The sequence below is a fragment of the Daldinia childiae genome, assembly GCF_008694065.1.
Source record: "Daldinia childiae strain JS-1345 chromosome Unknown Scaffold3, whole genome shotgun sequence".
In the NCBI taxonomy this organism is placed as follows: domain Eukaryota; kingdom Fungi; phylum Ascomycota; class Sordariomycetes; order Xylariales; family Hypoxylaceae; genus Daldinia; species Daldinia childiae.
Window position 1 is genome coordinate 5,341,330 of NW_022984644.1, and position 551,731 is coordinate 5,893,060.

The 551,731-nt window shown below is 46.0% G+C and overlaps 153 protein-coding genes across 164 annotated transcripts in view; 81 read left to right on the forward strand and 72 right to left on the reverse strand.

Moving 5' to 3' along the window:
- Window positions 1-7,629: 7,629 nt before the first annotated feature.
- On the reverse strand, window positions 7,630-8,451 carry GL218_04162 (uncharacterized protein; the record flags this gene model as incomplete). Its single annotated transcript, XM_033580747.1, has 3 exons — window positions 7,630-7,963; window positions 8,177-8,244; window positions 8,443-8,451. The coding sequence occupies 3 exons, from the start codon at window positions 8,449-8,451 to the stop codon at window positions 7,630-7,632; spliced, it is 411 nt and encodes a 136-aa protein (XP_033436365.1).
- Window positions 8,452-11,045: 2,594 nt separating this feature from the next.
- On the forward strand, window positions 11,046-14,483 carry GL218_04163 (uncharacterized protein; the record flags this gene model as incomplete). Its single annotated transcript, XM_033580748.1, has 2 exons — window positions 11,046-11,770; window positions 11,822-14,483. 2 exons carry the CDS (start codon window positions 11,046-11,048, stop codon window positions 14,481-14,483), a joined length of 3,387 nt encoding a protein of 1,128 aa, XP_033436364.1.
- A 3,248-nt stretch (window positions 14,484-17,731) lies between these two features.
- GL218_04164 (Flavin carrier protein 2) lies at window positions 17,732-20,124 on the forward strand (the record flags this gene model as incomplete). The annotated part of the gene is made up of 3 exons (XM_033580749.1): window positions 17,732-18,050; window positions 18,125-19,684; window positions 19,751-20,124. 3 exons carry the CDS (start codon window positions 17,732-17,734, stop codon window positions 20,122-20,124), a joined length of 2,253 nt encoding a protein of 750 aa, XP_033436371.1.
- Window positions 20,125-20,978: 854 nt separating this feature from the next.
- GL218_04165 (Proteasome subunit beta type-5) lies at window positions 20,979-21,935 on the forward strand (the record flags this gene model as incomplete). Its single annotated transcript, XM_033580750.1, has 2 exons — window positions 20,979-21,116; window positions 21,216-21,935. The coding sequence occupies 2 exons, from the start codon at window positions 20,979-20,981 to the stop codon at window positions 21,933-21,935; spliced, it is 858 nt and encodes a 285-aa protein (XP_033436370.1).
- A 359-nt stretch (window positions 21,936-22,294) lies between these two features.
- On the reverse strand, window positions 22,295-23,803 carry GL218_04166 (tRNA N6-adenosine threonylcarbamoyltransferase, mitochondrial; the record flags this gene model as incomplete). Its single annotated transcript, XM_033580751.1, has 1 exon — window positions 22,295-23,803. The coding sequence occupies one exon, from the start codon at window positions 23,801-23,803 to the stop codon at window positions 22,295-22,297; it is 1,509 nt and encodes a 502-aa protein (XP_033436369.1).
- Window positions 23,804-24,496: 693 nt separating this feature from the next.
- On the forward strand, window positions 24,497-26,680 carry GL218_04167 (nacht domain protein; the record flags this gene model as incomplete). Its single annotated transcript, XM_033580752.1, has 7 exons — window positions 24,497-24,775; window positions 24,840-24,863; window positions 24,920-25,112; window positions 25,164-25,538; window positions 25,615-26,004; window positions 26,246-26,351; window positions 26,419-26,680. 7 exons carry the CDS (start codon window positions 24,497-24,499, stop codon window positions 26,678-26,680), a joined length of 1,629 nt encoding a protein of 542 aa, XP_033436368.1.
- A 5,613-nt stretch (window positions 26,681-32,293) lies between these two features.
- Window positions 32,294-37,437, reverse strand: GL218_04168 (uncharacterized protein; the record flags this gene model as incomplete). Its single annotated transcript, XM_033580753.1, has 5 exons — window positions 32,294-33,100; window positions 33,157-33,323; window positions 35,182-37,021; window positions 37,076-37,342; window positions 37,402-37,437. 5 exons carry the CDS (start codon window positions 37,435-37,437, stop codon window positions 32,294-32,296), a joined length of 3,117 nt encoding a protein of 1,038 aa, XP_033436373.1.
- A 706-nt stretch (window positions 37,438-38,143) lies between these two features.
- GL218_04169 (6-phosphogluconate dehydrogenase, decarboxylating 2) lies at window positions 38,144-40,106 on the reverse strand (the record flags this gene model as incomplete). Its single annotated transcript, XM_033580754.1, has 5 exons — window positions 38,144-38,584; window positions 38,647-39,081; window positions 39,152-39,707; window positions 39,769-39,822; window positions 40,093-40,106. The coding sequence occupies 5 exons, from the start codon at window positions 40,104-40,106 to the stop codon at window positions 38,144-38,146; spliced, it is 1,500 nt and encodes a 499-aa protein (XP_033436372.1).
- A 2,370-nt stretch (window positions 40,107-42,476) lies between these two features.
- On the forward strand, window positions 42,477-43,679 carry GL218_04170 (putative RNA-binding protein C22E12.02; the record flags this gene model as incomplete). The annotated part of the gene is made up of 1 exon (XM_033580755.1): window positions 42,477-43,679. The coding sequence occupies one exon, from the start codon at window positions 42,477-42,479 to the stop codon at window positions 43,677-43,679; it is 1,203 nt and encodes a 400-aa protein (XP_033437162.1).
- Window positions 43,680-44,494: 815 nt separating this feature from the next.
- GL218_04171 (putative transporter C22E12.01) lies at window positions 44,495-46,453 on the reverse strand (the record flags this gene model as incomplete). Its single annotated transcript, XM_033580756.1, has 3 exons — window positions 44,495-45,348; window positions 45,403-45,706; window positions 45,785-46,453. 3 exons carry the CDS (start codon window positions 46,451-46,453, stop codon window positions 44,495-44,497), a joined length of 1,827 nt encoding a protein of 608 aa, XP_033437163.1.
- A 1,520-nt stretch (window positions 46,454-47,973) lies between these two features.
- On the reverse strand, window positions 47,974-49,413 carry GL218_04172 (Diacylglycerol O-acyltransferase 2A; the record flags this gene model as incomplete). Its single annotated transcript, XM_033580757.1, has 1 exon — window positions 47,974-49,413. One exon carries the CDS (start codon window positions 49,411-49,413, stop codon window positions 47,974-47,976), a length of 1,440 nt encoding a protein of 479 aa, XP_033437164.1.
- Window positions 49,414-51,243: 1,830 nt separating this feature from the next.
- GL218_04173 (1-phosphatidylinositol phosphodiesterase) lies at window positions 51,244-52,653 on the reverse strand (the record flags this gene model as incomplete). The annotated part of the gene is made up of 1 exon (XM_033580758.1): window positions 51,244-52,653. One exon carries the CDS (start codon window positions 52,651-52,653, stop codon window positions 51,244-51,246), a length of 1,410 nt encoding a protein of 469 aa, XP_033437165.1.
- A 668-nt stretch (window positions 52,654-53,321) lies between these two features.
- Window positions 53,322-54,925, forward strand: GL218_04174 (uncharacterized protein; the record flags this gene model as incomplete). Its single annotated transcript, XM_033580759.1, has 3 exons — window positions 53,322-53,359; window positions 53,557-54,428; window positions 54,480-54,925. 3 exons carry the CDS (start codon window positions 53,322-53,324, stop codon window positions 54,923-54,925), a joined length of 1,356 nt encoding a protein of 451 aa, XP_033437157.1.
- A 506-nt stretch (window positions 54,926-55,431) lies between these two features.
- GL218_04175 (THO complex subunit 4A) lies at window positions 55,432-56,957 on the forward strand (the record flags this gene model as incomplete). Of its 2 annotated transcripts, XM_033580761.1 has the most annotated exons (8): window positions 55,432-55,470; window positions 55,534-55,631; window positions 55,853-55,888; window positions 55,945-55,979; window positions 56,034-56,088; window positions 56,138-56,204; window positions 56,262-56,409; window positions 56,473-56,957. In XM_033580761.1, the coding sequence occupies 8 exons, from the start codon at window positions 55,432-55,434 to the stop codon at window positions 56,955-56,957; spliced, it is 963 nt and encodes a 320-aa protein (XP_033437159.1). The 2 variants fall into 2 exon arrangements, with proteins under 2 accessions (XP_033437159.1, XP_033437158.1); XM_033580760.1 differs by lacking the exon at window positions 55,853-55,888.
- Window positions 56,958-57,237: 280 nt separating this feature from the next.
- On the reverse strand, window positions 57,238-58,292 carry GL218_04176 (uncharacterized protein; the record flags this gene model as incomplete). Its single annotated transcript, XM_033580762.1, has 2 exons — window positions 57,238-58,087; window positions 58,177-58,292. The coding sequence occupies 2 exons, from the start codon at window positions 58,290-58,292 to the stop codon at window positions 57,238-57,240; spliced, it is 966 nt and encodes a 321-aa protein (XP_033437160.1).
- Window positions 58,293-60,228: 1,936 nt separating this feature from the next.
- On the forward strand, window positions 60,229-61,955 carry GL218_04177 (Cytochrome P450 72A15; the record flags this gene model as incomplete). The annotated part of the gene is made up of 2 exons (XM_033580763.1): window positions 60,229-60,503; window positions 60,557-61,955. The coding sequence occupies 2 exons, from the start codon at window positions 60,229-60,231 to the stop codon at window positions 61,953-61,955; spliced, it is 1,674 nt and encodes a 557-aa protein (XP_033437161.1).
- Window positions 61,956-62,320: 365 nt separating this feature from the next.
- On the reverse strand, window positions 62,321-63,402 carry GL218_04178 (short-chain dehydrogenase; the record flags this gene model as incomplete). Its single annotated transcript, XM_033580764.1, has 3 exons — window positions 62,321-62,490; window positions 62,608-62,830; window positions 62,908-63,402. 3 exons carry the CDS (start codon window positions 63,400-63,402, stop codon window positions 62,321-62,323), a joined length of 888 nt encoding a protein of 295 aa, XP_033437166.1.
- Window positions 63,403-63,994: 592 nt separating this feature from the next.
- GL218_04179 (uncharacterized protein) lies at window positions 63,995-65,305 on the forward strand (the record flags this gene model as incomplete). The annotated part of the gene is made up of 1 exon (XM_033580765.1): window positions 63,995-65,305. The coding sequence occupies one exon, from the start codon at window positions 63,995-63,997 to the stop codon at window positions 65,303-65,305; it is 1,311 nt and encodes a 436-aa protein (XP_033437167.1).
- Window positions 65,306-66,763: 1,458 nt separating this feature from the next.
- Window positions 66,764-67,887, reverse strand: GL218_04180 (uncharacterized protein; the record flags this gene model as incomplete). The annotated part of the gene is made up of 2 exons (XM_033580766.1): window positions 66,764-67,699; window positions 67,759-67,887. The coding sequence occupies 2 exons, from the start codon at window positions 67,885-67,887 to the stop codon at window positions 66,764-66,766; spliced, it is 1,065 nt and encodes a 354-aa protein (XP_033437524.1).
- Window positions 67,888-68,799: 912 nt separating this feature from the next.
- On the forward strand, window positions 68,800-69,910 carry GL218_04181 (Leucine carboxyl methyltransferase 1; the record flags this gene model as incomplete). The annotated part of the gene is made up of 2 exons (XM_033580767.1): window positions 68,800-69,055; window positions 69,108-69,910. 2 exons carry the CDS (start codon window positions 68,800-68,802, stop codon window positions 69,908-69,910), a joined length of 1,059 nt encoding a protein of 352 aa, XP_033437523.1.
- Window positions 69,911-70,324: 414 nt separating this feature from the next.
- Window positions 70,325-71,287, forward strand: GL218_04182 (SAGA complex subunit spt3; the record flags this gene model as incomplete). Its single annotated transcript, XM_033580768.1, has 1 exon — window positions 70,325-71,287. The coding sequence occupies one exon, from the start codon at window positions 70,325-70,327 to the stop codon at window positions 71,285-71,287; it is 963 nt and encodes a 320-aa protein (XP_033437526.1).
- An 845-nt stretch (window positions 71,288-72,132) lies between these two features.
- On the forward strand, window positions 72,133-73,065 carry GL218_04183 (putative phosphatase SPAC5H10.03; the record flags this gene model as incomplete). Its single annotated transcript, XM_033580769.1, has 3 exons — window positions 72,133-72,205; window positions 72,270-72,737; window positions 72,905-73,065. 3 exons carry the CDS (start codon window positions 72,133-72,135, stop codon window positions 73,063-73,065), a joined length of 702 nt encoding a protein of 233 aa, XP_033437525.1.
- A 482-nt stretch (window positions 73,066-73,547) lies between these two features.
- On the forward strand, window positions 73,548-76,033 carry GL218_04184 (uncharacterized protein; the record flags this gene model as incomplete). 2 transcript variants are annotated; one of them, XM_033580771.1, is made up of 6 exons in its annotated part: window positions 73,548-73,825; window positions 73,976-74,391; window positions 75,028-75,377; window positions 75,427-75,753; window positions 75,810-75,949; window positions 75,997-76,033. In XM_033580771.1, 6 exons carry the CDS (start codon window positions 73,548-73,550, stop codon window positions 76,031-76,033), a joined length of 1,548 nt encoding a protein of 515 aa, XP_033437529.1. The 2 variants fall into 2 exon arrangements, with proteins under 2 accessions (XP_033437529.1, XP_033437528.1); XM_033580770.1 differs by lacking the exon at window positions 75,997-76,033 and having other exon boundaries at window positions 75,427-75,757; window positions 75,810-75,862.
- A 1,150-nt stretch (window positions 76,034-77,183) lies between these two features.
- GL218_04185 (uncharacterized protein) lies at window positions 77,184-81,019 on the reverse strand (the record flags this gene model as incomplete). The annotated part of the gene is made up of 5 exons (XM_033580772.1): window positions 77,184-77,716; window positions 77,797-78,567; window positions 78,626-78,907; window positions 78,959-79,514; window positions 79,583-81,019. The coding sequence occupies 5 exons, from the start codon at window positions 81,017-81,019 to the stop codon at window positions 77,184-77,186; spliced, it is 3,579 nt and encodes a 1,192-aa protein (XP_033437527.1).
- Window positions 81,020-81,697: 678 nt separating this feature from the next.
- Window positions 81,698-82,678, forward strand: GL218_04186 (Vacuolar protein sorting-associated protein IST1; the record flags this gene model as incomplete). The annotated part of the gene is made up of 2 exons (XM_033580773.1): window positions 81,698-81,721; window positions 81,812-82,678. The coding sequence occupies 2 exons, from the start codon at window positions 81,698-81,700 to the stop codon at window positions 82,676-82,678; spliced, it is 891 nt and encodes a 296-aa protein (XP_033437531.1).
- A 1,020-nt stretch (window positions 82,679-83,698) lies between these two features.
- On the forward strand, window positions 83,699-85,574 carry GL218_04187 (uncharacterized protein; the record flags this gene model as incomplete). The annotated part of the gene is made up of 2 exons (XM_033580774.1): window positions 83,699-84,524; window positions 84,577-85,574. The coding sequence occupies 2 exons, from the start codon at window positions 83,699-83,701 to the stop codon at window positions 85,572-85,574; spliced, it is 1,824 nt and encodes a 607-aa protein (XP_033437530.1).
- Window positions 85,575-86,477: 903 nt separating this feature from the next.
- GL218_04188 (AP-2 complex subunit sigma) lies at window positions 86,478-86,973 on the reverse strand (the record flags this gene model as incomplete). Its single annotated transcript, XM_033580775.1, has 2 exons — window positions 86,478-86,877; window positions 86,942-86,973. The coding sequence occupies 2 exons, from the start codon at window positions 86,971-86,973 to the stop codon at window positions 86,478-86,480; spliced, it is 432 nt and encodes a 143-aa protein (XP_033437522.1).
- A 397-nt stretch (window positions 86,974-87,370) lies between these two features.
- GL218_04189 (Short-chain dehydrogenase TIC 32, chloroplastic) lies at window positions 87,371-88,416 on the reverse strand (the record flags this gene model as incomplete). The annotated part of the gene is made up of 2 exons (XM_033580776.1): window positions 87,371-88,290; window positions 88,341-88,416. 2 exons carry the CDS (start codon window positions 88,414-88,416, stop codon window positions 87,371-87,373), a joined length of 996 nt encoding a protein of 331 aa, XP_033437521.1.
- Window positions 88,417-90,344: 1,928 nt separating this feature from the next.
- Window positions 90,345-92,204, forward strand: GL218_04190 (uncharacterized protein; the record flags this gene model as incomplete). The annotated part of the gene is made up of 3 exons (XM_033580777.1): window positions 90,345-90,534; window positions 90,585-90,647; window positions 90,796-92,204. 3 exons carry the CDS (start codon window positions 90,345-90,347, stop codon window positions 92,202-92,204), a joined length of 1,662 nt encoding a protein of 553 aa, XP_033436768.1.
- Window positions 92,205-96,829: 4,625 nt separating this feature from the next.
- On the reverse strand, window positions 96,830-97,937 carry GL218_04191 (uncharacterized protein; the record flags this gene model as incomplete). The annotated part of the gene is made up of 3 exons (XM_033580778.1): window positions 96,830-97,088; window positions 97,139-97,705; window positions 97,774-97,937. 3 exons carry the CDS (start codon window positions 97,935-97,937, stop codon window positions 96,830-96,832), a joined length of 990 nt encoding a protein of 329 aa, XP_033436769.1.
- A 6,963-nt stretch (window positions 97,938-104,900) lies between these two features.
- Window positions 104,901-106,145, forward strand: GL218_04192 (D-amino-acid oxidase; the record flags this gene model as incomplete). The annotated part of the gene is made up of 4 exons (XM_033580779.1): window positions 104,901-104,923; window positions 104,994-105,131; window positions 105,185-105,282; window positions 105,334-106,145. The coding sequence occupies 4 exons, from the start codon at window positions 104,901-104,903 to the stop codon at window positions 106,143-106,145; spliced, it is 1,071 nt and encodes a 356-aa protein (XP_033436767.1).
- Window positions 106,146-106,593: 448 nt separating this feature from the next.
- On the forward strand, window positions 106,594-108,012 carry GL218_04193 (Dol-P-Man:Man(5)GlcNAc(2)-PP-Dol alpha-1,3-mannosyltransferase; the record flags this gene model as incomplete). The annotated part of the gene is made up of 3 exons (XM_033580780.1): window positions 106,594-106,744; window positions 106,809-107,053; window positions 107,113-108,012. The coding sequence occupies 3 exons, from the start codon at window positions 106,594-106,596 to the stop codon at window positions 108,010-108,012; spliced, it is 1,296 nt and encodes a 431-aa protein (XP_033436925.1).
- Window positions 108,013-108,038: 26 nt separating this feature from the next.
- GL218_04194 (uncharacterized protein) lies at window positions 108,039-108,498 on the reverse strand (the record flags this gene model as incomplete). The annotated part of the gene is made up of 2 exons (XM_033580781.1): window positions 108,039-108,135; window positions 108,188-108,498. The coding sequence occupies 2 exons, from the start codon at window positions 108,496-108,498 to the stop codon at window positions 108,039-108,041; spliced, it is 408 nt and encodes a 135-aa protein (XP_033436772.1).
- Window positions 108,499-109,508: 1,010 nt separating this feature from the next.
- Window positions 109,509-111,419, forward strand: GL218_04195 (Ankyrin repeat and protein kinase domain-containing protein 1; the record flags this gene model as incomplete). Its single annotated transcript, XM_033580782.1, has 1 exon — window positions 109,509-111,419. One exon carries the CDS (start codon window positions 109,509-109,511, stop codon window positions 111,417-111,419), a length of 1,911 nt encoding a protein of 636 aa, XP_033437224.1.
- A 1,423-nt stretch (window positions 111,420-112,842) lies between these two features.
- On the forward strand, window positions 112,843-113,376 carry GL218_04196 (uncharacterized protein; the record flags this gene model as incomplete). Its single annotated transcript, XM_033580783.1, has 2 exons — window positions 112,843-113,213; window positions 113,274-113,376. 2 exons carry the CDS (start codon window positions 112,843-112,845, stop codon window positions 113,374-113,376), a joined length of 474 nt encoding a protein of 157 aa, XP_033436770.1.
- Window positions 113,377-115,554: 2,178 nt separating this feature from the next.
- On the forward strand, window positions 115,555-116,641 carry GL218_04197 (uncharacterized protein; the record flags this gene model as incomplete). Its single annotated transcript, XM_033580784.1, has 2 exons — window positions 115,555-115,598; window positions 115,657-116,641. 2 exons carry the CDS (start codon window positions 115,555-115,557, stop codon window positions 116,639-116,641), a joined length of 1,029 nt encoding a protein of 342 aa, XP_033436771.1.
- A 410-nt stretch (window positions 116,642-117,051) lies between these two features.
- On the forward strand, window positions 117,052-119,017 carry GL218_04198 (Cytochrome P450 52A13; the record flags this gene model as incomplete). Its single annotated transcript, XM_033580785.1, has 6 exons — window positions 117,052-117,211; window positions 117,294-117,771; window positions 117,831-117,899; window positions 117,966-118,633; window positions 118,765-118,797; window positions 118,872-119,017. 6 exons carry the CDS (start codon window positions 117,052-117,054, stop codon window positions 119,015-119,017), a joined length of 1,554 nt encoding a protein of 517 aa, XP_033436765.1.
- Window positions 119,018-119,666: 649 nt separating this feature from the next.
- GL218_04199 (Origin recognition complex subunit 4) lies at window positions 119,667-122,384 on the forward strand (the record flags this gene model as incomplete). The annotated part of the gene is made up of 4 exons (XM_033580786.1): window positions 119,667-121,052; window positions 121,108-121,269; window positions 121,320-121,751; window positions 121,809-122,384. The coding sequence occupies 4 exons, from the start codon at window positions 119,667-119,669 to the stop codon at window positions 122,382-122,384; spliced, it is 2,556 nt and encodes an 851-aa protein (XP_033437223.1).
- A 1,147-nt stretch (window positions 122,385-123,531) lies between these two features.
- Window positions 123,532-124,550, forward strand: GL218_04200 (uncharacterized protein; the record flags this gene model as incomplete). The annotated part of the gene is made up of 2 exons (XM_033580787.1): window positions 123,532-123,948; window positions 124,023-124,550. 2 exons carry the CDS (start codon window positions 123,532-123,534, stop codon window positions 124,548-124,550), a joined length of 945 nt encoding a protein of 314 aa, XP_033436400.1.
- Window positions 124,551-138,604: 14,054 nt separating this feature from the next.
- On the forward strand, window positions 138,605-140,905 carry GL218_04201 (Developmental regulator flbA; the record flags this gene model as incomplete). 2 transcript variants are annotated; one of them, XM_033580789.1, is made up of 3 exons in its annotated part: window positions 138,605-139,249; window positions 139,392-140,726; window positions 140,780-140,905. In XM_033580789.1, the coding sequence occupies 3 exons, from the start codon at window positions 138,605-138,607 to the stop codon at window positions 140,903-140,905; spliced, it is 2,106 nt and encodes a 701-aa protein (XP_033436401.1). The 2 variants fall into 2 exon arrangements, with proteins under 2 accessions (XP_033436401.1, XP_033436402.1); XM_033580788.1 differs by lacking the exon at window positions 138,605-139,249 and having other exon boundaries at window positions 139,539-140,726.
- A 1,242-nt stretch (window positions 140,906-142,147) lies between these two features.
- Window positions 142,148-142,917, forward strand: GL218_04202 (uncharacterized protein; the record flags this gene model as incomplete). The annotated part of the gene is made up of 2 exons (XM_033580790.1): window positions 142,148-142,420; window positions 142,495-142,917. The coding sequence occupies 2 exons, from the start codon at window positions 142,148-142,150 to the stop codon at window positions 142,915-142,917; spliced, it is 696 nt and encodes a 231-aa protein (XP_033436398.1).
- Window positions 142,918-144,145: 1,228 nt separating this feature from the next.
- Window positions 144,146-145,452, reverse strand: GL218_04203 (Cell division control protein 73; the record flags this gene model as incomplete). The annotated part of the gene is made up of 2 exons (XM_033580791.1): window positions 144,146-144,814; window positions 144,865-145,452. 2 exons carry the CDS (start codon window positions 145,450-145,452, stop codon window positions 144,146-144,148), a joined length of 1,257 nt encoding a protein of 418 aa, XP_033436399.1.
- Window positions 145,453-145,879: 427 nt separating this feature from the next.
- On the reverse strand, window positions 145,880-146,965 carry GL218_04204 (uncharacterized protein; the record flags this gene model as incomplete). Its single annotated transcript, XM_033580792.1, has 1 exon — window positions 145,880-146,965. One exon carries the CDS (start codon window positions 146,963-146,965, stop codon window positions 145,880-145,882), a length of 1,086 nt encoding a protein of 361 aa, XP_033436573.1.
- Window positions 146,966-148,037: 1,072 nt separating this feature from the next.
- Window positions 148,038-152,812, forward strand: GL218_04205 (Dicer-like protein 1; the record flags this gene model as incomplete). The annotated part of the gene is made up of 5 exons (XM_033580793.1): window positions 148,038-148,341; window positions 148,409-148,512; window positions 148,565-149,536; window positions 149,587-151,152; window positions 151,205-152,812. The coding sequence occupies 5 exons, from the start codon at window positions 148,038-148,040 to the stop codon at window positions 152,810-152,812; spliced, it is 4,554 nt and encodes a 1,517-aa protein (XP_033436405.1).
- Window positions 152,813-153,695: 883 nt separating this feature from the next.
- Window positions 153,696-156,310, reverse strand: GL218_04206 (uncharacterized protein; the record flags this gene model as incomplete). Its single annotated transcript, XM_033580794.1, has 3 exons — window positions 153,696-154,783; window positions 154,846-156,141; window positions 156,205-156,310. 3 exons carry the CDS (start codon window positions 156,308-156,310, stop codon window positions 153,696-153,698), a joined length of 2,490 nt encoding a protein of 829 aa, XP_033436403.1.
- A 3,897-nt stretch (window positions 156,311-160,207) lies between these two features.
- On the forward strand, window positions 160,208-162,028 carry GL218_04207 (uncharacterized protein; the record flags this gene model as incomplete). Its single annotated transcript, XM_033580795.1, has 4 exons — window positions 160,208-160,535; window positions 160,658-161,692; window positions 161,758-161,786; window positions 161,867-162,028. 4 exons carry the CDS (start codon window positions 160,208-160,210, stop codon window positions 162,026-162,028), a joined length of 1,554 nt encoding a protein of 517 aa, XP_033436404.1.
- Window positions 162,029-162,714: 686 nt separating this feature from the next.
- GL218_04208 (Ubiquitin carboxyl-terminal hydrolase isozyme L3) lies at window positions 162,715-163,568 on the reverse strand (the record flags this gene model as incomplete). The annotated part of the gene is made up of 2 exons (XM_033580796.1): window positions 162,715-163,085; window positions 163,193-163,568. The coding sequence occupies 2 exons, from the start codon at window positions 163,566-163,568 to the stop codon at window positions 162,715-162,717; spliced, it is 747 nt and encodes a 248-aa protein (XP_033436396.1).
- Window positions 163,569-164,168: 600 nt separating this feature from the next.
- Window positions 164,169-165,167, reverse strand: GL218_04209 (uncharacterized protein; the record flags this gene model as incomplete). Its single annotated transcript, XM_033580797.1, has 1 exon — window positions 164,169-165,167. One exon carries the CDS (start codon window positions 165,165-165,167, stop codon window positions 164,169-164,171), a length of 999 nt encoding a protein of 332 aa, XP_033436397.1.
- A 3,266-nt stretch (window positions 165,168-168,433) lies between these two features.
- GL218_04210 (Hydrolase) lies at window positions 168,434-171,126 on the forward strand (the record flags this gene model as incomplete). The annotated part of the gene is made up of 2 exons (XM_033580798.1): window positions 168,434-170,138; window positions 170,195-171,126. 2 exons carry the CDS (start codon window positions 168,434-168,436, stop codon window positions 171,124-171,126), a joined length of 2,637 nt encoding a protein of 878 aa, XP_033437118.1.
- A 941-nt stretch (window positions 171,127-172,067) lies between these two features.
- GL218_04211 (Chromatin structure-remodeling complex subunit sfh1) lies at window positions 172,068-173,887 on the forward strand (the record flags this gene model as incomplete). Its single annotated transcript, XM_033580799.1, has 2 exons — window positions 172,068-173,729; window positions 173,792-173,887. The coding sequence occupies 2 exons, from the start codon at window positions 172,068-172,070 to the stop codon at window positions 173,885-173,887; spliced, it is 1,758 nt and encodes a 585-aa protein (XP_033437117.1).
- A 584-nt stretch (window positions 173,888-174,471) lies between these two features.
- GL218_04212 (uncharacterized protein) lies at window positions 174,472-175,329 on the reverse strand (the record flags this gene model as incomplete). Its single annotated transcript, XM_033580800.1, has 1 exon — window positions 174,472-175,329. One exon carries the CDS (start codon window positions 175,327-175,329, stop codon window positions 174,472-174,474), a length of 858 nt encoding a protein of 285 aa, XP_033437120.1.
- Window positions 175,330-177,293: 1,964 nt separating this feature from the next.
- GL218_04213 (uncharacterized protein) lies at window positions 177,294-178,514 on the forward strand (the record flags this gene model as incomplete). Its single annotated transcript, XM_033580801.1, has 1 exon — window positions 177,294-178,514. The coding sequence occupies one exon, from the start codon at window positions 177,294-177,296 to the stop codon at window positions 178,512-178,514; it is 1,221 nt and encodes a 406-aa protein (XP_033437119.1).
- Window positions 178,515-179,026: 512 nt separating this feature from the next.
- On the forward strand, window positions 179,027-180,463 carry GL218_04214 (uncharacterized protein; the record flags this gene model as incomplete). The annotated part of the gene is made up of 1 exon (XM_033580802.1): window positions 179,027-180,463. The coding sequence occupies one exon, from the start codon at window positions 179,027-179,029 to the stop codon at window positions 180,461-180,463; it is 1,437 nt and encodes a 478-aa protein (XP_033437122.1).
- Window positions 180,464-180,894: 431 nt separating this feature from the next.
- On the reverse strand, window positions 180,895-183,136 carry GL218_04215 (Positive regulator of purine utilization; the record flags this gene model as incomplete). The annotated part of the gene is made up of 6 exons (XM_033580803.1): window positions 180,895-181,810; window positions 181,865-182,470; window positions 182,532-182,759; window positions 182,826-182,926; window positions 182,982-183,001; window positions 183,067-183,136. 6 exons carry the CDS (start codon window positions 183,134-183,136, stop codon window positions 180,895-180,897), a joined length of 1,941 nt encoding a protein of 646 aa, XP_033437121.1.
- A 2,562-nt stretch (window positions 183,137-185,698) lies between these two features.
- Window positions 185,699-188,673, forward strand: GL218_04216 (Transcriptional activator protein acu-15; the record flags this gene model as incomplete). Its single annotated transcript, XM_033580804.1, has 4 exons — window positions 185,699-185,866; window positions 185,957-186,497; window positions 186,560-187,298; window positions 187,359-188,673. The coding sequence occupies 4 exons, from the start codon at window positions 185,699-185,701 to the stop codon at window positions 188,671-188,673; spliced, it is 2,763 nt and encodes a 920-aa protein (XP_033437581.1).
- A 1,049-nt stretch (window positions 188,674-189,722) lies between these two features.
- On the forward strand, window positions 189,723-191,514 carry GL218_04217 (putative quinate permease; the record flags this gene model as incomplete). The annotated part of the gene is made up of 5 exons (XM_033580805.1): window positions 189,723-189,751; window positions 189,813-189,924; window positions 190,006-190,092; window positions 190,159-190,309; window positions 190,385-191,514. 5 exons carry the CDS (start codon window positions 189,723-189,725, stop codon window positions 191,512-191,514), a joined length of 1,509 nt encoding a protein of 502 aa, XP_033437123.1.
- Window positions 191,515-191,667: 153 nt separating this feature from the next.
- GL218_04218 (uncharacterized protein) lies at window positions 191,668-193,599 on the reverse strand (the record flags this gene model as incomplete). Its single annotated transcript, XM_033580806.1, has 6 exons — window positions 191,668-191,691; window positions 191,748-192,101; window positions 192,222-192,296; window positions 192,349-192,781; window positions 192,901-193,231; window positions 193,281-193,599. 6 exons carry the CDS (start codon window positions 193,597-193,599, stop codon window positions 191,668-191,670), a joined length of 1,536 nt encoding a protein of 511 aa, XP_033437116.1.
- Window positions 193,600-196,854: 3,255 nt separating this feature from the next.
- Window positions 196,855-198,306, forward strand: GL218_04219 (Peptidase M20 domain-containing protein 2; the record flags this gene model as incomplete). Its single annotated transcript, XM_033580807.1, has 4 exons — window positions 196,855-197,173; window positions 197,227-197,370; window positions 197,419-197,577; window positions 197,642-198,306. 4 exons carry the CDS (start codon window positions 196,855-196,857, stop codon window positions 198,304-198,306), a joined length of 1,287 nt encoding a protein of 428 aa, XP_033437115.1.
- A 719-nt stretch (window positions 198,307-199,025) lies between these two features.
- Window positions 199,026-201,270, forward strand: GL218_04220 (uncharacterized protein; the record flags this gene model as incomplete). The annotated part of the gene is made up of 2 exons (XM_033580808.1): window positions 199,026-199,195; window positions 199,263-201,270. 2 exons carry the CDS (start codon window positions 199,026-199,028, stop codon window positions 201,268-201,270), a joined length of 2,178 nt encoding a protein of 725 aa, XP_033436452.1.
- An 849-nt stretch (window positions 201,271-202,119) lies between these two features.
- On the forward strand, window positions 202,120-203,407 carry GL218_04221 (uncharacterized protein; the record flags this gene model as incomplete). The annotated part of the gene is made up of 3 exons (XM_033580809.1): window positions 202,120-202,531; window positions 202,587-202,709; window positions 202,890-203,407. 3 exons carry the CDS (start codon window positions 202,120-202,122, stop codon window positions 203,405-203,407), a joined length of 1,053 nt encoding a protein of 350 aa, XP_033436453.1.
- Window positions 203,408-203,974: 567 nt separating this feature from the next.
- Window positions 203,975-204,664, forward strand: GL218_04222 (uncharacterized protein; the record flags this gene model as incomplete). Its single annotated transcript, XM_033580810.1, has 1 exon — window positions 203,975-204,664. The coding sequence occupies one exon, from the start codon at window positions 203,975-203,977 to the stop codon at window positions 204,662-204,664; it is 690 nt and encodes a 229-aa protein (XP_033436454.1).
- Window positions 204,665-205,109: 445 nt separating this feature from the next.
- Window positions 205,110-209,283, reverse strand: GL218_04223 (putative phospholipid-transporting ATPase DNF3; the record flags this gene model as incomplete). Its single annotated transcript, XM_033580811.1, has 2 exons — window positions 205,110-205,560; window positions 205,613-209,283. The coding sequence occupies 2 exons, from the start codon at window positions 209,281-209,283 to the stop codon at window positions 205,110-205,112; spliced, it is 4,122 nt and encodes a 1,373-aa protein (XP_033436455.1).
- Window positions 209,284-210,813: 1,530 nt separating this feature from the next.
- GL218_04224 (Vacuolar protein sorting-associated protein 9a) lies at window positions 210,814-213,419 on the forward strand (the record flags this gene model as incomplete). Its single annotated transcript, XM_033580812.1, has 5 exons — window positions 210,814-212,281; window positions 212,332-212,409; window positions 212,463-212,635; window positions 212,692-213,317; window positions 213,377-213,419. The coding sequence occupies 5 exons, from the start codon at window positions 210,814-210,816 to the stop codon at window positions 213,417-213,419; spliced, it is 2,388 nt and encodes a 795-aa protein (XP_033436456.1).
- A 2,184-nt stretch (window positions 213,420-215,603) lies between these two features.
- GL218_04225 (Bifunctional solanapyrone synthase) lies at window positions 215,604-217,208 on the forward strand (the record flags this gene model as incomplete). Its single annotated transcript, XM_033580813.1, has 3 exons — window positions 215,604-216,063; window positions 216,123-216,660; window positions 216,716-217,208. The coding sequence occupies 3 exons, from the start codon at window positions 215,604-215,606 to the stop codon at window positions 217,206-217,208; spliced, it is 1,491 nt and encodes a 496-aa protein (XP_033436457.1).
- Window positions 217,209-217,515: 307 nt separating this feature from the next.
- GL218_04226 (Ribonuclease T2-like) lies at window positions 217,516-218,754 on the reverse strand (the record flags this gene model as incomplete). Its single annotated transcript, XM_033580814.1, has 1 exon — window positions 217,516-218,754. One exon carries the CDS (start codon window positions 218,752-218,754, stop codon window positions 217,516-217,518), a length of 1,239 nt encoding a protein of 412 aa, XP_033436458.1.
- A 3,103-nt stretch (window positions 218,755-221,857) lies between these two features.
- On the forward strand, window positions 221,858-223,521 carry GL218_04227 (putative evolved d-pantonohydrolase protein; the record flags this gene model as incomplete). Of its 3 annotated transcripts, XM_033580815.1 has the most annotated exons (8): window positions 221,858-222,049; window positions 222,101-222,258; window positions 222,317-222,507; window positions 222,565-222,672; window positions 222,728-222,937; window positions 223,007-223,103; window positions 223,158-223,237; window positions 223,304-223,521. In XM_033580815.1, the coding sequence occupies 8 exons, from the start codon at window positions 221,858-221,860 to the stop codon at window positions 223,519-223,521; spliced, it is 1,254 nt and encodes a 417-aa protein (XP_033436461.1). The 3 variants fall into 3 exon arrangements, with proteins under 3 accessions (XP_033436461.1, XP_033436459.1, XP_033436460.1); XM_033580817.1 differs by lacking the exons at window positions 222,565-222,672; window positions 222,728-222,937; window positions 223,007-223,103; window positions 223,158-223,237; window positions 223,304-223,521 and having other exon boundaries at window positions 222,317-222,521; XM_033580816.1 differs by lacking the exons at window positions 221,858-222,049; window positions 222,101-222,258; window positions 222,317-222,507; window positions 222,565-222,672; window positions 222,728-222,937 and having other exon boundaries at window positions 222,943-223,103.
- Window positions 223,522-223,626: 105 nt separating this feature from the next.
- Window positions 223,627-224,607, reverse strand: GL218_04228 (uncharacterized protein; the record flags this gene model as incomplete). Its single annotated transcript, XM_033580818.1, has 1 exon — window positions 223,627-224,607. One exon carries the CDS (start codon window positions 224,605-224,607, stop codon window positions 223,627-223,629), a length of 981 nt encoding a protein of 326 aa, XP_033436462.1.
- Window positions 224,608-225,365: 758 nt separating this feature from the next.
- On the reverse strand, window positions 225,366-226,541 carry GL218_04229 (uncharacterized protein; the record flags this gene model as incomplete). The annotated part of the gene is made up of 1 exon (XM_033580819.1): window positions 225,366-226,541. The coding sequence occupies one exon, from the start codon at window positions 226,539-226,541 to the stop codon at window positions 225,366-225,368; it is 1,176 nt and encodes a 391-aa protein (XP_033436463.1).
- Window positions 226,542-228,688: 2,147 nt separating this feature from the next.
- GL218_04230 (Uracil permease) lies at window positions 228,689-230,553 on the forward strand (the record flags this gene model as incomplete). Its single annotated transcript, XM_033580820.1, has 3 exons — window positions 228,689-228,778; window positions 228,892-229,281; window positions 229,348-230,553. 3 exons carry the CDS (start codon window positions 228,689-228,691, stop codon window positions 230,551-230,553), a joined length of 1,686 nt encoding a protein of 561 aa, XP_033437211.1.
- Window positions 230,554-231,377: 824 nt separating this feature from the next.
- Window positions 231,378-233,052, forward strand: GL218_04231 (F-box domain-containing protein; the record flags this gene model as incomplete). Its single annotated transcript, XM_033580821.1, has 4 exons — window positions 231,378-232,388; window positions 232,443-232,767; window positions 232,860-232,955; window positions 233,024-233,052. The coding sequence occupies 4 exons, from the start codon at window positions 231,378-231,380 to the stop codon at window positions 233,050-233,052; spliced, it is 1,461 nt and encodes a 486-aa protein (XP_033437210.1).
- Window positions 233,053-233,306: 254 nt separating this feature from the next.
- Window positions 233,307-234,880, reverse strand: GL218_04232 (uncharacterized protein; the record flags this gene model as incomplete). Its single annotated transcript, XM_033580822.1, has 5 exons — window positions 233,307-233,366; window positions 233,427-233,563; window positions 233,642-234,354; window positions 234,461-234,549; window positions 234,662-234,880. 5 exons carry the CDS (start codon window positions 234,878-234,880, stop codon window positions 233,307-233,309), a joined length of 1,218 nt encoding a protein of 405 aa, XP_033437209.1.
- A 1,555-nt stretch (window positions 234,881-236,435) lies between these two features.
- GL218_04233 (Cystathionine gamma-lyase) lies at window positions 236,436-237,701 on the reverse strand (the record flags this gene model as incomplete). Its single annotated transcript, XM_033580823.1, has 1 exon — window positions 236,436-237,701. One exon carries the CDS (start codon window positions 237,699-237,701, stop codon window positions 236,436-236,438), a length of 1,266 nt encoding a protein of 421 aa, XP_033437208.1.
- Window positions 237,702-239,023: 1,322 nt separating this feature from the next.
- On the reverse strand, window positions 239,024-240,434 carry GL218_04234 (putative endo-beta-1,4-glucanase D; the record flags this gene model as incomplete). Its single annotated transcript, XM_033580824.1, has 4 exons — window positions 239,024-239,797; window positions 239,933-240,010; window positions 240,068-240,189; window positions 240,242-240,434. The coding sequence occupies 4 exons, from the start codon at window positions 240,432-240,434 to the stop codon at window positions 239,024-239,026; spliced, it is 1,167 nt and encodes a 388-aa protein (XP_033437207.1).
- A 1,781-nt stretch (window positions 240,435-242,215) lies between these two features.
- Window positions 242,216-245,449, reverse strand: GL218_04235 (Serine/threonine-protein kinase oca2; the record flags this gene model as incomplete). The annotated part of the gene is made up of 6 exons (XM_033580825.1): window positions 242,216-242,240; window positions 242,311-242,369; window positions 242,466-242,693; window positions 243,381-243,481; window positions 243,549-244,121; window positions 244,180-245,449. The coding sequence occupies 6 exons, from the start codon at window positions 245,447-245,449 to the stop codon at window positions 242,216-242,218; spliced, it is 2,256 nt and encodes a 751-aa protein (XP_033437206.1).
- Window positions 245,450-248,853: 3,404 nt separating this feature from the next.
- GL218_04236 (54S ribosomal protein L19, mitochondrial) lies at window positions 248,854-249,386 on the reverse strand (the record flags this gene model as incomplete). The annotated part of the gene is made up of 2 exons (XM_033580826.1): window positions 248,854-249,189; window positions 249,249-249,386. The coding sequence occupies 2 exons, from the start codon at window positions 249,384-249,386 to the stop codon at window positions 248,854-248,856; spliced, it is 474 nt and encodes a 157-aa protein (XP_033437205.1).
- Window positions 249,387-249,845: 459 nt separating this feature from the next.
- On the forward strand, window positions 249,846-251,163 carry GL218_04237 (Survival factor 1; the record flags this gene model as incomplete). The annotated part of the gene is made up of 4 exons (XM_033580827.1): window positions 249,846-249,868; window positions 249,928-250,143; window positions 250,198-250,996; window positions 251,053-251,163. 4 exons carry the CDS (start codon window positions 249,846-249,848, stop codon window positions 251,161-251,163), a joined length of 1,149 nt encoding a protein of 382 aa, XP_033437204.1.
- A 2,337-nt stretch (window positions 251,164-253,500) lies between these two features.
- Window positions 253,501-254,767, reverse strand: GL218_04238 (putative acetyltransferase protein; the record flags this gene model as incomplete). Of its 2 annotated transcripts, XM_033580828.1 has the most annotated exons (2): window positions 253,501-254,366; window positions 254,668-254,767. In XM_033580828.1, the coding sequence occupies 2 exons, from the start codon at window positions 254,765-254,767 to the stop codon at window positions 253,501-253,503; spliced, it is 966 nt and encodes a 321-aa protein (XP_033437203.1). The 2 variants fall into 2 exon arrangements, with proteins under 2 accessions (XP_033437203.1, XP_033437202.1); XM_033580829.1 differs by lacking the exon at window positions 254,668-254,767 and having other exon boundaries at window positions 253,501-254,304.
- Window positions 254,768-258,072: 3,305 nt separating this feature from the next.
- On the forward strand, window positions 258,073-261,435 carry GL218_04239 (the record flags this gene model as incomplete). 2 transcript variants are annotated; one of them, XM_033580830.1, is made up of 4 exons in its annotated part: window positions 258,073-258,251; window positions 259,302-260,134; window positions 260,187-260,461; window positions 260,596-261,435. In XM_033580830.1, the coding sequence occupies 4 exons, from the start codon at window positions 258,073-258,075 to the stop codon at window positions 261,433-261,435; spliced, it is 2,127 nt and encodes a 708-aa protein (XP_033437201.1). The 2 variants fall into 2 exon arrangements, with proteins under 2 accessions (XP_033437201.1, XP_033437200.1); XM_033580831.1 differs by lacking the exons at window positions 258,073-258,251; window positions 259,302-260,134; window positions 260,187-260,461 and having other exon boundaries at window positions 260,971-261,435.
- A 1,763-nt stretch (window positions 261,436-263,198) lies between these two features.
- On the reverse strand, window positions 263,199-264,125 carry GL218_04240 (uncharacterized protein; the record flags this gene model as incomplete). Its single annotated transcript, XM_033580832.1, has 1 exon — window positions 263,199-264,125. One exon carries the CDS (start codon window positions 264,123-264,125, stop codon window positions 263,199-263,201), a length of 927 nt encoding a protein of 308 aa, XP_033436519.1.
- A 2,691-nt stretch (window positions 264,126-266,816) lies between these two features.
- GL218_04241 (uncharacterized protein) lies at window positions 266,817-268,674 on the forward strand (the record flags this gene model as incomplete). The annotated part of the gene is made up of 2 exons (XM_033580833.1): window positions 266,817-268,209; window positions 268,259-268,674. 2 exons carry the CDS (start codon window positions 266,817-266,819, stop codon window positions 268,672-268,674), a joined length of 1,809 nt encoding a protein of 602 aa, XP_033436520.1.
- A 2,417-nt stretch (window positions 268,675-271,091) lies between these two features.
- Window positions 271,092-284,268, forward strand: GL218_04242 (Dynein heavy chain, cytoplasmic; the record flags this gene model as incomplete). Its single annotated transcript, XM_033580834.1, has 3 exons — window positions 271,092-271,389; window positions 271,455-283,756; window positions 283,813-284,268. The coding sequence occupies 3 exons, from the start codon at window positions 271,092-271,094 to the stop codon at window positions 284,266-284,268; spliced, it is 13,056 nt and encodes a 4,351-aa protein (XP_033436517.1).
- Window positions 284,269-287,387: 3,119 nt separating this feature from the next.
- On the forward strand, window positions 287,388-289,176 carry GL218_04243 (Suppressor of ferric uptake 1; the record flags this gene model as incomplete). The annotated part of the gene is made up of 3 exons (XM_033580835.1): window positions 287,388-287,713; window positions 287,768-288,309; window positions 288,359-289,176. The coding sequence occupies 3 exons, from the start codon at window positions 287,388-287,390 to the stop codon at window positions 289,174-289,176; spliced, it is 1,686 nt and encodes a 561-aa protein (XP_033436518.1).
- Window positions 289,177-289,999: 823 nt separating this feature from the next.
- Window positions 290,000-290,575, reverse strand: GL218_04244 (Golgi apparatus membrane protein tvp15; the record flags this gene model as incomplete). Its single annotated transcript, XM_033580836.1, has 3 exons — window positions 290,000-290,300; window positions 290,372-290,440; window positions 290,556-290,575. 3 exons carry the CDS (start codon window positions 290,573-290,575, stop codon window positions 290,000-290,002), a joined length of 390 nt encoding a protein of 129 aa, XP_033436515.1.
- Window positions 290,576-292,063: 1,488 nt separating this feature from the next.
- Window positions 292,064-292,735, forward strand: GL218_04245 (uncharacterized protein; the record flags this gene model as incomplete). The annotated part of the gene is made up of 1 exon (XM_033580837.1): window positions 292,064-292,735. The coding sequence occupies one exon, from the start codon at window positions 292,064-292,066 to the stop codon at window positions 292,733-292,735; it is 672 nt and encodes a 223-aa protein (XP_033436516.1).
- Window positions 292,736-296,215: 3,480 nt separating this feature from the next.
- Window positions 296,216-297,871, forward strand: GL218_04246 (uncharacterized protein; the record flags this gene model as incomplete). The annotated part of the gene is made up of 3 exons (XM_033580838.1): window positions 296,216-296,308; window positions 296,370-297,688; window positions 297,742-297,871. The coding sequence occupies 3 exons, from the start codon at window positions 296,216-296,218 to the stop codon at window positions 297,869-297,871; spliced, it is 1,542 nt and encodes a 513-aa protein (XP_033436513.1).
- A 1,124-nt stretch (window positions 297,872-298,995) lies between these two features.
- On the reverse strand, window positions 298,996-300,360 carry GL218_04247 (Serine/threonine-protein phosphatase PP2A catalytic subunit; the record flags this gene model as incomplete). The annotated part of the gene is made up of 7 exons (XM_033580839.1): window positions 298,996-299,018; window positions 299,078-299,127; window positions 299,208-299,280; window positions 299,333-299,866; window positions 299,928-300,033; window positions 300,085-300,126; window positions 300,202-300,360. The coding sequence occupies 7 exons, from the start codon at window positions 300,358-300,360 to the stop codon at window positions 298,996-298,998; spliced, it is 987 nt and encodes a 328-aa protein (XP_033436514.1).
- Window positions 300,361-301,694: 1,334 nt separating this feature from the next.
- GL218_04248 (Exocyst complex component exo84) lies at window positions 301,695-303,850 on the reverse strand (the record flags this gene model as incomplete). Its single annotated transcript, XM_033580840.1, has 3 exons — window positions 301,695-302,040; window positions 302,093-303,591; window positions 303,650-303,850. 3 exons carry the CDS (start codon window positions 303,848-303,850, stop codon window positions 301,695-301,697), a joined length of 2,046 nt encoding a protein of 681 aa, XP_033436521.1.
- A 727-nt stretch (window positions 303,851-304,577) lies between these two features.
- Window positions 304,578-305,381, forward strand: GL218_04249 (Mitochondrial import receptor subunit tom20; the record flags this gene model as incomplete). The annotated part of the gene is made up of 4 exons (XM_033580841.1): window positions 304,578-304,638; window positions 304,742-304,987; window positions 305,100-305,200; window positions 305,280-305,381. The coding sequence occupies 4 exons, from the start codon at window positions 304,578-304,580 to the stop codon at window positions 305,379-305,381; spliced, it is 510 nt and encodes a 169-aa protein (XP_033436522.1).
- A 461-nt stretch (window positions 305,382-305,842) lies between these two features.
- GL218_04250 (S-adenosyl-L-methionine-dependent tRNA 4-demethylwyosine synthase) lies at window positions 305,843-308,249 on the reverse strand (the record flags this gene model as incomplete). The annotated part of the gene is made up of 2 exons (XM_033580842.1): window positions 305,843-308,130; window positions 308,198-308,249. 2 exons carry the CDS (start codon window positions 308,247-308,249, stop codon window positions 305,843-305,845), a joined length of 2,340 nt encoding a protein of 779 aa, XP_033436922.1.
- A 604-nt stretch (window positions 308,250-308,853) lies between these two features.
- GL218_04251 (uncharacterized protein) lies at window positions 308,854-310,168 on the reverse strand (the record flags this gene model as incomplete). The annotated part of the gene is made up of 2 exons (XM_033580843.1): window positions 308,854-309,443; window positions 309,496-310,168. The coding sequence occupies 2 exons, from the start codon at window positions 310,166-310,168 to the stop codon at window positions 308,854-308,856; spliced, it is 1,263 nt and encodes a 420-aa protein (XP_033436921.1).
- Window positions 310,169-311,309: 1,141 nt separating this feature from the next.
- On the forward strand, window positions 311,310-313,250 carry GL218_04252 (putative sap domain-containing protein; the record flags this gene model as incomplete). Its single annotated transcript, XM_033580844.1, has 1 exon — window positions 311,310-313,250. The coding sequence occupies one exon, from the start codon at window positions 311,310-311,312 to the stop codon at window positions 313,248-313,250; it is 1,941 nt and encodes a 646-aa protein (XP_033436924.1).
- A 730-nt stretch (window positions 313,251-313,980) lies between these two features.
- Window positions 313,981-314,871, reverse strand: GL218_04253 (uncharacterized protein; the record flags this gene model as incomplete). The annotated part of the gene is made up of 2 exons (XM_033580845.1): window positions 313,981-314,185; window positions 314,369-314,871. The coding sequence occupies 2 exons, from the start codon at window positions 314,869-314,871 to the stop codon at window positions 313,981-313,983; spliced, it is 708 nt and encodes a 235-aa protein (XP_033436923.1).
- Window positions 314,872-316,031: 1,160 nt separating this feature from the next.
- On the reverse strand, window positions 316,032-317,526 carry GL218_04254 (Carbamoyl-phosphate synthase arginine-specific small chain; the record flags this gene model as incomplete). The annotated part of the gene is made up of 3 exons (XM_033580846.1): window positions 316,032-316,258; window positions 316,316-317,270; window positions 317,326-317,526. The coding sequence occupies 3 exons, from the start codon at window positions 317,524-317,526 to the stop codon at window positions 316,032-316,034; spliced, it is 1,383 nt and encodes a 460-aa protein (XP_033436918.1).
- A 1,722-nt stretch (window positions 317,527-319,248) lies between these two features.
- On the reverse strand, window positions 319,249-320,188 carry GL218_04255 (Electron transfer flavoprotein subunit beta; the record flags this gene model as incomplete). The annotated part of the gene is made up of 3 exons (XM_033580847.1): window positions 319,249-319,331; window positions 319,406-320,048; window positions 320,138-320,188. The coding sequence occupies 3 exons, from the start codon at window positions 320,186-320,188 to the stop codon at window positions 319,249-319,251; spliced, it is 777 nt and encodes a 258-aa protein (XP_033437264.1).
- A 603-nt stretch (window positions 320,189-320,791) lies between these two features.
- Window positions 320,792-322,113, reverse strand: GL218_04256 (ADP-ribosylation factor GTPase-activating protein GCS1; the record flags this gene model as incomplete). Its single annotated transcript, XM_033580848.1, has 3 exons — window positions 320,792-321,097; window positions 321,166-321,954; window positions 322,066-322,113. The coding sequence occupies 3 exons, from the start codon at window positions 322,111-322,113 to the stop codon at window positions 320,792-320,794; spliced, it is 1,143 nt and encodes a 380-aa protein (XP_033436920.1).
- Window positions 322,114-323,319: 1,206 nt separating this feature from the next.
- On the reverse strand, window positions 323,320-324,764 carry GL218_04257 (Single-stranded TG1-3 DNA-binding protein; the record flags this gene model as incomplete). The annotated part of the gene is made up of 4 exons (XM_033580849.1): window positions 323,320-323,631; window positions 323,685-323,918; window positions 323,972-324,266; window positions 324,562-324,764. 4 exons carry the CDS (start codon window positions 324,762-324,764, stop codon window positions 323,320-323,322), a joined length of 1,044 nt encoding a protein of 347 aa, XP_033436919.1.
- A 6,257-nt stretch (window positions 324,765-331,021) lies between these two features.
- GL218_04258 (NADPH-dependent diflavin oxidoreductase 1) lies at window positions 331,022-332,629 on the forward strand (the record flags this gene model as incomplete). Its single annotated transcript, XM_033580850.1, has 1 exon — window positions 331,022-332,629. One exon carries the CDS (start codon window positions 331,022-331,024, stop codon window positions 332,627-332,629), a length of 1,608 nt encoding a protein of 535 aa, XP_033437266.1.
- Window positions 332,630-335,406: 2,777 nt separating this feature from the next.
- On the reverse strand, window positions 335,407-336,838 carry GL218_04259 (uncharacterized protein; the record flags this gene model as incomplete). The annotated part of the gene is made up of 2 exons (XM_033580851.1): window positions 335,407-336,724; window positions 336,777-336,838. 2 exons carry the CDS (start codon window positions 336,836-336,838, stop codon window positions 335,407-335,409), a joined length of 1,380 nt encoding a protein of 459 aa, XP_033437265.1.
- A 4,333-nt stretch (window positions 336,839-341,171) lies between these two features.
- On the forward strand, window positions 341,172-343,959 carry GL218_04260 (uncharacterized protein; the record flags this gene model as incomplete). The annotated part of the gene is made up of 4 exons (XM_033580852.1): window positions 341,172-341,281; window positions 341,330-341,457; window positions 341,532-341,885; window positions 341,942-343,959. The coding sequence occupies 4 exons, from the start codon at window positions 341,172-341,174 to the stop codon at window positions 343,957-343,959; spliced, it is 2,610 nt and encodes an 869-aa protein (XP_033437475.1).
- Window positions 343,960-345,021: 1,062 nt separating this feature from the next.
- GL218_04261 (uncharacterized protein) lies at window positions 345,022-348,560 on the reverse strand (the record flags this gene model as incomplete). Its single annotated transcript, XM_033580853.1, has 2 exons — window positions 345,022-348,095; window positions 348,149-348,560. 2 exons carry the CDS (start codon window positions 348,558-348,560, stop codon window positions 345,022-345,024), a joined length of 3,486 nt encoding a protein of 1,161 aa, XP_033437478.1.
- Window positions 348,561-349,717: 1,157 nt separating this feature from the next.
- Window positions 349,718-352,411, reverse strand: GL218_04262 (putative mucin family signaling protein; the record flags this gene model as incomplete). The annotated part of the gene is made up of 1 exon (XM_033580854.1): window positions 349,718-352,411. One exon carries the CDS (start codon window positions 352,409-352,411, stop codon window positions 349,718-349,720), a length of 2,694 nt encoding a protein of 897 aa, XP_033437479.1.
- Window positions 352,412-363,411: 11,000 nt separating this feature from the next.
- On the forward strand, window positions 363,412-364,213 carry GL218_04263 (FK506-binding protein 1B; the record flags this gene model as incomplete). Its single annotated transcript, XM_033580855.1, has 6 exons — window positions 363,412-363,536; window positions 363,661-363,725; window positions 363,791-363,851; window positions 363,915-363,935; window positions 364,077-364,118; window positions 364,186-364,213. The coding sequence occupies 6 exons, from the start codon at window positions 363,412-363,414 to the stop codon at window positions 364,211-364,213; spliced, it is 342 nt and encodes a 113-aa protein (XP_033436572.1).
- A 1,592-nt stretch (window positions 364,214-365,805) lies between these two features.
- Window positions 365,806-371,141, reverse strand: GL218_04264 (ATP-binding cassette transporter abc4; the record flags this gene model as incomplete). Its single annotated transcript, XM_033580856.1, has 11 exons — window positions 365,806-365,914; window positions 365,969-366,123; window positions 366,196-366,651; window positions 366,709-366,963; window positions 367,015-367,080; window positions 367,139-367,587; window positions 367,747-368,127; window positions 368,199-368,525; window positions 368,674-369,452; window positions 369,511-370,995; window positions 371,047-371,141. 11 exons carry the CDS (start codon window positions 371,139-371,141, stop codon window positions 365,806-365,808), a joined length of 4,557 nt encoding a protein of 1,518 aa, XP_033436569.1.
- A 1,272-nt stretch (window positions 371,142-372,413) lies between these two features.
- Window positions 372,414-376,040, forward strand: GL218_04265 (ATP-dependent RNA helicase DHX8; the record flags this gene model as incomplete). Its single annotated transcript, XM_033580857.1, has 1 exon — window positions 372,414-376,040. One exon carries the CDS (start codon window positions 372,414-372,416, stop codon window positions 376,038-376,040), a length of 3,627 nt encoding a protein of 1,208 aa, XP_033436570.1.
- A 3,214-nt stretch (window positions 376,041-379,254) lies between these two features.
- Window positions 379,255-380,576, reverse strand: GL218_04266 (uncharacterized protein; the record flags this gene model as incomplete). Its single annotated transcript, XM_033580858.1, has 2 exons — window positions 379,255-380,160; window positions 380,304-380,576. The coding sequence occupies 2 exons, from the start codon at window positions 380,574-380,576 to the stop codon at window positions 379,255-379,257; spliced, it is 1,179 nt and encodes a 392-aa protein (XP_033436571.1).
- Window positions 380,577-383,110: 2,534 nt separating this feature from the next.
- On the forward strand, window positions 383,111-385,683 carry GL218_04267 (Rhamnogalacturonate lyase B; the record flags this gene model as incomplete). The annotated part of the gene is made up of 8 exons (XM_033580859.1): window positions 383,111-383,343; window positions 383,400-383,749; window positions 383,899-384,013; window positions 384,067-384,112; window positions 384,230-384,317; window positions 384,371-384,396; window positions 384,448-384,486; window positions 384,538-385,683. 8 exons carry the CDS (start codon window positions 383,111-383,113, stop codon window positions 385,681-385,683), a joined length of 2,043 nt encoding a protein of 680 aa, XP_033436818.1.
- A 1,983-nt stretch (window positions 385,684-387,666) lies between these two features.
- On the forward strand, window positions 387,667-388,865 carry GL218_04268 (putative mosc domain containing protein; the record flags this gene model as incomplete). Its single annotated transcript, XM_033580860.1, has 2 exons — window positions 387,667-387,696; window positions 387,765-388,865. The coding sequence occupies 2 exons, from the start codon at window positions 387,667-387,669 to the stop codon at window positions 388,863-388,865; spliced, it is 1,131 nt and encodes a 376-aa protein (XP_033436567.1).
- A 12,091-nt stretch (window positions 388,866-400,956) lies between these two features.
- On the reverse strand, window positions 400,957-405,887 carry GL218_04269 (Inositol hexakisphosphate and diphosphoinositol-pentakisphosphate kinase; the record flags this gene model as incomplete). The annotated part of the gene is made up of 4 exons (XM_033580861.1): window positions 400,957-401,347; window positions 401,460-401,902; window positions 401,957-404,988; window positions 405,047-405,887. 4 exons carry the CDS (start codon window positions 405,885-405,887, stop codon window positions 400,957-400,959), a joined length of 4,707 nt encoding a protein of 1,568 aa, XP_033436568.1.
- Window positions 405,888-407,711: 1,824 nt separating this feature from the next.
- Window positions 407,712-410,959, forward strand: GL218_04270 (U3 small nucleolar RNA-associated protein 21 like protein; the record flags this gene model as incomplete). Its single annotated transcript, XM_033580862.1, has 3 exons — window positions 407,712-407,822; window positions 407,884-410,563; window positions 410,622-410,959. The coding sequence occupies 3 exons, from the start codon at window positions 407,712-407,714 to the stop codon at window positions 410,957-410,959; spliced, it is 3,129 nt and encodes a 1,042-aa protein (XP_033437363.1).
- A 2,357-nt stretch (window positions 410,960-413,316) lies between these two features.
- Window positions 413,317-415,254, forward strand: GL218_04271 (uncharacterized protein; the record flags this gene model as incomplete). Its single annotated transcript, XM_033580863.1, has 5 exons — window positions 413,317-413,678; window positions 413,750-414,268; window positions 414,315-414,465; window positions 414,516-414,848; window positions 414,898-415,254. The coding sequence occupies 5 exons, from the start codon at window positions 413,317-413,319 to the stop codon at window positions 415,252-415,254; spliced, it is 1,722 nt and encodes a 573-aa protein (XP_033437362.1).
- Window positions 415,255-415,362: 108 nt separating this feature from the next.
- GL218_04272 (uncharacterized protein) lies at window positions 415,363-416,109 on the reverse strand (the record flags this gene model as incomplete). The annotated part of the gene is made up of 1 exon (XM_033580864.1): window positions 415,363-416,109. One exon carries the CDS (start codon window positions 416,107-416,109, stop codon window positions 415,363-415,365), a length of 747 nt encoding a protein of 248 aa, XP_033437353.1.
- Window positions 416,110-416,886: 777 nt separating this feature from the next.
- GL218_04273 (uncharacterized protein) lies at window positions 416,887-417,888 on the forward strand (the record flags this gene model as incomplete). Its single annotated transcript, XM_033580865.1, has 5 exons — window positions 416,887-416,937; window positions 417,122-417,166; window positions 417,214-417,279; window positions 417,335-417,688; window positions 417,745-417,888. The coding sequence occupies 5 exons, from the start codon at window positions 416,887-416,889 to the stop codon at window positions 417,886-417,888; spliced, it is 660 nt and encodes a 219-aa protein (XP_033437317.1).
- Window positions 417,889-419,202: 1,314 nt separating this feature from the next.
- GL218_04274 (uncharacterized protein) lies at window positions 419,203-420,795 on the forward strand (the record flags this gene model as incomplete). Its single annotated transcript, XM_033580866.1, has 1 exon — window positions 419,203-420,795. One exon carries the CDS (start codon window positions 419,203-419,205, stop codon window positions 420,793-420,795), a length of 1,593 nt encoding a protein of 530 aa, XP_033437369.1.
- A 265-nt stretch (window positions 420,796-421,060) lies between these two features.
- GL218_04275 (putative kinase mug58) lies at window positions 421,061-422,022 on the reverse strand (the record flags this gene model as incomplete). Its single annotated transcript, XM_033580867.1, has 2 exons — window positions 421,061-421,647; window positions 421,725-422,022. The coding sequence occupies 2 exons, from the start codon at window positions 422,020-422,022 to the stop codon at window positions 421,061-421,063; spliced, it is 885 nt and encodes a 294-aa protein (XP_033437368.1).
- Window positions 422,023-423,163: 1,141 nt separating this feature from the next.
- On the forward strand, window positions 423,164-426,209 carry GL218_04276 (Peroxisomal hydratase-dehydrogenase-epimerase; the record flags this gene model as incomplete). The annotated part of the gene is made up of 5 exons (XM_033580868.1): window positions 423,164-423,322; window positions 423,412-424,635; window positions 424,694-425,122; window positions 425,243-425,847; window positions 425,912-426,209. 5 exons carry the CDS (start codon window positions 423,164-423,166, stop codon window positions 426,207-426,209), a joined length of 2,715 nt encoding a protein of 904 aa, XP_033437365.1.
- A 906-nt stretch (window positions 426,210-427,115) lies between these two features.
- Window positions 427,116-429,098, reverse strand: GL218_04277 (uncharacterized protein; the record flags this gene model as incomplete). The annotated part of the gene is made up of 1 exon (XM_033580869.1): window positions 427,116-429,098. The coding sequence occupies one exon, from the start codon at window positions 429,096-429,098 to the stop codon at window positions 427,116-427,118; it is 1,983 nt and encodes a 660-aa protein (XP_033437364.1).
- A 1,201-nt stretch (window positions 429,099-430,299) lies between these two features.
- On the reverse strand, window positions 430,300-431,785 carry GL218_04278 (Alpha-galactosidase 3; the record flags this gene model as incomplete). Its single annotated transcript, XM_033580870.1, has 2 exons — window positions 430,300-431,155; window positions 431,214-431,785. The coding sequence occupies 2 exons, from the start codon at window positions 431,783-431,785 to the stop codon at window positions 430,300-430,302; spliced, it is 1,428 nt and encodes a 475-aa protein (XP_033437316.1).
- A 2,390-nt stretch (window positions 431,786-434,175) lies between these two features.
- On the forward strand, window positions 434,176-434,656 carry GL218_04279 (uncharacterized protein; the record flags this gene model as incomplete). The annotated part of the gene is made up of 2 exons (XM_033580871.1): window positions 434,176-434,490; window positions 434,561-434,656. The coding sequence occupies 2 exons, from the start codon at window positions 434,176-434,178 to the stop codon at window positions 434,654-434,656; spliced, it is 411 nt and encodes a 136-aa protein (XP_033437315.1).
- Window positions 434,657-435,862: 1,206 nt separating this feature from the next.
- Window positions 435,863-436,804, forward strand: GL218_04280 (Methyltransferase type 11; the record flags this gene model as incomplete). Its single annotated transcript, XM_033580872.1, has 1 exon — window positions 435,863-436,804. The coding sequence occupies one exon, from the start codon at window positions 435,863-435,865 to the stop codon at window positions 436,802-436,804; it is 942 nt and encodes a 313-aa protein (XP_033436624.1).
- Window positions 436,805-442,722: 5,918 nt separating this feature from the next.
- GL218_04281 (Plasma membrane proteolipid 3) lies at window positions 442,723-443,470 on the forward strand (the record flags this gene model as incomplete). The annotated part of the gene is made up of 3 exons (XM_033580873.1): window positions 442,723-442,780; window positions 442,951-443,018; window positions 443,141-443,470. The coding sequence occupies 3 exons, from the start codon at window positions 442,723-442,725 to the stop codon at window positions 443,468-443,470; spliced, it is 456 nt and encodes a 151-aa protein (XP_033436625.1).
- Window positions 443,471-446,464: 2,994 nt separating this feature from the next.
- On the reverse strand, window positions 446,465-448,558 carry GL218_04282 (ATP-dependent RNA helicase SUPV3L1, mitochondrial; the record flags this gene model as incomplete). The annotated part of the gene is made up of 1 exon (XM_033580874.1): window positions 446,465-448,558. The coding sequence occupies one exon, from the start codon at window positions 448,556-448,558 to the stop codon at window positions 446,465-446,467; it is 2,094 nt and encodes a 697-aa protein (XP_033436220.1).
- Window positions 448,559-449,545: 987 nt separating this feature from the next.
- Window positions 449,546-450,323, forward strand: GL218_04283 (uncharacterized protein; the record flags this gene model as incomplete). The annotated part of the gene is made up of 2 exons (XM_033580875.1): window positions 449,546-449,583; window positions 449,645-450,323. The coding sequence occupies 2 exons, from the start codon at window positions 449,546-449,548 to the stop codon at window positions 450,321-450,323; spliced, it is 717 nt and encodes a 238-aa protein (XP_033436221.1).
- Window positions 450,324-451,852: 1,529 nt separating this feature from the next.
- Window positions 451,853-453,115, reverse strand: GL218_04284 (putative oxidoreductase C19A8.06; the record flags this gene model as incomplete). The annotated part of the gene is made up of 1 exon (XM_033580876.1): window positions 451,853-453,115. One exon carries the CDS (start codon window positions 453,113-453,115, stop codon window positions 451,853-451,855), a length of 1,263 nt encoding a protein of 420 aa, XP_033436626.1.
- Window positions 453,116-453,856: 741 nt separating this feature from the next.
- Window positions 453,857-454,876, forward strand: GL218_04285 (putative oxidoreductase C4H3.08; the record flags this gene model as incomplete). Its single annotated transcript, XM_033580877.1, has 3 exons — window positions 453,857-453,881; window positions 453,951-454,386; window positions 454,447-454,876. The coding sequence occupies 3 exons, from the start codon at window positions 453,857-453,859 to the stop codon at window positions 454,874-454,876; spliced, it is 891 nt and encodes a 296-aa protein (XP_033436627.1).
- Window positions 454,877-455,750: 874 nt separating this feature from the next.
- GL218_04286 (Phosphatidate cytidylyltransferase, mitochondrial) lies at window positions 455,751-457,370 on the reverse strand (the record flags this gene model as incomplete). Its single annotated transcript, XM_033580878.1, has 1 exon — window positions 455,751-457,370. The coding sequence occupies one exon, from the start codon at window positions 457,368-457,370 to the stop codon at window positions 455,751-455,753; it is 1,620 nt and encodes a 539-aa protein (XP_033436222.1).
- A 934-nt stretch (window positions 457,371-458,304) lies between these two features.
- Window positions 458,305-460,639, forward strand: GL218_04287 (Spindle assembly checkpoint component MAD1; the record flags this gene model as incomplete). Its single annotated transcript, XM_033580879.1, has 2 exons — window positions 458,305-458,358; window positions 458,426-460,639. 2 exons carry the CDS (start codon window positions 458,305-458,307, stop codon window positions 460,637-460,639), a joined length of 2,268 nt encoding a protein of 755 aa, XP_033436223.1.
- A 648-nt stretch (window positions 460,640-461,287) lies between these two features.
- On the reverse strand, window positions 461,288-464,133 carry GL218_04288 (Suppressor of profilin deletion; the record flags this gene model as incomplete). Its single annotated transcript, XM_033580880.1, has 5 exons — window positions 461,288-462,000; window positions 462,050-463,686; window positions 463,764-463,849; window positions 463,915-464,007; window positions 464,095-464,133. The coding sequence occupies 5 exons, from the start codon at window positions 464,131-464,133 to the stop codon at window positions 461,288-461,290; spliced, it is 2,568 nt and encodes an 855-aa protein (XP_033436628.1).
- A 1,560-nt stretch (window positions 464,134-465,693) lies between these two features.
- GL218_04289 (Serine/threonine-protein kinase csk1) lies at window positions 465,694-467,066 on the forward strand (the record flags this gene model as incomplete). The annotated part of the gene is made up of 3 exons (XM_033580881.1): window positions 465,694-465,761; window positions 465,835-465,931; window positions 466,023-467,066. 3 exons carry the CDS (start codon window positions 465,694-465,696, stop codon window positions 467,064-467,066), a joined length of 1,209 nt encoding a protein of 402 aa, XP_033436629.1.
- A 317-nt stretch (window positions 467,067-467,383) lies between these two features.
- On the reverse strand, window positions 467,384-468,450 carry GL218_04290 (putative nad dependent epimerase protein; the record flags this gene model as incomplete). The annotated part of the gene is made up of 5 exons (XM_033580882.1): window positions 467,384-467,657; window positions 467,716-468,005; window positions 468,065-468,105; window positions 468,166-468,311; window positions 468,374-468,450. 5 exons carry the CDS (start codon window positions 468,448-468,450, stop codon window positions 467,384-467,386), a joined length of 828 nt encoding a protein of 275 aa, XP_033436031.1.
- A 1,906-nt stretch (window positions 468,451-470,356) lies between these two features.
- GL218_04291 (D-arabinitol 2-dehydrogenase [ribulose-forming]) lies at window positions 470,357-475,824 on the reverse strand (the record flags this gene model as incomplete). The annotated part of the gene is made up of 4 exons (XM_033580883.1): window positions 470,357-471,054; window positions 471,124-471,338; window positions 473,872-475,077; window positions 475,136-475,824. The coding sequence occupies 4 exons, from the start codon at window positions 475,822-475,824 to the stop codon at window positions 470,357-470,359; spliced, it is 2,808 nt and encodes a 935-aa protein (XP_033437287.1).
- Window positions 475,825-476,693: 869 nt separating this feature from the next.
- GL218_04292 (E3 ubiquitin-protein ligase listerin) lies at window positions 476,694-481,780 on the reverse strand (the record flags this gene model as incomplete). The annotated part of the gene is made up of 4 exons (XM_033580884.1): window positions 476,694-476,957; window positions 477,018-479,247; window positions 479,298-481,426; window positions 481,487-481,780. 4 exons carry the CDS (start codon window positions 481,778-481,780, stop codon window positions 476,694-476,696), a joined length of 4,917 nt encoding a protein of 1,638 aa, XP_033437445.1.
- A 1,088-nt stretch (window positions 481,781-482,868) lies between these two features.
- On the forward strand, window positions 482,869-485,706 carry GL218_04293 (uncharacterized protein; the record flags this gene model as incomplete). 2 transcript variants are annotated; one of them, XM_033580885.1, is made up of 2 exons in its annotated part: window positions 484,115-484,156; window positions 484,204-485,706. In XM_033580885.1, 2 exons carry the CDS (start codon window positions 484,115-484,117, stop codon window positions 485,704-485,706), a joined length of 1,545 nt encoding a protein of 514 aa, XP_033437289.1. The 2 variants fall into 2 exon arrangements, with proteins under 2 accessions (XP_033437288.1, XP_033437289.1); XM_033580886.1 differs by having other exon boundaries at window positions 482,869-485,706.
- Window positions 485,707-486,643: 937 nt separating this feature from the next.
- Window positions 486,644-486,976, reverse strand: GL218_04294 (uncharacterized protein; the record flags this gene model as incomplete). The annotated part of the gene is made up of 2 exons (XM_033580887.1): window positions 486,644-486,730; window positions 486,830-486,976. The coding sequence occupies 2 exons, from the start codon at window positions 486,974-486,976 to the stop codon at window positions 486,644-486,646; spliced, it is 234 nt and encodes a 77-aa protein (XP_033436033.1).
- A 1,051-nt stretch (window positions 486,977-488,027) lies between these two features.
- GL218_04295 (Protein PLM2) lies at window positions 488,028-489,612 on the reverse strand (the record flags this gene model as incomplete). Its single annotated transcript, XM_033580888.1, has 2 exons — window positions 488,028-488,060; window positions 488,116-489,612. 2 exons carry the CDS (start codon window positions 489,610-489,612, stop codon window positions 488,028-488,030), a joined length of 1,530 nt encoding a protein of 509 aa, XP_033436032.1.
- A 1,938-nt stretch (window positions 489,613-491,550) lies between these two features.
- On the reverse strand, window positions 491,551-493,029 carry GL218_04296 (Rho-GTPase-activating protein 5; the record flags this gene model as incomplete). The annotated part of the gene is made up of 1 exon (XM_033580889.1): window positions 491,551-493,029. The coding sequence occupies one exon, from the start codon at window positions 493,027-493,029 to the stop codon at window positions 491,551-491,553; it is 1,479 nt and encodes a 492-aa protein (XP_033437292.1).
- Window positions 493,030-497,461: 4,432 nt separating this feature from the next.
- On the forward strand, window positions 497,462-498,653 carry GL218_04297 (putative ribosome biogenesis protein C8F11.04; the record flags this gene model as incomplete). The annotated part of the gene is made up of 2 exons (XM_033580890.1): window positions 497,462-497,527; window positions 497,583-498,653. 2 exons carry the CDS (start codon window positions 497,462-497,464, stop codon window positions 498,651-498,653), a joined length of 1,137 nt encoding a protein of 378 aa, XP_033436034.1.
- A 212-nt stretch (window positions 498,654-498,865) lies between these two features.
- On the reverse strand, window positions 498,866-499,855 carry GL218_04298 (Palmitoyl-protein thioesterase 1; the record flags this gene model as incomplete). The annotated part of the gene is made up of 1 exon (XM_033580891.1): window positions 498,866-499,855. The coding sequence occupies one exon, from the start codon at window positions 499,853-499,855 to the stop codon at window positions 498,866-498,868; it is 990 nt and encodes a 329-aa protein (XP_033437370.1).
- A 675-nt stretch (window positions 499,856-500,530) lies between these two features.
- GL218_04299 (CTD kinase subunit beta) lies at window positions 500,531-502,634 on the forward strand (the record flags this gene model as incomplete). The annotated part of the gene is made up of 3 exons (XM_033580892.1): window positions 500,531-501,429; window positions 501,488-501,695; window positions 501,750-502,634. 3 exons carry the CDS (start codon window positions 500,531-500,533, stop codon window positions 502,632-502,634), a joined length of 1,992 nt encoding a protein of 663 aa, XP_033436035.1.
- A 4,652-nt stretch (window positions 502,635-507,286) lies between these two features.
- Window positions 507,287-508,332, reverse strand: GL218_04300 (uncharacterized protein; the record flags this gene model as incomplete). The annotated part of the gene is made up of 2 exons (XM_033580893.1): window positions 507,287-508,205; window positions 508,280-508,332. 2 exons carry the CDS (start codon window positions 508,330-508,332, stop codon window positions 507,287-507,289), a joined length of 972 nt encoding a protein of 323 aa, XP_033436905.1.
- Window positions 508,333-510,370: 2,038 nt separating this feature from the next.
- On the forward strand, window positions 510,371-511,663 carry GL218_04301 (putative NADPH dehydrogenase C23G7.10c; the record flags this gene model as incomplete). Its single annotated transcript, XM_033580894.1, has 1 exon — window positions 510,371-511,663. The coding sequence occupies one exon, from the start codon at window positions 510,371-510,373 to the stop codon at window positions 511,661-511,663; it is 1,293 nt and encodes a 430-aa protein (XP_033436904.1).
- A 2,044-nt stretch (window positions 511,664-513,707) lies between these two features.
- Window positions 513,708-514,547, forward strand: GL218_04302 (uncharacterized protein; the record flags this gene model as incomplete). 2 transcript variants are annotated; one of them, XM_033580895.1, is made up of 2 exons in its annotated part: window positions 513,708-514,078; window positions 514,150-514,294. In XM_033580895.1, the coding sequence occupies 2 exons, from the start codon at window positions 513,708-513,710 to the stop codon at window positions 514,292-514,294; spliced, it is 516 nt and encodes a 171-aa protein (XP_033436477.1). The 2 variants fall into 2 exon arrangements, with proteins under 2 accessions (XP_033436477.1, XP_033436478.1); XM_033580896.1 differs by having other exon boundaries at window positions 513,708-514,547.
- Window positions 514,548-515,112: 565 nt separating this feature from the next.
- GL218_04303 (Pyroglutamyl-peptidase 1) lies at window positions 515,113-516,015 on the reverse strand (the record flags this gene model as incomplete). The annotated part of the gene is made up of 4 exons (XM_033580897.1): window positions 515,113-515,340; window positions 515,405-515,477; window positions 515,537-515,904; window positions 515,959-516,015. The coding sequence occupies 4 exons, from the start codon at window positions 516,013-516,015 to the stop codon at window positions 515,113-515,115; spliced, it is 726 nt and encodes a 241-aa protein (XP_033436903.1).
- A 1,193-nt stretch (window positions 516,016-517,208) lies between these two features.
- On the forward strand, window positions 517,209-517,718 carry GL218_04304 (uncharacterized protein; the record flags this gene model as incomplete). The annotated part of the gene is made up of 2 exons (XM_033580898.1): window positions 517,209-517,244; window positions 517,314-517,718. 2 exons carry the CDS (start codon window positions 517,209-517,211, stop codon window positions 517,716-517,718), a joined length of 441 nt encoding a protein of 146 aa, XP_033436483.1.
- A 227-nt stretch (window positions 517,719-517,945) lies between these two features.
- GL218_04305 lies at window positions 517,946-522,173 on the reverse strand (the record flags this gene model as incomplete). 2 transcript variants are annotated; one of them, XM_033580899.1, is made up of 6 exons in its annotated part: window positions 517,946-518,886; window positions 519,054-519,880; window positions 520,913-521,584; window positions 521,639-521,701; window positions 521,825-521,976; window positions 522,099-522,173. In XM_033580899.1, 6 exons carry the CDS (start codon window positions 522,171-522,173, stop codon window positions 517,946-517,948), a joined length of 2,730 nt encoding a protein of 909 aa, XP_033436481.1. The 2 variants fall into 2 exon arrangements, with proteins under 2 accessions (XP_033436481.1, XP_033436482.1); XM_033580900.1 differs by lacking the exons at window positions 519,054-519,880; window positions 520,913-521,584; window positions 521,639-521,701; window positions 521,825-521,976; window positions 522,099-522,173 and having other exon boundaries at window positions 517,946-518,476.
- A 632-nt stretch (window positions 522,174-522,805) lies between these two features.
- GL218_04306 (Phospho-2-dehydro-3-deoxyheptonate aldolase, phenylalanine-inhibited) lies at window positions 522,806-524,144 on the reverse strand (the record flags this gene model as incomplete). Its single annotated transcript, XM_033580901.1, has 4 exons — window positions 522,806-522,984; window positions 523,044-523,946; window positions 524,000-524,057; window positions 524,139-524,144. The coding sequence occupies 4 exons, from the start codon at window positions 524,142-524,144 to the stop codon at window positions 522,806-522,808; spliced, it is 1,146 nt and encodes a 381-aa protein (XP_033436480.1).
- Window positions 524,145-524,800: 656 nt separating this feature from the next.
- GL218_04307 (uncharacterized protein) lies at window positions 524,801-525,598 on the reverse strand (the record flags this gene model as incomplete). Its single annotated transcript, XM_033580902.1, has 2 exons — window positions 524,801-524,984; window positions 525,066-525,598. 2 exons carry the CDS (start codon window positions 525,596-525,598, stop codon window positions 524,801-524,803), a joined length of 717 nt encoding a protein of 238 aa, XP_033436479.1.
- Window positions 525,599-526,232: 634 nt separating this feature from the next.
- GL218_04308 (Peptidyl-prolyl cis-trans isomerase cyp15) lies at window positions 526,233-528,146 on the reverse strand (the record flags this gene model as incomplete). Its single annotated transcript, XM_033580903.1, has 2 exons — window positions 526,233-528,034; window positions 528,089-528,146. The coding sequence occupies 2 exons, from the start codon at window positions 528,144-528,146 to the stop codon at window positions 526,233-526,235; spliced, it is 1,860 nt and encodes a 619-aa protein (XP_033436907.1).
- A 2,368-nt stretch (window positions 528,147-530,514) lies between these two features.
- On the forward strand, window positions 530,515-533,133 carry GL218_04309 (uncharacterized protein; the record flags this gene model as incomplete). Its single annotated transcript, XM_033580904.1, has 7 exons — window positions 530,515-530,524; window positions 530,736-531,627; window positions 531,692-531,719; window positions 531,828-531,855; window positions 531,906-532,010; window positions 532,060-532,994; window positions 533,047-533,133. 7 exons carry the CDS (start codon window positions 530,515-530,517, stop codon window positions 533,131-533,133), a joined length of 2,085 nt encoding a protein of 694 aa, XP_033436906.1.
- A 1,125-nt stretch (window positions 533,134-534,258) lies between these two features.
- GL218_04310 (DNA replication complex GINS protein SLD5) lies at window positions 534,259-535,061 on the forward strand (the record flags this gene model as incomplete). Its single annotated transcript, XM_033580905.1, has 3 exons — window positions 534,259-534,383; window positions 534,446-534,626; window positions 534,702-535,061. The coding sequence occupies 3 exons, from the start codon at window positions 534,259-534,261 to the stop codon at window positions 535,059-535,061; spliced, it is 666 nt and encodes a 221-aa protein (XP_033436140.1).
- Window positions 535,062-536,316: 1,255 nt separating this feature from the next.
- On the forward strand, window positions 536,317-537,641 carry GL218_04311 (Protein phosphatase methylesterase 1; the record flags this gene model as incomplete). Its single annotated transcript, XM_033580906.1, has 3 exons — window positions 536,317-536,522; window positions 536,580-537,406; window positions 537,475-537,641. The coding sequence occupies 3 exons, from the start codon at window positions 536,317-536,319 to the stop codon at window positions 537,639-537,641; spliced, it is 1,200 nt and encodes a 399-aa protein (XP_033436657.1).
- Window positions 537,642-537,947: 306 nt separating this feature from the next.
- Window positions 537,948-539,281, reverse strand: GL218_04312 (tRNA-dihydrouridine(20) synthase [NAD(P)+]; the record flags this gene model as incomplete). The annotated part of the gene is made up of 2 exons (XM_033580907.1): window positions 537,948-539,062; window positions 539,140-539,281. 2 exons carry the CDS (start codon window positions 539,279-539,281, stop codon window positions 537,948-537,950), a joined length of 1,257 nt encoding a protein of 418 aa, XP_033436141.1.
- Window positions 539,282-541,732: 2,451 nt separating this feature from the next.
- GL218_04313 (uncharacterized protein) lies at window positions 541,733-544,747 on the forward strand (the record flags this gene model as incomplete). Of its 2 annotated transcripts, none has more annotated exons than XM_033580909.1 (1): window positions 541,733-544,747. In XM_033580909.1, the coding sequence occupies one exon, from the start codon at window positions 541,733-541,735 to the stop codon at window positions 544,745-544,747; it is 3,015 nt and encodes a 1,004-aa protein (XP_033436142.1). The 2 variants fall into 2 exon arrangements, with proteins under 2 accessions (XP_033436142.1, XP_033436143.1); XM_033580908.1 differs by having other exon boundaries at window positions 542,894-544,747.
- Window positions 544,748-545,984: 1,237 nt separating this feature from the next.
- GL218_04314 (Serine/threonine-protein kinase RAD53) overlaps window positions 545,985-551,731 on the forward strand; it is a gene marked incomplete at both ends in the record, with an annotated part of 8,305 nt that continues 2,558 nt past the window's right edge. Inside the window, 5 exons of the mRNA XM_033580910.1 lie at window positions 545,985-546,021; window positions 546,088-546,797; window positions 546,858-547,142; window positions 547,202-549,786; window positions 551,146-551,731. The exon at window positions 551,146-551,731 is cut by the window's right edge and continues 699 nt beyond it. Of these exons, the coding sequence (XP_033436137.1) occupies window positions 545,985-546,021; window positions 546,088-546,797; window positions 546,858-547,142; window positions 547,202-549,786; window positions 551,146-551,731 (4,203 nt within the window). The remainder of the gene's footprint in view (window positions 546,022-546,087; window positions 546,798-546,857; window positions 547,143-547,201; window positions 549,787-551,145) is intronic.

The window sequence follows — 551,731 nt, forward strand, 5'->3', positions numbered from 1 at the left end:
CATGAAAAGTCTCTCGAAACTCCCGTCGGCCCCGGGAAAGTTGAGTCAAGAACCTCCAGGCGCCCTTCTCATGTATCAAGATTTACGACTTCACAATGCATGTGGTGGGTACGGACCCGAGTCGGTGGACATGTGATCAGTCAAGTTTGTCCTGCTGGGTACCTTCGGCCACTGAAAGAGAATTACTGTGTAAATGGAGAAGGCGATGGCTTAAGGCTAAACAATGCATTGCGTCTCCGGGCGCTACTGGTGCACGATAAGAAAAGAGTACTGGGGTTCTGGTTGGCGTGCCTGGTGATGAAACATGAGGAATCACAATGATCGTATAGAAGGAAAAAAAAAATAATAATATGAAAAAACCTGTGAGCTTGTGCGGATGGCGTAAGAATAATCCCTGCAACTTGCGATGAGTGGACGGTCAACCTGGTACATTGCATTAGGGAATGAGTCGGGGATCGATCTTCGGCTTTCAAGCATGAATTCTGATTTCCTAACGTGGCTCTATGCACCTCATAAGATGCATATCATATGTAGTCTGAGGTCAGCTGCGTTAACCTATCACGTAGCCTATGTAGGTATCAAGTCGACAGCGAAACCGATAAAGGTAGACTCCAGGCTCAGATTGCGGCCCGCTCCTAGACTAGATCCTTCTCTGTTCTCACGTTGCATATGTAATGTCACCCCATTTGAGAATTATAAATTATCTTATTGGCTATTTCGGCCTAAGTCTAAGACGTTATAACGGCCATTTAAGCCACCTAAGAGAAGAAAGTGAAAGGCGTTGTGAGGGAACGTACCTAGGTAGTGAGTGAGTGTATGTAGGTATGTATGTATGTACATGATGGAAAGCAGTTTTCTATTGCAGCTCCACCTCGACCTAAGTGAAACCCCTGTCGATATCTCAAAAGTTCCCGAGGCCATGGTAAATGGTAAAGAGGAAAAGATTCTCTATGAGCTTGTTCAACTTCAGGTTAAGTTTGATTTACTCAAAGCCACAGACTTATAAACAGCTTGATAAATGAGCGCCAGTCAATAGTGTGTCTTGATTCATTTTACCGCAGGGACATGAAAGCTATCACCTAGTCATAGGTCTAACGATGTAAGTCTCCCGATCCTAGTCGCACATCATTTTTGATCGACAGCTACTGCGAAGGTGTATTGCTAGTCTAAAGCATGAATAAAACACATCTTCCGCAAAGGAAGTAGGTTCATCCTATCTTGTTCGGCTGAAAGGCTTATGCCTACTGGTTCTCTGGAAATATTGCTAGCTTCGGCAAACGGGTTATTACGAACTTGGGCAAAGGGGATTTTCACCGTTATGAAGAGGCTCATTTAAGCCGCACTTTAGTTCAAGTAATCTAGTCCCAGATCTTCTATTAGACGCAAGTCGATATTGTCGATAGGTGAATAAGAAAACCTGAGAGGCTATTTCTACAGCGTATCAAAGAGAGGTTAACAATAAGGGAGGGATGTAAATAAATTGGATCTATACGCATCTGGACTGCTGCAATATCAACGTGTCGTGCTGTTGTATTTTATAGCGTTACATTATCCGAAAGACTAAGATCCTGATCTCCCCTTGCTTCCCCAAATCTTCACCAGCTATTTTACCGGGCTGCTGGAATTGATAGGAGCTAGTATTAACCTAACTTAACATAAAAGCAATATTTTTATTATTACTATTAAATTTTTTTTTTTTTTACATCTACGATCGCAAGTTCGTATAGATTAGATGGCTTAAAAATGTCTTTTGGATGTCTCTCATGGAGATAAGGAATTTTAGTAATGAGACATATCTATTAGTATCGTCGTGTTCATCTTAAGTTGAATAAGCAGATGTGCGATGTCATCCCAGCATAGCTAAAATCCCCCTCATGATTTTCAGGGGGTAACGTCATCGTGAGCTTAATTCGTAGCAGCATTTAATGCGACATAAAAAAATCGGCGTAAAAAAAAATAACTTGAGACTCAAAAACCAGACCGTTGAAGTTGGAAGTGAAGAATATTAGGAACGTACCGGGATTATAACGGTATAGCTGTAATGTATAGCCGCCGTTAAGAAAAATGCACTTTGCACGTCCGAGTCAGCCCTAACGGTTTGTGGGTTTTCCCCTGATTTCGACCCAAGATCCGTCTTACCAACTGTCTCCCTATATACACTCCCTTCAACCTCCATTTCACATTAGCGACTAAGGCAGAGTTGGTAATTGTATCGTACTGCAAGTCAATTTAGACTAATAACATTGGCTCTTATGTAACAAGAGGGTGCCACTACTTTCAGGCTATCGTTCCATTCGTGGTTTGCTACCTTTATAGTGCCGGGGGACAAGGATTACATGCAGAAAAGCACAGGGCAGCAACCTATGTATGTAAAGCTAGTTGAATAACTAACTACATACCTACCTAGCTCGCTAGATCTAGACGAGGATCTTATAGATGATGCTATATGGAAAGGGGAAGAAAAAACGAAAAATAAGAAAAACTTTACAACCAAGAACGATTACGGGTTCGGAGAGAAATGGTTACTCCCGGTAATCCTTGCTATCCCCCTCCTAATCCCAGAATACCGTTTGCATGGTCCCAGAAAACTGGTTGGACCGCTCCGTCGTGATGTTACCGTTCGAATAACATAACATGTTGCTTCTCTTATTACAGATCTGCGCTTCGCTCAATCCACATAGTTACTTGTCAAAAGATCTAGCGTATAAGATATCTACCTCTCATCGGGTTAACCGTGGCATAGCTCTCTCGGCGCACTGCGTATCCGTTCCTTAACGCCCTAGTGCATTTTATACGTGCATTACACTCCCCCCTTAACTTTAGAGCTACAGCCTATGGAAAGTACTTATTGGCTATTATGGGAATAATCGTATAATTCAAATAGTACTTACATCATACGAATAGCAATATATGCTCGTCGGAGGTACTACTGGCGCATAGCAAGTCGGTTAATCCCCTTGGATACAGGGTTGTCTGATCCAATGTCGAAGGTTGAAGTAAAGAAAACCAACTAGTGGATTCTGAGATGGTACCCGCCTCATATTTGACATCGAGGCGAAAGGATAATAGGGATTGACAACTCCAAGTTCCAGATAGCGCTGCCTTTTGCCAGTATATCAGTTAGGATTTGATATTCCTTTTTTTAAAATCATGCGTGGATCGATATAGCGTATTAAATTATATCTTTTCTTTTCCTGCTCTCGTCATCAATTTTAGCCCCGGCATCTCTTCATGCCATCCTTTCGTTACAGGAAAAACAAGTAGCAAAGTCGCCTGCATATCTTAGAGCTTAGATCCTGTCCCTGTCCTGCACGCAGATCGTCCTGATCCTCCAGCCACTCACCGGTAGCTCATAGTTTCTGATATATGCTCAACGTCTGCCCCAGACAGATCTTCTTTCATGGTTGTTTCCGGTGCCGGACTCAGACTATCACATCCCATCTAGCGTAAAAACGACGAGAATTTTGCTAACTTTACTGGCTTGGGAAACCTAGGTCGTCCCTTGTGGTGAAATTTTTAGAAGCCGTGGGCCGTGCTCACGTTCAAGTTCGGCCATAGCTCTAGCTTCAAAAGGGTGGCGTTCAGCTATATCCGTCCTCCCAGTCACATCTTCGTTAATCCCTATCGACCCGGTGAGATCCTCAGAATCTCCTAGGCTTACCATAAGGCTAAACGCAAATACTGCAAAGGAGAATCACAATCCTTGGCTATAGCTCAACCGACTGCTCCCTTTCTATCCTGGAGATAGGACATTAGGTTGTGTGTTGCAACTGATACTCTAGGCACTGCCGAGGATACCCATTTGGTCTATATGTACAGGAGTCTCAGGTGCCAGAATCGGAGCCGTGAGGACCAAGCTTCCCGATCCAGATATCTGCTGGATCCTTGTTCCCAACCTAAAGGGTTCTTCTAGGCATAGGCAGGTGACAAGGTGTGGACGTCTATATGCGTTGTCCTACCACGCACTTTACATGCTCTATTAAGCAATACTAACGCAGCGGTTCTTGGATGAGAGTTAGGTTGCTTTTATGGTCGGATTGCATATCTGGCTCCAAGACAACAAGAAAATTTACGAACTCGATTGGCCCATTCCTTGTTTCCTCTCCACCATATTCTGCTAGCCATTGTTACCATATTTCGGTTTATGGTGGTCCCGGAGAGTGATTAAGAAGCTCGAATCGAAACCTGTTGAAGGCTGCCATCTACCATCCACCGTTAAGATACTTAGCGGGTGGAAAGCCACAGTGCAGAAGCCAGCCGCCCCCAATTCAAAGAAAAGGGTTGCTCAAAGCGGCTTACTCCTTAACTTCTCATGTTGGGGAGACCCGTTGAAGGTAAGTATCCGCCGATAATCTCTTCAGCACAGATAGATCTGAAGGGTTCGTAGCTGCTCGAGCATATAACATATCTTCGGTCCGTCCAGATTCACCATAAATATTATGTCTTGTCATTCCGCGTCCTCACATGAGGGCTCTGAGATGGATGCGCCACAAGCTACCTACATGGGTAGACATCTAACACGGACAAGTTCCGCCCTAGAGGTAAGACTTATCAGCATCCAACCTGGCCCACGACTCCGCTTTCACCCCCTCCCCGGCCGTGTCTACAATTAGCCCAGAGCAACTAGATCCTCCCCCCTCCCTACCATACAACAGAGTATCCCATCTGAAAAACATAAGTTGAAAAGACCTATCTCGACTCCTAACTCGAGACCGTAGGGGGCAAACGAAACCGATCATGGGCTACCTGGCCATCCCAACGAGAGAAGGAGGAATAGGCTCGGCTACCATCGATCAACAGTCGCATGTGGTAAGTGGTTATCGCGCCAAGTAGTGGCCAGCTCAAGGAGAAGTTCGTATGAGTGTTAAAGCGCAATTCGGTATAGAACACTGCCGGAGAAGGAAGATCAGGTGTAAAAAGCCTGAGGTGCAGGATCTCCTGAACCGATGTGAAAGTTGCATCAATCTCAAAAAGGATTGCACATATACCGCAGTAAATCCACAAACACAACCGCACACGATGACACATCGGCCAAGAAGAGTATCAATTGGGTCTAACCCTGCGTCACCCACCATATCTCCCGCAGCAGCAATGGGTCATATCGTGGAAGGGCAACCGAATTCGGCCTACCACCAGCTTACAGCAATGCCATCGATGCCAAATATAGGACAACAACCAGTACAAACTGGTGAAGATGAGACTTATTCTGTTAGGAGTATGTTTAATATGAATCTTTCTTTGAGGCCCTACGGCTATAAGCCGTTTGCTAACAAGTAGAGAAGTTCCATCGACAACACCTAGCAGCCGGTCCTTTAGCTATGGGCAAGTGACAAGTGGTTGGATGTCGACAGATGCGGATGACAGCACCGAAACGACGTCGGGGGCCACGAACACCCCTTGGGCAACCTATCCCCACGATGTCTCCGAGACTACGGGATTCTCTCAATATACCTCCCACACAACGACTCCATCACTATCGACATGGTCGGCGAATTCACTCGGGATAAATAGAATGGATACCGAGACGCATCTCGATGACACGTGGCGTCCGTACCCATCGGGAGCGAGATCGATGTCATTCAACAGCCATCAATCCGAACAATTTGATTCTTCGTCGACAAGACCATACGACCGGGTGCAATCACCGAGCGCGACCAACATCATGCCAGAAGCAAGCTTGGCCACTCAGGGGTCTCTTTCTGCTGGTGCCACGCCGCATCTAGCATATGATGTATGGCAGCAGCAGTACCAATACTCTAGACCCAACGAAGACTATGGTGGGTGGTATGAGAACCATGGCCATCCCGCCGAAGCACATCTCTCGTCTAGCGAGAATCCCTCTCATGTCGGAGGAGTCTACTATAGCCAACGATGACCAGAGCTCGATCGCGGCATGGTGCGGAGTATCAGACAACTCGCAATCTTCTGGCCGCGTATTTTTCACCGCAGCATTTCATTCTGCCGTCGTCTGGCGTTGGCTTTCTCATATAACTTAAATCATTTAAAATTCCCTTTTGTATGTTGGTGGACGAAATCGACATTTCCTATTTTGAAATATGAAGAATGCCTGGATAAAACAGGGAAGGGACGGGAACACGAAGGAAAATATGCGAATCAGAAAAGGGCTGAGCAACGGGTCTTGCTCCGGTGCAAGGATATGTGGCATATTCATAGCACGGTGGGATCGACAAATATACACCATGTGTGACCAAGTCAACGACAACTAACCCTTTGACGGGGACTCATCGAAGAACTCATTCTACTGTCATATCGGCCTCGACTAGCCAAGCAATATACACACCATCCATATACGCAAACGGCGGTATCAAGCATTGACTAACCGATACAAAAGAAAGTGCCCACCAATATTTCATTGTCGATTTTCCGCATGGGTGAAGTGCAGCTACTTTCGAAGGACATATCGGACTGACGGGCAGGCATATAGTTCCCTCTCTTACTCACGGGAATTTACCGGGACATGCCATTTGATGTAGGAATAGGATATAAGAAGAATAGATCTTTTATTATGGGTAAAGGAATCTTTTATATAGGAAACTGGAAGAACCACAGGGGAGCGTTTGGCTTTTCGCGTTTGGCAGGACACGAAGGACAGGGGATCACAAGTATTCGGTAACCAATGCGGCTTCCCGTCCGGCTATCCTTTGAATACTTCTAGCTGGGAGCGTGTACTCAGTTCACTGGCGCGACTTGTAAGCTGCTTGCTACGGATCCTAGGGTCGGGGAGGGGGAGAAGTGCCTAAGGCTAGGCGAAGGCTTTACTTTTTACGGAGTGCCAAAGAGCACATTTCGCTCTAATATCTAGCGCTATTGCTATTCGTTGATTGCTCTCCCCTCTTCGTTAGCTATACATTTATATAATATGGCCTAGGTAACTGGAAATTTTCGCGAAGGGCGGATCGCGCAAAACTGGCTTTTGGATGCGGGGAGATGGGTATTACTGAGGCTGGTCTGTTTTGCTTTCTTGGTGATAAAAGGTACGAGTGTGTTATTTGGTTTCCTGGACTCTTACCTACTATATGTACTTAATTGGGAGTATCAACACTCTCAGTAGATAACTGCTTAAAATATTCGCTGGGACGTCTTGAATGTGAATATGCCAATTAGACGGATCGACATGTTAAAACGTACCAAATGGAACATTACCTACCTGCAAGCACCGCAAACGATTATCATCTGACTGTATCTACGCTTGTTACCACATAATTGGCATTGACCCGGGGTGCAAAGGTCGTAGCCAGTAAGAAACCTTGGATATGTCTAGGAGTTTGGCGAGATTACTCGTTACTCGTTGCACAGCGATATAGAGCACATTCTCTTCGGCGTCATTGTGCCTAGTATGTCTCAGATGCATAATAAATATCCCGTATGGATGCTCCATTATTTTATATGTCGTGTGCTCCATCATAATAGTTGCGTAAGCTGATGTTACCTACACCATTGTACAACACCTCGGTCTGGCATACTCCCACCGAAACGACCAAAAAGTCGGCTACTATCTACTTCAAGAAACGTTACTAACCCTGAAAACGTATTAGAAATGATAGCTAGCAGATAATTTAGGGTTCTGTTTCAGGCTTTAAGACTTTATAGGTTTCCAGTCACCATTCTTCACGCTTCCAGTTGCCAAGTTAGAACCATTAGACCAACGTAAGCTCCGATACTTAGAGCGGTGAGAAGCAGGACGCTGTTACCGCTGGTGCGGAACTTATTTTTCATCTCGCCGTCGTTGTCGGTCGAGGTGAAAAACTGCGTGTTACCCTGATACCGACGATATATGGAGCATAGTAAGACTGCCGCACCATAAACGGCGAAGAGAGCGCCTATGGCGTAGAATTCTGAGGTGAAAATCTTGAGTATGATCAGAGCAAAACTGAACTGCGAGAGAGCAGTCCGCATATAAGCCCCCTCAAAGGTTCTCTGAGCAGCTCGGATCTCTACTAGCCTGTGAGGAGCGAGAAATTAAGAGTTAGTTATGAGTTTCTGTCATCTACGAGGTACACGTGAGGCTCATACTCGCAGTCGGGGTTTCTAATGTGAGTAGCTACATAATACTGAGACCTGCTATATATGGTATCTAGTCGGGTAGAGTTGAGCCACAACCCGGGGAATTTAAAGATGGGTAGGTTTAGTTGATAGATGGGAGTGCTCGACGTACTCTTGGGTTGTAAGAATGACCGAACGGGCGCGGTGCATTCGAAGATGAAGACGATCTTCTGGATTTGGCTAGAACATGGTAAGTCAATACCTAACTAGTCACGTACATGCAATGATATGATATATCAGGGGAGTGGTATATTAGGGGGAAGTGTCGCGTGGGATTATTTTGTTATTTTAGGGTGATACTAATAAGAATATCTTCCTGCATATTGGAAGACAGGCATGTATCTTTCTTGGGGTAGCAAGAGGAATGAATTAACTTACTTGAAACATATTTCCCAGTATAACTTGGAATTATTTTTATTTTTATCTTCATTACTTGTAGTAATATCAATGTGTTTTTGGTTACGTGACGTCGATGGTACATAAAAACGGCACGTAAAAAGGTTACTATTAGGCGGTTGAGACTTGCCTAAGAATGCCCGGCGAATGGTGTTGTTGCGGGGGGAAGGGGGGAGGGGTTACTAGTGTATGTAAGCCCCCCCACCTCCATATTTCCACAAGTACGGATTAGGACGGGAACTACGGGAAGTCATAAGGCAAACACGTGACTCTCTCTGGTTCTTTACTTCAAATGCTTAGGTAGGTTAGGTACTTTTCGAATTTGGAACTTGTTGGATTTTAAACCAAAATCCTAACGGGTTTGATACGTCAATGATGCAAACTTTGCGGCACAGCGATACTCGCAAACTTAGTACGCAAGTAAAAGATGCAAAGATATTTTTTTGCAGAATCGGGGTAGTTCTCTATAAACGGCCGTGTTGCATCGCGGTTGCGCGGTTAAAAATACCAGATTTAGCGCTGTGCCGTTCTTCAACCTTTGACTGTTGGCCGGGAGCAGACATGCTTATTACTAACTTAGGTAACTTAATACCGACTTAATACCAACATAGCAGCTTATTCTGTTTTCTTGGTTTTCCTTAGTTTCCGTACGCACCTACGCGCTTGCATCGTTGCATCTCTATCGTTTGACACAACCCACGTCCCAGATCCCAAATCCCCGTACAGACCCAGTACTATACTTCGAAGACTCTGGAATATGGATGAAATTAGTCTCCACGTCCGTGATACTCGCTTCTACATACACATTGAAGACAACTCTCCGGCAATGCTGTTTGTGGTCACTTCTGCCTGACCCTGTTACACACTTTTCTACCTCTAGGTAAATATGCCAGCGCAGTCGTGGCTGTGCTATACCCTCTGCATTCTACATACACTCAATAGACTGCCGTGGATTTCACGCTACTGCAGGCTATCGAGGCAGGGACGTCAATAAATCATATTCAATTGATAATATACGCTGAAGGAACACGAAGAAGTTCTTCCATTTCCTCTAAGCCTACCTACTAAGACGGTATAATTGCGATAAGGATATGTCTGCTATACCATACGACCAACCGTGGATGTTCACGTTTTAGCTAGCGGGCCGTATCTATATCGGCTCGTGCTACAGTAGCATTCGCTAACCACCTCTGTCTCTCCCAATGAGAGGATCGAGACAGTAGTTAGAGAATATCCGATTTTCTTCCTAATGAGAACCTACGATGCGGCTGGAGCAACAGCGGGTAACATCTTGATTCGGCTCCCACATCCTGGACGTGCAGCATCTGTATACGTTCACCATGTCTACCAACCTAGAATCTCGAAGGAAATGGCCCGTCTTAGATCTCGGTATGTTTTAGTTGGTATGTTTTACATACCTGTTACTGCCACAAGCTCCACAGAGCACCGCCATATGTATGAATTGGTCACGGCAGTTCGGGTCAGCAAATGTCATCATTTTGCAGTTTAACTTACAACAAGCCTCACCTGCATAGTACCCGTCTGTCATCTGAAGTGCCTTGCGATCTCGTTTGGTCGAGTGTACATACATCTATGCCATCTATGCCATCTATGTGCCATCTATGCAACATGGTGGGCTCACAAGTGGGGTGCCCTGGACTTATTCGGGGCTGAGAAGGAAGCGAAGAGTGCCTTACAACCCCTGCTCACTCAATAGGCAGAACGCCTCGACTGGCTGGCCATGACAAAATGACGGACAGGGACCCAATCAAATGGCGCAAGATACTTTCGAAGGGGAGCCGCAGTAGTGCGCGAGCCCTATCATCAATGTATCGATTCGCGAGAAAATTGCCTTGTCGACTTTGCCCATCGACATAGACAAGTGTACTGCCCATCTCAGGTCACCTCATCCTCCATCTCCCAACTTCTCTGCCCCTTTATCCGTATTCAGTGTCCAGTGTCCAGTCTACAGTTCCCCCCCCGTCCACTGAAATACTAGATTCTTAAGCCTTCGATCACCAGTTTCCGTCATCTTCCCCCCCCCTGCTCCCCTTGTACTTTTGCACGGCCCCCTTGCAACTCCATCGGCACAGGTTTCGATCAGATTGTCTTAGGCGGAGAAAAGAGGTCGCGCTAAGCTGGGGGTATTTCCATTTTGGCGCCGATTTCCGTTCAACTCCACTCACCTTAAGCGCCGCCGCCGCTGTATCGGCTTGCCGACTTAACATCCCTCTCAGCATTGTAACCAACGACTCTACTAGATCCTCTTCTAATTTCTGAATCAAGTCTTTTGATATTCAACCGAGAACTAGATCCGTCATCCTAGATATCATACCTTCTCTTTTCCGTATATCGTCAATTACCCCATGAAATAGCTGAAGATAGTTGGTCCTAAAGACATTCGTTGCATTGAGATCGCAAGGCTCTGGCTCAGCCATCTTCACAATTGTCGCGCCCGCTGCTTATAGTATAGGAGGAACATGGTTTCCCCTTGACAAAGTCTATCAAGAGCTGTGCGGTTCCAGTATTATACGTTATCCTAATATATACTAACCCTGGATCGCCCACCTATCCTTACCCCAGCTATGACCATGAGTGCGGGATACACAGTTTCGCCTGCGTCGCTCGACCTTCGCGATCACCTCAATGATCGCACACAGCAACCCCCCCGCGATACTCACCATAGCTATAACTACAATTACAATCATAACAACCAAAAGTGCCCCGTCACGCCTATTGAATCTCATCTATTGTCACCGTATTCCTCCCACGTTCAAAGTAACTCCGCCTCACCTATAGCTAATCTCAACACCCCCGCGGACACCGTCTCCACCGATTTCTACCAGCCGAGCGAGTTCAGTAGCGAATTTGATGACCCATTTCTTGGGGTTGACTTCAACGACACCCAAGATACATTGCCTCAATTCCTCGAAGGGTTCGACAGTATTCAGGAACCCATAACCCATGTACCCATCCAAAACACTGTTACTAGAGATGCTATATATCCTCTGAGTCCTCATCAAACGCCTGCCGTACCATCTACATCAACTTTTGGTGGTGGTATAGACACCAGTGTTGGCTTGGCGGATTCCACTGACTATCAGCATTTCGCAAATCAAGTTCAGCCCTTTACCAGCTCCATCGATTCGAATCAATCTGCGCCTCAGCTAACACCTGATACGAACGACGGTAGTTTCTCGAGTGATGATAGTCTTGCGCCGACTACGCTTGCTATGGCTACCCAAAGTCCCCGCGTTACCGTTTCCATGTGGAACAGGGATGCAGAAGCTCCAATACAAGGTGTAGAGAGGTCCTTTATTGCGGGCGCCGAAAGTCCTCGGACTGTGCACGTTTCACAAAGCATAGCCGGGGATTTGACCAGCGAGAATACCCACGAGACCACAGTGTTACGAGATGCACAGGGTAACTGGTTACCACAGCCTGCCGGAGGGTATCGAGGCCTTGCCCCAGGAAACCGTCCTTCCGAGGAGATCCCAAGTCCTAATCAGCAAGCTACCCAAAGGGAACGCGCAGAGAAGAACAAAGAGGTTTTTAAATGGGTCTCCCGATCGGCTGGTAACCCGAGCAACGTCTCAGATAGTCAGGAAAGGCTTGCTGGTGGACAGGATTCGGGAGATGATAATATACCTTCCACCGAAATTCCTCTAGGAGATACAACTGAGAACAATTACATTCATAATCAGACATATTTTAATGTCAACGGACCAGGTGGGCCTATTACGCACGCTGATATTGATATGATGCGACAGTTCCCTACTTGGGGGGATACGCCGACAATTCATGCTATTCAATCTGGCACCCACTATCAGCCTGCAACATCACAAGCTGCTATCGAAAGGTTCAACCGGCAATGCCAGGATACCGACTCAATTGTCTCGAGAGCAGCTACCTGGGGGACGCGCCGGCGAAGCCTACCTAGCATCGTGGACATGGAGGAAATTCTCAGCGGAAATTTCTTTAAGAAACTATCCATTAGTGGACACAGTCGCCGGCCGGGTTTCATGAAAAGAATTCCTAGCCTTGTACGGAAGCCTAGCACCAGCCAGTTGTTGAAGCGTAAAGGAAGCAATGCTAGTGAAGTACCACCAGAGGATACTGGAGAACGTGAACGTCGAGAGTCTAAAGATACGTTGGCGCCGCCGTCGCGTACCTCTAGTTGGGGCATTACTAAGAAGCAGCCTCCTAGTTTAAATACCGCATTGCTCGGAATGGCTACAGGAGCTGCTTCAATCGGGACAGCTCACGTTCGGAGCGGTTCAATTAGTGCATCGGTGACTTCGCCGAAGAGTTCATTTGGAGCTCTCAGTATACCCTCCGTTAAAAATACTCTCAGGAGGCCGAGGAGTAAGACGGAGCTTCCGAAGAGCTCTAATCCGGAATACTTCTCACACCCAAATCTCGTGGGGATGTTGAAAAAGCAAGGTGGTCCACCAGTTGCTGCACTAGCGGGGACGCGATCGACAATAGAACAGGATGACGACGATGATGAAGATGAAGATGACGAAGGGTTTGACGACGCGGACATAAAGACCGAGTTGAACAAATCGAGACACATCGAACCAACTTTCGTGGGTTTCCGAGAACATGTATTTGATCAAAATCCTGGTCTTCCAAGTGAGAATGGATGGCTAGCCGACCGCATTGCGCATCAGATGGTTATACGCTATAAGCAACTTCAGACCGCGAAAATCAAGCATCTAAATCAGGTTCGACAGCAAAATTGCCATAGTGGAACACAATGCATTGATCTTGGTGGGTCAGCTGTTCCTCTAGATGGCAGAGGCAACGAGCGAGGTCTTGACCCCCTATCAGCTCGACCAGATTCGTCCGACGGCGACACCACGCCACTCGAAGGTGGTATTAGCTCGGAAAGCTTCCCACAAGGTATCCCCATGCCTCCGACTTCGTCCCTCCCGGCAGAGTTTGAGTGCCAACTATGCTTCACGAGTAAAAAGTTCCAGAAACCTTCTGACTGGACCAAGCACGTCCACGAGGATGTTCAGCCGTTCACATGCACCTGGGAGAAATGCCCCAATCCTAAGATGTTCAAAAGAAAAGCTGACTGGGTCCGTCATGAAAATGAAGGTCATCGTCATCTCGAGTGGTGGACATGCGACGTTGACGACTGCCGACATATCTGCTACAGACGTGACAATTTCTTACAGCATCTCGTTCGTGAGCATAAATTCGCAGAGCCAAAAATTAAGACGAAAGCTGCCATCAAGAAGGCTGGCGGTGGTGACCGCACGTGGTCGAGAGTAGAGTCGTGCCACGTTGACACGTCAGATAAGCCATCTAACGAGCCTTGCCGGTTCTGTCGAAAGACATTCCCGACTTGGAAAAAACTTACGGTTCATTTAGCAAAACATATGGAGCACCTCAGCCTTCCCGTCTTAGAAGTTGTCGGCAGGAAAGAACTTGACGCAGATACAATCATCAGCCCCGTGCAGGATCCGCCACGCCCTAATTTTCCAATACCCCCAGTAAAACAAGAGCATCCAAGCTTTAGTCCAGAGAGTTGCAACACGCCGATTTCCGTTCCAATGCCAACAGGGCCGACGGGGTATTCCCAAGATGGCTTCAATTATAACGTAGTCCGGATGCCCGTACGAAACCCCCTACAAAGTGACTACTACAACCCACACTCGATAGCGCAGTCGTATAACGAAATGACGCCTAATCAGGGGCCTAGTATGATGATGCCCAATTATAACAACCCTCAACCATCCCAACCTCCGTACCATACGGTACCCGTCACCACAATATCGTCATATGACCAGTCTCTAAATTCCTACGTGAATTTGCAATCTCAGCAAGATGGATTAGAACCATTTCCTCAATTCGATCCTCTAGGAATTCAAGAGTCTGCCGGGTCTTTATGCTATAGCAACCTTGCAGCTGGTAATATCCAACCGGTCGAGCAGTATTCCAACCATGGAGGCTCCGTTTCGCCTTATCATCGCTCACCTCACCAAGGCCAAAACAACTTTTACAACTCGTGAATGATGAACCTATTCCTGTTTTGCAATATGCTTCGCGATGCCTCTTTATAACAGATACCCTCAAGCTGGAGTTTTTAAGACGCCCTAAGATGATCTTGGGTGTATTAAGAAAATTCCATGCGAAACTTACAATATTATACGGCTTTATTTGGACAATACTTATATATTTTCATTTTCTAGCAGAAGTCTAGCCGCCCAAATGGCTTCCAGACTATTTTTTCTCGATTATCACTTATCCTACGTTATATCTTATATATGTGGAACATGCATAGTTGGACGAAAGTTGTCTCTGTTTTATTTGGGCTGCGTCCAGTGATAGAAAAGATTTACGGATGTCGTTCAGTACGATATGATATGATGGATGGATGGATGGATGGATGGATGGATGGATGGATGGATGGACTATTGATGAACCTTTTGAGATATATGACAGTAGCGGAATGCACACAAATGTCTGACCTGATGAGAAGCGCTTTTCTTTTCTTTCGTGTCATTGGGGTTGGGTGGTTTGGTGTGCTTTCTTCTAGATTTTCAATAGACGTTTCATTCACAATTCAGATACCTCGATTCGTACCTTTGAATATGGGTTTGCTTAAGATTTTGATATGTAGAAAATTTTTGTGAAGGCTGGAGGCCTCTGTACCTTAGGTACATTATCTAGACAGGCGGGTCTCACATGTTATGAGTTGTTCTTATTATCAATTTCATTAGCTTACCCTTCAGTCGCAACCTACTTTATTTAAATGTGTTGTACTTAAGAATATTTATTCGTGAAAGATACGGTTCTCCCTTGCGTCTCAAATGTATGAGAAAACTTTGCTAGCTTCAGGAGGTTCATCTTTTCGAGTCACGACTCAGAAATAATAGTAACATTAATTTCAATATGCCCACTGATATTATGTTTCTATGCTGAAAACTTAAGCTTAAACACGACAGTGATTAAACTCGAATCTGATTTAGGACCCACGGTGGTTCCTGTGGGGGATTGCAGTTATTATATGCATGTATTCACTACTCTTGTAATAGCGCCTCTAGCGGTACGGCTAACTAGTGCAGCTAGCCTTAATATAGTAGTTTAATAACTGCGCCGTTTTATAACATATAAGACGCCTCTTGCAGTTAGTAGATTGTAAAAAGGATCAAATACATATTGAAGGAAGAATGACTCGAATATATGAAGGCGTTGTCCTAACCTAAGAATATATATAAATATATAAAGTAGTAGGCTGTTGGATTCTTTTGAAGCTCCCTTTGGGCATCATCGTGCGACACGGGGGTTGGTGTTGAAGACATGCATAATAACATTAAATTATGTACTCAATATACCATGTCCCTCCTGTATGGCCAAGGTCTAGGATAGACGGTTCGTCGTCATATTAGATCGCTAGGGTTCAATAATAAGATGAACCTATACATAATATCAAGATCCCGGAGTGAATAATTCTAAAATTAAAGAATGGCAACATAATTGCAGATCATTCTCGTGTTGGGTTTAACTTATACATGACGCCGAGAAGAATAAGAAGAAGAAAAGAAGAATAAACTTGGAAAAAGTGTTTTCCCCTTTTCTTTAGTTATGCGTTTGTATGTACACATGTACACACTATGTAAGACATCGTATTTTGAGCACTGATAGAATAACTCCTGTTTTGAACGTGGCTTGGAATTCTGATGGAAGCCGAAGTTGAGACCCCCTGCACTGACAACGTCCCCCCTGGTGGCGGTTCATTCTCACAAGCAATTCTGGAGATGACCTAACAATTTCTAGCCAATGACTTTAATTTCCTCCCTTGGCTTTTCCTTTTTTGACCAACCAAATTCTTCGTCTCAATCTCAAACTGGAATTACTTTGTTCTTGGTCGAGTAAATGAGAGCCCCTCTATGATCATGCCTACCTCCTTATATGTATGTATGTACCTATCACTTACTTTATTAATGTTCTGCATATGTATAATCTAATGCACAAATATCTCTTGCTTCCCTTTTGATAACTATAGGTACCTAACCTACTATATACTAATTAGATATATGCTTTTCATACGGATACCTACCTAACCTAAGTAAATACATGTTAAATATATATTTACTCAGTGGACGGACCGCCACGCTACTAGATTACACTACGGCAGTCGTCGTTTGAGGGAGTGTAGCGTTACTCATTTACCAACTTCTTCTCATCATGTTTCGAAATTCCAAGATGGCTTACATCTAGCTCCTAAATCCGGCTTAGTCGGCCGTGGAGCTTGCCGGACGTCCAATGATGTTCTAAGGAGGTCGGTTTCATGTGGATTATCTCGACCTAACCAGGTTAGTCTTCTCAAGCCCCCTGTCGCACCTTTTGCGCCGGGCTCCACGATGATGGCTCCGACAGGGGGTAGCTGGACTGGGGTATTGGGTATTAGCCTCGAATGTTCAACTTGGACAGGGGATATACGCGCAGCCAGTCAACCGGTCCCTTCTTTTCATCAAGAAGAGATCTCATCAGGGGTCGTGGAACGGAGGTGCATCTTCTGAGCTTGGCTTCTTCTCACCAACCAACCTGCTTTGACCTTCACAGTCTTTCCTTTTTGGCGCCCTATACAACCTTCTGCTTTCAAAGTTGTCTTTTAGTGATTATTTTCACCCACACTCGTTTACTGCTCTAAGTAAGAACTCGTTTCATATATGCGCCGACGCCGACGCCGACTCTCTCTCACATATTATCGTCAACCTTCTCGTCATCGTTGACAACGCGTCCCAGGCCCGTTCGTCTTCCATATCTAGGAACGGTCCTGGGTCCTGCTATCCTATCCTTTCACTCTTTCTTCGGAGAACGTCTTGTTGCCGATTTTCTATTCTTGCCACGGGTTGATCCTTGGCCATATTTTATTTGAATGCTTTTTCTTTAGGCAACAAGACCATCTCCTTGGTATTGTGCTGTTTATCGTACACCATTTCTATGTAACTACATTAAACTCCTAAGACGGTTATTCATCCAACAAGATCACCAGTCATCATATACCCCGGACGAACGCCTTTTCTTCGATCCGGTTCATTTTTGCAAGCGATACAGATTTTTTAATAGGCTCATCAAAACGGCTATCTACGCCGTGGTATACCCAGGCAGCATCTAGCGATTGATTTTTTTTCACACAGCTGGGCAGGCGTCTACACAGGCAACATACATATAGATAACGAACAGTTTCCATTTCCCAGTGGACTCACGATTTCCTTGGGTTATTCTACGATATAGACAAAATCCGATCAGCATGGCGATATCGAATTCGAGGTGGAATATCCGGCGAGCGGCCATATGGGCAACGGCACTTGCCAGCGGAGTCCTGAGTAGCGATGTTTTAGTGACAAATGGATTCAACAATTGTGAGGAGAATAGCAGCATTAGGGTCCAAAAGGTGGAAATTTCTTATAATAATGCCGACAAGCTCGTGGTTTTCGATATTGTAGGCACGAGCGACAAACGACAAAATGTAACGGCATGGCTCTCCGTATCCGCGTACGGGCAAGATGTTTACACAAACGCTTTTAATCCTTGCAATGAGACCACATTCGTCGATGAATTGTGTCCTGGTATGCTTATCGAGCCTCGCCGATTTTTCTTTTTCTTTTTCTTTTCAAAAATTATAATGCTAATGGAAGAACAGCTCCGGCCGGTGTCTTTACTGCAAGAGGTACTCAGGCGATACCTCCTCAATATGCTGGTGTCATTCCTGCTGTTGCTTTTCAGGTACCCGACATAGCAGCCCAGGCGACGTTAAAGCTTAAGACCTTAGATACCGGAGCAGAAATTGCCTGTGTCCAGGCCCAAGTAACGAATGGCAAGACGACCGACGTACCCGCAGTCTCGTATATCGCCGCCGGCGTAGCGGGAGCAGCTCTGTTGATGGGTGGTGCTGGAGCCATCAGTGCAGCGGGAGGAGCTGGTGCGGCTGGCGGAGCTGGAGGTACCATGAGCCCGAGTTTCATGGAAATGTTCGGCATTTTCCAAGGTTTCGCCATGAACGGTATGATGTCTGTCCAGACGCCACAGGTTTACCGTAGCTTCACGAAGAACTTCGGCTTCTCAACGGGCATCATCCCATGGAGACAGATGCAAGTCTCTATCGACAACTTTCGAGGAATGACAGGTGGAAACTTAACCAGGGACAGTGTTGAATTCCTTCAGAAAGCTACTCTCGTTTACCCCGACGGCACAACTGCGAACGGGAAGGGATCGCTCTTCGGTCGTTCCATGGCGGAAGCGGTTCACCTTGCTATTCGTGATGTCGATACGTCGGTTAACGCAACGGGCACCGACGGAGAAACAGCGACGAGTACCGAGGCGACGATCCGTGCGGCTGTCTCGGGTATTCAAGGATACGCTCAGCAATTATCTGTACCGCAGTCCAACACGTTTATGACGCTTTTATTGATCGTCGCCATCGTCGTTGCTGTTATTGTCGTCGGTATCTTGCTGGTGAAGGTTATCCTCGAGGCTTGGTCCCTATATGGCCACTTTCCTGAGTCTTTGACTGGTTTCCGCAAGCATTATTGGGGTTCGATTGCTCGTGCTATCACGTCCCTCATTCTGGTTCTTTACAGCATCTGGGTTCTATATTGTGTGTTCCAATTCACACATGGCGATTCTTGGGCTGCCCAGGCACTTGCCGCTGTTACTCTTATCCTATTTACTGCCATTCTAGCTTTCTTCTCTTGGAGGATCTGGAGTATCGCACATAAGCTCAAGAACAGCGAGGGAGACACGTCGGGTCTCTACGAGGATAAGGAGCACTGGGTTAAGTACTCACTCTTCTACGAATCGTATAGGAAAGATTACTGGTGGATCTTCGTGCCAGTCATTGCGTACATGTTTGCCAAAGGTTGCGTCCTCGCCGCCACCGATGGTCATGGTATGGCACAGTCAATCTGTCTTTTAATCGTCGAAGGGTCAATGTTGGCTTTGTTGGTCTGGAGTAAACCATTCGAGCGGAAATCTGGCAATGTGATCAACATTGCTATTGCGGTTGTGCGCGTTCTTTCAATCGTCTGCGTTCTCCTCTTCGTCGAAGAATTCGGCATCGCCCAAACCACGCAGACAGTTGCCGGTGTCGTTCTGATTGCCATACAATCGGGTCTTGCAGGAACTCTCGCAATTCTCATCGCATGGAATGCAATTATAGCATGCTGCAAGCAAAACCCTCACCGCAAGCGCAGAAAGGAGATGGGTAAGTTAAACAATACCAGCCTTCCCTAGGAGGTGAAACTAGGAACAATATTCTAACACATTGCAGAACAATACCAGCGTGATATGGACACCTTGACGCCTTTGGACGCACGTAACTCTTTACTCCTAGACCGCTCGAAAACCAATGAGACTAGAATCACCATCACATATACCAATTCTGTATCAGACTCCAAGCAGCCGCTTGACCGCCGCTCCCCTTCACCGGATCCATATATCGGCGTCGCAGTCGAGCCATCTGATACCTACTCACCATTAAGCCTTTCGTACACCAGCAGACCCTTAACGCCCAGCTTACCGATGAGAAGTCAAGAGCAAAGTGCGGCTCCCGCGGGGCAACAACCGAACGTAGGGGGCGGGTATGGTGATAGCTACGGGCAACAGAATGGATATTCAGGGTATCGCGGACCTTCCGTATACTAAATTACTAAATTACGGACGGGATGGGAAATAATGGCTCGGGGGAGTGGTGGTGAAGGATGAGAATGGGGATGGGATACAGATTTAGAAGTAAAGAGCCCACCTAGTAGTATCTATTCGAGACGACAGAGAAAAAGTTGACCACCAACGGTGTTACCATGGCATAATGTGGCCACGAAACGGTGTATAAAGACGACAGGCAATCCAGGCCTGGCTAACATAGATGCCTATACATTTCATTTATCTCATTTTTAACGGCCGCCCCTATCTTCTCTACGAGTATATAGCTGTAACCTGTATTCAATTGTAGTGAGCGCGGTCATATCTTATTTATTATTTGTTAATTTTGTATAAGTGCAGGTTTGGGTCACTTATGAGGTATTGGTTATGTTGATTACCTACCTATTTTTATAAATATTTCTTAATTCATGATTGTATTTGATGTTAATTGAGGAATGATGTCGTAGTTGTAGTTGCTGAGGTTATTTCTGTATTTCTGTATCTTAGTACGGATACATGTTAATAGTATGCAACTAAGGTGAGTGAGATTATGTAATATTGATCATCTAATTGAATGTGGGATGTACATAGTAAAGAGGTACATTAGGTACCTAAAGTACCTACATATCTACAGAAGGAGCTTGGACCATCTAAAAAGAGCACTGAAAGGTAAGAAGTACCTAAAGTAACGACGCGTGAGGCCAGCTGCCTTGAGCTTTAGACCAGACGTCAATCATTTCGCTGCCTTGCGCTCTTCTACACATTCATCCCGCCTGTAACGACACCACATCAATTCTATTTTTCTAATTACATCTAGCACCAACCCCGATTAGTACTGCCTCGTCTAGATATTGGCCATGGATACCCTCGTAGCCAGGTACAGTCGCCCGACTGCCTTTCACAATGAGACCTTTGCAGACGAAGAGCAAGAAGATCTCCAGAATGATGTCGCCCCGGGCCTATCTCTCAAATTCGCTATGCCGCCTGTAGCCCAAGTAAGTAGTATTTTATAAATATACCTAACTCTCAGGAAGAGGGAGAAGAGAAAAGTGAAAGTAAAAGCAAACGAAGCTAACCAATCTCGAAAAAACCAGCCCTCAGCATGGCTCCGTGCAGCAACCGACGACCGCTCAAACCCCGATTGTCCCATTAAGATCGCGCACGGTACAACAACCCTCGCTTTCCGATTCCAGGGCGGTATCATCGTAGCGACAGATTCTCGAGCTACGGCCGGCAACTGGATCGCCTCCCAGACCGTCAAGAAGGTCATCGAGATTAATAACTGCCTATTGGGCACTATGGCCGGTGGTGCTGCCGACTGCCAATACTGGCTCGCCTGGTTAGGCATGCAGTGCCGCCTACACGAGCTACGTCACAAGCGCCGCATCAGCGTCGCCGCAGCTTCCAAGATTCTCGCCAACCTCGTCTATCAGTACAAGGGCATGGGTTTGTCTATGGGAACCATGTGCGCCGGTGTCACCAAGGAGGAGGGCCCCGCTCTCTACTATATCGACTCCGACGGAACCCGGCTTGCCGGAAACCTGTTCTGTGTTGGTTCCGGTCAGACATTTGCCTACGGTGTACTCGATGCAGAGTACCGCTACGATTTGAACGAGGAGGATGCTCTAGAACTAGGCCGTCGGAGTATCCTGGCTGCTACGCACCGAGATGCGTACTCGGGTGGTTTCATCAACTTGTACCACGTCAAGGAAGAGGGTTGGGTCAAGCATGGCTTCAACGATACGAACCCGATATTCTGGAAGACGAAGTTAGAGAAGGGCGAGTTCACCAACGTTACCAGCTCCCTGGACTAAATCAAGGGTTTGGTTAGGTTAGGGATGAATTATTACGAAGGGCATACTGGATGATATCAGGGAACATCAGCTGGCATGTGGTAAGGGAGAAAGGGGGGGGAAGTGCAAAACAGAGCTTGATAGACTATCTCAGTACCTAACCGGGTCACTACCTTAGGTAGGATCCACCGCGTAACTGTACAACGATTAAGGAGTCAAGACCTTCTACCCCTTTTCTACAACTAGATTCGCTTTGCTTTCCTTAGATAGCCTAACTCCAGTATATGCTATACCATGCTATACAATATAGTACAAACAGTAGTCGTACAAGATTCTCTACTGCCTCCCAATTATAAGTAAACCTCTTCATAAAGGGAGTATCATGACCTCATTTGGTCGACATTCGTCCAGCCCGGAGCTCCTAGAATACCACCATTCTCAGAATTCGGATCAAGAGGCCACTTCCTAATAGCAAGAACATCTAGTTCGCTCCGCCAACCCGCTTCGTACATCTCCATACCGGTCCAAGCTATCATAGCACCGTTGTCGGTGCATAGCGGTAATGGCGGACATACAAGCTCAATATTGCTATAACCACGGACATCGAGTATCCTGCGTAGAATATGCATCAGATAACGATTACTAGCGACACCACCAGCCACGACAAGCGTACGGACATTGCGCAGCAGCGTCCTATCCTCCGCCTCCCCCTCAACCGCTACCCCGCTCTTGGAAAGAGCAAGCAATAACCGACTCGCCAAATGCTCGAAAGCCAAGCGCATCGTATGCCGAGCAACAAGCCGGCGCTCCGCAAGCTCCATATCCGGGTTCTCCAGCATAACCTTAATGACCTGCCCGTTCAACCCCGCAAACTCAAACGACATATTAACAGACTCGGAGAGAGGCGGGGTAAGCTTCCAGCCGAACCCGGGATCATAGATCTTGATCTCTTCCGCGCGCGTGGAGGGTGGGGTGTACGCGTAGTCGGACGGGCCGTTTGGGAAGGCGAAGCGCTCCAGGTGCGCGGCATACATGACGCCATTGCCGCCGGCGAGTTCGGAGGCGGGAATGATGTCTCGTGCGCATTTGTCGAGCATGTCCCCGATGGCGATGTTTTGGGCTTCGGCGAGGATAGAGTGGTTGGTTAGAGTGCGGGAGAGGACGAGCAGGGAGTGGCCGCCGGAGACTAGGAGGGAGAGGAAGGGGAAGGCTGGGGTCAATGTGGGTTGAGTTGCTGAGTCCTGGTTTGGGGTTTTTTTCTCTTCTTTAACTCCTATTGGTACCTGTTCCCTCGGCTGTCCTTCCTGCTGCACGCTCTTCTGCTTCCCAGCCTCGAGCGCGCTGACTAGTCGTGGTGTCAGCGCGTGTGCCTGCATGTGATGAACGGCCAATAGCGGTACACCCCAGGCGACGGCGAGCCCCTTAGCTGTGTTGAGACCCGTCGCTAGGTTCGACATCATGCCCGGGCCGCGTGTGACCGTAACGAAATCAGGCTTTCTACGTGGCTGACCATCAACCCAAACCACGTCCCCGCCCGCAGCCTCGTCTCTCGTCTCTACCAGCCCCGCGTCAGGAAGCGCGCGCATAGCCTCCCGCAACATCCCCGCGAGGTGCTGGGTATGCGACGCAACGGCAGTCATAGGGCATACGCCCCGAAATTGCCGGTTGTCGGATGTTATCTTCTTGTCAAAGAGGAGGCGCGCTGCTCCATGGTCGGCGTCATGGTCCTTCTCCAGCACTGTGACGCACGTGTCATCGCATGAGGACTCAATGGCGAGTGTGAGGAGAGGCTGAGGTTGGGGCTTAGAAGATAGCAGGCGAAGGCTGAGACGAGCCAATACCGGCGCCAGAGAGCGTGGCCGCGTTGCTACCAACCATGCTACACTCATTAATCCTATGATATAAATTATAAAAGTCGAAGACTACGATAGGATAAATCATGTTATGGGCATTTAATGGTAACTAAGAGTGGAAAGTCAATATTCTTTTCTCTTATCTTATCGCAAGTTCGCAAGTATCCAGGTACATATTCCCCCTTTTCCCCCTATTTCTCACCCCAAGAGATACAAAAGGTATATATTCGCTACATACCTACCTAGGTACCTAAGGTAGCTAATTTTATCATCTATCTAAACGCTACATATACCTAATAGTATATGATGGGGTAATTACAGTGTAAATAGTTGGAATAAAAACATATCAATTCGAAAAGACTCGTAGGCTTATTAGCTCCCGAGCACAGCATATCTAGGTCAGGCAGAATCTACGCTGCAGCCTTCATACCCTCTTACAATCTCGTTATGCAGACCATTGCAGTGTTTGAAGTGACACAGCATGCCGATAGTACAGCCTGCCTTTGCGCGGTGAGCCATTCAATAGCTGATAGGTCCGACTATGCATGCTGCCCAAAGCACCGCCTTCATGCCACATCGTAAGGCAGATCCTTTGAAACCCCCCAATTGTCACATTTCTGGTAGTTTATTTCTACTCCTTAGGTTGATTGAGTCGCTATTATGTTTTCCTTTGCGACACCTCGAAGTCGAAGCTACTGCTATCGACAGTGTTCTAGATAGATAGCGGTAATGGCAACCACTCCCCCATCATGGCTCGACGAAGCCTTCAAGTCTGCGAAGGAAGACTTCAAGAAAAACCTCAAGAATCCAGCCTTGTATGACTTTTCAAAAATCAATTCTCCAGACGATGTAATCGACGAAGCGATCAAGATACAGAAACAACAAGCAAAGACTAGGACACTCCGAGGGTTAAAACGTATCGACCCATTCATCAACGGTCTTAAGGAATATGCCGCCGTCATTGAGGTGTTCGTGCAAGTAAAGCCCGATATTATGGGTATTATTTGGGTATGAACCATCGCGCCTTCTAATGTTGACTCTAGATGTTAATAATAACGCTGTTGGAACGTAGGGTTCACTCAAGTTCATACTCCAAGTGAGATATCGTCACGTTTAATATAGTAAATAGGAGTCCTAACCTTACTTCACTAGGCGTCAAGCGCTGTTATTTCAACCTTCGAGAAAGTGGTCAAAGTCATAGGCGACCTAGGTATGACGCTCCCTAGTTTCAGGATTTACGCCCAGTTATTTGAATCCAACCACGAGATTCGCCGAGTGTTATGTCTCTTCTACGCAGATATTCTTGACTTTTATGCCGTATTATTAAACTTTCTCTCCAATCGAAGTACGTAAACGGTAGAAACGTTGTTTGATAATTGCTTACAATCTTCTCCAGGGTTGAATGTATTTCTTGAGTCTTTGTGGCCTAATATTCGCTCGAGCATAGCGAAAATTCAAGAAAATATAGAGTATCATAAAGCCATAATGACGACAAATGTAACACTCGAAGACGTCCTACGAGCTCACCAATTTAGGAAGCTCGCCCTTGAGGAGCATGCACGTGCACAGGCTTTCCGAGAAAGCCAGACCTTCAATGCCATCCGCAACGAACTCAATCCACATAACTACGACGTAGAATTGATGGACATCCTACGCCGGAGCTCTGTTGTGTCTGGTAATTGGTTAGACGAAGAACCGGGCTCTAAAATATGGTATGACCCTGCAGATAGTACTGTACGATGTTTATGGCTTCATGGTATTCCTGGTTGTGGTAAGTAACTACCTGGCGCTGGGATGTTTTTATTGAATACCTATACTAAGTGACATTGTGTTAACTAATGGGACAGGTAAGACTTTCCTTGTCGGCAACCTCATAAAAAAGATGCAGGATTCTGGTCAACGAGTCCTTTTCGTATTCTTATCCCACGATGACCAGGCTGCTGGTGACACCGTCAAAGTCCTCCATTCGCTCATTTTCCAACTTCTCGAATACGACGAAACCCTCCGGCCAATCGTCTGTGAAACTTCTCAATCTAATTACAGGAAACTGAAAAGTGATTACGATTTCGTCTTGGACCTACTGTGTACCATCCTCAACAGTTTAGGGGCCAGCTACCTCATACTAGATGGCCTGGATGAGTTAAATGAGAATTCCTGGAAGCATCTCCTCTCTAGCGTGTTACAAATCAACGAGAAATGCCCAGAGACGAAACTCCTCATCAGCAGTAGGGAAGAGCGTGAAATCTCGTTACGACTAAAAAGCAAATCCGTTCCTCTTCGAGTCGATTATAAAAATCTTCAGGATATCGACTCATTCGTCCAGCTTGAATGTGAAGGCATTATTGATGAGATGAAGATATATGGAGCAGATGACCAAACTTGCATCAGGGTCAGAGAAGTATTGGAAACTATTACAGCGAAGTCAGATGGAAAGTTTATCTCTAGGACGAAATGGCATTTAATACTAACAGATACTAGGAATGTTCATCTACGCCAAATTAGTCCTACAGATGGTAAAAAATGAGGGGACCGTTGAAGGCATCGAGATGCAGATAGAAAATATCCCGGATGGGCTAGACCAAGCGTGAGTAGCAAAGAACTCAGCATAGCTTTTATAAATAGGTACTCGCGGACTACTAATGCTCTTGTAGTTATGGCCGTCTCCTTAATAGCATTAAGAGTAAGCATACGCAGGTTCTCCGTGACGTTGTGCGTAATATATTACAATGGGTAGCCTGCGCCCAGAGGCCCCTGAGGGAAGAGGAGATCCTACAGATATTAGCCGTGGAGCCAGGAAAGTCTGATTTCACCAAGGGGCGCAAGGAATTCCGCGATATTTATAAGGCATGCGGACCGATCATTGAGGTCCAAGGAGGATTTATTCGGTTTGTTCACTTTTCCGCTAAAGAGTAAGAGTCACATCTTAGGCCCCTGCTTTACAAGATTATTAATTTGATTTAGATACCTTCTTCATGAACAGAGCGGTGTTTTCCTGAACCTCACTGAAGCACACCTCAATACCGCTGTACTTTGCACAACGTATCTATCATTCTCGTCGTTGAATCCACTATTCTGTTCTCCGCCAGGAGTACAGGACGATATCCAGAGACGAATTATGGGTGGCGATTATGTTATGTTTGAATACATATCAGCGATGTTTCTAGAGCATCTTAAGATATACTTACAGAATCGGGATCTAGATCTAGATGTTTCTCTTGTCACAACTCTGAGACAACTCCACAAGATCCGAGGCACCACTCTCGCCAATAGTGACCTTATTCCAACCCGTTTTATTCGTACATTCAAGGATTTGGCCGATATGCCCGAGCTTCAAGCTTTTCTCTCGGCTGCAGCCTACTCTCAGACACAAGCTAAACTTGGGTTAACCAGCCCAGATGGTAAGGATATGATATAAAACTTACATTGATAGTATCAACGTTACTCATTAAATATTATAGCTTTATCAATCAATGACCCTCTCCAGATATTCTTCGCTCGGCGAAGACTTCGGCAAGCCATAGAAAGCATGATATGTCAGGGCCCGAACCATATAGTTGGCTGTCGTTGCGATCATCTGAAACGCCTTTACGGGACGAAGACATATCATTGTGATCAATATTTTTGCTACGCATACCAAAGTGGGTTTGAATCAAAACAAGTTAGAGACCGACACTTGGAGATTCACAAACGGTCATACAAATGTTCCATGGAGAATTGTCTTTTTTCAGAGATAGGGTTCTGCGATGCAACAGAACTTCAAAAGCATACACGCGCAGCACATCCATCAGGGATCCTTGAGAGAATTCACACAGGCCCCGACGCTTTGCCTATTGAACCGTCAGATGATCTTTTCGAGATCTTCAGGAGTGCAGTGGTACTAGATCAGCGGCAAATAATCGAAGAGATGCTGACTAGAATACAAGAGAACACTTTCTCGGGACTTGAATGGCACAAGCTTTTACGTGAAGCTTCCTCAAAAGCTTCCTCGCATACTCTTTCTTGTCTGATAAGTCAACCGTGGCTCGATTTGTCGAAATTTTCACATGCATTGCCAGCAGCATTATGGGCAGAAAACTTCCCAAATATCAAGCTCTTACTCTCTCATGGACAAAGCATGTCAGAAATACAGGTAGACAGTTATGACTTGGACATGTCTAAGGACACTAGTTTATACCATTTGGATGGTTATTCAATATCTGGATACATTTTTGCGTTCAGAGTTTGGAGTCCAAGCCTAATATCCTTTTTGGTCGAGGAATGTCAAGTGGAATTCCCCGAACAAATTAATAAACCAGAACTGATCTTCTTTAAGCCTTTCATTGACATGTACACTCCTGACGAAGTGATGAGGCGTTTTGATGAAATGAAACAGCACATCATTTGGCCCGAAGCGTATAGTAAAGGTATTGCACATGCTGTAGCCACTGGAAGCGTTCCTCTTGTTAAAATATGTCTGGAAAATGGAGCTAATCCGAATGAAAATAGTGAGAAAAGGAGCCTATTAAATCACTCAATACGTATGGGAAACGAGAAAGGTGCTGAGTTGACGAAACTACTTTTGAAGCACGGTGCAACGGCAGAAAAGTTAGATCTTCACTTGAAAATTATGAGAAAAAAGATGGCTACAATTGAGAAATGCTTTGGGTACGAGTGGGAAGAAGTCGTTCGCAGAATCCAAGCTGGCGAGGACCTTGTTATAAACCCACCTAGAAAGAAAAGGAGAGTATAATATCCAAGGGTTCTCTTAAAGAAGCAAAGGGGGTTATGTATCGATTTTAGGTAGACGCAACTCTCTTCTATCCTTTCGGGCTATATGTACACGTATTGCACATTTAAATCAAGTAGAAGATAATTTAATTACTCTTAGATAAAATAGTACATTTGAAATCCTACATCTGTTAGTCTTGTTTGTAGATACCGGAAGACTTCTTAGAAATTTCCATAACTGACCTGTAATATGGTTCTCGCCTCGTCTTGGTTAGCCGTAGAATCCTCTAGGGAAGATGCAATGAGATTCGTTTTCCGCGACTGCCTTTGTAGAATATACTATGCAAATTCTGTTAGAAGTGCCTGTGTTTGTCTACTGCAGACTTGCCTGTTCTATTGAGTCCGACCCAGACACAATATAGCGCGTGGTTATAACTTCGTTCTCTTGTCCCAAACGATAGACGCGGTCCATGGCTTGCTGTTCTACCAGAGGATTCCATCCAGGTTCCATTAAATGGACGCGGCTAGCCATGGTTAGATCAAGTCTATTAGCCAGTTAGTCAATTGCGAGACCTGTCATGCACTTACGTAGGTGTCAAGTTCTTATAGCCTACCCGACCGCAGCACTTCCCAGTGAAGCGAGTAATATAGTACACTTCTGATCGGTGCGGAACTCTTCAAGTGCATCGCGTCTTTGCGCCAGACTCTTACTACCATCAAGCCTTTGGTACGTAAAGGAGTTCAAAGATAGCGCTCTGCCAATAAGATCTAACATGCCTGTCCATGCTGAGAATATAATGCTATATTTGATTAACTCCGTTAATCTGGGAACATATTTGAAGATAACTTACCTCTTTGCTGGTCGCTGGTTAGATGTAATTGCCGCTGTATGATCGTTGTGCAGGTTTTGCAGCAGAGCCTTCACTTTTGATGAAGGATAATATCTCAGTGGCTGAACTTTGGAGCTTTCGGAGCCTCTGGTCGAGTTCATGTTCTCATCTCCCCCCAGGGCGGTGTCATTACACACAGGGCAGGTAAGAATACTACCATCATAGATACCACTGCTTTGGAGACATACCTGACATGCCTGATGGAAACATGAAAATACATGATAAGACGATTCGTTTTCATGGTCAAGAGTTTTGCCACAAATTTCACACCTTTCAGATTGAGGATAGGTAGCATCTTGAAGCCAGATTTGCAGATTTTCTGGAAGTAGGTCACTACCATGGTTACAAATCTGCCGAAGCCGGAGAATAAACTGAAATGTATTCATGATTGCTCCTCCTGACTCAATGGCTAGCGCGAACCCCCTTTTGACCGAGTTGTATAGTCTCTGTTCGTCATCGTTTAAGTGAACATAATGGACGAGATCTCTCCGTGGAGGGAGACTAAGATCAGCGCAAACTGCTGATTTCGTTCGGCGGAGGGCGATTGATTTGATTAGTGACCTAAGTCGCTCCCATCCGCCTTGTTGTCCGTTATAGATCGGGGTTAAGAATGTGTATTTAAATATATCGGGATCATTGAACGGATCGACCCTTAGAAATTCGACAAGAGCACCTAGGTCCTCTAAGCGATTCTGGATAGGCGTGCCCGTTAAACACCAACGATGTTTGGCTTTGAGCAACCTTACTGCCTGAAATACCTTCGAAGCACGGTTTCTCACAACATGTGCTATAAAGCCTTTTAGTAAACCAAAGTCAGTGATAGCAACTGCCGCTTACCCTCATCAAGAATAACCCGATGCCAATCAATGCCATAGAGAAGCCCAGACAGCCCAATCGAGGAATTTCCACCAGGAAATTCAGCCCTGAGAGTCTCATATGTCGTAAAGACGACATCGACTGTTTTGAGAGTTGTAAGAACCTTGTCTCTCGCCGGTCCATGGTAGATGCTATAGCTCAGGGACCCTTTCTTAAAATGTCTTTGATATAGTCAGATTAGAGTTAACAGCAACTACCAGTGTGATACATACCTTTGTATTTGGTCTTGCCAACCGGTAATAGCTAGGATAATTTAGTAAAAGCATTTCGACGAGCCACGGCTGTTAGTACCTACTTGACACGGGACAGACTATAAGATTTATATGGGACACTTGACAATACTCATCCTTGTTGTCGTTATTTAGAGATGTTGCAATGAGAGCTAAGGCTGTAAGAGTTTTCCCAAGACCCATGTCCTTGGAAATATATGTTAGTAAAGCTCGATAAGCCACAGCGCGAGGCCTTACATCTGCAAGAAGACCACCAAGACAGAGCTTCGGCTCTCGGGTAGTGTGTACTTGAGTCACCGTATTATAGAATCTGTGCAGAATAAGTAACATACCAAACGGGTGTTGGCTAGCTTCCAAACCTAGAGACAGAAGACTCCGTATCGGTCTTTTCAACCCAAACGGAAGGGAACTCCGCATTACGAATATCTCCCGACTCCTTCTCCATCATCATAGCGAGAGCTTTGCTTTGATACCTGGCTACTTCTTAGTTCGCGCCATTATTATAAATACATTCGAATACTTACGGCTTTAGTTCTGTCGTAATAATCCTTGAAGTTTGTACCCTCCTGAAGTTGGTGGGCCCAACCGCGCAGTCTAGCAACTCGGTAGCTTTGTTTTTGTCGCTTTTATCCAGAATGGTATGTCGTGATGGGGGCGATTCAGGGTCTTCTTGAAAATGATTATCTTCTTTCTCGGAGTACGAAAAGCATTGGGGATTATGGTATGGGCAGGAGACATCATACGAATCCGGTTGTTGGAGGAAGTAATCATGCTCTAGGAGCATATCCCCGATTGCATCACCCTGTTCGAATTGCCCGTATATAATTACCTGGATAATTTTGGAGGTCTTCAATGACGCTTTGAGTTCTACGTTGTAACTCTTAACCAAGTTAACCAGAACTCGGCCCGATATCTGATCAAGAAGTCCTCCGTACGAGTTTGAGCTCTCATCTCGAACTATTACTATAGTGCTGCTCACTTCAAGTTTCACGTCTTTTGCTTCATTTTCCGTGATGAATTTATCCTTAAGTTGGAGACCTTCCAGGATAATCTATTATTCTCATTAATGCGTGACCTATTCAACGTGTATGTCTTGCTTACCATTCCAAAGCAAGTGTCACATATGGATATCTCGAGGCTTTCTTCAATCATGACAAGATCTTCCTTAGTAGAGCTGGCTGCGGAAAGGGTATCGTCTCGGGCGTCATTTTCGGGTCGTGTCTGCCTTTCATCCTTGAAGCCATTAATCCCGCAGATTTCTGCTTCGATGTTGTTATCTATACTATTAGCATAAATATGTTGGTTTGAGACGATCCCTAGGGCGCCTGGTCCATGAGTTGGCCGTGTTTTCTTATGGGGATATAGAACTGTCGTAGTCGAGTCAATACTAGATTCTCCCCATTGACTTACGGCTTCCCAGGAGCGCTTGGTCCCCCAAATGACATCGTTATTTTCAAACATGCTGCTCATATCTCATCACATCCTTCTCGGAACTATGAATTAACAAAAAAATTTTTTGGACTACATGATATTTAAGTATGTAACCACACTCATAGAATAAGAGGGAAAGAGGGCCACGGGCTTAGATGTTGGTATTATGCTGCGGCACGTCTTGGGTTGCACGAAAGCTGCAGGCTACTCAGCCCAAATCAGGCCTCCTATTAAGACCCAAGGCGAATTCTCACCCTGCAGCCAACAAAGCACATTCGATTTGATGATCGGCACACTAGGCATTCAATAGTCTTATGTGTAAGCCCGCACATGATTATTCACTTGAATCTTAATGCTGCATAGAAACATCAATTTACTACACGTTACGCTACTTACATAAAAAACACAGCCAAAATCTCCGTAACTCCCACAACGAACATCGCCGTTATCGCATCTGCCTTCAGCACCGCCGCGGCGCTTAGACTGAACGATGGCAAAGTGTTATTCGCTGATACACCACTAGCTGCTGCCGCCGCCGTGGAGCTCGCAACCCCAGAGGATATTGGCACCAGTGAGCCCAGCGTGGTTTGCACACTAGGGAGCTCTCGCAACCCGCTCGTCGCTTCGGCGGGACGTGCTTCGGTAGTAGTAGCACCGGAACTGCGACCGCTCGAACTGCCCAAGGCGCCGGAAAGCGACTGCTGGACCCCGGCGGTTTCGGTGCCTTCAGATCCTAACAGAGACTGGAGACTTCCAGATGTTACTACACCACCGGTAGGCAGTGCGACGAGCTCAGTTGGGACAGATCCAGGAGGAACGTCTATATTCGTAGCTACTGCTCCAGTAGCAGCCGTGGTGGCAGTGGTGTTAGAGAAATCCCCGAACCTCGAAGTGGCAACGGCTCCGGGAATATTGACCACGAGGGCTGAAGTAGATACAAGGACCGAAGTAGACACAAGGGCTGAAGTAGAGACATTCGCGAAAACCGGTGATGTAACTGCCGCCGCCGTATCGGCACTAATGATGCGAAAGCTTTGGATAGAAGCAGAGCTGGAAGCTACCGCTAAAGTGCTCGAGTCTGCTACGACCCCGACGTTGATAGCCGCGGAAGAAGTAGCAGTTGCGATAGGTATAGCTTGAAAGCTCTGAATGCTTCCGACTGACACTGCGGAGCTTGACGAAGATGAAGCCACGATGACCTATAGAATGTTAGGGGCTGCAGCTTGGAATGTCTGGCTATGAGTCAAGAACTCACCTTCGACGTCTTAAGTACCGCTGTACTTGAGGATATCTCTGTCCTGGCATCCGTCGTTGTCCTAAGGATAGCACTAGAAGTAGTTCCGGCTGCTAAGGACTCAATAGTCGCACTACTCGTGGCAATCTCGCTGGCAGTTGTTGACTCTCCTAGCCCGGGGAGAGCAACTAACTGACCAGCAGTCACTGGTGTGCCAGGAAGTTGTACCAACCCCTCCGAGGATATTGCTTCAAGCCCATCACCACCTTTCACTTCGGCATTCGTGCCGGATCCCTTATTCCCTCTAACATTTGGCAATTGTTGTAGTTGGCCGCTGGAGGAAGATGACGCCGTGCTGGGGTTGTTGGGAGCAGGTAAGTTTTGGCCCTGCTGAAAATTAGGGGCTGGCGTAGCAAGTACTCCATTGAAGGCAGCACCAAGTATAACAGCAAGAGCTGTGACCAGACCTGATTTCCTCATTTCCTATTACCTCTAACTGCGTATTAGATGAGGCGTATTGTATGTACGAAAAACAAACAAATTAAGAACTATATAAAAAGAACGTAAATACTGCTCAACAGTATAAGCTGACCAGCAGGCAAAGCATTAAGGAGCGACCATAGGAAGGAAAGGAAAGGAAAGAAAAGAGCTGTGAACAGAGATCTAGATGGGAGGCCAGCACCATTTTCCATGTGGTTAGACGACATGTCGGTATATAATGCCATGGCATACTACGCAACCCTCCGCGATTTCCAAATAGTTGCCTGAGCTTGAGACATAATCCCATAGCTTGACATGTCTTGGCATATCCCCTAATAGCACTAGCAGCCATCGTGACACCTTATTTAAGCCGGGATATACCTAGACATATTAATTAGGGTGGTAGACATCATTCAAGAACAGTATACCATAATCATGTCTCGGGGGCACCCTTAGGCTGAACTTAGGTCAAAGTCTACGATGAAGAGCCACGAGGTGAAAGACACTACTAAGGCCCAACATCGAGATACCAACATGAAAGCAGAGAAATTCGAGACGAGTTAAGGAGAAACCACCCGTTACTTCTTGCCAGCATCTACACATCAAGTTAGCAAGTCGATGCGACATGCCATGAACATGAAGGAAAGCATTGAATATTTAAGAGATGAACCAATTGAAAAGCTCGATAATGGGACGAGGATCCGACGATGCGATACTAGGAAACGCGGCTCAAAAGGGGCCGTGCTTAATGGCCCCTGATAGTGACAGGAGCTCGGAACTGGAGAGCATCCGGGAATTGCTAGCCTACTCCAGCTATAAAGCTTCTTTTTCCGCATATAAAATCATGTCAAATGAGGGCTAGAAGGCTCTCTATCAAGGTCTTAGCTCTGGGGCTTTGAGACGAAACCCTGCTGGTTCTGAAACCAACACCAAGCAAGCAAGCAAGCAAGCCTAAAATCAACCTCAAGTCTCGCTTGGGGTTACTGAGGGGTTATTTTTAAGAGACATTGTCATTTACATAGGATAGGAGTTGCCTTTGAATTCCATCATACCCCGCAGAGTCGAGAGGATCACCACGATATCCAGTAGATTTTACAGGTTACGTGTTGCGATGCCAGATCACTACAGCATATATCATAATCTTCATAAGCTATGATTTCCAATACAACTTGCTCGAATTGATGTCACTAAGCTCAAAAGAAGCAGAATGTAGTTCATATCCTTTCAAACTCATTCCCTAGCGCGGAAGACGAGTTTACGGATGTAATCGTACATCAAACAATAGTACACATAGATTGAATCCCTCATTTAGGATTTGAGCCTTTGATAAGCAAGAAATTTACCAGTGAGACCGTCCAACGCCATTAAACCATGTTTGTTCCCCTGGGAGTCTTGCTATCGTAATTTGAGGCCATCAGAGGTAATGGACCTAATATTAATTCGCTTCGAATTGCCACAACGTCCTAGAATTACGCCAGGCTATTCTCCTTTCTCTTTCATATCCTCAATAATTTTCATCTTCAAGAGGGAAAGGAAAACCACCGTACAGCATTTCCTAGATGTTACCTTCAGCCGGCGTGCCTCCCCCTTGCTGCGTATCCACGCCATGGAAAGCGTCACCAAACGCTGAATCTTCCATTTCCATATCTAAACCCTCACCGAGGTCCCCAGGCGTCTCGCTAAAGCCTGCTAGTGCATCTCCTGCCGTGTTCAAATCATCTAATGAGCTGAAGTCGTTCTGATCACCCTCGAACCCTGCTGAAGGGGTTCCTGTTGCTGATGCTTGTTTACTCAGAACGCCTGCGGTTCTCGGTGGATTGTTGACAGGTGCTGCACCCGCGGTGCCGTCTGGAACAGCACCGGCTTTGGGGACTACCACCCAGTCACCACTCCCTGTGCCTTGGTCAGGAGCGGTTCCGGTTGGCGGATCGACGACGCCGCTCATGTTTACATCCCCCGTGACGTCCGTCTGGGTGGGCTGTAGAGGCGAAGGGGCATTCAGATTTGCTGGTGTAGTAACGTGGGAATGGACGCCCGAGGCCTGAGCTTGGGGAGTCGGGAAGTTATTCATTGGCGTGGAGGTAGACGAGACTCCTGTTCCAGTATGTATTTGGTCAAGGAGGCCGGCAGCAGTTCCACCACCCATATCGATATCCTGATCTCCCATAGTGAATCCACTATGTTGAGACCCTGCGTGTGATGGTTGGCGAGACATTGCACCGCTGCCATTTGCCCCGCTGTTCTGAGGCTCTCCAAGAACAGGGCCCGGCCCCGAGGTTATCTGGGGCGTCGGTTCCGGAGCTGGCTCTTGATAACCACCGTCTTGTATTCTCCTCAGTTCATATATGACCTCTGCTCGACGTCCTAGGTGCGCTTCAACCTGAGATACGATCTCATCAACCTTCTTATTATGCTTAGAGGGCCAGCGATTTGTGTCGTCTTCGTTTTCTTCGACTTTCCTCTCAAGTTGTAGTACATCAGAACCTGGCTCATCTAGGGCTGATCGCAACTCCCTTTCGGAAACAGTAAGGAGGGAGTTGTGCTTAAACTTGGCCACCTTTTTGGCGTGGTCTGCTTTCATCTTCTCAATCTCTGCCTGCAAAGAACGAAGCCGATCATTAACTCGCTTGCGAAACTCAGCAGCCTTCTCCGGATCAAACTGAGTTGCGGTAGGTTTAGAAAGGGTCTGGGTGGTTGCATTAAAACTATGAGCTTCAAAAATACCATCAGTTAAATCCGAAAGCTCTCCTTTGAGACCTAGCCCAAGATCTGAAAACCCAATCTGGCCCATTCTGTATGGTGATGACAGTATCTCTTCCATCCACTCGTGATTCTGCCGATAACGAGCTAAACTAACTTCCCGTGGCGTAAGATGGTCAAACATGTCGCCACGAGAGGTATCCTCTTCGTCGTCATACACGCCTTCTTGCTGGGAAATAGCAGGTATGGCGGAAGCTACTTGGCCTTGTGCAGCTTGGCCAGTCCGCGCTCGTTTTGATGGCGGTGCACCAGCCGTAGGGGGGTGAGCGGGATATGCCATCGCCTGTGGAACCCCGCGGGGGCCTGCGAACATGGGCTGCCTCGACGGTTCTCTTGGCCAAGCGATCTGAGGCCAGTTCACTCGGTCGCTGAGAATGAACTCCTTTCGTTGAATCTGACCACATCGCTGTAGGTAAGCGCGAGTCTCTAGGATAGACTGAACCCGGGGATCGCGCGGGATCATCTGGTGGGGAATACGCTCGTTGTTATCGACGGGACCGTAGTGAACTATCCATAAGCTAGGATCAACCTGGGGAGCATTCGGGTTGTGAATATTAGGAGGAATGAGGCGGAAGCGACGTCTCGAATGTGACGCGTATGGCTCTCCGTAAGCAAATCCGGCTTTGTGATAATACATCTCGAGGATCTACACAGCTTAGTTAACATGAGCTCACAGCTCAGAATTCAAGATCTGTCATACCACACCGTTTCCCACATCCTGCTGCAAGTATTGTTCCTGGGGAGGCCAGATGAAACCATCGCTGGCAAAGTTTACACCCATCTGTTGTAACGGCTGCCACGTCAAGAAGACATTTCCATTCTCGGGACGATCGAGATAGGTCCAGAAGAATGGTGCAGTGTCGCGGGCGATCTTAGGAGCTTGCATCAACCAACCGGTCACTTCGGAGGGTTCAACTCGGGCTTTGAGGGTGTATCTATATGTCGAAATGAGATGCACATGTGGAAGCTAAACATGTCCATATTAGCAAGTAATTGTAACGATATGCGATCGCAAATGAAAAATACCAAGTCTCTATGGACCCCGTAACTGGGGTCACCCATTGCTGACATTGTCGTTTGAGCGAGATAAATTTAGCTATCACACCCAATTGATAAATACCAGAATTATTAGAGGTAAATAGATAGGTCCAGTATAATCGATTTAAAGTTGTGGTAAAAATAGCAAAGCGCGAGGCGCAAGAAGGGATTCGCGATGACAAGGCTTGCGCGCGAAAGTTTCGATTTGATGATCGCGAAGATGCGCGACGACAGAGCTCAACTTTCCTTAGGGGGAATTTGTTACGGGTACGCCTGAGGCTTGATAAGTGATAGCTGTGGGTCTGCACGCGCTACAAAAAATGTGGCTCGAGCCAACCATCTCGGACATCTAAAAATCACGTGCATTCAACCTAGAGATATATATAAGTACGCGCGTATGTACCTAAAGTAACCTAACCTAACCCAACAGCTATATTTGGTTAATGTTACCAACTGCATTTCATTTATACGTAGTTCCTACAAGTTGCTTTGCGGACATAGAGATAGTCTAAAATATTTATTTTTTCCAAGTACATGGAATTTGGAATTTGCCATTAATTCAGATATTTATTTTCATTCTTCTAAACTTGGTAGGTTGACTATGTCATGTCATGTCATAGCATGCTCGGTTTAAATCATTCCTTTTTTCATCTAATGAGGATGACCCTGCCTATACGCCATACTTACCATTGGTAAGCGCGCTCATATTCGCTCACATAGATACCATCCTTTATGCTTGGTACGTAGAAGCCGACACGTTACCTCCCCGACCAGTCCAGTTGACGTGGATATATTCGCCTTCAGGGTACTTAGCGTTGGCAAACTCAGGCTTAACCTGGAACGTGTGTGCTCCAAAGTAGTCACGCTGGGCCTGGAGAAGGTTGGCAGGCAGGTCCTTAGTGCGGTATCCGTCAAACCACGATAGCGCAGTAGAGAAGGCAGGGGTTGGGATTCCGAGAACGGCAGCCTTAGCAACCACGTCTCTCCAGCCGGGTTGGGCCTTGTGAATGGCCTTGTTGAAGAAGTCGTCGAATAGCAGGTTCTCGAGATCAGGGTCGTTTCGGTAAGCTGCAGTAATGTCCTTCAGGAAGACAGAGCGGATGATGCAACCACCTCTCCACATCAGGGCAATCGAAGGCTTGTTAAGCTTCCACTTGAACTCTTTCGCGGCCTAATTACAGTTAGAAACATCTGCACGCTTAGGGACGTACATAAACGGATAACATGACATACCTCTTGCATCAGCATAAAACCTTGAGCATATGAGATGATCTTGGAAGCGTACAGAGCCTGCTCAAGGTCCTCAAGGAATTGCTCCTTGCTGCCCTCGAACTTGGTTGTGCGACCGACGTATTCAAGCTTGGTCGAGGCCTTGGTTCGCTCGGCCTTGATTGAAGATAGACAACGGGCAAGCACAGCCTCGGCGATCAGGGTAACGGGCATTCCGAGGTCCAGAGCGTTGATGGCAGTCCACTTGCCGGTACCCTTCTGACCGGCCTGGTCCAGAATCTTCTCAACTAACGCCGTTCCATCGTCATCGTTGAAGTACATGATGTCACGGGTGATTTCAATCAAGAAAGAGTCTAGAACGCCCTTGTTCCACTTGGCCAAAACATCACCGATCTCCTTGTTGCTTAATCCAAGACCACGCTTCATGATATCGTAGGCCTAGTGGAGTTAGTTTAGCTATTTCGAGGATACATGAAATATAGGGGTAGTGGGTATAAGGGTAACAAACCTCGCAAATCAGTTGCATGTCACCATACTCGATACCGTTGTGTACCATCTTGACGTAGTGGCCAGCACCCTCGTCACCAACCCACTCGCAGCATGCCTCGTTGTCGCTCTTGGCAGCGATGCTTTGGAAAATATCCTTGATGTAGGGCCACGCCTCCTCGTTACCACCCGGCATCAGCGAAGGGCCATATCGGGCACCTTCCTCACCACCGGAAACACCGGAACCGACGAATCGGATACCCTTGCCTGAGAGGTATTTAGTTCGTCGGTTTGAGTCGGGGAAGTGAGAGTTGCCGCCATCAATGATGACGTCTCCCTTCTCTAGGAGAGGGAGTAGGGTCTCGATCCAGTCGTCGACAGCCTTGCCAGCCTGTACCAGCAGCATGACACGGCGGGGCTTCTTTAGCTTGGAGATGAACTCCTCGTTGGAGTGAGCACCGACGATAGACTTGCCCTTGGCTTCGTTTGCCAAGAACGCATCTACCTTGGAGATGGTTCGGTTGTAAGCGCAGACGGTGAAGCCGTGGTCGGCCATGTTCAGAATCAAGTTCTGACCCCTATAACAGATGAATATCTCCAGAGCTTACTAAGGGATTTGGGGGGTTGGGATGAACGTACATGACGGCCAAGCCAATGAGGCCCAAATCAGCGCTTTTGGAACGGTTAGCATGGCTTCAACGGAGCGATTTACGACGAATTCGTAGAGAAAGATATAATGAAAGAAGCTCGCCTTGGGCCTCCCAGAGAACTGGTTATATTGGCAAGACGAGCCCTAGAGGCCCCGAAGAGTTATTTCAGTTACATAGGTCGCGAAGACACTCAATTTGTTGGGTAGAAAGAAAGATGGGAGTCGGCGGGGTGATGATTTTTCTGATGGCGGGGTAAAAGAGTAATCATCATCGCCAAGGTAAGAGAGAGAGAGAGAGGTATATTTGGACTTACACGGCACCAGACATGATTGCAGCTATATTGGTAACTCAATGGTAGAAGAATGAAGTTATTTGCTAAAAGCGCAGATGGAGAACGGGAATATAAAGAATTAATTGTAGACTACGGGCGGTCGCGGGAGGGAGGTTACTTTTCTATGATGGAGTTCGTTAGGAAAAGTGGATTTGAAAGTGGATGTGATGGAGGGGTAAGTAAGAAAGGTGGTGCACAGGAGAAAAAAGGGTAGGAGGGTAGGAGGGGAGGGAATTTGTTACTGAAATACCTTCCGTAGGTACCTACAACCCGTCTACAACCCGTCTTAGCCAACCACATGTAAGCTTAAGCTACTGCATAGTACCTAGGTTAGCTAAAGATGACAGGACATGCAGCACTTGCGTCCCATCAATCAAAGAATTCCCGGAAGGCACGGGTTTATTACTGAGAACTCTTCTTTTTCATTATCCGCTACGCATCGGTTCGCATAGTTTGTCCCTTACCTATCACCGATTACGGATCGTGAGAATTACCTACATGTACGAAGTAGTAGACATTACACGTTAACAATCTAATACTGATACTTACCGATTTACTTTTATGATAATAATAATCTGCTAAGTTAGAGGTAATCAAAAACATGCCACTTTGTTCTTTTCTAACATGGAATACGCCTCATGTTGATCTTGGTTGATTCAGATCCCCCCGTGAGACCTTAACGCCGTTTCGTAAATCCACCGGGGGACGGACGAAATGCTTGGTCATTGATGAGCCTGGATCCACATCGGGTTTTATTAAGCCAACCTACCTATGTACGATAATATGCAACAATGGGTTAGATGGCAATATACTTGTTGAGCCATCTTCGTGTAAGACTGTCTATCAGGCTGAACTCTCGGTCCAACAAGGTTGAGAAATTTGCTTGTACTTATTCTTGGATAGCCGCTCCATCATCAGCTACGTATAAGAAACTACTAGATCTAATCCCACAATGGGTCCCCTGTGCTTATTGTATTGCTTAGCAACCGAATACTCATAAAACAGCCTGCTGACTCTGTATCATTATGAGACAATGATAATGTCGAAACACGGGAGTACCGGGAGGTATTAAAAACCCAGTCACTTATAATAAACAGTGCTCCTTCGCAGAGACCTCGGAGACGGGTCCAAAAAACAATTTAATGTAAAGCCGTGTTGTTTAATAGACGTCAATCCAAGCCGTGGCAATTTCTTAAACATGTCCCCAGTCTCATTAATTGGTTCTTAGTTGTCGGGGCTCTACAAAGCGGCGCAACAAACGACCGAAAGTAGTTGCGGTGGAACATGGGCTAGGTTAGACGAGTTAACTAGGTTAGGATTGACACCAGATCCCACTCATTACTGCGAGGCTACAACAAAATGTCTCATGGGGAGAATCGGGCAATAAATTAATGACCTTGGGCCAATCAGGGGAACCTTCTAAGTTCTCGGCCCTTTATGCGGATTGCCGGCCCTCTTGATTATTATGCTTAGCGGCCTTATCTCTCAACTTTCGGCCAGATGCCTGACTGCCAAGATGGCAATTCACCTGATAAGTAAGAGGGAATATGCGTGTTGATGATAAACGTCGAAATAAAAAAGTAGAATACCTACCTAGGTAAGGTATAACGAAGCATTCCATTGGTCTCTAGGTAGGTAGTGGCCTTGAACAAGAGTCAAATTAGATGTCATTTAGCCATCTCTTTCAAAGTTTAAATATCACTTTTTATACCTACCTTATATTGCATAAAACCTAACATGGGATGACATAAGAAGACGTTAAGAGTAGGTTATGAGCTGAACAAACTCAAGGTGTAAGTTACCTTGTTGTTTGGGCTGTCTATGTGTGTACGAACCTAAGTATGAACCAATAATATGTTCCCATTTTGGTACCACCTAATTATATGTAAATGTCAACGATAAAAGTCACAGCATTCTGTTGGGACAAGACCCAATAACTGGTGTAAGTGGGTATGGGCATCTGAATCACGTGACTGTATGCAAATGTTAATGCTGCGCCACATTTAATGCGCCACATATCAAAGAGACTTCAATCTTGGAATTTGGTTCGAATCGGGCTGCACTCCATAGAATCATGTCGATATAATCCAATCAACCTGTAATTTTCACACCGTCACCACACCAACACCAAGTTCACGCGCATACCGTAATTTGAACCCTTTTACAATTCGAACGCGCACATATTCATAACTCTTCGATACTCGTCCCCAACCCAACCCACGAAACCAGAGCAATAAAAGCTCCAGGTTACCCAGGCATCTAAGAAGCAGGAAAAAGAGTCCAGGCTATATATCCGGACTCGTAGGTACGTGTTGCACCCGAAACACACACACACCACACCTCTCGGGCGCACAGAAAAGTTCATCATGTCCTATCCGCCTCCTCCAGGCTCCAGCAATTCGCTCCCCCCGCGACCGCCCCCCTCGCGCTTCTCCGGCTTCAAGCCGGCCTTCTCGCCTGCGCCAACCCACTCCCCGAGCCCCGGCCCCTACGCGCCTCCTGCCTACTCCAGCGCACCGACATATGCTGGCGCTCCCACCCCCGCCGCACCCTCCAGAAACCAATATGGCTCTTCGTACCAGCCGTACGCGCGCCCGGGCTCCGTGACCGGCGGCTACCAACACCAATCGCAGCCACCAGCAGCGAATCCGTACTCCTACCCCGGCCAGCAACAGCAGCAGCAGCAGCAGCAGGGCTACCAGCAGAACTATTACAGCGCGCCGCAAGTGGCCGCCGGCACCACCGCCGCGACCTCGTATGCCGCCGCCCCCCAGATCCGCAACCCCTTCCCGGCTCCCAACCAGGCGAAGACCGACGACTATGACCCGGATATGGCAGCGCAGATCGCGCAGTGGCAGAGCGCATATGTGAAAGATCCCACGAAGGAAGGGGGTGCTGGTGCACCAGCAACGGCAGGAGCTTCAGCAGCAGGGTCTGGGGGACGAGCAGGCTATGCTAACAGCGCGACGACGACGTACGCTGCGGAGCCGAGTGCCAGTGCCGCCGCCGCTTCAGCAGCGGCTGCTTCAGCAACAAACGGGGAGAAGAAGAAGACGGTCGTGCGATCAGGCGGTGGGCAGAAATGGTCCGACGACACGCTCCTCGAATGGGACCCCTCGCACCTACGCCTCTTCGTCGGCAACCTAGCAGGCGAGACGACCGACGAATCTCTCTACAAAGCATTCTCGCAATGGAAGTCCCTGCAAAAAGCGCGCGTAATCCGTGACAAAGTAACGTCCAAGTCCAAGGGATACGGATTCGTATCCTTCAGCGACCCGGACGAGTTCTTCCAAGCGGCCAAGGAGATGAACGGCAAGTACATCCAGAGCCACCCGGTTGTCGTGCGCAAGAGCACCACCGAGATCAAGCCCACCGCCGCCAAGGACAACAACCGCTGGAACAAGAACGGCAAGAACAAGAACAAGAATAAGAACCGCGGTGGTAACGGTTCCGGTGGTGGCGGCGGCGGGAAGCGCGACGATGGCCTCGAACCTCATCTTGGCCCTGTGCCTACCGGTGTGCATAAGCCCGGCCAGAAGACGAAGGGCGGTTTGAAGATATTGGGTTGAGTAAGGGGAGGATATGTATATACCCTACTGATGCCTACACCTGCATTATGTGCCTAGGCCGTCGTTATGTTATCACGCTTAGCTTGCTTTACTATTAGGCGTTAAAGACGCGCAGACTGGATCAGAAAACTCGTTTCTAGATACCAAGAAGCATACTATACTAATAAAACATGATGTAACACCAATTCGTACTTGCTATACTTCGCATGTTGTGAATATGATATATAGTATTGAGTCTTGCTACAATCTTGATCCTGTGCCAATTCCCAATTATACACATTAACCACCAATGATGCCGGCTTGGGCCGTCTTATATATCCGTACACTAGATACAGGTGATGTTTCTATAAAACTTTACACATTCTATAACCTACTAAACAAGCGCCTGTGCCTATATATCGGTCTTCTATATTTGCAATGGGGTGGGTATCTTGCTAATATGTCTGCTCATTGCTCACACTAGCCTTGTTCTGCTCCCCTTTTCTCCTACTTCTTTAGGTTTCGAATGTAGGAGATCTGCCTACTTCTGCCCATTGGCTGGTTGGCTGATTTCTACCTATTGAGTAGATAAATGTGTAGGCTTACCCCTTTACTAAGGGGCAGTTGCTACTCCTGCTAATGCGGTATTCGGCCTCCTACTTTTCAGGCGACTGGTTCACTTGTCCCACTGGCCCTTCTCTCGTGCATATAGTCTTGTTGCTTAACCGCCGCGTTCGAGCATGCTGAATCCCACATTGATGTACAAGTTGCGCCATATTTCCTATGCTTCTATTCTGTTAATTAACCATATACAAATGAAATGTAGCATGCTATAATCAATCTTCCCGAGAACGTTCAGTCCGATGGGGTTCTGTCGAGCTGGAGGGACCTGCATTCGGTATTAAATCCCCATCGGCCGCAAGCAAATTATCTTCGATGCCGCTCGCTTCCTCATGAGCTAGAAGTCCCGCTTCTTCCTCGTCGGAATCGCTTCCACGCTCAAATTCGCTCGATGAACCTGATTGTCCTTGCTGGTAGCCTCGATTATGTGCTTCCATTCGGGCGTCGTTACGCATTTTGGACAGCTTAATCCAGTTGTATGCGCCAATAGCACATATAGTCACGACGAGACCCGAGATGTTTATGGGCGTAAGCTTATCGTCAAAAACTAACGCTGCTGCCGAAATAGTGACAACCTCTTTGAAGATACCGGCAATGGAAAGCGTGACTACGCTACTTCGCTGCAGCAGAGCAAATTCGCTGGCAGTCATCAAGAATGCGATTGTTCCTGGGAAGAGGAGGATAAGAGGTGTTCTGAGAGCACCCCATTCATTGGCTAGCACCTTTAACCCCTCTATCAGCTCGAAGAAACCTTCTACTGGTACCGCAATTACTATCAGCGTGGCAAACATGACCGGCGCAAGGAAGAAGATGCTAGAGAACGGGTTCGACGTGGCGGGGTTTCGAAGCAAGAGGATCTGCGTCAGACCCCAGCGGAAGCCGGAGAAAAAGGCGGCGGATATTACGAGGATGAATCCTCCTAGTTGGAACTCGATCTCTCCTGCTACCATCATTACTACACCGGCCGTCATAGTTGCAATGATACCAACTAGCTTCCACGTGGGACTTTCGAGGCGAAAAACAAAGGCGAATAATAATACGAAGGCTAGGGAAGAGGATTTGCACATAGCTATAGGCATGTTAGCTTCGAAGTTTTTATAATAAAATATACATCAACACCTACTGTAAAATGTAAGGGTAATGAACTTTAAGGATGTATTTCCAAGTCCAATATCTAAACCAGTTGCCGCGCCACACGGCCCTATTCTCGTCAAATAAAACATTTTGGTCATAATAGGACGCTCGGGTTCGGACTCGTGTCTCGATCGGCCCAGGTCGGAATTATGTTGGCCATTGTTAGGTCGTAGAGAAGGTATAAAGTATAATACTAAACTCGCAAGGGAAAATTGCACGAGCATGTGCACTGCTGTTGTAAATAAGGGGAATGCAAAATTAAGTTGGCCTGAATCGAACATCCATTTGTTGTACTATAAAACAGAGATTGGTTAGCAATTATACGATTCGTATAGTCTAAAGGCGCCCTAGAAAAATAGCAATTAACTTACTAAAGAGATGGACAGCGAAAATAGATACCAGAGCCCAATTAGAACACCATTGACGACTAACTTCTTAAATACGTCCTGGTCTGCCTCTTTTCGCTCCTCGTCTGTGATCTTGTCGCGCGCAATTCTCTGGTCTAACCTCGTATTGCGCCGTCGCTTGGCTTGTTTCCTCCGCTTATCCTTCTTCGTCAGACCTGTTTCCTCGTCATCGTGTAAGTCTTCTTCAGATAAACTGTCGTCTTCCTTGCTGTCCGATCTTGACGCGTCCCGACGTTGATCCTCTTCGGAGATTTTGCCTTCCAGCTCCCCCGGTCTCTTAGCGCTGGTGGAACGTGTCCGTGGGGTTCGCGAAGTAGACGGCTGAGGGATGTTAGGGTTGGCGGTTAGGGTACTTCGGCGGCGACGATGGCCTTGGGGAGCTATAGAATCCATCTCGATATCCTCGAGACGGCGACCGGTAGGGTTGGTAGAAGAATGATTAACACCATCAGACGACCAGTCTACCTTAAAGCTGGTGGTAGCAGATGATGCTGACGAGGGATTGGATAAGTCGGGGTTCGTAGAATTAGGAGTGAATACGCTTTTAACGGATAGGGTGACGGGATGAGACGGTGAAGGAAGACTGGATATACGTCTTTGGGAAGTAAGATTATTGGACAAAGGAGTAGACATATTTTATGTGGATGTGAATAATATAAGTCAATGTACGGCAGAGACTCGAAAAGTGATACGCCTCAGATTAGAGATAAACCAAAAGCAGCAAGCAACTGCAAGCATCATTGTGTGGAACTCCCCTGGAAAGGACCCCTAGCCTCATGAAGCTAACCTTAACTTTACTTAGCGTCGGCCAACTTTGGATGCATAAAACTCGAATTGATCCCCAATTGAACCCCCCTTTTTTTATATCTAATGACAAGGACTTGGCGACTCAAATACCTAATATTTAAACGAAGAAGCAATCGAAAGTTGACCAAAAAGTGTTACGATTAAACAAGTCGTGGAGTCTTTTGGGGATGAGCTAGCAATTACCTAAAATCAGATCCGTAGTATTATGCACATGTACCTAGGTATGTATACCTATTATGCACAGCAGCCTCAGAGGTGAAATATGGGGATACATGTAGGTCACTCATATACTACATAGGTACCTAACATAGGTAATATACAATGCTTTGTGTACACTGTACCTAAATATACATAACAATACTGTCTGGATCCTATGTGTTCATTTCTGACATCTTATAATTTATACACCAAAATAGTCATCAATCAAATATTACTACATATAAGTCGATTTAAAAGAACAATTGACTTTTTCAACAACTACTTCAAACAAAACTCTTCTCCCTCGTGTCCATAACTCGTATGTACAACAGATCAATTTCCCCTGGCGCCACGTCGGAACGCCAAGTAAACATTACATGACTACATACAAAAAGCTAACATTGCTTCGACCCCATGTAATTGACTCTCACCGTTAGAATTATGGGGACTGACATCTTATGCACGGGTATGTGGGGCGCCGAGCAAATCCGGGGTTATGTAAACCTCCAATCCGAGTGGCGATTCCAACTTAAAAGGGCACCCGCGATCTTGATCTCATCCTACTCCTCATCTACGCTTAAGATCTTAGACTATTTGACTACTATTAGACTATGAACATCGCGATGCTCATGCACACCCCCCATGATATTCTAGAAAAATAAGGTAATTGATCTCCAACTTGAAATTGTGACCTCCTAACTTGCATACGTCGATGACTCCCGACGCAACCTCGAGACGCCCTTACGTGCCATTGTCACACCTGTCATACATAGGTAGGATTTAGCGAATATTCGTATGATACAAACATATTCTATTAGTATGTAAACTATTTTAAATTATATGGTCTTAGCGTACCTAAGTTAATACAGCACGGAATATCTAACTTAAACAAGTATAAGAATCCTAATCTATTATTCTTAGTCCCCTCACATAGTGAAGAACTAGAACTAGACAACACTATTTTAAGTGATATAATAGTTTAGGTAGAAGTACAGCGAATCTCCCAAAAAGCAATGATGCTTATCCTCTGCCCACCTTCCCGAGTTTTACTCGACGAGTAACCCTATACGCCTTTGTTTTAACCATACATGTAATACAAAGGGAACTAAATAAAAAGAAAAGTCCTATGGAAGTATAGTGAGGCTGTTCTAGGATAATATTTGCATCTCTTCCTTCCTGTCGGGAGCAAACTTGTCCTTATATTGATCCCACAGCTTCTCTAGCTCGGTAATGTACTGGTCATGCAATCGGTCGACCTCCGCCTGGTCCACGACGGCCGACTGCGTAACTTTGATCGGAGCTCCGACCACCACGTTCAACGGGCGGCGGTACGGCATCAAACCTACATCATAATTGAAAATACCTCGCCCGTGTAGGAATGGTAGGGTGAATTTCCACACCTTTAGGACAAACATTTGCAGTTTGTGTACGAGTGGGTGCTCCTTAGGATGTAGTTGGTCGTATAGGTTGTTCTCACCAAATGCGAGCACGGGTACTAGATCCGCGCCGGTTCTAACAGCAATTCTGACGAAACCCTTGCGTTCTTTCAAAATCAAACGCATCTGACCTGGTTGCGCTTCAAGAGACTCACGAGCGCCACCGATAACAATAGTGACGGCGCGGCCCATGCCCTCTCCATTCGGTCCGCCTTTTGTCAAGATATTGACAATGGATTCTTTCGAAACTGATCGTAACCCTAAAGCTAGTATATACTCGCGATACAGTGGAATGCGGAAGTTCGAGTCCAAAGTCAGAACACTGTTCGTGATGCCGGGAAATTTCTTAGAGAAGCCTAGTGCCTCAGTGCCAAAAGCCGCCATCGCACCATGTGAGATAATACCATGCGGGTGGTAACCGAAGATATACTTCCGAGTGGGTGGCAGGTCGTGAGTTTTATGAAGCTTGGCTGGGAAGTAGCCCGCGAAGAGATGCCACATGTAGCTTTTGCGAAACCATTCGGATCGGTATCTCAACGATCCATCCGTAGCAGCCTTCGAGCTCAACACATGTAGAAGGTATACAAGCAACAATGGCCAAGCAAAGGGATTGGCACACAGCGCGAAGAAGATGGAAACCGTTATGGCGATACACATGCAGTGCATAAGCACAACAAGTGTCTGCATTCTGCGTTTCCATGGAACATTCCACGGAGCCCACCGGATCCCTCCGTTAGGACTTGGCCTTGGCGGCGAATAAATTTCGTCCATTGTTAGATCATCCAGCTCAGGATAGGAATCATCGTCATCTTGCGAGTTAAGACCACGCCCATATGGTACAATGTCTGTGTCTTGTCCATTCAAACCAAGTTTAAGAGCAGAAGCGTAACTAGCTTCATCTGTCTTATCCCCATCTGCGGTAGTTTCTAAGCCATTCACTGGGGTTTCGTAACCTTCTTCCGTGGAATAAACACTCCTATCAAGACCTGAAGAACCATATTTCTCTCCAGACTCGTCTCTATCGTCGGATTGCGCCTCTTCTTCGCTATTTGCTTTCTGAGGTTCCAGCCTGGTCGGCTCGGCTCCCGGGGCGTCGTCCTTCGTGCTAGCCCTCCCGTTGGTAGACCTTTCTTTCTTTAAAGTGTTGTCCATCTTAGGAATATCTCTCGCTTTGGGATATTTACGTCTCGAGACCCGGTGTGGCGGGCTTGCCTGAGAAGCGAGGGCCCTAGGAATATGAGATGTAGTAGGACTTGGACCAGGCAAGACAGCTCGAGCGGCGCTGAGTGAATCCTTATATGAAGAGCTCGAATTGCCTAAAGAAAATGGGTGAGGGGTACTGTCGCTGGTTACACGGGATGTGTGGACTCCGCCGGTTATAGTCTTGGTCGTGCGAGGTGGAGTACGAGGACTGGGGAAGTTAAGGCAATCGTGGATCGGCTAAGAGGGTAGGAATTTCGATCAATATTTGCTCTCGATAGTATACCCAACGGTAGGAGCAGACATACAATGCTCGATGAAGCAGAAATTCTTCTAGGTTTCCGCTCTTTACTGTATACAGATTTAATGTCGTGCGTAGGTCCGTTTGTTGGGTTATTTCTCTCGTAACCTGGCTTAGAATCAGAATCTGCTGTTTGAGTTTGATCTTGATGGCGCCTCTGCCCCAGGCGCGGCAGCTTAGAGCTGCGAGGGCTGCTGTGAGACTCCTGAGGCCGAGAGCTTTCAGGCTTGCTATCCGCCATGACTGATGATATATAACGTCCGAGTATGGCTCCCGTCGTTAACTAAACTCAAGATAGACATACCTCTATGTGGGCAAGTAGAAATGCCAAAGGCGGTTTGTGTATCGTCACTTTAGAGTCAAATTCTATTCTGTATTGTGGGTTTTACTTAGAGTTTTCCTAAGGAAATCGTCTTGTCCTAAGGGAATCGTCTCCGTTTGCTAGTAATATATTAGGTTTACGTTGTCTTATGTTGGCGCAAAGTCTACCGTGTCAGGAAGTGGGTATATACATAAAATAGTAGGCAGCCTAGGATGTAGCTGGTATGTAATAATAGACGAACCTCGGTAGCCTCGGGACGCGGTAGAATGCGATAGAATGCGACGGGGTTGACGATAATATAAAACAAAACGGGCCGAGTTAGAATTTGATGGCCGCCATAGCAAAACGTTCCGAAAAAAGAATATCGGTAGTCTCTTCTACATGATAATGTCTCAGTCCAAAAAAAAAAATGAAGTAAGACGGCGGAGGAATCCGTCCAGAAAAACTCAGGTAACTGAAGACGGACCCAGTGCACTGGGAGCTGAATTGTTTGTACGAATTACGGTACATGGTAGGTAGCTGTAGGTAATTTTAGTTGCAGTGGGGCTTAACTTACAGCTCATCATTATAAGTATCAATATGACGTATCACGCTAGCATGTGCAAAAGTATTGGCCGGAACCTCCGAAATACTTCTCTAGGGCTGTAACACGACAGAAATTCAAGCAAACAGAACATCACAAGCTTTCTCTCAGTAATTATCCTACAGCTTTTCGGCTCATATTTCATATCATCTAATATAAAATGACGTATATCGGTTTGACGATAAGAGTTATCCTTTTCGTTTTATTTCGGACCAAACTAATGTAAAGAAAATGGTTGTTAATTGTTAATTTATTACTTCGGACGTTTTAACTCAAATGTTAAAAGAAGAAAGGAAAAGAAGGTTCGTTATTAGACGATTTCATTTATACTACGTATATTAGGTAAGCTATTTACCTTATAGTATTAGGTATTATCGACATAACATGGCGTATATTTTAATATTTATAAGTGGTTGAGATATTTATAAGCTATTCGAGTAATTAATACCCCAGTCTATTCTATTCTATTCTATCTGTATATAACTAGGTATTTTCTCTAAGTTAGGATTGGGCTTTCAAGACACATCAGTTATCAAACTCAAGAAAGCCACTGAAGGATATAGTTGAGACTAAAGACTATTGCTTTAACTGCAATCTTGCATTCCAACCGACAATACATCTTATAAGATCCCAGTCGCCATCTTGGCCAACCCAATCCGTAACGACCACACCAGTGCTCCCGTCACCCACCTTCAGGCCTTTCGGCCCCTTGCCATCAGCCCCGTGTCGTAAACATAGATACTCGATGATGGCTGGGTTTGCCTTGGCCGCAATCTTCTCGGGCCAACAGTTAGTATTGAAGAAATTGCTGGCACTTAAGAAATTCACATAGAAGGGCTGAGCCGGTGCGTTCTCCTCATAGCCTTCCCGTCCTGGGAGGGGGTATACTGGTTCAGCTGCGCGTTCGAGATGCTCTCGCGCAAACTCAATTTTCGTTTGAATGTTTTTATTCTGGTCAATCTCGTAGAAATCTTGTATACGAGCAATGCCACTTCCGAGCAGTCCATTTTCACAGTTGTCCGGCCAGACACTACCATCGAGTGCCCATCCTCGACCTCCCCATTCGCCATTCAGGCTTGGGTCGTTATGGTGCCGCCTAAGTAGCACAATTTTACCTCGTACTTCGCTAATCTTTGGAATACGTGGTTCCGTGTACCATCGTTTTCCATCCTCATAGAAGCGCTCCTTGAGGATCTTGGACAGCTGCTGGTCGGTGCCTTTACCAGTACCTTCACGTTTCACACTCATAATAAGGGCCTCAGACGGATTAGCGTCTAAGAAGGAGTAAATAACATCCAGCATATCCTTGAAGTATTTGTTTCCCGTTAGTGAGATAGGGAACGCGCTATGCACAAGTGTCAGTTCCGAAGAACCTGTGCTGACGTTTACGCGGATATCGAAGAACCGCACACCGTTCTCCAGCTGTTCACGCACGTTGACCGCTTGGCATCTAACTGAAGGCAGTGCGACGTGACAAGTCGGACTGTTATGTGTACCCGGTATAGACAGAGCCGATAAAGGGTATTCGTCGCGCAGCTCTCGCATCCAACTCGAGAGATTAGCAGAACTGAATATGGCAAGACAACTACCGGCCTGTACGTAGACAATTGTGTATTCGTTGGGGGCACCATCTAGCCTCGTCATGACCGTGCTGCGCTGTGAAGCACTCGGCACGTCTACTTGATATCGGTGCCCTTCAGACTCGAAAGTCAAGCGAATGACTTCTCGGCCCGGATCAGCCGCGCGAACATCCGTAATCCGGGTCTCAAAGCGTCCGATAAGGATAGAAACATCACGGCGGTCCTTAGCCTCGCCCTGGATGCGGACATGAGACGCAATAGATGTAGAGTTGAAAATACCAGTAATCTTGCTCGTGATGTTACCGACGGGGGTATGACGACCGGATGAGGGTTGTCCTTCAAACCGCTCCACGAGCTTAAGCTCTAACGGAGTGATTGTGAGGTTACGAATAGTTAAGTCTGTCATTGAATTATAAAATTGAATTAATGGGGTTCCAAAAAAGACGATTGTAGAGCTACCTAGATAAGATGCGCCGACGCCGTCGAGGCGCATCAATATTTATGTAGGGTCATTGCTTAAGCTAAGTGTCAGTCCGTAGGTATTTGCCATAGGCGCAGTGTAAGGGACCACGACACCCTAATTAGACTCTAATTGGATCCTAATTGGATAATAGGATAATAGGTAGTGGGGATCGTAGAAACGCAGCTGAAGTTTATTCTTTTTTCCTCCTTTTTTTTGTCTTGATAAAAGCAGCGCCACAACGTATTACCAACGGGAAATCCTTCAAACGTAGATACGTATGTGGTAATGTCCGACGATTATCATTTAACAAGGAATGCTGCATTCCTAGAAAATCATTGGCGACTTTTTAGTTTCTTTACCTTAGGTATGTATGATGAATCATGAGATATATGTAGGTTAGAGACAAGAGGTACTTTCTCTATAACGTATCAGCCACAACTTATGGATAAGTTAATAAGTTACAATTGGATGTGATTGGTCAATGCAAAACCCCGGGACAGTGGGAATACATAATACAATCGTTCAGAGTCCAACCTAACCTAGGTACATAATAGCTCTCATATATCAGCTAAAGAGACAGTCAAGTGCGATGATCAGGGAATCTCAACAATATGCGGCCTCGTATACTTAACTACCGTCTTACAACTAGGTACCATGGTTTATATAAACGAAGCTTTGGAAGTCAACCTTGTAACGTTGAAAAGATTAGTCTCACGTTATCGAGAAAGGTTACAAAAGTCAGTTTGATATATCCTAAAACTATAGAGTTTTACTGACACATACATAGCAAACGGCCATAGATAGATTGAATAGCCATTCTGTAAGTTCGCCTAAGGTGTCTACAAGTATACGGAGTGCAGAAAACTTCGGTTATGGGGCAGCTATTTTTGCTTCTCGCGATTTCGCAACCTGGTTGGAAGATGAGAACTTTGTACGCAGCGTGCTTGGAGGTCTCTTTAAGTCGACGATTGGCATGCAGGATAACCCAATCCCCATCAATGTTTTGTGTGCAGTAACCGACGGACTTACTCCAGGACGACTATTCAGCGAGCCTCGGACAGGTCTCTCGATATTATATGGCTCGAACGACATTCTCCCTGGCATATGGTCTACCGACGATGTTGGATCAAATATCGGCCAGGATAGAGAGTCTTCCGTGTCGTTCCTATCAGATCCCCTACCTAAGGATACCAGGCCGCTCGAGATCGCATTACCGCTAGCAAATACGATTTTCCAAAATGGGAGACGATCCACCTTATTTGCAAGCAGATGGCAGCGTGATGAGGAGGGTTCTATGGGGCGTACTGATATAGAAGAGAAACAACATCAAAGAATATGTCTCCGTGTTTCTTCGGAGGGTCATATAAAGCCCATCTTACCTTTGTTACCGTTGACTCCCCCTCGAAAGATTGTTGCTGGGTTAGGTAATATCGTTCGACAGGTCGAAGTCAACGGTACTACAACACCGGCGTCAAAAGAGTTAGAAGCTCTAATACCGAAAGTTTTCGACACGAGATCTGAACGGGACATATCATACTTACCCGGACCTATTGGAGTATGGTGTTGGGTCATACCTCCGGATGTTGTGGAAAAGCATAACCTCCTTGGCCTAAAAGTCTTCGAAGCTAAATCATCTCAGTCGGAAGCGGAATTATCGCTCGAGGTTATGAATGTGTTTTCTGAGCTACTATCTTCTGGATGCCGATTGCATAAAATTCGTACGTGACGAATTTATCTAAGAATGAACAATCAAGCTAACGAATACACAGTTAGTGGAGGAGGAGGCTGGGGCCTCAAACAAGGACTACTCTCGCTCGATCCAGAAACAAACTATTCATTACCAGATCAGGATGATGTTGAGATGTTCATAAGAGCATTCCATGAACGTAATAATCCTAACCCATCTGAGGGCCTTGTAACACCGGGTTCATATCTCATGTTCTGCATCGAACCGCATTGGACGAAGAACGAAATTGAGCTAAGCCAGAAGATTGCACCAACAACGGTCATCGGCGTAGTTCAAAATAGCGACCAAGAACCCGATTCCGCTAGCTTATCCGATAAGGTCGATATCATTGACGGTCACTTCGGAGTAGTATCGAAGACTGGACTTTTCTTAAAGGCTACTAATTTCTCTCATGCGAACGAAACTACCGAGCAGCCTCAATCATTCACCACAAAAGTCGACCTTCCACGAGCTTCTTTTCTCTTATGAACAAAAAAGCTTTGGTAGCAATTAAAGGAAGTACCTAAGCTAAATTAATACAATTGAAGAGAAGGATAATGATATTGTACAACATGTGTGCATAGTTTCAAGGACTGGAGTATTGTTACGATAAGCCAATTGGAAGCTATCCTGAGAGCATGCAGAAATTCAGAAATGTTAGGTACTTTGTAGGCCTACCAAAAAGTTGTAAAAGTTGTAAAGTTCGTAAAAGTTTGCCCCTATTTGGCGGTGACGTACAGTATCCATACAGTGCCTAATACACGTAGTCATTTATTTCTCAATTAGGCTAGACGTATGCAGCTTATCCACCTTAGCTTCTCACCAGCTCACTTATCGGTAAGAAAATAACGTCAAAGCTCTAGCGCTACAACACTGTACGACCTAACACGTACTTACCTTATGGACTTATAGACTTCCTACATTCTTCAGTGCAAAGCCGCGTCTAATTTATCGCTGACATCTACCAAAACATCCATTTTTACAACAACATTACAATGGATCGCAGTCTCGATGAGATCGTTGCTGAGTCTCAGGTACGAATGAAATTAATGCTATATTCTATATTCATCAATGCCATGAATTATAATTAAGTCTAGCGCGCTAACTTCAAGTGCAGCACAGAAAACGAGGCTCTAAACCTCGTAGAGGTGGTGGAGGCCGGCCTCGAGAGCGCGACTCTTATCCCCGCGACGGCGTAAGAAAGGTAATATACCAAACATATACATATAAAATATCTATTAAGCTAACCAGTATTCTATTATAGGTGGATTCTTCTTCCTCTCCCTTCTCGACCACCTACCTTCCTATCTCGAGCTTTCCGCAATGTAATCGACTTGCGCTTGATGTCACGGTCTTCGATCGGTGATGGTATATTCGTTCAATGACAGCAGCTAACTAGCAATCTCGTTCTACGAGACAGTCAACCAGAGATGATTCGAGAAACTTGGATTCGTAAGTATAATACTCTATATTTCACACATAGGCGATAAACACTAACATACACACAGGGAGTGGGTTCACGATAAATTCGATGATCCTAGCTGTAAGTCGAGTTCTCAACCCAAACGTCGAACCACGAGGATTAACGATTTCTCAGCTCGTAATCGCCCGCGACACCCGAGACGACGTTCTCCAGATCGATTCCAGTTAGTGTAAGCCCTTACGTTAAAAAAAAGGGCAATATTCTAATACCAATGCTAGGGAGACTCGCGGAACCAAGGTCAAGGTAGAGAATTTGCACTACGAGCTCACCGAAGACGATCTCGACGTAAGGGAGATACTATGACTATGGCTTAATTGGAGGGTTATATTAACGTGGTTTTAGGGGTTATTTAACAAGATCGGTCCAGTAGTCAAGCTAGAGCTGTTGTACGACCGTGCTGGACGCTCCGAGGGCACAGCCTTTATCACGTACGAGAATCGCGACGATGCGATGGAGGCAATTAAGCAGTACGATAATGCCAATGCCAAGGGTAAGAAGAACATTGTCCCCCCGGTAAAAAAAAAATTATTGAAAATTGACCAATATCGTATAGGTCAGCCCATCCGTTTGTCAGTCTTGGCTTCAGCACCCCGGCGCAACCCCTTCGACACTGCGCACATGCCTGGTCGATCATTGGCCGAGCGTATTACCCGCCCACGCTCTCTCTCTCCTAGACGGTATTCTGAGAGAGACCGAGGTGTCGATCGCTACGTGCCAGGTGGTGGTAGTCGATCACGTAGCCCTCTCCCTCGCCGACGTGGCGGCGGCGGTGGGAGACGACCTGGAGCACGACGTGAAGGACGAGAAGGTCGCGACGGTCGTGACGGACGTGAGGGTCGTGAAGGACGTGAAGGTGGCGGTACACCAAATGGGCGAGAGCGGGTTGGTCGAAATGGGCGCCCAAAGAAGACACAGGAGGAGCTTGATGCCGAAATGGCTGATTATTTCAACCCGAGCGGCGGTAACGACACAGCTCCAGCAGCCGAAACGGCTGGCGCCATTGTCTCGGCCATTGATGATGTGGATATGATCGAATAATCGGCTCCTCAAACATCCCTCATATTTGTATACATGCTATGGCTTATTCCAACCGGCTAGAGAAATGAGAGTGTTTTGCGTTTCGGGTTATATAATGTACTTCGCCATAACCATTGTGATTTTGTCCTCTTTATTTCTATTGGTGTTCTTATAGGGCTTTCTTATTGTATCCCTAAATTGTTCGCCTACCTAAAGTAGGAATGTTTGGCTCTCCAAGTTGTAACTCTAAGCTGTAGCATAACCCTTAGTAAATATCATCACGCGTATCTTCCCACGTCCCTTAATCGTCCTTCTTCCTCTTCGTCTGCAACCCTTCCGCCACCGCCGCCGCCACATCCTCCACCGTCGTGCCCCTCTTCCGCTTCCCAATTTTCTCCTGTCCTAACACGGTATCATCCGCCACAGTACGATATACCTTCGCCGCACCGAGGAATGAGTCTGGCGCGAACCCGCCTTCTTCGGATAGCGTGTGCGCGATCTCCTCCATCTCGGTTACCCAGCGGTACGCCTTCGGCGCCATGCCTATTACCCCCTTCTCCGCTAGCTCGTAGTGCCAAGGCAGCACTTCTTGCAGCTCCCCTTGCAGATCGGATAGCACGCCTAGCCGATGCGCCGTGGTGAAGGCCTGGATGGCGAGCGACGTAAAGCCCTTGCTGAAGCTCGCGAAGCACATCTTCAGCCCACTCGCGGCGCCGATCTCGGGCGAGATGTGGCGCGTGTTAAGCGTCGCCGCAAGCTTGGCTCCGAAGCCTGGGATCTCGGAGAGCTGGTGCGGGCCGGACGTTGGGATCCGGGGAACCCGCCATTCTGCGCTGCTATCGCCGCTCTTGAGTGCGGGTGGCGAGCCGAGGATGGACCCGTCGATGAAGCGCACGGAGAGCCGCTGGTCAAATAAGGCGGCTACGCGCTTTACGCTGGACGGTGCTACGGCGTTCAAGTCTGCGAAGTACAGCGGGTTATCTTCGGCGCGGCGCAGGGGGCCCGAGACGGCGTCTACGATGCGTTGCGCGGTGGCGACGGCGTCGCGGGGGGGCACGACGGATAGGATCACGGAGCATTGCTGGGTTAGGGCCTTGTCTGAGTTGAGAAGCTCGACCTGTGCGCTCTTGGCTCGGTTGAGGGTGTCGTTACTGTTGTAATATATTTTTAAGTATGAGGCTGGCTTGGTAGGGAGGGGGGAAGGGGGTGGGGGTGAAGGGGAGCGGTAAGGGTAACTGACCTTCGACCTTTGATGTTGGTCGCTACCGAGAATCCATTGGCGACAAGCAGCTTGGCGATGCCGACGCCCATGTCTCCGATGGAAATTAAGCCGATCTTGGCTATTGGAGACGACATCCTTGTCCACAAGTTAAAGAGTTGTAAGGTATACCTAGGTAGTACTTGAAGTATCGTGAAGACGTCTAGGTACTTGCAAAATTGATAGTTTGCTACGTATGTTACCTACACAATGTGATAATGTATCTAACCTACATAAAGCTGCTGTGTGCGTTAGTGCGATGACGAGCTTTCCGCATGAATGTTTGTCAGTGGCTTGCGCCCCTAATTATGCCGTCTGCCATCTATCATCTCGCCCAATAGGCTTAGAGAAAATATATTCCTCTATATATCGTCACGGTTAGATGCATACGATCTAATGCCGGTAGCCGTTGTCTCGGCCGTCTAGAGTATTGCAAACATGAAAATGTAATTTAGATGGTTATAGAGTATAGCATTACGCTGATAACGTTGATATTCTAGTGCTATGTCAGCTTGTTGTTTGTTCAATACTCTAGATACTCTTTGTAACTTTTTGTATGGAGAATCTACATATACTGAGATGATGATGATGAGCCAATAAAATCGTTAATAATTGGTATTTGATAGATCCCTGTTGATTTCTTTAGCTAGTATAAGTTGCCAAGTTGGTAGTATTATTTGAATGTCATAAGTTATTAGAATCCTACCCTAATCCTCCTACGTAAATATACATAACAAGTGGTAGTTATCCGGATATCTATAAACGGTTATCCAATCGTAATAATTCCCATCTCCGAACACCTTTACCGACATATCGGAGTCGGCGGGGCATAGAGGGTTTAGTTAGCCATATGGCAAATGACACCGTAGAATCTATCCGAATAGAGAATGGACTTCGTCTTCAATTACTCCGGGTCGGCCTATCCGCATATCATTCTCCCCGTAGCAACCGACTAAGAAGCCCTATGTGGAAGCTTTTCTAATGTACCTCGGCTGCCTAGCCTAATAAAGTATTCAAGTCATCATGACAGTACCTAGAACCTACGGTAGCCATCTACATGTACCATCTATCAAGGTTTCAAGCTTTCTCCGGTCTCTTAATCACTCAAATCTACTCAAATGTCTCCGGGTGCGTATTGGTAGACTAGAGAAGAATTTGCCCGACTCGTGAGAGGACTCGTTCGTCTTTAGCATGTTAATTAAGCGGTACCACACAAGTCAGAAGATGATGAAGCACCTTACGCGTCCCCTTTGAGAATAATTCCAGGCAGACAATTATCAAAAGTTCCCATACGTTTTTTTGTCCAACTTGTTCTGTAAAACATCATGTAGAATTTAAAGAATCCCTGCAGCTTTACCCGCAGTTTCAAGTTCTAGTCGGTGGGCCGACCAGTCTCGGTTTCGCTTCACCCCGTTTTCACCAGATCATCTAAGATCTCCATCCTTACCGCAGTAAAGGGCTTACAGGCTACAGTAATCAAGTCTTGACGTTAAATAAAGAAGACCTCCACTCCACGGCTCCGGACATTTTTGATACTTTCCACTTCAGGTTACGAGGTCACGACAGCTATACTAGGTAACACGGTCATTTCTATAATCTCCGCACTCCTATTGCTTTGCCGGCGGCATAGACTTCAAATCCTTATAGCTGGGGGGGCAAGTCTTAACTATTTAATCAGCCACACGCTCTTCGGTCAACTACGAAATCAACTTACTCAGGGCCTATTAGTCAGTACTAACCTAGGATTTTCGTACGACATTTTCAAAATATAAGCCGGCGGTACCAAGTTATTGTTATTATTATTTAACCCGTCGTCCAATACAATTTATTTTTCCAGCCGCCGTTTGGACGTTCGTAGGATCGGCTTCGATAGTGCATGGCTTTTGGTTCGGCTCGCCCCTGATCCGACCATCTAATAAGACCTGCGACCTGAGGTCACGTTCGTCTTTATATACATCGTTGCACTCTATACTTTTCGAGGATCAGTCATCTCAATATCAACTACGCTATTTCTAATTATACGCAATATCTAAGATGGCGTTCCCCTGGAGAGTTGTCGCTGCTATATCTCTTATTTCAACTTACTTTATTACATCTCGTCGGCCACCGTGGAGTATATTACAATTCATTAACACTTTCGTCGCTACATGGATTTTACAGTCTTTCTTGGTGGGTATTTGGAATATATTCCTGTACCCTTTTTACTTTTCCCCGCTACGCCACCTTCCAGGACCGACAGGCGGCTCTTGGATCAACGGGCACTTTAAAGACATAAGAGAAAAGCCAACGGGTATACCTATGAGAGAGTGGTATGTATATATGCAATTGGTTTCTTACGCTATTCCGCTAATGTGTTATTAAGGGCTACCAATATTCCAAACGATGGTATCATCCGGTATCGTTTCCTTTTCAATTCAGAACGTCTCCTCGTGACAGGGCCAAAGGCCCTAGCAGACCTCTTAGTAGCGCGAAGCTATGATTTCCAGAAGCCATCCAATGTTCGATTTGGACTCAGTCGTCTTCTAGGCGTAGGTATACTTCTGGCAGAGGGCGACGAGCACAAGTTTCAACGTAGAAACCTCCTGCCGGCCTTTGCATTCCGGCACGTCAAGGAGCTTTACCCAAGCTTCTGGAAAAAGGGTCGGGAATGTGTTCAGGCTATGACAAACAGCATTATCGCTGATGCGCAGAAAGAGACGTCTATAGCAGACCCCGAGAAGGCTAAAAAGACAGGAGTCTTAGACGTTAGTGTTTGGGGATCTCGCGTGACCCTAGACATTATTGGAGCTTCAGGACTCGGAAGAGACTTTGGTGCAATCCAGGATCCAGAAAACGAACTCAATCAGACGTATCGAAGTGTGTTCAAGGTTTCCAGACAAGGTCAAATTCTCTCTCTTCTAGCACTATTCATTCCAGAATGGGTATTGTCTAAGCTTCCTATCCAACGCAACACCAATGTATACGCAGCATCAAGAAAAATCAGAAGTATATGTCGGGATTTAATTCGAGAGAAAAAGGAGAAGTTAGTACGTAACGAGCTCAAGGAACGCGACATACTTTCTGTTGCCTTGGAGTCTGGTGGTTTTACGGAAGAGAATCTTGTCGACCAGTTGATGACTTTCCTAGCCGCTGGCCACGAAACTACAGCCACTGCGATGACGTGGGGTATATACATGCTTTCTAAATATCCGGATATCCAAAAGCGGCTCCGTGCTGAAATCCGCGAGAAACTACCGCCGATCGACTCGGACCGAGAAGTCACCAGTCTCGATATCGACCACATGCCTTACCTAAACGCCGTCTGCAACGAAGTCTTGCGCTACTACTCTCCGGTACCGCTTACGATTCGCGAGGCCGCCGTAGACACTGTGCTTGCAGGGCAAAAAGTGCCTAAGGGAACTATGATTGTTATATCACCGTGGGCAACTAACTTCGATAAAAGCATGTGGGGACCCGATGCGCATGAGTTCAACCCGGAGCGGTGGGTGCCAAAGGGTCCCGATGACAAGAGAGCTGCCAGTGGTGGTGCTACGAGCAATTATGCTTTCCTGTCGTTCCTCCACGGGCCTAGGAGCTGCATCGGTCTCTCCTTCGCAAAGGCTGAGTTCGCTTGCCTGTTGGCGTCTTGGGTCGGTCGTTTTGAGTTCTCGCTGAAGAATAAGGAAGAAGAGGACGAGAGGAATGTAGAAATCAGAGGCGGCATCACTGCTAGGCCGGTTAAAGGGATGCAAGTCTATGCTACGATTTTGGATGGATGGTGATGTGCATATAGTGCGCTCTGGACAAGATCGCTAATGTATAATTCAATGTTTAGATTACGTATTATGACATATAGTTTTACATATTGATTCTACTCATATCGTAGTTGGTTTCATTTCTTAGTTCGGACAACTCTGCAAAGATCAGATGTATACGACACATGACTAGCCCCTATAGTATAGGGGTAGTAAGCGCGTAATACATCAGCAAGATATTATTAGCAAAGGACATAGAGAAAGTTCCACGCGGGTTTGATCCAACTGAATTTTTTATGGCCTTGAAAAAAAGAAATAGCTAATTCTAACTGAACTGAGATTCTGTCATAAAAATACAAAATTGATTCTCCTTTCGTTCATTCTTGTCTCCCTTAGATACCATTTACGTTAAACTTCAAGAAGTATCGGTCTTCCTTGAGACGCTTCCCTAGCTCCCCAGTCTTAAGCTCGTCGACGTCCCATCCGGCCCATACGAATCGGCCGTGGATAAACTCAGCTTCGGGAGTGGCCGCCCAGACGGCGAACCCCCCTGGAAGCGAGGCTGTAATATATCAGGTTAGTTATATCGGTCCAGTCGTCCATCTTATATCGTTGGTGACGTTCTGAGTAGGGGGGAGGGGAAGGAGAAGGGGTCAGTATATGTTTGAGGATGACATACCGTCTTCCCAAGGCAGGGAATCCTTAGTATAGCCTACCCTCTCCCCGGCCTCGGTGAGGATGGCGCCAGGGTGGAAAATGATGACCTGCATATCCTCCGAAGGAATATCCTGTGCTATGAGTTGGAATGTAAGCGCGCCTGCATGCTTGGTCATGGAGTAAGTCGGCATTGCCGCCGTGGCGTCGAAGTTATGGACCGCGCCAGTCGACACGTGGATAAGATACTATTTTCCCCCTTGAAGTTAACGTGATGTACTCCTTTAAACCCGGTTTGGGAGGTATATATAGGTATTTGTCTTACCTTTTTAATACCGGTAGCTAGCTCCTGTTTATAGAATCGTTCCGTCATGTCAAACTGCGCACGCACATTGAAGTCATATGCTTCCCAGACGCCCGCCAAGCCTTGTTCCATCAGAGGCTTTACGATGCCCATGTTCGCCGCATTGAGCACTAGGACATCGATGCGCGTGCCCTCGCCGGCAAAGCGACCCCAGAGCTCGGCGACGGCTGTAGGACTACCAACATCACACGGGATAGCGACCACCTTAGTGCCCTGGCTCTCTGCGGATAGAGATTCGCCGGCGGCCTTGACTTTGTCTAGCCGTCGGCCGAGGATGATGACTTTATCTGCCTTAGCTTGTACGAAGGACTTCGCAACGTGGTACCCGATACCCGTCGAACCGCCTGTGATCAAAACTGTTTTTCCTGCCTGAGAGAGTTCGGGGCGGGTGGGAGTGACAGTTGGGTAGACAGTCCTATGGTAAGTCTTGGTCAGTTTCTTGATAAAGGAATCCATATTCACCACTGTGAACTTGTATTTAGATAGTGCAAAAATATATATGTTTGATCTTTGTTTAGTGAAGGAATTATATAAGACTTTATTATATTTCGACTTGCTCTGATAATGGCTTGAATGTTGAGATGTAAGTAAGGAATGAATATGAGGGACGCGACCTTATTATATATACACATATTTTGAATTCAATAACACCACTTACACACTACCGACCGAGTTGAGTCACATTGTTCAATGTCATCGTTATGCGGAATGCTACATTGAATATCCCTTCAAAGCTGACTGGATCTCGGGGTCAGTACTGTCCGTTCCGCAGTTCACCTCGTGGGAATAATGCAGTTGCGGAAGGGAAGCCCCCTATTTTCCGCAGCTTCTATTGGCTAAAGTCCGTGATATCTTTCCGTACATGGTAACTGTACCCACATTTCTCCGCCGCTACGGGCTGACAAATGAAGCTGAAGCCTTCTTGGATTTCTTGGATTTATTATCATACTTATGTGAGACGTTCGGGGGGGGGGGGGACCTTTTGATTTAACATATATGGGTTTGAACGGGAAAAGTTGTTAATGAGAGAATTGCTATTCAACTAACTATGGCTTCTATCTGGCGAAGAGCTTGTGTCGGCTGCACTAAATCCAAACGGCAATGTACTAAAGCCGTACCGGCGTGCCGGCGTTGTGCAACTAAAGGGATCCCTTGCGTATATCCACCGGCCCGACAAAGTAACAACATCCACGTAGATGCGGGTGCGGCCGCCGCAATACCTTCCGCAACTACCGGGGACTCCGCAAACCCGCTTCCTATGATTTGTCATGATATCAACCAGATAGGGAACGATGGCATAAACTTCTATCCGCTACAGCTGACGCAATCCGACTTAGTTGAAGATCTGATTTCCCGAGCAGCAACATACCATTCACAGCCTTCAATAGGCAATAGTCCAGACGTTTCAGCAGGTCTATGGTTCCTAGCGCCAGAGTCATGGGTCACAGATCTTTCTTCATCTCCGCTTGAACAGCCTGTGCTTACCCAGGATCGCATGCTCCAACGTTTCATCGACAGCGTTCAGGATTGGCTGCGGCGGTGGGTGACGGACGGCGGCAGCCCCCTGCATCACCACCAGCTGTACCGTGAGAAAATGCCGCGGTGTGTACAAGACGCGCATTCAACTATTGCTCTATATCATATGACAACGTGCAGCAATGCTAACACGAGGGCTACGATAGCCCGCGTGCTAGAGGACCGCGTTACGCAATTGCTGGAGGATCAAACCTTCGAGGCCTCGCTAAGGGCGGGTGAGGGAATGGGCACATTTGATCACATATGTCGGGTCCAGTCGCTACTAACATACCAGACTATTCGACTTCTTGATGGCGATATACGCATGAGAGCTCAAGCCGAGGCGTTGATTCCCACTCTCTTCCTCTGGACGCAACAGCTTCTCGACAGTACAAAGAACAGCTTAACGCAGCCGGCACGCTTCCTCGCTAATATTGCAGCATCCTATCCTATCGTAGCTAATTCCGAGGATGCCGTCCTCTGGAAGGCCTGGATCCTGGTTGAGAGCACACGACGCACGTGGCTCGTCGCTAACTACCTTCAAGAGACATATCTCTACATGAAGCGTGGGTGGAGCGAGTGTCCGGGACGCGTACCCAACACGATGCATAACCGCTTGTGGGATGCAACATCGGCGTATGCCTGGTCTAAGGGTTGTCGTGAAATTGATACCGTGCTCATCTCTACACAGCGGACAGAGAAGCTGCTCTACGAGACAAACCCTGAAGATCTCGATGAGTTTAGCTTATTGATCATAGAGCTAAGATACGGTACGGAGAGGATAGAGAAATGGATTGAGGACTCAAAAAGGCAGAAACCACAACCGGTGTTAGAGATAATCTAGCGAGCTAATAACGTATCGGAATAGCACAAGGCGAACGAGGCCAATATATTAGGTACCCTTAGATAATGATAGTGTACGAGGCATAGACTGTGGTATGTAGATGGATAGTGTGGTGGAAAATGTTAATGTGTTAAAAGAGGTTATGCTGAAATCTTGGATACTGAAAATAGAGTCACCGATTTGAGTTGGATTAACAACGATATGTAAAGTACATCAGGTAGGAAGTAATGGGAAACGAAACAGTTACCTCTAGAGTACAATACGAAACTAGAAAATATTTGAATAGGATCTTCCTCATGGCGATGCAGCAAGGCACCGATCACAACGAAAATCAAAATGTTTGAAAGAGAACAAAAATTGCGCCCACTACGATCCACGAGGGATAATAGAAGAGGGTCGACTCCGCGATGTGCAATGCAGGTCTTTCCCCTTAAGAATCCTTATGCTTGAGCAAGGACTCTTCGGACAAGGTAAGTATGAAGAAGAAAAGAGAAAAGAAATCCTAGAAGACTGGAGGGGAGGCCAGATATTTATACATTTCTTAGGGCGGTCAGAGTTGCCTCAGAATCAGTAAAAGCGGCAGAATTCACTAAGGCAACAGCCACAGAGTCCCACACAAACAAAGCAAGTACAATGACGATGTAAACCTTAAATTACTATGGTCATAGCTTAAGTTTATCGGACAATGAATATTTGATTTATTACGTTATGTACGAAATACGTCAGAGCTTTGAAGCTTTAAGCAATTGTTCGAAATAGACATTGTGCATCAAATAGCCCAAACGTAGGTTCGCTAGCGTGGATCGTGATGGTCTTTTAGCCAATCATTATTTTGCAGCTCTTCAGCATGGAAGGCAACCTTGGAAGTCGCTTAGCAAAAGGTACCGAGTACCTGTGAAAAGATGCTTGGCCTCAATGGACATCTAGAAAACTAATCATCTCGACTGTTATCAGGTAATGTAGCCTTACCGCACTCTGATTATACTATCTATAAAAACGCCTTACTTGGTATTTAATACGGAATTGCCCATATAAGAGTATTAGTTGATTTGGAAGATCACGATGTCCCACTCGAGGTACCACCCAATGCCATGAATATTAGACCAGTAAAGCATATCTTCTCTACTATAACCCAAGCCTCATAAAAGAAACTGAATTCATTGAAAAAAATGTAATTGGAAAGATACTGTTCTGGTGTATGGACGGTTCGACTGAACCCAAGATATGACCAACTCTTTTCGTTATCTCATAGTTCACTACCCAAGCTTCACGGATGGTATATAATACAATACATTGCCTATTTTACCCGAAAACATGGTCCCAAGCTCTCCAACTACCAACCATATACCTAAACCACTAACAATTGGCAAGTATAAACCTGCCAGAAGGACCAGCTAGATCAATGCCGAAGCGAGTCGCGAAGTCGTCATATATAATTATTTAACTAATTGAATCGACTTACTCGATCTTCTTGCTGCGGCTCATGATAAGCAGCACCTCAGGAATGACAACTGCCATCCAGAGCAGGCCAAGGACCAGGCCGGCTGCGAAGATCTTGACGTAAAGCTTGACAAGTCGGATCCACGACGCGCGAGGGAATGACTGCCACGCATCCTTAATCGTAACGAAACCCTTGCCGCCAACAATAGCAGGCTCCACCTTGCCCTGGAACGAACGGTCGAAAGGCACGATGGTGTCATCCTCATCGGGAAGAAGGGAAGCCTGGACTCGGGTAAGGATAACCTGGGTAGGGATGACGAGGAAGATGTTCATGACGAGAGCTAGGAGAAGAACTAGGACCGCCTTCCAGATGTCGTTCTTGTCACCCTCAGGAATAACACCGGGCTGCTTGGGGTCGGGTAAGTTCATGGACATGCCATACGCAAGCATCTTCGGAACAAATGTAGAGAGCTCCTTGGCAAAGAAGAACATGACGACTGGGAGCGCAGTAGCCTGGAAGGCCTTCTTGAAGGGAGGCAGGCGCTGCCAGAAAGTCTTGGAGCTTGGCGCGGAGATGACGATATGTGTCCATGCTGTGTAGACCTGTACGAGAGCCACGGCAGAAATCGGAGCGGCAATGAGAGAAGGCACAAACGTGCTAGATAGGATCCCGAAGACGACGCTGCTTGAGAAGGTCAAGGCAAAGTAGCAGGCAAGACCACGGAATAGAGAGCGGAAACCGCTGATCGCAGTTAGAGTGCGGTAGGTTGAACGGACGGACGAGGTAACGAGGCGGGCCTGGGAACCACCACGAGCAGCTTCATCGGCAACGGGGGCGTTCTCTTCGGCGAGGGATTGGGCGTCATCGTTTAGAGAGACGGGCTCGTAAGCCGGAGGAGACGGATCCTCAACGATGGCGAGTGTAGGGAACACATGTTGGAGGGTGTAATTGACCTGATGAAACACGTTAGCAGAGTTGACTCTTATCAAGTGATGTGTTGCAGATGACATACCGTCATAAATAAAGGCAAGAATACTATGATATCGAGCAGTATAAGACCCCAGCCCCAACCGGGCATCTCGTAGCCTCCCATCGAGGATTCACCCCGCTTGTAAACCGCGTGCGCAATGTCGCGATACATTTTGGATTGTCTGTACTTTGTATTTTGAGCAGATGAAATAAAACAGACAATAGAAAAGATAAAAACTACAAAATTGATAAAATATAAGATGGTTCAAAGAAAGGAGCGATAATAACTAGTATTGTAGAAACTATACGAAGGGGGGGAAGTGTATGAAACGAAGAATAAAGGGCTGAAAGCTCCTTGACAAGTTGAGTGAGAGATGCAAGTCCTAAAACCGCATCTTAAGGCGGGATGAGGCGGCGACAGTATATATAAGTATTCGCACAGTTAGAAATGATTGAGTCCCGGGTTAGTATTTGTTACCTTGAGGCTCGGGGTGCTAGGGGCATTGTCCTAAAATGGGTAGCTTAATAACATTACAGTATCTTGCAGTAACCAGAAATAGGTAGGTAACGTACAGTGCTTATAACGATTGTTACCTTCGGAACGCCGGCAGCATAATGGATTGCTTACGTGCCTATCGCTAAGTAGTGCAGGTACTTTTGCATTCTTTACAGTACGATCTAGGCAACCGCCGCCCAGATCGTAAGGTATTAGGCTCTGCACTGCCTCACTACTTCTCAACTAAAGTGCGCCTAGCACAGCTATGTACAACCGTAAAGGTACATATGTACAATATACATAGTACGCCTTATGTCCTATCGCGTCGCTTAGCTTCCCAAATTTTTCCAAAAGCCGCGTACCTATTCGATTCGAGCCAATCTATTTTATCTGCTGCGCGGGGCTGTTACAGTAGAGCCAGACCCGCGGATTGCGTTTGATTCGACAAGGGCCCGATTCTTTAATCCTGGAATCTCCTTTAGCGCTATTACATCACAACCAAGAAGTTCTCAAAACCCGAGGCAATCTGTTGCATCTAATTTTATCTATTATCTAAACATTAGGTGTAGCGACGATAAATTGTTGTACATGTCTGCCCCGTCTATACCAAATCTCCTCTCCCTCCGAGGTTCAAGAGGAGGGCACCGTGGCCGTGGCCGAGGACGAGGGGGTCACTCACACTCTACCGGCCTCAGCCATGATACTACTATTCAAGGTACAGATACGGATGCTGCTGTGTCACGTATGAGCGCTGTTGATTTGGGTTACCTACAAGACCCTTTCGCACGATATTTCGTTCAGTCTGTTGGTGGCGTTGTTAGGAGACTACCTATTATAAATCGAGGTAAGAAGTCCGAAGGCCATTTCCGGTCTAGCGAGTGCTAAGGCTGTGTTAGGGACTTACACACGGACTACTGCATTGGATCGACTGATATCTTCCTTCTTGTCGGGCACCACAACGCAAGAACGACAAATTATCTCACTCGGTGCGGGCACAGACACAAGGTGTTTTAAGCTCTTTTCTCAGCCTAGCCAGGCTAGCCTTATCTATCATGAGATCGACTTTCCTGCAATTGCTTCTAAGAAGCTACAGCTCGTGAATGCTACTCCTCAACTCAGGTCCATCATCCCTAACCCACAGAATGAGAAGGACGGTTGGAGTAGTTCAAGTCTACCGAATGGTTGTCAATATTGGTGCCACGGATTGGATCTGAGAGCCTTGCTCAACAGTGACACAGAAGCTCTCAGTGGCATCCGAACAGATATCCCAACATTGCTAGTGTCAGAATGTTGTCTATGCTACTTAGAAACTTCAGAGGCCCAAAGCGTAATCAAGTATTTCGCCGAAAAAATACCAGATCTTGCCATCATCGTCTATGAGCCAATTCACCCTAATGATTCTTTCGGCAAGCAGATGGTATCTAATCTGGCAGCGCGACGGTTACATATGCCAACACTAGACTCATATCAAGACTCTGCTAAGCAACAGTCCCGATTAAAAGAAGCCGGATTCCGGCTCGCAACAAGCTTGACTATAAGAGAAATATGGCGGAAATGGGTCACGGAAGAAGAAAAAGAAAGGGTTGATAGTCTAGAGGGGTTAGATGAGGTTGAAGAATGGAATCTTCTAGCGGACCATTACGTCGTGGCTTGGGGCTGGAGAGGCACTGGTTTTGAAAGGTGGGAAACTGACTTATGATGAATATGAGTCTAAATAGAGAGCAATAATATAACTCGGTTACGATGAAAATAAATATAAATAACTTGAATGTACCTCTTTGTACAAAGTGTAATTTTAAGTTTCCCCAGAGTTGAAGTTCTACGTATTCACATTTAACGTTCATTATTTAAGGTTAGTGGCTTGGCTTATTAAACTTTGGGAGCCTATCAGATTAAGTCGGCATTTCAATGTTAGCTCTCATCATTTGTGCATTGAACAACTTCAACTTTACCTAACAGAACAGCATTCATCCGCAAACATAATCGCATCTCTTGCGTCATCCGCAGATCAAGTCGTAGTAGATTGTGGATCATTATATTCATTCGAGAAATCTTTATTTATCTATCAAAACTACCTATTCGCTACGACTGCTTATCGTCGCTTTCAGTCAAAATGGCGGACAACAGCAAGCAGCACAAGTATAGGCAGGAGATTCAGCAGATGATGTACGTCTCTGGTGAGACGGGAGAGCCTTCTGTTGAGACTACTACTATAATCGAGGAGATTGTTCGGCAGCAAGTTATTGAAATGCTGCGAAGCTGTACTGAACTGGCTACGCGCCGTGGCTCCCGATCTATCACCATTAATGACTTGATATTTCAAATCCGCGACGATGCGCCTAAGGTATCACGTCTTAGGACTTTCTTATCGTGGAAGGATGTTCGCAAGAGCGCCAAGGATTCCGACGACAAAGGCGGAGAAGCGGATTTGGGTGTTGCTGACGACCCTGCTGGAGCCGTTATGCCTGGTGGCCCCGCAGTAGAAGAGGCCGCCAAGAAAAATAAGAAGGCCAAAGTTAAGCTCCCCTGGGAACCTTCCTCGTTCTACGGCCAGGAAGTCCCAGAACGCGACGACGAGGAAGACGAGGAGGAAGAGGAGATGAATTACATCACGCTTCAACGATTGCGCAAAGCCGATGAGCGGACAAAGGCGATGACTAGGGAGGAATACGTCACATGGTCCGAATATCGACAGGCGTCATTCACATACCGAAAGGGCAAGCGATTCCGGGAGTGGGCCGGTTTTGGTATCGTAACAGACAGTAAACCCTCAGATGATATCGTAGATATCCTAGGTTTCTTGACCTTTGAGATGGTTCAGACACTCACAGAGGAGGCGCTCAAAATCAAAGAGCAAGAAGACTTATGGAAAGAGCGGAGCGGAGGTGATAACCCGGGCACCAAAAAGCGGAAGCTCACTCAAGGATTATTCGATCTACCCAGCGAAGGTAGGATTCCCGTTGAAGCGCGCCACGTTCAGGAGGCGTTTCGGAGACTCCAGACCCGACCGAAGAGAGCTCGGGCTATGCTGAACGGGACAAACCTACAGCAAAGAACCAACTTGAAGCTGTTCTAATGGATTCACGGAGGAGAGCAACATCTAGTTACGCTCTTAGTCTGAATCTTTCCTAAGTTTATCAGAGTTTACGGGTTTATGAGTTTAATTCATAGCGAATACGGAAGACCAGCGACAACGGAAAGGTCCTTGTGAGGAATACCCAGGAGGAACGGCGTTTTAGGAGCTCCGATTTTAATTTATTACGGCTTTTTAATGCATTCAAATGTACGCTTTTCTCTAACGAATTATAAGCGGTAAAATCATCATTACTCGGTAGACGTGGGATAAATATCTTTTATAAAACTATCAGCATTATTATTTCTGGATTCGTAACATAAGAGAGGTATTTGATAATTCACATATACTACCTACTCATATCAAATGAATACCTAACTGTCCCGGCTAGTGAACAAATTTAAGTCGTCAATTATGAAAGTATAGTAATTTCTATTTCCTCTTTACTCTGAATGCAAGGACGAACTAACCAACACATAACCCTAGATACGCTATCTTGTTTGGCCCCTTATGCACTTCAACAATTCGAATGTGTCCCTTTTGGGCTTACGCCGACAACGGCGGGGAGCCACGGCCCCCCGGCATTGCCATCGCTAATATAGTGGAGATCGATGATCCGGCAGAGTTCCGTAGTAGTTTTTAAGTCCCGCAAAATGCGGCGTCATTCATCCAACTACATCCTTCTCCTTATACCTTTTTTTTTCTTTTTTCCCTTAAATCCCTATTTTCCCTTAGACTTCATAGAGAAATAGAAGAGAGCCGACTACTGCGTATAGCGATAAACTAGAAATTAGAATAGATACCTTATTCATATATTTCCTATTTACTTATTCAATCCCAACGACGTCATGGCGCCTAACTCCCGTCTCATTCTCACCCGCCACGCTCAGGCCGAGCACAACGTCGACCTGGACTACAGCAGTGAGTCACGCTCCTCACACGACACGTCCAGATCCGAAGACTGATTTAAAACTTCTCCGCAAAGTTCACGATGCACCACTTACGCCTCTCGGCAAGAAACAAGCCGCGTCACTAGCCCGTCTAATCCCAGACTTGCAAAACGAGGCCGACGTAGTCATCTCATCGCCCCTACGGCGCACCCTGCAGACTACTTACCTCGGCTGGGCACCGGCCGTCGAGCGCCTAGGCGGGCTGAAAAACGTGGTGCTCCTGCCTCAAGCGCAGGAATGTAACGGCCTCCCGTGCGACACGGGCTCGGCAAAAGAGGTCCTCGAGGCGGACCCCGAGTTCGCGGTGTTTGATCTTACGCCGTTGACGCCAGATTGGACTAGCAAGAAGGGCTTCTGGGCCCCGAGCGAAGAGGCGTTGACGGCGCGCGCCCGTTGGGTCCGCCAGTACCTGCGTGGTCGAACGGAGAGGAATATCGTGCTTGTTGCGCATGGAGATATTCTTAGGAGGATTACGGCAGATCCGCGGACGGGGCCGAGTGATTGTATGTAGAGTGAAGTTTGTGTTGTTGTTTACCCCCCACCTCCACCCCCCCTATAGGTCTGTCTCGGGAGTCAGGATTTCACTTTGAGGAGCTGACTCCTGAGATGTGACTAACCAACTTTACCTATTGATTGATTGCGTCGAGTATTTGCTGATTTTATTTACTAGATCCCTGGAAAAACGCTGAGGTCCGAATCTTCGAGTTCGACCCGCAGTATGTCGATACCGAGGAGTGCTTCTTATATCAGAAGGAAAATGTCGCAGCTGCTGGTGGCTACGGGCTGACAAGCACGGAGCTAGAGATTGAGCAAGCCGAAGGGAGGCTATAGAGGTCTCAACGATCAGACAACTACGGAGAATTGAGGTGGTTAGCTGTACTACTTCAACTTAGCCTCACTTATTATTCATATCAGATGATAGAACATAGATGAGTTTGCTGATTTCAATAAGGGACCCCACTACGTGAGTCACTGATTTTGAATTCAGATTATAGTAAACTTCTCTTACTGTACTGAATTTATTGGCGTTCATTCTACGAAATATCTTATTCATGATTATAAGCTACCCTAGCAACGGAAGTAGTAGATTTCCTCTGAAGAGTTTACTATAACTATCCCAAGTCATTAATAGCAACGCACCGACTAAAACACAGATTTAACCTAATATAAGCATTCAATGGCATTCACCAAAAGAAATATATACTATATAAACATTTACCATCATTCCAAACCGTCCTCAAAAATTTCTCGCTATACCAATCCCTTCTTTTCGACTTCCCATCTCCGCTATTTTAACCCGACTTACAACGACCATGGCCAGACGAAACCAATCAGCATCGTATCCCTACACAGGAATTCTCAAAGTATACTCTACAGAAGATGACAGTCTTGTAGTCTGGACGAATCCGCGGCATATCCACCTACACATGAAGACCTCATCGGGAAAGACTATTTGCTGCGACTCCTTCACCGCAGGCGGTATCGTCGAGAACCCCGTCGGCACACTACATTTTCTAACATCCGACCGGCTCGTGCCCGCAGATGTAGAGCCGCATATGGACACGAACGATAAGACCTGTGGATGTATTGGGTATGTCCAGCATATAAGTCGGAAGCTCCATTGCACCCTAGTCGCCATCAGTGACGCCGTAGCAGACAGACAAGCAGTCAGGCAAGCAAAGATACTTGGCTGCATACCTGCGTCAATTCAACAGATACACGAATTCACTATGCATCCTAGCATGCTCAAGGACCTCCACAGACAGTATGGCCTAACCCTCCTCGCTCGCACCCGGTACAATCAGGTCATCCAGGGGCGCCTTACAGTCCTGCCGCGCAAGGCAATAGACCCATCATATCAAGGCTCTCGATTGGTAATCGCGCAATTCGATCCTGCCCTTGCTTATGTGGATGAAGGCATGTGGGTGTATGCCAGACAACCAAGCGCTGAGATGTTGGACAGTATGACGAACGAGATGCTTGCGAGGCTGGACGGTGGGCCGTACCATACTGAGACTTTCCGTTACCGGTATAATTTCACCCATTTCAATCAGCCTTACTATAATCTCCGTATCGTAGGCCATATCGTGGAAATCCGTAGTCGCGATCCGAATGGATATGTGGAGGTGGCGATACAGTGCTCACATGAGGTGTTGAGTGAGTTCTCTCCTGCAGGACTGGTTGGATAACCCGGATGGCAGTAACCATCCGCCTACATATTTCGGATGGATAGGCACTCGAAGCCGTGGAAACTCAGACCCGGGATTTCAAGACGTTGGCTCTGAATGGTAAAGTCAAATCCCGAAGGGGTTTCGCATATAAAAAATTGGCATTTGTCCATTTAAGGTAGACACGTACTTCAATATAATATACCCCTTTAAATAGAACAATAGCTGGGTGTGTTTAATTGTAAATATTGAGGTATTATTAAACGTCATCGGTGCCAGTTGTCGGGCAACAATGCAGTTATATATATACGTGGCCAGCAGGCTTAGGGCATGAATACATCGTGCGGCTGAGAATAAGTCACGAAATTGACCAAAATTTTATCTTCAATATAGAAGTGAAAAGTCCGTCAAGTACGACCACGCAACTTGATGACTTGGTAGCGTATTAAAAAAAAATAACAGAAAGAGAGAAAAAGCTTGCAGCCTTACTTTCTATTTATCTCTTCTCTAACTTCTCAAATGCCCTCCCACGTCGTGTTGCTCACAAAACTCCCTCAAGTAACCATGCCATCTCTCAGTCTTCCTCTCCTCGCACTAATTTACGGCTGTCGGATGACCATGGCAGATAATTCCGCCGATGTGATCCGTATCGAACTCGAAGACCACAAGAATAACTTGACAGCCTTGCAGACAGTAATTGCACCTCCTTGGGTCTCTTCGCAGAGTATTCGCAGCACCTCGGCCATTCTATGGAGTTGTATTATAACTCTTACCGCATGTATTTACACCTCGCTCCACCTAAATATATCTACCAAGTCCGGCTGGCAGCATCGCTCATGGGAGAAGATCAAATGGGTCATTGTTGCAATTCTTGCACCGGAAATAGTAGTTTACATGGCGTTCTCTCAGTACCTCGAAGCGCGATTACTTTTCAAAAAGCTTAATAAGGAGATGGAAGAGAAAGAAGGAGAAAAGGTCAGACTCAACCCAAGACCTGCTAGACTTCTAACTTATTGAGAAGTAGGTACACCCGGAATTTGACCTTCGTTACGGGTTTTTTGTTGTCATGGGCGGCCTGCAGGTTTCATACGGCGAGGATACTAAGACTCTATTATCCGAAGCGGTAGTTAGTCTTGCTGAAAAAGGCGAGTTTATTCGTATACCACGAGAGAGTATCGACGACAGAAGCAAGGCAGACGCAGTGAAAAAAACGTTGGTTCTCTTTCAGGTGTCATGGATGGTTATGCAGTGCATTTCCAGGAAAGCATATGGTCTACCGTTGACACTTTTAGAGATTCATACCATGGTACATGTTGTTTGTGCGTTTATATTATATATATGCTGGTTCGAGGTAAGTACTACATTATCTGTTGACTTAGAATTCAATAGTAACATATTGCAATTTAGAAACCGCTAGACGTGTTAAGCCCCGATATCCTAAGCTTCTCAAACGTTTCTGATCGTCTAAAGAATCTTCTGGAATCTCTACAATCTGAAGACGGGGCCAAACTCAAACGGTCTAAATCTAGACATAAGTCTATATACATGTATCCTTGGGGGGGCTTAAACAACAACCGGATTTTAATGTTTAAAGAGAGCAGAGACTCACCGTTTGGTGTAAATATGACTAGGACGATTTCTTGTGCTTCCATGCTCCATAGTCACGCTCCATGGCTCCTCAAGGTGGCAGTCTTTCTACTCCCGGCGTTATATGGGGGTATCCATTTAACAGCCTGGAATTCCGATTTCCCTTCCCTTCCCGAGCAATTGATGTGGAAAATTACATGCTTCATTATCATTGGAACACTCCCATCACTGGGGATTGTCAAAAGGATCCTTCATTGGGTTATCCAGAGGCTTGATGAGCCAACCAACGATCGCTTTATCATGAGGGGGGTTTGTGCGGTTCTTGTCGGGATCGCCATTGGAATATTAATCCTCTTCACCGGTGCCCGGCTTTATATCGTTGTCGAAGCTTTTATAAGCCTGCGGGGTGTGCCAATTGGAGTATACTTAATTCCCGAGTGGCTTCAAAGTAAGCAATTTCCCATTTCTATACCCTCCCCCTTTTCGGCACTTGTCCTTGTGATCACATCCGGGAGACAACTCGGCCACATGTTATATCACTTATTACTCAATATTATCACGAGCTTGCAGTTACTAATAAGAAATACAGTGATACCCCATATTTAACGACGTCCTGCATGAGCTCGGCTTTCAGAAGGAGGAAACTTATGGTAGCAGACTTCGTATAACTAGCAGATATCTCAACGCTTTGGAAAAGTAATATGATCATGGCCCGCATTGGCTAGCAACAACTTCGTTGTCTTGTGTCTCTATGCGGCGGTCATTAGATCAAACAACTGGCAAGCATGGGCAAATTGCGTTACTATGGTGAAAGGGACACACAGGACTATCTATATTTTGGAATATATTACCAGTTCAGATCATAAATCCAACTGTCAATATTTAGAATATTACGAGTTATTAACTTGGTAGATATAGCTCTATAATCGCCTCTCGTAGAATAGGGACATGTTTACATAAATCGACCTAAAATAATACCTATGATGATGATACCTTAGTTACCTTATAAGATAGTGAGGCATATGATTTATGGCTTACTATGTCAACTCAAATACCCGCAACATAACTTAGATCAGATCAAAGCCCCATTATATGGCATTGGCTACCAACGTGGACGTGCTCGTGAAGCCGTAACCCCGACCCGTTGCGTATTATACCCCGCCATCCAACGTAGGTAGTCACAGCCAACCCAGACTACAGTGCCCAAGTCTGCGCCGGTCTGACAAGTGGCCGCTTCCCCTTGGGATCATCCGTATTTCTCCTGCGCTTAGCAGATTTCTCACGCTGCCTCCCCTCCATCCGCTTCGTCATGACCCGCTGCAAGCTCATCGGCAGATCCTCCGGCATCTCGTCCCCTCCGTGGCCACCGTCCGCAGCACCATCACCGCCGCCTCCCCAGAGACTATTTGACCGCTGCCTTAACCCAATACCGTCGCCCATGTCTATACCCGCAGCCGTGCCGGTAGCAGTGCCGTGAGAAGGCATCTTACCGAGCGTGAAGCCCCGCCTCCTGCGCACGATACTGCTGGCACTCCGGCTTTTAATCTTTTGGGCTTCTTGTGTCTCCGCTTCTGCCGCGGCTATATTCCGATCTGACTCGCGCTCCTTGATCTTCCTAACATACTCGTGGAACTTGGGGCGCTCCAGCATTCCGCTGCGGAACGCGTTAACCCCGACCAACAGCTTGGCAAGGTCTACCAGCTCTTCTAGATATTCAATGATCTCCACTATGATATGATTAATATATCTAATTTAGCGTATAAGGTAATAGGAAAAGGGGTAACGGTGATTCTGAAGGACTACTTACTAATACCGGCGGAGCTAGCATTCCAGGCCAAGAAGCTTTGCCGAGTCATAGATTTCAAGACATGCGCCTGGAGAGGAATAGACCCACTCGCCAGACTAGCTGGAGTCTGGATACCAGAGTTATATGCTGACTTAATGTCTTGCTCAAGCAGGAGTTCACGGACTCGACTGATGTATCGTAATTGTGCCACACGACTAGATGGAAGGAATTGTGGGAGAGGCAATCGGGTTGTTAAGGCCTCGTGAACGGCGAAGAGAGTGAGCGTTATACTGGCCGCTACGTTGCGGCGATAGGGTAGGACCTCCGTATTTAGCTCCTCAAGTACACTGCTCCCATAGGCCTTGCGAATATGTAGCATATTATCCATGCGGTCGAGTATTTGAAATAAGACATAGATCATCTCGCCGTAGATCAAAGCTTGCCCATTAAAACTTCCCTTGATCCTCGGCTCCGTGAGACAAAAAGGTAAGAAAGTGCGGGCGGCAGCAAGAGCTTGTTCGGCCTTCTCCTTGGCATCGTTGAAGTTCTCATTGAGAGAGCTGGATTTGATATTGATATTTCTAGGTGAATCTATGCCGACAGCTATCGATGCTTCCATCTGCGATATCTGCTGGATGCTCGAAGCTAGAGACTCGACGAGCCTGTCTCGAGCTCGGACGGGGAAAAAGAACATCTCAACGAGAAGCGCAATTGTCCCACCGACGAGGAAGCATACCATTCGTTTAACAAATATCTCCCATGCATTTTCTCCGACCGGTTGAAGTATTGTTGCTAATAGCTTGTTAGAATTTCAGACAAGTTCGGATATGATATCAAAATAGCCACTTACCAAGCCCGACCACTGACATACTAACCATGGAAATTATGCCTGTTTTCACGTATGGTGTACCGAGATGGATGTAAGATGATGGTATAATGCCAAATACGAGAACAACCACAGCGACAATTCGGTTTCCTTGTCCAATTTCGTAAGCAAGAAAGCCGACAACACAGCCAAAGATGACACCGAAAACTCGAAGAAAGAACCCCTGAAATGACGTCCCCACTGAAACTTCGAAGACGAGAACCAGCTGAAGAGATGCCCAAGATCCACGAATAGAATTATACCATGCTATTTGATTATTAGTTATCAGTTTATTACGCTTGTAGATGACATAATTACCATTTAATGACGGTACGAACGCTGGCCACGTAACGATAAATGCTGCTACACACATTTTAAGGGCAAAGGCGAGATCGTCGGAGTCGGCAAAGAACTCAACCATATCAGCAGCCAGTCCACGTAGCCACATGATTCTACTCGCTTCAGACTTCTGGGGACCTTTTCGCATCGGGATCTTGCCTTTCTCGGGAACGCTAGGTTGCTTCGAAATAGTGTGACCAGTTTCTTCATCTTCGGTACGTCTAAGCAGTTGCTCTTCACTGTCATCCGTCTCGTCGCCGCGTTTCCCCGGATCTTCCCTGATACCGTGGCCAGTTCTTGCCTCCTTCCTTGCATTCTCCGGAAGAGCGTTTATGTCACGTTCGCCGCCACTTGTGAGCCACTTCTTCCAACCAATTTTAGGCCAGTAGAGCCGTCGACGGCCATGTCGTGCTTGTCTCTTCTCAACAAGAGCCCTAGAATGCCTCAACATTTCGCTAATCTGAGTAGCTGCATGCCGTACACTAATTAGGAACGACGAGATTAAGTGTGTTTCCATCTTGGGCGTAATATCACTCTATAGTTGCATAGTCAGTTAATATAAAATGCGATTACTGAAATAACGAAGAATCATCGTGAACATACCCGCGATTTTCGGCCATACTGTATAGAGGCTGCATGCTCAAGGGCCGCGGCGGAATCATGGTCAAACTGCGTCAAAGCTTCCATAAACATATTGATTCTGAGATCAATTTCTTCCATACTAATCCCCTTAGGAGTTGGGGCACCGGACGGGAGATTTGGTGCATCGTAACAATAAGCTAGTGCGCAGATTATGAGATAAAGAGCAGCTTGTATCTGATGTTGGAGGCTCTTAGTCGGGCCACGAATCTGACTAAGAATATGCTCGAGGAATTCAATGTCGCCAGACTCTATTTCTCGAATTGGTTTAATAAGCTCGAGTTTTCGTGCATATTTAGATTTCCTTCGTGACTTTTTAGTCTCGCGTTCCGACTTATCGTCGCTACTATCGCTCTCAGACTCGCTGTCCGAGTCAGAATCTGATTCTGCATCGGAATCTTCGTCGTCAGATGCTTTTTCGCCCGGCGCATCTTGCTCGTTCTCTTCATATTTATATCCTGCTAGTGCATACTTGCTCTCGCAAGCATTAATAAGACAGATAGTCACTTGGACGAGGCGAGTCATCAGAGTCATACTAATAGGCTTCAAAGACCGCGGAGGGAGCACCGTATAAACCAGCTCGAAGTTACACTCTGATTGGGCTTTCTTAGAGCTACCAAGCTGAGCTCTTAACTTCGCCTTCTTCTCGGTCAAGGCTATGAGCCTAGTACGTAAAGTTGACCAGGCTTCTTTTTCTTTCTCAGCATCCCCGCCATCTGACTTTCTGGTATCGGACATAAACCAATCTCCAGACTCTTGGAAAGAATCGATGGTGGCGCATAACGATTCTATCGTAGATCTACCAAGGAACCCACTCGAGAATTCGGGGAATATGGTTATGTTTACGAGTATGATAACACCAATCGCTGTAAGGATGGGGTACGCAATATGTGTGACGATACCAGATGATACGGATGTGGTAGCACTTGTTAGGATGGTGATGTTGATGAGCAGGAAGAAAAACACAAACATGAATAACCTCGGTGCCCAAGAACGTAGAACACCATGAAGAATCAATGCAAAAGTGAAGAATATAGCCCTGATAGCCCAAGCTGCTTGAATATCGGTATGATAGACAAGGCTCGAAAGATATAGGCCTAAGATACCCCAAGCGATCCCGACAAAAGTGCCAAGGATAATGAGCATCAAGACTTCAGTCATCTGGCCAAACCGCTGTCCAGGATGTCCAAATACCGAAGCCATAGCGCCGAGATATGTCGACTGGCCGTATACAGCAATTACTGCCGGGACAAGCCCGATGATTAGATTGATAGTGATGCATACGGTGTTCTTGATCATTCTCTTCCAGAGATTATTCTTCTGAAGATTCGACTTGACCGTACCTTTCCATTGCTGAAGTTGTTGCTGAAGCTTCCGCTTCCAAAGCTGGATTATTGCCATGGTCCCTGCGATGATTCCAAGACGAAACCCACCCGTAGAGGATATTTCGATCCAGGCATGGTAATGAAGCTAGAGCCAGTCAAGTTAAGAGGTAAGGTAGGTTATTAAATTGCTCAGGACTTATACTCGTGATTTGGTTAGTATAACGTATTAACTGTGAAGGTGTGTGTAAAGGTGTATGTCTAAAAGATGTAAATTGCATATCTTGAATAATCTAGTGGTATAGAAAAATAACGGCGTGTTTTTAACACCATTCATCATTCAATTGAAATCGCTGTTAAAAAAGCTAAGGTAATGATTTTCGGCCCCACTCTACCCCAACTACTTTATTTGGCTTGGCACTCTACGAATGATATCATCCCGAAGCAAACGAAAACGTCCAATCTTGGTTATCGGCGGCTTGTGTTACTGTTGCATTTGCAGGGGTAGCTGAGCTCTATATGTTGCACTAAGGACATGTACAGTAACTAGAATAATAGCTTATATATAGTGCGCCAATAAGTATTCAATACTTTTTTTTTTGATCGCGGGGTTCGCGCATGAGTATCAAAGAACAACTCCAAAGTTGCATGTTGCTTTGCTACCAGTGAGATGTTTAGCGTCAACTTCTAGCGACTATCTTCAGGAATACCACCAATTTGTTGGATTTCACGAGCCTTCGGGCTGTGTATCGTCGAAATGGCTCCATCAGCAAATCTGACTGTAAGGCTATTCTTGTATTGCTTGATCCCACAGCTGGGAAGCCGTTCGTTTACAACACCTAGATAGCTAATGAACCACTTGAACCTGTAGACGAAGTTGAAAGTCCAGCTGAAGCTATCCATTGCACGGCTGCGTATGGTGCAGCAACGCGATGAAGCTATGGGGAAGACGCAGAGAAGGGCGATGGCCCAATTACTAGAGGTTGGTAAGATCGATTCGGCTAAGATAAGAGTCGAGAATATCATTCGCTCCGATATCACCACAGAACTCCACGAGATCCTTGAGCTATATTGCGAGTTGTTACTAGCACGGGCTGGCCTCTTAGAGGGCAGCATATGCGATCCTGGATTGGAAGAGGCAGTGAAAAGCATCATATACGCTGCCCCCAAGACAGAGATTAAAGAATTACAGCAGGTCCGCGCACTTTTGGGTGAGAAGTATGGCAAAGAGTTCGTGTTGGCGGCTATGGAAAATTCAGATCAGAAGGTCTCTGAAAAGGTCGTCAAGAAACTTAGCGTCACCCCACCTCGAGAAGAGCTTGTCCAAGGTTATCTGGAAGAGATTGCAAGGGCGTATGGGGTCAATTGGCCGAGGCGAGCTAAGGATTTGGGGGAACCACCGGAATTTGTGGACGACGACACGAGCAATAGTCCAAGTGATAGCCAAGCACAGAAGGCCTCCGAGACATCTCTTTCTCCTGACAGCAAAGCCGCACTAGAAAGGGAAGCACTGAGTCGTGCAACACCTCCTCGATCCCTAGGACTGGATACTCCTGTACATGTTAATCCACCAAGTCCATCCACCGATAATCCTCGCCCCAGAATCACGTTGAACTCAGTGGAACTGAAACCCAGCCAGAAGATGATTGATGCTGGCATATCAAAGAACAGCGATAGTAAGAAGGATGGGACGAGTGTTGACGAACTAACAGCTCGCTTTGCTGCTCTGAAGCGTTAATATGTCTGAATACTGGGCCCTGGAGATCTTGAAATCCCGGGAAGACATTTTGCTATTCGGTGGAGTTGCCTGTTTCTCCTTGGATTTATCTTATGGTTCATCCCTTATCGAATTACATAGGTATCTTATAGTAAGCCTGCTGGCTACATAACTACGTGTGCCCAAATACATTATCAACACTGGTTCTAAAAAAAAAAACCACGCTGTTCTTTGTGCTTAATCAAATTTTCACTAGTTGTCATGAATTAATAGTCAAGTTAAAGCATTTAGGTAGGTAGCCAAGATCCAGACTTTAGAGTAGGTAAGATATCTAGGTGCCCAGGTGGGCATTTTATGCACAACATAGGGGATACAGTACATGCATATATACCTAGAGACATCGGCGGAGGGTAAAAGCTCAAAGAAGGTAGATACATGTACATGTAGGAGGTACTTAACTGCACACATACATGCAGGTGGTCACTGGAGATGCGGGTGTCGTTTCCAAGTTTATCAGTCGTTTCTATGTGTAGAGTACCTGCTATAGTCTCCTAGGCAGTTGCCTAGGTAATTACACCAGACATATGTTACGTACGCACTGCATCGAACATAGTTCCTACCTCTTCTTCAGTTATACGGGGCTTAGTTAGCATGTAGGACTTGCCCGTAGTGACCCTGATCGGACTCCTAGTCTCCTTCCAACTTAATTTATTATGGTATATGTATGGGTCTTTCTTTCTTTGCACTTGCACTTGCATCCTACCCTCTCATCTTAGTCCCGTGAGACTTGATTCTTACTTCCTAATTTATTCTTATTAGTCTTTTCGCTAGACGGGACACAAGTTATCACTCTGGACCCAGGACCCCCCTTTTACTACTTGCATCTCGGGAGCTGCAGCCTGGATTCATCAACAACAAACAGGAATCACATCGTTTTTACAACCGTTCTTTTCAAAACACAAACCCCAGTTGTATTCATCTGATACAGCACATTACTCTCATCTCTCTCGTACTTTCACGATCCTGGTTATTAATATCGTCATGGATCTTCAACCTAGCTTGCAGACACTAGGTATAGATGACCTGGCTGATATTACTCTCACCGAACTCGAGGATAAAATTCAACATGTACACCCCGACCAATTATCCAAGCAGGACGTCCTCCAAGTATTCATGAGATGGCTCCATGAACGAATCAAAAAGGACATCCAACAGAAGTCTTTGTTGTCAGAATTTGCCAACCTGCTTTTGACAGGCGGGAAGCTGCAACAGGGACCATTTAGTGAAGATGAGGTCGAAGAAGCCCTCAAAGAATGGCAAAGAAAAGATGCTGAGGAAAACCCTGCAGATATACGTAGGTATCAGATGGTGCAGCTAGATTTCCATGAGCTATTTGAGCAGGCTAGGAGTGGCTCCAAGCAAGATAAGGATTCGTCCGCAAGGTCAACTTCAAATCAGGAGGGAAACTCCTTAGTCCGTCTGAACAAACTGATTAACTCTCAAGATATAGCTGAAATGGAAATAATGGAATCGACACCCCCGTGGGTATCTAATAAGAGAAAGCAGAAGACGGGTGCCAACGAAATTCCTCTAGGGCTAAAGGCCGACGTACGGAGCAACATCTACAACGAGATCGTCAAAATTAAGGAAGAGAACAAGAGGAAGGAAAGCTTAACTAAGGCCAATAAAACATCACCTGTAAAACAGGCAGCAAAGTTGAGTTTGAGGGACGTAACTTCAATAGGGGCTAGTCCAATCAAAAGTTACGAGCCCGTCATATCAGACAGGTATTCTTCGCTGAATATACCTCCCTATTTAACTACACCTCCCTCATCCGGGTATACTTGCAAGCGTTGCTATCAGCCAGGTAATAAGATCCGATAGAGAAGGAAAGTCCACTCCGCTAACATTAACGATAGGACACTGGATTCAGCTTTGCCCTACTAATTTAGACCCGAAATGGGACCAGCCACCCCCATATTATTATCGATGTGAAATCTGCAAAGTATCTGGCAGGCATTTCGCAACGTTGTGCCCTCAAAATGAGTACGAGCTCTCCTTAACGCAGCAGCGTCTTCGTATTAAAGATCTACCAAAGACGCCTGCGCAAGAATATCCCCATTACCGAGACCGTTCTCCTTTCACGCCATCTCCTCGAGGCCGCTCTCGAAGTCCTGCGTACCATTCACGACGTAAAAATCATGGTGCCCATAGACATGACAAAAGCCCAAAGGATCGATCCTATAATCCAGGCGGCCGATACCAATCGCAAGACAACCGTAGAAGTGTCTCGCCTTGGACAGCGCGTGAACGCATGACTCGAGAGTCATATCGTAAAGAAGAGTCTCCTCGCCAATACTCTTTAAGCAATGATCGTCTGAAAGAGCGTTCAACCACTCCGCCTCGCGAGAATCGAAAGCGAGTCAAAACCCTTCCCCCAGAAGAACGACGCCGCCCGTTCTTAGATTTAAAGAAGACCAAGAAAAAGGCGGATGAGGGGAGGCTTGGATATGATAATGACGAATTTATGGGTTCGCATATTTCTCTGATGACGCCAAAGGACACTTTCCTTCCTGAGAATCGTCACTCGGGTACGGTTGAAAATAAGAATGAACTGATAGCGGATGCAGCATCAGTCTCTAAAGACACGGCTGAAGACATCGAGAAAGCTAGAAAAGAAGCAAACGAATTCCTCGACGCTCTCTCAGTTGAAATTTTCTTAAGCAAAACGCAAGCTCCTCTTCTTACAGACGATATGCCTACCAACTATTCTACATATCAATTAGACGAGATGAATATCGACGGAAGTAAGAAAAAAGATGGTGGTCTACCACTCCAATCTGAAGCTATCTCTCTCTTTAGTGACCGCACGATTCCGATAGTTCATACCACCAGGGAGATGATGGAGGAGGCCTAGGAGCCTGTATACCTTCTAGGACAACAAGAGCATCAAACACGGGGAAAGGCATTTGAGATGAACGGGCTGTTCGCTCCCCGTTTTTATTTTCTCAAGGTCCGAATACACACATATCATATCATAAGCCACGGAAGAACTAAGATTGTTCTTGAGATTTCGATCTGCGCTTCACAGCTACTCCGATACTAAAAGCATCTAACCTCCAAGCTGGACGATAGACTGATAAAGACTAATATGGTGGTGGCTTGAGTTCTATTCAATTTCGCACTTGCGGGATCTTCCGAATATAAATTATGCGGTCTTTGTAGCATTAACCTTTGCAACTCTTTTTGTCACTTTAAGCATCCCCTACTCGCTGCACATATTGCCAGGACACCTAAGCATCTATTTAGACAGATGTTCATGCGCAAAGGATGCTGATACTGAGCTTAGTTAATGTTTCCCGTTTTCATACTCACAGATTTCGTTGAGATGGCTGACGATTATATCATAGCTATCTCTGACTTAAACGAGTCAGATGGAGAGCTATCTTAAGTACTAGCAGCATAGCATTAGTCCATAGCATTATTTTAATTTAATAGACGCTGCATTATTAACAAGACTCGGGGGTCATCAAAGCATTCGTAGGATATTAGGCTGCATTACGCGATGAATACGACTGTTGGTCTCGGATGCAGGGGGAAATAATGCCCGAATAGGAGGTAGATATGCGTGCGTGCTCGCGAGAGTATAACCTACTACCCAATTCCAATTTTGCCAAAACGCCATACGCCTCTGCTTAGCAGATGAGCTATTCGCAAGCCCAACGTATCCTATAAACAGGAATTCTCTGCATATTTATCTTCCTCTGGGTACCCCTATAGAAACACTTCGTAGACTCTTTCCTCGGGTATCCGAAACGTGCTACTCGAGCTTATCGAGGTGCTCGAGGCGGGTGAGGACGACCTGCTTGCTAGTCTCTTCGATCTCGCCGGCGAGGAAGACCTCGTCGAGGATGGCGTAGACCTTGTAGAAGTTGAAGACGAGATCGAGTTCGCAGACGTTGCCGAAGAAGGCGTCGAGGACCTCGACGAAGAAGTGGATGGCCTCGAGGTAGGCGAGCTCGTTATCGTTGGTGTCGACGCAGGCGCAGAAGAAGAGACCCGCGTATCGGCGGTATACGATCTTGTAGTTGCGGAACTCGACGAAGTTGGATTGGTACTTTTGGTCGCGCGGCGCGACTAGACGGTGCACTTCGCCCTTCAGCTTGATCTTCTCCTCGTCGCTGTACGGCACGTACCACTTCGCTAGCCGCGTCTTGCCTCTGTTGTTGGGGGTTAATATCGGAGGTAGGAAATTGTTAATTGCTTAATTAGAGGATTGCTTACTGCCGGTTCTGTATTAATATGAAGGACAACATCTTGGACCTCGACGCGGTGAGCGAGGATGGCAATGGATGTATGAGGTAAGTTCGAGGTGAAGGTTCTCCAGGGGTTCGTTTAGTGGTGGGGACTTGGGGTTTAGTGGACGTTTAAGAGCGACGCTTGGCTGCATAACAGGTACATAAAGTAATCTAGGTAGGTACCTAGGTACCTTACGTATGAGTGTGGCTTATAAGGCCCCTGAGATTTAATTATTAAGAAGTACGAATGTACCTACGTTTCCTAGATTTACTTTTATTCACAAAACATCACTCAAGTAGAGTTGAGAATAGAAGCCATATTTATAGATATGCCATATCTATATTTTCAACTAGTTATATCAATACAATATCACATTCTACAATAATACTCCACTGTTTTGTACACAGCTGGCCCTTAGATATCAAACTTCTCACCAACCAGCTCCTCGCTCAGCTTCCACAACTTCTCCGCGAGCTCCGGGTCAGTCGCCCAATCCTTAACCACGTCGGGATCAGTCGTCAGGTTAGTATTCTGTAAGTAGACGCCCTCCTCCTTGGCCAAATCCGGGTCTAGAGCAGCGCGGAGAGTCGTACCGCAACCCTGCTGTAGCGTCTTGTAGGGCTCGGAGGCCCGCTGCTCGGCGAGCGTCTTGCCTGTGATCTTCTTCACCGCTTGATCCATGATCGATGCTAGGTGCGCGCCGTCCATCCGGTCGACGTAGTGCTGTAGGTTCGTCTGGATGCTACCCGGGTGTACGGCGAAGGCGCGGATCCCGCGCGATGAGAGGCGCTTGTTCAGGCCCACCGTGTACAGGATGTTGGCGCTCTTGGATTGTCCGTAGGAATCAAATTCGCTGTATGAACCCGGCTGCGTGAAATTCGGGTCTTCGAAACGCACACCCGTGAGCTTGTGTCCCAAGCTACTAAGGTTGACGATCCTTGCACTAGGTCCGGCCGCGATGACCTTAGGCAGGATCTTATTAGTCAGGACGAAGTGGCCCAGATGATTAGACTGGAACTGTAGCTCTATTTTGTCCTCCGTCAGCTCGAAAGGGCTCGCCATGATGGCCGCGTTATTGATCACCGCATCGATCTTGGTGATCTCAGGGTCATCGAGGATAGTCTGCGCTGCCTTCCGGACGTTCTTGAGCGAGGTAAAGTCAGCTTGGACAAACTTGGTCTTTACGCTAGGGTTAATCTTCTTGATGGCGTCGATGACGGTTTGTGCCTTCTCTGGAGAGCGTCCGACGAGAATGAGTAGAGCTGGGGACTCTGCGGCAAGCGAGGTGACCGTCTCAGCACCAATGCCGCCAGGGCTTGGGCCAGTCAGGAGGACTAGATAACGTTAGTATAACATACTCCCAGAGGTGAGAGAGCACACTTACAAGTTCTTCCCTTTACCTGGTCAGCAAACTTGTGAACAAGTTCGAGACCTTCGGTATTTCTGTCGTAAGTGGCCATTTTTGTTGGTAAATTTATCGCTGATAGCGTTGAGTAGATAGATCTGGTAGTTTTAGATAGGGCTATGTGGATTTGTTCTCGGTGTAGTCTTGTGTCTTGGAATGAGTCCTGAGATATTTTGCTTCATCGTCGAGCTCTATATAGTCGCCAGCTGGAGCAATTCGAAGATGTCGCCGATGCTTACATTGAAACTCTAGAAGCAATCCTTACATTTTCGCGGGCTGCCATCTGCATTTAGCGGTCTTAACCATGATAACGCCGGGATGGCTTCATCTTCTACACACGAAATTCATAGGAAAAGTCTCCGAAGATGTCCCTTTAAAGTCTCCGAGTGATTGGGCCGCGTGGTTGCCTGTTGAGTATTGTAGCGTTTAATAGTATATATGCAAATTATGTTAGTGGTTAGAATATGGCTGGCGTCATTCAAAGGGGTCATAAACCCGTGTTGGTGTTTCTAATACCTAACTAGGAGGAAACCCGGTCTTGCTATGTTAACTCCAAACTCCGAGGACTGTGCAGATGATAAACCGTTTATATAAAAGCAATAAGAATACGATTAACTAACTAATAAATAAGTACGAACTTCAGAAGGACCTATGCCGCTTATATTATTTTAGCTCATGATGAGGCAAATGATGACAATTACCTCTAGCGTAAACTCCAGTAATATATTTATAAGAAGCCAGTAATTTCTGCATACACTTTTGACACTTGGGTAAGATATGGCAGGGAAGCGAAAGAATGATTGTTGGTAACTACAATAATTAAAGCACAGGTTTAAGGCTCTACTCCGTACAATTGGTGATCGGAGGAACTCATATTCAGGGCATATTTACTTATAATAATGAAAATAATATTCGATATATGAGAAAATTGGTTTCGATATTATCTCAGGTAATTCGTGATTACCAAATTGTCTTGTTACTTTTTGTTAAACTCTTTCTATATCAATTGTAGGCTTTCACCTACATCAATAGGTGTATTAGGTACCTGAGTGTATGTACCTATGTATGTACGGATCCGTACCTCATATGTAAGCCGTTGCAGGGGTTAGCCCTGTCAGGTACAGCGATACTTCGTACTTTATACATATGTACCTATGCACATGTATGAACAGACGCGTAGTATAAAGCCACAATTGAATAACGATGGATGCTCTGTGGCGTAGCTCGCATCTGTAGATCTAGTTCTAAGTTTCCGATTGGTCAAAACGGGTTTGTTGTTTTAAGATTCAAGATCCTGTGTAAGAACTCAAGTCTACTTGTAACTATCTTTCACAAGACGACATCTGCGTAAGTCTCTTATAAGCTAAAAGATTAACGCATCTGTGCTCTTATTGCGTTAATATCATACATTTTAAGTATCATTACGAGTCGTCCCAAGATTTTATGACGCTTTGATGAGATAGTTATCTTTAACATTGCGTACTTGATCGTTTAGCCTCTGTTCATCCAGGCTTAGTTGTCCGTTGTTAGTTATCGACTTACACGGACGGCTACTATACGCTCTGACGACTATACAACTCGACAACTATACTATTGCCGTACTAACTTTTCGAATCGGCGAGTACATGAATACAATGATACATGAGCTCTTTTCAAAAGCCCTAGACGACTAAGCAACCACTAAATTTACAGACTTTTTTCCTCATTTTCGAGTACCTTCTCTTCTAAATTCACCACAACTATTTACTTGACCTGTCATTCCTCCCCTAGGTATTTTACCTAATATTTTTCTCATCTCCTCTTCCCTCCAGCCCTTCAGCCCTGTGAGGAAGCAAAAGTTTTCTTTTCAGTCAGGGCATCTTGATCGATGCGAGTGTTCCTGCCTAACGAATATACGGGCACTGTTTTCCCTCTTCTACAAATACATTAGATCCATCTTCTCGAACCACACATAATTTTATTCAACTCCTCTCTTCTACCGCAATGAATAACCCTTCCCCCTCATCCACCATGGGTTCCGAGGACGAAATTTCCACTTTTCGTATCGTGAAAAGTGATGGGATGGCATTCTCTGATAAGCGCATAGCGGTCAACAGAGCAATGCCAAGTTCCGAAGATAACTGGCTACGTAAACTTGGAGAGATGTTAGGCGCACAATTCTACCCTAAGTCAAGTTCGTCAATCGCATGAGATAAGATAATAGAGCATACTAACCTTCGTCAGCCTACAAATTCGTCTTGGAGTCGTTCCCCGAGAACTACACTCTTCGACAGAAATTCCGAGACGGTATGTCAAACCAGCCCTATATTTTATTCTATCTAGGTTAGATAGGTACTTATGGAAATAATTTTAGCCAAAAGTACTTCCGACGCGGCCTCTTCAGATACAGCCGTAAGCAAAGGCGCTTCGGATTGCTACCTATATGGATATCCAGATCTCGGGACCAAAAGCCGTAGCAAGGCCACACTCAAGACCTACAGATCCCCAACTGAATTCTTTGACCACTTGTTGTGGTTGGTAACTGATGGCGAAGACCGAACCAATTGCTATTGCAAACATTGCAAGTCACACAACGGTTCTCAAACAAAGACACCGACTGCAAAGGCTCAGGTTCCGGCTAAATCTGGCCCTGCCGCGAAACTGACGGGACCACTCGGTGGTAATTCTCCAGCACAATCCGCTACAACGTCTACCGCGTCCAGTCCGGCGCCCAGTGGCCCCTCGGGGACCTCGGTGGCCTCGGGCTCGTCGGGAACGTCGGCCCAGAGAGTCGCTTCTGCCGCATTGACAACACAAGCAGCGACAAGTTCTGCCCCAGTGGTGATTCAACATGACGAGCCTCCGCTATTTAGGGAGGGAGAAGTCGTGTGGTACATCCTACACCCTTCCTTCCGCTTGGGGCTTGTCATACAAAACCTGCCTAGCAATCCAGCTACCTCAACTCCTGCTATGCATAAAATAAAGCCTTTGTCGCACTCACTAAGAGCCCTTGGAGATGTTATACAGCCTGAGGCTGATATGAGACCATTCCTGGCATTCAGTGTGCCCGCTCCTCATCCAATCCTCGACAAGTTCGTCAATCATCCTATAGAAGCGATCCCGTGGGATGCACTGGAAGCCCAGGTCAGCAAGATAGACGGAGGACTAAGCGTTGAAGCCTCCAAGGTAGGCGCAAGTCGTGTCGACCACTCGTATTCTCTGTTCAACCCCCTCATGGACGCTACGCTCCAACCTAACCAACAGAGTTTCGGTGGTGTATTCTTCGGCTGCGAAAAGATCTGTACATTCGAGGCCATCCGAGTACGACTCGAGCAGGCTGAGCATCCGGAGTGGGATAACCCCGAACTTCCTTTCGCTATGGTAGTTAGGAAAATCATCCTGGAGGGAACAGATAAAGAAGAGCTCTTCTTCCACGGCGACCTCTGGCTCCTGCAGGAAACCGATTCGCCTGCCCACGGCGATACACTGAAATATGTCACCCCGGCCATGGTCCGCGAGAAAATGTTTCGAGACAGAGTGAAGCACACATCGAACACACATTTTGAGTGGGTCCTGATCCAAAATCCCATCAAGAAGTCCGAAGCGCACGTCCGAGGACGATTCCACGAGTCCGAGAAGCTAGGTCCGTTGCTCGACACAAACTGGGCCGCAACGGTACAGCAAGGGCACTTCATGCCCGCTCATCACAAGTCTCTGAACAACCGCGGCGACTCTAAGAGCTTTAACGTCGGTCGAAAGGAGTCGCGTTCAGATGCATTTGCCGGTATCTTCCCGCCGGGCACAGTCCTGTCTTTTGGACCTGACGTCGTGGAGCGGCCCGGAAACTCCTACCATCCTCATTAATCATACAGTACTGCGATAGATGAGACTGTTTTAATTGCATGACCGTCGTTTAGGGTTACGATGGATTGGCTGATTGGTGGCTTTGCATATCCAGCATAATACCGGCGCTGGCAATGAAGTCCGTCGTCTCGGGCGGTAGAGGCAAAGGCGGGACACGGTCAGGATAGGGGGGATGGAATCATCAGTCATGTTTTTTATTAGCTTTCGTTCTTTTTAGATTCATCCTCTGGTAGCAGAGTTCGTTACCTGCCGACGGGATAGTTTCCATGTTTCTATTGCAGTTATCTACTAGGCCTTTTTTCGCCTTAGTACCGGCAATTGTGGCCTCGCAGGAGTTGATCTAACTCTCTTAATTACTCTAGAATCAATGCAAATTCTTCGAGTTTAACTTGTGGGTGTCTTCATAAGTATATCTAGGACTCGGACTTGATTCGTGCCATTTAACTTGTAGGTGACACTACTTGAGCGAATATCCATCCAGGAATCTAAACTACTAGCCATCTAAGTAAACGGGATATATTATTCCGCTACCTTGTGCCTTATCGCAGTAAAAATCCGACTTGGAAGGGTATTTTCCATATACATCAAGGATAGTCAACGTCATACACGACATTTCTAACGGCGACTCGTCTCTTACGAGATAGAATGGGTTACATGATTAACCCTGTTGGTAATCTATATAATAAAAAGCAATAACTATGCCAATACCATAGCAATACCACCTTTATCTGCACGAAGTTAAGCATCATCCCTACGGAAAACTCGCCGACAGATAAGCATGTTGGCGACATGTCACTTTGCAGTTCCTCGCTGACGATAAATAATATATGACGACCCGACAGGCTGGGTCGAAAACACGTTGCTAATCTTGTTTTTGGTTAGAGCGTGTGCACTACATGCCTAGACGAACTCTTATGAACCCGTCGTAAATAGAATACACTACTCATTAAATAGGGTGGACTATAATAAGAGCCCGTATCCTGACGGCACGGAGTACCTAGAACCGTACGTGCAATAGTTATGGTTGTCTATATATTCTATCCGCCCGCCCGTCTATCTACATAGTCAGGTAACCTAGTGTATGTATTAACAAGCCTGAACCAACACCCCCAGACCCTTCCCCATACCGCTTCGCCTCTTAGCAAACACCCCAGGAATTAGTATGTATGTACATACAGCAATGCCTGTATATGTCCTAGTCCCCATGCGGACGAAATGTATGTATGTATGTATGTATTCCGTACATAACCGCGACGGAACTCGAACAGCCTTGCTCGCCCGCTCGCTACCTTGGGTCGTATTTCGACTTGCGAGGCTGCTACCTACCTATGTATATACGTATGTAGGTTAGCGTCGAGCCTCGGTCGATCGTCCCCGGGTGGATACGTAATAACGTAGACCGTGGTCCCCGCAAGCCCACTAACCTACGTCTAGTTGCTATTACGTTGCGGGTTCGAACGAAGATGGGTATGTATGAAGCGAGCGGAGAGCAGTCCGGCATATATGTATTAGTATCGACGACCAAAAAAAACATGGTCCAAATACACCATGTAAAAGTCGACCTTGTCGCGGACAGGTCCGCGAGGCTCGGTCCGTCTCTCACTATGTATGTACAATACGTTACATAGATATATATCCTCCCAGCCACTCTAATCAAAGTCCAGAATGTACGTGAACTGCATGCATGCATACTTAAGGTATGTTCATTAACTACCATCAATTACATAGCCAAGTATATTCCAAGGCTACGTCACCTTCTTCTTGCTTCGCTTATTTCAACATCAGGTTATATTTATTTTTTTATCAGCGAAATTTTCGGACTTATGTATCCCTCGTCGTCCTTGAAATTCAAATCGGCCCGTGTCGTAGCAGTTTGTACGGGGATAAAGTTACATAGCCCCGTACGCACGTAGCAACATTAACACTACCTATGAAGAATCAATGCGCTTTTCATAATGTCACATATTGGCATACATACATGAACATGAACACGAACATGAACATTTGAAGTGGTTGTGGTTGTCTGTTCTGCCTTTCCTTACATAATAACGACTGCCGCGATGGGAAGTTAATGATAAAATAACCACCCCGGATTGGACCAGGATATCACGATAACCAGATGCAGTAAAAATTATAGTCTTGGCATTTTCTATCACGCGAATGATTAACATCCTATCAAATCCTTATCGATTTCGACATCTCCTCGGACCACGTTTTTATGAGAAGTGACGGCGGGAATAACAGGCGACTGGGGGAATGACGTTTCATATGGGTACTTGGCAAAAAAAAAAAAAAAAGGTGCGGGAGTTTCCGTTTGCCGCCTCGTGACGGCCCTCGAGGAATAAGGGCGATCAACGTGATTTGAGCGTGGCCGGATCGGCAACGTGGGAAAGAAAATAGTGCGATATGTTGGAGATCTTGGCTCGACGGTACCTATGCATAATATCATAAAGACGTAAAGATGTAAAGATGTACATTGCATAAATGACGAATAATAATTCAACTATGTACTTTTGCATAAAACGACATGTTCCAAATTAAAACATGTGTTCCGCTAAACCCAATTGTAAAAAGGGGACCGTAAAAATCCCCGGAACTAACTCCTTTAAGGTTCTCGGTACCACAGATAACCATCATAAGGCGCAAACGCTTACTAGTTCGGAAGTTCCGAAATTTCAACCTAGGCGAAACAGAGAATAGGCCATCCAGGCTACCGGGTCGCCAGCCAAAAAATAAAAATCTGGTCGGCGGGGTCCGGGTACCCACGGTCGCTCCTGTCAATTGCTCCTCATTTCGTGGGTAGGAAGCGGAAAGCTTGTCGCAGATCCGCATCGTCAAAGACCTAAAAAACCACGGTACGGCCAAGTTTAAACATCGGTAGTCGCGGAGGAGATTTCTAGATTTGTCCTTTTATTTTATCCACTTTCCACTTCGCCCAGTCCAGCCTTTCCCAGAACGGGGGTTCTGCCCCCTCTCTCCCCTGTCAACAAAGAAAACCCCGGACTACCTTGGTTCCTGGGTTCGACGTCTTCTTTGCCGTCCCCATTCGTCGGTATGTACCTTTTAATATGTAGGTACATACGGATCCGTACATGTTTTTTTCATAATAACTACACACTATGTAATTCTGTCAGCAATTAGGCAATTAGGATAGGCGAGGATGAAGCTAGCCGGGTTTTGTTGCAGCAAGAATCACTAACTTTCAACCGATACGACGTACAGCGCGTAACGCCCAACAATCGGGCGCTTAAACAGCGAGGGTAGCCTGTTACCTTGTTAGCCTGCAGTCGCTTTTGTTCCTTTCGATTACCTATTTATACGTAAGCAAGGAGGGTGGCATACATCAATTTAGTTTCATTCCACCAAACTTCTCCGGGTACTAAGAAAAGCCACCCGCCCCGAACGGCTGGTTTAGGTTGATAACGTCCTACTTTTCGGCGCTTTTTACATATGTGAATCCAGAGGGGCGGAATGCACCTCTACGCCCAAACGCCGAGGCTCATATCGGCGATACCAGACAGTTACGTCGGCCGGATGCCGGAGTAAGCGAACCAAAGCCGAGACGACTTTCTATGTAGTTTGATTAAGTGGTATAAGTATTGTATATATGTAAGGGTATCTATTAGCTATGAAAATGTGTTTTTAATGCGGCGCATAGGTGGATTGTTTAATCAATCACGCTGACCGCAATTTGCCAGGTCATGCTCTGAGATATGTAATAAACTATTTTGATATTGGTCTGACATTTAATGTGCTGTAGTAGGTTGTGCCTCAAGATTGCGTCACCTTATTTAGAGCGTACTTGAAAACTGCGGTTGTAGTTGTAAGAAACGCCGCATACCCTCCATTAGAGCGATGCATAAGCATTTCTCGTTACTTTCTCATGCGAGTGATCGAAGGAACATGCGGTGCGACCAGCAATCCAGCAAGACTTCAAAGTGGTTGGAGTGGAGAGCCAGAGTAAGCTTAAACTTGTTAGGTTGAGTGGAGATGCAATGTAACGAGAGCCTGCGAGTCAGCATTATGGCCTTGAATTGTCCAATCCGAAGAGAGTTATGCTCTCATGCCCAAAATTGCTGGGCTCAAGGGCCGCTAGATCAGATCGAACGAAGACTGACTAAAAGTAGAGCTCAGTGAGCATCAAAGAGAACGACTTTTTTTATATCAACTATATTGTAAACGTATATATTTCTCGTCTCGATATTGGTGTGTCGAGATCGACATGAAAGGTAATTAGATTGTTATTGCAACTCGGCAGCAAAACTATCAACTTAGTGCCAGTTGCCTTGTGCGCCCATCTGACTCGCGCACAATAAACGTAATAGTTATTTATCTCCAGAGTACCAAGGTGTCTAGTCAATCTTCGTAAGAATAGAAGTTGGAATAAATTTAAATATCAACGCGTGCTTTAAGGTGGTATAATGCGGCTCATATCGTAATTCGTTGCACATAATGTTACCGTCGGTAGATCCGATATATACACTTGGTCCGAATATGAAGGGTTGTGGAAAGGTAGTCCAGCCTTGGGTACATGCTGTGAAGCAAAATCAAGTCGGGAGTAAGATTCGGTCGGGTCGGGATTCTCGTCCGGTTTCATTTAGGCTTATGAAGTATGTTCGAAACAATTAACTATCCGCAGTCGACAGGGCCGCCACGCGGAGTCGGAGTGTTTCCATAATATCGGGGTCTGGTTCGGGGTCGACTTTCCTAGGCTTAACTCGTGGGCAATCGGTGCATTTCTTGTGCGAACAATTGCGACATTCGGTTCCATCGTCAGAGTTTGGCGGAAACTTCTTCCTACATTCGTGACAGGCGTGAACTCCTTTAAAGTTTGTGCCAGGTTCGTCATTAGGATATCCATATGGATACTTGTTCTTGTCATTCCTGTGTAATGTTAGACAATGGTAAACTGATACGAAGAGAAGGCAACTTACGGCTCTCTCGGGCAGTCGGCACAGCGTTTGTGGCCGCAATTGTCGCAAACTCTTGCTTGCTTGGCATGGCCGGTGATCAGGTTATTACACTCGTGGCAATGCCTTCTGACACGCACGCGGGCCTTGCCCTTGTAGACCAGATCCTGCCCTGTCTTACGGGGACGCTTCAAGACAACTTTCTCCGTATAATCGTAGCTAGGGATAATAGGAGCATTCTGCTTGTTCCTTCGGATGGCTGCCTCCCTCTTTTCTCGTACAGCCTGTTTCTCTTCCTCCGTGCGCAGCTTGACAGGGTGCCGAGTACACAATTTACAACGCTTGTGCTTACAACTAGGACACTCATCGCCAGCAGCGAACGCAGAATGGCATTGATGACACTCCCGGTGAATTCGCATGCGGACTGACTTCTCAATTCGGAGCACATCTCCTTCGGTAGAATGCCATTCACTTGGTTTTATTTCCAAGCCAAACCTAGTGCCGAGTTTCTTCGCACGCTCCTCATGAATCTGTATCCGAGGAATCTTGGTGGCACCTTCATACTGCGGTTTCGAAGGCGCAGCAGGTTGGCTATGAAATAGTCAATATCTGACGTTACAATAGTATCATATGTAGGTATATTATATATTAGAACTTACCTCACGACCGCGGCTACAGGTGCGGTTGGTGGAGCCCCCTTCTTAGTTCGAGCACTCCATTTGAAAACGGTCTTTACGTTATACAAGACCTTTCGTACGCCCTTCCTCTTCTTTCCCTCTCGCGATATGGACCCCGCTGGGTTGGCGGCTGCAGGTGAACTCATGGTTATCTTCTTCCAACTACTTCGGTTGTTCTTGTTGACTAAATGCCGGGTTTGATATGTGAAACTTCAAGCTGTCTAATCTTGTCCAATTTAAGCCGTACAACAGTCTTTGCAATAAAGATAGAAAATGTAGACCAGGAGGGTGCCGGCCCCTATCCTTAATGAAGATCGGTTGACGACTGTGAGATCTGAAGCGAGTATTTATGAGGCGGAACGTGTGATAAGTTCTAAGCGTTGGGGAATCTCGATATAAATTATCAATGTTGCGGCTCAGCTGGTAAAGCCATGAAATAGAGCCGAGATCCAAGTAGCCCGTCTTCCTATGATCACTGTCAAGAGAAATTAACAGGAATCCTACATGCAATGACAAGCCGATGCGATACAAAGAACGCAGAGGTGGCTATAAAAGCCAAAGATCAATTGAGGTTTATTGTTAGGACCCGGGGTTGACAAACATGAGAAGGAGTTGCGAGGAAAGAAGTAGGAAAGGAAAGTAGAAGAGTCCGGAGAAATGTGGGAATAACTGGTTTAGTTACAAGCCATCTGTCCCGGCGCTAGGTCACCCCAGGTGAAGAAGCATTTACACTACAAGGTTAGGTTTAAAGGTCCAATCGATAATAAATAGAGAGGGCATGTGGGACTTGCTAACAAGGACGGTTTTACCAGGACTGCAAGAGCAGTTACCAGGAGCAGTTACCAGGAGCAGCATAAACCCAGCGAGACAGGCTTGCAGGTTTGCAGGCGTGGTACAACGAATTGCTCCGTACAGGTGGGTATCGCCTTTTCTTGGCAGTTTCCACTGACCTCTATGCAATGTAGTATTTTTAGTGGAGTGATACTTTCTTGTGGTCCAATACCTCCTAATCGGGTACAATTAGTGCTGCTTGCAAAGGTACCACATGTACATGCAGGGCCGCAGGTACTTCGGTCTACTCCATGTGGGTAATCGGAAAGAGTTGACATGAAGATGTACATGCGGATGTACATATCCGTTGCATTACATACACCTACACCTACATGTAAGTACCAAACAGTATAACTGCTTGGCTACACAAGATAAATGTGTCTATGTATACATATGTTATGATCAGAGGGAAGGATATAAAAAGACATCTTACATAGGAATACCTAAACAAATAGAAATTATAAATGGTTAGTGTATAATTGCCTACTCTCGGTGTTAGGTCATTAAGTCGCATAGATGTGTAATCAGTAAGAAGGGGGGATCATTGCATTATGCCGGCTGCTAGGTCTAGTATCCCGTCTCGCTTGTAGGTATTGTAAAGTGTTGTATGCCCATAGGGTCAGGTAGGTTTAGGTACCTAAGGTACTCGATAGGGGTGTTCGGGTTGTTACTTCAACCCTGACTCCAACAGCATGGCTTCTCCAATCACCGCTCAAGCCTCCAGCCTTTTTAAGGGAGGCAGACGCGGGAAATCATATACATAGTACCTTCAACCAGCATGCCGGGTCCGTCCCGGTACCTCTCTACTTTAATATTATGTACCTTTTAAGGATAGACAGTGTTAACCCCCCAAAATAATATACTCATTCACTGTAACGACGCGTTCGCTTCGCTAGTTACTTTTGCTTTTTACATAGATACGCCAATGTCAGCGAGGATTTTACTGGGAATCCAATCATCTATCATAATTATTCTAGTACCACGAGTCACCAACGGCGGCACGGAAATGACGATCTGACATGTCCATGACGGGCTATTAGCGAGTCATGTATGTACGGTTTAGGGTGGACAAGAGAGGAGAAGGTAAAAGAAAAAAATTTAGAAGAAAGGAAAAAGTTTAATACAACGTTCCTCTGATTGTTGAATGAAATACCTACCTAGGCAAGATTAGGTAGGTACGATGCCTACCAAAGCAGGCAAGACGCAGATGGTCCGTTGGTGCATTTAAACATGATTGAAGTGATTTAATCGAATTGAGTTTATCCCCGCAGTTGCATCAAACCCGGGAGAATGTTGCTTTCACGCGCTATGCCTTCACACCGGTAGACGGGGAACCTGATTCCCGAACGGCTGGGCATTGGATATTGTATATATGTATGTGTATGTAGTATGCGTGCCCGCTGCAACTGCACTGCCAACGGTGCGTTGCGCTGGGAGAGACATAGCGGAGCGTTTGTGGATAGGCATATAAAATATCTAATGAAGTACATAAAGTATCGAGGTACGAAGCACATACATATTTAGGTACTTGTGTACATATATGCAGCTAGGGACATCGAAACTTAATGGTATGGAGTTAGCACCTATCATTACCAGCTACTTAATGATAGGAGGGTAAGTGCGGGTTATGTGGATTTTGGATCCAACCAGATGGGACGGAAGCAAGATACCAATCTTCTTTTCTATTTCTCTCCACTACAATTCCAATATCGACTCTTACATAACGCGCAACCCCCAAAAGCAACCTAGCAACTTTAGCACTCTATTAAACTTCGCAATATCCTATCTCATATCCTTTGATGGTGTCTGCCACCAAACCCGACTTAGACACTTCTGCAGCAACGTCAGGCTTTAGTTAGACATGTGGTCTCTTCGTCTTCGAATCAACCCATTTACCTTAATATATCATTAGTGGAGATCTCGTGGGTTGACTTACCAACATCCAGCCTCCCCCTTCGAACCCCTAGCTAGCGCATGATGCTATGTGCAAACCCGCTTGTCGGTCGAGAATCCGACAAAATGGGAACCATACCCGGGGCTCCTCTCTTCTACTCCATTTTCTACTTTCTACTAGGATAAAATTAGGTATCGTAGGTTAGGTACGTATACGCATACATCCAAACCGATGCACGTAGAATGACAATTCAACTGCCTCGTTGATCTTCCATGCTGAGGACTGTACTTAACAATACCGGTTGAGGTCATTCCGCCAGAGAACCATCTCCAGGGATAGCTGCGAGACCTACATACATATTCCTAGCCCCGCACAACTACTATATTCAGCTGTATTATCTGATTAGACAGATATTTCGGCAACTTATGGGTAGACGGGAATCCGTAGTCAGTAATGACACGTTGTTCGATAACGTGTCTCCCTACCAACTTCGATATTACCAATCAGCCGATATCTCATGCGTTTCACCTCATAAAGTACACATTCCTATGATTTATACAACTTTCAGAGAGGGGTTAAACATTCGCAACTGGGGGTTCTTTTTTCAACCCCTTCTCATGCGCCGCCGCCGATAGATATTCCCCCTCTTTACCACCGCATTTGGAAGGAAAGGCAATAAAGTCGACAGCTCTGTTGCGCAGTACCCCGCCCACCATGTAACCCTACGTAGAGATTGTTCAATTCGTACTCAGCTAGATGTTCAGAAGAATAAATGTCATCCGTTCTACAACAATTGCGGAAGAAAGTCGGGAGGGATCCTCAACATACGCCATCCACTCCGTTTCCGAACCCCGACTTTTATGTATTAGCGGACTCGTCCTTCTTCGTTTAGCCAAGGCTATATTAATGGTTCCAGTCGATTAAAACTTGCTCCGAGGACTTGCCCCAGAATCACTGTGGGTAGAACGGTAGAATGGAAGCCTGAGGTTCCAGTCGGCAAACAATGATTTACGGTTTGCATGATTTCTAGTCCAAGACACATCACCCCATACGTTCTAGTGGCAAAGCTATCTACGTTCTCCCAAGTTCCAACAAATTGGATTCTCGGCCCGTTGGCTGGTATGGGGCCACTCGTGCTCTGGCATCCCAATGCACTGGAACGCACCATCCCGGCTGGTCGTGAAACCACACTGTACTACCTGTACGATATGCATCTACGTCCTTGGAACTTGGGAATTCAGCCACTGGACCATCCGCACGTATGTGTCATCAAATATAATTATTTTTCGTTCTCGCGTCAGTCCCGGCTGTTTGGCGCAGCAACGCCGCAGACTCGCATTTACCTTCTCCTCTTCCCGCATCCTTCTCTTGAGAAGGACCCAGCTGTTCGGTACGGCTTTGATCTCAATGGACAATATTTTCTTCACCGCTTCCAATCCTGCGAGGTACCCAAGTCACCTTAGTCGCTTTAGATTTAGTCACCGACTAGCAAGGGGATATTATCGGAATGCAGAATCCTTTCTTCCGTAGTTGAGCTGTCAACTTATGTATGCGTGTACTCCGTGATGAGGAGTCTGTCACTACGCATGATCCTGATTAAATCGAAAGCTACGGTATGGAGATAGAATCGACACACTATTGTTTTCGTTATAGTAATATCTATGTATAAGCGCGTCTATAGGCCGAGGTAATGACGTGCATATGAATATAATCAGATCGGATGTATCCCGGAACGCCGAATGACCCAAGCTGCCAAGCAAGATACTCACCCGCTGCTAATTTGTTTTCCAGATTCCAGTTGAGGTTGAGATGCTCCAAAAGGCCATCCGTCAAGGGACAGACGAGTGTTTGGATGCAGCAAAATCGTACCATTTCCAACTACCTTACTACGTCACACTTTTACCCGCTGTCACATTGAGGGATAATACTCCGAATCCAGCTCAGAGACATACCTGACTTTTATAGGTCGGCTGATACTCTGCATAGTTATTATGGCTGCCACATTTACCGAGCTGCGTTGCTGATTTCCTAGGCGCCTCATCAGATCATCAAATGATCAAGCCCCAATACTGACCCTCATATTCGGGTCCCATCTGTCGGTGCCAGGAAACCAGCAGATTCCGGTGTCAGATTGATGGGAACCGTCGTCGGGTTGTTGCATGAAGCCATGAGCCAGCCAAGCGGTGTTATCCAAAGTATGACATATCCATGTTGCACTGCATTAAGAGCAATATCATCTTAAAATGCCCTCCCTAACCCACACCGAAATGGCGTAAAAGATCTAGTTGGTGTAAACTACATGCTGGCCTGAAGGGGGCTTAGATAAGAAGAAATTGCTACCATAGTAGGCGACGCGCTTCTGCGTTTAAAGTCCGCTTGACTATTCGACGACCTGCAGCAATTCGCTTCAGTTCTTCCAGGGTTATTAATGCAACTCTCTTGCTATTGTCATGCGATCTACGATGTGCTTCCAGCTATGGAATACCGGGGTCGTCGTTACTTGTACAGGTCAACCCCTTTATTATAGAGCTCTAGTGAATGTAGCTAGAAATGAAGTATAAGGGGATGAGACAACTTAGTAGGGGTAATCATCACTTTACCCAATCAATATGCCTAATATTGCTCGTAGTCACGAGGAGTCCTACCATGTATACATCATCTTGAGGTCTTTCATCCTGATCAAAACGCATTTACAATAACCTAGGCGATCTAGGTCGGTATAGCATTATGGCTACTGACAATAGCATGCTCAAATCTGCCGACGATACTAGGTTTGCAAAGCTCATTTATTTCCAGATATCTACCTCGGCATAGCAGTTTTTTCTTTGAGAGCATCAACTCGGATTAGCCGGCAGTCCATCAGTGACCAGCGTTGTCCTACTTACCTCACATAAATGTTACAAGTAACACAATCTAGCTTCATATAAAGTATATTCTCAGAATTGCGGCCATCGTATATAGGGGTCACTCTAGCACCGGGTCCTTCAGGATGCTTTTGTGGGAATAGACGCGGTAATTATCACGGCATACCCATCAAAAAACAGCGTAGAAATTTAGACGTAGTGTCTGCTTGTTCAATGACTTTCGCTTAACGTCACCTCCAGTTAGAATACATCGCATTCATTCACAATCCGACGTTTCAGACTGAGTCTATTGGGGTTCTAAGCTACCGTCTCTGTTTATCTCCCCGATGTCTCACAAGCCCAGCAAGGCAATCCCAAAATGAAGCATTGATGACCTATAGAAGACACAAGTGCCCAAGTATGCATTAATAGGCGTATAAAGCCCAAAGCCACAGGAGTTACAACGTGTAACAACATTACAGGAAGATGCCGTTTGATGACCATCGCGTTTGCTACCTAGACTAGACGACGTTTCGAAGAGATGGTACACAGCATCCTCGTCGCCTAATCATGCCGAATAAGGACAGATTACGACTACCAAATGCTTTCTTTGCAATGCTTCGCTAGAAACACAATAGAGACCACCCTTCTCACATCATGGTAAAGGCTAGCGGATCCTATTAGAATACTCTCGTATTCTACAGTAGTAGCACATTCTAAACACGGCATACTCTTTTTCGCCAGAAGTTCGCGGTATAATATACTTTCTCTCCTTATGACAGGATAAAACTTGCCTCCGTGGCTTTTTATAAATAAATGATCGAGATTCTTGGCATTATCCGTCGTATTGATAAGCATTGATAGACCGGGCTCAAACCGGACTCGGGAGCCCCACGGCGGAACGAGATCGATGGCGGCATTGATCAAAAGCGGAGTGCCGATGCGGAGTTAGTACTACCCTGTCGAACGATTTCGTAATATTGACCAATACATCTACTACATCTACCACAGAAGGGAATCGAGATGAAGCTGTAAGCTGCTAGTGGATTAGAAGACCTAAGATTATTAGCAATAATTACAGAACGGGACGTATGAGAACACATCATCTACCTGTACTCGGATACTTGACTATCTCCATATATATTGATAAGTTAACACACGAAACACGCCGAAAGCGGATCCGGGAGGTCATAACTTATCGTATGTTTATAAAGGGAGTAACGATAACCAGTTAAATTGACCCACGCAATAGCATCATAGCACTTAGTTGTAGGTGTGGCTTTAGGTCTCGCATTGCGCGGAATACGTTATCGGAAGTCTATTACCCCAGAATACTACTTAGGTTAATAGGTAGGTACCTAACCTAAGACCGGTATTCAATCACTCGATACCTGTACATACTGACTCATAGGCCGGACTCGATCAACCGTGCCCTTAATATACATTGGTACGGCGTTTTAATTAGACTCCAGATTATAGCGCAAATCAACTAAGTGGATTATCCGTGTTATAGTATCAGTTCGAGGTATTTTACCGCTAAGATGCCGAATATTGTGGTCGTCGGGTGAGGTTCTGATAAGTTGTCTGTCTATGTAGATTTACCAGTTCCACTAATACGTCGGATCGGATGGCAGTGCGGGTGTGTCCGGTCTCACAACAGCCTATCTGCTATCGAAGCAGGAAGGAAATGTCATAACTGTCGTAGCGAAACATATGCCAGGCGACTATGACATAGAGTATGCGTCACCATGGGCTGGCGCGAACGTTCTACCGTAAGGAAATATCATGTCGATCTACGTCGATGTCGAGACTTACTTTAGAGTAGCATGGCAACCGAGAAGCACAGCTCATGGGAGCGTCGCACGTGGCCGGAGATCAAGAGGCTCGCTACCGAGGTGCCCGAGGCCGGAATACACTTGCTGAGTGAGTAACCTGAGCACGAAGAGGTCTACCAAGCCTAAGTGACGAGCGCAGAATCTCGCGTTTACCGCCGCGAGAAGGACATTGAGCAAATTAGGAAGAAAGGTTACAATTTCGACGGGCTCTTCGAGGAGAACCCCTGGTACAAGACGTTGTTCGACGACTTTCGAGAGCTCTCCAAGGATGAACTCCCCAAAGGCATGGCGTCGGGCTGCGAGTTCGGGTCCGCATGCATAAACGTCATGCTGTACCTACCGTGGCTTTTGGGGAAATGCCGGGCGAATGGCGTTGTATTCCGGCGCGGCCAGCTGAAGCACATTTCGGAAGCTGCGTCCCTGAGCCACACGGGCGAGAAGGCCGACGTCGTAATCAACACGACGGGGCTAAGCGCTTCCAAGCTTGGCGGGGTGATGGACAAGAACCTAGTGCCGGTCCGCGGCCAGATCGTCGTCGTCAGGAACGAGGCGCCGTACATGCTGACGAAATCCGGGACCGACGACGCCGCCGACGAACTCTGCTACATAATGATGCGGGCGGCGGGCGGCGGCACGATCCTCGGCGGGACTTACCAGAAAGGTCACTGGGAAAGCCAGCCGGACCCGAATATCGCGATGAGGATCATGCGGCGGGCGGTGGAGATGATGCCGGAGCTTGTGGACGGGAAGGGAGTTGATGAGTTGGATATTATCCGCCATGGGGTTGGTCTCCGGCCTTATAGGGAGGGAGGTGTCAGGATTGAAAAGGAGAGGATTGGCGATACGTGGGTTGTTCATAATTACGGACATGCTGGCTGGGGATATCAAGGATCGTATGGTTGTGCAGAAGACGCGGCGGGACTTGTAAATGAAATCCTTGGCCGTTCTTGACTGTGATATGGTAAGATCTGGCGATGTAATATTTTGTTGTGATTGCATAGTAAGAAAGGGAGTTTGGTCATGAAGCTATCTTCTCTCCCCCCCTCCTTTTCGCTGTCAATAAGCTATGACACTACAAATTCAATTTTGCATCATTTGCCCATCCAAAGACCACCTATTTGTACAGGATGTATCTAATAAACATCAATTGCAACAAGTACCTACATGTAATTATCGTGAAATATGTCGGTTGAAAAGGCAAAACCAAGGTACTTTAAGGCATAGGAACCTGGTAAAAAGCCGGACCGCCGAATAATAACCGGCTGGTAACACCTGTCCAATATTCAAGCATCTACTTTGTACTACCTGTCCACTTTACGTAATTGCACTTGTACCTGCATGTCTTAGAAGCTTCATCGCGTCAAAATTCCTCGAAGCAACAACGCCAACAACCACCACAATGGCGACTAAAGACCCCGGCTTGGTCTCGCAGGCAGTGCGCCTGGCCTTCGATGTCGCCAATGGCCGTAGCATCCTATCGAAATTCATCCCACCATGTCTGTTCCTCGTCGACGCGGTGCTTTGCGCGCTGATCATATGGAAAATCCCCTGTAAGTTGATTCGGGGGCTAATGCGCAGCTGAACACCGGTCGCTTATGGCTTCTTTTTCTGCAGATACCGAGATCGACTGGACGACGTATATGGAACACATCAAGCTGTATGTGTCCGGCGAACACGACTATACTGCTCTTACGGGAGCTACGGGGCCCCTTGTCTACCCGGCAGCTCATGTCTACACGTATACTGCGCTGTACTACCTGACGAATGAGGGCAAGGATATCTTTCTTGCGCAGCAGATATTCGCAGTATTGTACATGGCAACGCTGGCGCTGGTTATGGCTTGTTATTGGAAGGCAAAAGTAGGTTACAAAGCAATTATAATTGCTATGAATATTTGCTAATTAGGTGCTATGAACAGGTTCCACCCTATGTTTTCCCCTTATTAGTTCTCTCGAAACGACTTCATAGCGTCTTTGTTTTGCGCTGCTTCAATGACTGCTTCGCTGCATTTTTCCTCTGGCTCGCCATATTCCTTCTCCAACGACGAGCATGGACTGCCGGTAGTATCGTATATTCGTGGGGTCTGGGTATCAAAATGTCGTTACTTCTCGTGCTTCCGGCCGTTGGGATAGTTCTGTTCCTAGGACGGGGGTTTTCGGGTAGTCTGAAATGTGCCGCGATTATGGCTCAGATGCAGATTGTCATCGCGACCCCGTTTCTGCAGGCAAACGCATGGGGTTATGCGAGCAAGGCCTTCGAGTTAACCAGGCAATTTTTCTTCAAGTGGACTGTTAACTGGCGTTTCGTGGGGGAAGAGATATTTCTCAGCCGACCGTTCTCATTGGTGCTTCTGGGTATGCACGCCGTGGTTATAGCGGTTTTTATTGTCGGTAAGTGGTTGAAGCCAGCTGGTAAGCCTCTATCGGCAATAATCATGCCACTCTTGCAGTTCAGCTCGCCCTTCAGTCCCCGAGAGGAGCCCCTAGTAGCTTCACGGGTGACCCCCAACTATGTGATGACGACCATTCTTTCGGCAAACGTCATCGGGCTTCTCTTCGCGCGTACTTTACACTACCAGTTCTACTCATATCTCGCATGGTCCACTCCGTACCTCCTCTGGCGAAGCGGAGTCCACCCTATCGTCCAATATGGGCTTTGGGCACTCCAAGAGTGGGCATGGAACGTCTTTCCAAGTACCCCCATTAGCTCGGGTGTCGTGGTTGGTGTCCTAGCTATAACTGTCGCTTTGATAGCTTTCCGGAAGGACGAAGATGCAGCGCGGATATCTGATTTTTCACAAGAACGCAAAAACGCTTGAGTCCAGCCGGATTAGTCGATATGCAGTCAGTTCTCATCTTCCGAATCCGATGGCGGCATCTTGCCTACAGTCGAGTCTTCATCCTCATCATCATCATAGGTAAACCGTGCAAACTCCTTAGGCCTAGACATGGCGTCAGTTTCACTATACATACAATAATACCGAGTTTACTAACCAGTAGCTCTGTTTGCGCCATTCCTTCTCGATGCCCACAACATTCACAATCTCACCCTCCACTTTGCCCTTTTGCTCCTTGGGGGGAGTTAGATGTACGAGGACAAACCCCCCACGCCTAATCCAGACGGTATTGCGGAAACGCGCAGCGAGTTCGACAATGATGGTGCGCTGATCGGGAAGAGAACAAGTATAGAGGTTATTGCCCTCAGCTTTGATCACTCTTGCGAGCGACTGGGCTTCTTTGAGTTGATCGGGAGGCGTAGTTGACTCCTCTACAACTGCGCGCATTTCGCGCTTTGGTCGAGCCATCTTCAGTTACTCAGATTATGTACTGGAGCTTTATCAAATGGTTTGGAGATGCGTCATCAAATTTGATTCAGATTAGTGCAGATTTGCAGATTTGGTGAAAGACAAATACCGTCTACTACCTGTGGGGCCCAGGTATTATTTATATAGGCGTTAGCATGTCGCTTATCCGTAGTTCTCCCGACAATGGCTTGATAACATTATTAGTTAAAGTTGAAGCTTATAACTATAAGTTACCTCTTACCTAACTTAACCTTACATACCTAGCCTAGAATGTAGTGGGTAAAGTGCTTAAGCTTGAGTAAATGTCAAGACGATAATTTAATTAAGCTCTTTGCGCGTACGAACCTTATCCTACAATCAAACCCATGAGTACCCTTCATCAGCTTAACTGTTATAAGTTACTAACCTACCTGGTATCTACCACATGTATGCAGTTGGTTCTTTAAAATAAAAACTTCATCTACCTACCTAAGTAAGTTAGGTAAGTAACTAATTCCTCTCATTTGAAATGTGATATGTCATATTTACTATATAACTGAAAAGTGTCTGGCCGGTTAGTCCACCAAGGTTATCCTTTTCCAAAAAGCAATGTGACTGAGCTGTGAATGAGCTGTAACTATTTCTATAGAGCGCCATTTCCAACGCAGTACCTACCTACCTAACTTAACTCAAATACATTATAATTATACTCTCCTTTGAACATATCAACAATTATGGCTGCGCTCGATAAACTACCCCCAGAAATATCGCATATGATAGCCAGCTTTCTTACAATTCGTACTGAAAACGAAGACATCGAAGTGGATCAAAGAGCGCTTGCATCTCTTACCCGTGTTAACAAGCAACTACACAACGTGTTTGATCCAATCCTATGGAACACTAATACAGTTTTCTCAGCCCCCAGCGGCCCTGATGGCAGACGTTACCCAAAATCTGCCGTTTACTGGGCTGCTAAAAAGGATAGGATCGATATCCTAGAAAAAGCACTCAAATATAATTTATCATTAGGCATGGCCGATTCCCGCGGTCCTTTGCATTGTGCTGCTAAGTTGGGACAAGACGCTGCTGTATGCTGGTTACTTGACCATGGGGTACCAACGGATTCTAGGACCTCTAAGAGAGTCCCGTCTAGAAATCATCGCCAGACCCAAAAGGCTGTCCCGGCTTTTCACTCACCATTATACGCAGCGATCAAAATGTACAAGGAGTCTACGGCTCTGATTCTGTTATCACGTGGTGCCAATATGTGGTTTGCGCAACGAGAATCTCCTGGTAACCAGTTCCAAGAAGCTGCTATACACTGTGCCGCCTTTCGTGGCTTAACAGCCGTGGTAAGACACCTCGTTCTAACAATAGCAATCGATGTCGATGAACTTGATAGCCGTCTCGAGACACCTTTGCATCACGCGATAAGGCAGGGTGATAATCAGAGTATGATCAAGACAATATTAGAGCTTGGTGCCGACATAGACAAAGAACACGGTTCGGAACTTCCTATAACTACAGCGATTTCGTGCCAAAATTTTACCAATGCGATGGCATTTTTGGATGCTAGGCCAAGAGTGAACATAAGCAGCACAGGGCCAGGGAGCATGTCTCCATTGGCAGTATGTGCTTTGTATATACGGGGATCTCTATCCGTATCAGAGAATGAGATGCCGGCATTAGAGCAACGCATGCTATTCGACCAACTCATCACGTGCGGAGCCGATGTAAATGCACCATGCAATGGATTAGATACACCTCTCGGCATTGCTATACGAAGGGGCACCGCTACAGCAGTTTATGAACTCATTAAAGGAGGGGCTGATATAGAGAAATGTACAGGGGCCCGTCAGCTTAAGCCAATCGATCTCATATGGAATCTTCAAAACACCATAGACATCGCTATAAAAGGAACTATCTTAGTTGCAGCAGGTGCTCGTCTAGATGTTCCTTCTAAGGCAACTTCTAAAACATCTCTAGAGAGGGCTATGTTTTATGAATCTACGGAGAGTCAACCAATTCTCAGCGCGCTCCTCTGCTCAGCAGGCCGACAAAGTTTTCGGGACGGATATCTTGACGAGCTTCTTCAATGTTGCCTAGAGAAACGCTCCTACGGGCCTGCAAAGATCTTGATGCATCATGGGGCATCCTCACGGGGAGCAAAGGAAGCTGCTTATAGCTGGGCCAACGAGATAGCTAGTGGCCTTCCAAATGGTTCCTCTCGTCGGGATTTATCACTCTGCCTGGATTTCCAGTTTTCCGACGAGGAAATCGAAAATCTCTTCACAAGCGCGCTGCATTCCACGAATGAGGAACACTGTCATTTGTTTATAGACCGTGGCGTGCTGTCGTTTTCTAAGGGGCCCAAGCCGTGGCTACACCTAGCCGCAAGATATGGCTACTTTTCACTCACGCACCGCCTATGCAGGGCAGGAATGGATCTCAATGCACTCGATGACAACTTTGAGCCACCTATGATGATAGCGCTGCGAGCTGAATATCCTACCATAGCTGACCTACATTTCGACCTCGGAGCGGATCCCTTTCATCCTCGGCCTGATTCAGAATGCCGACAGTCGCAGGATCTACCAACGGAAATCATATCGCCTTTCGAGTATGCCGTGCGTCATTCTTACTACGCATATGCGAACAGATGGTGGCGAGATTCTCCGCCGGACTTTGTACCCACGGAGGACTTCTGTATTCCCCGTGTTATCGATGCGGGCGACGAGTGCGCGGGATTTATCGATGAACTGCGCCGTTCTACTAGAAATAGTTCGAAAGATACCGAGGAGCAACCTACCCGCCGTCAGATCGCGGAAGATTCCTTTGAAGAAAACAGGTTTGATGAAAAGATAATCAGCGTACAGGGACGGTTAACGGACATTTTAGGGGAGAGCATACTGGACCGGGACTGGGGTTGCAACGATTTTTAGGTAAGTAGAAGGGGTAGCTGATGAGCAATTCTCTCTCTCTTCTTTTTAAAACTAGCTACAGGGAATTAGCTTGATTTTCTATTCTTTATATTCGCAACTTTTGGAACCAGTTACGTTCGGTATACTTTAAGTATCGGCTGTTTAGCAGTTGGCCCATGAAAGTCATGGTGGTCTTAGTACTATCAAATATCATCAACTATATTGTTAGGGATGGACACAGGGCTGGCTATTTATACACTCATTGGATAGCTAGCGAGAACTTACTTTCCTAGTCATATAATATACTACTATACTACTATACTACTTATATAATATCTTCATCCTTCAGTGACTCTTGATGTGGCGAATAGCGCCGTTGCCCCTCGCTGGCTACATAAGTAAGTATATTACAAGATAGGGATTAAGGTGAGAAAATCTTAGAATACTAATGCTCTCAGATACGCACGTCAATAGATATAAACAACGAACTTCGAAACATATTTAAATATATTTAGTGAGTGAGAGTTATGGGTATAGCAACTTTGAACCCCCTTGAATGCCTGCCATTTAATCAAGTGTCAGTGCTGCACTTGTCATTAATGTTGCGTCTTCAAAGGACATCGTCCCGGCCTTCCTTCGAAGCTCACCTAATATCGTGGCTAATGATAGAAGTGATTTATTGAAGCTACGAGACGTTATATCCTATGTAAATAAGTACCTTGCGTAAGTGACACGTGTTTGCCCTTGCCCCTCATTGGTGTATCGTACCTCGCTGGCGTACTTGTACCGAATTACCCAACATAGGTAGGTACCTAGGTACATACCACCCGCACAACAACGTGCCATGAATTAAAAGAAAAAAAGTCCCTAAAAACCCAGTATAAAAAAGGTTAGTCTAAACCTCTTTCTACTATCACTCACAAGACCATGGCTGTTGTCCTGCGTCATTTTTTTATCCTTTGTTCCTATTCTATTCTAGCCCACCCCCTTTTTTGCCCCTTTTTTATATCTGCTATTTTATTTCTTAAATCTCTCCTTTTCGAAGTTTCTTTATCCTTCAAATGTTACATGAGTTTTCTAGTATTATCATGTATATACTCTTAAATATGATTGGCCGAAACTGTTTTAAAGGGTATAGAGGATCTTTATTAAGTTATATTATCCTTATAAATGCTGGGTCTCTGATTGGATGAGTGGTGCTATGCTGATGCGGTCGCACTACTTTAGTTGGCGTTTGAACCATTTGGGTAATTCCCTATTCTGGACTCCCTATCGACGTCATCGACTAGAAGCTGTCTTTATTGCGTCACAGAACAAAGATTCAATATGATTCTTCACCTCGTAATACATAACATATCAATTGCTATCTCACCATCGTATATGATATACCTTAAGCATATGTAATACTATAAATATTAACAATAAACATCAGTTATTAATCAAAATGAACCCTTCAGGGCCTGCACAGCCTCCTAAAGATATAGCATACAAAACGCAAGGAAACCCCGTTACCTCGAACCCTTCGGAGCAATACAGCGCGCAACACCACACACACGGAAATCCCGTAGACGAGCGCTCACCGTCTGATAAACCTTCTAGTCTTGATAATGCTACGCCTTCGAGCTTAGGGTACGGGATCCACGGTGCGCCCGCTGGAGAGGAAAAATATGGCCGTACTCAGGAGCAAGTCGGTCGAAGCCAAGAGCTGGATGGCGGTCAAATGTGCGCTCCGGGCGAGGGCGACGTAGCTAGCGTGGTTGAGCGCAAACCGGGTGCCAGTGGATCGCAACCAGATTTAGCCAGCGACCTTGACCGGTGAGTTTAGGATGTACCATTTCAGAAATAATAGAGAGCGGTTTCTGACATGCCGAATAGCAAAAAGCAAGAACAGGCTTCTAAGAGGGAGGCGATTAAAGAAGAGAGGAGACAGGGTAGAGCCCCCGATGATGGGGATGCTAGGGCTAGTGTAGCGACTTGAGATAGAAAGTGGAGGATATCCTACGTGTGTACTTATATTGTAAAATATTACATAGTAGTTAGGAGTTTCTTAAGCTAAAGAGATATAACGTGTTAAACCCCTTTTTAAATCTTTAAGGCTTTTCACGAAACAGCGCTCACACTCACATTCAGTATAAGAACTTGCTTGTTAGGATCATCCATGGTAAGAGTTACATCTTGTTTGATTTAACCACCTAAGATGTAAACATGATATCTTTTCTATACTATTTATCTACCTGGTACCTCATATATACTATAAACATAGGTTGATACTTCAATATAGATATCAAGATATATATAAGATATATATATTTGAATACATACAAAATCACATGATCTTATGTGAAAATAGTATCAGGATTAAAGATGTCTCATTTAACAGAAAGAATACTTTTAGTATGTATAGCTGTAGGATCTTATAGTTGGCTTAGAGTTCCTTATAGAACAACAAAGTTGTTTTCTCGCTTCTTGCTCCAACTCATGACAAATAGCAGGAAATCAACGACAACTATTGAGTGTCTTCAAGCATATCATACATAGGGCCATCAACGCCTACATACACGTATATTATACAAGTCAAACTTAGAGGGATACGTGAAAATAAGCTGTTCCTAATGTTTCTACTGTATGAAATAGATTGCTTTTGTCACTTGACCAAGATCTATCCCTCTATAAAATTAATAGTGTATAATATAAGATGTTTACTATATTCCTCTCCATGGATGAGTATATAGATAACAAATAATCACTGTATAGCTTTACCCCCGTTCAACAACTATACGTTGTAGTGAAAATATGTTCTTCCTTGTCCTCTTTGAACCTAACCCCTGTAGTTTTTATTGACAATCCTTCCCTCCCCTTTTTGCTATTTTACTATTTCGCTATCCAAAACCGCAGCTTATTTATTATAAACTATATCTCTCCGTGTCACTAGATAGACCTCAAATGCATGGATGGATGTGATTTGTTGTTTCGTAAGGAGCTCTAAGCCTAGACATAGAAGCTCGAGCTATACACACTAAAGATATCCTTTGTTCTAGATGTCTCGTCAGCATCCCAACAGCTATGGAGATCAGCTATGGAAATCAGCGATTAACATACCAAAGACATCCGTCTTTTTCCAGAAACCTCTCATAGAATCCTGGCACTTCTGTCAAATTCTTGCTGAACCATGATTCCTCAACTAAGCTCCTAATATAGAAGATCACAGTTATAATCTAGTCATCCTAGTGACGTAAGGCTGCACTGGTGAGTAGGCGGGTTGGTATGTTATTATTTACAGGATAAAAGAAATACACATCCCACACATGAACGTATAAGAAACCTCGTGGTGGCCTCAATGGTATGGGAACAAGGGTAGTGATTCCTTAGGAATTACCGGACGTCCTGACGAATGTCGTTTGTTATGAGCACGACAGCCCTCAGTCGTTGCTAGGACCACAACTATTACTAACAAGTGAAGATTTCTTCCACAGTATGTCTGGTATGTCTGGTACGTCCGGTACGTCTGGTGGTACGTATTTGCGCTTGTACCTTGGGCAGACATTGCTTCTCTATACGTACCTGATGACAAGCGTTGCCTCTTGCCATATAACATACATTGACGCATGCCCTCTGCCTTATTAATAGGGACCGTGTGTCGGTACCTAGGTACGTATTGTGCATTGACGCATAGTCTCTGAGGATGAATACTCCCCACACACAATAGCATACTTTTAGGAGACTATTAGTCACTACTATGTCTATGCAACAACAGGTTGACCCGGGAATCTACAAACGTATGACTGAGGGTCCCTTAGCATACCCCACAGCTCACTCAAACACCTTGATACAAGCAGCAAGTTGCCTAGCAATCCACGTATGGTATAGAGACCCGCGTCACGTCCTTTCTAAGGAGAGAAGGTGCAGATAAGTTTTGAGAAGGCTCCTCTAAGCAAGGAGTTTTATAAATACATACCCCCAGCACCCACAGAAAGCTTTTCTATTTTCTCAAACAACAAGTTCAGAATCCAACTTCTGCAGACTACCTCCCAAAACCAATCCTCTATCCACTACCTTCTTACCACAGCAAGTAAGGCACACCCACGGATAAGACGAATCATCTTCTTCATCACATATCACACACATATATACCTAACACCAAATCCGATCACCAAAAATGGCTGCTGCTGCAGGACTTGCTGGCCAGATCCATGGCCTTGAGTAAGTAGAATGAATTTCTTATTATAGCAGTTGTAAGCATTTACTAACCTAGGCCTAGTAACGCTGGCCTCAACAACGTTTTCCGATTCAGCATCAACGACAACTCGAGAGACGAAGAACTCGGGATCGTTTGGACCGACGCCGACGAGTCAATGGTCAAGGCCAGAGTAGACACGGCCTATCTTCCAAAGTTTTGGAAGATGATGGTCCACATTTACAAGCGAAGCCCTTCAGACCTCTTCATGTGGGGACTGCGAATCGGCGACAATGAAGACGAGATCTTAAGAGACCTTTGTGAGATCTTGCCCCACGAGGTTTGGCAATCCAACTTGTCACTCCTCAGATACTGTCTACAGAGGGCAATATGTCTTAGAGTCAAGAACCACGCACAGCCCTTTGGTTTCTTCAAGGGCATGTTCTTGGGACCAATGCGTGGCCTCGAACAGTGCTTAAGCAATGTCGAGGCACATGAGCGCGATGCGGCACTAGCAGATGGCGTCTTCAACGCATGGGTGGCGACTGCACAAGACATGGAGACATCAGTTGGAGCGTTCATGTGGGAGCTCAGCAATATCATCAGAGGGACAGAAGTAATCGGAACCCTAAACGAGGAGAGGTTCTTCATTCTACAGAAGATCGATATCCTCAATATCCGAAGAGCCCTCGATGCCCTCCATGGCAAAGGTCTATACCCTCTCAGAGTCGACATGCGGTACGTCACTTACATACGGTCTTACGCCGGCCAATGGCCTACATTTGAGCCATTTACCAAGGACATGTTGAATATATGCGAGAAAGTATCCATCCTCAACCGACGACGTGCCCGTGCAATGGGTCTACCAGATATTCCTGTAGCCCGACACGAAATCTACACGCGGATCCCCTACTGGCTAAGCTCTAAGTGTGAGGATAAGCGGGTTAAGGAGGTGATGTTCCAATACGGCGACTTGTGGACTGTATATTCCACGGCACCTATCCCCGAGCAGCCCGTTCATGAAGAGGCGGTGGACAACATGGACATGGAGAACTCTGATGACCATTGAAGGAATAGGTTATCTCACACATGGAGGAATATAGTAAGGCTTCAACAGTGGTGGACTTATTTGGCAATTGGCTGAGCAGTTGCGTCACATTGTAATATCTACATAGGCATGTACTATAAAAGGATGAGGTCAATTGAGGGGCTGGCATCGTATTTCATTCGTAATTGTTGACCAGGGATCCCCTAAGAGAGCCAATTGAGCTTAGACTTTGGCTCCGAACATAGACGGAGAAATCTGACATGCCGAGGTTCCCATTATATGTAGAAGCTTCTTAAGTGACTTCCTTTCTTTTCTCATCTCGAAGTTTTATAGAAGATAGACCCCAGATGAGATATCTACAAAATACAAACCCGTTTTTATTTATGTATATTGTGAGTATTATTAGATACTCATGATACAATTAAGTCATAATGTTGGCAGATGTGTCGTTTACTCATATCGCGGTGGCCAGTATATCATCATTGGTTTTCATTGTAGTCTACTATGCGGTCCAATGGACAAGACACGAGATTAGGATTAGAAAGATAGGCGGCACGCGTGCGCATACTCTTGCAAATGATCCCATCACGGGTAAGCCCAGCCTCGGAGAGCCGCACGAGGAAGATGGCGTACGTTTAAATTTGAAAGTAACTTTCCTGACTCATATACAAAGCGATGGTGTGGTTCTACGCTGCGGCTAAAGCGCAGAGGAACCACCAGCTCTTGAAGCATTTCAATAGCTTTTTCGACTCGGCACCTCCCGAATGCCCGAATTGCGTTGAGATTCGATTCTTGCCGAGAGAGAGAAATATACTCACCAGGGACCCGGAGCATGTTAAGGTAGTACTCACGACCCAATTCTCTGACTTCGGAAAAGGGGAAAAGTTCCACGATCTATGGCGGCCTTTCCTTGGTGATTCCATCTTTACAACTGACGGCCAGCTTTGGCACGATAGCCGTGGCCTGATCAGGCCGATGTTCATCAAAGACAGAGTTAGCGACTTAGCAACATTCGAGAGATGGGTTTCCATACTCCTTACCATACTTCCTTCCTCAGGACAGACAGTGAATATTATGGACCTCCTTTACCGAATGACGCTCGATGTGACTACAGACTTCCTACTCGGAGCGAGTGTTGACAGTCTACGCAAGTATACAAGCCCTTCCTGCCAAATATTTCATTAAGGCCATTGTTACTAACTTAGCCAAGTCCCAAGGGCGAGTTTGTAAACGCATTCAACGATGTGCAAAGGATCCAGATGATGCTTACGACCGTTGGGTAATAACCAATATAAATCTTGAAACCTCGGTCATCGTTTGCTATTCTACTAACACGTCGATATAGACCATTCAGATCCTTAATTTCCCGCCGTGCCTACGACGACGGAATCAAGAAGATAGAGCAATTTATCATGCCGTACATCGAGCAAGCTTTAGCGCTGCCGCAAGAAGAGTTAGAGAAGCTGTCAAACTCTGACAAGCACTTTACTTTCTTGCACAGTATTGCACGATACACTCGTAACCGTCGGGTAATCCGTGACCAGATCATCGCCGTGCTCCTAGCCGGTCGCGACACGACAGCCGCAACACTATCATGGGCGTTCTACGAACTATCTCACTATCCCGAGAAGTACAATAAACTTCGTAACGAGGTCCTCAACTCCGTCGGCCGAACACGAACCCCCACATATGAGGACCTGAAGAATATGTCGTATTTGAAACACACTCTAAACGAGACCTTGCGATTATATCCCGCCGTGCCTTTCAACATACGCACAGCATTGGCGGACACGACACTCCCGACCGGCCCGGGCAACCCGCCTATTGCGGTTGTGAAAGGTGATGTCGTGGTTTACAGCTCCCTCGCGATGCATCGCCGAAAGGATCTATACCCCCCAACGTCAGAGAAATTCGAAGACCCCGCTATATTCTCGCCTGAGAGATGGGAGAACTGGACACCGAAACCGTGGCAATACTTGCCTTTCAACGGTGGTCCGCGTATTTGCGTAGGACGTATGTAACATCGAGTTCTCCCCCTTTTAGCTTCTCAGGGGTTATAATCCCTTGGTTGAGTTGACTAAGGAGCTCTTATTCTCCGAGACATAATTAACATCAGACATTTACACTGACTTCCTTTATTACAGAGAATTTTGCCATGACTGAAATGGCGTACTGCAGTAAGTACCTTCTAGACAAGCTATACTCACTTAGCGTGAGAGGAAAGGGGGGGTTGCTAATTAATCGACTCTAGTGGTACGAATCCTTCAGAAGTACGAGCGCATCGAATACCACGGAGACTGGTATGCGCAACAGATCGAGACGGAGATTGTTGGAAAGCCGAATAAGGGGGTTAACGTTGGATTATATGAAGAGTCCGTAAATCAATTTGAAATATAGGAAAGGTCTCATGAGAAGGATCTATTTTGTTTTTCATATTGTAATAATATGTCGGTCATGGTTGATAGCACACCCCACTCCTTAAAGGATTGTAAGTAGTCATTTATATTGTATGTACATTGCATCCTATCCTTGGAATGAATGAGATGATATGAGTCTAAGATTTTAAAAAGGTTCTCTTTGATCGATAATAAATTAAGAATATTTGAGTTGAAAAATATGATTGGCTTAGGGTCGTGTTTTACTGTTTTACTGTTTTACTGTTTGTATGTTTTAAGTGTTTAACTGTTTAAAGGTCCGAAGTGCTTTACTGATTTGGCGCTTTGGCGGCTTTTTAGTTCCCCGCGTACCGTTTTTATGTTTTAATGTCTTTTCTGTTTTAGTGTTTTAATGTTTTAGCGGGGTTGGTGGTTTAAGTCATATCGCGCACATATGTACGTAGATTAGTAGAGCGCGTAAATTGAAACAAGCGTGTCGCGTTTTATTGGGTCTTAAGGGGGGCCATTTTTATCTAGAACATAACCAACATTTATAATAATATAACCGTAATAATACAACCCGCGGAAGTGGAATACTTTAATATGGCCAAAGTTCCTTGTAGCTAATATTTAATTTACGCTGTCGTCATATATGCACTCCCAATTGCACCATGGCAACTGCTCATACTCCTACCTCTGGTCGACGGAAGCGAAGTCGTCTTGAAGATGAAGATGAGCTGGACTCGTCACCCGCCGTTACACCAAGCGTAACTGCTTCTGTCAAGAGACGCCGCCTCGATAGTCTTGCGAATGCTTCGCCCTCCACCCCGAAAGGCTTCTCTGCCATTACTTCTGCCATTGGCGGTGCTCTCGGACTAAATCGAAAAGGGGGCGTGAAGGATAATACCCGCGCTAAACAGACGAAACCGACCACCGATACTTCCAACGGAGTGCCCGAATCTCAAACCGATGGCGAAGCCACTAAAAAGATACAGAATCTTCCCATCAAGCATAAGAAGCTCGGCCTCAGGCCACCAAATATTAGCCAACGCCCTCCTAGCAACATATATGAGGTGCCCGATTCGGATGAAGAGGCAGGAGGTGTTCGAGGGACAGCAGATGAGAGTCATGATGAGATCCAATCTACACCGCCGATAAAGAAGAAGGCCGTGGGGACACCAATCGCTTCCTCAAAGAAGAGTGTAAGTGCACGCTTGCTGGAGTCCCGGAAGAAGCAGTCAGCAGTTCCAGTTCAGAATGAGACTGAACAGGTAGATACACCGAAAAAAAGGGGGAGGCCCTCGAAGGCTCAGGTTGCGCCCGATCCGCTCGTCTCTAGTGCAAAATCAATCAAAGCTCAGCTCCCAAGGCGTAATGCAAATACGTCACCTGCCAAACCACCACCCATTAAGGGGATACTGTCGCCGCAAAAGAAAAAGCTTGGTCGACCACGCAAGAATGTCGCGTTTAATGACGGAGATAGTGGGAAGGAGAATGAGGTTTTCTTTGAGGATATCCAGTCCAACCCCCCGAAACCCACGAAGCCGAAGGCCCGAGGAAAGGCTATAGAAGCCGTCACTATTAATAAGCCATCTCCTGAAGATGAGGAAACGAGTGACATGCAAGATAGCGAGGACGATGAAGTATGTGCTATATGCTCGAAGCCGGATTCCGAGCCGCCGAATGAAATTATATTCTGTGAGAATTGTGATATGGCGGTGCACCAGAAGTGCTACGACGTACCTGTCATCCCGGAAGGCGACTGGATTTGTAGAAATTGTTCGCAAGACGATGTTCTTCCGGGCGCAAAAGCGGCCCCAAAGAAGCAGATACGTGTGACCAGCGTGTCCAAAGTTCCTAGCATTCCCAATTTTGAGCAGCACCTACGACATATGCAGCGTGTGTTGTTAGATCGATGTTCTGGAAACCGTCGCATTAAGCTTTGTGGTCAAACCGAAGCTTACGATAAGGCGTTCCAACTAGTAGAACAGACGGTATTAGCCGGCGAAGGTAATTCGATGATGGTTATTGGTGCAAGAGGGTCTGGAAAGACTACGGTATGGTTTATACAATTTTACCTCGAGTACTAGAGGTTGCTAATTATGTTACTAGTTGATGGAAGAAGTCATCTCGAATCTCAGGGCTGAACATCAGGAGGAATTCCATGTAGTTCGCCTCAACGGTTTCATCCACACCGATGATAAGCTAGCTCTTAAGGAGATCTGGCGGCAACTCGGCAAGGAGATGAATCTCGAAGATGATCTGATAAATAAGGTATAAAGGCTTCATATATATCGAATAGTACAGGAGCTAACCTAACCTAGACAAACAATTACGCCGATACAATGGCTTCGCTGTTAGCTCTCCTATCTCATCCCGCAGAAATCACGGGAGCCGAGGACGGCGTAACATCCAAGTCTGTCGTCTTTATTATTGACGAGTTTGACTTATTTGCGACACACGCACGCCAAACACTACTATACAACCTGTTCGATATCGCTCAGGCAAGGAAAGCCCCAATTGCAGTGTTAGGGTTAACTACAAGAATAGATGTGGTAGAGAGCTTGGAGAAGAGAGTAAAAAGTCGGTTTAGCCACCGATATGTCTACATGTCTCTTCCAAAAACATTACCAGCCTATTGGGACGTCTGTAAGCAAGGACTGTCTGTTGACGAGGAGGATCTTGGTCAAGAAGGGTTCGACACTAGTTTGGAAGGACTATATGAATTCCGAGATTACTGGGAGAAGAAGATCGAGGTAAGATATCGTTAGTATACGTTTATCATACATGTACATCTTACTAACGCATTCTAGGTTCTACGCAAGGATCCGGGTTTCGAGGACCATCTAGAATATCACTACTATACGACGAAATCTGTACCGGCATTTCTTACATCATGCATTCTACCTCTCTCAGTAGTTTCGACTTCCTCGCTGGATCTATCAATACCTTCATCCTCATCAATCAGCATTTCGTTCGAACCTTCGGAATCAAAACTTCACCTTTTAGCAACACTGTCAGATCTAGAGCTGGCGCTACTCATCTCAGCAGCCCGTCTCGACATCGTCGCTCATACTGACACTGTAAATTTTGCCATGGCATATGACGAATATAGTTCCCAGATGGGAAAGCAACGAGTGCAGTCAGCTTCGTCTGGTATGTTAGCCTTGGGAGCAGGCGCAAGGACTTGGGGTCGAAGTGTTGCCGCGGTAGCCTGGGAACGGTTAGTGTCACTTGGCATACTAATACCGGCCGGTATAGGAGGTCGTAGTAACGCTGCGCATGGCGGTCTAGAGGGCAAGATGTGGAAGCTCGATGTTGTACTAGAAGAAATTCCCACGGCATGCGAGCTGCCGGGATTTCTTTCCCGGTGGTGCAGTCAGATCTAAGCTATTATAGATGGCTTATAGCGTCGGAATCTAAATAATGAATGGTCATAAAACCGTTAGACCGGTCATCGCTCAGCCTTTCGGGGGCGAAGATAGCCGCGAACTACATAGGTGACAAGATATAAATACATTTACACCAACTATTGTATTAGTCTTTGGCAATATTGGTATGTATTCCAATTATGTATGACAAAGAATACTGTTTTCTTGTATTATCTATCTCGTAGGCATTCTAGGATCGATAGCGTACGAACGAACCAACCAGGATATTTGGTGATGGAATACATAGCGCATATCTACCCGTAAGCCCGTTCTATTTTTGGGACGATTGGGACGATTGGGACGAAGTGGTCAAGCCCCAAGTCAAATACCTAGGTTAAGCCATAGCCTCATAATGCAAGGAGAGGCAACCAGAAACGCCAACGCTGCACGGCACCCTGCTGATCGCCTGACAAGCGGGACCAATCAATCGAAGGGACGATGATCCCTGTTTCGTCTTTATTTTAACCTTTGCAGTGTAACAGAGGTTTGTTCAGCTTCTTGCTTAATGAAACATTTTTCTATGCAGTGTGCGGATGAACCAACCTTTATTTATTATAGAACATTTTTTGGGGTAGTTATTATTGAAATAACTTAACTATACCTTTTTGACTTTTTTATTTTATTTTACTTATTATTTCCCCTTAACTAACTTTGATCTTGTTTATCTCTCTTATGTTAGTTAGCCTCCAATACTATAGTAAATCGCCTAGATCCCTTACCTTCTTACATTCCATTCGATATAACAGGTACGAATTGTTTGTTCTAGGTTTCGATCCTGCAAGCTTCGTTACCGCGGTTGGCTACCTACCTTAGATACCTAACCTACCTCTTTACTACTACTACTACTCGTTTATCTAATCCCACCCTCATCCCGCTTTCGCAATAGCCTATTACAAGCACGCCCTCTTCACGAGTCATTCTTAGGTTTCCGGTTCCCTGATCGCGTAAGGCTTCGAACCTAACCTAGTGGAATTCCTCCTCATCCTCCTCCTTCTCTTGGCGCGTCCCCAGCCTCACCCTCGGGGTATCGTTCCGCCTCATTTTTTATTTTGCTTTTGTGATTATTTTTTTCAAGCCGCCGTATGTGCGTGTAAGTGGGTGCGCAATGGCCATGTCGAAGCGCAGCACGTTCACGACCATCTCGCCGTTACCAGCGGGTATCACGCGCGAGGTCGTCGTCGACTTCCTGCACAACCACGTCGAGATGATCGACCTGAACCCGCTGGTCATCGAGCGGCACCCCATCGACCCGCCGCCGCACGCCCCCGCAGAGGAGCGCCGCTGCGCTTGGTGGAGCATGACTGACAAGATCTCGTATCTGCCCGGCGGCGTCGTCTCCGGAGATGTCACGTACACGGCTGCGTTCCACGACCTGCCCAGCGGCATCCAGACCCATGTGTACGCCCCCATGGCCACGGATATCCGTGAGCGTTGGAGCCTCGGCGGCACGTTGCCGGGAGAACCGCCTGAGCCGGTTGAGTTGGGGATTGGGGCGCCGAGGCAGGGTCTTTATTTGCGCGAGGTAAGCTAAGCTAATCCATATATAAACTCTTAACTCTGATACTCTTGAGAGGTTAGAGCTGATCTATATTCAAGGATGTCGAGCTAAGATGCAACTTTGTCATGTCCTCCTTCGTCAAGAAGACGCTTAAGAAAGCCCACGGCGTCTTAGTGGAGCGACTCGTAGCCAGCGCTTCTTCTACGGCGCAACGTCAGAGCGTGGGCCATCAACGCACGAGTTCGAGTATGCAGAGCGGAAGTGTCCACTCGAATCACTCGTCTATGAGCTATCCTGCATATCCCGCTCCTCAGGGACTGCAGCCCGCAGCACCATATCATCCGCAGCAACAACCACCACTACCACCACCACCACCACAACAGCAACAACCCAGACCAATGTCTACCCCCTTCGGCCACGTCACGCCACCACCGCCAGGGATCTCGGTACCATATGGCCACGCCCCGTCTCACAGCGTAGGGAGCAATAGCTACATACCCGAGCCACTGCGCGTGAACAAGAGTCGTCCGTCCAGCGGACAGTACCACCGCCCCCAGGGTTCGGTGTCACATACCGCGCATCCACCAGGGGTAGGCAATAGTAGCTTTCCGGCGGAGTTGGAGTGAAAGAATATATTATAATATAGGTACTTTCAAGTTGCAAACTGTGTATCTATGCATTGGCGTTGGGATCCGGTATACTCGCATCTGAGCGTTTTTGTTGTGTTTAACCATCTCTATGGGCCGAGGAATACTGGCCTAGGGGAAGGAGTATCTGGTATAGTCTAAGATGAGATGAGATGAGTTGAGATGGAGGAGGAGTGGCATATACCCCTGAAGTTGTAGTCGTGAATGTTAGAAATTTGATCTGTCTCGGCTTGATTCGATACGCCTGATCTAGTGTATGACCGACGCTATCTACCTTATATACGTGAAGATACAACTTCATATCTAAAAACGTTGGTCTCGCCTCGTACGCGAAACCCCCCCCCCCGAACACTAGAGATTTAAATTTCGTAGCTCTAGCTCTACCATCTCACCATGTTGCTCCAGGGTCAGGTAGAGGTGATACATTATATACATTATCACGCGTTGTATCATATGGTAATACAAAGTTACCTTGCTCGCCATGTGTCCTGGTCATGCAACTATATTTTGTAGGTCAATATCGTCAGTTAATCGAAGCCGACTTACTACTATTTTTGCAAATCGTTAGGACATATTAGCCAGTAACCATAGAACTGAATCGTGAAGTCAGTTAGATACCTACGTAAGATACGACGGGCTGCACTAGTAGAAACCAAGTAGTTTATAGACACGCAATCTTTGATTAAACAATTACTATTTTGTATTAATATTGCATGTGCAGTGTGCTTGTGCATGTAGGCATGTAGGCAGGTATTCATTCATTATGGCTTAGGGGTGGACTAATGGAAAAAATAAATAAAAAATAAAAAAGCTCAGTCCCAGATTCGAACCCCCTCGGATAGGGGCAGGGGATTCGAATCTGAGACCTACGAAAAACCGGCTTCGTTAGGCATCTGCTGTCAAGTCACGTTCTTTTTTTTGGGAAGAACGGTTCAGCATAAGACACCACAATGGGGTTTTCTCTAACCTCAAGTCGCCCAAGCGAGGGGCGTCGGTTGAAAGTTGGACTGCAATTAGGATATATAACTTTTACTGCGCGGGTAGGTACTTGGGCAGGTGTATCTTGTTGCTTGGTGGGTGTCTGCCACCTGAGTGACCAGGTGCCAGGCAACGAGGAGGGGTTGGTAGAAACTGGCTTGAAGCTATTCGCAAGGCAACTGTGCATGCAGGTTGAATTGTAGGGGATGTCTAGGTATTTAACGTGCATAATACCACTCTAAAAGGTACATTTAAACATTGACTAGCTCCGCAGGGGAAGAACCTATAGTATTATTATTATCAAAATACGGATGTCTATATACATATATTGCACGACTATATTCGTACTCTAACTTACGACATTTTTAACACGCTGTCGCGTCAGACCTCTCGCGGACAAGCTGCCATTCCACTAAAATATACCCTAGGATTATAAACGAGATAGCTACCTATCTAGAAGTAGGTTCAGGCGTCCTATAGGTGCACTCGTGACAGTACAGCACTACCTGGATTTATATTTTCAACCCCAACAGAATATCAGTTACATCGAACTTCGCAATTACCTATTATCATAACTTTATACACCTGCAAGTAAACTCAATACTATATTAGTACCGATGGAGTTAGTTCTAGACGTGAATACGTATGACCATTTCTAAGTACCTCAGCTATCACGAACGCAATCAACCTAACAAAGGGACCATCAGCTCTGCTATAAATAGCTTCATAGGGAGAAAAGCCGTGTAACGTAAAATGGATCTAGACCAGCCACGTAGTATTCTTTATTGTCTGCAACCCTTATAGCTCTAATATTAGACTTGAGAGCTCCCTTGCTCAACACTAGTAACGTCGAGTGTACCTTATTGATTTTTCTTAAAACTGATATGGGTTTAGTTTCTACGCTGGATTGCTATTGTTGTCCACTTGTATGTGTATTATAGCTCTCTTAGACAGGGGAAAAGGGCAGCAGTCCGTCAACGTTTATAATAGGTCAGAGGAAAAGCTACAAAGGACCGGAGATTCCCATCGAGTAACAATTAGAGCAACCAAAATATATTTATATCAAACTATATATATTTCTAGACCTAGGTGTAATCAAGAAGTAACAGCTCGCTAGTAATGAAGAGATATCTCGTATGGAGAAGCTGACATGGCTAGGGGCTATAGGGGTCCTAAAAATGCTGATACAATAACATCCTGACTCGTTAGGAAAGACATCTACTTCTAGCCTCAGCTATAAAATTGAGTTATACTAACTAGCACAGGTTTACAGAGTAACTACTACATAGTGACATGAGTTATTCATTCGTCTCGAGTATATGGAGTAATATTTGTAGTTGGTCTAACATAGAGACATCTTGACAAGCCTATATCGCTAGAAAACAGCAGCTCAAAACTCGATATTGACCTATTACATATAAAGACAAGAAATCTGAAATATAGAATAAGTTAGTTATATCATATTGTTCAATGTTATCTCCCGGATATCAGAATGACGCGTCTCTTTAGTTGTGAATTTGGCCTTCATCTTGTAGACCTTTTGCTAAATATTTTCATCATCTATCACATAAAATATTTACATAATCGCTTCTCACATTCGGTAAGAGAATCCCAAACACACTACCGGTCTGAAAAGGGCGCAATCGAAGCCACCGGGGAATGCTAAAGTATTACGGCCGAAAGTCTCTTCAAGGTACTGAAATATCAGACCACTACGGGCACGAATATTCACCGTAAGCTATGTCAGTAAAAGCCCCGAGCACTCAGGTCGCAAAGCCGGGATGCGAACAAAGAGGCTGGACTTGCCGAAGCTCGTATGCCTTCGCGAAATACTGAATGATATCAGAATAATGGAGACCAATTCCACAAAGAAGGCAAATCCCATAACCAAGATTAGGGGCCAAGGTCGACGCGTGTGAAAATTCCCATCATCAGCCAGACACGCGAAGTTCACCGCTCTGGGGACGTCAGGTTATATCCAAGCAATGCGCCCTGTTCGAGGCATAACGGCCTCAGCTTCAGTGAGCACTGTTCACTGGATGGACAGGGTCTGAACCGGGTAATAGACAACAGCGGACCTACGTGGCCAAAAAATAAAAAATAAAAAAAAATCTAAAACGCGTCAAGTATCCAATAGGCGAAATGCGACTGAATATCCACAGGTCGGTGAATCCAAATAGGATGAACCTAATTGTTGCCATCCTCACTCTTAGAGTTGCGTCGTCATCGCCGTCCGAATTCGACCCGTTGAATAGATGAACCTTATTCCAACCAAGACGGAAATATCCATGGCGGATGGCTCGGTCATTTCCTGAGTTGAAGGAAGACCTTGTAGCTCACGCGAGATCCTGCTTCATATGTACAGTATGTAGACGTTCATCGAATATAGGTCACCAGGATGTTAATCACTATTTAGTGGAGATGTTACTTGAAGCAGTTAATAAGTATCGTATTGCTTTATTTATATGGCAGTATACAAACCTGTTCGAATATTCTAGTATAATTTTTACCTGAACAGGTAATTGTAGATGATTAAAGTCTCCCCAAAAACATGAGATGTGTATTTTCCCATAATATTTTGAGTGTTCTGATACTTCGCTTTTTCAAGTAACATCTCCACTAAATAGTGATTAACATCCTGGTGACCTGTATGTAATCTCCTGAGCTCTGACCAACGCTCGTAAAAGTAGCAGCTAAGAATTCGTGGCTACGCCGCGGCTGATCCTCGAGACCTTTCTTCTAGAAGAACTCAGCTTAGAAGATCAGTGGAGATAACCATTGTCGGCGACACCGGTTACCTGGACAAAACGGGCTATGAATTGTACCACGGTAGCTCATTAATAAAACGCGTGTTAACCCCAGCCTTACCGGGTAAGGGGTTCAATGCGGTCTCGTGACTTGGGATTGGCCCTGCGAAGATATGCTATGCAAGGGCTCACCTTGTTGAACGTACAAAAAGTTCCGAAACGCTGGGTGGCCCGACCCAAGGGAAGACAACCTGGATTCAAGGGAGAAGGAAGCGTACCTAACACTAGGCGTTGATTGTACGTATGGATGTGATATACATACCATAGCGGGGCTATATGGGTTCGTGGAACGATTACAACCCCCCTATAATGATGCCATGTATAGTAAGCGTTTAAATCAGACTTAATCATTTAATATTGCGGAATGATTCCAAAATGTGGAACGGTTTGGTAAAATGTAACGATTCCGACATACACGTGACTTTCACGTGATTTTCACGTGTAAAAGTGGGTTTAAAAGTCAAAAAAGTCAAAAAAAGGGAAAGACTGGTCCTCGAACCCACAACTCTTACGTGTGTGTAACCATAAACCCCATAATAAGGTTTAAAGTTTTAACGTTTGAGCTAATGGGATAAGGTGGCCAATCTTATCGAATTATTTCGAAAATTTCATCCGATTTTAGCCTTTATAACCTTTACTTCAAAAAAAGTAAAATTTTTACTTAGAAAAAAAAAATCTTTTTAAAAATTTTTTTTTTTAAAAATACCATGCGGAATGATTACAAATTGTGGAACGCTTGGCATATTTGCGGAACGATTCTATATGCATTTTTAAAATAAATCTTGATTATCTATAATAAATAACCCACTAATATCTGAATTTGGCCAATCAGAGGCCTTAAATAGGTGGAGCGTTCCACCCCTGCCAACCGTTCCGACATATTGGAATCATTCCACGAACCTACATTTTGCCGCTATGGTACATAGTAGTATATGAAGCACCCCGATGCAAGGAGGAAACCCGGGGTTGTCATTGCATCCGCTAACTGCAGAACTTGCGCATGGTTTGGCTTGTGGACGGCATTTGGCTGCCGATGCACATAGGGAAGGTCGTATGTTAAGTAACTCAAGCAGCTTAAGTTCAACTCTATGCAGATGTAAGTTTCACCACGTGGGATGCCTACCCGTCTGGAGGTTCAACCGCAGCGGGAGAGAGACCGCATGAGAATCTGGGTCTAGGGACCACAGAGACGGTTTCGGTTTCGGTGCGACGGACTCATTTTTGCCTATGAGCACATCCCGAGCTAGAAACACAATAGCCCGTAAGTCTGTGGCAATAGAAACGTGGATTGATCCACGAAGCACGCACGCATAAAAGTCTAGGTTAAGGGGGGGAAAAGGTTAAAAAAAAAAAAAAAAAAACCTCGTCATCCTTGTTCGATCATTAGGGGTTCAAGGGTTCTTTTACCTACCCCGTTTCTAGAACTATCGAAGTAAACGAATGTACAATAATAAGCCATTTCGTGCAGTTGGAGGGGTATGTACCGAGTAGTTCGAGTTTCCGGCACAAAGTAGAGAGACAATCTCCCGTGTCTTGTCTTACTTACCTGCCACGTGTGAGATCGCCAAGTTTTAGGGCTTCTTCTGCTTTCGTGTCGTTTGAGCCATGCCGTGCCGGGTTATGATACACATGGCTAAACTGAACGTGACTCGCTAGAGACGTTGGCTATCTGATAGTGTTGTTTTTTGAGCAGGGAATATGGGGGTTAGCTTAGAACAAGGCGTGGTTGACGTACGATATCTTGTGTAGTGGCGGTGAGATAAGATTGAGGTACAAATACTTAATGCCCAACGTATAATGCTTCGATATACTCGTATTGTATACATGATATACGGAATACCATATTTTATATAATATAATGATGTATATGCCTGTGTATACACAGTAACCCGGTCACTAGTGTATGTACACTAGCCAGCAATACTTACATACCTAAGATATAAGAAGTGAAACAGGCCGTCAAAGTCGTATCCACCATGTAACTAGGATATGATCATAAATCAGGTCGTGTTACAGAGGCACATGGTATATCCCGATCGATATCCGTAGCGTTGTGAGAAGTTTCTTATGTATGTCGGCGTATGTAAGACGCTAGAAGTCATAGAAATATATTCCTGTAGCAAATGATTTGTTGTGGCCAATCTGACCAAAGATCTCACGATCGTGGTGGCAATGGGAGTAAAAGCTTCGACTGTAATCACTATGTAATCACGGGAAATGATCGCGTCGGCCCCGTCCCGTCTCATATTGATACCTACTTAGGTATGGTAAGAAAAATATGCATAGCAAGTCATCACCGTGCAATATATACTGTGTTTACTACGATTACTCAATTTAGATGGGTAGCGGTGCGCAATGGCATCATGTGCTCATCGCGTTCGGGGCCGAACCGTACTCTGTTTTGACAAGTCTTATTGTTGCTGGAGCTAACTTTTCGGCTTTGCACTTGCATATGCTCATGCCACTTGCACGGCATTAAAAGGAGAGATGGATACTTGACCCTTGTGGTCGCTAGACTGATAGGATAAAATAACAGCGAGCCACAGATACAGATATTTCTGACATCGGTGAACTGGGATATTGCCGCATGCTGTGTAAGGACTGATCCGGGGAATACGGGCGCCCCCGTCCAACCCAAAGCCCGATTCCGTACGTTGCAGGTGTTCGCTAAACCATTCCTTAAGAGAGTTAATGCGGCTATCGCCGTATATCGGTAGGGAAGGCTTGGCCTTTACTTGATGGCTCGGGACGTCTGAATATTTAGGAAAATGCTGCGAGCCAGCCGCCCCCAAATTATTAGTCGCATACATAGGAATAAGTTTGCTTTTGCCAAGCTGTCCATTGGGACGGACTTGGAACTAAGCAACCCGGTGCTTCTCTATCGGGCATTAGACATTTTCAATGTAATAAACCCAGCTTAGCAACGATGTCACCGCAAGAATATTTTGCCACAGATCCTCTCTGACCCACGCCCATTGTGATATTTGATACGGATGGATCCTCTGATACTAAGGAGACGGCACAAACAACCTTGAGGCCATTTGGAAAACGAAACTAGATAGCGGTCAGCAGTAGCCAGTTTCAGAAAATTGAGCTGACCTAATCTTATGAGTTTTACAGCCTAGGAAGCTCTTCTAGATCGGGCGTTAGAATATTATAGTATATAATACTAGCAAAAAATGCTGACGAGCCCCATGCCAAAATTAGAAACCACTGCGGGTATAATTCTGCTAGGAAGGGTTAAAGCCCATCTATTGACGGCACTATTTGTTCAGAACCGAGTATCACCGGATTGAAACCCATACAATAATCTGAGATTGTAGGATGAACGCCGTCTTTTCTTTGACAATCGATATCTAGCTATGAAGTTACGATAGGAATAGCATCGTGTATGTAATGGTTACTCAGCTGCCTCCTATGCTTGAATTAATGTCAACTCGACTTGAATGGATGGGTTCTTAACTGTTTGCAAGATATGGTCGTAAGTATGAGGGTAGTATTCTCGAGCCATCGCGACAAGGGAGTCCACCGAGTCCTGTGGGTATGTGAGGTCTATCAGATCCAGGCTAGTCTCTAGGCTAGTCTAGATCGTTATGCTCTCATTGATGCCCATATTTAGTATTTTGACCGCAATAAACGTAGTAGTAGACCTCGAAATTTTATCACCTGCATAACCATACTCTCTTCGTCTGTGGTTACGCGCCCCTAAATGTATATAGTGGTCCTAAAGAGGCGATGTCGATATGAACTCATCTCGCATCTCGCATGAATAAAAGAGATGAGAGGTGAGGAGGTAGGCTACACGCCGAATCCCATAGGCTCGTTGGAAGATGGTACACCGGTAAACTATTTGTTACCGGCGGATATGGACGGGACACGAGACTGATCACTTAGACATCCCGGGTTCCCGGGTTAGCTCAACACTGCCGCTAGTCGTATGTTTAATGCATCTAGCCGCGTCCAAAGATTTGGTGAGACAATATTACAACGGAGTTCAATGCGATGATAGAATTGTTCCAGAACCAACAGGGTAGACCTAGTCATTTGCCATGTGGCCCAGCTGCAGGATCGGGATTTGAATCCTTTTTTAGAGAATGACTGTAAATATGTATATGTATACGAATAGAAGAGGTGATTGGATTTGAAGTTAGCAATACGGTGTGTCTTTAGTTGGTGAGGTTGGTTGGATGGAGGGAATAAGGCGAGTCATGAGGGTTATCTCAGGTGGTTCGTAATGACGAAAATGGAATATCTGGTTGACCGGTTTAGGAAGAATCTGGCAGCAATGCAATAAATATCTTCTAGGTAGATACCTAATAAAGGCAGGCATGTTTGATAATTGATATAAATGCTGCCTTTACATAGGAAGATGAGAAATGTTCAAGTTTGGTTTAAGTCAGATACCGTTGCAATCGGGCAACATATGAACCACTTAGAAGTCTAGGTAGTTAGTTCTTTCCATTATGCTTTGGTTTATGTATATAGTACATTTACCGATAGTACATAATACAGGTAGCCGCGTTTTAGATCTGCATGAGATACTGCCTGATAGGGCCGGCAATATCAAAAGGCACGCGAAATTGACCCATACTTTAGGTTGGTGGCTTCTTTTTTCCACGTGGCAGACTCCACCCTATAGCGTGGGCAGGTTTCGGCAAAGATTTCTAATCGTATATTTAGCGATGTACTATGTACAGGTACAAGGGTAAGCTATGTTGGAGTGATGCATGTATTTCCTTGGCTTTTACCTCCTTCCTTTTTCTATATTCCGTTTTTCTTTCTCCGTGACATCCCGCAGTTCGGCGAAGTGAATACCTACCTTACATATAAAGTATATGTATATTGAATGCCGACGGATGATACACTTGATATAACTTCCTTACGAAGGTTATTAAATGATGTGGCGCTGGATTGAAATGAAAGTCGGGGAATGAGCACAATTCTTCGCGCTATTCGTGTAAAGTACTGTAGCGCGTAGTAAGCGTAATGGGGGCTAAAGCACAGTGAAAGACTTCACGGCTTAATAGAATATTTATTAGGAAAAAAAAATATTACCCACTTCTATAACTACATCTCTTAGACGTTTTAGCACTGCTGAACATTCAAACCACGCAATTAATAAATATATTTAAGCCGTCAATTATGACGTATAATTCCATTATCGCATTTATCAACTTCCTTTAAGCTCTTCTTTTACATAGTTCAAGGAATGATCTAATAGGGCAGTCGTTATTAATGTAATGAACGTATATATCGACATACCTGTCGTCCAGCTCTTGGAAAAAATATCATGTTCGCTTATTTATTATCTAATTGCCAGTCTACCCTTAGAGTAGTTAGAGGCGATACAACTAGAACACAAAGCTAAAATATAAATTCCGGCAATGGTACCTGTCAACCCAGTCTCCATTACCACAGGGTCCAAGATCTACAGGCAGATCTCGATTCCTTATTCTATGTATGTAACATGAGAGTAAAAGTCATGTGCTTAGTTTACACCATGGTTTCAGTTCCCAATCAGCGCTTCATTCATATTTATTTAAGTACCCGGTAACAGCCGTCGCGACCGTATACCTTGATATCTCTCACGTACATACGCATATCTAATAATGCCGCCGTAACTAATACTACGGACTTGCCGTCATACGCAATTTCACCAAGGCTAGAAATCCTAGATCCTCTTAATTGGCGTAAGCTCTCTCCACTGCTTCTAGCGTTTCTAGAATGGAATGATAGAACGGTCTTCATCCCTGAAAATAAGTACGGGTAGACCGTGTTCAAACGTAGAGGATCGATGGCTCGATGGATCATCATGTAATCCTATCCCTTGACATTTGATATTGCGGTTCCAGAGTGTCGGTTCCTACTATGTAAATAATTAAATTTAGAACCTAAGACCTGACATCTTTGTAACCTGACGACGGGATGGATTTGATTAACGCATAGGGAAATGTGTTATAGGAGAGCAATACAAGATCCTTATACGCGTATTGGATTTTGTAGTTCCTTCACCATATCTTACACCACAGTATACACATACGCCTGCTTGCAATGATCTACAATTGCACGTTTCTTGGCTTGTTACCTACGCTCAACAATGATGATCCTAACTTCGCGCGAGACCTCGTAAGAAGTCAAAACAGGGAACTCGCATGTATAGGGTGAACTCTTCTCGAATAATGCTCTTAATCGTAAAACGTACCTTAAAATCACTTGGTTAGTTAAGCGTTATATCACACCGATACGGTTAATAATATCGCGGGTGGTTTAAAGATAGTCTTCTGGGTATGTCGTAAGAGCTCAAGTAAACGATGTAACGGATCCTGGTGACTTTTACCCTAATAAGTCTTATGGAAGAACTCTTTGCCAAGGCCTATTTACACATATATGAGTCGGGTGTACGCCGGAAATAATTAGGCATGAACAACCTAGTACAGATCGCGAACATAAACCTGTGCTTTGCTACGTAGAAACATATAGAAATATATAGTACGGCACTAAATTGGTAGGTATCATACATATGTCCATCACACATCAAGTTAAATAGTATCGATGCTTGGATGCTTAAATATGCAGCGAATAGTAAATAACTTTGAGATTATAAAAGCATGCAAATATCTAATGGGTCGGTAGATTGGGTTGCATACTACTTATTATGTCTTACGAAGAGTCTCCAACTTGCTGACATTACTGTATGCAGTTTGGAACTTGACCTCGTGCAGCCTCACATCTAGACATGCAACCGTGCGCACTGCCGTGGCCGTGCAATATGTAAAAGGGCCAAACAGCAGGTGGCACAGTTCCGTTTTGGCAATATAGAGTCAATGAACCACATGGCGATTGCACGTGGAACTAGAGCCTATTGGTCCTAGTATGCCTTCTCAACGTGCTATGCAGTATCGCGCATCGATAGTAGCCTGTGTGAATTATTACAGGTCGCTAATAGGACGTCTTAATTATCTTGGTGTCATCAATATCAGGGTGATAATGTAAGTGGGCGGGTCTTCGGATCTGGGTTGTATTACAGGTTGTATATATACTTAACCGTACACCGTGACTTGGCAGACACCTCAGGAAATGCTAGATTCTTCTGCTTGTAGCGCGGATAGGGTTGGCTGGCACGATGTCAGATCAGTCGTCGGGTTGAGGAGGATGGAAAGAAGTTGAAAAAAAGCCACCGGCTCGGATTTGGTAGCGAGAACTCGGAGATGGTTCTATGTGCCGAGCTCGTCAGCTCTTCTTTTTTCTATTGATGGCTGACAAGCAGCAGATCATGTCGTCTATTAAGCAGTTTAATACAATGTGGCGGTGGTACGAACATTATGCGCTCTCTCTGTCTCTGCAGTGCAGCTCTCTGCGTCTGCATTCTAAAGCACACAGTGTTAGTAAAGGCGTTGCTCACGGTTCGTGTCGACTTACTCTAAGCCTAAAGAAGGCTAGGATCGTCAAAAGGGAAAAGGAGTGTTGCTGCAGAAAGTCAACCATAGTAGACGAGGGATGGAACACACTGGTTGGTGGAAGCCATCCCTGAAAGCACGTGCAGATCTGTCGGTCTGCCAAATGTGTTGGACAAATCGGGCCACCTGGAGAAAAAACATGCTGGGCATAACTATGAGCGGAGTCAAGTAACATTTAGGTGGAGGCGGGAAACGCCCCTAGCCATTAATGAATTAGCATGGAAAGCAAGGGTTGAAGTAACTGGGGAGTGTCGTCAGGAGACCGGTGGGCGTTGCGTTTAAGGGAACATGGGTTATTTTTGAGTGAGAGAGAGAGACGGTATTAACCTCGACATCATTCGGGGTCTGTTGTTAATTGTAAAATCCTTCATAGCCACTCCGTTTTATGACCGCATACATTCGGTAGATATACGTACGTAGGAGCTCTTTTGTAAATGTTACAATATTACAATATTGTATAAAGCTGCTTTTTTACTGGGTATATCATATGCTTTTAGATATTAGCTCTAATGTCTGTCTCATTCAAATTCGCCTATGCTTTCAGACAATCCTATGCCACCCTTCCGTGTGCCACCACATGAGGTCGAAGCATCATTTATTCTCATCCACAATATGTTTCCAGGAGGAGAAGCCCCGCGGCAACGTGCCGTGGCCGTGTAGTTTCGCTTTTATATGTATGTCTTACCTGTATGCTCTTTGCACCTTGTGTAATTAAGATCAGGTTGCTGCTGATGTTTTGAGCTCTGCTGTGGATGGTTGCGTTCATATCCGATGATTCCTCCTATACGTAGGGGTTCGCGAGTATGTACTCATGTATGATATAGACCGGACTAAAAGCTTGAGCAAATGAAGTTCTTTTTAAAAAGACACCTTTGCATTAGGTGGGTAGATGGTATAATTCTATAGTAACCCTTGCGGTTACCACGTGATGAATGTTACCGCATATTTGAGGACTATAAAATACTCGAGTAGATCAGTTATACTGTTGTACTTATATAAGTAGGTAAATAATACGAAATATTATTTTAATTCCGAATGTATTGAAAACATTATTTACCAGATCTTTAATCAACTTATATATAATTATGGGAATTTTGACTCCAAAATAAACGTAGGAGAGGAGGAAACGTAAGTTACGGTTATCTACGGAGTCTTCGTCGCTTCGAATACATACATGCATTTCAGAAATAAGGGCGAAACTAATACTTTTGGACCAGGATTATTTAGTGCCTCGTGGCCGCCCCGGCAGTGTAACTAGTAAAACCGTGGCCTGGCTATGTGTATGTACAGTCATATACTATGTAGGTAGGTACATTAATAAATGCAATGGTCGTGTGGATGATGAGTGATGGGTGGTGGATGGCGGATGCAGCTGCTATGGTACCTACTTGTAAGTATTTTTCCCCCTCCCCAATCAGCACCTGGGCATATATTGGCCCCTCTCCAACGAACGTGCTTATTCCTCCACCGCACATGGCGAGCAAGGCAAGCCACAAATGACGGGGATTTACAACTTTGAATGGCAGGTGGCAGCCCACTTAGTAGATGCACTAAAATATATTATCCACATCATAAATGACCAATTGATTCCATCCCAAAATTCTTCACTAGGTTCATTAGACCCAGATCCGAAAGCGGGCATGTTCGGGTTTCAAATGCAGGTCGACCAAAAGCGAAGATGCTACGAGCCGTCCAAAAAGTCTTAAAAGGGGATCGGGAAGTTTTCCAGAATAATTGACCACGTTTTAGGAGACTCGCAGTTATTAAGATTTGACACACGGACCGCGTTGCTATTCCGAGAAAATTCTCTATTGTTCATGGTGATGGTGTCAGGGGTTGAAATCTATCGTTGAGCCTAACGTACATACCATTAGTTTACTTGGGTAGCCCTTCACGGCATGGCAGCATGGGAGCCTAGGATGTTGCTGTGCCGCTGTACCGTAGTACGTCGCGTGTACCGTTCTGTAAGTAAGCCAGCCGTACATAGCGGGGCACGCATGTGGCTCCCGCCTGGGCTATGGGTACCTAGGATAGGTACTTACCTCCTAGCCTAGCATGTACTTACAGCATCTAAGCAGCCTAGGACAGGCTTCCTATAACAGTGGACCACTGACTTACAAGGGGGATAGTAGACCCTCTGCGCTAGAGCGCTATAACGCTAGAACGTTGATGACTGCCCGATTTTTCAGTAGGTACCTAATGTACATACATGCTTCATAGGTAGCGCTATAATCTATTTTTGTACCGGGTACTTAACTCTCGCCACTAATCGCAAGCCGTTCGTAAGTTCCCTGCACCCTGTACATATGTAACGCTGTCGCCCTACCCACCTAATCTGAACTGGGTACATAACGTGTGCACCCATCCGTTAGGCAAATGGTTAGTACATTTTGTAGGTAGTAGGTTTAAAGTACCTAACGGGCCTGGGACTTCCTAAATGTGAAGGTCCATCTCTCTCAGGTATGTATGTACCTAAGGTATGTACTTGTTTGATTTAGAGAGCTGATAATAGACCTCTGATAGGTTAGGTACTTAGACTAATACTTACATGTATCCTTCTACCTTTTCTACCCTCTACCACTTCTACCACCCCCGTCCCGCTTCTCAATCGTTCCCATTCTATGCCTTCAACTTGAACTCCACTCCCTCCTTCTCCTCTCCTCTGCCTTATTTCAGTTTCCTCTGTTTGGATCCGAGCCGTTATATCATCCTCATGCTATTATTTGGCCCGCTTATGCAAACGTAAAAGGACTCGTCTACTTCCCCCCGTCTCGATGGTAAGTATAGGTTGATGGCTGCAATCTCCCAAACCTCTCAAACGACATCGCTTCCTATACACGACCACGAGCCTCGCCAGCTACGATCCCACTCAAATTCGAATAGTAACGCTGCGGTACCTGCTGAAAACCAGAATCTTTCCCCCGCCACCATCAGAAGAGTGCATTCGAATACTCCTGTTGAAACTGGTACTAGCAATTCGATTACTTCCTCGAACAATTTTCGTCATCACCAAGTTACTGCATCGACCGGCTCTATTCCCGGCGTTACAAAAAATCCTAAGCCTGGAGGGTTGTTTGCTCGTGCTGCCGCAGCAATTGACAAGATATCAGAGCCTACCATTCGCAGTCGATCGTCTGCGTCTACTCTGAGTCGCTTGTCTGTGGTATTGGACTCTCCGAGTAGCGAGAATTCGAATTCGGACAAGTCAAGAATCCGTAGTTTCTCGGGCAACTCGTCTGGTCCTTCTACCCCGTCTCTTCTGAGCCCGGTTAAGCGGTCAAGTCAGTTGTCGTTGAAAGACCCCATCTCGAAGCCATATTCCGAGACAGACGCAACTCGACCTCCTCCAATTATATTGTCTGGCACGCAGAACAAAATGCATCAAACGTCCTCGAGACTGCTCCGTATGACGGACGATGACCGCCCGTTTACCAAAGTAAGTCAAACTTGTTCCGTTGACTATTCATAGTATACTATTAGTAGACATTGCCGATCTCGGATTGCTTGTAGAGTCTGCTCATTAAATTTATCATACAATGAATAGTTGCTTTCTACTGTTATACTAATAATATTTTAAGGATTTCAAAGATCTTTTCTCAACACTAATCGTCAGCTTGCTTCCATTATCTGCTCACCGAGTACGGTTAACTCGCATTGAGCATACCTTCTTGTCTGAAGATGCGATAAATAATCTGGGTTCATTGAAGTTTTCTCAATCAAACCGCATGCCCGATCCTAAGGATCCGTCACGTATTGTAACGACGACTACAACGACCACCTTCTCCATGGCGAAGGATATGGCCAGGTCGATATGTCAACGGTTTCTTGATGCTCGCTTCATTGAATCAGCCGACGGCAAAATGCAACAAGTCTATACGATGAAGGGCTCTGTATGGCAGCTGACGCCGAAGGGCGTATGCGTTCTAGATCGTTTCTGTTCAAGGAACGGTATACAGCAAAGACAGATCAGCGACCTCATTGCTTTGGGAATGAGCTATCTATGTATTCTCGAAAGGGATACCCAAACCGATAAGTTGGTAATGGATAGGGGAACGATGGAGGTCATCTTTAGGAGGATGATAGGTACGAATGGTTTAAACATTAAGTCAAGTGTTGGTGCGGCCGATTCAGACTCGTTGAGCGATTACCGAGATGGTCTCACTGGTGTGAAGATGGCTAGCGAACGCAAAATTAATGGCAGGACGTTTAAAGATACGTTCACCGGGAAATCATGTTCGGATTGGTTAATGGATTGCTGTACTACGGTTGACCGCCGCGAGACGTTTGAAATGGGCACCCTGTTTGTTCAATATGACCTCATGGAACCTGTTCAGCAAGACCGGGTTTATATGGCTTCTCAACCTGGAGCTGTTTCATTCCAACCTACGAAGACTGCCGTCTACCAACTCACCGTCAAGGGAAGAGATATTGTTACCGGTGGTACAGGAAGAGGGCGCACATCCGAAAGCGAAGGGGTGGTGACATCGCGTACAGGTATTGCCAGAGACTCGAATACCCAACGTCTCGATAAGATCTTGAACGATGCTGCTTTGCGATTATTGTTTCGAGAAAACCTGCGAGAGACTCACTGCGAAGAGAACCTGTCATTCTATTTGGACGTAGATGACTTCGTTAAGGCTTGCCGTAGCGCGATCAAGCAGGCTACGAAGACCCCTAGCGCAACGTCTATGGATGGGATTAAGGAAATCATGGCTCAAGCGTACGGTATTTACAATGCGTTTCTAGCACCGGGCTCGCCCTGCGAGTTAAATATCGATCATCAATTGCGGAATAATCTTGCTACTCGTATGACTAAGGCAGTAGGGCAAGACGTAACAATGATTGACACTCTTCATGAGGTTAATACCCTTTTTGAAGATGCTCAGAATGCTGTCTTCAAGTTGATGGCCAGTGTAAGTATTAGTCGAGCGCAACTATATTTCATCGATAGCTAACTTATCTATAGGACTCTGTCCCCAAATTCTTACGCAATGCGAAATACGAACATACATTAAAGAACTACGACTTTGATGCAATTGTTGTTGGAGGTCGCGCGCCGGAACGCAGCCGAAGTCAATCCAACCGCAAGTGAAAAAAAGACGATAATTCGGGCAATTTTCGAATCACCCCACGTTGAGCAGACGCCATAATCCGTTTTGACGAAAACGGTGCTCTCATATATTCGACCCCAATCATCTACCATCTATCCACTTTTTCTTGCCTTAGCGACGTCACTGATTAGTGGCGTTTGATCGCAAAGACGTTAATAGCAATCTCTCCGACATATGTTTCTCGGTTTAAGACTTTCTTTGTTTACTTGGGCGGCGTTGAGGATAAACTAGCATAGACACCATCGGCGTTCTGAACCGCACCTTATCGAGTGGCTCATCTGAATTTTAACCGCGAAGCGCAAAAGGGGAAGGAAAATTCACCAGAGTATATAAGGAGGTTTTTGGTACGAGAAATGGACTGGCTACTGCCAGACGATTCCCATGGGCAATCCATCTACACAACGGAAAGCTCGAGGTGCGTCAATGAGCAAGTGAGCTGAAGTCGACGATGCTTGGAATTATTACGTCGCGGCTTTAGAGTTTATAATGATCACAGCGTTTACTAGGGATATAGAGAGAGTGGTCTTGGGTTTTCGTAACCCTGCATCACCGGAGCATTTGCAATCCGCAGCTATGAGCGGCGATTGAGCGGTGGAGGGCGCATTTTCGGCCAAACTGCTGGCTGGCACTCTGTACATACAATACAATTGGCTAGACTAAAGCTGGCAAGCTATCTGCTGCGGTCCTCAAAAAATGGAAATCAAAATTTGAATCAGGGGAGACTCATATTCGCCAGTGAAACCAATTGGAACGTGAATCATTATACGTATTAATTCATTCCGAGCCTAGGGGAGGATAGTATGAAGTTCGAGACCAAAGTAGGTTGATCGTGGTGTCGGATGCATTCCAAGACGCGAGGGGGAAGGAAATATAATATTTGCTTTTGTTTTTTGTCTCTGGTTCTGCAACAAACTTATTGGTGGCTGTCAAGTATTGCCTGTCTAATTGCAGATTCTCTCGAGCTAAGTCAGCGCCCTTTGTTCCCCTTCTCCCTAGGTTCTTTAAAGATGGCTTCGTCCCCCGTCCTCTACCAACGATTTCTTTTACATCATCCACATACACTCGCTCGTTTCCTCGTCATTCGTTAACTGTTGCGCCAGAAATTCGCTCTTAGTCTTCGTTTTAAGAGATTTACTACTCTTCTCTCTCGTCAAAGACTATTACTACCACCAATAACTATACCTAAACTCGTTTACTTCCGCAACAGCACCTACGAAACGAAAATGTTCCACAAGACTGCCGCTGCCTTGAGCTTGGTTGCCGTCACCGGCGCCGCTGCTGGTACCGCCGGGGGCTACCCTGCTTATCCCGTCAACAGCACGGCTCCCTCCTCCGTCTGGCAGTACTACAATACTACTGTTCCCACGACGGTCGTAGTGCCCCAGTTCACTACGGTCTGTCCCGAGGCAACGACCCTGAGCTACAACGGCGTCCAGTACACTGTTACTAAGGGCGAGACTGTCACTGTTACTGACTGCCCTTGCACTATCTCTACGGTAAGTAGCATATTTGATATGCCTTATATATTCCTCTATGGGTATATGTCGTTCTCTAACTCTTATCCCAAAAGGCTGTCCACACTCTCACCTCGTCTCTCTGCCCACCTGGCGTCACGCCTACCGCCGTCGCCCCTGCGGTCCCAACCGGTATGCCATACCCTGCCGAGACGCCTGCTCCCGACACTCCCGGCGTCCCTGCTCATCCCGGCCACCCAGGCGCACCGGCGGCTGGTACTCCCGCCGTTCCTGCTCCGGCCGGCACCACACCAGCCCCTGGTGCCCCCACCCAAGGCGGTTCTCCCCCCGCGGGCGCCGCCCCAGCCGTCGGTACCAGCGGCGCTGCCCCCGTCGCTAACACCCCCAACCCGCCTGCCGGCACCGCGGGGTACACCCCGTCCGGCGTCCCGACCGGCATCGCGGTTTCTGGCGCTGGCAGCAACTCCTGCTTCGCGGCGGCGCTGTTTGCTGCGTTCTTGGCCGTTGTTGCTTTGTAGGAGCTGGGCTAGCTAGTTCGGTACACGTATAGGCCCCGACATCCAACTACCGTCTTGTGGTACGTCTAAAAGGAAAAAGCAACTTGAGGAAACGAAACGAAACGAAACGAATGGACCTAGTGTTCGCTGTGTATGTGCGAGAAAGCATACACTCATCATGGTTAGAAAGATATAATATCTATTTTCCTATCTTGTCTATCTATCTACCTGTCGATCGACTGATCAAAATTTCATTTGTCATTTATCATTGGTTCCTTTTCTCCTGTTGGTTATTTTCTGAAAAAGTAGAGAGATTGGAGCTATGGGGATAGGTCAGTTAGGTATGGATGGATTGGATTTGGACTTGGCAAAGGGGGCGTTGTTATTATTCTTACTTTCTCCCTTTTATCTCTATGTGTAGGCGTGTACGTACACCCGAGCTATTCTTAACACGGGTTGCGGGTTCAATAAATTTACACCTACATTCCCTCAGGTACCTGTGTCTTGGTTATATTGCGCCTAGATGTATGTCTTGTGTCATATTCTTCCTTGTAGGCCCTTGCCCTGTCCTTGGTGTCTGAGTGTTATGGTTCAATACGTTTCTCATAACCTTGATAATGTACGGCCAATGCTGAATCGTATTTGTTCCATTCTGCTTAAGTAGGGTGAACAACGATTCTAACGATGCCTGAACAGTTTATTCTACATCAATAGCACGCTCCAAAAACTATTGGCCTCGGACTACGTTCATTAGACGCATATTGATTGAAAATATTATTCTCATTTAGCATTTGCGAAGTGCCTGTTGGACACGCTGTCCATATTCCATAACTTCAATCAATATATATATGATTGGGTAACGGACTGTATACACTCATGGAATCATCTTCATTAAGTCTTTCCAGCTCCACGCTACCAAGACCTCGCTATACTCGAGTAAAATAACTTTTGTCCATATGCTTTGCTGTGCAACTCTCGTCCCTAACGCCATCAATTTATAAGAGACCTTTCCATGGTCATCTGGGTATGAAGCAATGCCATCCCTTTTGAGTCTAATAATACAAAGACCGGCAAAATACAATGCCGATGCATGCGACTCATGAGGTCATGTCTTGGACTGGACATTGCGAGTATTAAGGGTCATCCTAAGCTCCGGCTATAGCTAAAGAAGCATTATTTTGGCCTCGCTTGGTCGCTTGATATAAAGGGGCAAGACACATCTATCAATGTGGTACGCGGGGACTCGTACTCATATCGATGTGGGAGCCTGGTCTCGTTTCCAACCCTTGCTTCTCATGTTCCCCTCAATAGCTTTCCAAATATGCTCAACGATCTCATGGTCTCTCCACCGGCTCGAATCTATCGTATTATGAACCGACTCCTTCCAAGGATCTATGCCGACGCTCATTACTCTGTGGCCCCAGTTACGTACGGCCTCAGGGGGCTTTTCGTTCCGCCAACCGACGTAGATACCGGGAATGTGGCGGAATAACTCGCTGGGGTTGCTCCACTTGTAGTTCTTGAACTGCCAACTCTGGCCAGTCGTGAAGACTGCGACCACCCGATTCCAGTATTCTGGCTTGAACTGTTCAGGGCCTTCGACCAGGATAAACCTCATAGGTCGATTCGGTTCGATATCCTTTAGTAGGCGGTTGATGTGCAGCATACTCGCGCCTGTGGTGGAACTAGCAGCAGACAGAGAGTTAGGCGGAACATATTGGCCGTTCTCGAGGAAAGATTTGACATTCGTCATACGGAGGAGAGATGAGGCGGAAGGCGAAAGTAGGATAATAGGATCGGGTCGTCTGGGCTTCTTGTGTGAGGCCAGCGCTGGGTTATTAGATATGGCAGTAGGTGGAGCTTGTTGCGACTTCTTGGACATGAGGGGCGCAGCTAACTTTCGAACATGCGAGAAGTCCTGTAAAATATTAGTTTCAATTTAACTGGAGTGAAGATAATAGATCATACCGTCGGCTTGATGCCTCTAAGCACACTGTTTCGATCACCCATCTTGCGCTCGCTGTTATAGATAACCGCAAGTCTTGGATCCAATGTACCCTTTCCAGATCTTCCTAGCTTCGCACCAATCGCAGGAGCTGCTGCACCCTTGGAAGCAAGAGCTGCAGCTGCAGTAGAAGTTGAGCCATCCTTATCTCCGGCCAGCGGCTTGATGTACTCGCATTCTTCGCTAGCTCCCTCGAGCCATGTGATGAGATCTAGCCGTTCAACAAAGGCAAGCATGCGGACTTGTCCCTTGTCCCCGAGCTCCTCGTTGAGCTTCGATACAGAAGCATTGTACTCGGGAATTGCAACTTCTCGCTTTAACCAGGCAATGTAGATACTGCGCAGATCTACAGGGGTATCGTTTGAGGTGAATCGAGTCTGAGTATCGATAGGGAGGGATATGTGGGAGGGGGTAGAGAAGGTAAGATGTGTCGCTTGCGAAAGGGGAACCTCTTGCGCTGAGACGTCGCTGGACGCGGTCGGTAGAATTGCGCCTCCAGACGCGATGGACTGGCGAAGCAGGAGGAGGGGGTCTTGCTCGGTGGAAGCCATTGTCACAGGCGACCTATTCAGGCGTATTACCGTCGAGAAATAGCTGCTGAAATGACTGGATGACGAAAGCTTGAACTCAAGATCCGGATGTTGAAAAATAGTTGAATGAAGCTCAGCCTCGGGAGGTTTGGAATTGAACGCGAACAAGGCTGGTCTAAGCGCGAATTTAAAGTGCTTACAGCGATATTTCTTTATACTTCCCCATTTAATGCATTTTATGCATATACGCGTCATATGGTACCCACCATCCTTAACTGAACCTTTTTCAATGAACTCTTGTATCTTGTGTACCTTTTTTTATGCTTTTGACATAAATTCTGATTCACTGTGATAGCTCTAACGAGAATATCTACCTAAGCTTAGAAGGTTTGAGTACAGTGTTATGTATATTTCACTACTATACCCTCACTTTGTCGTTAATATCCACCTAACCCCTATTCAAGGTGTTTCCGCTCCCTTTAGGGTTGGCCTCCGTAAATTCATCCCATTCCCTAGCCTTCATAGTCTCAGCATCTGCCTTCTCGATATTATCCTCATCCGGCTCGGGCCTATTAAAGCTAGCTTCTCCACCACCTTCAATGATATTCCCTTGTCTTCGTTCTTCTTCTAGGTACTCATCAATAGTCATGGTTGGAAGATTGTGGCCCGGACGAAACACGCCCCTCTGAAGCTCTGCCCGATTAGACGTGAGCGTGAATGGCCTTAAAGGCTTTCCCTCTCTACTGAGAAGCGGGCCATTACTCGAGGATAGAGTGCTCAAAGGAAGGTCCAATCTGTCCGAATAACCATCGTTATCATGCAATGCTCTGCGCCGCCGCTCGTCATCTTCAACTATTGCTCCTTGCGATATTGGAGGAGCTGGTGCTTGCGCTAATATTTCTGCCTCTCGATTGATTCCCTCTAAGCCCTGAAATGCCATGTGGGTACAGAAAGCGACGTTCGTAAGATACAGTTCGCGAACAGCTTCTTCGTCTCCACCGTCCTCTAGATATCTTGGAGAGCTTCGCATATACTCTAGCTTCCTCTTAAGCTCTTTCTCTGATTTGAAATTGGCAATTTTGGCATTACGCCGAGCTGCTGGATCTGAGGTAGATATGGTAGAGAAGGCTGATGGATCTTCATTGTATTCGGTGAACAGCTTACTATCTGATGGGGATAATATCGAATAGTTATCGAGAAGGTGTAGAAACCTCTCATACGCTTCCCGGGTCGCGTTCAAGACAGCTTTTCTTTCCGAGGGCGACTGTGTTGAGACCTTCTGAAGGAGTTCGGCTATGCGATAGTTGACCAATAGGTAAGGGAGATCAGATGTAGCAAGATCCTCAAGCCCTTCATTAGGACTAAATAGTGAGACCTTGTTAATAATCTGAATGCATTCCTGGTATAATTTCAAGGCTTCGGCAAGATCTTGGCTGTAGGTGGGGGAGTTTGTTTCATAAGTGCCTTCTAAAGTTATCCGCTTCAGTTCGGCAGCCTGGTACACAGACTTTAGGGTCCTTGGGTCCTCACTCATTGCGACTAGGTCATCAACGAAGTATAAAAGATGAGGTGGAAGTTGGTGACAAATGCAAATTTACTATCCAGGTACCTAGCAAAAAAATGTAAGCATTTAGCGGCAATAAATGGCATAGAAGTGAAGACCCTTTATCATTTAATGGGTATATTTAACAACTTACAGCTTTATCAGATGCAGGCAAGGTGTTGGTAAAATGGTGAAAGCAAGACGTCAGTTCCGTCAAAGCAGGGGTTCTATGTATGTATTTCGTAGTAACCTGGTTATCGATCAGTCGACTCGGCACATGCAGCTGCTTGAGCGCTAATTTTAGACTGAAGGTGGAGTCATGGGTCTATCGTGTTTAAATACATTAATGTATTCTCTTATCAAGTGTATCCTTAAAAGGTATCATCAATTAACTCATCACACATCAACATCAACAGACTAAACCTACCTACCTATCTACATATACCTTCTCCTTAACATAGTAGAAATCAACAACAATCAATGAAAGCGCGAATCGTCGAATACTAGGCTATTTGTATCATTAAGTACATATAAGCAAGTAAAAGCGAGAAAAAACCCATTGCTTGTAAGTATCGTGACTAAGGTAAGATTGTCTACCAGAACAATTACGGTAGGTACATGCCGAATCCCAAATCGTAGGCTTGGAAGGTACGATATCATGTTTGATATATGTACAACAGGTATTGTTCCAATCACACAGCCTGTCGTATGTTACAGAAGGTACAAACAGGGTTATTACGCCACCTGCACTTTACATACCTAGGTGAGTTGATAAATACATAGGTATTGACCTTCTTTATTTCATTCGCTAGAGCTGCTTCCTTAGCACTACGTAAGAGGTAAATAGGTACCTAGATAATAGAGGAAGTCACGATTTACGTCGAAGGTGGTTAGTTGTGGTTCGTCGCAATATTTTCCGTAGTCTTTCTCCTTTACTACCTATGTACACAAGCACAACTACATAGGCCCTTAACATCCCCAGTTACTACACACAAAGATTATTATGTAGATTATTCTACACATACCAAACCCTCAAGCTCCTTTACTCAATTCTCATAGCAACATGTCTGCATCGGACTCTGGGGCTGACTCCGGCTCGGAAGATGATAACCCTTCTCCATCAGTTATTCAACCCAAAGCGACGACTAAGGTGTTTGACAGTTTGCAATTTTCCCAGTTCATGAGAGATCACCAGGAAAAGATTTACAGCTCTATACCAAGCTCAGTTATCAGGGACGAAGATAAATCTACTAATTTGCTTGTGAGAGAGGCAGAGAGTGAAAAGATCATCTCAAGTCCGAGAGAATATCAAACTGAATTATTTGAGAGGGCTAAGCAGAAAAACACAATCGCCGTTCTAGATACTGGTACGCCTTTTCTTCTCACTATAAATATATCCTATACTGTTGAAATACTTGCTGAAAAGTGACTTAGGAACTGGAAAGACGCTTATTGCCGCTCTCCTCCTTCGTCATACCGTCGAGCAGGAACTAGAAGACAGAAGCGCTGGCAAGCCGCCAAGGATATCCTTATTTTTAGTATCTTGATCCCACAATGATTTTCTCCCATACTGGACTAACACGTACGCAGGTCGATAAAGTTGCCTTAGTTCTTCAGCAATATGAAGTTCTCAAGGCAAACCTGGACTGTTCCGTCCAGCGATTTCATGGTGACCACGGGGGCTCCATTCTAAACTACGATTTCTGGAAGCAGAAGGTCGAGGAAAGTATGGTTATAGTTTGCACGGCCGAGATACTTCTCTCGTGCCTTCATCACTCCTTCATCAAGATGGAAGGTATTAACCTTTTAATATTTGATGAGGCCCATCATACCAAGAAAAACCATCCGTATGCCAGGATCATCAAAGACTTTTATGTGCCATTAGAGCGAGAACAGCAGCGGAAGCCCCGAATCCTAGGTATGACCGCATCGCCCGTCGATGCAAAAACAGATCCAACTTCTGCTGCCGCGAAATTAGAGGGGCTTCTGCATAGCGAGATAGCGACTGTAGCGGATATCTCGGTCTTTACGAAGTCTTCAATTAACCGACCTACCGAAGATTTCATCGAGTTCAGTGTGACCCCAGAGCCCTTCGAAACGCTACTTTGGCAGAAGTTATATAAGTTGGTTGGAAATAACGATGCTCTAAGAAAGTTATTCGTCTATTCCAGAGCTTGTACTGCAGAGATGGGCCGCTGGTGCGCAGACCGGGTTTGGAAAATATGCTTAACCGAACAGGAAGCTCATAAGCTAGAAGCGAAGACAGAAAGGAACTTCATGTCTAACAAAACGCACCTTCCTATAGCCGCTCTCGACGCCGAGAGATTGGCTGTTCGAGACGCGTATAACATGGTAGCTGATCATTCATTTCCCCAACCTCAGCGGAACCCCTTTTACCTATCCGACAAAGTCGATGCCCTTATTGGAGCCCTCCTGGAGCATTTAGATCCACTTAAAGATAAGTGTATCGTATTCGTAGAACAACGCCTTACTGCATTGTTGTTGGCAAATCTTGTGCAGCAACCGAGCTTAAACATGCCTGGGATCAAGGCCGGCGTACTAGTAAGTCTACTCGCTGTTCACTACGATCGAATTAACTAACAATGCTGAAGTTAGGAGCGGGTAGCGACACTGGCGACTTGGGAATGACTTTGAAGGAGCAGTTTATGACCATGCACCAATTCAGAAACGGCGATCTAAATTGCATATTTGCCACCAGCGTTGGCGAAGAAGGTATTGACATGCCTGACTGCAATATTATCATTCGATTTAATCTTTGCAAGACGATGATTCAGTACATTCAGTCGAGGGGCAGAGCCCGGCGCAAGGACTCCAAATTCTTCCACATGGTCGAATACACCAATTCTACTCAGCTACAGTCTATCTTTGAACACGAAGATAGCGAAGCAAGACTCCGCAAGTTTTACAATACATTGTCTGAAGACCGGCTCATTACTGGAAACGATTATAAAATTGACTATTTCCTATCTCAAGAGAGGAGCCACCGTGTCTACGTTGTGCCTTCAACCCAAGCCAAGTTGACATATAGAAGCAGTCTAGTAATCCTAGCCAACTTCGTCTCAACGCTACCACGTCCTTTGGATACCATCTATACTCCGGATTATATAATAAGAGCCATTGGCCAAGAATTCGAATGTGAAGTTCTTCTACCAGACACCTCTCCAATCAAAGGTGCGCTTGGGCGACGCGCAGATTCCAAGCAAGTTGCCAAGTGCTCTGCCGCTTTCGAGATGTGTCTACAGTTGAAGAAAAAGAAGTACCTTGACGACTATTTGCAATCTACTTTTACTAAGAAACTCCCGGCTATGCGTAATGCTCAGTTGGCTATCAGCTCGAAGAAGCGATCTGAGTATTCTATGCGTATAAAGCCTGAAATATGGGATAAACGAGGCCACCCAGAGAGCTTATACGTGACGGTTCTAAAACTAACCTCTCCAGAAGCACTGGCGAGATTTTCGAAACCGCTAGCTATTCTCACGAGGCACCCACTTCCACGAACAGCCAAATTTCCCCTATTTTTCGATCATCAGTGTACCTCAGATGTAGAATGTATACCTCTTTTATGTGCCCTAAAGGCAACGAAAGAGGAGATCGATCAAGTCAACACGTTCACACTTAAAGTGTTTGATGATGTGTTTAGTAAAGAGTACCGTTCGGAACCGGAAAAAATGCCTTATTTCTTTACGCCCCTTATACACCCTCACAGCTTCAATTTCGCTAGTGCATCTGATGACGTTCGTGTCTTAATTGACTGGGGGTGTCTTTCTATGATCCAAAGCGCAGCGAGATCCGTTGAATGGGAAAATAAACCAGACGAGTTTTTCAAGGACAAGTTCGTTGTTGACCCTCACGATGGGTCACGTAAATTCTATACGGTTTGCCGCCGTCACGATCTCAAGCCAACTGATCTAGAGCCGACGGGGATTTCCAAGAACCAGTCCGGTAGGAAGTCCACCCGGGAAGCACCGAACGATATTTGGAATTTTAGTATCAGCTTGTGGTCAAATGCGCGTTCTAAATTGACAGTTCGGCATGAACTACCTGTTGTGGAGGCCGAGTATATTCCACTACGACGGAATCTTCTTGATGAACTCGACAAATCCTATGATGTGGAACGAAAATGTTTTCTTGTCTTTGAAACTTTGAAATTCTCACCTGTAAGTTCCCCCGGCCGCCTACATTCATATTCTTGAAGTCTAACCAACTTAGTTACCTGTCGATGTTGTTGCCATGGCCTACAATCTACCTGCAATAATATATCGACTCGAAACCAGTCTTATAGTGATAGAAGCTTGCAAGTCTCTATCCCTAGACATACGTCCCGACCTCGCCCTAGAGGCAATGACTAAGGACAGCGATAACACCGAAGAACATTCGGAAGAACAAATAAATATTCAGCGAGGCATGGGAACGAATTACGAGCGTCTTGAATTTCTTGGTGATGCATTCTTGAAGATGAGCACAACAATTGCCCTGTTCTCTCAAATCCCCGATAGCGACGAATTCCAGTACCATGTCGATCGTATGCTACTAATTTGTAACAAGAACCTCTTCAACAACGCGCTAGACCTAGAGCTGCAAGAGTCGATTCGATCGAAGGGCTTCAGCCGACGGACATGGTATCCGGATGGCCTCGATCTACTGAGAGGCAAGCAGAACACTAGCATCAAGGGAAAGAAGGGTCTCAGAGAAAGTCATATACTCGGAGACAAATCAATAGCTGATGTTTGTGAGGCGCTCATCGGGGCAGCTTACCTGACGACCTATGAACAGCACAGCTTTGACATGGCCATTCAGGCCGTTACTAAATTCGTCAATCACCAAAACCATAAGATGATGACATATGGTGACTATTATGCAGCATATAATATCCCGGAGTGGCAAAGCGCCGACGCCACGGCAGTTCAACGTGAAGTAGCCAAGCAGATCGAAAAGAAGCTTGGCTATAGATTCACATATCCCCGTTTGCTACGCAGCGCATTCATGCACCCATCATACGGTACCATTTACGAGCGCATCCCAAATTATCAGCGACTAGAGTTTCTCGGGGATGCACTACTCGACATGGTCTGTGTCGACTTTCTGTTCCATCGGTATCCAAATGCGGATCCCCAATGGCTGACCGAGCACAAGATGGCGATGGTATCAAATCAATTTCTGGGCTGCCTTTGTGTCTCTCTAGGGTTTCAGACGCATATGCTATCCATGTATAATGGGTTACAAAGAGAAATTACGGAATACGTAGCCGCTATAACAGAAGCTCAGCGAGCAGCGGAAGAAGAAGCTGAATCGGCCAATCTTGGACGTGCTTCATACGCAAAGAATTTCTGGGTTGAAGTTCAGAGACCGCCCAAGTCACTCCCCGATATCGTGGAGGCATACATCGGTGCCCTCTTCGTCGATAGCAAGTACGACTATAGCCAGGTGCAACGGTTCTTTGATACGCACATGCGGCCTTACTTCGAGGATATGCACATCTACGATACGTTCGCTAACCGACATCCGGTCACCTTTCTAGCGAATATGCTGCAGCTGCACTTCCACTGTGCCAACTGGCGCCTCATGATCCAAGAAATCACCGTCGAGGATGGTCCATTGGGTCAGGCGCAGGTACTCTGCGGCGTCATGATCCACGGTCAAGTCCGAGAGCACGCCGTCGCGGTTAGCGGCCGGTACGCCAAGATTGTGGCAGCTAAGAAGATCATGAATATACTACGGGATATGAGTGTTGATCAGTATAAGAAGACGTATGGATGTTGCTGCTCGCCCGAGGAGGTTGAGGCTTCGGATCCCCTCGCGGAAGTTACAGCTATTTGAGAAGGAGGAAGTAGTATTCTTCGGAGGTGTTTTTAGAGCCTGGTTACTAGTTCGTATGCTTGCTATCTCAGGGTACATGTATATTAAGCTTGAGTCGTAGCTTTTCTCTAAATTCGATGACTTCAGATGAGTTAATGCGGCTTGTGCGTCCACATTTTGAGAGCATTGTGGATTATCTTGAAGTGAGCACCCTTGCAGTGAATCTTGTAGAATATTCGACGACGACCACGCATACCTAAGATATCTAGACCCGACAGATTCCAACTCCTAAGCTCGTCTCTCGACAAGATTGTTTGGCTCCATGAAGGTTTCATCCTTGGAACATAGCTGTGGTCTACCATCTCGATATAGGTATATATATTCAAGTCAACCATTCAATCTCCAGTTAGAATAAACGTAATATGATAGTTTATTACGTTCTATAGGTATAAGTTATTCCGTTTATTATCATTATTGTAGGTATTCCCACCAGCATCTTAGTTTACTCATCCGAGTTTCTACGTAAGCTTCCACTTGTAAACCAAGGAATCATGTATTGTCTTTAGTCAATAGGAGTTTCCTATAACTACCTAACTTAACCTAACCTAGGTATTGCAATCAGATCCTACTTTAGCTATGACAAGCATGTAAACACAACTCCCTATTAGGGCCGATTATTGGTAGAACCTATCCTACCTACGGCACCGGGGTATAAAATAGGCGCGAGCCTCGCCGGGCATCAGTGCCAACTCATCGCCGTGCGCCAAACTGTTCTAAATCATGATAAATATCATTACAATCATATGCATAATGAGGGGAAGTTATGCTGCTACCTCGAGGCCTCCATGGTGATGAAAAGGGGGTATTGCAAATAGTTACACCTTGAGTTTAGGTGCTCGCAGTTTCATAACTTGGTATTCGCGTAACTAGACCGATCGTCAAACTCGATCCTAGGAATGCAGAAATCGGGTGCTTTCCCTTTTCCCTTGATCTTCCGCAGTGAGGCGCTGCTTGCACGCTGTTTTGACTTGGCCTCCCTTCGAAGCCGTGCAACTACGGTCATATCGGGGAAATCTAAGTCATCATCCTCGAACGGTTGAGCAGTAGTTTCGTACTGCCGTATGTTACCATAGGAATGGTATCGGTAATCACTTGGCCGCTTGAAAGGAATATCGAAATTCAAGTCTTCCTCAGAGTCGTTTCCAGGTTCCAAATCATCATTGCCTTCAGAATCAGTATAATCAAACTTCGGTACCTGTAAGCGAGATGACCTAGATCTGGACTTATGCTTCGGGGACGGAGCCGAGTATTGGGAACCAAAAGTAGAAGGAAGTGCATCCTCAAACTTTGTAGAGCTGAAGGTGGCTAGGTGATGCGGATCCTTGGGTGTAGAGGATATTCGTCGTGGCTGGGATCGTTTCGGCTTATTAGACTTCGCCGTTATGTCAAACGAGGCCGGAAGTCCTGGTAGTTGAGAACCTTCCATCCCGTAGCCTTGAAAGAGAAGATCCTTCTCAAATTCACCTGCAGAACGCTTAGGAGCATCAAAGGAATCGACCGATGAGGTATCCTCATCGATATCGAAATTCATCGAAGGTTCCCGTCGACTAGAGTTGAGAAGAGATCCTGCCAATAATTGAGGGTCGACATTATGATGCGAGGGCTCCGGCGCATCAAGTTCCATATAATTCCTCATTGCTGCACGATTTTCATTAGGTTGAAAAGATACTTCATCTAACTCAGTAGCCTTAGATAACGGTACGCGAGGGGTGAGATCCACTGAAGTATTAGTGGTATGGCCAGATTGAGGCCTGAACGGATTCGAGCTTAATGTTGAGCCCCCCGTCTCGGAAGTTAGTGACCAACGGCGAATACTGCTGCCTCGTCCCGGAATTACGTCTTCAGTCTCCAACCGTTTGAGACTCTTCACAGACCCCGAGACAGTACTTCCATTTCCTTGACTACCAGAGCGACTGAATATTGTTTTCGGGTCTGTGGACAACTTGTTAGCAAATAGGTTACATGGTTCATAAAGTCAAAGCTGGGTAACTAACTAATCGGCTCTGGGGGTTGCAACGATGTCAATTCATACAATGAGCCGTCGAAGTCGGGTATAGGTCCGCGGCGGCGCTTCGGAGAACCGCGATTCTTTTTTCTGTATAGATCCTCTTCCGTGCTTGGTAAGTTACTCTCGGTAATTAGTTCACCACGATAGGGCAAATGGAGAGTCCTTAGGCTCCCTGTCTTCAATGATGGCTTAATGCTAGTTGAAGATATGTGTGACATGGTTCTGCGCTGAGGAGAGTTATTGAGAGACCGAGATTGATCTACTTGAGTAAGTCGGGTCCGGTTAAAATCGCTGCGCGCATGGTAGGACATATCACTGTCAGAATCCTGCCTATGAATAGATATTCCCTGAGATAGGCTTGATTGCGTCGGATTGCCCCTTAGGCCTAGATCCACAGATGGATCATATTCAAAATCTTCCCAAATCGCCGCGCGAGCCAACTCTCGTAGGGACTCGGGAAAGTATTCAGAATCTTGGGCCTTGACTCTTCTCCCCGTAGATGCACTTCCCGGTCGGTCTGATGAAGAGGGGACATGCGAATGCAAGGACATTCGACGAAGAGCCTTTTCGGTTAGTGTTGTTTCGTTCATTGGGTCATCTTGATATGCACGCAAAGCCAACATCGCAGGTGACGGGGTCCGAAAGTTAGAATTGGTTGACTTGGTCTGCAACCCATATCCCACAGATTGTCTTTTCCTAGACGAACGCGGCCGGTCAAAATCCGCGTCGTCGCTCCGAATACTTGGAGCTAGATTCTTTCTATAGAACTCCTTGGCTTGTGGAGAGTTAAGGCTGGAGCCATTCTCGCTAATGTTACGATCCGCAACGTCTTCATCGTAATCTTTAGTGCCGGTAGCTTTTACGCGACCGTAAAAATCAGATGGCTTGATGAATGAATGAGCTTCTAGCAAGTCGACGAATCCACGTGTTGATTCCGAATCACCGCTAAAAATGGAAGAATTACGGCCGCGAGTGAAAGTTGGGGATGGCACGCTATAAATGGATTCATTTCTCTCGGTAGGTATCTTCGATGGAAGTTTATAGGGTCCGTGTCGCTTTTTAGGTTGTTCTCGTAACGACTTTACTGGAGTTCCTACTTGGGATTTTGGCCGGGACAATCCTTCGGGTGACTGAGTAGGGGCCGTATTGGGACGGTCGAGCAGACGAGGAACTATAGGAGGCGGTGCGGAATTATCATTGAAATGCCCATCTCTTAGGTGTGGATGTGATATCTGGAATTTCTCCAAAATGCTGGGTCCATTACCATAAACCGGATAGGTGCCTTAAGTGAGATAGGTCAGCTCGGAGATTTACCAAATTCCTGGGATGGAGACTCGGCTCATACCGCGGATTGGAGGATTGGCGGCCACAGTCTCATCGTAAGCTTGTGCCTTAAGATTATTGTTCAAGTTACCGGTAGATTTTCTAGATAGAAAACTCAACCAACGCATTTTGAAGGTCGAGTCGGGTATTCGTATGAAAGGTAACTAAAGCCCATAAAATGTACGTAAATATTCGTTCCTTACTTCTCTTATCTCCGTAATTAGTTATCTTTTAAAGACGCGGGCCTCCATCGGGATCAAGCAGAAGGGAGCTGCTATTTCCACCATATAACATGAACTAAAGTGATGAAAGAAACACGGGGGACAAAGGGAAAGAATAGTAAATGCTCTGAGGGGAGGGGATGTATGTGGAAGAGAATTATAATAATTGTACTGTAGAATTAACGCGGTAGATGAGAGAAAGTCGGAAAGGAAAGGATACTCGAGACGCATTAAACAGGGTGATGCAAGGATACCTCCCAGATAAGTTTAAAGGCTGAATAGAGACGACACTTTAGTTCATTATATTTCATAAATGAGTGTGAGTATGTATGTGTATGTGTATGTGTGTGCATATGTGTAGGAGGTAGGTATGTACTGTAGTAGTAAACTTCGTTTATTAAGGTAAGCTAAGGTAGTAACTATCTAAAAATGTTTACGAGGGGGAAACATTGAGAATCTGCAGCTAAATAATTTTACACGTCGTACCTTGCGTTTGTATTACTTCCTTCTTTTTTTTTCGCGATGGTCCGTGGTGATCCACTTTACTCCTTGAAGAAAACCCCACACGCCCCTTTCGATCATTCATTCGAGACCCCATTGGATCTTAGGACAGATATATACGCATAACCCCGATCCTATAAACCGGTGCAACTAGCCGTTTATCACACGGGTATGCTTTATATGTTGTTTGCAAATACAGAGCATATTACTTATTCTCTATGTAACTATATCTAACTAAGTACTTGTTAATTCATTCTCATAGCCGAAAAGAGGTAGTATCTATGCATACTAACTACATGTATACTATACGCGTAGCCAACCCAATTTAGGAAGTACTTCCTTGTATTACAGGACCCGATTCCGTTCCAACAACGATCTAGTCAAAGCACCAGTGGGGTGCTTACGTACAAGAGACCTCCCTGATCCAACATGCTTTAAAAAGTCCACATCTATTATGTCTGTATATAAAAAGAGTATCTCTTATATAAAATGGTAGTTGAGTAATAGTCGTATATATGGATGAACTAATACTACAACAGAACACATGACGCTGCGAATTTATGTTGCATTAGGATCATTAGGATTTAAATATATCCTATTTTGCTATTACTCCGGGACAAGGGTATTCCTACGGTAGATGTATATTAAAGATAGCCGATCCTCGACGAAGATCTTAAGACTTTTAGTTTCCGTTTAAACTCTATTGATTCCTTCAAGTCCTATTACCCCTCTTTTTTTCTTTTTACGAGCTGTCGAATTTATCTTGGAGAAAATTATCACTTACATATAAATGTCAAACACTAAATGAATTTATGTCTTACAAGTCGATAAGGTATGGTGAGTGGTAGATATGACATCAAATTTCAAGATCCAAAATGCTGGGATGTAAAATCGGAGAAAGGGGGAATCTATAGCGCGTCATCATCCTTGTAAGCTCTCACGCTCTTAGCTTTATCGGGCTAGCTACCCGAAATCTTAGTCTCTTTCTTATTCGCCAACACTATTCAACTTTTAGCGTTTGCTAGTGCGATGATCAAAAATGGGCGAAAGACTTGTAGGTTTTCTAGGTTTCGTATATGTTTGCCGATAATTAATCATATCATCATGGTGCATATCGCGTTGCCGCAAGAACCGCCCAGCTTCATGGATGTAAATCCTTTTACACTGTGGTTTAATAAGACATATTCAGCGAGCTGTGCTCTCGGTTCGTTTATCGCTCATAAGCTTGCCATTTTTTGGTTTATAAAACAAATATAAAATAAATAAAATAAAACCCTTACTTCTTGATCTCAGCTAATAATCACATGCCAATAATGGATAGAAACCTAGATAATCATAGCACAACATCAAGAGATACCCCATCACCAATACTGTTCTAGTCCGTACCTAGGTAGGTAGGTTCGGTGAACCCGAGGTGTACTACAGTCTCTAGTACAGAACAATGGATTGTGGTCTTTACTTACTAGTCACCGTTAGCGAGAATAGCTAAAGACTAAATCCGCTCAATGGTAACTACTAAAGTAATACCTAGTAGATCTAAGCGAATATCTATGGGCCAATGGGAGGGCCAGACAAGCCCCCAAATCGAAATGTCTAAGATATCTTAAGATGTCATATCCCTGAATTACTTTATTCGAAGAGACTGTTCCTAATGGCCGCTGTCAATTTGGAATGTCTCGGTTTCAAACAGACGACTTCGAGTAATCGCCGAAACGCCACTTAGTTAAAAGATGAGACACAACAGATTACCATCGGATCAACGGGTGAGATCGTAGAGCTGCCCGTTTGCTATAACTCCGAGCTAGGGATATCTATTCCAGCTTCCACGTGGACTGCGACGTTCGGCACGTTGTAGGCTTCTAGCGCGTAGTCACATTAGACTCCTCTTGGCCTCGGGGAAGCACGTATACAACCCGAGCCTTTAACAAGTATTGGTTATCTTTTATGGATCCGACTTTATACATAGTCGCAACACTCGGTAGCCGTGAACACTATCGACTCATTCCTAGGAAGTTCCCGAGAAGTATGCGGTTTAACGTACGATATGAGCACAGCAAAAGCCCGTACCGCAACAGAGTTTCCTAGTACGAGGGAGATCTCTTGCATATCAAACTACCTAGGTACCAAATTTATATTATTCGGATACCTAGGTAGTCACTAGTCGTTTGCGTCTTAGTTGTACGGTAGCCAATGGATCAATGTTCTTGCTCTGTCTTTCTCTCCTCTAGTGGTAGGTGTAAGGATACCTCGTATAGTTCTCACAAACACATCGCATGTCTCCTCGGAAGGGCGTAATACACACAAGTAAGCCAGGTGTTTAATATATTTGGTTCATAAGTGCTGTTTATGGTAATCAACCGACGAGTGCTTAGTCTCCCGGCATCCTTCGGGATTTCGAGGACTTACTTAGAGCGATCCAGTCACACGTTCGTGAGCTCAACTTTGGTTACGGCCCCAATGTCGTAATGGGCACGGTGTCGTCACAGTTCAACTACATGCATGAATAAGGAGGCTAGGGAGCCAAAAAGGCGTGATGTATGCTGATCCAAGGGAGGACAATGCGGCATATGTTATAAATATTCCAAAGTTTTTAAAACTACTAGTTATCCACAGTAACTACCAGATATATCGATAACCATAGAATCTAAATACCATCAATGTAAGAAACATCAATTTTAAAGAAAATCTAAACCAATAGGCCAAAAGAACTGTCATAGGTACCTAACATTGAGTGTTATATGGCTCGAGAGTATCAGAATATACTTCACTTGCCCTTTTTTCTATAATGTATTGAAATCGAGACGGTCGGTTCTGAGGAATAAATGCCTAGGCTAGCCTTATCTTAAATTTTTGGAGTAACGATTTTATGTTTATACTCTTTCCTCCTTAACAGGCCGTCTCCTAAATAACATATGGCAAGTCCTAAGAACCGATTGCAACTACTCGTAAATGTTGGAAGTAAAAGAACTCGTAGCCCATAAACATAACCCATAGAACTTACCTCATAAATACTCATACCCAGAAGTAAAGGGAAATGCATAACTCCCCAAGGTTAAGCACTCGAAGTTGGTAGTGTTGTCTTGGATGCCGAAATGCCATCTTCACCTACTATCCCAAACTCTTCATAGCCTTCAGATTCCCCTAGACAAATATAACCTATACAGAACAATTAAATGTAACACCACTAGTGCGGATGACTCAATTGCCCATTTCTGGGTCGAATTCAATCTCGGAATCGGAGCGCACGCTACGTGAGGTCCAAATAACATCGACACCCTTCAGTCTGATCTAGAAGGAAACACGATGACTGAAGGAAAACAGAAATCCAAGGCAAACAAGGCCGACCCCGCTGAGGACTGCAACTGGCGAGGTGACAGTCCCGAGCCAGAGCTAGATGATCTTGCACACAAAGAGGAGCCCCATCAACCTCGCCCACCCGATGAGGTCTGTAGTTGGCAGGGTGATCCTCCTGAGCCCGAGTTAGATGACCTTGCACACAGTCCCAAGCTATCACCTAAGTCTCAATTAAATACACGGGTTGAACAACTACTAGAGGAGGTTGAGCCAATGCCACTGGATGCATTCCCTAAGCCGGAAAATCACAGGAAAGCTTCGAAAGCGCACTTTGAAGGTCAGTTGCCATCTAATATCATCACTGCTATACCTGTGGAAAAGCTCTGGAGACTCCTAAAGCTAGATGGTTACATCGAAGTCTTATAAAACCATAAACCAACTGACATCTTGATTCATTAGATGAGCAGCCTGGAGAACAAGAAGAAGACGCTGCGGAAGGAACCCTACATGAGAGGATTACTCAAGGAGTGCACCAGGCATTGAATATCTTCCACAATATCGTCAACCCTCCCAGTTCCCAGGCACACGAAGAAGTGTCAGAAAACGGCGCGGAGCCTCTTTGTGAAGAGAGTAATCCTCACTCAGGGCCTTCTCGAATTCCGCCGATCCTCACCATAGTTGAGCCAAAGAATCCTAAAGAGGAAAAGGAGAAGGCGAAAAGAGATAAGGCAGAAGCCAAGAAGATCGAAAAGCAAAGAAAGGCTGAAGAAAAGGAGGAAAAGAAAAGACTCAAGGTGGAAAAGAGAAAAGAGCACAAGGAGCACAGAGAACGGCGCCATAAAGAGAAAGAACGGCACCACAAGGAGAAGAAGAAAAGTAAGGGGAAGGAGAAGGAGACTACTTCACCTCCCGATCTACCTCATGGAGCTCATGGCTCCACCGCCACCGAATCACATCCTCATCCTGGATGTCAAATATGTGAGCATCCTGAGGAGCAGGGAACACATGACTTCATGAAGGGGCTGTTAGAAAGTTGGGAGGGATTACCATCTCTCAACGACCTGACCGAAGCTGCCAAGAAACTACTCGGATTGAAAGCCACAGATGACACTTCTGATGCGCAGCAGAGTTGCCAAGACATTTCCTTGAGTGAGCAGGAGTTGATCGAGCACATTGCAGCGCACATCGACAGACATATACACCAATACATGGACCACAAGCCATCTGGAGAATGCAACGCGTCAGCCGGAAAGTCCTCGTCCAATAACCCTCCCTGTCAGAACCCGTGTCAGGAATCAGACATACCTGGCCAGCAACAACAAGCTAGCTGCGAGGATGGGCGCCCTCCCGGCCACGGCTTGGACGGTAATAGGGACTGGCCTATGACTATTATGCAAGGTCACATCTTCCGCAGCATCGAGCCAATGTCTGCCCCTGACATCGCTGCGAGTCAATCTCCCCCTCGGGATTATTCACCCTTTCGCACTCCAACGAGTCGCTGCGTCTCTCCGTGGTGCGAAAAACTCGGTCTTAAGTTAGATGACCCGCCCCTTTTCCAGAAACCAACGGTGCCGTGGTCGAGAAGAGGGTAAGATAATACATATAACATCCGCTTTTTGAACAGAATGTACCAATAGCGTAGTTATGCTAACCCAAATTCCTATCTAGATTCAACTCCAGCCCGAGCCGCATGAGGACCGCCACCACTTCTTCCTGCCTCAACGCGCCACTATGCTCACACGCGGTCTATCACGAACACGGCTTATACGCTTGCGTCCCCGTCTCGCTGCTGCCGGCTCTCAGCCTCGAATCTTCTTGCTGTGGCCATAGTAGCTGTCACTACGCCTCGCCAGTTATGACGCCCCTGCCAGTTCCACACACCCCATGCCCATTGTTCAATTTCGAACCGTTCGGCACCGCCGAAACGATTCCTCCCAGCACACCTCGCAGAAGTCTGTCGGCTAATGAGACACAGATCGTGTTTTGATACTTCTCAAAGTTGAAAGATGGGCTTGGTAGGAGCTTAGGTTAGGATGGCTTTAAGATTGTTCATGGGGGCTGTTGATATGCAGGATATGGCGTGTGGAACAAGGAGGTTTTGACAGACTGAACAATCAGTCTGAAGATTGCTACAAGTTGATCCTAGAATGTAACAAAGATTGCTGAAGTCGATTATAAGTAGTGTCATTCATTAGAGTATCCATATTGCTCGTGTTGCTTCTATCGAAGCCAGGACTAGAGCGGTATATTGACCGTTCTATAATAGATAGCCCTATAGATCTCCCCCCTTAGAACTCTAAGTGTATTATCGTTTATTTGTATGGCTCGTGAAAAGCAGCCTGGCTTTCACGATAAACACGACGATGATATAGCACCATACAACTATGGCTTAACTTACACAGATCATCCTCATTTGTCTATCTCTCGAGAAAACTCCTTGGAGAAAACATACCCAGGTATGTGGGTAGGTAGGTAGTCGTAGACCAACCACCCCCCATCCATCACCACCACCACCCTTAATCCAACGACCCAGCTAGCGCAACGCAACTAAAACGCATATCGCCACCCCCTCGCTCGAGGAACTGCAGCGGCCCCCACAGCAGCGCCTTGTCAGACAGCACGTCCTCGCCGTCGTCCAGCTTGCCGCGGGCAATAGGGCCCTTGCGGCGGCCGTCGAGCTCCCACAGCGTGCCGTCCTCCGTCTTCACGAAGCACACGTAGTGCAGGTCGACGTCGTCCTGGGCGTCGGGCGCCGCGGTCGCGCCCCGGCTCGCGGCTTCTTGGTGTGCGGCGGCGAGTTCGGGAGTGTGCTCAAGGAGGGCGGAGCGCTGAGCTGGGGGGAGCGGGATGGAGGCCGTTAGGAGTCGGTGGAGGGGGGTGTTGGGTTCTGGGGTTGGGTTTGGGGGGTTAGTATGGATGGTTAGTATGGATGGTTGGTATGGAGGAAGAAGAAGAGGAGGAGGAGGGATGGGGGGAGGAAGGGAGGGTACTCACCAATGAAGCCCCGTGCGGGCCCGTTTGACACGGCATGTAGCAGACCCATCAGCCCACACGCGTTGCGGATCGTCTGCTTGTACCAAAGTACGGGCTCGTCGTCGCCGCTGCCGGTGTATTCCTGGACGCCGGCGTCCTCGGCTAGCCGGTGCGATTCGTATGTTGCCGAGACGGGGAAGACGAGGAGTAGAGCGAGGGCTGGTCGCGGTACGAAGGCGAGTAGTTCGGGTTCCGTGATAGAGTATACGTCGTGGATCTGTAGGGCCTGGCTTAGGCCTAGTTTGTGAAGCAGGGAGGTCATGAGCTCTGGGTTCGCTTCGAGGGGGATGAAGGCTAAAGAGCCGGGAGATGGGTCGGGGTTGGTTGTTGTTGACATGGTGTCTGATTTGGTCGTATTATACTAAGTGGTAGGTAGATTGGATTTATTATAGAAAAGATGAGTTCTCGAACGAACGGATTCTCGTCCCCCCGCAAGAATCTACTAAATTTAGCCCGAGGAAGGGTAAGGTTGGTATTTAAGTTAGTATCAGTCTGAATAATCGTTGTATATTGCCCCGCTATGACAGGGGTTTGTTTGGAGGCAAGCTAGAAATATGACGCCACTCATCTGGCATTTTTAAAGCTGAAGCTTTATCGATTAGAGTGGGGTATACGGATAAGGGTCTTTATACTATATTAATTCCTAGGTAGACTCATATTTAGTACGACAAAGAAACATACCTACATAGTGGATAGCTTCATGAAATACATATCAAGAGTTGTCATTCTTGTATGGACCTTTTATTTCTCATCACATATCATGTCTCATATTCATATAATCATAGGCGTATGCATACATCTCTAATCCAGTCGCTTCTTACGCCAAACTCCAACAAACCATCTCCCAGTATTTTTTCTCCTCAAAAATCGTAGCCCATAGCGTCGTTGTCTATTGCCTTTCCCCTTTCCCCTTTCCCATAAATAAAAGTCTCTATCGCTAATCCGAGCTCTTCTTTCGGCTCTTGCGGCCCTTCTTCAAGCTGTTGATACCGTCTTGTACCATACTTCCTGTATCGCTTGCAGCTTTCTGGCCGCGCTCCTTAACTTGGTGTTTTTCTGCTTCATCATGAATATCCTTCACTACGTCTTTACCCACGCTCGTGCCGCCAACCCAGTCCAACAGCCCCCAAGCGCCGAAGTTACCGCGCCCGCCGCTTGCATAATGTGTTGCAGTACGTCGTGTGATGCCGCCCATGATAATACCCGGCACAATGTTGTAGCCAGACATGGACATCGTCTCCTCCAACGTCGTCAAGATAGTAAATAAGAAATATGTGAGTAAATGTGGTTGGATGACCATAGCTGATAAGTATACCGGTAATGTGCGATTAAAAAGAAGCGGTAGCGGATGGTCCGTATACAGCATCAGCGCATACGGAGCAGCGTGCTTGCGGGAATGCGCGTATGCGCTATGTAGCCTTGCCACTCTCCCCCGAGAGTGTAGCACAAATCGGTGGAGGTAATACGTCAGGATTTCGCGGGCGGTATACAGCATCAATATATGCTTCACGATCTGCCAGGGAAGTGGTAGTGCCGTACTAGTCTTGAAGAGCGGACGGCGCAATAACGTTCCAGCACCTATGGATATACCGGCTTGTACAGCGGTGCTGAATCCAAGGTTGAAGATAGCGAGCAGGACCTGTCGAAGTAAGGAGGCAGCACTTCGCCGAGGTAATGATGTAGAACCATAGAATTTAATAGATTCCGCTAAGCTGGGAACTAGTGTGTCGAATAGCAGAAAAAAGAGCGACGGCACCAACCAGAATACTATTCGTACTGCTAAAGTGCCGATTAACTCGATTCTCAGAGGCGAATGAGATAGGACGAGTGTCGTCCAAGTCATATAGAAAAATAGGAGATTTAGTGACCCCGACCACGACGACAGCATCGGCCCACCGAAATATGAGACTATCGGAAGAGATAGTAGGAGATCCATTTTGTTGGTATTACCGCTTGTCCCTCTTGAGTATACAAAGGCACTAGATGAAGAAATATGTGATCGGTATAGAAGTAGGTATGTATCTGTATGTCTAGCTATTTAACGACACAAGTATACTCAGAGACGTGAGTTGATAATGCCTTAGGATTTAATTTCTTAGGACTTCGTTGTTCATCTAGAAGCAAAGATACCTCAATCATACGAAAAAAATCATAAAATTCTTACGTGTCTTAGGCCTCACCTTTGCCTTGAGTCCTTGATTTGATACGCACCTGCTGATGAACAGCTCAATGACGTATGTTGTGTTGTCATTTGGTATCTAACTTCTTGATTGGTCGCGTCGTTGATGAATTCTCTGTATCCCCTGTTAGCTTAGGCGGGGCCGTAATTATTTGGTCGATGTGAAGCCCAAACTGCTGGGCTTCGATGCCAAGAAATACTTGCAGCAGCCGTGGGAACGGCTTCGATTTGCGGGGCATCTTCTTAGTTAAGCCTGCTATGATTGAAGCTGCTAAGCTGCTAGGGTGTTCTAGGTCTAGGCCAGGTACAAGGAACGGGAAAACTCCACTGATAGCCCGATAGTTTAGGTCCTGCGGGAATGTTTGTTAACAATTCGGGTCGCGCGCAACATTAATAATATTAAAAGTGCTAGGTTACTATCTTTTCCAAATGGCCGAGAAAAGATGAGCTTAACACCACGTGTAATTGTCACATAAGATCTATAACTACCGTCTCAAAGTTATTCCTTGCAGATGACGAATCGTTGCAAAATCAGTCTTGGCCTACTGCAACATCATCATCTTACAAAAGATGTGACAGCACAATTTTCGACATGGATCTATGGCATATAACCTTAAGAAACGACGTAACGATTAACTATCTAGACCAATCCTGCTCATCAGTTTATTTTATTTTATTCTTATATATATATTTCTATATAGTCTTTTAACTCAATTTAGTTTAATTTTCAACAATTAAACAACCAGATAAACTGTTGAAAGAATCTCCGCCAGATCGCTACGTTCCGAGCACGGATTCATGGGAGTCCCTTGCTGCGGGATAATATAGCTTAGGATGGCTGATATTGATCCAGGTTGAATTCATACATACATAGCTCTCAGACAAGCCTACGGTATTGGCAAGAATGCGTATCACTTTCTGTCATTCACGTGGCGTTTGCAGCTTGTCAATATTCTCGGCGCATGAACCCACCGAAATTGAGAAGCTCTGTGCGGGCTTTCCTAGACCAAGGACATAATCCAGGGGGGAAATTCCGAGACCAGGCAGCCAGGTCATCCACAAAAATAATTTCCGGACCTTCACAGAAAATAAAATCCAAGACAAAAAAAAGTTGCGATTCATCATGTTGAGCACGAAAAATCTGTTTTCGTCTCTTTGCCTGACAAGATCGTCGTGAGGTGTTTTCGTTATGATATGAACCTGTTGATACACGATACGGGACTGACATATCACCTGTAGGACTTTGTACGTTGTACTATAACTGCAGGTGACCTGATGGTTTTCGTTAATGATTTGGTTGCATAGCTTCCTCTTTGGCTTGTCTCACTTGCGGATAGTTCATTTAATACGAATAAAATAAGTTGTCAAACTTAGCGAAGCAGCGGCAAGTAGAGAAATAGTTTATACTCTCTCCACACCTCTCCACGTTTCCGTATAAACGGATCTTGTCGTTTTAAGATTCTTTCGAGACCTAAGTTCCACCCTCTCGTAGAATTGGGTTGTTATTTTACCTCTGTGCGTATACGAAAAGCTGCCTTACATCATACGTTTTCTTATACCTACCTACCTAAGGTAGTGTTTCCCTTCCCGCTTACTACCAAATGCTGTACAAATAAACGTTGACTGTTGTAGTTGTAACCTTAGGTAATTTGGTATTACCTACTCGACGCGCATATTCTGAAACGGAGTCGCATATTTCAATATATCTTATGTGTTCAGATATGTAACCTTTTAATGTATTAGATGTAGATACATAAAGTAGGTAGTAAGAGACAGCTAGGTTAACTAACTTTTCAGGGGCATGCATGTTAACTCCGACGATTGGAGAAGTTCAAGACTCGCGTTAATCTAAATTAGGCTCAGCTTTTTAATCTTGTCACTTTTCTGGGCTCGACCTGTGGGGCAAAGAAAAATGTCGATCTGAAAGTAAAGTTCAGACTAATAAGACCTATCAGCATACATTTTGTGATACAACATATTATCACATTGAGAAAAGGATTGGAATATAATAGTTGGGAACTTATAGAGTGAATATACTAGGTTTTGTAATATTCACCCGCTCAGAATACCGAATGCAGTTATGTAGCATTTATAGGTACATGTACAAGTATGTATCACCTGCAGACTGCAGAAACCGCAAAGCACATGCATGATGCCAGGGGGGTAGATTACTATGAGGTAGGTACCTCCTATATTGGGGTACTTACCTGTGCTCGGTGCTGCAAGAGGGACCCGAACTTGCACACAGACTTTCCGATCAAAGTAAACTACAACCACATGAGGCTTGTTTTCGTGTAGTTCAGTACCTAATTAGACCTACCTTACCTTCCTTACCTTCCTTACCCAATGATAATAAGTTGACCTAATTATTCGATCGCCGAGATGTCCACTTCCATTTTCCCCTGAGTCTAAAATCTACCAAAGTTTTGCTTCCGCAAATTACAGTACACGCTACCGGTTCCGAGCATTTTTTCCCATCAATGTGAATCGCGGTAATCTATTCTTCAAAAAACTTTTAGCCAAAGTTCTGTTTTCGATACTTAGTCTATCAGTACCTTCCATTTCTCAATTTATCCTATATACCCCTTGTATGTAGCAGTCGGATCTACACTACGAGACGGCCAGCCGTCGTGCCCTGGTTGCGATTGGCATAGGTATTGTACATACGGGACCTAGCTTATGTACGATTTAAGCGCCTTTTTCCAATTCTGGGATCTTGGAACCTTGGGACCTTGGGGACCTGCAGCGAATCTGTCTCGGTATTGACCCAGCATCCTGCATCTCGCAGCCACATCCCATCCAGTTCGTCCAGTTCGTCCTTCCCTTCTCTGACCTCCACATTTGCTGCATACTCTACCGAGTTGCAGTTGGGTGTTGGACTTGGAAGAAGTTGGAGTTGTACACCGCTTCTGCACGCGGCTACAATCAGAGACACAGGTGAGACCAGTCGCAATTAGGCAAAAACATTCTCAGCCCTAGCCTCGATCGCCGTGGTTTATTCCCTCTCCTTGCGTCTAACCGCTATGGATTACGGTGCCGCATCTAAGTCAACCGCTGCCGGACAACCACCCCCTATTCCCCGTCAGAGTCGCCACCAATCCCGGAGGAAGGCAATTGATCCTTCTATGCACTTACATCTTCGTGACGGTGACATAGATCGCGCCGGCGTACCGCCAGCCTCTCCCGAAGTAATTTCCTCTCTAATTACCAGCCTGTCTGTCATATCAAAGCCGGCGAATAAGCATTTCGAGGGGCAAAGTCTGTCTATGCCAAACTCCCCACGCGACGGTAGCTTCGGGGTTGAATACGGTGCATTTCCTGCTTCTAAGCTTGGTCGGTTACAAGAGGAGGATCTTGACCTTAACGAATTGGCTGCCAGTTCCCCTACCATTCGAACAGCGAAACCGCCATCTGGCTTCTCCCCATTGACTGCCCCAAAGTCGCCACGTCGTGAGTCTTCGGGTGGAGGGTTGAAGTCACTCTTGCGCAACTCGTCTAGACCATCATCAAAAGGTTCCGTCTCGTCATACGATGATACACGTAGCATAGGCAATCTTTCGATCGAACGTGGATTACCGCCCACACCCGAATTGCGCAGACAGCGATCGCACGACAGCTGGGGAAAGAAGCAATCCCGCAGCCACAGGGGTTTAATGTACATGAGCTCCAAAGAACGATTACGTGCCAGTGAGACAGAAAGGAAGCGCGCAAGCATAGGGTCTATTGGTACATCTAACAGTTTAGGTGCATTACCATCTAGGACTGACACTATTCTTGCCGAAATCCCGATTCGCGAAGAACCGAACGATTCACCAACAAAAGAAAGCATGTACGATTTAAGTCCATCTATCGATACCAACAACGTTCATATGTCAATCCCAACTCGCGACTCTTCTTTGCGCAAGACGGGAACCAACGCCAAAAGATCCTCACATAGGTCATCACGGTCGAAAAGAGAAGGCGACGGCGGCTTCAGCGACGCTATTCCGGAAGGATCTGAACACGCTATGTCGCGCGACCCATCCCATACAAGACGACGACACATAAGTCGAGCAAACTCGGAGGCTGGTGCTCGGAGAAGAGACGATTCTCTACCACCCGAAATGCCACACTCTGCAAGAGCAAGCACATATTCTGCTAAGAAGCCCCAGGAAGCCAATCATACACATCAGCGCTCGAGATCATATTCAACTGATACAAACGGATTTGAGGATGGCGCTCCATTTCCGGCGGTAGCTCAGAGCAGAAGACGTAGTGCGCATGGAAGTGATCGCAAAACATCAGGGCGCACGACTCCGGATTTGGGCGAGGTTATTAAACCTAAACGAAGCAGCTCACGGTTAAAGCGCCTTTCGGTAGCAGGGCCTAAAAGCCCGGAGCTAGAGAGGAAAAAGGAGGTGGCTACTCCGGAGCCTATGGTGGGCTACGAGCGACCTCAAAGCGCGGATTCCATTGACGATGCTGTCGAGTCTTATTTATGCTCGCCGAGGCTGTCGCAGAAGATCCGACATCCGCAGACTGGCCGTGTCATATCGTTTTCTGAAGTTGGCGATGCTGAAGGCTCAGCAGTGTTTTGCTGCGTTGGCATGGGCTTAACCAGATATATCACGGCGTTTTATGATGAGCTGGCGCTGACACTAAAGTTACGTCTGATCACCCCCGACCGGCCTGGCGTGGGTGATAGTGAGCCGTATGCTGACGGGACGGCGACACCCCTCGGTTGGCCTGGTATGTCTATGCTCTTATTTGATATCATACCTTGCGCGAATATTAATAGATTATAGATGATGTTTATGCGATCTGCCAGGCGCTCAAAATCAACAAGTTTTCTATCCTTGCGCATTCTGCTGGCGCTATTTACGCTCTTGCTACCGCGCTCCGCATGCCACAGCACATCCGCGGCCGTATTCATCTTCTGGCCCCTTGGATCCCCCCGTCGCAGATGAATGTGTTCGGTACATCTCAAGCCTTACCTCCTACTAATGCAATCCCTACATCCCAACGGATTCTCCGAGCTTTGCCAACTCCTTTCCTTAAAGCAGCTAATAGCTCCTTTATGACAGCTACCAGCAGCTCTATTACTAGCTCACTACCTAAAACTAACACGCGTCGTGGAAAACGGAAGTCCACTGTCCCTGCCAACTCAAACAATCGCCGAGACATAGCACCCAGCTTGGATAAGGAGAATTTAGTGCAGGACGCTGCAGACGGGAAACCCCTCCCGCTCTCTGCCAGCGAAAATATGGATCGGTATCGTCCTAATGGCAGCGAATTTAATCCCCAAACTCCTATTATTACTGCGGCCACCGACGCTATTGCGGATAAAGAAAGACAAATGACATACGACATGCGGCTCACTCACGCGATTTGGGAACTCGCTACTACAGGGGCCAACCCTGCTGTGGACTTACTTGTCTGTCTAGAACGAAGGCATACAATTGGCTTTCGTTATGTAGACATTACCCGCCCAGTCACCATTCATCATGGAAGCAGGGATACACGTGTCCCGGTCGAAAATGTTAAATGGCTTGGAAAGACAATGCGGCGTTGCGAAGTCCGCGTTCTCGAGGGTGAAGGACATGGACTGATGGCTAGCGCCACAGTTATGGGCTCCGTATTGATGGAGATAAGTAAGGAGTGGGATGACTGGATGATACTTACAAATTCGAAGCGGACCGATGAGAGAGGCCGAAGCATACGAGCCAGCGCCCGGTGAAGAAGCATCATTGCTTATGGTATAGAGATGTGTTTTCTGGAGGAACACCATATCGTAATATTTGCGATTTAGATCATACCCGGCGCATGGGAGTTTTGCTAAATCTCGGGCTTAATGGTAATAGGGTTCTCATAAGAAGGAATGTTTTTGCTTTGTTGCTTTATATACCATGACAAGCTTGACAGCGCTCTACGCCCATTAAGCACCTATAAAGCTTTATAAAATCAAGCGTTGAAGACCACAGCTGGGCGTTGTTGGATAATGAATATTGGAGGAACGAGGAGGATACCGTGTACAAGTAGTTTTTAAGTCATAAACACGACTCGGACGAGAGTCTGCATAGTAACTAATGTTTAACTCGAATATCCTTTTTGAACTGGGCTGTAATTAAGATTTTATCTCACCACTTCGATATGGTACTTGTAGAGGCATAGGTTCACTCCCACTTGTAACTATAGCTTACCTAAGATTTTCGGGATTACGTATGTAGCTAAACGCACGGACCCAATACAATGTTACGGGGATAAACTTCGGCGACCCACGTGATCTATTCCTTCCCTAGCTTAGGGTCTTTCCCCATGCGATCAATCAGTTAACCAGTCAACTCGATTTCGCTGTGGAAATTTTACGAGACGAGACGCGTTGCGTTGCGCTGCGACAAGACGAACAGCCCCCCGGCAAGCTCATGCAAGCCATAAACATATATTGATCTTTTTAATCCACCTCAACTTCAAACTTCATTCCACTGGGTACGATACATACCTAACATACAATACTAATAACTACCCATTCCTATTTAATCAAGTTTTAACTCAAGTGTCTGACTTTCTAGTTCCAAATATTGTTTGGCGCGTTGCCAGATTTCAATTATTCTTTCCAACTTGTACTATCAGCATGAGATGACATAGAAAGACTTTAAACTGCGAAAACTGCGACACAACATGGAGCCTAGAAGTACTCCACAGGCGTTCCTCTCGTCCTACGCGCCCCGATTGCGCGTTTACAATAATTCTCTTCTCACTCCCGTAATTCATTCCACCGCACCAACCGGCCCAGTATCGCGAACGACAAAACGTGGCACCACGGTAATTAATTATGCCGAAGATGGTTATGACTACGATGATGACGATGACGATGACTCGAGACGGCGACCTACGGGCTTGCGCAGTCTAAGACGAGAAGACAGCGCATCACGGATAGATCCGAGCGATAAATTTGGGAAGGAAACGAATAACCCTGTTACAGTTCAGGGTATCTGGAGGGATTGGATGCTGAAGACCAAGAATCGATCAGATCTAAATAATCAGGCCCAAGCTGCGATGCCCGTTACTCTTATTCCTATTCGTATCGACGTCGATATTCCCGCCTTCATGCCCTCCGCGGCGTACCCTCTGCCTCGGGGTCTTAACCAGCCACCTCCTCAGATGGACCCTGCGTTATACAGGACAGGCGACATGACAGTTCCTTATAAACTGAGGGATATTTTCTTATGGAATTTACACGAGACTGTCATGACGACAGATCAATTCGCGCTCAGCCTCGTTCAAGATCTAGATCTTCCCAACCAAGGTGCTATTGCTGCTGAGATTAGCAGACAGATCAGAACCCAACTAGAAGAGTATGCAGGTGTTGCGCTTCATCCACTCTTCCATTCGGAAGATAAGGCGCCTACGAATGGCGCCGGACTAGCTCCTCAGTTGAGCTTCCGCGATACCCCGGCAACTCCAGCTACTCCTCTCCATAATTCAACACGTGCTCCTGAGACTCCGTTCCGAAATGGTCTCGATACCGGATTTGATACTCCAAAGGGTGCTCGTTCGCAGGTCCCCGATATAACAGCCAGTGCCACACCAATTCCCGCCGACTCGGATGAGCTTAACCCCGACGACACCTACCGATGTATAGTTTCCCTCAACGTAAATCTTTCTTCCCAACTCTATACGGATAGGTTTGAGTGGTCGTTACTTCATCCTCCTGGCACAGCAGAGGCGTTTGCCAAAGTCACGTGTGCGGATCTGGGCCTCGCTGGTGAATGGGTTCCTGCTTTAACGCACGCAATATATGAGGCAGTATTACGTCTTAAAAAGGAAGCTTGCGAAGCCGGCGGTCTCGTAGCGGGATGGGGTGGTATGGGGACTGAATTTCCCAATGACGCTGCTCACGGTGCGGATGCCGGCTGGAGGTATGATCCTGAGCATCTCGCAGACGAGTGGGAGCCCAAGATCGAAGTGCTGTCGAAGGAAGAGATAGAGAAGCGAGAAGTCGACCGAGAACGACAGATCCGACGTCTTCGCCGGGAAACTGCTAGATTTAGCAGTAATGCCGGCATGATAGGTGGCGTACCAGGCTTGGGCTTAGGCTTTGAAGTCGAAGAGGAGAGGATGGGACGCGGGGAGAGATCGAAGAAAAAGAGGAGATTCCGCAGTTTAAGTCCCCTCGGGCGATCTGGTACTCCAGGTGGTAGGAATACGCCAGATGTTGGATACGGCGGAGGAGGGGGCGGAACGCTCACCGACCAAGAGAGGCTTAACTGGCGTTGTACCCATTGCCGTATCTGGGGCACGAGCGTCTGGGCAGTCAGAGATGGACCTTGGGGTCCTAGGGTAAGTTTAGGTACATTCCGATCTTTTACATGGGGATATTTACTAACGATCGGCTGGTATAGTCCCTCTGTGCCAATTGTGGTCGATTCTACGAGCAAACCAAGAAGCTGCCTCGGTGGACAAAGAATTTACACTTGGTGGACTTGCGTCCATTTTAGGGTGATGGAGCTCGCGACCAGGCTCGTGAGCCTTCCGAAGAGAAGGTCGTGCCTACAACTAGTGTTCTAAAGAGGAGAAGAACCAGAAAGTGATTTTAGTATCAGGAGGCTGTGTTTACGAAAGAAAAAGGCGTTTCTGGGCGGAAACTTGCAATATAGCATGGGGAGTTTTTCTTTTTTAAATCACCTGCCAGGAGTCGTTGGCTATGGTCTATACCACTGACATGTCTGCGCGCGTGAAAACGCAGACAGTTAATTAAGATCACTTCGCTTGCCGCTTGGGATTTTCTCAGAGGCAAATATTGCATCTTCTTTTTTTTTTCCAGTTGGCTGTATCATCGCTGCCCCCCCTATTTGTATACTAGATTACAGGTGCGCGCGAAGGCTACAAGGAGACACTATTGAGAGAACTCCGCCACGTTAGAGAAATGCCCAATACCAGAGCACTAATTACTGTTGCACTAATCTAATCCTATGAATATCTCGTGTTACATGTCCGGACTCTTCTCGCAAACACATATACTACAATTGCCAACTTTTGCATACGATTAGGTCCTTAGGTACCTAATTATCACCTGGTCATCCTAATAGATTCCCGGGAGGATCTTATACGGCACCTCACGCTTGAACTGAGCCCACTGCTCCTTATACTTGTTGGTGCAGTAATCATCCAGCACGCCCGCAGCACGGTAGCTCAGATCCCACATCTGCCAGGCCGTCATGACGAGGCCGCCGATCCAGCCGGTAGCCACCATGGTGTACCCGCCGCGCCAGAGGGAGTAGCCGAGGTAATTGACGTGGCGGGCCCAGCGCCACACGCCGACCTTGCACACCTTGCCCTTGTTCTCGGGGGCGTCCTTGAAGGCCTTGCGTTGCGCCTCGGAGACGGTTTCGAGGGACAGGCCGAAGACGTACATACATAGGCCGAGGAGCGTGCTGAGGGGGATGTCGACGGGGGAGGACGATAGGAAAGGGAGCGCGATGGTGATTTGCGGCTGCGAAAACAGAGACGAGGTGGATGATGCGAGCGATAGGACGCCGTTGGTGCTGTTCATCACGGTGTTGTACAGCGCGACGGCTGCTGCCGCGCCCGCTGGGAACGACTCGTATGAGAGCACCGTTTGCCAGTAGATCTGCTTGGCGGCGGAGCCGCATGCGAAGACGAAGAGCAGAGCGCTGGTCGGACGGCCCAAGGCGTCGATGAATGGGATTCCGGTGTGCAGGACGGCCGGGGATGCGGCTGCGGCGCTGGTGATGCCGGCGCGGGCTAGCAGGGCGCTGCCGAGACCGGCGGGCGCGAGAAGAGCATGTTGGAGAGGAAGATCTAGCAGGCGTAGGCCGATGAATGTCAAGGTGCCCCAGGGGGTGGGGGAGCGGTCGCCGCGCTGGATTAGGTCGACTTTCTTGTGCCAGGGCTTGGAGTCGGGGTTAGTGTCGGCCATGGTTACTAGTAAGGTATATCACGAAGATTTTGACTTTATATAAGAGGTGATGATTGGATTGTCATTAATAATGATGTATTAACTAGATAAATAGATAGATAGATAGATGAATAAATGAGCTGGTAAATAAAAAATACTACGAGCTGTGGACGTCCGAAGACTTTCATGTTGTGCAACCACCGCGCGTCATGCGGATTCCAGCTCGATTTGGCGAGGGAGAGATTAAAGAGGCGTTTTTAGTGTAGTAAGGTAGTACATAACATAGATCTGAGTATACCTATAATATCTAATCTGAATACCAGAAGGTATGTATTTCCATCACACATTAATATGTTGATATGTCATACGTGGGAATTACCTAATTATCGACAGTAGATCTCGTAGCTATACACTAGCAAGAGAGCTCTTACCTTACTTTAGGTATAACTATGGGAAGGTAAGGTAAGGTAAAGTAAGGTAAGGTACGACGAGAAGCTCATGTGGAGCTCCGTAGATCGATGACGACATAGCTTTGAAATCGCAGGTTTAAGGTTTGCTTAGGTAGTTATAAGAGCTATCGGTCTAATGTACCTCGCCTTAGTACATAGGTACCTAGCAACCTTAGAATAAGAACGGTGACTTGCAAATGAGATGAAAAAAGGTTGAAAAATCTCACTCTTAACATATCACTTTTGGCCCATTACTCGTTGCTCAGTGTGTGAGTATGACAGGGCCGAGGTTCGTTTATTAGTTTATCATCCCCGAGCTCTTATATGCAAATACAGGCATCGCATCTGCATATCAACTTTTAGTCTCTCCGCTGTCCGATTTATATCGCGATTTGCGGGAACTTGTCGCCATTCCGGGATAGAGCTTAGTGGAGCAAAGTTTGCCTTAAGCCGGACGATGGCGCCTTGGCTATGTGTTGTATCTTCAAGATTTATATATCCAATATTTTCGCAGGTGGACTTATAGATCAAGTATAACTATAGACAGAAAGTTGAGGTCGAGTCATAACAACTCACGTACACAGTAACACCCCACCATCTCAACAGAAAAGGGAAAAATATAAGAAATAAACTTGTGATAGAAACCCCGCGTTAAGTAAAGTGATTCCTCCTACATCGCAGAGTGGCATCACAACATCCTTATGCTACATAATCTATGCACCTACGGGCCCGCTCGGCCGTCTTCTATACGACCTCTATACGACCGTAAATAGCGTACAGACCTCGAATCGGTGTTATATCCCGCCTTAGTCAGAAATTGTATGGTTACATAGCTATACCGGTTAGGAATAGCCGAGGTTCGTAGCTTCTTTCTGCAAGCCTTTTAAAGCCACTGCCAGAGCTAGCTATCACGTACTTTTCGTTAGAAATTTACCTAAGGATTACTCGGTAAAGGCGTGGAGTACGCTACTATTCGTTATCCCGGCAACTTGTCTAGTAACCTTCTCCACGTCCTTCATACTTAACCCGTAGTTAAATCTTATACATTAAGTATCTGACGGACTGCGTAAAAGATTGTGGGAAATATAAGGATATTTCGAAGAATTTAACAGTGAGTTACTTACGGGTTAAATATCAAGACGCGGCGGGAGCGGAGGTGGTGTATGTTACTAATTGTCATCCCAATAACCTGGATGGAGTTTATAATGTGATATCCTGACAACCACAGATCGTTCCTATTTGCAAACCACCCTGCAGATAAAACATCCAAAACCAATCCTAGTGTCTCCATAATAGTTCTTATTGGGTTCCCGGGAAGAGGGTCAGACGGCTCGGCGGGCTCCAGCTGCAACCTTCTCTAATGCAAAGCGAATGCGACGGTGACGGGTTAATACGTTGAACCGCCAGCTAGTCTCTCGCTTATTCGTTTATATAAACAACCTCGAGGTTCAATGGGGGCAGTAGACTGCCAAGCAATTCTCGCTGTCCTCTTTCCCCTTTTCAGCCTCCAAAAATAAACCCCAGAAGCACTTCAAGATGGCCGAAGTTCCTATTATCCAAATCCTCAACAAGAAGGATTACTTCAAACAGGCCTTGGTGCCTATTCCGGACCCCTTACCCCCTCTAGGGGAGTCATCCCTACGGATTCGGACGGAGGTCATTTCTCTAACCTCTAACAACTTTACCTACTGTAAATTGGCTGATATGGCCGATTGGTGGGGTATCCACCGAATCCCGCCCACGGCCCCGGCACCATACAACGATGATTCCGTGTACGGCCGTATCAGCGCCTGGGGCTACGCCAAGGTCGTCGACTCTACATTTCCCAGCGTTCCCAAGGGGAGCTACGTCTGGGGATACCTCCCTATAGGTACCCTGCCCCTAGACTTCCAAGTCAGGGAGACCGGCGCCCCTGGCCAGTTCTTCGTCACGGAGCCTTACCGGAAAAAGCACCTGAACTTGTACAACCACTACTTCGTCTTCCCGGAGTCTACATCTAAGGAGATCCAGGCCAAGACCGACGCCATCGCCTACGATGCCTTGTTCCGCGTCATGCACCTAACAGCGTTCCTCATGGCCGAGTTCATGTTCTCTCAGGACCCTAAGCAGTCTGTCAACCTAACCCCGGAGCAGGCCGATCTAACAGACGCTACTGTCATTAACTTCGCGCCCGGCTCCAAGGTCGGTTTAGCATTCGCCCGCGCCCTACGGACAAACCGTACGGCGTCGAAGCCGGCACGCATCGTGGGCGCCGCAAGCGAGTACTCGCAGGCGTTCGTCAAGAGCACAGGTCTATACGATGCAGTAGAGGCGACGAGCGCGGATCCTCTCGAGGTGGCCTCGCGACTAGGCATCTCTAAGGACAGCAAGATCGTGATCGTAGACTTCGGTGGACGCAACCACGTTCAATGGAAGTGGGCAGCAGCCCTAGTGTCGGCGTACCCGCGGGTGCAGTTCATCATCGTAGGCGCTGAGGTCTCGGAACCGTCAGCCGCAGTAGCGCCCGATGGCAAGCCCCCGGCCGGCCTCGACATCTCGCAGGTCATGGCCGATACTCAGCAAAACCAGGCCATCGCTAAGTTCGGCGAGAAAGAGTACTACGCGCGTGCGGACGCGGCGTGGGAGAGCCTCCGGAATGAGGGCATTCCAGGTGTGAAGCTCGTTTGGGGCGAAGGTATGGAGTCGGTTAAGGATGCGTGGGATAGGTTTGCTAAGGGTGAGGTCTCTTCAGAGGAGGGGCTTGTATTTAAGGTATGAGGGGATAGGAAATTATTATCGAAGCCATAAGTTCGGAGAGGATAGATATGACATTCTCGCCTATTGAATTCTACAACTTAAAGCTTAAGTACGTATTAATTGAATAACGTAAAAGAGTCCTTCTTTTATAGGCGCTAACATTGATATAGTGCTACCGTGTCATAGGTGCCTTCTACCTACCTAAAGTAATTCATGTTGAATATGTACATACCTATTGATGGGTACCTACCTCTTATTGGCCGATTTTCTATTTTAGGTACCTAGGTACCTTACGTAGGGTTTATTGGTTCCAACTGCGACCCTATCGTAGGTAGTTGCCGTCTGAAGTCGTTGCTGTTTATATTATAAATATAGATTCTAAAGGGAGGCGCGAGTTGTCTGTAAGGTGTATATAAATAGGTAAGATCTGATAGTTAGACCTCAATACTTACTAACCTACATATCTACTAACTCTTACAAAACATCACCTTTTCTATCAAAACTTTTGATCTCCTCCAATATTATAGAGCACAATGGAGAGACTTCCAGAGGAAATCATCATAATTATTGCTTCTCTCCTCCCACCCATTGGCCTCGCACCCTTCGCCACGTTGTCACGGCCGTGGCAGCGAGCCATCGAGAGACGCACATTTTTTCGATTATACATTGAAAGCACGGATGAAGACCTAGGAGTCTTTTCGCGCATTGTCTGGCCTAATGATATGCGTCGCAGGTTCCTGCAGGACCTCATATTCACTGCCATCATAGACTCCGACGAAAAGACAGTGAAACCTTCGCAGCAGTTGCAGCGCTTTAGCGAGTCCCTAACATGGCATTGGCGGCAGCTCTTTTGCATTCTAGCAGAGGACGATGATAAGACGGGAATGACTTTGCAGCTGGGTTATATCGAGAGTATACGCGACGACCGAGGCAACAAGAGGCCTAAGTACCTCCGCTCACGACTTGTGTTAATCGGCAATGGCGAAAACTTCCCTATAGTGAAGTGTGTGTCGAACCTAGAGTTTTGCATAGACACCTCGGCGGGACGAGTAGCGCTGCGCACCGCCGTCAACCTCATCAAACGGTTGCCATGTCTAAGGCGCATCAATATTATGGCGGAAGATGAGGAAGAGTGCATAAACAATAGGAAGATGGAAGAGGTACATTTGGAGGATCGGCATAGCTTAGCCAATGCTCTAGTTAATGCTAACTTCCTCCCTAACACTGGGTGCCGAGAAGTGTCTCTATCACTAGAGCAGCATGACCCAATTATGTTTGAATTACAGCCTTCATGGGTCGCCCCTAACATCACGAACTCGCTATCATACGACCCCCTCGGAGCAGCTATGCGTATGTGGTCGCATAATCTCGTCTCCCTCAAAATAAGCGGCGTCTTCGACAGCTCACTTTTCTGGCCGAGCGAAAACGAGCAGCCAGGGATAGCTGTCTCATCCTGGCCTCACCTAAGAGAATTCCATGCCACCCTAGGAATGACGACACCGACCGGAGACTGGTACTTCCAGAGCGAACCTGATTTACCAAACAGGCGGAACATACCCTGCGAAGACACGATGCAGCCCTTGTTCGCGGCTTGGGCCAAGGCGCTCGGATGTATGCCTGTTCTAGAGCAAGCTGCTATCCATTTCCGCGTGAACCGGACCGCAGAGAAATTTGCTATGCATGATGACCCTTGGTCAGTCATCTTTCAGGCACCTGATACTAACACTAACCCCATACTACACAATTGGATAACGAGCCTAGAACCGTATTTACAAAACTCAAGGTTCATCTTCCAGAATACTAGGGGCTGGCGGCCTGAGGAACCAACCATGAGAAAGCTGCGGCAGTTGTTTCACGATAAATATCTGGGCAGGGCGATGACCGAACTGGAGCTCGACAGTAAAGATGATAGCACGATCTTAGATGACCTCTCCTTCACATGCCATGTATGTACTCACATAGACCCGTAGACGAGAGACGAAGCTTTTCGCGGTCTATCAATTGTATTTCACTAATTCAACTTCGTTTACTTTAACTTCTACTAGGTTAAAGCATCTTTTTATTTTGAAGCAATGTGTATCAACATTTATTATAAACATGGTGACTTTGCTTATAATAACAGCTTATCTAAGATACCTTTGCCAAAACCAAGTTCTACGCCAGGTTATAATGTAGATGAATGAGAAGAAGACTTAAATTGTAAACCGTACTATAAATCATAAATGCCTAATACCGAATATTCTCTTCCCACCCGTTCCTATAATAGAATGCCCGAAGCCAGACACCATGCTAATTACGGACCGTCTCAACGCCCTTCCATGCAAACATGCCTCGGTATACTAATAAGATCTCTATGCCGTCGAAGTCGTTTATGTTTCAAGTAAAAGGCGGTTCTTTTGAACTACTCAAACTTAGCTCCCCTCGACCCTCCCGAACTCCCCCTCATCAGAGCCTCAACATCAACACCCACCCACTTCATCTCCCTACCCATTGGCACCGATACGTTCTGGGGCGGTGTCGCGCGTTGCTTTATATGCTTTCTTACGCGCAGGCGGTCTACCAATTCGCCCGATATCATCTCGAAGCTCTGCTTCAGGGCCACAGACGTCTCCCAGCGCTCGCCGTACTTCCCGAGCGTCCGCGTAGTTTTTTCTAAGCACGTTAAGCTTCTCTCTACATTATCTACGCCAGGGCCACCGGGGCGCGGCGGTAGAGGGGGTGGCTGCGGTTTGCCGACCTCGATGAAGGGCATTGGCGGAGTGACGCCTGCGAGGAGCAGGTCTTCCGCGTCGCGAAGCACGGCGACGAACTGGCTTGCCATGAAGAAAACGCGCAAGGCGTCGTGGTATGTATAAAAGGCAGTTTTCATCTCGCGATGTGATATATCATATATGCGATCTAGGTACGCAAGGGCATGCTCGAAAATGAGTAGCCGGCCATAATCAGTTATGTGAGGTGCTCTAGCCGACGGCGCTATGCAATAGACGAAACTGTATCGCAGCTCAAGGTCGAATAGCTCCCTCATGCCAGTTGGCAGGGTAGTAGGGAGTGTCTCGGCCCATTCTCTCATATCTTGGCACATCTGCCAAATGAATGAGGATGAATTATGTAATGGAGTAGGCTCCGCTTGGAAAAGTGCCTGGTACCAATGTGATTGAGCTCGTCGTAGTTGGAAGAGTAGGAATGCAGGCTCAGAACCGGAAAGGATTTTGCCAGTGATCGATGCTCGGCGGCTGAATGATGAAGGCCGAGGCCAGCCAACATTTGTTGATGCGTCAGTGAAGGAGAAGGCGCGTGCATGAACCATGCTGATAGATCTTACTCAAAGAGTTAGCATCTCTTATACCATGAGCAGGGGTAAAATTACATACCTATCTAATGAATAAACGCAGTAGAAGGTCTTCCGCCTCATATCTAACACCGCTTTGTCCGAGAGCTGTTCCGGCGGGGGGTCCTGGTGAAATCCTAGGTCGATTACTGCTCTGGAGGTGAAGCCAATCAAATGCCAGCTATCGAAATGAGCTGGATCTAGCATAGAATATTGAGTAAGAAGAATCAAAGATTGTATCTGTGTCGTGTAGCCTGGCATCAACGCTCTGTCTGCGTGCTGCAAGGCCTGAGCCACAAACCGTAGTCCATTACGATAGTAATTATCGTTCTTCGCTCGACTCTGGGCGGTAGACCCAACAGCTAGTACCATATATACGAGCCAATAGTCAACATCTTTGATTGCTCGCTCCTGAAACGAGTACATTTGCTCAAGGATGGTGTAAAGTGTTGTTTCGGGGAATGCAGGAAACAAGGAATAAATATTTGTCATGTAATATTGAACAAGAGCAACGGCGTCTTGCTTAGGAGGCAAAGTTAAGTCCACGACGTTTGGAAGCGGGTCGTTAGAAGCGGCAGCTAATACGAGTCGCGCAAATGTCATGTTGCTCATCGTGGGTTCGAAGTCTCTCGTCGTAGCATTAATCGACCTTGCCATTCATTATTAATACATCACCGGTGTAGCCTAATGCTTGGCAGCAAGCGACTTACAAGAAGCCAAAGTCAGACATCAACGAATTGACATCTGACATCTCTCGTTTCCTAGCAGCTTTACGGTATATAGCCGCTTTGATAAGAGCAAGCGAATCTTTCCGGTCAGGCTCCGGCTGTGCTGGTGATACCTCAGACTCATGCTGAGCGACGGACGCCTTTCTTGATCGAGCGTACGCAAGTCGCTTTTCTAGCTTCTCTATGCGAAGTTCGAGCGCAGCGACGTAACTAAGCAAGCCGTGTCAGTAGAGTGATAAGGGTACCTATACGTAAGGCTGAATTAAGATCTCTTACCTCCGTTCCTTACCCCTAGCGAATTGATCGTTGGCGGCCGAGCACTCTTTCTCCCGGCCAGCCTTCTCACAGGCAGTACATGCCGGCAATTTTCCATCGCACTGGCAATATCGTAATCAGCACCGGGATTAATATACTGAACGACAACTGGACTACCTTGACTTTAGCACTTCGACCTATTATTGATATCTTAGTCTTGACATTCTTTAATTATTCATAGGTTTTATGCGATAGTACTGACATCTAGAGCAGGCTGACACTGGCCGTGACACCCGTAATAACGGGTTATCCGAGAAACTTGATCGCGGCATACTGCCCGTCTTCAAGCGAGAGCTTAGGCGTGTATAGCTTCCCGGTTGTGGTCCCTGACGTCCAGGGTCTTCGGGGTTTTTAATAGTATGAGATAGCGCCAATTCAAGTGGAGATCGTTTCCACAGTCGTGATAGCTACGTGGGTAGATTAGCGGTTTTAGGTTAATTAATATATGTACGGTATTATTGGCAGTAGGCGACATGCAGCGTAAGGGTCGTTAAATTTAACTTCTTATCCCGCTGAAGAAGAGTTATTGCTGTTTGGGAAAGAGGTTATGATTATTAAAAGTAATAGTGGCGGGTAGTAAGAATGAAAGATTCTAAGCTTGCACGTGGATATACCGCCTTTAGAGCCTTGGGGCTCAAGTGACGAGTCGAGAGAGGAGGCTTATTGCTTTTTAGTGGCGTTAGTAATACGTCTAAAGAAGAAACAACTAACTTGGAACCCTCTGTACAAGGAGCCTGTACCAGGAGCAACCTGTACATACAAGCAAGGTGTGCAGTGTTCCGAAGATGGGCTAGACCGTCACTACTACCACAGAAAATTGGGAGAGAGTGTGGTGGTATGTGTACCACAAACTGTGGGGGTTTCCGCCGATTTACAATTTAAGAATGATGGATCATTGCATAACCCATGGTTTGGCGGCTCCTCCTGGAAGCTTGGTGCGGCTTAGGATCTAATCGTCAACGATTCGCGGGGTTCCTTTCTTTCTTTGGTTCATCAAAGGAGCCGAAAGATATTTGTTTGAACTTTTGCTATTTCTGTCGTAAAACATCCGCTTTCCCGTGGAGCTGGGGTCATGTCGATGCCGGACGACGAGTACATATGCTTTGCACAAATTATATGGCTTGCTCATGTATCGAGTGCCAAACTACATGGGTTGCCGTCGTAGCGGGAGCTCCCTGCATAAGGGGAAGGAATTTCAACCCAGCTCGCCCCTCAACAATTTGTATTAGCCTTATAACCACGAGGCATTCTAGTAGAGACCATGCGGGAAACCGCCCGAGAATGAGATCATGTCTGCTCCTTTCGTCCTCTTGCGCCTCGTCCAGGGACCGATAGTCAGTATCAGAACACCCGAGTTCCTAACGCCCCTCTCTCGCGTGTGCAAGAAGACATGCGGTAAGGCTAGGTTCTTTCTGAATCTTGTTGGTGGTACATCTATTAGAGGTATGCTTTGCAGACGAGTGACATGATTGCCTCGCGAGGTGCCATGGCAGCCTGCATAATAATACAGATATTTTCTTGATTATGGCGCGGCCGTCTCATAAATGCATGAATAGGTAGTACCAAACCGTTGGTCGGGCGGGTGTAAGAAAAAAAAATTAGAGAAGTCCGGTTGCATCAATAATCGTCGGTCAGCACGTTATTGACTCCCTTAAAACCGATGCTACTGTTCCAGGATAAACTCGATTAGGAAATGTGCCTAGTAAAAGTAGAGGAAGGGTATCCAAGAATAGAAACGGATTCTTGCAGCTGTACCAGGAAGAAATCCTAGGCACTTTTGCCGCACGCGTGTAAGTTAAAGTCGTAGCGGCCGGGATCTCATAAAAACTAAGTTTATATTGTAAAGCGAGATGACATGCACGAATGAACGAAACGGAATTGTATCCGGCGGTAGCGTTAATCGACCCTCCATCGACCATCTACATATTGACCCAGTCCGATGTGAAGCGGATAAAGGAATAGAAAGGTGAAACGAAACGGATGACAGGAGAAACTTTAGGAGTCGGGTGATTCGGACGACTCAAAACTAAAGATTGGATCAACTTAACTTACCTAAGGTAACTAACTAGGTAGTTAATACCTAGGTAGTTAAGGTTTACTAAATCATGGAGACTAATAACCTTGTTATGTAGAGTTTGATTCCCGCGAAATTGATCTATGGAAGTTGCTATTCAATCGTATACCTACATACCTAACCTACCACGTTGACGTACTATACGAACCTATACGAACCTTCTATAATCGCGGGGCCAATCGGTGCTCCATTATATATACTCCGCGTTTTACGGTCGCTCCCCTCTCTTTAGGCTTGTAGCTACAAAGTAGCGGCTAGGTACTCTCTTATCAGGTATTATCAATCTGACAGTACATTATCGTTAGCGTATCAATCAAGCTAATATATAGGTAGTTGATGCTAGGTAGATACGAGATATACATGTATATGTACAAGGCATTTCGTACGAATTAATAGGTACGGGTACGTAAGAATGTGTTCTCAAACTGAGAGCGGATATTACAAGCTCAACGGCGACGACTCTCCCTTCTACAGCCACATTTACGAAGCATTCTGCGGCGGCGTCTCTAAAAATCGAAATCATGATAAAGTAAAACTTGAACTGCAGCAGCAGCAGCAACAACAGCAGCAACAGCATCAATATAATCGCTTTGTTCAATTTGCTCGCCCCGCTTTCATTCCCGACGCTTCAAGTCCTCGAAGTTGCGTGCGACCAACGATTGATCTCCCCCACGTGCCTGGGGGCCAGATCAAAAAGCCCAAGGCTCTATCCCACAACAAGAGTGACCAGAAACAACACGAATCTATACCAGAGTCGCTCATGGATGCCTCAAATGTCTTTCGTCAGGTTCAAGGGTTTACGTCCCATACTCCGAGACCACCGCAACAATGGCAACAAAAGAAGCCTATCAAGACCGAGGAGAACGGCGACGGCGAAGCCTCGCACCGTATTGCGCATACGCTAACAGCTTGCTGTCGGTGTCGCCAAGTGAGTATCTGTCTCGTCCATGCTCCGGTGAAAGAGATTTGGGATTCCCTCTCTTTCGAGACTATTTAAGTTGACTTGGCCGTTTCTTAGAGGAAAACACGCTGTGACCCCACGCTGCCTCGTTGTTTGCCGTGCGAGCGATCCGGCTCAGCCTGCGAATATTTTGATACGACAAAGGGAAAGAGGATTAGTCGGTATTATGTTGTCAAACTCCAAGAGAAAGTTAGACAGCTTGAGGCCGAACTCGGCCAGTATACCGACGATGACGATTTCCCTAAAAACCATGAAGATTTCATTCGGCCAGGTGGTTTAGTCCGCTTAAATGAAACTGATGAGACCCCGCGGTATCTCGGGCCCTCTAGTGGTATTGCCATGACGCGTATACTCATGGAAGAGGCTAAACGATACACCGACTCAAAACGTATATCAGAGCTGATACCAGATTTACGGGACCGCCGCCAAACCGCGGCGCCCGGCACGAGTTTTTCGGGGACACGGTCGCAATCCTTCACTATACCGCCCTCAATGTCGGCAAGAAAGAAAAGCTATCCCATCATCAGTGCCGTTCCGGCGCAAAACCTTCCGAGCAGAGGCATCGCTGATAGATTGGTAGAGGTTTTTCATCAACGGGGTGAGTTATTCACTCGTGCCCCTTAGGTAGCGGAGAAGGCCTAGGCTAACTGCCCACTCTAGCTCAAGTATTTACTCCAACTCTTCATGAGAAGGTACTGGAGAGGACGGTTGAAGATGTTTACGCCGGGAGCACAGACCCGTACCAAAACTTTGTCGTGCGATTAGTCATGGCGACGAGCATGCAGAAATTAGACACGACATATGCAGGACTTGCTGATAGCTATTATCAGGCTGCGATGAAATACTTTGAAGATGTCGTCCGGCCTAAGGATCTCAAGACTCTTCAATGCCTCGTCTTGATCGGTCAATACTCAATGCTGACACCTACTCGAACTGCTGTTTACTACGTAATCGGCTTAGCAACGAGAATCTGTCAGCAACTAGGCCTAGCTGACGAGAAGACCATTTCCCTAGGCGTTAGTGACCCGCTGACTCTGGACATGCGGCGACGACTGAGCTGGATTGTTAGCAACCTAGAACTCGGCATGGCCCATGTTATGGGCCGTCCGAATGGGTTTGCTAAAAGTGATGACATAAATGATGTTAGGTTCTTCGAGACCGTAAGCGACGCAAACATTCGTGAAGACGGAATCATCCCTGGGCCCCCGGATGAGAAGAAACTAGTTGCTATACACTTCTGCAAGATGCGACAGCTCCAGTCTGAAATCCGACGGATCTTGTATGAAAAGAAGTACCTGGAGCCTAAGGACGCCCGCCATCCGTGGTTTGGGGGAATGGAGGCCAAGATGGACCAGTGGCTTAAGGAATCTCCCGAAAATCCAGCATGGTGCAAGCCTTGGTACGTATTTGATTCCAGCATCCAAATCGAGTTATAGTAGTCTCATTAAAACAATTATAGGTTTTCAGGGCGATTTCATGTTATGATGATGACACTTCATCGACCATCTCCTCAAGTGCCGAAGCCATCCGTGCGCTCGGCCACGAAGTGCTTCGATTCGGCTGCATTTGTTATTCAAATTTCCAGTAAACAGATGATGGCGGCAGCTGTCGATATCACATGGGTGTTTATATTGACCCTTTACATGTCTCTTAACACTATTTTATGGGCTGTTACCTACCCGGAAGTGCGAGTGTTGCACACTCGGGACGAAGTACAGGAACTAGTCAATATATCACTAGATATAATTGACCAATGCGTTGAAAGATGGCCGGGGACCGCAGCAGCATCTCAATTATACTCTACTTTTACGAAAGCATGCCTTCAAAGTTACGATTCGAATGAAACGCCAACACAGTCGAACTCAAGTGCTTTTAATACCCCACCATCTCAAACAGATACAAACTCACCTTCTGCATCTGATATTTCAAGTGGGACGACAGTATCCAATACTGGTGTTTCTCCTTTCAACCCACCACAATTTGGCTACGTTTTTGGCTCCGGCCCAGAAGAGATGAACAATTATGGGGCTGAGAACAACTACATCATACACCCCACGTTTAGATCAAATTCGATCTTCCTAAACCCGGCCTCTAGTGACCATACCGGACGTCGTTTCAGTTACTTCCCACCTGACTTCACTCAGGGAGACTTGACGCTTATGGAAGAGCACAGTCCACCAGATACCGATGCGACAGTGTCACCACCATTCTCATCTCCCGCACAGCATATCCCTCCTTCTCCGGATTCAGTGTCTACAAGCACTGCTACTTCAACTATGGGAACACCACTTCCTGTTACACCCATGCTTTCGACTTCGAGTTTAGCTCAGACCCCCTCTGATATCGCGACGCCTAATACAGTGCCTCCCCCACAATCGCGTACGGCCCCGCCAGCTTTTACTATTCCTCCTTTACCACAACACCAATTACAAGGCCAACGGCCTCTGCCTCAGCCAACTACAGTTACGGATTGGTTTAATCCCCCGCCGCCGTTCATCTCACCATACGCCTTCGGCAACGGATTAGGTGGTAATTTCTGGAACGATTCCAGCGCAAACGGCCTTGGCGATATTAACATGGGCAATATGCCATTTTCCAACGGGCTCCCGCCGGAGCGGCAAGGCAGCTTAAGTCAACAGCAACAAATAGAGCTCATGGATGTTTTGGAGAATGAGGGAATGACAGATATAGACACGTACTTGAGCATGGGAATGACGTATCCAAACATCATGGGCAACGGGAATCAGGGTTTCAACTGGGGTGGGCAGTCATAAGCTATGCAGGGTTAGACCGGAGTTTCTTTCTTGTTTCTTGCATTGTTATTTGTTTCTGGGTTGGGAGGATTGCCTTCAAGCTTTTATGCCATTATGGGAAGGTATACTTCGTATATGTGGGAAATATTCGCCGGTAGATACCATTGCTTTTTTTTTTTTGGCGTTTAGATATAACTGTGCGGACAGATGATGGAATGGGTGAATGAATGCTAGGCAATCTGCGTTTTCTTTATGTTTTCAGCATTGCTCGTCGCTATTGGTATTGGTCATGTCATACTGGATGATTAAAATGTCTATCAACTTCCTGTCCATGTAAAATCAATATATTCTTTTATACTCTGTGCTATAAATTCTAACACAATGACAAGTCTGGCTATTATAGAACTTCGATCTAATCCGAGTATATGGAATACTAGATCCCCACCTCCTACCTACAGCGTGAACCGAGAAACAATGCCAATCTCAATCAAGCCTTTACCGCAGGAAGCTAGTGATAACAGGGTTGCGGCCGCCGCACACGGAAAAACTGTGAGTGGTGGAATTTCAGCATTGGAGATGGGTTCCCCCATACTACCCTGCCCTGCCATCCCGGCCACGGGGTCTGGGGTAGTAGCTGTTACCCTAGCCCAACTACCTGGGAAGCTCACTACTAGAGAGATATATATGTATAAGAGAATGAATGAAGCATTAGTCGCGGATAGATCTACGATTGGTGGATGCGACGTGTGATCCCGTCGCTTTGGGGCGATGTCTCCTCTCTCTCCCCACTGGGTTCAGCTGAATATATAGGCGAGGTGCTGTTTAGCGAATCTATCCTGTCGAGTATCGCCGACGGAAAAGAGGAGACGAGCCTATAGGTGAGAGAAAGACCCTGGTTTGTGTAGGTGAATCCGGTGGGTTAGCTGTTCTCAGCTGATCGGACCTCGACTGTTGGGCTCGTATATATGTATATATATACCTAGGAGGTCGTTATATATAATGATTAATTGCTCTACTAAATATACCTTTTGCTATTTGCCAACTCTCCCTTTACTAGCACCAGTGCCAAGATGGTGAGTTCAAAGAGGCTCTACAACTGGTGAGTTTCTCTCTGAGTTCATAACCAACCAAGAAGGAATAATATATCTAAGACTAAGTAGGTACATCGCCCTCGTGGCGGCCATGTGCATGGTCCTCTACGGCTACGACGCCTCAGTCTTCAACGCGGCGCAGGGCTCCGACAACTGGCTTGAGTGGTTCGACCTCGATACTGTAAGGGTCCCTATACGATAGACTGTCTGTCTTATTCCACGACGTCTGAAGCTAAGCTAAGCTAATACGTCCGGCTTAAAGAAGAGAGATGCGAACCTGATAGGGCTGATTAATACGGCCTATACTATTGGCGCTATCGTTGCGGGTTGGTTCTTTGGTGGCCCAACTGTAGGTTTCTTCATGCATTGACATATAACTTAACTCGCATACGCCTCAACACTAACAAGTATCTAGGCGGACTATTTCGGTCGACGAATTGGTATGGGTATAGGCTGCCTATTGACCATCGCAGCCACATTCATGCAAGCCTTCGCTCCGTGGCATAATCTCGGGTGCTTCATCGGCGGCCGCGTACTCATCGGTATCGGACAGGGCATGGCTCTCAGTACGTAAAAACCTACCCAAACATACACATACACATACATATTCGCACCATCACCTCAAACTAACATCCAACCAGCCGCCGGCCCCATCTATATCGGCGAGGTCTCGCCCCCGGAGATCCGCGGGCAGATCATGACGTTTTGGCAGATGTTCTACAGCGTGGGGTCTTTCATCGCGTACTGGATTGCATACACATGCAACGCGAACCAAGAGAAGCTCGGCCACTGGGACTGGCGCATGGTTGTCATCTTCCAGATGCTGGTGCCAATCATCATCATCGTGCTCCTGCCCTTCCAACCCGAGTCCCCGCGCTGGTGGATCAAGCGCCATAACAACGTCGAGGAGGCTAAGAAGGCGCTGCGTAAGATCCGGGACACGGAACAGGATGTCGAATTCGAAGTCTTGAGCATACGGGAGGCTATTGGGTTTGAAAATGAGGCTATGAGCAGCTCGTATATGGCTCTCTTCAAGGACCCGTCCGTACGCAAGAGGCTTTACCTTGCCTTCATCTTGAATGTTGGACAGCAGCTTTCTGGCCAGGGAACACTTAACTCGTACTCGAGCGCCATATACAAGACGATCTGGCCTTCGACGCAAACGATAAACTTGATTAACGCCCTAAATGCAACATGTGGTATACTATTTACCCTCAATGCCGTCTGGACCGCGGATAGATTTGGCCGGCGATGGCTATTCATCGTGGGTGCGATCGGAATGGGAATTTGCATGTTAATCGTTCCTATTATCGGTATGACGACACCCGACGTGGTCGGAGTCAAAGGCGCAGTTACAAAGGCGCAACCTGTTGGCATAGCTATCGTCTTCCTCCTATTCCTTTTCATATTCTTCTACAAGCCCTCGTGGGGAGCAACGACATGGATATGGACTTCAGAGGTGTTTAGTATGAACGTTAGGGCACAGGCGGTTGGAATGTGCTCCCAAATGCAGAATGTTGCCAACACCATCTTCCAACAATTCTTTCCTATCTTCCTTGCTAGGGAGGGTTTAAAATGTTTATTCTTCTTCATGGCAACTAACTTCGTCTTGGATGTCTTCGTATGGTTCTGCATCCCCGAGACGATGAAAGTTCCATTAGAGGAAATCGACGCGTTGTTCGGCGGTCAGAATCACGTAGAGAAGGGTGGACAGATGCTCGCCATTACGGATGCACACAACATAGAGGAGAAAACTAGCGCCTCTGTGTAGTAGAGAGAGACGAATAAAGACGCAAACATTTGATTCGAATTAATTACACGTAGTCGAAGAGAAATGCAACAGCTACATACTTTAGTTTTAGTACTAGAGTAGGTTAACACAGATTGTCTCTATGCAATCCAGGTTCGGCAACCAGGTGATTGGCTATAGCGCGTAACGAAACATGGCCTGCTTGATATTAGATTTCTGATTGTTTTGCTTGGGATTAGGGGGGGGGGACTTACGTTGTTCTTGTCAGAGACGTCTTCGAAACCCTGTAGATTACTCTCCTTTTCCATCGCATCAAGCTCATCCTCTGATTTGCCCTCTAGCATTTTATCTCGCTTCTTGTTTTCGAGTATGTAAAGTAAACGCAGAACTTGATTCAGGACCAGATTGAGAATGAAGCCACAGAGCATGGCTACAATACCACCACGGTAGGCTGGGGCTTCCTTGCTCACAAAGAACTGTGGCCCGGCGATTTGACCAATGCAGTAGCAGACGAATACCCAGCCTGAGGCTACAGATCTCTTAGTGCTACCTGCAATATTGGTTGCGAGTAGGCCAAGAATTACCATAAACCCCACGGGATAAGAGCCCTATTTTTTACAAATTAGAAATGAATGGACGAGAAGACCTAGGTAGGTATAAATCCAAATTTGGATCGGGCACGTAACTGCGCATTTCAATACTCGTAAGCTAAATGTCGCGGTACTTACTAGTAACCAAGCTCCTACAAGACGTCCCCATTTGTTCGTTGGCTGGAGTTGGTTGATCAAGACAGTCCCTATGATCTTATACATGATTAGTTAATATCCTGTCGTCATAATATAGAATTGCACATACCGGCGGGATCATAGCTAGAGATGCGATTTGTAGACGAAAACCACCGATGTAAGAAGTGAGGGCTCCAGAGCCGAGTTGTGCTACAAGTTGGACTGCAGAACCGGGTAGGTTCAACAGGGTGGTTTGTAGTGGATCAAATCCTAAGCCGGAGATAATCAAGGAGCCGAAGCTTAGCCCACCAGATGCAATGGCATTGACGAATGATATCAAACCTAGGATAACCACTTTAGGGTCAGTAATCGCCTCTATGACCTGGTCGCCGACAAGACGGCGAGATTTGGTACCAGTCTTGTTTTCGATTACTCGTTGAATGGCGATGACCTTTTCGTCCTCGTCCAGCCATTGGACACTTGCTGGACTATCAGGTACAAAAAGCGTGAAGACTATACCCCAAATGGTGGTAAGGCTTCCTAGAATAAGATAGATGTACTTCCTAGGATAGAGTTAGCATCGACGACTACACTAGGATCAATACTAGTTTGATATAAGAGTAGAGATGCTGTCTGGGTGGAAATTCTCTTAAGATATACGGAAGTAGGTGAAATCTCATACCAAGTAGACAGAGAGCCTTGGATATGACCGATGCCATAGGCTAGGAGTGTTCCGACTAAATTGCCAACTCCAAGGAAAGAGATCCAGAGGGCCGATCGACCTGCTTGTTCTTGTCTGGTCCACCACATTGCGGTGACGGCCACGAAGCCGGGTGAGACCGTCGCCTCAACCATCCCCAAGAAGAACCGCACAGTAGCAAGGCCGGCGAAGGAAGAACATGCTGCTGTTGTCATGAGAATAGCACCCCACAGTACTATGTTAACTCCGAGAAACTTGGCTACTGGGAACCTCTGAATGATTGCGATGCCAGGGTATTCGGCGATAAGATATCCTATTATTATTAGCATCCGTTACTTGCATAGACACCCGTAAAGGCCTACCGAAATAGAAGATAGAACTGGCCCAAGAGTAATCCTGGCCTTGAAGCTTATTATCGGGTATGATACCATACACCGAAGAGTAGCCTAAGGAGGTCTTGTCGATGAACATCAAAGCGTAGGTAACGCATAGGAAAGGTAAGATGCGAACGTCAATCTTTCGTCGAACTTTTCGAGAGGTTTCCTCGTCCACGGCATCGCTCGTCAACGCTCTTGCAGCCAAGTATCCAGCCTCATCTTTGATATCTAGTTGTACCGCTTCTGCATCGCGAATACCAGAAGTGGTAACAGTCTGTTGATCTGTTGGCTTTTCTGAAGCCATTTTGATTGCAATCGGCTTATTTTGTTGTGGTATGTGTAGCCCTCAAATTCCGATTCCAACTGCAGAAGTGTTTCCAGCAGATCGACCGTCTGCAATGTCCTGCAGTACCCTTATCAAGTTTACGAAGAAAAGAAACTTAGTCTTTTCATACTGACTTAAAGTAGGCCATTCCCTAAGTACATTAGGTAGGCAAGGTAGGTATTCATCGGACAACTCCGATACAAAAAGAAAAAAAATTAGGAGATAAGTAAGGGAAAGTATCTTCGTATCATCCCGTACATGATTGCTTCGCGACTTCCAAGTTAATAATTTGATCTACCTAGATAGGAAGTAGCAGGCGACTAGCAAGCAACACTTATATATAGCTACCTCACAGCTACACCCATGACCACCTTACCAACCGCTAGGCTTACGGTTCAATTTTTTTACTTTGTACTTTTTTCTTTTTTTTCTTCAACGCATTACTCCTCAGGTAAAAGCCCAGTGTTTTGCGCGTTGCGTTTTTGCCTGTTTTGTAAGCGGGTTTGCTGCCGCGTTTCGTAGACTTTAACTTTGGGCGGCTTCCCGGTTAGCTACTACCACCTGTTCAAGAGGCCTTATGGCTAGTCTTGTGGCGGTGGCGGTTGTAACTGTGGCTGGCTAGAGCCAAAAGGCTGTAATAGGATTATGTAATATTACGTAGCTATAACAGGTAGCTTAACTACTTAACTTATATAATCATATTAACTTTTATATATTTTATTAATATTGCCACAGTTTTTTCGAGTAATTAAATATTTAAAATCGCTTTATAATTTACGATTTTTTTTATTATTTTATTATATAAAATTTATAAAAAATATTATATAAAACGCGTTTTATTTAATAATATTAATTATTAAACTTTTTATTTAAAAATGAAATAATTTAATTAATTTTATAAAAAATTTATTAGACGTGCGCTGGTGTATGGTTAGTTAATTAAAGGCCAGATTTATTTGTGGCGTAAGTTTTGCCCTCCCCCCGTACGCACTCGCGCAAACGGGCAACGCAGCTAGTATATTCCGTGTAACTATGCCTAAATTCTAGATCTTCCCTCCAGTAACTTAGACAATAGGTACAACATCACACCCGTCACGAATCTTGCCGGTAGCTTGTGTTTCAAAGATTGACGCTCATGGTCCGCAACAAGATGCAATGATCTGGACTGATCAAACAGTCTAACCTGAACAGAAGCAAGGAGCCGTAATATCAAATAATACAACCACCCGAAGTCATCACAAAGATTATATGGGGATTTACTTCATCCCTACTACATGCCAGCCTCGATATTGAATATGATGATTTCATATATATCTCCCAACCGCTATTCACTGCATTAGAACTACCGTCAGGATTCTTGTTGAGACATTTAGAACAAAGGACATGCTCAGAGGTATGTATAGACGTAGACCCTCGTAGTTAGATTCGAGTTCCTTGCGGAACAACAAAGTTGTTTTCATGCTGTTTGATTCCACCTCGTGATAACTACACAACGCAAATCAAACTCTAGCCGGGTATTAACTTTCAGTATTCACTGGGTTGTCCTAAATAGCTATTACGTCCCCAGCATTGACATATCTCTTGTCTCCCATCTTATTCGTAATTATGAGCCAGATTTCATGAACGACACCCCCACCAAATGCAGCTGTAATAGTCCACAACGCACCGCAATAATTGACATGCATCCCCACAAGGCACCCAGGGTCCTAAGACGAGTGTTAGTCACGCTCAACCAACATAGTTCTGATTTTAGAATATAACATCAACTAGGATTTAGCTTACATCCATGTTTGAAATATTCTCAAGTAAATTGCAGCGAGTAAAGTACCTAAGGCACTTATCTGTAAAGAAGAGGAGCCTAGTGTGTGAAAGACTTAATGTCGAAACTTTTGGTGCGAAAAAAAGTAAGTGACGGGAAGTTAAACAAGGCAAGGCCTTTATGGTTTTATATCTATTTATCTCGGGTAAGATAAAAACATGCTAATACCTTAAGCCAAAACTTGGTTATCACAGTAAATTATTGGTTGATTGATAATAACCACTAAAAGCAGTGACTGCCTAATTTAAATTGTTATCTTGTATTTCATTGCATGTACAGGTTTATAGTAAATACTAGTTATAGGTTATGGGTGTTATGATAGGTAAGTATCGTGAATAACGTGGCAGCATGCGTACCTAACCATCCTCCCCAACTAGCCTATCCCCTATGTCAACCGGGCCCCATCCAATCCTCCCCCTCTTCCACCCGGCAAAAAACTTTAAACATTAACTGTTCCTAAGAAAAAAGAAGAAAAGAAGAAAACGTGTGGGATTCGAACCTAAGCTTTTGTAAAATTTAATAAAAGTAGATATTTGTAAATCAAAATGCTTAAAATTGCATATGAACGAACTTCTAATCGAGGTTATTGTAGTTAGATAATATAATGTTCCTCGTAAACTCGGGCACATACCTTAGGTAGGCTGCATAAGTGGGGTAGCTACGGATTACGTGCGGGGTACATTATGTAGCACGTTATGTAGTATCCCAAGATTGTCACTGGGATGATATTGCATATAAATTATCTCGAATTTTTGTGATAACATTTAATGAAAATAGCCTCATTTTTTAAATAGTCATGAAGATCATGTTAAATTTATATGATATTAGTTTTTCTAAAAGATGTTAACCTTTTAACCCGATTTCGGGGATGGCTCTTTTATTTCTAATAATGATTAGCTTTTGACTTAATCGAGTATAAGCGATATATCTTTATTTTCAACTATTCGAGATAGTAATATTAGTAATATTGTATCATGAGTAAGTAAGTAAATATAGTTATGGGTTTATATGTGTAACTTTCCTTTTTCTTTATTAAAATAGTCTCTGGGACCATGTCGGAGGTACGTGACTACTTAATGTATTCTCAAAAGGTACCTAAAGTATTATTGTCAAAAGTTGTTCACCAAATAAAAACATTTCAAATCGTCAAGATCATCCCTAAGATCATGTCCTAGCCCCACCCTGCTGAACCTTGATCGTTACATTAAATGCATCAACCTGGAAGTTAGCGGATAGTAGGATAGGCTAATTAGAACTTCAAGTCTGGAGACCTCAAGGTTCACCGATTCATCTATTTAATAACTTTGACCTGTGCTCACAGATGATTACCCGCTATACCCTATCCATCATATTTCTTATGCGTGTATATTCTCACTAGCAGCGACGACCAGGCTTATAAGGAATTCTCTAACAAGATGGAACAACAATTCGACGATTTTGTCTTCATTACCCATGAGGACGCCGAATTCGCTCAGTCTGAGCCGGGTTATCTCAGCGATATTAGTGAATTCATCGACAGCATTGCAGATGACTTGTGGCCAGTCAACAAGAAGATACATGATAACCCAGAGCTTGGCTATGAAGAATTCATTGCTCATGAAACACTGACAAAATTCATGGCCAGTAGGCCAGGATGGAAGGTGACGCCATCTGCCTATGGTTTAGCTACAGCTTGGGTTGCTGTATTTGATAGCGGGAGGAAGGGTCCAGTTGTATCCTTCAACGTTGAAATGGGTGTGTCAAGTCGAATGAATTAGTGATGCGAAGATGTCTAACTGAGTGTGTAGACGCGTTGGATGGCATTGGACATGCGTGTGGTCACAACCTCATTGCTACCGCATCTGTAGCAGGTGGATTAGCGACAGCTAAAATGATAGAGAAACATCAATTGAGTGGGAAAGTTGTCGTGTTCGGAACTCCCGCGGAAGAAGGTAAAGAAATATCACTTCGTATAAAAGATATATTCTGATCTTTCATAGGAGGTGGTGGCAAGATCAAGCTGTTGGAAGCCGGGGCTTATCGAGATTACAAGGTCGATATCAACTTGATATCTCATCCTGGTATTACCAAGGACACTGCCCTAATGCGGACATCTGCGTATACCGCATTCAAGGTCGAATATTTCGGCCGCGAGGCTCGTAAGTTGATTCGAACAGTCTTCCTATACACTTAGAAAGGGTAATGTTGATTTAAGTATCTTAGACGCAGCAGCTAGTCCCTGGCTTGGCATCAACGCTCTTGACGCGTTGATCACATCTTACAATGCATTATCCGTACTCCGTCAGCAAACAATGCCTGGTGATGTCATCCAGGGGAATATTACAGATGGTGGGGTACGGCCGAATGTGATCCATGCATATACGGCCGGTAATTTCGTAACCCGCGCAAACACGCAAGGGAGGGTGGAGGAACTGAAGAAGAAAGTTGATGCTTGCTTTGAAGCTGGAGCGACAGCAACAGGTGCCAGGCTTCAGATGACTCATGTGCAATCTTACGCCGACCACGTCCCCAACCGGGTGCTAGGTGCTTCCTATCGAAAGTATTTTAATGCACTTTCGCCTCCGCAGCCTATTCCGGGGAACGACAGCGTGGATGAGGCTGAAGGCCGAACAATGGCTAGTACGGACCAAGGCGATATAAGTTACGCTATGCCTAGCTTGAGTGCAGGGTTTGCGATTCCACCGGGACCGGGAGGGAACGGTCCTCATAATCCGGAATTTGCCAAGGCGGCCGGAACAAGGGTTGCATTTGAGCGATGTCTGCGTGTAGGTAAGGCGCTTGCAGGTACTGCTGTAGACGTCTTAACGCAGGATGGTCTCCTAGAAGAAGTAAAGAAGGCGTGGAAAAGAGAGATTAAAGGAAACTAACATTATAAAATTATGGTACAACATGTTTTCAACTTACACGCACTTTGTGCATCGATCTTAGGTTTTTTAGGGGAGTTTGGATATCTCTTGCCTTTTTGAGGATGGTTTTCTCTACAGATATATGTATACCTGCCTTGCATATGTGAGGCCGATCGGAGGTTCTAGATAGATATTCATCCTATTAACAGTGGGCACCATAGCTTATGCCTCTGATCGTCATTTTAGTTGATTGGTAGGGAGAGTATGAGAAGATTTTGAAAAATGAAGAATGCTGAGCTCTTTATCCTTGCTATATTATTTACGTCTATGGTTGATTAATATACCTAGGTAACTTCTATGTTATACAACTCTTAAAAAAACATCAAAAAAAGGGAATAAAGCGGTCATCACGTGGCGATAAAGACATGTAATAGGCTTTATTAGCTTTTAGATAAGAAAATAGACGCGCCACGCCGAATCGCCGACGCAATTGAGCTTTTCTGTTCTGCTTTCGTAGCTAATTCAACTTCAGAAGCAAATAGCTGTAAGTTGCCGAGACTTTGCTATTTGCGACTTTCCTATTTGCGACGGTATATATTATCGTCGTAATTCGCCCGCCTTTCCAGTACTATCTAGTCCTCTTCTGTAAATACTGCAGCGATTCAAGTATCAATCACACCTCATATACTACGTCTACATTTCTATTGGGAGTACCTAAACAAGTCTACCACCAATGCGCAATGGGTAAAAAGAACAAGAAGCCCACAGCGGGCGAATCTCCTACTATAGAGGCACAAGCTACTGCAGAGTCCTCAACAGCGCCTTCGACAGCGAATAAAAAGAAGCCAACTTCTCCTGCGCCTCAGTCGTCCTCGTCTTCCTCATCTGCGCTTGTAATTTGCCGGAATAAGTGAGTTGTACCTTAATGACTATAAGTGTGTGTATATATATTGGTAGCTTATAATTCGCTACCACAGACACTGGCGTTACATATCCTCATTCCATGGACCATGGTTGCAGCTACCGCTCGAAGTCCTCGAGACCTTGGCTAATGCGAACTACTACATGCCGTTACCGCGCCCTGTCGACCCAGCAGTATTTTACGACCTGGTGAAGATAAGACAGCTTGTAGACGGTGCTACGGATCTAGCTGTACGAGCTGCAAATGGAGTCGCATCCTCGACATTATCTAATTCGCTAGCGGGAGGAGCTGCGCATCATATGCAAGCCTTAGGACTTGGGTTTGGGAATAATGCCGGCGCAAAACTTAGTCCAGAGCGGAAATTCCGAATGCGAGAGCAAGCTACCCAGAAGTTATCGCGCGCCTATCATTTGGATGAGATAGCATCAAGCGTGGCGACGATGCAATCTACTTCGACTCTGGAAAATGTCGCCAGTCTTGTTTTACTAAGAGCACCCGATGACCCTGATGCTAACTACGTTCATTTCTTCCACGAAAAGATTCCGTCGAGGCAGCTGGCTGAATGTACAGATTTTCGCGCGCTGGATCTTATAATAGGACAACGGTCCTCTGATTGCGAGCCCCTGAGGACTCGTGCCATCGTCCGAATGTTCAAGGATGATTTCGAAGGTGCCGTTCGTGATCTTACCTCTGCGTTGGGCGTATACCGTCTTCAACAACCGCGGCACAAACCAGCATCAGACGAGTCTCTGCAACTCGAACAGAAAACTCGGCGGCGGCGAGATAACCCCCCTCTCGATGAAAGAGACCAACCAAGTAGTATAGAAGTACAGCTTTTATTTCAGCGGGCTGGCTGCTACCTCACTCTAGCTTGCGACAACGTTGCGCTTGCGCTCCCTGATTCGCCTATTGAGCAAAATGCGAATTCACAAAACGGTACGAACGGGGCCAGCAATGGCACTACTAATGGTGATTCAGCGCCACCACAAGCGGAAGAGGATCTAGAGAACAAGGGTCCGTTTAAGAAGTTGTTAGAAGTGCGCAAGGTGGTACGTGTTTATGCGAAGCGCGCGTTACGAGATTATATGGAGTATCTCAAGCATTTTCACTATTCGCCTAACCTACCTATCGAAGTGTCGGATGACTTTAGTCGCCAGGTAAATCAGGCAACTCATCGTAGCAAAAGGTACTACAGCCAGTCTCGCCATGCATCTCAGGACCCGAGTAGCCCTACGGGAACCTCACCTAGCCATACGATATACGAGCTATCCTCCCTTTTCTCGGCCACACCTCCCGCAGACCTGCCGCCGTATCCCTCGACAGACCTCGTATCTCCAAGCAGTGCTACTATGGAGTCGATTCAGACAACTACTGAGGTAGTCACTTACCACCCCTTACTGACTGACGCGCTACATTCGCTACTATTATGTCATACCCTTATCCAAACCTCGGCAAAAGAGCTTCAGCGCCATGCGCACATGGTCGCGCGGCTTGCTCGTCTTGCCGATGGGTATCCAGTTTTCCAAGCAAGTAGGTCTCCCGCCCGAGCGGATTGGATTGAGGTCCTCCGAAGAGCGGAGAACTGGATCGAACTCTCATCAAGTTGGGAGGCTCTTTGCGCCCCGGCCCCGCTGCCAATCCCTGTGTCGACAAACGGGGTATCTACCGCGACCGCAAGCGTCAACGCCCTATCTATCACCGGAGGCACACCCCCCGCCGAAACTGAGGAACAGCGGAAGGAGCGGATGCGGCAGCAAGCGATCATCGAAGCTCTAGAAGACGAGCGTGTCAACGACGAGGCGAGCTTCAAAGCGGCGATTCTTGCCCGACAGCGAAGAGCCGAAGCTGATCACGCAAGTTCCACCAACGGTGGCGTTCCTAGTCCGCATGCCGGCCCTAAGCGTTGGGCCGTAGATGACGGAAGGGAGTATCCTATCCTAACAGAACGTGCAGAGGCGGTCGCGAGGTGGATACGCGAGGCGCCGACGGGATCCGGCACCGGGAGTAGCAAACGCAAAAAGAAGCCGAGAACCGCGAAGCCAGCCGCCGAATGCGATAGCTAGAGGCTATAGACGAAGTCTGAACTGGCGCCTAGGCTAGAGAATAAGCGAAAAAGTTGTTTGAATAATACAAAGCGGCTAGTGTATCGAACATATGTACCTCGTAGTAAATATTCCAAAAGCGATGCTTTGCGAATTCATACTATCGTCGTTGTTCAAAGCGACGGGCGTATGATCTAACTTTGAATAGTAGTAATTAGACGACGTGCCGTACTTGATGGTGTCTTCAACTTTGCGCTTCTTACTAGTCGCATAGATTCTACCTATCACGTCGGGACTCTTCCGGATTCCGGAATTTTGTAGAAGCGTCTAGCCCTAGTCTCTCTATTTATAGCGTTGCCGCGGTCTACCATCGGTCATGACGTCATTGAAGCTCGTGCGTTGCAGAATGCAATCATCATACCGGAACCCCCTTTTTTTTTTCTTGTCTGCCCTTGTGTGTGGTAGGTAGCCGGGCTACGGCGGGTTTTTGTATAGGGTGATGATATTACATCACATGCTGTCTGTTGTTGGACGTTTGGGGATTTAAAAAGGCGTTATCATCCGATGTTTTTTTTTGAAGCAGATCGTTGGTTTTTTTTTTTTAGTACGGCGGTTTTCGGTAGGTCCCGAAGGGGATTATGCAATGTGCCCCCCCCCCTTTACGGTTCCGGCTAGGTAAATACCGTCCGCGCCGGAGCTTATGGTCCTCGCCCCGCTTGCTGCATAGTCGGATGTGTGCACTTACTCAGGTCTGCGGGGGGAGGGAACCCGGGCGTCCTACTTTTAAACTACGGATAAGTTCTATTCAAGGTGGATGGTTCGTATAGTTATACTCTTGACGATTGATACGTTTTATTTAGAGTTTCTACCATGTCTTCAACGCGTGGTCATGCTTACTTCCTCGGTCTCCCCTTGGAGATCCAGTGGTGGATATTGCGATATCTTAGCGTTCGTGATCAGGCCTCGGTCTCGCAGACGTGTCGAAGAGCACAGGGGATTGCAGAGCCGTTGCTTTACCGTAGAGTGTTCACCAAGGCCGGAACGGATCATGATACCGGTGGGTTGGTTGAGTTTCTGCTTAAGCGGCCTTATATTGCCGGCGCGGTGCGGTTTCTCGTCCTCGACGAGTTCCACCCGGTTGCGTACCGGCGGCTCATGGGCATCAAGTTCCCAAATCTAGAAAGCATCATTGTGCAGCACGGTGGAGAGCCCTTGAGTATCGAGGATGATAAGAGGCGTTCCTTAAACCAGCTTGTTAAGGAGCAGCCTAATTTGAAGAGTTGTAAGCTTTGCTGGTGGTTAAATGCGAGGAAATGGATGCTAATAAAAGATAATAGTGACTTTCTCGATTGAGCAGGAGAATTGGGCAGCTTTCAAACTTGAGGAAGATGACGCTGTGTTGTTTCGGCATAGAAAACTGCGGCGTATGCGGTTTTCTTATATCGACTTCTCCGCATTTGGTAAGCTAGATGTGGACTATTTCCAGCATGCCGATTTAAAGGGGCTATTCATCGAATTATGTTGGTATGACCACGAAGCGTTGAATCGACTTTTATCTTCCACAACCAGACTACAGAATCTTTTAATCAGCCATAATGATCAATTACCATTCTCGGAGAAGCTCTATCCTAGCTTATTAGCCCCGGCTCAGGAGAGCTTGCGAATACTAGACTTTACTTGGCGATGGAAACTCCCTTTCGAGGACCAAGGCATGGATTTGACTCGGTTCAAAAACCTGCATTTCCTTCGAATACCCCCTATCTATCTTCTTGGTAGCGCGTATATGGATGATTCTGCATTGCCGGAGCTCATCCCGACGAGATTCCCCCCTAATTTGAAGATGCTCCTCCTCGAGAATATCGTGCCCCGTTCCATCAGAGTCATGAATGAACGGGGCATCGTTTTCCCCGGATACCCACCGCCGGGCTATACTCTAGAGCTGACACTCCGGCCGCGGGATTACCAACTCGTCCGGTTCCTAATCGCCGAGAAACACCATGTATTACCCCGACTCAAGTACGTTCTCATGTATTATATGGAATTTATGCAGGATTTCTTGGACTTTTATCCGTTGGTTAAGGAGAACGGGGTCGGGCCTGGTCCTGTGTTGACTACTGATTACCTGAACCCCTTGTTGGATTGGTTAGACGAGCTCTAAGAGGCGGAGAGTACGAGGATAGGTAGTAAGGACTAAAGCGAGAAAGTAGATTGTTCGACCCATATAATTAGTATTCATATGTAAATAAGGTATGTAATGAATTCAAGTATTTAGTTCTCCATGGAGCTGGTTAATTTGAAATTACATAATATAAGGACATTATCAGTAACTCCTATCCGTGGATACCTTAGAGCTATACTACCTATATGCAGTTACGCCTTGGAACAATTAGTAATCATTGGATTTCTCACGAATGCAGTGATTGATGTATTTAGTATTTAATAGAAATAATGAATCCTACGGATTAACTTAACCCATTACAAGCTTTAAATCTACCTAATTTACCTATTTCATGAAACGACTCATCGACTTAATCTGCGATCGCCCGGAGTTCCGGGCTTATACATATATATAACCCCTCACTTGATCCTCATCTTATGAAAGCCACCCGCATAACCTATTCACTCAAACATTTACTTTTTCTAAGACATTCACTACAGTATCGAAATAAGACATACATACATATATTGATCGATCTAACACAAATATAAAAAAATAAACGCAGCTATGGCTCCCGTCACAGAATTCATCTCCCTAGACCTAAAGCCGGACCTTCCCGCCGCCGAAGCCGTCTCCATTCTCGACACAACCGCCGCGACCCTAGTCGCGCAACCGGGGTGTCTGCGCGTGCGCACGTCCCGTCTGCACGAAGACGTCAACGCCGTGCGCATCTTCGCCGACTGGGAGACCGTCGCCGCGCACCGCGCCTTCGAGAAGACGGAAGCGTACGCGCCGTTCAAAGCCCGCGTATACGAGTCCGTCGCATCGCCGCCCCAGCGCCCGTACCACGTCGAGTTTGCGCCGTTCCCGGTCGCCGCGCTCGACAACACGGGGCCCAGCAGCAAGACCCCGGTCGCCGAGGTCCTGCATATCTGGTTTGCGGGGGACTACCCCGAGGACGCGCGCAAGCGCACCATGGACGCGGTAATTGAATTTACGCGGCGGATGACGCTGTTTGCGGAGGGGTTGACGGGTGAGACGGCGCTGGGGTGGTCGGTCGAGCGGGATATTGACCGTGATGGTGTGCCGAGTAGTACGCTAGTTTTGATCCTGGGGTGGACGAGTGTTGAGGCGCATATGAAGGCGCGCGACCACCCTGAGTTTGCGAAGGTTATTCCGATGTTGACGGGCCTTGAGGGGTTGAAGGGTCTGGAGATGAAGCATGTGAGCAACACTACGGTTGAGCCAAGTAGCTAGATGCGCTGAATGTAAGATGAGATGGCGGGGTGTAAGATGGACGTGAAGAATATCACCGGTGGTGGAGAGGATTTTTTGCTAAGTATTGCGGATGGACTGTCTCGTTGTAGCTAGTTAGTACAAACTCCCCCCTTATTTACTGTACGCTTTGTATCAAAATAAATTACCAATATACACATATTGCACATGAGAACTTCGAAGACAGAATTTGAAATGAATTATACATATGAATTAATAGTTTATATACATATAAGAATAAGGATGGATCTATCTATATATCGGTGGAAACGGCACGCTGGGTATATTCACCTGTTTAACCCCTTAGATGCCTTAGAAAAATCCAAAAGAAACCTGTCATCTAAACCACCGTTAGCAGATAGGCTAGGTATATATGTGCGTGTAAATAAATGTGTAGGTCCGTGAAACGCCGATAGATGCTTTTCCTTCAAATAATCTTAATTATGTCGTCCGGGTCAATGCTATCCTGTTCCCCGTTTTCGACTTCGCCCTCTTCCATGCATGCCTTTCGCAACCGCTCGCGCATAACCGGGTCCTTTTCCAATTCTTGCCAAATCTCCAAACCCCATTCCTCCAAGCTGTCGTCGGGGTTTCTTTGTTTCCATGGCGGCCATTGCCAGGTACCTGTAATTATCATGTTGCGTTTCACTGTCTTGTAAACCAGCTCTATCGAGATGAGTACAAACAGCACGACTATAAGTGTCAGCCACCAAAGGGGGTCTTGGCCAAAAGTGTCTTCAAATCCGTGCCTGGCTGGATAAGGGCTTGGTTGCGCTGCATAGACCCCTGAGAGGAATGCCTGCCAAGCCCACCACCCAGCAAGAGTAATACCAAAAGCACCCATAACAACTGCCGACTTATAATGCGTCTCGAGAATACTACGAGTCTTGTCAGTAGGATACCACAGCGCGCAGATGTATATAGACTTACAAGATTTTCCAGTTAATCCATATTACTCCAATCGTAAATACTAAGTCGCCAAAAGCAAAAAGTGCATCGTCGCGGGCCTGTCCGTAGACGCTATAGGCGGCCCATGCCCCAAGCCACACTAGAATACCTTCTACAGCTGCGGCAGCCATCCAACGTACGAACCTAGGGATATTTAACTCCTTATTCCTCTGTCCGTGTACGTATAGTTCAGGTACAGCAAGCAGCGTCTCTGCGCTGAGGTCCTGCTCCCAAATACCCAAACATAAAACGCATAGACTCGTAAACAGCGCGTTGAATATAGTTAAGCTCCAGTTCTCATAAAGACTAGTTCCACTGTATCCATTGTAACGCTGGTACATCGCTGTTGGTAGATAGAAGAACATCTCTTTCCAAAAAGTTGTGAGGATAAACTTCGCCGTGCGGACATAATTCCAACGTCCGTGAACAAGGAGTAGGCGCTGAAGAAAGCGGAATTGTGCAATGGCGTAGTCAGCTACACGAGCAGCCTGTAGTCCTTCCTTACCAGAGATTCCGACTCCGACATGAGAGGAAGAAATCATGGCCAAGTCATTTGCGCCATCACCAATAGCGAGTGTTAGAGCACTTGGCACTCGCTGCCGAATGGCTTTCACAATCAGAGATTTCTGAGCAGGTGACGCACGACAGCAGATGACGGAGTCGATTAAAGGGATAAGAGTGTAGAAGAGATCTGTAAGTCGCATCGACTGCTCAATAACTGCTAGAGTCTGGCCGTCAACAACGACTACGCTATGAGTGCAGCCAATTGCAATTTCCTCAGATATATCATTGATCCGCGTCTCCAACGAGCCCTTCGAGGAATCAAGAATGAATATATCAGACCCCGGTCGACAGATTCGTGCCGAATGAGCAATGTTAATTGCTGTTTCGCGCTTATCCCCTGTCAACATCCAGATCTTGATATTAGCACGACGGAGCTTGTCGATGGTTTCCGGCACGCCAACTTGGAGTTTATCCTCAATTGCTGTCGCCCCCACAAGGTCGAGCGACTGCTCGATCAACTCACCCGCCGTTTCGATCATTTCCTGACGATCTACTAAACTTGTCGTTGCTTCATTATAAACCTTTTTCCATGTCTCATACTCACTTTCAGGTATGAATTTCCGCGTAAACAGGAGAGTACGTAGACCCTCAGAAGCAAAGTCATCCAAGTGTTTAAAGCATCGACTGAAGACTATTGATTCATCATGTATGGAAGGATCATCAAGAAACCCAAATTTATCGGGTGGTGGCTTGGGGGTTGATGGGCTTAGTCTTGATAGCGTCTTGGTCACGTCGAGAGACGTGGTTCGTATGCCTAAAGACGGGCGAAGTCTGTCTTCGGAGTGTCGCGTTTTGGATCCTTCAACGGACCTGCTCCGTACAATCGTCGGGATATTGACTGGTGTAGTGGGCTGTGCAACGGTAATGCTATTTCGACCACCTGTGATGTTCCGTCGTAAAGTTACGCTTGGACGCCCCCCGAAGCTATTTCCCACATCTAACTGCTCGCTCCTTCGAAGTAATTCACGTTCTACCTCAACGCTTTTACGAACTTCTGTTGCCTTTTGCATCGCTAAATGAGCCAATTTAAGTCTAGGCATAATTATTGAATCGGCACCCTTGCAAATGAGACAAATTCTCCCATCGGGAAAGCGTACAATAATCGACATGCGTTTCCGCTTGCTACTGAACTCGATGACATCTAAAATCTGATAAACCTCTGTCGTCTGGTTACCATCTCCATTGTCAATTTGTAAGGTCACAGCCTGAGAGGACCGGTGGGCAACCAAGTATCCAAGTTCGTGTGCAGCACGGACAAGCGCCAGTTCGTCCGGAGACGAAGCTTGAAAGTCGACTACCCCATCTTTGACCTCGGGTAAGCATGTATGACATAGAGCCATGCATAGTATGTAATCCTTGGCTCGTCTCGCAAAAGGCGATGTCGGCCTTGATCTGATATACTCCAGCAAATCCGAGGTTGTAACATTGGGTTGCATATGATCTGGGCGAGCACTTGACCTCCACTGCGACGACGACCTCCTTTCTGATCGAGGTGTAACACTTGATGCTGCTGGAGATAGGGGGTAAAGCTCGATATCTTCGTGAATCACACTAGCAACCTCTCTGGACTTGCGCGGCATCGCAACTCCTCCATCAACGGTAAGACCAAGACCTGTCGCCACTGTATCTTCTTCAGACTGAATATCTGCTTCGTGTAACCAAGAGGTCCCTGCAATACTCATTTTGCGAAACTTCATGACATTTTCCGTGAGCGTGCCTGTCTTGTCAGAGAATATATAACTAACTTGGCCAAGATTCTCCAAAATAGTATTAGTATTACACCGAGCCGGAGTATCAGTTACCTCATCATACATTTCCACGTCGTTATTTAACATAAGCATCTGGCCAATCCTCGTTATCTCGAGAGTGACGTAGAGCGCGAGGGGGATGACATTGTTGAACATGATCGCATAGCCAATAATGATTTGCTTGAACTCGACTGTGGCCATGGAGATATACCAAGAAGCTCGCTCGGTAGACCTGCGCCAGATGATATAGCCCATAGAGCACCCTACCGTCAGAATAATAACGTAGAAGGCGAGAGTGATGACAATCTTGTTAGCAATAGCTTCTAGTGCTGGCTTCTTGGCACGAGGATGTTGATTCGCATTCATGCGAATTTTACACTCCTCTCCAGTGTTAATCGCTATCCCAATGGCGCAGGTAGTATTTCTGAGCGTACTACCTCGATATATGACTTCATTAGACGTTAAAGGGAGTGTTCGGCCGCGTATTGTGACACGCCCATCGAAACGATATAAATCAGGATTCGGGTCCTCGAGGACGAATTCGGCCAAACAGCTGCGAATACCAGAAATAGTCTGGCAATTTTTGAAATCCGGAAGCGATTCCCTACTCTTAAGATTGGTTTCGCCGTCCAAATCCATAGTATCGATGTAAGCCAGTCCATTCTCTCCTGTAGCGTATAAAAGAACTAGGTCGGCTGGCACAGCTTCATCGCGAACTAGCTTGACGACATCACCAACTTTGACATCCTGCCACTCAACTTGTTTCCACCCGTAGTCTCTATCGGTCTCGTCCCCGTCGTCCCAATTATTTATATCTGCGCTTTTACTTTTAAATATACCTGTCAACCATTTTTGAATTGGCGAAACGACATCTACGCTTAGAGATTTCCGCCTTAGAACCCTTGTAGAATTCGCATTCTCTAGATTATCTAACCGATGGCGCTTATAATCATCGTAGCCCTCTTTAACGATCGTGAGGAGAACAAAGAATAGTAAAGGTAGAATAGTTGTGTAACTTCCTGTCGTACTCAGGCCCGGAATCGCCTGGGGAATTCCAACGCAGAGGAAATAGAAATTCGCTAGCCGTGTGAACTGAAATATCAACTGTTTCGGTATAAAATCGATTAATGTATATCTCGAAGTTCGAATCGCATTCGATATGTACGGTTGACCGCGTCGTTCATCGATTAAAACTTGTTCTTGTTCGACTTGCAGCGGGACGTGTCGCCCATCTTTTGAAGGGCTTAGAGGCTTCTGTCGTAATATTATTTCTAGCAAATATCTCTTGTACCATTGCACGGCGCATTCTTGTACAGTTTCTCCAATTGCTTCCAATCGCATCCGAGTCTGCCGAGCCACTTTCGGGATTGTGTCTACGCCTTGTTTCTTTTTTACGTCAAAATCTACATTTATAGACGTTTGAGGCATTATGCGCAGTTATGAACGAACGTAACCACATTGCAAAACTATTCGAAAGCATCGACAGAAATCTTCTCACGGAGAACCTATGTCAGCAACGGCAGAGGATGTAGTGTTTCGAGCCATATGATATTAAAAGAAAAAAAGCGAATGTATAGTAAGCGTATAGAGGATTCGGAACGAATGGAAGGCCGTAATAAACTTGGCTCTCTAACCTAAAGTAAGTAAAGCTTTAAAATGCCTTCTAAAGCCAAATATTCCTCCAAGAGTAACGAGACAGGATTTGTGATTAAAGATTCTTTGTACATGGCGGACCTTTGTAACTTCCCTGTTTACAATGCCATACATAATGCTGGACAAATCCGAGTTAGCGGCCGAGACTCCCGCTACAGTTGGCTTGGCGTCGATCTTAGGTGTCATTTGTCATCGTCTCGCGAGAGTGGATGCATTTCTATCCCGGTACACAAGGTGCATAACGTGCATAGATAGGTACCCTGGGATGACTAGGATGGCGTTTTACCCAATCTTATGTTAAGTACCTACTTATTTGCCCACCTTTACATAGTAGATAGAAACTGCCTTTGACGATATACGATATATTATAGACATGCGCTACTACACGTATAAGACTTGATTTGACTTAAAGAGTCCAACATACCTACATCCTAGAAGATGTATCGGTATACTGTAAAAAGTCATTACCTTCATTCGAATAGATTCCTCACTTATCTTTAGTCGGGTTGAGAGGTACATAAGTCATGTATCACTTTAAAAATATTCATGTCAGATAATTTTATGCTACTACGTATGCCAAGGCTTTATAACTTGGCGATATCTCCGCTTCTTTAAGTAGCTTAGAGATTTTAACTATACTAAAGAAACATTTAACTTACAGATATATGATATGGCTAAATGTATTCCATACCTGTCATGAATAAGCTACCTCTTATAAGAGATCTTAGCCACTTTGTAAATGCATATGATGAAGTTAAACAAAGATATATTAGACATGGCTTATTTAGCGTATATATAGATTAACTACCTCTACTTAAACTACTAACCTAATGTTTGCCAAATTTGTTAAGCAACTTCTATTTAAATCAGATATGCACTTTGAATAAGTCGGTGGATACCTCTAGTGGCTTAGCTTTTGGCGTCCGTTAGCGTCTAAATAACATGTGGCGGTATCTAACTCTAATTCTCGGAACTTGGCGAGTCGGCATTAATTAGAGCAAGTAACCTTATGCAAGTCTACAGCGTTCACAGCGTTCACAGTTTCACGCGTTTCTAGGAAAGCGATAACGATAAACCATCCTAGCACATGCTCTACCTGTTGTACCTGCCGCCTATCTAATTGTACATAAAGTTGTCGTAACATTTCTTATCTTCATTTCACAACTAAAAGCATTTCTATATCCTAAACCACCGCTTAAGCAACTAGAGCTTTCATGCATGCCTCCTCCTGAACAATCCCTACCAGAGTCTACAAGCCCTCTTGTTAGACCAGAGGTTGCCATCACCTCCGACAATGACCCCGCCATGAGGGATCAAAAGCCCGCCGATCAGCCAGATACTTTGCCGACCGTCACGGCTACTCCGTCAGAGTCAGGACATGTCGAGCCTCTAAGCAAATCTAAAGATGGCGAGACGAAGGAAAGCATACAGGAGCCTAAAGCCCTAAACAACCAAGCCGTCTTAATAGACCCTGCCGAGGACAAGTCTCCAGCCGATCACTCTACCCACGCTACCCATGAGGAAGATGCTAAGGTTGAAGATATATCGGCGAATAAGACTGGTCAAGAATCAACATCCGATGCCCCTGTTGACCCTATGGAATCCTCAGTCGCGACTCTTAAACCCAAGAAACCACAATACTTAACTATTACAACTGCCCCATATGTCGACCCGACACCTCCTACTCCCGAAGGGTCCCAGCCACCGTCCAGAGCCAACTCCTCCCATCGACCCAAGGGGCATGGTCTAGAGCCCTCCCCAACTCGATCCGATGCCGGATATGACGAGAGGCGTTATCCAAGCGAAGATGAGCAAGAGGGCGCATCTCGTTCGGAAATTCAGAGTATCATGGAACAGTTTCCCGAAGATGGCGGTGGCCCAGGGGCAGATGAAGTGATGAGTCCGCGGCTTGAGATTGCTTCGCCTCTTTTAGGTAGCCCCCCGGTACAGCATCCGCCGAGGAAATCTAGCCTTGAGCCCCTTGCGCCGAGTATTGCTCAGCAGCTACAGGACGTGCAAGGTCTAAGGATCTCCAACACCTCGCCGATAAGTGCCCGGTCAAGGGATAAGTTAAAGGAGCCTGACGACTATGGTCCACCGGTTCCGCCCAAGGATGGGCCGTCGGATGAGACTTCGTCTGTGGCGCCCCTGCATAGACCCCCGCCTCCAGATCCGGAGCCAGAACCAGCTCTGCCGTTTGACTTCCACCGATTTTTAGAACAGCTCAAACATAAGAAGGCAGATCCCGTTGCAAGGTATCTCAAGTCTTTCTTGTCCGAGTTTGCAAAACGTCAGTGGATGGTTCACGAGCAAGTTAAGATTATTAGCGATTTTCTTACGTTTATAGCCAATAAAATGGCTCAATGTGAGGTATGGAGCGAGGTATCAGACGCAGAATTCGACAATGCCCGAGAAGGAATGGAGAAGCTTGTCATGAACAGGCTCTACACGCAGACCTTTTCACCCGCAATACCTCCGCCCCAACCTATCCCAGGCGCAAAACCGAAGCGCCGAGGAGGTGATCTACCACTAGGCCCAGGGCGACGCGGGCAGCACCAAGAGGACGTAGAGAGGGACGAAATACTAGCGCAGAAGATCAATATCTACAGCTGGGTCCGAGAAGAGCACTTAGATATTCCGCCTGCTAGTGATAGCGGCAAAAGATTTCTCAGTCTAGCTCAGCAGGGTACGTTTTCTACGCTCTCGTAACTGACGCTTAATCGCTAACAATTCTAGAACTTTTAAAAATCAAATCCTACCGGGCACCTCGAGACAAAATCATTTGCGTTCTTAACTGCTGCAAAGTCATATTTGGTATAGATATCGATATGTCAACATGCCATAGCATTAACTAATTGGGAGTTTAGGGCTTCTCAAACATAATAAATCCGACTCTTCCGCCGACTCACTCATGCCGCTTTTGATATACGTCGTTTTACGGTCTAATCCTGATCACCTGGTCTCTAATGTCCATTATATTTTGCGATTCCGGAACCAGGAAAAACTCGGCGGGGAAGCTGGATACTATCTTTCATCTTTGGTGAGCCTCGAAATAATCTCTGCTAAATAATTTTGTCTGCTTACCTCGGAAACTAGATGGGTGCTATACAGTTCATCGAGAGCATGGACCGTACTTCTCTGACAATATCGGATGAAGAATTCGACAAGAACGTCGAAGCAGCCGTCTCTGCTATTGCAGAGAAACATAGAGCGGAGGAGCCGCCTGCTGCAGCACAGCCACGGCAGTCCGAAAAGACTGGATTGTATCCCCCGGGCACCTCTTCAACGCGCCCGTCGCTCGATATGGATGGGTCAGCTACACCACGTCGATCCTTGTCGTCCAACGAGGACGACTCCGGTGAAGACAGTCCAGCAATATCCGGCTTGCTTCGTTCAATTCAAAAGCCCTTGTCGTCTATCGGTCGTATGTTTTCAGAGGATCCAAGCAGTGCTGGTCCCAGTTCGTCTGCCCGTATGCCTCAGCCTGATACTGCGTCACGACTTAGTCCTCGGCCCAGCGTTGATGGACAACCCCCTTCGATGGACACACGCCAGCGATTATCAGCTGAAGAAGCCGCAGCAAGGCAGGCTAGCGCTGAGGTTGCCGAAGCTCAGAGAATCCACCGAGCGGAGCACAACAATGTTGTAGAGACTCTAGCTAGTATGTTTCCGGATTTGGACCGAGATATCATCAGCGATGTTGTCTATCAGAAGGAGGGAAGGTAAGTTTGCTTACCCCATCGTCTGGATATTTTAACTTGCTAATACTTGAGTTCTATAGGGTTGGTCTTGCAGTGGATGCTTGTCTTGCATTGAGCGCATAATTTTAGTCAAAGTAACGTCCCCTTTCATACGGCGTCAAAGGAAGCATCCATAGATAGAGCCACAATAGGTGAAACTAGGGGAAGGGCGTCAACCAGAGGTCCTTCATAGGCTGAAATTATTCCTCTGGTCTTCAAGGTTGTCTTCATTTATCCATATAAGCTCAATAATACCCTGTCTTCGAATATTACTCTATCCTTGACTATTTAGTCACGATGGAGTGGTATATTGCAATTGAATCATTGAAATACTATCTAAGTGTCTATAAGTGAACTTCCTTCCCCCTTATTTTCTTGGGATTGACTATGATATCTCGCTCGTGTTACCTTCTAATAGGCACCGAGAGATTATTTCTCCAGGTACGTCAAGATTAGATATCTTGTAGGGACGACTAAAAAAACATGGTGATTTGATTGGTATACTCAATCCATAAGTCGAAACGGTAGAACTACTCATTACGGGGGGCATTAATAAATCCTAGGTGAGTTGGCGACGTACAGAGATTAGCACTATACAGCTGGATCCTTACTCGTACCCAAGTCAGCGTTTTAAGGAAGTCAGCAAGATATCTGCGCGACGATGCGTCAACCATTGTAGACAGTTACCAGTCATGATCTTAGTCCAAGGCCTATTTAAACTCAAACAGATCCCCCTAACTTTGCATGGACTTTTGGGTCATCAAATCCACAACCCTCATAGTGTCTCAACCAACACGATATCTTGCGATCTTTTTCGATATACGAATTCCCATCCACATAGCTTGATCCACAGCTACACTCGTTATTGCAGCTTCGGCGATTTATCCTCGATGGCGGGCGAATCTCTGGAAGATCCCGCGAAACGCGAGGTCAACCCTCCCAAGCCTCCACCAAGGCCACCGACCCCGGAACCGCCTTATAAACCAGACCCGCCTCTCTATGCAACCCATCTTTGGAAATGGTGAGTATCTCTTTATCATCTTGTCATTCTGGCCACCATATGTGGTTGATCTTGTAGCTACTTTGGCCTAAGCGGCAAGGGGAAGCTTTTCCGAGACAATTATGTTGTGGCCCTATTCATCCTGTCCTTTTCTATGTATTTACAGTTCGCTAACATAGCTTGTAGTTGCTATTGCAAGCACACATTTGCACCCCAGGAGCTAATGTGCACCACGAATAAATGTAGACACTGTCGATGCAAGAATTGCACGTGGGAGAAGATTCCATCTATACCCCAATGATTTCAGTTTGACGGTGGTGGATGTTATGGCTTGCTTTTACTCATGTATTCTGTTGCCACGGTGGTTTATATAACTAGTCTATATCTTAGACAAAAACATATAAAAATTATCATCCATTATTAATATATGAGATGATTCCGATGTATACCTACTTACCCCAGAGTGATAAGTTAGGCCTTCGCTTTTTTAGACTCGCCAGTGATATCTACAAGACTGACTGAAGATCAAATTTATAGACATTTCGTGATTTCGGCGTATAAAAAGGGGAATGAAAAAAGACCACAAAGCAAGTAAATCATGGCGTAAACTCTACGGCTTGAACTCGCGCCGTTTTATGTTAAAGTCCTTTTAGTTGTGACGGGAGCTATGTATGACCCTCTTAGTCGCGTGCTCTATCATGAATCACTGATTCAACTGGTGCATATAACGACTTCTCTAGCAGTTTCCAGTCGTCAAAATAAGTTTGTCCTATGGTTTTGAGAGTTAACATACTCAAATATTTGACAAGCTATGCGCGCCGATTCAGGGCAAAGACATACCCAGCATCATGGATGCGTAATTTTCGTAACAAACACCGACAAGAAGCCAGTACATTGATTTCAGCTAGAACCTGCTTGTGCTTTTAATGGACTGTGTATTTGTTGCTATCCTAGGAAGATGTCGGTGGTGATTGTTTGGCTTGCTGACAAGAGGAGGGTATCGTTTGAGGTTATTTAGATGAAGCAAGAGATGAGAGCCTGAGCCAAATATTATTGCATAAAGCAATCATGTGGAGGATATTATAAAAGGCGAAACATTGACCACGGGGATATTACTTCCTTCATAGATGAACAATTATCCTGACAGTACCAAAGTGTAGTTCATTCTACTTCATTATTGACCTAACCACTTACTCCCTAGTTCCGATAAATTTGGTGTCTAAGTCCTCTCAAGTTCGCTCTACGCTTTCTTCCTCGGAATTGTCATCATGGCTGGTCGGAAGAACCCCCATATTTTGAGCGCGTTGACCAGCGTTCTTGGAGACTCAGTCTTACAGCCTGGCAGCGCTGAATATGAGAAAGATAACGGCTCATACTTCAGTGCCTTCGAGAGCGAAATTAGGCCCTCGTTTATTGCCAAACCAAATAATGTCGAGCAGGTACAGGGTATAGTCCGGGCTCTTCGTCCATATGTTCTCTCAGGAGACTGCGAGTTGGCTATCCGAGGAACTGGCCATTCTCCAACTGATAGCAGTGCAAACGTCCAGGGTGGCGTTACGATCGATATGCGAGGCCTTAAAGGCATTAAGTTAAGTGATGATCAGTCGGTAGTGGAAATTTGCGCTGGAGAAATTTGGGCTCCTGTCTACGCCGAGCTGGAGAAGTATGGCTTGACAGTAGCGGGTGCTCGTGTTGGCCGTATCGGTGTTGCCGGTTTCCTCTTAGGAGGTAATATTGAGTCACAGCATATACTTAGATCACTGCCTATCTTACTAACTTGATAATAGGGGGTTTGTCTATATTCTCAACGCGGAAAGGGTTCGCATGCGACTCGGTCGTTGAGTTCCAGGTTGTCCTCGCATCTGGCGAGGTTGTCCGCGCAAATGCGGAAGAAAACGCCGATCTCTGGCGTAGCTTGAGGGGCGGTATGAATAACTTTGGGATTGTTACCTCTTTCAAGATGAAGACTTTCAAATCAGGACCTATATGGGGAGGGATAACATACCACTATCCCAATGACGAAACAACTTACCTGCTTATCGACTCTGTTTGTATCTTTCCCGAAGAAAACCCCTCCTATAATGAACATGACAAAGACACTTATCTCACGTATAGCATTAGTTACAGTTCTGGACAGAAAACTTTGATGTGTGTCATGTATCACACCAAAGGCAAAGAAAACCCAAGTCAACTACAATGGCTTACAGGTAAAGAGAAAGATCCAGAGTTTGAGTGTGGTATTATTGAAGAAAAGTGCACTCTGCGGATGTCGACGCAACTGGATTTCTGTGAGGAATTATCAAAATTGTCAAGTGATGGATTGCGGTTAGACCCCTTATAAAATGTGATTTCGTCTTAGCCATTACTAAACTTTCAATAGACAATTCTGGGCTTCAATCACTATCGGACACGAGTCCGGAATACTAGAGGACATCTATTACGAATGGAATAATACACTCGACAAATTAAAAGATGCCGAGGGGTTCACCTTTACTATCGAATTCCACCCATTGACTAGGTCTATGTTAGAGAATTCAGCAAAGGCGGGTAGTAATGCTATGGCTATTCCGCCTCCGGATAGACCGCTATTCATAGTATTAATTCATCCGACCTGGTCGCTGGTAGAAGATGACGATCGCATATTCAAGGAAGTAGAAAACCTCATGGCAGAGTCCAAGCGGGTGGCGATTAATAAGTTTAGTTCATCATATTACCACCCTTATATCTTTGCGAATTACGCCTACGAGGAGGACGATGTCATTGCGGGATATGGGCAGGAGAGCGTGGCGATGCTTAAAGAGACCAGTAAGAAATACGACCCAGAGGGTATATTTCAGAAGGGCACTCCTGGTGGTTTCAAACTCCCAAAGTAGTTACTCTAAGATAATTCGGGGATCTTCGTGTAATTTAGATTCTACACAGTGATCTCTAGGGATAGCGATACCAATAGATGGAACATGTACCAAATATTGGTCCTTAGTTCTCTCAGTATTAAGTTTACCAGTATTACCCTTATGATATTCGTGCTTCGATGATCTAAGATTCCTCTGCTATAGCTGACTCCTATTAACATACCTTAACTTTAGTATTCGAACAATATTGCACAAAAAACGGCGAGTTTCATTTATATAAAATATATTTCACATCTATATGACACTCCATACTTCTAGTACGTGCTTATCAGATGCTTTTCCATTGTAACTGCAACGTAGTCTTATGCGACCCCTTCTCAGAATAGACAGCACCCTGTGTAGAGCCGCTAGGAACCGAATCGGCATACCAGTCATTGCCACCGGAATTCGCCAGATTTGCTCCATCTGCAGCAAAGACGTCAGCGTCGGCACTGCTGATACCAGAGGCGCAAGTCAGCGAGCCACCTGACGCGGAGCAGTAGCCCTTGCTGGACTTGAGCGTAAAGCCACTTCCGGAAGAAGCGGCTGTGAAGGTCGCACAGGTTCCTGTCGTGTACCAGGAGCCACTCCCGATGATACACCCTTTTGCAGAGCCACCGACTACGGCGTTTAGATAACCCTTTCCTGAGAATGACCCTGTTGGCGTTGGTGAGGTTCCACCCGATGTCGTACTCGTTGGTTTAGAAGTAGTCGTGGTCGTTGATCCACCACCGTTACCCCTGCTCTTAGGGAGGTACTTGACACCCGTGCTAGGACAGCCGCCATCGTCGCCGTTGTCCGGACTCGCCGGTACGAACTCGCCATTGGCAACTGAACCCCTCACATTAAAGTAGTAATAAACTTGTTCGATGGCGCTCCCGCTGCAACCAATGTAGACGGTTTCGCCATTGTGGTTCTTAGATAAGGCGGCCTGGATGTCTGAGAGCTTGTAGGTCTTGCTTGAGCTTGGCGTGATACCCGCGTCCGCCAGCCACTTATACGTTGTTAGGGTCTTGAATAGGCTAACCGTCGTATTGAAGTAGTAGGTGACTTCCTCGGTGGCCTTGTAGTCGGTGAAGCAGCTCGGGTTCAGCGTTGAGACACACGTGCCGTGTTTTCCCCATTCGTGTTCCCAGAATGTCTCTCCTGTGCCATCATTCGGCAGCCAGTACGTCTCCATGTAACTAAGGAGATCATTATTACCAGCCGCCGTTAGGATATCTGATATATTTTTATAGGCACGTTTGCTGTCGCATGTAGCGTCGTACGTGCCATCGCAGTGGTCAGGCCAGAGACCGTGAATAGTCCAGGAATCATCAGGTCCAACTGCAGGGTCCGTATCCCAGAATTGAGTCTGCAATAGCGATCCTCCTGGGTAGTTGAAGCAACAGGTATCGGCGACTTTGGTGTCGTTATGGCATGATAACTCCAGCGTACCGGTACATTGTTTGAGAGTACCGCCGAGGACTGACTGAGCTAGAAACAGCACAGTCAAGGATCCGGCACCGAACATGCGAGTAGAGAACATATTGTCGTAGCCTATGATGCCTCCATTTCTAGTCAATGGTAGGCGGCCATTACCTCCTTTTTAAGCTTTTCATCACCGTCCGGCGCTTAGGTCAGGGGAAGACGCGGTCGTTATCATGCGCGCTCTTCCCCACTGATCAGCGTTACATTGCAACGCCCTAGGCCAAGACCTTCTTATTCAGGCGAAAAGCGATCATTCTTCGCACTAGCAACCGTCGAATCATGTGTTAGAGATAGCCATCATGCTCTCTGTTCTTCGGTCCGTAAACATCCCAATTACCTAGCTTGTTCAATCATAAGCCTAGTAATGCGTTTCATTAAAATTGCTTTTAAGTGGGCAGTTAATGGACTTCGATATCGTTAGTCTCACAGCTTTACTTGCTAGACTAGGAAGCTGTCGGGTCGGATTAAATTGTATGGATAACGTCGCCGAAACAGGTTTTAGAGCGATGAATTGCTTGTGACATGGGCAGCATGAGATATATCCTATAAGCTACATTTTAATATAGGTTGGAATTGAATTGTTCAAAAACTAACAAGTATAAATCTAAGGTTAGCATGTAAATTTAAATCAATGAGAGGTATATAATTCCAAACCTCTCTTGTAAGGTAGACTGAAGTTCCAGGGGCCAGATAGGTCAGTTATCTCCATATAAAATAGGAGTGAATTGTTCGTCATACAGTGACCAATCGAATAGAATTACACTTTTACAATAAGATCCCATTAATTGAAGTATATTTAATATATTATCTACTCTGCTGAATAGAAATAATATCGGAATGTAGATACGTGTCCTCCCCCTATTATCCCATTACCTGTCTTGCAATATGTCATATTTTTCCCAAGGGAAAATATATTTATAAAAGCGAGAGATGCAAAGAGCATTAAAGGTGAATGTCAACATACTTGTAGATATTATAATTATACTTTAATAATATTATATTTTCTATCTTAGGCCCTCAGTACCATCCCCATTGAACTTACAACTATGGAGGTTCCCTAGAGTATTATGCTAAAAATTAGTGTCTACTGAATTATTATTTTACTGCTAGTGTCATTGGGAATGAGACCGCTTTCATTACTTCCCTGAAGGAAAGGTAATCGTAATCGGTATTTCATCAACTCCCATATTTAAGAGAATCTTGGCAAAGACCGTACTAACTTTGTCCATCTTCAATATTTTAGTGTCGATAGCACGTTTGATTTCATCGCTTATGAGCTTCCATTCTTCGTCTGTTCTAGGTCTAATACATTTGCACCTCTCTGTATGCTCAACACCCGTAGGTTTCAGTTGAGCGCCCAGCTGGACGGTACACCCTGTGTCAGGATTGCGAACTGTAGGTCCCTGGTTACGGGCGGGGAAACTAGATTGCTGGTCGGACATATTGAATATTTATGTTTCGGTTACTGTAGGATAGCTTACTTTTCTTATTGGGATAAAGAGCTTGATGGCTAGGTTGAATGAATGATTGTGGGGATTTTGGTTGTATATATCTTTGCTGGCCCTGTAGTTTGAACTCGTACAACTGAGTCGTGAGGAAATCAATGACGTTGTATTTTAACTTGCAAATAGTGGTTATATTTCAAGTTTTGATAACGTTATGCATAGTTATAAACTATTTGAAACTTGCTGGTTTTTTTGTTTTAGTTACTGACAGATCTATGAAATATTTTGTAATATAGGAATAAGGGTAACTCAAATTAATAACTTTAGGATTAAATTCAGCGTAACCATAATTTACTCGACGTATTGTAGTCTCATCCATATTGGCTGTGTGACATATTAGCACTTTAAAGGTACATTATGATATAAAACAAGTCGTACCTACGTGACGTGTAGATGTAAGGATAATTTTGAGTGAGCATTTATTCAAACATGGACCAGGGTGTCTTTTTCGACACCGTAGTAATGCGAATTAAGGTAGTACGGGATCAGGACGATGGAGGAGGTGTCTGATTTACATCCTGAATATGTCTTTCGGTAGAGAGATAGGCGTGTCGAGGTTGTGCTTGGTGATGTAGCATCATTTCCCAAAAGTGAAATAAAGGAAACGGGTGGAAGTACCTGGCTCAGCTTACTGGCAAACAACGCTAGAGATGACTTATACTGAGGTGTATAACTTGGAGTAGGTACATAGTTGTAGTTGCACCTATTCTCTCGCCACAATGTACAAACTCGGGTCATACAAAGAACGTTTGGCTTTGTGTTATACTGTAGGTAGCCAGGTAACTTGGAGTGATGATACTAATATCAACCCGTGCGTACTTACTCCATATCTCTTAGAATATACTTACTTACGTTTATCGAAGACAACTATAAACATTCTTATAATTTATATTATACATAAGGTAGTTACTTTGATGTAAACAAGACTTTATTAGTATATAATGACTAGCTAAGTTTAAACTTATAGTCCATTATTATCTCGTTATACATTCCCTTAAACTACATCAATCATGTTGAAATTCCCTACTCATCTAGTACGGTCCTGGTAATAGTATTTACTAGGTAGTTTTTAAGGATATAGATTGGATATATCTAATATGTTAGTCCTATAGTAAGTCTAACAAGTACATACGTCTTTCTTTGACATAAAACTAAGATCACTTAACGAAAAGAATAGGTACTTATCCTTAGATAACGATATAATATCCTCTGTATAAGCGGGACTAATCAGCTACTTTCCCCGCTTCCCCCCTCCGATCTCCGCATCGTACCGGAACCGGGGTCCCGATTCATCTATCTTGTTCTAAACCTTTCTCAGACGAACCTTGCTATTCCGAAGACTTATATTGAACATGATTATTTAGCAAGAGTAGTCAAGTGAGGTGGAGCAGGTGTCGGTACAATACCTTGATATAATCGGTGGAAAATTGGTGAGGTCGGTTCCCCGCAAAACCAACCTCGTCAATCAAAATAATCAAGCTTTCCGGGAATTAACCAAGGCATATAGTTACCTAAGGAAATACACTGCATGTAAGCTTTCAGCGGGATCGGGGGGCATACAAAATGACAGATTCCGTACCGACAACAATCTCTCAAGACTCCAAACACACCGAACACAGAAATACCGAAGCAGCATACGGTGTGAGTTTTCATAGGATGACATCTCTCTCGGCGGCGCTAGTTCTTCTAGCGGCCGGAGTTCTTGTTCAAGCCTATAGTGGCTCTTCGACATTCGACTATGAGCGATTATTGAAACGTGAAGTCCCAGGACAGGCTCAGATTATTGACTGGAAATCGTTCAATGTTCTGCCAACCGTTTCGCCCCCATCGGTGGCTAATGCTACCACGGTAAACTCTACTAATATATTCGTACATCGCTTCGGAGCTAATGTAGAATAGTTTTTCTTCATACCACCGGGACATGATTTAGAGTCATTGAAAGAAAAGCCTTTTCATATTTATGACGATGAATTCTACGATGTGATTGGGCCTAACCCTACGTTGACACTCATCGCCAACGCGGGAACAAATCCCCTATTTCACGAGGCCCCCGTCTGGTATGTTTGTAAGAAACATATAAGTTTATATGGATAAGTCTAAAACGTTCGATGCTAGGTATCCGCCTACAGATGAGATGTTCTTTGTGCAAAACGCCGGAGCTCCAGCCACGGGCACAGGCCTAAACAAATCTAATATCATCCTTAAAATCGCGCTTTCAGAAGCTGCGGCCGTATCGAATCTTCGTAACGCAACGGGATCTGTTAACGTTGAGACTGTTGATGCACCAGCCATCATCAACTCGAATGGTAAGACCAACTAGTTCCAGATATGAGTTACTTTGTCGGCTTACCAATTTACTTTAGGTGGAACAAACTATAAGGGCGAAATCGTATTCGCCGCGCAAGGCCAAGGAAATGATTCTACGTCACAGCTAGTCGTGATGAATCCGAGGGAACCGTATAATACAACTAGTAAGTACAAGACACTCTAATTTACGAAGAGAGTCAGCTCATATTTCGCAATAAGTACTACTCAATAATTACTTCGGGCGTCAGTTCAATTCCCTAAACGATGTCGCGGTCAACCCTCGCAATAAGGAATTATATTTCAGCGATAGTCTCTACGGATATCTACAGAATTTCCGGCCCGCACCAGGACTCCGGACTCAAATATATAGATACAACCCCGAGACTGGCGCAGTCGCTGCAGTCGCAGATGGGTTCAGTGTTAATAACGGTAAGATGTATTATATGAGGTTATCATATGTATTGAGCATTCAAATTCTAATACGTATCTACTCCCTAGGATTAACATTCTCTCCTAACGGCTCACATGCCTACGTCACTGATACCGGAGTCAATAAGGTTGCATTGGGTTGGAATTTTAGTGAGCCTGCCAGCATGTATGAAATCACGGCCGATACAAACGAATTGGACAGTAGCTAATACGTTCGTAGTTATCGTTTCGATGTTCAGGAAGATGGAACTTGGGATAATCGTAAGCTTTTTGCATACGTCGACACCGGTGTTCCAGACGGTAAGTTATGAGCAACTTTTCCCCCTAAGTAGTTCCACGACTAATAAAATACATTCAATCATGTAGGTGTTCACTGCGATAGCAATGGCAATGTCTACTCTGGTTGCGGCGATGGCGTGCAGGTGTGGAACCCATCAGGAAAACTCATCGGAAAGATCTTCCTCGGCTCGACGTCCGCGAACTTCAACTTCGCTGGTGATGGGCGAATGGTCATTCTCGCGGAGGAGGATCTCTACTATGCTACCCTTGCAGCTTCAGGGGGCGGATACATTGGAGATGTTTGATCTTAGCATGAAGTATTATAAATTTAGTCAATTTGACAACGTTTTCAAACCCGTAAGAATAACATATTGGCCAAAATTCGTGTCATCTAAAATAACAGGCGAGTATTAAGACTTTAGAGAATCGATATACTGCTTGACAAGTGTTTCCGCGCTCTCGTCCTTAGCCAGCCCAAGCTTCAGCGGCGTAGTTGTGTTAAGCTCCGGTGCCCAGCTTCGCAATATCCGTTCGAGGTCTGGATTAGTCTCCTCCTTGAGGTACTTCAACTTGTCCTCCCCTCCATACTTAGCAAGCGCGTCTATCAGCTCCTGTATCGAGACCGAGATCCCGGGGACATTTATATGGCGGATGTGCTTCGGTAGCTTCGAGCTGTCCATGTCCAACACTCTAATAAGATTTTCCTGCAGGGTTCCTGGGGAAGTAAGAAACGATTTGAACGACCGGTCTTTCAGCGGAATGACGCTCTCCTCGCCCTTCATCGGCTCCCGGATCATCCCGGACAGGAACGACGATGCGGCGTTGGTAGGCCGGCCCGGCCGCACCGAGACCGTCGGAAACCGCAGGCTGAAGGCGTCGATGAAGCCCCGCCGATGCATGTCGTTGATAAAGACCTCCGTCATCAACTTGTGCGCGCCATACGTGCCCTCGGGCGTCGGCGTGACACTATCCGAGATAGGCCCGTCCGGCAGCGGCTGTCCGTACACGGCCTGGGAGCTGGAGTAAATCACGCGGACCCCGGGGTACTTGGCTCGCAGCGCTAGCAGCAGGTCTCTTACGCTGTTTACATTAACGCGCATCGAGAGGTCCCAGTTGGCTTCCGACCCGGCCGACATGATGCCGTGGAAGATGAATATAGCGGAGAGCGAGGCAGCGGCGTCTAGCAGGGACGCTACGAACGCCGGATCGCAGATGTCGCCTTTGAGCGCCGTAGCGTTCTGCGGGTACTTGACCCCCGGGGGAATGACCGGCTCGACTAGGTCCGTTAGAACTACCCGGTACCCCGGGTCGTTGAGCAGACGAGCCGCGAGCAAGGGGCCGATGAAACCGCCGGCGCCGGTGACGATGATGTTCTTGGGGATCGGCGACATGGTTATGTTTAGACGGGATTGCTTTGCTTGGTGGTGGTATTAATAGAGACAAGTACTTAATTAATTAATTAAGATAGGTACGACTAGATTGCCAAGGGGAGGGCATTGGATTGTCTCTTAAGCTACCGGGTCAAGACCCTCGGTATAAGTGGGTGTGGATATCGGGGGAAATAGTTCCTGGTATTCGTTACATAGAAAGCGAGGAAAGAGACTGCGGGGTCAAGCTACGGTACGATTTACGGTGGCAGGGAGGTTGAGGAGTGCATACGATCTTGGTCCACTTTCGGCTTCTCGGAATGCGGAGTGCATCTCCTAGAAACCCTGTACCGTATGTCGTACGTCACTGCTAGAGCCTAGAAGCGTTAGATATGGTTCTAAATGGCTTCTTTAATTCTTGGCAGGACTATAAAAAACTAAAGAGTAGGTAAACCTAAGCTTTTTTTCTATAGGGGTGAGAGTGACTTCAAAGCCGTTGTTTGCTAACGAGGTATAACAAGGCTTTACATACTAATGTACGTTTAAATATCAATTACTTAGTGATATTACGGAGTTGAGATTATAATATGAAACTACTTTTAAATAAATTAACTATAACTATGAGCTTAAGGCTGTTTAGTCGCCCCTTTTTTTTCTTTTTTTTCTTTTTTTTCTTTCTTTTTAATCAACAACTACTTTACACTCTTAGAGAACTAACTACTAATAAATATTAAGTCAATCCATCTTAAGGTAAAGCCGCAACCAGCTCCGCATCAGCTGGACTACTTGGCCGAGTCAGATAAACTTTCCCAGATGGCCTTCTGGATGTCATCATCTTCCTCGGGATCCAGCGTGTATTCAATGTCCTGGTAATCTTCATGGTCGGGAATACCATCGAGAGAATCAGCATCTACTAATTCATCCTCTGTCATTTCGTCACCCGAATCCACTGCTTCCGAAGCAAATGGAGGGTTGGGCTCCTTCGGTGGCGCTGGTGGTGTGAGTACAGATGGCTCATCCATGAAGGCTTCCCTCGCATCTGCAGATGCATCCACCTTTCCGGGTATCCAATGAACTTGTATACCATCTGCAGCCAGGTGCTTGATCATCTGGATGAAACTTGATATCTGATATCGGCGTTCTGCCGTAGCAGGATACTTTTTTACCACTATACCAAGTCTATTCTTCTCAACGTAAGCCTTTCTCTTAGCGCTGTATTTCAAGTCGTGGACCTTACCCAAAAAATGGAGCAGATTTTGGTTGAGAGAGGTAACCAGCAGCAACTGAAATCGCTGGGCTTGGCCAGCGAAGTATGCGCTGTTCGTGTAAATATGCTCATGAACAAGCTTTTTTCTGTAGGGCAATACCTTCGCTGACACGTGGTGTAGCATCCGGGTTAGAGCAGCTAGATGAGCATTATCAAGATTCCAATCTGCAGTTCCAAGGTCGGATTTTGCCATACACTTGTAATTGATATTCATCGGGGAGTCATGTCCGAAGTTGAAGTATGCATGGCATTCAATCTGCTCTAAACCACGTACGAAATTTGTTGGACGTACGACGGCTATCAGATAACGCTCTCTATCCGGGCAAACATGAGAGGGATGAACACCGAAAGACCCAGGCCCGCCCCCTGCGGCCCAGGTAAGGCCACATGCTTCACAGTCGTAGTATGGGCGGCCTTCATTAACCATTTTTGGTATCTTAAGGTAGGCTAACTTGTTGCGTTCCTCAGGACGTAAGCCGTCTAGGTATCCCAAGTCAACAACACCTTTACTAATTAGTTCGAATCGCGGTTCGACGTTGTGAGCCGATTCAGGGCAGGAAAGTTCAGTTGTATCCTTTGGGATTCTACCGTAGTTGGTCACGTTGACACTATGTAAACATACCTTGCAAGTCAGGAGCTTGTGCTGCGGACAGTACAGCCGTGACGCGTCGATTTCCTTGAAAGCGCTCATTGTAAATGTTAATTAGCGTAGGTTGTATTCGTAATTTGAAATATGAAAGTTAAATTAGCTTTGAATGCTTAATTATTTAGCAGAAAGAAAATAATCCTATGGAGAAAATCGTCGAGAATATATATTTATTTTATACAATGTTATTGAATAATCGTGACCGAATATGATGGTTATATCATGAACAATGTAGTAGTTATTTTTCATGTTTTTAATCAGTTTAGATGTTGTTTAGGTATATTAACATCTGTTTTATATTATAGTATAGGTATATAATGTATTTGTCAGTTTGTTTCTCGACATTAGGCACTTAATTACTTTAAACTTGACTCTTGATCTTAACTCTCGGGTACGACTTATAAAGTAGGTATATATATCTAACTATAATATAATAACTAACAATTCTGTCAAGTATTTTAATTTATCGGCAAGAAGTTAACAGGTAAAAATCTTGAATATATAATATTCTGTTATATATATTCTTTAATGCTTGTCATACAAAAGGTAAATTTCAGGACAGATAGATCAGGTAGTAGGTAAACTCTTGTAGCTACTCCTAACCTACTCATAGCCTAGCATATTCTTAATGAGCTAGGTTAGGTTAGGTGCTCATATCAGGTATTAAGTGAACATGGGTATTATTGCGCCCTTAGGAATGATATTGTGATTCTAGATGAGATCTCTAGAACTAAGGATGCCCTCGGTACGTATAGTCACCAGTTTCCATACCTTCTAACTTCACCTCTTGGTATAGGGATAGGGGGTAGAAAAACATAAACTTGACTTCTTGGGACCATGGTTATATACATATATATATATATATATATAACGCTTGTTTGTCTATGATGTTTCAAGATGGTCACAAGGCAAGCCTCTTATCCATCCTATACCGGAGACACTTGGTTTCTTACCGTCGGGCTCTGCAAGATATCCTGGTCTTGTAATTGTAACCCGACTATCGAATACTAGACTGCTGGAAGTTAAAGATCTAGAACGAAGAGCTCATAGCTACATCGCTAGTTTAGTCTCAGATAAGATTATAGTTCTTCATTCAACAACAATTGAGCTGTTTTTCTGATAGGTTATCGGGCGTAGGAGTCAATAAGTATATTCTAGACTGAGAGTGCTAGACTGAGAATAAACGACTCATTTGATATAAATATTCGGCGATGTTGAAGCTGGTGGGGCTGTCGCGTGAGGTGATTGGAGAATAGAAAGAGCTGGGAAAGCCAAGAAGGTTAGGTGGGCTAGGCGGAGATTTTTAAAAAGAATTGCTCGATGAGATGAGATAATATGTAGATTGCAGATAGTAGCAGATAGCGGTAGCGTCATAATCTGCGGGACACATGGGGTTTCAGCGGGGCTTCAGCGGGGCTAATGATCCATTGCAGACCAGGGAGATCCTTACGCCCCAGCTACCGCTAAACCTGAAACGACCATATCAAGTACGATCGAATGTCCAACCAACGCCATTCCAATCGTTTTTAACCAATCAGCTGCTTATCTTTAACTGGCTTATCTCCATTGGCGGCGACACCGAAGGAAAGTAAATGGATTCGTTATGTCCAGGAATGTACCTAGCCGAATAGCCACATGCACACGGTTACGCGGTATGATACCAGGTAATGAGATGAGTATTTGGAGGTTTTGTACATGATGTGGGGGAATCTTCCTGGTCTGGAGACATACATAACCTACTTTACGTGTATGTACTATGTCAGATATCGCAAGTACTGTAGGGATTAATTGCCTAGGTAATCATGGCTTGAAGGATGTAATACTTATTACTTTCCCTCCTATTTTGATCTTGTTTATCTTGGAAGCGAATATATATGTGTTTCTACTTCCCACGTTGAAGTTGAAGTTGAATTTGGGGTTACTATCGCATACTCAAGGTTCATAAACCTAGAGTTTCGACGTATAATAACTAATTAATACTACAACTTAATACGACACGGACGAACCCAATCATCCTTACTGCTTACCTACATACCTACCTACCTAAGGTACCTATTCCGGCTGGGTTTTCACGTCATACATGTGAGAAAATCGATACACGTGCGTCTAGTTACCATTACTCGACAATTACCTAAACTCATCGGAACCCCTTCAACCATTTAAATCCAGGGTCTACTGGATTGGTCATCACGATGGCTAGGCTTCATAATTCGAGGATTAGTAGTTGGATGGATAAGGCTGCTGTAGATAACGAAGATGGTCTCACAGTCGCCCAGTTGATGGTAAGGCTGAATCCACACACCCATCTTCATACCCATCTTATTCTCGGCATCCGATATCGTGCCATGAAAAACCAGCAAGTCGAAATAATCACACCACTAACCAACCCGATTAGTTAACAAACAATGATCTTAAACCTGTTGAGCCCGAGCGTCGCCAATGGGGAGCTTGGAACTTCGTTGGCTTTTGGGTTGCTGATTCTTTCAACATCAACACGTGGATGATTAGCTCGTCCATGATCGTGGGTGGACTCTCGTGGTGGCAGTCTTGGCTCTGCGTGTGGATTGGATACGCAATCGCTGGGTGCTTCGTCTGCATGACCGGTCGCATCGGAGCTATGTACCATATCGGTTTCCCGGTTGTGAGCCGATCGAGTTTTGGAATATGGGGCTGTCTCTGGCCCGTATTTAATCGTGCTGCCATGGCGTGTATTTGGTACGGTGTGCAGTCGTATATTGGTGGACACTGCGTATATCTCATGATTCGATCTATCTGGCTTAGTTGGGTAAGTTTGGCTGGATTGCTGTACTTGTACATATTAAGGAGAAGTTGAATTGCTAACATCTTTTAGGACCGCGACACTATCCCGAACTCGTTCTCGCCGGACTCGGGGACCACAACCGCCGATTATGTCTCCTTTTTCCTCTTCTGGCTCCTGTCGCTACCGGCAATCTGGTTCCCCGTGCATCAAATTCGACATCTTTTCACTGTTAAGGCTTACTTCGTTCCTTGTGCCGGTGTCGCTTTCTTGATATGGGCACTTGTTCGCGCCGGAGGCCCGGGTCCTATTGTTCGACAACGCGCAACGATAGAAGGTAGTGAACTTGCATGGCAGTTTATTAAGGGTGTTATGAGTTCAATCGCCAACTTCGCGACACTCATTGTAAACGACCCCGATTTCTCTCGTTTCTCCACTAAGCCTCGTGATGCTCTTTGGTCGCAACTTTTTACCATCCCTATTGGTTTCGCCATCACCTCCTTGATCGGTATATTGGTCTCATCTAGCTCGATTATCATCTACCCTGGGAGCGAGCCGATCTGGGATCCCCTTGACCTACTAGAGAGATTTATCGACGATGGTGGTTCCGGCCAACGTTTTGGCGTCTTTGTTATCTCTTTCGCTTTTGCCCTGGCTCAATTGGGTACAAATATCGCAGCGAATTCAGTTTCAGCGGGAACTGATATGACGGCACTACTTCCGCGGTTCATCAACATTCGCCGTGGTGGTTATATCTGTGCTATTGTTGGCTTAGCCATGTGCCCTTACACCTTGCTCACATCGAGTAATCAGTTTACTACCTATCTTTCATCTTATTCGGTCTTTCTTAGCTCAATCGCAGGCGTTATGTGCAGCGATTACTACTTAGTCCGAAGAGGCTATCTCGAAATCAGGGAACTTTACGACGCTCGCAAGACAGGACCATACTACTTTGCTTACGGCTTTCACTGGAGAGCTTATGCCGCATATATCAGTGGCATTCTCATCAATGTGGTTGGATTTGCCGGAGCGGTAAATGGCGGCAATGCTCCTATAGGAGCAACTTATATCTATAATTTCAACTTCTTCTGTGGATTTATTATTTCTGGGGTGATGTACTGGGCCTTATGCAAGCTGTTCCCCGTACCAGCCTGCAGCGATACATGGATGGAAGTGGGCGACCAGATTAGTGGTGAGGTCAGACTTGCCTACGACCACAGTAGTAGTCAACAAGAAGAGTTTGATGAGGAGGCAGATATCGGTAATAAGTACGACAAGAATCATCAAAAAACCGTATGATAGGGGTTATCGGGGAGGGTTATGAAGCTTTTGATTTTGGACATAAAAGGGTTTGATATGTAGTTAGCAATATTACAGCGGTTATCTACCGCTTCAGGGAAAAATAAATTATTATTTACCCCTCTGAAAAAAGTTTGCACGTAACATTTCGGCTTGCACGTCCGTCGGAACCATATTCAGATAGTTCATACGGTCCCAAGTTTCTTGTATGTGAGGTTACCTGTACCTGTATTACATTACATGTATTCGTGCAGGTGCAGGTGGTTAGCGAAGTTCTTTTGTGCTTTTGAAGAAAAATAACCGCTAAATACATATTATGCACGGATCGCATACGGCCGTTCCCCTTTCAAGACACTTGGACCAATCGTAACCGTTTGCGATCATCTGCACTTAGGCAGGTACAGTGCTGCCTCACCTTCCAGCTACATGCTAACTACCGGTACGTTCCTAACCTAGCAGCTGCCTAGACACGGGCACCTACGTACCTACCTCTGCAGTCTTCTGCAGTCCTCTTGCAGTATCAACCCCCATTCTGCCTGGAAAGCTGAAAGTGATGAAGGTGCAAACAACTTAAAAAAACAAAACAGTTTCATTTCTAAATTCATTCCCGTTCTTCCCGTCTTTCTTATTTCTAAATATCAATTCAGGGCAAGCAATTCAATCAAGTCATCTTACATATTTGTTCAGTTGTTCTACCCCTCTCGCTTGTCCAATTACCACCACCGTTACCTATCACCTATCGACCATTAATTCACATCCCGCCCCCAATTTCTTAATTTCCCAATTTGTCAACACTACGATATCACGACCATAGGTTTCGGATTATGGAGGTTGACAATATGAGTCCCTTATTAGATATTCCTCTTGAAGTACTTCTCCAGATAACTTCCTACCTTACAACTTCGGATTATGGAAATCTTCGCCATGTTTGTCGGCGACTGGAGGAGTCTCTCCTTCAGTCATTCACCCACGAGTTCTTCACGAAGAGGCAGTTCATGATTAGCGAATTCAGCCTTGGCGCACTCGTAGACATCTCTAAGTCTAGATTCGCGCCTAGCCTTTCCCATCTGATCATTAGCATTGAGCGTCCTCCTATACCACCTAGTCTACCAGTTCACATGCAGGTCTTTTCCGATGTTGAACAAGCACTGCGGTATAATAAGATGCGTGAAGAACACATGAGCCATCAAGCCTTAATCACCACAGGTCGAGACCTCCAACTTCTCACTGAAGCTCTTTGCAATCTACCCAACCTCAAAACAATCGGACTACGTGACTTCAACTCCTCTGGCCGATATCGCGATGGGGCAGACAATACCTGGCACGCCTATGGGGCCCCAACATTCCTCTGGGAGACAAACTATCCTCTTGATCAACCACGATTTGGAGGTCGCCATCTTGACTCTAGCTTGGTAGAATCACGTATACAATACGTTTCCCACGTATTCTTGACCATGCTTCGAGCCCTAGGCAAGGCTAAAGAAACACATAGCCCTACTCAGCTGGAGGTAATCCTTAGAAACTGTCATCTCCCGAGTTTGGCATTCAACGTGCCTCGTTATCTTGAATCGACGATTACACCCTTTCTCAAAGACCTCAAGACGCTCTTCCTAGATCTGGGACCTGCGTCATTTTCTACCCTAGTTATTAACAACGGGGGAAATTACCAGGGCTATCTTGGCCTCACTCTTGTGACATTCCTGTCGAAGACGACATCTTTAGAACACTTGAGATTGAATTTCCGGAGCTGCGCTAAAGATGAAACGAGGGACCTTCTCCAGTGGTTGATTCGTACGCCTGAGTCCCCGGGTGGCTCAAAACACCAAGGGATTGAGGTGCATAATATGCAAGAAAAACTACCTCGAATACCGCAGACCCCTGCATTTCAGCATCTAGAGGAGCTTGAAATTGGAATGATAACTATCGAGCCGTCTCTCCTTCTCAGCATTTACAAGAGGTTTAAGCCAAGTCTACGCATAATCTCTCTGCACAAGGTCACCTTCTCTATTGAATCACAAAACCAGGTTGCGGATAGGGTCAACCTTTGGGCTTCATTCTTCGGACAGATGGCGAAACTCAAATTCAACCTCACCGTCATACGACTCTCCTTCTTAAAACAGATACATTTGATGTCCCCGTATTCGATAGAATTCAAAGATAAGAACCACACTTCAAGTGATCCAATCTCCGGTACAGAATGGAAAGGCAATGACTGTATGTTTATTATCTCTTATGCTTTGGGTGTCCCTAAGACTGCTTACGGGAATACCGAAAAAGCAAGCAATGGCTAACTCTAAATCTCATAGTCGAGCGTTCTTCGGGAGAATTGATTGACTCAATGTCTGTTAATTGGCCTCCTGACCAGGATATGCAGGAGGACAGCAATACTTCACCATCCGAAGGTATGTATTAGTATCACCAATTCACTAAGTATCATAGGTATTGGCAATTTGCTAATTTTAAAACACAGATGATGATGATGATATTGATGACGAGTAGAGCTCTTTCGATAGTATCGATGATTTCTAGAGGAGTCCGAAGTGGTGGGTATCTAATAATGGACTTCAAGATATTTTCTCTACTCTAGTTTACGATGCGTTGTCTATACATTTGGACTCGTGGAAGCAATCCCTGGATCACCGAATGGAAGAAATGGACATCAAGAGGTGGCATCTTTGCTTAATTGAACTCTCTATGACTCTATATAGACAATAAAATCCCCCATGGGATGCTAATGCGACATGTATTTAACTCTAAACGCTCTTGTCAAAAAAGTCAAGGATTTTCGCGTATGTCGCCTGCGCGGTATACTCCTATTCATAGGTAGTCAGCACCAATCCGGTGACTTTTCATGATAGAGAATGAATGCTTACCAAGTTTAGGCCGTGGCCAGCACCGGGAACAACGAAAGCCTCGAAATGACTCGTATTAGTGAAGGATTTACCCGTCTGTTCAGGGATGCTGGGCTCGGTCACGTAACAGTTGCCTCCGCAGAATGCATCATCGCGTTCTATAATAGAATAACTAGCAGTTAGCTTTCCGAATATATTATGACTAGACGGACTCGGTAAATAAGAATTCATCTCACCTCCCGTGATAACGAATACAGGTCCCGCAAAGCTGTTATTCATAGTCGTCAGGCCACCAATAGTCAACAGCTCACCGACGGCGATGGGCGCATTCGCCTCATAGGCTGCTTCTAGGATCTCAGGGTCAAAGTTATCCGGGCCGAAGAAATTAGATTGCACGGCCGAGACGTCGCCGCACGTAATATACCCAGGTCCGTAGCCAGCCCCCGCCAGCACGAAGTTGCCCCCGAACAGAAAGTTCGCCACGTACGCCGACAGCCCCTGGCTAAACCCGGTCAGCGCGATGGCGTCCGAGGTGCCGTCGTCAGGGTGGGCGGCTACCAGGCCGTAGGTCTGCGCGGACCCGTAGCTGTGGCCGACGTGCACGATGCGCTCGTAGCGAGCGCGGACGCCGCGGATGCTGCCGCGGCGTAGCTTCGTGGTTAGTGCGTACAAGGCGGATAGCTCGAGGTTGGATTGGATTTCGGCGACGGTGTCGCCGTGGCTGGATTGTCCGATGCCGGGGCGGTCGAAGAAGAATACGCTGTAGTTACGCGCTAGGGCTGCGTTCGCGTAGCTGTAGTTGAAGGCGTGGGCGGGGAAGTCCCAGTATGTTCGGTCGAAGGAGGCGCCGTCTGGGGTTGGGGGGAGAGGGGGGTTAGTATACATAGGTTTGCTTGGAGTTGGGGTTGGGTTTGGAGCTCTTGTTGCTGGGGGAGAATCTAGTGTGGCTCTATAGGAAGAAAGGTCTAGGGGGTTTGCTTACTGCGAGGTGTTAGTTAGATATTGCGGATGAGGAGGGTTTAGGGGTGGGTTTCTACACATATTGGTATACATACCGAGTGAGAATCTGCAGCGCGCGGCCTGGACCTGCGTCCGGCTCGCAGTAGGTTGCGGCGATGGAGTAGTTGCCCGTCACAGTTTGGTACTAGTAAAGAGTAAATTAGTTAGAAGTTTACCCCTTTCACCTATACTTGTCATAGAAACGTGTAGTGTCTGGGCAAGGGTGATGCTGGAGGGATGGAGCCGACGCTGCTCACCTTGTTCTCGCTTAGTATCTCGTCAGCGTAGTTAATGCCTGCTCGACCAGAGTTCAAGACGAAGTTGGTCACTTCGATATCGTTGGTCGGCGGCTTAAGCGTGAAGGCCATGTTCTGCGCGGAGAGCGAGAGGGGGATCGTCAGGTTCTTGCAGTTGCGCGCTGAGACCACGGCTGCGAGGCTCGCTACAAGGAGACTGGATAGAATTGCTGGGGCCATTTTGAATTCGATTGTTCTGTTATTAAACTTGAAGCTGAAGCTGAAGACTTTACTGGTGAAGCTATGTCGTTCATCATAAGAGAGAGAGATGAACCAGCCCGTTCTTATACAGTTAACCCAAAGACCCGGATATCCCTATTGAAAAGAAATATCAATGCAATTCCAAATACACCACCGTGGCGCGGTGAACTTCATTCTCCCCCCCCCCCCCACCGAGTCAACGTGATGATATTCCCGTCCTCTAATCACTGTGGTCCGTCAGATATCTAACGTGGAGCCCCTTGACAACGACTGGGTCAGCCCTAACTGGAGCTGCGCCGCCGCAAGTGGCGCGGGTAATCACCGTCGTCATCCCTCCCCAGCAGAAGAAGAGCAATTCCAAATCTTTCCCATGGGCAGTGGGGAAATGAAATTTGACATGTCCTAAGCTAAAGCTAAGCTAAGCCAAGCCAAGTCAGAGCCTTGTTTTGCGGTCAACTATTAACATCTATCACCATACTCCGTCCGTCCGTTATTGTGTTCAAATCTGTATTACCCGGGGCGGTAACTAGGTCTCCTCAGCCAGCGAATTTTACACAAGTCCTATCGGGAATTAGTTGAAGATGCAACACGCTGATACGATTGAAAGAAAGAAAGCAAAATGTCAACTCGACCGTACATTAGAGAATCAATGTCACATGTGTTGACTTGTCACTATGTCGTATAATATGCCGACTCTTCATTCATCAGTGCCAAGACCAATAATCTTAGGAGTTCCGTTCTCCGCTCCGCGAATACGGAGGATAATGAAGATCGTTCCTAATATGGCGGTAGAGCACAGTAGTATGGGGGGTGATATTGATCTTGCGGTTTGCTCGGTTTGCTCGGTATGCGAGATCATCTATACCTATTGTTCCTCTCCCTATTATGCCCCTAATTAGAGGGACATCGTTTACTTTCAGTTCCCCGGTTTAACTTTTTAACTCCAGGCATGTTTCTATTCCACTATTAGCCAGTTAATATCCTAAGATTCAAGAGTGTAGCAGTTCAGAGTATTAATTGTTTTGTCACTTCACCCATCTCTCGTAGTGTAAATATATTGTAGTACAGCCTGTTCTAGATTAATCGCTGACTACGTGTTCAGCCCCTACGTATTCAAATTAGCGTAATAATATTACAACACAGACGTAGATGTAGATGGCTTTATCACAAGTATAAGGAGAGATAATTATTAGGATATACTAAGATGAGATTTGCGTAAGTCAGACCTACACTCACTCTCCCACCTCACATATTTGGTTATACTGACCTGCGTTATTCTAGCTAGTTGTTCATAAAAACTCAAAACGATCTATTTTGCACACCGAGGCGCTGACATGTTGTTGATCCCATTATAAAATGCAGTTATCTATTGGTTGTGCTGTCGACTCCCCCTATGGGTCTGGAACACACCATAATGCTACCGACCAGATACGAACATAACGCCAAACAGATAATAAGGTCGGTTTCGATATATCGCTTCGTCATTTCGACGGTGGCGGGTTGGATAATAATTTTACCACTCTCTAGCCCGCGTCTATTTTGATTCGTGTCCGTTAACGCCATTCGTCCCATTGCTCGAAGCAGCTGTCTCAGACACCGCCTTCTCCAACGCCTGCTGCACATCACGAAGCAAATCTTCTGGCTCCTCTATACCGCAGCTCACACGCACGAGGTCGTCAAAAACGCCTACGGCCTCTCGCTGTTCTCGGGGGATACCGGCGTGCGTCATTGCGCTCGGTAGTTCGACCAGACTCTCGATGCCACCTAAACTCTCAGCCAGCGTGAAGATCTTGGTCAGCTGGCAGAACCGTTCAGCCGCGGCTCGGCCTCCCTTGATGCGGAACGAAAGCATACCGCCGCCCATACCCTCTCGGTGCTGTTTTAAAGCAATATGTCTGTGTGGGTGAGAGTCTAGACCAGGGTAATTTACAGAAATTACGTGGGGGCTAGCCTCTAGGGCTCTCGCGACAGTCGTAGCGTTGCCACTTGACTGTCTCACTCGCAAGTGTAGCGTCTTGACTCCTCGGTGGGCAAGCCAGGAGTCAAAGGCCGACGGTACAGCGCCGCCGGCATTCTGTAGGAAGGCTATACGTTCACGTAATTCATCCGAGTTGAAAGCGGCCAGTCCCATAACAACGTCGCTGTGTCCATTGATGTACTTGGTGACACTGTGAACGACGATATCGGCGCCGTGGTCGAGGGGATTCTGGACGTAGGGGCTAAGGAAGGTATTGTCAACGACAACTGCGACGCCTCGCGAATGGGCTGCGTTGACGACGGCCCTAATATCTACAAGGCGCAATGTAGGATTGCTAGGCGACTCGATCCATACTAATTTGGTGTTGTCGCGGATGTGCGCTGCAATATCGACCTCGATCTGGGGAGTGAAGGTAACAGTAACACCATGGGCCTTAGCGACCCGGGTGAAATACCGATGGGTGCCGCCGTAGACATCACTGACGCTGATGACGTGGGAACCCTGAGCCAAGCTCTGGAGAATGGTAGCAGTAGCAGCGCTTCCGCTACTGAAGGCGAGTGCATATTTGGCATGTTCCAACGCGGCTACAGCTTGCTCGAAGTTATCACGGTTGGGATTGGAGCTGCGCGAGTATTCGTATAAGCCGACTGGCTTTCCGGCAGCAGTCTGCGCGAAAGTAGTAGATAGAGAGATGGGCTCGATGACGGCGCCGGTTGTAGGATCGTGGGGGGCACCGGCATGAACAGCAAGGGTTCCGAAGCCGTGGACAGGGGACGGTGCCCGCGGAGGGGTCTCGATGATGTGATCAATAGGAACCGTCATTGTTGCGTTTGTGTGAGTTTTGTGCTGAGTGGGATATATAAATGATTCGTCAATATCGTCGTTATCCAGCCAATTGTTTCTTCCACCAAGTAACACTTCCTAAAGAAATAAATTCTTTTTTTTTTTTGTGATAAGTCTAGTCTAACACCTCTTTTTTTTTCCTTTCCCTTTTTTGACGAGCTTCTTGTCAGGTCTTTAATGGTCGAGACCCGAAACGAAAAAGAGTGGAAATGGCTAATTTAGGCCTTTTTTCTCTATTTCTATTTTTGGGGGATGGTGTAATGTACCTGGGACTACTTTGGATTAAATAAATAAGTAAAAAATTAAATAAGAAGACTTTTATCTACCGACAACCGCTTGAGCAGAGTAGGATTTTATAAGAAATCAAAGTTTAGATTAAGACCGAGCTTAGACAATCAGCTTGAATAATTAGCTTAGACATTGTTAGCTACAAGTGACGGTGAAGAAAAGCTCTGTTACGGCATTTGACCCTTGGTTTAGACCATTTTGTTTTGTCATCATCATTATTCTATTTTCTATTCCGAACTTCGTCATTTGACAGCGGGATGATGAGATCCACCCGGCTCGGAGTCTTTATTAATCAATTGCGCTGGTTGTTTGCTTCCGACTGCCGAAGGACCCCGGTTTGTTACCATTCGAGGTATTTATTAGGTATTAGTTACGTTAGGTTAGATTATGTACCTAACATTTTCCTACTCCACCGAGTTTATACACTACCTAACCTCATATCCTTTTTTTTTTAAAACCTACCTATATTTATATTTATATTAAAACATACGGCATAATATTAATAAAAATCCATACAATCTCAGTTTATGTCCAAAGTTCCCCGATCAACTTATACATTAATCACAATAATGATCTAGAGCTACTTGACTCTTGACTTACATGGTACAACGCCACCATCGCAAACTAGCACAGACCGACAGCCGTCTTATCAATGTCACCTTCTTTACAAAGCTCATAGTATAAAAGACTATTCTGGAAATACTTTGAAATACTGGGAAACTGGGATTACTAACTGCCTATAATAGTAAGAACATATAAGCTATCTTATATAACGCAATCACCTGAGAATGGGTTTGCGCTGTTTAGATACTTGTTGCAATAGGCGCAAATAGAGCCTGTGTAATAAATTTCCCGCTTGTCTACTACGGACACGTCATATATCTCAATCGTTCAAGATTTCCTAATCCATAGGTACTCACAAATATCCCGCAAAGTTCTACGTTATGTTGTCAAACCCAGCCAGGGGTTCTCAACTGTAGAAGTACGGAGTTGATATAATATACCCCCCTATTTCAAGAAAGCGCCGAAACTAGGGCTCTAGCACGCCGTGCCCGCATTTTTCTAGAGCTACTACCATCTCCGACTCCTGGAATATCCTTCGGGGGTGTCGGATCTTCGTTTTGAAGTTTCTGGCCCTTGTTCGGAGGGCCGTTAAAGTCCCCGGCACTGCAAGCATCACTGATGCCATCGCACTTGCTCTCCCAAACTCGACAGTTAGCACTCCCCGTCGGGGGTGCCGAGTTGTAGCAATCCTTAGCCTGATTCCAACATTCCTCGGATGCCTTCCAGCACCTGTCCTCAGTCGAGTAGGAGGATACTTCCACTCCAACCCAATTTGCGTTCTTGATGAGGTAGTTCGAAGGGATATTGCCCTCGGTCTGCTTTAGCGCCTTGGATGAGGTTGAGGTCGAGGTAAAAGTCGCCATGCCTTTGGGTTTTCCGGGCTTGTAGACCTTTGGTCCAGGCATTGGATACGGGAATTGCGGCTGGTAGATGTTGAAGGATACCGCAGGCTCGCCAACCTGGACGTAGCCTGGTATACTAACGCTGTACTCCTTAGGTACATCAAGAGCTGCCGTGTTTCCGCTGTTGATAAACACCTGCGCACATCCCGTGTAGAATTGCGGATCGCCCTTATCTGCCTCGTGAAGGGCCAAAAGTTCGGGCCTGAAGAGCCAGGAACCACCAGGAAGTGAGTCTGGAATGTCAATGGACATTAAGCCATTGTTATCAATCAGCTTCTCCGTGCACCACTTGCCACTTGACTCATCATAACCTTCTTCCCACTACGTACAGGGTTAGAAGAGAGCTATATCTAAATAGAATGGGGTACTTTTGAGCTTTAGGCCTCATAAGAATATCAAAGTGAGGAGTTACTACAACTCTGCGGTAGGGTATAAATATTTTAAGAGAACGCTTACGAGTTTGATCCAGCCAGGGCCAGCAGCGGAGTCTGTTGCCATGTCTTTCACCTGTTTAGCATATACGGCACAAGGCCCCTAAGTTCTCAAAGTAAGCATAGTTCAACATCAGTGACCATCGCAGATACAATATACCTTATGTGATTTATCTATAGATCCGGGTTGCTCAGCATCAGCCCATGTCCGCCACTCGAAGGTTAGTTTTCCACCGGCTGGTGCGGGGCAAGTGAAAGCAACAGATTTCTCGCCATCGACGCCTAATCAATAGTTAGCCGGGTGGTATGGTTATTTGAGAGGTCAATAACCTACCGCAGGCCATATCATCGCTGTCTAAGCCAGCTATTGGGGAGGTACAGTGTTGGGGATCCATGCTCATTCTAACACAGGTCCCATCTCCTTGGGAGACATCATTGATAAAAAGTGTCGTAAATATGGTGTGTGCGTTTGCTACCGTAGGGAGAACAGTGGCTATAACCACGAGAAAGGAGGGGGAGCACTTCATCTTGAAGAATAAATCAACGACACTGATGGTTTCTTTTTTCCCTTTCTTTTAAATAAAGGGAGGCGATACTCAAGCTCCAGGCGAATCAGAAAGAAATAAACTAGCTCAGCTAAGAAAACGAATGTATATAATGCCCCTTTGGACTTGAAGTATATTTGGATCAGAGAATGAACATATCGACGAGAATCGAAGAATGAGTGACTGAAGCGAACATGTAAGCAATAGAAAATGAGTATCTCTATTCATATATAGATACCCCCAGCATCAGACGGAAGCAGGAGACGAAAAAGATATATTCCTATCTTGTAAAGCAAACAAACTGAGGGAAAGGTTCTAAATTACCTATAAATTGCCTGTACACCGAAGGAAATTTTTACAATATGACACATCAAATCACATCTAAGCAATTATACATTCGCAAAAAAGCATGATTCGAGGATAATTCGCCAGCTTCCCTTTCAGCTACACACCCAGCCAAGCGTCTTCCGCCCTCAAAGGCGCTTCGCATCTAACGACGAATAGGAACGCTAGAGCGGGTGTTTGTAAGTGGCCACGATCTCCTCAGGGGTGAGACCCAAAGCTGCCATGGACCCTGATTCCCTGGTCTCAGATACAGTGCAACGGTACCACGCGAAATGACGTTGTTGGAATCCGGGGAATTGGCTGAATTAGACGAGGTACGGTTTGATGCAAGGGGTGGGAGGCTGCATTAATACGTATACCTTAGGTATATAGTAACCAATCACCCGGAACGCACCGAATGAAGCTGAAACGTGTTCATCCCAGCTTCTTTAGTCCTCTCGTGGAAATTTTATTATAAATGGTGGAAGAAACGAAACATGCCGAAAATGCATCCGAATGTAAGCCCCTGGCGTTTGCATGCGGGCTTTTCCGAGGCGCTTGTGCACCGTGGTTTGCATCTTGGCTGCCCCCTTTCAAGATAGATTACGAAAGTGGCAGGTATATATTAGTCAATCATCCGACCGTCCTACTCATCTCTATGCAATTTATATGTCTAGAAAATGCCATGGTTCGACTTGTCTTAACGAGGGATCGCTGTTTGATGACTGGGTAGGTGTAGATTAAATAATTAAGTATTAGCCACCTTATTCGTAATTTGAAATTTAAGATGGCGTGAGTTCTAGCTTCCAAAGGTATTAGTCTTGTCAAAGATGATAATACTAAACTTGGTGTTTAATTTCAAGGACTCAAATCACTGCTATTTCAACTATGTGACTATTCCCTATTGCCCGCGAGCACTCATCCTAGACTTCGTAAACTAGCCTGACGGCTCTCATAATCATAATGATGTCGTGACAGGCATAGACATATACCAAACAGTGTTTCAACGGAATTTCTACAGGTCAGATAGCCCCTCGAAGAGAAATCTTCCTTTCAGAGACAAGGAGCCCTATCGCTCATCCGTGCCTATTTCAATCACGGATGAAAAACTAGACTGATCACATCGAATGGCTGTAGGTACTAGGGGAAACACTCGCAATTGCTATCCATATCATTTCATGAATAGATAGTCACTAGTTCCTAAAGAACATATTTCGGAGGGAAGAGTGGAGATTAACTGCACCTCAAAACCGCAAAAGTTGAGCCTCTTAGACTAGATAGGCACTACCCTACGATCCGCGAAGACGCCTTTTCCCACCCGGCCGCCCAATAACGTTGCGCTATGCAAAGCTTGACCCGACCCGAGCTCTTTTTATGCCTCCTGTTGTACATACATGCCTATGGTACATCGGTGTCATCAGTCGTGGGTATCGTTATAATTACTCGTTGATCTTGGCCAGAATCCTAGAAAGTATTGTCAGTACTTAATGTATTGATGCGTCGCCTTCGAGGATAAGTGCGTGCTGTGACTTACTCGCTGTCGCGGAAGAGGTGGAATTCCTCGTCGCCGACCTTGACGGGGGAACCGCCGTACTGGATATGCATGTTAGCTAAATTTCCCGTAAATACGTAGAGGGAAGCGCAAGGGTTCTCCTATCGACCCGAGCCCATAGACTTTTCTTAACTTACCTGAGGGATCAACACCCGGTCTCCCGTCTGCACACCCATAGCTAAGCGTTGGCCGTCCTTGTTCAACGCGCCGGGTCCGACAGCTAGAACTTTGCCTTCGTTGAGCTCCTTCACGCTGGACTCGGGCAGGAAGATGCCGCTGGCGGTCTTAGTTTCGGCCTTGATTCGCTGGACCAACACACGGTCCAGGAGAGGGACGAGGGACTTAATCGATCGAATAGCGGTGGCCTACGATGTTTACATGTTAGTTAAGCTTCGTAGGAATAAACGAGCAGAGCAAAAAAAATTTAAGGCGAGCGTGGGGGGTGACGGGTGCGAGATTGCAAAGCGCACGTCATAGCACGATGCAATAATTTAGAAATCGAGCATACCATTGTGATGTATATACAGGGAGAAATTCGTGAATTCGAAAGGGTAGGATTTTTTTTTCTGGACGAACTGCAACGAATTGGGAGCTCGAAGATCTAAATTTGAAGCTATCGCAAGTGGTGGATGGATCTTTGGAAGGCTTTAGAAGCTTCAAGTGGCCAATAGACCTAAACTTTTTTTATTCCTCGGTTTTTCCGAATGCCGGGGCTACCTTTGCCTAGAACCCGTCTATCCGGGGCCAGCCGGATCCTTGCGTACATCATCCCGATCGATTTGTTATGTAAGCCACATCAGGTATATGTCCATTATAGATAACTCTTATAAAATTACCTATATTAGTACGTCTTTATACATCTTTATACACATATAAAGCATGTAAACAATAAACAATTAGAAATGTGTCCTAATAGGAATTGAATTGAATTTACATCTATTAGTACCTAAGCTATGCCGCGGTCCGCCAACGGCACGGTCGTAAAATGGACAAGAACCTTATCTACCCAAACCTCTATACGCAATATGTAGCATATACTCTAAGTTCTATACCGCTATGAACCTGAATGGTTTGCACCCTCCCGCTTTGCCGTTGATGACCCCGAAGCTATATGACCCCGTAAACGCCGCTTTCGGGAACTTACTGTTCCCTCCTACGCCAAAAATGTCGCAATATGCGTTTAATAGTCCGCCCAAACACACCCCGGCGTTTCTACTTACTTGGTGGTGCCGGCGGCTCAAGGACATGTGAATGATCGTCCGCATGGATGACTTGTCCGTGGTCAACCTGCCTGCAGATAACCGTGTCTGAAACCCAAGGTTCATCAAGTATCTCAGGCATTTGAGCGCGTTTTTTGGGATCGATCGTCAACATTCTCCCAATAATATGTCTACTTTCTCTAGGAAGTAACCTCAACAGACGCCACGGGCCCTTAATGACCTCTTTCTTTTCCTGGGTGCTAGTACCGTTACTACTAGCAGTAGAGGGTTCGTTCGCCTTAGAGCTTTGCTGCTTTGTATCATCTTCCGCAAAAATGTCACGTTGTGGGATATTCGAGAGATCGTTCGTGGATCTCGAAGGAAGGATCAGCTTCTTAGGATCGTGGCCAGGTGATGGATCTGCTGCAAAGAGCTTATACGAATTATCCGATAAGCGCGGGACCTTCCAGGGGAACCTTCGAAGTGACATGCAGCAGTAGATGATCGCAAGGGACCAGATATCCACCGCCTGAGGGTCATACTTGCGCTCATCGTAAACTTCTGGAGCGAGGTAGGGATCCGACCCAACAACACCTGGTGGCTTGTTAGAGATCGTAAAAATATTTAACTGCATGGGCGATATCTGACTTACCAGAAGCAAGGACGATTTCGGTCTCGAAAGGATATCTGAAAACATGAGCACTACCAAAGTCAATGATTTTCATAATACCATGCTGGCTAACGACAACATTATCCAATTTCAAATCCCGATGAGCGAGGCCGGAACTGTGAAGATAGGTTACTCCACTCAGTATTTGTAGAAAACAACATGTTATCTCCGCCTTAGACATCTTTCCGGTCATAACAATGGCAAAAAGATCGAATGGGGCGTATTCCATGACTTCGTACCATTTCCCCTTCTCTTGGACAATGTCGAGCGTCTCGATAATGTTACCATGATGTAAGGCAGATCCGATACAGAATTCGGCTGTCAATTTCTTGACATATTCCTTTTCAGTTTCATACGAATGCCGAGGGCGAAATTCTTTCACCGCAAATACGGTATTGTCTTCGGTTCTCTTCATAAGTTTGACAGAACCTCCAGCGCCGGATCCAAGCACTCGGCCAAGCTTCCCATACTTGGATGAGAGGCCATGATCATCGGCGAATGGGACCTGGTAGGCCGGCTTAGATCCCAAAGGAGATGGTGATGCGGGCTTCTTGGGCTTGTGATTGACACCCACTTTAAAAAACCGCTTCAGATCAGACATAGATCCGTGTGCACTATGTGTTGTTGAACCAGATCCTGTCGGATGAAGGTCAACCGACTTATTTTTATTTGCGAAAAGTCCAGAGTGTCTTTTTTCTTGCTTATCTGTCCTCGTTAAGTTTGTTGACGAAGCAGAGGGTGAGGCAAGTTTCTTCTTCCTGGAGAAGACAAATCGCTGGTCAATGTTGCCACCTGCTTTGTTCTGCATCGGTCGTTTACTTGCAGCATACGGATCGTTGACATCGCCGTGAGGAGTAAAGGGTCGCGAATAATACTGAGATGCGGCATTTCTCGAGGGACTCGATTCTCTGGACACAGGTAGAGACTGGCCTCCGGGTCCAATACTAAAAATTCCCTTTCGATGCGAGCGGACACCGCCATCGTTATCGTCTACAGCAGTCGACCGTTGAGATATGTTGTCGGTAGAGGCAGGTCGGTGCGGTAGACCCATTCGAGGAGATACCGGTCTTGAATCTTGTCCCGATGCTTGTGGTGTTATCGCTTGGGAGTCGTACCCGCCATCAGAACTAGCAATTCGCACGGACTTTGCGTTCCGTGTAGAAGATTCCGCTGCGGAAGTCCCAGCTGGCGTAAGTGGTGGTGATACCAACTCGGGAGCTTTAGGGCTCAATCGGGGCGATGGATGGCCCATGGGGCTATGGCTATGCTGCGGAGTTGCGCCGGGAGTAGTCTCGTTAGACGCAACCTAAATGAAGACATACTGTTAGTTATAAGAGGACCCCATAGAGCCAGATCTAATAAAACCGTATAATTGTTGTCGGGACCACATGTATACTAAGGCGCCAGTGCTTGCTTTAGTCTGGGACGGGAAATGAGGCGCGGCGGTGAATAATATAAAGGAGAATTTCATCCGAATTTTGCAACCATTATTGGGGACGAGCGAATATCATATAAAAAAATAAATTGAGAGCAAATGGTAAATAGCGTACCCTAGAAGGCGGAAGGGAGACTGGATCAAACGAATAATTCATCAATCGCTGCTCTTGGAGCTGGGCGCCATGGATAGAATTGGTCAGAGCTCGTATTATATCAGGATTAGCAGAGCTCTCCCTTCGGGCTTCCGGACTACCGAAGGTCGAGACTGGAGGATCGATTTCGTCAACTATCGATGAGAAGCGTACCGATGCGCGCTCTGAGGGCTTTATGATGGCATCGGTACGTTCGGATACATCGTTGGAGCTGTCTAGTAGGTTGAAAATATACATAGTTAGCTATTAAGCTATTGACACTTGATTTTAAAGATAAGACATGGTAGAGAATGTCTATTGGCCAGTTTATAAAGAGAAAATATCGTGATTACCTTGCGACGGCTCCAGTGGGTGGCGATCATCAGCATCGCTCGGGGTTGTCATGGCAATCGAGATACCGAGAAGCTGGATAACAATAGAATCCGAATGCTAAGATATAAAGAGCTACTAGCAAGCTGGGCCGAGGGATGGCCCCCAAGAGGTAATGTGAATTAATAGGTAAGAGAGCGATCAGATCAAATGAAGAATAGTAAAAAAAGAAAAAGGAAGAAAAAAAAGCTAAGTGATGATGATATGATGTGCCAGACCTTGTAAAAGGTCTAAAAGATCTCTCTCAAAACTTGTGGGAGAACTGACTTATGTCCATCATGGTGGGGCAATTTCTTAAAGTACGTAGTTGCACGTAGTATGTACGAATACCTACTATGTATTCGTAGTATGGAAAGTGTATGTAGAAGGTAGCTGCTCTCCGCTCTCCGCTCTACGCTGCCCACTTGCCCACTTTCCCACTTGTTCGGCAAGAACGAACTTTTGATCCAATTTTTTACCTAAGAATCTAAGATATGGGGGACGTGATAGGACTTTGTGCGACTTGGAATGATTAAAGTGACTTAAAGTGACCAAAGTAATCATAAGTGAATTAAATCGTTAGGTATGGATTTCAATAATATGTACTGTACATGTGTAGAGTAGATAGCCGTCTCAACCGGGTTGATCTATAGAGGATTTGAGGATCTTACGGCTCGATTTGCATATACCAATCCGGCTATTTGGCAACGAATTTAAAGTAAACCCGGTACAGTACTTTTAAGTACTTTGCTTTAAGTACTTTTTGGGCTCTCTTACCTCGGCGCTTTACCCGGAGTGCACCAGAGGCAGTTCCGGGTTGGTAGAAAGAAAGATTGAAGAGTCACTAGAGGTTTGAGAGTGGACCATGTGGGGTCTCTCATGAATCCCTGTTGGGTGGGGACCAAAAAGGTTTCTATCCGTTTGCGTCTAGATGTCGTAGAGAGATTTAGCAACATAATAGGTCGGGAAGTAGGCTGACAAATGACAAACGATCCCATAATCACCAGGATATCCCAAAATGGTAGAATGACCAACAGGAAAAAAGATGAAAAAAAATTTATTCAACACTCTCTTGACTTTCTCTCTCTCTCTCCGCTCTTCAATCATACAATCATATAATCATACATAAATCCCCCGCCTGGTTGATTGGTTGGTTAGTTAGTTACATAGTAGATTTCTCGTAGTTAAGCGATCTAAGCGGTCTAATAATAGTTCATGACTCAAACCCGATCCGTTCCATGTCACAAAATATCTTCTTCCTATTACACACATTACACATTACACATTACACCCATTATACACAAATAAATGCAGTGCTCGTGTACCAGGTTGACCAGGCTGCCAGGGTTGTCCTAAACTTTCAGTAACATCGACCTTGCATTATATGTACCCAATAACACCAATAACACCAATAACACCGATATAAAGCTATAGGTGTGCCTGGAATTGATTAGCTTGCAGGATCCCGTCCGCGGCGGGACTGTGATCTGCCATGCATTATCAGGGCCAAGATTTCTGCCAATTGCTCAAACGGTATACCCATTGCTTTGGGTCCCGACCAATACTCTTGTTGTCTATGACCTATCAGAATGTCAAAATTTGAAGACGAATCCGTTTGAGACATCTGTCCAAGCAGCACCTTTGATGGGTATGGCTACCACAAGTTCCACGAACCGGCAACGCGGTTTACTTTAGATCGTTGTTTCTCTTAAAGAACCATAGCGTGTTTAACATTGACCGTTCAGCACAATCCAAAATTTTAAATGAGGTCTAAATAGCTAACTTAAAAAAAGAAACCCCTCAGAGTCTCGGACCAAGCTTTTTTCTATTCGTACGAATACGGGATTTAAGTATGCGCGGTACGACTGACATGTTGCGCAAAGTTAGTGATATCCTTGTACTTTGTGTTAGCTTATTGCTCACATGTAAAGCTTGGCTGGCTAGGCTATTCCACGACCCACGTCGTTCTAGACATTCTAGAAGATATTTAGAAGCTAACTACCTCTATACCCGTAAAGTGTCTTGAGGGTGTACAGATTGATAATTGCTTCGATTCTTTTTAACTAACATATATATTTATATAGTTAGTTATGTAAGATAAATACTTTCTTTAATTGGTATATTATTCAATAAGATTTCTCTAAACCTGAAGATCTGGAATTTTCGCCTCATCGATGCCTCTTCAAGTTGTGTAAGCCAGACCGAGATCGCTTTATAACTTAGGTATATAACTTAGGTAGGTAGCACATTGACAACTGTCTTGGAGCACCAATACTACCCTCATACATGTAGAGAGATAGGTAATTCTAACTACTCGTCACCTAATAAGCAACCGGAGATATAATTTCTATGTAGCCCTTTTTATAGATTGTCAATTCTGGTATAGACTATTACAAAATTTTCCTGAGGAGGGAGCGACATATTAGTAGACGCTAAGATGCAGTAATACCTTATTTTTCTACGAAAGTCTCTAAGGCTCCCGATCATCGCAAGATTCGGGGGAGGCAATTTTCAACGTTTCTGCCGCATTAGGCACCACATGCAGGCGCACATCAGGGACTCTGCGTTTGATCCGTATATTTCGTGCAGTTTTGGTGATACATGCCAAAAGCTCGCTTGTACAAGCATAACAGAGGGTCCGAAATCGACAATCAACCCCGTCCCGTTCACTCTAACGCATAATGTTACAAAAGGCGACTAAATCGGGATCGCCCTCTGTTTATGCGACAACAGCAATACCCATTGACTTGGCCTGGAAAATAACGGCCCTGCAAAGACCCTCTAACGAAAGACCGGAGAGTCGTAGTTCGGTTTGCTTTATCTGGGCAATTTCGTAAATATGTTTCAGAGTAACCGTGCCTACTATTTCGTGTCCCGGCTGGCTCGCAGCTTTCCTCTTCCCCTTCTTATTGACCGGTAGGTCTGCCGCATTCCTGAGGAGCCATGAAGTCTGTGGTGTTCGAACGTCGAAATGGAATGATCTATCTGCTCGTACCGTTACTCGGGTCGGCATAGGCGTCCCTTGTATAATGTGCGCCGTTCGCGCATTGAATTCCTATATACGCATGGTTATCAATTGCAGCGCATCATATTAGCGACTAAATTTGTCTTTACCTTGCAGAAATCCATAGACTTAACACCTTTACTTCCAAGTGCAGGACCAACTGGAGGACTAGGGGCAGCTTTTCCAGCTCCCACTATGAGCTTAACCATCTGGTCAGCGCCAGAGACAGCCGAGCGCGCCTTCGACATCTTGGAACTTTCAGGCGTGAGTTATGCGAAGAAGAAATGGGCTGGTTGATCGCTAATGTTCTAGATCAAAAAAAAAAAAAATCCCCCAATTTCGTTGGTGGAAGTTCAAGAATTCTATATCAGCCACAATTGAGTTTTGAGAGCGCCTCAACCTTAATTCAAATCCGGTTTAGGTACTGTGTGGGTACATAGGTACATGTATCCATATGTAAATATAAATAGTGGAGTTTCAGGTACAGAGATACTTAAACTCTATTCGAGGACCCCGCCAAATATCGAACAGCTTGAGCTAACTTCCGTCCTCTCTCTACACTAATTAAGAGCATATCTTCCTAACGAACCACCACTTATCACCGCTCTTTTCTCCTTCTTTTCCTACCCCCTTAGTCAGCTTATATTATCTTCCTTTTCCATTTATCTATCATCAACACCTAGACAAATTATCCCGCTTTCTACATCATGTTCAACTGGGCAAAACAAACGTCAGCAGCAAATTTCCCTAGTCTCCGTACTTGACGTACTCAGCTAACCGATTGCCTAGTTTGGCTAATGTCGTGGGCACGGAAGAGCCCATCTATGGCGCTTCGGCCATAAGATCAGTCGCCGAAGATGCCAAAACGACGCCGTATACAGAGTTAACCAGAGATGACATGAAATGGGAGGCTATGGAATCGACCTGTGTCGAGAGTCAAACCTTCTATTTCATGGCGGACAGTGGTCATTTAACTTTTGCTCAGGTCATTTACAGCAATGTGGTGTATGAGTCTTCAACCGCCCAGCTGCCTCTCTATCAAGCTGACATTCCTTGAAGCGGCATCCGCACCACTTGCCAGTTCAACTGCAAGGTCTTCTACACAGACGGCACGAAACCCCTATGGAGCTCTTCGCCCTTGAGCCACGCCGAGTTTAGCGAAGATAAAACATGCTTTTTTGCCACCGACTGCGCCGTAGAACTATCCGCGGATGGGAACTCCTACACAATCAAGTCGATGAACGATCCTCAGTGTATCGTCAACCTTAAAATAACAAAGGTGGCGCCTGGCTTCGTTGTCGGCAAGAATGGCAAGTCCTTGTTCGGTACAGACCTATCTCACCCGTGGGGCTCCATGCGACATGCGTTCTGGCCAAGGTGTTCAGCTGAGGGGAGTGTCATGACAAAGAATGGACCCATCGACTTCAAAGGGAAGGCTTTCCTTTCCCACGCTCTGCAAGGCATGAAGCCTCACCATCTAGCAGCCCGGTGGAATTTCCTCAATTATCAAGGACCGACATATTCCGCAATCCTGATGGAGTTCACTACGCCACCATCGTATGGAACGACCGTCGTAGGCGTCGGCGGGATTGCCAAGGAAGGGGAGATTATCACTGCTGGACCTAACTGTGGCGCCACACACCTTAAGACGAAGCAGGACACCGAGAACGACTGGCCCGAGCCCACCGATATCAAATTTACCTGGTCCGGCACCACAAAGGACGGAAAACCCGTCGAGGCCGTTATCGAATGTGCCATGGGCGAGAGAGTTGATAGGATTGACGTCATGGCGGAAGTTCCTGGTTTCGTCAAGAAAATCGTCGCCAATGCGGCGGGAACTAAGCCATACATTTACCAAGTAAGTTTACCGAGGTAACTATAAGGAATGCGTTTCATTTCTAACTACGTGTGCAGTTTTTCCCCCATAATATTCCTACTGTGCTAAAGCTCAAGATCGGGGATCAAGAGATTACCGAAGAGGGACGGTTGTTCAGCGAAGCAACTTTCATATCCGCAACGGAGTAATTCGCTAAGGCTTAAAATGAAGCGTAATGCATATGCTTAATGCCAATAAAATGAGCAAGGCATAGCAGCAACTAGGATTGCTTTTAGAATGTGGATGCTTGGTTTAAGCGTTCTATTCCAGCAGAGAGGTTTGGCTACGCTATATTCGCTTTCCTCCAGTTAGCATACGGTCAGGATATTGCATCAGGACAAGTTAGGGATACTAGAGTTCATAGAAGTACATGATCACTGTTGAGATCCCAAGGTGTAAACTATATTCGGATTCCACCATTCGAAATCATGTACTATCTATAGGTTTTAGGTTGCATTAATAAGGATACCTCATATAAATACAATCGTTGTTCTTGGAAGTTTTACATGGGATAATAGAACGTAGCATTGAGGGTAGTTTATTGAGGAATATAAATCAAGTCAAGACGTAAGCTTACGGCAGACATATATCTATATCTATACCTTATCAACCTTAATCATTCTCTGATATATTAACTGAATGAGATATTTAATAAAAAGGCCAGGATAGTTAACTATGACTTGAAAAGAATAAGATTCGATTGCTTTCTATGTCCATAGGTAATAGCTTGAGCATATGCAAGTGAGCATACACTATTAATCACGTAATAGACGTCAAATCAATAACCGTATACGGCATGGTTTAAAACAGCAGTTAGGTAGAGGTATGTACATATGAAAACATGTGATAAGTAATTTAATACTTGAGGTGTTAAAGTGTCCTACCTTTCGTTACATCAAGGCAGTTACCCCGCTCTATATTGATATATCATTTTAAGGCGATGGTTAAGGCAACAGCTACGATGTACATATAGTGGAAGGCAACAGCGTCTTATCGATACGTATAGCTTCAGCGCTAAGATTCAAATCTCCTTACGGTTGGTTTTCCCCACGCTTAACTCTACATCTTACATGTATTGTCTCACGCGTTGCAATTCACATAGCCATAGCGCGTACCATTCTCGTTTCTGTGTCAATTATTCCAGTGGAACCATTCTGATTTCTACCTTTTTTTTCCAGTATGCCGGGGAAGGACGTTAACAGAGGAAGCAAAGGAGGTAGAGGTGGAAAGGGCCTCGGCGGGAAGGGAGTAAATTACCCTAACCTAGTTTCTAGTCTTAAACGCGATGGCGTGGACGTGCGTGCCGTGCTAACTTTGCTGTGCTTACAGGGGATCAAACGGCACCGGTATTTTAAACTATGCGTATAAGCAAGTGAGCGCTTTGTTGAAGCTAATCGTCGCATAGTAAGATACTTCGCGACAATATCCAAGGAGTTAGTAAGTGGCTAATCCATCGGGGAAATCTTAAATTTAACGGTCAACTGTCAACTGTCAACGTTTAAATGGTCGCTAATGTATAAGCCGATTTCTAGCCAAGCCTGCTATCAGGTACGTCTCTAGTTTACCTAACTCACATCCAAACGCCTCAAATCCACTCCGGCCTCATTCTTCATCTTACTACACTTCTCCTACTACATTCATCCTTATGATGAATTGAATCTAATTTCATGGCAGACGACTAGCCCGTAGAGGTGGCGTCAAGCGAATATCAGCACAGATCTACGATGAAGTGCGAGTTGCCTTGAAAGCGAGGCTCGAAGAGGTATGTATACAATAAATTTGTGTGACGTAACCCCGATTTGTTTGCTTGCATTGTACTAAACGCCGCATCCGAGGATAGATCATACGGGATTGCGTGATATACACCGAATACCGCCAAAAGAAGACGGTCACTATCAACGATGTGAGTTACTCGTCATCCTCTAAATTAGATAGCCTATCATCTTGTGATATTGGATATTGACCTTGAACTTTTCCATTGCAGGTCTTACATTCTCTGAAACGAATAGGCCGGCCCATATACGGGTTTGACGATATAAGCGGCGGACCCGTAAAAAAGCGATAAGCTCTTGAAGATTAGCTTTTGCATGAGGGACATGTTCAAGTCAAGATACAATATAATGGAAGGAAGGAATGAATAGAGTTTGCTTTTTTAATGATCTAATCGGGACTAAGGTATTGGCGTATGGATGGCTATGACATGAATTGGCTTTACTGAATTGACTTTTACCCCTGCTCTTTAAACGCAACGCATCTAGTCGGAACATTAGCTCTCAACCAAGAGGTTACAGAAATGTTACAATACGCGGTTACTCAGAACATATAAATCAAATGTCAAAGAAAGTCTCTAACCTAGAAGAAACGATTGATTATCTATAAGGCTAAGATACTCTAAACGAACGGGGGTATATTGTAACCAGATAACCGCCAAACGCCAACCGTGAACCTTGAACCCTGAACCATGAACCGACCGTTCCTGTAAACCTCTATAGTTTTCGTCTTCGCTTGCTGCCTTCCCATTCGTTTAGAACCTTTTCTAAAGCCTTTGCGGCTCTTTGTTCCTCTTTTCTAAACGGTCCATTGAAAGCTTCGGGTAGTACCATAGTGCTGTTAGCGTGTTCTTTCGCGAATCCAACCTCGGCGTCTTTGCCGCACCTTTCCCTCGTCACTTTGACAGCTTCATGAAGCATATCGGAACCGACACCCTTGTGTCGATACTTTAACTTGACCGTCCAGGCTCGGATCACGCCCTTCCCACCTTTAAGCATCGAATTTCTGTTCCGCTTCTTCCCGGCTAGACTCGGATTTGGCTCGAGCCGTAATACCAAAGCACCAATCAGATCATTCCCAAATCGCACGCCGATGACGGTGTCCTCCTCGCCATCCTCGGATACCATCCAACTCCATTTCATGCTTTCGGCTACTTGTATGTACTGGCCCGTAAAATACCGAATGGCCATTAAATAAGTCATAATCACCCCGGAATGCAACATCAGCGCCGTGCCGAGGTCTCGTTTTATGCGCCAGGAGTATTGATAAGCGATACCGAGGCTCAGTGTTAGAATAGCTAATAAGTATGGGTGGAAAATTAAATGGTACGAAGATGATTGTCGCTGCTGGGCTATCGAGTCCGTTACTAGATTCAGCGCATCTAGCTTGTTGGTTTCGCCGTCTATAGTGCCGACAGATAATGGGGGTAGATCTTGCGGTATTGGGTTGGTAGGCGGATCAACCGTCACAAGTAGTGACGGCGAAGGCGGCGGAAGCGTACTTGACGGTGCCGGCTCCATATCCGGTGTTGATATCGCAGAAGGGTTGACGACGAGATTCGCTCGTAGGAAGAAAAAGAATGCTGTTGGCCGAAGGTGCTGATCAGCTTTGCTGATGCTAATAACTCTAACTCTCCTTGTCTTACGTCCGAGTCGGATAATGGAGTTTTGCTCCCAACCTCGTCCAACTCCTGCGATGCTTTGCGACTTACAGATGCGAGGCGAAGGTTACACCATGTCACTCATGAAAAAACATGGAATGAGACGGCGGAGATTGAACTTTCAATTCGAGACAAACAGAAGACGAAGCAGTACGAAACTAACATCGAGGACAATTTATAAAATCAAGGGTATTTAAAAAGAAAAAGACTATCGTCTACTTACCTGTACTAGTCTTTAAGCCCGGCACCGCGTTCATTCTGTCCATAACGGTGCCGGGCCCATAGTAGGCATTCAGGTCTAACTCTCGTGCCACGTGCGCCATCTCGACGTTGTGTGTGGTTAGCCCAGCTTTGAGGCGGAAAATAAAAGTTTTTGTGGCCTGCTTTAGGAGTAAATATAAATATTAATTTTTACACAGTAATTAAAAAAAAGAAAAAAAAAAAGTAGGTAGGCTTTACCAGCTGCTTGGAACTCCAAGGGTCTTAGACCCTGAAAAAATAAACATAAAAACAAATGACGACAAGCTCTAATAAGCGACGGACCCGAGAAGAGGTGGAGGGGAGATAATTTGGGATTATTAATGACGACAACGTCAAGAAATAATAGGTTACGGATAAGTTGAGATGAATTGAGAATTAAACAATGAAGAGACGAAACGACAAGAAAAAAATGATTGACAAAGGGGTGCAGTCTTGGCCGGAATGCTTATATGTTTGGGACTGTCGCAAGATAGTTCGCAGATAAACCAAAAGCCGTTTCCGTTTCCCTTTTCCCTTTTCCCTATAAGGACTGCTGCACTGATGACATCGTCCCGCGGGGAACGCTCGTTACCAGTCGATCACCCGGTGGTTATCTGATAAGAGTTGAATAGACGAATGAGATGATCGAATAGGAGTTATAAACGACGCCACTATACGCTTGTCGCAAGCACGAAATCCTGCCTATTCCATTATCGTTCGTCTTGGGTGGCAGTCCTCGTGAGATAAAGTGCACCAGAGCCATGGATCGCGGAGAGGGCTTTCTCATGTTATACAGCAGTAGAGCTCTTTTGAGACAAAAGTTGACGAAACTAGATGGGCCTAGAACATCCCTAGCTAAGTTTTAAGATGGTTTATTGTGTGGCAGGTTGTCGTATACCTTGTCCACTCAGTCCACTCAGTCCACTCAGTCCCTTAAGTCCCCTAAGTCCCCTAGCTGAGTTTAGGGTCCCTCGTCTACTTGGAGCATTCAGACATATTTGTCGATCACACTCCAGATCGTAGATGGGGATGATGGGGGAAATCCCTTGCTAGCTGGGAAGATTAATGGCCGTCTCCGGTGTGTAGGACGTTCAAATTTGAAGCCAACGAGAGCTGTCAAAACTTGCTCTTCCTCGTGGGGTGGAATGGTGAATCCCATGATTCTCATCAGGTAGTGCCAAGATCCATTCAGAAGATAGCCATTGATAAGAAACGGGTTGACCCCAGCACAAAAAGCGCGGGGGGACCAGACGAGGAGCAGGAGTAAGACTTGGGTTGCGTCTCTTGAAACGTTGAACGCGTAATATTTGGTAACGAATTAACTCGAGACCAACAATCCCCATTTTCCCCGTAAGAGCCCCAATAGATGCGTCATGATCAACAAGGTCGACCCTCTTATAAAAATATAAAAAATTGCGCAACTGGGAGTTGCAAACTAATTCGATGCCGGACGGGGAATATGTACTACTACATACATAGTAGACAAGTCCAATGACACGACACACATATCTATGGTTGCATACTAATAAATAAGACTGGCCCGCTTGCATATGCACTCGGTATTGCGACGTAAAATAAGATGCAACATAAGAAGCCGATTTATTAAGGGACTTGCCGACCTTTCGGTTACGCCATGAAGACTACGGATCCGTACCTACGACTGAATTAAGACTCGGTAAGTATTACTTCAATAACGTAGGAGACGGGAGTTTCAATATTAAAGCCATCAAATCCTTCTCTTCAGGTGGCTTGGAATTACCCCGAGGTTTATCTATATCAAGACGGGATAGAATTGGTCAATATTAGAATAAGTATGTCTGTTGTGGAAAGGAGAAGTTGAAAGATGACAATGCATTGGATACCTTGGATGGATACCATCTACATATTGAATCAGCTAATGTATCAATAATACACTAAAATATATCGGATGCCGAATCACTTTTACCGATGCTCACTTATAGAATTTACTCTTGAATAAAATATCAACATTATGCTATGCTAATATCCATATCTACTGATCAAGTGAAGTTGCATATGATGTAGGTCTAAAACTTGTAAGTCCTACCCCCTTATGTAAACAAGACCTTAAGGTTACTAATGGTCCTTATGTCCTAAATTCTTAGGTATATGTACCTAACTCAAGGACCTGATCCTTTATAACTTCCATCTGGAAGGAAGAGTTCCTTGGCTTTCTGCTGCGGAATCAGCCGTATCAGCCATATCAGCCATATCAGCCACTAACTAGCCAGCCACATCGCGCCACATAATCTCGTAAGAAATCAAAGAAACAAAAGAAGTCCGGGGCAATGGCCTAAGCTCCACGACAAATTCCTAAAATGTCAGAAATATTCCTTATCCCCGTCCAACCCCATGTCGCTTCTGTCATCTTTTCCCAGCCCTACAAGGCGGTGATGGATCACCATCTCACCATATCAAGCCACCCCCGGACACTGCATCCGTTAGCTCTCCTCTAGAATATACATACATAGGTAGTGATGTGATAAACATGGCCTCTTGTTGAAATTCAATTGCCGTTTTCACACCTATCTAAACGGGAGCTGAGGCATTCGTGCATGGCCGAAAAGCTATGGAATCATGGGATCCCCGAGATACCCTAAACCAATAAACCAATTGAGAAGACAATCTCATGTCCCGAAAATGCAAAATATTCGCAATAGCTTCCCCGGTAGGTTGTGCTACCAAGATTCCATAGTCTTGGGTCGCCTTTCGAGAACTCTTCCCGTTCATCAAGATAATTGCCAAGGAGTTCCCGATACTTACTAAAGCAGCCATACGTCTAAACCCGAGAGGTTTGATGAAAGGACCTCGCATTAGATCTTTCAAGCTCGAATAGCGTCGCTTTCTGGCTTTACCCTTAAGCAAATTGTGTCTTTTCACGCTGTGCTTTTGATTGGACAGCGCCCGAGTCCTGCAGTCAGCAAGCAAATTCCCACTCAGCTGGCTTTTGCATCTGAGTACAAGGCGTAATTTGGGGTCCATTCTGCCTTGTTGCCTGCGTACTTCACCGAGTCGGATTTTGGACCCCAACTCCATCGCTTGCACTCTCATGCAGCCCTGTGAGCCGCGAACGGTAAGATAAACGCACTGCCGATAGTAATTACAAGGGGAGGTCCTGAGGGAGCCTGTTAGTGGTCACCAAATGGCTAGATCTGTTCTTATTAGTCGGTCTTCGTTACCGCTGGTCCTAGGGTACAAGTACTGCTGCACCTGCACCAGTACCAAAAAGTCCTACATCGTCATATTCAGGGTAGTAGACAAATTTCTAGATCCTTCAAAATAAAGTCATGGATCGGTGGCGATCCGTTTGGCCCCGACCTCTCTCATTCCGCTCAAGTGCTAGTCTATAGATCAGACCTCTGTTGCAGCAATGGATCCGAAAAAGAGCTTTGCCACTACTGAATCGGCCTCTATTGATGATGCTTTGTTCGATTTAGACCCGCCGGTCGGGCACCATGCCACGGTACGGTCTCCTTCTCTCGACTCGAGGCGACGGTCGAACTCGAGCCTACAATCAGAATCTAACCCACAGGCACCATCGCCATGCGCGTGAGTAGCGATGGGATATTACCGTGGTTCTGAATATACTAACCTCTCAAGGACTCGAGAGATTCCAGGGGAGGAATGTGCATTGCAGAGATTCATCGTATGGGCAGCCGTCAAGCGAAACAAATCGGTTCGAATGGCAGCAAGCGAACGCCTAAATTGCCCTCTTCTCTTGTGCGGAGAGCGATTCGACAACCATGAAGCGATGCTAAGACATCTGACTAAATGCCAACACCTCAAAACTGGTGAATACGTATGCTACGACTGCATGAAAATCGAACGATATAACGATGGGAAACGTCGGTGTTGTGTAGGCCACTCGACCAAACGAAGACGTATTATCAACATAGCCAGGAATTTTTTCTCGAATATAGGCAGCAAGACACGAAGGGTACCACATTCTGACTTCCAAGAAGATATTACAGTACCTCCCCCTAGCTACGATTCTCTCGTAATCGACCTAGAAGAACAAAGTGAACGGCAACAGCAGCTGCAGCTGCAGCGTCAGCAGCACCAAAACCGGTCCCAGCAGCAGCAGCAGCAGCAGCAACCCCAGCCTCATCCCCAGATAGAACTAAATGGTACAGAAATACATGAGTTAGACTCTAGACAGATGCTACCGACAGCTGAACTCGATCCTATCAACTATGCCACACAACCCGTAGATTTCCCCACGACCCCAGATCAACAACACAATACTACACCGGGGATTATAGTGCCCTCCCAAACAACCATACTTCCGGGGCACAGTGAGCTGTTAGCGCCCTACTCAACGCAACAACATCATCAAGACGTTTCCATGCCTCCGCCTAATTTAACAAATACAAATCCAGGGGGTCACCGACCATCGTTAGCCCTAGATACTCACATAGACCGTTACAGGAACGTTCCCCGTACGAAACACCTTTCTCCGAGTTCGTCGCTTCGATCAACAAAAAGTTCGCATAACATTTCACCAGTTACTCCATGGAGCGCAGATTCAACCAGTTCCGGAGCCTGGACCATGGGCTCAAGTATTGATACCGCGATGACATCCCCAATAACACCTTTAAGTCCAAGTAACTTTCTACCAGCATCCCGGCCTGAAGACATCTTGAATACCGAAAAGCCCACATCCCCATGCCCAGACGACAGGTGTGATTACATGGTCGACGACATGTCTGAACTACCAGGTGATGATTTGTTATCTATACCCCGTGGACTCTCTGATCCGTTGATGTTCTCTTTTGAGCCTAAGGATAATTACTCATGGATGCAGTCCGTAAATACAGAGATTTCGCTTTCGACTTCCGTCAATATGATGTTTACGGGACCTAACACCAAGGCCACGAGTATGCCGTCCGGATTCCTCGAGCCATCAGATCGCAGCCCAGATACCAGGACCCTTGTAGAGTCGGTATGGGATGCCCTACAAGAACATATCGCATCTTCAAGGTATAAACTGTCGCACGTCCAAGGAAATCCATTAGCTGAGCAACTTCAAACACAATCACCAAAAGACATGGCATTAAATGGTCTCTCAAGCCTGAGGAGAATACTGCAGGGAGGTAATCCTACAGATCCGTTTGATTACATCTGCTTTATACATCTTATTTACGCCATATCCCTCGTAATCCACGAAAGCGAACTTGCAACTCGTTGCAACGCATTATACCAACAAGCTCTTACTTACCGACGCTTCCTTGGGCCAAACCATTGCGAATATTATACGCAGGTCGTAGTAGCAATCTGGCAGCCGATACTAGAGGGGCAATCACATGTCTTTAGAGGAGCCCGTACAGATGGATCGTCAAGTTCCAAGGGTAAAGAACCCGAATATCGAACAGGCTCGAGGATCAATTTAGAAGCCGATTCTCTTGTTGCCGTAGGACAGAACTTCCTTGATGGTAAGTCACATCTATGGTGCTACCTACACAATCCCGCTAACCGCACCAATAGACCTCGAAAATTCCGTCATAGCAAATGGTCCACCTAAATCAGATGAGGTTTTCACATCTCACCTTTATTCCACCCATGTAGCAGAAACCCATCCGAGCTCTTTAGACGACAGTCCTTTTTCAATAACGGCTGGTTATATTATTCAAAGTTTAAACTCTGGATTCGGACATTCTGAAATGCTACTACCAAGACTCGGCGACATTGGGCAAAAAGTTCGTGTTGGGGAGATCACCACCATTCGCAAACTCGAACTTGCGATGTTGCAAGCCGGCAAAGTAAGTTTTTCTCATGTTAGATACAAAATGATAGATGGTTTAGCTCAAGCCAGTCGGAATGGCCGCTCTCTTTATCAAAAAGCTCGATTTATGTTACGAATTACTCTTCGTGTACTGGCTGACAATGAGGACAGAACTCTTTAGACTCTTCCGACCTCTTGAACGAATTTATTCCACAAGTCAGGAGACTTTGTGACCCGATTTATTCTAAACAAGGGCTTCAATCAAGAACAAGATATCAGACTTTGGGAATATCGTTGGTAGAAGCTCTTGTTCAAACAATTGCGTCTAATACCCAACATATTCAAGGAAATCCTACCGGGTTTTCATTAGAGCTGCCTGAATCAACATACGACCAGTTTCTCAATTCATTTCCTTTTGATAACACCGCTGGTATTGAAGGGGAATTCCTCGTGAATCTTAACACAGGTCCTTCTCAGCAAAACCAAACGGGGCTCGCAGGTACTCCAGATTTTAACCCGGAGCTTGGTCCCATCGACCTTCAAGGCATGAGTACCAGTGTTCCACCCCCGACGATTCCCACCGAAGCTTTTGCTGAAACCACTTCTCACGCCGGGACCCCCGACAATTCGTTTGTGGCTTCGGCTGGTTTCTCGCCACCGATTACTGTTCCCACTCGACCGAAACCTCTATCGCCGGCCCACGTCGAACTACCACTAAAGCCGATATCCTCCTCGGCTCAGAAAGTGGAAGCAAATGACGCCTGCGATATTTGTGGATACCGCCCGAAGGGGGACCCCCAATGGTTCAAAGGCAGTATGGCAAAGCACAAGAAGATGCAGCATTCGACTGGACCACCAGTAATCTATAAATGCCCTTTCCCCGGGTGCAACAGTCAATACAAGAACCGCCAGGATAATCTACGCCAGCACCAAATTGACAAGAATCACTTCGTTGGGGACGAGACAGGCCGAAGACCTAGTAAGAGAAAGAAGTACTCTCCGGCAGAGTAGATACACCAAGGACGTGAGAGATGATACATGAAAGGCGATAAATCTATTATTTGATTCTGCATTAGTTGGGCGCCTAGGTTCCTGATTCATTTGGGTGGTTCTTCGTCGTTTTCCTTCTCCCCTAAACCCTACGCTTGTCACCTTTTTTTTTCGCCGTCAGCTAGGGGCTTTAGGACAGGACTTTTAGAGATACCACTGCGTATATAGAAGATAGATCTAGGCTGATAGGCACTCTACACCAGCAGGATGTGATTACAGCTGGGCTGGATATACACGATTATGAAGTTCATACTTTACAATGCTCATGTTTAACCAAGTAGCCCGTTCGGTTTGTTCTGTACCATATCCGTTACATCGACTGCTTGTGTGAAATAAATGTGCACCTAAGAGGCCAATGGGTAACCTTACTTATTCCTTCGTAAGGAAAATTTAGATAGTAGCACCGTTCGGAATAGGTACACGTTCGAACAGGATTGAGATCAGACCCAGTTGCTGTGCTCAGCAGAATAAGGGGTTAGGGGGGGAGGAAACGCCACACCTTAGTCTCTCAGTGCACGGCATAATCATTCCCTTACTAAGCGAGGTGCATACCTACCTCATAGGGCTAGGGTCTGGCGGTCCCGCTATCAGATCAGATTAGGTAGTATCGCGAGGGAGGGAGGGAAAGGGGAGGGAGGGTGAGTGTGGTAGGTAGGCGCTTGCTTGCTTGCTTGCTTCCTTCAGGAATCTATGTATGCTTTGCTTTCGTAAGGCTGACCGGAAATATTTAATCCTAGCACCGCCCAATTACACGCCGCCTGGCGTTGGGGGGGGGACAGGGGGGATAGGGCTTACGTACGCGGGATCGCTTCCTTCGGGGTCCGGAAACGGTATGTTTGGGGTGCGGTGTACGCGCAGTGTTACATGCCCGCTCGGCGTCGTCCGAAGAGCGCGGGGCAGGGTTGGACGAGAGGCGGGATGAGATTGGGTTTCCTTGCGGGAGGGATGAAAAGGCTATTAGCGATGTGGTTGTCTTGGCTATTTACCTACCTAACCTACCTACTTAGGGTCTGCGGCTGAAGGAGTAGAGACCCGGAGGGATCGCTCGGGAGGAACGAGATCTTTTCTTAGATGGGAGGGTGGTGTTGGTAAGTTGAGCGTTACACAGAAATGTCCGACTCTCTGGGTTACAGGTAAGTAGCTGGCTTCAAAAGATTCGGGTCAGACTTTAGCATCTTCTACGAATATGATTAAGCCGCTAGACCTATAGTAGACGTATTATGATATTTCCATGGGTTTTTTTCATTATTAATATTGACATATATACGTCAGCGTAGTGTAAAGTAAAATCATTCTTAACTGTGAAGTCTCATCGAGAAAATAACTATTATAAGATTGCTTGGGGAAAATAAAAGCTCGCCGTAAAAACCAATTCATAACCTGGGTATATGCCTTCCAAACGCCGTATGGTTGTGCGGATATACCTATAAAATCCACTCGTTCTCGCCTTCACCCTGTTTCGTGATGTTCGTATTCCTCTTGCTATTGAGGAACTTCATTATAGGCTACCTATATAGCCGTAGTTGTAAGCGTCTGATACTTGCTTAGAGCCATTCGATAACGCTCCCTTGCCATATGTATGGGTCAGGATGTACTCGAACTAAGGGATCTATGATCAGTTAGCTATCTCTAAGTATCTGTAAAGGGTGGTCATTTCCGTAACTCACTTCTATGACCGACTCGATAAGCATAGTCGAAATCTATAACCCAATGTTCCCAACGAATCAAGCCAGGCTTTGATCCGTGTTTGAACTCGAAGTAACTAAGCTGGAAAATCGTAAGCCCACGTCAGCGATGTCGTCGTTACTGGGGTACGGGGGCACGGGGGCACTTGCCTTGTCCACGAGCCTTTCGTAGTCGTCCAGTTCATAGATCCACGTGTTAGGCCTGGTAACATGTGAGAGCTTGAACATGACTTCTAATCGAACGAGGGAATTGCGTTCCGACCAGGCGTCTAGTATGTCGTTCAGTAGCCTGAGCCAGACCTTCCCGCTTCCGAACTCAGCACTATCACCAAGCGAGATTTTGATTTGCACGAATCGAAGGTTTTGCAATGTTGCTCTGCTGATGAAGTTGACTATGGAGAGGGGTGACGAGCTGCCCATGATCCAAGGCGGAATGCGGTCGATGACGAAGGGTTGGAAACATAGAAGGCTGAGTGCTTCTCTCGTTATCTGCCTACAGAGAAGGAGGATGGCAGGCGTCTGAAGAATAATCTTGGAGTGGCGCGATACTTTGGTATTAGCAGAGCGTGGTCGCAGCTCAATCTTAGCTTTGGCCTTTTCTTTCTGGTCGTAGTAATAGTCGTATAGATTTCGACATGTAGGATAGCCGATAACATAGTAGTATATAATGTTCCGGACCTCGGCGGGGAAAATAGTAAGGAAGGATTGATATCCTTGACTAGTAGTAACCTGTGATTGTCCGGGATCTACTGCGGGGCCGTTGAAGAGGAATGCCGGAAGGGACGTCAAGGCCGAGATTCGATCCGACTCTGAAATGTGGAGTCCTGCGGATTTCGGGGACGGGATCTCGGCATAGAGCCGGGCTCGTGCAATAGGATCCTTTGATGCCTTTAGGACTTTATTACGGCCTCGATGTTGCATGATTCTCCACTCATGAAGTTTCTTTCGGCTCTCCCATCCGGCCATTGTAAAAAGAGTAAAGGGGGCCGAGGGATATGATAGGATAGGATAGGATAGGATAATGTACCTCCTAGGATAGGCGAGATTAAAGAAAGTCTAGAATTAAAGTTGGCTATGACGACTATGCCGTATCACACAATGGGGAAAACCCGAATGAGTTTAAACGACATCTAACCCTATCGCATTGTTTGTGTTTTATGCTGTTTATGCCCAACTACGGGAAGGAATACCGGAGTTTGAGGTCTTGAGATTTAAGGCTGGCGCCCAATAGCGGAGGCAAGTTGAGTTTGAAGGTGACAATAGCAAGCCTCAGCTTAGCCACTAATGCATACCTAATGCAATACCTTTTTTTAAAGTTTTACTTGGGCTAATCTGAGAGAGCCTTTCTTTCACTGCAAATGCATAAGATAAATGCATAAAGTCTGGTTTGAATCAGATGGTCCCAGCTGTTGAAACTTACCTACATACCTGAGTAAGTAAGAGAAGAATATTCGAAGCAAACTATTCCCAAGGCGATTTTAATTCGACACCAACAAACATATCAAAAATATGCCCTCGAATTTACTCACCTTAGCCTCGAAATGATTGATACAACGATACTTTCATTCGGCCATAAGTCGATTATATCCTTGAGTTCTTAACTGCGTTGATCGAGGATCGAGAATGTTCGACTCCCCATAAGGCTGGGAGGTAAAGATGTTCAAGGCGGAGCTGGAAATTAAGCCTGTGGAGAAAAAAAAGGAAGGAAGTGTGTAATGATAAAAATCTAGAACAATTGTTATTTCTGTAAGTGTCATCACCTATTTTCCTATGGTAGTATCTTCTAATGAGGTAGCGATGTAGCATGCGGGTACGCGCAGGATAGATGTGTGTGGACATGATTAGGCACGTTAATGGGATGTTGACAAGTCGTTTTTTTCTTTTTCTTTTTCCGACTGTTGTCACTGTATCCATCTTGTCATCTAGCCCATCCTGGAATACACTACCTACACTATGTATGTACAGCAAATGCACGCCGCTTAATGTTAGGTGCTTAATGTTTCACTTAAACCGGATTGGATGAATAGACTATTTGGGGCCAATTGTATCGACGTGTACTAACCAGACAGCAGCAAACAGCAGACCGTACATGTGGTATTCTAGGTAGAAGAGGAGAGAGGAGACACATCAGCTACCTGCTAAGCTACCTTGCCGTATGTCTATGCAGAAGGGTCTGATGGGAAAAAGGTATTCGTGATCACTTATGAATGGATGCTAAGAATAACATTAGTTGGGGCGGGTAAGATATGAGAATTGATGAGGTTGAAATTGAAAATTATATTGATTTTGATTCAAGATGTTGTTTTTTTGTATGTATTGTTTTGCCTGTTTGAGGTTGTCTTGTGCACGTTGAATTAATATACATAAGCAGACATAACCGTTGCTCATGCAAGACAAAAGGGTAAAGTGTAATTTTGTGCATAACGTTCAGTAATGTACCTTGTATATATTAGTCTTATATTATTATTAGCCCTGTCTTGCTTGTATTAGTTAGCGTTAGGTTAGGTAGGGTCGCATCAGCATTCATTGCCTATTATAGATTAGACGACGGTTTTAATCAACGGTCCAAGTACCTACTGTACAAGAGGTAGTATCAAATTGCACGTTTCAATTTTTAGGCTTTGCAAGCGCATGTACATACATATTATATTAGGTAGTACCCGCTGTTTAAAAATACCTACCAGTGAAGTCGACCTATGACAATCGGGACCCAAATCTTACGTGTACCTAACATTCGTAAGGTAAGGGTCCCTAACGTAGGTAGGTATTTTAAGGTACTCAGGCTGCTGCTATTTTATTTATTTATGTATTAGCTGCGCGTGTAGTTTTGAACAGTCTGTTCATTGTCGGAGCCTCGGGTCCTTTTTAAAATCTTGGTAGCAAAAAAAAAGAAAAACCAAAAATAAATAACAACAAAGTACAAGAAATACAGAAATTACAAAATTGCAGAATTACAGAATTACAGAATTATAAAAAATTTGTGTTGTCCTTTCCTTGGCGAGGGCTGTTGCATTTTTTTCATTTTTCTCACCCTCTAAAGGTTCTTCTACACCCCCCCCCCTCATCGCGCGCCGTTTCGCTGTTTCCTCGATTTCTCCTTCCTTGTTTTAACTCGGTTCAGTTTAGTGCGCCTCGAACAAGAACAAGTAGATCGATCTTTCATCCACTCCCACTACTCCCACTATTCCCACTACTCCTACCACCAAAGTCTTTTAAGTCTCTTTCCCGCTGATGAGACCAAGAAATTTACTGGAAATCCACCACCAATTCTCTTCAACCACACCCGTGCTTACCACTACCTCTGCCCTCCCCTCCCCCCTCTCCACCCCCCCTGCTAAGCCCTGGTAAGCCTTGAGCCTTATCATGTTGATCGTGTCGTGATATTTCCACACCCGCCATATTTTTTCTTTCCCCCTACCTTACCTTACATACCTTACATACCATACATTACATATTGTATCTGCCAAACGGCCAGGGTTGACATCACATCGTTCTTATCCTAGTTCGTTAGTGCTAGGCTCGTTGTCGGTTGTCGTTATCGGTTGTCGTTGTATTCTGGGCCCTCTTGGTCCTCCCGAATCTTCCTTTCGCCTTCTTGTCTTTTAGTCTGGAGCGTTTGTAGTGTTTTTTGTTCCCACGTCTTTCCTCCCCTCCGTCATGTCCGCCTTGGGCCAGCCCGGGTCCAGCTCCCACACCCATCCGGGCCTGACCTTCCCGCAGGTCAGCGGACTCAACAGACGCGGAGGATATCCATCTTCACACTCGTCCACGCCGCCGAAACCTTCTCCCACGCCTCAGCAACACCAATCCCCGTACCAGGCCGCTCAATATACTCCCCAGCAACCCCCGCAAGCCGCCTACCCGCAACATCTCTTCCAGAGCACCACCCCGTCTCCGGTACCCAACGTCGCCAGTCTACCTAACTTATCAAATGGCAACTCGAGACACGCCTCAGCTCAGGCTGCTCAGGCTGCTCAGCATGCCCAAGCTGCTGTGCAGGCCGTTCGCCAGCATCAACACCAGCACCAGCATTCTCAGCACCAGCGGAGTAGCCAGCAGCGTCAGATGCAATCTCAGCCGGGACCTCCAACCACAATGGCATATCTCCAGCAAGCCATGAACCAGCCTGTCCAATCCGTTCAACAGGTACCCCAGTCAGTACCCCAGCCGGTTCTACAGATGCCGCACCCTCAGTCGATACCACAGCAAATCCAGCCGCAACCTGTTCAACAGGTCCAGCCAACCCCACCGGTTCAACCGAACGACAGCAATCTGATATCTCCGAATCCGCCGCATCATCAACCTCACCCGCAAGCCCATCCGCAAGCCCACCCCCAAGCTCATCCACAGGCACATCCCCAGGCACATTCGCAAGTCCATTCGCAAGTACACCAGCAGGCGCTCCCTCAGCCTCTGCCTCAAGTTCATCAGCAGCCTCCGCCGCCATTACAGCCTCAGCCGACCCCTCAAACGCAGAGCCAACCGCCGCCAGCCCCTCGACCAGAGCCAAGTGTTCCGCCGCAGGAAGCTCAGCATCATGATGATATGGATATGGACAGTCAAGGGGAGGAGGGAGAGGGAGATAGTCACATTTCGCCTAAGCTCATCGAAGGAACACCCTTCGTACCGAGGACGCCAATGGGCACGATGATGTCCGCTCCGCCTGAAGGGGGTAGTTTTCCTAGTCTTGATGCTGTTCATAAGCACGTGCTTGCGTACTGCACATCGGTGGGATATGCCGTAGTTATTGGACGGTCGAAGAAGACTGTTCCGGGTTTAAAGAAGGTTCTTTTCGTATGTGACCGTGCTGGAAAGCCTCCAAGCCGGGTAAGCCCTGAGAATAGGAAACGAAAGACGTCTTCTCGCAAATGTAACTGCCAATTTGGGTTCTTCGCTATCGAACAGAGAACGCAGTGGACGATTCGCTATCGTCCCGACCAAACCCACCTCCATCATAATCACGGCCCTAGCGAGAGCCCGCTTCTCCACCCAGCCGCGAGGAAATTAGATAGCGAGATGGTTGCTGCCGTTAAAAACTTGAAGGAATCTGGTAAGTCTGGGCTTTGAGTCGTCGCGCCTATCGTATTGACTCATTTTAGGTATTGGCGTGACTCAAACTCTCGAAATTCTACAACAGCAGAATCCGCATGTACCTCTCCTCCCTAGGGATATTTATAACGCGCGTGCTGCAATAAATCGAAACCCGCAAAAAGTGGAAGCAGGTATCGCAGAACAGCGGCCGGCAATATATAGTAAGCCTGCCCCGTCCGCCGAGGAACGCATACGGTCCGACCTTAGGCGAGAGCTCGCTCGGGCCAAGGAGGAACTATCCCGGGTTAAAGAAGACAGCCGAAAAGAAGTAGAAGAGCTGAAGGAGAAGCTACGGGAGAAAGATAAAATGATCGAGAAGTTCGAGATGTTTATCGACATATGTAACGAACGGGTCATGGTACAGAGGGAGAGACTGAACGATACTGGCGGGGTCAACGGCGGAGCAGGAGGCTCAAATAACTAAAGGGACATGACTAAAAGGGTTTTTAAAATGAGACACGCATGGACGGGATCTGGTTTATTTCGAAGGGAAGCATCGGCGTCATGAGGGCTACGACTGGCACAGGTGGCATATAGCGGGGTTCTGGAGTTATACGGAATTTGCGGTTTATTCGCGAGGGAATACAACGGGATGTCAACTTTGCATCTGACTTGATGATTAGGAACCGCAAGGTATGCCAGTACTGGACATGGAAAATATAGACTTGGGGGGTATTGATACGGAAATCGGATTCAGTGAAGCAAAACATGGACGAGGGTGGTTCTATCATGATCTATCGTGTGTTCCGCCTCGTTCATTGAATTTATAGATGCCTTTAGCAATGCCTTTTTGTATTGGTATAATACGATGTGGTGATATACAATATTGCCAAGTAATGTGATGAAATAATTCCTACGATTAGGTAAGGAACCTTGGATTTCGCGTATTTAGCTAGCAAGATGTAGATGTATAAGTCTACACCCCCAGGGCCTAGGTATGGAATGGTATAGAGGATTTATATAAAAGCAAACGTAGTTTAGATTAAGAAGCCACAGCTTGGAGGTTAGTATAAATTAAGCTTACTGGCAATGCATCTGAATTTATTAGATACTTTGAGCATCTTTTAACCAGAGCCTTGGGGTTTGAATTAAGCTTATGTGACTGAAATTATGAATACATTTAGCGCAAACAGAGGAAACCACGGTGCTACACGGAAGCCTTCCCGTAATCAAAGTCGGAGATCCGTCTTGGCAAAGTGGGACACCGGTTGGTTGGAGCAGCGGAAGAGTGCCTTTACCTAACTAACTGGTAGGTCTTTTCTGCGAGTCCTTTATCTGCATTGTTACATAGGTACCTACTGCGTTGAGGGGGTTGAAGATGATTAGGGAGTTCAAGTAACTTTGAGGGGTTTGAGTGAAGAAAAGGGATATAAGATTAGAGAACGCTAGTTATGGTTTATTGTAAAAAGAGGTTTGAGGTGGTGGGATTATATTCATAACTTGACTTGGTGGCTTTTGCTGGTTCGCCGAATATATAGAATAGGTACTTACATGATATGATATGCGTCCTTTGGTTTACTAGTTGCTTTCCTTAAGGCTAACGACATCATCTTTTTTAGTGTGGGTTTTCTAATCATATTTATGACTTCTTGCTTTTACTTCTAATAGGCACTAAGGGAGTGCGTAGTATTGTATCGTTGAGTTCTTGAAAGTGTATGAAGAGCCGGCATTATAATAATATAGTTGGAAGCTTTAGTGTGACCAAGCGTAAGTACTTCTTAACTCAGCATTTCCTTCTAGCAGAAACAGCTCCATCTTTGAGGCATCCAACAGCTTCCAGTGGAGTTAGGGCGACAAGTTGCTGTTAAGTTGAGAAACGTCTCGTACCTTATATAAGGCTTCAATTTCTAGAGTTGAGATTTGAGATAATTGTGTCGCAAACCCAGAAGTTTCCTTGTAACGCTGGGGGGAACAGTATCTCTATTCTAGCACTTGGCTTTTAGATATATTTTTACACAGAGGTTTGAGCTCTGGGGTCTATAACTTGGATTGGTATCTTTTAGGATCGAATCTTTTATGTATACTGAAAGTCGACTCTATAAACTATTTCAACGTAGTCTACACCGTCTTAAATTTATTACCTGATCTGTTGCAATGTCCGTATTACACTTATATTAATAAGCCTCCTATAAAAAAGGTAGCAGGATTCTATAAAAATAAATTAACTATTGTTTTCTCTACAGCTTGAATGAAAACAAAACATCTTTAGTCGTATGTTAAGCACGCTTTCAAGTTGCTTGTCTGGTGAAACAGGGGAAATAAAAGATACTTGGTCCCCGATGTCTCAGGGGTTTTATGTACGTGTGTACTTCGTACATGCATATGTACGGCTGGTCCAGTGTCCAGTAGTCGTGGCAGCCCGTTGTTAGCCCCACACCACGGAGGACAAACGGCCCAATCAAAATCGGCACCGATTAGATAGGTACGAATTAGGTATCCCCCCATATTCTGCATCTGTATGTACGAAGTAGTCGCGACCCCGTTTGCCATTAGGTAGTTCGCGTAAAATGTAAAATGATTAATGACTGGTAACATAACAACTTCAAAAAAATATCCCTTCTTTTTGCAGCTGTATCACCACCCAATAAAACAAATTCGACGACGATACAGGTCGGACAAAACGGCAAAGACATTCTCTACGAACCCTACGCTCCTTTCGCCTCTGTCCTTTTTCTGTAACCTATCTCTACCTATCTAATCCGCATAGATACCCATCTTTTAATTTCCATTCGGAGCTTGTGCCTCTCTCCTGAGATCGAAACTCGAATACGTCTTCTAATATACTGAGAGATGATACCGGTTCTGAACAAGTCGATCGATCGCTAAACTGTTATTGTCACGATGGAGGCTGTGGCTTCTCCATTGGGCCTACAAGGTCCTGGTGCGAACGGCTTGTCGCCTTCCCCCTTTGTCATGATAGATCCGGCGTTGGTGGTAGATTATTTGGCTTCCGTAGTCACTATTGCCCTTGGGGCTACCCGTAGTGAGCTAGAGCGGCCCGGCAACCTTCTCTCGAAAGAAAACCACGACGATACGGTCCAAAGGTGTACTCGCTTTGCGACTGATACCCAAGTGGTTCTGTATATCCAGAAAGATGTGAAGCCGTCGGACGATATCCCCGACGGCCCTACCGATAATGGTATGAAGGCCTATCATTATCGCCTACATAGTTTCGGAGTAGTATTGCTAAGACTTTTGTTCTAGTCCCAGTTACGTACACGTACACAATCGCATCCGAGATATCTTCTTCGCCGACGACGATAGCCTATCTCGCACTCCTCAAGCGCCCTCAAGCGCTCGATTCCTCTCTACCGTTATCATCGCAGATCCAGATACAAACGCTTCCCGGAACCGCCTCGCTTGCTAATCTCGTTAGTGAACAAGGTCCTACTGCTTCTCCGTTTGAAATACTTCACTCTATTCTTCATAATGCGCTGGCGCCCTACTTCGATGCCAATACCAAGACCTCGCAAACTGCAAATGGAGCTAGGAACCGGGCGGACGTCGACGCGAAAACGGGAATTCCTGTAACCAAGAAGCGTATGACGGAGCTTGAATTGAGCTTGCTCCATCTTCAGCAGAATGTTGAGATCCCAGAATTATCACTCTCCTTTCATCCGATCGTCCAGGGGGTATTGGACGACGCTGCTGCACGCAGTATGCGACCGACTACTGATATGATAGATGCCAAGCTTCTCTCAGAAAGTACTTTTATGAACAACTTACAGTCGACAGTAAATAGTTGGATTAAATCAATACAGACTATCACGAAACTCACCCGAGACCCCGTAACGAGGACGGCGACGCAGGAGATCAATTTCTGGTTGTCTATGGAGTCCGCGTTAGAAGGAATCGAAGGACAGCTGAGGAGTGAGGGAGTTACGTTAACTTTAGAGATCCTGAAGCATGCAAAGCGTTTCCAGGCGACTGTTAGTTTTACCGCTGATACTGGCCTGAAGGAGGCTATGGAGATGGTACAGAAGTACAATCAACTCATGCGAGATTTCCCTCTTGATGAACTACTCTCTGCGACCTCGTTGCCTAAGGTTCAGGACGCCATTGGCCAAATCTTCAGCCATATGAACAAGAAGATGAGGTTCAGCAATTACCCCATAGCGCGAACTTTGCATTTGGTCGAAGCCATCTCAGCGGATCTTGAGGACGTTATGCATCGCCTTCTTCCAGGCTCTGAACTAGTCGATCTGGATTATAAGGATTTTAAAACACTTATGACTACTGCTGATGAGATCTTCAAGTCTTGGGACGCCCAGATCAAAGACTTCACTAACATCGCTCGAGAGACGACCCGTAGAAGACAAGAGAGGTTCATTCCGATCAAGGTCAACCCGAAGCATAACGAGTTACAGGCTCGACTGAAGTATATTGATAACTTCCGAGATAATCATGAGCAGCTGCAGAAGACGATCATCAATGTCCTCGGCCCGAGGACCACTGCCAATGGTGTTACCGAAGAGACGACGACCAACGGCGTTGCGCTGGTTGAAGAGATAGGCGATGTAGATGCCGTCGAAGAGGTCCGGCAAGCTTGGGAAGCATTGAAGAATGTTGATCTGCTCGACGTTTCTCCCGAAGGTACCCAGCGATGGGTCAAGGCCGAGAACACTTACAATGAACGCACCTCGCGGGTAGAAAACTCGATCATTGCTAGACTGCGTGATCGCCTTGCAACAGCAAAGAACGCGAATGAAATGTTTCGTGTTTTCTCTCAGTTTAACGCTCTATTCGTGCGACCTAAGATCCGGGGTGCTATCGCTGAGTATCAGAATCAGCTCATTGATAATGTGAAACAAGCCATCTCGGGGCTTCACGAGCGCTTCAAACAGCAATATGGCCACTCAGAGGCCCATGCTATGGCTCAGTTACACGACTTACCGCCCGTCTCCGGTGCCATCATTTGGGCACGCCAAATCGAGCGTCAACTTGATAATTATATGAAGAAGGTCGAGGGCATTCTGGGTACCGACTGGGCCCTTCATACCGAGGGTCAAAAATTGCAAACTGAGAGCGAGCTCTTTAGAAAGAAACTGAATACGCAAATGATTTATAAAGCCTGGATTGAGGATGTTCAGCGCAGGCATATCTCGATATCTGGTCGGCTCTTCAATATCAATAAGATTAGAGCCGCGAACAATGCGCTAGACCTTTCGGTAAACTTCGATGCCCAAATTATCGCGTTATTCAAAGAGACTCGCAACCTTGGTTGGCAAAACTTTAACGTTCCTCATGCCGTAAATAACACTGCGAAGGACGCTAAAAGGGTGTATCCGTACGCCGTTAGTTTGATGGAAAGCGTCAGAACTTTTACTCAGACGACTCGGCAAATATCGGAACTACCCGAGGTTTCTGTTCTACTAAGTGGCTACCAGAATGAAGTTCATGCCCTGATCGGCAAGGGTGTACCTTTGAAGTGGGAAACATTTGTGAACACTTGGGAATCATACCAGAAACCGACGCTCGCTAATGGCACCCTCGATCATACGGTTGGTCGTGGCGGCGAGACCAAGCATGTCTTGTTTGTTAGGGAATTTGCTGCGGCTGCTTCTCTTCTGCAAGCAAAAACAGCTACTCTCGCAACCATACACTTAAATGTTCAAAAGGCTTTGACAGAGCTAGCAACTTGCCCGTACGAGGCATCGGAGTTCGAATCGCGTCTACAGGTTATCCAGGCGGCTGTTGATCAACTAAACCTTGAGCAATATGTCAACCTCGGCTTTTGGGTGGAGAGGATGAATGAACGGATCAAGCTAACTCTGCTTACCCGTCTTCAGCATGCGGTCTCAACATGGATTGAGGCATTTGAAGACGACACTCCTATCGATCGAATTGAGAACAGTCGAAGAAAGCAGCTTGCTCCGTCAGGGGAGCCTCTCAAGTCAGACGCGCCTCTCATGAGGCATCTGATTCATGAAATCACTATGAGGAACCAGGTCATCTACCTTGATCCACCACTCGCGTTTGCGAGAGCCAGCTGGTTCTTGCATTTGCACAACTGGATCGGTATTGTCTGCAATCTCCCTAAGATCAAGGCCTCTAGATACCAAATGAGCTTGACCTTAAGTACCGTTGTCCAAGAGGAAGCCCGCTTCAACGATCTTCCTAGTGATTGTACCGACATACTTGGTAGAGTTTATACCTCAGTGGAGACGAAGCTACAGGGTATTGGTGAGTATGTTGATAAATGGCTTCAGTTCCAATCCCTCTGGGACTTGCAATCCGAACAGGTGTACGAACTCTTGGGCGACGAGCTCTCGAAATGGCTACAGTTACTGCAAGAGATTCGGAAGTCTCGTGCGACATTCGACACTACTGAAGTTAGCCGTTCATTTGGTCATATTACAATCGACTATGAGCAAGTACAGATGAAGGTCAACTCTAAATATGACCAGTGGCAACAAGAGATATTGGTGAAATTTGCTGCGCGGCTTGGAACTCGTATGAGAGAAGTCAATGCCGAGATAGAGAAGGCCCGGAGAGACTTGGAAGGCCAGAGCCTTGAAGCCACGTCCACCGCACAAGCAGTCCAATTCATCACGATCGTCCAAAGCTGTAAGCGTAGAGTCAAGGCTTGGGCTCCTGAAGTCGAGACCTTCCGCCAAGGGCAGTCTACCCTCGTCCGAAACAGGTACAATTTCCCGCACGACTGGGTAGACGTCCAACAGGTTGATTCGACATGGGAGGCACTCAACGAACTCTTGAACAGAAAAGCGAAGATCGTCCAAGACCAGACCGATGCTCTCAAGGCAAAGATAGTAGCAGAGGACAAGGTTGTAATAGATAAAATAACAGACATCGCCACGGAATGGAACGATGAGAAACCGGTTTCGGGAACGATCGCACCTGATGTTGCGTCCTCAACCCTCGCCTCCTTTGAATCTCGCATCACGAAACTCCAGGATGAGTTCGACATGGTTTCTAAAGCTAAGGAAGCGCTTGATCTTCCAGCCAGTCCCGAATCATCTCTTTCGATTATCCTAGAAGAGGTCCAGGATTTCAAATCCGTATGGGCTGGCTTATCGACAATCTGGAAGAGCTTGAATGAACTCCGTGAGATTTTATGGAGTAGCGTTCAACCTAGAAAAATCCGAAGTAGCATTGATGGTCTCATCAAGATGACGAAGGAGATGCCGAGTAGAATGCGACAGTATGCTGCTTTTGAGCATGTTCAGACCATTCTCCGTCAGCTTTTGAAGGTGAATAGTCTACTAAATGACTTAAAGTCAGAGGCTATTCGAGATAGGCACTGGACCAAGATATGGAAAGATATTAAACCTGGACGGCGGTATTCGCCTGTGTCTATGACCCTAGGAGATGTCTGGGATCTCAATCTCGTCGCCACAGAAGTGATCGTCCGAGACATTATCACTCAAGCTCAGGGTGAAATGGCGCTGGAAGAGTTTTTGAAGCAAGTGAAAGAGACATGGAACAACTATCAACTTGACCTCGTGCCCTATCAGAACAAATGCCGTCTCATTCGCGGTTGGGATGACCTCTTTGCTAAATGTAGTGAGAATCTTAATTCTCTGCAGGCGATGAAACATTCGCCCTACTACAAAGAATTCGAAGAGGAAGCATCTTCCTGGGAAGACAAGCTGAATCGTGTCCATGTACTGTTCGATGTTTGGATCGATGTCCAACGCCAATGGGTCTACTTGGAAGGTGTCTTCACCGGAAATGCTGATATCAAACATCTATTACCCATCGAGTCTTCAAGATTTCAGAACATTAACAGCGAATTCATGACCGTAATGAAGAAAGTCTACAAGCAGCCGATGGTAATAGACGTTTTGGGCATCACTGGAGTCCAAAAATCTCTGGAACGTCTTGCTGAGTTACTCAACAAGATACAGAAGGCACTTGGTGAATACCTTGAGAAAGAAAGAGTATCATTTCCTCGCTTCTATTTTGTCGGCGATGAAGATCTTCTGGAAATGATCGGTAATAGTAACGACACTTTGCGTATTGCTAAACACTTCAAAAAGATGTTTGCCGGTTTGACAGGGCTTGTCATGGACGAGGAGGCGATCATTTCTGGCTTCACCTCCAAGGAGGGTGAAATTGTACGCCTGAAGAAAGAGATTTCACTTGTCAAAGTCCCCAAGATCAATGATTGGCTCGCCCTGCTCGAGAATGGCATGAAAGCTACCCTGGCTGAACTTCTTGCTGAAGCTATAGAGGCATATACACCTATATTCGAGTCGGAGGAGATCAGCCAGAGTGCGATGAATGATTTTATGAACAACTTCCCCAGTCAAATTGTAGTACTTGCTACCCAGGCGGTTTGGACTACTGCAGTTGAGCAGTCGCTGAATAGTGGAGGTGGCACGCTGCAATCTCTCTTCGAGCGAGAAGTTGGGGTTTTGAGGCTCCTTGCGGAGACTGTCCTTGGTGACCTGGAGGTGATACAGAGGAAGAAGTGCGAAGCACTTATTACAGAGTGCGTACACCAGCGAGATGTAATCGAAAAACTAGTAAAATTCAACGCGACTACCCCGACACATTACTTCTGGCTGCTACAGATGCGATACGTATACACCCCCGAAGGAGATTTCCTACAGCGTCTGCTTATCAGGATGGCAAATGCAAAGCTCAACTATGGTTTCGAATATCTAGGTGTTCCCGACAGGCTGGTCCGAACTCCTCTTACCGATCGCTGCTTTGGAACCCTTACTCAAGCGCTTTGTCAACGACTTGGTGGCTCGCCTTACGGACCTGCCGGTACTGGAAAGACAGAATCGGTCAAAGCACTCGGTGTTCAGTTGGGTCGCTTCACTCTTGTGTTTTGCTGTGACGATACCTTTGATTTCCAGGCAATGGGTAGGATTTTCCTCGGTATTTGCCAAGTTGGAGCCTGGGGTTGTTTTGACGAGTTTAATCGTTTGGAGGAGAGGATTCTTTCTGCCGTCTCACAGCAGATCCAGAACATTCAGCTCGGTCTCAAGCAAGGTGTCGAAGATGATAAGGCTCAGATCGAACTAGTTGGGCGGCAGCTTCATGTCAATGCTAATACGGGTATCTTCATTACTATGAACCCTGGCTATGCTGGCCGTTCCAACTTGCCCGATAACCTGAAGAAGCTGTTCCGTAGCGTCGCCATGTCGAAACCGGATAAAGAACTTATTGCTGAAGTTATGCTTTACTCTCAAGGATTCAATCAAGCGAAACAACTCTCGAAGCAGACAGTTCCATTCTTTGACCAGTGTTCGGCAAGGCTGTCTAAGCAAGCGCACTACGATTTTGGTTTACGTGCCCTGAAAAGTGTTCTTGTCAGTTCCGGTGGCCTCAAACGTGCCCGACTCATTAGTAGTGATGGCAGCATTGGTGCCGAGGAAGTTGTGGAACCTGAGATTATTGTGCAGAGTGTCCGAGAAACTATCGCCCCGAAGCTCATCCGAAACGATGTTGAGATCATGATGTCTATTGAAAGCGAATGCTTCCCCGGTGTCCAGTATGTCCCGGCCAATCTTGTAGAACTAGAGGCTGCAATTCGTCGTCTAGCAGCGGAGAGACATCTCGTGGTCAACGATACTTGGATGACCAAGGTTCTGCAGCTTTACCAAATTCAAAATATCCACCATGGTGTAATGATGGTAGGCAACTCGGGAACCGGAAAATCTGCCGCATGGAGGCTCCTTTTAGACGCGCTCCAGCAGGTTGAGAATGTTGAAGGTGTCTCTCATGTCATTGACTCGAAGGTTATGTCAAAGGAGGCTTTATACGGAAACTTAGATTCGACCACTCGAGAATGGACTGACGGTCTTTTTACGAGCATTCTACGGAAGATTGTTGACAACCTTCGCGGTGAAGACTCCAAGCGTCATTGGATTGTCTTCGACGGTGACGTCGATCCGGAATGGGTTGAAAATTTGAACAGTGTACTCGACGATAATAAGCTACTCACACTTCCCAATGGTGAGCGTCTCAATCTACCCCCTAACGTTCGAATTATGTTCGAAGTCGAGACGCTGAAGTATGCTACTTTGGCAACTGTGAGTCGATGCGGTATGGTTTGGTTCAGCGAAGATACCGTCACATCAAGCATGATGGTCACCAATTACCTTGAGAGACTGAGGGCAGTAGCTTTTGAAGACTTGGACGAAGATGCTGCTGCTGCCGGCCAGAGTCCCGCAAAAACCCTTCAAATCCAAGGTCAAGTTGCGGATCTACTACACGCTTATTTGACTACGGATAACTTCATCATCGATGCCCTCAAGCAGGCAGAAACCTACAATCATATCATGGAGTTTACTATCGCTCGTGTCCTCACAACTCTATTCTCTTTACTAAACAAGTCTGTTCGGGATATGATCGAATACAATGCTGCACATGTTGATTTCCCCTTAGATCCAGAGCAGATCGAAGCATATGTCGCGAAGAAGTTATTACTTGCTCTAGTCTGGGCGTTGACAGGTGATTGTCCACTCAATGATCGAAAGGCCTTTGGAGACAACGTCGGAGCTCTTGCTAGCTTTGGATCACCACCTCTTGATGGTACAAGCTCCCTTATAGACTTCGATGTTACCCTTCCTGGGGCCGAGTGGACACCGTGGCAGAATGAAGTCCCTACAATCGAGGTCAACACGCACTCTATCACGCAAACAGATGTCGTCATTCCCACATTGGATACTGTTCGCCACGAAGACGTGCTCTATTCTTGGCTCGCTGAACACAAGCCCCTTCTGCTATGTGGCCCTCCTGGTTCCGGTAAAACAATGACTCTGTTCAGCGCACTTCGAAAATTGCCAAATATGGAAGTTGTCGGCCTGAACTTTTCCAGTGCCACTACCCCTGATCTACTCATCAAAACCTTTGAGCAGTACTGCGAATACAAGAAGACACTAAACGGTGTGATGCTATCACCAACACAGATCGGACGATGGCTCGTGATCTTTTGTGACGAGATCAACTTACCAGCACCAGACAAATACGGTACTCAGCGAGCAATTTCATTCCTCCGTCAGCTAGTAGAGCATAACGGTTTCTGGCGAACATCAGACAAATCTTGGGTGACGCTTGATCGAATTCAATTTGTGGGAGCTTGCAATCCTCCAACTGATGCTGGTCGTACACCTATGGGCGCCAGATTCCTTAGACACGCTCCTCTTATTATGGTGGATTATCCAGGAGAGTTATCTCTGCTTCAAATCTATGGTACTTTCAATTCTGCCATTCTCAAGATCATTCCGGCGCTTCGTGGATACTCCGAGCCGCTTACTCAGTCGATGGTTCGGTTCTACTTAGAGTCGCAGCAACGATTTACGCCTAAGATCCAACCCCATTATGTCTACAGTCCTCGTGAGTTGACGAGATGGGTCCGTGGTGTATACGAGGCCATCCGTCCACTGGAAACTCTGTCTATTGAAGGATTGATCCGCATCTGGGCGCACGAGGCGTTACGACTTTTCCAGGACCGTCTTGTTGCAGAGGATGAGCGACAATGGACTGATGAAGCGGTGCGACGAATTGCGCTAGAGTTTTTCCCTACTATTGATGAGCAGAAAGCTTTGGGCGGACCAATTCTGTTCTCCAACTGGCTGTCAAAGAATTACGTCCCTGTTGACCGAGAACAGTTACGAGACTTCGTCAAGGCTCGTCTAAAGACGTTCTGCGAAGAGGAGGTGGATGTTCCGCTCATTTTGTTCAACGATGTACTTGAACACGTCCTTCGTATTGATCGTGTCTTCAGACAACCGCAAGGTCATCTCATCTTGATCGGTGTTAGTGGAAGTGGAAAGACCACACTTTCTAGATTTGTTGCATGGATGAATGGCCTAAAGGTCTTCCAGATCAAGGTCCACGGGAAGTACTCTGCCGAAGACTTTGACGAAGATCTCCGAGAAGTTCTACGTCGTTGCGGTTGCAAGGGCGAGAAGATGTGCTTCATCATGGACGAATCTAATGTTCTTGACTCGGGTTTCCTAGAGCGTATGAATACCCTACTTGCCAACGCTGAAGTTCCTGGTCTCTTTGAAGGAGACGAATTCGCCTCTCTAATGACAGCCTGCAAAGAAGGTGCACAACGACAGGGCCTACTACTAGATTCCCAAGAAGAGCTCTATAAGTGGTTCACGCAACAAATCGTTAAGAACTTGCATGTCGTCTTCACTATGAATCCACCCGAAGATGGACTATCCTCGAAGGCTGCTACTAGTCCGGCTTTGTTCAATCGTTGCGTATTGAATTGGTTTGGTGACTGGTCTGACCAAGCGCTCTTCCAAGTTGCTAATGAGTTGACACATTCTATCGACTTGGACAAGCCTAACTTCTTAGCCCCTGATTCGATTCCCGTTGCTTATCGTGGTCTCAACTTGCCTCCTTCTCACAGAGAAACGATCGTGAACTCCATGGTCTACATCCACTATTCTCTCCAACAGTTTAATGCCAAACTCCAAAAGCAACAGGGCAAGGTCACGTTCCTTACCCCACGTCACTTCCTTGACTTTGTTGCTCAATACGTCAAGTTGTATAACGAAAAGCGGGAAGATTTAGAAGAGCAACAGCGCCACTTGAACGTTGGTCTAGACAAGCTAAGAGACACAGTCGAGAAAGTCCGCGACTTAAGGATTAGCTTGGCCGAGAAAAAGACCCAACTTGAAGCAAAAGATGCCGAAGCCAATGAGAAACTGCAACGCATGGTTGCGGATCAACGTGAAGCCGAACAGCGCAAGAATACTTCTCTAGAGATTCAGGCAGCTCTTGAAAAGCAAGAAGCCGAAGTCGCATCTCGCCGAGAGGTTGTGTTGAATGACCTAGCAAGGGCTGAGCCGGCCGTCGAAGAAGCAAGGGCTAGTGTCAGCAACATCAAACGACAGCACTTGACCGAAGTTCGTTCTATGGGTTCCCCGCCCCAGGGTGTCCGACTCGCAATGGAGTCCGTATGCGCACTGCTAGGCCACAAGATCACCGAGTGGAAGAACGTCCAAGCTATAGTTCGACAAGATAACTTCATTGCTAGCATCGTCAACTTCGATAACGAAAAACAGATGACTAAATCCTTGCGAACTCTTATGCGCACCAAGTTCTTAAACCACCAGGATTTCACTTACGAAAAGGTAAATCGTGCTAGCAAGGCTTGTGGTCCTCTGGTCCAGTGGGTAGAAGCCCAAGTTAACTACTCTGAAATCCTCGATCGAGTCGGCCCTCTGCGGGACGAAGTGGGCCAACTTGAGGAACAAGCTCTTCAGACAAAGGCTGAGGCAAAGGCTGTTGAGAATACTATCACTAGTCTAGAGCAGAGCATCGCAACTTACAAGACTGAATATGCAGCTCTCATCAGTGAGACTCAAGCTATTAAGGCTGAGATGTCCCGTGTTCAATTCAAGGTCGACCGAAGCGTAAGACTTCTCGATAGTCTTTCCTCGGAGCGTGTTCGTTGGGAGGATGGAAGCAAGTCGTTTGAAACACAAATCAGCACACTGGTTGGAGATGTTCTAGTTGCTGCCGCTTTCTTAGCATACAGTGGTCTCTACGACCAGACCTTCCGAAAATCAATGATGGAAGACTGGTTACACCAGCTTCACCTTTCCGGGATCAACTTCAAACCCCATAATCCCGTTACGGAATACTTGTCGACTGCGGATGAACGACTCAGCTGGCAAGAGAACACCCTGCCCGTCGATGATCTCTGTACAGAAAACGCCATAATTCTCAAGCGCTTTAACCGCTACCCACTTATTATCGACCCCTCAGGCAGAGCTACCGAGTTCCTTCAACGCGAATGCAAAGATCGCCGTCTTACTGTGACCAGTTTCTTGGATGACTCCTTCACTAAGCAATTAGAAAGTTCTCTCAGATTCGGCAATCCAATTCTTATCCAAGATGCCGAACATTTAGACCCTATCCTCAACCACGTTCTCAACAAGGAGTACCAGAAAACCGGCGGTCGTGTGCTCATCCAACTTGGCAAGCAGGAAATCGACTTCTCACCTGCGTTTAAGATTTACTTATCTACAAGAGATCCATCGGCAACATTCCCACCGGATATTTGCAGTCGAACCACATTCGTAAACTTTACGGTTACACAAAGCAGTCTCCAGACTCAGTCCCTTAATGATGTTCTGAAATCTGAGAGACCAGATGTTGACGAGAGAAGATCCAATCTTATCAAGCTCCAAGGCGAATTCAAGGTTCATCTTCGACAACTTGAGAAACGTCTCCTACAAGCCCTCAACGAATCTCGTGGTAATATTCTGGATGACGACAATGTCATCGAGACTCTCGAGACCCTTAAGACCGAAGCCGGCGAGATTGCAGCTAAGATGAGTAACACCGAAGGAGTAATGGCTGAAGTCGAAGAGATCACATTGCAGTACAGCATCATTGCGCGATCATGCAGCGCCGTATTTGCTGTTCTCGAGCAACTACATTATCTCAACCATTTCTATCAGTTCTCTCTACAATACTTCCTTGACATTTTCCATTCTGTCCTCCACGGTAATAAGAACCTGGCAGGCGAAAGAGATTTCAATAAACGCCGAGATGTCATCATTAAGGACTTGTTCGTGACAACTTTCAAGAGGACTGCCCTGGGTCTCCTCCAGAAGGACCGAATTACCCTAGCCATGCTCCTCGCCCAAGCCTCGCCTTACAAAATGGATAAGAGCCTAATCGATGTGATCCTCGACGATCGTATCGAAGGCAAGGATCTCTCTACCGAAATCGACGCCAAGGATGAGACCTTTACTCGTGCTAAGAGACTCGCCGTATTGAAGGATAAGCTTGACCAGGTACCGGCCAACGTATGGGATGCGTTCTTATCAGAGGAGCTCGCAGAGAACTTTATCCCCCAGATCTGGGACGCAAACACGGAGCCCTTTGACCAAGGATTACTCTCGTTACTTTTAGTCAAACTCTTCCGCCTCGACCGTTTTGTCCCAACTGCAGAAAGGTTCGTAGTTTCGGTCTTCGGGGCTGGGCTACTTGACGTTGTAGACGATCTTAAAGAAACCATTAGTCAAGTCCCTTCAACTCGACCCATTTCATTGGTCTCAACCCCCGGTTTTGACGCCAGTTACAAGGTGGACAACTTGGTTGAGCGGATGCGTATTAGGTGCACCAATATCGCTATGGGATCAAATGAAAGTCTCGCAAGTGCCGACAAAGCAGTTAGCAATGCAGCGCAGGTCGGGTCTTGGGTTCTCGTCAAGAATGTTCATCTTGCGCCTACTTGGTTGCAATCTCTTGAGAAGCGTATGGAATCTCTCAACCCACATTCTGATTTCAGACTGTTCCTATCGATGGAATCCAGCCCAAAGATTCCTGTGAACTTACTACGCGCATCTCGTGTACTTATGTACGAGCAGCCAGCTGGTGTGCGTGCCAATATGAAGGATTCGATGTCCTCTCTATCCAACCGAGCTACCAAGAGCCCAGTGGAGCGCAGCAGGCTTTACTTGCTTCTCTCTTTCTTGCATGCAGTGGTACAAGAACGTCTACGATACGCACCAAATCTAGGGTGGAAGGGCTTCTGGGAGTTCAATGACAGTGATGTAAGTAGCACCACAACTTATATGATTGATAAGCAGCTAACCTAAGATTCTCGTAGTACGAATGTTCAGCCTTCATTGTCGATACATGGATCGAGTCCGTGGCACAAAGCCGTACCAACATCAATCCGCAAAACATCCCCTGGGATATGATCCGCTACCTAGTCCGTGAGACTTACGGTGGTAAGATTGATGATGAAGGCGATTTCAAGCGCCTTACAGAATTAGTGGATCAATCCCTTACACCCTCCGCTTTCGAGATTGGTCATAAATTAGTCGAAGGAGCTGAGAAAGATGGACAAGAGACGAGCCTCGTAGTGCCCTCCGGTACTTCACTGGAAGAGTTCATGGGGTGGATCCAGAAACTCCCAGAGCGCGAGCCGCCAACTTATCTAGGACTGCCCGCAAACGCAGAGAAGCTGCTTTTGGTCGGACTTGGCAGGAGCCTAATACAAAACCTAAAGAAAGTGACGGAATTATTAGACGAGGGAGAGCAGCTTATGGGTGAGGTTTAAGGTGCAATATGTAAACCTGTGGATGTTGATATCTTGGAGTGTTTGATCGTTGGTCCGCAAGTTTCTTGGAGATTACAGCCCTTCATACCCGATACCCCTATTCAGTTTTAGATTGCTATCAGTTTTTTATTCTTGTGGAAGGCATATGTATTAGCTATTAGCTACATTATTAAAAGAAATTCATAGTCATAATCCTTCTAACCTTAGCACTCGCAGTTCACAAGTGGGGGGAATATTGACCTAGCCCTTACCTTCGAGTATTTATCACCGAGCGCTTCGGTGTAAGTCCACAAGGAAAGAATGTACCTGGTAGCTTTTCGTCAAAGTAAAGAAACGAAACCTGTCGGGTACTGACATCATTTCCCGCGTACTGTACGGAGTACTATGTATTATGTATTAGTTATGTATAATCTATCATACATAGAGTAGCATTGCTTTAGCGGCTCCAACCATGCAAGCTTCCAGGACCTTACCATCCAATCATAAAGATGGTATTTCTAAGCGTGTTGTCTAAAATATACTTCCCTCCACATAGGCCAGAAGAGATTTCTGTTAACTTATGGAGGCATATAATTATCATGTTGGGCAGAATATCAGCAAATTTGACCTCTTACGATCTTACTAAATTATAAAATATTATAAGCTAAAAAGAAGAAGAAAATATAAATATAAAAGGAGTAAGCGAATATTCAAATACGCGTAAACCTAAGACAAAGTCAAGCCAGGATTTCGTAATTGATCAGTTATGATAAGAGATAATGCTGCATCTTATCTACGGAGTTCCCCTCCTCCCAAACCTTAAAGCGGTGGTACGTACCACGGTAGCTCGCAACATTGCAGCATGCAAGGAGATGGGACAAGGTTAGATAAAAAAGCTTGGCATAGGTGAGAAGATGAACCATTAGTGTGTGTATGTAGGCGTTGTTTTTAGCGTTTCTGCTAGTGTTCCGTACTCCGTGATGTAAGTTTGTGTCTCTTGTACTTATACATAGTTAGTACCTGTGTTAGGTACCTACTTATACCTATTTCCTCGCTTCCCTGCACTTTTCGAAACACGCAAGTAAGCGACAAAGCATTTAAACTAATAATACATACATCGTACATAGGTACCTAATTATGACTCTTAACAAGAGGTTTTACGGTATTTATTAAACGGATATGCACAGCTCATTCAAACAAGCGATGCCGGGAGTAAGACTAGTACATAGAACAAGACCCGGAGGTTGGAGGCAAAAGTAATACAATCAAAGAGGGAGAAAAGAAAAAAGGATGCACCTAGACCGCCGCATAGCATGCCTAGTACGCATTACCGGCGCTGTGCAACTGGGTGCTAGGGCAGGTTTCCAACCACCTCAAAATGTGAAAAGTGAGTTATGATAGTTGATATCAGAATTGGCAGATATCACCTAATCAGATGACGATGATGAGGATGAGGATGAGGATGAGGACGCGGATGGTAGGTATGTATACAGGTATATAGGTAAGTAGATAAGTATAGGTATACGAAATTGATTAATGCAATGTCGAATTGGCAGACCGCCTTCCGACGTGCCATCACCATCAGCCAATAGTCAGGTGAATATTACAAAAAGAAGTTGTTGAGCAAGGTTCCTTCTTGTCATATTAGCAAATTCAATCAATAGTTGAGCCAATGAAACGAAGTTTAATAATAATCTGCTTGATCCTCATTCAGCCGGCACGCCGAGGGTCGGGACTCATGGGGGACCCATTATCTTTTTTAGAAAAGGTACTCTAGTACTTTAGCAGTCTAGTCCCTGTAGTAGTTTTATACTAGCCTTGTGGGGAATGGGAACCTCCCTACTCGATGCAGGTGCGTCAGGTACATTGTATTAACAGGTGTATTAACAATTTTAGCAATTACGATAGGCAAATACAGGGCTCTTTCCTAGGCTATTAAAGTACTAAACTTGCTAAAGTTATTAGGCCAAGTTAACTACGTGCTAACTGCTGACTGCTGACTGCTGAATGCTAACTTGCGCAGTTCCTACCTCTCTCCCCCCCCCCCCCCCCCCCTTCCATAACCCTTCCATGTGGCATTCCTAAAACCCCCCCCCATCCACCGCCTCAATCAGATCAAGATTATCTTTCCTCGAATCTCCGAGATTTATCTCGGACTAAGGCGAGCACTCCATCAACAACGTTGGGTCGTTGTCTTACACCTTCATCTGATTTTTCCGATCTTATCTCCACGGTACACGGTACACGATACACGATACAGGGTCCAATCCCGACGTGGCAGAGTTGTAGGCTCTTGTCAACGAGGGTGAGGGTGATGCATGCGGTACAGATTGCACGGTACAGATACTACATACTACTACAGATACAAGGAAGAAGCCCTGCAGTTACTCCGTAACATACATACATACATACCACATACCACATACCATACCATACCATTACCAAACACACCTCTTAACTTACCAACCTAACCTAAGCACACAACCTGCGCTGCCAGGCTGCGTACACGGGTTTCGTCCTCGTGATCTGGGCATGCCCTATTCCATAAGCAAGAAAAAAAAAGGACGAGACCATACTCTTAGGTCGAACCTTGATCTCTCCACCCTCCAGCGCCTAACGCACTTCACTTGTCTTGATCCAGACCTACTAGAAATCCCCACGAGCCTCTAGGAACATCGCCCCTTGCATCCGAGGTCCCCATAGTCCCGTCTCTGACCACCTAGCTTCGCAGTCAATTGCGGTCGAGCCCATCAACACATATCCCTTTACTTACATCCCCATGCAGCCTGGTTTAGAGCAACAGAGATCTTGTCACTGACTGCTGATCCGCCACTGTTCGAGCTAGCAAGTAACATGAGCCCGTCACGATATAGTGGCACTTGTAACGGTTCATTGGTCTAAAGTTGTTAGTCGGTTTACAACAGTCTTCATTAAACTGTTGATACTTTGAACATTTACAGTTCTTGCTGTCGAGGTCGAATATCGGTATCCCATCAACTGCCCCTCTGAATTGTCTCCTCTTTTTTTTTGTTCGAGCCCGGATTCCCATGTTATCATAGAACAAAGGAAGAAACCGAAGCGACGATCGCCGCAGCTTTCACAGTCAGACGAATTTCTAAAGGATTCAACGACGGAGGATTATGATGGAAGTGGCCCCTTACTCATACGCAAAACTGGCCAAGTCAGAACCAAACTCTACCAGAACGGCACTCCCTAATCGACCCATCGTTTCTAGAGAGAGTACTCAACCGTCCGAAACCATGTCTATTCGAATCGCCTCCTCTGTTGGTTCGAGGAGTCCTGCGGCTCAAAGTCAGAGTGACTTCTCGGAAGCACCCAGCCCGTCGATACAGGGATCCGAGCGAGTCAACTCAAAAAGTCCTTCTCCATTTGATCCTGTGCATCAAGAGAACTGGGCAACTACGAAATCAAATTCTACATCTAACCAGAGCGGACAGGTGTGCAGGTAAGTTGATCAATTTCTCGGTGAGTTTCCAGTTCGGTTTTAACTCTATTCTAGTAATTGTGGTACTACGAGAACGCCATTATGGAGGCGTTCGCCCCAGGGTGCTACAATCTGCAATGCATGTGGACTTTATCTGAAGGCGCGCAATTCGTCGCGCCCAACGAATCTAAAGCGGCCGCCGTCGACAGTATCTACTGCTCCGAAAAGGACACCCGAGAAGACTTCTCCTAGCTCATGTTCTCAAGGCAACTCCGCAAATATTCCCGGGGCTACATACGTCGCTGCGGATCAAATGCCTAATGGATCGTGTCCAGGTGGGGGGCGATGCAATGGTACCGGCGGCGCAGAGGGGTGTAGCGGCTGCCCGGCGTATAATAACCGAGTAGCGAAGAGTGCTCAGCTCCAGAACCAAAATCGGGCATCTGGAAATTCAAGCGGGCCGCCTCCAGACGATGGGCCGACTCCGATAGATATAAATGCGCAGCAAGCCGCGGCTCAGAATACGACGGTGGTAATAGCCTGCCAAAATTGTGGTACTACAATAACTCCGTTGTGGCGTCGTGATGAATCGGGTCATACCATATGCAATGCCTGCGGTATGTGTATACTTTGACTTGTACAATCAGTGTTGGCTAATCGTAGTAGGGTTATATTACAAACTTCACGGAGTTCACCGGCCGGTTACTATGAAGAAATCGGTTATTAAGAGGAGAAAGCGTGTAATACCGGCGAATCAAATGGACAGCGGGTCGGAGGATGCAATGGCGATTGATTCTATTGAACAGCAGAGCCAGTATACCGAACTCGAGATGGAGCGTGGCAGCGTCAACGAGGACGGGTCTATTAATCTCGGTTTACGTCGAAAGACCGAACATCCACTCACATTACTCCCTGATCCGGTCCGGTCCGGTCCCGCGTCGGCTCCGATATCCTCGAACGATCTCACAGCGTATCACACTACTAATGCACCTCATAATTTCGATATTCGGGATTCTCTCACCGACGACAATCGTTTAGCCCCGCTGAAATCACTTGCGGCATTGAGTGATCGTCAGTCATCTCTATCCCCCGCGTCGTTCCTTTCGCCGTCGAGGAAACGCTCCTTCTCGGGAACTGATTCGGAATATGCACCGAGCGAACCCGGATATGATAACTCCAAAAGGTTATCTTCTATCAAGTCTCTTCTTAACCCGGCGTCGGAATTAAATCCCAACTTTTGCCTAACCGACAACCCCGCTGAGGCACTGCGTCTTCGATCGCCGGCTACTACAGTCATGTCAGCACCAAGTCCTAGTCCGCAAGGGATGATGTCGAACGTATTGCCCGCGATCCAATCTAGAGAAAGCACAGCCGAGGATGAGAAATCGAAGGCTGATAGACTAGCAGCACTTCAACAGGAAGCTGAACGGATACGTCAGATGCTCGCGGCAAAAGAACGTGAGATGGCCGCACTGCAGAAGTAGGGGAAATTGTCTGCTCTCTAAATTTGCGTTGATTTTTATTTTGATGACCAAAACTACGACCAGGAGCCACAGGAGTTAATATAAGGGAACAAAGCGAAAACGCAAAAGGACGAGTCAAACACTACGGGGCGTCATAGGGTCGAGTTTTTCATGAGCGACCTTTGCTTTTCGGCAGCATAGCATATGTACTCGGCGTATCGTTAGCTCGCAAAATACATGCGAGGGATAGGAGGCATGATATGATGAATTGTGGAGCATGGTTACAATATTCCCATGGCATGAGCAATCCAACTGATTTTAATGGTATCCCGCACAGCAAATTATAGAAGGAGGTATGGAACGGAAAGGATAGGGCCGGGTAGGGGATTACTTCAACCAAAGTATCTTAGGTAGTTTAAGGGGATCAAGGCGTAAATCACGAGCTTCATAAATAATATTCCACCAACGCAATAAATACCAAGACGTATAGGAAGAATAGTGGTTTACTGTGTTTACCGTGTTTACCCCGTTCTCACTAATCATCTCCTACCAGGTAAATATCCAGTCTCGCATAACACATGACTTGATTGTTCATGACAGAACTCATTCCCCGCCATTATTCGTACATATAGGTTATCACTACCAGCCTAGCCATCCCCCTTTACCGAACGAGTTAACTTTCTTAACATTTTCATTCCAATAGAATTCCTTATTTCAAATTCTACGTGATCAACCTCCACCCAGAAATTGGCAAGATGGACGCCTTGGGGTTAGAGGGTAACATTCATCCCTTGCCGGACCAGGCGAGAAGGCGGAAATGCTAGGGATCATGGGCATCTATTTATTATACCTGCTCGGCACCCCAACCAGCATCGGCCTCGCGCATGTTGGCAGGGGGCTCAACAGAGGGGACGAACTCGAGGGCGATATAACCAAGACCGACGATACCGACGATAGAACCAGCGATGATACGTAAGACGCCGTTGTTCAAGAGGATGGAGCCGACAAAGACGTAGAAGATGCCGCGGCCGATGAAGGAGAACATAAACGAGGCGTAGCGCGAGACTTGCGGGGGGATCTGGAATTCGAGGAGGGCGACGGCTAAGCCGAAGATCAGGACGTAGGCGCCGATTATGATGGATTGGCTGGGGAGGTTAGCATACCTAGGTACATATGGAGGAGGGTGGGTTGAGGGGATGGATGAGGAGCTACTTACAAGCCGAGGAAGAATTGCGATATTCCGCCCAGTACCATAATCACGCCCACCGCGAGGTTGACGATTCGACTAAAAAGGGGGGGGGAAAGTCCGTGTTAGCTAGCGCATCCGTATATTTTCTTGGGCGGGACAGGAACGTGGGGGGGAGGCGTAGTAGTGTATGTAGAGTGTAGACTATGCATACAATGAGTCGGAGAAATCCATGTTTGCGATTTGAGGAGGTAGGATAGTAGTATCGGTGATAGATTATTGATTGAATTGGTGGTGTTAGTGCTCGCTTGTGTTGTTATTGTTTTTTTAATAAAGAACGCGCGAGATGGGCTTTCGAAGAAGAAAGGAGATGGCTTCGTGTTTTCGTCTAGGCAGACGCTTTGTCGATAAGAGGTAGGTTAGGTTAGGTAGGTTAAGTTTTATTGGAATTTGAGTGGTCGTAGGTTTTGCGTCAGGAGGCTGGAGCTAGTTTATTTTTATTTTTATTTTTTTTTCCCTTATTTTCCCAGGTTGGCGGTCATTGCCTTTGATAGGAAGAGCTTCCGGGGCGTGTGTTGTTGCAGCTTGCGTCTGTTAGCGTCGACAGGGGGGGAGGATTTCTTCAGGGGTTGTCGTCATCTATACCAGCCACGTGGCTAAGCCTCATTATCTGTATACTAGCCACATGTGGTGGAAAAGGGGGGAGTGGTACCTAGATACATACTCGGATGATTATACTGGGTAAGTTTATATTAAAGCTTCTTAGATATCTAAACACAACGCATTGAACATGTCCTTGAGTATAAATACGCTTTATAGAATAAGGTAAGATGATCCAGTAACTAGAAATATGTGTGGTTCCTAGATTTTGTTTATTAGATTACTACCATCCCGTCTTCCTAACTCTCGAAATGTTAAAGGAGTTAGGTCAGACACGGTCTTAATATTATGTATATCCTTGATTAGCATATTGCTCTTATTTTTAGTGAAGTTACTTTACGCATTGATGTTTTTGTTTATATATTGTTAGTATAGAAATACTGTTGCCACCAACGGTATACTCGGCGTATAATACACAACGTAAATTATAGTCATAAGAAAAATCCCTAGCAGCAATCGTTTTACAAATTAGGCCCTTGCTTAAGTCAAATCGCCTCTAATTATCTTTACGACTGCAAGGAAGTTTCCCAGAAAGACCCAGCACAGAACTAGCAAAGTATACCGCCTCTACCGCAGTCGACGCACTGTCATCATCAACTAAAGATACGTGTATTATACTTTAATGATATGTATACCCAGCATCATAGCGTAGATATAGTGTTGATAACCTACAAATTATTGTCTATTACGAATGGTTTAAGTTATTTCCATCGTATAGCAATACTCGTGCATTTAAAGCTTTACACAACTAGTCCAGTCTAAACACAGACCTTTTTACTTGTTAACTCTATTCGATCTATTCGAATAGTATATATATCTAGGCTACTCTCCTTTAACCCAGTCACTTGCTTTGTATCGAAAACTAACCTTCGAGCACCGCTTGGAAACAATTCACTACGAAAGACATTACCCAGCATACATCCAGCATATAATCAAAAACAAATCACGATATATTCTTGTAATTCCATCTACACTACCTCAGACTTATATTTCCCTATAACCCGTCTCTTATCATCATCACGCTAAATCTTCTACAGGATCTATGCAACCAATACATTCATCATGTCTTCCAATCGTAGCCGACCTCATAAGGGAAATCATGGGGGAGACCCTCGAAACCCCCTTAACCGAAGCGCGAACATCGATGAGTCCCAGAGTACCTCAGTATGGGTGTCCAACCTCCCAGCAGATTGTACCATCCAGCAGTTGCTCGCGCCTATAAGACGAGTTGGCAAGATATTCTTCGCCCACATCAGCCCTCCCAACAAGGACTTCACCACGTCCGCAGCCAAGATCACCTTCTGGGATCGTCGAGCAACCGACAACTTCCTCGAGCTTATCGAAGACGGCAAGATAACCATCGGAGGCCTGCAGCCAGAGGTGCGGATGAACCGGATCCGAACAGCGCCGCGGCCGCCGTCCGCCCGCAGCCGGGTCCTCGTCGTCTGGGGCTCGCCTCACGTAGTCAGCATGGAGGTTCTAGAGCCGCTGTTCCGGTCGGAGATAGACTTCGAAATCGACGGGGTCGAGGAAATGATGTGGCGCGGTCAGAGAAGACTCGAGATCCGCTTCGGCTCTCATCGAGCCCAGGCTAGTCGCGCTGAACAGATGCTGCAGGAATTAAAGGCGGGGAAAGAGACGGAATACATCGTCGAGAACCTGTCGCCAGAGCAGCGCATCTTTATACGTCTTATTGAAATACTATGGGGCGGTGATCCTTGCGAGCTGCCGTAGAGATATACTCGCTCCTTTATTTCGACTCGGAAACGGTTGAGCTAGGAGACGCATATCACCTACTACACGACACATTCTACTATTCATGGTATATGACCAGGCTTGGTTGGTCACTTGAGATTTCTTATTACAACCATCATAATTTTCAGCATTGACATTTTCATCACTATACAATAAAGTTGTCGCGCTACCTTTACCGGCACAGCATAGCGGCAGCGACAAAAGTTTTTACATAAGTTATGATAATCAGAGGGAGAGCAAGGCCTCACCGAAACAGCAATAATCAACAGACATTGGGCAATAGCAACAGGGGCAGGATATCAGGGTATTTACAGGGGTATATCTACTATAATAGAGTAGAAGCCAGGCGTTACTAGATCAATACATTTATTACTTAGCCTACCTATCCTTGACATTCACTCTGTGTATGACATCGATCACCTAGGTATCATCAATATCCTGACACAGGAGCAAATTATATTATTTTGCGTAGGATATAAGGGGGGTATTTCGTAATGCTTATATTCTAGGGTTAAGACCAACTAGATATTATGAGACTGACTGATATGTGTGCTGATGTCGTTTCGACGGGGTATAAATTATACGGGACTTACACATAGTGAATACCTATTCTCGTATGAACCAAGATTGTATCACCTATAATCAACTTGCGTCATCTACCTCAGCTAAGAGAAGAGTTCCCATTTAACTGCTGTATAAAACTTGATAGGTATGGATGTGGTTTTCTAGTAGGTACGAGAAACATTTATAATAATCATTACCAACACCTTGTTCAGGACCATCTTCATACACAAACTGATACCTTCTTACTGCTAATATCTCCCTATAGACTATTTATTTACCTTTTGGATCCTATTAAAGTAGCTAGGTAAATCTTAAATTTCACTACCGATGTCCTCGGGTGCCAGCCGGACATAGACACACATTCCATACATATCACGGGATAAAACTCGAAAGCCAACTAGCTTGGAAGCAAGTAGCCACACGTACTAAAAGAATTCCCTATCCCAAATGTCTCTTAGGGAGCCCTAACACTCCACTTATATCATCAACTTAAGACGCTAAAAAAACACTAGCAAAAAGAAAACGAAAAGAAAAAAAAAACATACAACACTGGGGATTCGCTGGTCGTCACCGACCCAACTACTAGTCCAGCGGTATCTGGCTTATCTATGGGAGAGCGGACGGGATCCCGAGTTTTCCAGATCCTATGGTCGTATGTGAAAGAATGATGTCTTGTTGATATTTATATACCTAGGTGGGAGCTTGGTCGGCCACTTGAGTTTTGATACCTTGACATTATCTTAGAACGGCCAAAGCGCACTTGGATACTTATAGAGTTAAGATACACTATTTAAAGAATGTTTTAAAAGACTTTAATAGATATATTTATATTGATATATAGGTAGGTATAAATATATATATCTGGATGATTTATCGACATCACGTGAGCACCTCCTTTGCCTCTTTCTTCGTAATCGTATAGTATTGGAAATGTCTTAACCATAACATCGTCACATTTGTAACTGCAAGGTTCCAAATGACCAATAAATAATATATTGATGTATAGGAATAATTAGGTCTGGTGTTAAGAAGTACGAAACATATCATAAACATTGTGGTATACTACACAAGGATATTTATGTAAGCCAAGCAGTTTAATGAACGGAATACATAGAAACCACGACTGTCTCTTCCTGTATTTATAAATTATATATAATATCAACATAAGACTCGGTACAACGAAATACGTATCCCAAGATCAAAGCAAACTACTTAACTTATAGAATCGGGTACGATAAATACCCAGAGAAATACCACAACAACCACCCGTGCAGACGACACAAGCACTCTTGGCTTTATTCCAGTATCTTGGGATTGTCAACACTCTTAGTCTTAGTCCCCCCCCCCCCCCAAATTTCCAGAAGTCGACCGGTCTTATACCTAACCACAACCACCAGACTCCTAGTCTCGGCACAGCGACGACGATATCCAGCTGGGCGAAAGGCGTACCGGGCCCTCCCTAAGAGGTAAAACCTTATAACATTCCTCATACATTAGAGCCGCCGTAGATTACCGCCAAGCGGTTCGTGCGTGTGTTAAATTAACAGCCCTATTGGCGTCGATCGCGAGTAGCTTGTTTGAGAATCATCCCCGTTGGAAACCAGAGCGGGCTTAAAGGGTTACGAACGGGCTGTGTTGTGTTATAAGGCCTGGTAAGTAGGTAGTCTGTGAGGATTGGTGGTTCGCTGCGATAATAAGAGCATGGCCCAATTTCCAGCTGATGAACTTTAATGTTGCCGGTCATATGCTGAACTGTGCCTCCTCGCGATTAACCATGATGGTCACGACCTCTACGAGCAACGGCTCGGGTCCGAGAAGATAGGTATGTTTCTACTCCATAACTAATAGATATCAGCCCATCGTTACTCTCACTTAGACTACCTAATTATGTCAATATAATTTGACATGAATCTGAAATGCATTAGAAAGAAAAAAGGAAAAAAAAAAAGGAACATCGTAGATCAGAGACGCTTTCCTAAACTTGGGCTGTGCAAATCCAACAACGCGGCGGCAAGATTAAGTTACAACATCATCCACCCAGCGAGTAGCAGCGCCGAGCCATTTTTTTTTTCTATGACCATTCGATCTCGACCCTATTTCGTATTAGACCCAATACCTAACGCACGGCCACACGTTTAGGAATAGAAACTCTATCTCGGACCTGGCTGCTGCTACAATTAACTCGGGAGGGGTAAAGGGGGAGAGGGGGGAGGGGGAAGACACGAGATCGGGATTAGGCTTGCTATTGTTATTGTTATATTGTTATATTGTTTTTTATTATTCTTGCAAACTCCCCTCCCCTCCCTTCCCCCTCCCCCCTCCCCCCTATTCCCGTCTCTAGCACGATAGACTCCAGATCCAAACGCTACAAGGCCGCACGTTGTGGCGCATACCCATAGCCCAGTCTAGGTTTCCAGGAGAAGAAGAAGAAGAAGAAGAAGCAACGGAGGGTCTGTAGCATCGTATCGTACGTGGAGGGTTGGTTCGCAGGGAAAACCTGATATACATAAGGTCGCAATCCCGATTACGGGATACGCGTATCTCGCACTTCTTCTTCTTGTTTGCTCCTTTAGAACCGCCTAACTGAGTTCTCTTGACTTACACCTATTTTCTTTCTTTTCTTTTTTCCCCCCCTTTCTTAGTCTTTCCTCACCATGATAATGATATCTCGACGCTCCGCGATACAAATGTAACGCCCCCCTACGACCACTAATCTCCGGCATCTCTCTCTATTTAGTGGTTGGGCCCATAAGAGAGGACCGAATCCCCATATCCCATATCCCATATCCCATATCCAGTCGAGATATAATAATAATAACTAGCTGGTTGGTTGGTCCTGTACCTAAATTCTCAAGGCCGTGTCCTCGGGACTGAGGAGGACATCGCCGCTTCGCAATGTTTAGGAGAGATAATAATGCTGCTGCTGCTGCTGCGTCCGGGAACTGGACAGCTCCGGCTCCCCATGGGAACGGGTCTGGAGCAAGTCAAGTATGTTGTCATGGGCGAAAGAAAATGCCACTCCTAAGCTAACAAACATCCCCAACTCCAGCTATCCAAGCCCAAGGGCCCGCCGTACCCATTAACCATGGCCATCGTAGGCGGCGAGCCCACCCCCGCAGTAGACGACCCCATCGCCGTCGTCCTCCTGCTACTATTCCTCCTCTCGGCAGCAGCGCACATGGCCATCCTACGCATCAACAAGCAGCGCAACCTCAAGTTCGTCTTCTCAGGCATGTTATTCGCGCTGTGTCTTCTCCGCAGCATCTCGCTCGTCGCCCGCATGATCTGGGCCTCGTACCCCAAGACCGTCGACGCCGTCATCGCCGCCAGCGTCATGACCCAGTGCGGCTCCGTGCTCATCTTCATCATCAACTTGTTCTTCGCTCAGCGTGTCCTCCGCGCCTATCACCCCCGGCTCGGCTGGCACCGCGGCACCTGCGGCTTCGTCTGGTTTCTCATCGCTTGTGTCATGTGCTGCCTCGTCATGGCTATCGTCGCTACTATTCACAGCTTCTTCACCCTGGACCCTCGTGCCCTCCACGCCGACCGTGCTGTCCAGCTTTTTGCCGGCTCGTATCTGGCCTTCTTGGCTTTCCTGCCCGTGCCTGTTGTTGGACTAGCAGCAGCAGCACAGCACGCGAGACGTTTCCGCTTCCGCCGCGTTGAGAAGTTCGGTGCAGGTCGATGGCGTGCTAAGGTCGGACTGCTAGTATTCGCATCGCTCGTGGCCACCTTGGGCGCCGCGTTTCGGGTAGGAGTCAACTTCGACGGTCGTCCTGGTTCTAAACCGGCTTGGTTCCACAGCCGAGCCTGCTACTACGGCTTCAACTTCGTCACCGACCTCGTTGTATCTACCGCATACCTACTAGCTCGTTTTGACCGGCGCTTTATCGTACCCGACGGCGCTCAGGGTCCCGGAGACTATTCCCCCATCATCCCATCTATGCACTCCACCTCCAACAGCAACCTCGTCGGCAAGCTGCCCATCATGGGGGCCAGCAGACACACAGCCACGATACGATCGCCCCTGATCCCAACGACCCCAACCCCCACTCCCACTCCATCACCACCTACTCCCACCCCTCCTCCCCAGTCCACAACGCCATCCCCATCGTCCTCGCAGTCATACCGCAACATCGGCGCCACCGGATCCGCCTACCACACCGACTCGTCCAACACAGCCGTGCACACGAGCAGCAGCTTCGAGCGGAAACAGCACTCCCTCTCCCCTATACCCCTCCCCCTCCTATTCCCACACCAACCCCAACCCCAACCCCAGCCGCGCAGACCCGCGCTCCGCACCCGCACCCGCACCCGCGGCCGCCGCGCCGTCATGCTGCGCATGCGCATCAACAGCGAAGCGGACGCGTACGGGCCCGACTGCGGCACAGAGCCCCTAGTCGGAAACGGGGACGAGTCAGAGGAAGGGAGATCGACGTCTCGGCTGCGGGCCCCGGCTCCCGCACATCTCGGCCCGCCGATCCTGCCCGCGCTAGATCTAGATCTAGAGCTGCTGAGCGCGACGTTATTGGCGCCGTGGGCGCTGGATAATTGGGGTTTCGAGAGGGCGTCGTCTAGACGGGGGTCGCGGAGCGTGTCGTTGAAAAGTGTGGGTGGGAATAGTAGTCGCAGTCGTTATAGTGGTAGTGGAAACAGCAGCAGTAGCAGTAGTAGCAGCAGTAGTAGTATTAGAAGTAATAGTGTCGGTGGCAGCGACGGAAATAGCGAAAGTGGAAGTAGGGATATAGCTATAGCTATATCTATGAGTGCTGGGAGTAGCGAGAGGAGGAATAGTAGCGAGATGAGTATTAGGAGCGGTAGTAGTCGAAGTTATACTACTGGTCAGCCATCGATGCGGGCGAGGACTCTGTAAGGGTATTCTGCCGACTGAATGAATTGCTGGAGGTGGGAAGAAGTTGCGGGGAAAGACAGGAAAGAAGATATTGTATACTGGGAGCGAGAGAAGCATTGTTTGGTTACCAATATCATCGGCGTCAAGGAGCTGCTATAATGAGGGAAATACTGGTGGAGGATATGTTATTGCATAAAGATGAATTAGAAGTTGTGTGCATATGTATACTACTACTCAACAATACGATATTTAATCATTATACTTGAGCAGTTGGTTTCTATAAAGGAGATTTAATTCCCACTTGGGATACTTATAAGGGTTTAATCATTAACTAGTTATAATTACTTCTGTTACTTCTCTAGTTATTGTATCTAGTTAATTCTTATTAACTTCAAAAAAAAAAGTCACGTCCTAATAAAGCGAGCTCATCTCACAATCGAACCCAAAGTCTTCTCTTTTCTTCATTCATGAAATACAATGTTTGGGTAGCTACTCTGCAGTGGGCTGCTCATAATGCTTTTGCCCACCAAAAATGGGCTCCAAATGTGGTATCGTAACTAGGGACGCCATAGTCTCGCGTCAGATCCCTTCCTTCGCTATACCAACCACATCGGCACCGGCCTAGTTAAGACCGCTCGCACTCGAGGTTGTTGACGGCTTACATACTGGAAGATGCTACTTGTGGCGCCGGCACATTCGTACGTTACCTTCTGACTTTCGGCATGGCAGGGGTATAGCGATCTAGGCTCAACGTAACTCCCGGACACCTTCAAACCTTGTACCCACGCTTGTCCAATGCGTGGCACTAAGATTTGTTGGACGCTTAGAGGAAGTAGTCTGGTGTGCCTATAAGTTGAAGTTAGTCTTGATGTCACTAGGGAAATAAAATGGCCTGTGAAGCTTACGTCGAGAAACCATCGGCTCGCCAGCCCGTGGGCACGGGTCAAACTGTAAGCTGTACGAAATGGTAAGCATATATTTTATTTTCAAGTCGAAGCTCCAACATCTCGTCGGGCTTTAGTATAGACCACTTACAAGGTATACTTCAGATGTTCGTCAATTTCCATGATGGCTGCTTGGTTACCACATCGATAGCAGTAGTTAGGTGCTAAGAATAATTAGTAGACTGCCCCTCTAAGCGCGATATTATAACGACTCACCAGAAAAGATGGTTACCACATTTCTATCTTGCGACCAATTATATCCTTCCATAACCAGTTGGTGGGCTCGGGCGATCAAAGTCAAACCGTTGTTATGATTGAATGCCTCTGAAATATCCTGCCCAAAGGTATAACCGGCACCGCGAGGGCTAATACCCCAGCCGCATCGGTCATCCGGGTCAGACCAAAGCAGGTCGCACATAGGACCCTCATGCGGAACTTCTTGGATTCGGTCAAGCGCTCTAATATTATCAAGGGTATCAATACTAGGCGAGAGACCACCGTGAAGACAGAAGATTTGGTTGTCGATAAGGGCAGTCAAAGGAAGGTAGTCGAAAAGATCGGTAAAGAATTTCCAAACGTTGGCGTTACCGTATTTCCGAAGGCACTCGTCGTAGAAACCATACACTTGGGTGATCTGGCGGGACTCGTGGTTACCGCGTAGGATGGTAATGCGCTGAGGGTATCGGATCTTAAGGGCAACTAGTAACGTTACCGTCTCGACGGAGTAGTATCCTCGATCGACGTAGTCACCTATACTAATAATTAATAACCATATTCCCCATAACTCTCGACCGGTTATTGAATAACGTACCCATGAATAGGTAGTTGGTATCGGGGTTGGGACCGCCAATCTTGAATAGTTCCATCAAATCATGAAATTGACCGTGGATGTCACCACAGACCGTCACCGGGCATTTCTACACAGAAGTGAGCAGAAGTAGGTTAACACAGAATACAGAGCAACATACCACCGGCTGAACATTAGACTCGTCCTGCAGGACCTCCCTCGCCTAGAACATAACGATATTAGTATGGTATTTTATGGTGAGACATGACACAGCTGCAAATGATATGCGATGGCTCACCTTCTCACAGAGTCTCTGGACCTCAGATTCTGCAAGCTGTTTGCAGTTCATCAGGCCCTCGATCCAACCATCTAGAGTGGGGATTGTCGTGGGCTCTGAAGGGGGCATCGGTGCCAATTCAGCAGGTACTCGCCCGACATCTTCCATATTGGTATCCATGTTGATAAACGGAGGGGCCCAAAGTCAAGTCGCACGATGGTAACCAGGGGTATTCTATCCGTATTATCTGGCGATAAGATCGCGGGTTCTTTCGAGAGGCCCGAGTGAGATCGTTGAATCGATAGAGAGTCAAGGGGACAGTTGACTCGGGATGACGTTTAAGGCACCGGTAACGGGAACGTAGCGCCTCTTGGTTGATGTGTATGATTTGGAGTGGGGTTTGGAAGGGTATCGTCGCAGGAGAAAGAGGATAAGAAGAAGAAGAAGAAAAAAAATACACAAAGAGTTATTAATGGTAAACTCGCTCAATACTTCTTTTTGGAAGTTTAATAGTCGTTCTTGAAGTATCCTGTCGCGTGTCAAGTGGGATTGAAGGGGGTATGTATTGTGTATTGTGGGAGTTGTCACAGGCGATTACGAAAGTAGGAATTTTCCCTGTTTGATGAATAGTAGAATAAGTAGAAGACCGTCCAGTTGGACCTTACAAAGGGATGTTAGGTACAAAAAAAGTACCTTAATTCAAGGGCTTACAAGGGCTACAAGGGTAATTACAATGTACTACGTACCTCCGCATTGTGTACTTGAATGTACGGAAGTCGCCTTCAAAAGTTTTATCCATAGGTTAGCCCTTATTAGCTTGGCAAGTCTTAGCAACAACTATCAGCCGTAATACCAAATATACTCCTTTTTATACCTTAATTTTATCTATTTATTTAACTTTAAATATATAAGCTATAATATTAAAATTTATACCGAAATAGATTTAAGCTTTTATATTTACGATATATTTAAAAGCTATATTTTATAAAATATATTTAATTATATAATTATTTATATAAAAAATGGTAAATTCCAATATATTTTATAATTTTTAAGTGCCAAATAGATCAAGCTGCTTAACAGCTATTTAACAGCTATGGCCAAGGCTGACAGGTGTTTAGTATGGACATAACTTTTGAAGGCGACTTCCGTACGTCAGTTGCCACTTAAATTGCGGCTCTTTTCTCACCCCACCCCTCAAACCCCCCCCTTACGCCCCCTATATGCCCTATATTTATAGGTAGTCTTATAAGGCCGCAATAATCTAATTATCTACCTAGGTTACCTACTAGTCAAGCATCTAATAGCTCACTTACTGTCAAACTCTCCCTATCAAATGAATTGTTTCTAATTTATGTATATGTATATAAATATGTATATATGTATAGATCGCATTCAATAATAGGTACTAGAAGATCGATCGGGATTAACTATGTTCAAAATGCGCGGGAGTTGCCTTTAAGACCGAGACCAAGCGCAAAGTTACTTCATCTAGGTAGTAATACATCCAGGGCCTATGCCAGCCCAAGTCCAACAGGACTGTTAGCTTTCGCGCCTTGGGGTTCTCTGCCCACTAGATCTCCAAAGTCCAACTGCACTTCCGAGAGCATTTCGGCATGGATTTTGGCTCTCTCCATACACTGTTTCCATACGGCACCATCCCTCTCCGTGCTGCTCAACTGCCTAGCTAGAATTACGTTAAAAGCATCCACTACCTCCTTGGCCCATTTCACACAGGCGCTCATCATCGTCTGGGGGAAGCAGCTTTGGAAGCAGCCTACGGTATTTTTGATTATGCTGAAATAGACGAATGAAATCTGCCAGATGTAGAGGTGGAGATCGCCTTGGAAGATGCATTGTCTATGTCGAGTTAGTATATGAAAGACTTCTTCAGTCCCTTCTAGAGACCTACCTTGAACGCTTCTGAATTAAGTCACCACGAGCCTTAAGATATGCATCTCGGGCGCGATCCTCGAATCCTAGCCTATTAAGCCATTCGACATTACGTTTCGTTTTAAGCGGTTGGCTATGCGAGTCGACAACCTCTCGTATAATCAGACCAGCTAGTTTTGTGCACCTCTCCTCGATTTTGAAGTCGATAAAGTCTTGTGCAATAATATTGTTCTTTAACCCACGAGCAAGCTTCTGCATCTTCTCAACGCGATCGACGGCTAGATCAAACTTCTGGAGGGCGATGTCGATGTCAAGCTCGTCCATCTGACCCTCTACCCAACGGAGATTTTGCTGTTTCCCATCCACCTCGATTAGCATGTCCTTAATGTCAGAGAGCGTCTCAAGTAACTCCGTTTTCTGTAGTAAACCTGGATCGCGGGAAGCGAAGTAATTGATAGTCTCTTTAGCCTTATTATTCGCTTCCATCTCGGACTGTAGGTTCTTTCGTAATTCCTCAACCGCTTTTCGAATGTTTAATATTAAGGCCGATTTCTCGGGATCTTCTTGCTTTTCTGTTCTGTAGATGAACGATTCCTGGCCGACGCCTCGAACCATGATGGCATCCGCTAGTTTATTCCTGCCGCTGAACGACTCCGTGGTTGCTGCCATGTCAACAATCTCGACATCCAGAAGCGGCCAACAGCGATCCGCAACTAACTTAGTCGCTGGGCCACGTGTGTCGTTCGGGTTGTCCGTCTTACGTTTTTTCCGCGAAGCGACAAGAAGGTGATCGTTGAGGAGGAATATTTGCATAGACCGCCTTGATTTGTACGTCGCATTGTCGAGCTCGATCCAAGGTCCGGCATCTTGGATAACATGCCTCCCCATCGAATTGGGTAGGAACTTCTGAGAACCCTCGACATTCTTGTAGAGAACTTGCATTTGAGTATTCCAAAGGACTGTTCTATCCGCCACCGAGCTGCGTCTATCTTTCTTACTTAAACCAGTCGAGAATTCTCCATTCATAGGAGTGCCGTGGTTGTTAGATGCAGCTCTGAGCGCATTCGTATTTGTAGCCAACTCTTTAAATAAATTGCGCAAGGTGCGCATTTCCGACTTCAGTTTTTCCGCTTCCTTGCTAATCTTTATGAACTGTGCCCGGTTTTGATAGACACTTTGCTGTAAATCCGCTGCTGCCCTGGCTTTTAACTTGCGCAAGTCAGTCTCGTAGTCCCTGATCTCATCTTCAGTAGCCTCGCTAAGGATATTGGCGACATATTGATCGGGGACGAGTCTCGGGTCTCTTAGTGCCTTCGGGTCTACAGTTGGAGGTACGCCCCTAGATAAACCCGCACCCGGACCATCACGCGACGGGGGTGGCCGAGGCCGCGATGCCTGCTGATCGTATTTGGAAATATCGAAGGCGGGCATAGAAGGAACTGGAGGAGCACTTGGGTCGAAATCACTGGGGAGATTATTAAACCGGGTTGAATATCGTCGCTTGACAAGGTCGCCAGTCTGAAGATCATAATTAGTAAGTAGAACAATGCTAGAATATAGGAGCATTTCGGCCTACTTTTCCACCAGTTGCGGGAGGTTGTCGCTGTCGGGGTGGCGGTGGATTGTTAGTCCCAACTCTCCCTCCAGTACTACGAGGAACTGGAACGCCGCCATCATTTGGAATAGGATCTGAGATTTGACGAGGCGCGCTGATAGTAGGTCGACCTTTCCTCTTAGGACCGCTGCGGAGCGAGATCTTACTCCTTTCTTCAGACATGATGAGCGCTTAGGTCAAAATCGAATAGGGAGGGAGGAAATGAAGGTAGTAACGTAATTAGATAGGAATCATTCGGCGTTAATAGGTATTACATATATCATTCAATGCAGTAACTAGCGATCCATCAAGGACCAGCTTGAAATGAGGGATAAAGCGACAAATGTGATGAGTTGAAGTTATTCTTAAAACATTAAAACATTCTTGTAAGAAGTTGAAGTTCGAGGGGTGCGGACGCGGCTGAGGCTGAGCACAGACATTCATTCAATTGCTTCATAGGTACCTAACCTAATAGCATATGCAACTATATGCAATTATGTGACATATCTAATCGGCCGGATATATTTGATAGCGGGATTGCACTAACCCTTGTTAATGATTAGCGCAGTACTCGATAACAAGGATCCGAGGCTGAACCGCGATTGCACGTCACGGTATCGAAGTTAGGTACGGAATACAAAGTGCATTGAAAAAAATTACGGAAGAGGCTGCTTTACTTTTAAAAGTCCCCAGCTTTAAGTCATTGCACTTCAACGACCTTTCCTTCGAAGCAACTCTACCAAGCTTCAATTATTTGCGTCGCATAATTATATAGGAGGAAATTAGTTAACTCGTTGGTCTATTTTTCTATTAATACTATTTGGTTCCTATCATCACCCACCAGTCGAGCTAATTGGTGCCCCCCCCTCCAAACTTGTTTCCCAAACCTCAAATCGTCACATCTATCAAAATGGTCCAAACGGGTACCGCATTAACGATATCCGCCGCCACGGCCGCGACAGGCCTCCTAGGTAAATATTTACATACTAATTTATATCTTTTCATCGCCGATTAGTTATAGACCTTTACAAGCTACTTTTTCTCTTTGGGCTCACAACTAATAATGTCCAATAGCCTATGCGATCTACTTCGACTACCAACGTCGTGCGGACCCCAACTTCCGACGAAACTTGCGACGGGAAGAACGACGACAAGCGCGCGCAGAGAAGGAAGAGGCTGTATTGCAGACTAAGCAGAAGCGCAAAGATATTCAGAGGGTCATTGATCAAGCCACAGAAGAGGGCTTCCCCACTGGTGTCAATGAGAAGGAACAGTTCTTCATGGACCATGTCCAGAAGGGTGAATTACTCGCTGCCGACCGTAAGTCACATGCGCATCGCATATAACCTCAATCTACATTGCTATGTCGAGAAAGCTTGACGGAAGCTATTTCAAGGACAAAGAGTGCTAACCCATTACGAACCTATAATAGCATCAAACACACTAGAAGCTGCGCTAGCTTTCTACAAGGCTCTCAAGGTATACCCGACTCCCGGTGACCTAATTTCCATCTACGACAAGACTGTCGACAAGGTAAGAAGATATGACTTATACGAGCGCACACCCCGCACTGAGCCACGAACTACGAGCACCCTGCTAACCCTCCCACCAGCGTGTCCTCGACGTCCTAGCCGAAATGATCGCATACGACAAGAACCTCGACCTAGGCGGCGGCATCAACCTCTCCGATCTGCCCAGCGCCGGTCTGGACTAGTATTCCGTCTCTAGGCTTCAGCGCTCTAGCCCTCCACTCCCCATCACCTTCAAATATATATTTGGAAAAATGGCCCGGTTTCGCTTTTTGCAGCAGATGAGGTTGATTTTAAAAATAGTAAAATACCGTCTGTCTACGAGAAAGCCTTGAGCATCGGATTAAAAAATGACGACCCAGATACTCTCTATACACAAATAAATACGCACGCAAACACACATGGATACCTTGTATGATATATGATCCGGCGCGGCCGGCTGGGTGGCTGCTGGTCGTAGGCTGCCGGTTATTCCGCTTTAGAATAAGGGTGGCTACGTTGTACATTTTCATGATAATGTCTGGTGGCCGGTATAGACAAATTATGGATCATGATTCTTTCTATTATGCGATTGCTCAAGCCTCCGTGTATAAATAAGTACTACTTCAACTGTGATGATAAATATCTATCTACCCTAGGTTAAGGGTTAAGAGACTTCGATCTTCCTACCCTTGCGATCGACTCTCACATCCCGTGGGTCGAAACCGCCATTACCCCAGGTAGCCCACTCGGGCGTCTCGGGTCCCATATACTCTTCCGGCATCCAGTCGCCATCTGCGCCCCTCTCCTCGAGTAGCTCAAAGAAGCGCTGATAGTCAATCCTAGTATGCCATTTCCCATCTACCCTAAAACGCTCGCTAGCGATGAGTACGCAGCAGCTATGCGCATGCTCAGCCGCGATGCCGTACCCTAACCCGCGCTCGCGGAGTTTCTTATCGAGAGCGGTGACGAACTCGGTGACCTCAGCATAGAAGGGTACATTGGCCATACTCAGACCCGCGCCGGCGCTGCTAGAGGTGCCACAGTATGTAACACCCTTGATCTCAACGAAGCAGGGCAAGCCCTTCTCAACAAGGTCCGCATAGCCCTCGACCTCGTCCTCGACGTTGAACCCCTTGACGAGGGTCAGCCGGAACACGGTACGCTGACGGAAGCGTTTCTCGCGCAAGATATCGAGGCAGCGCTGGAAGCGCTCCCAAAAGTCTCGGTGTAACGGCCGATCGATCTTGCGCAGAGACTCCTTGTTGCTAGCATCGATGGACACGTATAACTGAGTGACAGCCTTGAGGGCCGCGAGCTGCTCTGGGTGTTGGGCATTGCAAACGAGGAATGAGGAGATGCGCTCGCCGTGTAGTAATGCTAGAAATTCATTGATGTGCGGGTAGAAAATGGGTTCGCCAACCAGGCTTAGCGCGCAGTGCCGTATGCGCATTGCTTCGGCGAACCTCTCAGCCCTGACACCGGGGACACCGCGTAACATTTTGATTTTCTTGTAGTGCCCGGCTTTGACACCGTCGAAGATCATCTCAGGCGGGTCGACAACCCAGCGCCAGGTAGTCCCAACGGGATTCGTCCCGTGGCGCCAGCAGAAAACGCACTTGTTGGAGCATGATAGCGACGGCGTAGTCTCCATGCACTGATGCGACGCGATTCCATAGAAAGAAAATTTATAGCAAGAGCCGCGTCCGCGTAGTGCCGACTTGGTCCATCTGCAGATCTTGACTCCTGAGTGCGAACCTACGATGGAATAACCCTGCTTAGTCAAAGAGGCATACGTAGGCGAGTTCTTAGGTACCATCTCCTTGACAGTTTGGGGTGGCCTCTTCGATTTTGGCTTGTTGTATGTAGTGAAGTCCACGGCGATTGGTGTAGAGTTGTTGGAGACTTCTGGATCGGTTCGAGAAGTCTTCATGATCCTCCCGAGGTCCTCGACATCGTCAATGTTTCCCGAACGCCCCTTTTTCAATTTCTTTATCGCTACTGTCTGGTCGATTTCGACTTCTCCATCATCATCCCCAGAGCCGTATTCGTCTTCGCTTTCCACATCATTTCCGCTACCAGGTACCCCCTCTCCCAAAGATCCCGTGCGGGCGACGTGTTTCAAGATGTCTACCACACCATCGGTCCATTCGCTAAGTCTTTCTTTAAGATCTCGTTTCGTATCTGCCATTCCTAAGGGATAGGCCCTCTTACGACTCGTAAGCCTAGCCATCCATTTATCAACCTCCTTAGCTTGAAAGCAAAACCCTTCTTCTTCGGTCGGCCATCCCTCTCTGTCACCTAGACCGAAGACAGAATAGCCAAGTAGACCAGATAGTGGTGCGGTATCGATTCTGAAGTCATGATGCGTTTCTGTTAGATGCTCAAGCAAATTGTCGTTGATGGAATCGATATTGTAGCTAGGTACCAAAAAGAGATAGAAGTAATCTATGGGTGTATTGCTGTCTGCTGATTTCGGTGGACTGATGAAATATTCGTCGTAATCCACTTCGGCTAAATCTAAGACAAGAGGATCTAAGAAAGACCTCTCGGAGCCGTCAACCTTCTCTCTCAACAAGGTTCCGAGAGTCTGGGCAATCCCATTGGCAGTCCTCTCCGTGCTTCCAGTCAAGGACGAGTAGAATACGAGTGTTTGTACTGGTGTTTTAGACTCTTCGCCCTTGCGCGCGGTATCCGTTCTTCGTAGCTCGCCTTTGATACGTCGCGGTCCGGTCGTAGGTTCTTTCGCCTTTTCTCTCGGCAAGTTAACCTTTTCTTCTAGAACTTTAGTATCTTCGCCTGTGGTAGGTTTTGTAGTCTGTTGATCAAACTTGAAAGTATCGGTAGGGATCTTTGGCTTTTGTCGTAGCTCTATGTATAACCAAAGTACTGTTAAAATACCAGTTGTCGCAAAGAGTATCGCGGGTCGGTGGTCATGCCATACTTCAAGAATACCTAATGATTTAAATGTAAGCAGAAATTATATAAATATGTAGTTCTAAATAAATAAGTTTATTCTTACCTTGTACCGACCCATTGACATCTGAGCCAAACTCCCCTATTCTGCTCGTCATCTTTGGCCGCAGTTATCATAAAATTTCCCTATCCAACATCGAAGTTTGAAAAGTTCGCGGGGCAAACGTCGCAATTGCATACATAATAGAATTTTAGAGGGGCATTAGAGCCCCGCAGTACCCCAGATTTCCAAATGTATTTTGTACATATCTCTAGTCCAATGATATCGATAACGATTTCAATAACACAGGTTTAAGTATTTAAATGCTATCAAAGAGATGAGACGAAATACCATACGGGATAATCAAGCATAAAATAGCATTTTTAAGCTACTTAGGTAGTTGAGAGAACACATAGTCAATTAATTGACTGCAAGTAATGTATATCTTACAAGAACAAGGAAAATTACAATGCGATGTCCGACTTGAATAGCTTGTTGTTTTATTTTACTCGAGTACATGAAAAACATAACGTCACTCCTTACTATTACTGCTATTCCGGTATCTTGTGATCAAACCTCAACATACCTTGCCGTAAACAACAACAACAACAACAATAACAATAAGTATCTTGTCCGAGTACCTGGTTTCAGTATTTCTCATTTTGTTCATAGAATCTGTCAGACACACATTCAGGTTTCTCTGCACTTTTGGCTCAGACCTATTAAGCATCTGGGTCGCTCGAATGCTTGCCTTCGTCATAGTCCACACCTACTAGTAAACGGTCCATCATATCTATGTAAAGGTCTCTGGCCCAGCAGATGGTAACCATAATTGCTAAGGCGTTCCATTGATACTGGTTCTCTTCCGACAGGTTCAGTCGACACGGAATATGGCAGACAGCATCCGGGTTTTGGGCGTCCATTGTGACGATGAACACAATATGCTTGAAAATAACGAAACAAAACAGTACAGGCGCCTCTGGTCGTACTTCTCCAGGCACGAGGGCTAGTTTATCTCGCCACCACGTAGCTAGCTTCGTCATTTCGGTTTGGATGACTACGTCCATGTCCGACTTATTTTCGTCATTCATCTCTAGTATCACAATATTGGGCTCGAAATCACGGCGATATTTTCTGATGTTTCCGTCGGTTGCAGACCATCGTAAGGCCTGCGTAAGTGTTTGCTTAATTTGATTGACAAGTCTGCGTCCGCATCTATTATTATGTTGTTCATCTAGATGTGACTTTTGCGCCCTTCGGAGATCGCGAACTCGTCCATGAATATCCATCAGCTTGCGAAGTGCTGTAGCACCTGTAAAATATGAGTATCGATATTTAAATTAAATTTACTAATATTAACGTACCTTGATATTCTAGCTTATCTGTGCGCGCGTATATTCGTGGTCGAGTGCTTACAGCATGAGTCTTGATGTAGAACAAGCCTTCGGGTAGAGGAACGCCTCGAAAGTGCATTCGCCAGGTTGTCGGCATTAGAGTGTATTCGTCTCGCGCCTTTAAAACCTGGTTGAGGAAAACTTGTTCATAGCGCCATCCTCCTTTTGGGTCGTGGTCCTGAGTTGTCTCTTCACCAATAGAAGACTCAGCTAGATTGCTTTGATGGGACGTGTCACTCTGCGACCCATCCGTCTCTATTGCCTCTTGTACGGTATTATCCAGATAGCTCGAAGTATTTTCCGCGGTATGTACTGAGAGCTTATCCACCTCGCTACCCTCGCTATCTTCGCTGTCTCCTTCATAATCGAGAGCTACCTCAATGGAGTCCTGGATATCCTCATCAAGCTCATCGTTTTCCTCCATCAGCTGGCTCGCTTGCGCCCCCGTAGCGAGAGCTTGAATCGTATCATCTTCATCTTTGATTCTAACTTGTCGTCCATGGAATTTCTCTTTGTTAGAGACGGGTTTGGTAATACGGCCGCAAATAACCTTGTCTGCTTGTAAATTGTCATGTGTTTTGGCATTACTGATAGAGCTGTTTTTGGGTACTTTGCGTGAATGCCAACTATGGGAACCAGTCATATTGATGGTTTATTACAAGCTTCTGCGAAGCCGTAGTGTAATCGGCAAGGGAATATGGTGAGAGTTGCGTGAGTTATGAATAGGACCAGACTAACCGGTACGGCCATCTAGCTGAATTTCTCACGGTGATAGAGTCAAGGATAAGGCAACACTGATTACCGACCAACGGGGATTAACGGATTATTCATGTCTTGCACATAGCGCTAATGCCGTCTTTGGCCGGATCGACAACGCCGAATTATGATAATAATTATAATGGCGTAGAGAGGGCAGATATGAAATGTGAGATATGAGGATATTACTTGGCTGTTTGTTTCCGGTGAGCTTGTGACTAGCAACATACCTCTTTCTAAAGTTTCTCTATCCGTTGCTTACGGTGATTTCAAGAATTATTAGGTACTTAACCTAAGCTAAACTTACATTTGTTTTAAATAATTTTCTTATAGATATTAAATAGAAGGAAGCCGCGCTACGTCGTTTCTATGAGTAGCTATAAGTTAGAAGGTTGTACCTGTTGAACACACTTTAGCTTAAGATATAAGTGAGACTTGCACAACATGTACCTATGTACTTAAGCTGCAATATCGATGCGCTAGTCCTAGTGTAGTATGGCGCATCTTCCCATGTAGAGATAGATCCAATTAAAAAAGGAGGCTACCTAACCTTACTAGGCACCTATGATGCTATGTGCCACCTGCACTTAAAGCTCCTATGAAGCTCTGGGCACTGACAGCTGGAATTCAACTGTTCGCCTGATTTTTGAAATTTTGTCTGCGAGACCGCGACACACGCGACGCCCAACTTAGAACTGCATTAAACCCAATCCCATATTCAAGATCACTTCACACACTTCGCACACCTCTTTTTAAGTCTTCTTGTCAACATATCAACTTTTAAGAATAGCATCACTTGAGTATTATATTCATTTTTACTACATTATTGATGACTGATTCCGGCCTTTTTTAACTTGCGGATTTCAACTCTCTTTGTTCGCAGCCACTTTTACCAGCATTCTCGTCCTTTTTATCGACCTCCGACTATACACACACCGCGCTTCTAATTCTCAAACACCTTTTTCCTTTTCTATGAAGATTTGTATCCAGGCAATGTGCAATTTTTCGTAGATCTATTTTACTACAATATGGCTACAGATTGGAACAAACTCAAGGTCGTCGACCTAAAATCGGAATTGAAGCGCCTAGGCCTACCGCAAAATGGTCTTAAGGCGGACTTGGTAGCACGCCTAGAAGCTGCTGATTCCGAAAGAGCTGCTTCCCAATCTTCAGATGAAGCCCCTGAAGAGCCCGAGGTTATTAATGGGGAGTCACAACTGGTGGAGATAGCCCCTGAAGCAACGGAAACTCCAGAAGTAACGGAAGCTCCAAAAGTTTCCGAGTCAAGTCCTCCTGATGAATCTCCTAAGCAGTCCGAAGCCGAAGCTGAAGCTGAAGCTGTACCAGCACAGGAAGTATCCGCACCCGCCGTTATTGAGACGCAAGCCGCTCTAGAATCATCGGCCAGCGAGACGCCGCTACAAATTACCGAACTAATACAGGATTCACAAAAGCGAAAGCGAAGATCTCTAAGCCCTGCGCCATCCGCCGACGGAGTAGCACATAAGAGAGCTAGACAAGAGAGTCGAGATAGCCAGGAGGATCGCGTCGCAAGCTCGACCGAAGAGAAAATTGATGCAGTGGTAGAACCTCAAGAAGAAAAGAAGGAGAGCGTAATCCAGACTCCCCCCGATATCGAGATGGAGGGCGCTCAGGATGAAGCGCCAATCGAGCGCGAACACAGCAACGGTGTCGTTCATTCAACACCGGCAGATGATACTAACCCCGACGTTCAAAATGGACATGCTGTAGAAGTGGTAACGAATAAGACTCAGGCAACCTTGGAAGAAACCCCCGAAGATGAGCCTTCTCGAGAACAACCTTACACCGCACACCCGGCTGAGATAGAACGAGACGTAGAGCCGTCCATCCACCCCGCGACCTCTGCACTGTACATTAAGAACTTTATGAGACCTCTTCGACCGCAGACAGTCAAGGACCACCTGCTAGACCTCGCTACGCCGATGGGTGCTCCCATCGAAGAAGGTACTATTGTTGACTTTTACCTTGACACTATCCGAACACATGCGTTTGTAGTGTTCAACACCATCTCATCTGCCTCAAGGGTACGTACCGCACTTCACAACCGCGTCTGGCCCGACGAAACCAACCGCAAGGCTTTGTGGGTTGACTTCATTCCGTCAGAGCGCTTCACGGAGTGGGTTGATATGGAGCAGACATCTACCGGAGGGCGCGGTTCGACCAATCGCTACGAGGTCATGTACGACAACGATGAAGACGGTAACGTAATTGTTAAACTTGAAGAATTCGACGGCGCCGGCCCTACTACAAAACAAGCACCTCTAGCACCAGAACCTCAGCCCGAGCGCAAACTTTCCATCCCCACCGGCCCTTCCCGACCATTCCCGGGTGTTGAAGGCGCGCCCACAGGCCCACGCAATTTCAACTCAACCCGTGCGCCCGCATCGCACCCGAGCAGAGCGGGAAGACTAGAACAGCCCGGTCAATCGACGAACGCGCGCCCTAGCGTTACATACCAGCCCGCTCCAGACGATCTGGTCAAACGACGACTTGACACGATCGCAGCAGCCAAGACCAAGGATTTCGATCGAGACTTCGGCAAGGAGTACAAGCGTTACTATTTCGAGAACGGCGAAACACTCGTCGACAGAGGCCCAGAGATTTTCCTTGGCATCCGCCCGCCGCACAGGGAGCGCCAGCGCGAGCGCGAGCAGAGACGCGAGCCAGGACGGGAGCCGGCACGTGAACCAGTTCGCGAACCAGCCCGCGAACCCGGACGTGGTCGTCGAGGCGGTGGCAGACGACGTGGCGGCATGCCCATCTTCCACGGCGTCCCTCGAGGCGGCGACCGGTTCCGACCCGGAGATTCCTCAGCATCCGGCCCTAACGGACGCTCGCGATACCCCGACGATAGAGGGAGCCGTCGCGACGGTCACGGCCATGGCCGAGATAGGCCAAATCGACGAGATAGCTACAGTCGTTACTAACTAACCAACCCGCTGTAAGATGGACTCGAGGTTGAACGGCCAAGTGAGTTAGTTACGTGAGTTATTGCTGGTTTGCTAAACACGTGAGAGTGCCTGTATATGAAAAAAAAAAAAGAGAACGAAGATAATCAATCAAACCAGAAACGTACCATTGCGTGAGAGCATTCGCGGAAAGTCTAAAAAAAGAGTAAAGGTCTTAAAGCATTTATGGAGTACAGAGAGAAAGCACATACGGAAACAGCATCATCGCAAAGGCAGAACGGGACGGACGCATCGACGCATTTGTATAAGGAGGGAAGGGAAGGAAGGATACCCAGTCCGAGAGAGCAAGCAAGTTAGCAAAGCAAAGCAAAGCAAAGCAAGCCTGGCCCGGCCTAGCCCTATTGGCAAATAGCATCACGAGTTACTATAAGACAGACGGGCGCCTAGCTATGTAGGTAGTATAGGCAAATGCGCAAAGCGCGTGCTAATAGAGGACGTTTCATTCCAAAAAAAAAAAAGGCCAAAAACCCAAATTGAAGCCGGTGGCTTAACCTATGTATCATCACCTTTTCTTCTCCTGACTTCGTGAAGAAGGTTCCCAACTAACCAGATAAGTACTTCCTAACGTAGCTCTAGTCAATACCCATCCCAAAGCCCATTGATAATACCTCTCCTACTCCCGCATAGCGAATCGATGAAGACTCCCGGAAAGGACCAGACACATAGCGAGAGTATTTATTTTAGGTAATCATACGATGCCCCCCTTCTCTATGTAATAATCCAGGAGCAACCTCCTCCCTAATTTGGTACCAACAATCTCGGAAGCCCACATCAGTGTGTCTTCGAGGGATACCACGTCTTCCGGTCGCACGTCCATGCCCTTCAAAGTCCCTTTGGAATTAATCGAAGCCAATCGCTTGTCGATATGTTCGTGGTACGTCTTATGCTGCGGCCTAGACGATAAAAGGGGTCAGGTTAGTCCCGAATGAAATATAAATGCAGGGGCATCATGATAATAGAAAGAGATGAGGTGGTAAGGGGGTTTGTCTGTAGTTAAAGATGTAGGCAAGGTAAGGTAAAGTAAACTAAGGAAGGGTAAGTTCCCAAGGTAAAAAGGAGGCGGATGGATAACGTACCAAGCAACATTCCAAAAATACGCACGGCTCCGCCAGTACTCCCCGGTTCCGCCAAAGCCCCATACCGCTTCTTTGTACTTTGGGTCTAGGAAGCGATTATTATATGATGCCGTACGGGGCAGTTTCAAATACAGACACACGTCGAGGTGGTCTTGTATGCATCTCAAGTTCCGTAGCGAGTCGCTGTCGCTTCCCCGGGGTGCCCAGCCGAACACATCCTCATCTTTGCGAGCGAGCAGCAAAGACCCTTCGACGATTGTGAACCGTCTAGACACAACGGGTCGCTCACCTTCTTCTAGCAGCACATGCTCACGCAAGAAGGAGGAAATTCTCGAAGGCGGGAGAACAGCGCGCATACTAGCTTCCAGGACCTTGGCCGCCCTCACTATGACAGTCCATGAGAGCTGCGAAAGAGCTCGGCCCGCGAGGGAAGCTTGGTCCTGGTCGTCCCAAAAGTAGTATTTCCCCGTAGTGTCAAATATGTGGTCTGAATCGAAGATCATGCGGGCGAACAATTCTGTATTGTAGCATTTAGCTTGGCAAAAATTGATGACGTTAAGGGTTGGGGATCTCGAGATGTCTATGTATCCTGACTGTCTGTCGCCCTGGTCCTCAGCCTATGCGGCCAGGGGGACATAATGTACTAATTTGGTTTTAACTAGCTCTTCTTTGGGTATCTGGAAACTTTCTTCGTGGATTATGGCGTGACGAGGTTGAAAGCCTGGAACAGATCCATGCTAGGCATCTGTAGGGGATAAGGGCTTTATCGTGATGGCCTCCTGGATAACGGCATCTAAGAGGAGAGCCAAAGTCGTCTTTCCGGATGCGATGCTACCAGAGATGCCAATGATGAAGTTCTTCAAGACGTGCTCCCTGGGTATCGTATTTTGCTCGGTAATAAAACTGGGAATGTAATTTGCATCGAATCCCGACTGGGCGAACGAATCGGGATTACCTATTAAGGCAGTCTCCATTATCTAAAAATATAGAAATATGTTTGGAGCGATTGCAATCAATACCTTAAGATAAGACGATAGAATGCTGGTGACTTTTAATATGTAAGAGGTTAACAATGTAGAGTATAAATACATGCCAACTATTATTAGTTGTAATATATTACCTAGGTACCTTACCTAACCTACATATGTAGGAGGTACTTAGTGGAAAGTGCTAATAGCTTTATGTTCTAGGTACTTGCATGTTCTCTCCTCAAGTCGCTCAGCAGACGGAAGGAGTACTGCTATATATGAGACGAGAAGAAAGAGATAAAACTTAATATATGTGACTATATCATAGGAAGGACCTACTTGTACCTAACTTGGGCATACGTTAGGTACTTATAGTGATATTAACGTAATAGAAACAAAAAGGAGGCAGGTAGACTCCTACAAGTTCTACATACGTTATAAGGTGCTATTAAACATAATAGGTAGGTACGTTTTAGACTACCTACCCTTATGCATATTTCATTTATTCCATTCTACAGTTAGTCGTTACAAGGAGATATATGAATGAATCAAGGACAACGCATTTTGCTATTTTATTTTATTTTATTTTATATTTAATTTGGAATCCATCAACTCCTTTATGACACAATCCTGACCCAATCGGTCCCTGATAAGTCAAAAAATACCCATGTATACCCCTACCAAAAACGGACTTTCTAAGCAGCGCTAGCCAAAGGCTCCGGTTGAACACCAACGCGTTCCTTGCTTAGAATGTCAAGCATGAACTGGGACGGCCTGTTATCCTTGTAAACAGCCTGGCACGCCTTGAAGGCCATCACATCTTCAATGTACTTGTCGAAGAGGTAGGAGCTATCCATAGGACCACCCCTAGCTTCGGGGTGGAACTGGGTTGAGAAGATTGGTCGGGAGATGTGGCGCATGCCTATAGCATTGTATTAGTAACTTGCAAGCAACATAAAAACATATAAAAATATCCTACCTTCATTACTACCGTCATTAAGATTAACGAAATACTCCTTCCATTCGCTACCCAACGTGCTGGCATCGACAGCATAGCCGTGGTTCTGGCTAGTGATGTGGCACTGCCCGGTTGTCATATCTAGAGCCGGGATGTTGTGTGCCCGGTTACCATACTTCAGCTTGATGGTTCGAGCTCCAGTGGCTAGAGCCAGTAGCTGGTGGCCTAAACAGATACCCATAATGGGCACTTGGGAAGTTTCCATCAGCACGTTGAGGTTATGTACGGTAGCTTGGCAATGGGTCGGATCGCCAGGGCCGTTGGAAATGAATACACCATCAAAATTGTCGGCGACCTTCTGAATCTTGAAATCGTAGGGGAACACCGTTACGCTAGCCCCACGGCTCACCAAGCTCCGGAGGATATTCTCCTTGACACCACAGTCAAGTAACGCGATATGATACTTGGGGTTGTGGGCCTCCACAACAAAGGGGGCCTTAGTACTGACCCGCTTCACAAGGTTAATCTGGCCAGGATCAACGAAGCTTTCGTCTTCGTCTGCGTCGTATTCATCGCCAACAGAGATCCTAGCGAGGGAAGAACCCTGCTCTCGTAGGTGAGTGACGATGGCACGAGTATCGACACCCGAGATGGCCGGAATACCCTCTCGGGCACACCAGTCACCCAAACTCTCCACCGCGGTCCAGTGGCTGTATTTCTCGGCGAAATCGGCAACAACAATTCCTGCGCACTGAATATGAGGAGACTCGAAGTGCCTTAGAAGGTTCCACTGGTCACGCTCGTTAGAGGGAACACCGTAGTTTCCAATCAATGGCTGAGTGAAGACGAGAATCTGGCCTCGGTACGAGGGATCGGTCATCGACTCCGGGTAACCGACAAGAGAAGTCGTAAAGACGGCCTCGCCAGAGATGTTAGAGTTAGCTCCGAAAGCCGTTCCGTGGAAAATAGGCCCATCCTTTTTCTCCGTCAGCATATAGTGATCGTCAAGGTCTACCGTAGTTGCAACGTACTCGGAGAGTGAGTGTAGCCTCCATGCCAGAAGCAGGTTTCGTAGCCCGGGATAAGGTCTGAGGCATCTGCCTGCCCGTGCTACCCTGGATAGCCTGGGCCGCAAAGTTGCCGGTGGTGGAGAGGAATCGGGCCCGTGCCGAGAGGCTAGCAGCACTGAATGCTGCAGGCTTCGCAGCCTTCAGGGCTAATCGTGAGAACATGATGTTCTGAAGTGGTAAATTAAAGGTTCGAGCTAAAGAGGTTATTCAATGGCCTCCTTTAAGCGGAGAGAGCCCGCCACAAGTGGTCTAGATATATGTTAGTCTCGAAAGCGGTGAGTCAGATTCGTGAAGTGAAACAAACCAGAGATATAATCCTGTGGCGATATAGTTAGCAATTGCAATGGCTAAAGTGATAACAGACAGATAAAATAGTATAAAATGATAAGGTATAAATCGAATAGCGTGGTGAGAGTGGATATATTTTCATGAGTCGAATTGGAGGGACAGTTAGAATGAGGTCATCTTTCGTTGAACGTACCTGGGATGTGAAGACTGACGAGCGCCCGTTCATAAGGGCAACGTGGATAGTTCCAACCAGAAGAGGCAGGAGAATTAGAGGATGACTCAATTGGAAGGGGGAGAGTTTAGAGGTTCTAAAGAATACCGATAGTAATAAGGCGGATTGGGGGAATACCGTTAGTTTTTAAAGGGGACTGGGGAAAGAAGAAAAAAAAAGGTGTTTTCATAGCGGGGGACTAAGAATTCAAGGTTGTGCGATCTGACTGGTTTCCGATATTCCCAAGCTAACCATGCAGTACCGCCCCATATTTAATATTGAATAGTCCAATTAAATATGTTGTAATTCTGTGTTACACACTGTAATACCGTTACCTTATCTCTAGGGTACATTGGCTTGTCAAGGCCCGCCAGACGGAAGAGTGAAAAAAAAAAATTTACTATAGGCCGTTTTCGGCCTATCAACGACCTCAACGCTCTGACGTAGACCGGATACTGTCTACAGCAAAGAAAGGCCAAAATAGCGTTTACTAACTTCAGATAGTGTACCTAATGTATGCGGTTAAATTACACAATCGAATCACAATAGTTAAATTATTTTACTTTTACTAGTTATAAGATACTTGTAATTTCTACCGCACATGTAAACCTTTGTGACGATGTTGACTTTGCCGTGATATACTTTCCCACCACAATCGCTAGCAGTATGCAAATGCTGCAACAGCATTAGAATATCGATATTTAAGTAGTACAGATTAGTCAAGTCCGATGCATCCCTTAACTCCCTTATGTCACGCACATAAATAAATTAACCATGTCCCCAATTCGTACATAAAGCCAATCCCTTGCGATTGGCTCTTGTCGCTGTGAAAACTCCAACCCTCTCGTCATATGAGCGCGGAAGGACATTACTTGCTCTACTAGTACACCGATCAATGAGTTAGTTCAACACTTATAAACATTATTTGTGGAACTGCAATATTATTTTCTCCCTACTATACCGAAAATCGGATACCTAGAAACAACTTTATGAGAAGCCATAGTTACATGTAGTATCGAGGGAAAAGGAGGTTTACACGCTTGGGCATTTGTGAATTTGAGCGATATGATTCTGAGCAATTCCTACTTGTCTTGATTCAATATATCTTCATTTGCCAATCTCGCGATTTTATAGATTCCACATCTACCCAGGTAGATAACCAAGACGCTCTCAGCAATATGATAACCATCCAGACGTGAAAACTATTGAAGTGTAGGTTTCCCCGAAGCCCCTTTATCGGACACGAAAACCGTATAGTTGGCTTCATTCATCGTAGAAATAGAATATCCCATATCTACATACCTACGTTTAAGCTTCACCATAGCCCATAGTTATATATGAAAGTTAACTTAGATATTTTTAAAGCAATGCTCTCTATTCATTCGTTATATCGCTCCCAGCTCCTTCAACTTCGAAATCAACCCATCCACATCCTCAACCTTGCCACCACCTTCTCTCGGCGGCGGTTCTATAGTAAAAAAGTTAGTATAGACTACAAGAGGAAAGGTCTTAGTAAGACAACATAATATATAAAAATCGTACCTGTAACTTTAACAATCTTAAGCCGTCTCTCATTCGAAATGCCTAAATCACTCAAGCTCATCTTGACAAGCGGCTTCTTCTTCGCCTTCATAATATTCGGCAAGCTCGCATAGCGGGGCTCATTAAGGCGCAAATCCGTCGTGATAACCATCGGTAACTTCGCGCGCACCGTTTCCGCGCCGCCGTCAACCTCTTTCGTGACCTCGACCGTATCGCCAGCGCCAAACGTGACTTTGCTAGCCTGTGTAGCCTGGGGCCACCCTAGCAACCCCGCTAGCATCTGTCCTGTCTGCGCCGCATCGTCGTCGATGCTCTGCTTGCCGAGGATGACCAAGTTGCTCTTTTCCTTCTCGACAGTGGCCTTGAGCAACTTAGCTACGCTGAGCGGCTCTAGGTCTTCGCCCTCCTTGACGTCTACGTGGATGCCACGGTCCGCGCCCATCGCCATCGCCGTGCGCAGTACGTCCGCGGCCTTCGCAGGACCTGCCGAGATCACGCAGATGTCTTCAACGCCTCCCGGCGCTGACTTTTTCTCACGGATCCGCACCGACTCCTCGACCGAAAGCTCGTCGAACGGGTTCATCGAGTGCTTGACGCCGGCCGTTTCGACGCCCGTCTGCGCCTTATTGACGCGGGGTTTGACCTGCGGATAGGAAATACGACCATTAGCTTACTCCCTCGTTCTATTGTTGCCCTTACGTGCAGAAAGTGTAGGAGTTAATTAATTCTTACCGCATAGTCAATTACCCTCTTTATGGGCACGAGAATACGTAATGCTGACATGGCGAGTTCGCAACTATGCTGGCTGTCTATTAAAAAGCGAAAGGAGAAGTGAAAGTATAAGTGAGCTTATGTCTCTTGTCCCTTGTCGGATTCAATGCTTCGGCTAACTTTAATTGAAGCTCCGTTCAATGACGCAGGAAAATCCGCGACCGAGACCGGCGATAGCCGCGCTTCTACTGTAAAAAACCTCGGCCAAATAGGCCCCACATGATGGTCTGTCTACTTGTAAATAACCTCCTTATTTAAAATATCTTCTTGTGCGTATAATTCAACGGTAATTTGGATATATATGGCATTTCAGTACAGTATATCGTAACGGTAATAATGAATAATTATTTAACACGATTAGTTGTACTTTGGTAATTGGGTGTCTACCCATTACTCATATGTATACCGTCGCATAAAAAAAGAATATTTGCACCCTTTACATTGATTCTAATAAATACATGTATATACGCTACCCAGAACTCCATTTAGCTTACCAGGTAATTATACAGCATGGCATCGTGTCCGTCGTCTATAGGTATAATCGCACACCCCGATACCTGTGCAGTCTCTTCATTTAAACCTGGGTAATATAAACTGACAATCCCCTTCCGGCTACTACCAGTCGTCCCACTCGTCGTCCTTCTTGGCCGCTGCTGGCGCGTTCTTATTTCCTCCTCTTCCCATGGCTGAAGTTCCAACCGAGCTATACTTAGGCCCGGTACCATGCCGTTGATCCGCGGCGGCAGCGAAGTCGTCCCAGAATGCCTTCTTACTCTCGTCTATCGGGGCTTGCCTTCGCTCGTCGGATCCCTCAACGAAGCGGTTAAACCGTTCCTGTGCTGTCATTGCGCCGGCCTGTGCCGCCTTACCTACGCTCCCTGCTGCAACTCTCGCCTGTGCTGCAAAGTCCGATTCCGAAAGCTGTTTGTAAGAGTTAGTAACTGTGTTCGTTTCGTTGTGTGGCTAAGCATGCAAACTCTTGTGCTTACCTGCTTAGCCGTAGGCTGAATGAATTCATCGTTGATTCCTTTAGCCGTCTTGCTTACAGTCGTTGTAAACCAGCCGAACCCTTTTGTTAAGGCAGCTACTGGGTCCTTCTGCACCTCCGTTAGATCTGGAAGCCCTCCGTTACCACTCTTTGTAGGTGCAGGCGTATTTCCAAATCCGGCGTATTTGCCCCCCTGGCTAGGCGGTAATTCCGCCGACCTAGACGCGTTCTCTTTTCCTAGACGCGCGAAATATTCATCATCGACTTTAGCTTTGACACCTGGTCGATTAGGGCTTGCTGTTCGACTTCCACTCGTTGCCACGCCTTGTAATGGCGTTCCGGTCCTACTGATTTGTTTTGGACCAGGCGGCTTTGTGGCGGCGGCGGCGGTGGTAGGCTGCGGTGTGGTTTTTCGTTCACCGGGCACGTATTCCCTACCCTCAACCTTGGCGCTAAGCCTTTCTTTCCATTCTTCACCTACTTCTCCGCTATATCGCTCCGCAATGGTAGCATCGTCCCAGTTTAAACCACGCATCTTAGTATCATCGTGCTGCTCGAAAAACGATCTCCATCCCTGATTACCGCCGAGCCGCATGCGCTCGATCTCGGCCTGCTTGAACGCGTCCATAGTAACGGAACGAACGAACGAGATATGAACGCCAAGGCCCCGGTGAACGCCAGCGCAAGAGAGGCAGATGAAAACGCCGAATTTAGGAGACGCCCATTGCGGGTTCGGGGCGTTGCAATCGCAGCAGATGTTGTTGTTATTCGTCTTTTGTATAGCCAGGAGCTAAAGATAAGCTGACGGTTAGCAAGTGTTTAATATCATGATAGACAGGTAACTATGCTAATTGCCATGCCATTAATTCTTTTCAAATCTCAACTAGATAACAATACATACCTTTGATCTGGTCTCCGGATCGACTTCCCACATAGCTTTAGAGGCCATGGTAGATTACTGATTGTTGCGCCGAAGCGACAGCAGGGAGTAATATAAGTCTCTATTCAGTAATTGTCTACTTGATAGTAAGAGAGAGCCGTGTACGAAGCGACAACAGCATTAAATCAAAATTTGAAGGTATTTGCGTATGTGAGGACAGTTTTATTAACGAGCATTTATGAAGTACAAGTATAAGTACGAGTAGTACGTGGTGTTAATTTAACTCGTGCGCAATCGCCGACTTCGATAAAATAGGGATATTTGATGAAATAGGAATATCGGGGGCCAAGACAGGTACCCCGATTCTCCACATCTTGTTTTAGCGTTCTCATCCCCTACCAGGTACATACAATAGCAGTAGAGTAAGTAGGCCTAGAAAAGAGGAAAACAAAAAGTCTAGATTTCCCTTCTACTAGTTATCACTAATGTACCTACCATAATAACATGACCTACCTACATGCAGTAAATAATAACATAGCAACCTACTAACTATAGTAGCGTTAATCCAACCACATTCCAAACGGTTCCATCCGCGTAATATTATACAATACTAAGGATTTAGAATATTTAAACGGATTCGCCATTTACTATGGGCCAGCTACCTACCTTATCCATGCTGGAAAACTGTTGGCTGCCGATCCGATCCGATTCCTAAATTCGCAACCACTACCATTCTTCGATTTTAACCTTCATTTCCGCCACTACGGAACGTTATGGAGGGTCCGATTCAAGTTATAATAAAACGGAAACAATAAAATTCCATTCCAAATCACGCATCTCACTAATGATAGATCATAATGCATCAATCCGTTATCAATCATATCTATTCTTTGCTCGCGAGAACTTTTCCGAGTCCACCGTGACCCCCCTGCTCCGTTGTCCACCTAGTGTACAACCCGTGAAAATGCTCGAGAGGTGGTTGTCAAAGTCATTCGTGAAAATTAAGATGTATCAAAACTGCAGCATCATGACACAGACCTTCGCCAGAAATGCGAATACAGAATGCGGCAGTCGCTGCTGACGATATCTGAGGCCATATTACTGCTGTTCTGTGGGGTTTCGTTATCTATGGTGAAATCAAGAAACTTGCCATCCCTCGTAAAACCTGACTGACGCGCAACTACTGTATAATGTATCCGTAACTAAGACATGACTGTCTGGATTCATCTTCCGTTAAGAATTAAACATGCGCCGTCGGAAACATGCTTAGATAATCTAAGCAGTAGCAGCAGGGGCCGCCTCTTGGCCATTGGCCTCGTTCTCCTGAGGAATATTCGCCTCCTCGTCCGTCTTGTCGGGGCTGTCAATAGCGACCTTGACGGCAATCTCGCGACCTTCGATCTCCTTGCCGTTCATCTCGGCAACAGCCTTCTGCTGAAGCTCTTCAGAAGCCAGGGTGACGAAGCCGAAACCACGACCCTTGCGGGGCTCGCCGCGAGCCTGGAGCTTCTTGATCATGAATCGCGGGATAGGACGAAGGGCAATCTTGGCGGAGGAGGGCTGGTAATCATTGAAGAGTTCCTTAAGCTGTTGGAAAGTTAGCAGGCGCCGAGTTAACCATCAGCAAAATAACAACTTGCCTTCTCCTCGGTTAGGTCATAGGGTAGGTTAGCGACCATAACCTTGTTCTTGGAGGGGATGCCGTCAGCAGGCGGTCCGCGCTCACGACGCTCACGAGCAGGGCCCTTCTTCGCAGACTTGTCTTTGTCAGCATCCGCCTTGTTGGTGATGTCGGTCAAAGGCAAAACCTCAGAATCGGCAGCGGTGGTAGCATTCGCGCCAGCCTCAGTAGGGGCATCGTCCTTTCCACCCTCCTAAATATTGTTAATAACCGTTGAAACATGTGCAGATTAAGGCAAAGACTTACAGTTCGGCCGCCACGACCAGCGCGACCAGCACGGCCACGGCCACGACCGCGGCCACGACCAGAGGATCGGCGCCGAGAGCCTTCGGCACCAGCCTCGCCGTTGGTAGCTCCCTCGGCCTTCTCGCCAGCCGGCTGGGGAGTGCGTGCAAGTTGAACGGAGACCTTTCGCTCGAGAATCTCCTTACCGGAGAGTTCAGCAATGGCACGATCGGCCTCGGAGGGGGTAGAGAGATCCACGAAGGCATAGCCAACGGGGCGGTCGGTACGAGGATTCTTCGGAATCGAGACGGATTCACTAAGTGATAAAAATTAGACCAAATTTCAACTAGCTTACTTGATAATAGCCAGAGATTATTTAAAATCGGCCTTGTGATAAGCCTTTCATTTGTGATAATACAACCGTAAACATCCGCTTATTTTCAAGTCCCTACAAATAAAAGGGACTGGGTAGTAGAAGCTGAACATATGTGTAGGCCATTATATAGCACAAGGGAATCCAAGGTAAGGATGGGCCAACAAGTAAATATTTCACCATAAACCATGGATACAATTCCATAGTTAGTAGGAATGAAATCAGTATGTAGACTTACACAAGGTAACCCTTGAAGAATTCTTTCAACTCCCCCTCAGTTGTCGCATATGCGAGGTTGCCAATATACAATCGGCGACCCTCGGCGGCACTAGCATGGACGGCATCCTTGTTCTCGTCCTTGCCAGCGAGAGAGGTATTGCTCAGAGCATTGGTAACGTCGTTGACGGCAGCGTCAGCAACTTTCTCCACAGTGGTAGCCATTGTGAATGATGGTTTCTGGTTGGGAGATTAGTTGAAGGTAGGTTGATTATCTTGACAGGAGGCGATTATAGACGTTGAATGGACGTTCGGGTTCGGGTTCAGTATTGAACTCTTGAACAATTTCGGGGGAGGAATAGGGTGGCTACGTGCCCTAGAGAAGATTGAAAGAGTTGGGAATCGGTGAGTTGTGACACAACGAGCTGGAGATTGATGGAATTGAGAGGTGTGAAGAAGAAATGGGAGAGACCAGATGTTCGGACGCGGCCAGAATTTTTTAAGGGTTGTTGTTTCTTGTGTGGGTCACGCCAAAGTTAAACTCACGGCAGGCGTGGGGTAAGTGAATATGGCTGCGCTTGACAGGAATCTATGGGCCAATTATAGAAAGGGGGACGCATGCGCTTGTACGGACTTAGAGTAAGTACCTAGGTACGTACTTGCCTACATGTCCTGTTGTGGTCTACTTATATTTATACTGACGGAAACCTCACTGTGTATTTTAACTTGGGGTGCCTGAACCATCAGTGACTGCCTACCTACGGTACCTACCTACCTACCTAGGTACATATGTCTGCCAGGTCTATCAGGTACTATTATAATTGGAAGAGAGCCGCACTGGCCTGAAGCAAATGGCATCTAACATAGGTACCTAATATATATGTAAAGCAAGTGACTCAGTCAACAATCTCGTAATGGCATAGTGAGAAGCTAGAAGAGTAATAGAAGGACAAGAGGATAATGAATGCCTAAGGAATAGCAGAGGCAAGTGACACATGGCGAGAGAAATATGTAAGGGAAGGTAAGGAAAACTACTGAGCTTGTAGGTGCGTACCTTAGGTAAGTTTGAAAAAAAAATTTAGGTACTATGTGAATGGGCTTGCCTGTTTTAGCGAGTCCTATGTATATGGTAGTCACTATTGCCTTAAATTCTTCCATGTAAACCTCTGAGGATTATGATAGAAGAGAAAATAGGTATTGATTTCTTAAAATGTCTACTACGTAATAATAGGTTAGGTACAGAAGTCGCCTTCAAAAGTTTTGTCCATACCAAACACCTGTCAGCCTTAACCACAGCTATTAAATAACTACTAAATAACTTAATCTATTTAGCACTCAAAAATTATAAAATATATTAAAATTTACTATTTTTTATATAAATAATTACATAATTAAATATATTTTATAAAATATAGCTTTTAAATATATTATAAATATAAAAGTTTAAATTTATTTCGGTATAAATTTTAATATTATATTTTATATATTTAAAGTTAAATAAATAAATAAAAATAAGGTATAAAAAGGAGTATATTTAGTATTATAACCAATAGTTATTGCTAAGATTTGCCAAGCTAATAAAGGCCGATTTATGAACAAAACTTTTAAAGGCGACTTCCGTAGAGGTAGGTATATTTATCGTATTGTATACATTCAATCGTACTAACACCGAAATCTCCCCAAGTCGGTGACACCGGAGGGTGTCTGTCGATGGTACCTCCTTCACGCGCTTGAAGAGGATTTTAAGGTACGACTGTCATTAAGCTCAAGTATTCCGAGAAGTTGGGATGGAAGGACATGGATGGTTCGTTAGGTTGCATTAATAAGTACCTAGGTAAGGTACCTACCTAGGTAGCGTATGTAATTCCTTCGCACATTCCGAATTACTACTATATTACGCTTCGGTGCAGAAAGAATGCAGGTGCCGGGTGTATATGTCTAAGGTACTAGACTCAGGTAACTAATATCAGTTCGGAAACATGCTTAAATTGTCGAAATTGGATTTATTGAAAACTCGGGGGGCGCATTGAAAACAGTAAATTACGCCATTTCAATGCCTCCTTGGTGTATCTTCAGCTTTGTTCTCCTAAAATCGGGTAACTCGCAACCAGAGACAATATGACATGTTATTAAAAGGAACCACGTTCTCATTGTCGGAATATTTCTTTCCACATGCGAACTTGGGCACGATTAAGTCAAATCACGAGTCAAATCACAAGTCGGCCAATCTTCTGGAAGCTCTGAAAGAACCTGGTTTCTGGGGTTTTGACGATCGAGCCACTCAATGCGGACAATGCGAACCCGACAGGGGTTATTTTAGATGCACCCCTCTTCTTATCGCTTGATAGACACCTTTCTTCACCTACAAATCGAAAAGGAAAAAAAACAACCCCCCTTTTACCCCTTTACGGTCGCTTCAAGAAAACGAGTCTTAATACCTGTATTATCACAGACCGGGTTAAAATTCTCAACCCGATTAAAAAAGCTCCATGGTTTTATCCGTACATTTTCCAGAAAATAAGACTCCCAAATTTAAGCTTAATATTCTCTCTCTTTTCCATAGCAAATAAGTCGGTAAAGGTTTATGTCGGTGTATAACTCTTCCAGTCAACTGACGATTTTAGGTGAGGCGCACTACGCAATTGGCAAACAAATTTAATCCACATGGCTTTTTCCGGTATCTTCGGCTGGGTAAGGTAGCTTACTAGCTGTTGCGTGCATGAAAGTACGGCCAAATCGGTAGCCCTAACCAAAATGCCGGCTCCCAGAATGCAAGAGTGCAAGAATGCAGACAATCAAAAGGTCATATCAACGTTACTTTGCAGCTATTTTCTGTCATGTTCCTGAAGCGCGATCGAGTCAAAATTGTATTTTGGCCTTTTATTCGGCGATTTACTTATTAATATAAATCTATATGTGATGTATCAATATCGGGTTTCTTTGACACATGCATTCCTACCGCATTAGCCACACGTGACGAATGGAATGTTTAGAGGGATTGCGTAACAGCCATTTATAACTTGGCGTAAATACATCCGCTAATCCCTTTTAGCGCCTTATCCCAAGGTCGAAAGCCCTACAGATGTCCCATCATAAATGGGGCATCGTCAACCATACTAATATCTATTATGTAAACTACGGGGTAGCTGTGCCCTACGAGATGATTTAGAGTACCTAGGACTCCCTGGTATTTTCTTCTGTCCCTAAAGAAAGGTTTCCCATCCAATTAAAAGCATGCACGTCACGCAAGAAGAGGACTCAACTTCTACGTTTTCATCAGACTAGATTCAAGTGACCATAAAGTCTCTATCACTTAAGCCTTTTGCGCGCGCTTACAGACTTGTTGAATAATAATCTTTTAAGTGTAGTTATTATTAGTTGACTATGGGTTTTAATGTTATAACTAGAGTTTACTAAACTTTAAGTCTTAAATATTCATAGGCACAACTTTACAAAGCGTTTTAGAAGTAAAGCGCAGTTATTAATCAATTATTTTAATTGTCTCTGAACTTTTAAAGCGCCGGTCTTGAGAGAAAGCCCATCTAGTCTACACTATTGTCTTATAATTGAATAGACCTAAACATACAAATAGTTGATAGTAATTGCACACAAAGAAAAGAGTTCCAATAAAATCATAGTTCAGTTCCGGAGGAAATTTTTATTCGTCCATATAGTATACATACCTGGCAAGTACCTTATAGAATAATTATAGAGAATTAAATCAAAAATGAGGAGGACAATGAAGGGGGGAACGTCGTCGGATTCTTTAAAACAGATATCACTAGCAAAATAATTATATCCACCTGAGCCAGAATATACCAACACCAAAAAGTAGAGTAATTAAAACAGAGTAAATTGACGTGTTTAGATCTTATTACAGATTCCATTAAGTTTATTATGTCCAAATATAGAATTCCGCTCTTAAATGAAAGCCAACTAACCCATTTATATGGTAGGCAAAGCTCGATCATGGTCCTCTTGGTCAAGTTACTCTTTTCATATGTCTATATTAGACCTGCTAATCCGTATGATTTCAAAAGGAATATGATAGTGGATAGGTAGATAATATTAGCAGCCTGGTGGCTGTCACGGGAGCTTAAAAGACGCCATGCAGGGCGGCCCGAAAAATTATTCTAATTTTCATGCTGTGTTCCAGGGGCATCATGTCGTACAATAGGACCCTTAGTGTCCTTCTACTTTGTGTTACTGAGCATGGGTAAACAATACATATGCACTCTGAGAAAAGTATGTCTTAGGTAGCAGCTCTCGAGATGGCCTCGAGATAGACAAGGCTAAAAAAACCCGCAACTTCATACATATTTCAAGTTTCAATCAGAGGAATCATATGACTATATCTTTATCTAATCTTTCAACCACTACCTAACTAGGAGTCACCTACCCAATTTAGAAGCGATATCGTCTTTCTCAAGCTATAAGAAACCCAATTCCAACCCAAATTCACGCACACCGCTCGTAGCAAAGTACTATTCAGGAAGTTCACCGTTAGGATCCGTGGAGTAAGGAAAACTGGACCATGCCAAAACTTGCTGGCAAAAAGGACGAAGTCATTCAAGCTGTTCTAGGCGGTGTAAGTAGCAAGGTTGCGGCTCAATCGATAAAGTTGGCCATAGGTAGATTTCATGCCATCTAAGCCGACGACGTGGTGGTGCGCTTAATTGAACGGCGACATATGCAGCCAACTCCACAAGGCCACCTCAGTAGCTTAGATAGTATTGAACAACGGCGAATGCATAGTTCCTAGGTAGTCATCATCAAGTCCGATATTGTGGAGTCAAAACGTGTTCACCGCAGTTTGAGCTGGCCTTTTTACACATCAAACCTGTATGGATAGACCGAAAAGGGGTTGTTTCTCCTTCAAGGATTACACTAATATTTATGGGACCAAGATAAAGACGTACATGTAGACAAACATTCCTCTTGATCCATATACACCCATAAGGTAGAATATATGATCATCAAGCCCTTCAAAAATATAAGTATCTACTATCTACCACCTACATCAACAACGTAGCTGGAAGGAAATACGTAAGTACCTACCTACCTACAGGTATAGGTAGTGGACATGAGGTACGTGCCTTGGTGAAGCGTAAGGTGGTACACAACCTGTATTAGGTAAACCCAAAATGTCAACCTACCTAGGTACGTAGCAGATAGGTACAGGAGCAAGTGCGGGGTCCTGATTGGGAGGGGCAAAGAACTCAATAGAGTAAGATCCTTATCTTATCGATCTCATCTTTCCAAACTTGTAATGCAAACCCTTGCAATTCTTCCTTTCTTTGGATCTCTCAAGGCTAAAGTTGTACTTACTCAACATGGCTTCGGAACTCAATGATGGCTATACGGTCAGTGGGGATGGAGTCGCGAAGCTTGAGAATAGACGTATACTCATTCTTTATGGTTCTGAGACGGGGAATAGTCAAGACCTAGCCGGTGACATTGAACGGCTTGCAGAAAGGCTACACTTTAATACACAGGTCCGTGAAATGAACGATGTTGAACTTGTAAGTTGAAATTCATTTTATATTATTCATCATTGAAAAGTCTAGTGACTTATCGTTTGTAATTTACACTTGTGAGTATTCTATGTCTCTATTTGAAAATATTATTGCCTTTTATACCTTATTCCTTTGTATTTTTTTACTGGGCGCACGGGACAATAAGTCCTCCTCTAGCTCCAAGGTCTCTAAGGCTGAGCAACACCTATCAATTTGAATAATTTACTACTGTTGTCTATTCCGTACTTATAATTGTATGTATGGCCACGCTCTCGTGCCATTTATCGTGCATTGCGTACCCTATGTATACAAGTGTTAACAGCAAAAAACCCCCGACAACACACACATAGTAACCAAATCTATCTCATTTAGAATACATTATTACAATACCCTCTAATCATATTCGTCATTTCTACCACCGGCCAAGGCGAAGTACCTAAGAACGCTCGCACATTTTGGAAGAGTCTCCTACGCAAACGACTTCCTCCAAATTGTTTGCAGTTAGTTAACTTCACCACTTTTGGTCTTGGCGATAGTTCATACTCCAAGTACGCAACGTCCTTAATCCTTCCTAAACCCTCCTTCTCAATTACATCATCACAGACTAATTTTCTTAAATCTATTTTATTCAGGTACAACTGGGCAGTTAGGAAACTTCACAAACGCCTTGAACAACTTGGTGCGACAGAATTCTTCCCACGTGGCGAGGCTGACGAACGTCACCAAGACGGGTAAGCAGCTTTTGCTCTCTTTTTCTCTCTATTTTATTCTTCAACTTTTTTTTTGCCCCTTTGTCTCAGATACAATATTAAACTAATCTTTTCTCATAGCATCGACGGTACTTTCTTATCTTGGTCCCTGAGCCTTCGTAGTCATATTCTGAAGGAATATCCGTTACCTGACGGTCTATCACCTATACCCCTGGATGTGCAACTTCCTCCTAAGTTCACATTAGAGCCAGTACCCATGATGGATCTCTCGGATGAGCTGATGCCTGATCGTGATGGGAAGCAAGATGGGAATTCAAACGGTGCAGATTTAACATCTCCTATTGTCAAATCATCAAATGGAGATCACCATTTTATGCATCGTAAACAGACTCTCGACGAAAAAGCAGCACTTTTTAGTCATACCGATACACCTGACCCGGAGCGATTAGAGCAGGCTCTGCGGGTAGAGAGGATGTCTATCAATAGCAATAGCTATCCGGCACGCCTATCAGAGCAGACAGCCAAGCAAATCCAGGGCGGGATAGATATTCTAGACCGACCGAATGTTCTAAGAGACCACCCATCTAAATACCTCCTAGAGGACCCGAGCAGTTGTAAGGACGCTCTCCCCCCCTCAGATCTTCTTCCGATACCGAGAGGCTGGCTGGCCCATTTGCGTGAGAACCGTCGTGTTACTCCTACTGGTCACTGGCAGGATGTCCGTCATATAGTTCTCGAAGTACCTACACAACCAAGTTCTAACAGAAGAGGGGATAGAGAGCTCTTCAGCTACGTTCCGGGTGATGCAGTCCTCATTTACCCCAAGAATTTCCCTGCGGATGTACAGACATTGATTGATCTCATGGGCTGGAATGACGTCGCTGATATACCCTTTGAGCATCGTGCAAGGCAGCAAGACGCACTTTATTCGAAGCCTAAGAATTGTCACCCTATTCCTCACACCACTTTACGCGAGCTTCTTATTCATAACTACGATATAACTGCTATTCCGAAGCGCGTATTCTTCCAAGATATTGCTTTCTACACAGATGACCCTATGCACCAAGAGCGCCTGCGGGAATTTGCCAATCCTGGCCTCTCGGACGAATTCTACGACTATACTTCTCGACCTCGACGATCTATTCTAGAGGTTCTCCAAGACTTCCCATCAGTCAAGATCCCCTACCAACATCTTCCGTCCATTTTCCCTGTCATGCGAGCCCGAGAGTACAGTGTCGCGAGCGGCGGCCAACTTCTGAGGAACGAAGAAAACCTAGAGGTCACCCGAGTCGAACTTCTAGTAGCATTAGTGAAATACAAGACGGTCCTTCGAAAGACTCGACAAGGACTCTGCTCCCGATATTTAGAATTCTTGCGTCCTGGCACGAATATCATGATCACCCACAGAGAATATGATACTCTAGAGGCTGGTTGGACTCGCAGACCATTATTAGCGATCGCCCCAGGCACTGGCGTCGCGCCAGTACGCGCCCATCTTTGGGATCGTATCGACGAGTCAGAAGCCGGCGATTCCCTCCTCTTTTTTGGTGGTCGAAACCGTGATGCTGACTTCTACTTCCAAGACGAATGGCAAGATCTTAGGGTGAAAGTCATCACGGCGTTTTCCAGAGATCAAGAGAAGAAGATTTACGTACAGGACCGTATCCGTGAGCAGTGGCAACTGGTATGCGAATTTATCCAGAAGGGTTGCGTAATCTGCATTTGTGGGAGCTCGGGGAAAATGCCAGAGGCAGTTAAACTAGCCATACATGACGCCATGGTAATGGGAAAGATGGCTCCTGATCGTGAGGCCGCAAAAATTGTACTGGCCCGGAACAACCCGTTATGGGAGGAGGTTTGGTAACGGACAGAGTGTTTTCATGAGTGGCAACACTACTCTCACAAAAGCGTAATATTCTCCAGTCATCATAGTAGATGTAACAATACCCGCGCTAAGCAGTAGCTTCGATGTAAATACTAGGACATATTCCTATTATTAGCTATCAAGTAGGCATGCTAGACTTAATGAATAGCTCTAGCGTTTCTATCTATATGTTCATCTATCTTATAGTATAACATGATTTACTCTAAACCATACCTCTCACTTATTTACCCCTATAATACTTGGCTACCTCCGAAAGCTTATCATAATAATTCATCCCATAAAGCTTTTTCAAGTCTATTGCTGTCGAAATAACACGAGGCAAGGGAAAGTGGACTCTTATAATATACTCTATCCTCCCTCGCCCATCCAACCTGTGTGCTTACCTATTCATATCGTTCTTGAATGATATTATTCATTATTCATCCTGGATCTTTTTTAGTTACATCCAATTTCGTACAGGAAAGAGTTAGATATCGTTAATACTAGGCGTCGAGGTTAAAGCTTGAAGAGGCTAAATATATATTAAGACTACGCGCAAGTATTTCGCTAGCTAAAAAGGGAGGGGGGGCGTGATGAAACCGATACTTCCATACGTTAATACGAAATACGCCATGACGGGAAACTAGTATTGCTGTAGCCCATCTACTCCGTAGTTCCGGACACTGACGACAGCATATCGGGTCGGCATCGTGCCCTTTCGGAGCAAGGGAGGGAGAGTAATATCTCTCATAGTCCTGGGCTTGTAAGATATCGCTTCTTAATAGATGATATACCTGATTTTATTATTTTTATTTCTTATCTAACAAGCCATGCCTTGATTATAAAATACTTTCGTTTAATTGTAGACTTCCCTTGCTCCGAATCCTAGTGATCTGCGAGTACTATCAACCTAAATCATTCTCTATAAGCGCGACCGCGATACCGCCGATACCTCGAGAGCCTCCGGCTGTTGCGTCGCTGACGTATGTTAAAGACCCGGGGGGCGAATCCCCGCAAGTTGCTGGTTCATCGGCTTTTCTATAGAATCTATTGTTTCCCTCTAAATGACATTGTATTATAATGGTATTGGAGACCTAACCTTGATAATAAGGGTTTACTGTTAGAACACTCCTTATACAAGTCACCTAGATATACGCAATTCTATAGTTAGCGCAAGACGATGATGTGAGTAGTATGCTTTAAGTTCTGTTCCTAGATAATATACTACCTCTTTGCCTAGAGATTTAACTAGTACATGTGGAAATAGACATGATAGTTTAACTTGTATACTATATTTGACTCCCACTCGAAGAGTAACTGCTACCGTCATAGCTGATCCTCCCACAGTCTTACATATCAACAGGAGTAACAAAGCCATAATACTATAACTAACTAAACAGCCTTTTGCATGAAAACGCCTATAGATAGGATCCCCTCCTTTACCTATCACACGCACTTTAGTCCAAGGCTCCCATATCCGCAGAACAGTTCAAGACGAATACTAAACTAACACCCGTTTCAGCAAGTGCCCGTCAACAATGCATCTAGGCTTGGCCGATTCCTACTGCAACAGAAGGACGCTATCGCCACGTGCCTAGAGCTTCTACGGGCTAACTCCGAATCGAGATTACACCGTGGTCTCGGTCAGGAAACCTGGTATATACTATATGTACCTGCAAGATTGACGTTACAACGGCTGAAGTTTCTACATAGGGGGAAGGGGATTTTAAGTGTGGGTTTAGTCGGCATGCCAAGGGGAATTGAACGGAAAAGAAATTGACGAGAAACACGGTGGGGGGTTTGATATAAGTGAGTCAGTCAGTCAGTCTTAAGCAGGTTGATTGATATATAGGTACCTACTCTATATAACACTTTTTGTAATTGAACCTTTGTGCCTTCACCGATATATATATATATATCGTCTGGTATATCACGACAACTAAACTACGAAAGAATCCGAAGCGTAAGAAGATCACCTCATTAAACCGAATACTATGTACGAACAAAGCTATGCATCTCGAACTCGTTCGGGGAGAGCGAAGGATCTGGGTTACATCCAACGAGTGCGACTCTGCGCCGGCGAGGACCCGCGCGGCGGGCCTGTGCCGTTTTCCAACGTTGCACCGTGGGATTCCGGTAGCGTTTCAAGAAATGAAAAAAAAAATATGTACCGAGGCAAAATGCAAAATGCAGAATGCAGAATACTAGGTGATAGATCATAATTCCCAGAAAAGTAATACCTAGAATCAACGCTATAGAAATTTCTCCCTGGTTCGATAAAGCTGTACATACATACATAGGTACACTACATATTTCCTTGATTCTTTTCAACCTTGCCACCCCCTGACGATGCAATGCGGCTCCCCACGCGCCATGCATATATGTAAGTAATGTAAGGTAGGTATGTATGTACTCAAGATAGGTAGGCTATCCTATATACCTCACTAGGTTAGATAGCTAATTAATTATGTATATACAAAGGCTCTGTTCTCCATACCCAATCCTTTGGCCCCCAACCCAAGCACCAACACTGATGGCTGTGTGCGTGTGCGCGCGATCCGGGTATCATAACGTCGTCATGTGAACGATTGGTTTTTGTCTTACAGTCTCCCCCTTTCTCTCCCTGTCCAGCCTCTTGCGCCGTAAAAAATGAATCAATCAGGTCTCCAAACCAACCAACCAAGTAACCTACCCCCTTTCCCTAGGTAGGTAGTAGTAGTAGCAGGATGCCTGGGCGATAGTGTAATATCAATAGAATAGAAGTAATAGGTACCCCGTTACCACCAGAAAAGCAAGGACCCTAGACACCCGACGCCAACCGAGAACAGCACATGCGACCGATCTGGCCGCTGCAAAAGCGCCCCGCCGCTATCGTCTTTCCTAGATGTTCCCGTCGCCGTTGGAATCGTCATCGCAGCATTATTCCCGCCGTTATGGTGGCCGCCAGCGCCAGCGCCAGGAAAGATAGTCGTCGTAGACGCGTGTGGCGCGCCCAGCGTCCACGTCGACATGCCCACGCCGTCCGGTCCTATCGTTAGCGTGTGGCCCGCGATCACCGTCGTCACCAGTGTCGCCGCCCCGGGCCCGATGTGGAATGTCCGCCCGCTGATCTCGACCGCCGTTAAACCTAGTTGCGTCACCGTTGCCCCGCCTACGATCTCGTACGTAGTGGCATCCGGAGCCGCTGTTATGCCTCCCAAGGTTTCTCCTCCCTCGTGCAAGACTACGCCGGTCGGGGCAACTAAAATCGTATCCCCATCGATGACTGTCGTGAGTGTGCTGCTTCCTAGTGCGATTGGCCCGTACGTTATTGTTGTGCCGGAGATTACCACCGTATCGGAGCCGATGGCTGTGATTAGTTGCCCGCCCATGATGGCTGTCTGCGTCGGCCCGGACCCCGCGGCCACATGCAGCGTCTGGCTGGGGAAGACGAGCCCCGCAGGTCCGATGGTGATCGTTTGTCCCTGGACTACGGCTATCGTCGGCGTGGGCGCGATGGTAAATACCGTGCCGTCTATCGTTGCGATTGAGGAGGGTCCGAGAACGACCCCTAAACCGCCGATGGAGGTTGTGATTGGTGGGGGTTGAGGTGTGAAACCCCCTCCTACGTCGATAGGGGGTCGGGTTACGGTGGCCCCACCACCTACTACCTGGGATGGGTCGATGACAAAGGTCTCGTCTCCCACGACCACAGTGGACGTTTTCTGCGTTGGGCTGTCGGTGAATGTGCGGTCGTCGATGATTACTTCGCCAGGCTGCACTATCACGATTACAGGGGGTCCTCCTCCTCCTCCTTGGTTATTCCCACCATTGGGAGGTGGAGTTGGCGAAACCTTGGCAGACTCGATGGGGGTCGGGTCCATGCCATACTCAGGAGTAATTACGTGGCTACCACCGCCCTCGACCGCCGTGTCGTGAGCATCTGGGCCGGAGGGCGATCCGCCGTAGCTAGGAGGTGCTTGGGTCGGAAATACCACGGCGGGGTTCTTGTCCGTAGTAACGAAGATAACCGTTTCCGTCGGCACCGCGGGATCGGTGGGTGTGACGGTACCTGGTGGAGCGGAAGTGTGGATAAGGGAGCAGGTTTTGCCTGTGCTGTCACAAAAGGTAATGGTAAAGCGACCGGTTGGGCTCTGATGAGGAGTACATGGTATAGGTGTGCTTATAGGCGGGTAAGGGGGTGTGTAGTCGTCTGGATCCCCAGTCCATGTCGTAGTGGATGTGTGAATTATAGAGTAAGAGGTAATCGTTAATGGACCGCTTTTTTTGGCCGGGCACTCGCTTGGCGTAGTAGTAATAGTCGAAGTCGTGCTGACGGTTGTTGGTGGTAGTAAGGTTACGGTGGGTGAGGTAAGTAACGAGCCATCAGAGGTAGTATTCCAATTCCATGGCCTTGACGTCCCATTGAAATCAAATGACGAAGTTAGTGTGGGAAAGGAGGTATCGTCTTCCGTGTTAGAGCTTAGACTACTGACGACTGGCGGGGAAGAAATGATAGGGCTGCCCCTTGTTGGGGATGATGTCGGCAATACGAGCGTTGGCCTCCCAATTGTGGTGATCGTTCCCAGGTTAAATAATGTCCACCAGGGATAAGATTCCGTTGAAGAAGAGCCATCTTCAGAGGGTTCCACGATTACAATGGAAGCGTCACTAGTAAAAGTATCAATTGTCGTAGTTGAGCTGATATCTATAGGGCTCTCATGCGTTTCTGAGCTCGATACTGCGAGATCAGAAGCTAGTATGTCAAACGAGCTGGTGACCACGACGGTCACCGAGCTGTTATACGATGGTATCCTTTTGTAGAACCGACCAGGGCGGGACTCTACTATGTAGTTAATACGGGCGAGTAGCTAAGAAGGAAGACTAGCTAGTCTCAACTAACCATCTTTGTCTCTGACCGATTCCAGGCCATGACTTAGGGACACCACGACACACAGCAGTGTTGAGATAACAAAGAGCATTGCGTACCCAGGATGAGTACTGTCGTTTGCCCTATCTCTCTTTCACCCGGCGCTTACACCGGCGTGTTTACTTCGAGAAGAGCCAACTTCTCGGAATTTTTTACATCTGGAGGGAAACAGAAATGGTTTTATTAGATTACCAGAAATCATGAGCGTCACGTGTAATATAAAAGCGAAGCGAAGCGAGACGAAACGCTGTAATAAAAACAATAAATCCCCCACATGCAATGGCGGGCGGCGAATACGCGGCCGGGCCGTTCGACTTTTTATGTGAAGCGCCATGGCCATGGCATGGCTCTCTCGGGAAGTGGGATATGGAGATATGGGGAGACAAGGGCATATAGAGAGACACAATGGCAGAAGTCCAGGAAGAGTTAAGAGGCTGCCGGTAAAGTGACTCGCAAAAGTACCATATTGAGCTGGGACAGACGAACACGGGACGGTTAGTAGTGACTGGTCGTGGGAATTAAGAAGAAGGAAATTGATTTGCGCCCGTTTTTGGCCTAAGTAGTGGGCCGATTCATTTGGGATGCCGCCTAATAAGGGGGAAAAATGCATATCCCCGGAAAAGACGTTGACCCCATACCATATAGGTAATTACTTCGTATGTATCACCTCGAGCTATCGAATTGGTTTATATGTACTTAACGTATCGTAACTGTGTACCAGCGTTACTACTCCGCGCTCGCGGCGTTACGTGGTACTATTGCAATTCTCCTGTGAAGTGCTATACTATCCAGCCGGTTTATAAGTCGAAGACGAAGAGCCGAAGGGCGATCTTCGGGCATCTTGTATGACCAAGAAAGACAAGACTGGCTACTAATACACACAAGAGCGGAGACCTGGACATTTGAATGGACAATGGTGAAAAGGAGGCGACGATCAATTAAATTTGCCGGATGAAGGCTAGATGGTGATATGTATCGCGAATACCGACCGTCGGGAACTAATGTAAATGTGGGAGAGGCCAGCACTTGTATCGACTCTGGAGAGCGTAGTATTTCGACATAATCATACCTAATTGGGCGGTGTGGACTTAGAATGGATTTCGGATGGACACCAAGCTCCTCGTCTAGACTGCCGGTAGTATCCAGCTTGTATCCAGCTTGACCCTGACGTTTTCCGGCGTAGCTTGTTAACAGCAGCTAATAGGTAATAGCCAATAAGTTAATAGCTACCTATTGTAGGTAAGTAGCTCCCAGATGTCAGGGTGGTGGTAACACGCGAATTGAAAATATGTTTACGACCTCGATGACGTATTATTGAAAATAGAAGCCTAGAAACTTCGGACGAAGTTCGCTGCATCGCCCTGACATAATTCGTAGCCTTGTGGGATTCTTATAGGATTCTCGTCAGATAGCCGTATCAGAAACCAACACCTCAGCATTAGGATCGAGCTGAGCCGCTATTCCTAACACCAACTACGTAAGAATCGCTACGTAAGAATCGCGATAATTACCAACGGGCATATAGCTCGACCGATTCGGGTTTATAGTGTTACGAGGAGGAATAAGCCGACCAAGAAATCCTGCTGCATTCCTTTTCAGTATTCCATGGTCTGGAAGTTAGCGAGTGCGAACTTGCTCTGCTTCGATAGAGCAAACGAAGGATTGCTACTGATTACAAGTATTATCACTTACATATATGTAGGTATATTAGGTAAAGATAAATATGAGAGTTAAATTCCAGTTGGAGACATGTGAAAACTTTAGCTGAGAACTTAAGTTACGGGCAGGTACCTCCGATGGGATTCCCGTCTTTGATCCAATCAGGTATTGGTATTTCCTCTTCTCGGACAAGAGTTGGAACTTGCCTTAAGAATTCTGAAAGACGAAAGAAGGGGAGGAGCGGGGTGAATAGTTTTAGGTACCTAACCTAGGTACAGCAGATTTGGGGGATGACCCACTGATCTCAAACCACCTTCCAATTCCCTCCGGCTCCTCCAAGTCGTCATTATTATCACTTATCTCAATCCTATGCTTTTCTACCTAGGAGGTACCTATTTCTTTTCCAATGTGAATAAATCTATAGTATGGCATATGTATTTTCCACGTATGAAAAACCGATTATCGCACTTCATGTATACACCACCGTCTAAATACCGCAAAAACATATGAGTTGATAAGTAGAGGTACGCGCGTTCTATCGTCGGTTCCGTCGCCTTTTATTACTCGACACATCGGCAGAAAAGGACTACGTCGTTTCTTATTTACCCAGCCCTGTCCAATCTATCACGTATTAACCTATTTCGGCCATTGCCCAGCTTTTTATGCGACGATCATCAGATACCCCTAAACTTCTAACGGTTAGTACATGTTCCGCTTTGCTACGCCGTACGTATTCCTTGTTAGATAATCGAGAACGAGGACCTTGGACTGCCGAACGCGCAAGGATAGGGTCATTTCGACATAACGCAGTACAACGCAGTAATTCTACGAACTGTTATAGCGTCGTTGCGGCGGAGAAAAAGTCCCAGGCGTTCCCAATTAGTCACAATAAGGGATATTACATATTTACTGCATAGCACAATTCCATTACAAGCCCACCTAGCTGGAGATCTACTACATATATGTATACCTAGACCTAGGTATCGACTTATAAGCTACGGGTAGCTAGCTCTAGCGTTATCGACACCATCTTAACGTAGGAGGATCTGGGGAATAGTAGGCCGACAAGCCACGCGAGAAGACAAGGTACATACGACTGTCAGAGCCGAGACTCGTCTCATTCGCTTGTCTTCCCTTATCCAGTTTTCCGCCCCTCTCCTGCATGGGCAGACAGATGAGGTACATACAACCAACTGGTTAGGTGCTACATCTTGGGGTCCCTACGTATTCTTGTTAGTGTTATACCACCACTGGCACGCCCCACGCCTGGAAAAGGCTTAAAAGTTACTCCTTGTCGAATGTATTTATGCATTCCTATGATTGGATACTAGCGAGGTTACCAGCTACGTAGGTATGTACATATCCCAAGACCGGTGATAGAATTCCATGTTCCATATTCTATGCGGCCATGCAAGCTGGCAGGTAGCGTGGCTCTGACCCCTGACAGGCACAACCCCCGACATCTCCACTGGCGAGACCATGGTGACTTGCATTTTAGCCACAAGGTGAACCCCATACCCTGCACGGTAGCAAGATAGCACGCTCCGTCGATCTGCATACGCTGCGAGTGGGCGTGACATGTATGGCATGGACCATAGCAGGCATGGCATTGGGCAGTGCTTGTAGAACCGTTCATTACCTGCGCCCGGCAGATCCCGCCACTGACGGAAATCCGCTTCGACTTGGTTGTTTCGTCTATCTTTTTTTTTCTTCTTGCACCTAATCTACCGCGGATTTAACTCGATAACGTTATACACGACTAATCGATCTCAGGCGTAACGGTAGAGACGCCACGACGCCCGCAATCGTACCAAACTGCGTCGATTTTCGCATTTTCGCATTTTCGGAATTTGATGGATTTGGATCAAAGTTACGTTGACGTTTCTGCGAGCTCCATGAAGCTTGGGAAGGGAAAAGGCTGGTGACCTTGCGCGTCTCCTGTACGACTGCCGGGTTGGTGCGATAGGCCGGACAATGTTTACGTATCTCCTTGCGACTATCATCGGGACGTTGCTCGTACCCGATCTAGTCAATGCCGACGACCTCAGCGCTTTATGGATCGAGCCCTCTCTGAACTGGCATGTGTACTTGGAATTCTTTTAAGATGGGGCATGGAGTTAATGGTGATTTAGGTACGGCGTTGACGGCAATTGGTCTTCGATCGGCCTCTTCGTAGGAGAACCAGCCCAGGAGATAGATGTTCTTGTGAGCACGAGCCTATCCGAGATATGGGTTGTCGAATCCAGCGGTTGCGGTCCCAGTAAGTTTTTAGATGCGAATCTGGGGCAACGCAAATTATACATTTAAGACAGTGTTCTAACATATTTCGATTAGATGGCCAATGCGTACAAGCTCGTGGAGGCGTCTATAACACTAGTGCCTCGCAAAGCTGGTCTTCGCTCGGTGCCTGGCAGCTTGGCTTAGACTACGTTGGAGTTGGAGGCAATGGCGACTACGCGATGGAGACTGTTGTCGTATACGACAGCGTACGTCGTTGGCAGACTTCTTTCAACAAACAAGTTGTAGCTGGCGTCAATGAGACCGGTTACTTCAATGGGCTCTTCGGCTTAGGTATCACACCTGGTCGTTTCAACAACGTCATCGTACAGAGTCCAATTGCTGCGTTAGTCGAGCAAGATGGCACTATCCCGAGTCACAGTTATGGCTACACTGCTGGAGCTTATTATGGTGAGTACTGGAGCAAACCTATAGCCATATACAGAGTGCTAATAATACCTAACTAGCTGGCGAGCGAGGAATTCCGTTGTCTTTAACGTTGGGTGGGTATGATGCAAACCGCTTTGAGCCCCATGACACAAAATTTAGCCTTAATGCGACCTCGAGACAACCCGAGGTGCTTGTGAGAGCTATCACAACCTCGGTTTCTGATGCCAGCCGGGCTCCAACTCCCTGGCCAGCTACGTCAATCCCATTATCATCATTTAATGAATCTGTGACAGCTGTACTTGACAGTTCCACACCTTACTTGTGGCTTCCGTCAAATATTTGCGACCGATTCGCTGCTAACTTGAATCTTACGTGGAATGAGACATATGGGCTTTATGTGTTCTCGAACAACGAAGACACTGATAATCTGGAGCGATTCCGTTCGTCACCGGATCTCTCGTTCACTTTTACCCTATCGAGTGCAGAAAACCATGACAACTTCGGACAGCCTCTCAATGTGCCAGGAGTTGTGAACATTACCGTCTCCGCTAATGCATTTATTCAAACCCTTCGTTATCCGTTCATGAACATTATTAACTACACTGCAGCGGCGGTCCCCTATTTCCCTTTGAAGCGAACTGAGGCCAATGGCCCAATTATTATCGGAAGATCCTTCTTCCAAGAAGCGTATTTGATCACAAACTATGAAACCAGTAGCTTTTCAGTTCATAAAGCTAAATTCCCAGAGAGACCACTTCGAGATACATCTATCCAGACTGTAGCAACCTGGGAGCATAGTCCATACCCCGGCCCACCCCCGCGACCCGACCAAGGAGGAGGTCTTACCCAGCCGCAAACTGTAGGCTTAGCAATAGGAATATGTTTTCTAGGTATAGCCGCCGTTATAGCTTTCTTCGTATTGCGCCGAAGGAGGAGGAAGCAGCGAGAAGCGGATAATAACGATGAGACTTTCAAAGATAAAGCTTCGACGATCGACTTGTCGCCGCCAACTACCCCGGTAGCTCGTATTGTTTCAAAGATGTCGAAGAGATACGCGAATAGGAAAGGTAGGAAGGGGAGTACCCGCTCCACTACTACCCATGAAAATATCCGCGAAGAACTTGAGGAGAGCAACGAGCCGAAGGTGTATGAGTTTGCTGCAGACCAAACTCATGAACGCTACGAATTACCAGGTCCAGAGCCCGTAGAGTTGGACGGCACCATGGCTAGGCACGTAATGAATGCTAGTAAGAGGCAAGATTACAGAATGAACGAGTACGAGTTTGGGAAGCATCAGTTGGAACGGCAAAAACAGGGGTTGGTGCCAGAGTATGTCCCTCGTACAGCAGAGTCGCCAACTAGAATGTACCACAATATCAGTCCTGTGGGACAGTACGGACAGATGAACCGTATCGCCGAAACCCCTTCACCAGCTTCAAGTCCAACGTATGATACTCAGAGTAATAACATGCCTTCGCCGTTGAGTTCTCAGAGCGACTGGACAAATAGGATGACGGAGGCCTACTCCCCTATGGGGTTTGTCCCCACTCAAACCCTTTCCCACTCGGCCTCAAATCCGAATCTCACCTATACTCCGTCATCGCCGTCCTCATGGAGCAACCCTGGATCAGCTTCACTCGCCCGGTCTGCTTCCACCGCCGGGTTCTCGACATCGCATGCTCCTTCGATTGTACCGCCTCCTGCCTCATTCCAAAGAGCACCTATCGATGCATCACGAGTAATATGTCTTGGCCCTTTACCGGATAACGTCCAATTACCCCATCAACCCGCTCATACCCCCGAAACTCCTCAGACCACCCAGCCATCAATACCTGGGATTGTTGGTAGCGATGGCCAGCCGATTGCTTACCCTCCTATGCCTCCTATTCCAGATAACGACGAATCTCAATATGACTCTCGCCGTGCATCTCGCCGCGTGTCTAGAGCCGACACACTTGGAAGTAATTACACTATCGAGGAGGAAGCTCGCATGACCGCAGCGCGTGAGCAAAACTTTCTTGGCCGAATAGACGGCCCCGATCTTATCCATATACCCCAACCAGCGTCACAACGATATAGCTGGGAAATGCCCTGATATATAACCCAACATCTGTAATATCCGTGAAAGGCCTCGCTCCGTAAGGTTCCGATCACATTTACCCAACTTTACTTGACGCATTTTATTTTTATATTTCTTTTGAACTTTGATACCTACGCACCTATACATTTGTATATACTAGCAAAGGAGTTGGAGGCTTTTTTTTTGTTTACATATTCCCCAGATGCATGCCTCGTTTCGATGATGACGAAGAGCACGGGTATGCCGGGGAGGGCCTCTCTCCCCGTGCATCGGAACGGCGTTCGAGTTGGAGGCAAACATATCTATCTTTATCTTTTTATTTTATTCCAACCGTGCGGCGACACCGCCTACCAAAACTGGGAGGTGGTGTTTGGGCGGGCGGAGGAATTGTACTTAATAATTGTACATGCGCAACGAGGAGACGGGCGGAGCGTCGATCGCCTATGGATCTATGATAGGTGGAAGAACGGAGTGATTACTGATACCACTACCATGGTGTTGATACCACGAGGGCACGCGTCGTGTTACCCGCCGCGTGCGGCGTTTGGTATAGACGACCTAGCTATGCCTAGGTACCGAGCTACAGAAAATAGGAAAAATAGAGACCGCTCTCTTAAACAATGTCGTCTACCTATTCTTATTGGCTATTTAGTGATTGGTTACCTAGTTGTGTGTTTCCTCGTGTATGAATTGCGTAGACCAAACCACGGTATGTAGTAAGAAAACATCCCCCGGAAGGAATAAACAAGCATCAGATACTAGGTAAAACTAGATACCTATCATCTACATATCACATTGTACATTGGACATTTAGTAATATACGGCATATGTGCGATATCAAGGACATACGTACATACTACAAGCAATCACTAGAACAAGATTTGATACTTTGTGCACAGCAATAATATATATAAACGATTTCTTATGGACGAAGCCAAAGGCATTGATTGTAAAGCCGTATCAACTAATTAAGCCCTCTTTACGGGCAAGAAGATAAAAAATTGTAGAAACAATCAGGGAACACAATACTAATATAATACCAAGAACGTAATTCCTCCTCTGCCAAAGGCCAGGGCGTCAAACAGCCTTCCCCTTCCCCTTCCCCAACCCGCTTCCCCCGAGCGTAGGAAACTCATCGTCTACATCTTCCAAAGCCGCCATGCTTGCCTTCCTACTTTCTTCCTCCGCGAGACTAAGTTGCAACGCAAACTCCAGATCGTCATCGGCAACCGAGTTGGAGCTTGTTGCAGCGAAGCTCGGAGATTCGGCTTGTTTGACGACGGGGGTATGACTCGACGAAGGCGAGCTGCTGAACGAAGATTTCGTGATTCTCTTCTCCTTAATCGTAATCGGAGCCGCGTATTCTCCAGAACTACTAGCCCTTGGTGAACTTCCCGTGTCGTTGACCCCCTCCATGAGAGACAAGCGAATCGCGGCTTGAATCTGGCGCTCGTAGTCACTCTCGTCCGCCGTGTTATTATTATTAGCGCTAGAACTAGCCGCCAGAGGACTTGGATCTGTTACGCTTGGATCGGGGGTGACGGTACTGTTAGAACTAGACGTCGTATCGAAATCTGCAGCGGATCCTGTGTCGCTAGTGCTTGTCCGGCGTTGCCTGTCGAGAAGGAAGGACTCCTGAGACATCATTTCAGCATAGCGTAAAGCCTCCTCTTCTGTCAAATCCCCAAAGCCAACGCCGAAGCGGGAGCGAAGTCGAGCTTGTTCTCGATCCTTGTGCTGTTGCTCATTTCGTAGTTCTTCAGCTTCGGCGGCAATGTAGCCCTCGACGCCACCGCCGTGACGTCGACCGGAGGCCCGACCATGAATATCAGAATGGCGATGCCGGCGCTTGCGCCCCGTAGTATAGTTTGAAGAACTATAAGCCCAGTAGCGCACAAATGTTCCGAATGCCACCATTCCGTGCAAGACCGTTGGATCGGGATCTAGGTAGATGGCCCCAACAGCCGAGAAATTTGTAGTATGCGACGCAGGATTGGTGAGGAGTAAATGGCGAGGCATCCGGCCTGGAGACCGAGAATTGATGGTCCTCAGAGGCTCCAATGTAGACGCTAGGGGATCCCAAGCTTGGACAAGCCCGTCGGTACCGCCATGCACCAGGTAAAGAGCCGATAGGGCCAAGCAAGAAATCTCAGGGGACTCTGTTTGGATGATTCTGACGGGGTGTACGCCGTCACCAGTATGAAGTTCTCGCGTATTCCACAGTATAACCTTTCCCTTGTTCGTGCCCACACCGAACAGTCTCGCCCGTCTACCGGGAATATCTGATGGAGCTTGCCTAGTTGGCGTTGATGGGCCACTCGAAGCTAAACCCGCCGTGGCTTTCAAGGGGTCTTCAAAAGAAGCAATTAGAGCAAGTTGTGAAGTGTCCATGCTACTCGCAGTTATCTGCGTATTGCCAAGTTCTTTCGAGCAAAAGCACGTCTCAGACCAATCATCCAGATCTAACTTCCCAGTACCAGTCATATTTAGCGGAGACGACTTCTCCGAAGCTGACAATACTTGCTTGAGTAACGGCGAACCAGACGAATTTGGAGAAGGTAATCTCATACTGTCGCCGCCGAATATAGAGGGAGCTGGGGCGACCTCTACTGTGGATTCCGGACTGGTAACTGGCCGAGTACTAGATTGGGTTCGACCTGTAATACTTCGCTGGAACCTCTTGATAGCCGAAGTTTGGTCTTCCTCCAGCGCGCAATCAAGGATGAATACACTTTCACCGGCTCCACGTTCGTCATCATTTGCGAAATCCACCTCAAGCTTTCGACGCATATCCCACCCATGGCATACCTTGCGGAAATGAGCTGGTTTATAACGGAGAAACCTTTCAATCTCGCGAGCTTCTGCAGCCATTTGGTCTTTGGTGAGACCCATGCTATCCGAGGGCGATCTTGGGGAATAAGCCCCACGGACCGCATTTTTACCTAACTCATCCATACGCGCCTGTCGTCGACTAGCTTCTACCAGATGCCAAGATGTCGAGCGACCTGTATACCATGCGAGCTTGACGGTATCATCGGCTTTTGTCTTGCTGGTAGGTGCAATTGGGGGTTGTGTTAGGTAGTATACCTCCCCCAACGCATTCAGAGCCACTGCCCACACTCGACCGAGAGCTTTACGCTTCTGGCTATAGCTTTCATCAACTTTGAGTGCGATGATAGGCACGCCTGGACTGAGCACCCAGCGGGCGCTCATCTCACCCGCGGCGTATCGTGGGCCGCTAGGATCGTAACCAAGCGCATATGAAGTCACGACACCCAACGAAGAGCCGGTCATGATCCCTACCAACGATTGGGTCATAGAGGGAAGAGCAGAGGATTTAGCGATCCAGACTGCACAGACGCTCTCAGAGAGCTCTGGGATCTTTGGAATATCGGGATGGGCCTCAATGAGTCCTGTTTCTTGGCCAAGATGTTTGCCCCTATACTCACTACTTGAACGATAGAATACGCGACCGCCGGGAAACCCTTCTCCAGCAACAAGTCCATACGGTTGGCTAACATCCATGACGTTAGGAACAGCAGCGGGACCTTCGCCGACCCCATAAGGTAAAAGAAATGGCACGACTTCGTCTAATTGAGCAAAGCCTATCTCATCTAAACCCCATTTCTCAACTTTGCCACAGGTAGGATCGCTAGCACTAGCGATTCCCATTTCCGATGCGCCATGAACTACCCTAGGCGGCTTCTTCCCACCAGGGTTAAAGGTAGCATGAATATGGGTCACTGGTGTCGGAGCTTTAGTGTTATAAGTCAAGACCGCACTTGCCTTCTTACCGGACTGGCTAGTCCTCAAGGAAGAACCGATACCTCCGGAGTTCGATCCCGGCTTGCCCCTAACAAGACTACGGAGAAGTCTAGTTCTCAAAAGATACTCGCTACGCCAGGAAGCATGTGGTGTAAGCCGCGTAAAATGACGAACTTCTGAACGCACGAGGTCCGAATCGTCTTGGTCCCATATTCTACCATGAGGCTTAACAGCCGTGACCAATGCGTCCTGTCCAGGAAAAAACCGCTGGAAGGCCATGCGCCACGCATGAGGGGTGGTGACCAACGAATAAAATCGTTTCGATACTAAGGCTACAGATGCATGCGAGTCGGGATGCAAATGCGATAAGATATGCGTTAAAATCTCTACGATATAATTAGACTAAATACTAATATTGAGGGGCATTTAGATAGTATACCATTAGGGAAATCAGACAGTTGAACGCCGTCAGAACCCGCATCGGCGCGTTTAATGACCTTAAATCCAAGTGCTTGCCTCGGTATGGTTGGTGTCAATGCGCTCTCATATGCTGATATACGTTGGCCCAGGGCCTTAGATCGCCTCGCATCCGGCTCGCCACGAGCGTTGTTCAATCGGCGCAAACGTTTCTGGAGGGAATCCGGATCAACGCTTTCTCCACTAACTCCAGCGCCGACGTCTCCCCGCGCAGACAACGGCGACATGTCACCAGACTGTTGTTGCAGTAGGGAGCCATGGGCGTTGCCACTAGAACCATGGTGCTGAAAGCCATGTTGTCGGAGGGGTTTAGGGGATTGAGAAGTGCTATCTAGTTGAATATTATTTGAAACCTCGGAAAGCTCTTGTTGCATAAAGTAGAGCGTGAGAGACAAGTGGAGAATATGATTTTGACTGTGCAGAAGAAGATAGCACAGTCAATGATTGGTATGGTTCTTGTAGAAAAGAAGAAAGGGCGCGCTATGAAGTTTGCGATGCTATGATACAGTCAATGTGAGGTTGAGAAACTGAGGAGGAAATTTGAAAGATGGATGGATGACTGGCTTCACTGCCGGTAATTTCCTATCCTCCAACGAACGAGACGTAATCTTTAGCCAAACCCAATTAAGGTTAGCCCCGAAGATTTACCGGTGGACTTGCAATATCACATGTGTTAGTTAGGTGTATGTACAGGTAGTAACTACCTCATATCAGAATATCAGACTAGGTTTGGAAAATCAAGGTTCAAGTAGGAACAAATGAGATGTTATATTTAGGCGTGGTTGTGTGTATATAATACTTCATACAAATAACTCTAGTAATAGCTGCTATCTTAATCATTAATAAAGACAAAAAACACTCACACCAAGTCAATATCAGCTAGATATTATAGAACATTGCGCGAAGCTCTCAATATACAAAGCAACCCAGCCAAAGGAACTTTTAATAATTTTCTTTTCGTCTATTCGTGGTATATGTCAACCATTACACACGACGGCTCTAGAGGGCCGCTAATTGGGTTGTCTCGACTTCTCCTTTTTTTCAACCATCTTCCTTCAACACCAGATTCGAATTGGACGTGTCTATTCGGAGCAGGCGTGATAGTCATAAATATACAATTCCACGGTCAGTCGTTGCCGCGGGCCCTCTAGAGCCATCTTCAGCATCCGTTTCCTCCTTTCAGCCTCTACTCCAAACCGGCACGAAGCATCTTGCCTCCCTTCCGACTCCCGCAAGTGCAAACAAACGCATTAGATTAAAGTACCTTGGTCACCAGATCCCCGCCAGCAAAAGGTGGGCCGAGATCTTCATAGATGCCAAGGATTCGTAGTTAATTTTTTCGGTGGCATATTCAAACATCTTTGAAAAAGCCAGCCATCTGAGAATGTAAATCACAAGAAAACCTAAGTGAATGCTCACAAGGGTCGCAATTCCTTAGGTAGGCCGCCCACAGTGGCTCGGCAACGCCTCCTGGATGGGTATCGAACTATAAAAATAAAACGGATGTGATGTGTAGGTCATGGACGATCGCTCAGTTCCAGCCAAGAGAGTTCTCAGCTGCGACAGGCGCCGAGATGTTCGCAGTGCGTGCCGAGCTGTTCATTCCGCTCCTCCCACTGCCCTGGCTGTCACGAGTATTTCCTCCAGCCCCACCGTATCCCGGATTACTTGTGAAGTCCCGACTCAGCAACGCACCACCCATCAAAGCTGGGCTTCCGCTCTGTCGCATCTCGGAAGGCAAGGTTACGGAGCTGCTTCGCTGGTGTCTCTGCTTCTTTCGCTTGTAGCGGCGGGCAATGATGAACATGGCAGCACCATATGCACCGGCAACACTGGCAGCACCAACAGCAATACCAGCGGTCATTCCCTGTTGCGCGCTTGTCGTCTTCTCGTTGGGACCCTGTGTATCAAATGGGTCATTGTTGTTGGGAGTACCAGCATCGGTTGAACCATCTCCACTGCTTCCGCTGGAACCGGGAACACCATCAAGCAGATCACCTGGCATGATACCAATGGCCGGGTTAATCTCACTCGTCAAGTTCTTCACTAGAGGATTCTTGTGATTGTACAAAGGAGTTGTAGGGTATCCAATATCGTTGCTAAGCTGGGCAATACCCTCAGTAGGATAGTAGACCATGGCTTGCGAGGTAATGTAGCCCAGGCGAGCAGTAGTGTCGTAAGGCCTAATGCTATACATTTTGACCCTGCTAATATCATAGCCACCGCCGAATGCAAGACCTTGAGGGAGGAGTACAAACATCTGGGAAGCAGCTAGAGGCTCGTCCACGAGGTGCTGGTAATTCTCACCGAATAGGAATGAGATCTGGATGAGCGTTGTACCATCGGGCTGCTCTGGTGGCTTCGTGGAAGGAGTAATAGCCTTTGGTAAGGACGTTGGAATTCCTGTAGCGGTATGAGTCACGCCAGTGCTGGGAGTGCTAGTGGATGACTGGACAATGATCGTAGTTGGGAGCCAAGACTCAGAATCCGTAATTGTCGCAGTCGCAGTCGCACTAGTAAACGGCCTAGGCGTCGATGTAGTTGTAGGCGTAGGCGTAACAGAGGAGCTGGTCGAAATGACAATCGGAGTCTCAACACTTGAACTTGTGGAAGTTTCGATAGTCGTTGTCGGCTGGGAACTGGTAATCGGAGGAACAGTCGTATTGAGAGGAATTGAGAAGGTACTAGTGGGCACAGTAGAAGGCACAGAACTGGGTGCCGAGGTAGGCACAGAGGTAAGAGAATCCGTTGACGAGACCGTAGAGTTAGGCGTCACAGTAGGAGACGTAATGGTCGGTAGGCTACTGGAGTCAGATGTCGTTGTGCTGTTGCTAGGAACTGGAGTAGCAATCGTGGTTGGCACGCTGACGCTGCCGGATCCAGTTGACGAAGCAGTTGTTGATTCCGTAGTGTTTCCAATAACCGACGTTGGGATTGAAACGGTCGACGAGCCTGTACCAAAAATCGGCGGTAGCGATAAAAGGGGAGTTTCCGAGCTTGACGCAGACGCAGTAGGAGCGGCAGAGGCAGAGGCAGAGGATGTGATAGAGGCCGTAGGAGCGGTGCCAGGGAATGATGTCGTCGGGAAAAGAGAGAGAGATGTAGGCAGAAGGGTCGGTAACAACCCGCTCTCCGTGCTGCTCGTGCTAGTTCCGATAGAAGCGCCTGTACCCGTGCTTGTGCTCTCGCTCACTCCTGTGCTAGACTCCGTGGCGTTGGCAGTCGGCGACGGAAGAACGGCGCTCGTAATATCACCCACGGCACTTGTAACTCCACCGACAACACTGGTTATGCCACCAATAAGTCCGCCATCTGAGCTCGTAGAAGCCGGAGCGCTAGAAGATGGGGTCACAACACCCGTGGGAGCTATAAGAATACCTGAAGAAGACGAAGGCACCGTTGTCGTGTTGGCTTCGATCGTAGATTCGGTTACGGGTAGGGCACTAGTATCAACAGTAGAGGATTCATTCTTAGACTCAGCAGTCGTTGTCGGTGCGGCAGTAGTCGTCCCCGTCAATGTTCCTGTCGAGGACGTGATCGCCGTCTTGTTAGCGGAAGAAGATGTGGTCACTGGCGGCAATAGAGTCGGGAGATCCAAGCTAAGTGTTGGTAACACGATTAGCGGGGGAACCCCTCCAGTAGAGCCTACGCTGCTGCTACTGCCGCTGCTAGTACCGCTGCTAGTACCGCTGGTGCCGCTGGTGCTGCTGCTTGTACCGGTGCTGCTGCTGCTGCTTCCCGTCTTAGTAGACGAACCCTTGGATTGAGTCTGGGATTCAGACTGGGACTTGGACGACTGGGGCTCCGACTGAGTCTGGGACTGAGACTGAGAACCGGATTCGCTCGTGGGAGATGTACCCGTTACGGAAGGAATCCGAGTGGGGGACGATGTGGATGAGGATAAGGTAGACGAGGTAGAGGACGTAGACGATGAGCTCGTTATTGTCGAAGAATCAGTTGAGTCCGAAGATCCACCAAGAAGACTCGACAACAAGTCGGAAATCGTATCCTTCTTAGTCGAGGAATGAGTTATCAAATCCGACAACGACGACGATGACGACTCCTCGCTTTGGGTACTCTGCGATGCCGAACTCGTAATTGTGTGGTTAGTATACTGCCTCTTGACGTGTCTAGGAAAGTAGATCTTTGGTCTATTTTCCGGCTCGGCGCTTGCTAGCGACGCAGCGGCCACTAAGGCAGCTACGACTAACGACCCCTTATGCATAATGACTTAAAATTAAGGTTTAACTTCTTGACAAGCAGATTTGACCGTTAGTTGACAGCTACAGCGGGTATAATTCGATATAGTTAATTGACGGCTATGCGAAATCGTAACTGAGAACAAAAATGTTAGTCTCACCAGATGGCGAGGAAATATATCCAACTTAGCTCTCTACCTACTGTGTCAGGATAATTTGGAACGAATGTACTTGACAAAAAAATGTCAACGAGTGGATGCTGTGGGCAAGATTGTCAGCACTTTACGTCCTGTCCGCAGCAATATTAAGAGTGCACGACCGATCCACGGTAGATCCCCATATGAAGCAGGCGTGGGTCAAGGAAATCTACTCCATTCTTCTATATCCTCTCGATGACGATGACTTCCAATGATAATACGCTCTTCACTGACCTTATTCACAAGCAAAATGGTTTTGTTATATAGTAGTAGTTGTTGTTATTGTTGTTGTTGTTTTTTCAAAAGAGCGGCGCGACGAATAAATCGTCAACTTAGATCTGGGCTGGTAATTCCAATTTGGTATATTGTGTGATGTTCACGACGTATCGCGCGGGCGATTCCTCAGCGATGCATTGGCCTTGCCGGTGGATGATCGACTACGAAGCAGTCGTCGGGTTCGCGGTCAAGGCTCCAAGGTAGTTGGAGGACCAGCGCCGAGAGGGTATATTGTCGTCGAAAGGTGTACCTTACGAGGTCGGCGAAAGGGAAAAGAGCGAAAGACGGAAGAGGTAGGGTGGAGGGCGAAAGGCAAGGCAGGTCGAAGGGGTAAATGAGAAGCAGCTGGAGGAAACGTGAGAGAGGGAAAGTGTGGAAGAGGAGTAGTGGCTAAAGGTGCCAAGGCACTAAATCCCAGGGGTGGTGCCTCGTTATTGATCAGTCTGTTCATTGATCAGGGGAGACGGACCAGGGGGAGCCAGGGAAGGGGGTGGAGTTGAGATGGCTAATTACTTGGAGCTAGTACATAAATAGCTTAGTGGAATTGGGGAGCGATATTGGACTCTCTTCTTTAGGAAATGGGGCCAGAACTAACCTTTTTTTGAGCCTTGTTAGAACTGACAAGCGTACTATATGTAACTAAGTACTATGTACTAAGTATGCAAAACATTTGTTCATTCCCTATTCTATTGTTAGATCTTGTTATGAGGAAGTAAAAGAGAGACAATGAAGAAAGGGAATAAGAAGAGGGAAAGTTTGAATGGAATGACAGAAGCTAATAATTCTGAGTACATAAAATTCCTTTCATCCCCTTTTTTTCTATTTTTTTTTTCTTTTTCTGTTTCTTTAGGAATTTCTTGTCCCATCTCTTCTAATGTTGTGCGACAAATATGATGGCGATGCCAATGCCTCGTGCGCAGCGGATATATTTTTTCAACTTCGCCTTCGCTGTCCAACTCCCGACTTCCTAAGACGTACATACGTACAGATTAAATATATGCACCTATATATGCACCTAATGCAATAACAATCTCAAGGCTGCGACGTCCGTACCGACGTGCAGACGGGCTGGATGAAAGCAAGGGCACAATGTGCTGTAAAAAGGTTTCCCGTCCGTGCTGCTGCTACTGCTGCTGCACAATGCAGGTCGATACATAAATACATACATACATATATACATGTAGGCACTGGCGTGATTTGGAGGGGCGGCAGGTCTTAGGGACTAGGGCGTCTAAGATGAAGTACCTGCGGGTCCATCTTGAAATACTTGGAAGATGGCGCTAGTTACCCGCAAAAAGGAAGGTGACTAACATAATAATTGGTAGAAAAACAAGTCTTCTTAGTTAACTGACGCGTAATTAGATCAGGTTCTTAATGCATTTAACCCCTGTCCAGTTCATGCACCCCTAATTGGACCGGCTGTCCTAGAAATAGCGGACGTTACTCGATCCAATTGGCTCCCAACTTTGCTGCGCCCTATTGCGACCTCAAGCAATTTATTAATTTCCTATTTTCTTGGATTCGCGCTCTAGCTCTGACTGATGCGCACTACGCAACTATCTCACTATTGCACCACCTTGGCAGCTTGGTGGGGAAATTGAGAGTATTCAATCATTTATTATTAACTTGCCGTGGCATTAGAATTATTACTTTCTCACCGGGCGTCCAACATCGGACAAGTAAATTAAAAAAAAAAAAAAAAACGACAGCTAGTCCGGCAAAGGTGTACAATTGTAAGTTTTGGATACGATCAAACCAACGTCAGTTGTGAAACGAGGAGGAGAGAAAGATGGATTTATTACAGTAGGCGTTAACTCCATCAAACTGGGGGGATTCTTATTGTAGTAAGTCAACGATGAACCCGTTTCATCAGATTGAAACGTCCTAGTTAACAGAAGATCCCAAGTACATACAGGTAGGTATCTGCAAGCGATGGCATCCTTCGAAGGGGGATTGATTATTCTTCATATGTAATATATATATATATATATATGTCGTTTCACAGAATCAAATGATCCCGCTGGTACAATGACTACATAGATTCCATTATTACGGAAATGTCAACTCTATTTATTTTCTTCTTTTTCTTTACAGTTTCGGATGACCAGCCTTAAGGCCTTAAAGCCATGGAGTTGAGCAAAACCAGATCCCCGGGTTTAGGGCTCGTCACTGTTTAGGATTCAAAACTTCTGGAAAGTCAATTGTTTCGGGTGAGCTGTACACGAAGTTACCTCTCTTCCGCTCACTCCCTCTCTCGGTATCCGTTGCTGACAATAGTTCCCCCCTCCTGTTACGTCAAATGCTTCAAATCGGAGCAATGTCAGATTCGAGTCTACTCACCAGCCGAAATGGGACAGCTCGCGTACACATTAGTCGCTGTCCATAGACACAGCCTGTCGGACATAGGACTATATGTGTAGCTGTAGCACAGCTACGTGGGAATACAAATTTGGTATCTCACCTTGTGAATTTCCGCTCTGCATATGTATTTGTCCATCCCACCCCCCCAAAGCTCAAGCCTAGGTAGCTACTAGGTTACAGCCTACTATGGTTAAGACCACCCACACCCACCTCCTATGTACTCCATAAATCACCCATGTTTATTTTCCGTCCAAACCCATGGCGGCTGTTGATCTGAACACGAGAAACACCTGGTTCCAACTCGCTTGCACATCCATGGACCGTGTGTAGTGGATCGTGGTTTGTGGTCCACTGGCCCGTGGGTAGCAAGCGGCGCAAATCTGTGAAACTCGTTGACTCAAATCGTAGATAAAATCGGATCTCTTACGATCAATCGCACTAACAACCAACAAGGCAGTATACATAGGTAAGTAACGGATCCGTAGTAACAACGCCAACGTTTTCATAAGAACGGAGGAAGAGGGCGCTACAGAAACGCCGCTGGTGTAGTTTACAATATAATGGCCCTGGCAGCAAATAAACTGCAGTCCGGGGCCCAGATCCGGAAGCTCGAATATTCTCACCAATGATTTAATACTTGGGCGCGGCGTAAGGCGCTATCCTATCGCCCACGCGGTACAATGTCCGTATTGTGTGTACCTGCGTCTCGTGTGTCTACCATGCAGTTGGGATTCTCGTGGCTTTCAATCCTCCGAGCGGGAAATTTTACTCAATATATTGATTTATTAAATCCCAGATGGTTCGCAGGATTTGTTTGGATCTCGTTCCTGACTATCGAAAAGCCCTACGAAGATCTAACCGTGGCTTCTTACTAGATACACAACTAAAATAGCCGATCTTCCTTGCCTAGGCCAGGTACGGAGTTTTAAGCTTCTACGAGATCTTCATAGGCTCATACAAGATCGACAAGATACCATATTTGATGGAGATTTTTATTTTTATTTTCCAAGGCAGGCATTTTTTCTTCCTAAATGTAGTCAGATATTCGTCTCATTCATATTTCGCTAATATTTTTATAATTGGTAGACCTATATAAAGGATGTAGGTAAGAGGCATATACGACTTTTACCTAGGCTTTACAGCTTACGCGGATAAATAAGACGAGAGGCGCCATCATCCAGTCGTTCAGTGCGTTAGTTTGCTGCAGCTACTACATTAGCACCTCTCTGGTTCCTGACTAGGCCGAATCGCAATCTTACGCTTACATGGAGTTGGGAGTTGGCGCATGCAAGGCAACCCCCATTACATATTTATTGAATGCTAATGTCTGCATCGCCGACCATCTGACACCTAACAGGCTTGACTACGGTTGCTTCGACATGTCTAGTTTGATACTAGGTTAAGTCGTCCTCTGCTCAGCTTTCTTGTTGTTGTTCTTAGTGGTATTTCTTTTTTCATCTTCCCCTTTTTGTCTTTCTTTCCTAATTCTCATCAAGGCAAACATCCGTAGTCAACAAACGTTCCAACACTTAAAGCCAAAAATGACATACTCCCCTAGAGGCGTACCGTTACAGCACAGCGCCTAAATTTGCCACCTTACAATAGCCTAATGTTCGGGGGCTGCTATTGTTATCTATAACGTTCAGTCATAAATAGCGAGTCACCTTTCGGGGGCAAATACAAAGGTTCACATATTTAACGACATACGATATCTATTAAATATACTCTTAAACATAATCACTATGTAATCCTAATAGTTAGAACGTATTAAAACTCTCAAACTTGACAAAAATTCCATTTGCGCTCTTATTTTATGTGCAATAATAGATTAGAGTTGGTTAGACTCGACATTGAACAAATCGACACGTACGTGTATTGTTGTAATCGTTCCCAAGCGAAAAGTGAGGAATAGGGGAGAGCTAAGTATATTGTAAACCAAGTATATATCAATTCGCCTAGTTAAGGATATAAAATTACATATTAGATAAGAAGCGGATTGTCACTTTATTTCTTAGATGTCTAATCAGGTCAGGGAATATATATGTAGGTTGTTTTCGTGATTATTCAGACACTTTGGCCTCTGTGCCCAGCCCGATCCCTGGGACCTCCGTGAACTTCGGTTGGTTACATGAGTAGTTGTTACCAAATTGAGGAATGTAAATTGATACAACAATGGTTCGTGCTAGTAGGATCATCTCTTTTTCACGTCACCAAGGTTATCAGTCTATGTGAAGCCATCGTGAGACTATTTAAATGGACCCTACTCACCATAAGAAACATGTGTAAAACTCTCGATGGCATTTCCTAGGGCCACAGCGGCCTATTCCTATAGTATAGTAAGGCAATAACTAGTAAGATCAAACTAAATAATTTCTAGCGTTATAAATAGGCGTATAATCGTGGATGACTAGTTCCGCACCACCAAACTCAAGATCACGGCCCGAGAAATTGGACGAGTCCATTACACGGCAATATACGATACGAATAGTCTCGTTTCCATGTTTAGAGGACAGTATAGTAATATATGTGACGACGCGGTCAAATCTAGCTTGTGACCTAGTACGTGCGAGGGAATCGTAGCTAGGTTAGGGCTTAAGTGTACAAAAAGTCATAGGGCTAAACAAGTTTCAATGGCGAGTTTGCATGCCCTTCTTCTTCTACTACGAAAAGAATGGTTAATGTTGCAAATATTTGGTGCAGAACAGCAGAAACTATTATCCTCGCAGTCATTGGGGGAGTCTATTATTTGCTCTTGATTTCTGACATGTACAAAGCGAGAATTTCACAACGGCAATAGCGTTTACGTATGGTAGACTGTCATCTATCGGCTCATTACAATAGGTGGCAATACTAGTTATCGTTGTTACAACAAACTTCTATCTCAGTAAATGATAGGTCTGATGCTCGGGTAGGGTTGCTGCTTCTCCCCGTCGTGCAGCTCTCGGGCTCTTGGGCGTACTGCGTAATTATTCATTACTACAGCAGTGCCATGACATATCGTCGGGGCATCTTGAACCCTTCTACGCATAATCAGCAGGGGCCCCCTCCCCCCCAAAACAAGTACAGTACACGATCCAAGCAGCAATATCGTGTTGACCGTACTTCATACACCACAGATTTAGGGCTCCTATGCACTCATGCCCTACAAGATATTAGTCGCCTTTCAAACTATCCGAGGATCACTAATCCGCGGTCTGGATGCTTAGATGGGGTATATACTAGAGTTTACCGAAACCCTATCCACACCATACCCATTCCTTAAAGATAAATCAAAGCCGAGTTCATTGCCAATGTCTCTGGTATGGCGTCACTACAACTGTAGCCGATCTTCTAATGACGTGTAGGGCCTTGCAATCTAGACGCCCAAGGGGTCGAATAGGCACGAATCGAGGCTTAGTTCTCGGGTTGAAGTTCTGTGATTGTCCATATCTCAAGAAGCATACTGTATGTAAACCAAGAGGGATTCGTACTGCCCGAGGGTTGCTCCAATGACAGGGTGAAGCTAGCCATCACATATATGCCCCCCTTTATGTCAGTATGCAGCTCTTAACCAGCACACTAGTAGAAGTAAGGCGTACTAGATTCTCAGACCAATATCGAGGGCTGTGATCGATATCTTAGCAATGCACCCTACCATTGACCACAACGCATGAGTGAGTCACCTATTCTTGTCGACCAGGTTAATTTAACACGAGCTCCTTCGAGAATCATCTTTGGTGCGAATCGGGAAGTACGCCTGTCGTTCCGACCAATCATCACCGGAAACGGAGTAGTTGCCGGTTGTCGTCGTAGCCTGTTTTTTCTAGCTCAGCATATTTTGATAGAGAGGCTTAAAGGCTGATGGAAGATATATCATTTCGCCTATGACATCATTCGTCAGCGGATTGCCCAATATGCGGCTGCATCTGGGGACTAATCCCTGGTCTCGATTCAAGTGTCTACTTGGGTAGGATGAAAGTCTGAAGCGCCGTCAAGGATTACGATCTGGATTCCGCCGTGACTTGCATACTCCCCTTACATTGGGAGTGTTGTTGTACATGCACACAACCGAGACTTACATATGGTGGTGACAAAAGGTTAGAGCCGCGTCACCCCTGGTCTTGTTTAAGATTTCGCGTAGCTGCATCAAGCTGATCGATGGACGTCTCACTTAGTGAGGTTACCCTGGATCTCTCCTGATCTAATTCCCTAGGGAAACTTCCACATGGTTCTAGCAAACATACAGTTGAGTTGATGGTTTAATGCATGCATCTGCTAAGATGAGTGGCGTAGTAATGGGAAGCTATGTTGGGCGGTTTGTTGTTACTTATCCACTAGGGATATGTAATTACTTTCGCTTTATGCATCTGTCGTCCAATGGGTTTCTCGGGTAACATTCGTGCACAGGTTCAAAGAGAGAACCTGACGGCTGGTGATGTCAGAAGGCCGTCGCCTAACTATCTAGCATCGGAGGTGTCTATTCCCAAGTGACGTAACTGCTATGAAGCGAAGACCCTTTCGGGCAATCAATCCAATCCAGTGGCGTCCTTTTACAGTGCAGCGTTGGTCTGGTGATGAGTGATCGTGTCGGTTTCTCGCAGAGTGCTTCTACGCTTTCCTCGTTTGACCTTCTTTTTTACCCTCTCAATCGTCGCCCCGTGAGTTGTGGGATGGTAGCACAGAGAATGTCAAGCAGATTGAGATGTGACAGAATGCCCATATCCCTTGCATCAGTCGCTTCATCTTATTCGCTGCCCCAGCCATGGGTCCTGGATCGGCAATTGATATCATAAAAGAGAACGGGCGGAACGTTTTCCGTCGCCGATACAACAGGTCCCAGGCGGTCAAGTTGGCTATGCGCGAAATAGATACAAAAATTCCTTGGTAGAACCTATAACAACCGCGGCGTAAGTGGGTAGGTGGACGGATAACCGGGTGAGAATGCAGTTCCGTATCGCTATTGCAACTCCCTGTCAGACGTTTGCGTCAGTCATGTGCTATGGAACATGCAGGACCCTTCGAAGGATTCATTCGCAGGGGCAGTGTCCCCCGCGTAGATCTTGGTAGCTCTCCTTGCGGGCCATGCCATATTGCACATGCGCACATGGACGAAAGGTCCAATCATGACGAGAGATTCGCAAACCTATCCGAAAGCGTGTTGGGCGCTATGACGGCTAGGGTGCACCTGCAGATCGCCCGCCTTTCCCATCACTTGGTATTGGTAGAGCAGGGTGAACGTGTAGCTGAAGACTGACGTCTTGTTGCATTCGCACGAGCAAGAGGGAATAAGACAAAGGACCCCTCCTGCATCTGCTCTAGATGATGCCTTCATAGCCCGAGGTAGAGATAGATTAGCTCTACCTCCTTATCTTGATAGTAGGTAGTAGGCCGAGGCCGCGTTGCATATGCCAGATGGGAGGTGGAGGAGTGGCGGTAACGTTGACCTTCAGCTTGCCAGCTTGCCAGCTTGCTAGAGGGCTAGAGGGGTAGAGGGGTTGCAAGGTGCCTCACAAAGTGCCTTGCAAAGCGGCTGGCGGACCATAGTAACACAAGAGGTTGCAGAAGAAGTTATCAGCTGATCCAGCACGAGCCTAAACTGCGAAACTGCGAATTGCGACGAAACCAAGCACGTCTATTCTGACCAATTTTGAAGAGGTAAGAAAGGAAGCGTATTGAAAACGTCAGAGTTCCCAAGCAAAACGACACCACAACTGCAAGTCGCGATCGTCGCCACACCGAGGGACCCCTACTCCAGTGAACAAGTCAGAAGTATCACATATTATACGGGTTTCCCATCCCATGTATGTATGGACCCTAGCCGAGCTAAGAGATGCTAGAAGATGCAGGGTCGCCAAATGCGGGAATCAGACGAGACGGTTCGGGTATCTTACAAGATACGCTATAGAACGTGTGAACGTGTAGAACGTGTGAACGTGTAGAACGTGCAGATAGATAGAGCGTATAAGAAAGAAGAGTATGTAGAAAGAAAGGTGGGAGGAATGCAAGTGCCCTTGCCCGCCTGCAAGGATCTGTCATAAGCGATCGACCGACCAACCCCACGGATAGCCCCGCACCGAACCCCAAAAGATCTTCAAGAGACGTTCTTTCCCTCGACTATTTTAGGTATTCCAGTGCGGAATTCGTACAGAATAGAGGGCGCTACTGCGATCAAGTCCGTACTTTTTTCTTCGGACTTTCCGTCTAAGTACGTAGCTATGCATATCGGATTTTTTTGATAAAGATATAGAAGCTATAAAACTATTTGATATATACCTGGTATAACATATACATACACACACTCACACACACCTACACACACTCATATACACGATATGATTACTTATCTGAGATAGTGTTAACCTAGGTAGACGAGCCCATTTTTTTAATAGGCGCGATATGTACATGCATACATTTGAAGCTACATCAGTAAATCAGTAACCACATATTGCCTACCATAGCGGCAAAGGGTGGTTTTGAGAAACGATTCCTCGACCGAGTACCGTACCTCCCATATGCATTATTCATTAGAGAGGCAACGTTATTTCTCAGAGAATTATTTCTCGACGAATAATCGTTTCTCGAAAAAAAAACAAAATTTTCAATTCTTTTAATTTTTTTTAATTTTTTTTTTTTTTTTTACACTCGAGCTGATTCGAATAGTGGATTTTGGACTTTGGACATTTCATGGGATTTACGGGTTGCGGGTTTTACTACTAGGCCAATTGGGGTTTAATACATGCACGCGAGAATATCTTATTATTCAGCATTATATGCTTTATCTAATCAAAAAAAATCTTAATTTCAAGTTGAGAAACGATTTTCTACCCGAAAATGATAATCTAGACAAAAACGATTTTTCTCAGGTAAATAATTATACGTATGAATAACCGTTTCTCAAAACCACCCTTTGCCGCTATGGTAGGTACTTAGATATGTTGGGTAGTAATCAGATTAGTGCGTTTTAGCAGTCTAGCTAGGTAATCCAATAGCACCACGGGTATATACGGAAACAGATACCCAAGATTAGGTTTATGGTGCTAAACCACTTCACATTAGATACATGTTAAGTAATACATATGATAGGTGCAAGAGTAAATAGTTCATGTATGAGGTAAAGTAAGAATATTGAAGTTCATACATGCAAGCAGCTTTCCATATGAAGAATAAATTATGTACTCGTCACTTGTTTAGTTTAGGGCATGGTTTAGCAGGTGCGCATTATACATGTATAGGCCAATGTAGTCAATGTATTGTGCAGTTATCATGTTGATTGACGTAAGGTTCCATCATTCGAAGTATGCATGCGAGGTAGGTATACAATGTACCTAGGTACTTTGTGACATTTATTAAACCTTTCTGTATACTTTTTGTCGGAAAGAATTCATTAAAAGGGGGACAAACTTACTTTGGGGAAACTTTATTCGCCCGCACATTCGGGTTTGTTCCTGCCTTGTCGTCTGTCATACGTTGATGTAGATCGGGTACCTGGCAACACATGGAACTTACACCAACATTCCTAAGCATCCACCTTGCACCTTGCACCTACCTACTATTTACAGCTTAGAAGTAATGGAAGCTGGAGAATTTTTGTAAAGGCCTACATAGTTTTGGTGAGGGACAGGGTAACAATGCAAATACGCTAGTTTATGTATAAATTATGTACGTTATGTACCTCTCTACCTTTTTAGATCACAAGGTACATGTACATACATACCTTAAGGTATACTACTTATATTGACGCCCTATTAAGGTACTTGATGGGCCCTATTACGTGCTTCATCCATGAAACTCAGACCCTCGAAAAAATATTCGTTCTTCGTCCTCCCCCGTTTTCACTATTTAAGGTTGACTACCTCCTCCCTCACCACCCCTCCGAGTTTTTTCTGTTTGACGTAGTCCATTCAAGTCAACTCTTATTTATTTGTGGTCTACCTGGATACTCTATTCCAAGGTGAGTAAGGGTTGTCCTCGAGCCCCTCCTATTCTTCTACCCCCATTACACTATAACTACTCTAATAACTACCTCTACCGCTATTCTTGAGCCTCTTGGGTACCCACGCCTACTTGTCTCCGCAGTGATAAAAAAAACGCTAAAACATTTCCATCGTAGCTTCGTCAACTCACCAGAGCAATTGACGAAAAAAAAGAAAGGAGAAGAAAAAAAAATATCCTCAAACATAATTTCTTTTCCAACCACAAATCCAACTATCACCATGGGCGTCACAAAGACCGTCATTGAGGAGGGCACCGGGGCTCAGCCTTCTCCCGGTCAGTCTGTTACTATCGAATACACTGGCTGGCTCAAGGATACCTCCAAGCCAAATAACAAGGGCACTCAGTAAGTACAGACAGCAATGTGCCAATGTTTCAATGCCCCGCTACCTGAGATATTTGAATGCTGGCTTGGCATTGACGTCAAGGATAGCTGGAGGCTCATAACAGTTGACTGACCTATGGACCAGATTCGACTCTTCGGTTGGCCGGGGTGACTTCGTCACCAAGATTGGCGTTGGCCAGGTTATCAAGGGTATGCTATCCCTTTCGACTTCCATTTCTTTTGCATGCTGATACTGATGTTGTATTGCATATTAGGTTGGGATGAGGGTGTTCCCCAGATGAAGGTTGGCGAAAAAGCAACGCTCGATATCACTAGGTACGATATTACCCCCCCATCAGAATTAGTAGTTAGCATTTATACTGACTTACATCACTGTAGCGACTTTGGCTACGGAGCCAGGTAAGCTCCTTCCATCCCTCCCATTCCTCCCCTGCTCTAATTTTCATATGCAAAATTGTCAATATCCACTCTACTCGTTCCCCTCTTGATCCCCCCAACGGCATAATTCTTAAAGAGACGCGAGACTGACAAATCTCTTAGGGGCTTCACCGGCCACATCCCCCCCAATGCTGACTTAATCTTGTAAGTACCATAGTCAAAGCGGACATGTCGTCCGAGGTCATGCCCGATGCTAACCTCTGTCTTCCAGCGATGTTCATCTGAAGAAGATCCAGTAAATTGCCATTCGAAATAGTTCTCCAATATGGGAATGAACTTTTGTTCATGCAATTCGGCAATGGGCACGGCATAGGATAGGAGGTTCTCGCTTCAGTTAGGTTTCCTTTTTTCTTGCTGCATGCAGCATGGGCTAGGGCGGCTTCTGTGTGAGAGGCTAGAATCAGACAATCGTTGACCACTGAAATCCTCTACTCGCTTGTGCTCTATTTTCGTGATACCGTGCCGAATGTCTGGGACTCGCAGATGGATCAAAGTACATTTGTCACCTCCTGGATGCAACTGTATCATATGATCATAAAGCCCTTCTAAAGTCATCTGTCTAAACCTGGACTAGCCCGAATCGAGGCTACTCGCAGAATCTCTGTTTCACAGCAGATGGGAGGTTGCAATAAAAGTTCGAGTTTGTGACCGAACCTAGTGTGTTGCGTGGTAAAGATATGAATCGACACCCTTTCCTGGAGGCATGAATTCGATATCTCTAGTAGTATCTAATGCGTCTCGCGCAAAGAGCCTGAAATATTCAAGATCTACATTATAAACGCGCGAGTCGTATGTCCAATCGTCTGATGAACGTATATGACTTGACTTCGCTTAGATAGCTCACCGTAGAGTGAGGTCGCGCTGTCAGTTACACAATCTGAGACAGGTCTGTCGACAAATCTACTAAGGAGAATGCGATCGGCCGACGTTGGTGTCCGCCGTTGTAACACGATGGCCGCTTCCAGCCGCTTCTATCGCACGGAGAATAGATATAGGAAAGATTAGGCTCGCGGGTTCGTGGTTGTTATGCGTGCGATGTGATGAATATAGATTGATTGCGTAAGAGGAGAAACGAATGAGCTTCGTTATCTCCTTTTTTTGAGATATTTACCTCGACACCGTTCTGGTTCTGCCCGAGGTCTCATTTGAGACCGTGAAAATAGGCGATGATAGAATTACATGAGCCAATAGGGCCGGTATAAGGATACCCGTCACCGGCAATCTAGATGAATTACCTATCATTTCAAGCGGCAAGTTACATTGTTTATCAAATATACATAGTAACGGAATGACTTACTGCAATTCATTCGGTCTTTTGAAACGGTCGAAATACCGCTCTAATATTTTCGATAGTCGGAAATCCATGTCTAAGACTAACTAACTGTACCCGATTATCGCGGCCTGAATATTCCCAACAGTGTAAAGGAGGGGTGAAGCCCTTACGTTGTTCATCGAGTCTCGATAAGTCAAATTCCATTTCTTTTCTTACACACCGATGCAACCTTGTCATCAATAGTGGTGTGAACTATATAAAAGTTGCGCCCGAAGTTCCCGGCGTAAATCGAACCAACAGCGAGTCAGATCGGAAGAGAGCGGCTTTTATTTTAATTTTATTTTATACAAAACCTTGGTTAAGCGCGGAAGCCCGTGTTGCCACACTTCGACTTCATCTGATTACCCGAAGTTATCCTGTAGAAATGAAAGGGGTAGATAATATTCATATCCGGGACTTGTATTTAATACCATTTGTCTATCGGCATTGGAGCTATTCAAATTTATATATGTTCATCTCTATATTCTGTATTGACTCATAAAAAAAACCCCCCATGTCTTAGTCCTTAGCAGTAAGGAACTTCTCTAGATCCTCAAACTCCCCGCTATGCTTCATCATATCGTAAAACTGTCCCTTGGCCTCGTAGAGCTCTTTCGGGCTTCCGACCCTGAATAATTAGTTAGCTGATGCCCCAATCTCATATTGAAATAAGAACACATACTCAACAGCTGTACCGGCGCTCATAACCACTACGCGGTCGTAGTCGATAATCGTCTTCAGGCGATGTGCGATGGTGACCAGCGTCCTGTCCCTTCCGTGCTCGTTCAGTTCTTTCCTTAGGACTTCTTGGATTCCTTGATCGGTCTCGTAATCCATCTGTGGTAGGAATGTCAGTTAATGCAAGCAGGTAACGGTAAAAGCGAAAGAGGGTAGACTAAAAACACATACGCTTGCAGTCGCTTCATCTAATAGCAGCAACTTGCTTTTGCGTACTAAAGCTCTACAGAGCGAAAGTACTTGCCGTTGACCGTGAGAGAAATTCTCTCCCTTAGGCTTTACCGGTGTCGAAAGAGTGATTCCTATGTCACCTGGCACTTCGTCAGAGTAAGTACCGTTTATCCCGTTAGAATGACCGTTGCCGTTTTGTGCCCCTTCTCCGTTCTGGTGGAATTGGAAAGATGCAATCCCACTGCAGTACTGGAGGGCTTTCTCCAGTGTCTCTGGGGGAATCTTCCCTGTGGGGTTTAGATTGGATCTCACGTCTCCGTTAAACAGGACTGCCTCTTGAGGGATAATTGTAAGTGCTTCTCGGAGCTTCCTACGTGGAAACTTGGTAATGTCTACACCGTCGAAGAGTATTTGCCCCGAAACGATATTCGTGAAGCGTAGTAAAGATAGAACCAACTTCAAGTAAATCCTAAGTCAATACGTTGCCATTTAGATTCTGTGTGTTAGACTTACAGTGCTCTTTCCAGATCCAGTACGTCCGACGACAGCAACCCTCTCGCCGGCGGCAAATTTGAGGTTAATATTCTTCAAGATTTCCGGTCCATCTACATCGTATTTAATGGTTACATTACGGAACTCGACCTGTCCGCTTGTCGGCCAGTTCTCAGGCAAGAGGGATTCGGGATTATCAGAGTGTTCGCCAACGCCTTTGTACTCATCCGGGTTCTCCTCGGGTTTGACAGCGGCATACTCTCGAACTCGATGGAACTATAACTGTATTAATATATGTCCCTGAAGGCATCTCTAAGCTTAACTCACACTCTGCAACTCGATTTCAAGCTCATTGCTTGACCTCACAAGGAATATGATAAGCTGGCTGAGTGTCTGGTTTCCGTATTAGCAAGTCAAGTCTGATAAACTTCGAAACCAAGAACTGCCTTACCGTCGCGTTTGTTAACGAAAACCCGACAAGTCCAGCTGCTACAAGACCTGCTTGGGATACAGCAATAGCACCCGCGGCGACTGTGACCAGGGTGGTAGCCATATCGACCTTAAGCGCGACCCATCGGTTACAATTGTACTGGGCTTCGCAAGCTTTCTCGAACACCCGTAACTTATCCGCCAGTTGATCACCGAAGATTTGAGGCATATTTACGCGAGCGCGGATTACGGCGAGACCAGCTAGACTATCAGCAAACTGGGCGAACAGGGGCGACTGTGAAGATGCTACCAGCCGCTTGATCGCTACGGAAGTTCTCGTGTACATTTCTCCTGCGGCAATCCCAACGGCGCAACAGGCGGCGGCGGGTAACATGAATATGGGAAGTACGGAACCGACGGCTGCAATTTGGAACCCGAGCCGTGTGACCATCTCGACACATAGTCGGAGCACTATATTTAGAAGAATTAGCTTTCGAAGGAGAGATTACCACTATAGTAGTGCCTCGTATGATTTACGGGATACTAGTGTTTGCCTATGCAGTACTGATGCTGCGACAACGGGTCGAGAGATAAATAGGGGCTGACGAAGATTAACGAAGATTGACTTACTCCCAGCCAATGTTGTATCGATAGAGTCCATATCCCGCGAGAACCGGTTGACAACTCGACCAACAGGCGTTGCCTTGTACCAGGAGAGAGGAACACTCATCATAGCTTTTATAAATGTAGAGTGTAGTGACCGCGCGGCATACCAACCGCCGTTCTCATATGCGATGTAGGTCAGTCCATTAAAAACGGCGTCTGCAAGACTCCATAGCGCATAGATGCCAAGATAGAATCCAATGTCGTATGCGTCGTCTCTCCCATACGCGTCAACCCAGACCGCAATCCACAGTCCCGTTCCCACAAACGTGGCAGTAGAAAGGGTACTCATTATAATGGCAAGTATCGCATAGAACGGGTTTCCAAAGAGCCGCATGTATTGAAAGACTTCAAGGATATGCTCATTAGTTCATTTTCATCGCTGAAGGAGTATATAGATAGTTGATAGTAATACTCACATTGCAGACGAGCTGTCTGTCCAGTCTTCATAGCCTCCTGCGTTACTTCATCCCGGTTTCTATCCTGAGAGCTCTTTATGTCGCCATTAGGTTTCTTTCCATTAGTAGTTAAGCCATTACCCTCGACGCCGTTAGAAGCTGCTGTTTCCGCGGTCATGTCGACATTGCCATCATCAAGAGTCGTTGAATTTAACGTCACGGATTTCCGAACGACGCCGAGATTCTGTTCAATGTTCTTGACCGAGCCATTTTCTAAAGCTATTGAGAGGTCCGCCTGAGGCGCAATCCATGGCATTTGGGTAACAAGCACCACGGTTCTCCCTTTGACTATAATTTCAACAGTTAGTTAAGTTCGAATTAGAATAAATCTTAGGGTTAGATGATATGCTAACAGCATCTAAATGTTCTTGGTAGAGTGGCCTGTACCTTGAAATATGGTTGAAGGGGGTTCTATACAAGTCTAAAATATACTTACGTAGATCACCGCAGAAAGCTTCTTCCCACAACAATGCCGACGTCTTAGAATCCAAAGCAGAAAATACGTCGTCAAGTAGGATCACAGAGGCTTTCGAGTATAGTGCTCGTGCGAGAGCAACTCGGGACTTCTGACCTCCAGATAGGGAGGCCCCGTTCTCGCCGACTTCAGTACCGTCTCGTTCCAGGAACTCGTTAAAGTCGATCGGAAGGCCACAGGCGTTTATCACTCTGTCATATCGTACCTGCTCGAAGGGGCTGTTGAAAAGAATGTTCTCGCGAATCGTCTCGTTTTGCAACCAAGGACTCTGAGACGCGTAGGCAATATCCTTAGGGCATGTAATTTCGCCGCTCTCAAGAATGGTCTCGCCCAGGATCGACATGAGGAGTGTTGACTTCCCACTTCCGCTCGGGCCCGTTACTACATTTAACCCACCTTCGACAAAATCGATCGAGATATCTTTCAAAGCAAACGACGCATTCTTATTGCGCCTGAAAGTAGCATTGCTGACATGAAGCGGGCCAACTGGATGATAACGCAAGGGTGTGGTGTTATTGAAGTAACGGTCTAGACGTTTGATAGAGACGCTTGCAGCGGTGATTCCTCGTGACATTTGAGATGCTTGCGACAGGTTTCGGCGCAGCGTCCGGACCAATGTTATTGCTGTGAAAGCGACATCTGCCGTCAGGGGCTCTTTGCGTGCTAGTACCTGCAAGGCAAATATAAGAACCAGTGATAGATTGGGGATAGCTTCGGTAAGCTGATTTAGGGCGATATAACTAACATTCGAACATCAGTACGTCTTGAAGTAGTGGTATTAGGAGAGGCCTAACTTACAGAATATTTAGGGACCATATTTTCTTTTGCTCACCGAACCTAATCTCGTTGACTCGGTTGATAATAGCCTCTTCCCAAGAGAAATATTTGATCGCTCTAATTGAGGCAAGGTACTCTGAAATGGCTGAAATTCTCGAGTCTTGTATTCTCTTCATATCATGTTGGATATCTACCATACGCCGAGCGATCAGAAGCGGAAGCGGTGATAGAAGTATCATTACAACAATGCCAACAAGGGCTGACCAGTCTAACAATTCATACAGACCCCAGAGAGCCACGATTGATCCAACCGATACTCCGCAGACTACTAGGACGATGTCTCGAGCTCTTATAATGGATTCTATATCAGCACCCATGAGGTTTGCCAAACGTCCCGTCGACGTAGTGCCCTGTTTAATTGTTTCACCTTTGCCTACGGTAGCAATCTCGGCGAACACATCGTCGTCTAATTCCATTGAGTCCATTGCTTTATAGTATAACTCCTGCGTCAATGCAGTTCTGACACGTACAACTAAACGAGTCGAAGTGAAGATGTATTGCTGATAACACACAGAACGCGACAGTGGACCGACAAACAGGAGTATTAGCCAAACCCAGGGTCGAAATGGAGACTTCTCGGGGTTAGTTAGGAAGCCAAGCAGTTTATACATAGCATACGGTGCTATGAGTTCGAGAAGGAAAGCAAAGACAACCCATGTGCTCATAGCGGCGATTTCCTTAGGTAGGAAGTATGCCAGCGTCCAGAGCGTGGACTTGCCTTTCCGACGTGCCTCCTTAATCCTAGAAAGGAGAAGCTTCGGGTCGTCATACCATGGGAGTGTAGGAAGCTCATCTAGAGTCACCTGTCGACGCATACCCCTGATCATGAGAGGCGTAAGCCATTCGTACGTTACGAAGTACTCCAACCAACTGCAGGTCTCTTCGGGAGAGGGTTCTTTAATTGGTATCTCCTCGTAGAAATCGAGACTCAACGATGGGGGTATCCATTTTCTTGGTGTAATAAGAGCTACCAAAACAGCAGCAGTCAAAGTTGATACACTACAGATTACCATTGGACTCAAATTCTTAGAGAAATCCGTATCGATATACGGAAGAAGTTCCTCTACAGCAAGGATGAATAGAGACCCAGCAAGGACGGTATTAACGTGATGAAGGGCAACATGTCTCCACTCTAAATCATTGATCAGTCGCAAGATTCCAAGAATGAAGGCATAGGCCAAGACGGTAACATCAGTCCACCGGCCTGCATTCTGGGTAGCAGCAACGATCGTAAAGGCTAGAGAAGCAGCCCGAAAGATCTGGCCGGATAACTCAAACGGTAATGATATTCCTTGGATATTCCCTTCAGGTTTAGAAACCTTAGAGTAGGGGCGGTGAAGTAGATATCTGATAATGACAAAGAAGGACGCAACGACGATAGTAAGTTGTAGGTAGCCAGCTTTGGCAAAATGAGAAAGGCTGTGAACCCATTGAAGGTCCGAAGCACTATATGAGTCAGTTATGAGAGTCATATCCTCTTATCCGGGGAGAACGTACGTATTCTTTTCATAGTCGCTCTTCAAAGTAAAAAAAGATTGGGAGCGGAAAGGAACCGCGTCCCAACCATAGTTTCTAAAGATGACTTGATCCATGGCTTTTCATGGTAGTGACTCGAACTTCAACATCCAGATATGATGAGTGGTGATAAACACTCAATTAGTCAACACAGACATTGAGAAGAGTCAACCTGTTATTCGGTTAATTAATACTCGGTACCAACCTATCTAGGTACCTAGGTAGATTGCGTGCTCGGCGACAATTATAGGTAGGATAGGTAGGATAAGCTCGGAGCCTAGTTTAGAAAGGACCCCTGCCAAGAGGGGAAAATTTAATCTTAATTGCCTGAAGCTATTCTGACTGGACTACGGATCCTATGTTACGAGCTTCGATATATACCCAGCAAAGCAGATCTACACCGGTATACCGGCGCCTACGCCTACCTCAGCTATTCGATACCTATAATCTAAGGTGGGTTGCAGTTCTTTCACCGACTGAGTCACTTGTCTTAATCCGGGTAGGTAACGTCCAAAGATGCATATGTATAGCGCAGCATAGTGGAGCGTCAGCAGGATCACCTCATTCGGACGCACCATGAGCTCTTCTTCTTCTTCTTCTTACTAGCTAGGGGAACGATAAGATAGAATTTGATGAGCGATGAGAGAGGTACACAAGCGAGTAAGAAAGCGACGACGGTTAGTAACTGGCCTATAGTATAAATGGTGTTGAGCATGAGACTCGGAAAAGGTTGGTTTTGGGGTAGTGCAAACAGTCAATCGGAAAGTCTCCGAACCAGACATATTTCCTCATTAGGTATACCAGTAGTAGTATTTATAGATCGTCGACTTTGTTAATATGCCTTACATTGGGTAGGCAGATATATGACTTCGATTAGGAGTCATGATTGTAGTTGTAAGAATGTGAGTTTATGAGAAAGACTAGAGGTCTTGAAATAGTGAATACAGTGCGCTATTACACTCTTCTGTCCTAAAGTATCTCTTAATGTACAATTAGGTAATCAGATTAAGCTTTCGCAGGGCTAGGTACATGAGGTACTCATGTAATTACAGCGGGGTACGTATCAGCCACGAACAGTCAAAGCGTGGCGCGTATCTTGACTTGGTTCGAGCTTGTTGCATTAACTTTTTGCCTTCCCAATATCACATTGACAATGCCGTAGAACGCGACAACAAAATACGTACATGTAATATATCAGTGACTCACCGCCGGAATACTCATAACGACATGAAATGCGAACGATATACTAAAGTGTCGCTCGTTTCTACCTCTCGAGGCTTGCGCTAACGTTTATCCACGACGCTCCCCCAACTCGATAATATCCTATTCTTCCCAGTAGCATCGACATAATGGATGACGACTTCGCCGAGCTCGAGCTTTTGTCGCTCGTGTCAAAGGTTACCTCTGAGCTTCAGAATCACTTAGGCATTTCCGAAAAGACTCTAGCCGAATTTATTATTGCTAAACGACTAGAATGCAACGGTTTCTCCGAGTTTAAGAGCGAGTTGGCCAAATTAGGCGGCGCAAGTTGGCCTGACAGTTTATTCGACAGTGTCGATCGTCTGGTCCGGACTATGCATCCTAAATTCAGGGCCGAGAAGGAAGCAGCAGAGGAAGACCATCAGCCAGTTCGGACCTTCGAAGAGAAAGAGACACTTTTCAAGGGCCTTAGCATTCCTGACAAGGAAGTTAAGGCTGGAAATGGGGACGATATCGATGAGACGTTAGCGCTATTGGAAGGATTGGAGGGTAAGGCTAGAGGCACGCGTTCAGAAAGAGCATCGAGAAAACGGTCACGTAGCCCCGAGAGAGAAGACGGTACGGACTCGGGACATAAGAGAAAAGAGAGATACCGTTCTAGGGATCGTAAGGATCATAGAGATCGAGGATATGACGATGATGATTATAAAAGTAGCTTTAGAGAACGAGGAAGCCGAAGGGACGGGCGCGACGAACATCGATCACACCGCAACGGTGACAAAGAGAGGAGACGGAAATATGACGACGAGGACGACAATGATCGTAGACTCAAGTACGCTCCCGAACCCGAAGTCGACGATTCACCTATATTATACAAAGTATACGATGGTCATGTCACTGGTCTTAAAGATTTTGGCGCATTCGTCAATTTACATGGTGTGAAAGGCAAAGTAGATGGAATGGTACATATTTCAAATCTAGTTCAAGGCCAAAGAGTCAATCACCCTTCGGATCTATTGACAAGGGGTCAGGATGTCAAGGTCAAAGTTGTCAAGATTGAAGCGAACAGAATAGGACTATCTATGAAGGATGTCGATCAGGAGACAGGTATGGACCTTGCACCTCAAGCTAGAATACAGTCGGGCGCCAATATGGAGAGTCTTGGTAGTCGGAACGGTGTTGCTCCTCGAAACGACGACAATTTGGCTGCACTTTCTAATTATACTGGCCCTCCGAGACAGCATAAAAAGAGGATGACCTCTCCAGAACGATGGGAGATACGACAACTTATTGCTTCCGGCGTGGCCAAAGCTTCAGATTATCCCGATTTAGAAGAGGATTATAATGCTACATTGAGAGGAGAAGGTGAAATGGAATTAGAAGAGGAAGTCGATATTGAAGTGAGGGAGGAGGAACCCCCCTTCCTCACGGGTCAAACAAAGCAATCACTCGAATTATCGCCGATTAGAGTTGTGAAGGCGCCAGATGGTTCATTGAACCGTGCGGCAATGTCAGGTACGGCACTAGCGAAGGAAAGGAAGGAACTACGACAACAAGAAGCGGAAGCTGCACAGGATGACTCAAAGGTCGATCTTGCATCTCAATGGCAAGACCCAATGGCAAACCCTGATAATAGAAAATTTGCTAGTGATTTGCGCACTACAAAAACAATTGCGCCAAAACCTGACGCCGTACCTGAATGGAAGAAAGCTGTCGCACCTAAAGATCAATCATTTGGTAGACGAACCAATATGTCTATTAAGCAACAAAGGGAAAGCCTTCCCGTCTTCGCTTTCCGAAATCAGCTTATTAAAGCTGTGCACGAGAATCAAATCCTAATTGTCGTAGGTGAGACTGGATCCGGCAAAACTACTCAACTTACTCAGTACCTTGCTGAGGCCGGCTTCACCAACAATGGCATGATAGGTTGTACACAACCACGTCGCGTCGCAGCCATGTCCGTGGCAAAGCGTGTCGCGGAAGAAGTTGGCTGTCAGTTGGGTCAAGAGGTCGGCTATACCATTCGTTTCGAGGACTGCACAAGCCCAGCAACCAAAATCAAGTACATGACAGATGGTATGTTGGAGCGTGAGATCCTGCTTGATCCCGATCTAAACCGATATTCGGTTATCATGCTGGATGAAGCCCACGAGCGAACTATCGCAACCGATGTTCTTTTCGCGCTTCTCAAGAAGACCATCAAGCGTCGAAGCGACTTGAAGATCATTGTCACATCAGCTACTCTAGACGCTGACAAATTCTCGGCCTACTTCAACGAGTGTCCCATCTTCACCATTCCCGGTCGCACGTTCCCTGTGGAAATCTTATATAGCAGAGAACCTGAGTCGGACTACCTCGATGCAGCTCTGGTGACGGTCATGCAGATCCACCTTACGGAACCCCCTGGAGACATCTTGGTCTTCCTTACGGGCTCGGAGGAAATCGACACTGCGGCAGAAATTCTGTACGAGCGAATGAAGACCCTTGGCCCGGGTGTCCCTGAGCTGATCATTCTTCCGGTATACTCAGCACTCCCCAGTGAGATGCAGAGCAGGATTTTTGACCCTGCGCCTCCTGGCTGTAGAAAGGTTGTGATAGCTACCAATATCGCCGAAACCTCTATCACAATTGATCACATCTACTACGTTGTGGATCCCGGCTTCGTCAAGCAGAATGCTTACGATCCAAAGCTTGGCATGGATTCTTTGGTTGTCACGCCTATCTCGCAAGCTCAAGCTAACCAACGCGCCGGCCGTGCCGGACGAACCGGTCCAGGCAAATGCTTCAGATTGTATACTGAGGCCGCCTATCAGTCTGAAATGCTTCCGACCACCATTCCGGAGATCCAGCGCCAGAATCTAGCGAATACAATTCTTATGCTCAAGGCTATGGGTATTAACGATCTCCTTCACTTCGACTTCATGGACCCGCCACCTACAAACACCATGTTGACTGCCCTAGAAGAATTGTATGCCCTGTCAGCATTGGACGACGAAGGCCTTCTAACTCGTCTTGGTCGTAAGATGGCCGATTTCCCTATGGAACCCGCCTTAGCTAAAGTCCTGATCGCCGCGGTTGATATGAGCTGTTCCGACGAGATTCTTAGCATCGTAGCCATGTTGAATCTTAACGTGTTTTACCGACCGAAGGAAAAGCAATCTCAAGCCGATCAAAAGAAGGCCAAATTCCACGATCCGTCCGGCGATCATCTTACCCTTCTCAACGTCTACAACGCCTGGAAGCAGAGCGGCTTTTCGGCTCCGTGGTGCTTTGAGAACTTCATCCAAGCACGTTCAATGAAGCGAGCGAAAGATGTCCGCGAGCAGATAGCGAAAATTATGCAGCGCTATCGACATCCCATCGCTTCCTGCGGCCAAGATACCCAGAAGGTCAGACAAGCTCTGTGCTCGGGCTTCTTCCGCAACTCAGCAAGAAAAGACCCTCAGGAAGGCTACAAGACTTTGGTCGAGGGTACACCAGTCTACCTACATCCAAGCTCGGCACTATTTGGAAAACAGGCAGAGTGGGTCATCTATCACACGCTGGTTCTCACCACAAAGGAATACATGCATTACACCACTAGCATCGAACCTAAGTGGCTTGTCCAAGCTGCACCTACCTTCTTCAAGGTTGCGCCTACGGACAAGCTCAGCAAGCGGAAGAAGGCTGAGAGGATCCAACCGCTATACAATAAGTACGCAGCAGAAGACGACTGGAGACTCAGCGCCCAGCGAAAGGTTGGACGGTCTGGCGGAGGAGGTGGTACCTGGGGTTAATAGTGGAGGCGTTTTGTGTACAGCTGCCCTCATTAAAGATGATCCAAAGGCGGATCAAATGGCAGACCTACAGTGTGTCCCCAATAGTTCCATAGTCCCTCTTGCTAGCGGTTCTGGAAGGTTGATATTTAGCACAAGGGAGTTCGGTGTATTCCTTACCGCGACCTTCACCGCGCATAGGCCAGGTAGTTTTAAGCAATAGAGATTTATATTAAATCCTTGTGTTTCCGTTGCACAGAGTGTTCCACCGGCGAACACAAACCCGCTTCCCGTCTTTTAAATCACCGTTTCTATTAATAACCTAATTCCCTGATACTGTTCGGATGTTGGGGATTCCACAGGCGCCCTTGCGTGGTACAGACTACGTACAGCTCAGGAGAGGCTGACGTATACGTCCGAAACATATCACCATGGCAAACCGGCGGTGTGAAGAATCAGGTGCTTACCCATATATCCCAGTTTGCGGTGTTGGTAATTTCATTATATAGTTGTTGTCCGGGTACACTCCCTATGAACCATGATGCTGGGATATATGTAGGTACGTATTCAAGTAGCTTCCAGGTAACTTATTTGTATCTAGATGGTAGCTTGAGTTTAAATGACGTGGTTGGGTTCCTATGGAGACATATGTCTAATATAATCCTTTGAGGTAGCACAAGATAGATAGATGATAGAAACCTTGGAGGTTGAGGGGCAACAACTTAGATACGCACGCCTTGCATATTCAATCACGATCTAATTAGGTAGGGAACCTCGTCGATAATAAGACTAAGTTTACTACTGGGTATGTCGGCGCCGGATTAGATTGGAACGGACGTGGAAGGGATAGAATGCGAGCTTTGTTTGGACGGTGCCGCTGTGGTCTAGGCACGGCTTTCGACATTAAGAGTTAGAGTATGTATAATTCAGATAAACGCTAACTTTCATATATAACAAGAAGACTATTCTTAGTTGATTATAGTTGTCTGTGTAACGGTGCCGAGATTTAGATGGTGGTAGTTAAGGAATTCTAAAGAACCCCGAGGCAACGGATCGATATTTCAAACGGCATGTTACTTGGTCTAAGATAATTATTTGATATACACTCATTCTTTTACACTACTTACATAGTAAATGCGTGAATAGTATTCCTAACTAACCATAAGTTCTAGTTGCCTTGGATATAGATAGTTGCTGTAAGACCTGAAATCTCAGATCGGCCATCGATCGGTATCATTGCCGAGACGCCACTTACATACCTTGAAATCCACAAGGTACCTATGTATTGGAATGCGTTGCCGTCATATTTACCTTTAGCTCGAGCCTCGTGTTCTCCATAAATAGAGGCCATACATACATACATATAAGACACTGCTGAGAGACATTGACTCAGCCACCTCCGATGGGATTGATTATTCCGAAGAAGCACTGACGCAGAGACTGCTTACTACCTAACATATGTATATACATACTAACGCAAACCTGTTTACGAAAGCTACGAGCGGTATAAAAAAAATGTATTGTCAAGGATATATCTGTGAGAAAGCTGTAGGTTAGTGCTCTTAAGCATGGGTTGCCGGAGGAATGCGTCCCTCCTTGCCTTACCGTCACTTCAGGACATTACTGACATTCGAGTCCGTATTAACTAACGTCTTATGCATATGTAGTAGAATCAGAAGAGTAAATTCACATGTGATGACCCTTACGTGCAGCTCGTATAGAAATACACAAGTTCCTCATCCACGATCCTAGCTCTCGATAGTGATAGTGATGATAATAACAATTAGGGCTCCGGCCCGTCGATACATATATCGGCGCCGGCGTGCCGGAGTGAAGGATACCTCGTAGCTTGCGAGAAGTCGTAAGTTGACTTCGTATAGTAGTATACGGACATGTAACTATGCAGTAATTAAAACACGGCCTTACTCCTAGCTGCACCGTATCCTATGTGTAAATCACACATACATATAAACATACACACATATATATTGCACAGCGTCGGCACTTTGACGCCCGTCAATATACATATAAATTACCTACAGCGAGCCACAGATCAGACCAGACCAGATCCGTCTTCCCACAAACCATAAGCAACGACGACAAATCCCCTAGTTAAGCACATATTCCCCCTCATGTTTAGACCTTAGGTAGAGAGTAAGAAGTAAGACGGGTAATATCGCGGCCCTAGGTTAACGTTCCATCGTGCCAAGGCCCAAGTAATCCAGCAACGCGGGCGACGCCGTTTCATTTAGAGCGCCTGGCAGACTGTCGAAGCGAGGGCATGGCAATATCGCTGGACCCCTACATACTATCCATGGTCGCGTGCAATGTGTATGAGATGGAGTTGTTGGCTTCTTTACGTAGCGTAGTATTTAGGTATGTAGACGCATCCAACTGCCTACATAACGTACGGCATACATACAACAAATGCAGCCATGTATGCAGGCACGGGACTTCGAAATTGGGTCGTGGGGAGCGTATGTACGTATGTATGTAGTATACATACACATAGAGCCCTTGTATACATACGCATATGGCGAGCGACATTTGAAATCTCCAACGGACCAGAGCGAATAAGGGATGGGGAAAAGGAGGAAAAAGGGTCTTTGGAGGATTTTAACCAACGCACCCCAATACCACCCACCTTACCAGCCCCTAACCCCTAACCCAATCAATATTTCCCGGAATACCGGTATAAATCACTGTTGATCGCAACCTTCCTCCCTCCCCCCATTTCTGCGGGGAGGGGTCTTGTGGCTCTCTTGCTCACGGCCTCCTTGCCTGTTATGACGTCGATCACTCTACTTCAACCGGTCGAACGAATTCCCAGAATGACGCCGATCGTAGTCATCTTAGGGACCACGGGACGTTGGGGATCGGCCGGGGGACGGGCCAGCCTAATTCTGCACGTACATAGAAGCTAGAAGCACGCGCCGGCGCCGTACCAAAGCCCTACGTGTCTAACAAGGAAATGACCTTCGTTGAGGAGAACCGTCACTGAATTATCATTGGTAGCTTGGATTAGACCCTTGGAGAAAATTATAAATCTTCGCTTGGTTGATTACATATGTAGTACTATACTCTAGTTATAGGAAAAGGCACCTTTGTTTGCGACTGCGGTGCGCAGGTGACTAATAATAATATTAATGAATGGTATCTACTAGCATCCCGTGCCAATTATATCCTGAACGCCAATTCGCCTATATTCCCCCATCCCACGAAGCGGTGTATGGATTCAAGCTACCGCTGCTGCCGCCACCAGAGTGTCGAGAGCAGAGCTTTGCGTACCAGCTGTCGCATTTCCGAAAGGTCCTGCCCAAGTAGTTCCAAGCTGGTTCTTGTCGTTGCGGTTCTTAGCCCAAATCGTATCCGCGTTGGTGAGCAAGAAGTTCTTGATGGGTTCCATAGGCGCGGCCTCTTGCAGGTAATGTAAGTTGCGCATGAAAACGCCCTTGAACTGCGCACCGTCGCTACCGCAGTTCGGTTCGCAGCCTTCAAAGAGAATGCCATCCTTGGATAGCTTAGTAATAGCAGCTGAAGCAATAGTCTGAGCCGTGGTAAGTAGCGATTTGTCGCCCGTAGCTTTGGAAAGCTCCACCAATCCACCCAGAATTACCCCCTGGTTGTAAGTCCAGGTTTGCATACCGTTGTTCTTGCAGTCATCAGTAAGCCCATCGTTGATCAAATTATCCTTATTAATCAGACCGCTATTCTTGAACCAATTCCATTGGGTTTTGGCGATGTCGAGAAAGTAATCCTTTCGAGAGGGAATCCGGTTCGCAAGAGATGCCGCGACAGCAAGGTACAACTCATTTGCGATGGCATTGGTGTATGGAGTTACTTTGCTCCAGAAAATACCACCGCAAGTAGAGTTACCCCCCTTCATATCCTCGAAGATCTCGACTGCGGCTTGGATGTACTGCTGATCTCCAATACCCTTGACACCAACATCATGGCTGTGGATCATAGCTAATGCCCACCAACCTTCATCGTCGTAATAATCATTAAGAAAGTTGTCGAAACCCCTTTTGCCAATCTCTGCTCTTTTTGACACTGGTACTCTGACATACGTTGATACGGGAAGTCCTATCGGGGACAAAATTTTTGTCGCTTGAACTTGGGTTTTTTGCGCTTGATCATACTACGGCGCTTATAATTAGCAATTGGCCAAGCGCAAATAATCTTGGAGCTATGTTTTTGAATAGCATAGCTTGTTTCAAGCAATTTAGGCGCCCAAACAAAGCCAGGGGGGGAGAGAGATGTGAAAATTTTGGGTCTACTTACGGTATTCTGAATGATCTCTGGGATATTCAGGCTGATGGAAGCTGCCGGATCAACGAGCGCAAAGTCGGCCAACACAGTTAAGCAATTGGCACTATTCCACCATCCAGTGGTATCCCAAAGACCTGTCTCGCGATTATACCATGTTTGCAAAGCTTTCAACCCGTCGACGGTGTGCGAGGCATATGTTGCCTGGTCTGCGCGGTGGTTGAGGTGACTAGACATTAAGAAAATAGCCCTGGAGGCCAGGGAGCCTACGAAAGAAGAGGAAACCATGGCGATGATACTATAGTTAGAAGAACTAGAAGAACTAGAAGAAGAAGAATACGTTTCGTATGAGGGGCAGAAGTTTTCCAGAAACTTGCCGGCAAAAGAATGACCTTATATAAAAATGCAGGAAAAGACTGTGAGTCGCCACTTGATGGTCGATGGAGTGAAGAGTGAATGTGTAAAGTCGATCACAGTCACAGGATATTAAGGGAGAGTAACGAGGATGTGGACCGTGCCATCGAAACAACCCTGGCACCTGGGCAGAGAGAGAGCTCACATATCATCGGTACATAAGACGTACATAGTCACAACATTACTCACATGAGCCTGCCACGGATCTGATCAGACATGTACAAAAGGTAATAATACAAATTCCAGACATGGGTCGTCTCGAGGACCCGTAGATCAGGTTGGCAGTAGGGCTGGTAGGACCAGACAAGGAGACAAGGAGACAAGGAACTCTGTGCGAGCCGAGCCAGCGGGCGCGTTTCTTGGACCCCAATGAGGATGATCGCGGCATTAGATGATTGGCGGTGCGTAGGCCACGGTAGAGACCTTTTTGGGTAGACCTTTTTGGTAGACGAGCGGTAGACAAGTAGTAGACACTGACAATCATTAGAAAGGGATGAACAAGGAGAACAGGGAGAACAAGTTGGACGCAAGAATTGCCGGGTTAAGCTTGTGGTAGAGGAATTAAGATCTCCGATAGGGTTGTGTCGTGTTTCAGAACAGGCATGATTCTCATGCTAGAATTGTACTAGACCCAGTCTGCCCGTGTTGCATGAGAGACTAATAGAGATAATAAAATCCCGGATGGGTATGTAGACCGTAGTTTGATCCACTTAGAAGTCCGCTTAGATCTTGCCGACCTTTTTTTTTTTTTTTTTTTTATGAGTAGATCTTCCTTTAACTCATCCATTTTCGAAAACAGAAAAAATAATTGCCATATGGTCACAAGAATGTACCATACCGGATAGCTGCAGGCGACCTCGTGGCCTTTGTGACTCCTCGTGGTAAAACCAATACCTATTATAGCCGCCGAACTTTGAATAAAAAGATGATGATAAGTTCAAACTTGTATTGTTGAGAGTTTTGTGGTACGTATCTCAAGGCGTTTAGATGAAACTGGGGTCAACCAGGCTGCATTAATTAAGGTACGAATCTAAGTTATCTAAGTTATGCCAGATAACGAACGGATTTACTTTTATCCAGCTACGTAGTATATGTACCTATCCAGGTGGCGACTACCTCTATTCTATGTAGATTCCCCCTATTTGATGATGCTTACCTACTTCAAGCTAGTACCTAGGTACCGTTCAAACAACCCAAATAAAATAGGTGGGACACTTTAATAGTAGTGACCTATCAGCTAAAGGAGGTTAGCGGTGGAGTACAATACACCGTGGCGGATCGGGTATTACCTAAACCACCTACATAGTAAATCATTTAAATGGAGTTTGTTCTTATTCCGGCTCCGCAACCCGATCCGTCCAATTGCACAACAGTAACTCCAAAAGCCACATGCATCTACACATGTTCACACATGTCCATCCTGTACGATGACGAAGAGGACAAGAATGATGTGTACATATATTGTTATACATATATGATGATATATGTGTGTATGCCTTACGAAAGGTAGCATATAAGCATAAGCAAGTATAAGCACACACATACATGCAGCGGCAGTCATGAGTCTTGATTAAACCCAATATCATTCATTCATTAATGCTTCCGGTCGTCCTTTGATTATTGATTACCTATTGATTCTTAATTCTTGATTATTGATAAATCACTCAACTACTAATTGTTACCCAGATCCAGCTGACTGGAAACAAGATGGAAACATGCCGAGAGTGACAGGGGGGAATATAACAACACTATACGAATATCAGCTAAAATCATCTGAACTATGAAAGCCAGGTGTAACCTATTAAATCCATCTCTATAGATCATATGTTCCAAAATATCAGTTGCACCAGCGATCTCAAATGATCTACAGCTGCCCTTTTCAGCTCCCCCCCATGCCATATAGCTTAGAATCCCCACAACAAGACAACACATCGTTAAAGGTTATTTTCAAGCCAAGAAATATATCAAAAGCTTAGTTTCATTCACTGGAGTATCATTAAAGTCACGACAGCTTCTTGATCACAAAGTCAAAGTCGATAAACTCACCTGAGCTTCTTCTTCTCAGCTAGCTTCCTCGCTATGTCTTATACCGAGAACCGAGTATACCCATGACTTCTCTCCAACCTGATTCTCCGCAGCCATGTGCCGTTAATCGAGCCTCCATGATTAATATTAGATCTCACCCCACAAACTCCCCCGCATTCATGCTTTCTTCCCCTAGTCTCCAAGTTTAGTAGGCGGAATAATTACCTGAATATGAATAGAGCTCCCCCTAGTCTGGGGAATTTCGCTTTAAGACATTTCCGAAGATCGACAATATAAACAAACTATCTCATTAAAAATAAACTTTTACAAGGTAGGCTAATATGCTCTTGTATCACGCGTCCGAATCTTGAAGTTGAGTCAAGATGTTGTTCGGGATAGTATCTCGGTCATGTCTCATGCTCTTATCTCTTTCCAGGTGTGCTTACGCGGAAGTGGTAGCAACCGAGAATGAAACCCAGCTCGTCATCCAGAATGACCGACTATACACACGTGTCGACAAGGCCTCTGGTGCCATGGATGCCATCGTGTTGGATGGTCAGAACCTCCTAGGCACCCGCTCAGGATCTACCGGCATATTCAATTTAGATTGTTACTGGTAAGTAATACTATGAAACATTTACAAAGTAACGTAACGTGCTGAGCCCAATCAAGTACCCCGAAGGGCTTCTGGACACCCGGATCGACGCAGCCGACATATGAGCTATACTCCGGAATAGACTCGACGGGGACAAGCTTCGGCGGTATCAAGATGTCCGACACATATACCCCTACCGGCCAAGTTCTCGAGCAATATTGGTTCCTCAGAGACGGAGAAACAGGCCTACATGTATTTTCACGTATTGCGTATCACAACGAGACCACTCCGTTTTTGCGCAACTTACAAGAATTTCGAACCCTGTTCCGTCCGAATTCAGATATATGGACGCATCTCGCAACCAACGGAATACAATATGCGCCGCTTCCCGGTAAGGAAGCCAAGGCGAACCAGGTTGTCGTACAAGGTAAGCAATTAATAAAGCCTACGTTGAACAGTCCCGCAAGCCGGAGGCTCGGGGAGAAAAAATGTTTCGGGGACGCCCGAAACATGACTTCGTATTCTTCCGCACGTGAAGTCCTCGCACTCGGAAAATACTAACTACGAGTGTCACAGATGCTACGTGGTACATGGGTAACACCCCTAATGACCCGTATGTCCAGCAGGAGGCAGACTACTTCACTAAGTATACCTTCCAGGATACTTGGAGAAATCATGATGCTCATGGGATGTTAGTTGAGTCCCGGTCAACTAAGCAAGTCGTAAACTGACTTGGCCTGACAGGTATGCCGATGGGTCTCAGATTGCAGACAATTCTACGTTTGGAGCTGTAAGTAGATGACTAGCTGAAAGTTCATCAGTTGTGAACATACAAGTTTTATGACTTGAGATGAGATGATAAAGGAAATATACTTGTAGACACAAGTTCTGACTCGTATTTCTACAGTGGATGGTTATGAACACAAAGGAAACCTACTTCGGAGGCCCTCTACACTCTGACCTGGTAGTCGATGGGATTGTATACGATTATATGGGTTAGTTAGTAACCAGTCATGAGCTCAAATTAAGCCACTAACTCAAATTACAGTCTCAAACCATCACGGAGACCAAACGGTAAGTTGACATTCATCATTCACATGTACCAAGGCACTAACAGCTCAACAGCCAAACATCACCAATGGATTTGACCGAACATTCGGCCCAGTAAGTTAAAGACGCGATCTCGCACCCCCACGCCTATGCTGACCGGGTCAGCAATACTTCTATTTTAATCACTTCCCTGCCGGGACCGACCTCCAGGTTCTCCGAGAAGATGCCACGCAGTTCGCAGATCCGGAATGGAATACCGAGTTCTACGATTCCATCGCGCAATACGTGCCCAACTACGTCTCCAGCAAGCAGCGCGCGACTTGGGAACTGCAAGTAGACCTGCCTAAGAACGCCAAAAACCCAATTGCCATACTATCGCAAAACGGGGTCGATTTCCAGGATAACGCCATCGACACCAAGGCCTACCAGTACTGGGCTGAGATCGACGATAGCGGCCGTGCCACCATCCCTCGAGTAAAGGAGGACACGTATCGGCTTACGATCTATGCCGATGGTATATTCGGGCAGTACGTCCGGGACGACGTAGAAGTGCGTACCGGCGGCAAAGTAGAGACGACTCGGGTTAAATGGGAAGAGGAGAGCGAAGGAGAAGAGATATTCCGCATAGGCACGCCTGACAAGAGTAGCGGTGAATACCGGCACGGTTACGAGCGCGATCCGACACATCCGCTCCATCCTGAGCAGTACAGGGTGTATTGGGCCGCGTACGACTTTGTCGAGGACTTCCCAGAGGGCGTCACGTTCAAGGTCGGCGAGAGCGACGTGGGCAAGGACCTGAACTACGTGCATTGGAGCGTCTTCGGCGGCTATGCTAACTCCCTTCGCCCCGAGCCATACGTCGGCGACGGCAACGTAAACAACTGGACCATCGCGTTCGACCTGGAGCAGTCCCAGCTCGACCAGAAGCAGCAGGCGACGTTCACGGTCCAGCTGGCTGGAGCCAAGACCGCCGCGGGCAACACGGATGTCTTCAACGCTTCCGAGCCCCACGCCAACCTGGCGTATACCGTCAGCGTGAATGGGAGGGATCTCGAGCCCTGGGTTATCCCGTGGTATCAGAGCAGCTCGTGCGCGGTGCGGTCCGCAGTAATCTGCTATAACGTCGCGCACAAGTTCGTCTTCGACCCGGTCTTGCTTAAGGAGGGTGAGAATAGTATCGTCCTGAGCTTGCCGTTCGACGCGACTAACTACGAGAGCGCGGTGCTGCCTAACTCGGTATACGTGCAGTACGACGCGCTGAGACTAGAGGTTAGCTCGACGAAGAAATGCGGTCGTAAGAGGGCCACGTAGAAACTACATACGCTAATTAGAGTCCTTTGAGGGGGTATCTGTAACTAAAAATAACCTTAGTGCTTATATATATCTATCTATCTATCTAATAACAAGCCTTTCCCCTTCTTACTATACTAGGCTGGGTGTTTTATAGGCCTTCGTTGTTATGGGTGCTCCGCTCTAAATAGAAAGTTAGTCTCGTGCCTCAGGGATGGACATTGTAAGTCATGGATCGGGATGTGATTTGCAAATACACATTCTAAAGCATATATTAGGTATCTACCTATGTAGGTATACATATCTTAAGCTAGACGAGCTCGACTGTTATATGCAAAGCTGAATTATATACTTTGTAGCCGGTAATGTAGCTTATCTCAGTATTCTATATTGGACTTGGAACGACGAGGATACCATGTTTCAGACTTAGGTAATTAGGTAAACTACATTATAGAGAATACGTTGGCATTTCCAATGATAATAAGAGACCTTCTATTCCCCTTGTAATTAACTGGTTATCTCATGCAAGTGACGGTCTAAATATTGGCCCGGCACATCCCCCGACCCGGTAAACACAGCACCCTTTCCAAGTTTGACGTAATCCGATTCTCCCCGGGAGCCTAGCGGGACGGATCATGCAATATTATCATCTGGTCACAAGTGTTATGCTTCCCGGTACAAATCCCTACGAATTTGATAGTAGTATCACCAATAATAATAGGGTCTCAGCTCGCCGAACCGGGCTGTTAAGGGGAAGGGGGGGGTACTAACAGGTAGCTAAAGGAGGAAAAGCTAGATCAGGCTGGCGTATAGGAACTTCAACTTCAGCTATCTAAAATATTACCCCCTCCCCCTCTCCTCTCTATCTCTCCGGACCTTCTCGTTACGGGAACTATATCGAGGGGCTGCGCCGTAGGAGCTGATCGCCCAGAGTAGAAAAACTCTCCGCCGGCGCGGCGCCGCGGTTGTTATACTATTACAAATCAAGCACCGAGCGGGTCGGAAAGGGTCCCGGACTGCCTCTTTTGCATGATTTATGATACGATCAATAATGTTAGGTTAGGTACGTAACCTAGGTTGCATAGTATAATACCAACATGCCCACGTACCTGGTCACAGTTAGGATTCATGTCTATACTACAGTGGATAGGTAGGTTAGCCTACACACTTTCCCGCATGATTCCTACATAGGTAACGAGACATTATATCCCCTATGAAACAAAGTATACGCAAAAAAAAAAAAAAAAAAAAAACTCCCTCCCCAGTAATCTATAGGCACTCGGAACATCCGAATGGTGATGACCGCAGCCTTTCGCCGACATATCACGTTTCGAGTAGAGGGCGTGCGCCTCCGTATCGGACTGCTGATCCGTCATGGTATTGGCTGAGCGGGCGCACGACGGCCTCGGCGATTTTTTATGCGTGCGCCACTCTCCCTTCCTTCCCCCCTCCCTCTCTCCGAACAATACATACTCTTTTCGTCTGCATACTATGCTATGTTAAGTATTAGTTCAGCTCAGCTCCCCCGCATGCCGGTTCCGAGCGGCCCATTTGCCGAACTAGGGTCGTTTCGTCAGTCATAAAAAAAAATAAAAAATAAAACTTAACCTATAATGAGGCTCTGCTCTACTCTGCTCTTCCCCCCACGCATGCTGCCATCGATGGAACTGTAATGCGCAACCTCGTCTTACACCCGACTAATCAATCGCTAGCCAGCCTGACCTAAAACTCCGAGTGGCAGAACTAGACTTGTTTAATCCCTGGTCTGCTATAGTTCTTAGCTAGCTAGCTAACTAGCAAGCAAGGCACGTCAACATCAGACCACTTAATAGGAATACGTTGTCGTTACGTGCTGATCTGATTTGGTACATGTACATTTCAGCTTGCATAAGAAGATCGTCTACCCATACTTATACCTGCTTGGCGAGGAACCACATCTTATAGGCTTTATAGGGGAAGGATAGAAACCGGGTACTCAAACCTCGCATCCTCTGAATCGCAAAGATGGGTCACAAGACGTTACAAATCACAGAAGTACGTCCTAAATCAACCTATCTCCCCAACCATCCATCCTCTCTTTTTTTACTCACACGCCCTTCAAGCTGTACATCTACCCCATCAAGTCCCTACGCCCAGTATCCCTAGACAGGGCACTGCTGCAGCGTGAGGGGCTCCGGTACGACCGGCGCTTTATGCTGCTTAAAGCCGAGGCCGGCGGAGGATACAAGAACATCCAGGTGTACCACTTCCCGGAGTGTGCGCTCTTCCACCAGGCCATCGACAACGACAACGATGATGACCATGTAGTCGTCACCTACCGTATCCCGGAACACCCGCTAGTGGTTCCGCCCCCTCCGGAGCAATATACCGCCTTACGCGTACCTCTTAACCCCGCTATCGCCGGTCTCGAGACCGTCGACATCAAGCTGTTCAGCAGCTCCGCCACAACTTATCGCATGGGCGATACCTACGATGCTTGGTTTTCCGCGTGTCTAGGCTACCGCACCATCCTCGTCTACATCGGCGATAACCGGCGCTCGGTGCTAGCCCACGCGCCGCAGCCCGAGCAGCCACAGACGCAGTCCTGGTTTTCGCACCTGACGTCCTTCGTGCCCTACTACGGGCAGCAGCAGCCGTCGTCGTCGAAAGAAAAGGCCTCCGGGCTAGTCTTCAACGAAGCAGCGCCGTTCCTCCTGACGTCCAAGGCCTCGCTGCGCAACGTCAGCGCGCGGCTTCCCGAGGGCCAGGAAATGGACATGATCAAGTTCCGGCCCAACATCGTCGTCGACGAGGTGTGGGAAGAGTCCTCGGGCTCGGAAGACAGCGACGATGACGCGCCGTCGATACTCGCCGCATGGGACGAGGACTTCTGGGCGGAGCTTTCGGTGGGATCTACGCACCGGCTCGCGCTGACGGCGAACTGCGCGCGCTGCGTCTCCATCAACGTCGACTACGCGGCGGGGCGGCCGGCCTCGGGCGAGCTGGGCTCGGTGCTGAAGAAACTGATGAAGGATCGCCGCGTGGACGCGGGTAACAAATGGTCACCCATCTTCGGGCGGTACGCGTTTCTGCTACCGTCTGCAAATAGCAGCAGCAGTGGTGGCGGTGAGGCACACGAGTTAGACGCTGACGTCGCCGTGGGGGACGAAGTCAAGGTGATGAGACGCATCAGCGAGCGAGACACGTGGGCCTGGCCGAAATGAGGCCGGCCGCCGGTATGACGGCGGGTGTGCGCAACAGTGGAAAGACAGGATGATATTGATGTCGTTGTTGTTATTATTATTGTTGCTGTTGGGCAGACCGACAGGCAGTATAGTAAGGAGAAGGGAGTGTGTATAAGTGAGAGCAAGCATTCGAAGAGAAGAGGTGCCGGAATGGAGCCAGCGACGTCTAAATTGCGTCAGGGGCTTAGACAAGCAAAACAGCTGCAGAAAGCTCAAGCCCCAAGCCCCAAGTAACAGGTGTCGATCAGATAACTGGCTTACGCACGAGGCCGTCGGATCGCGATTCTAGTTACATCCGGCCGGTCCAAACTTGGTCTCCGGGAAGAGAGCGGCTGGGGAATACCCGGATATCGCTAGTAAGGCGAAGTCTGGTCCCACGTTGCACGTTACCATGTTGTGTGTATCTGTAGCCGCAGCGAGGTTAGCTATTGTCTTATCTTGCCTTGTTTTTTGTTTTTTGTTTTTTTTCCTACCTTGCTTTGCCTCGTTTTGGCTTGAAAGGGAGGACAAGCTGAGTTGATAAACCATGTAGGTTTATGTATGGCAATCATGCATAGCATATATAATATATAATATATAATGATTGTGATACAATGGTGATGCAATGATATTTCCCTCATCAAGGCTGGCCGTTGTGTTTCCCCAACGTTGGTTACCGCGTACAAGCGTACAAACGTACAAACGGTATGTGCCACGCCGTCTTTCCATAATAAACCCAATGGATCCAATAGATATTCCAAACGTTCCAGAAGCCGACGGGACCTTGCAGACCGCCGCGTGTGCGAAAGAAACGCGTGTCCCCCACGTCGCACAGCGTTTGCATGTAGCCCTGCCTAAATCTCAGCTCCCCCCTTTACCCCCTTATCCCCGTTGGGCTGCACGTAGCAGCCTCAACTTTGACTTCATTCTAACCTGATCTTACCCGATCTTTCTCCAACCTCATAAGGAACCGATATCTATTGAAACGTGGCATCACTGTTAGATTTGCCTGAAAATTCTTATCTCCGAAACCAACAATGTGATTTTTCTATTTGAGAGTAATAAACATGAATATGATTTTTTGGCGTACTTGCGTACTAGTCCTCTTTCGCCGTAATTTCTTTTTTTTCCTTTTCTTTTCTTTTTTTCCTTCACGCCAAACCGAAAAACCCCACGTAATAAGAAAGGAGAAAACATAGACCAGGGTAACTTGGCTGGTTGGTTGTTCACCTCCATATTGTAACCATGTTGGAAGGGTGCCCCTTTGTAACTTTGTGCGAGATAAAAAGGAAAATGAAACATGATCCATCGCAAACACGCACTTAACCATTGCCTGTCCTCAAATCCTACACCTGTGAAGTTCCAATCGTAATTTAACTTATTCCATTGTACATTCCATTGCGAAAAAAGAAAGGGGATATCTCTATCATGCGCAGACGCCGACCTAATTGACAATGCTATTCCAGCATGTCTCGAGACTCCGAGAACGACCACAGTAAGAAACGGAAAAATTGGATCAATCCATACCCGTGTGGGAAGACACCAGAAACCTGCGCAAAATACATTGTCTATGGGGGTACATGAAGGAAATCATAATCATGAGTTGCCGTCAAACAGGGCTAAGGTAGTGCCGCGTACAGCCTATGACAACGGTGTAACAGTTTGTCGGGAAGTGATCTATCATCGGGATCTAAACATATTGGACCGGGATACGCTGTGGCTTCATCAAGTGGCTGAAAATGTAAGGTCAGGGGCCTGAGGTACTGCTGGAAATGTCACTGAGAAGACAACGGTTTAAACCAATAGGATGATGTTATGGCTGTCCTGCAGGATCTTAGCGCTGTCGACAAGGGGCCCCCCGGTAACAACTTCCGGATATCGAGGGCCATTGCGTGTGTCGAATCTTTTTTCCTGTCGGGGTTCGAGAACCTCGTTATTCTTTTTTCCGTATGTAAATCCTGTCCCGTAACGCCGGATGAAGAGGTTCCCTCCAATCGAAAAAAAAAAGTGAAGCTTAGCTTCAAAAGAGCCGGGACCAAGGTTCTGGGACTAAAATGAGCGCCTTGTTAGCCTTTTGCTTATTTCTTCTGTCATATTGGAATCCCAGATAATGACATATGAGACGTGACAGATACGAGTTTCCCACTTACATCTATGAAAAAGGCCAATAACAACAGAACAGCACGGTCCGGATCCTCCCCGTGCTTAGACATTGTGGACACAAGCCCGGCACGTGTGGATCTTGCAGTATCTACACTCGAAAATCCACCAGTGCGGGCCCGAGTGACACAAATTACAGGTCCATTGGACAAGCGTGCTGTCTGACTTCAGCATCTTAAAAGAGTGCGCGCAGTTGCTTCCCACGGCCATTTCTTAAGATGTGAGCAGTGATCTGTCCTAGAAGACTTCTTTTGAACGCTGGGGATAAGAGTGCTGGACAGCTTGGGGTGGTAGTAGATTTGCTTAGTCTTTCCTAGAGGTGGTGTTAGCTGCATAGTCGATAAGTCGGTTTTTAAGTAGTAAGATACTTACTTGTGCAAGTATCGATACAGAGGTAAGGATTAGTTGACAAGATGTTGTGATGTATGCTGCTGGGTGTAATGAATGAAGAATATGACTAGTGAATATGGAGAAGAGTGTCGAGGAAGAAGACTCAAGAGGTGATGGAAGAGAGACTTTAAATAGTTGACAGGCTACAAGTGAATAGGTACATGGAGATGACCCTGAGGTTCAACCAGAGAAAGCGTTGGGTTTATTTATTGTTTGCCAAATGTGGGTTTGTAACGGGAAGATGTTTATGAGCAGCCTGTTTGTAGTCTAGAACTGGTAGAGAGTCATGTAAACTAGGCGAGGCGGAAGTTATCTTTTGTAGCAGAGTGAAAACAGTCAATGGGCGGTGGAGGTGGAGAGGGTAGGGGGGGTTAAATGTGATGTGTAACTACCTAGTTACTCGACGGGATGTCGTTGCAAGCTTGAAAGCCATGAGAGAGGCTCAAATAATAATATTTATGTACGGTTCTATCATATCGACTACCCTGTGCCTATGACGAACGGTCGGGTCGGCAGTGTTCCCGTTAGGTCCATACTATGTAACTCGGCACTAGGAGCGTTACCAAAACCAGGGACGGGTAGTTAGAAAACTAGACTAGATAGAAACAGGACTTGATCTTGGGTGAGGTGATTGACATGAAGGAGTTGGGGTGGAACAGGCGCGTTGCCCGAGTGGAATTTTCGATGACAGGGGAAATGTCGAGACTTAAGAGAAGAAAGTGATTTTCTGCGACAGGGCTTCGACCTGATCGGGGTTTTTTTAAACTTCAACTTTCCAAGGTTGTCACTTCTAATTAACCTTAATACCTAATACACTGAATTACATGTACCTAGGTACTTAACTCACTCGGGGGAAGGTACGGAAGGTACTTTATAATTCGTACTTTCATGTCTACTTTAGGTAGGTTAGACGTAACTGCCTGAACGGTGACCGCGTCTGACCTGTTTCTCCTTTTGTAGAGGGTCGGGTCAAGACTACCTTTACAGTCGAATCTAGATACATCGAATGTACGCAAGAAAGTAAGAAGTACATTGAAGATGTGTATTTGTGTAAGAGTTAAGTACCTATTTGTATACCGTATTCATATGTCGAACATGTACCTACCTAGCATACTTACATACAAATATTTATGTACGTATGCGTGGTTCGCTATACGCAAGGAATATAGAAGAATCTAAAACGGACAGAAGACGAAAAAAATTATTTTCAGTCTAGTTTGGAAGAATAATTACAAAACCCCCCCCCCAAAAAACAAAGCAATAGGAATTTAAAGCGAAGGGACGACCTTAAGCTACTTTGGGAATCAAGGGCCTAGGCAGAGAGCACTGACATATGTGCATGGGGCAATGACACGACATGGAACCATAACGGTTTTTAGTTATTAATAAGTTTATTAAGTGCGGAATTTGAAATTTAGATCAATTAATATTTTCTTGCCGTAAGTCCCTTCGTTTCTGTTGTTGCTGCTCTGGTCTGACTGCTTGCAGCACCAAGAACCGGTCTGAGTACGATGTTTGAAATATGACAATGTACCTTTCCATCTGTCCGTTTCTATACCTCAGGGAGGTATAAATTCTCAGAGAGTCAAGGCCTGGGATTGGGCAAGGTAAGGCGTACAAAAAGGATTCCTAGTAGAGCGCTTTAAGCACCGAAGACCAGTCACAATCTGAAGCTAGCGAACGGCACATACTCAGAAACGTATTGGTCTTATCCCTCACCGGTCGGCCCTCGCCGCCTACCCCCTACCTTACAGCAATTGCCGAATCGGTAACTAAAGAAGTCCTTACCGGTTGACCATGTCCTGTTTCCAATGTACCTCGCGTAAAAGTGCTCATATATATATCGTTTGAGCCTAGAAACAATATAGAATCTCGACCAAAGGTTACATATTTACGGTTTCCTGTTTTCGATCGGAGAGAATATAGTTCCGTAGTAGTCCAGGAACCATTGGCGTACATATACTACATACATACATCCTCGAGGTAAGGTGAGCCGGAGCTTGCTAAAGTCTGGCGCGGTTCGCAATGACCGGCACGGTTCGCCAAGGATGATTGTCCATATCTGATTCCTGAACCGGCGCTCCCATTTATTGGTTAGTCTAGGGAGGCACCTCATCGTCCGGGCTGTAATACTCCTCTATACCCACGCAGCGTAGTCCTGCGAACGGGTCCGGGGGTCACATTACGTGCGGATGTAGGTAGGTGACTATGTATCCTTGGGTACAAGACCATGCTAAGGTAGCCCTCTGAGGCAACATCCCGACGTGCTACCAAGGGGGGGTTGGATGAGTTCCATCGAACGTGGGTTGCAAGATCTGACTACGACGTAGAGCCATTGTGAGGGTATGTGACGTACCCAGTATACTGTTTCCGTGATACATCGGAGTTATGGGCAATTGGTTGGTGTTGGCGAACGCATAAAGACAGGGCTAGAGTGAGCATTAGGGCGTGGGCGGGATTTATCAGGTTGAAGTCACAACGAGGCTTGAAAAAACCGAAGGTTTGGTTTGACGTTCTACGTCTAGTGTAACACAGTCGATAGTGAGATCTCCAGCTTATTGGATAAGAAGACTCTTATAGCTGACTAAACAATCCGGTGTGAGATGGATGGGATAATCTTACATACAGCAGGTTTGATTTTGCGAAGAAAAGAAGAGAGAAGAAAAAAAAAAAAAAAAAAAAGAAGAAAACCTAAGCCAGCGAATTAATGAACCCCACCATCTCCTTCCAAATTTTGATCATGTGAAAATAAGAGAACGTATGTACTCATACGCATGCGTATAGAACTGCGTAATTCGGCATCGCGAGCTGCATCCCCTTAGTTAAAAGATTAAAAGAGGAACTAACTACATACCCACCTAGGCAAGTTATAGGTTGATGCATGCTGTATAGCGATAGTAATGGTAAGGCCGATGATGTTACTTTGACCTGATATAGTATGTCCCGCGGATATTGAAGGCATTTCCGCTAGCTGCTTCGGGGAGCGCGGGGTGATGTATGATACGTGCAGATATGTAGAAAATGTACTTACATGTACCTAACCTATTCGAATCTTATATTCTTCCTACGGCAGGTACTTACATGAGCCAAAAAAGAGCGGCTACATGTGTTTACTATGTATATTGTAAGTACTATGCGTATGCGTTAGGCTCATGTACGCACATATATCCGCCTTAGGTAAGTGACTTACGCATTCACTCAGGTACATACATTAGGTATATTACACCTGCTTGATTATCGACCTATATCATGTAATACGTGCATATTCAGGTACGAGGGAGGGTAGGATGGCGGCGGCTGACGAGCTGCCAGGTGTCATGCACTCAGGTACCGAGGACACGCAACTTCGGGGGCTGAAATATTATACATGTACCGAGCAGTTCCAATATAGGTACCTATTTAGGTAAGTAATATACATATTTAATAATACATACAACGGGTATCGATGTAAGTAATTGAATGCGCTATCCAGTTGTGCGTGCATACATGGGTTAGTAATTTCCTTAAATTTCAATTCTCATCAAATCTTTTTTTTTTTAACTTTTTTTTTTCGTTAGTCAGTCACTTTAGTAACCTTTACATAGTGCTCGTGCCGATGCCTGCGCCTGTGCCTGTGGTGCCTGTGCCTGGGCGTATGTACCTAATCTAGATGCAGCAGTCGGACCCACGAGTTGCACATTACCCGCAACTACTTTCTATTTTGAGCCTCCTGCGGCATCTATGTGTTAAATTGAAGTCTCGAAAGGGGGCTAGTTGCGTCCAAAATCAACTTAAACAAGGAGTTTGACGTCTACGTTTTTAGCCGAGCTATCTAGTCTAGGCTTCTACCGTTGCCGTTCTCGCCCAATCCTCATGTCATTGCGACACTTGGTACTTAAACTGGCCAAACTGCTATCAGGTAACGTCTTTATACTTCCTCAATTGTATATTACCTAACATACTACATACTACAAAATAACAACTCCAACGGGTGTGTAAGTAGAAGGGAAATCTCTTCCGAATTAAAATCGGTTGCATGGATGCTTTTATTTTATTTTATTTTACGAACACGAATGCCTCCAACGCTACGAATTGCCTGCCTTCTAAACCATGACCATACAACGATAGAGTAAGCTTTATCTTCAGGCGTCGCTTCGAATTACTACAGAAATGCTTCTGTGCGGGTTTATGGGAGATGGTTCCGGCAGTCCGGTTACGGTCAATCCATTTAGACGACTGCCTCGCTTCAGAGCTGCTTTAAACAGTATAAACTATAGCTGGCTTATTAAGGCTATTGCTTGTGCTCAGTAAGGATCCGTACCCCCTGAAGGTTGAAACATTTAAACCGCAACTGCAACATGGACACCAATATGATGTACACAGCCAAGCTATTATCAGGACCCAAGAGCCGGGCAACTCCCAGTAGTGTCGTTTCCTCATTAGCTACCGCTGTAGTGGCAGTACAGGACCCTGGACCTTGGGGCATGGGATACCCGCTTTCTTGTGGGGATGAATATCTTCATCATAGAGCCCTACGAGTCCCGCGACGTTACCTCAAACCCCCCGACATGAACTCGTCTCGCTTACCAAGCATGATTTGCATTACCTATGCTGCTATGTCTCGTTACATATTATTTCCCCTTCGGAGCTGAATACCTATGGGGCTCCGGGGGGGAAGTATGACGATAATAATACGTTCTATATACAGCATCTTGGCGTCTCCCGAAGTGTCGGTAATCTACTTAACCTTTTCATGTCGGTAAGTACATCACCTGGCATCTTGCTCCAACGTCCACCGTACCTTTATACACACGGACCTGTGGCTTGGGCGCACTTGGAGCATGGCTAGTGTTAAGCCAACTAAACTAGCCACGAACATCCTATTTCGTCTTTTAAAGTGTTTCGTTACGCTGGCGTCTGCTGATGTCTGCTGACCATGTCTTCATGCGCAATAACCTGCGGCCGTCCCTGCGACCAGCGGAACCGTGTTTAGGATGCGAGGCCGCGAACCGGTCTCGCCTAATGAAGGATTCTAGCGAGGTGATCCCCGTCTAAAGGTTTCACGCTTTATGCCCCGGAGAATTTTAGTGAACAAATCATAAAATTCCCCGACAGCGAGAGAGGCCAAGCCCACGGTTTAGGTACAGATCCAAACCTTCGAAGCAAGCTTCTATCATCCTCCCGGCTCCACTACATAGTGCCGCACAGGCCTAAGGAAACCAATGCCGCACGTGGTTTCGACATTGTCGGTTTGTTGGTTCCAAGGTTGTACATAATTCGGTCCCTCCTGGTTTGGAAGCTAACCCCACTGTCTGACCAGAGCCAGGATAACCCAGTAATAATTCGGCCGTCTAAACAACATTGGTCAGCGTTGACGCCAATCGGCTGGCTTCCTTCGTCTTCAACTATTCAAGACCATTTAACACTAGGTATACAACTACACTAACAAGGCTGTGATGAGAATATAATATCGACTAATGTACCACCATCGGCTGTGGATGCGGAATGTTAAAGTGCTACCATAGTACTTACTTATAAAGACAAGGCCACGTATTCCGATGCCAAGCCAAGACTCGATTTTAATTATTCAAGTATCCAATTACTACCCGACAAGTCGAAATCGTGATCGTAGGAGTTTTGTAGTACAAGATTCATCTTTGTCGCGTGCGGGAGTCATCACTCAATTTTTTTTTATGTTGGTCGCCTCTGGTTGGTCACGACGAGATGCAAATGGCCTAAAACGGAAGTACTCCAATTTGCCATAGCGCCAACTACCGACCACAATTAAGCTCGTTTAATAGACCTGATTCGCGAAGCGCCTGTTTAGGAACGAATCCAGGAAAGTTGCCGGTCGTATTAATTATCCCAGAAACAAATTCATATACTATAGCTCGGGGGTATGCTCACCGGTTGGTCGTCAATACAACATCAAACAATAATCAATTTTGTTCCCTGTAGCCAATCGTGGATGATCCAGGCATGGTTTACACATAGTCGAGTCGGCAACCAGACCTTAATGAAATTGAATACGATCTTTTTCTTTTCGACATGCGCTAGCAATTGGACTTTAGCAAACATGTCTTGCGTGGCTCGCGCAAATACTACAAGCCTACTTACCTATGCACATTCAGGTTATTGGAATGTTTTGATGCCAACGGTTTTCATATCAAAGAGGACAAACAAAAACTTCGGGAAGAAAACAGGGCTACGTATCCACATACGCAATACGCAATACGCATTACTATCGACATTATTGAAACCACCCACCGGTCTGGGTTTGCATTACCTAATTATCCCATTGGTGGACAAAAATATCAACAACCGTGCTCATGAGGCTTTCCGTCTCTGTGCGGTCAAGCAGGAGAGCATCGTGAGGTTCCGATGGGCCGGTCCTGAATATCGGTGAGGTCAGTGTCAGTGTTAGTGTCAAGTGTCAGTGCCAGGTTGCGAACGGGCTCCCCGACACAATCTTCAGATTCAAGACGAACAGTTTTACAAAATCCACAGGCTAATAAGTGTCCTCACCTCATTATGAGGCACCCCCTGTCGTACCTAAGGTATGCAATACGGAATCTAATGAGAAGTCATCAGGGTTCATCGACTACCACACAATACTGTTGAGGGTGTGAGCTTATTCCGTCCTGCCTAGCCCTGCCAAGAACATCCAGATTCAAAGAGACGTTTCAGTACCTGTTTGGTGGTCTATATAATAGATTACAACACGACCTACCGCTCTTTTGGCTAGCCATGATAGTTAGCTGCAGGTCTATCTGATATAGCACTATGCAGAAGTACCTGTCAGACTTTCTTCTTCCCCGTCATCTTCCCTGTATTTATTTTTGTTCCTTATGAGGGGCTACGCCTAGATTCCCTGTCAGTCCCCCACTATGGCCTGTATGGGTGTCTCTCTTTTGCCTTGTATGATCCTCACCAACTTACTGCCCCCACATTGAATGATCCCACGTCACACAGCCCGGTCGACAAAAAATCTCTGGAGATGATGACAACCAATTGGTAAAATTGTCGGAGACGTGGTAAGTTTGACGTACTTTTATTATATACAAGGCAGACCATGTTGTGCGTCCAACCTTCTGATATCAAAACGGCCCACAATCAACGTTGTTCTATATTCTGGTGTATGTATTATGCTACTGTTGACAGGGCAAAAGTTCGCCGGTTGATCACTGCTTCCATCCTACTAATCGTGTATACCGACTTGCCTAACTTGACATTTCTCATGGTGCCTGTGGGCCCGCTGGCCATGCCACGGCTCTCGGTTTCCGAGCATGATGTGCTAATACCGGGGCCCACGGACATTAAGCGGAAAGAGGTCTAGGAAGAGCCCGAAGTCGCAGCTACTATGTAAACAGGTAGACACCTATGGGGTCGGGTTTGCCTAGCGTCAAGTATGGTTCGGTAAAATTAGACGGCCGGAAAGTTGATGATGGACGTAATGCGTCCTTCCCCCCCTGGGTCCTGGACGGCAAGCTATTCCGAACCTGATGACGAGGTGCTGGCCTTCGTTATTGGGCAGTTTATCAGCCTCGTTTGAAGGGGTCTCGAAAACGACGTTACGGAGTAGCACTCAAGCCGGAAGATTCAGAATCAGCCTCAATTTAAGGTGACGCGACGGCCCGTCCTGCTGCCGCATGATGTCGACGGCTCATATTTCGTTTCCATTATACTCGCCATCCGACGAACGATGTTCAATAATCCGGGGGCCGTAGACATATTTCCGTGTTCCTTTTACCCCCCCTTCCCTTTTTCCTTTACTTTTCGGTTCTTAAAATTTGGCGGGGCGGACTTACTCGCTGCTCATGATAGCCTAGATTTCGTCTGACGAAGTTATAATATGATCTATCACATTTTAATCCTCCTTAGTGTCTCCCCTCATCATCCTTCCCACCTCTTAAAAACCTGGCCTCTAGTTATCCACCGCTGCCACCACCATACCCATGATGTATGTGCCATCTGTATTTGTATCTACCTACTGCCCACTACCTACTGCCTACCTAGGTAGGTAGGCATGCTTCTTAGGCGCGAGAAAACTACATGCACTAGCCCAATTGGCAGGTCAAAGACACCTCGGAGATGCAGACCGACGCTTTTCTCCGTACGCAACGTACTTGCATACATATTAGTGCCGCGCGCATCATACCTAAACATGTGAGCTGCGGTACCAGCGCACAGCGGACGCAACAATCTGGATCGTCACGGTTACGCATCCCGTCCTGTCGATGATCAGATCAATCATACCAGTCATCCATCCGCCTGAGAGTGAAGAAGAAGAAGGGGGGGAACGGACGAGAGAAGACTCTCCGAAACTTTCTCACCCCCCTTTTCCTCATATCTTGCATCAAAACTTCCGACCCAAACCCCGAACGATAGGTAACTTTTAGGGACCGGGGGGGACAAGGCGCGGCTCGACACTGCAACCTCGCTTCTTCAATGCCGGGATGTCTACCACCTTACCACCTACCTTACATGCTTACTCGCAATACCTTTAATAACCCAACTTAGACCTTTCCGTCTGGCTGTCACTTTCCTTATCACTTCTTACCAAGAACGAAGGGCCCAGGACCAAGCCCGGTGACGTTCGATGATGCATCGATGATGAACAGCGCAAGGGGATCCGGGCTCTCTCGCCGGCTGCCGAGAAGGGTTAAAAGAAAGCTGGAAGCGGTTGCAGTAGTAAAAGAAGAGAAAAGAAAACTTTTCTGAGCCGTCCCCCTTTTCCGGCATAGCGGTGAAAGCAAAGGAAAGATGAAGAAAAAGAAGTGATGTTAGCAAGGTTTTTTGATTTTTTTTTTCCCCTTGTCCCATGCTTCTTTACATCATCGTGAAAAAAGTGATGGGTCAGAGGGGCTCCCCAAATCAAGAGAACCCGCTTCAGGAACCATCTCGCATCGGCATACAAGAGGTCGGGGCCAAGCGCGGACAAATCTACGGTTAGGTAAGATCCATTCGAGCTACATACATACATACAGGTAGGTAAATAAATTCTTAATACATGGTCTCTAATTCGTAATAAATCATCTGTCATGCTGACACACACGTGGGTTCGGTTCGCTACGGGTTCGCTTATCATGTCATGTTCCTCGTCTAATAAATTAACATACAAGCGTATCTGCGCATAACATATGTACATACATACATACATAACGCCCTTGTCATATTTTTTTTTTTTTTTTTAAATTTTCGGTAGCGATAAAATACGTGCATATTACATATATCTACATTACATACATACTATAAGATGACTACGAGAAGAAGAAAAAAAAAAGGTTCGTTCTAGACGCACGTCATGACGCTTATCTCAGGTCCATTTCCTTTTCTTGACATCTCTGCATGTAATGCTTGTCTTACTCGTTCGACCCCCGGCCCCATTATGAGAATTTTCTCACCGCCCACAGGCGGACGAAGGGCGAGGAGGGGGGCGGCCGTATCATCGACAAAATGTCCCGGTATGTAGCATATCTCCCCCCCTATTAATCCACCGGTTCCTCATCCGGATTCCGTGCCGCTCTTGCAGAAGACAGACAGATAGAAAAAAAAATTTCCATCATCCCGTCTTAGTGGTATCAGGGTCGACAGTGGTGGTAGTGGTGGTGCCTGCGTCCTTGGTACCTTCTAATTCAGGGACCGTTGTTCCCGCTGTATTTGCGGCCGGAGGCAGATCAGCCGCATTATTAACCGTTGCAACGGGAGGTGGAAGAGATGGCTGCTGCTCATCATTAACAGTCGACACCTCGGTGTCGTCACCGCGCGGATCGACCTTCACAGGCGAGGACCGCGATGAGCCCAGTGCTTTCATCTCGAGACCTTCGGTTTCGGTTTCGTTGCCACCGGGATCCTTCTCGAGGCAATCCGCCTCGGAATTTTGCCGCTCCTTCTCTTGGAATGTGAAGGCATCTGAGAGGTTGACCGCGAGGAAAGTCTTGGGTAGTTTGACCCTATTGGTCACCGTGAGTCAGCTGTCCTGCTACGATGAAGAAGAAGGAGGCCTCCTCTCGTGGTATGACGTCGGGGCTACGTCGTGGAAAGAAAAAGAAAAAGAAAACTTACTGATGGAACTTGGCTCTGAGCGTCTCGATGACCTTCTTCCAATCCGCGTGAGGTGTTAGGCTCCTGCGCGGTGCACATCCTATACAGTGTTTACTGTCTAGTTGGATGTCCAGGGGGTCGAAAATGTGGCAACCGGGGCTGATCGTGATGCGGATGCTGTAGTTGAAGGTAGGCTGATCGACGAGGGACGCATCTACTGGGAGCTTGGTCTCCGACTCGTATAGCTCGAAGCAGATCTGCGAGAGATAATCAAGTTCAGGGATCGTCCTGCGGTTGATTTTCGTCTCGATACCACCCTCGAGGATACAGTTTAGCAACGTGTAGATGTGCGATTCCTTGGTGAAATAGAAGAACGACTTGGCGTTATCAGACGCTTGCATTTCTTCGAGGTCTTGGACAATCTCTTTGAGTAAGGGGAGTGATGTCAAGAGTCCGATTTCGAGCTGTAATACTGCGTCAGTTATAGACCTGCCTAAATCGAATAGAGATGGACATACCTTTTCACTATCTGAAATGCCATACTCCTGCGGGCAGATGAAGTCAAATAGAACTTTAGCAAGTTGGTAAAGTTCCCGTAGAGGTTCGAAACATTCGTCTGTCTTTGCTTTAGTCTGATTGTTACCTTTAGGTAAGTGAAAATATTCGGCAGGTCTGTCAACCTCGTGAGGATGCTTCATCCAAGATCTCCTTCGGAAAATACGCTTCATAGTCTTCTCTGACCTCTCGGTCCTCTCCGGCCGGTCCGACTTATCCACCTTTTCCCCAGGTGACGAACCAAGGACTTGGCTTTTATCCGATTTGTCATCAGTCGTTTTACCGCCTTCTTCAGGCTCCTTTGGCGAGGCTTTGCCCTCGCGGCTTATGGTGATGCTAAATTCTTCCTCTAGCATATGCTTTGGCGGAGTGAAGACCCATTCGAGAAATTGACGGTTGTGTAGAGCATCAAACTTCATCGTATCATACAATTCCGAGATTTTGCTAGGATCAACCTTCTCGTGATCGCAAAATTCCGCAAAGAGCTTTTCCCAACGCTCGCGAAACAATTCCGCGTCCTCGCCACAGCACCAGCGAGCTTGGATGCCGTTGATAGCATTGGCTTGGGAAAGCGACGAGGCTACAGATGTACTAGAACTCTCGCTATGAGTTTTATCTGAGCCCGGGGTATTGATAGCGTTGAGGGAATTTACAGCGCCAGTTTGCAGTTTGCTATAATTGTGCTGCATTACGCGACGGTGGAAGTTCATCAGCTGCACTACTCGCGTTTGTACTTCAGAAGGCTCTGGCATTCCTTCTGGCCAAGCAAACTGGGATGGCCGCTCGTTCCCCTTTCGCAATAAACCCTTAAGCTTCTTTTTGACTTTATCCATCTCATCCTTAGCCGCGTTGGAATCATCCAACAAATCCTTCCGTATCGTAATAAAGTCTTCTGGAAGGTCATTCTTCTCTATAAACGATGCTGCCCAAATCTGTGCACTGGCTGTAACTCGCCGCTCAGAGCTACTAAATACGTGAACTTGGTCCAGAATATCACGATTTAGCAGAAGATAGTCATTACGCATATTTTGTGCTAATTCTTGCGCCTGGTAACGTGCCGAGTGAGTCGGTTCGCCTCCCCACTTGACAATAAGCTGCAACTTATCTAAAACGAAACTGTTGTCGGCTGCAGTGAATTTGGACATTGTTACCCCTGACATGGAATCTTGGCGCCGCGGTGGGTTATTCGGCTGTTGCTCAGAGTCAGATACGACTACTTCTGACAGATCAGGTCGGCGCAGACCGTCTTCGGCCTTCAATTGCTCTTTTGCGGGGGGTTGTTCCGGTTCTTTCTTGGCGTCTACTTCCTTAGGTGGGATTTCTACACTTTCAGACTCCATCTTTACTCCCTCGGTGACTTTGGGAGTTGATTCGTTCATTTCGGCCGTTTTCTTCTTACGAAACATTGGCTTGATTTGAACTTTTGTGCCTGCCCACCCCCCTTTCTTAACCAATACATTACGAAGGGATTTAAGCTTATTTCGGTCCTCCTCACCGGCCTTCAAAGCCAAGTCGACCGCATCGAGGACACTGGCCAAGGCAGGCTCTCCAATAAGGAGAACCTCTTCTTGGTGGCCTTTTAGAAGGTCGATAAATGGCTGTGTGTGAAAGGTAAATTTGTACTTCTGTTTTGGAGTACGGTCTGCATGTCGGATGACCGAGACCATTCCTTTGAGCTTCCACGAGTGTTTGGGGGGAGGCGGAGGCGGTGTCGGTTCCTCTAAGTGGTCAGCTTGTTCTTCTGCTTTACTTGAGGGTGTAGCCGGAAGAGTTGGAGGGGCCGTAGTCGGTAAGCTGCTTGCAGCAGAGCCACCTGTAAGGTAAGTTATGGGACTAATGATACCATTTTGCAGTCTTGTCGCGATACCCGCCACTCCCGTATCAGATTTGGGTGGTGAGGCATTTGCTGCGCTCTGCTCGTCCTTACTTTCTTTACTCTCTTCGGGGGAAAGTGTGCCTGCGCTTCCTGCGGACTTTGGCTGTCTTGTACTAACCAACCCATCTTTTTCCTTGTTACTAAAAATAGCTTGCTTTAGTGGATCACCAATGTCGGAAATAGTAGGCGATGGGAGAGGCGGCGTTGGCCCCCCACGACGAATCTTCTCCCTGATGAAGATATCCTTCAAGATACTCGCACAGTGATCGTAGTAGGTTTCGTTATCTTTGACAAAGCTCCAACCATTGACATCTATAACATAACTTTTACCACCCGCTCGAAGTAGATCGAACCCGCAGACGCGTTGTCCAAACGTATTGGCGATCTTGCTTGCAATCTCCTTCTCTTCCGGGCCCAACGAGGTGACATAACGTATTTCTTTGCCATGCGTATTACGCCGAACAATACCATCTACGACAGGGGACTTTCTTGTCTCGGCATGGCAGTACTGCGGCCCAACCGTATAGGCTTTTACATCTTCTGCGTTGTCCACCTGCATAAACTTCTCATAAATGAAGCTACCCTCCGGCTCGGTTATAGCACGGGGAATAATAAGATCTTTAACAAATTCTGAGCTTTTGTTACCAATTTTCCTGAAGAGTTTACGGGCACCCCCGCCAGAAGATTTTGGAAAATAGATAATGATGTTGTGGTCTTCGCCGCTGGTTGGCTTTTCAACAAATGGCTTCTTTAATAGGGTACCGTCCACGCTTAAGATATCTCCATCGTCAAGCAGCTCTACCTTGCGAGGGAAGCGATAGTTGTCTGGTCCACCAGGCTCGAGGGTAATGCCGGTAACATCTTTTATATGTTTCGCAACATCTGGGGTTAGCAAACTCGGTCCGCCGTCGCGATTTACTTCGACTCGTTTCGGGGTTGGTACTTCGATCTTGTCAAGTATTCTCAGGCAGAGTCGCCTATCCCAAAGTACCTTTTGCATCGGCACATCATTGACACAAAACGGTTTTCGAGCCTTAACGTAAGCTATAGCCTTTTCCAAAGGAAAGCCATCTGAATAGAAAGATATTAAATAGTCGCATATCGGCCAGTTTTCCACTTCTGTTTTGTTGTTAGCATCCTGAGCCACCTGGCTTTATTACCAATAGAATATTCTCACCTTCGTCTAAAATTGTCTTATCTCCAAACACTATAACGTCGAATTCACGGTTTGCAATTAATCTGTTAAGAATATTCCTGCTCGGTTTGCTTCTGGCTTTAGCATCCAGCGCGCAAACACCAATGATACCCCACGGCGCTGGCTTAACCTCTTCCTTCTCTTTAACGTGAGGACCTCGCTCGCTGCTAGGGCTGTGGCTACTATTAGCAGTACTACCGCTCAATCGCCGCTTAGCCCTACTTCGAGATCGAGTCACCTGGGGCCGAGGAGCTGGGTTTGGTGCAGGTGCAGGATTTCGCTTGACGAGGTCCAGAGGATTGGTATGATGAGTCTCCCGCGGAGTTAACTGAGGGCCGCTAATAGGGTTCTGGGTATTTGAGTTAGAAGATGTGGTAACTGTTACATTAGACACACCAGACTCGGATTGACCTGGGGATGGACCCAGGCCTTTGCCAGAAGCCATGATGCCCGATACAGAGCGTTGGATACCGCCGCCGCCGTCCGAGCCGTTTGTAGAGGGAGCAGAGCTTGCAGCGCCACGAGACGATGCAAGAGAGAAGACAGAAGAAACAGAAATGCGTTTCCCGACCTCGTGCTCTGAGGACGAGGAGGGTAGATTTACTGCAGGTTCGGGTAGTTGACAAGGAGAATTTGTGTCAGGGGCAGAATTGCCGGGCTGTTGTTTCGGAGTATTCTCGATATCGTCGATAGCAACTTCGTCGGTTGTAGTAGTACTAGTGTGGAACTCCTCATTGCAAATATTGGAACTGAATGACTCGCGTGTACGATTAGAAGATGAAGGAGGATGAGACGACTTCAATGGTCTAGCTAGAGGTGGCATAGACAAGTTCGCGGGTTCGACTGATACATCGGTAGTCCCGAGAGGCTCAGCATGTCGACTTTTCCCGCTTGCTATGGAACTGGCGATGCTACTAGCTACAGAAGATGGCGAGCGGGTACGGGAGTGTGAAAATGACCAGGAAAGTCTCTTGCTAGAACCGCTTAGACTGCGACCCGACTTGTTATTAGTATTATTAGTCTCCATCCTTTCTAGGACGAACGACCCTAGAGTCTAAAAATATGTATACTGTACTCCGCAGTCTGACCGTTTAACTGCGATGTTTCGTCATTCGATAAGTTCTAAGTACCTATCGGCGTGGCTAGATAAAACCTTCGATGCTCAATTTCCCACTTCTTTCTTCTCGTAGCAACTCTTAGAGCTATGTAGGCAGCTTCACATGCGTACCACAATACTTTATTCCGAGTATCCAAGGTATTATCGATTACTAACGGATAAGGTGAAGATCCCTGGATACTTGGAAATGGTGGCAAATAATATGTCGTTCACCTCCTAGCCAAATATCGTATGTTCTAGTGAGTTAGACGAAACCAAGCTTAATAAAACCTCCACGACCAACTCATATAAAGTAATTTAATGTTCGGGTCTTCCTACTGAGTTTATTTCGTATGTGTGAAATTATTCGTTAGGAAGAACTAGGTTACTAGGCCCTCGAAAGAAATATAATAAAGAAATATCGATTTAGGACCCGGTTTATTTTTAGTTTGCCGCAACTTCGTGAATGTTGGAAGTGGGTCGCGGATACGGCAATTCGGAATATCAAGAGTCAGGGATATATCATGAACTTCATTGGAAGCTCAGATAGACAACTTGATAATTGCATCTGCGGTCCACGGTTAGGGAGTATACGTGGTGGGCAACTGGACCAGTGAAAGCTAATAGACCATTAGACAAACGAGACCTCCTCTGTTATCGGATTCGTTAAAAGAAAGCCGAGATGTAACTGTAATTATGGAATTTTGTATAGTGGGAATTTTGTAAACCGCATCATTGGCATGATAAGGTACCTCATGGTGGCGTCTTGAGCACATGCCAATGACATGACGTCCAATGACAAGGTCACAGGGGTAATCAGCCAATAGCATGGAATAATTGAGGTGGAGTAGCGCTCAGTACGACAGTTAGTTTTATTATTTTCAACAGGTATTAAGGCGGTGAAAGTATGAAATAGTTACATTAACTTAAGCACATAAGGTGTAATTAGGAATATCTGGTTAAGAATGTATTTTCTTTAAATACAAAAGTACCCTCTTAAACATTTAAAGGGTTAATATATTAGTAGATGGTGGCACATACGCTATATACATATTGAGACTATCAATGCTTTGTCATCAGATGGGGCTATATCGATAACAGCGATAATGGGTATCGATAATGATAAGAATTACAGCATTAAAGCTAAATGTATAGTACCTAAGATTCCTATTCAACGCTTTACTTGTCCTTGAAATTATTTTATAGTATTAAAATCAATATAAGCACAATTATCAAAATTTGTTATTACTACAGTCAATTGAGATAGTTGTAGATTATCCCTATAAACTTCAAATATAAAAGCTTTATTAATAACAGTCGTAATTCTAAGTACTTTACCAGTAGTTTAGGATAAGATAGTGGGGCTAAGGTACCTAGTACAAGACGCCAAAAATGCTTCGCGCTGTTCCGTCCTAAGAAAAAAAAATCCATTTACAGACAACTTTAAGCAGTCGTTGCGCTGCGATTCCTAGATGCACCACAAAAGCTCTAATAGTTAAAGCTCTATTCACATAGGGGCTCAACGATTATTCCGACGAATAATTCGCTACAATGCCTCATTCAGAGCCAGAAGGACCATTGATCAAGCGTCAGAAGCTCAATTCTGTCGCGAAATCCAAATCATCTACATCGCAACAGTCTAGGATCTTTGCTCCATATCGGGTATGTTCAAATATTTTCGGAATCGCAATGACCATACCTAGTTCTAATATATAGTGTTAAGACAATCGGCCTCGTTTCTCCTACTAATGTGCCCTTCACCTCTGTTCCTCTCGGGAACACTACCTTCCAGGTTACAACATCTATAGGCCGCTCGCTACAGACTTATGACCTTAAACGCGGCCTCAATCTCGTCTTCATAACTCGACCCCAGACCCCAAGTACCATAACGGCGACATGCGCTTGGAAACAGAAGGTATTTGTTGCCTGGGGCGACTCCCGAGAAGGCTCCTCTCAGGGTATATGGGTTTTCCAAAGAGGGAAGAAAGTTGGCGAGTTACAACTTCCCTCTGATCTACACCAGCCGATTAAACAGATTATCGTTTTCGGATCTTGGGTTGTTGCCTGTGGCTTGACAAGAATAGAAGTATGGAAGACGACGACATTGGAACACTATACGACTCTTTTTACTATGGCTTCGAAAAAGCACGATAACGAACTCACCGGAGGGATATGTACTATGCCGACCTACTTAAATAAGATATTTGCTGGACGTCGGAACGGATGGGTTGAGATCTGGAACATCTCTACTGGAAAACTTATCTATACCATCCTACCTCCATCTCCAACCTGTGGTGCCGTCACTTGCATGCAGCCAACACCTGCGCTTTCTCTAATGGCCATCTCATACGCCGAAGGGCCTTTAGTTATTCATAACGTACTCACAGACAAGAAGGTTCTTGAGGTTAACGCAGGTACCGAGGATGCGCCTGTTACTAACATTTCATTTCGCACCGACGGTATGGGCGCAGGTCAGGATGGGCGCAAAGATGGCGTTATGGCAACAGCTACGCAGTCGAGCGGCGATATCACGTTTTGGGATCTTAACCAAGGTGGCAGGATTATGGGTATCCTTAGAAGCGCTCATAACCCTCCAATGCAAGAGGGAGCATCGATTCGTGGAGGTGTAAGCAAGATTGAGTTCCTTGCCGGCCAACCCGTCATCGTTACCAGTGGTAGAGACAATTCTTTAAAAACTTGGATATTCGATGAGACACCATTTTCGCCTATACCACGAATACTACACACGAGGAGTGGCCATGCTGCACCAGTCACCAGTTTGCAGTTCTTGCCGACCGATTTCGAAGGTGCTGAAGCAGGTAACAAATGGCTTCTTAGTGGTGGTAAGGATAGGAGTCTCTGGGGCTGGAGTCTTCGTCGAGACGGTCAAAGCACAGAATTGAGTCAGGGTAATATCCGCAAGAAGGCTAAGAAATACGGAATTCTAGACAGCAGCACCTTAGGCCGTGGTCCAACTACTACGCTAGATGACCTAAAGGCCCCGGAGATCACACGCATAGCATGTTCTTTAAATAGGGATGGTGGCATGGGTGCCTTGCCCGGGAAGCAGGTGTTGTGGCAAAAATCTCAAACTCAAAAGAAGCCCATAGATGCCGAGATTAGCGGCATGACGGGTTGGGAGAGCGTGGTTACAGCACATAAGGATGATCCGTTTGTTCGAACCTGGTTTTGGGGCCGAAAAAGAGCTGGAAGATGGGCATTCCAAACTGGCGACGGCGCAAACGTATCATCCGTGGCCATGAGCCCGTGTGGGACTTTTGCTGTCGTTGGATCAGTTGGCGGATCTATTGATATGTTCAACCTTCAATCAGGACTGCACCGCCAACGATTTCCATCCAAACTCACACCGGCGCAGGCAAGACAGGTCAAGATGCAGCAGTCAAGACAGGCGGATACTGTCGTTCAGCTTCAAGCTCGATCTGCAACCAGTTTTGCACCAGGAACTGGAAAGCATACAAAAGCAGTCACCGGGATTGTCGTCGATTCAATGGACAAATACGTGATCAGTTGCTCATTGGACGGCAAAGTAAAGTTCTGGGAATTCCTCACGGGAAATCTGCTCGAGGAAATCAACTGGGCTCCGATGACAGGAATCATAGGCTGCCGCTACCACGCTGCAAATGATCTTATAGCTTTTTCCTGTGACGATAACTCTATTCGGGTCGTAGATATTGAGACGAAACAAACTATTCGTGAATTCTGGGGATGCCAGGGCAAAATCAACGACTTCATATTCTCTAATGATGGCCGCTGGATAATTGCAGCCTCTCAGGATGCTATAATACGAGTTTGGGATCTACCAACAGGTCACTTAATTGATGCTATTCGATCAGAGAAGCCTTGCACTGCACTAGCCTTCTCGGCAACGGGGGAATATTTGGCTGCAGCCACTGAGGGGGAGCTGGGTGTTAACATATGGAATAATAAGGCTCTCTTCACACACGTTCCAACCCGACAAATATCCGAAGATTCAATCAAGCAGATATCGGGACCGACGGCATCAGGAGAGGGAGGCCAGGGCTTACTCGAAGCGGCTTTTGAAGAAACAGCCTCTCAAGAAGATGATGAAATCGCTGCGCCTGGCGTGGATCAGCTCAGTACCGATATGATGACGCTAAGTCTAGTTCCGCGAAGCAGATGGCAAACACTATTGCACCTGGACTTGATTAAACAGAGGAACAAACCAACAGAAGCTCCAAAGGCTCCAGAAAGAGCACCTTTCTTCTTGCCATCAGCAACTAACACCGGCACCTCAGATATAAACGTAGCTCAGCCAAACACGGACCAAGCTCAGAGTCAATCGAGGATCACCCGTTTTGATCGGAACAGGGCTGAGCAAGTATTCACGAATAAGCTGCAAGTAGGAGCTACTTCTGGAAATTGTAAGAGAAATTACCTATATCCCCTATACCATTATATTTATGAGCTAACTTTAACCAGTTACTGAATTCATCGAGCATCTTAAATCTCTCTCTCCGGCTACTGCGGACCTAGAATTACGCTCTCTAACAACTGGGGACGATGATGAAACCAACGAGCTGCTTCATTTCATCCACGCCATGACTAGCCGCCTCGTGGCACGTCGTGACTATGAGCTCACCCAAGCTTGGATGGCTGTCTTCCTTCGTCTACATTTCGATTTGATCCTGGCGAGTGATACCCTAATGAGCGCACTGTCAGAATGGAAGAAACATCAGGCAGAAGAATGTAATAGATTAGACAATCTTGTTAGTTACTGCGGAGGAGTTGTGAACTTCCTCAGAAGTCCACGGGCATGATTTGGAATTACCACGTTAGATATATATATACCTATATTCAAATATGTACTTGGGAAGCCACCTCTACTCGTAACGGGGACCTTCTTGCCAACGCTTCTGAGGCTTTACATAATATGCTCAACCTGACATGATTCCTTTCCGGGGAACCAGTTTTGCCGCCACTCAAAACTGGGCGCTACTTAAGTAGTGATAGGCAAGATGAGGCCAGGAGCACGCTCTCAGCAGAGCACGGGAGGGAGCACATAATTAACGGTGGGCAGCGTGTCGACTAGGGGGTTGATAACCGGGGATAGAAAGTCTTCTCGAAATTAAATGGAGGGAGACGAAGATTGTGGGACGATGAAATGAAGCGCAAACGAAGTCGCGATGACAATATATTAGCGAGATTGATCAACGGCGTTTGCTTGCAAGGTTTCGGTCTCTTGAGCATTGAGTCTTGCTAGTAGGGCGCCGAAACGGGTAGTTGCTTTGGCTAATTACGTAGCTTCACTGCCCCCTAAACGATTCAACCAGATAGTTTTTACTGTATGTATAAATTGAGTCTTAAGCATACTACATGTCCCTTCTGCTCGATGGTGTTATAGATACTTAACATAAAAGACCAATAGTTATTAGCACCTGATAAGACGTGTTTCTAAATCCAAAGATAAGGGAACTACATAATAGGGGTAGGAGAAGAGAGAAATCATAGCATACTAAAATGAATTTATAACTTAAATATTGCTCGAGATAACTTCAATACTCTATATAGCTACCTACCTAAGCCACTTTGACATTATCATTTGGTAGATTTCCACAATTATAAAATCCAAAGGTGACCCGCAGATGTAACTGGTGCTAATAGGGGTCAGATAGAGAGGGTATTTATGATATACAATAGGAGTTTGTTACGGAAGTCCGAAGTAGGAATAATCATAATTACCAGGGAAATATCAAGATACCGATGTTTATAGTAGTTACCTAATGATAAGTATTTCCGAGATTATATATATATTTTACTCTTATTTTACAAGGGAGAGACTGTGTCGAGAGAAGGTATCACGAGGTAGATCTTGAAAGCATGGAATCAACTTTAAATCTAAACTACAAAGACTATTAACTATTTAGAACATAAGGCGTTCTTGATGTCTCATAGGGTCATGACAGAAAGCAATCTAAGACTTCTACGCAGCACTAGTATTGTAAATACTACCATGTAACCTTCAATGTTTGTTATTACCAAAGGATATTTTATCGTGCAAAGTTAGCCCTTTATATGGGGAACAACTGATATCGATCAAACTAAATACAGACAGTAAACTCGATTCAGTGCTACTAGAGCTGTGCGATGTTAAGGAGTACGAAACGTGTTTGTATGCCGTTCTGTACGCGGTGCCTTCCGTTGGTGTTATATTTTGACTGTCATACACGTAAGGAGTGTAAACACTTGAAACAGCCTATGTCGTTTTAGTTTACCGACTTTGATATATCGATTCGTGAAGTCATCATGCATTCCATTTCGAGCCCGTGCACGGTTCGCTTGAAGTTGTGAATAAGTAATTTCCACGCGTGTAACTAACCGCGTCCTGAAATTGTGAGGTATACACTCCCCTTATATCAACAAATCACGACGTTTAAAGGGTTTAAAATATATTATAGTTAGTAGGAATTGTGTAAAGAAATCGATAAATCAGACTTAAATAAACAATGTGCCTGTGTCATTCTTGCCTTTACAGCTTTAAAGACTTCTAAGTTAATGAGGTCCGATTCCGCTTCCGTTGCCGACTCTGGTCCGTGCGAGGACCCTTAGCCGTTCTCATTTCGTTAGCTCTAAAAATCTTGTCCAATGGTGTGCCGAAAAAGGGAGAATGTGGGATGTGGGATGTGGGAGAATGGCATGACTGATAATCTGCCCCTATTTGGGAAATCGCGAGCCTTGTTGCTTCTGACGGTGTGAAGACAAAGGTTTGAATAGGACTAGACTTAGTAGGTAATTTAGTGGACCTGAGTCAAGCTTATCCATTATGGGAGTAGTAGTTTCTTAATATAATAAACATTATAATATCTCTTGTAAGACGAAAAGATAACCCACATTTCTTGTGTGAATACCTACGATTAGCAAGCATATCTCCATAGGCATCGGATTTATTCCCTGTGAGTCCTTATTCCGAGGGATAGAATATATCAGGTAGTATGTGGTTATTAACAACAATTATTGCCACCTATATAATCATTGTGTGCTAATACACCCATTATTGAGTAACAGTCATTGTTACTTCTCACATATTCCTGCTACGGCGCATGAAGCTTAACACCACGCTTCATTGACTTAGATGAATAGCCTTCTAGAGGTTTAATTCGCGAGGTCTTCGTACACAATGGCGTCACCGTCTGGACAAACACCAGAAATCATCGAGATGTCACTCAACCCAGCGAAAACAGGGCAAGATGCAGATTCGACAGCTCAAGGCTCCAGTTCTAGTTCTAGTGGGAGTACCCACACCACGAATGGCGATGAGGAGCAGGGTATGTCGACGCTTGAGAGAATCAAATCGAAGTTTGGAGACCGACCGGAGTGCTTTAAGAACACCTTCCAGGAGATATCCTTCATCTTCCAAGCTACTATCGCAACCGCTACGACATCTTTCCTATCCGGTGTTGCTCTAGTTATCACCGTTCCCGTCGCTCGCGACTTGGGTATGACACAGGGTGAAATAGCATGGATCAGCGCCGCGACGTCGTACGTATAGAATATCTTTCTAAATCTCTGACTAGGTAAGTTCTATATATCACTAACTTCCAGTTATATAGACTTGTGGCTGGTGCTCTTCAGCTCGCCTTGGGACAGCTAGCCGACTTGTTGGGAAGAAAACCCATGTTCATAACTGGTCTGGCCAGTTTCAGTGGATTCGTGTTGCTGGTGGCTTTCTCCCAAAACCCCTTCTGGATGTTGATTGTCTGCGGTATCCTCGGTGCTTGCTCGGCCATGGTTGTTCCTCCGGCCATAGGTATACTCGGCGCTGCTTATGCCACCCCTTCGAAGCGGAAGAACTTGGCATTTTCGGCATTCAGTGCAGGGAACCCGTTAGGATTTGTGTTCGGCACTATTATCTGCGGTATTGTTACCCAACTAAGTAACTGGCGTGCTGCCTTTATTGTCCTATGCGTTATCTGGGCACTTTTCACCCTTCATGCGATTTGGGCAGTACCTAATGTCGAGAATTTTGATCGAGCTCCTCTGAAAGAACGCCTAAAGACGCTGAAGCAATTCGATATTGTCGGTACGATTCTAACGATTTTTGGGACGGGCTTATTTACTGCGGGTTTAACGTATGTACCCTTGAAGTTCTAGAGCCTCAAATACTGACGAATCTAGATTGGGTCCTGAAGATGGTTGGGCAAGTGCGCATGTGATTGCAATGTTAGTTGTTGGCATTGCGCTGCTTGTAATTTTCATCCTATGGGAAAGAGTATTTCCTAACCCCCTAATGCCTCCGCATATCTGGAAGGACTGGAACTTCAGTTTTGTGAGCTTTTACTCAGATATACTTGTCCTCCTTAATACTAACAACTGTAGATTATCCCTACTATTGCCCTCGGTAATATGGGCTTCACTGCCAGTTGTTTCTGGGTTGCCTTCTTCTTGCAGGAAGTTAAACAATATTCCACCCTCATGGTCGCCGTTCATCTACTCCCTCAGGCTATTGCTGGGTTACTCTGGAATGTAGTTGCTGGTCGTATAATGCATAGCATCAACAACACGGTTATCATGATCTTTGGCGCCACATGCTACCTCGCTGCTAACTTGCTGCTCTCTTTCATAAAGGTAGAGACTAGTTACTGGGCCTTGATGTTCCCAGCTCTCATCTTGATCGTTGCTGGTGCTGATCTCCAGTTCAACGTGGCCAATGTGAGTTACACTCCTATGCTTTACATTTTGACAGTTCTGACTTTACCAGATGTACGTGATGCAGTCGTTACCTAAAGATAAACAATCCTTGGCAGGCGGCATTTTCAATGTGGTTATCCGCCTGGCTAATACTGCTGTGATGGGGATTTCGACGGCGATTTATAGCTCGGTGCAATTAACACCCGAAGGCATGGCCGATCCGATGCTCAAATTCACCAGAACATTCCAAATGTCTATTGCGTTCTCTGCGGCATGTTTGGTATTGACCTTTTTTATTCGGTTGGGGACGCAGGGAAACTCTCCGAGCGAGGAAGAAAAGGATAAGAAGAGCAACCCCGAGAACTCCGAGAATCCAACTGCCGTAGTTAATAGTGCAGCTGAAAGTAAGAAAGAAGAGAAGAAGTAGGCGGATATGGTTTATGAAGAATAAAAATTGGGATTAGAGTCAATTCGTCATTACGAACTTAGGTAGTCGGTACTAAATAAAAGGTTAGGGAGTGTGTTAATATATGATTTAATCTTGGTATTCCTGCCATTTGATCATCCTATCCTTCAAGTCTAATACTTCACCATCAATGACGAAGGTGCCATCGCCACGGTGATGGAACATGCGGCCGCCCTCTCCGGGCTTCTTGTCCGGATTGAGCCACGCCTTGACGGGCTTTAGAACCCACATGGAGTATTTGCTCACCATCTTAGTGTCTTCGACTACGCACTCGATATTTGCAATGACATCGCTGCCGCCTACGAGCGGCGCCTTGACCTTCGCAGCCGGACAGGCTTCCAATCCGAAGCGCTGCCACTTGCCGCTGGGCTCCTCCTCCTCGTCGGCAGAGCAATTCCCGATATCGACGACTACGCTGGCCATTACCACGTCGGGTACAGCGAGCACGCACTCGCGGTTCTTCTTGAGTGCGGCGAACGAGGCGTCCCAGGGCCCGAGACAGATGCCGATGAGAGGCGGTGATTCGTGTTGCATCACCATGTGGAAGCCGATGGTCATGACGTTGTGGGTCGAGTCGGCTAGCGACCCCGTCGTGACTAGCAGTACGGGGCCGGGCTCTATTAGTCGGAATACCCGGGATGGCGGGTACGTCTCGAAGCCATGGTAGAGACTGCGGTCTTGCGGCTTGGAAGAGGAGGAGGCAGAAGAAGCGGAAGTCTCCACTTCCTCCTTACTATTGGCTTTGCGTTGTTTAGATGGCGATGCAGAGGATGCTTCGCTCTGCTGTTCTGGTTGGCTTTTACGCTTTGGACCCATGGGTTGTATAAGTCATGTGGATAAGTAAGATTCTAGGTACCTAGGTTAGGCAGTTTTTTTTAGAGGTATGTATGAGGCTAGGGAGTTTTCTAGAGGTCGCGGTTACGTGCAGTAACCTTCGTTAGCTCCGCTCTATTAGCTTTAGCGGGGTTAAGGGTGGTGCTGTCAGATCTGATAACGTTACGATAAAGTTTAGAACGTCGCGAGTGGCCCGTTCGTAACGCCCTTTACATCAACCGAGGTCGGACTAGCCTTTATTAGCCATTTTTTTTCGTCGTCAACCTACCTTTTAAAGAAAAGTGTAAGACGTTGGCTATAATAGCGGTGCTTATGTAAAGAAGTTTTATCGTAAATGCAGGCTTTGATATACGATTATCGGAGTGACTCAGACGATATACAAATAAGTCTTACCTATCGTCTTGACTTCGTGTAAATCGAGACAGCTCAGGTTGAATTTGAAGCCTTTACCCACCTCATATCTGAAAATTGGTTCCCCTAAACATATATCTATCTTTGTTCATAGCTTAGTGTAGTGTTGCCTACAACCTTGTTTTTAATCTCGGTTCACGTTACTAACACACCTAGTAATCATGGAGTCTAAACATGCTTGGAAAGTAGAGGTTCGTTTCACCCTTGGCAATTTACTTACTATTATAACGTACCGGCGCTTATTTTTATTAACGCTACTATGAACTATACCAAGAATAAATGCTAATATTTTTGAATACTACGTAGCTTCTTCCTTGGGACCATTCAAGTCCAGATCATGTACAGAGGATGTATGACCAACGTGTTGCTTGTGGATGGAGGGCTGACGAAGTACCATCGGTAAGTATATCCTTTTCTATCACTCTGTTACATTTTTACTCCATGTTGCCATTCGAGAGCATACATATACCCTCCGGGCACGTCCGAGAATTATAGATTACCGAGCCGGTTCCCGTGACTTGAGATCGTGCAATGTGATCCGAAAATATCCGTCAATAGCAACTTCTAATTCCAGACTCTATAGTGGGTAGAAGCTGCACAGAAAGGCGGAAAGATATTTTACTGGGTTGTGAGTTCTATAATCCCTTCTTAGCTTCGTGGTAGCTGATGGATTAGCTCCTTTCGGATGCTTTTCCGGATAGAGAAAAGGTACTTAAGCAGCACACTAGTGCCTATCCGAAGGTATGCTTGTAATTACTTGACCAATATACTAAATGACCTAAGAACGTGTACAAAGGAGGCAAACCCGTTGAGGGATACAGCAGCAGAAATTCGGCTCGTCCCGCGGCAGCCAACCATGGTGGAGTTCATCCCTATTGGTCATGTTGCTCTTGATATCCACGAACCCGATGAGGACATCAAACTTGGCCTTCCAGCTACCGGGACCGTGTGGGTTCATCAACTGTACATTTCGCGAGCGCTCCATGGAGGTGGATTTGGTGCCGGAGCCATGTCTAAAATCGAGACGCTAGCCACGCGAAGCCCAATGAATGCGAAAATAGTAGCCTTGGATACCCTATCAAAGGAGATGCAGACCGAACCAGAGATACGAGACCTCCTATATGGGGAAGGACGTATGCCTCTGCCAGTGGTAAGTCGTGGCAGTATTGTTAGAAGTTGTAGCACTCCTAAAACGTGTTGATGCAGGTTTCCAATGAAGACTGGTATACTGGTCAAGGGTACGAAGTACTTCGACGAGAGAAAGGTGCATATATATGGAACCCTCAGGAAGGAATCAGTGTGTCTAGTAAGTTACATCCCAGCCGTTTCGGGGCCTTTGTGTTACTTTAAAGCATGTGCTGTCGTCCCCTCTCGACCTGATCAAGGGCCAGGGGCTCATAGAACAGGCCTGACGACTCACAGGTGTTTTTTTAAGTCTCGGCGTATTTCAGAATTGCTAACACTTGGGACTATAGTGAACCTTGTGTATATGAAAAAGTCGGTTGCTTGAGAAATCCTGGGTCTCGGGATAAGCTTAAGGGGTATTGGATAGAAAGATACTCCCTCTTCTTAGCCTTAAATTAGCCTTGCGATAGATCGATTGGTCTGAAGCCACGTAAATGGAAATGAAGTCACTCCACAGCGTCTGCTATCTGAACTCCGTGCTTGCATCGCATATACATAGAACAGGAGCAATAGGAGTGGAGAGCTCCGTTGCCGCGAAGGATGGTGAGAGGTTCAAAATAAGCAACCTGAATATTCTTCAAAAAAGCCTTGGATGACATGTTTGTCTGCTGCCCAACGGCCATGAGAAATTAGACGCGAGCAAGGTGGCATTGCATCGGGAAGAATCGTTCAATGCGCTCCTTCCGAACAGGTAGATAGGCGCGTCGTGATAGTTAAGTGGTTGGATATCACGCAAATAATGAAAGAGGTCATGCAGGACAAGTCATCTAGCGGCATCTAGAAAACAAAAATGAGGTGAGGCGACCTCTTAAATGATATAAATGATATGGTCTGAGGTAATTGGGGAAGGGGAAATAACTCGTGGGGGTTGATGCTCTAAAAAGGAATCCGGGGGTGACCCGTGCGCTAGGCATGGCAGCATGGATGCACGGACCCATAAATAGTTCCACTTGACTTAACCCGGAAAGGTGTTAGAACATTGCAGACGCGACAGTGACTGACTTACGTGCAGGAGAAGTCGCGAGGCTTCTAAATAAAAAAAAAAGTCTTGTTGTACCTAAATTCCCCACTAGTCGACCATTTCACCATTTCAACTATTGGACCGCCGTCTTTCGCTCACTATCGCCTTCTATTTAGACCTTCCAAGTTTATTCTCATGCCTCACCAGTAGATATTGCGACCCAACCTCGTCGTCGCATTGGGCAGGATGGCGGCATAATACATAATAATCAAGCTTAACCTCTCCGCCTGTTATCCACCCGATTTAACTACCATCCGTGGTCAAACACGTCAACATTGGGACCACGATAGATTCATAGCCATTGAACGCGTAACGGATATAGACAGAGCTTACGAAAAGTAAACAAACTCAGCTTATGTGTTTATGTGTCTATGTGTCTTTCTTTCCGAAGCATTACCAAATCTGCCTCCGTTCAGATGCCGCCAGCCAGCCAGTTCCTAAAGCATTCGAAGACGAAAATGCAAGCTTGGGTCACGAGCAACGGGCTCAATAATAGCCAACCTGCTCCTGCTGGATCTGGGACAGGAACGGGACATGATGGCCAAAGCCACCTTCCTCAACGCCACGTCTATCTACCTCAACCTACGCCTGCGGCGTCGCAACCCGCCCAGACGGTACAAGCAACGCAAAATTCGCCTCCACGATCACGCGCACCTATAGTCAATGCGAATTCCAATAGAGCAGCTGTTGTCGCTGCAGCTAAGCTACCTGTTCCTGCTAGTCGTAATGGCCATACCCGAGATACGTCACTTAACATACGGCGATCGGGGACCGTTGCTTCTGAGCCTATTCAATCTTCTCGGCGACCAGCGCCATTCTGGGAGGGTTCGACAGTAGATGGCTCCATGTTTAGTGACACCGCTAGCAATGTTGACGCAAACACGGCAGGCACTTCTATGTATCGAATGCCTTTTCGGGCGCCCATTACTTACCAACAGAGAGGGAATACCCCACGCCCTCGCCCCCCTGCCAAGGGGGAAGTCAATATGCCGGATCAACATGCCCCTTTCGTCATTGGACCTAACGGAGTGATAGATGTAGTAGGTGGTCCTCTTACTAGAAGTGCTTCGACACCGGATGCTAGGAATCACCGTGGCCATCTGAAGGGAGTATCATCTCCGGAACTTGACCAAGAGTCGGAAGATAGTCCATATCAGACGAGCCCAGAAAAAACCCCTTCCACTAAGCGGCTTCATCATCCCAAAGCGTTGGCTTTACGTACTAACCGTCGTGGTTCCTTTTCCGAAAGGGCTGCCTTTCCCCAAGAAAATATCGTATCTTCGCCTTCACGTGAGGCCTACCCAGTTCCTGATAATGATTTAGATGATGATGCAAGATCTGAACAATCTGTACACTTACGGGTGAAGACATTACCCGAACATCAACACCGCCGCTCGACTATTTTTGCTGATACCGATACACCTATGGTTAGCCATCCGGACGAGTCAGACCGCGATAGCATTGCTCCGCCGCCGCCTGCGCCTAAGCTAGTCGTAAAACCTAAGCCTCAACTCAATCGACAACTTTTTATCAAAGGTGGTAATAAAGGCGGCCTAGGATTGCACGAGAGCGCGATGCCTCGCTCATCAATAGAGAAGCGTGTTTCTAACCCAAAGAAGCGTCAATACGAGCTTGACTATGATGATGGGGCTCTGGCGGCAATGGACTATTCCGAACTCAAAGATGAAGTATTCGATTTTGACCCAGCCCAAGCAGAGGCCCAGTCGGCAATAGGACCACCCCGAGGCACATTACCAGAGAAACTTTATCACTTTTTTGACAAGGACCAGGAAAGTCAAATGGGGTTCTTTTCTAAGATGCCCGTTAAAGACTGGGAGATTTCTGGGGATTGGTTTCTTGAGAGATTTGGTGAGGTTATGCAACGGTTCAGAGAAGCCCGCCAAACGAAGCGAACATTAATAGAAGGCTTCGAGAACGAGATTGCCGACCGGGACGAAGCTGTTAGGAGTAAAATCCGAACAATTGACAGCACTCTCGCCGAACTCAAAAACGAAGGCGAGGGCATGATGAATGGAAAGGAGTTTGATTGAATCAAGTAAGCATGTACGCAGTACCGCAGGCTCTCCATGACCAATAACTTGCCACCGGCGGACTTTTACGAACTCATTCTAAAGGGAAGGATATACAGCTGTGCGTTAGCTTGGGCTATGAGGTTGCTGTTATTATTATAACATGGGCTAGAGCTATGGTGTTTGCGCTTTCAATCCGGTGCTCTATGTACGGCAACAAATGATGCTTATTGGGCCTTTTCACATTAAGTGAGGCTATTTGGTAAGATACCCGCTTACTCGCGTATCAAACGATGACTGTCTGCTTGACTTTTCTGTCTTTACCGACAATTAATCTCAACTGACATCTGGGTTTGTTGGCGAACAGCCCATCTCTCAGCTTGTCGGAAAAGAGTTCGTACGCGGGATAATAGGCATCGACGAACTTGACAACTTGCTCGTTTGTCATACCTGCCCCTCTCTCCCTCCGCAACATGGCTTCCTGCTCTAACCTCCAGTCATACACCCATTCGGTATCTTCAGCGTCGATGTGGATGAATGCATTGAACGTGTCTGTGATGACATCGTAGTCCCGGAGACGCTCGTTGATGAAGTTTAGGTGTTCTAAAGGGTGTCGGTGTAGCGTCCTGCTTGGCGAATTCCACTTAAGTGAGACCTCTACAGGACTCAAATGCCGAAAGCCAACACACCAGCCCTCGAAGATGACCACTTGAATCTTGGGTTGACCCGGGCCGTTGATCGTCTCCCATTGCGATTCTGGGACCCTGTCGCCTTGACCCGAATAGGCCGACTTGTCATATTGAGGAATCTTAACCGGCTGACCCTTACATAAAGCCGTGAAGAAATTTTGAGCTAAGTTCATGTCATGTGTACCTACATAACCATAGCATTAGAATCAAATAAGAATAGATATCCTTCTGACTTAAGATTTTGGGTGCAAGTTGTCGTACCTGGCTCGCCTCGGACTTGGACTAACAAATTGTCCGGGTGAGACTCTGCCAGCGCCTTTTGATCTTCGTGCCGCAAGTAGAAATCATCAATGCTGCAGACTAGCGTTTGGAGGCCTTCGTCATTCTGTAGCTTTGAGGCAAGGGCCTTTACTAGAGTTGTTTTACCAGCGCCTTGCACGCCATTCAGTCCGATGATAAAGGGCCGAGTAGGGTTAGAGGCACTATATTGCTTATACCGTTCGAGTATAAATGGTATACATATAGGACTCTTGTCGTCGATTATCTCTGCTGTAGACATTTTGGTAGATCTCTTATTGCATCTGGACCTAACTTGTGATGCTTGTGATGCTTGTGATCGGCTGCAGGTACTATATGTTCGGTTATTCGGGCGTTTGACGTTTGTTTACCCCAACGGGATTACATGCATGAGATTTCCAAATAGCACGTTTTAAGGATGCATAGATAAAACATTATACATAGAGCAAGTGTCATTAGCATCAGATCTCGGGCTAACTTTGTGGGGATGGGGAAATGCGGGGGAATCTGTTTTGGTTCAGCGGCTCGGATGGTTAATGGTTGATGATTGGGACTAATAGACTATTCGGATGCATTTATATTTTCAGTTCAATACTATACAAATAACTATATAGTTATTTATTTGCTTAGAAGTTGGTTTATAGAATCTGAATGCTATAATCGATTATAAATAAGTTTTTTTTTTAAAGAGAACTATTTAGTTGATTCAAAAAGTTCCAATCTCCCGTAAAGCGGCAATACAAAAAACTTCGGCTCTTCATATTGTGTTAACTAGTGGTTACGGCTAATTACCTGCCTTAGATAAGTAATCTTAAAGTCTTAGAATCTTAGACCGAGCATTGTAGAAGGACTAACATAGACATAGACAGACATAATAGCACACGTGATAGTGATACAGGAAGCGCAATACATATAGCGTACGCATGACTTCATACATGGTTCGTAAGGTAAGCATTTCAAAAATCTAGAGTTTATCGGCATGTGAAAGGTCTTACAAAGAAGCTAGGTAGGCGTAAAGGATAGGTACAAGTATGGGGTAGAAACAGGTGCTAAATCCGATGGCTATACCTAATTTAGTATAGTTAGTTTACTATTACCTGGTCCTTTGAATAAGTGGATCAATCTGGGGCCCCTCGGCATTCCTAGTAGCTCATGCGAAAGCTGCCTCGGCTGAATAGCCGGAGTTTAAATGCGGCACATTGACCAGCTTCTTTATTATCAGGAACTTGGACCTATCTTACCGTAATTAAGCCAGCTTTTTCTATCATTAAGTTCTACTCCCTTGCCAAACTGTTGTATTAGAAGCCATCTCCGACCCAACATTTGTATTATTTATCATCCAACTTTTTCCCTTTTAATCAACATCTAATCCCTTATTTTTCAGAGCTTCAAAACACGACACCATGGCAAGCGAATTGCGCTTTGACGACCAAGTTGTTGTCGTCACCGGCGCTGGTGGTGGCTTGGGTAAGGCATATGCTACTTTTTTCGCATCAAGAGGAGCTAAGGTCGTTGTCAATGACCTCGGAGGCTCGTTTAAGGGTGATGGAAACTCAACAAAGGTAAATACGAGTCTCAATCATATCTCAATCATCTTTTAATTAAGCCAAATATCAAATGTGTTCGCTAACATGTTTTCTACAACCACTAGGCTGCCGATGTAGTCGTAAATGAAATCAAAGCCGCCGGTGGTCAAGCCGTAGCCAACTACGACAGCGTCGAGAATGGCGACAAGATCATCGAGACCGCCATCAAGGCTTTCGGCCGAATCGACATCCTACTCAACAATGCCGGTATCCTACGAGATATCAGCTTCAAGAACATGACGGATCAGGACTGGGATTTGATCATGAAGGTGCACGTCAAGGGCTCTTACAAATGTGCGCGTGCTGCCTGGCCGCATTTCCGCAAACAAAAGTATGGTCGTGTCATCAACACCGCATCTGCTGCCGGCTTGTTCGGTAGCTTCGGCCAGGCCAATTACTCGGCTGCTAAGCTGGCCATGGTTGGCTTCACCGAGACGCTCGCCAAGGAGGGCGCTAAGTACAACATCATCTCAAACGTCATCGCTCCCATAGCTGCGAGTCGCATGACCCAGACCGTTATGCCTCCGGACGTCTTGGAAAACCTAAAGCCCGACTGGGTCGTTCCCCTTGTCGCCGTTTTGGTTCACAAGAGTAACACCAAGGAGAATGGTAGCATTTTCGAGGTCGGTGGTGGCCACGTTGCGAAGCTGAGGTGGGAGAGGTCAAGCGGTCTTCTTCTAAAGGCAGACGATAGCTATACACCTGGTGCTATTCTTAAGAAGTGGGACAAGGTTGTCGACTTCTCAAACCCCCAATACCCGACTGGTCCCGCCGACTTCTTAGCTCTCCTTGAAGAGTCGTTGAAGCTGGGCCCGAACGAACAAGGTGAGAAGTTAGACTTCACCGGTCGTGTGGCCTTGGTCACAGGCGGCGGTGCTGGTATCGGGCGTGCCTACTGTCTTGCCTTTGCCAAGCACGGTGCGTCAGTTGTTGTAAACGACTTGGTGGATCCCGATACTGTTGTCGGCGAGATCAAGAAATTGGGCGGTAAGGCAGTCGGTGTCAAGGCGTCTTCTGAGGAGGGTGACAAGGTTGTCAAGGCCGCCATTGACGGCTTTGGTCGCATTGATATCATTATCAACAATGCTGGTATCCTCCGGGACAAGGCATTTAGCAACATGGATGACAACCTTTGGGATCCTGTTCTGAATGTCCACCTCCGAAGCACATACAAGGTCACCAAGGCAGCTTGGCCCTACTTCCTTAAGCAGAAGTATGGACGTATCGTAAACACTACATCAACGAGTGGTATCTATGGTAACTTCGGACAGGCAAACTACGCGGCAGCGGTAAGTAACAAAAACATAAAATGGTCAAAACGAATCAAGTAAAGCTGACAAAATTTAGAAATGCGGTATCCTTGGATTCTCTCGCACCATCGCCCTTGAGGGAGCTAAATATAACATCTACTGCAACACCATTGCTCCTAACGCCGGAACTGCCATGACCCGAACCATATTACCAGAAGAACTAGTCCAAGCCTTCAAGCCCGACTACATTGCTCCTCTCGTCCTTGCTCTCTGCAGCGACAAGGTGCCCAAGAATCCCACAGGCTACCTATACGAAGTAGGCAGCGGTTGGTGTGGCCGGACAAGGTGGCAGCGGTCAGGAGGTGTTGGCTTCCCGATAGATGTTAAGCTAGTTCCCGAAGAGGTCGCCAAGAGCTGGCCCAAGATTATCGACTTTGACGACGGCCGAGCAGACCACCCCGAGAAATCCCAAGACTCGGTGGCGAAGATCATGGCCAATATGGAGAACAAGCGAGGGGCATCTAAGGTATGATGAGCCCTCTTTCTTTAATGTCCTCCTATTCGGACTATCATGTATATATATGTAATATGTTTTAGTCTAGCAAACAAATGAACTATTGATATTGACTTTTTGTGTTTTGCTCAGGCTCCCTCCGAGAGTAACAAATATCTCGAAGCTCAAAAGAATGCTTTGGCTGCCAAGTCCCAGCCTACGGAGTACACCTACACAGAGCGCGACAGCATGCTCTATAACCTAGGAATCGGCGCCAAGAGGACTGAGCTACAGTACGTGTTCGAGGGTCACGAGAACTTCCAGGTACTACCAACGTACGGCGTGATCCCGCAGTTTGACACCAACATGCCGTTCAGCATGGACGAGCTGGTGCCCAAGTTCTCTCCCATGATGCTGCTACACGGCGAGCAGTACCTCGAGGTCAAGAAGTACCCAATCCCAACGGGGGCTCGAACCAAGAACTTCGGCAAGCTGATCGAGGTCGTGGACAAGGGCAATGCTGCTATCCTCAAGTACGGCGTCACCACCGTAAACGCTGAGACCAACGAAGAGCTCTTCTACAACGAGGCTACCGTCTTCTTGAGAGGTTGTGGAGGTTTCGGCGGTCAGAAGAAACCGGCCGATCGAGGCGCGGCTACCGCTGCTAATGCCCCGCCGAAGAGACACCCGGATATTATCGTCGAGACTAAGACGACCGAGGAGCAGGCCGCTATCTACCGACTTAGCGGTGATTACAAGTGAGTTTCTCTCCTCTTCTATCACCAGCCTAGCAACCCCAAGACTAACCACATCGCATCGCAGCCCTCTTCACATCGACCCGAGCTTTGCCAAGATGGGCGGATTCAAGGTGCCGATCCTACACGGGCTATGCTCGATGGGCGTGGCGAGCAAGGCCGTCTACGAGAAATTCGGCCCCTTCCGCAACGTCAAGGTACGCTTCGCCGGCACCGTGCTGCCCGGCGAGACCCTCGTCACCGAGATGTGGAAGGAAGGTCCCGCCAAGGTCGTCTTCCAGACCAAGGTTAAGGAGACGGGCCGTTTGGCTATCTCCGGCGCCGCGGCAGAACTTGTCGGCGGCGGAAACGGCGGGAAGTTGTGAATCCGCCTAGGAGAAGGGGTTGGCTGGTTGTGGTTGTGGGTGGGTGATTTAGTGGGAGGAGGGTGGGTGTACGAGTCTGGATGAGATGAGATGATATAGGGGAGCATTCAATTTTTTAGCATTGGGAGTTCAGTTCTCCTTTTTTTCTTGGTTCGTCAGATTAGGCGTCGTTGTAAAAAGATGATGTATGTGTGTGGCTTAACTTGGGTTAATAGGATATTTTCAGTTTGAAGTGGAGGGATCCGCGCATGAATGCAAGTGTGCTTTATATTGATAAACAGCGTATTAAGTACTTGAATAGTTCGTCTAACTAGTAACTTTGCTTGATTGCCTCGAGATTCGGCGGCTTATAGCCTATCTGTATGCACGGTATACGTCTATGTATAGAACCTAGCTAAGGTATTCACTCATTACCTAGTTATACTATATCTTAGAAGTATGCCCGTTTAGTCATATTCGTAAATTTTAAATGTCTGTTCTCCTATAAGTTTAGAGCCATAAAATGGAATATGGTACATTCACCATCACTCTCGACATCTAGCCAGCCTCTTGATACATATCAATGTAGTAATAAATATCCTAACGTAAGGTACGCTAAATATGTGAGTATTCCATAAACACGGGGACGACAGTAATAGCTAGTTATGTCAAAATAATAGCAATGTATACAGTAATGTTACTAGAGGCCGTAGCCTGTGACAAATAGTTGCATGTACGATACGACTAATGGGTATAACATACAGATGGCCTCCTATCCCTTTCCCTACCATACGCCCGATATATTCTTGTGCGCCCGTTCCCAATGCGAAGTTCGCTTTCGAAATTTGACTTCAAAGAGAGGTTTAGTCGATAACCATATAATGCTCCTTTTTTACCAAAACTCCGTGCCCAACCCGATCCGTTCCGCTATATAAACAAGGTCTCTATAATAAAATCACAGAACTCTTCAATGCTCGGGATCTTACCGCCCGGAAGCAGCCATGTCAGACTCTTGTCTCGACTAAAGCTGCCTACACCATCTTCGAGATATGCCTTCTCTGCGTCAGACAGTTCGCGTCTCTCAGATGCTCTCCATTTCCGTTCTGCTTCCATCTTGGCTTTTCGAAGGATTTCCTCGGTATTCTCGGCTTCCCATAAATTACACTTGCTACATTCGCCACATTGTCGACCATCGCCCTCGGGCCTGAAATGTTGACAAAAATGCTGGTAACCCTCATTTGGAGTACCGATATTTTTGCGACAGACATAGCACATCTTATAGCCACATGGACAAGTCAGTTTATTGCATCCAGCCGTCTTGACGAAGGAGGTGCTGCATCGGGGGCAGACACGCTTAATCGCCATAGACATCGCCTGTTCCACTTGGGTGCGTAGGGCGACAAGAGACGACTCGTGGCAGACGTGAACATCCACCCATGCCTTCGAACATGATAAACAAGACGAACGTCGGCAGGTTGGATTCTGGCAGTTGAATTTTAACCCGCGACGACGACGCTGGTACCTTATGACGGCCGCTCCTAAATGACAAGACATATAATCCCTAAACGAACGATTCAAGCACAAAACGGCAAAGGCTAACGCTAATATGAGAATAGGAAATAAAAGGGGAGATATGATCAAGCAAATGAAAATGATGATAAAGTTTGGAATATTGCTGACACGGATCCTAGGTCTAGATATGCTGGCTGGCATATATAGATCGTCGACTTCGGCGTATGTGCAAAAGGGACATCGAACCAAAGGCAAGCCACTAGACAAAAGACCATGCTCTGCTAGTCGTTGGTCAAGTTTGCGTATAATCTCATCTCCATTTTTCTCCCCTTGCATAGCTCGATGGATGTGCTCGGGCGATACGCAGCTTTCGCACTCTACCGACGCCACAGCAGGGCATCGAAGAGCACCTGTCTCCTTCTCGATGCTACGTTGCCATCCTTGTCCAAAAACCGCCTCGGTGATGGAATGGCGAACGCAGTTGAAGCAAACTACATGCCCTTCGGCAGTACAGGTGGTAATCTCTTCGAAAATCACATCCGAATAACAGCAACCACACTCAAACATAGCTTCGTGGGCTTCGGCGTCCTCTGTAAGTAGGGAAACGGCCATAGCACGGTCTCTTTCCTCTCTCAATAACTGCTCGCGTTCTTTTAATGGCATTATCAACTCTTCAAACAGCTCTCTATCCAATTCGGCACTACCGGTTGCCTTTAAAGTCGGGACCATCAACCCATCGTCCGCAGCTTTCCATATAATAAGGGGATGCGTTTCGGCCTCAGCAGAGGTCACAGGCTTGCGACGAAAGAGGAAGGTAGATATAGTGAACTTCCACGTCTTGGAAGATAGATCCACGAGGGTCTGTCGCGCGTCGAGATACGAGTAGTTGAACTCGGATAAAACTGCGTCAATCGAGGATCTAGATAGTAGACCCTTAAACTCTTGCGCCGCTAAAGTACGAACTGCCTTCTTGTATTCCGCCGTTCTGAATGCCTCGGTTCGCGAGACTGGAGCGTTCGAGTCCGAACCGGTATGCTCGCTAGCTCTCCGTCGCCCCTTGACGAATTCACCAGGGTTCTTTAACAGCTTGTCCGTGATGATGAATAATCGCGACTCTTCGGAAAAGGATGCAAGCATCTCCCTAAAGACTTCGACTTGGATATCGGGAAAGAGGGCTGCGAGTCTTTCGAGGTTCTGGTTTAGATCGAGTACATCTGGCGGCGGTTGGCTAGCAGGTTGAATTTGCGACTCATCGGAAAGATACTCGGGAGTGGAGGAAGTAAAGTTTCGGGGACGCGACGGGGAGACATCAGGAGAACGTTGGGATTGCTTGGACCTGCTTGATTTAAAGGAACCCCTCCGCCCTGACGTAGCACCGAGTAAAGTCGAAAGAAACATTTTACGTCGAGCCAAACGAAACTATGTCGAGCGAGTAAAGCATCGTCGTTTATGATAGCTAAGGGTTGAAGTCTCGACTGGATTTAAGAAAAAAAATATATATGACCGGGGGGGCTTGTTATATGTAGTATCAGGAGGTATGAATTGGGAAATTTGTTATTCACGGACTCAAAAGGTCACCGAAGGCGCATAATATATGTAAAGTAAAAAATATATAACTAGGCGTTAAAAAAGAAAGACAGCTGACTAGTTGCAAGAAATGGTCTGAAAGTGGTTTGAAAGTGGTGCAATTTACAGCTTTAAAAGAAGTCACGTTAGGTAAATGTAAATGCAAGTGTTAAATGCAAGTACAAATGACAAGTGCGAATGACAAAGGAGAAAATATAAGGTACATACCTACATTTTATTACGTATAGCCTCAATCTTGGAGATGTCCACCTTCCGAGGCTTGCGCTTGCCCAGACTCCAAAACCAGAGTCCCCGTGCATAAGGGTCGGATGTTATTCCAATCTGGAGTGTGTTAAAGCTTAGGTACCATATTAAGTTAGTTGCACAAGTAACTTTACGAACCTGCAAACTCAGGAGAAGTTACATGTGTAATAACAAATTTATATGGACCCACATATTTCTTGCTTTAGATATAAACAAAGATAAAAACCTCGGAATTCTATCCAATCATAACAAAAGCAACAAAAACACGGCTCAATGGTCCAGTGGTAAGATACTCGCTTCGGGTTAGCTATGCTGTACTCCCGGTCTCTTTCAAGGGATTGAAAATGTGAGTGGTCCCGGGTTCGAATCCCGGTTGAGCCCGTTTATTTTTGTATAATTCACATTGATATATTCCACTTGATACAAGATAATTTTTGCGATTTTTTTCTGTCTAGAAATCATTCTCTAGAGTGGAAAAATATTGAATATTTGATTGTAACTATTTTATGGAACATATGTACATCGAACTTGGAAACCTCCAAATCTCCAAATTTGTTTAGTGAAATCTGATTGGCTCGGTCTAGTCTCCTTAGAGTATCTGTGTACCTATCACAAGCCTTACGTAATTGTACGTCTTTCGTAGACTTCCCCCAACTCTATTCGGTTCTTCTTAGAATATATAAAAACTAGACGTCTCAATTGTTTCTCTATATCTAGGTAAATTTAATTCTCAACCAACTAATCCAGGAAATTCTTATTTCCAGCCTTTCTATGATTGAGTGAGTTTATATAAAACACTTTGTCCTTCCCCAAGTTGCACCGTCAAACCCGAGCTCTCAACCCCTAAATCATTATTAGCCCATACATCATGGACCTCAAACCCTCCACTAATCCCGAGGTCATCCCATGATACTCTAATAGTCTGTACCCCTGACAATGAAGTCCCAAAACCACCTTGGCTTTCGTTTGGGCCGTAGTTAGCAACTACCACCACAGCAACCCCTGACGCGTCTGGCCCAGCGATCCACGCCTGTAACTGTTGAGAGCTGGGGAGGCCAGTTCCTGGGTTACGGGGTTGCATCGGGTGGTGGGAGGTAAAGTCGGCAATTGCAATAGCATCTGGATTTGTCAAGAGATTAAGTCCAAAGGCATCAAGGTTGGTTAAATCAGAGCCGATGATAAGGTTGGCACCAGCTCCGAGCCAATGTGTCATAATAGTCTGGCGCTCATCATCTGTTACTCCTGATACTGAGGCAGGATTACCGACAAACAGGTTATCCATGTCAGGATAAATGGTTAGAGTTGTATTATACAGCATCACGGTGGTAATGTACTGCCGGTAGTTTTCGATAGCCCGTTGGACAACTTCCCAAGAGACAAATGTAGACTCCCCGCCATTGTTGATATCCTGGTCGGTGCGCATAGAGTCTGCATTCGTCTCCCAGATGTCGAAATACTCCTGTGAGCGGTCAAGCTTCCACGAAATACCCAGACGTATCTCCCGTCCTGACTGTGCAATAGCTTGGTGATACGCAATGACTTCGCCACTCAAGTCAGGAGGCAGGTTTGCGCCATTTGATGGTGACCCCGGCGTCACAAAATCAAGTTTGATGAAGTCGACGCCCCTTTTACTAACGTATTAGCTTCAAACAACTAAGTTTTATCTTCGATCTGGAAACTTACCAAGAAGCAAATTGGTTCACGACAGAATTATGCCATTCCTGAACGGCCGGCTGGGAGTAATCAAAATTACAGCGAGCTAAGCCGTTATCGCCGGAGCATACCGAGCCAATAGTGACGCTCGTCCCAAAGATAGTTTTCGCCTCGTCAGCGATGAAAGCACCGGGCACAACGTACACGCCGAGGAGTAAGCCTTCGGCGTGTAAGTGAGTAGCTAAGCTCGGAATATCAAATATGGATGAATCATAAATGATACGTCCGAACTCATCGCCATTACCGCCCACAGACCATCCAGAATCAAGACTGCAATAAACATATCCGGCGTCTTTAAGTGCAGTGGTTTTCGCGAGTACGTCGCATTGGCCTATCACCCCAGTCTGGTTGAATGAAAAGCCCGGCGTTGTATTGGGGTTGGCCTGTATACCAAAAGAATTCCACCCCCTTGGTGGGCTCGTGAAGCCATTAGGAGTTGTTCCGATCTGAACGATATTTAAGACTGGCTCAGATACAGCTAAGGCAATCACAGCCGCTAAAGTGCCACTCGCGGCTACTAAACGAGAGCGTAGGGATATCATGATAAATTAGGATGGTGAGTGAAACTCGATGAACGTCTAGATATTAAGTCGTTACTTAAACCCCGTCCGTCTTGGTCCTACGAAGATCGATGAGCCATCACCGGGTAGCCGGCAATAAGTTCTCCCTAGGACGCGGAAGAACGGAACCAAGTATCGTGATATATCTCATGATAGGGTTGATCTCGCGAGACTCGCGCTTATGATGGCGGTCAGCGGTAAGAGTCTTTCTCCAGCGACGGTCCCCCCTTTTAGCTGGCGTCAGCTTCTGACTAATATTTACGGATAAGTTGTGGATTCAATGTAACGGCATGAGTAAGCTATGGGCTAGATTTTATGAAGTGAAAGACAACTTTTCGTCAACGCATGTTGCAATTCCAGATAAAAATGCAACTATCAACACGAGGTTATGAGATTTTAGCTTCCGAAATCATGTGTTAGTATTTTAACTCTGGCGGGCAAATCAATTTCAAGTTACTTCCTATCATAGTAGCCTATATAAATCTATATTTAGGTGCTTGTGTAAAGAGGTTGTTACTTAATTCTTCTATTGGCGGGGCTATAGGAAACTAGCGAATGTCTTCGAGTAGTACAAGAGTAAAAGCTGTGTAACTATATCTTGTAGCCTACCTAATCTTTCTGGCAAGTGTCAGCGGCTTACTAGCCACTTGAGCCTTTTCATTGTTTAGTGTATGTGACAGTATATTTCATAGGATATTATAAGCTTAAGCGCAGTAGGTATGAATTGGATGGTTACACTCATAAAGACTTTGATAGGAAATTCAGTTAGAATATTGTCTTGTGGAACTGTTACATTGCAGGTGCAGCACGGGATAACAGGCAAATGAGCGCTTACAACTCAATTTAACTAGTTAGGGTCATAGTTCAATATAGATTATAGCTCTTCCCTTTACACCCCGAGATCATGATTGGTTTATATTTTGTTTTCGTTAGGCTGTAGCGATCGCTTCCTATCTTTCAGGCAGAAGCGGATTACAAGTGCTATACTTATATTTGTTGTTAATAATCGCGTGATTTAATATAAATGGCGAGGAAGAATTACACAAATTAGCTCGTCGCGAAATATTAGGGCTCCGGGTGAAATGCTCCTATAGATCTTGACTAAGTATTTTTATAGTGTAAGTGTGGTCAGCATATGTCCGAACCTGTTGACCGGTTTGGATTTCCGGGTCATCGGCGTTATACTGTCGCGAGGTAAGGGAGGAGTTAAATAATTCATGAAGGCTCAATTCGTAATCCATATCTATATCATCGTAAGCGCTTTCAGCCTGCCGTCTTATTCCCGGTTGAGCTGAGATGAGAATACAGTAGTACTGAGGATGTTACCACACTAGATCTCCAAAGATAGTGACTTCCAGGCAGATGAGGACTAATTGGAAAATCGGGAAACAGTCGGAGTTGTAGATGAGACCGGCCAGAATGGGTTATTAGGGACGATTTGGAACAAGATGTGTCTATTGTGTGGGTATGAAGTACTTACGTATACTCAAAGCGCTAAAGAAGTACATTTCATACGATATGACAGGTTATAAACAACACAATTAAATACCTAAAGTATAGTTGTAGTGACTAAATACCCAGTTAATATTTGATAATGATGTATTTATTTAGGAGGTAGGTAAAAGGGGCTCTTGGAACTGGTCACTTTAACTGAAGGCCAGTTACTCACCCCACCGCCTGGCTGCGAGTTCAATAATTGCGTGGTGAAAGACTATCGAGCACGGTTTCTTACGAGTTAATTTATTTCTTTATTCTGAATGTACTTGTGAAGTATATAGTAGATATTGCTTCTACGAGTCCTTACTCATCTACAATCCCATCCTCACCGCCATACCATGTAGTCCGGCTTCAACACCTTTGATTGCCGCAAATTATCTATTGGATATGATGTAGATATGGTGTGACAGTATTTTTGAGATTATTAGGAGAGGCTAACTCGGCCGAGAACGAGATACATATGCCCAGTGACGAGTAGCCGAGACTCCTAGGTTATCATGAGTACCATAGTATCTTATTAGTAAAGATAACCTCGCGCTCGAAATGTTGTCCCGGAACATGAGATGTTATTGGATAATATGTTTCCCTTTTAAAATACTATCAGTAATCAGATCTCTATAGTAACGCGGTCTTACGGTAGTATAGACAACTGTAAATAGACTAGCCCTAATAGCCTCCACCCCATATCGTCTTATACAAATATACTTATCAAGCTTCGAGAGGTTGTGGAACCAAAAAATATTAGTATATATAGACCCTTTTCACCCGCTCTTCTATCTTCTAATTAGCAAGTAACCATCACTCTCGAAATCTACTCTAACCTCATTGGCTACCAAGGAATCTTCTACGAATACCTTACCACCTAAACCATCACCATGCGTCTTTCTCTGCTCGCGCTCCCCTTTGCCGCTCAGGCTTTCGCGGCTGCATTGGCAACTCCTGAGAAGCCTGGAAATATTGCGGAGAGAGATGCTGCTAAAGGAGAAATCGAATCGCGAGACAGCGGGTTCAAGATCAACTATTATACAGACGGCGGCTGCACCTCTTACCTCGTTTCTATCTTCCCTTCCACCGACGGTAGCTGCTATGACTACTCATACACCGGCGACAACAGTGCCAACATCGCTAACTGTGATGCTTCGGGGAGCTCCACTTGCTACTGTACCTTCTATGCTCAGTCAGGCTGCCAGGTAAGACACCGAAAATCTAATCTATATCAAACCAAATATCGCTGTGAATAAAAGCCTAATAGCTTTATAGGGTGCTGCGCAGACCATTGCGTACAACAACGGCAACTGTGCCTCAAACTATGGTCATGGCTTTCTCTCCATGCAATGTTTCTATCTCTTGGATTAAGAGGTAGAGTAGTATAGCAGTTAGAATGTTGATTCTCTGCAGGAATAGTCTAAGGGGGGTACTAGTCAGGGGCTTGCGGACGCTCTTTCAATGACTATACCTGACTATGGTGGTTGTCACTCATTTAAAAAGAAAATAACGAATAGCTGCTATATTATAGTATATTGTTATCTTGGTCGTTGAAACCCAGTCGGAAGGAAACTATCAACTAACTCTACCACTATATTGGCTATTCAAATGCCTTAAGCAATTATATTACAAATCCAGTTTCTGCCATCAAATATAGAAAACATATTCGTGGCAAACATCTTCTCTTTATTGCTCCATTTTCCTCGCTCGGATACTATCAGATATACTGTGATAGCATAATCACTATTACGAAATTACCTGTTAGTAGTGTAGCACTGCTTCCGCTTATGAATCCGATACAGCTCTCGTCTAACCTAATACGGCTTATTTGCTTGGATATATTGAGACAATCACTTGATGATTTTTATAATGTTGTTGATGTGTTTCTTAAAGTGTATTTACCTATGCATATTATACAAGCCCCTTTCTGATTATCGAAACTGGCTAAAAGGGGGGGCCTTTTAGCTTATTGGCCTCAGAGGAGACTATTGCAAGCCCCTATCTATAGGAACGACTCTGTACCTCCTAATGAACTAATTCTTAATTAATCTCTAATGGGCAAACATAAATATTTTACGCTTAAATCGATATATGTATTGAAATAATAACTTAAGTCCTTAAGTACTTAAGGTAAGGTCAGGCTCTCAATTTAGGTCAAGCTATTAATTTGCCTTTTAGAGACATTGACCTATTCAGGTATAATACAACAACTAGGTTCTATTATTCTGGATTTCCTAAACTGGCAACATACACCGAGAGTAATGTGGACGCACGGCATATCTTATCTATCCCTCCATTCAAGTGAATGCCATCTCCAACTCAAGGGCGCCACGAGAACGGATACATTACCTACGGTACTTGATATGGACTGTTGCATTCGCTTGGTTTAAAACTTCGCCCCGCACTACGTGAGGCAATCTATGTAGAAGAGGGGACGATCCTTCGGAAGAAGATGGTCCCAAATATAAGTTAATTGACGAGCCTAATAACTATCGGTACGAATATTAAAGTAGAAGTTTGCTCAACAATATCATTCAAATATTTCCATCACGCTGCTGCCTCATGCGTTATCCCACCATGACTTCTGCTCTAGTTTCAATGTCTAGCACAAATCTTACAGGCAAAAAGTTTGCCTTTTCTGCCCGCCGAGGTGTCGACTGGTCGAACTATCTAGCCTACCGCCCAGTGTATCCGCAATCATTTTTCGAACGCATTTATAACTACCATACCCAAAAAGCCGGCGTAGCTTGGTCTGTAGCTCATGATACTGGCGCTGGTTGTGGAATCGTCTCTTCAGTCCTTGCTAGTCGCTTCGACAGCGTCACAATCTCGGACCCTAACGACGGATATACTAAGCTCGCCCGGGAATTCATACTTGAAAAGACATTGTTTCCCGAGTCCAAATTCAGGTTCCTTCAAGAAACTGCCGAGAAGAGCTCGGTTGAATCGGACACTGTCGATCTGATCACCGCATGCGAGTGTATTCATTGGACCACACCGGACATTGCTATCAAGGAATTCAGGAGGCAGCTCAAAGCTGGTGGAACGCTTGCGATCACATACTACACTCGCCCGCTTATTGGGGCAAATGAGCGGGCTGTAAGAGCTTGGAAGGCTGTCTGGGATGCTTTTTCAAAAAAACATCGAGCCAGGATGAGTTCAACCGCTTATGAAATAGCTAATGCTGCGCTTGAAAGTTTAGAGTTCCCCGAGGACGATTGGGAGGCCTTAAAGAGGATATACATCAATGCTCAGGGGACCCTTGACGGCTTCATGCTGGATGACAGAGTAGCAGAAAGCAGGGTCAAGGAAAGTGAGGAGAAAGTATGGGTAGAAGATGAGGATTGGTGTGATACGTGTGGTATCGAGTGGCTTAAAGGCTATGTCGCTACCTGGGAACCCCACTTCCAAGAGTCCGAAATACAGTACATTTGGGATGAGCTAGAGCGTGCTTTGGAAGGGAAGCAAGTCAAGATTAAGACACCAGTTGTGATGATTTTAGCAACAAAGAGGGCATAGGAAGTATATTTAGCACTTAATGTCTACCTACCTACATTAAGAGGGTGATTGCCAGAGATACCCCTTGATGGTTGTCATACGTAGAGTGAATGTTAGAAGCAGCAGCTTCGCTGCTGTATAGCAGCCGTGTAGTAGTATGAATCTATTAACGCTTATCCTTCTACTCTCTTTCGAGGGCGCGTAGCGCCCCTTATATACCATAGCGGCAAAGGGTGGTTTTGAGAAACAATTCCTCGACCGAATACCGTACCTCCCATATGCATTATTTATTAAAAAGGTAACGTTATTTTTTAGAGAATTATTTCTTGACGAATAATCGTTTCTCGAAAAAAAAACAAAATTTTCAATTCTTTTATTTTTTTTCTAATTTTTTTTTTTTTTTTTTACACTTAAGCTGATTCGAATAGTAGACTTTAGACTTTAGACATATTACGGGATTTACAGGTTACAGGTTGCAGGTTTTACTACTAGGCCAATTAAGGTTTATTTAACATATATACGCAAGAATAGCTTATTATTCAACATTATATACTTTATCTAATCAAAAAAAAATCTTAATTTTAAATTCGGAAACAATATTCCATCCGAAAATGATTTTTTATAAGAAAATAATAATCTAGATAAAAACGATATTTTTTAGGTAAATAATTATAAGTATGAATAACCGTTTTTCAAAACCACCCTTTGCTGCTATGGTATATATATTATGTAGATCTATGCCTAATTCATACTAGTATCACTTATACCCTGACAGTGATAGCTTCAAATATTCCACAAGAGCCTATTATATATAGAAACAAGGGCGTATTTAAAATTAGCCCTTTATAATATTAGTAACATCTTCGCTGGTATATACCTGAGGGGCTATAAAATTAGCTCTCGATCACACACATAGGAGAACTTATCACTATTGAAGGAGCAAGTAAATTTAATCCATTAAGCATCTACCTAGGTAGGTACCTAGGGAATAAATTTAGATCTTGCAATACGTTGTATAGTACATACCTAGAAGGTATTATATAAGAAGCATGGAGATATATTTGATTAGAATGAACCTAAAGTACGGGAGACATGAGTTTAACGAGAGCTTTTTTTATACTTCACTTCAACTCATACATAACACCAACTAACAACCTGATCACTCCTCATACCCTCTATATTTCGTTCACCCTTCCACCTCTAAAATACTATCGAGTTTAACTGAAAGCTACGGCGCTGCTATACGAAGGGTTCTCAAGAATTTACCCGCCGCGTATGGATGTTCTTCTTCGAAGTGGACGAGATCTTCAGGCCCACCGCCAAAATCCATAAAATAAGCATCTGGAAAATTGTTGGTAGACCTGCATTTTTGAGCATTTTCTGAACTTCTTCCTGGTTAGTATGGGATTCAGTTGGAGGCACTTCAATCTGCTGACGGTGAAGAAGTGTATTCGAAGTAGCCGGCGGTTGTTTGATAATTTCTGGACGCTGGATATTAATTGGTGCCCGTGTTTCTATCGTCCGTGATATTTCAATTTGCCCCATAGAACGCTCTTCCTGGGATAATAAATCCCCTGCGGTTCCTAGAAGCTCTTCGTTAGATAAGCCTTCTAACTCATCTACACTGTTCGAAACAGTAAGTTGACTAAGAGGGTCTGATATCTGTCCCTCATTTGGGAGCTCATTGGTTGGTCCCGTGCTCAAATGAGTCTCCTCGGGAACTTCAGTAATAACGCTAATGTTCCTTTTAAGCATATCGGAAGGTATTGTCTCGACCAACTTGTCAAGGGGGTCTTGGTAAGGGTTTTTTCTACCGCCAAAGTCTACCAGGGTTGTTGCATATTGGGGCTGGGTGGGAAACTTGAATTCCTTCAGTATACTCGTTGCTTTATGTCGTAGTCGTGAAGCTGCTCCTCTAAGATAACCACTAACTTCGACTCGCATGAAGAAAGGTTGCCCATCATGTTCAAATGCAAGTGCTGTATGAAACGTATTATCATGCTTCAGCTCACTGTCGAACTTGTTTTCGTCAAGATACCATCGAAGGGTTTCAGGTCTACCCGATCTGCCAGCCGTTGAGTGGCTTGATAATCTCCACTGATTTATCTCCATGTATTGTAACTCTGAATCTTTACCCACGCCGCCAATAGTAAACATACCATTGACATCAACACTAGGAGCGAAGTAGCGCCTCTCCGACTTAGGAAACCTATCTGGTCGACCTTTTAGATTTTTCGGGCCATACTCGACTATTTGAACAGGAACCTCAGGTTTTTCTAATCGGCCCGTATTATTAATGTAATGTTGCAATTCTTCGTCCGCTTCGTCTAAAGTTAGTGATACCGTCGCGCCCTTAAGGTGACAGCCTGGCGGTTCGGCAAAGGTCAAGTCCAAGTAGACGATGCCTCCTGGGTTCTTCTCCGGCTTTAAAACGCCCCATCGCGATTCTCTGAATAGAAACTTGCACGAAACTTCGACGTCTCCGATATTCCCTTCGCCAACATGATAGGCGGATCCTACTAACCGCTTAAACCGATCGAAATCATATTTCCCACATTTACGGCCTCGTAGAATACGCTCCTTCACAGACAGCGCGAAACCGCTTTTAATGGGGTGATCTTCAGGTTGAATGTTTGACATAGCGTTGGTCAGATGAGGCATCTGGGTTTCCAAAGCTACCTGGGCTCTGGCTTACTCGTGGACTTTTGTTAGGCTTGGTTGCCTACCTAAGAGGTAGGTATTTATATTTTAATACGGACTGAACCGGAGGGGCCCTTCCAGATTAGCCAATGGATTTGGCATGTTGCTCTATGTGGCGTCTCCTAATGTCACATCATGTAGGCTGTCTTAATACACGAACGATAAATGATAATGGGTGGGGAACACTATGTCAGCTGCTCGACTCTTCTTGTCGCTGAATATTCGATTCTTTTTCTTCAAAATCGCGCGTCCTTAACCCGCTATAGCCTTGCCCCCAATGATTTCGCGAAATATTTCATCTCAAGAACAATAGGCCACTTTCCATGTAGCATCATGTCTGGCGATTCTAATAGCGAGGAACTGCAAGAGGTTACTGGCACAATTGGTACTACCAAGGTTGGATACCGGCCAGAGCTACCGACAAATTACAGCAGGCCTAGATTCTTCGAGAATCAAGACAAGACTAATACGAGGCAACTTGAAACACTAGGGAAGAATACTGTGGACGACAAAAGTCGAGAACACGCTACACCTTGCGTAAACAATAAATTATGTCGGCGTTCTAAAAACTACCCAGTCTATCAAAATCGAGATAATGACAGCCGCGCAACCATGGACCCCGAGGAAGATAAGGCAACCTCATCAGCTTCCAGAGTATATGACCAAAGCTCGATTCTCTCGAAACGGAAAATCAATTGCATTTGGGATCCATGCAATTCTTCTGATATTACGGTCCATCTCAAGATGTCTTGTCAAGAAGATCTCGAAGAAAGTCTTGAAGAATTTTGCCGTCTACAAAGACTAGGTGACTTTATCTCTGCTAAGAGATTCTTTAAAGCAAATCTCCAAGATCACCTAGATAAACCCTATATCATAATAGAATACGCAGAGCTGCTACTCGAGCAGGGCGACTTCAATGCTCTATCCGGAATCGACGATACTCCCATATACATTACTGCGGGTGAAGCTACAAACAACGACGATGGAAATCTGCTTAGATTATACTGGCAGCTGATACTGGCTTTTGGCGCCAGCCACAAACCTAGCCCTTACTCGGAAGAATTATTCGGCAACCTAGATAAATTTGATACATGTGTGAATGAGGCTCTACATGGTCTTCACACTATGATTGAGCCTAACGCAGCCGCAGGAGATGGAGATATAAGTTCAACAGAGGTGAGTCTAAAGCTTATAATTCGCTTAGTAGACTATTGCTAAATCGTTAGATCAAAATGATTTCCTTGGTCTATCGTCTTAATCATACACTAGACTCGTCTATCAACGAGCGCCTTGGTAACTTGTTCCCTTCGCAATTCTACAGAAATTTATATATCAACCTCCTTAGACACGGGCGGGTTTGGGACATCCACGATATTACCGTGGCAAGGATTCCGAGTGTTGACATAAGTAAAGATTGGAGTGACAACCCTCTCCTTTGGAAGCGTATCCAGAGCTTTATCGATGATTGGCTCGGTGAAATTAATGGATATGATACGTCAACAATACTCGCACTTCTCAGTGTCCTTATGTCTTATGCACAGAAGGAACTTCTAAACCCCGAACGACAGGATAAACTAGTCGAATATTTAATGGACCAGTCTACATCTCTTGCAATTTCTATAATGAAGAAGGATCCCAATAGCATGAAGAGCCGGCCCTTCATGAAATGGATATTAATGAAAACCCGTAGTAAAGATACTAACGATGCTGTTCCACAACTACAACACCTTCAATCATCACCAGGCGCAGTATACTACAACAAAAATTATCGACTACCCCGTTATATTCCTTTAAAGACAGAAAACCCAGGTTGGCGCATAGGTCAAGCAATACCTGATCTTGAAGCTCCACTAAGGATGGTGATAAAAGCGACACAAATTCTTGGCGATTATCAAACTGAAGTGATGGCGCTGCTAGAGCTTGTCAGAATTTCTACAGAGCCGGCAGCAGAGTTCGAAAGGCTTGGCAACTTGCAGATGTTAATACAAGGAGACGTTCGTAATTACTCAAAAACACTAGTCTCGAAGTATTTGGTATGCAAAACAGAAGATTCAAGGAATGATCTCAAGAAGGATATTGCAGAACTACTTTCCATCCCATCGGTCTCCAGATGTCTGGAGTACGAAGAGTCCTGGGCTCTTTGGATGTTGCGGCATAGCTTAGAAAGCGATGTATTCGTAGCAAAGGATGCCTTAGAGAGGGCTGATCAATTTTATGAGAGGCTTTTTGAAGAACTTCGCGAAGAAGTCGATGGAAAAATTCCAGACATAAGACAACGTGTATTCCGGGAAAACGATAACTGACAAGAATTAGATTTTGGTGAGGAGGACTTGTAGAAGGAGGAAGGCTAACCTAGTACCAAGCAGGAAATTGCTGATACAAAGAAAAAAGGCCCAGAGACTAGACATGATAGGGGGCCGCTGGATGAAGGCTCTCGGGGATTTCAGATTATTACGGAGCCTCACACGCTTGAAGGAAAGAAGTGAATACCTACGAATGGCTATGGAGGACAAGAAAAGAGAGATCCAAGGTATAGAGGAGCGGATTAGAATAGAAAGAAAAACAGACTTGGTTGAAGATTGGGGTGGATCGACTCTGGTGAATAGGCGCGTTTAATATTTGTATTGCTGCTGAAGCTTTTATTAGTTAATTATGATCTATATTTTCTTACTTTGTAACGTTCGTGGATTCTATGTTAACGTATCGCTTAACTAGTGTTAAGCCGAACTAGTAGATCGGTAGACTGCTGATTAAACCAAATTGTAAGTAGGGACTGGAAAGTATTATAGTCTTGAATTGTTAGAAAGCTGATAGAGGTCGTTTGTCTTCTGCTGTCAGCCACACAGAAGAAGGATTGATGTTGCCTGCAGAAATAAGCCACACCAACCCAAACACACAGTGCGGTAGCATAGCGTCATACATTACCCATCATGCAAATACCCGGGTCCTAGCGCTAGAATTAGCTTGCCCTCGACCCTGTACCCGTCCCCAACGAGGAAGGTATGAAGTAATACTCCCATACTGTTCTTAGTGTACTGTCCTTACCCACCCCCGGACTCAGCTCGCACGACGCCCCATTCGTTCATCATCAACTTTCCTGCAACCTTACGATCCTAGTCTTCTTTTTATATACTTACCTACCTATCTCCATACTCCCTCGCGATTTATTCCAATATTTCTTTATTGTTATTTCTTCTTCCCTACGCCGACAAATAGAAAAAAACGAAAACCAGATCAACATGTGTTCCGCGGACTTGTTCCTCGGCCTTCTAGCCATCCTATTCCCCCCTCTGCCGGGTACGTCATCCCCCCAATGAATCTTGCCCCCCCTCCCTCGCTATTCGTCTGCCTGGCGCGGATAGACAATCTATCTCACGATGACCACGAACAGCCGTCAACTACTATTGCGATTTAAACGCCGATTGCATTTTTTAGAGGCCAATAGCTGACGATGAAATAATTAATAGTCTGGGTCAAAACCGGTCTCTGCTCTGCCGACTCTATCATTAACATCCTACTATGTCTACTAGGCTACGTAAGTCCCACCATACCCCACGACCCACGATCCACGACCCATGATATCCATCCCCATGCATAACGCAATCTGCATCAATCTCTATCTCTATCTCAATTCTAACCATCCTAACCATCCCACAGCTCCCCGGCACCATACACGCCTGGTACATAATCTCCAAGTTCCCCGAGTCGTACGAGTACGAAGCCGTGCCGCAGGACAGCGAGAGCGCCCGAGTCACCTACATCTTCGTGCAGGAGCCTCAACCCCAAGCCCGTCCCCAGGCCCATCCCAAGTCCGCCTCTAACTCGCAGCCCAACTACGGTGCTACCGACAACAGTAGCAACCACCACAACAACAACGCCTCTTCTTCGTCTGCTGGTCCCTCCGACGTCCACGACGACGAGGGCCACGCCCCGCCTACCTACGCCGAGGCCGTCAAGGGCGACCATAAGATCCAGACCCACGACTAGATGTCTTGCGTGTTGTCCACCACGCCAATCCAGCGGCCGCGATGGTGGTTGTGGGTGGACCGGTATCCCGGGGGGTTCTGGATTCTAGGGCTGCTCTTAGGGGACTCGGCTAGAATATCTACAGGAAGACTTTGCATAGCGAGACTCACTACGGATCAGATAGATGGGAGAAGGATGTCTTCTTAGTCTAGGAGTTGGAGGTAGGACTGGCTCGGACTGAGCAATGTTTTGCGTTATGCCATGCTTCGACCATTCGGCGAGGGTTCTCGGGATTCCCGGGTTTCGTCGAGATTTCCTCTCTAGTGGTATGTAATACATCAATATTGTATAAGAATAATATATCGTGGTTCAACGAGAGATATTTTATGATAATAATATATTCCGTCTACAAGTGATACTTAATTACCAATCAGCAACCTCTTTATATCCATCTATCCCCGTCATCATCATCAACATCGCTCCTAGCATTGCCTAGCATATCTCTACTTTTCTTTCTTCTGCCATGGTACACGCAGATCCCCGTTCCGCCGGATGCGTGCCTCTTGTTGGTCGGGCACATAGGACTATTGGGCAGATGCTCCGGCATGTCAAATTCGAAAGAGTTATGCGTCACGGTTTCGTATCGGTTTAGAGCTACCGGCACCTCCCACCACTCTTTGCTCGAGCCGCTCTTCCTTTTATCCCTCTCCTGAATATCCGGGTCCTATACAGTATTACGCTCGGGAGTAGAAGGGGAAAGAGGTTCGGGGCTGCGAGAAGGTCCAGGCTCGCTGTTACTATTGTTGCCGTTTCCGTGGTGAGGCGGTGGTGCTGAGATGTCGAAGAAGAAGGACTGTGGTTTACAAGCATGATGGCCGCTCCCACGCAGCGGGGGTGTTTTTATGCGAGTTGCCTCCTAGTTGTGAAGTAAGCGAATTGAGCGTCTATACAAATATTATAGCCGTCAGACTTACACCGCCGGGGAACTCTGCGCAAAACGTATGCGTCGGTTCTATATAAATCTGTTAGTTAGTCCGTATCTTATTTGCCCAGTCTGCTTGTCTCTACCCTCCCATCTGTTTCTCGATACATTGGAATAGTCTTGGAATTATAGGGGTCTCGGAGATACACACCAATATACGAAACCGGGCTTGTGACGGGTGTCCGGCCTCGGAGAACGTCGCGGATCGAGCTTGAGGTGCTCACATCAGAGCCGGCAGAAGCTTCACGGTGCCAGGGACTCTTTCCGAAGAGCCTAAATGAACGCCGCCTCTTGCTCTCCTCGCGTAGTAGCGATGCTGCGCGACCCATGAGCGGCGCAGGCGAACGACTGTGACCGTGACTCAAAAGCTGTGTTGGTGTACCCGGTACCGTTATTGCTGAATATTCGTATGCGTCATTGTCGCTGTACATCTTCTTGATTTTCTACATTAATCATGTAATGTACTTGTCAGTGCCCTGGCATACTTGAGAATGAGAGATAGGGGCAGGTATATCGAAATTTAAGTATGTTTCCTCGACTTACTGGCCTATGGTCCAGGAAAAGCCTTGAAAAGAACGATTTCCTGGGCTTAGCATCGGACGTAGTTGTAGTTAAATTGAGCATAGACGAAACTGAAGCCCCTGAAGTGCTTGGTAGTTGGCTTACAGAAGTTGCAAGGGGAGTAGCGGAGTCCGAATCACCACTTATTATTGTGAGTGGTGAGCTTTGTATCGGTCTAGCCGGCCCAGAAAATGAAATCTCGCCTTCGCTACCTTGAAACCATTGGGGGGATCTCTGTAAAGACTGTACGTGGGCTTCTTCTGTTAGATAGGGGCTGGGTAGTGGTGATTGTGGCGTTCGATTAAGCGGAAACATAGACTTGCCACTCTCGCTACTCGTGCCATGGCGGTTGAACGATAATCCCTGATATGACTGGTTATGGCTGTCCTCGCTGGGAAGGGGGCTAGGTAAAGGCTGGGAGATCCTTGGTATATGATCCCATAGACTACTGGATGAGTTCTCCATACCATCTTGAGTATCCCAGCCAGAACTACTTTTGCCAGAGCGCTTTCGCCATTTGAAGTGCCTCATGACCTTTCCAGGGCTCTCAGCGACTTCACGCTCGGCCCAGTATCCTGCTGGAAACCAGACCCATTCGCAGCCTTCTCTGGCCGGGCGCGGCGGGTCAATATATGTATTCGGGGTGACCGGCGCACTCTTGTATGACTCTTTCACAATTTGCCGTCCAACAGGGTGCATAGTTGGTACTGATGATGACGGTAGTCTGCTCGTTGGCCCATCCATACCGGAGATGCTGGGAGGTCGCTATCGACTAGTAGTACTCCGGTGAGACCATTCTGATGACGAGCTTCTATCTTCAGCGCTGCCTCCCATAGCGAGGAACCGGGGCATTTTTAAGGGGTAGGGATGAATAATAGTCATTAGGTCTTGTCACTTTAAAGAGTTAATTTTATGCGAGGTTGACAAAAGATCCATTATTAATATAGGAATTTCGATCGTGTGAAATGCGGCTTATAGGTAAAGGTTATACCAAGGTCAATACGGCTTGGTTAGGAGGTAGACAGATAAGAATATTGAAAGGTTGAAGTCGGTAAAGATCTTTAACGCAATATCCGCCGCACTTCCAACGGTACTGCATATGCCTAAGGTTGTCTTTCTTTATAAAGCACTTGCCTTACTTCATATACGTCGAAAGATCTTTCTTCTTCTAGTTATGAATAATTAATACATGCATACCTTATAAGTGTATGCACTTTCCTTCTTACTCTAATTGTATGTACCTATATATTACATGCAGATGCTTAAGTCTTACATATGCATAGGTATATATTATACATATATAGGTATGTATTCTTCATCATTGTCCCATTTTTGGTATATTTATACCTAGCCTATAGGAGGGCTATACGTGATTGGAGTTATCCTGCAGACTTAGTCCTTGCTAGTCGCCATATTGTACATTATATTACATCCCTGGATATATATGTACGACACCACTAATTTGCACCCGTCTAAGCTCTTTGACTGGCCTTACTCCTTTTAGAGCGTGGCTCTAGCCGAGTGATGGGTTCCAGTTCTTCGGGGCTGTCATATAAGGGTTCTTCATGCCCTTCCTCATTCCATTCGCCAGGTATTTCATGTCCGGGGCCATCGACCGAGGCGTCTCCACCAAGAACTCTTTCTTTCTTACGCTCCGATTTACTAGCTTGCTGTCGAATCTTTTCTAACCTCGCTCTACGCTTAGCAGTGTCAACGCTAACGTTAGCCAGATGAGCATCAATCCGAGCCTCCAATAATTCCTTAACGTGGAAGGCAAGGTTCTGGCTTCGAAAGACGCCAGAGTACCGATAGCTAAGCCAGAGGTAGAGTGTTATCGTCTTGTGAAGACTTTCTAGTCGTCGCAGATGCTCTGGTGAGTTACCGAACGCCTCATCGCTCGTGTCAAGAAGTTCCAGGTCGATCTCTGGGATATCGAGGAGCTCACCTCCTTCCATATTAGAAACGCACCTCGCGAAAGCTTGTAGTATTTTAACGCCCGCATTATCAGCCAGATAGACTGGCGCATTTAGGAAGACACATCGATCATAAACCGACATGGGAAAAGGTTGGATATAATCGGAAACCGATAGCATTTCTTTCAACCCGCACATGTGAAATCTCGGAGAAACTCGGGCAATATCTCGCAAGCGGGATATTATATAGCTGAATGGGGTATTAGGTGGGAAGTATGATGAAAATCGTTCGATGACTGACGGTGGTGGTTGTATACCAGCCGACAGTATAGGTTCTGGCTCGCGAGTGAATGCCTTCTTTACGACGGAAAGGTCGGCCCTTTCTAGAGTTGTCACAAACCCAGGCTGGCCAGTTTTAGGCGGTGGGGTTCCGATTATCTCGTCTCCATTTACGTCCTTTGTCGATTCTGATTCGGTTGCTTGGCGTGCCGTCCTGTAACGGCCAGCTCTGCCTCCTATCTGCTTGATTTCGGACACTGATATTTGCCGGTAGCTGGTTTTCGTGCGTTTGTGTGTTTGCTCAAAGATGATCCGTTTAATTTCTAAATTCAGGCCCATGCCAATGGCGTCGCTAGCAACGAGAAAATCGTAATCGTTATCGGGATCATTGAAAAGTGCGGCCTGCTGAGCGCGAGTTTCGGGTGGCAATGATCCGTAGACCATGGCACATCGGCGCCCTGTAAGCTTCTCGATCTGGTTCTTTATGGCGTGGATGGCAACTCGGGAAAATGTGATGACAGCGTCCCCCTTTTCAAGATTTGTGTAGTTATCTAGGCTCGTATTCATGGTTTGTAGCGGGCTGAGTCTGTTATACCGCGTTACAACGCATTTATCGCCAATAGTAGCGCATAGGGACTGAATTAGGTCCACAGCACGCTCCTCTCCACAGAGATGGACCTCCTTGGCTTGTACACCTAGGACCGCTTGAGTCCACGCCCATCCTCTTTCGCTATCTCCAATCATTTGGATCTCATCGATGACTGCAACATCCACTGGTAAATTAAGAGGGGCCATCTCAACGGTACAGCTTCTGAAATAATTGTCTTCGTTCTCAGGAATACGTTGTTCTTCACCGGTAATCAAGGCGCATTTCTTGCCCTTAGCATTGAATCGACTATATACTTCATGTGCTAATAGTCGAAGAGGACCTGCGTAGATACCGGACTTGGAGTTTTCAAGCGCCTTTAGGGCATTGTAGGTTTTCCCAGAGTTGGTCGGACCGACATGAAGATGAATTGTGCGCTGCATAGCCCGTGTAGCAGGAAACCACTCATAAGGGAACCGAAAATCTGCGATCTTTTTATGCGTAGAGGCGATATTCTTGGGAAATCTCGAGCGCATAAGAAAGTTATGGAAGCCATAGGTCAACTCTTCAGTGAGGCCAACAATATCATTTTCAACGAAAGCATTGCGCAAACTCCAGAACAAGGGGTTTTCAGTCTTTGAGATAGCATTCTTCTCACTCGCAAGATCGCAAGCCCTTTCAATCGAATTCCTAAACAGCTTTACCTCGCGGTCTAGGTCGATCTTGGAGTTGACACCGAATGATTTGTACTCATTCTGCTTGCCTTCCCAACCATTCGAAGTAGACATTATCAGGTCATATCTACCAAGAGTTAGGTTTCGGAATATGCCATAGGTCTTAGTCGCTTCTCTTTGCGACTGTTTGGATCTCTTGGAACCATCTTCACCTAATTTATTCAAACGAGATTGAGCTTCTTGATATCTTGGATTGTGAAATGGTGCACCTGGCTTCGACTGTTATAAATTGCTAATGTTCATGATTGAGTAATCTTATATTCTTCTTACCTGGAATTTTTTTAAGTAGGGATTTGGCCTCGACTTTGTTGGGACGCGCGCCACGGCACCGAATGTTGTAAAGGCATGTCTAAAAGAGATATTTCTAAGAGAGACATTTCCAAAGATATGCCTATGATATACGTGAGCCGCATAGCTTGAACTAGCCGGTCCAGTCCTGAGAGGGAAGTGCATTTCACATATAAAGAATGAGAATGAGAAAGAGGTCAGGAATCATATTAAACATTAAATTTTGATCCCTTTGCACTAAAAATGGCTTGCCATCAACCTTGAAGCTAACGAAGCATTCAATCAATTGGAGGCAAATTATAGACTTCGTACCCTAGAAACTTCAACCACATAAATTTTTCTTATCGATCAATCCGTGGCTTATCCGAGGGACGCTTAGTACGGTTTGTATTACATACGCACGGAGTACAAACGGTACTTGCCTATTGTGATATACTGGTTCTTAAGCTCAGTCTTTCATTGGCTAGTGTTGGCTAGCGTATCACTTAATGCATTCCCCATCGTCATTAATGGATCTTGAGACCGCCTAAGAAGGTAGCCTCACCTCACCCCCAACCGCCTGAACTTGCTGACTTGATTTTTGTCAATCCTATTGCCAATCCTATTCCCTACCTTCGAAAATCCCTCCCTCCTAGATATTCCTCCCCTATGTTACCAGCTAATCAAGATTCAAATCCACGAATACCATCATCAAAAGTCCCAAGCGATTAGCTACATTCTACATAGATCGAGTGACTCAATATATTATTCACGATGGCGTCCTCCTCGACACCTCAAACTCCACTTCTCTAGTACGTCCTGATCCAATCTTATCCATCGAAAGGAACCAATGAGCGTAGCTAACAGGCGCAGTTCGTGCATCGCGCATCATACTACCATACTAGCAGAATGTACGACCTCGGCCTCGTCGCAAACCTCGTCGCTCGCTTCCCTTATTCTCCCCAAGATCAACCATGACACTCCTCAGAAGCTCACGTACACGCACGGCTCGCATCACATCCACTACATATCGGAAGCGCCCTCGGCGCATCCGGGCAACCGGTCGGCCGGCGGGTTGACATTCCTCGTGATCGCGGAGTCGTCGCTGGGCCGTCGCGTGCCCTTCGGCTTCCTATTCGAGATCCGCAAGCGCTTCTTCAACGAGTTCTCCGCAGAGACGGCCGACTTCACCGACATGCCTAACTATGGCGCGGGAAGCTTTAATGCCGAGCTCAAAAACCTGATGGTCGAGTTCGGCACCACGAGCGGTGGCCGCGACGATGCCATCACCAATGTACAGCGCGAGATCGATGACGTCCGTGGCATCATGACCCGCAACATCGAGGGTCTACTCGAGAGAGGCGAACGCATCGACTTACTTGTTGATAAGACAGACCGCCTAGGTGGCAGCGCGCGAGAGTTCAGAGTGCGCAGCCGCGGTCTCAAGAGGCAGATGTGGTGGAAAAACGTCAAGTTAATGGCGCTGCTCGTAGTAGTGATCCTCTTGATCATTGCCGCGATTGTGATTACAGTCAAGAATGCTACGGGATGAGCCAGAAGTACAACAGCGTACATGTATACGTTCTTTGAAAGTTGAGGGATATCCATGCGCGGTCTAAGGAAGAAAGCGCGAAAAGCCTCCTAATTTGTTGTATTTTGAACGGCGTTTTCCCTAGGCTGACAAGTAGAGAGGATGTAGTCTATGATAATACCAAGGCTCACGAATAGGCGGAAAAAAGAACAACCCGCCTTGTTCTTTTTGTTGGCGTCAGTACTCGAGTCGGAGGAATTGCTCTAGGATACCAGGTGTATTCTCGTTTGTAACTATGTACATACAGTTCTGTACTTTTAACAAGCAGATTGGTTCAAGCAGCTGTAAGTGAGCTTGTAGCTCCTATGATTATAGCCAAGTCTGTAGCAAGCAGATCGCCTTATGATGTAATAAAAATAGTTTCTTTAGATAAGCTCAAAGATTTGTTAAGAGTACTCGGCCACTCTAATTATTAGTCGAAACATTGATCCATGAAGCCTGCCTCTACCCCTTTGCCCATGAGAAATATCTCTTATAATCTAGAAGAAATAGTCCCATCAGTTCTTCGCTGTGTTTCCGGATAGGCGTATCCATGCGCAACGGGGCTAGTTACTCCCGCCGCGTCAAACACAAACGGCGACCTCCGTAGCCTCTCGGTGAAGAAAACGGGATGCAGACTCGAAGCGTCCATTTTCATAGTCGCAAGAGTTGAAGAGTATGGTATTGGTGCCGCGATACCTTGTGGCATGTGACCGGGAAGCGGCAATGGCTGAACTGCCGGGACCGGGACCGGAGTCGGTATCGGCATTGAAATCGGCTCTTGAGAGTATGAGGACCGAGGTGATAAGTTTAGAGGTAAGACATTTGGGAATATACGGTCGGATTCATGAGGTGATGTTTGAGCCGACAACTGAGTTATTGTTACGTTGGGCGGCTGAATGTAAAAGTTAGTAAACAAAGATAAGAACGAAGCCGTATGCAGCTGCGAAATTGAAACTAACCCGAGGTCGTTGTCTAATGTCGTCATTTTCACGTGGGGATAAAGCAGGGTGCTTTAAGCCGAAGACTTGAGATACCGAGTGCCGCAGCATTATGTCCCGTTCGACTGAAGAAATAAAACAATTTAATAGAAGTTAATAAACATTTGCCTACTACGATGATAAATTTCCTGGCGGTAGCAACTAATGCTTGTCCTACGGTGGAACTCTGATCCATTATATCTTATTGAAATACATAATGTATACTCGGTACGTTGAACTCATGCAATGATGATGCATCGATAAGCTATTAAATTCGGGGCTATACATCTATGTTGAATTAGGCTGGATCTACAGGTAGACTAATGCAGTTTAATCCGTTAGGTATGCACCCCGGAAGTTGCTATACATATAAGTCGTTAGAGAAATATGTAAGTTTAATAGGATACATCAATTTATTCAATGTAGGTAGGTACCTATCTTTCTCAGTTCATCAAGACTCTTTTCTCGAAAGCTGCACAGGAGAATTGGAGCGAGGATACTTAATATTAAACTATCTATTAAGAAGTCTATTTACGACGAAGTCTTTTTACCCTTCCGTCGCGAAGTTTTCTTTTCAGCCTCTTTCCCCTTCTTGATCGTGTTTATTAACGAGTCGATCTCCTCGGCCTTATCTGCTTCCTTCTTCTCCTGCTCTTTTAACTCTTGCTTTTTCTTTTCCAAAACCCTCAGCGCTGCCTGTTCCTTCTCGGTCTTTTCAATAAGCTTGTCACTGGCTTCCCATAGCTTTTTCGCTACCTCTTCATCCTTTACCTCCATCCTCGCAAAGTCAACCTCGCGACATTCCTTAATAAGCTTGCCACCCGGTCCCATCCCTAGCCTTGGATCCATAACGGCATGAAGAATAGACTGGGCACCCATTTCCGGGCTCTTTAACAGAAACCAGGGTACTATGTAGGAGAATACATAGACCGCAAGTCCCCAGAGTGAACCTCGTGTCAACCATCGCCGCATTCCAGGAGTGCGCGTAAAGCCAGGGTCGACGAAGATGACTCGTGAGTTCATTGGAAGTTCGTCCGGTCGCTTGTACGCATCGAGATGTTTTTGATACGCTTGCCCAAATACCATTAATGCCAGCTTGCTTCGGGCATAAGCTTTCCCTGGGGCCCATTCCTTCTTCACGAGCGCACTATTAAGCGTGGGAGACCGAATGTAAGAGGAACACGTCGGAATAATTATTCGTACGTCGCGATCGAAGGGTTGGGCTCGGAGAGCTGGACTTAATATTCCTAATAGATGGAAATTGGCGAGATAATTGACCATCCACATCTCTTCAATTCCTTCTTCCGTCTCCGTACGTTTACCCCCTGGTGGTGTAATAGTAGCAGCACATAGAATGAGCATGTCCAACCGGCGAGGCGGTGCGTTATCGATCCATTTGGTAGCAAATTTACGAATACTATGTAGAGAAGAGAGGTCGACCTGTTCCGCATATATCATTTGGTTTTTCGTTCGTTGGCGTAACTCCCCGATATAATCAGCGAGGAAAGGGTTCGACGGCGGTAGGTGGGTAAGAAGCACAATTTGAGCTCCTCGTTCAGCTAAGTCTCGTGTTACAGCAGCGCCTATTCCTGATGTCCCGCCAGTTATCATGACTATCCTTCCGTGCATTTTGCGTTCCGCCACGCTCACGGTTCCGCTGGAGTATCGCTTTAGAAGGTACAGGAATCCGGTAACGGCTCCAATTTGGAACAAGATCCATGGGTCGCGTGCCCAATCGGGAACCCAAGCTGGGGGGCCATTGACAAGTACATCGTAGAAGAATGGAATTGGCATGATAACCAAGTAGAAGAAATTGAAATTCTAGGGGGGGTTGAGGAGAAGAAGAAGTCGTTACTGGAAAGTCTAACTGACGGAAGCATCCATTTCTAAGCAATCCGTGAATAGCGCGTAGCGTTGTACAGCGCGAATGCACCTTTTTGACAAGGGGTCATTGTATCGAATTTTTTTCCTATGACTTTAAAGTATTTAACACGTGCGCAATTATGTAAATTCGGGCTATTATGCAACCTGTAAAGTTATTTTTAATTGGAGGCAATCTTACGGGTTGCATAATAGCCCGAATTTACATAATTGCGTACGTGTTAAACATTGCCTATTAAAAGTTACTTTTTTACCTTTTAAGCTATGGAAAAAATAACCCCTCGTATAAACAAAATTTACGGTAACGATTATTTCCTTTAAATCTAGGGGGTTTTTTTTTTTGTTATGAGTTTAAATAATTGTAATTTTCTGCTGATCAAAAAATGCAAACATAAAAATTGGAATGTTCATTTTACACCTTCGTCATTGTGAGCTAAGTTGCAGAAAAGCGGCTCTGAGCAATGTAGATGTAATTGATACCGAGTGATGTCATGACTCGCTGTGTTTCCCATTAATATGCCTATATATCAATTCATCCTCGTTCCAGATATATCAAACTCTCTTAGTTGAACTACTTTAATTCAATTGTAAAAATAGCTACTTCTTACTAGCTGTTGAAAGACTTATTCGATTTAGCGTAGCGTATTACTCAACATGTCCGACTCACAATTCCAAGAGGGTAAGTAAAACATGCATATCATAACAATTATATTATTAAGGGGTAATTACTAACACGCGAGTATTATAGGACATTCAGTCCCGGTAACTCATCAAGAGTTTCCTGGAAAAGAGCACAAGCTGCCCATACAAGCCCAGTATGATACCCTACCTACAGATGATGGCGGGTATCAGAAGTATAAGGCCGCCGGCAAGCTCCAGGGGAAGAAAGCCATTATTACAGGTGGCGACTCGGGAATTGGTCGAGCGACGGCCATTCTATTTGCTCTAGAAGGAGCCGACTCCTTTATCGTCTATCTCCCCGATGAAGAGAAGGACGCCCAGGAGACGAAACGCATCGTAGAATCGCACGGCCAAAAATGCCATCTCTTTTCCACTGACTTGACGAGCAGAGACAACTGCAAGAAAGTTGTCATGGAGGCGTTGAAGAGCTTGGGTCGTATCGACATCCTCTTTAATAACGCCGCATACCAAATGGTGAAGAGTGACATCCACGAACTAAGCGAGTAAGTTGACTATTCCCCGTTTCGACTCTTCTAGACATCACCATCTAACAATGATCCAAGGGACCAATGGATACATACGTTCAACACCAACATTCACCCCTTTTTCTACCTGGCTAAATATGCGCTACCTCACATGAAGCGTGGTGCAACTATTATCAACAACGCCAGTATCAACGCCTACATTGGGCGACCTGATCTTTTGGACTACACCTCAACGAAAGGTGCCATCGTATCTTTCACTCGGGGTCTGAGTAACCAGTTCGTGGGCAAGGGCATCCGGGTCAACGCCATTGCTCCAGGCCCCGTGTGGACTCCTCTTATCCCGGCTACTATGGATGACGAGGCACAGAAGTCGTTTACCAGTCCTATGGGCCGACCCGCACAGCCAAGCGAGATAGCAACTTGTGTAGTGTTCCTCGCATCCCCAGACAGTTCCGCCATCAGCGGCCAGACGATTCACTGCAATGGCGGCACTATTGTCAACGGCTAAGCTAGGACCTAGATGTGGAATCTATGATTCTTATTTTACCATGGTGGAGGTAATTTGAGATCTATGATATAAGGACAATGCTAGGCTTTGATATCGAAATGGCGAGCCTTGTAATATAAGAACTCTAGGATATATTTGGTAGAACTTTCCCCAACGAATAATGAGACTATGATAACAACCTCTTCGCTTTTTGCTGCCGTACCCTTCGCATTTGTAATGTATAGGGATTAGCGGTCCGTGAGAAATTGATACGTATCCCTCCCTAGCCAGCGTACGATTTGTAATTTCTCACAAAATCCATGATTAACACTGATAGTTCAGGTAACCAATATGTCCAGTTGACGAAAATTATATTTGTTTTTGTGATCAGCTAGGTAGTATATATGTATACCTATACATACATATGGAGTTGCCTGACTATAATGAGTGGTAAATGGTGTCTTTTACGTCGTTTACGCATGGTATTTCGGTATACCCCTCATGTTCGTCTCGCCTTCTAACCCAATATATAGTATGGCATGACTCAACGTCTCTAGGTTGTGAGATAAGTTCTACACCGTTGCAAACTACCTCTTGATTAAAGAGCTGTAGCTCACTAGTGCTTCCTATCGGAGTAGCCTGTTTTAATGTCTCTAAGCTTGAGCTACTCCTAGGTGCATGAGATATACTGTTTGGGCTGAACGTAACGGTATTCTCGAATTGATTAAGACGTCCAATGACTGCCTTATAGCTATGGCTCGGCTCTTTGGCACTGGAACGTGTATCACGCGGTATTCGATAATCGTCCTCGACGGGTATGCGTTGCCCTAAGTAGCTCTAGAAGAAGCACTAGCTGAATGCACGAATAGGAATAGCCTCTGCATATTGAGAATCCTTAAGAAGACTTCTCACCATCCTTCTCGGGTTTACTTGCCTCGCGATATTTTGCCATCTTCTCTCTCAAGTAATGGAAACTTCGTCGAAAACCAGCCGTAAGAACGCCCTTAATACTTTGGGTAGTGCTAGGCCAACTGATCGTCTTTTTGATAACATCGCGGATAATTTTTCGAAGAGCTTCAGGCTCATCTTGCGCGATCCGCTGTTCGAAGCCACTGCCTTGTTGTCTCTTGAAAGAACCAGCATCTTCGTCCTTTTTCTCTTCCATCATTTTGTTGAATTCGAGCTGGGGTATCTGGAACTTCTTCTGATATTCGAAGTATAGCTTGGAGCGGAAGGCTTTTGGTAGCCGGCGCACCATGTTACCTCGTTTTACAGGGTCCATATCCTGTTGTAGCTTTAATACAGAGTCTGTATTGTCGATCCAATCGGGTTTGCTACAAGCAGGGTCATCAAATTCAACATTGGGAAGAGATTCGACAAGCGGCGCATAGAGCCGTCGGAAGTTTAGCATGTTATGATTGACGATGTTCGCGACCTTTTTTGGATTCTCAGTAGGAAATGTCATTCGTGGGTCGCCTAGATAACTGATGCCAGCAATCGTCGCATATAATTCTTGTTCGCTAAAGGTGGGAGGCAGTAGCAGGAGAGCTGTCCGCAATGCTGATAGGAGGTTGATCTGATTCGCAAGACGAACTCTAGGATCATCTCTAAGAATCTTTACTGGCTTATGTAGACGCCCGGCAAGGTATAGCGTGTCCCACTCGCTCAGGTCCCTGCACAAAGTATCGATATTGACAACCCCATACTTGATTAATATACCATCCACAGTAACGTTAGTATTGAAGTAAACTCCAGCGCCCATCTTATCCTGCACATAAGACACGGCACCTGATCCTAACGACCCAAGCATTGAATAATGATCACGATGTTGCATGAGATTTAAGGAATGCCAATGCTGCGTATACGAGACACCGAATATGAAATCAATCATCTTTGGAGAACCATCCTGGGCCCTCTGGACGGCAACGGGTGCCTTAGGATGGACAGCCTTAATTTGAGCCTCAGTAGCTGTACCACCTGTCGATTGCGGAAAGACGCCAGAGCCGTACGCAAAGGCATATCGGATCGGAGCTCTAAATCTCCATAATAGCTGACGAAGGGCTTCTTTGTACTCTCGATCAATGATCATATGTTGATTTACACCAAAGTTTGCATAAGGAAGCTCCGTAAACTTTTCTATGTGGAAATTGGGCTTTTCTTCCCAATCGAAGTCCGAGTCAGGTGGTGTGTTGGAAGAGGCTTTCTTCTGCGAATGCGGCTCATCTGGAGAACTGGCAGCGCTCGTGGCAGAGTCGCTTTCCGATTCAAGCTTGTGCGCAGTTTTAGCTCCCTCGGAAGTTTTAGAAGCATCGGACGCGTATGTGCGGAGGCATAGTATGGATGCAGGTAGGATATGAGGGGATCTAGAGACGTCATAGCGTGGTCGATATTGTAATCGGGTTGTATGTACGGAATATTGCCTTGTAGCTCGTGTCGAATGATGGATTGCGAGTCGGAGGGGTGTCCTAATAGCTAATGACGACATACCCGAAGGAGGTGCCGGTCGTATAACCATAGTGTCGGTGTTCGAGAGAAGTTACTTATGATGTTTTGATTGTCGGACTGGATTGTAAATTGCGCAAATTGCTAGTGGCACGAGAAGTCAGTAGTAGCAGCAAAAGCCGCAATGCTATTACCGAGAGAAGAAATCCATGTGTGTTGGAACCTCACGAGTCGAGGTGTTATGTATGACCTAAATGTAGCGCATAGGTATGTAGGTATGAAAGGGAAACTCCAAATTGTTACCGAGTCTTAGTGAGGGAAGCAAGAAATAGATTACGTTAATAAGCCCACCATAGAGCATCGTGGCAGCTGTGTGGGACCTGAGCCAGCTGAAAGCTTGAATTTCGGCAATGGCGTATACCCCCGGAAGAATGCGTAAAGAGCTGTAAGCCAAGTCAGGAACTCCTGCATTGATTTAAAAGACCCACAGATGCAGCAAGGGTAGCTAGGTACGGACGGAGCTCGGCTGCTCGGTCTTTATTGCGCACTTCACATGTACTTATGTATCTTGCATGTACAGGATATATCAGTGTAAATACATACATGTATTTAAGGCATATTTTAAAGTGTATTTCGTGAGTGAATATAATTTTTAACGCGTATATTCTATTGAAATATCAGTTTGTCAAGCTCTTATGATGTTGGGTAGGTACCTATTTTTTACAAAGCTGTAATCCTGGGGTAGAAGCTTTTATTTCTAAAAGAGAATGTTTTTACAAAGCCATTTTTATCATCTGCACGTGATAAGGTATCAAGCTAGCTAATCGCGGCAGCATTGCCAGGGCAGCCGCAAACAACAAAAACAATTTAGCGGGTCTTGTCGCGATACCGCACTTTAAGCACTTTAACCTAACTTATCAAATCATCATTCCTTTTGGGTATGTATAGGTACCTAGACTCATAACGAGAGCAAACACTAGGCGACGTATGCTTTACAAGTAAGCGCCATGTCCGGGAATTTTCGACAAAGTACAGGAAGCGGATCGTTTTCGAGGTCGAGGGTAAGTAAAGTCATTAATGAGCAATCCCGATCTGATTCATGATAATCAACTCTAAGTTAAGAAATAGGTCACTTCGTTCCGCGCATCATTACAAAAAGCAACACAACCTTCCTATAACTTCTTAACTGGCGCCGAAGATGCACAAACTTCCCATCATGCTAGACCTTCGTCACGACAAAGCCATGTGGGCGCAGAATCCCTCCGAGCCTCGTCGCGTGAGAGTTCCAAGGAAAATCTTGCGCCACCCGACGCAGAGGAGTATGAAACCCAGCGAAGGAAAATAGAGGAGCTCAAGGCTGAGCTTGCTACTATGCACTACAAACTTGAGAACTACGAACAGGAGAAGGAAATGATAGCTTTACAACATGACAATGAATTACGAGATGTACGACGGAAAGCCGAAGACGACTTTAAACAAAAACAGGCCGCCGAAGGTGATAAGAATAAGGCACAGCGTCAGTACGAAAGTATGCAAAAGGAATTGCAGGAGCTTAAAGAAAGTTCTACTGGCGAGAAACTCGAAGTTGAGAAGAAGGCCCGAGATGCGGAAGATGAGGCGCGTCTTCTGAGAGAGCAATTAGAAGACTTATCAGCTGCAAAAGAGGAGGGAGATCGGATGGCCCAAAAGAGGGTTAGTGATATGGAAACCCAACTTTCAAATCTTCGAGATGTCATCAAAGGGCTAGAACAAGATGGCCAGTCCCGGGAAGTCTCAATACAGGTTGCACAACAGCAGCTTCTAGAGAAGGATAGGCTCATTGGTAATTTAGAAGCCGATGTATTGCGCTTAAAGGCGCAAACTGGTGACGCTGAGACTATCGCTATCATCCGACGCGAACTCACTGAGCAAGTCCAACATATTAGATCACTCGAGTCGAAGAATACCAAACAGCATACGGAATTAACTCATCTAAGGCAAATACATAGGGCCGTAGAAGTTGTGGAGGAAGAGAAACGGTCGCTTCAACGACGGCTTGAGGCCGCCGAAGCTCTTGAACCCGAACTCAACGAGGCTCGACTTCAGAGACAGAGATTGGAGGATGAACGCTTGGCATGGACTGCCTACCTCCAAAATGCTAGCGCGGATGGCGGACTTATGGAGTTCGACTCTCCTGAGGCGGTCGTACGTGCGCTCGTGGAGGAGCGATATAACTCTGCTTCTCTTGTAGAAAAGCTTGGTGAAATACAACCTCAAATCACGGAGCGTGATGAGATTATCAAGGCTTTAGAAAGTGAAAGGAAAAACTTGAGCGCGCAAATAGAAAAACTAAAGACTACTACTGCTCCTATATCGGCAGGCAAGGCACAGGCTCGGATAGAGCGCCAGCGTGCCCTTGCCATCAAGGAAGTCGAGTACTTGCGCGCCCAGCTCAAGGCCTTTGATACAGAAGACGAAACCTTCAACTCTGAGAATTTTGATCAGAGCAAGGCTGATCGCATCTCCGAGCTTGAAAAGCTGGTTGATCAGTACAAGGAGGAGGTTCAGACTATGCATAATGAACTCTCTGCCCTGGAATCATCTGGCAATGCGGCACCCGCCTCTATCGGATCTAAGCGCAGCCATTCCGACGAATCTGAGAGTGAGCAGCTCGGTGAACTCAACAGAAAACGCAGAAAGCTAGCCGACGAGCTTTCGAAACTTCAGACGCAATACCAAGTCCTTCAAAAAGAACACGAGGTTCTACAATCACGCCTCGCAGCCGCCGAATCAACTAACAAAATCCGCGTCCTATCTCTACGCTCCAACCCTACTTCCGACTTTGAAGCGATTAAGATGGCTACGCTCCAAGCTCTTAAGCAGGAGAACAAGGAACTGTTAGCGCAACTACAAAAAGAAGCCCGCCGCAACCCTAACCCGAACATTCCTTTAATCCCAGCGTCACAACTAGCTGCGGCGCGTCGCGAAATCGAAGAAGCGCAGCGGGAGACAGCGTCGGCGCAAAAGACAACGCGGCGACTGAAAGAGGTGTGGGCGGCTAAGTCGCAGGAGTTCAAAGAGGCTATTTTTAGCACACTAGGCTGGACTGTGACGTTCATCCCCAACGGTAAGATGCGTGTGGAAAGTTTATATTGCCCTAGTGTCACCGACGAGCAGGAGAACAGTATCGTATTCGACGGCGAGCGCGGCACCATGAAGGTCGCCGGCGGACCGCAGAGCCCCTTCGCCCGCCGCATCCAGGACCAAATCCAGTTCTGGGTCCGTGACAAGGGCTGCATCCCGGGTTTCCTAGCGGCGCTTACGCTCGAGTTCTACGAGGAACAAACCAGGGCTAGTCGGTAATCCAACGGACTACGTGAAAGATACGGGATGAGCGGCTGTTTATATGTACTACTTAAGGACGAGTACGATAACTGTGTTGATGGGTTCGAATCACGATCGAAATTTTTAATAGCAGGGCGGCGTTATTCATGTCTGTCCCGCAGTATGAGGAGGTATTGTGTGATATGATGCGGCATAGCATAGCATGTAATGATTACCTGTGAAGGCTTACGCGGGCGTTCAGGACAATGAGACATGTTGCTTATATCCAAATGATTTGGCCGCAGCAAGTTCATTTTAGCTGCACATCTCTCCAAAATAGAGAGTACATATAAATAATACACAACACGTTTGAATATTCTAGGCTTGCATCACAATCGTAGGATCAGAGGTACTATAGAAATATTTTATATAACTGGCCATGAATTAGAATACTTCTGCCGGTATTTCACCTATGACAGTTTGGTATCAAGTCCTTCAAGTTATCCACAAAGCTGAAATGTTGAGTAATGAGAGATAATCGAAACATATATGCACAAATGGAACCTTCAATTTTTGACAACCCGCTAATCTGATTTACAAAAGAGCATCATCGTCGTCCAGACAAAAATCTCCCTACTGTTCTTTCGAATCTGTATCTCCACACTTCTCCTATATATTTATTTCCATCTACCTCGCCTCGTACTTCCCGCTTACTAACTTCCTGACTGTAGGCACGTCGACCCACTTGCCTTCCTCTACGGTAGCGGTATCGTCTGCGAACGGGTCGTCTTCGGTGAGCTCTACCTCCTTGCTCTTGCCCTCTTCGAACTTTGACACTGATATAGCATTCGCGCTCTCAACGAAACTCGATGGTAGGCTGACTTCCCACCGAGCCTCAATTGCGCCCGGCTTAGGCTCTACGCCTTGGTCGCCTATTATCCGGCACACGATCTTTTGCCAGTCCGCATCCGGAGACAGGGTGACATCGCCGAGACGCCAGTATACAATATGTTTATCCTTGAGGTGTGTCCCAGATGGTTTAGTCTGAGCGCCTGATGCCTTACCCTCGTATGTAGCAAAGAGGACTAGGTTATGCACCTGCACGCTGGAACCACCATGAGCGAGTTTAAAAGCCGGGTTGAGTTTATACTGAAGCAATAATCCCAATTTATCTCCCTGTGGCTTCCATACAGGGTGAACGAGAACCGGTACATGTTCTGCAGAAGTAGCGTCTGGATCTGCGTGAAGCCTATAAGAGAAGCCAATGGAAGTTTTGTGAAGATGAGAAAGATCCAAGGTGAATTGCTCTGGGTGGTCAGGGGTATCATTCGTGACGAAAATACGATTAGGACCAATGACGTCGAGCGTAGCGAAATTGTTAATTCGAATAGGTAAATGATCTGCTGATTGTTAGCTACGATACCCCGTTTCAATAACGATCAAACTTACTAGGCAAGTTAAAAACATCCGAGGCGTTGTATGAGAAGGCAATCTCGCCATTAACCTTCACACCCTGAATCTCACCATTTTCGAATGTTGCCGAAACCGTCTCCATGACGGAAGAGTTGAGACCTGGTTCATGCATGTCGGGGTGTTTTACGTGAATAGTACTACTCAATGAGTTTCCAGAACGGACTGACTGAGTATCCGATGTACCTGCAACGCTCGCTTCGGAGGCAAGGGTAGTAACCCCGGCAGGCTTCGACGATATAGCGTGTAAAGAAGGGAAAGGGTGTTGGTGCTCAGTTGCAGAACCTTCAGAAACGGGAGCAGGAACGTAGATAGTATTGCGTACATCTCTTCGGCCTCTGATAGTACCCCCTTTCCGAGCTGGTATTCCCATAGCTGAAAGGCTGTTGGCGACATTTGAGAGCGCTGCTTTCTTTTCTTCTGGGTCCTCCTCGGCCACGGGCTCTTTCTGGATATTGAGCTTGAATATCTGTTCGGCTTCTTGTGCGGCTGCCTCCCTCTCTGCTTGGGAGATAGGATCGTTAGACGGAGCTGGCACACTGAAACCCTCGGAATCCTTTTCTGGTTCCTTTTGAGATGGAGGGGGCCCTGGCGGAGGGGGCACATCTGCGATATCAGCAGGGATCGATGTGCCATTTACGTGCGACGCTTGCGATGTTGCCGTTCCTGGTGGGGCCGCATCGGTAGAGCCGTCACGGCCTAAACCATTCATGCCATCATGACTGGTCTTTTCTTTTGTCTCGGACGTTCGAGAGGGTGTCTCGGTCGTAAGGGGGTCTTCCACAAGCGACCCTAGCCTGTTTGTCGAATCGCCAAGGTTACTGGATGATGCTCTAGGGGATAGCCCATGACTACTTTTGATGTTCCTTCCAAAAGGGCCTTTAGCAGGCGACAACGGTCCGAAACCACCATGTATGCTCTGTCGTCTCCGACCGAGCATGGTGCCGATGCGACTGCGCAGCTTATTTTCCGTTTGCCCGTCCTTAAAGACGGAATGTTCGCTACGATCGTCAGCAGCTGGGGCATGGATGCTAGGAGGCGCTAGGGAGGAATTGCCGCCGCTTAAGCTGGATGATTGTCGTCCCGTAGTTGTTCGCTTCTCGATCTTTGGCCGGCCAGCCGTCGTCTTAGCTACAAAGTTTTGGATCTCGGTTGCAGTGCTATAGTCCAATAAACTATTTAGTACCGTTTCGGCTTCGGATTGGTGACTTTGCGCTTGCTCCCCTTCGTAAGTGCCGTACTGGGTAAGACAATCACGCAACTGATTCATTCGACTTTCGTCTAAGGCCTGCAGAGATTCGAAAATAAATGGCGCTTGGGATTCCCATTGTTGAGTAGCAAACTCGAGCTTCCCAGCTGCCAGCTCTACCTTTTGGGCGCTGGCTTTGCCACCCTTCCTACTTAGCTTATCGGTTCGCTCTTGGGCATCTTCTAGTTCTCTAGCCATATTCTGAAGATTGCCTTGAATGGTTTGAAGGTTCAGCATCTCTTTCTTCTGGTGAAAGCTTCGTAGGGGTATCTCAACATCCTTCTCGACCTTGGTGGCGAATATGTGATGCGACATAGCAAGGGCATCGGCGGATTGGATGATTTTGTCCCATTGTGCTTGGAAAGTCCTTCGTGATGATGATCGTTAATATTAGGGAAATAGAAAGGGGTTGCGATAAAGATATTGCGGCATTGAATAACATACCCAAGTTCCGACTGCGCATTCGGGACCCGAAACTGGGTTAACCTCTTTAAACCTTGGACATATTGCTCCTCTACTTTCCGACGCTCCTGTATCGCAGTTTAGCTATCTGATGATGGTTGAGTAAGTGGGTGGTGCGTATAGCGTATAATACCTGTAACCAATCGGCGATCTCGGTGTTGACTTTGGAAATGCGCTTGACTCGGTCGTTAAGAGCATGAACAGCTTGATTAGGATGGAGGTTTGCCTGTAGAATTTGAGTAGAGTAATTAGTCGCTTCCGTGCGCATATAGCATTATTATATAGATGAGGTAAATCGAAGATGTAAGCTTACCAGCATAGCTGGGTACTCAGCCCTTGAGAGATCTTCCATCGCGATTAAGGACGAGCGCAATCATACAAAGGTAACAGAGGTAGTATGAGCAAAGACGTAAGAGGGGGGCGATAGAGAGACATATAAATACGGGATTAAAGAGAGAAGCGAAAGAAAATAAATTACGAGAACATTGGAAGAATAATGGTTAAACCAAAACGCAATTGACAATGACGACGAGGAGAAGAGACGAGACGAGACGAGACGAGGTTGGTTATTGGTGATGATATTAGTATTTAGTATTAATGGTCGGGTTAGGTAAGGTGAAAGGTGGATATAGCTTGAAGGGGGGCGTGTGCTTTTTCCATTTTCTATGAAAGCTGATGAATGCTGTTAATAAATTTATTATAGGCATGTTTATAGGTTTTTTACTGATATTATTACGCTATACCCTACAACATAATCCTTCTACTTAGATACCTACCATAGCGGAGGAGGGGGGTTTGGCGGAATCATTCTAAAACTGGAATGATTCCGTGCGGTGGAACGTTTTTGGGTTTTAAGGGCTCTGATTGGTCAGAATCCGGGTCTAGTAGGTCTCAGTACCCACTTTTAATGTCTTATTTTAAAGAAAGCGTTTTATAACCGTAAAACCATTCCATCCCGTAAAATCGTTCCAACTTTTGGAACAATTTTACTAATAATACAAAATTTTAATAATAAAAAAAATAAATAATAAAAAAAAAATTTAATATTTTTTTAAAAAAGATAAAACGAAAAAAATAAAAATAAAAAATAAAATTTTTTTCGAAAGTTTTTTTTTTCTAAGTCAAAATTTTATTTTTTCTGATGTAAAGGTTATAAGGCCTAAAAACAGGAAAATCTCCACAATGAAATAATTCGATGAGATTGGCCACCTCGTCCCATTAGCTCAAACGTTTGAACTTTAAACTTTAACCTTAATAGTGGGGTTAATGGTTAGGTTACACAAGCGCAAGGGTGGTGGGTTCGAGGACCAGTCCTTCTAATTTTTTTGACTTTTTTCCTTTTTGACCCCACTTTTTCACGTGTATATCACGTGAAAATCACGTGAAAAGGCAAATCGTTCTATTTTACGGAATCATTCTAGTAATAGAATCATTCCACAACGTTGGAATCATTAATCTGATTCCCCTGTTACCATCAGGCGGAATGATTTTAGTAAGTGCAATAGTTTTAGGTTTACGGAATGATTCCCTCAAACCCCCCTCCTCCGCTATGGTAGGTAGCCTTCTAATAAGTGGAGTTCCAATGCTGTGCCGAAATGGAGTGTGGATTTCTTCCCTTTTAGCTCCTGCTATTTCTCACATGTTAGGAATCCCGTTAAGACATTAATCGGTATGTAATTTAATAATTTAATATCCAACCTAACTTAAGCAAATAAAGAGGAACCGGTCCAACCTTCTAAAGACCGGAGTTCTTTAGTCTTAGTCTTTAATAATTCCATCTATGAAACATTTAATCCTGTTACCATACTCTAAAACCACATATACGGATCTTCAATTACTATTTCCAAATCTACATCATCCTACGTAGGTAATCTCCTAATCAAGAAAACCCCAAGCCCCAAACCCCGCTATCATGACCTCCAATTCCGACTGGAGAGCCTCACTCAGCTCATCTGATCGTTATGATAATATTCAAACTATGTAAGTCTATCTAAAGCTTATTTCTTTTAAATATTTCTAAATACATACTAATATTACTATTCTTTTTTTTAAGAAAGGCTGCGCTTGACGGGTTAAACGATACAGATCCTTCCTCTCAGAAAAGCGCATTTGTCCTTGAGAATGAGGCCTACAAAACCTCTACGTCGCGTGTAAGTAACCTCTCATATAACCCCTCCCCCCATATCTATAGCTTATAATTCGCCCATCCTAAATTTCCGCAGAACACTTACTCCGTAGTAGGCTCAGTATGATGAGACATGCCGAAGTTTACTAAACCAAAAAGCACCGGTTTCACCCGAGACGCAACCTGCTCCAATAGAACAAGTCGCCCCAGAATCTCCTGGTACTACTATAGGGCATTATCAAAACTGCCATTATGTCGCAAGTGGACTTACTGCCGAAGTCTATAGGTCAAGTACAGTTGCTCTCAAAGTAATTGTTGATACTTCTGTCGGGGAACCTCATAATCCTTTTAGAGAAGCCAAGATCTTGAAGTTGCTGAAAAGACCGTGTATTCCTTTGCTAGAGACTTTCCTAGATCAAGAGCAACGCTTTACTTTAGTTTTTCCGTTTATGCCCTTAAGTTTAGCGACTCTTATTGAACAGGGTCGTATACCAAGAGTCCGGATACAGAAACATTTTACGGACCTCTTTAATGCTCTAGTATATATCCACGAGAAAGGTATAATACACAGGGACATCAAACCTTCGGCACTTCTACTTGAGTCGGCCGATGGTCCCGCTTACCTTTCCGATTTTGGTGAAGCATGGCATCCTGAGCTCTCAATCCACACGGAACCTGCTCATAACAAAATATTAGACGTTGGCACGGGTCCGTATCGTGCACCCGAAACGCTATTCGGCGATAAATCATATGGCCCCGCGATCGATATGTGGGCATCCGGAGCTATGCTCGCTGAATGTTGCCGAGAGACCCCTCGAGAGCTTTTCGAATCCCGAGCGGCCCACGAGGACGGAAATCAACTCGGCCTAATATTAAGCATTTTCAAGACAATCGGAAGTCCAACTCGGGAGTCATGGCCGGAAGCAGTGAACTTCAAGACACCCCCTTTCGACATGTATCGAGTGTTTGAAGGCCATTCTTGGGATGTTCTTCTACCGGATGTTGAAGAAGATTTTCGGGAACTTGTTGCCGCATCAGTAGCATATAACAGTCATAAAAGAGCTACTGCATCCCAAGTAAGTGTCTCTTATAAGATCTATTTCTCACTCTGCGCTAATACCATCCAGGCATTGAAATTTAGATGCATGTTACAGGGATGAATTATTATCTTTAGCCCATTACTCTGCAATCTTGACTATGACGAAAAGCCAGCAAGTCTGCATCGTTGAAAACACATACAGGGACTTCTAGCCGTAGCGCCTAAATTGGCTTGAGATGGGATCAATCCTAAGCTCCTATTCTTTGGGTATACTCGGCGTGATGTTTCCTTAGCTAGGACCACGCCCGTGACAGCCTATGTGTCAATCTCGAATTGCAACTAGGTCCAGTACCTAACTGACTCAAGTGCTAAACACTTCAAACTGTCTGTCTCCGTTGTGGGTCATGTATGGATTCGGTGAATACCTCAAGCGGTACTTTAAAGAGACAGCTTTCCTTTCCTCAAATACCAAAGACCCGCAGCGACGATAGGCGCTATGATGGAAGTCGTACCGACCATGCCCTTCATGAACGCCGTCTTCAATTTAGGGGCGGCTACTTCGCCAAATTCTTCTGGCGTATTGAGTGACGGCCACTTTTCATCGGGTATCGGGACGCCTAGGTACGGACAAATCTCGTCCCATCCGAACCCATCCTCGAGCTTGCACACCTTTAGCTGCTCTGGTGGGACAAGACGTTTTACTTCTGCGATACTGTGTCCAATATGTTAGGGTATATATTTCACAAGAAGGGAGTTGTACTCTGACGTACTAGTTCGTGTAATTCTCAGTAAGATGCTTGTGTCCTTCCGGCGTCAAGCCGTATCCGTTAGTGTAGTAATCTACCAGCATCCGACCCATAGAAGACATGCCAGAGGCAAACCCATCGAAGTGCCTAAATATAGACATCGGAAGAGAGTTGAATTTTGTGTACATCATACCGATGGTATTTTCGAATGACTTCGCCCACTTGTCCGGGTTTCGTTCTGTCAGGAGAAATTTGGCGTCCGGGTATGTCTTCAACACCGAGCGTATCATGAAGAAGGGCATTTCTATGATTATCTGAAACCCAGCGGTCGTGAGTTCGGATCGGATAGGTAGGAACAGCGAGGAATACATACGTCGTAGTCGGCGAACCATTTATCGAACTCTGCACGGCCATCTTCGATTCATGTTAGCTCTCCGTATATTTACTGTTACATTTCCTATTAAATTCACTTACATGGCTTGCCCTCGTGGAACATCTCAGCCCTGAGCCCATCATTCAAAATATGTAGTGCTTGAGGGCCGGTTTTGAGGACCTCAGCCATATGGTACGGCTTAAAGCCTAGAAGCTTCAAAGCTAGGTAGAGGCCATGAGTGCCAGTTCTGCATCTAGTAAGAAGCTGTTTCTTGAATCTTCAATATAAATTGTCATAGACCTTGCTTACCTAGGTGCGCTTAGCACTATCAGTTTCTTAGGCTCGACATGGGTCGGGGTTGGAAGTAGATCGATCTGGCGAGGCATGATTGCTAAACTAAGCTCTCGAATGAAGATGTGTATTAGAATGGCGTGCTATTGCGTGCTAATCTATAGTCACAGTCAAGGTGCTTGCGACTGGGCTATATAAAGGAGCCCATCGTTCCTCCTTTAGTCTACGGCTACCGGTTCTCGGTCTCTCCCATACATATTCATTCTCTCTTAGAAGTTAGCTCTATGGAACCATTATCATAGAACACCTATATTAAATGTATTTACTCGCTCTTAGATCTTGACCGATGTCCGAGCTTCAGCTAACTGTCGCGAAGCGAATCCGGCATACTATATATTTCTATGTATAAGTGCTAGTCTCGGTCCTTCGCGTTGACCTATCGATACAGCGGGCTAAAGAGTTATGGCCAAACGCGCAAGGGTTCGATATGGGGGCATTTGTGGGCAAGGTGGGCATCTTCATGCTGGGTACCATCAAAAGCCCGACTTCGCAAGCTCTCTGAGCTGGGCTGACGGGATGGGTCTCATGTTCCAAGGACGAGGATGAAACCCTACAGATCGGGATCGGCGATTGATTTGCACGCCTCATCTCACCGAAGAAGCATTATGTGCTCTTTCCACGACATGTCGATGCTATCACTACCTAGCATATGCCTAGAGCACCCATTTGGCTTGTCTTATTATTCACATGATACCTAAACCTACCTGGGAGAATATCTAGGAGAAAGTCAATGAGGGAATAGCTTCTATTCTCTACTTGAAATATGGGTCTTTGACAGCATGTCAAGATGAGCGAAGAGTGTACGGTTTGCTAACGCTGTCCACGCGTCGGGAGCGGGACGCTAGTCTGGTTCCTGGATGCTACTTCGGCTTCGAATCGCCTTCGCATGTTCTGTGGGTACTGAACAGCGATCAGGGACCTTTTATCAATCGATTAGAAATGCCATCTCGAAAGTAGCATGGGTTGAGACGTCTATTCGAGGATATGGGCCCCCGGATGCCGCCCGATAGCCGACAGCCGCAGTCAACTTCAACGCTTCTTACTCGGACTGCCGGACTACTAAATTCCCGGCGAGAAAGGTATATGGAGCTCGCGCGTCGTTTTCCTTTCCGTTGCCGGACGAGGATGTCATATAGATTTCCATCTACCGCTGAAAAGCAACCGATCATACCATCCTTAATGTGGCCGGCATCGAGATCTCGCGCTCTGCAGTACGGCAATTGACGAGGGAAAGAAATGTGCTTTATGATTCAAGCGGATATCGTAATAAAGCTCCGATGAAAATTCCGGTCTATATATGACATTTATAGGACCATACTTAGGGGAAGCTATATGGAACTTCTGGCACCGTCATTAGCCTGGCTAGATGTTGTTTGCTGTAACGCACCAGGAGGTTCCAGGATGCGTTGCCAAACATATTATACAAGCAAATGGTATCCGGTCGAAACAGGGATATTGCTAGGAGAGCTTTTCTCGACCCCTACATTTAAAGGTTGAGATAATTATCTTCACTAATCCCAGACATAAAAACACTAATGAAGCCACCTGTAATTCCAGACGCCTAGATGGTATTAACATCAGAACAGAGCCGAACTGATGGAGTAATCTTAGAAGTAGACGTGCCTGGCATTCTGATAATATATCTTCATCAGGTAGTGTATATGTCTGCATTCTAACTTCTCTATTATACATTCTGTTCGCCTTAGTTCTACGGAGAAATATGTATTGTTGACTGACAGAGCCTAGAGCAGTTGATATAGTTATAGAACTTGCTCAAACTCGGCATGCTGTCATAAAAATTAAGTAAAATACCTTACGTTAGGTAGTTAACTATAGTTCTACTCTGTATAAGTAATAGACACTAATACATCTCTAACAACCACTCTAACGTCCGTTCTATATAATTATAAAACGCACTATTTACACCATCTAAAAAGGACGCTACCACGAAGTATGTCCACCGTCTATCACAAGATTAGATCCAGTCATGAAGCTACTCGCATTGCTCAAGAGGAACAACGCCGCGCCCTTGAATTCCGTCGTCGTCGACAGCCTCCCCATCATATTTTCGCCTTTCCACTTGTCCTTAAGAGAAGGCACCTCCTCGAAATTCTTAAGTACCATAGGCGTCAAGATGTGTCCGGGGCTCAGACAGTTGACGCGGATCCCTCCCGTGCCATCGCCCTTTATCGGGCTCCATTCCATTGATAAACTACGCGCCAGCTGGATCAGCGCGGCCTTGGACGAATTGTAGACCGGCGATAGGAGGCCTCTGTTGGCTACGCTGCCGCTCATGCTTGCTACGAGACATATGCTTCCTCGGCATTTGTACTTCATCATCTGACGAGCGGCGGATGTCGCGGTCATTAATACGCCTGTGAAGTTAACGGCTAGCATCTTAGCAGAATCAGCCGGCTCATATTCGACAGCTGGTGTAATTTGTTGGATACCGGCGGCAGCAATGACACCGTCTAGACGCCCGTTATCATCTGCGATATCCGTTATCGTCTTATCCAGGTGTTTTGTGTCAAGGACATCTTGCTGCCGGTAATGAAGCGAACCTCCCCATTCGGGGACTACTCGTCTTCTAGCCTCTGCCCAGTACTCATCAGGTTTTTCTTCACGGTCGAGACAGTAAACTGAATATAGGTTAGCAAGGATAAGTGGCGATACATGCACAAGTCATGTAGTTATGGGATAACTACCACCTTTTCCTCCAGCCTCAACAAGGCTCTCAGCAAGAGCAAGACCTAAACCCCTTGCAGCTCCCGTCACGACGAAGACTCTGCCCTTCAAGTCGAAATCAGCGAACCGCTTCTGACCAACATTAATGTCAGCATTAGGGGCTAATTCGTCCGCCGGATTTTCTCGCGGATCCGGGTTGGTAGGTTTCGATAGCAGACTAGGTGAAGAGTGCAATAACCTAGGTTGTGGTAGAACAGGGTTACAAAATGGAACCGCTTGTAAGGCTCGATATACAGAAGGATGTAATACACTCGGACGGGTACGGCCCAAGGTCCGCGCCAATCTCGGGCAAAGAGACATTATGGGGGATTTTTATCGAAACTCATCTACAAGAGCTATGTTAAATATTTTACTGAATATATTGTACTAGAAACATCTCGCAAGTCAGATCAAGACCAAGATGGAAAAGCAACTGGGCTTATTAGTAGAATTCACGATGAGCTGAAGCTGTAAACGCGACGAGCCACTGATGTATGGATTCCGTCATGTTAAATATAACAGCGACAATCCCAACTGCTTCGCTGCTTAAAATAGTAATATCAAGTTATTTGCGCATTAATAGACGAGCCAGATAAGCTCGCTTTCCCTTAATCCACGTTGCGTCAAATCCAAATCATGGTGTACTTAGTAGTATGTCGTGTACCTTGTCGACGATAAAGTCTACAAATGATACGATACACCGACGTCAGAAAAGCGGGGATGAAGTACGCGTTGGCCTAAAAATGACGTATGTACTCCGAAAAGTAGGGGTCCCGTACCATTATCTGATCCGTGCCGGAGTCTAATATCTTCATTCCGGTTGCTCGGGAAGGGAAACTCTGTAAATACATAGTAGGTACGGCGAGGGACTAGAATATTTATTAAGTAACTATTCTATACGTATCCGACTTATTGTTATTGCTATATTATTACCATAACGAGGTCTAGTACTTAAAGGCGGCATCATGCTTGACCCCTATCTTAACCCCCCTATTCTGGTTAAGGAGTACTATATACATCTAAGTCAAATAAACAATATCATTATAGGTCCAATTACGCCTTTCATTGTAATAGGAATAAAGACGATATATACTTCCGTCATTACGAACCTTCTCTTCCTATTTAAACAAGAAATCCCTATTAACCACTCGAGACGTAAAACCATGAAAAATATTATCACAAGCGATTTAACAAAAGCCAATTACTTTACAACCCTATCCCTAGGTAGGTACCGTAAAGTATTAATCAAACCTCAATCCCTGTGACTTCTAGAATGATATCTTATTTAAACTCCAAGCCTTTATCTCTTGAAGTTTGTCATGGAACATAAGCTGTACACATACCCCGGCGCTGATATGGAACAAGCGCAATACAGGTGCCATGTTGCTCCATGATCCAGGACATGACAGGTGTTCTAATGAGTATTTACATCATGTCTTCCTTCTCTTATCATTCGCAGTTTATCATTAATCTCGCTCCTATGCACATTTGTGATAAAGCTTGCAACCCCTGTAAAGTTCATCGTCTTAATTCGTGTTGTAATCAAGTCTAATAATGGCAAGTGGATTGTTCGTGACCCCTAAGAACGCTGGAAGAAAGCGTTTTAGGGAAGATGATAAAGATGAATCGAGGTCTGCTCAGCGTGTTCGTTTGGGACAGAGTGGGTTGTTTTGTGCGCCATCAGAGCGACGGGCAGTCCCTCAACCAAGACCGTCGATTCAAAGACAAACTCAACCGAGTACTCAACCCCCCTATCAAGAGCCAACTCAAGAAACAGTTCAGCCAACCCCACCGGCTCGGGTTGTTAAAAAGCGTAAAAGATCCGATGTCTCCCGCAGGAATTCCTGGGCTCGAGTTCCCTCATTGGATTCTCAAATGTATGATTCTGTACCGAGCATTAATTACAAGTACCGTTCCGAATCTTCTAGTACCGGGACCTCCGATCTTTCTGATTCTACTGACCCTGTCTCATTTCAAGGCCTCCTAAATAATATCCTACAGGCCCGGTCGAATCTCCAAGACGTTATCGCGGGTCGTAGATCTATATCAGAGGAACTAAAACCTGAAAACCTTACGGCAAAGTTAACCCGCAAAAACCTCAGGAGACATCGCAAACTTGAGAAAATGCGCCATGCTGCCGCCCAATCAATCCCCCAACCCTCAGTTCTGCCTCGCCGTCCGATCTTCAAACCAGTAAACTGGAACAGAGGGGCTAGTCGACCATATGAAGATGATAACGTATCACCACGTAGGAAATAAGGGAGAGATATGTGATGTGCGGATGAAGCCCTGATATTGATATTCATCATCCAATTATTCATTAATAGTCATGATAGAACGCGCTTCTATGGATAGTATTCAATATGAAAGAAATATATCGCGCAATACTTAGATAGGTACATAATTTAAATATCAATTTACCCATAGGGTATATTGTAAGTACTCAAGCTTGTTTAGTCCGCAATTCTAGCCCGGATCCTACATCTTCAAATTTCACAGTCATAGCCCTAACTGACTTCTTCAAGTATCCTTCTTTATCAGCATCCCTAAGCTGCGCTCGTGTTTGGACATCGACGGAGTGCGTAAGCGTGGCTATCATATTCGTCTTCCAGGGATCTAGACGTAGCCTATGTGTCTCTATGATAGTCCATACGCAGAAAAGGAAGCCGAGGGATATAGTGATCAAGGGAAGGATCATATAATACCAATTAACACGGATATGTATTATCCACTCTCGCCCAACGCCTGGTGTTTTCACATCAGAAATGTCGCGCATCCAATTCGACACGGTCCAGGCAACCTGGTCAAAGGTAGCCGATAAATCTTGGCTTTGGTATAGAGCTTGTGCAACTGGGATTGGTTCGGTGTTTAGTCCTATAGGCCAAGTCATAACTTTGTTCAAGAGACCCTCATTGACAAAGCGAGTTGTGCTGCCAACAGTGTTTTCCGTAAGGTTGAAGCGTCGAGTAACATCTTCTGGTAGTTTATATTTTTCTATATCTTCATCAGGTATGAATAATTCGAGATTACTTCGTTTGACATCTCCGTTTTGAGAATAGAGTGAATAGTTATTCCACTTCTCGTAGGCATCGAAGTTCTTAACGTCCTCAAGGTCACGATAAGAATCAAAGTTCCGTTCAGCCCAAGATGCCACAATGTTTTCCGTAAGGACACCTTTCTCGACGTTAGACTCATACGCGTTAGTGCAAAAATATAAAGCACATTCGGTTGCCGAAACTGGAGTCTCGTCCCATGTCAGCTTTCCTGCTTCGTATTCCGGCGCGGCTCTTAGAACCTCTACTGCAGTAATCATTGTCGTTAAGTTTTGATATGCGAGGGTAAGCTTCGGGTCAGTAATCCTTGTTGCAGACATGAAGGCAACCAGGGAGAAAAGAGTTTTACCCTCGGCCAGGTCAATGTCGGACGGATTTGAAAGGTTGAGACTTGGTAAAGAGTTTATAGTGAAGTTTGCAGTTATCGCCTTAGTATTTGAGGATAGAGTTCCTTTATTCATTCCGTATTCATAAAAGCGTTGTAAGTGGTTCGTTACGTTGCTACATGAGCTACAAACGGCCAACGAGGTGAATGTCGGCCAGGTACAATTTGCAGTAGGACAAGTGAATGAAGTGGTTTGCTTATCACGATTTGAAGAATTGTAAAATCCGTTATTGAACGAGGATAGCATCCCCAAGTCTGGCAGGGATTCAAAGGGGTCAAGTGATATAGTCAAGTCAGAAGGCGTCAGTTGTAGCCCCCCAACTCCAGTCGAGGGGTCACCAGTATACGAGCCTACATCAAGTGCCTCGCTGCGGCTGAGTTGGATCATAGAAGAATCGACGCTCGGGTCAACCTGCCCTGGAAATGAAATAACCGCTTGTAGGAATGGTTCGAAAGCCATTAATAATATTGTAACGACTGCACCGATGGCTACCCAATGTCTGAATAAAAATCAGCTACCAGGGCATTCAGGGGATGACCAAAAAAAGATGGACTCACCGGATTCGAAGCCAAATAATAAGCCATAAGCTTCCCCATGGCCCACGGCTAGCATCATCAAACCTATCAAAAGCGACGAGGTTGTCTGGTCGCTTTTTGAACCAGTTCCATTTAGCTTGACCAAGACACGAACTGATGGCAAATCCTAGAGATGTTCGAGCCACAGCCCCCAAGCCGGAGATTACGACGTTGACCGAGATAGAACCTTTCCAATCAGATAGCGGGCGACCATCCACGTATATCAACAGCGCAATCAAGGCTGCCAATGCGCTAAAACTAAGAACTAGCGCCCCTATCTCCAAGTTCCAGTTGTGTCCGCGAGTCGAGATGATTTGGGGTTTTGATTTGGATGGTGTTAATAGAAAAGGTTCCTCGGCGTTGGAATATTCGAACTGTGTAGGATGTGGGGAGGGCGCTTGAGGAGGAAGCGATTTACTGCTAACAGTCGGGAAGCTAGACCCAGACTTGTCTTGGACGTAGTATGGCGATAGTGACGGTTCCGGCGCGTGCCCTTGCGGTTGACCTAGATCCCCATGGACTGGTTGATATTCGAAAGAGCCATCAATTTGACCCGTATAACCCGTATAACCTGCATAGGTATTGTAGCCGGAAGGGTAATAATATTCGGGTTGGTTACCGAGATAGTATACTTCGTTATTTCCACTCCCGCTTTGTGGGACGTTCTCCATTGGATCAGAGAAACTAAATAGAGAAATTAAATAAAGAAGTTTACGGAGTTAAAATTAAGAACAGGGCCTTAGCTGGCTTATATAAACTTCTATATCGCATAAGATACTGTGTTGCACCATGGACTGGCCTAGAAGTCTCAAGTAGCTGGGTAGCTGAGCCCAAAACACTATGTTACATCTGCCTGTATGAATCTCGAGTTGGGGGCCGTTTCTCACACGTGCGAGTGGAAATGCATGTAACATCAGCTAATAAGGCTGGGAAGAGGGTGCGGATTTAAGGATAATTGGAAGGTTAACCGCATGGTAAAATGTATGGATAAACCAATCAAATCTACATAAAATTCTCTTAAGCGCTGTACATACATAAATACAGGGATATTAAGCGACCAACCGCATATATTTTGGCGCAAGATCACATGGAAAAGGAAGCATAACTCCCCATATAAAGCTGAAGGAATCCTGCCTGTAAGCTCCTGCAAAGCCCAAATACGCTACGAATTATATAGCCCAAAGAGAATAATCGCCACCCTGGGGTCTGAAGTCAATAATCATAATTCGTATTTCTAGCAAAATAATACCAGCAGGTAGATAGATCTAAGCACCGGGTACTACATATATACTAATCATTCATGCATGACCAAGACGTAGGAGTCTCATGCTAAAAAAATATGAAAAACTACGAATGACCCTTAGAAATGCGAGAAATAGTTAAGCACCATAACGTTAGAATTTACAATTCAACTAGTACTGTCCTATGACTCACGAATACTGAGCGTGTTCCAGTATCATTATCATTACCCTCACCACTATACACTTGATCCAGCCATTTCCTCTGCAGGGTGGTTTATAACTAACCAGATTCCTTTTTATTATGCATTCCTTGCTGCTCTCCTATCCGACCCGAGATAATCAATCGGGTTACGACATAGAGGGCATGTATTTTGATTACTGCTCTGGAACCACTTATACAGACAAGTGCGGTGGAAGAGGTTTTTACACGTCTGGCAGCGTTTATCTGGCGTCTTCTTGTCGGTACTGATGATGCTATAACAGATGGCGCATTCGGTCTGTCCCTTCATGGCACCCACTATGTTACGGCGGAAAGTCGTAAGGCCATCAATAATGCTGCCACCCTATTATCATCATGTGAGATACAATGTCCAAGTCTCAGGGGTAATACGATATTAACTCACCGAAAATGTTATCACGGCCTGCGTTGTCATGATCCAGCTCTGCCACTTCCTCTCGTTGACCGCGACGCGGTTTATTCCCGACACCAAAACGTTCTCGAGAGGAAACTCCTGCGGGAGCCGTATCGAAATCGATGCTTGTAGCTCATCCACCTCGTAGCCAGCAGTAACCTCTCTAGCAGCGCGACTAACTTTCACGATCAACTCGTTTTCGCCTTCTGTAGGCGTCTCCTGGGTGGTGGACCAGTTTTCAACGTCGTCTAATGCTTCTGATATGATGATAGGGGAGAAGAATTCTGTCATCCAGCCTTCGACCGCAATCTTAGTCTGCTTTGACCGGCATTCCATGTACCATGTCTTGAAGAGACTAGGAACGTATTTTAACACGAGGTAGTATAAATGGACGAGGAGCCACTGCATGTTCCTCTCTTCGGTCTCGGCTTCGGCGAGCTTTATGTCATACTTCTTAATATGTTCCTTCGTAAAGTTGACCTTATCCAGGTTCAATGCATGAGCCGCTGAATGACCTAGAACATCGAAAGTGAACTCCATCAGTGGGCCAACATAATTAGCTGCCTTAAGATTCTCGGCATAATCACTGCGTACTTTAAAAGCCGCGGCTTGGAAAGAGTCAAATATGAGATGCCAAGAGAGAAGATAAGAGCGAACTGGCGATGGGAAACGGCCGAGGGCTTCATCAGAGTACTTCTCTAGCGTTGGGGCATCGAGAAGAAGAGATAGGAGTTCATCCGGAAGCTGAGCCGCTTTCTTCTCTAATAAAACGTCTAGCGATAGATCCTCCTGAGCAGCAGGAAGTGCTTTGTGAAGAATGGTAAACGCTGCTGTTTGGATGCCCCGCGAATCACTTGCTACTAGACCATATAACTCTGAGAGATCCTTTATATGGTGTAGAGGAAGCTTTTCTACCAGCCGGCAGAGAATCGAGTCTACAATCTCTAGGGGTTGTGTATCTATGTCCCTAGAAATTTGAAGTAGCTTAATCAATGCAGCTGATATTTTCTCTGCGGATATCTGCAAAACATCAATAAGGTCGTCATTAGGTTCTTCAAGTGATCGCAACGTAGTAAATAGACGAAGAGAAGCGTGAAGTTCAGGCAACCGACATTCAAGTGACCCAGTCGTCGGTTTTGTCCAGAGATATATGCAAAAATCCAGAGTCTTCTCCCAATAAGGGCCGTAGATGTCCTTAACACACGGAAGGAGGCGCTGGAGGCTACGACAAGCTTCTGCTCCGAAACGATAGTCGAGGTCTTCAGGAGTGTCCAGCCACGATGTAATTTGCTTGACCGCGAAAACTAGCCGATTGTTCGCGACTGGAAGTTCGCCGACATCATATACCTGTGCGCAAGCGTTGAGAAGCACGAGATTGATAAGACTTTTTTCCTGGTTAGGACTGGCTCCTGCAATATCGCTGATCAGGCGGTTGCAGAAGTTGCTAACTGCCCTTGAAGCAGAAAGTGCTTCTCCAAGGCCACTGAGGATTGCGACAGCAGGGAAGACAGTAGAGGTGTTGTTCTTAAGTATATCCAAATCAGATAGCCATTGCTCCCCGCTAGAAGGGAAGCCATGCTTCTCTGCTAACGCTTGGAGAATCTCACTCAAAGCCCGTGCACAATATAGACCCATAGGTGTTAGGGGCCTTGACTCGTCAATAAGTGTTCGTATGATGTCGTGCATCAACCGCGACTTATCCGTGTTGGAACCATCTCTCCAATCAGCAGCATCCTCTGTCATATCGACGATGGCCTTTCGCGCAGATGAAACCAACTCTTCAGCATTTGATAGAGAAGTATCAGAGGAAAGCGAACTCCAAATCTGATTTTTACCTTTGACAGTAAGTTGATCTGTTACTAACTGTATGGTCAGACTCAAATATATCACGATCTCCACACGCTTTAGAAGTGGCAGAGCGTCAAGCTGAAAACCCGCGGAAAGCAGCTTAGCGATGTATATCGCCATGCGCCCAGGAATCGAACAGCCATCTCGATCTCTTCTTGCAGATGTACTCGATGTAGCCAGCGTGGATATTGGGAGGAAATAAGCACCGCCAACAACACTTGTGAAGGCGAGAGATTGGTTGGGTGTCTCTTGTAGAAAGAGAGCTAACTCTTCCCTCCATACCCTTGTGTCTGGTATCAGGTTTTCTAGTTGACCATTACCCTCTGCATCGGTAACAGAACTTTGAATAACTTGCTGGACAATAGTATCAACGCTGAGGCATTGTTAGCAGGAATATAAGATATCATTAGAGTAAGAACATACGCAAGCGAGCTCGAGTCGGCGGTAGAGATACTTCGCTGCACGAGACCTGATAGCCGAGAACTACCGGTTGACGGGGTTTCCATCAACCCCTTTAGCACGGCTATATCAGAAGTAGCATCAAACCGTTCGGAAACACTTAACAAGTTAGTCATCAAATTCATGTGAGTCACTTCGTCCTGTAATAAAAGATCTGGCTTCTTCTCCGCTATAAGACGTAGGCCCTTGATTACACCTGGATTTGGCTGGCCTAGGGCGTTCGTGATGCGACTTCCAAGCTCTGTCGTAAGTCGACTCGCAGCAGCGTCTGTTAACGCATCGAATGTCAATGCCGCATCGAAAAGGACCCAGCCAGAATCTATGGTGCCGACAGCACACATCAGACACTGCTTTATTAATTCTGCTTGTAAGTTCTGGAACTGCTTGGCAAGACCGCCAGCTTCCTTGGTAGAAATGAGAGCAGTGAGAGCCGACAAAGTGCTGGGGTTTTCGGTGTATTCCAGAAGGGTCGTGATGTTTGCCGTCCAAATTTTCTCATATTCCTGTTTCTGCTCAGGAATATGACCTAACAGGTTGATGCTTGAGAAAATATATGATGCAGCTGGTGATTGGATGAACTCAACTCCATGAGTTTGTAGCGTGTTTGTGAGATGGTCGAACACATCGCTTATAGCAGCTGAAGATTGCCCGAAAAGGCGCGGGGATCGCTTAAAAGCTGATTCTACGGTAGCTGCTGCTCCAAATGGTTTCCATTTCCTTGTTTCTAACAACTTAAAGACATCCTGAAGTAATTCTAGGGAATACTTGGCAGGGATATCCGGGATGGGACGGTCAGTCCCTAATGTTTTCTCATGAGCTTCCGAAATTAAACCCGTAAAGGTGAACCATTTATAGCCCTCATCGGCTATTGCCTTCTGCGACTTTTCATATTCCTTCGATGCCTCGGGTAACGAGTTGCGGATGCGGGCTCTGAAGTTCTCCTTCCATTGGCCCCATTCCGAGTCGGTGGCCCATATAACTTCCTCAAAAGGTGACGTTGCCGTTGATGTGTATGCTTTGATTAGAATCTGCACTTGGCTTCCAGAAGCCCATGTTGATGTTTCAGGGGTTGGGTGGAAATAGTGCGTAATCAGAGGGAATATGTCTTCTTGCGCTATCTTGACTCGGTCCTTAATGGAGTTCACCACCTTGATAAACATTCTAGCAGTGTTGAGGTACGTTGACCAGCCATCAATAGCACTACTGCGAGGTTCCTCTCTCCTTGTTAAACCTAACCTCATAGACTTTAAGAAGTCCAAGGCGCTATCTAGATCCTTTGGAAGTATTTCAGTAGGTATAACTTCTATCAAGCGATTGAGTGAGACCCAGAACTTCGATCCAGCACTCTGAGAGCCCTTCTCCAAGAATAGTTTTAATCTTGACGCCAGTGACTTCTTTCCCCGATATTCAGACGTCCAGACAGTTGGGTGTCTGGCGGTCAATTCGGTCAATGCGTCAACATAATTAGCCGCGGAACCAACTTGACTACAAGTCAAGCCTTCGGCTACAAAGGTCTTACTAAGTCGGCCAAGGTCTGCCTCGATCCTTCCTGGTCTTTTTTCAAGACATGCGATCAAGAGCTGGCAGGACAACTGCCTCACGACGGCATCGTTAATAGAAACACTCTTCCAGACCTTATCTTGCTCGAAGAATTGATCATAATCGTCCTGATACTTCTCAAGATCCACAGGACTCAATTTCTGTAAGAGACCTAGGACTAGCGCAAGACTACTTCCTAGGACTCGATATGATTTAGCCTCGGAATCATCGATGCTCGTAGATCGCTCGTCGCTAAGGGTTTCCGCGGTCTCCCTTATCGCTCCAGACGCATAATCTAGGATCTGAGGCTGACATCGCTTCCAAAACTGGACCACTTTCTCTGGGCTTGTAAGAAAGGAAGATAGCCCTTCCGCGGCTGCGCGAGATACGACTTTGTCTCTGTCGAATGTTCCAGCAAGCCAAGAGCCTACAATCTTAGGCACATATCTCTCCGTGCGCTTGCGACCGGATTTCATTAACTCATATTGCAATATATGTGAGAGTTCGCGGACGCGACGGGCATTTTCTATCGAAACGCGAGGATATAATTGGACCTATTATACACATTACTAACTAAGCAGAGTAGTATATTGATCTACGTGATTTGCACGCACCCAAGCCTCTAGAATAGGCTCTTCTATGCCTCCATCTCTCTCATATGGATGAGCCTGAACGTAGGTCACTAATTCTTCTAAAGCCTTCGCTTTAGTTGTAGCATCCTTCTTTTGCAGGTTCTTAAGAGATACGACAACATTGGCGTCAGATATGGAAGAGAGATTGGGAGGTTCGGCCAGGTAGGATAGGTCGGCACCTCTAGAAGAAGTTGAGAAAGCACTGAAGGTATTGGATCCGAAACTCGTAAATGTGTTGCCAGCGGCGGCACGCGACTTAGCTGGTTTACGACTCATGGCAACGAGAGCAACTGTTTAGTTTTAGTTCCTGAAGCCACGCAAGCTCTCTTATTCGCTACGTAGCTTGTCGCTTGTTGCCAACCTGCAAGCCGTTATATGAAAAATCCCGTGCCCGGTTTCCTCAGACTTGCGCAATGGGAGATAAATGATAGTTGGTAGAGAGGTCACGATATAAAGAATGCGCTGTTATTAGTAAAAGCTTCTATTGCTATTGTTTCCAGTAGATTGGCTTAGGATATTTTGACCCCACGGTGGGGTTTCCGTTTTTTTTTGTGACGTCGCCTATCCAATAATTCTTATGTAAGCCACTCTGTATTAACTAACTCATAGCACGTGCTCCCGTTCATATCCAGATTAAGCCGAGTTTTCCCGCATTCTATATATTTAGAATAAGATTCTAAACATTGCAAAGCGTCGAATGAAGTAAAATATAAGTAGAAGTTTTTAAAAAGGCACCTTACATATCATCTCGATCTAGATATTTTAGTATGCCTACATGTAAAAACTTCAATTATATGAAAGTTAGTACGTGGTATGGGACCTGCATGCACGAAATAGAATGTACAATACGTACTCGGATAAGACCAGGGGAAACGGTTTACCCCACGGGTGTCTCCACTGTCCTAATTGGGGCAACTATGCTGCTAATTACAGTTTTAGCGTTCTTCTCCGCACTCCTACGAACTGATCCTCCCGTTTCAACCCGTTCCCGGGTTCCCCGCTCCCGTAACTCTCCGCCTAGAGAACAACTCCTCACATTTCCCTTTCAAGTTCTAAGAGCCTCGGCGGGGATGGATACCTAGGCAATCCAACTACACTTCCAACTACCAACTACCACCTACACTCATCTTCCCTAGCCGAACAAGTCGATGAGTTTACTTTTGCTTCCATAGTCGAACTGTTGGCTTTGTGTAAGTGATACTTTTTCTTGATAGCGATCGCCTTATTGTATCAATCCTCCAGACATTAGTAACTTCTTTCGTATCTTCAATATTGTAATTATCGCAAATCCACCATCGCTGCTGACGCGTATACTTCTGTAGCGGACGGTATATGATGCTCCCGTTGCTTACGACTAAATCAATATGTTAACTCGCACCGTTTGTCAACCGCCGTCCAAAGCGAGGTCTCTTCAGACCAGAGCTGCGGCCTGTGGTGCTCTACGGCCTATTGGCAACTCACTGCTAAGGGCCGGAATGAACCAGCAGATCCGCAGCTTTCGCTTTGGTATGTGGTCTTCCTACCTTGATCCTGAATTCCAGAAAGAGATTCGACACCGCCAACGTGTGCTTAAGCATAAATATGTCGAAGCATTTCATGGAAAGTTATCATGGGACCAGCGCTCCATCGATAGTCACCCCAAAGTCGTTTTAAAGCATATGCTTCGTAGGTATTGGAGTCCAACTGGACCAAGATGCGGCTCGCGGTCTGTCGACCATGGCGAATTGAACGATCGGCGACAACAAAGTCGGATAACTCCAGACACTGGAAATGTACGCGTGAAAACATCATGGGTTCCTGATTCATATGCCTCCTGGATGAGTAATTACGGCGATTATATGCGATATTCGTCTACCCGTTCGTGGAAGTCTCGACTAGATGATGCGATGGATCATTGGGGTGGCAAAGCCTCGAAGCACACGGCCCAAGCAGAGTCTCATGCACACTCATCGGAGTCGGCAGATGCTAAACATAACCTAACTAAGGAACAAGAACATGATTTTGGTGTATCGTCCAGTGAAGACTATACTATTGATCCGATTACGATGCGTAAAATCCCAAGGAGATTCGACGGACAAGCCGTTGATTCGACGTCATCCCCTGCCAATTCCTTCAAATCATACAGGGCTCAGTTCTCTGCATTTGCACCACCCAAAGATGGAGAAAATCCAGGTCCTACCCATTCCGACGGTCCACCTTCTCCTGTAGAACTCAAAGAGTATGGTCAAATCAAAATTGACGAGGTACCATCTCATGGTGCTGGTGCTAGTGGCGGTCACGACGGAATACAGGCGTTGGGTGACAATGTAGAGTCCCCCCGATATCCCGTGATGCAAAGCGAAGAGTACGCCCTAAACCATCTCCCGCCCGATGAGCCAGACGAGCAGTATGATGACTTTCATAGATACCAAGCATATCAACGCGACGAACTTGACGAACGGGCCTCAGAACCAACGAAGAGCTATGAAGATCTCGATAAGTATAAGACTTACGGGGCCAGAGAGGCAGAAAATGCTAGTGAAAAAACACCACAGAATTACGAAGACCTACATGAGTACAAGCCCTACATTCATAATGAAAATATAGATACCGAAAAGCATACTGAACGTTATGATGACTTGGGCGACTATGGACCATATAAATATCAAGAAGGTGTGGCAAGAGACATCCCATCCACTGAATATGATGATCTCCATAAGTACAAGCACTATAAAGAAGACAGTATTAAACCAGTGGACGACTCGGCACCCAAGTACGACGACTTGAATAAGTATGATACAAAAATCTTTGAGGACTCTGCGCCAGAGGAGCAACCTTTCCAACAATATGGAGATCTCGAGCAGTACAGAATTTTCAAGTCTCAAGAACTCGACAATGCAGTCACCCAAGAGCGAGATATCGTTGCAGAGTCTCTCGAAGAATTCGACGCAAAAGCGCCTGAACCAACCTTGGATAAGAACCCAACATCGAGTATATTGGATGGGCTTCAAAAGCTTGACCTCAACGGCGTATCGCAGTTCTCGTCAGCACAAGAGGGTAGTCGACCTTCAGCTACGGAAACCGAATCTCGAGCAAGTCAACCGGGATTGACTGGTAATTATCTCCGTGATTTCCCAGATGATTTTTCGGGATCATGGGGTACACCGGACGGGAAGATAGCATATATTCAGGAGGCCGAGAAGCAATATTCAGATGAGCTTTCCGAGTCTACAAACTCCCAAAAGTTAGAGACGAGCTTGGATAGACAGCAGACTGAACCGAAGCTGGAAGCGGGTCTCAACCAGCCAGAGGTAAGGTCTACGAGACGCATATTTGATCATTATAGAGCGCAGGCCGAAGTTGACCCGTACTCTAAAGAACCACAGGGATTGGAAACGTCGTATACCAGGGAATGTGACGGGGAACAAGCGCCATTAACCTTCGCCAAAACGTACGGCAACGACTCGAGGGAAACAATGCTGGAATCCCTACCAGCGGAAGATGCCAGTCAAAAGATTCTTGACCTTAAGCCGCTATATTTCAGAGACCCCGAGGTCGACGGGCGACCGCCAATTTCATCATCCGAATCTGATCCCATGCCCGAACCGAACCGAACTACCGAGCCGACAGTGTATAAGATTCTAGCCTATGACCCAACCATGCAAAAGATCAACCTCGCCGAAACTACTTCAGTTGTACCTGATCAAGCATCTCCATTGTCACCAGCAGAAGTGCTTCTCCGCCTATCAAACCCGACAAAATTCTTTCCACATTTCGCACCCTTACAGGCCGAGGGCTTCGAGATCGTATCTGGCAGTGGGGATGTGCTAGTCTTTCGTCAAGTTCGACCACTCAAAGTAACAGGTCACGGGGGCGCGTCACCGGTTAACCCTATAGATATGATGGGGAAACCGGCAGCCTTGCCAAATGCGGCCGCATTCGTTTCGCCTACAGGATTTGTCAATTACGACGTACCACAAGCTGAAGAGGAGACCCAAGCGCCTGCTTTCCGTTCTAATATCGACGTCAGAAGAGAAGAGCCTGTATTCAGCGGGCCCAAATCAACGACCCGCGAGGAAGCACGGACTCACCCGAAGGATGGCGTCGGTAAACGAGTGCTGATAGGTGGTGCTTGGGTAGCCGGAATTTCGTACGCTCTTGGCGTCGTTAGCGAATATTTCATAACCGGCGGCACTGACGGTCGGGGGCCAACTGGCTTCTGATTGATCATATGTTTATGAGAGATTATTATCCTATCTTACAAGAATACTTAGGCGTGGGACGAACAACACGACATACTGGAGTATGGGGAGTTTGTATAGCATTTTGGTGGTGGGCACGGGTGCTTGGTTTTGGAACTGGGTTTGGGTCTCTGAGGATGCTTCAAGGTACCTATCAATAAGTATTCCAATCATTGTTAAACTCTTGTTTGGTTGTATAGTAGTTTTGGTCGGCGCATGACTACCCCTTCTCCGTTATGTATACTTTAACTAGCACTCCCTAAGTCGGGTCTGGGGTTACCTCTTCAATCTACAAGCATTTCATATATCGAATCGATGTGTGCAAATCATGATAGCCCCGGGTGATTGGAAATTATGGCTTAAGCGTTTCCAGGCCGAGGTTCCCTAAGCTTCTAAGCCGAAAATAGATAAATCTAGACAGGCCTATTAGTAGACGTTAAATGACTATCAGACGACACAACCTAGCTCTGCAGACTGCATCTGCTAAATTAGTGAAGAGATATTAGGTAAATATTAGGTATAATTGATATGTAATACAATCTTCTACGGGACTACCTATGTGTAAGGGAAGTTCCAATATGTTGGGGTCATGCCGCCTTTTCAATCTTGTTTCCAACTCTTTGTACCGTTTCGCCCCTCCCATCCAATTGATCATGTTAAATCATTCCGCCCTCCCTTACGATAATCCAAAAATCCGGAACTCCCGTATGAAGCCAACCCGTATATTCCTGTCGTCCGCAAAACAACTCAGTCTCGTAGTGTTGCTAATCGGAAGCAGTCATGCAATTTCCCTTTACGATTCCATGACCCACGAGTTGGCTATAAATAAATAAAAAGAATGCGGGTTATCGATGAGTAGAGTATAGTAGTACATTAGGTTAGGTTAGGAGGTATGCTAGGAGGTAGGTATGTAGACAATTTAGTTTCGCTCGCTGAACCCCGGGCCCACCTCGACGTTCTGCACGCCGCTCATCTGCAGTATATGCTTCCGGTCTTCCCTGTGGTACTAGAATTTGTAAAAAGAATATCGAGTCAGCAACTATTTAATCTAGGTACGCCTATGTCTAAGTTGCAAGGGATGTAGATATACAGGTAATACACTTACGCTCTGCTTGCGCCCCAAGGACGGCTTCCAGCTGTCAGTCCTGCTTATTGCACGCGCAGCCTCCTTTTCGTGCTGCGGGCTAGTAGGACCTCGTGGTACTGTAGGTAAGTTGGCGATGTCGACACAAATGTTTAGTTGAGTAGGCATGTTATGATAATTAGTATAAGTAATTATCCGTGATGACGTGTTACTTGGTTAATTCTTAGAGTAAAAGTAAAAGTATTTTGTAAGTAATATTGTATTAGATAGGGGGAAGATATACATAGTAAAGAGTAATGGAACGTCGATGGCTTTTATATAGAGAATACTATGGAGTATAACATATAACCTGGAATGCTCGTCTTAAAGAATGGGCAGTCTAGATCGCGATGAAGCATACGACTATGCAGCGCTGATCAGCCGTTTCCTGTTTGTTAAGGATAGCCTCAGCGAAGTATTGGTAGACTTATTAAATGCTAATGCAGCCGTTGATGATGGGTTGCATGGGCGGCGAAAGTGGAAACCAACTAGACAAGCTTAAACAAGACTGCGGGGTAGCTTCTAGCTGATAAGGCCTTATCTTGGTGGCAATTGTATAAACTCGACCTCATCAATTCTATCTGCCCCGCTAAATTTATCGTCATGGTCTTCAATGTTCAACTTTACATTACACTACCAGACTACTTCACCAAGACAGTTAAACTTATGATTACAGTACTACAAGCGCCACTCACTCAACTACCGTACATAGTTGAGATATTTACAAGTAGGGAAGATCTAATCGAAAAGAAATCAAAATACCGTTTCTCCATTGCCTCCTTATGTACACAGGTAATGAGTGTCCGCAACTTGTGCAATCTCAAACCTCATCCCCTTCCCCCCCAACCGTATATCTTAACCAGCGAGGTGCCGTCGGTGACTCGTCACGTCATCCTAATCGCATCTTCCTCATATACCACTATGAACCAGTGTAGCGGGATATCATCGAAACGTCCTAAACTCCAATAAAAAATCATAAAAATGAGCCATCCAACGCCTCCAGCTATGCACGGGGGGTGTGGCAACGATGCTGACGCAATTGCCAACGCCAATAACAAACAGTGAAAGAGAACACGAAGTTCTATATTATCCACGAAAAAGGTCCACTTCAGTAATATGAAGCACTGAATAAAACCCAAAGGAATCGAGCACAGGTCGAGACAGCCTGCTGTTTAGGCGTCTAGGAAGCCTTGGGCGGCTTCCAATAGTATTGCTAAACACAGTTAGTATTTGCAGTCTGATGTTATAGGATTTCATAAAATGGTTACCTTGTGCTGCTTCCGACAACCTCTCAAACCTGGTTTTCGTAAGCCTTGGGTCACGGCAATCCGTCGCGAATCGTCATCGTCATGGTCGGGGTCATAATAATATTGGCTCTCGAGCGGCTTGCCGGCCGCATCCTTTCCCTGACGGGGAATGACGCCAATGCAAGGCGTTGACTCGATGATTTCACGCAGTGCAGCCTTGGTCAGGTCTCTTTTCTCTTCAGCAGGAAGGAGACTTAGTATAGTAGACAAGGGGGTGGATGATAAGCGAGAGTAGGCCAACTGATTGACGACATGATTTTTGACAACTCCTACATTAACACGACTGCTAACGGTAGCTTTCTCTTCCGGCTCCGATGACGGCTTAGCTGTTGTATCACCTGATAAAACGTGGGACGACTGCTTTGGTGATTCTGCTGTGAATGCAGCCAGACGATTGGAGAGGTTAGCTCCAAACGGTCCAAACGAGTGTACAATAGGATCGTTCTCCTCATCAGGGTCATCGTCATCAGGATCACTAAGATCACTAGAGAAACTGTTGGTAACTTCTGTCTGGGCAAACGATACATCCACATCGGATGTCTGCTTAGGGAGCTCTTGCTCGTCTGAACTACCATCCTCATATATCTGGACAGGCTCGCTTGCATCTTCAGCTAGTAGCAGCGTGTCTAAGTTGCTAGAAGAATTATGTGGAGAAGGCGATTCAGGGGATCTGATACGCGTCTGTCGTCGAAGGGGACTCGACTGCAAGAAGTCCGAACTAGAGTCATTACGACGATGTCTAGAGCATGGCGACTCTTCCCAAGATGAGTCTGACAAGGCTGCAATGGGTTCATGCCGATTCTTCTTAGGCCAATGCAACATAACCCTCGCGTCCTGTACATCCAACATGATCTCAGCGTTTTCAGTTTCAGAGGTAAAGGTATCCCCTTTTCCTAACTCCCAAGTTCGCCCCTGACAATGAAGTTTTATTCCATTCCAACCATTGCAAATAATTTCTACCCTGTTTGGCTCTAAGGGGTCTACAGCCGGAACATATCGTGCTTTGATATGGATACGGGATATGAGACGATTGGCTGACAATTGGTAGTGAGAAGAATTACTCGACCGACCCATCAGAAGCGTATCTCCGTTCTCGTTAAGTTCGACAGATCGTACAGCAGACAGTGGTGTTCGTTCTGATACAGATTCCGCACGCTCGAGTCCAGGTCTAGAGGATGATACGCGTGGGGGAGATGATGACAGTATACCGGTACTTGAGGTTGGAATTGGCGTGGGATATTTGAAGAACGGGTTCGAGTCGACGAGCTTATCCCGAGCTAGTCTCTTCATAGGTCTCGGAAAGCCAGGCGAAGACGAGAGGGGCTCGAATGGTGGGAGCAAAGAAGGTGCAGGACGTTTCTTGCTGGGCGAGATAGAGGCAGACGCAGGGGGGAGCGTGGGCTCCTCTGCTGTGGCTCTATCCGCTGGATCCATAATCTTGACGGGTGAGGATGTCATGATGAAAGGTCAAGAATGCATGGCAAGAGAAATAAAATAGCGGAACTGTAATGATGGAATGAATGTGTTGAAAGATAAAAAGTCGGATTGGATAAGGAAGGGGGTTAAGGGATTTGAGATTTGAGATTTGAGATTTGGGAGAAGAAAATTGACTGTGCTGTATCACGGTACGCCCTGCCCAAAAAGATGTGGGTTCTCTGCGCGTCTTTAAGATGGAACCTGGAGTCGCGGTGCGCGTTCACTACACGCTCTTTTTTTAGCTGGGTTTTCCCCCCTCTCCACTTAACTTAAATCCACTTACACAAGATCTAACCCGGCTCCGTGTCCGAGCCCTGCACCGTGCCTTTTCTTTTCTCCGCTGACGAATTGTGTTTGACAATGAATTGATACAGAGTAAACCCGTATAGTAGAGAATTGCAATTTAAAGGTTTTTAAGTTTTTTCGTCTGATCAAGGACCAAAATCTAGACCGGGTCGCTTGGTCTGGCCTGGCGAAGAGAGGTCCGATCTAATGGAAGGTTGAAGTGAGAAGAGTTTCGTGGCTGGGGGAAGACCCAAGCATTTTTCTTACACTTTAATTATTCTTTAAGGAATTTTGACGTGTGGGGATCCACTCTAACGTGATTGCTTTTACCTTCTGTAGGTAGGTAGATTAGGGATTAGGTAGGTATGTCGGGTACAAGTACTAACCTAGCTGATTAGCCCGTGTAGGCGCTCGACGCGGTTTCTCCTCATTACTAAACTACCTACCTACCTGCAAACCTGCAAGTCGCGGTTGCCTGTTGCCTCATCAATTACATTTACCTAACTTGCTACTGCATGTTTTAGCCGTCAAGTGTTCAACCGACCTCTCAGAGCCGGGCTGGGCTAGCCAACCTCCGTGATTACTGCATCATCAGCAGGTTTCGGGTGTTAGGCGTCCTAGCACAAACACCTCACCGCTGCATGAATGCTTTGATTACCTATGAATGCATATACCGTTAGGTAGATTCGTATAAGTACATCAGCATATGTCTAGTAGGAAGAATAATTATATATAAGTGATAGCCGTGTAGCATAGGTAGCTTAGACTAGATATTGAATGACGTCTAGTGAGGACAACCTCGTGCTAAGTAAAATACGCCTTATTCCTAACAGCGAACTCGCAACATACATCAGATATGCTTTTACAATAGTTATTCAAATCGAGTCAGCAACTACATTAGTAGATTCATCTGACCATACTCGGGTTCTCTCGTTGACAATTGGCCAACTTCATCTTACTGCATAGCTTACATTCATTTTGTTTAATACTAAAGATTTTATTTATTTTAATCTTATTCTATGTTATGTTCTTCATGAACAACTTGACATGAAACTACATCAAGAAGAATCGTCTCACAGCTAGCTAGCTCGCTTGGTAGTATCAACAGACATGTTTGAAATCCAGCAAACCCACAAGACAGCGTCGTCTTTGACAAAATATATAAGATTCCCCACTTGAGATGGAAAAATCTGTGCTTGTTTGTCGAGTTTTTTTTAAAAAAAAAAAGTATATAGTTGATATCATATGTATGTCTTAGGTATCATGTATCATCCCAGCCTCCCCCTCCCCCTCCCCCTCTCCTCCTTGCCTAGTAGCAAGGCGCGTCTCCACCGTCTCTCCACTGCTGCAGCCGAAATTTCTTCAAGCTTCTTTGTTCTTTATAATTATGTAATTTGGCCGATGTCTCGAAGGCCCTGCTTCAATACGAGACAAAATAAATTGTAAGGCGACTTGAAATATAGGTTAACTATATAAAATAAAAAAAATTGCGCCGGGTATCTTCCTATGCGAAATATTCAATATCGAGTAGGCGAACTGTTAGAAAAAGTCGTGATGGAAATCAAGAAAAGAGCCGTAAAGCGAAATTCAATACGCTTAGAACGCCCATGTCAAGATAGAAAATCAGTTGCTGCATTACCATGCCGCCCTGCTAATCCTCTTGACGTCTGCTTGGTCTTTCTTCAGCAACTCGGTATATTCCACTCTCCTCCGGATAAGGAAAGCGAGCGATAGCATGAAGTCAGTTTCGTATTTCGTAGATGTGATGTGCATTAGGGGCTTGATAAGAACACCGGCTAGTCGTTCGGCTGTCATATCGTTCTTCTCTTCTGCTTGTGCAATATCAGCCCATAGGTTAAGGAGCAACTTGAACAGAGTACGGCTTGGTCCTCGAAGGCCGCCGAGTGCTTCCTCCCAGAAATCAATACATTGATCAAGTCGGGTACTATGAGATCCCGAGAGCATTGCCTGTCTCGAGAGCGCGATCCATTGTTTAGCTATATTCTCTGTGATCAGTGGTTTCGGGAGTTGCGAGAGGAAGAGTAGAATAAGATCCGCGGCATCGTATACACCAAAATTGGTCCAGTTGACATCCTCGCCATATGTCGGACCACTACTGAAGATATCCTTCAACTTCTGCACCCTGTAGCTATCACCCGGCTCGGAAAAGATATCTGGAGCTTCGACACCTTCGTTCTTCAAAAAGAAGCAGCACTTTTGCATACACAGAGGGAAATCTCGCCGTGATGACCCTCCGTGGCCCGAGTGGTGAGTCTTAGAGGTTCCTTTAGCAATCTGCATACTTTTCTGAAGCGGGACGCCGAAGACCGCGTTGGGGGTTGTGTCTTCGGGCTCTTTCATGATCAGTTCTGAGTTCCACATTGGCAACTTCTTAAAAGATACTGATAATCTATGACTGCCCCTTCTAACAAGGCTGGCTTGAATAATTGGAGTCGCGGGTTGTATATCCGTGGCGTTAGTCGAAGTCGTTGATCGTGTTTGAGGTCTGGCCTCTGAAATCGCATGCTTAAGAGGCGCAAAAAATTTCCCAAACCCTCTGCTTTTCGTTATGGAGGGCGGCGACTCTGCTAGCGGTCCTTGAGCAACAATCTCAGTAACGAAACCGTAAGAGTTATCCGGATGATCTGAAGTGGCCTCAAATGGAGAAACCATAAGACTTCGGGCAAGCTCGCGTCTCTTGCTATCCTTTGGTGGCGGAGTCGGTGCTCGGCTGGGGATGCCCACGAAGCTAGCCATTAATTCTTCGATGGTGGGAATCTTCTCGTCTTCGAGGTCTGCTTGCACATCGTTGCGTGATTTAGATGCCGACTCAACGCTAACATCGATCGCGCTGTCCGGCTTGTCTCCGATGTAAGCTCCAAATAGTTTTTGATCGCCTACAAATGCACCTTGATTCGCCGTTTCGTTGACTTCTTTGATGCTCTGCTCAACCTCATGCTCACTCTCCTTGACACTAATGATCTTTTCGGCGTACGACTTTAAGCAGGTCATATAGTCATAAAGGCTGAATTCCGTCTCGCTCTTCTCGAACTCCCCTGGTAATCGCATCCGTAATTGGTTCATCTCGACCAGGACTCGTGAGACATCCTCCATAACGGCAGCGCTGTTTTGGTGTCTCTCTATCGTATTTCTCCTATTAGGCTCTACGTCTGAGGTAACATCCCGAATTGTAGTTCTGTCAATCCTTATTAGATACGCATTTACTTATGAGATACGTTATACTCACGCCCCGGCTAAATCCAAGGCAAGACCTAGGACAGCTTTATGCGCCTCTAAAGCAGTTCTAAATCTCGCAACTTCTTGTCTCCCAGTAGCCAGCCACTGGGATCTTTTGTTTTGCCGCGATAGCTCATTACTGTTAAGGCTAGATATACTCGTGTCCAGTTCGTTGATCAGTCTAGAACAGTGCTCGAGCACAGCAGGAATCCGTTCTGCCAACTCCGGAGGGAATAGACCAGCATCCTCATTTAGGAGGTCCAAGACACTTTGCAGCGAGTGCAACTCGCGCGATACTCCGTCCACATCGGATCGCGCCTCCCGTACCTCACGCACGAATCCATTTAGTATAGTGTTAGCTGTGATGATGGTATTACTAAGTGTAATACAATCGGGCGTGATAGATCTTTGAATCATCCAGGTCAGTGTTTCTGATGCTTGAAAAAAGTGATCAGTAGAACTTTGATGGGAAAACACCCACAGTGACTCCATTGTGGTGTTGACCCGCGGTCATCCACAAATTCAATATTCTTTTCCCTCCAAGAGCGCAAGGCGTCGGTCACATATATTTATTGCTCACGATAAAGAGGTGACAGTCGGGAATAGCGGTAAGGTGGGGGCTCGAAGGATGGCTTCTCTCACACACCCGGAAAAGTTTGGTTCACATAAACGGACGAAACCTATAATAAGGAGCAAGCCTGTCGTCACGGACACAACCGGAAGCACCCCAAGCCGACAAGGGCTCTTTTTCGCCTTTAGGATGAGATTTAAATTACGGGCGAGGATCCACACGGCTTGTTGTCGTCGGTCGAATACATATATGTAAATAAAGAAGTTCGAATACAGAAGCTCGTAAGGTGCCACTCTCCTACTTGTATGTATGTATGTGTGTACGCCTCCTTTCGCAAGGTCAGCAAAACGGGTCTCGCACTGATCGTTTGGCGAAGCTAGCTTTCTTCTCTGCTTGCGCAATGCTATGCTCGAGATGGTCGATTTTCCGTCGACCTGCCCATATGAAATCTGTCTCTGGAAAAGCTAGCATGGTCTACCCCGGTACCGCCAATCTCCCCTTTTGTAACGTCCCCTTGTTTCTTGGCCAACTTCCCCGCCTACACGTGCATATTCCGTCTATACCAGGGCACCATCTTATTTGTACCTGTGAGCAATCGATCATACGTAGGTATGTATCTTCATCGTAGAAAATGCGGAAAGGGTCAACAGGGGTATCCCTTGCTTACTATAGTACATCGTTTAAACAAGCTCGTATGAGCTATTCTACTTTCGATTGTAAGCTCGCACGGCCCAATCAACTTGCTAACCAACATTCACTGGACGATTAAGCTTAGAGTCGCACTGCAGCATACACCTGCAATATGTTTCCAGGTTGACAAGCTGTTAAGCCTGATCTAGCCCTGGTAGGGGAAAGGCACAGCACCTCCAATGCTGCCAGATAAAGTACGTAGGAACGTAAGCTGTGTGGGTGACCTTTGCTTACCGTTGGGTTGGTGTTCCTCTCGAAAATCCAGCGATCTTGTTTGATGAGCTAGCTAATCTTTTCGAAATTTGGGGTGGATTAACAACCATCAACGTCACCTATCTCTAGCATTGACCGGGTGTTATCTCAAAAAAGGGGACAATCCGAACACTAGATCTTTCTAGCTCGCCAGCCCGCAAGCATAGATACATCGGTTCGATAAGTACCCATAACACTATTAAGCCGCGATCACAAGACGAATCTAACACATACTACTTACAGGGGCCTAAATACATAGTCCGTAGCTCCCATGTCACCTTGGAACTAACTACCTTAAAGATGTGGGCAATGGTCTGATACTTGGAAGAAATTATTGCTGCCAGCGAGGGAACGTAGGTATTTAATGCGGGACGCGGTACTTCGTCAGTTAAGCATCATGTAGGTATCCCTGCAGCCAAGTTTTGGATTTCAAAGCTCTTGTCGGCCGAGATTTTGTCTGTTAGTCCTGACAGAATTAGGAAATATATTAGAAAATAGGTAAGAAAGGATCTAAATACATGTTCTAAGACTTATGAGGAGACATGTCGAAGTTTCGAGTTCTACGTAGTTATTCCATTATTTCTATAGCAGCTAAGATAGGTACATAATTATCAAGCCCCTGTCATAAACATTTTTTCAGTTCAGGGTAGCTAATATTGTGATACTTAAATGCGGTGTTCTACCTATCAATTAAGCCTCTCATCCGGCTTGGCAATGATATGCCACTTCAACCCTGGTAGCTAGGTATTTGTTTTATATCGTACTGCATAGCATCTATTGTCGCTCAATACGAATACTACTATGCATCCGTTTATGTAATGCCAACTAAGAAATTCTCTAAGTTGATCAGTATTTTATGTATAATATTGTGAACTACAAAATTTACGGCGATGCTGTGGCGCGATAGCTTAAATTAGGTATCTATGTTTTAGCTGTACGTCTATTTCTAGCGCTCGTCCTGCCTTTTGTGGCAGCTGGGAAAACATGGTGAAGGATTAATATTTCTAACATGGCGTACGTAAGATTCCGAAAGGCAAGGGGCTATGGTTATAATTGTCCAATTTCGTCGATTTTATATCCTGGCATTCTTTTTAAGAGGTAGATTTCTTTTGAATCCCTTAGTACTGAACACGGATATATACTTCCTTCTATGTAAACAAGGCTGGATTTCTTGGGTTACTTCTTAATCATCACCTGCGCCGTCCGTTCCGTCAGTCTGCGAATGTGACTAACAGATTGTCATCGTAATTAGCTTGATACGTGACACATATTGCGATGTATTAAGATTAGGATGACATTTCATACCTCTCGTTTTGTATTGGATGATGAGCGCAGATCAGATTAGTTGAGCATTAGATCAACGAAACTTGTGAAACTAAAGGAGCTCAGTTCTGCTACCACACCAACGTTTCAATAGAGCGCTCGGGCCATGTTGACGATAAAGATCTTCCCTGTTAAGCTCGGAATATTCTAATAATCTGACTGCATAAAGGAGAGAAAACTGTAAAATTCTCCGAGTGATGTTTATTATCCTTGTTCGGTACTTGTTTTCGTTTCAAGCTGAGAATTCTTTTAAATTCTTATATAGCGGTGTAGATCACCTTAACGTTGGATTCTTGAGACCCAAGATCTTGCAGAAGGGAACCAAGATTAACATAATAGTCTAGAATATCATACGCTTCTCAATTCAACTAGCATTTTTGTTTTTGTAGTTAAGTAACTTGAAGCTAGATTTGTATACGTCTATGTCCGCGTTTACCCCAGATTTTCGAGTTTGTTTCATCATCGTAGATCGTGTAAAATCTGACGATAGCAAAAGTCCGAGCGTTTTCCCTACACGTCATGATCAACGATGAACCGGGAGATCCGGCCATATAAAGAACTCTTAAACCTGAATTTAGTAAATAGTAACGATAGCGCTTTAGTTATGCTTCGACGTGCCCGATAACCGAAATCTCCTCCGTCTTCGGATATGGCGGCCACTCATGGCTACAAGTCCGGCAATCTCAGATCACTGCTGCGTTGTTGTGGGATAAGATAAGTTTTCTTCAAAAGCAACCATTGCGGTGGAGACCGAGTTCTCACTTAAGCTGGAGCAGTTCCATTTTATTGGATAATAAGATCGTAAATAATAAATAACCCTTATTCAATATTATACGGTCTTCCCTTAGGTACATGGCACTTCCATCTTCGAATAAGTTTACATGTATTTATACTTTGTTGAATAGTTATTTACGGCTTATTTCCGTATACAATTTATAGAAATAGCAATTGTGCCTGCAATATCACTTATAATTATGGATTGTTGACGACTTGCAATATTACCATAAATATGAGTAATTGCGCTAACCATCGAGACTTTGGGCAGTTAAGCAGCAAGCCGATGATACCACTATTAATAGTTAGCGTAATTAGTGGTAAATAAACAACTAAACTTCAACAAAATGATATTTTCATTGACTAAAATCTCATGTATAAGACTTGACCTTGCGCTTTGAGATTCTGTAAGCTTGACATAGACTATTTGATCTAAACTAGTAATGTCTAAAAAAGGATATCAGTTAGTAAAAGCTGCTGAGGTGATTGGCCAGTGGAGGGCTTATGTACCTGTTTGTACATAAAATACTTCAGTGGGTCCAGTTCAGTGAATAAAAGCTTTCTTACAGACGCTTGGACCAATCTAGATTTTCTAGCCCCACGTCCCTGCAGCTAAAAAAAAATATCGATTTGCGGCTTCACTTCACGAGGTTTCACGAATAACAATATTTCATTTTATCAATCTCATTGTGCTGCACAATGGCCTCTTCAAAGACTGTTACTCTGCGGAGCGAGACTGCGGTCTCTCTTGTAGACCCAAACCAGGTTTGTTCCTTTCTATTCCCTATACTCATGCCTTATTCTAATCCTCTCTGTATAGAGTCTGAAAGCTTCCAAGGCGTTGCTGGCGCATATGAAGAAAGCATCTAAGGAAGCTGCCAATTCCGAGAAGAGAAATCTCTTAGCCGACCCTGAAGAAGCTAGCAAAGAGGTACCGATATGGCTCACCCTGACTACAAAGCGACATATTGCCGACTCTCGACGCCTTAAACCAGGCAAGATCGTTGTTCCACACCCTCTGAACACTGACTCCGAGGCGACTATCTGCCTGATAACTGCGGAGCCCCAGCGCGCATATAAAAATCTGGTTGCCTCTGACGAGTTCCCTGCAGAGCTGCGAAAGCGCGTAACGCGAGTTATAGACGTATCCAAGCTAAAAGCAAAATTCAAGGCGTACGAAGCGCAGCGCAAGCTTTTCAATGAGCATGATATCTTCCTCGGTGATACACGGATTATCAACAGGTTACCGGGAATCTTAGGAAAGACTTTCTACGGGACGACAGCCAAGCGCCCAATTCCCGTTGAAATACAGGCTCGCGTGCCGAAGAGTGACGGAAAGAGGGTGAAGCGCACAAAGGATGCAGAGAATCCGAACACGGCTACTCCTATACAATTAGCAGGGGAAATAGAAAGAGCTTCTAGCGCGGCGCTTGTTAACCTATCACCTACGGTTAATACCGCTATCCGTATCGGAAATGCCAGCTTGACCGCCGAGCAGATCGCGGAGAACGTCGAGGTGGTTGCGAAGAATCTAGTAGAAAAATTCGTGCCAGGAAAGTGGAAGAATGTTCGAGGCATCTATATTAAGGGCCCTGAAACCGCTGCCTTGCCTATCTGGCTAACGGACGAGCTGTGGCTCGACCATAAGGACATTGTAGCTGACGGCTCAGAGGAGGCCAAGGCCATCCTCCCCTCAGAAAAGGCGAATATAGGGAGGAAGCGAAAGTCGCTCGAAGGACAGCCTGAGGAGGCTGAACCTGTAACGAAGAAGTCCAAGAAGACGAAGAAGTTGCCTGACAGTGATGATGCGAAATTGGACAAGGAGATTGCAGATCGAAAAGCAGCACTGAAGAAACAAAAGAAAGCTGCGAAGAAGGCTTTGGAGGTCTAAGGTTATATATCAAGTCAATCATATGTGTACAAGTGACAATAGGAGTTGGGCTCTATTTGCATCTTAAGCTTTAAAGCACGATTTGACGGCGTACGGCGGGATTAGGTATAAAAGCTCATAGCATGAATCCTCGATTTAAAAAAACAAGTCGATACCCCTTGTGCCTGATCCTAACTCTTAGTTTATACACTGAATATACACGTGCTCAATAATTACAGCTCATCCGATTCTTGGTCATCCTTCGGAGCGCTACTCTTGAAGGGACCGAAGAACTCGCTAAAAGCACCTTCTAGCACATCATCCGATATCTGCATGTGTTCGCCTGGAGTGGTCTTGAACTTTAATCCTCCCTTCCTATCAAGAGCCCTCAACCCAATCCAATCTTCAGTATACATTTTTCGAGCCCTCAGTGGCGTAACCTCAGTACCATTGACCTCTTCGAACCAGCTCGTCTCCTTCGGGATGACAGTCGTGTCGTCTTCAAAGACATATAGTACAAAGTTCTCAAGGTTCGCAATATTCTTAGCGTAGGTCTCGTTTTTCTTTTCTCGCTCGTTGTTGATGTCCGCTAGGAAGTTGGAGTACTCGAGGTAGTTATCTAAATCGTTGGGGTCGCGGAAGTACTGCGCGGGGACGAGCCGGCTCTGTACCCACGAGCTCCATGTATTTCCATGTAGTAACGCCATAGCACCCTTACATAACCAATCGGCAGCCGAACAGGCTTTGTAGTCGACGATGCCGTTGTGCTGGCTTCCGAAGGTAACGAGCGTCCGAACCGGCGGGAAGTTGCAGCGCTCGACATAGGCCCGTAGAAATTGACCACCCTGGCTAAAGCCAATGGCGTCGATAGCGGGTGCAGTCGAGAGGATGGGATGCGCGGCAAGATCTTCGCATACCTTCGCGACTTGGTCTGTCACATTGCCGTAGAAGGTCGCAGTGCGGTCGTTGGAGGGGCTCTCGTCGAGGCGCACGTAGTAGACGAATGTGCCTGGGTTGATCTTCTCGACTAATCCACCGACGGACTGTAGACCCTCGGCTGAGAAGGTATCGCCGAGGCCATGCCAAATCACGACTGGTAGAGGCGTGTCATCCTCATCATCGGCAACGGTGGAAATCGGATTGAAAGTCGTGGGGTTACCTAGGACAACACGTAGAGTAGATGTAAGAGTAAGGAACACTGGTAGTCTCTGTAATAGAGTCATGTTTTCGGTAGTAATGCGCATCTATTATGCGTATTATGTGTGTATTATGGATGAATGGATATTATGAACTTGATGATGTTCTGATGGAATTCGAATAGGTACCTGGCTAAGTTAAAGCACCTAATTTAATAGAAGTTGAATGCTAAAACACGAGGAATGGAAGTGGCTGTGCCATAGTTGCAACTACTACCTATGAACCTGCTGACCCTCTCCTAGGTAGTTACAGGCCAAGCTTCCAAGGTTCTCATTGGTCAAAGCTTGTAAGTCAGTCATTCAGTACATCCCCAACTGACCTTTAGGTCTCTAGGCTACAAACTCATGCTGTACCTTGTACATAGAACGACGATGGCTTCACATCTTAATTTTTAGTGGCACTTTGATTGATCTTTGATAAATCAATCATGCCTCTTATCCTACCCAAAATATTTTATGCCATTTAAAACAAGCAACTCTTGCATTCAAGACCCCATTACTAGCAACACTTTGTCAGTTGCATACTCATCATTGCTTACCACAAAATCATCAAGATCCTTTAGCCTTTCATGCTATTGAAGGGTTGCGTTTTCTTAAAACATCATTGAAGATTTGTCTTCCTTCTGTTGCACCGGCTTTTATTGAAGTTGTTAAGAAACGATGGAACCAATCAAGGATTTGTCAAAGCCGGACAACGGAAATATGGACCGTGCCGATATAACTCCGGCACGGACCTCCGCACGGACCGGACCGGCTCTTCCTGTCACCCCACTCCGAGGGCGGTCAATGGAAATAATGGGGCGGATTAATTCTAAAGCCGATAAGAGCCAGAGCCCTCCAGGTTCAAGGTTGAGCTTCAATCATAGCGCATTTCAATCTATCGGCCCTCCAGATCCTCATTCCCAATACAACTACGTCCACAGTCCTCAAGTTGCAACAGCCACTACCCCCCGCGGTTTATGGAACTCTTACGAACACCATACCAGAAGCTATACCGATTTCGAATTTGATGTACTGAATTCGCCCTCTCTTCCGAAGAATTTTGTTTTCTCGGCAGCTCAGAACACCGGTCGAAATACTGCTCCATTTCGCGGAAGCGGGCAGTACGATCCCTTTGTTTCGCCCAAAGCTCGTGGATTTTCCCACGTTGTTGATCGAAGAGAGGACCGTTTCGGCGAATCGGACGACCCTGATGATTCGTACGACTCAGACACTTCCGAAGATTCGGACGCTACTATTACACCCAGCTCGTACGCTATCAGCGTAGCTTCCCACACCCGCAGCTACCAGCGACAGCACTGTACCTTATTCAACGAACTAGGAGGATCGACCTTTACAAACAAATCAAGCAACACGAAGACTTTGGTATTGAGCACCACCGAAGAGATGGCACCGAATCACATCGCAAAGAACGGGACCACTGAGCCTCACGCAATTATTGCTGGCCCGCACTTAGGAACTATCAAAGTCGGCCATCAATATATTTGCGAGTGCCATATTCGCCGCATGTTCGTCGAGAAGCGACTGGATGCTGCTAGGGAGGCTAACTACCGCCTTCAAGGTGTTCAGGTGATCGAATCTACCCGAGAAGCACTTCTACTGTAAGTTACCTCGCTACCCCATCTGAGATTTATGATATTAATCATCATTTGCTTTTAGACCAGTCAAAACCTATAATGCCGCGTGTACTTTCTACCATCGCTTCCGCCTAGAACATCCTACTCATGATTACAATTACACCGATGCCGCTCTGGCGTCTCTATTTGTAGCATGCAAGGTTGAAGACACACTGAAGAAGTCTCGCGAGGTTCTGTGTGCCCATCACAACCTTAAGAATTCAGATCATCCAACTACGCAAGACGACAAGGTAAGTCGTTTATTAATATGTTTATTTTATGTATATAAGCTAAACGAAAAACAGATTTTTGATCAACCATCCAAGGTGATCATCGGCATTGAGCGATATATGGTTGAGGCCATTAATTTCGATTTCCGCGTCCGCTATCCCCAGAAGATTCTTGCCAAGATCGTAAAAAAGGTCCTTGGAAAATCAGCTGACCTCACAAGCTTCTTCCCGACTGCTATGAAGATGTCTATTGACCTATACAAAACCTATGCACCTCTAAAGCACAGCTCATATACTTGTGCCCTTGTAGTCGCGCAACTTACCGCGATGATCACCGGTCGATTCGTGGACGACTTCCAAACACTTGATCCGCTTGATTGGCACACAGACGAGCAGTGTGTAGCTGAGGTGATGCTCGATCTTCTTGACCTTTACACACAACATGGCAAGGTCACTAAAGTCGGTCCCATATTTGACCTGCAAGTCTTTATCGACACTCAGATCAGTATCAACCAGTTTGTTGAGCGCGCTGGCCTCTTACGCTACCTGAACCAATGCAGAGAGTGCGAATCTATCGTGCTCCCCCCTACACCATCGACAGGTTCACCTATGTCACTAAGCACACCTTCCGCCGCGGGAACTAGTACTGTTAAGCGTGGACCTAAGGGACCTGACGGGGGTACGACGCGATTCGTCTTTGACGCCGATGAAGCAGTACGAGAGAAGAAAGTCTACGACGAGCACACCAAGGATGAGTGGGAAGAATGGGAAGAAGAAATCGAGGAACCGATTCCGGACTCTCGTGAAGACCGACGTCATGAGCCCCGCGGCCCTAGGGGACCTCGTGGCCATGGTCATGGTCCAGGCCACGGACGTGGTCACGGCCGAGGCGGTTTCGACCCGGGCTGGACTCCTCGCAACCGACATGATCGTCGTCGTCGCGGAGGTGGCTTTTATTAATCCATCACAACAGCATCATTTCTCAGCAGTCAGTTGTTTTTACGGAAAAGGGGTTTTTCGAACTACGCATATGGATCTGGAAAAGTTTTCAGGATGACAGCCTTATTGGGCTGGTACATGCATTATTGAACGGAGTATGGATTGATACCCCATCTGGAATTTGTGTTGCGGTAAAGCATTTGCAATCGCCATAGTCGGCGGCTCATGTAGCATAGGTGTTTCGTTAGGTGTTGCTTTGACTTTGGCTTTGTTGACTGTATTGAAGACCTACGTAATGGACTCGTTACGCGTTGCAGTAACTGAGATTCTCATGTACATGTCTCCCAAGAAGATAGCTCGTAGCTTTAAAACTATGTGCCTTAATGATTTCCCATAATCGCCTGGCAGTTTTTCATAATAAACACTTGATAGTAGCATACCTTCTTTATCGTTTCCTTGCTATAATTCACTAATCCATCTATTTGCTGAGTACATATCTGAGATTAATCACTTATCCTCCGACCCCTATTCCTTCAATCCCCGAGGTACCACCTAGAAAATCATAAAGGGGAATAGGTACGAGATGTTGTTCTAGTAAAGGGGCTCCTTATGATACAATGATAACTACCTCCTAGGTACCTAAGTCATTCATCTTCAGCTATCGAACTATACCTTTATATGCAATTTCACTAGCTACATTTCAGACAGCTCTATTACCTCGTGTCTTTACTTTTATTTTCACGTCTGCATGTATATCATCCCGTTAATCCGCTATAAGCGAAGTGGCAGGTATCTAGGTAGAGTTTTACATAGCTCAGCTCAGCTCAACTCAGCTCAGCTCACTACGCTACGAGACCAAGTACCTATGTAGATAATCAAGAGTCTCTCCCCTGCTCAAACAATGTTCTTTCCCTATGCTTGCTACGCTACTTCACATCTCCGTATCTAGTAATTTGTAGTGGTGGTATTAGAAGAAGGTATAGCAACACAGCTACACCCGAGCAGGCAATCACAAGCATGTCCTCTGCTAAGCGGAATAACGATATGCTTGTCATGGCAACCACGGCCAAAGAGCAGTTCAAGAGCTGTAGCAGCTTCACTATACATAAGTACATCATATGTATGTAATTACCACTTGCCTTGTATCGTATGAGCATTTACCTGCCTCCTATTGGAACCCAGTGGACCGTAACTGCTGCTTCCTCACCTTGAATCAATACAAATTTCCTCAGGCATTACCTTCTGTTCTTCTTACGGTACATGTACTGGGTAAATAATATGCTCAAGTACATATTTTGGAAGGTGATATCCTAATTGTACCTAGGTAATAAACCTAAAATGACTCAGAGATCATCTCAACAATCTCTATAATGGGCAGGAGCTGGTACTAGAATTTGAATATTAACATGTGGCCCCAGCTTAATAGGCTGTTTATAAAGCCAAGCACTTTCCTTCCTCTCTACAGAATTCTATCTAAGCCAAATACTTAAAAGGATACCTCCTCATACCACTTACCTACCTCAAGCTGTACCACTAATATAACCACCTCAACCTCTTTATCGTGGGTGATTCAGTGGTACAGGGCTAACCTTCTAACAAATCTTATTCAAATCACATTAACTTTTACCTCAACTTCCCCTGCTTTTCTGCACCTAAGCCCCCTCTAATCTATACTGTCTCCTGCTAGGTAAGCCACCTAATTTCATATATTCGATCTCCTTGAACCTGCCCCAGTCCCTTGTGTTATATATCACGTCATCGAGGCATATGGAAGGGAAGTCATTCACAAAACATGCTCGCACCTGACCTAAAGGTACAAAAAATGAAACCACTAACCAAGGTCTCGACAGACGAGGTCTCAACGGCCGAGGCTCGATGGCCGGGGCTCAACGAACGGGGCCAACAAAACAAACGCTGAACTACCAAAGGACCTTCTTTCCTAAACTATTCTACATAATTAACTTTACACAACTAAATTTTTTTTTTTTACCCATGATCAACAACTCTGGAAAGAGACAATCACTTAACACCTTACAATGTGAGTTAGCTGACCTATTTCCCAATCTTTTGTCATCTGGGTGTCTACTGTCGTGTTACATTTATGAACATTTAACACCTCTAACAAGGCTTTGAAGTACTTATTTCTCAAGTCGAAGGTGAGACGGAGAAACATGACCACCAACGTCACCGAACTTATCATGTTCCTGTCAAAGATGTGGACAAGGGCAGAGACATACTCTCAGGTGATGATACTTGAAGCTGATGTCACGAGGTGGAACCAAACAGCATGGAAACACCTTCGTTGTTCCGCAAGGAACTCTAACTACCTAGAAGGTTCTACGTCTATATACTGAACATGTTCTTTGTTCTAGATGTCTCATCTAGAATCCTGACAGCTGATTTGCATGTTTGTGTTTGTCAACAAAACAGCACAAGACTTTCACACAACCTCACGCTCTTACTACCATCAGCAACACCATATACGCGGTCAGGCAAGGCCATCCCTCAGCACACATTGTCACTGGGGAGAAGTTGTTGTGCCCAGACAGCCCCCAACTAGGATGATTATGACAAACCCCAGTTTTATGGAATAAATTAGAGGACTACACAATATTAACAAGACCTCAACATGTCGTATATAAGAGTCTGCCAAGCAGCCAATCACAACCGTCATATGAAGATAATGCCATTGTGTTTAGTGGCCCTGCTCACTGGGAGGATGTCTCCAATTTCCTAGGTAAGAGGCAAATAAAACATTTCCCATCATCACTAAAGCTAACTTGGATATCTTAAGCGGCCGAATAAATTTGATGTCAAAATCGGGGACAATATGATGCCCCCTCCCATAGGCCAACTGTCGACTTTCTGGAAATTATCGCTAAGCTCACTAATAACTGCGAGGAGAACACTCATCTTCACTGCTTGGGTTTTCCCTTTAAGCCTAACGGGATAGATATTAAAGATAGCAACTGATAATTATGAGGAAGTGTTCCCTTACTCATTGCCCGGCTACTCCGACGGTGTGAAGATTACGGAAGATGTAAAAGCGGTCGGTCGGAAGTGCAAATGGAGGTAGGATATAACCCAACCCTTTTTACATCCCTGATAACAAGCCCTAATAACTTCTTTTTAGCAAGCACATGGACAAGCACAGCCGACCGTATAAGTGCTTGTCGTCGGGATGTGAGAAGCTTGCCGGATTTACGTATTCCGACGGCCTCTTGCGTCCTGAGCAACAAGGCACAATATACCTCCCAAACCGCAGATCCCTAAGAAGTTACATACCAAACACGACGAGTTAAATGAGGTGACCAATATATACTCCTATCACCTATCAACAATGCTCATATAAACAATCAACCCCCAATGCATATAACAGATACTACAGAAAGTCCAGGTGGTTGCTGTCGGGGTGTGAGAAGCTTACTGGATTTACGTATGCTGGCGGCCTCTTACGTTACGAAAGGGAAATCCACAACAAGCACGGCAGTACAAAGCAAACCCTCAACAGAACTGTCCTTACAATTATATGAACTATCAGGCATCTCAAATTTAAGTGTCTTAATTCTAGTTCCCACCCAGCTGCTAGTTGACGTTCAAGTCACCTTATATTCTTAAACCCAGGCTTTTCAACCTATCCCAAAGCATTGAACAGATCAAAATTCTGGAAAGAAAATCAGAGGAAACCTCGCTAGCTGGATTAACGAAGTGAGTAGAGTGATTGCCTTCATCCGTACATAACTTTGGGTAGGATACTAACTAGACTTGACTATTAGATTTTTCTACATGTTGTGATCCAGTCGAGGCTCTCTCCTTATGCATAGTCTCGCCCGGTGGCAATGACCTACTTTGCGTGATTGGTATTGCTTAGGCTAAGACTTGTCCCTTAAAACATCACGGATGATGTTTGCGTAAAGAGATCGGATATAATGGAGGAGATAATTATGTCTGCTCTGGGAGGAACTTATAATAACTGAATGTATATACTAAACTAAGTGTGGCTGTCGCAAGTATATATTTAATAGCGGCTTTTGTAGATTGGTTTACCAACGAGATAGGCATTATTAGTACACTCATACATAAGCACAGATACAAGCCATAAAAGGCTAAAATACGCTCATTATAATTACAAATTATATACTAAGAACTCCCATCGGAAATTATCTCCTTGGGTATGTGTACAAAAATAGTGAGCTGCTTGGCCCGGGTAATGGGTAATTGGTTCTGCTGGAGTAGTGGTCTTATTCGTCGTAAATGACCTGGGGCGAGGGGGCGAGTTTGGATCTTTGCTGTAGACATCGTGGCTTAAGTGTGGACATAAACTGAACACGCTGACGGTTTCGTGGGTATAGGAAGATCGAAATATATGATAATAGTAGCCGTGATGTCTACTGCGTAGGCCTGTAAGTTTGAGCCTACCCGACGGTTTGTGGGCACATAAGGTATGTTCCTGTTATACTGTTCCGGCCACAGAATTTTACCTCGGACAAAGGCGTAGATGATATCGTAAAACAAATGTAGAGACAAACACAACGCCCAGACCAAAGCCGTCGGTTAGACGCTGCCTAACCCCCCCCCCCCCCCCCCCCCCTAGTTGTACATAGTACAGATCCTAATAGAAATACAAAGGCTTCGTCGAAGCTGCGCTCGGGTGGTATCTAGACTGCGGGGTCTCACGAGGTCTCTAAGTCGGACTCGGGTATCGTATCGCTACACGGGGAAACCATCCGCGACCCAAACCTCGAATCGCTGCTCGGGGAAACCATGCGTGATGATCCAAACCTTGAATCGCCTCGGTCTGAATCTGACTCGATGTAGCCGTCTGTATATGGGGATGGGATGGGCGGCGAGAGCGAGGCTGTGTGAGGACATCGTCCTTGTCCAGCAGTCGATCGGTGCGTGTGGAACGAGCATTGGCGGAAACCAAACTGACGCTCTTCGCCGCGGAGGTTGTTGGAAGGGAGTCTAAGCTGGGGATTTTTGAATTGACCCTCGAGTCCGGTTTGCGCCATTTTGCGCGTGTGGTTGTTGTATTCGGCCCAGAAGTCAGGACATTTCTCGAAGAGGCGTTGGATGCTATTCGACATTTCGGTCGTAACTACGCCTCCAAGTGTCCACGCCGTCATAGCCACGATCCACTTTCGTAGTCGGCAGCTCTCTTGGGGGTCACATGAGGTATAAATGAATCTGATTAGTTTTGTGCTGATATCCCAATTCTTTCGAAGGTATACATCTTGTATAGCATCCATAGCACAGTCTTGTAAGGCGGGAATATCTATCTGGGCGGCGAATATGTGTAGCAGAACTAAATTGTTGTGGAGTTCCTGACAGGAGTGGTCGGCCTCAGCGGCATCGATGAACTTGTCGAAGTTTTTCCGCTCATTCAGCCAGTATACGAATAACTCGAACATGGGTGGTTCTTGATCTTCCAAGACGACGATGACGTGAGCCTGTCCCTTTTCGAATTTAACGCGCGCATTGTCTATATGCTGCCGGAAGTAGTTGCATGATGATGCCAGGAGTTTTCTCGGAACGAGGAATTCCTGGCCATCTGGACCAACGAGTATCTTGACCGTGGTTGGACCGGCAAGTCTAAACGAGGAGAGAAAAGTTAACTCATTACATTCCATTCGCCTACTTATATAGAAGAATACTTTGTAACTTACGAATTCAGAGAAGCAGCCGAAGCTTTTCTATCGACAAATCTTCCTCTCAGCATGTTTATTTTTCTTTCGAGGTTATCGACTTTGTACCCAACACACAAGATACGAAAGAGAGCGAATGACAGTATCACGACGATATAGTTACAGGAAGAGAAAAGAATCTAACTTGGACACTTGCTAAGCTAATCGAAGCTGAACAGCGGCTGGATAGGCCAACTTTGGTACGGGTGAGTCTCAATCCGATAAACGTCTTGGCAGGGCCCCGAGGCGTTGGATGGGTTCCTCAGAAGTCTCGGGTAGTGGAGCCTGGACTCTTTGCTAAGAGCTTCAGGGCTACGAGGGCATCCCGCATTTTGCTATGTACTTGTACCGCATTGACAGTGTATGAACCCGTTGCATCATAGCGACACTGCAGTATCACGGCACGAAACACGGATAAGAAGATTCGTCCCATGTTAAGCCCTGTAACGGGGGGAGGAGGAACAAGGGGGTGCTAGCAGCGATTTGTGACACGATCGCCGGTGGATTCGGAGGCGGCGGATCTGAGTGGCTGCTTCAGGTTCGGCCCCTGATGCGGGATAAGGACAAGGATGGCTAGGATGGCGTTCCTACACGTGCAATTCTAGTTCGGTTTAGATGACCGACCCCGTACTTGTCTCGAACTACAACTACATACCGTTAGCACCTCATAGCGAAGGGGAAACTGACGATGGGCTATGCTCTGTCAACAAGCGTGTATCTGAGACATTCTAGAAAAACCTGCGACTCGTCCGAGAGCATAGCCTCTCTATTAACTATGTAGTTAGCGATAAGCTGCTAGACGTCCTATATGTCTTAGGGGTTGCTTAATATGCAGGTTCGTCCGTACTTAGAGTAGACGGCTGTAACTAGTTAGATATCTATCCGCATCTAGACGGGCTTATGACAAATCGAGATCCGGTCCCTTTTCATCCCCACTTCCTGACATTTTTCTTACACGCTCTGGACTTCTGCGCGTCTCTGTGTGACTTGACAATAGATATATATACCTATATATATATATTATGAAGTAATAGATCGATAAATCAGAGAAGGTAATATTGATACTGGAAACGCCTGTGTAAACTACTACCGAGTGATAAAGGATCATTTATACGAGACTTGCCGAAGGAGGCATGTTGCATCTTTGAGTGTTACTCGGCGTTAAGGAAGGGCGGCAAGACGGCAATGAGAAGCGGAAACTACCGCAATAGACTAAGAGAGAATTCTTCAAATCTGGCACGCCACGAGATGATAGTAATAAATAATGACTATGTAGTGGAAGTGTAGTGTATGTAGTGGACATCTATAGTGGATACGATTCCTGACTTTGGGATCTTAGAAGTTGTTTAGGAGATATTTCGGTGACTATTGCGATTGGAGCGATAGGTAAAAAAAAAGAAAATTATCTTTTTTTGGTCCACCTACTTGCCTATTAAAATATCCGCTATGCAATCGCAACCGTAACACAAGTTTAGGTAACGTCATCAATTCCACTATATTCCGCTATTCGACTCAGTTCGGATAATTAAAAACGGCACTTTCCTTTAGGTATTCCGTACACTAGCTGCTTCCATAGACATTCTCGTGTTATTAATATCTTTTTTTATTAATGTTATAATAATTATTCAGCAATTCGGAATAGAATATTCGAATAACACCATCTATGTAGGTACTACCATACTAAATTAGTCTCTAAATGCCCCAATTGGACGGCCATTCTTTCTCCCCTTTCTTTCTACGCAATTCTAAATGTAAGCACGATGGAGATGATAGATGAGGGTCCCCCATTATTGCCTCCTTGGTTCTACGGACCATGGTAGCATAGCTACATATATAAAATAACTTCATTCCAAAATGATAGTAAACTTGATCTCATCCGAAGTATCGAAAAGCCGGTAATACACAGCTATCTTATTTTTCTTTCGGCCCTCATTGAACCGAGTTGATACCGCCCCTTTATCATCCTCGTAATACACGCCAAGACTGTTTTCGATTCTCTTTGGGAGTCTGACTGCATACGCTCTATTACATCGAAAATCTTAGCTGATCCTTCCGAGTCGTATACGGATAATCATGTCGTCCACATTTCACAAGCCGGCCCCCAATGTCCCTTACTGGACGCCGGCCCAAAACCCTCCTGCCGGATCGGCCTTGGACCCGGCCTCAGCTCCGACCCTATTTAAGCCGATAAAGATCCGGGGCGTGGAATTGCAAAATCGATTCGTCGTCGCCCCTATGTGTCAATATAGTGCTGACGACGGACATGCCTCTGATTGGCACTTTTCTCATCTGTCCCAATTCATAATTCACGGTACTCCCCTGACAATCATTGAGGCCACCAGTGTTACCCCCAACGGCCGTATCAGCCCCGACGATCTCGGTCTGTGGAAAGATAGCCAGATAGCAGGCCTGAAGCGTATTGCGGATTTTGCTCACTCCCAGGGTCAAAAGCTTGGTATCCAGCTCGCCCACGCCGGCCGCAAGGCCAGTACCCTAGCCCCTTGGCTTGTCACCGATGGTTCTGTAGGCGCCCTCGCCTCCCCTGAAGAGGGCGGTTGGGGTGACAACGTATGGGCGCCTAGCGCCATTAAGTACACCAAGAATTTTCCGGACCCAAAAGCCATGACTATCGAGGACATCAAGACCCTCGTGCAAGCCTTCAAGGACGCAGCCAGGAGATCCGTCGAGGCCGGTATCGACGTCATCGAGATCCATGCCGCCCACGGGTATCTCATAACAGAGTTCCTCTCGCCACTCAGCAACAAGCGAACGGACAACTACGGCGGTAGCTTTGAAAACCGCATTCGCCTGCTTTTCGAGATCATCGAGGCAATCCGTAGCGTTATCCCCGAGACCATGCCCCTATTCGTGCGCATTTCGGCGACCGAGTGGATGGAGTGGTCCGACGAGCCTAGCTGGAACCTTGAAGAAAGCATTCGCCTCGCCAAGCTCCTCCCTGCTGCCGGTGTTGACCTGCTCGACGTCAGCTCGGGAGGCAACAGCGATAGGGCGAAGCTCAACGTACACCCGTACTACCAGATCGACCTTGCGGGCAAGATTCGCGAGGCTATTAAAAAGGAGAATCTGAATCTCCTTATCGGTGCAGTCGGACTCATCACAACTGCCGAAATGGCGCGCTCAATTGTCCAAGAGGGTAAGTCGTTGACTCAGGGTGCTACAGCGCACGACAGTGCCGAGGTCGGCGAGGAAGCAGGACAGATTACGCAGGCGGATATTGTGCTGGTCGCTCGGCAATATCTGCGGGAGCCGGAGTTCACTCTACGTGTCGCACACGAGTTGGGTGTTGAGGTGAAGTGGCCCATCCAGTACTCTAGAGCACAGTGGCAAAAAGGTCAAAAGATCTAGACGAAGATGGAATAGATTATGATATATTAATGTTTGTGAACGACAGCATGGCGCATAACATAGATGAACATAGATGGGCATAGCAAGGCGTATCCACCGTTTTGATAGACGAAATAGAGTTAAAATTCAATCTTCAACTATTATATTAGTGCATTTGTCAATTCTCAATTCTCAATTCTCATCCTAATCTATGCTAATCTCTGATTTCTACCGTTGCAACTCCATCATCACTCCATAAACCTGCCCATATATTTCGGTTCGAATTAAAATTTAGCCCCCGGAGGATACTTCTTGTCGTTCACCTCGACCTTAGGCTCACAGACGCACCAGTCTTGCGGTGGAATGTTGTCTAGGACGGAGGAAATATGACTTCCGCAACCGATCCATGTGGTTTTGTCTAGCGAGAGGCATGTTAGGTATATATCAAAGATAGTATAGATTCAATGAGTTTTCGTCTACTCTTTGTAACTTACGGCAAGTGGAGCAGTTGGCTTTCATGCACATTGTGACGGGATTATTCTGATGTCTGAGATAAGATAGTTCTTTATGTAGGTATTAATAGGTAGGTAACTAATATGACTTCGATAGATAATTGCGGCAGTTGAATTTTTTTCTCTGTTCTTTTCGGTACGCTGGGGCGTCGTTGATTTAAGTAGATGGAAGAGTTGTTTGCCATTAATGCCACCGATTTGTCTATTTATGGGTCAGAACTACTAGGTTAGTCCCCGAGTAGTAGTAGCCGAGGAATTCGGCGATTGGAATAGACGGCGTAAATGCCCGCGTGGTCGGCGAATATGAATTGCCATCGCCCACATGATCGAACTTTATTTATTAGCACGCTAGTCTTATTTACTATTGCTTTTTACCCCCTTATTAGGTGCTTTTAACTAGGTAAAGGCGATTATTCCCCCTTATGTATACTGCTATACATTTACATCTGAAAACAACTATATATATATTAAGTTCATTGGAAATTATATATGAACCTACCTTTAATAAATACTAAAATCAATAAGCATGGTATGTTATTTATTAATATCCCTCCAATGAAATACTATATGATTTTAGATATGGTCGTATTATTTGCGAACTTAATATATCCAAACGACTATACTAAAGACTAACAACACAACTAAATATAATATTCTTACGCGAGACTAAACTACTCCAGATATGGGCATTTGCTAACTATACGAATAAAGCTTAAAGACTGGGAAAATAAATCCCATAAGCTTCACGTAGTTGATGATTGAGCTCTCCTTTGTTTGGATATAGGGACTTGAGATAACTAATTGCAAACACTCGATCGTTTAGAATATGAGATCGGCAATGCGTAAATAGACCTAACTTATACAGAGGCATTCATAATTTAAGATGGCAAGATTTTCCAAATTTAAGAGCAACCATATGAAGTTGATTGCTATCCTAATGTATAGCCCCCGAAAGGTGAGTACTAATAGTTGTATCTTCATTCTGCTATGTAGGTAGTTACAGGAATACTCTACAATTATATCAACTATTATAATTAAATAATACATCTATCTCATTATACTCTATTAACAACGCTAGAACCCTGGATATAGGATTCATCTAGTAGGTATAAGTGATATTCCGTTACAAAAATGATAGCACTAATATCTTTAGTCTCCTTGCTGTCTTTCAAACTCTCTCACCAGAGAACTACAACTTCAAATATCCGAACACTTGGCCCTTGACTATCATCACGAAGATATTCACTACTAATATATTGAGTAATGCTCATCGTTCCATCATTCCCTCTTCTCGCTATGAAGTGGGGCCTTCCTGCCTGGGATGATCCAACCAACACCAACTGGGTATCTATAAAAAAAAACTCTCCTATATATATAAGTCGTACCTATTGTCTTTCTATTCAACCTTCAGTCCGCTCACTATACAGCGCCTAGGGCCCAGCGCTGTACGACTGGGCATTTTCCTACTTGAATACCCTTCTTCCTATCGTACTTTCAACCATGCGCGAAGAAACTCTATAATAATTGGTTCACCGACATCACAACCATACACCATGCCTTCTGAATCCGACATCCTCTCCGCTCTTACCGCCTACCGCGAGCACATCAGCACGGTCAACTACCGCGCCATGAAAGCCATCATCCCGCAAATAGAAGCCGCGGACATGGAAGACCTCGACCTTTGGTCGTATCCCGAAGAGGAAGAAGAGTCCCGTCTGGAATTCGTGTACGGCCTCTTCGGCCTCGCCGGCGCCTCCGACACCAACCCGCCCATCAAACGCGCCTCCGACATCCTCGAGCACTGGGATGTGTTAGCGCCGCAGCTCGCTCTCGACGGTGCTGCCCTCCACTTCGATCCTGCGTGGCGGGCTACTCAGCGCAAGGCGTACCTCGCGGCTGTGATGGAGGGTCTTGGACGTATCGAGTGTCCGACTGGGAAATGGGAGCTACCGCAAGACTGGTTGTTTCTGATAGAACACGTTGATTCTCTCGAAGGCCCCGGCTGGTATCGTCTCCGCGACCACTGCGAAATGCTGATATTCTGGCAGGGCTGGGGCGCGTTCGGGTCGTACATTCGCGCGGAGGGGTGGATGAGGAGATGTGTGACTGGGGAGAAGATCCTCGAGTTGACTGCGTATGAATTCGAGGACAAGTATGAAATAGCAGGGGGGTTAGAGAGCGGACAAGGAAACGCGTCGGTGTGCTACATTATGTACAGCCGGTTAAAGGAAGGTGAAAATCGGGATTGGTCGTGGCGCTATGTGACTACTAGGGGTCAGTTTGGGGTAGACGTTTTTGAGAATGTGGTCGAGCTCTTAGATTGGTATAAGAATAGGTCTCAACCGAGGGAGAGTGACTGCTATATTACGGCTGAGGAGGTGTTCCAAGCTTGAATCGGATGGAAAATATGTCCTATACGATCTCCATGTCCTAATATTGGTTCCAATGGCCCAGTTTATGACGTTTAAGTTACCAAATATTTCGAACCGACTTTTCAGCTATCGCTGGATCATTTATATACATATCTTTAAGTTTAAACGGTATGATTAACCCAGCCTTCGGAATATACTACCTGGAAAGTAGAATGCTTTTTATACCTTGAGGTCACTTGGACCTTATTATAAAAACGATGATAATAATAATTGAAATTTAATTATTTTATTTTTTACTTGTTTTAAAAGCCTTAGTTATATCGTTTCCCCCTAATGTCCTACGGTTTCCCATGGAGGACTAACTACCTAGTATATATGTTTATGGTATGGGTTGTAAGCTTGATATTAATAGCCCTAGCTAAACACCAGGCTTCAGCATTCCAAACTGCTTCTAAAAGCGAAAATTATGTATATCATTTCGTTGACAGTTTCAAACAAGATGGGTTAACATACAAATATCTGTCGTACACTCATACTTGGGCCGTCTGCCATTCATAAAGTGCCTAACATATATACCACACAATTATTAAGATACATGCTCCTGCTGCAGGCCAACCTCGCATACCGACTTAATTAATTGCAAAGCAAGCTCCTTTCCGCGGCTGAGAGATTCAGGGTCAGGGTGCAAGGGGACGTGTAAGAAGATTACTTTCTTAGGCCGCTGTTGCTTATACAAGTGAGCTAGGCTCGAGAAGTAGATGAAGTCGCATAGGTAGTGCCCAGCGTCGTCGGACATTTGCAGTCTGAGGTTATCCTTTGGGATTCTTAATGTCAGTACATATTCAAAGCGTTGGGATTTTTATGGGCATAAATCCTACCGGGCTGCGCTCAACCCATCGCTTGTAGATCTTTCCGATCTCCAGGTCCGTTAAAAGCTCTCCGGGAACGTCACTAGATAATAAGTTAATACTTATGATATGTAGAATGCTACATAGGTAAAGTGTACTCACTGCCATATCCATTTATCCCCTTCAAGCTTACGTCTCTGCTCATCACCAAGAAGTTGACCATCAACATCCTGCTTGTCGTACCCATCGCGATGACCCCGTCTCTCAATAGAATAAACATGCTGCGGACCTGCCATCCCTATATGAATGACATAATCAACTTTCTGCTCCGGATCATCCCATAGCGTCGGCACCAAGTCCCGAACAACTTGGTAGTTGACGCGGACCGGACCGTGCTTTAGGATCCGAACCGCCGGCAGGGCAGACGGACCTTGCCGCACGGGATCCTTAACCCTGTCAGGCGGGAGGTAATCCGGCAGCGAGGCAGTTATCTCCCACGCGGGATTCACGGGATACTGCTCTTTGAAGGGCTGCAAACAACAATTAGCTAGGGAACGAGGACATGGCGCAGACTGAATACGTACACCAAAGCCGGTGACCAGCACGGTCAGCTCATCTTTGGGAGAATCGAGCGAGCCCATCGAGCCTGTTAGTAAACGCAAGGGATGGAGCGAGCGACCGGGAAGAATATATAAAAAAGGGGGAAGGAAGCTGAGCTAGGTTCGTTTCGATTAAAGTACCCGGATATGGCGCGTATACTTTATTTATTGTATATATGTATGACTGTATGTATGGCATGAGTTGCGGGGTATTGCTGTCGTGCTATCTTAGAGGGGTTAAGGGGGTTAAAGGGGTTAAAGCTCTCCTATTGGAGCTAGTTATGCTTTTCAGCTCTTGGGGAAGGGAAGGGAAAGGAAGATTGAGGCAATGTGTTACTGTCCGACGGTTTTGCATGTACTTAATATACTCCTCCCACAGGCCCATCTGCAATTTCTGTATTCTATACCGACCTACTAATCGCCTATATGCCATATGTTAGGCCTCAACGATCCGGCTTCAACGCTGCCTGAGATGACATTGCAAATGCGTCTCTCTCTCTCTCTCTCTCTATACGCGAATTGGAGATGGTAGGATACCCCGATCACGACTCGAGGTAAAAACCTATAAGAGCCGTCCCATCTCACGTAAGAAGCGGTTCTGCAGTAAGCAGGAGGTATTACTGTAGGTACTCGAGATGAACAAGTCAATTATCAATGATGTAAGCTAAAAGTTTGGATTGACAGGAATATTGAATGTTGCTATTGGAAGCTTAAACTATTAAGTTTATGGGGCGTCGGCTTTGTGTTAGTTGGCATGCAACATGCTTATGGGAATTACAGCGCTATGTATCTTATTTAGTGGAGCCTGTCAGACGGCAACTTCAGGGGGGGAATAATACACCTATACCTGCACTTATAACCTGCACTTATACCTGCACTTATACTTACATACTTCGCGCATGTAACGTCGGGTAACGCCTCGTACGACGCAGAGAGGGACTACAAAGAGAAAAACAAATTTTGATATACGGCATTTTCCAAGCACGTCATATTATTAGACATGGTAGCGTATACCTTTCCTTATGTCTTAGAGAACTAGTATTAACATAATGAATTTCAATCACTCAGGTCGACTATGAAATGAGCACCGCCAATAGCGTCGGTAGCCATGTAAGCCAACTCCTGAGAACCATTGGAAACTGGAGCAGACCAAGGTATACGAACACTCATAAACAAGTACTAAGTAAGATATGTATAACTAACCCAATTTCATCTAAAGCGGCCATGGCCTCTACATGTTCCGTTCCATGTTCGTAGCATCCTCTACCGCGGTTTGTCCCCCCTTTATCCCCCCTTTATCTCCACACACATCACCAAACCCACCACTAACCCACTCTCAGGCTCTAGTAGGTCTAGCAGCCGCCGCCGCAACCGGTATCTTCACCGGCAGTGGTAGCATCGGCTTTCTTCTCGGGTCCTGCGCGGGCTTCGTCGGCGGCTCGCTGCACTACTACCGGATGTGTCTAGCACAAGCGCTCTCCTCGCTCGACGAGCACCCGCGCCTCATGCAGTTGCACTTAGCTTACAATTTCCCGTGGCTAGGCTACCAGCACTTACGCCAGAGCCAACTGCGGTCTAAGGAGTGGACTCGGACGTCCTATGCACGCCAGGGAAACCTGATCGCGGCTTGGTTGAGCGCTTCGGACGCTTTGGACGAGATACACGATAGAAAGACGGCCTTGATTCTGGAGGCTATTATTCGCCAGGAGACGGCTAAGGGATTGATCGAAGATAAAGAAGAATAAGATAGGGTAGATGTTGGGGAATGTAGATAGATAAGAGGCACTAATTAACATATTTCTCTAATTTTGTTAACTATCACGTTGAAATAGGTTCTCACAAAGTTATGATACTAAATGATCATAAAATTAGTATCTTATGGCTGGCCAAGTAGGGCGTACTTATAGCCAATGCACAATCAAGAGCGACCCCCTATAAGAGAGTATATTCGTGAGTGGAGCTATCATATACCTTAAAGGGCACCATTACATATAAGTGCCTCCTTGTCCAATATTTGCAGCTCGCCAGCGTCATCATATGCAACTCGACCCTCATTAACCGCCCTTCGCAAGTCTTCCGGGAGGATATTCTTCTCTCCTGTTTTCGGATCCCACGCGTAGCCCTCCTGCATCCATAACCACCTAAGACAAGCACGGAGTTCCTTATCTTCCGGCAACACTCGCATCCACTCAGGTTGGAATTCTCCTTCACGCCCCTTGCCTCTCCAGTCTTCTGCACGGCCGAGAAGGACATCCCTGCAGAATATTCTCCAGCTGTCTATAGCATACCGACCTTGTGTCATATGGCCAATTTCCCAAGCCGACGACCTAGGATCGTCAGGACTTAACGTTTCTGTAGTCCGGACGTCGGTACCGTCACCTAGCTGTGGATAATTCTTCACCCCATATCGAATGTCAGCTCGAGGTGGGTTCTCTATCCATATTCGCGCATATTTCTGGATTGCAGTAGCCCGAATCGCAGAAAGACCGAGGTGTCTAATCATTGCTATTATATCGTTTGTGTCTGCTTCTGCTAGATGTCTCGGTGTTGGATACCTTTTTACGAGATCGTGGAACACGGGTATTGAATACTTCCCCTTTACTCGTATCAGAAAGGTCACTGCAATAAGCAAACGAAGAGGATCGGATGCGAGGTCTTCTTGAATCAAGCCGAAATTGGAGGCGTCTAAGCGTGGAAAAGGTACGCAAGGAACTGTTCCTCGAGGAGGTCGGGGATATTTTATCTTGAGCGGGCTGAGCGTGTCCATTGTGTCAAAGTAAGGGGACTTAGTTTTGCGTTTTGGAGTTATACATTTTGCTACTGGTTGAGGAGACCTGTTATATCTCTCATGAGATGTTGCGCCGTTGATTTCTGGATCCTCATTTTCATCCGATTCGCTTAAGCTCAACGTAGCTGCGTCGAAAGCTCCTTCAACAATTCCGGGTGTAGGTGATGGTGATTGCAAGCCTGCTGATGACTTTTCTGCTTCAGTATTTGCATGAGAAACGCGCAGTGGAAGAGTAGTATGCAAAACACCACCCTGGCCACTCATAGACTCCCGGCTGTCTATGAGTGGCAACCTTTTAAAGAGATTCTAAGATCCTTAAGAAGTAACGGAGGATTTATCTCCTGTTCGGCATCATAGGATTCCATCGATATAGAGATATTGTCTTGGCTGCGGCGAACTTTGGGGACTTCTTGAAGAACTGGGCTCTCAGCTAGAGGTGTACTGATAAATCCGGGCAGTGACTCTCTAGCTTTTCTGTCTCCCTTTCTCCTTGAGCTCTTTCCACTTTTCTTCTTCCCACTTTTAGACTCCTTGTCATCCGCTGACTGGTGGAATTTCTGAAGGGAAGAATCTGGGTTATTTGCGGACCAGAATGGCGATGTCTTGTTCATTCCGTGCTTCTTGGTGGGCTGTTCTAGATATGTCTGTTCGTGAGATGCATCTCTCTTCCTTTTCCCTGGTTTCGTGCTTGGTTGGGGAGATTGGGGTTCTTGTGCAACATCTGAAGTATGAAGATGAAGATTCGACTTCTGTCTGCTGATGTCATCATCTAGAGGGCCAGAGCGTGGGGAGAGGACCTCGGTGAGAAAGGTAAGAAGGTCTTGTCCCTCGAGGGGGTCATTGAAAGAAGAGGCTTCTTTCGATTCTTTCAAAGTGTTGGCACAAGAGAACATCAAATGCCACTCTTCATAGCCACGCATCAGGCTGTGGCGAGTGAAGTGTTTGATTTCGTCCTCAGGCGCCCATCTGTTCACTATTATGTCTCCGAGGTACCACTCTTGAGATTTACTGGAAGTGTCAAAGCCATATGTATAATCGAGAGCTAGCTGGTTACGAGCCTCATCGTCCGTCTTGGTTAAATGATCGTACGCCATCTGATCAATAGCACCAATGAAATACCTGTAAAAATCTGAGCTAGGAACTTCAATGGTTATTGAAGACGGGTGCTTCGCCACGAATGAAGCGATGGTATCTAGACGAGCTACTTGGACATACCTAGGTATATTTAAATACTATCTTGTCTAGATGTGTCGAGTCTGAAGTGTGAGTATCACTTCGAAGAAGTTGTGTTGGTAGATGGTTGCTATTTTTTTTGTTGGATAGGTGATGTGATATATGCTGTCGGGAAGTTGATTGGGAAGGTTTGGATTAGTTGTAAGATGTGTTGAGAGACACGGTTCGTTTAATAAGAAAGGTAAAATTAAATGTATAAATGTAAATGCAGAAAGAATACGTACCCAGGTACATTTAGGCAATTGAGGTCACCGCCTTACCTGGACACCAATAGGTGCTAATAGGTATGAGGTAGACGGTGACTATAGCGAGTTTATGTGTGTTATAGTCTGGTATGTACCTAACACTGAATTACCTGAATTACAGTACTAGAGACTTAAGGTTGAGGCTGAGGAAGACCCCCCCTTCTCTTTCCCCGTGCGCACCTTCCCACTTCTTCAAAAGATTATCCTATCTAATGACTCACTGTTTTAGGTATATTCTTATACCTTACTAATGTAATGTATAGGTACCTACCCAGAGGCAATCTACCCATGTTGTGTATGAATGTACCTACCTTAGGAAGAGGTACATATACACGTGGATAGCTTCTATCGACAGAGATAACCTTATCCCCAAACTGAAATTACTCCATGCGCAGTACTTAAAACACACCGAATAAGCAAATGTGCAATTCGAGGTTAACCAAATTGAGAGAAAATATTCTCATCATAAAAATCCATTATCAAGTCGCCCATGTACTTCAAGTAAACTTTCCGTGAACGTCTAAAATTTAGGAACTTGATATACACTCTAGAGTCGTGACTCAGGATTACTCCAACCCCTTGCAACCTCAAGTCTTTTTTCTTCTTCTCCTCTTGCTATAACAAAGGAGCGGTATGGTAACTTAGTAGTACATACAGCAGTGGATATCCTTACGAGCGGACCTTGTCGGTTACCTTTGGTGGGTCGTAGGCGATCTTCCTCGACTTGAGCGTTGCCCACTTGTATCGCTTAACCCAGACACTTAGAGCGAATAGGACTGCGGTAACAGTCAACACCTTCATGCCCATTCGTTTTCGGTCATCCATCTCAGGTTCCGCCGCCCAGTTCAAAAACTCTGTCACATCCTTGGCCATCTGCGAGGTAGACGCAGGGGTCTCATCCTCATACTCCACAAGACCATCGTATAGGACACGGGCCATAGCAATACCGGTGCCCGGGAAGTAAGGGTTGAAGTTGAGACCGGCGCCGACCTGAGCGCCCGCCGGCGGCTCGTCAGGGTATCCGGTCAGTAAGCTGAAAATGTAGTCACAGCCACCATGTCGGCCCTTGACAATTAAACTTAGATCAGGAGGAAGGGCGCCATTGTTGGCAGCTCGAGCAGCCTCGTCGTTCTTGTACGGAGCTGGGATGTAATCCGAAAGCTTTCCGGGTCGCTTCTCGATTTCACCCTCATCGTTAGGCTCGGTGTCGTACTCGTTCTGTTCCGCCAATTCCTTCGCCTCATCTACTGTTAGGACAGTTCCAACAAGTGTTCGGTAAGGAACTCGGCTAAGCGAATGGCATGCCGCGCAAACTTCTTGGTAGACTTGGAAACCTCGACGAAGTCTAATGGCATGTAAGTAACGATAGAGCCTTAGAAGCATGAGTTTTTATACTTACGCCTGGTGGTCAAAGGTCTTGAACCACTGCTGGTGAACCCATGGGTATGCCGTCGGGTGCAGACTAATTTAACGTATTAGCATCATTAGTATATAAGATACTAGATAATTTCCCATTTATCTTCTAGTGTCGGACTAAAGGAAGATAAATCGTATGATTCTTCCACATATAGAAACCTGAACTCACCCTTCCTCGGCGGGCGTCATGGCATGCGCAGTAGATCCATAGAGATGGTAATACCATGCCACGGATCCGATAGCGAGAGCTGTGGAAGCGGCGGCAGTTACATTTAGTTTCAGAGGGGATTCGACTCCGGCACCAGATGTGGAGATGGACCGCTGCAGAACGGCAATTATTAGCTATATCATTGCTTCCTCCGCTATATATAATTGTAACAGCTATTGCTGTAGCCACCAGGCTTTATAGATGGGGGTTCTAGGCGACGTCAGTCGATGCGTACCTTAGTGAAGGCGGTCGCGCCATTTCTGGCGCCGTTGAAAATGCGCGTAGAGCGCAGGCAAGACCTTGCCAACATGAAGGGCTAGATTCTACCCGTTCGTAGGAGGTGGGCAACGGGTAGGTTGACAATGCAATGAGAGAGCGGGTAAGAATCGTCGTTGGGGTTGGAAGAGGTCGAACCGGTTTAAACAACAAGGTTGAATGAAAAAGTGCTCAGGCCTTGAAGCAATTGGAAATACATGAATCTTATTGGCCGAATTTAGCTTCGCTGGGCTTATTCCACTATACACGTGACTAAATATGCCAAGACTTAGGTTTTTTAAATCGTACGGGCCTAAACCCAGCAGATCGGCTGGTCGGGGACCGCCATTCATCGGCCTACAACGAACCTTTTTTACCGAGCTTCTTTATTTCACGGATATGTAGAACGACGTCGAGTTGGAGACAAATTCAACACTTCCTATAATTTATTTCCTATATGGTATTGGTATTTTATCATATTAAACTTAGTTAACCCATTGGCTCCATTTCTAAGAAGGACCTAAGTATAATAATTCTAACGCAAAGAACGCTTTTAGTTTAGTTATCTTTTTTTTTCCCCTTCCTTTGTGCCGAACGTTTGGATATCTTGAGATTTTTAATCCATCTTTTATTACAGATCGCGAGACTTCCCCGTCTTTGTTTTTTTTTATAATAGGTAGCTCCCATCTAAGCGCTCCTAATTTCTAACGGATGACCATTTATACTATTTACCTTCTTCCGTTCTTTGACGGCATTTGCGAGAGTAGCAAGGACTGATTCCGTGTCTTCCCATCCAATGCAAGCATCCGTGATACTGACACCATACTGTAGACCATCCTTGCCTTCTTTGGGGACCTTCTGGCTTCCTATAAGGGCAAATAGTTAGCAATCTGAACTAGGTACCTGGATCATACGGAACGCTTGCCTTCGTTGATATGACTTTCGATCATAACTCCCATAATGCCGGCCTCTCCCTTGGAGATCTGACCTGCTATATCGGCGGCAACCTTAGGCTGGTTCTTGTGGTTTTTCAACGAGTTTCCATGGCTGCAGTCTACCATGAGACGTTGGCGTAAACCTGCCTTGGCTAGGGCTGCCTTGGCCTCTGCGATGCTCTTCGCGTCGTAGTTGGTACCACGGCTTCCACCCCGGAGGATCACGAAGCAGTCCTCATTACCAACAGTGCCAACGATAGCTACAACCCCAGGCTTCGTAACGGAGAGGAAATGATGAGGATGTCTGACAGCACCGATAGCATCGATAGCAACACCCAATGTTCCGTCAGTGCCGTTCTTGAATCCTACTGGGAAAGACAAGCCACTCGCCAATTCACGGTGTAACTGACTTTCAGTTGTCCTAGCACCCACTGCTCCGGCTGAGAGAACATCTGCTAGGAACTGTGGTGAGATAGTATCCAGCATCTCGCTAGCGATGGGCATCCCCTTGTCATTGAGGTCGACGAAGAGTTGCCTTGACATTCGCAATCCTTTGTTAATTTGGAAGCTGTTATCGATCTCCGGGTCGTTTATTAGACCCTTCCATCCTACTGTGGTTCGTGGTTTCTCAAGGTAAGCCCGCATGACGATGAGTAACTCATCCTTATACTTCTCCTTCTCCTTCAGTAGTCTGTCGCAGTATTCGAGGGCCGACTTCGGGTCATGAATGGAGCATGGTCCAATGATGACTAAGAGTCTATCCTTCTCATCGGTGCCATTGACTACGGCTACTACCTCATCGCGACCTTCGAGGACCGTCTGCTTTGATTTGGTCGTATGTGGGATTTCGTGCTGGAGGAGGTCCGGAGGCGTTAGGGGATTGTAGCCGCGGACTAAAGAACCAATTAGCTCTATAATCATTTGTCTTCTGATGATCTATACGTACTTCTCCAATCATCCCCAGTAGTTTTGTTGCCGACGTCCCTGTTTGGAATGTAGAAGCTCTTTGAATGTCACAAGTCAGTCGGTTATCTAGGCAGGCTTGCTTTTTGAAGGTCTAAGTTAAGACATATATATGTACTTACAGACATGATGGGCTAATAAAAGCGAATACAATCCCTTGTACACAATAGAAGAAAGTCAGTTCGATAATTTTTCGCACCTAGCAAGAAATAGGTGGTGAATTGGATATAGTAGAATTGCTTCTTCAATTCTGTCGCAAAGCAGCCGATCGTCGCAAGATCTAGAAAAATAAATATTAGCCCATGCAATCAAGAGTCATAGTGGGGGTGGGGACTATTAGTGAAATTTTTAGTGAAGACTCCGAGGGGCGATAGCTCCGATGGCGGGGTAGTAAATACCATTAAAAATGCACTGAACAGGGGTTCAATTTGAAACTTCTTGCGCGCAATGTACAATGCCTAAAATAGTTGCCTCCGTGCAGCAGAGAAATTCATAGGTAAAGTATTAAGTTCAAATTAAGAGATATGTCTAAGTGGTCCCTTTCTCGACTACATTTATACCATCTACAATCAAAGAACCACTATCTAACCCAAATACTCTAGTATCCCATGTCCATTATCTCGAATCCCTTTGAAAACTCGATTCGTCTGATATGGTTATCTAATGCTGCTTGTATAAGCTGAGATTTTTGCATAAGTACCTAGAATACATAAAAGCTTTGATCTACGGAATTTATGAGATATTTTTCATTGTGATATGGTACCCCAATATCTAGAAATCTTATTCACTTCCTCTTCCGGATACCTGCAGGATCCGCTACAGCCTCCCTTTTAAATTCCTCGATACCGTTGACTTTTCCATAAGTCCATTTTAATATCGTAGTGCTTCCAGTCATCAACAGGGCAGAGAACGTAAACAATACCATCCGCTGCCACGTGCTAAGCTGATCGAAAATGGGATAGGGGTACCTTTTCGAGAAGTTAGAAGGACAAAGCTTTTTTATATTTTTTTTCTTATAGGGAGCGGACAAAGGAAATAAAGCAACATACCAGCCATTGCGGGAGAAGCAGTACTCTACCCAAAACCAGTATAACAGTGCCAAAGTTTCGCTCAGGGCCAACGATGAGAAGCCATGAATCATCCACGGCGGACTGAGGAGCAGCAGATCCACCGCTAGGAAAACTGCCGGCGCGGCATGGAATCCTAGATCTGGGAGCAAGTCCAACTGGAACTCGGGCGGGAAGACTAAGCTTTTGTCGATAGCGCAAAGACCCCAATATAGGATGCTGATCAATACCTCTAGTGGTGTCGAGCATACGGAGAGGACATTCTTCAGCGCAAATAGCCGAGAGGAAAGCGTAATGTCGGCTAGAAACCCGACCCCGAAGGTGCATAACGCCAGGGAGAGTCCAATAATGGTGAGAAACTGGAAGTGCCCTCCGAAGGCAGCTGACATTGGTGTTTCCCATGTACTTAGAAACTTGAACGAGCTCGCAAAAGACAGTATCCCCACCAGGTGAAGTAAAACAGAAAGTTGTCTCGATGGGGACGCGAGCCTCTGAAGCGGATGACGACCGGCCATTTCGGCAACAAAGTGAACGATAATTTAATATGAACTTTCTAAATAGTTTCTCTCAGACAGATACCAATATACTTAATGAAGAAAGAAAAATAAATAAATAAATAAACATCAAAGTGAGTGTCTAGCTCGAATACCATATCTAAACGTCGCAATTCAATAATAACATATTAGGTATCACCGAAAAGGAGACGTCATGTCAAATAAATTGCCCTTATTTTAGGAAACGCACATGAAAATGTGGCTTGAAAATGGGAATGTTTGATTGCTCGACCGGACTGTCGGGTCTTGCATCCTGCCCGGTGTCTCTGATCTGCCAATGACGGTAAGCGCCGGATGCACGAGGTCTGCGAGTGGCCGAGTTCAATTTGACAGATTATTGAAATCGGTACATGCATATGGTACTGCGTTTTACATGACGTAGCTGTGTGTGCATGAAGCAATTGGAGTTGCAAAATACCTTTGAAGTCAATAACTCCTCATTAATGAGATTTATATAATAATACCGTATCTTATTTTCTTCATTTTTATCTTATAATACACCATTTAAAATAATTAGTTCTATTATTTAGCCTCAAGTTCTTGACTTAAAAATGATATTATACTCAAGTCAATTATTATCAAGTTATATATACACTTAGGCTATATCAATATTAAGGATTTTGATATCCTCCTCGGGCTTCTCCTTATACGTTCGTACATTCTCTATCTTATGGATCACATCTAATCCCTGCACCGCCCTCCCAAATATCGTATGTTTATTATCAAGCCACGGAGTCTTTTCTGTGGTGATGAAAAACTGGCTTCCGTTGGTATTTGGACCAGCATTCGCCATACTAACGGTATAAGGCTTGTCGTGTTTGAGGGTACTGAACTCATCCTCAAATTCCCTCCCCCATATGCTTTCACCACCTGTACCATCGCCCAGGGGATCACCTCCTTGAATCATGAACTTGCGTATTACTCTGTGGAAGATGGTGTTATTGTAATATCCGCGTTTGGAGTGAGTTACAAAGTTTTCAACGGCCTTCGGCGCAGCGTCGGGAAAGAGGCGGATATGAATATCTCCATATGTTGTATGAAGAATAGCTGATGTGCCAGTCTCACCGGCCTTTTTCTGGGCGGCTTGCTTAGGGTTTATTATAGTTGGCTTCTCGTTTTGAACATCTCTTTCTGATCTGGATATTTCTTCATCGTTCGTAAACATATAAAAGCGAACCTTTCCTACAGCCGTTGTGAAGAGTATTGGGTCTCTCGCCTCCGATTCTTGCAATAGGGGATTGTTTGAAGCAGCCATTTCTACAGTTGTAACACCTTTCTTCTGAGGTTGCCCTTGGTATATAGCAAGGTTGATTGGGCGTATATGTTCATCTTTCCCATACACTTTCACAACTTGGTTAGTATATGTGTTCAACACCTTGACGCCGAGGATGGAGCCATATAAGATGAAGTGGCCCGATTCGTCGAAAATAACATTGACCTTATTTCGAAGTAAAGGGGTTTCAATCTCCCGCTCCGCAGCGAGCCTTCTTCCGAAGTCGACATCATCTAGCTTTTGCATGGATGTTCCTGCTCGTTGCATCTCTTCAATGACCTGAAGAGATTCGTCATAAGTCCGATACAACTTAGCCGACGCAAATTCGAAAACTCGGATCTTACGATCAGGTAGGGAGAATGTTACAAATTGATGACCTGAGGGTGATATTGTTAAGGAGACCGGCGTCGACTTCGATTTCTTGAAATCAAAGAGATTGGTAGAGCTCTTGTATTGGAACACATTTTCCGGCTTTTCGTAGTTGGCGCTTGGCGACCAGTACTCAAGCATTCCATTGTCGTCGGCAGATACTACACAGTCGTAGGCGTCATTGAAGGCCATTATCGATACGGGACTCCTATGTAGGCCCTTGATAGTGTGTATCGGTGTTTGGTTTTCTCCACGCCCGTCATATATGTAAATCAACGGTTTTGAGTCGTCCGAGACAGCTAGGAGCGGTAACGAAGCGCCGAGTTTATGTACCCAACAGACGCACTTGGGGACGTAGTCTAGAGGAAGCATGGCGAGAAGGTCGAAAGTGATAACATCAAAAATCTTGACGGTTTTGTCGATGCCGACTGTCGCAAAGCTCCGCCCATCATGGCTAACTGATACCGATCGTACTTCGCCCTGGTGAGCCTTAAACTCTTTAATAAACTCAATTCCTTGCTCAACTTTCTTCCAAAACTTGACTACTCCGTCCACAGATGTTGTAATGAGAAAATCAGATCGCGTGACGTTCAAAAAAGCCAACTGCTCCTTGTGCATGAGAGATTTCGAGTAGCGTGCCGACTTAGGTAGCGCTTCGATATAGAGCTTTTCGTGTGGTAGAACGCGTCGTTTCTTCTTGGGTGCACTTGCTGTAGAGGGTAACTGGGGTCCCATATCATCGTCTGAGGAGCTATCTAAACGTAGGGAGTTAGTATTAATATCTGTTTGGAATATTCAAAGGGCCATACCATCGCCATTATTTTCAGCGAAGTCAGAATGACTTCTCTTATTATTTACTTCGGCCATTTTGTAAACACGAAGATACAGCTAAGGAACGGTCGGCGGAAAAGGTGTATAAAATCCAAAATGATAGACGTGGTTATCAATTAAATGCTATACCGGCTTCTACTAGAGCTTCTACCAATAAGAAACTCGACCGGTTTAATGAACACCGTATTCTAGACGAGGCTGTGATGAGGCTGTGAACAGCTCTGAAAATTCCCGGCGCTGCATCTTGTAAGCTCTTAATCTAGGTAGAGCTAATCTAAATAATTAATGGGTTAGGTAAGCTTTTCCGTTCTATCGGTCTTTACGGCTTCCGATAAGCATGAGGCAAAACCCCACTGGCCTGCTTAACCTTAGGCCTTAGGTACCTTAGCGTCTTAGGGGGGGTAGCAGTAGCTGCATATATACCGCTCATTAAATATAGCCGTATTTATCCCACTCAATTCAAATAGCGGCTCCCAATTCTTACGTTTAAAGAATTAAGTGACTCAAATATTTAAGTGGTATCGTTACCGCTTACGGTTTAAACGTTCTGAAATTTTGGAACGGTAGACCTAAAGGAGTAGTAAAAATCCGGCTCCAGCCAATGAGCGGCTCCTGCGCCTCTCACACTTTTTGCGCCGCTCCCGTTTTGAGCCGCTCCCCGCTTTGAGCGGTACGTATAGGGTATTATTACATACACTCCGGCCGCACAGACCCCTTATACCCCATAATTACAAATCCACACGCGTGCCCGTAACGTAATATGCTTTAGTCTATTTGAAAAACACGTAACTTTCCAATAAAATCAATCGTATGCCGTAACCTGTAATTGTAATTGTGACCATATAAAAATAAAAAATAAAAAAAGTAAAAAAATAAAAATAAAAAGAGGTAGATTCCCATACAAAAACGTATGGGAATATACCTTTTAATTTTTATATATGCACTTACCCGGAGCGGCTCCCAATTGGGAGCGGCGCAAAAAATATGAGGGGCGCAGGAGCCGCTCATTGGCTGGAGCCGCTCACAGTGGGGGAGCCGCGCAGCACTTGTACCACTCAAAAAAAATTGATTGGCTCAAAACGCCGATACGTATGAATTTGGTGAGCTTCACGTTTTTCACTAACATTTGGGAGCCGCTCATACCTGGGAGCCGTATATATACGGTATATATACGGCTACTACTACCCCCCATCTGACGCTAAGGTACCCCACCTATTTAGGACTTAAGCCTTGTGAAGGGGGTGTTCCTTCGCCGCACCCGCTTCCACAACCTGAGCAGCCTTAGCTACAATACCCCACGATTTTAAGGTAACAGGCGCACACTGTACAATACCATAATATACGATACCGAGTATCCGGATTTCGAGATTTATAATGTTAGGTACGAATATAATGTAAGAATTCGAACACTCTAGCTAGTTAAATTATTACTAGCGTAGGAATACTATTACACACATTACACATGCATAAAATTAAACATCGGATACCTATCGGATATAACCCCCATCTTGTTCTGCCTGCCCTAAGAACTTGAGAGAAATAGCAGCCAGTTAACGTTGCTTAATTGTGCGAGAGCGGAAAGCGGGGTAACACGTGTGGTGTATAATATACAGTATATAATTAATTATTTCTTTACTGTGACACATGTACACTAATCCTTTTTTTCTTTGGAAGCCGAGCCGTCGGGGCCCTTGTCCTCCTACCACATTACAGTTTACGTGAACATCCCCGGTTCCAGTGCAGAGGGACTTGACCAATTCCAATCATCGTATGGGATTCCGGGACTCGCATTCCCGGGGTCTTGCAGAATGTGCGCTTACCATATCTCTTTGGTCAATCATCCCCCGTCGTTCCGCTGGCTTTCCTACTGTACCTAGTCTTGGCCTTATCTTTTACGCATCCCTAGACCCCAGACCAGAGATAGAGAGAGAGAAAAAAAAAGAGTGTTAGCAAGGCCTGGTATATTCGTCATTACCTATCACTCCTGCAAGGAAGAGTGTTTTAAGACACAGAGCTATATAATATCAATCCCCAATCCCCATTCCCAATCCCAACCCCGGATTGATCATAAAGTCGCCCTCCCACCACCACCACGAAAGGTATTCGGTATTCTCCTCGCAACCAACTTCTCGGGACTATAACTGGATTGCAACTGTGCCATCTCATCCTTCCTCTTGTCCTGCATTGGTCAGCGAGCCGTGTAACAATCCTTCCCAGTTAATAGCTGCCTCTCAAACCGAGAGTCCTGCATGTCGAATATGCGCCGCGGTCGCTGTCGGAACGAGGGATATTGTGCTCGTACAATTTCCCATACTTAGGCCACTCACCGTGAGTAAGAGTCGCCGGCGTATAATGCCACGTCCGAAAAGACCCGGCGCACCAGAACCGAAAAGGCGAAGTCGAAATGGATGTTGGTATGTATATCATCCTTGACTATTCAGTCCTTCCTCCCTGCTATGCTGTCGTGCTGACTCTCACATCAGGCCGTGTAAAAACCGTAAGATCAAATGCGGCGAGGAGCGGCCCCATTGTTTAAAGTAAACTATTTTTATTATATATTAGATATATCCCTCTACAAGAGTCTATAGTAGCTAACGGTTCTTACTTAAAGCTGTCAAAGAACAGGTGAAAAATGTGACTATAGCATCCGTTTGAACTGGGAAGGCCGAAGGGGGAAGCGGCCAGAGCCCGGTGTGCTAGATTTCAGTCAGGAAGTCTTATCGCCGCCTTTGCCTGCCAGAGGGTTCAAGTTGGTGCACCAATATCCTTCATCTGACAACCCAGGAGCACGGAGGCTTGAGCCCCTTACCGGTCCACAAAGTCAGCCAAAGCTCGACCATAATAGGCCTCTTTCCCAGATAGCAGTTCCTTTAGACAATCCATCATTCAGGACTATCGGCGATACGGAATCATTGCCTGCCAGCAAGCGCGCAAAGCTGGCCTCGGATCTTCATACTCCTGATCCCCAATCAGCGCATCCGATTGAACAGAGGCACAACTCAGCGGCCAGCTCGACTTTAGACTCGAGCGTGGCATCCTTCAGATTTACAGTTGGCTCTGGCCTAACGTCTGCTTCTCCTCTAACCCCTACCACATCTTCTACATACAGCGATGATGACCAACGTCACGCTAGCCGAAGACTTTCCGTAAATTCACTTTTGTCGATACCTCCGGGCCCTCAAGCTTTACAAGACGAAAGTGCCAGTCGAGTAAGGGCCAGCCTACCACCAATAGACACTCGAACGCGTGTATCAACAGAAGCAACTTATTACGGCATTGACCGCGGTTTTCCGGATCGTGACCTGGGTAAGAATGAAGACACAATCGCTATTAGTGGGTCATCGCCGCTACTACAACGCGAATTTTTGGATACCCCTTTTGAACCGATTGATGATCTAGTTTGGACCGAATTTGGGTTCGGGGTCGAGACTAATGAGTTTATTGAAGAGGAGGGTGGATATTATTCAAGGCCAGTTTCGATATATATCCCTCGCAGCCTCGAGCCGCTTCCCACGCAGTAAGTCAGAACCATCAACCAGAAGAAAGTGCAAACTCCCTGGTCTTTATTGACATTTCGCTAGATTAATTGATAACCCTATGAACCTTCTTGTGAGTAGCGCTATCCCAAGATCTCCACGCCATATCTAATAGTCGACAGTATTTCGTGAGTTGTATTATTCAATTCAATGGGGCCTTAACTTATATCCTATACATTAGCATCATTTCTTGAACCATACCGCTCGAGGTAAGCAAGTTTTCCTGTCTTGGTTGACTATAAACTAAATATTTATGTAGTTCTTGTTCCTTATGATGATCCACATGCAAATCCCTTCCGGACAATACTCCCGCAGATGGCCGTCAAGAATGACAATCTTTTGGCACTTCTATTGGCATATTCTGGTATGTCAGCTGCCCAAGAAGCTAAAATCATACTAAATTGGTCACATAGCTTCGCATAGAGCACGCGTTCTGAACCACCCAGAGCCTACAATTCGGATTGCTACTTGGGTTGACAACGTATTTCCAGCTCTGAGGCAGGATCTGAACGACCCAGACAAGAATTTTTCAGACGCGAACCTCGCGACGGCTATTATGCTAGCTTCGCTTGAGATAATCTCACCAAAGGTATTCGGATATGATATGCCATGGCAAAGACATCTGGGCCTTGCGAGAGAACTCATAACTGCGCGCCCAGGTGGCCTTCGCGGATTTCAGTCGAATTTTCGTCACGACCCGGTCTGCTCTTTCTTGTGGAGCTGGGCTGCATATCTTGACGTTATAGGAAGCCTTAGTGGGGGACCGAAAGACTCGTCATCAACCTGGATATTCGACTACGAAGTGGATGACATTATAGATGGCTATGATGAGATAGACTGTATCATGGGCTTCACTACGCGATGCATCTACCTCCTTGCCAATATTGCTGACCTGGCTAGGAAGTGTGATTCCGAGCGCATCGGAGACGACCTTGATGTGAGACAAGACTGGGAGCCAAGCGACGAAGTATTAGGGCAGGCCTCGAGGATTGAAGAAGCTATTAAGGATAGCATGATTCAGTTACCGGTGCCTTGCAAGCACATACACAAGAAAGGAGATGTGGAGAAGTGGGATAGGCGAGAGATGGAGGCAACGAACGAGGCTTTTCATTGGGCTGGGCTCGTCCATCTCTACCGCAGGATCATGGGGAAGCCAACCGAAGACAGGTCCGTCCAGGTTGCAGTACAGAAGATCATCGACTGCTTCAGCCGTATTCGACCGGGCGGGACAGCAGAATCTTGCCTTCTGTTTCCTATGTTTACCGCGGGATGTGATGCTATTGATGAGGGACAGAGGACTCTAGTACTCAAACGATTCATGACAGCTGAGAATCATGGAATGACTCAGGTAAGCTTGATGAGTTTCTTGTCCTAAGTGGCTACTTCTGACGGCCTTTTAGATTCATAATGCACGGCGGCTCATGCAAAAGGTATGGGAAACGCAGAGGCCTTGGGAGACGTTGGTAAGCACGGAATTTATTGGATAATGTTTTCGACTATTGCGAAAGGAGCATAATGCCTATTGTTATGCTTGCAGAATAACTTTTTTGCAGGTTTGAATCTATCAGACAGGAATGGCTCTATATAAAGTCAGCCATAGTCTCGATTATACGTTATAAGGGAGGAGGTTCGCCATGATGGAACGATTTCAAATCATTAACGAGTAGCTTAGCAATGTAAACCATTTTAAATGTTAGGAAATAAGTACCTATGATTGTAACTATTTAGAGAATTATGCTAAATCCTTTTACTCAGTATTTCCTGTCTAACTACATGTAACTCATAAGTTGCAGGGCCTCCCACTAGCGCTAGAGGACCACATTTATACATATTATAACTCGTATACTCAATTAACATTGTAATACACCCGTGGATCGGAATGTTATATTACCTACCTTATGTTGAGTATATTGAGCTCATCTTCGCGTATCTGGGAATCTGCGTGGGAAATATGAGACTCGGGATAGAGCCGGCTTGGCTTGTCTTGGCAGACAACGTTCCGCTATATTAATATTCTTGGCGCAAACTAAAGGATGCATGGTGGAAACCAGCAGTCAGTAGCGAAAAATAAAGGCCCAGTCTTGGCATTTAGCCCTTCTTAAAGAATCAGCATTTACGCATATATAATTCCACCATTTTTAAGGTAGTAAAATTATAAAAATGACTTATAATGATAATAAAGGCTAACGAGCTAATATATAATTTTTTCCCTTTTTTCAATCCTTTTTTTCATGCTTATTTTGAATATATTATATGGTATTGTTTTGGAGGGAGAATGCCAAGACTGGGCCTTTAATTTTCGCTGGGGGCTGACCAGTGCCATGGAAGCGCTACTACATGTAGGTATCAGTAAGTACCTACTGTGTGTATATTGTAATACCTACCTAGGTAGTACAGTGGGGTTAGAAATTACCCCACTACTATCACTATCAACGCCTAACAGATATGCGCTGTGAGCTCTTTAATATAGCGCGATTGACCCATAACATTATAGGACGATATACGCAAATATAACGAAAGAGTTACTACTTACCTAAGGTAAATCAGTAGCCGAATATCTTAATATTCAAATCTTTTCAACTAGACAGATACCAAGAAGACTACCGCTAGCAATGGATATCGACGACATATTACGAGAGGTCGATCCTACATTCGATTCCATCCCCGAAGACACACGCGACTTACAAGCGTTAACGCGCGCCTGGGTCGCAGAGAGGTCCTCACCCGAGCTACTCGAGTATGCAACGCCGTCGACGGATCCCTCATGATTCGACACTGACAGCCCTTTCCGTCTTATAGTTGGCCGACCGACGGCTTATTTGAGCGCATAAACGAGCGTATTAAGCAGCAGATCGAGAAAATCGAGGAAATGACGGGCGATATGGATCCCAAGACCAACTTTGCTTTGATCGTTATACAGACCGAGCTTGAGAGGTATAAGTACTTGGTGCGGAGTTACTTGAGAGCCCGTATAGCTAAGGTAAGTTATATGCCGTATAATCACTTAATCTCGTATATTACGGGTGTTAATCATGTATGTATGACTATCTGCTAGATCGACAAGCATACCCTGCACTACCTTTCCAACCCCATCATCCGGGCTCGTCTTTCACCGCCTGAACTCGCATATGCGACTCGGCACCAGGCTCTTCTCCACAATCATTATCTCTCCTCGTTCCTATCGTCGTTCCCGGCAACGCTACAGAATCTCAATGATACGGCTGGGAATATTAGCATGATAGACACGCCGGACCTAGATACGGCCGTGTTTATCCGCTTACTAGGAGATACACGGGTGGAAGGGCGTGGGACTGATGAGGACGGCGTGATGGACGGCAAGAATGGCGATATCGTTATTCTGAGGTGGTCGGATGCAAGGAAGTTGGTTGATTCGGGCGTGGCTGAGATAGTATGAAGCTGACTTGTCTTGCTAACTTTCTTCGTCACGACTTCGCTATAAACGATCTAATAGTCGCATTCGAAGCCTTTCGTTGCATTGACCCTGATATGACGGTCACAGCGTCTATCACAACAGTGGACGATCCACTTGGTATTAACTTCATCAGGAGTCATCTCGCCACTTCATAAAGAGTGTTAGTTCCAGCGAGATATTGCGGTGTTTAGGGACATCTCTGTATCGAAGGGTAACCAGAAGGGTACTCGTGGATCTAATTCGTAGGATCCTAGTCCAGGGAACTTGACTGCTGATGAACTCGTTTTGTTGTGGTCTATTTAGATACCCGAGGTGCTAGTCTGGACAAGAGCGGAATGTTTATAGTATGTCCAGCTGTATTAGTTCCCGATGCCACCTTTGAGTTAACCTCTTAAGAAGCTACCAGCTAAGAAATCAATATATAAGTTCTGACAGAGGACTTCTAGTTATATGAAGTCATCGTATGTATAACTAAGGGCTATCACCTCTCGAATTGGATATTAGCTTACAATAGCATAGACGACGTTAATCTATGGTATAAAATGGTTATTATACCACGGTTACCTCCCTAGAGTGAGGCATTTATACGAATCTTTCAAGAGATATTCGTCAGAGCGGTGGTATATTGTATATTCTGTAGCGAGTTTATACGGATTTATGCGTGGTTTAAATTTAAGACCCAACGAATCTTACTGTGATATGAAGTAATGGTAGACTAAATGAATTACACAGCATAAAAACCTAGTTAATTATTTTATTTTATTCAAACTAACAATGAGGTTTATAAAGAGAAATCATAAATGGGATACCTTAATAGAATATATCTAGAAGAACCAGAGGTATGTATCTAAAGAGGTACTTAAATTATGTAATAAGGCTTAGGCTGAGTGCTCACATTGATAGTGGGGAAAGAGTGATGTCAAACGGTAGTGGAACCATTAGATTGGCTTCCCTTCCCCCCCACTAAGGAAGTGGGATACTCCTTTATTTTATCAACCTTTACCACAATCTATCATACACTCCTATCATTACCCATTTCTTCAAGTAGATCCTCCCTACTACGATCGCAAGTTTACTTGAGTGGGCATGGTGCCTAGGTTCGGACAGAATAATTGCAGTCATTCGAGTTGCCCCATATTATGACCTGCATATACTTGATTACCGTCTTATTTCATTTTAATGTGACGACGATTGGGAAGCCAACTACCCACCTAGCTGCAGCCGCTGCCGCTTCATAATGAGCAACCTTCAGAGGGCCTGGGCCAAGAACCGCCTAGCCGCCTTACCTCCCGAGAGTTTCGATGAGCGGGACGAAGATGAGGCTGACCAGGTTCCGGAACTTCTAGAACACCCTGACGATGATTCATCCTCGGCATCCTCAGCTTCTTCTACGGGAACCGTCATCCCTTCTCCAAGCCAGAACTTATTTGCCAGACCACAGGGGTAGTTCCTCTCAACCCGTATGCGCTCATTTCCACGGCAGCTGATTCTGGTACACAGCGCGCCGAGAGGACGATCTCTCCAACAGATCCCCTGGACTACTTATTTCCAGCGGGAACTGTTCCTCCACGATCCAAGTAGCCCTACAGACCCTACCATCCATGCCTACCTGACGTCTCCTGTTGGAAAGGGCCCTTTGTTTATCATGCACCATGGTGCAGGTTCGTCGGGTCTTTCTTTCGCTCTAGTCGGGGATGAGATTCGGAAACGCCTTCCGTCGGCTGGCATCCTATCACTCGACGCGCGTGGTCATGGCTTAACAACGACACCTCCGGACAACCGAGCAATCGGTCTGAGCCTTGAGGTTTTTGCTGCGGACCTACTCTTAGCCATACTGCTAACACAGAAGGAAATGAAATGGTCAGAGTTGCCACCTATTATCCTAGTCGGACACTCGTTGGGAGGTGCGGTCGTAACAGAAGTGGCCAAGACAGGAAAGCTTGGTGGTTCATTACTAGGTTATGTTGTCCTTGACGTAGTCGAGGGTTCAGCCGTTGATGCTTTGAAGAGCATGAACACTTATCTTTCTACACGACCGACTGGTTTCACAACCTTAGAAGAAGGAATCGACTGGCATCTTAAATCGAGAACAATTCGTAACTCGCTCTCCGCCCGTACCAGTGTCCCATCCTTGCTGAAACTCAGTGGACCTCCGGGTGATCCGAGACCCTGGAAGTGGAGGACGGATCTCGGGGCGACGGAGCCATTCTGGGAGAATTGGTTCACAGGACTAAGCCAGAAGTTCCTGAGTGCGAGAGGCGGAAAGTTATTACTCCTCGCAGGCACGGACAGATTAGACACGGAGTTAACAATTGGTCAAATGCAAGGTTTGTGTCCCCTTTGGTTGATTCGCATCCGAAGAAGTTGCACAGAGCTGACGTGTTTTCTACGGCAGGGAAATATGCCCTGCAGGTATTTCCCGAGGCAGGACATTTCATACATGAGGACTTACCCGAAAAGATCGCGATATCTCTGGTAGACTTCCACAAGCGTAACGATAGGACTGCGTTGGTGTTACCCCCGAAAGTGTCTGATTTACTCAAACAAGGTAAGAAAGTCTAGCTAGCGACTCGTGAATAAGAAGGGTGGATGAAGGGTTGTAAATGATTGAATTGGCTGAATAGATATCTTGAAGCACTCATTCATCATCGTGACTTTGAATCTTGCTATACGCGTTCCTATACTCTTAGCTATCCCAAGTGTCACCAAGCCCGTGTTTTCCCAAGCCTGACCTAAACCGCAAACCCTTATATGTCCATGCAATGCTCTTTACCTCCTCACCCCTAGAGCAAAAAAGGGGTATATGCTTATTTCAACGCCTTTAAATGCTATTTCCATCAACTCCTACGATGCAATTCATAATCCACTTTAAACGGGCACCGCCATACCCCCAAATGGCTTCGCCTCAGCCGACTGTGCTTCTGTCTGCGAGTTTACACCCCGTTCTGCCAACCCCTTCTTAGGTTGGGGCTTCGCTCGCGACTCAGCCATGTTACCCCCTGCAGCGAGCGCACTGTTGTTGGCTTTCTTGTCTTTCTTTCCCGCGTTGTCTGGGTCAATGTCTAGGTTAATATCGACCTCGCGGGCCCGCTCTATCAGGTGTTCATAGCCAAGCATCTCGCACACTTTGGTGTAGCTCTTGCAGGTGCTAATATTGCGATACGCGGGCTGCTTTCCTGGGACGAGCTGGCAGAGCAGGAACTTGGTGTTGCCGAATTTGTTCTCCACCTCGAGCGCGTACCGGATGTACTGCTCCACGACATCGTTCCATGATAGTATGCCCCCGTCTGCTGCGCTCCGGAAACAGCTGGGGTTCTTCTCGGCTTGCGTCGCGATCATGGCCCCGTCGACGCCGTATTCGTGGATTAGAGATAGCGCTTGGTCTCGGGTTTCTACGTCCCCGTTCATTAGGCATGCGACACCGGCTTCGTGGCATACGTCGGCGATCATGCGTAATTGGCCGCGAATGGCGCGCTCCCTGGGTCGCATGGGAGTCGTTCGGCAGTGCACTGTTAGCCCTGTTATTCCCGTCGCGACGAGTCTTCTAACTAGCGCTTCCGTCTCCGCAGCTGTCTCTAGGATCCGTATTTTTACACTGATTCCGATCTCGAACTCGGGCGTGATGTTTTGGACTAGCGCTTCTAGAATACCGACTAGCTTATCAGGGGTGCGCAGAAGAGCGGCCCCCATGCCATCGTGTGTGCTGAAGGGTTTGGGGCACCCAGCATTCACGTCGATGCCCGCGACGTCGGCGGCTACGAGCCGCGCTGCTTGGACGGCTAGATCTGCGTTCGAGGTGCCGATTTGGAAGATTAGTTTCTTGCCTTCCTTCTCCGGGTGGATTCGGAAGATTAGGCTGTCTTTTATGTCGGCTAGTGGGGTTTTGGTGCCATGCGACGGCTTCCTCGTCCATTCGATGGTTTTGGTCTCGGGGTTGAAGCGCCTCGTCGTTCCGATTAAGGATCTATCCACCGTCTCGGGGCCTATGCAATACGAGTTAGCGGGGTTGGACCAGTATCATAGTAGAGAACCTAACGAGGAAAAATTATGAGAAACTTACCCCATACTAAATCAGCACCATAGTGTAGAGCCGTGAGTCGGGAGGGAAGCTCCCCCGAGCGTACCATCGGCGCAAGAACGATTTTACCCCGGTAGTCGACACCGTTGCGAGGAATGGGAACCTTCTTCATTTCGGACGCCATGCTGCGGATTACGTTACGGAACCATGACATGTCAAACGGTCGAAGGAATGTGGAGTGATCAGATCACCATAAACGAACGAGGTAGGAAAAGGTTAAAGGGTAGAATGCAATGCGAAAGTTTTGGGAATCTATCTAATCTTATCTAATCCAGCATCTAGAATCTAATCGGCATTTGAAGTACCGACTATCTAATAATGTACAAAGAATTTAAACTCATTAAGGTTTCGTTCTTAAACATTCAATATTCAAGTTGCATCTTTCCCTATTATGAGAATTTGATATGATATGTTATGTAGGTAGTTTAAGCAGATGAAAAGCCGCATGCACAGACATATGCTTTGATCTTTTTTTTTTTTCACTTGGCGTTTTCGTGTAAGCTGGGATCTGTGTCTTAACACTTTTCTCGAACCATTATTCGAAGTACATCCATCCATACAGGTAGGTACCCATATTACACTGATCGGAGCAATTAGGTAGTTGTAATACGAATGGGTCTATTTGTAAGTTACCTATATTGTGTCACTTGTGTAGCCTACTAAATGTCCGTATCGCTTACTCCTTTGTGATAGCCTTACGAGGGAGATGCCAATTATACGTGCTGACTTAGGAGGTATGTAAGGGGTTAATGATTACCTAGTGACATTGCGGTCGTCGGTATTTGCATGTATTTATGTTACATCTATTATTCCTATGACACCTTTACCGATGCTAAGAATAGATTACGGTACCAGATCAAGGTTTTCGCCACGGCCCGAAATCTGGGAAACGTTCCTGAACATAAATCTGACATGCAGCCTTATGCAGAATTCAACTCTCAACACCTTAAACTTACGGAAGACTTGCTTTGTTACATCGTCGACAATGTAAATGTAAGTATATAATTCAAAGTCGTACCTATTGTTGTCTTTTTTTCTTTATTGTTATTCACCCACGTAAATCTCCCCTTAAAATCTCACGTCAGCCTCTGGCGTTAGCAACCCGTCCCTGCAGGATCTCTCTCGTAGACATACGTCATTGGATTTTCAGCTGAAGATGGGAGGAGTACAAATACTTCTAGACCGTCGCTAAACCATTCGTCTGTCGTTGTTAATAAAGTTGAGAAGACATGCCTAACCGAACCGGACCTCGTCCATTTGTGCTGAATTCGCACATATCCACATTGAAGTCGGGGCCGGGGTTAAGAGCAGCCCGTCAGGGAGATTGGTTACAAGTGTCACTTAATACCTTGTGACGAGTTTGTACAGCTGAGCCTCTAGGACCTTACGATGGAAGAGTCAGCTTAAAATGCGTACCTACATTTTTTGTATGTATATACGCAGTGCGCAGCGCAGCTATACGTAAGGCAACAAATAAATTTTTTGAGGGACTTATTCAATGTTGTACGTAACATTGAAATATATGCGCCTTTAGTTACACTAATAGGGATAAGTCTGCCCTTATTTGGTGGACAAATTGGTGGTCAACATGCGCTTGTGTTAGGTTAGGTACATGAGGTAGATCCGTATAAGTGAGGGACATTATGTACTAAATACGTAGTGTACTTTACTGTACTGTACTGTACCTCGTACTCGTGCAGTACCACTAAGGTAAGGTAGGAATCACGAAATCAGGGTAGTAATTCCATACCTCTTGTTAGGCACGGGGTTCCACTACATACAGAAGCAGCCGACGTCACCCCTCACCCAAAACATGTGCAGTACCGTGTTAACGTCTTTTAACCTTCCTCGAAGGCGATATTGGAGATATATATAACAAAATCCTACGTATCAAATTTGTATGAGCTACAGCATATTATTGCATAACATTTCATCCAGACCCTTACTCTTTTTCGCATTGTCTATTGTCTTAGATGGGAATTATTAAATTTGAATAGGAATTCTTTTTTTTTGGATCTATTCTAAAAATCTAAAACAATCTAGAGAATCAGGGAATCCCTCCCCAAAGCCAAATTTATCCACCGACGCGAGGCGTTCCGCACTATCGAGTACACGCATCCGGGACTCGTCACTTTAGAACCACCGCACGCCCTACTTCTCCCCGAGCGTTGAACCGTTGTTGAACGAATATTCTTATTAATCTTAGCTGGTGGATCCCAATACCTGTTGTACAGTAAAAGTACTAGGTTGAAACCTAAGACACAAAGTACTCCGTTTCCATCCCATCCCATCCGCGGATTACCTTGGTATACCTGGGTACCTTGGCTTTGCGCACCCTGTCCGAAGAAAAGGGCTGTGCTTGTGCTTGTTCATTCACAGACTAAACAATGGCTTCTACAAGTGAGTGGACAAGCATCCATTTATACTTCTTTCTCCTTCCTTCGAGTCACCAAGTCCTTCTGAAGATAGCGATAAAGATCAAAAGCTACTAAACGAGGACGAACCTTCAAGCCACGAGCTCGTAGCAAACCTTGATTCATCCCACCAATCTGAGAACACTAAAGGCTTAGCCTAAATGTTCTCTGCAAGGTCGCGGCTTGACCGCTTGTCATCCTTCTTCCCGTCACTAATCAGTCCTCAATCTCCAGACTCTCCTACGGGAGCTTTTCATCGTAAACCGCTACCCGATCAGTCCCCTGTCAAAGACAGGCCCCCGAGTCTACCGAGCCTACCCCTGGGGTCAGGGTCACTTGAAGAGTCAAGAGACGGTTCTTCAAGATCAAATTCAAATGACCTCTCCGATAATACCGCTACACTTCAGTCCATTCCAACCGACAGTAGAGATTCCTCCGAAAATGACGCCACAAGTTCTGCTCCGAACAAGTTACATAAATCAGCGCCGGTAACGGACAAGGCACCGCCATCTGATGCCGATGACACATTTTCTGCTCCTCAACGGGGATCAACTTTTCATTTCTTCGAGTCCAAGTCATCCCCACGGCTCAGGAAGGACCAGAGACGGCGAAGTAGCTCTGTTGCAAGTAGCAGTCATAAAACATCAAATTCTCAGACCAATTTAGGGATACCTCAATCGGGTTCGCCAACCCCTGAATCGAGAGTCCGAAGCGTGTCTGCACAGCCACCTGTTACAAGACCGGCCCCGGGTTCGGGCTCGGGGAACCTGACGGTCTCCGCAGCTGCGCCAGCCGCGCCCCGTCCAGGGTCAAGTAATGGAGGCGAAAGTCCAACGCGAGAAGCGGAACGGCGAGGGCGCCTGAGAAGAAGCTGGCTACCAGGAGCAAGGTCAAGGTCGCATTCGCGGAGCCAAACAAAGACGATTAATACGTCAGCGGCATGGATACTTGGGCAGAATACGGATTATAATACATCATTCCTCGCAGACGGAGAAAAGGTCCCAGAGTTGTGGAACGAGAATGGAAATGTGTTGATCTACTTGGATGCCAAAGGAAGTGGCGGAAATGCCTCTTTTAAAGTCCCTTCGTTTGTAGTGGATTATTCACTGGTATTCGTCGAGCTTATGGAAGCCGAGATGACATCGCCTACTAGCTCAGGAAGGAGTCGTGCCCGCAGTTTTACCGGTCGAGATAGTCTGTCTGTCGATGATGCAACACGAAGAGTTCAGTCACCCACATTGTCCGAACCAGAGGTATATGGGGAGTCGCGTCTCTACCTTCCTGTGTCCATGTCCGATCCAGGTCATAGGTCACAGGCAGACATGGAGCGACTGATATCAATTCGAAATATGTTTGCGTTTTTGACTGGCCAGCCGCTGGTGTGTACCAAGGAACAGTCAACGCTCTTCAGCGTCTTCATTAACATATCCAGCTTACTCAAGGAATTCGAGTTCACAAACGCTGATGGGTCGACTTTTGGAGATGCTGTTGAAATGAGCTTTGGCTTTTTTATGGACCAGATGGGCCTTGCGGACGTGAGACATAGCAGGGAGAAGACGATAGAATCGCTCATTCTAGGTGAACGGATGCGCTCAATGGCCCTCTACAATGAAGCGTTTACTCACGCCGTGGGCAAATACTCGGCAATTAAAGACTTGAATTCGCCGTTATGGGAACAAATTTCTGTTACCACTCGCGAACGACTGGAACGCGCATATATCGAACTGGTGAACCGCCAAAATGGAGTCAATAATAGACTGGAATCGTTCGAATTTCCGGCCTTATTTTCTGGTGTCGCCAACTCGACGTCCCGTTCAGAATACAAGGAGGTCAAATATCATACCTGGAGAAGATCTTTCGGCCGCATGAGACAATTTGCCCTTAATTATTACAAATCTACTTTTGGGAGTTGGCCACCAAAGGCCCGCAGCAAGAAAAATCCATTTACTGAGAGCGGTTTGAATCGGCAGGTTTTGAAGATAATGTACTCGGACTTCTGCGCGCTGTACGATCTGCTCGTTGACCGCGAATCACTAACAACACGAGTAATTGATCAAAACGCAGATGAGACTACCAGTCACAAGAATCCTCACCTGTCGGCTATGCGCAGGGTCCTTACAGAATTTGATCAATCCTCGCCTCCTGTACTCCCTCCAATTCCATTCGATCTTCCTAAATTGCCTGACATGACCAGTGTTCAGGAGAACTTCTACGAGCTCTCTGCCAAGGAACAAGCACGGTTAGGTAATAACTTGCAGGAATATCAGACGCTCTTGATCTTAAACAAGGCCTACGATTTCGAGACATACAAGTTGGACATCCCGTTCCTCAAGGAGTTCAAGGAATTTGAACACAAAGAAGCCAAAGGCAAAACGGCCGCGGAGATGGCAGATCAACGTCTCGGCTACTGGCTATTCCTATACGTAATTATCCAGTCGCTTCCGATGCTGGTAGTGGATGCTCCCGGTTTACAGTTCACGGAAGGTGTCGAATACTTCCTCTGTCAGCCACCAAAGGGTCAGGCGCCATGGATAGAAGATGCGCCGGCAGTGCGCAAGAGATGGTATGAAGTGGCCGGCGGAGGTGGTTTGGTTGAGCTTTCAACCGATGCCGTAGAGTTTAGTATCGAGGGCATCTACCACCGTAGCCACTGCTGGCTAGTAGCTAAAGGCTGGGAGGTTGGAGAAGATATCGGTCCTATGATACAACAAGAAAGTCTATCACCACTGCCACCGCCACAGTCCGTTTTTGCCGATATGGATCCAGGCGTATCAGCAAGCCCGCCGCCTCTGGTCAACCGGAGCGAGTCTCCCCAAAGTGGCCCACCTGGTCTGGCACTTAGACAGAGAACTGGCTCACCAGGCGGTAGGAATCCTAACTACCGAAGTAGCGTAGCTTTCGGGCTTGAGCCCATCCCGATGCCTGAAGATGACTTTTCAATGCTAGGGTCGCGAATCTCCAGTGCTAGAGGCCCGTCTCCGGTTCCACGGCCGGTCAGTACCATGATGAGCCGTAGCAGATCTTCGGGTAATTTACATGGTCTCCCAGGTTCTCCTGTTCAAGCACCTCAGGATTCGCGGAATAGTTCAAGGCAGGGCTCTGTAGGAGGAAGCACTTTTGATGATATTCTAAAGGACATGGAGAGAAAGCCGAAGAAGAAGAAGGGCTTTTTCTGATTTTGCTGGATTACGATTTACGATTTTCTACTTCTTTCCTAGGGAAACGGGATTTATCTTGAGACAGAAGCATGCATGGTTTGAACATTGACCTATAATGGGCATATACAGGAGATCGGAAAAAAAATTATACATATATAGTAATACTTGCATAAAACGGATTCCGACGCCATGTTCGGTTTCGAGTACGTTTGTCGATTTGACTAATAAGCATATCATTATTTAATCATCTATGCCCTGAACAGGGGTTTGTTAACTGTGCCTCATCAAGTCAGCTGGATTGATGTCACCGGGTGACGTATGGCTTCGATAGTCCCATGGAATGTAGGTACCTATGATGTTGAATTCTAATCTAAGTGTTTGCTTTAGGTACCTAGGTAGGTAGTCCAGGGTGTTAGATAGCGTCAATATAAAAATGAGGGAACGGATAGAAATATTATACGCGTATTATACAAAACTTCAACATCTACATCAACTTTTAATGTGACGCGTAGGTGGTAAGTGGTAGATAGTAGATAGTAGATAGTAGATAGTAGATGTCGCTGGCGGGCCTACCCGACTTTTACAAACGATTGGCTGCACAACCTATTCCAGAAGAAGAATAGTACATAATCTCCTGTGGGGTAAATTCTTAAGGTACATACCTAAGTAAGTGGCACTGGGTGCTAGGTGGATTCAAGGTGGGTTGCCTTCTGCTTCTTCTGGTTGGAGTGGGCAGCCGCACTTAATGCTACCTACCGCGTGCATCCGCCTGAGGCTGTCGTGCACTTTTAACCTTTTATCTTAAATCTTTCTAACGAGTCCCTGTGATACCTATTACCTCAAACCCTTTCCTCGAGGTTCTGTTTTTCTGTTTTACATCTCATCTGACCAGCGCTAACGTTGCCATTACAACCAATTTGTCATACTCATCCAAATCTCCATGTGTACATATTAAAACGAGTTAGACTTGTATGTAAAACGTTCACAGTTGAATGTTTTGATTCACAGTTTGCTCGCAATCTATAACTACCGACGGCGCAACCATAAAAATACCTATTTAATCTCGTCGCCTAAAATGCAATCGAGTTCCCTCTGAATGACCACGACCTGTTATATACAAAGGCTTTCGAGCAAGTTATTCGGGCTGGGTGTTTCAACGTAATAATTGCGAACCGGCTGCCTGAACTGTGTTTCGCGCAGTCGGTGTGAACAACAATTCTTGAGGGCCAGCACCTGCGCATTCTCAATATTCCCAATGGACCCAAATGACGACTCGCAGGCCACCCAACCAGGTCAGTTTCTACATTATCCTATAGCTACATACCATTAGCGATAGTCTCTAACTCCTTCATTTATAGCTACTCAGAATGCCTTAGATCCTAGGAGATTTGGGAAGCAGAACTCGGGCTTCTCAGATGAGGACATATCCGATATAATATGTTTACTCTATCCTAATTCCGACAGCGCCAGCCGCGAGGTTCAGAGGATCGCGTCCTCGTCCGAATACGCCCACCACACTGCTGGAAGGTACACCGCTGATGCCATAGACTCAGACCTATACCTAGAAGACGATGCTCAGGACTTTGGACGAACTCGAGGGATTGGCGACCATGCCCTCGTAATCAAACTGTCGTCAGTTCTCAAGGATCCGCGTCTAGGATTTACCTTCGGTCGCAACCGAGCGCGGTGTGACCTTTGCTTTGACTATGACCCGAGCAGAAGGCTTAGCAATATTCATTTTCGCATATTTGCTAATAAGTATGGCACCGTCATGTTAGAAGACCAATCAACAAATGGCACTGTCGTAGATGGCAAATTGCTTCGAAAGCGGGCTGATCCACAGAAGCCAAGCCAAACCAACCCGACTAAGAGGACTCTGGAGAGTGGATCTACCATCAAGATCGTCATGCATGACACTTCGAAGGATCTTCTCTTTCTCGTGCGCATTCCCCGTCGCGATGGCGACCATGATGTAGCTTATAGAAGGAAACTCGGTGCCTATCTACGGAGAGCTCAGGGGCAGGATGATGATGCCAACAGGACTATAGGCCCCGGACCGAGTGGCCATGTAAGACAGCATCCCCAAATAGTGAATGGTATTACATACATTGATACTAATTCTGAATAGGTTAACCTTTTCCCACCTCCGAGGAATAGGACCGGCACTAAAGATGAGCCTTGGGAGACTACGCAAAGCCATCCGCGCCTACCCCGTGAGTGGCGTGGTGGTGAGAAGTACGCGCGCGTTGGTGTCATCGGGAAGGGGGCTTTCGCTACCGTCCACAAGGTTACTTCGAAATATGACGGCTCGCCATATGCGGCGAAAGAGCTAGACAAGCGCAAGTTTATGAAGAATGGCGTTCTAGATCAGAAAGTCGAAAATGAGATGAAGATTATGCAAAAGGTTCACCACGTAAGTAGCCTCTTTTCATCCTATCTTGGTTTCTCCAATTCATCTAACCCGAAATTAAGGAAAATATTGTCCAATATATCGAGCATTTCGATTGGGATGCGCACCAGTTCTTCATCATTATGGAATTTGTTCCAGGTGGTGACCTGGGAAAGTATATCCTGGAGCATGGCCCGATAGCAGAGCCTTACGTTAAAATTATGGCCGAACAGCTGCTTGATGCACTTGGGTATCTCCATGAAAATAAGATTACTCATCGCGACGTGAAGCCTGACAATATTTTAATACACTCGACGAATCCACTCGTAGTCAAATTAACGGATTTTGGCTTGTCGAAAATGATCGATACCGAACAGACTTTCCTTAAGACGTTCTGTGGAACACTTCTGTACTGCGCTCCTGAAGTGTACAGCGAGTATTCATCTTATGATGATAATGGTAGACGAACCCAGAGAAATAATCAGAGACAGGTTGACAGGGAGAGATACGATCACGCGGTAGACATATGGTCTCTCGGGGGTGTTTTATTCTATGCTCTCACCGGCAGTCCACCTTTTCCTGTTAAGAACGGGGTCACATACACGGAACTTCTCGACCATATCATTAAGATACCGCTTAACATCACACCCTTATCACGGGCCGGTATAACCAGCAATGGTATTCACTTTCTACTAAGGATGATACATGTAAGGCCAGAAACCAGGGCGACTGTTCTGGAACTACAAAATCATCCATGGATTGTAGGGGAAACTAGCTCTGTCAGCGTGGTCTCCGACGATAAGGACTTGGGACAGGCGGCCTCGCAGCTTAGTCTCGACGACAGGCAAACGGCACAGTTTACCGACGATGCCTTCAGGGAACCAGAGCCTGATTTCTCTGTAGAATACGAATCCGAAAAAGAAAATTATACATTTGGGCAACACCGCCCAAATCGACTGTTTGGGGAAGTAAATAATTCGGTATTGGGTAGTTCTGGTGCCATCGGAGAGGATCATCTGAACCTCCCAGTCTCAGACACGAATTTTAGAGAACCCGATGCGCTTGAGACCGAGATTCTCGATAGTTTCGAGGAATCCGAGAATCTTTCTACTCCGAGGCAAAAAGGTCGCATAAGTAACGATGTCCTGTCACCTAGCAGAGACCCTCTGAGGAGTAATTCAGAGAGTATTATACTAGGTGCACATTCCCAAAGCCTTGGTGGTGCCTCGTCGATTCTTGGAAACTTGAACGTGAAGTCGCTTGCCAATGGTGACCTAAACCTCCGGTCCAGAACTGCCGACTTGACCACAAGTAAAAGAAAGCCCGCATACGATACTAGCGACGAATATGAAGCGGGCGAGACTTGGATAAAGCCATCATTCAAGAGACTCAAATCTTTAGGTGATATTGATACTTCCGAGACTGAAGAGGATGAGCTCCGCTTGCTCGCTTGCGTTCCCCAGGTTGTGAAGAACGAGTCGGGTCGCCAAATTGACTATCCACTACCTAAGACAACATTTTGGGATAGTTCAAATAAGCACACGTGGCATTTAGACTATCCTGAAATGACTCATCTCCAGTTCAACGCATTCGAGCTCGCTGCTCAGAAGAGGAATGAAGAGTTTGGGCCGAGGAAATCGCGCCTTTGGGACCTCGCAATGAGGCACTTCCCACCCACGCACAACCGAAACCCTCCCAAGGATGGAGGAAGGGTTCTGGTATTACGACCAGCTCTACTTAAGCGAGATAACCGGTTTGCTGATGAGATGCATGGCTCGCCCATGCCCCACAAGGCTTCGACTCTCGTCGATGATGATTCTGAGTCGATTCCAGATACGCTACCACCAGAAACTCAAACCACACCACCAACGCAAGCCCCCGAGCTACCGCAGGCGGTCGCAGCATTTTATTCGACCGAAGGATCATTAGTGTCAGGAATATCAATCCGTCTAAACGACCCCGTGATGTCGTGGGGACGGGATCCTAACAACACGGTTGTTTACGAGCCAGTCGTTGAGTCTAAGGTTCCTAAGAATGCATTCAGAATAATATTATGGAGAGACGGTTATGCTGCTTCTTTGGGCGATTTCCGTCCATGGGATCCGGCTCGCCCAACGAATAACCGCACGATGCGAGCTTCGCCTGAACCAGATTCATTCGCTTTTTATATATCAACTAAGGCGACGAATGGGATACGAATCAATAACTATCCTTTACAGGCCAATGAGCCAAAGGATAGCACGGCCGCTTGTAAATACTGGATGAAGCTGTACCACGGAGACACTATAGTCTTCTGGGGATCCGACAATATTCACAGTCAGGCAAAAGTTACATTCGAATGCTACTGGGGAGGGTCATCGGGTCTTAGACCGGCAAATGAGCTTCCGGCCTGTGTTCCTGAGGCTCAGGCCCGCAAGCTTGATCGTCTCTGGCCTAAAGCTGTGACTACGCTTCACTATGATAGAATCAAGGCTGAGGCACAGCGCGATCAGGAAATGAGGATGCAAAGCATGGACGAAGAAGTAGAACGCAGCCGGATTTTCGAAAATAAGCGTGTTGACGCGGTGAGGATCCTTGCTTCGCGTGCTTCTCGCATGTCTTCACCAGCTAGCTCAACTCCCTCAACGGTGAGAGCGATGCCTCAAGCACTGCATACTATACCATCATCGTATATACAGAGCAGTGGATATAACTAGCGTTTACCCACCCCGGCGCTCTTGGAATTCTCTGCGGCATCTCGTTAATGAAGGAATATACGGTCTCGACATAGTTGAATATGTCAGATACAAGAAGCTATATCCCGATGCCGTTCTCCGCACTTATAGATGTTCTAGCTAAAACTATAGTGCCAGGTTAATGCACCTCCAATAGGAAGGGCCCCCCTAATCTGGAAATGGGAGAGTATTTATAGTGTCATCATCCTTGTAGGTATGATCCGTATGGGTATATGATGGCGGGAAAGGACATAGAGGGACATGTACACGCATACTTTATATACCTTGGGGAGCTCATAAAGAGTTTATACAGCGTGGGACTCCTAGAAGGATGATATGTGTTAAATTAGGTATATCTACATGGTCCAAGTCCCTCCATTTGGGGGATGCTGCTCGACGAATATTTTAATAATAACAATTATTTATTAGGAAAGTTCTTAATAGCTTCCAGTTGACTAAAGCTGTGCAGTCTGAGCTTACTTATATATTAAGTACCTACACGTATAAAGGATACATGTAGGTACCTAAGGTAAGTACACCTACGCGTTTTCATCCGGAAACTGACACGTCCAAGTTACAAAGTAGCGGCGAAGGAGAGACGGTGTCGATAAGCACAGGTGCCCTTGTATGTAGCTGCCCTAAAAGAAGTAGAAGTAGCGATAATGAAATAAACTTAAGGTGATGCAGAGTTGATCGTATTTGTCCGCCTAAGGTGGATCATTTAATTGCCTTTGTTGCCGAGGAAACTTAAAGTTAAATAGGTAACGGCAGTAAAACTCCAGCTTTTATCTTCAACCTTGTTGCCTCGATCCGCACCGTTATTTTGTTACCTTTACACACACACAACAACAACATCCACACGCCACAACATGTCTATTTGACGGCTATCGTACCCTTTACCCGATTGCGACATACTTGCCAACCTTTTTTCGCACATCGTTTCGCACATCGCCGTCTGCTTAGATGGATTCGTACTAATAATATGCCGATTGGGCTTTAATGTTACCTGCGTCTATGGCCTCGATCAAGATGTTTTCGCCGGTAGGGCAACATCCTTCTAGGTAAGTATTTGTTATTTTCTACTCTAAACAGGACCGCGCCTAGGTAATTCCAATAGACGATCTCTGGATTATCTCAAACCCAAAAGTCTTAGAAATTATCAAGGCATCATTTGAAATGGACAATATCAGTCCATCATCTTAACCTAGTGCGCATAAATGTTATTAATACCAAGCTTTCGCGTTCAAATCCATTCTAACATACTGCTTCTTCACACCACATCTATCACAAAACTCTTACTGACACGACAATAGGGGCAGTAGCTCTCAATCAGAGATTTTAGGATCGCAACAAGGATACAACGACGTTGATGATGAGATCTACCTGTCTGGATCCAATAGCATCTATATCACTAAGACTAAGGGCGGAAGGCCTGCGTTGGCTCGCAAGAAGCATGACAGGCTGCCAGAGGACTTTGGATTCGATCTTCTTGGCCAAAACATGGGTAACTCATCTCGCGCAGATGTAGAGAAACGGGCTCGTCGCCACAGGAGCTTCTACTCTCAAGGTTCGGGATTTGCTTCACCTTCAACTTCAAGCCAACCTCACACGCCACAAACTTCATTCAATAACAACAACCAAGCTCGCGGATATGGAGCCTCTCCAGCTGGGACAGTGCGTAAAAGTAGTCTTCGATCTGCTTCATTTTCTACTCCTGAACGTATCTATCGTGTCGAAGAGAGCCCGCGTAATGGTAACACATACCATGACAAAGTGTCCGGAACAAGAGATCCGAACCAGATGCCTACGAACTCCAGTCTTCCAACACAGCAAATCCCTATGTGGTCTTCACCACATACACCTGTTTCTCCGTTATCACCGACTTCATTTTGGAACATG